Below are 576,716 nucleotides of genomic sequence, written 5' to 3'. Positions count from 1 at the left end.
ATGGTCATGTAATATGCCTTTTTAGGCATGTTAGTATGGACGAAGATTAATTTTGGTATGGTGCGACAACACTTGTGTGTACGGCAGTGTTGCCATAATAGTGGAATTTATAACTCCAATACAGAACCTTGAAAAATATCAACATTCAATACCTTTTTGGGGGGGCAAAATTGACACTGAGGGCCTAAAATTTAAAATGACTGTAGTTAACATTAATAATAATTAAACCTTTTTACAGTAATCAAAACAATATCCTTGTGGTAGTGCACGTATTCAGAAGTGTCTGAGATTTGAATACATTAAAAAAAAAAAAAAAAGTGCAAGTAAAAAACAAAAAGTAGTATCAATAGTATCGATACTGGAGAACATGAGTGTTGACACCTTTTCAAATATTCAGAAGCAATACATCAATATTTTGGAGAGATTGTTTTCGTCTTAAAATGAAAAGGTATTAGTGTGGATGTAGCCTTAGATTCATCCCCCTACTGTGAATAAAATGCTTCTTTACTATTTCACACAAAAACAAAACACAAATATTGTGACAGATTTTGGCAAAAATGACAATAAATGTTAATATTGACTTATCTCTCAGCCTGAAGTGAAATGGTAAAACAACAAATGTAAACACCTTTTTTCCCCACATCTTAGAAGTGTATGAAAGCTCTCCGTTAACTTTATTATTACAAACTGAATAATCTTGACATTTCACAATATTGCTTAGATGCTGTTTTGAACTGCAGTTTTACAGGCAGGAAATGACAAACATCTGTTGCCATTTTATAACACTAAAGCCAAAAAAGATGAGCAATGGCTCATTATTGTGGAGAATCTGTTGCACACCTCATCCCACCTCAGACTGAGTCAGTGTACTATAAAAGCAGAGCAAGTGGGACTCACCTTTCATTGCCATCTCATACAGACACTAGTCGATACTCCACCAAATAGACATACCAGCAGCCTGCACTCTGTGACCACACTCACTGGACCCTTTCTGTCTTGCTGACAGCTGTGTTTTGTATGTGGAGAACCAATTTGAGGTAACTGGAAAGAGTTCAGTCTTTGACACAGCTGGGCTGTGTGACATTTTTTGGATGGTTACAGAAAGAAATCAATAGGAAAAGCTAAAGGAGCAGGTGCATCGGTTTAATGTCCTCAAAGTGGAGGGCTTGTTGATTTATGCACTTCATAATGTTGACATATGTTGAGCTGCGTGCATGCATTTATGTCAGTATGTGACCACGCATGTTTGTGATCTTCCCGTTGCAGAAATGAACCGCCACCATTACTCTCTGTACGTCCACAACTGCCGCCTGGTATTCCTGCTCAGGAGAGATTTCACTCAGGTCGACACTTTCAGGCCTGCCGAGTTCCACTGGAAACTGGAGCAGGTGAGGAGTGTGTTTGTGTGTGTGTATGTGTCTATGTGTGTGCTTGTCTGTGTCCTATTTGAGTGCAAGCATAGATTCAGGGTGATTTTCTACAGCAGGTGAAGGGCTATCATTATTTGTGTAGTGAAAGGAGAGGCTCTCCATTCTAATTACCGCAGGCCCTCCATCACTTTCTTCTGCTCACTGCAGGAGATAAGAGGGTAGAAGACACTGTTTTCATACGCACACACGTGCATGCACACACACACACACGCACACACACATAGACCCAAAGTGGAAAGTCTGTTTAGTTATGGGTAATAGCTCACCCAGCAGCAGATCTCTATTATCTGTCATGCAGTTCTGGAGAGTTGTTGAACTAATTTGCAGTGAAGTTACTGTTTCAGTCCCACAGAAAGCCTTTGAAAGGGAGAAATTGCACCATATGAAGTTGCTTCAGCCAGGAAGATACATATGATAATACTTATTTTTCTCTCTGTATATTGCACAGTGCTTTTCCTACTGTAATTATCCCGCAGATCTACACAATGGTGGTTAATCACCCCCTGAAATTCACAAAACATTATGCACAGCGAGCAGGTGTTTTTTCAGAACATACGAATTTTAAGGTTTAGTCCTCAAAGTGACATCCATTTTTTTTACCCCATGCTTAAAAGTCCAGTGTGTACGTTTGAGCGGGATATATTGGCAGAAATGGATTATATTAAGTTATTTTCTTTAGTGTATAAGCACCTAAAAAAATAAGTTGTGTTTTTGTGACCTCAGAATGAGCTGTTCCTACATAGGGAGCGGGTCCTCATCCACAGAGTCCGCCATGTTGCAGTGCCATGTGTCTACACTTGCTCTGAACAGACAAATCAAACACTGGCTCTAGACAGGAACATTTGTGTTTTTGTGTCGGCCACCGTAGTTAGCAGTCCCTCTGTGTCAAGACAGACAGCATTAAAAAAACACTGATTTTTTTTATGTGACACTTCTTTATTCAGTGTTTTTATCAGATTGATTCACCAGGTCCGTTTGTTTTGGAGAGGAGGACATCTGTGGATAATTTTGCTCCTGCTAAATACCTTCTTACCTGGAGTTCACACGTAGAATACGGGAGAAGTCTCAGCTGGTTGCAATCTGCAATCCTCAACATTAGATGCCACTAAAACTTACACACTGTTCCTTTAAAGACATTACGATGCAGCGTGAGACCAGTGACTGTGGAGCTGAAAAATCTTGCTCAAGGACACCACAGTGAGGTGGACGCTTGAATGAGAATCATCCGGCTGAAGGGCGTCCAGTCACTCTAGCTCACCAGGCCGGTCACTGAGTAGAGAAAATCCTACTGTAAAAAGAAAAGAAAGTCCCCGGAGTCAAAATTATTTTCATGATAAGGCAATAAACTGTTGCTCAGGAATCTCCCCTTCCCACAGACTCTCCTCAGCTCCATAATAATGGATGGTTGATGTAAATCTAATCTAATTGTTTACCCTTGGGATACAGCATATGTCCACCTCATACTAAAATTATTAAAAAAATGCTTCGTAATTACAGCAGGCTCGTAGGAGTTTTGCTCACTAAGCAGATTATAAGAGATTTGTTTTTTTCCTGTATGTGTGCTCGTGACTGTGTGACCATGCATCAGCATATGCCTCTACTTTAATGACTACTTTTAAAATGGATTTGTCCAATTATATCATATTTTTTATCTTTGATGGAAAAATGACACACAAGGCTGAGGTCTTTTGTGTGGTGCAGTCATTCATTGTGTGCATGCACACATCCCAGTGCGTTTCCCTGGCACTATCTCTGCTGGTGCTGGTGTGTACCTTCCAACCAGGTGGTTGTTTGTTCTAGGTCAAAGGTAGATTGAAAAGTGTTTTTCTCAGTCCAGTGTTCTTTCCTCCCGAGGCCCACGGAGGTGGATGTGACAAAGAGAAGGGCAGCCAAGCAGCAGACTGCTGAGTTTTCTTAGCAAACAAGCAAACAACCTCAAGACTCTAGAGTTCTATTTCAGTCCTGCTTCCTTGTTCTCTGTTTCTTATTATCTTTCACTTATTCTCTTTCTCCTCCTCTCCAAAACATACACATACAGTACATGACAGGAATCCCATTTGCTCCTTAAGTTGGATCTTGTGAAGGACCATAAAGGAAGCATGCAGTGCAGTCAAAGAGAATACGTGATGACTTACTCATCAGTACAAATCACTTGTGCAGAGACTCTCATTAAATATAAATGGAAACTGGTCTGAAATACTGGAGGTTAATGAGGTATATGACATCATAGCAGCACAATTTGGCAGACTGAAAGAAGAAACTACTGATAACTGAACTGTGATATACACTGAAGTTTGATGTATTGACCATTGGTCAGTATGCATTTTTATGGTCGTGACTTCCTGCATATTTGAACGTATCAGGCACTTTACTGCAACAGGTACAGTGGTTTTACATGCAGGTGGAAAGAGCAGAACTTAAGTGAAACTGGTTGAAACATACAACTATCGACTAAAGGCTACTGCTTTCATAGTCTCTCATAGCCAGCCATATCTTGTGCAGTGCAAGTGCTGGAGGAAGGTCTCGCTGAACACATCATGATTGACCTATGGCTAAGCCACGCCCCCCTCCACTCACTCGGACAAACTATCAACATTCAGTGACCAGCGCTATGGCAGGTGTCACAGTACACGGCATTTCGCAGGAGGCAATTGATGATTTTTGGGGACATAACGATCAGATGTCATTGAGAAGTAACCAAAAGGGCCTAAACTATGTATTGGAGGGATATATTCATCATTTTATTGTTGAGAAGGTCGATGAAAAGCTTAAATTACAAGCCAAAATTTACAGGTTACAGTGTACACTTGTGAACCGCATCTCGTTGCCGTCGCCATCAAGGAAAAAATAACATGGGTTGTTTGTATTTCTTCAAATCAATCACAATCACCTTGGGCCACACTAAGCCCAGGATGCAGTGATGGTGCCATCGCAAAATAGTGTCAATAGGGAACTGGCATTAAAATGGCAAAACCTGTTTAGATGTTTTAGTGTATAGGTTGTTAGATCGGAGGTTATTGTTGTTGTTGTTTCATGCACAGTGCTAAAATGAAGTGTGGAGATAAGTCGGGCTATGCAAGACTAGTTTCACGCAGCAATGGGGATTTACACACAGGGAGTGTGTTACCATCTGTACAGTCTACATCTTGTGAGCTAGACAACTGCCTTCAAGAGACAAATGTTGTCTACCTCTTATTTCAGTGGCCTCATCTCAGTGCAAAATGGTGAGTCTGGGAAGAGACCACCTCTTTTTGAAACTGAAAAACTGAAATCAAAATCTGATGCATGCCGTGGAGAAGCACATGGAATTTATGTTTAAAAAAAACAAACAAACCATATATTGTCCTTGAAAACAGCTGCAGCCCTGTACTAAAATAATATTTTTATTTATTTATTTATTTATTTATTTTTTGAAGGTGCCAGAAGGTTTAGTGGACTATAAAACTAAATTGCAAATGCAAGCACATGCATTTTTTATCATTTTAAATTGATGACTGCCAACTAAAACCAACAATATGGTTATGTTTTCTCAGTTGTTCTTAAAACCATGATCAGCTTTCAACAAAAACTATTGAATAGTATTGAAAGTTTAAAACGTGTAGCTGCAAACATGTATTAAACAGCGGACATGAAATATTAATCAAATAGCTTTTTAGTCTTCAGACATTTTGACATGTCATAGCAGGAAAAACACACATGTAATAGCATTATTAAGGCTGTATCCCATTCGGATGATCCAGCTCCAGTTCCTGGTTTCACTGCAGCTCAGTTAAAGGAACAGAGCCACTATTAATGTTGTTAGTTGTACCTGTGATTTTCCTGCTATGACAAGTCGAATGCTGTGCAACATCCAACGGTAACTTGTCCATGGTTTACAGAGACGTACAATGCCAGCAGTTTTTTTATGGCAACTGGACTGAGTTTTTGGTCTCTCTTGTTAGAGAGATCTTGAACTCAATAAAACTTCCTGAATGAATAAAAGTTAAGCAGCAAACTAAATCGTGAAGCCAGGAAAATGAAAGTGAGTTTAGTATCTGGCCTCAGTGACCTATTTTCCACACATTTCTTTACATTATACATTGTGTTACTTACTTTTTGAAATACACGTCTCTTTCTCCCTTGTTCGGTATCTCTAGAAAATAACAAGACTAAACAGCAGGTAATTTAATACTTTGAGTTTCTGCAGTGCTTTGTGGTTGATAATGAGAACAAGCTCAGAGAGTTGTGGAGACTGTTGAAAAGGAGGCAGGAAGGAGAAGAGGTGACTGTGGGGTGTCACAGCTGCTTCTTACTGTCCTTGTTCCTCCAGCACTTAGAAAGGACACTCAATGGCTTCCGCAGCAACTCCATTTAGCTCTATTGATTTTGCAATTCTCACCCCGAGTGGGGAGGGGCAGAGAGGGATGAAAGGAAGCTGGCAAAGAGAGGGTGAAAGAAAGAGGCTTCCATTTTCCCTGTCGATCGAACACACTGAAGGAATGTCACATCTGACGGAAACCTTCACACACACACACACACACACACACACACACACACACACACAAAAGCACTTACTGATTTGTGAGTGTGTATGTCAGCACGACTACACTCACAAACACACACACACACACACACAGGCCTGTTTTCCTTCCTCTTTTTCATCCTTCATAATGGAGTTGAGGATGGATCTCTTCCTTCCAAGCACATCTTTCACTCTCCTTGAATCAGTTCAAAAGATGTTCACCCACAATCAAAGGCCTAAACCCATTTCTTATTTTTACCCCTACCCCTCATTTCCGAGTGTCCCTCTGCCACTTGGAACAGAGTCACAAAGGGTACTGGTTGAAAACTTCCCCTGTGAAATGGGAAAACCCTTCAAGACCTAGATACATCATCATTATTCATGCTGTCACAATGGTATTTTCTATTTTTTAGATGGAGATAGAAAAGATTCGTTCAGAACTTATGTTTCACACAATGAGTCATCTAATGTAAAAGAACACTGCTTCATGACTAATCCACTAACAGTGCTTTGCAGGCTAACGTTAGCAGCTGTGCTCCTACCCTGCCAGTCTGCACTGACATTAGAAGAGTGGCAACAAGTGCAGCAACTTCGCTCCTGGACTTAAGTCAAATCTGGGCGTCATATGCCATCAAACGTGGGGAATTCAACATGGAAATATGTCTGAATATGGGACTGTCATGCACAAATCAGCAATAACCATGGAATGATAGCTAGCTAGCTAGTTAGCTTCAGAGACATCATCATACTAGAGATGATTTTGTCATGCTTGTTATTAAGAAAAGCTGCCCCTGACTAAGAATATTCCTAGTTGACCAATATTCATCATTTAGGGCCATTAGTCAACTAGTCGCCTGCATGTTTACGATATCAGTTTAATTATTAAATTATACAAATTACGGCGGGGCAACACAATGGTTTGAGTTGAAGGTGTGAGAAAGAATAGTATCAGTAACATTGTTAACACTGTGCTACATTACAGAGAAATACAAAACCGTACTAATGAACCTTCATTAATATAGGCCTATATTTTATCTACAAGTGCACGTCACACACTGAGCGAGCCGCCTGTTAATGATGCTGCGGGCTAATGGGCATGTAGCTACTTCCATGTTTCAGATGATACGTCATGTTTGTAGTCGACCAATGAAGATGAGTTTACATATCACCTTGGGTTCGTCCTTCACCTTCTCAAAATGATCCCACACTTTAGATTTCCTGCATGACATGTTATCAACGAGCCTGTGGAATAACCGCAGGTACCAGCCCTGGAAATTAGGGGCCGTACACATGCCGCGTCTTTAACCGTGTAGAAAATGTGAGGTCGGGCGCTTGGCGCTACTCTTGTGCCTTTTCTGTGCCAGCTTTCAAGAGCGCCCTGGCAGGTTGTGTCTGAGGTTACTAAGCAACCTTAACAAGCATCATATAACCTATTTACCTGAAACCTGATTGCAAAGCTGATCCTCTTGCAGGCGCTGTTTATAAGTGTGTATAGGCATATCGTCTGTGGGACAGATGTAAAGCTCTGGGTAGCTCTGCACTAACATGATCAACTTTTCTATATTTATCAGACTGAATATTTACAGAAGAAGGGAAAGATATCTGTCGGCTGTGATTGGTTTGTAACATGTCTCCTGTCTGACTGTTGAGCGTGGCTTCTTCCTGTGTCTGTCCTTTCAAATTGAATTCCCACATGGTGCAGTCATATAGGTCTTGATTTATTTTGACAAGGCACAGCACCTGATAGAGCTTCACATTTTTTTTAAAAATTTGTTTGTTTCTTTTTTCCGACTACGCGACCAATGAAATTCTGCTAATGACCGTTCTGGTTGACTGACATTTGGTCGACTGTTAGGGGGCAGCCCTACATGTATCCCTAACACTTTACCACTCTATCCCAACAAGAGTTGGGACACCCTACCCTTATAGGTGAATGTGCAAAATGGATGTGTAAGGGCTAAGTGGTATACAAATCAAGATTCATTCTTTATATTGTCCTGTAAGCCAAAAACGGTAAGGATGGGTAATGCATGCAAACAAAGTCACACAAAACAGAAGTTAAGTGGAAAAAGTGAATAAAGAAAAAGCCATTATTCACTGTCTGGGCCTTTTTATACTATACCTACAGTTCAAGTTTGAACAGTCTTCTAAGTTTGCCCTGCATAGTAAGATAAAGAACAAGAGTAAGTGGGATGTGGCATTGATTTAAACCCTTACAAATGAGGTGTTATTTACTCACAGCAGGGTCCTTATAGATAGAGTAGTAAAAAATCTATGTTAACAGAAGAGGAGGGTTGAGACAAACACAGTATTTTTCTCACATTTCTCACCTCAGAGATTTTTTTTTTTATTTTTATTTTTTTTTTAAAAGATTAGTCAAGGGCCAAAGATTTATTTGTGTTGGCAGCTGTTTTGCAGTAATTCACGATAACTGTACTATTGACAGAACGGATCACGTGTTGTGAATCACAGATAAGCTTCCCAATTTTGCCAATTACACTGCAGGAAACAGCTGCAGAACCCTGTTATTTATCATTTATGTCAGAGCTGGATTGGAGGGACTGAATGTTGGAGTAGTACAAAATCACCCTCGTTGCTTGTCTGTACAGCATCTACAATTATCTGCCTTATCTGCCTGCTATTACCATGCTTGTTGTGCCATGGCTTGTTCTCTGTCTTGTGTTGATTAGAAGCCTCCCTTTGTTTCTGAGGAGATTAATTGGATGGTGTTGGTGGCGTTGTGTGTGTGTGTGTCTGTGTGTGAGTGTGTCGCTTCTCTGCCTGTTTGTTGTAGATACCAGGAAGAGATTGAAGTGCCTATTCAGAGGGTGATTTAGTTTCACCTCAAGCACGAGAGACTAACTGATAAATGTTTCAGTTCAGTTAAATTTATTTGTAATTGATCAGTGCTTATAATGTTTAGAATGCAGTTATCAGTTTATTGGAGCACATTAGAGCTCGATTTTAAAGGTCAGAGCAAAAAGCATCAGTAATGAGAGTGCAAGAGGGACATGTTTGTTTACCACACTAGGCTACATAGTGAGCAGGTCCTAATCCACTGAGATCGCCATGTTGCATCACCATATTTCTAGAGTAGCCCAGAACAGACAAACCTGTCGTGACTGACTGAACAACATCTATGTTTTTACTGCTTTAAATCACTGGGTCTGTTTGTATTTGAGAGCAAGAGACCATCCATTCCATCCATCCTTTTTCATTGCGAATCCGGGGCCGGGTCATGGGGGCAGCAGGTAGGGATGGGTCACGATTTTCAAATTTCGAATAGTCGTTTTATTTTTGAAAAATCGATTTTTTTAATGCGACTATTACTATTCGCCGAACGATGGCAGTATAGGATTGCTACAGCGGTGTGAGATGAGCTACCAGCTAGTTTGATGCTCTTCTACCAGCAGGAGAAACATGCAGAGACTACTACTCCGCGAGGAATGTCCGCAGTCATTCGGGCTTTAAGGCCCGAACATACTCGGGCGTACTATAAGCAGAACGGACTCCGCGAGGAACGTCTGCAGTCATTCGGGCTTCCATAGTCGAGCGCACTTCCGCGTTGTAGTTGTCCGTGAAAAATCCCCGCAATGTGAAAAATACATGCCGAGCAGTCACTGGTGCACGGAGCTTTGCGCGAACAGGGCTTGCAGACGTCCACTTTAAGTCTGCGCGGACCTCTGTGGAGTCCGTTCCACCCGAGTATGTTCAGGCATTTAATGATGAATAGTTGCCACGATTTTCGAATAGTGTTTTTGCTTGTGCTGCCCATCCCTAGCAGCAGGCCAAGCAAAGCACCCCAGACGTCCCTCTCCCCAGCAGCACGTTCCAGCTCCTCCTGGGGGACCTCGAGGTGTGTTCCCAGGCCAGGTGAGATATGTAATCCCTCCAGCCTGTTCTGGATCTGCCCCGTGGCCTCCTGCCAGTGGGACATGCCCAAAACACCTCCAGCTGGGGGCGCCCAGGAGGCATCCTGATCAGATGCCCGAACCACCTCAACTGACCCCTTTTGACATGAAGGAGCAGCGGCTCTACTCAAAGCTCCCTCCAGATGTCCGAGCTCCTTACCCTATCTCTAAGGCTGAGCCCAGCCACCCAACAGAGGAAACTCATTTCAGCTGCTTGTATCTGTGATTTCATTTCATCAGTCACTACCCAGAGCTCATGACCATAGGTGAGGAATGGGACGTAGATGGACCAGTAAAAACCCGGGGGGGGGGGTGGGTGGGTGCCATAGGGGGGTGTCACTCAGGGCGTCATTTAGGCTAGAACCGCCACTGACTAAATTGAAAGCTTTGCCTTCTGGCTCAGCTCCCTCTTCACCACAACAGTCCGGCACAGCGCCCACATCACTGCAGTAGGTAATTTGGCTCTCAGTAAAAACCTCCTGATTATCTGGATCTGAAGTTGTCAGTGAAAAAGATGAGCACACATCAAGTTATCAAAGAAAAATGTGCACACGCATTAGCAGGTGATCTGCGATGAGCAAAATGTGGTAGGAAAACACTGACTGGAAACTGCTTTATTCAGTGTTTTTACCGGTTTAAATAGGCCAGCCTGTATGCTTTGGAGAGGAAGAGGCCTCTAAAGATAATTCAGCTCCAGGTAAAAACCTCCTGAACAATGAACACATGGGAGAAGTTTCAGATGGTTGCAGTCCTCACCTCTAGATGCCACTAAATCATACACGCTGCTCCTTTCAGTGATCTGTTAATTGTCAGAGGGCATTTTCAAAACATCTTTCTAAAATGACACAGTTGTTGTTGTGTGGAATCCTCCCACAAATCCATAATTTCTTTCATCATGTGTTCTCTGGTAGTGCTATCATAATTTTCTGGGTTGGTACCATTTGCTTTGAATCACTCTAATTTTGCAAGCCACTCTTACAAGAACTCAATATGCAGCGTACTTTAGTATAAAAGAGCAGAAACTGGTGATGATGGAACACACATTTGTTCACTTTTCTGTGAGAGCAAAACAGAAAAAGACAAAGAGCAACAGAGAAGATATTGAGCATCGCCTCCAGCTTATACATCTTCAGTGTGTGTTTATTTTTTTCCCGGCTTCTATTTTTCAAATGACCTCATTTGAGAGCTCAGCTGTACTTTGTCCGCTTTAGGCGCTTCCTGTCTTACCCTTATGTAGAGCTGTCGCATCTCACTAGATGTATATGTTTTCGCAGTGTGTGTGGTGAGACGAGTGTGTGTGTAATAGGCAAGGGGCTTAATGCCACTATCTGCTACTTATAGACCACTCAGCCGACATGCTGAGTGACATAAGCATCCCGTCAGCATACTAATGTATTGACAGCTTGTTTCTTACATCTCTTTATTTCCCATTTTCTCTCCCTCCATCTCGACCTCTCTCTCTACATCTGTCTCACTGCTTGTCTATTCTCCTCCATCTCTAACTTCCATCTTTACTTTAGGCACAAGAGGCTTTTGGTACAACTTAAATAATTCACTGGTATTATATCACCGCATTAAGTTGTTACTGTTGAGAATTCGTTTTCAATTCAACAGACGAGATTACAAAAAAATCCTGCTGCAAAACACACATTCAAAGCAGACCTTTGACTTGAAGTGGCAGTCATGTTATTTAATCTCATGCCTCACATCTCTCTTTGTTTAGCTTTTTCAGTCGTCGCTGACTTCAATAAGCTCTTGCAGATAGCTTCTCTTTATCAACATATTCTGTACTGAACCATAACTTATATTACAAAACTTCAGCGTTATTTCTTACAGTTGAGAGTTATATGGCCTGCGTGACAGCTGCATCTTACGTTAGGTTTAGGTCTGCCAAACAGGAATAAGCTGCTTTTGTATGACAAGATTTGTTTTATATACATACTGTTCAGCATGTTAGCAAAGCTCTTTTCCTTTCTTTCCTTCACTGTTCTTTTTTTCTCTCTTTCTTTCACTATCCTTGTCTTTCCCTACCAGCACACTGACACATAATAAGCTTGCATCAATAATGCAGTGCCACAACAGTGGCAGAGGAGAGGCGAGGAATGTGAATAGGAACAAAGGAGATGAAAAAAGAAAGAGAAGAGAGGTGCAAGTTAGGAAGGAGTGATGAGGTGGAGGTGGGGAAAGTAGGAGAAGGATAAACTGAAGAAAGTAGCTCAGATAAAGGGTATGGAATGGGAAAGATGCGGAGAGGAGGAGAGGAGGGTTGTGGTGCCTCAAGGCAAAGCTTGAGATTTCCTAAAATAATCTTGCGGATGCTAAATTCACAGAAGGTAAGCAATCAATATGTTTGGGGAGGACAATAGCAAAAATGTTAGAATACAAGGTAAATTCATGCACCAATCAATACAAATCATTATACCAGTTGTTATAAATGATATAATGTCTAATTAAAGATCAGTGGTTTAAACGGGCATGCAGATATACATATATATATATATATACACACATATAAAGATATATACAGTTTCTATCCATATAAAGAAGTCTCCTCCCGTCCTAAACCTCTCCAGTGCATCAAAATAAACTTGACCCTATTTAAGGGCTTCTCAGCAGCCAGCAGAATGTCCTCATTATTCTGTTTATGTCAGCAGATTTAAAATGCCCCATTGCTATCTGCGAATAGGGGGTTGTGTTTGGTTTTCTCACTGCACAATAAGCCAGCCCAGTATATTACCTGAATCCTATAACCTATGTTCCGCATAAAGAAAGATTTGGGTCTCTGCTCTCCTTGTTAGTAGTTGGTCTAACGCAGAGTGGGCAGCGCCTAATTGTTTTGCCAGAGATCCTTTGGGTGACAACCTAAATTCAGCCTTCAGACTGTATAGTATTTTCTAGGTCCAATTGGCTCTTGAGATCTTTCTCTCGCGCCGATGTATAAGGTGTAATAGCCTCTCGTAAATACGCTGTGGCAGATTTCCGAAAGATAGACGGGCTTATCTCTGGTGTTTTATTCTCAGCAGTAAAACGCTGCTATTGCACAGTAATATACTCGACAAAGGGAATCCGGCTCTGCAAGCTGAATCTTTAACGGGATCGGAGGTGGTTACAGTAATAGAGGGATGATCAGAGAGTGTCTGGGTACCAATTGTACAATCCTTGATCTTGTCCAACACACTTCTAAAACAAGGAAGTAGTCTATCCAAGAGAATAAACCCAGAGCAAGAGATTATATAGTCTTCTATCTGAGGGATAGAAGATCTTCCACACTTGTGTTTTCTTAGATAAAAAGAAGTAAGTTGCTGTCACTTGGAATTGTAGAATATTTTGGACTTGTCATAGCAGGAAAAGCTCAAGTGGAGCAAATTTCATTAACAGTAGCTCACTTCCAGTAAGCCATGCCAGTGAGCCAGCATGCACAATACTAGGAACCTGAAAAGAGCTCACCAAAATTGAATTGCTGTCGTTAATAATGTCATAAATTACACCAGTGCTTTTCCTTGTGTGACATGCCAAAATGTCTGCTGTTGGAAAAAAAATGTCTCTTTGAAAAATCCCACAAACTGACATATGTGTTTCCACTTATTCCTGCTGATCAGACTTCTGCTTTTATCAATGATGTGTGAATTACATGTTGTCACCCAACACTGTGTACTAAAAAGAATTTTTTGACACGTCAAAGTAGTAAAAAGCACAGGTGTAAATCTGTCTGTCAGTCTGTACATGCTTACAGAGTCCTGAGAAGAGGTCTAATGAAGATACTGTAAGTAATTGAAAGCGCCTGTGTGACCATGTGATACGTGTCAAAATTCTTTGAGTCAGAAAGCTGGGTTTCTTGACCCTATGCTATTTGACATTATGCCTTTTTAAAAGGATACACTGCCAATTTTGAACCAGCTTTATATTATAACAGTGTGGGAAATAGGTGTAAATATCCTCCCTCCATCTTACCAGTCCCCAGATCTCCCCTCCCATTTGCCAGTGGAAATCTGTCAGATGATGTGTTTCGTGTCATCTGGCAGATTTTCACTGGCTTTTGGGCTATTGCTTGAAATTCAGAGAGTACTTCTGCATTTTCATATGCCCGCCACCACGCACACAAAGAGTATAGAAGTGGATTGAGAGAGAAAGCTGCCCTCCCCTCTTTCCTTGGAACTCCGAGCAAACTCAGATTAAATGGTAAAACCAGGCAGTGTTGATTAAGTATAAGACAAGATTCTATTACTGTATTGCCTTTTCTTACCTAAAATGGTTTCAGAAGAGTATTTTAGTGCACTGTTTGGCTGTAATACGAGACTGTGTGAACAAGACGTGGGCGCCATACTGTTTCCTGTATTGTGAAAACAGAGGCTGGAAAAAAGATCAGATGGTAAGTGCTGATAAAATATGAACCAAGATTTGTTGCTTCATTGCCCTTTTCTCGCCTAAAATGTTTTTATAAACATGTTTAGCTTACTGTTAACTTTAATACGGGATTGTTTGTCATCAAACAGGCACCATTTTGTTCTTAAGGACAAGCCAGTCAAAACCAACTCGCATTACGTCAACCACCAGGGAAGTGTTTATTGGTCTGGGGTGGTACAGTGCACTCTGGTAGTTGTGTCTTTCTACTGCATAGACAGCCTGTTTTTTTTTTTGTTTGTTTGTTTGTTTGTTTGTTTGTTTTATGAAAGAACCATCTTTCCAGGAATTAAATACTTCTTTAAGCCAGAACAGAATTTTCTGATGTTTGATGACATTGTTACTATGTCCTCTACATTAGAAAAGTCATTGCGGGTAAAATAGAGCTTTGATTCCCTGCCCTAACCCAATTAGGCCTAACCTGCCAGGTTTGGGCTGGGCCAGACTCTAATTTCTTAATAATCCCCTGGACTTGAATTGGGGCGAGATCGCTCCGATTTCCTGGTTTTTTTGTTGTTGTTGTTGTTGTCTTTAAATGCAGACCTTATAGTCTGTGTAATGTCATGAATAATGTATGGGCTGTGTTGCCATCAACCCATCCCAACTTCCACCTCTCATTAAAGAGGAGAAATGTGATACAATCTCTATTTAATGTATAAAGGATATGAGTGGTTGGGTTGTGCTAAACATTCAGTGGGAGATGTCGCATGTCTGAGATTGTGTCACCGATGTCATTTACCACACTATTTCCATATGAATTTAATCTTAGACAGAAACTATGCTAGTTCATGTAGGGTTAAGCCTGATTTTTTTGGGCACAATCATAGCTTGACATGTGTTCTGTGGAACTACAGTAACAGTATGTATGAATTCCTAGATGCATCACATATAAAAGTGTGTTCCTTTTGCTATTAAAATGACTGATCACCTACTTTATGTCCAATATTCTCATGTTTCTCAGCATCTTCTCTTTTTACTGTTGTTTAATTGAAGCTTTTAATCCTTCCCTAAGTTCAATGATCCTGCACGACCCCACCACCCTCCAGGAGAGCATGTTATGTTTGTAGTTAGCTAAACTTCTGCTCCATCAGTGTGCAGATCTTCACTGTGCTGTAGCATTCTGAGGAGGATAAAAAGGTTTAATAGGAAGAAATGTTGTTCACATTTTCCACAACAAACGTGGTTTTATCCATCAAAATAGTAGAAAGTAGTAACTTCTGAAGTGTAAGGGCAAAAATGATCACTGTCTTCTCCCTGTGAGTGCATCATGTGACCTACATGGAAAATACTTTTCAAAATATTCTGTTTTAGGTGCTGGAAAACAGCAGTATAATTTTAAAGGAAGTCCAAAATGGAGCAGAGAAAAGTATTTTAAAATGCATCCACATTAGCAGGGACATGGCCTCAGTGTCTCTCTGCCTCTGCGGCTGCTTGCCTCTCTCTGTTTTGGGACGCCTCTGGTGATTGCGTTCATCCTAAGCAGGCCTGCAACTTGCTCGGGGACCAGCTCATTACAGTGTTTCAGCATTCATTGTCTTATTACACTGTTGCAGTGGAGAAATACTTTCAAGCTCCCACTGACTAATGTGCCTTCAGACAGGCAATGAGAATACAAACATGCCTCAGCAGCAGCAGAGAGAGTACTGCTGATGGTATCTGCTAATGAGGTGTGTACATGTGTGTGCATTTCTAAGTGTAAAGTATGATTGCTCAAGTTAAGACAGTCAGCAACATAAACAAATTGAGTTCTGGATTGGATTCAGGGCATTTCTTAATTACAGCAGCCACATACTGTATGTGCACATGAATGATTGCTCTGCAAACCATGCAGTGAAACTGATGTGTAACAACATGACAATGTTTTATTATTTACACGTGTCATCAGGTAGTAAATGAAAACACACAACATTTTTACTTATTGTCTGTGCTTTGATATTCATGTAATGACTGACTGGTGTACTAAAAGCTCCCGGTATGGATTTTCATATATGCACATATAGACGTTGTTTGTTCATGCCCTCTATTTCTGCCGTTCAGTTCAGCACTCCTCTATCAGTTATTACAGTCAAGACAGAGACAGAGGGAGAATGGTAGAGCACAAGATAAGAGATTAAGGGTGAAACAATCAGTGTCACTGTGTGAGAGAAATAATGTAACTCTGTTTGTTGCTGTCATATTTCCATACAAGAGCAACATGAAAATGTTTGTTTTGTAGAAGTGGCGCTTTCGTGTTTATTTTTTTCCCATGCTAGCTGCATTGCCCTGTGTGGTTGGTGCACCTCTTCGGTTTGGACTGAAATCTCTCTACAACTACTGGATTGATTGCCTTAAAATTTAGTGAAGACATTCATGGATGATGATCCCTTAATTTTTGGTCGACACTAAAATGGCTCAAGTCATATTTTATGCACTCCTTCATGTCCATTTCGGGATGATGTGGACAGGACTTTTAAGACTTTTATGATCTTTAATGATCTACTGACTTTTCATCTAGCTCCATCATCAGGTCTAAATTGTAATGACATTCTCATCAGCCTCAGCTGTGCTTAGTGCTAAGACACAGCAAGCGAGCAAACTCTGGCGGACCGAGCGTGAAAAGAATTTCTAATTTAGGGATCCTGAAGTCCAAGCTTTGGCATGCTGTTGCTCTGAAAATAGGTTGAGCTGTAACGGGTGTAGGATGAACCCAATTGCAGCACAAATGAACCAGGTTTGCAGTGTAACAGTTTTTATTCAGCAGGTAAATGCAAGCACACAGACAATCACTTGTTGTGTCAGTGGGTATGGCAGGATTTGAACCCTGGTCTCCCGTGTGGTAGGCAAGGACGTTACCACAAGACCAACAGGGCAGGCAGGAGTCACAGTGAGGCTCGTGAGCAGTTAATTGTCCACAGTTCTCAACAGGCTCAGCGAGTGTGTTGGAGGGGAAATGTCTCAAACTCACTGCTGTTGGAAGTCTTCCTGGCAGTTGGTACAGATGAGGGCAGAGAATGGATCCGGACCTTGAGACGAAGCCGGGTAGGCTGACAGAACCAGAGGTGAGGAGCTGACGGGGTGTAGCTGACGCAGTGGGTCTACTGGCAGAGCAGGAACAGGCTGAGTGCCAACCAGCCACAGACTGACGACGGACAGAAAGCAGGCAGGCAATACTCGTAGTCGAGGACAGAAGGCTGGTGGATTTACCGGGGCTGAGACGTGAAGCAAAGGTCGGAGGCGAGTCGGGTCGATACCAGGGAAGCAGTCCGGAAACAAACGCTGGAGAGTCAGGCATGAGAGCGAAGACAATCTGGCAAAGAGTGAGTGGAGTGAGGCTGCATATAAGCTGGCTTGATTGGAGATGGTGAGCAGGTGACAGCAGCAGGTGAAAGCAGTGAAGCTGATGAGGGATGTGGCTGAGCAGCAGAGCAGGGGAGAAGGAGAGCAGACTGTGACATTGAGCATTTTTTTCAAACACATAACATTCATTGTCTACGTAAGCAGCCGTGCAATGCATCTATAGACGTGGTGTCTGCTTCACTTGTGCATTAAGCTGAATCTAGGCTACTTTATGCAAATTAAGGGCATTCAGTGTGACTCAACACCTCTGATAACTCCCAAAAACCTTTTAAACGAACAGATGTCGATCTAAAATGAATAAAGATTCAGCTACTGCATGGCTTCCCTCTTGCATCAAATGTTTTAAGAAACACATTTCAGTCAATGTTTTTGTAATATAAAGGAAAATATCAAAATAAGCCACCATGTTGGTCCAGTTCAAATCTGGGAGCAGACAGCTGGCACACCCATCAAACATCCAATGCTTGAAGCAAGGCAACCCCTCACGTTTAAAAATGCCCCCTGTGGACATGTACCATTAGCCCGTTTGCTGACATGTGGAGCAGGTTAGGACATCTTCATTGGGAAAAACTGAAAAAATCAGATGTTCCCTTTCATTCATTTACATTGTGTCCAGTTAAAAACATGATCCCTGCTAAACATCTGCATATTACCCTTGTCATTGTGAGCATGAAGCTCTCCATTAACTACAGCCTCACAGAGCTGGATGTAAATTTGTTGTTTCACACATGACAATATGAATTTTTATCAGATGTCTTGTAGCTCTGGCAGCATAACTGTAGCCCAAAATGATAGCACGACAAACATCAAGCTCAACAAAGGGAGCTGCAACTAATGTCAAAGTCCAGCAAGTTCAGAAAGATCAAGATGCCTCTTGTAAGTCTACTTTTTCAGTGTCTGTCTTTTTCAGCGACCTCCGTAGGCAGTCAGCCGGCCAGCAGCTAAATGAAAGTGGCAATTCATTCTGCCTGTCTAGTTCAGTACACATACAAACCCTGAACGCGAGCTGATGAAACTAAAACACACTGTCATTGTTAATAACACATGCTTAGAATCATCGGATATCTCAATCTGAGTACAGTGCAGGAATCTGAAAAACAGAGCAAGTTATGCTTTTCCACTTTGACATAGTTTTTATGTATTCTGATTTTAGTTTTCAAACTGTTCATCCTCATGTTGGACCAAGACTGTAGCAAAAGATTGCGATTTCACAATTAATTGGGATCACACCAAGATGTCGTTTTGCTGAACACCAAAGCGTTGTAGTTGGAGCCAGATAAAACTAGGCCTTGATTTGTGAAGTTTAGATCTACTTTTGGCCAAAGAAGGAAGAAAGAGAAAAGCATATAACTAGGCATATTTATTCCAGTATTTGCTGAGAGATGCGATACTGTGTGGTGGGAGGGGTGTCTGGAATATCCTGAGGGAATTTCTGTCCCTTCACACTCCTAAAGGCTGAGACTCTACTTTCTGAATTGAACATCCCTGGGGATTCCTGGTTTCTCAAGCACAGGTCTCAACCCCATTAGTTCATATCACAGCTAGAATAAACTACCAGCGTGTATGTTTGTGTGTGTGGACGTGGAGCTTTATAGAGAAATCTAACAAAATGGAAATCTATCTATGTTGTATCTGTTCCTGCTGTTTCTCCCTGTGCATCTCAAATTAGCAGATATTCTCCTCCTCAGTGCAAATAGATTGATGTTTGCTGTTAATTCAACCGAATCCTTCACAGCAGACTGATTACAGGAAAACGCATGTAATGGCCATAAGTGGAGGAGCAATAATGTGAGGAATCCTTTAAGACTTCACCAAGTTGCTAAGAACTTTTAAAACATTTTAAAAGGAAGAATGCTCACAGTTTAAGTTGAGATTATGTGTGATTCAGATAACAGACACTCCGGCACTTATGTGCTGTTGCTTTGAGGGCCGCGTGAAGTGTCATTCATCCTTCGCACTGTTAAAACAGGTGAAAGCAACATTTAGAAGAAGAAATACTTTAGCAATCCCTGAAGGGAAATTCAATTTTTTCATTCAGTTGTCATATACACACAGGCCAAAAATACACACACATGCATAAACAGGACCTATACATGCATAAGGGGAGGGATGTCAGGGCGAGGGGGCTGCCCGTGGATGGGCGCCCCGAGCAGTTGGGGGCGCCTTGTTGGTGCCTGGGCGGCACGCTGGCGCCTGTTCAGTTGCCAGTCCATGCCCCATATTTGGTCTGGATGGGGAGTTGAGTCATTTATTTGTTGTACCTGCTAAGGCTGTTTGTGGTGTCAGTGGACTGGAGCCAAAAAAAAGTACACATTGGGCCGGTCACCAGTCAGTCTCAAAGAAAACACCACATTCATGTCATACTAAAGTAATTATAATTACCAGTTTACTATTTGTAGCTATTTACCGAATTGTCAGTGGCAATCATGTCCCTAACTCTAACCCATAATTACAACTGAAAAGCCTTGATATATTTGATTAGGCTCTTAATAGTACAGACGTGCCCGAAAAGGGGAACATCCATCCATCCATCCGTTCTCTGTAACTGTTTATCCTTTTTAGATGACATTGGAGTAGAGGCAGGGTACACCAGGAGAGGATGGCCCAAGCCGGCCAGCAGGTTTGATCCCGCAACCCTCTTGCTGCATTTTAATTTATAAATAAAGTGCTATAATGTCAATATGTGGTATTTTTAACTCTTACACAACCATCTATGGATTACCAAATACATGGATATTAACGTGTGTATTCAACTTGATGTAGAGAATGTCAAGACATATTAAGATATATCAGACATTTCCAGCTGTGTTTGTAGCAACAAAAGCAGGTATTTTTTAACAATAGTCCGGGACATTTCCAGCTGTGTTTGTAGAGACAAAAGCTGGTATTTTTTAACAATAGTCCAGGACATTTCCAGCTGTGTTTGTAGAGACAAAAGCTGGTATTTCTTAATGAGAATCTGGTACATTTCCAGCTGTGTTTGTAGAGACAAAAGCTGGTATTTTTTAACAATAGTCCAGGACATTTCCAGCTGTGTTTGTAGAGACAAAAGCTGGTATTTTTTAACAATAGTCCAGGACATTTCCAGCTGTGTTTGTAGAGACAAAAGCTGGTATTTCTTAATGAGAATCTGGTACATTTTCAGCTGTGTTTGTAGTGACAAAGGCAGGTATTTTTTAACAAGAGTCCAAGACATTTCCAGCTGTGTTTGTAGCGACAAAAGCAGGTATTTTTTAACAAGAGTCCAAGACATTTCCAGCTGTGTTTGTAGCGACAAAAGCAGGTATTTTTTAACAAAAGTCTGGGACATGTTCTAGCTGTATTTGTAGCGACAAAAGCAGGTAATTTTTAACAAAAGTCTGGAACATTTTCAGCTGTGTTTGTAGCGACAAAAGCAGGTCTCTTCTAGTGAGAACCCAGAACATTTCCGGCTGTTTGTAGCGGGTGTTGTAGTGGGTATTTTAAGCCAAAACATGATATATTCCCAACCCTAACCAAGCTGTTTAAGTGACTAAACCTAAGCTAATGTTCAGTAAGGATCACTCATACATTTAACCATTTATTGCAACAAATGTACATACAGTTAAACTTGGTGCTGATGGCTCCACTCTTAAGATGCTCCCTGGATTGGCATGCAGCATGATTAACCAAAACAGAGAGCACAGTGCAGGAACCCCCCCTCCTCCCCCGGGTGTACAAGAATGGGCCCAAAGCAAGACATAAAATACCTTTTTAACCTGAACCATGTTAGGACTCTGAATTAAGAAGGTGGAGGCTGGGGTGGAGGAAGCAAACCTTTGCCAGCAGCAGCTTTGGACCGCCTTGTTGTGAGAATGGGTTGTGATTGGTGTGTGACTGATTAGAAGCAATGATCCAGTCAGCTGATTACAGGAAGGGTTTATGACTTCCGTGTCCTGCATGAACTAAGGCAAAGCTTCATTTTAGTCAGGAGCACTCTCGTCATAGTTTATAGAGTTAAGCTTGGGGCTGATGGCTCCACTCTTGAGATGCACTGTCACAACATGAAATTGGAAATGTTCAACATATCTGCCTCATATGAAATGCACAAATGTAACATATCCGTGGGTTGCAGAAACATACAACGCCAACATCCACTGTGGCAATTATGTTTGTCATAGACATATATATCGTTCACATCTTTACCCTCTATCCTATATGAAGTGAACACCGAGTTATCGTTAGTTGTAGCCCTAAAGTCATACAAGCAAAGTGGCAGATATGTTTTAACACATTCGTAGGGGGAAGTGTGTGTGTGTGTGTTTGTGGTGGGTAGGGAGGCAGGCAGAAAAAAAGCGAGAACAGGATGTGTCCTTACAAGTTTTCCAAAGAATGTTTGTGATGGCTAATAAAACTTGTGTGGCAGTGCAGCAGCCGTGTTTGTCACTCATCGCGTGTCTTTAATGAACAGCTCATTAGACAGAAACCTCATTAGCTATCTGACGACAGGGAGCAAGTGATTCTGAGAAGTGGAGAGGAAGCTGTTGCTTTTCTTTCATTGAAGGTAGGAAGGCGGGAGCGTTCAAGGATGTGCCTTAGGTTTCAGCTCCAGGCTCGGAGTAAACATCATCTTCATAACGGCTTCCCTATAAACATAATCCTCCACGGAAAAATGCTCCTAACCTAAATAAGACCACAGAAAAAGAGATGTAGTTGCCAGAGTAATGTATTTTTAAAGCTGCCCTATTTTTGTTCATGTGCAAACCAGGAATGTTTTCTTATTTAAATGCATGAAGTGGACATGTAGCAGAAAGTACTGCAGCTTAATAACACCGTAACCTCTCTTTCCTTTACAGATCTGTGACAAGGAATGGCACTATTATGTGATCAACGTGGAATTTCCTGCAGTGACACTGTTTGTGGATGGTGTCACCTATGAACCCTACCTGGTGACGGATGACTGGCCCATCCACAGTGCCAAGATTGATACGCAGCTGACTGTGGGTGCCTGCTGGCAAGGTCAGTGTGTGTTTGTGTCTATCTAAAAATACACAGTAGCTCTAAAGTCATGCAGAAATTTGTTCACTGCATTAAAGAAGCTGAAATCAGGCAGGAATGGGACACAACTGTTATTAAATTGTGTCGTTTGGGTTGTTTACAGCTACACTATACACTCTGACAGTTGCTTTATATGCCATAGCCTTTTCAGCTTGAGGTTGTGGTGTTTATTTCCTCCACATAAAATGAAGAAAACAGTTATTTATGGGCCCATTTTTACAAAATGGGAGCCACACCAGCGACAGCACAGGAAAAACATCATCTTTATTGTTTCATTTAAAAGAACTGTCGGTTGTTTTGTTAAGTAATTGGTTTATGACTGCATATTGATAGTTACAGCTGCTTTAGTATTGTAAATGCTTGTTATGAAACCAGATAAACAAAGGAGTAAAAGAGAAATAAAAACACATTAAATGAGGGAATGAAGGAACATTTTTTAATTTAGGGACTAATTTGCTCCCTTTATCTGTTTGTAAGTGCATTGTTTTGTTTTTTCTTTTTTCTTTTGGAAGTTTTGTTTAAATATAAAATTGTACTTTTGTACCGCATTTTACAAAATAACCTAAATTTGTACCACTCCAAAATTAGAAGAAAAAAAAGAGGGAGAGAGAGAAAAGCACTGCATTTAGACGTACATTTTTTTAAGTATTTTGATCAGTAACTCATACGAAAACTGAGAACAGATCAGTGTAATGAAATATAATGTTTGTTTGTTTTTTCTTAAAGGGACAGTTCACGACAAAATCAAAATACATATCTTTCCTCTTACCTGTAGTGCTGTTTATCAGTCCAGATTGTTTATGAGTTGCAGAGTGTTGGAGATATCGGCTGTAGAGATGTCTGCCTTCTCTCCAATATAATGGAACTAGATGGCACTCAGCTTGTGGTGCTCACAGCGCTAAACAAAAAAAAAAAACATTAAAAAACTAAAAGGCAGTGTCTCTTTTCAGTAATCATGACCTAGTTACTCAAGATAATCCACAGACCTTGTTGTGAGCAGTTTCATGTAGGAACTATTTTATTTCTACCAAACTACACCCACTAGCTATATCATTGCGCAAAAGGAATCGTGCATCTACTCATGGATGAGAGGCTTACGAGATGTAAACATTAATGGCGTCCTCCTCAGCTGAACTGTAACATAAGCGGGGTGGCTGTGGCTTAGAGGGAGAGCAGGTTATTTGCCAATTGTAAGTTCAGTGGATCGACCCCCAGCTCCTCCAGCCTGCATGTCGAAGCATCCTTGAACAAGACACCCCAAAATTGCACCTGACTGTTGTTCCATCGGTGTGTGAGTATGTCAAAAGCTGAGTAGCAGGTGGCACCCCGTATCGCAGCCTCAGCCAACAGTCTATGAATGTGTGTGTGAATGGGTAAACGTGATTAGTGGTGTAATAAAGCACTTTGAGTGGTCGGATGACTAGAAAGGCGCTATACAAGTGCAGGTCCAAGTTAGTTCAGTGGTGCTAGGTGAGCTCGCAGTAGATGCACGAATGCTTCTGCACGGTGATACAGTTGGCAAGTGTAAAGAAAATAGTTCCTACATGAAACTGCTCACAACAAATTCTGTGCATCATCTTGAGTAACCAGCTCATGATTTCTGGTAAGAGACATTGCTGTTGGCTACACTTTTAGCACCAAAAACCAAGTGCCATCTAGCTCCTTTATATTTGAAACAAGGTAGACATCTCTACGGCTATTTCTCCAACACTCAGCAACTCACACCAAAACAGTTTAGACTGATAAATAGCACTACAGGTAAGAGGAAAAATATGTGTTTTGGATTTTGGGGTGAGCTTTCCCTTTAATATGCAAAGGGTAACACCCTGGCCACGGGTGGTAGCATATGGCAAACAGAGAAACAGCATCAACAAAGAGACACATCAGCCAAAAGATGTTGAAAATTACATTTGAAGTACAAACGGAGAGAGAGGGGAAGCAGGAGACTTTCTGTTAAGATAAATAAAAAGATTAAGATTTATGCCCCGGGGCTACGAGTATTTCTTCTTTGAAATGGAGAGGCACGAGCGGAGTGGGTATCAAACAGGAAATTCTGCGTGTCAGTTCCAGCGGCAGGAAAAGAAAGCGAGCAGTGATCACATTGGAATGAATAAGAGCTGCCCTGCTGTCATGTTTATGACTTGAATAATTATACAAAAGGGCTTTACAGGAGGGCAGAATGAGACAGTAGTGATCCGCTCCACAGCATGCCTAAATCACGCTCATAACCCTCACCAGCCTCATCCAAAGCTTCAGTCCTGATGGCATTTTGGTTGCCGTTTAAATTTCCTTTCAGCCTGTGCTTGATTGCAATTTTCTTTTTGTCGTCATCATTTTCTTCCTTGCTTCATACAGGCCCCTCTTTCTGCCTCTTTCCATGAATCTCTGATTGTGAGAGAAAGCCCTGAAGGAAGGATTAGCTAGAGTGAATGGAGGACAACTTTGCCAGCTATTACATCCCAATGAAGCCGCTTTAAGCTTCACTAAGCCGCAACTGATAACTTTGCAGGCCATTAGCGAGCAAGATTGCCTTTCAGAGTCTCTCATTTCTCCATCCCCTTTTCCCCACAATCAACAACATAATGATGAGACATGTGGGATGAAAGGCATTCAGACTGTATTTTCACTGCCCTGAAAGCAAAAAAAGAAGACGCGTGTCGCCTTACAAGGTTAATAAGCAAATGGTTTGGTTGTTGTTGGAGGTTTTTTCTAAGCAGTTTCATGTCGAAACAAGCTGTTTGGATGGGAAAAATGTGTTTGCCATCTCATTTCATGTGCAACTGAAAAGTGGGTGTGAAATTTCAGAGCAACCCTCGCAGTACAGCATACTTAACTAACGAAGCACAGAGTAGGCATCGAGAGCAGGGGTTAGTTTTATGCTGATAATGAAAGGCATCAGTCAACATATATCATCAGTAAGTTTTAAATCATTTGCAGCTAAAGTAAAAGCACACTGGCTACTATTTCAGCATACTGTTAGCACACAGTAAACTGAGAAGGGAACAGTCACATTTTATATCCAAATGCATTTCTAAAAGAACAACCAATATTTGTTTTCAGATTGACTATAAGCCACTAGACCTTTTTAATTTTGACTCATCAAAGAGGGAGCAGCACAGGTGTAATATTAATTAGTATGGCTCTGTTTCATTAAGCTTAGCACGTACAATACAAGACCGAAGGAGCTGGAACACCAAAATGAACTGCGGCAGTTATTAATGTTGTTGGGTACACCTGTGTGTGTGACAATTCACAGCCTTTCAGGAGCCTTGAAAACCTCAAGCAAACCAGATTTACTGACTTATAATACACAAATCCAGTAAAATATAATCACACATTACTCTGGACCTTGCACTTCATTACCTGTGTGGGAGTGTAGGGGCTCTGAATGTGTGTCTCAACAAGTAATGGGGCCTTACACCAAATGACTTTTCAGTGTTGGACTAAAATCACAGGAGTTTTACCTCAGGAGGTTCACACTCGACTGTTTAGTTTAAGGTGGTCATAAAATGTAGTCCTTGAGACAGCTCATCTTAAGTCATTCTTTTTCTTATTTTGATGTCCAGACAAAATCAAACGTGTTTAACATTAGCGTGTGTTTCCAGTCTTGGCTCATGCAAAGAGTAAAGTTCAGTGACATGAACACTTACAACAACCAATAGCTGTGCTCTCTCCAGCACCAAAGAGGAAGCAGCAAACCGGGTAGACAGTAAACATGTAGGGGACTCTGAGGAGGCAGAAGAACGTTAACAAGTCTCAATTCTTTTGGACTGGGGAAAAGAAAAAGAAACTGGTGGAGTTAGCATGAGTCAGTAGCCCCTTTTACACTGCCAGAGTTTCAGCGAATGGCCGTTTTGCAGGCAAGCTGTGAGCGTTTAGGCACACAGAGCCGGATTGGCGAGTTGATCCGAGGTGCCCAATTTCCGCCGTGTAGGGTAGACATATTGGCGGAACCTTTTTGAGTAAAAACGAACAAGGCGCCCTTCCGCCACGGAAGGGGCTGTTGATGACTTGTGGGAAGAGCTGTTGATGATGCCGCATGTGTGACCCCCTGGCGGTGGACTAACAGGAAACCGCTGATAGCAGGAATGAGCAGCTAGTAGCAAGAGGAAACGTAAACCTGAAAGACACTGTAAAGATGAGCAACTGGGGAGACAAGGCATTGCGCACTCTCCTTGCCCTCGCAAATGAAGAGGCCATTAACTGTCAAATGGCAGGAACGGTGAAGGACAGGCCAACTTATGAGAGAATCGCCAAAGGACTGACCAGCCGCGGCTTCCCACGGAGCACATCACTGTTTACGTCACACACTGAGCTACAGGTTTTGTTACTTGCTCACGCCCACCAATGCCCTGAAAAAGGCATTCTGTATGAACAGTAGGGTTTTGGGCATTTCGCTGCACTCCCCAGTTTTGTTTTTATACTGCCAATGCTGAACGAAGACTGATTGGGCTCTCCTGCAAATTTGCACAATTCCTATTTAAAAAGGGCTAGTGTTTAATTCAGCATGTATCTGATCCGCCAACCAGCACTTACTTTAGTGGGAAGTCTTAATTTTTGTAATGGTTCACCTCTCATTCCCATATTCTCCTCCCACTAACATAACAGCTAACCAGTGGAGGCTGGTAGCAAGTTAAGGCGACAAATCCAAAATGTAAAGTTTGTACGCAAACACAGAATATCTTTATGCATTATACTGATGCAAAATTAAAAAGAATACTGTTGAACTATGACGCCTTTAATTTTGTGTTTCGAGAGTTATGTGGTTTTGCAGATATATAAGGAATTGTTAATATGTTTCTTAGAGGAAGTTTGGCGAACTCTTTTCCACCAGGGGAAATGATCTCAGAACAGCATCTAGTTTTAGTCTTTTAAATTTTATAGTGTGCAACTGAAATCTAACATTGTACTCAGATGTAAGAGAGTGTCAAACTGTAGTCTTCTGGTGTAAGGTAGGCATAAGAAAATAGCAAGGTGAAACCTGTGGGCTCAATCACCTGAGAATCGAAGGGAACCACAGTGGAAAGAACGAGGTCCGTGCAGCCTAAAGCCAAAAAAAATTAGACAGGAATGGTTTTTATGTTTTCATTTACACCCAAGGAGTGAAAATGTGCAACATCCTGTGGCACTGATGTCTGAAATCTAACTTATTCAGTGCACAGTATTACGTCACATCAAAATAATAATTAAAATGTTTCATTTTATTAAGCTATTCAATGTAAATCAGCACTGATTTTTTACTTACAAAAGACCATTGTTGTGAATGCCCTGTATGGTAATATGTATGCAAGACTTGCCGTGCAACACGTAACGTGCCCTCTTCCTTCTCTTCCATCCATTTATTCATTTCTCTCTTTTGTGAATCTTTAAAAAAACAAATATGCACATCTAGACACAGGCAATCCAACAGTTCACTCCAGTTCATACTTAGTCACTGAATCACAAAGACATCATTGTGATGAAAACCTTTCAACGATGCATTTGTCAGAGGGATGAAGAAGGAGACTAAAAGGCAGAATAATGACGAATATTTCTAAATTCACAGAGAAAAGGAGGTGATGGAAAATTTCTCACTCAGCCCCTGCATGGACCAACTGTCATCACAAAAACACAATGCTTACCATGTCTGTTCAAACAATGCACAAGGACATTTTATGAATAAGAATAATCAGACCTATAATAAGGATGATATTCTTAGTTCCTGCAGGTGACACTGTGAGTACATGAGGTCTGGTGGGCACAGATGGAGTGAAAAATACAAATCAGATTTGTTTTTTGTTTAAGATATTTTTGGCCATTTTAGCCTTTTTTTAGCCTCAGGACAGACCAGTGTGAGGGGGGGAGAGAGAGGGGGAGTGACATGCAGGAAATGGCCATAGGCTAGAGTCGAACCCGGGCCCCAGCCTTGTACATGGGGTGCCTGCTCTATCCACTAAGCCACCGACGCCCCAGATTGTTGGTTATTATTAGCTTTGTTATTAATTAGATCTTCTAAATCACAGTTATCAGTTATTTATGTATGCAAGTTTGACATCAAGTGGGGAGGCCAGCCTTCCAACAACGGCATGATCAGGTTTTTTTGATTTGTTTTAGCTGGGAAAAGCACATCATTGGAAATTATTTTAGAACAACTGTAGGTATAGAAAGTTGTTTTCTGAAGCTGCCACATCAGCTTATAAGCATGTGATGTACTTCTGTATTAAAGCAATACACTAAAAGGCAACCACAGCAATTTAGTTGTCAGATAACAACAAAGCTCACTAATAGACTATCACGGTTTGCGTTGTGTCACTATGTTTGGGGTTGTGCTCTCGACGTAAAATAGAAAGAACAGTTCAAGGTGTGTGTGTGTTTTTGGACATACCGTAAGGCTAAGCTGACCCTACACACAAAGAACAAATATAGATCAGTCAATCAGTCAGTACCTCCAGGATTTCACAGGCTTTTTTGCGAGATTGTTGCAACCTGCAGCTTGATTTCACTACAGCTTTTCTATAAAAAAATTTTTTTTTGCAGTGCATCTGCAATGTTTTTAGGCATTTGTTTGCAACAAAATGCAGAAGCAAGTGAAACTAGCAAAAGTAATTGTAATATTTTTGTATAACAGTACTGTTCTGAGTTTGGTGATGTGTCTGTTGTCTATGCTTTCCAGCTATTTAATTTTATTTATAAAGCCCAATATCACAAATCACAGTTTGCCTCAGAGGGCTTTACAGCACACAACATTCCTCTGTCCTTTGGACCCTCACAGTGGATAAGGAAAAACTCCCCAAAGTAAATCTTTAACAGGGAAAAACAATAGTACAGTAGAAACCTCAGGAAGAGCAACTGAGGAGACCTATGACCAAATGACCAAATGATACATAAAGAGAGACAGACTGAGAGAGATGCAGGGCAGACAGTGTGACAATAGCAACAATAACATTAATTTTAGTAATAATATAATAATAATAATAATAATAATAATAACAGTAATTGCAGTAGCATATGTTGTAAGTATATATTGATATATGATACTGTATGTATGTGACAATGATAATCATATGTGTGTAATAACAGTAGAAGGGTGTTTTGTCAATCAGTGACTCTTATTTGTGTTCCACCACAACGGTTCACACACTGCAAAACAGTTTACCCTTGTTTGCCTTGCACAGTCTTTAGCAGTAACTTTCATTAGTAAATGTGAGATGTTTGTGTCGCTGATTGGTTGAATCTGCGGAAAACTTGTGGTAATTTGACCTAAGTGCAAGGTTGTGCAGAATTCACATAGATTGGTTGATTCTGTGCTAATAGTTGCAATCATAAAGCTCGGGCTGATTTGATCCTGAAACTTTGGGACAAGCATAGGATATATTTTGACGACCTTGTTGATGATTCTGCGGGTAGTGTGGATGGACTGATTCAAATTTCTTCTGTCCGAAAGCATACCAGATGCTGCAATGTTATTTACTGCAAATCATATGCTGTTGCTCCTAATGGTTCTTGGAGAACACGGACTGCATCCTAAAATGGCACCATCCTTCATCGGCATCATCAGTGTCCACCCTCTGCACCTCAGAGCGCCGGGAGATAAACATATGACATATGACAAAGTGGATCGGTGCTTTGATTAAAAGGAGACGGATGATCACAGGCAACAGAAGTACAAACAATCTGTGAGATGAAAGACTGAAGTGACTTAATTATTACCGTGGAAATATTGTGGAGTAGAGAGCCTAACTTTTCCCCCACACATACTGACACTAATTAAAGTAGATATTATTACACACGATAAAAGACTGTAGGTGAACGATTGTATTACCTCACTCTGTAAAATGTGCAGTATCAGTCTCCTGCTGCCTACCGTAGCATGCTGAAGGCAGTTGTTTGGTGTCTCTCTCACCTCTACATGTGTACACACCCCGGTATGATTCACAGTGACAGAGCTGAAAGAGTGGATGCCTCCAGCCCCATGCTGGCTGGTACTGTAGCTGCTCTTCACAATAACGTCTGCTGTTACCGTTCCCCTGAGCCTCACTGTACAGAACAGTTGAGTACAAGAAAGAGGAGAACATCCGGCCTGTGTTATAGTGAGTAGGTCTGTAGCCTCAAACAACTAAATTATTTTGTCAACTTTCAGGCACTTTGAAGAACACATTCAGTGTGACAGTGGGGGGATTTTGCTGCAGCAGGTTGAAATATGGTGTATAAACAATGATGCTAATGGAAAGCAATAAGCATGGAAGGTTTATTTTTATAGCACCTTTCACAGACAGCAGCCACAGAGAGCTTTGCAGTCAATTAGATGAAATCAAATATAGTCAAATAAAATAAAACAATGAGACACCGGATAAAATACACCAGGGGAACAGACAAAAGACACAAGTCAAAACATTAAATGCAGCATGCTACTTAAATGCCTGTCTGAGCCTTTTTAAGAGTCCACTGACCTCAAGCTTATGGGAAGAGGTTGGCATCAGCGGACCTGAGAGTGCAGGAGGGAGTGTGCCGATGGAGGAGCTCAGACAGGTAGAGGGGGGCCAGGTTGTGGAGAGCTTTGTAAGTGAAGTGGATAAGCTGGGGGATCGTTGTGAGGTTATAAAGGACGGGGGTGATGTGGTCACGGGTCCCGGAGTGTTTGCGAGAAGACAAGCAGCTGAGTTTTGGTTATACTGAAGTTTCATGAGTGGTTTGGCTGAAAAAAATGTAGAGGCTATTGCAGTAGTCCGGTCTAGAAGTGATGAATGCGTAGGTGAGGGTCTGTGCAGCTGAAAAGGAGAGGGATGGACGGAGGCGGGCAGTGTTCCTGAGATGGAAGAAGGCAGTTTTGGTGATGTGTTTGATATGTTGGTCAAAACAGAGGGTTTGATCGTAGATGACACCAAGGTTACAGACATAGGGGGAGGAGAGCACAGTGGAGCCATCGATGGAGGGTGAGAAGTTATGGGTGGATTTGATGAGAGATTTGGGGCTGATGTTGATGACTTCTGATTTGTCACAGTTGAGTTTGAGGCAGTTGGTTTGCAGCCAGGATTGTATTTCGGTGATGCTGTTGGTGAGGTTAGAGTGAGTGGCAGGAGTGATGGCTTTGGTGGAGATGTGGATCTGAATGTCATCAGCAAAGCAGTGAAACTGAAGTCCATGACGGTAGATTATTTGACCGATGTGGAGAATGTACAGAATAAAGAGGAGGGAGCCGAGAGCTGAACCTTGGGGAACACCTTGGCAAAGGGGAGCAGTGGGGGATTTGCAATTGTTTATGTTGATGAACTGATATTTGTCGGAGAGGTAGGAATTGAGCCAGGAGAGAGCAGTGCTGGTGATGTTAAGATTGGTTTCAAGGCTGGAGAGAAGGATGGAATGGTTGATGGTGTCAAATGCTGCACTCAGGTCAAGTAGAATGAGTAATATAGTGATTGTTTCATAACTGTGACGTGAGGGTAAGATGTGTGGTGGTTGGGTCACTCTTGTTGGGAGTACACAGCTGCATGGAGGCGGATATTCTCTTAAGCAGCACTTTACTTTTCTCCACGCTTCAGCAGCAACACAACCACACTTCCTGGTTACACTTCCTTGTAATAGGTTACATGTATCTTAATTAACCAGTGAGAAGCTAGGAGGACTTAGACTGAGGTAAATGTGTGTGAGAATCACTGAGGCAGATCCAGCAAATTATTTGAGTGTTTTTAACAATGTTGCGAATATTTTAACATATAAATACAGTACAGGCCAAAAGTTTGGACACACCTTCTCATTCAATGCGTTTTCTTTATTTTCATGACTATTTACATTGTAGATTCTCACTGAAGGCATCAAAACTATGAATGAACATGTGGAGTTATGTACTTAACAAAAAAAGGTGAAATAACTGAAAACATGTTTTATATTCTAGTTTCTTCAAAATAGCCACCCTTTGCTCTGATTACTGCTTTGCACACTCTTGGCATTCTCTCCATGAGCTTCAAGAGGTAGTCACCTGAAATGGTTTTCCAACAGTCTTGAAGGAGTTCCCAGAGGTGTTTAGCACTTGTTGGCCCCTTTGCCTTCACTCTGCGGTCCAGCTCACCCCAAACCATCTCGATTGGGTTCAGGTCCGGTGACTGTGGAGGCCAGGTCACCTGCCGCAGCACTCCATCACTCTCCTTCTTGGTCAAATAGCCCTTACACAGCCTGGAGGTGTGTTTGGGGTCATTGTCCTGTTGAAAAATAAATGATCGTCCAACTAAACGCAAACCGGATGCAATGGCATGTCGCTGCAGGATGCTGTGGTAGCCATGCTGGTTCAGTGTGCCTTCAATTTTGAATAAATCCCCAACAGTGTCACCAGCAAAACACCCCCACACCATCACACCTCCTCCTCCATGCTTCACAGTGGGAACCAGGCATGTGGAATCCATCCGTTCACCTTTTCTGCGTCTCACAAAGACACGGCGGTTGGAACCAAAGATCTCAAATTTGGACTCATCAGACCAAAGCACAGATTTCCACTGGTCTAATGTCCATTCCTTGTGTTTCTTGGCCCAAACAAATCTCTTCTGCTTGTTGCCTCTCCTTAGCAGTGGTTTCCTAGCAGCTATTTGACCATGAAGGCCTGATTCGCGCAGTCTCCTCTTAACAGTTGTTTTAGAGATGGGTCTGCTGCTAGAACTCTGTGTGGCATTCATCTGGTCTCTGATCTGAGCTGCTGTTAACTTGCCATTTCTGAGGCTGGTGACTCAGATGAACTTATCCTCAGAAGCAGAGGTGACTCTTGGTCTTCCATTCCTGGGTCGGTCCTCATGTGTGCCAGTTTCGTTGTAGCGCTTGATGGTTTTTGCGACTCCACTTGGGGACACATTTAAAGTTTTTGCAATTTTCCGGACTGACTGACCTTCATTTCTTAAAGTAATGATGGCCACTGGTTTTTCTTTAGTTAGCTGATTGGTTCTTGCCATAATATGAATTTTAACAGTTGTCCAATAGGGCTGTCGGCTGTGTATTAACCTGACTTCTGCACAGCACAACTGATGGTCCCAACCCCATTGATAAAGCAAGAAATTCCACCAATTAACCCTGATAAGGCACACCTGTGAAGTGGAAACCATTTCAGGTGACTACCTCTTGAAGCTCATGGAGAGAATGCCAAGAGTGTGCAAAGCAGTAATCAGAGCAAAGGGTGGCTATTTTGAAGAAACTAGAATATAAAACATGTTTTCAGTTATTTCACCTTTTTTTGTTAAGTACATAACTCCACATATGTTCATTCATAGTTTTGATGCCTTCAGTGAGAATCTACAATGTAAATAGTCATGAAAATAAAGAAAACGCATTGAATGAGAAGGTGTGTCCAAACTTTTGGCCTGTACTGTATGTAAATAACAACTGTGAACATCCATCCATCCATCATAAAAAAAAAAACATAAATTCATGTTAACAAACTAAATCATTTTAAGTGTCCTTTAAGTATGTTTTCAATTTATTAACATTACCAAACACTGTTCTGTATTTGCATAAACATTTTTTTAATGTTATGTTTTTTCTTAGTTATTATGAACCAGTATCAATATTGTAAAGAGATTCTTTTCAAAATAGAATATTGCAGTTAACAGGAAAACACAGTGCTTTATAAACTTTACAAATCTGCCTACAAAACATAAAGATGTGTAATTTTAAAACAGGCTTTTACATATTTGTGTTTGCCATTTACTGATACAGTACAGAGTATAATTGTAGGCTGAGTGGATTCATTGCTGGTGTTATTTGCATCACGGAGTCTTGACCTGACTTGACCATCCTTTTCCAAACTTTGTAAAAGTGTTTAAGCCACAGCCGACCCAAAAGATATGCTGGAGTTGATTTGTGTTAAGTGGAGTGGACCTTTATGATTTGGTGAAAAATGACACACTTCATGAGAAGTGGTAAAATTTGCACCGCAGGGCAGAGCTGGCCTTTTTCTGCAGGAAACTCTGGTGAGTTGCATGAAAAAACTGTACACTCTTAAGAAGATGTCAGGGTTGACTGAATTTGTGATGGAGCTGACCCCACAGACTGCAGTGCACGCACAGACCGTGCCAGTGTGTGGGCTCGCACTGGAGGTTCCATTTAGCATGAAAGGATGTATTTCGCTCTCTCGCTCTGTGGCAGCTGTACAACATTTCGGGTCAAGCATGCGTTACATCTGTCAAACTCATTCGTCGAATTCAATTCATAAACCTGACAGGAAGTGTCGGGATATCTGCAGTTGTGCCAGGTGTTGCAAGTGTGTCATATAGTAATTTAGTATTGCAGACTAACTTGTATTTGTGAACCTGTTCGCAGAAATCTTGTAGTATGGTTGTAGTCATACAGACAGAAAAATGCAGAGATGTGAGAATGAATATTTCCTGCATGGTAAAAGATTTTTTGTTTAGTTTTAAGTATGTAATTGTTCCAACAGAAAAGCAGTTTAACATTCCCATCCTAAAATATGCTAATGAAAACTTCATTAGACAATAGAAAACTGTGAAAACACAAGGTCACTGTGATTCACTTATGTTTCTTTTTTTATTTGTCTGAACTCGTGTTAGAGTTGTTTTGCATGCCTCTTGTCTTACCTCCTTTGTGAACTCAGGGAAAAATAACCTCTAAATTCTTCATAGCTCGCTATCCATTGGGGTGTTGTAAGCTTTTTCTAAAGCAGATTCACAGATGTTATTTTGAGCAAACTGTGTGTGCTTTTCCCTTGAAGACATACATAATACATGTTGTTGTCTCTTTTACCCTGCAAAGGCTCAGTAAAAACAGGTTTAAACCTAAAAACTGACTCTGAGTCCGGGCCGGTAAAATATAAAAGTTCAAGTTTAGTTGAGGTCGAAAACAGGCAAAAGTCAAAACCAGGCAGGCAGAGGAGATGAGTCAAATTTGTCTAATAGGGGATCAGGCTCGAGAGCACGAGTCCAAAAGGCAGGCAGAGAAAATGGCTGGAATGCAAAGGCAAGAGCACAGCAGATGATCTGGCAAGGATTAATAGACGTGGGCAGGTATATAGTATGATACTGGGCTAATGGAGAAGTGGGAGCAGATGGGCGGGGGAGGTCAGGTGATGGGTTGGTGGGATCACGGGTGTGAGTGACAGGATCTGAAAAGACAGGAGAGTTAGAGCATGGCAGGGGGAAAAAAGCAGACAAGGAAATGTGAGACGAGGAATTGGCTGACATTGTGACATACCCAATCTGTTTCTATCCAACTGACCTTTTTTGCCCCACCTCTCCTCTCCGTCTCTTCACTTCTGTCCTCAACCCACTCATATCTCTCTCCTCCTCTCTGTCTCTTCCATTAGGTGGGGAGGTAGGGACTCCGAGGTTCACACAGTATTTCCGTGGCAGCCTGTCAGGTCTGACAATCCGACCAGGCCGCATTGAAACCCAGAAGGTTATTTCCTGTTTGCAAGCCTGCAAAGAAGGTCTTGATATTAACTCCCTTGAAAGTCTCGCAAAGGACATCAAGGTACATCGAGACGAGGTTTCCAATTCAGAGCACACACACTCCACTCTTTCAGCTTTTGGTTGGTAGTATAGTAACTGCTTAAAATCTTGGCGGTGCTAAAGAATAACTTAGACACTGTGTCAAGCAGTGCAGGTTGATGTTTTTCGTCTAAAAGTAGCATTTGCTGAGTTGCTACTCCACACAGCTAATAGTTACATGCATCCTTTGATATCAAAGAAATTCTTGCATAACACAGTCCATGTATCTCCTCATTTAACCAAGACATAATGTCATTGGGCCTCATTCACCAACCATTCTTAAAAGGACATCTCTTCTTAAAATACACAGTTTTTACAAAGATTCTGACATTCACCAATGTTTATTTGAGATTTGTTCTTAGGTTAGAACAAAATCTACGCACACACGAGGACACACTGACACACATTTGAGTGCTGACGTGAAAAATAATGAGTTATTGTGTTTTTTATTAATTCTGCAGTTGAATATGAATAAAAGATTTAGTAACACATATTCTTATGATTTGTAATATTTAAAGAATATATATTTTTATTAATTTACAAAGCATTACAGTCTTTTAAAAAGTAAACACTACATTAACATATCAGTGATGTTAATTGGGAACCACTCCATCCAATAATTAGTGATTGATTACGCTTTTATAGGCCCAAAGCAGACCTATTTCTGCACCTTAGGTCTTCTTACACAATGGCATATTTACTGCTGGCGCAGATGCGAATGATTCTGAGGTATAAGAACATGTCAAGAATCTGACTTGGACTTTTCTTAGAACCTTTCTTAGAATAAATTTAAGAAAACAACTTGGGAAGATATTGGTGAATGAGGCCCATTGAGATACAGCATAAACATGTGGTTGAATTTGGATCTCTAGAAGTTTCTTTGAGGACGAATAATGTTTTTTGTGTGTGTGTCTAGTTTCATTTTAACCCTGCCCAGTCTGTGCTGGTGGTGGAGGGAGAGGATCTGGACAGCATCAACACAGCCATGACCAAGGTCTCCTACATTAACTCTCGCCAGTTCCCTACGCCAGGCCTCCGACGGCTACACATCACCACCTCAGTGCAGTAAGTGCCCATATACTTGGAATATGTGTTTTCACTCATGCTTACACTCACGTAGTTACATGTTTTCATATTTCCTGCCTGCAGTTCAGTCCTTGTCACTGAGCAGCTCTGCCGGATCAGTTGTGAGTTAATGCTCTTGCTCAAGAGCACATCTCAAACCTTTCTATTTGCTGTTTACAGCTCAGAGGGTTTTTAGATTTTCTGTTTCTGTGATGTTTGAATCAGATTCTGAGACATTAAAGTTTATTCTCAAAGTGAACCAGCCTCCCAAGTGAGAAGCCACTGAAGCTGTCAGAGTTGGACTGACCATCTGGCATACTGGGCAGTCTCCCACTGGGCTGACACAACTGTCTTTTTTTGTGTGTGACCAGCCAATAATACAGGTAGTCCGACCCATCTGCATATTTTCTTAATTGACACTGGGCAGGCCTGATCACATTTTTAAACCCCTCCGCCTTTGCATTCAGAAGCTTTATCAAACAGCATCTGCAACGAAAAGGGTGCCGAACCAGATCATACAAAACACAAGGGGGGCCCGGAAAAATTGCAGGTCAGAAAATTACTTTTAACCCGGACTTTTCACACCCTTTTAGCAACTTGCTGGCTGCATAGAGTTACTCCATCTCATCTCTTTCTCTCAGCTCTTGCCATCAATAGGCGTACAGGAGAGAGTTACTGTGGTTCTGCGAATTAGCATTGGCCGATGATTTTATCGTCAGCCTGTCATGATGTAAAACTATCTTCGACAGAAAATGTGATGCAGACGTGACACAAGTTACAGCAGGAACAGTCAAGTGTAGTAATATTTCTGTATGTATAGAAATAGATGCAGAAAAGGTACTAATTGTTGCATAAAAATTCACCAGAATGCAGGAAATTAAGTGTTTGTTGCTCAAAAAAGAACCCAAGAACCTCTCTTTCATATGTATCCCCTCAAATGTTCAAAGAAACTTACAACTTTGTATCATATAATATACCTATTTGACTTATATTTGTATGATCGATCGTGGTGGGCCAGTCTGAGTCAAAATGCCAGAGCCAACTTTGTGTCCCAGTCCACCCCTGACTGCTGCCATCATAGATATGTTATAGAGTAGTATAGAAAACTTATTTAACCTTATAGATATCATTGTGAAGTACAGATCTGCTGCTTCATCTTATTTATATGTATGTGTGTGTGTTTGGATTTTAACTGTCTAGGACAAACATCTTGGAAGTGACCACTAAGGAAGCCCATTTTACAGGTGTTCTGTTTGAGGGACTACCTCCAGAACACTGATGTGAAATGATGCATACATAATGCATAAGACAAGTTTGTTAACTTAAGTCACACAAGTTAAAAACAGCCAGAGGCGTGGTGGTTAAAGCATCAAATCAAGGCTCCGTCAGATGTGTTGTGTCTGTCTTTGACTTTAAGCCACAGAATTCCCAGGGAGATAGCAAAGGATGGATCATTAGTATAAAAAACTATTAAACCACTAAACAGACCAGCTGGCCATTAAGGACATTAAGCCTTCGGGTGAACAGAAAGACCATCTTGCTAGTGTCTACTTGTCCTTGCTTTTCCGTTTCTCTCTGTTTTGTTTTTGTCTGTCTTTCATTTAATGTCTGTTTTTTCCTCTGTGTGTCTTTCTGTGATTCCATCTCTGGATTTAATTTGATTTGAATTGACTTTGTCCACTCCCAAGGACGGTGATGTCGGTCGGTCTGTTTTTCCAACATTTGTCCAAAGCACATTATCTTGACAGGTGCTAGCCACACAGTTATGAAATCAAATTACAAACACTTTGGCCCACAATAATGTGTCATAAAAATGTCTGGCCTTCCATGCTATTTGAAGAGCTAGTCTTTTTGGTGACTCCCGTACATTTTCTGTAATGCCGTCATCATGCCAAAATTATACTTACACACAGGAAATTTGAAAAATGTAATAGACGGCCAGTGTAAAAAAGTTTTAACTGGTTTGATATTAAGCAAAACACCGGACCAGACGACTATACCATATTTCCACTAGATCTAGTTGCACATGACTCAGCAGCCGCTCCTGAGTGGAACATAATGACAACGTGTCCTAACAGCAAACAGGCGTCCAACTATCCCACTGCATTACCAAACATTGAAACTTTCTGTCCACACTAATCCATTAAATATGCACTTCCGTTACATCCTGTAAACAAACGACAAAACCAATTAAAACTCTGACCTCCCTGGCGTTCTCCCTCCAGCCAGCTGCCACCTTATTTTGGTTTCTGTATTAAAATAAGAATGTATTGTATGAATAAGTCCTCATTTCAACTTCATAAAACAGCCGTCGCTTGTCCATTGTGGTGCTTTCAAAGCAGCTACAGGAATGAATAGATACAGGGCGTCCAATAAAAGTTAAAGCTTGAAAAGTTTTTGTCACATACAGCAAACATCTCCTCATGATCCGCTAGCTACATGTCCTCTGAATATGCTGTGAAAAAGTCCGGTCTCTGTAGGCAGCCCAGGCTCCGCAAATGGCAATAAAAACACTTCACTTCTGTTTATGTTCAACAATGTTATCAAACACAGCAGAGCTAGCTTGCATTTTAGTCTCATTGTAGCCTGTAGCTCTAACTGCCTCTCTGGGCACCGCGTTCACATGTGCGCGGTTGCATGAGATCGTTAGACATGGGCACTGTGTTCATGTGTGTGTGCTTGCTTTAGCTGGTCTCGCACTGGCTGGTTGGTGCAGCCTTCACCACAATGTTTTTGTTGCCGTTTGCGGAACCTGGGCTGCCTACAGAGACCGGACTTTTTCACAGCATATTCAGAGGACATGTAGCTAGCGGATCATGAGGAGATGTTTGCTGTATGTGACAAAAACTTTTCAAGCTTAGGAAGACTTAGAGAGCCTTTAAGCTCTAAATGGCGCCTTAAATCCAAAATGTTGTCATATTGCCACAGTTTTAGTTTTCTTGAGGGACTAACTCTGCATTGTGTCCTCTTGTCACCCCAAAAAACACATGAACTTTATATTAAACAAACACAAATTTGATTGCCTTCATGTTGCCGTGTTCAGCTCACGGCCTATCAGACACTAGCGGCTGCGTTATTCTGTTTATAAACAAGCACAATATGTTCATCATGTTGTTATATTGTGTTATACTAATGCAATACAAGTTTTAGCATCGTGACACCGCTGGCACAACTTGATGATGAACGCTACTTTTTAATTAGCCAGAATGTGCCATTATGACAAATGCCAGTTCAGCCACTTGGCATAAAATCAAACCAGTTTAAGCTCATACACTGGATCAGACCAGCAAAACCGGAAATCGACCCAGCTCTAATTAACCGACTCATTAACAGACTTCTGCTGGCACAACTGGATATATTTTCCTCATTGCATAGTCAGCAACACATGATATAGTGATATATGTGAACTGTAAACTGTAAATCATTGAACAGCACTGTAACACCAAGAGAAATACTTCACGTCCTCACAACTGCATCACATAGAGTGTAACATGCTTGATTGTATCTGTGTGTGATGGAGTGTGTGTGTGTGTGTGTGTGTGTGTGTGTGTGTGTGCTTGCTTCTCCTCACTTGTAAAGTATTTGTTCTTCCTCACACAACTTGTATGCCTATTTTTGTGTTTGTGTGTGTTTAGTTGTATGCTGCATGTGTGTACGGCAGCACATGTGTCTGTTCCCGTCTCCGCACCCATCCAGCGCCTGTTCATTTGTTGAGCAGCGAACGCAGACAGGTCAAATCAGCTTAGACGTGCGCTGGTCGATAAAGTGAGGAGAGCTCAGGGAGCAGCAATACAGGCTGTCTAACTCTGAACAACACTTCACAGCACCCCTCGAGATAAAGACAGATAGATCTGCCTTTATACTCAGCTGATATGTTGAATCTGCCGTCTGTGACTGAGGCAAAAACGATAATATGTTGTCTCATTACACATCGCTGATGTTTTTTAAATTCTTTCCGAAGGTGTTGTGTTGTTTGAAGGCTGTGTGTGTGTTTTTTTTCTCTGTGTCACAAGTCCTGACGAGCAGCAGGAGTAGTTCAATGATAATTGCCACTTCAGTGTTGACAGGGTCTTTGGATTTAGCATTTCAAACAAGCCTGGCTGGATCCAAGACCTTAAAGCTGACATCCGTCTTTGTCTGTTATGCTTATTTTCAAATGGATTATTTTTCCTTTCCGAGATTTATTTCTGTATGGGTGAAAGCAGAGGTCAAGGCTAATTGCCCTCACATCAAACTTATAACTGATGCTTCACTTTATTGCAATATTGTATTTTTGTAACAGTGCAACTTTTTCTGCGGTCTTGATACATTACTGGTCCCCAGTGGCAGGGATGCTGCAGTTTAATTTGGACTTTTCAGATACTTATATAGTAATCATGTGGAAAAAGTTTGGAATTTTGTTGCTGTTAGCAGATAGTACAATACGGGCGACTGAGACTCAGAGGTAGAGATGGTCATCCACTTGTCAAAAGGTTGCTCCCGATGGCTGTTTTATCGGAGTGTGAGTCCATGTGAATGGTTACTGAGCAGCAGGTGGCACCATGTATGGTAGCCTTGGCCACTAGAGTCTGAATAGGTGAATAAATGGAGATGACATGACAGTCACGTTTGGGCCTTTGGGAGCTACTAGGTGATATTCACATTATCCAAAATTATCATTAACATGCAGCTAAATCCTTTGAATTAACATGTATTTGTTAAGGTTGGGCCAGTGTTAAAATGTTCAAAGTGGATTGATATTAAGCCAAACACTGCACCAGACCCGTATAGCAAATTTAACTACTAGATCTAGTTGCATGTGACTCAGCTGCCACTTCTGAGAGGAACATAACGACAAAGTGTCCCAACAGCAAACAAACATCCAGCTATTGCATTGCATCAGGTAACACTAGAGCTGTTCATCTACACTGAATGTATTAAATATGCACTCCTGATACGCCGTAAACAAACTAATTAAATATCAGCTGTGTGCTCCAGATTAGACTGGAGATGTAACCACGTAAAAGATAGGCGAGTAGCCTACTTGGTGTCTTCTCACGTCTGTATCATTACTTTTTAAAATAGAGAGATTTACTAGAAAAGACATACAATATAGGCAACACTAAGTAGCCTAGCGTGCTTTTAGCAATGGTCATTTAACTTGCCAGAAACTTTCAGCTACCTGGCAGTCTCCCTCCTGTCTTCTTCCACCTTATTTAGGTTTTTGTAGTGAAATAAGGAGGTATCATACAAGGGGCGGCTGAGACTCAGAGGTAGAGCGGGTCATCCACTAATCGGAAGGTCAGCGGTTTGATCCCCGGCTCCTCCAGGCCACATGTCGAAGCATCCTTGTAGCAAGATACTTCACCCCAGTTTGCTCCCAGTGGCTGTTCCATCGCTGTATAAGTGTGTTAAAAACTGAGTCGCTTGTATGGAAGCCTCAGCCACCAGTGCCAGACTGGAAGACTAGAAAGGAGCTTTACGAGTGCAGGTCCATTTACAAATAATTCCACATTTGAAATTCATGAATCAGCCGAATCATCCTCGTCAATTGTGGTGCTTTCAAAGCAAGCGACAAATAAATGTGTCATAATGACAATGCTGATTCACCCAGTTTACATAAAATCAGACCAGTTTAAGCTCATACACTGGGCTGGACCTGCAAAACCAGAAATCAACCGAACTCAAGTATTTGTGTGCTGATGTGGAAAATGTGTGCTTCAGCTCAGTCCTCACTTAGATGATTACAAGGGACTCAATGAGCCTTAGTATTTTCTTAAATATATAAATTTACTTCACAAATCTGTTATCAGAGACGATCTAACACTTAAAATATATTCGCTTAGCTTTATACAGTATGTCCCATGTCACAGAGTCTCGTATAATCGTGCCACCATGGGAGGAGGTGAAACAATGCTGTGTAACCTTTTGTCCAGACTATTTACCATGGGAGTCGGGAACATCAAGGTCTTCATCCTATCTTAACCTCCAGACACCCAGAGCCTCCTCACATAAAGCATGCCAAGCGTGAAAGACTCTGAGGCCTTTCAAAATACCAAACCATCACAATGCACAAATCACACACTCTTTCATGTCTAATGCATTTTCCACCACATATGTGTTTATAAAGCGACTGGCATTTGGGAGGGTTTCATTCTTGTCAGTTGTAAAGTGTTTATCACCAGCTTGTTCTGGCATTTAACAAACCTTGGAAATGGTAATTCCTTATCATCCCGTCCTGGAAGATGATTGGACAGACAAAGTCATGCGACTCATGCAGCGTAAAGGGCCTGTAAATGTATTTTCTTAATCAGGTTCTTCCAAAGAGTCGTCAGGTTCTACATGAGCACAAAGCTTTGTGGTCTCTTAATGACCGTAACGTCTTAATGGTTTGAAGTGAGCAGGACTCAGCTTGTAAAAGGTGATGTCACGTATATCTCTGCACCAATCAGGATTCAGCAACATTTACATCAAAATCTTAAGACAGTTGGTGGTTGTTTGCTAATGTTGCCAGACTACTGTCAATCAAATCTCATCAAACCACACCCACACAGTCCTTTTATCTTATTTAACCAGGACGTCCCATTGACAGTGAAAATCTCTTTAACAAGAGAGACCTGGCTGAGGTAGCAGCCAGTCAGAACACATTTAGATGCAACAAATACAACATGTAATATAAAAATCCACAATAAAACAACCACTATTCAAACACAGTGGCCTCTCAAGAAAAACAGGCACATGTCTCTGTTACAACATTCTTTAAGATGTCCTTAAATTCATCAATGGATATAAGTGTTTCTAATGTTGGGTCTTTTTGAGGATTGTTTTATGTCCAAGGTGCAGAGTGGGAAAATGCAGTTTTCCCCAAATCTATTAAAACCCAGGGTTCATTAAAAAGCAACCACTTGAAGGAGCATAGCTGGTTACTACCAGTGCTGACACACAGAAGGGAGTAAGGGTCCTGATAAAGTACTAGTTTTGTCGTGTTAAACTTTTAACAAGATAACAGAGGATGTTTTTTCTCCATACTTCATTTTTGGTTGTTGCTGCTTTTGTCATGAATATTTAATCTTATGGGAAAATGCTTAAGAATTAAAGCCAAGTTTTCCAGGGCTTTAAAAGGATACTTTGCCGATTTTCAAACAGGCCTTTGTCACCACAGTGTGTGCAGATAAACAGTGTTTGCTCCCCCACGGGAGCTCAGCCAAATGGCAGCTGATAGGGTGCCTTAACATTGCAAAAAACTGCAAAGTATTCTTTTAATGCTAGGGGTGTAACGATACATCGATCTGGATCGATACATCAATTCAATGATCAACATTCCAATAAGATAAGATATTAAGATATGCCTTTAGTTTGAAATTTCCAGGCTATGTCTGTGTCACTATTTCTGTCTAAATACACCTCCTGCCTAAATATTCACACAGTGCTAGCAACCTAGTGCCAGGCAGCCAAAGAGAAGACAATGGGATATCATCTAACATTGATCACAGGCCCTGAAATTGTATCGTGGCAGACTTTTTGATTTCAAATTTCGTATCGTTGTCCAACAAATCAACAAAGTATTTTATCATGATGAAACTAGTGTTTTACTCCCCAATTTAACACGTGCTTTCTGTCCGTCAATGTTGTTCTTTCATCCTATAATCTGTAGATAAGGCCACTTTTCTCCACCCAGAATACTAAAAAAACTGTATTTCTCACTTAGAGTGTTTTTTGGGGGGTTTTTTTGTTTTTTTTGCATTTTATGATAATTATTTGTGACAAAAATGCAACAAATACATGGAGTAGCCAACTTCACGTTTCCCTCAAAGTCCAAAAATGATTTTTTTCTCCCACATTAGTAAGTACTAAGACTAAGTACATCAAACTTAGAAGGTCAGATTTTAACTGACTTGATAGAGTGCTTGAGTGAGAATATAATGCTATAACTGCTAATGTTATAAGAGCGAGGCTGTAAAATGGTGATCAAATGCACTGCAAAATTTTTTGTTAAGTGATTACAATGCTGTTTGAATGTACATGCAGTTATACTGATAATTTGTGCAATGATGAATGTGAAATGAATCATTTTCCAGTATGAAAATAGAAAATGAAAAGCCAGCATGACACCAACAGAGTTAAAGCAAGACAGATAAGCAGTGAAGCAGTGACACTGGTGCTGTCCTGCTCTGTAACCTCGCTCTTCTTCTCTGTCTGTGTGTCAGGTGTTTCGGCGAGGACACGTGTCTCTCCATCCCAGACATCAAGTCAGTAGTTATGGTCCTGCCGCCCAGTGAACCGAGAATCACCATTACAGGATCTAATCGGCTCGTCAGGCCTGCCAGTGACCTGCGGGGCCCGCTGGGTGTGGCACCCTTCAAAGAGCTTCACATCACCAGCACAGTAATGAAGGGAGACGGCTTCGGAGGATGTGAGTTGAGAGGCTGCCTGCGTTGTCTGGATACTCTCATGTCATAGCAGCATCATAATAATGTTTCAGTTAATGTTACAGGAAATGTGGGTAAAGGAAAAGGTTTTTTACAAGCTATTTTGTCTGAATGTGCACTGAATATTTATCATTTTAAATCTATTTGCATACATAACTAATTTGCTGTCATTTCGTGTGCATGCATACAGCTCGCAGACCAGGTGTGATGGAGGTGATGCATAACCTGGACTACTGCGATGTGCTGGTAATTGGCGACGAACTGAATCCGGAGAGAGAGAGTCTGGAGATTCATCACAGTGTCTTGTTAGGAAAACACCTGGATGCCACCAACTCCACCTCTGGAATATCAATATATGGTAGGCGGGGCCCTGGTAAGAGGGATGATGTGTGTCACTAATGCTCTGTGGTGGGAGGACATCATAAAAGGCACCATCTTTCCACCTTAAAATCTTGAAGAATACCTCTAAAAATGCTGTGCCCTTTATCCAGCAATGAGATGAATATCCACTCTTTATAGAGTGAGACAGCTGTAAAGGTCCCTAAAATCTCCTGTTGTAACATATTACAGATACAAACTGACACGCCGTGCTACATGACATATTTTAGTATAACATGTTTTTCCTGCAAGGTGTGGACTCCATGGCCCACTATGAGCAAGCACTGCGACAGGTGCGCTACAGGAACTGGCGACCTGCCACCTTGAGTGAACGCAAGTTCAGACTCACCTGCTCTGAACTCAACGGGCGTTACACCAGCAATGAGTTCAACTTGGAGGTCAGTTTGATGTCTTTAAAACGCAGTATCTGAACTCTTCTTCACCCTCTTCTTCTCTCCACACCACAGACTGTTTATCTAGTCACTGTCATCTGTCATTTATCTGTTTCTTTGCTCCTTTTCTCCATTTGCTTGTATCTTGCTTGTTATCTTTCCCATGCTCGGTTAGTTCCTTTCATGCTGCATTGTCTTGCATCATCTTTTTATCTTCTTATTTTTGTGGTTGCGCAAATTATGGTTCTTTTTCTTAAAGATAATGGTCTCTGTCCCGCCTCTGTAGGTCAGTGTTCTTCACCACTCAGCACCTGTGGAACATGTCAATCATATGGCTGCCCAACCTCAGTACATGAGACCCGTCCATCACCCACTCATGATACACACTCTCAACACACACATGTCAGGTAAGCCACCAGTGTCATTACAATTTATTCTGTAGTGAAGATTATGAGCAGAGTGTTTTAACTAATGAATCTTCTGTACCAACTGTCAGCAAAAATCTACTATTTGGAACTGTTATTTGGAAATGAAAAGTTATCTTAACAGTCCATATATGTAAACCTCTATTAGATTTGCTTCCTATATTTTCAGCTTTGACCTACTGTACTGTTCTGAGTGTCCAGTAGCTAGACTGTCAGGCTCTGTCTAACTGCAGTGGTACACCCCTGAATCTCAGCAAACACATTTGAGAATAAAACAAAAATAAGACAAGACTTGTAAAGAGAGGAAATTTTATTTACAAGTATGTTATGGGCCGATCAGCCAAAACATTTAAACCACTGACACGTGAAGTGAATAACTTTGATTGTTTTGTTCCATTGCATTGTTCTGCTGGGAAACCTTTGGTTCTGGCATTCATGTGAATACCACCTGACATCTTCCATCCACTCAAACACAGTTGCAGACCATGTACACGCCCCCTCATGGCAACAGGCAACAGTGCTCCCCAATGGCTGTGGCCCCCCAGCAGGATAATGCACCATGTCACACTGTAAACATCGCTCAGGAATGGCCCAAGGAATGTGACAAAGACCTCAAAGTGTCATCCTGGCCTCCAAAGTCCCCTGATCCCAATCTGAATGAGCATCTGTGGCACGTGCCATTAACCCACTTCACGACCCACTGGACTAAATAGATCTGCCACCAACGCACTGGTGCCAGACACCACAGGACACTCCCAGAGATCCTGTGTCCATGCCTCGACAGGTCAGAGCCAAGTCCGATCCAAGGAGGCCCCACCTTGGATTAGGGGTACATCTGGGGTACGGGCACATCACAAGAATCCTTGAGAAAATTGGGACCTGGGAAATTTAGAAGCCAGGTCGCCACCTTGAGCTTTTTGTCACGCTCCACAGGCCATTTCTAAACAGTGTGGCATGGTGCTTTTTTTCTGCTGGGGGCCACAGCCATTGGGTAGTACTGTTGCCATGAGGGGGGGTACTTGGTCTCCAACGGTGTTTGAGTGGGTGGTAGGTGGTATCCACATGAATGCCAGAACCAGAACCAAAGGTTTCCCAGCAGAACAATGCATTGGAACAAAATAATCAAAGTTATTCACTTCACCTGTCAGTGGTTTAAATGTTTTGGCTGAGAGGTGTATAACATAATGTCTTAAAAAGACTAGACCATTGTTATAGATTTTTTAGAACTGTGTACTCATTAACCCAAACGTTTCCAACTTTATTCAAACCCAGAGAAATCTGTAATTTTATTCAAGATGCAATGTGTTTCATTTGGTCCCTTTTACCTCCCACTGCACGGCAAGCTGCCATGCAGTAGCTATAGAAAGCTGAGGCCAAATGATTCTGCTGCAGAGTGCTGCAAAACTAAAAACTGGGGATAGTTTAATTTCTAGCAGCGAAATGCAGCCAGATAATCAGTCCTGTGACATGTTGACCTATGTTAGAAAGAATTTCTCCCCATCTGAAACACGTGAACATGCCTCGTGGTCACAGAAAAATGCAGCTATTTCATTTGATTGAAATGACATAACGTGACGTGAATAAAACGCATTAACTCGTCCGTGAACATGATTTCTGGCTGAGTCATGTCTGATAGATTTTCTTTTGTTTCACAAGGAAGACTGCCATGATCTTCAATCTAATTTATGACTCATGTTATTGTTTTGATTTAGAGACCCCTTGCAGCGTAAATTACATAATATGCATTTAAGACTAAGTATGTAAATTAAAGTCACACACAGACACAGTTAATATCAGGGGGTACGGTATGTGTAGACTTAGCCATACATCCATGAATATGATTTAATATACAGAGGTCTTTTGTATCTCCTCCTCCTCCTCCTCCAGGACCAGCACCTCCAGCAGCCACAGTGGTTATTGTGGTTTGTATCGCCGCCCTGGTGGTGATTGTGGTGATTGGCGTGTACAGGATCCACGCCACACATCAGGAGGGTTCTAGAGACGACGAGGACGAGGTCAAAGACAGCGAAGAAGACTGGGACAACTCTGCACTCACCATCACTGTCAACCCCATGGAGGTTGGATGACATTTTCACCCAAGCCTCTGGGTGTTAGATTATTTATCTTACAAATAGTTGTTGCCACTGTAAACTGGATTTATGATGTGTGGTTACCTTTATTGAGTCATGCTTTGTTTTCTAGAACATAAGAGGAGCTCAGGCGCAAGATGAGGAGGTAAAAGAAGAACGTGAGGAGGAGGGAGAAGAAGAGGAGGAGGAGGAACAGGTGGGAGGAATGACAAGTGCCGAGTCAGACAACAGTGACGAAGACGAAGAGGGTGGAGAAGATGTAGAGAGAGAAGAGATTAAAGAGAGGATGCAGAAGGGAAAACTAGAGTGGGACAGTTCCTCCATAACATACTGACCACACATCCATGTACCCGCACATATAAACACTCTTTACATGTTCGTCTATCTCTCCCTATGAAACACACACACACACACACACACACACATGCAGACATTCCCTCACATTGGTTACATCTTCTCACACACACGCTCACAGCAACAAAATCTCTGATAAAATTATTTATAATCTGTTGCTGGAAAAAAAACACTTTAAATCTTCCCACGTTGTCATTTTTAATGGCACATCTCCCTCTGCTGGACAAAGTCAGAACTACAGAATCAGCTGCTGCCCTGCAGTGCTGGAAAACATTGTCTGTACGTACATTATTATTATTCACATCACAGTCAATGAGGCAAAATATATGATGAATATCAAACAAGCACAGTCTCCTCATTACATGTGCAGAATTAACTGATTGAACTGGATCTAAACTCTTGAATATAGTGACACAAATTCTCTCCAGTTCCTACATTAACACAAAGATAATGTTGGCTTTCATCCCAACTTTTAATACATGCAAATACACGTGTCCTCAGATTACTGATATATTGTTTATGTTTTAAATCCACTGTCCACAAGATGGTGAGTTATCAGCAGACTTATCTGCGAGATGTATCCATATACATATCCATTAGTTTACGTATCCATACACTGTTTTCAGATCTAATTCCTTTGGCCTATATAGTAGGTATAACATAGCTGTACTGTCACTCGCTGTATATCCTCCGTTCTCATCTTTGACTCAAACCGTTTCGTCTGTGTGATCAGTGCTGAGTTTCTCTAAGTACATCACAGTGCTGTGCTTCTGTGGCCTGGACACTAAAGAGAAACAACATCCTGGATATCTTATCTCTCACCGTGTACATTCCACATTTTGTCCTGAATTTATATACAAAGCAGAATTATTAACTGTTTAGTATCTTCCACCTTTGGTTTCTCAGAAGTATTTTGAAGTTAAAATGATCACTGCTCCGTCAGCTAATGAGCCGATGGAAAAAGTTGATCGTAGTTCTGATACTTGTAGAAACTAAAGAGCTGTTTGTTTGCATCTGTCTGTGTACCAAATCTATCCATACTGTGGCCTATTGTAGCTCTTACTGTTTAGGGTTAGATCAGTTATCTTTCTTTTTTCAGCAGATGGAATTATACAGAGATGTTGAATGCTACTGTTATCCCGTCTTTACGTTGTTGTTTTTAATTCCATGGTAATGGGAGCCCTCTATGCAATTATGGGCCCAGTCTAAAGGACCAGTACACAGAAACAGGGGTACTCCAGCAATTTGGTGCTGATGTTGGACTCATGAGGGACAGATTTGGGAAAAAAGGCAGAGATATCCTGACTTTCGTGCCTAGTTTGGGTGAATCTCCAAAAACACTGGATCCTACACTTCCCATGATGCAACTCAGTAGCATCTTTTCTTAGATATGCCTGACAAATGCACATGGGCCGGTTTCACAAAGATAGACTTTGACCGTGACTTCAAACTTTCAGTCCTAAGATAGGTGTCTCTTTGCATGAAGTTGTCAAGTTCTTAAACATCTTGAGGTAAAACTAATTCGCCAATTTACTAGAAAATAAAACACGACTGTCTTAGCTTTCAGAATATGAACCACTTATCTCCAAATTCAGATGACAAATACAATTTTGAAGCTTGTAAAGGCATGATGACAAACTAGCACCACACTCTAGTCCGACTCAGCACCACTGTCCCTCCCTCTATCAAATCAAATCAAATTTTTCTTTATATAGCACATTTTACACAAAGTAATCTCATTGCACTTTTGCATGAAACATCTGTGAGTAAAAACAAATTAAGTCTTGAGAGCTGCACAGACTTACCCTGTCACACACACACACACACACAGATTTAACCAACTAGTGAAGTATCGTCAAAGTCACACAGTCCCTGTCAGACCAGATCTGCTCCTCAGGCCGACCACTAAGTCCGTATTTTTTGGGAGGCCTCTGTCGAGAGCCAGAGGACGGAGACATGGCCAACAGTTCTTTTTGTGGGTCCATACCGACGTGACGAGGCCGACCATGAGGCAAAGTTCAGCTGCTCGTTGCAGGAGCTGCCCTCACTCATGGATCAAAGAGGAGCAGAAGCAGTAACTAAGATCAAGGAGAGTTATGGAGATGTTAAGGGCTGTGTGCCAGACTAAGAATGTCACCGGTCGAAGGTTTAAATGGAAAGTGGAGTTTGGACAGAACCTCAACTCGCCTAAAAAGCCAGAAACGTTTGTGCAGTTAGGGTGCAGGATGTGACACTAATCTTCCTGGAGGTGGCAGCGACTAGTCCTTTCTTTCTCTACTAGTCCTTTTTTACTACAGACCGCCCGATGGTAACAGAGAAAACTGTGGCATAGCGGCTGGCAGCGTGAAGGAGGTGGGTGAGGTGGAGACTGGATGGATCGAAGGCACTGCCATCCTGCTTTCGGTGGTCTGCGCGGTCCTGGTTACAGCATTTAATGACTGGAGCAAAGAGAAGCAGTTCCACGGCTTCCAGAGCAGGAGTAGAAGTTCATCATGGTCCGATGGGGCAGGAGAATGAGATCTAAGTATCAGAGATCATCGTCCGAGACATTGCAGAAGCCAAATATGGTGACCTCCTCGCTACTGACAACGATCTCAAGATTGATGAGAGCTGTCTGACTGGAGAGTCGAATCATGTCAAGAAGAGCTCCAACAAAGACCCCTTGTTGATGTCAGGTACTCACGTCATGGAAGGCTCTAGATGTTGGTCACAGCTGTACGTGCGAACACTGGAATCATCTTCACACAAAGAAGGAGAAGTCGATCCTCCAGGGGATGCTGACCAAACTGGCTGTGCAGATCAGCAAAGCAGGTCTGTTCATGTCGACTCTCACTGTCATCATCCTCATTGATTGTTTCCTGATTGATACCTTCTGGATTCAGGGGAGTCACCTTTGCCAACAAGTCTCTGCCCATCTACCTACAGTTCATATTCAAGTTCGTCATCATCAGTGTGACGGTGCCTGAAGGTCTCTCTCTATGCATCTTTTTATTTTGGATGCAGAGGGATGCCAGGTCAACAAGGAGGATGCAATTTGACAGTATCAATCATACGCTGCACCGTACTCTAGATCCAAGCACCTACTGTCCTGTAGGTTGAACAGTTTGTTTTGCTTACAGTAGCAAAATCGAGATCTGTTGGATACAGGAGTCTAGTTGAATATTCCTGGACAAAATGATCATGATGTTATTGATTAACTCTCTCCAGATTTTGTCACACTCCCAAATACAATACTGCATAAATCTTCCTTAAGTCTCGTTAGATTTAAGACAAGTGTCAGGTGTGTTGCAGTTTTATTTATTCAGTTGGAGAGGGGTAACATAAGTCTGTATCAAGCAATTGTATTGAAGTAGCTTTAGATTAGTGTTGGCTGTCTGTGTCCGAGCCTCCTCACAGGCTGTGTTCCAGTTATCATGAGAAATGTCCTCTTTAAAGTCTGCCCTCCGTACATCAAGTTATGATACTGGGGTCTCATTAGAAACAGATGCGAGCCAGTTAATGAAATCAAACCATTACTATTGCAATCCTTGGTAATAATTTCTTCTAAGGATGAAAGTGCAGGAATTACCAATGCAGTTTTGCATTGACGAGATAAAACTCCTCGAATGCAGGTATTTAAAGAGATGCTTCTTTGGGATGTTGTGTATTAGAGTCATTAAAACCTCCTCCTTAAAAAGGTCAGATAATTAACTTAAGCCTTTTTATGGTTGCAGGGCATTTTACTGGGAATTCAAGTGTGCAATAAAACAAAAAGCTTCCAGTAGCATAAAATCTCCACACAATACAGACCTGTCGCAGAGCTGAGATGCTGAGGATTAATAACGTGACAGGGCTCAATATTTCTGCTGAGTCATCAGTCAGACTCAGGAGAGCTTCTGCGGGCAAAAGGAAATGACTGACAGTGTCCTCGCTGCTGTATATTCCACTGCAGTCTTTGAAGAACTCCTTCCCGTCTCATTACTCGCCCCACAACACTGTTAGCAAACCATATATTATGAGCCAAGTTCTCTTTTTCATCACTCGGCGCTGCTGATTAGCAGGTGTCACTGCTTGTTACCGTGGAAACTCGGCTCTGAGTCCCAAGTTAGCCTGGGGATAGTGCGGCTAACTTTTGAGGTGAAAAAAGTCTGTCTTTATTTTTGTGAAACTTGAATTAGACTCTAGTTTCGAACCTGGGGTGGGGGAGCCCTTCTGTGCAGAGTTTGCATGTTCTCCCCGTGTCAGCGTGGGTTTTCTCCGGGTACTCCTGCTTCCTCCCACAGTCCAATGACATGCAGGTTAATTGGTGCCTCTAAATTGACGGTGAGTGTGAATGTGTCAGCCCTGTGATAGTCTGGTGACCTGTCCAGGGTGTTCCCTGCCTCTCACCCAATGTCAGCTGGAATAGGCTCCAGCCCCCACACAGCCCTTAATAGAATAAGCAGTTACTTGATCTTGTTACAGTCCAATGTTCTGCTGGGAAACCTGAGGTCCTGGCATTTATGTGGATGCCACTTGATACACGTCACCCACTCAAACACTGTTGCAGACTAAGTACCCCTGCTCATGGCAGCTGCACTCCCTGATGACAGTGGCCCCCCCAGCAGGACAATGCACCGTGCCACACTGCAAAAACTCTTCAGGAATGGCCCGAGGAATGTGACAAAGAGCTCCACCTGGCCTCCAATTTCACCAGATCCCAATCTGATCAGGCATTCAAGCCTTTGTGCTCCACTGTCTCCCGGGTTTCCTCAATTCACGGCTTGGACTGTGGGTCGTGGTTGCACTGCTGCCGTGGTCCTGCCTGATACCTCTTACTAAAGCTGTTATTATTAGTCATACATCTACTATTATTATACACATTATATATACTGTCTCTGTATCTCTTTATGTATCATTTTGTCATACGGATTATTGTAAATGTATTATGTTGATCTGTTCTGTACACATGACATCTATTGCACATCTGTCCGTCCTGGAAGAGGGATCCCTCCTCAGTTGCTCTTCCTCGTCAGCTGTGAGGGTCCAAGGACAGAGGGTTGTTGTTTGCTGTAAAGCCCTCTGAGGCAAATTGTGATTTGTGACAGTGGGCTAAATAAATAAAATTACCAGTACCCAAGAGGTACCCCAGAGGTACCCCTACTCCATGGTGGGGCCTCCTTGTCTCCTTGTTAATGTGTCTCACTTCACCTGTTAGTGGTTTTACTGTTTTGGCTGATCGGTGTGTATGTAGATAAACTGTTATTTTTGAAGACAGGTCTAACACTATCAATCACCTCACTAAAATATCTTTGTGAAACCGACTCCAGGTCTTTTTGAAAGCCACACTCCCATTAGTAACGCAGGAATTCTGTTAGGAGTTTGTCTCATGTCCAAGCAAAGATAACCCCGATTACATCATCAAGCTTATTTTCATAAGACAGATGACATGTTCATCAACGTAGTAGTGATCCTTATGATGAGTAAACTCTCAGCAGGAGTGGTAACTTCATTGATATTAATTCCATTTTGTACCATCGTTAAAGCAGATGAAGTAAACTTGCTCAGACAAAACTGAATCCCATGAGTTTGCGTTCAAACGATCTTAAAGTGACTCCTCTGACATTCCCATTTCTACTCAGAGATCTCATCCTTTACCTTCTCATCATGTCCAGACAGTATCAGTGACTATTACTCCCTCTGAGCTCTCTAACTGATACGTCTCCTGTTCACCCGTCCCTCCCTCTGTCGGCCTTTAAGCACCTGTGATTGTGATGTCATCATTGTGAAACAACTGCCTTGTTTCCCTCGTCCCCCCCTTTGTCATATTGTGCTTCTGAAGGATTAAAGAGAAAAAGATTCTTTTACATATAAAAACAAACCCTGTAAAAATGTTCAAGACAGTTATTTTATATATCCGTTTCTTTTTCTTTTTGTAAACAAAATGGTTGGGATTTCTCTCTCTTTAGTGGTCATCCCACTGCTTTCTGTATATTGACCAATAAAGACTTGTTTTAGACTCTACACACGCTCCGTCTTGTTTCTGCACCAGGCCTCTGACGTGCGTGTGTGTGCTGGCAAACTGAGAGACTTACATAATTAATGAGCTGTCACTGTAGATGTTGGACAGCTGCCCGAATTCACATCACATGTTGCAGAAAGCTGACTGAGAGTTTCTTTTGTTTACATGATGAGCTTACATAGACAGAGGGGGGTGTTATGTACAGGGCATTACTGAATATTTGCATAGTGGTTTGTATTTCTGATCCCACAAAGGCCTGATAAGTACAATAATGAGTTCTCTTCTACAATATGTGAGTAATGCATCATCAAACATTAACTATGTCGGAGGTGTTGAACAATCGAACAACAACCAAGGCTGCGTAATAGCATTTGGCCTCGATCTATAACCTTTATTAGAGCTGCAAAAACAATCTGCAAATTCTGCAGTTTCACTATTCAGGCCTCGAAAGATCCTTGGCATCAAACTCTGACATCTGAAAAGAAAAACAAAACACACTTTGGTCGTCATCTTTAGTACACAGTAAGAAAATAATCCATACAATAACCAAAGTGTAAAAACATTTTGTGGCGTTATTTCTTTGCCAGACCGGGAGTCTCATTTATAAACATTGCATACACACAAAACGAGGCCTGAGAGAGGCATATGCCACTTCCCACACAAAAGTTGTGATCTATAGAAACGGACCTGATGGGAGAAACTTTGACCCATTCTTACAGATATTTTGGAGAAGGGAAATTGGCGACACAGATGGTGAGGTGGAAGCCTGATTGTACAAACTGCTTGTTAATGCAAATAGCTAATCAGCCAATCACGTGGCAGCAACTCAGTGCATTTAGGCATGTAGACATGGTCAAGACGACCTGCTGAAGTTCAGACTGAGCATCAGAATGGGGAAGAAAAGGTAATTTAAGTGACTTTGAACGCGGCATGGTTGTTGGCACCAGAGGTCAGAGGAGAATGGCCAGACTGGTTCAAGATGATAGAAAGGCAACAGTAACTCAAATAACCACTGGTTACAACCAAGGTCTGCAGAAGACCATCTCTGAACCAACAACACGTCCAACCTTGAAGCAGATGGGCTACAGCAGCAGAAGACCACACCAGGTGCCACTCCTGTCAGCTAACAACAGGAAACTGAGGCTACAGTTCACACAGGCTCACCAAAACTGGACAATAGAAGATTGGAAAAACGTTGCCTGGTCTGATGAGTCTGGATTTCTGCTGCCACATTCAGATGGTAGGGTCACAACTTGGTGTAAACATCATGAAAGCATGGATCCATCCTGCCTTGTATCAGCGATTCAGGCTGCTGGTGGTGGTGTAATGGTGTGGGGGAGATTTTCTTGGCACACTTTGGGCCCCTTAGTACCAACTGAGCACGGTTTAAACACCACAGCCTACCTGAGTATTGTTGCTGACCGTGTCCATCCCTTTATGACCACAGTGTACCCATCTTCTGATGGCTACTTCCAGCAGGATAACGCACCATGTCACAAAGCTCACATCATCTCAAACTGGTTTCTTGAACATGACAATGAGTTCACTGTACTCCAATGGCCTCCACAGTCACCAGATCTCAGTCCAATAGAGCACCTTTGGGATGTGGTGGAACAGGAGATTCTCATCATGGATGTGCAGCCGACAGATCTGCAGCAACTGTGTGATGCTATCATGTCAATATTGGCCAACATCTCTGAGGAATGTTTCCAGCACCTTGTTGAATCTATGACACCAAGTTAAAGGCAGTTCTGAAGACAAAAGGGTTCAAACCTGGTACTAGCAAGGTGTACCTAATAAAGTGGTTGATGAGTGTATGTTAGAAAAGAATCCCATGTAAGAGCAACTTATTTCATACAAAACAAACTGAACAAGAACTCTATAACAATGGAAAAAATGATTAAATAGAAACAGTGAAAAATGTTAAAGAAAAGAAATATTTATGTGTCCAATTAACCTTTTTTTTTCAAGCCAGAAGTTTGGAGATTTTAATGTCTGTACTAACTTTAGTCCCAGGTCAAACCAAACAAACAGATGATGAAGATGACAGAGAGGAGGCCTCAGTGAGGACCTTAATAAAGACTCCTGCAGTGTTGGCTTAGAAAACAGTGGCTGTGGTAGTGAAGACGCACACTGGCACACATTTAATGATGTAACAGTTTGCAATAATGTGGTGAACGGGGCCATGAAGAAACCAGTTTATAATCCACTGTGGGTGTCTGGATCATTTACTATAGTGATGTGGCTGCTGTGAGGTCCGACACAAACAAAGGCAACAATATGAATATACTGCAACGGTTGTTTGGAGAAGAATGAGAGCTCTAACAGGAACAAATGACAAGAGAGGATAACACACCTCATTTTAGAAGGTGTGATCATCAGTGACGATTGATCCTCAGAGGCAAAAAAAAACCCCCACACATATAGCCAACTTAAATAAAGAATAAAAATCCCTGCTATTTATTTTAATATTGTGACATTTTTTGATTGACATATCTGCGTGTGGCCTCCCTTTTTGTGGCCAGCCTTGAGCCAGGTGGTAACAATATGTATATGTTGCTTCCTTAATCAGAGGAGATGATACTAACACCAAGTGTGTGTGTGTGTGTGTGTGTGTGTGTGTGTGTGTGTGTGTGTGTGTGTGTGTGTGTGTGTGTGTTTGGCAGAAATATACTCAGTATATCCAACGTTCAACAGGGTCCAACTCAGTGGTGGAGTTTTACTGATCTCTGCTGGTGGAAGGAAACATTAATAGTTACATTTTAATACCTTCGGACAAAAACCTGCAAGAAAATCTTAAATATGAAATTGATGGTGAATGAAAGCATCTACTTTTCAGTTGGGGAGAAAGTACTCAGATCTTTTACTCAAAGATATACTTCACCCACAGTTTGTAAATTAATCAGTTGTGCCATGTTACCTTGAATTTTTTCTTGCATACTTCCAGAGAAAACACTAACAAATTGATTTAATGATTGATTTGGGAACAGGTTTAACAACAGCAAATCCATATTAAATCATCTGTTTACAAGCTCTCACATCTGCTGCAGTATAATCCAAGTCTCATTTATCTAGTCGTGTGCTCAGGACTTTCCAAACATGCATTTTCACTAAAACCTTCTTTCTTAAAACTGAGAGTGAAAGTTATCGACGCTTTCTTCAAAGCCAGACTCCAGTACTAAGGTTTTATAGCAAAAACACATGAGTTTGGGAGGTACTGAGTATATGACTGAATAAATTTATGAGATTCGGATTATTCTGCACCAGTTGTGTAAGAGAGGTGTTAGGGTATAGTTTTCTTCATGAATTCAAGGTAACACAACATTACTAACTGATATAGAAGTGGTCATATTGTGGGTGAAGTATTCCTTTACATTAAAGAAGCAACGCTACTGTGTGTACTAATAATACAAGTAAAGTCCTGCGTTCAAAATCTTACTTTGAGTACAAAAGCATCAGCATCACAATATACTTTAAGTACAAAAAGTAAAAGTATTTATTATTCACATCAGCCCAGTGCTAAATCATGGATTATAATCACTGATGCATGTAATGTGTTCATCACTTTGATGCTGCAGCATGTTAATGTGGTGCTAATTTTGATTATTGATATACAGTTGGGTAGTTTAATTTATAACTAAACATTATAACTTGATATTTGCAAAGTAACATAAGCTGTTAAATAAATGTAATGTTGAAAACAGTGCAATACTTGCCACTGAAATGTAGTGGAGTAGAAGTATAACGTTGCATAAAATGGAAATACTCTAGTAAAGTACAAGTACCTTAAAAGTGTACTTAAGTACAGTACTTTTGTAAATGTACTGCATTACTTTTTACCACTGCTGCTTTGTCCATCAAATCTGCAGGTTTAGTTTATGGATAACATCCTGCAGTGAAAATAAATGGCACTTCTTCACCTTTAAATAATTCATGGTTTGTCATTATCCTCCAGAAAAAAACAAACTGCTTAATACTTCTCATTTTCACATAACTGTATTTGTTTCACATGTTACAGGAAACAATATTTAATTATTTAAACTGTCTGTTCTCAGAAAAAAATGTTAAGTCAGAAACCCTCGTGTTGTATAAACCTGAGTATATATAGATTTTCAATCAGTCCCACTAAGCTTTTAATTGAGTTCATCTATTGGACGTGCAGCTCGTGCAGATGAAGAGTTGCAGCTCTGATTCAGCTTCCCGCTCACAACAGTGCTGACTTTTCATTTCTGCGCCCAGCCAGCAGGTCCCCAAGGAAGAAGAAATACAATCGCCTAATTAGCAGCTTAATGTGCCTTTTTAACTGATGAGCACCACATGTTCAATAACACTCTAATGGACCTGTGCTGCAGAAAACTACACATGCAGCGCCACAGACTGGCAAGAAAACCATTAACTGCTATTGAGTTTGTTCAGATTTTTAGTTTGCAATAAGCCTTGAAAAATGCAAAGTGATGTTTGTTTTAGGGGGTAGGGCATGTCTTCTTAGATACCTAACACCTGAATTGTCCTTTTATAGTGAAGGTAGAGATGCTACGCTAAGAAATTAACATTTCCATAAAATAAAATAGTCACTGTTGTTAATATATTTAATGTTATTTCATTATATATTTGATGAATAATATTATATAAGTATAATTTTTCACCATCACTGAGAAGTTTTCAAACTCCCGTAATGGTAAATATCCAGAATAAATGTGTGTAAATAAAACTAGTACTGCTAATACTTCTAATTCTATGGTAACAAACTGATATATGTTGATATACTAATATATTAGAAGTATTAAAACAGTACATGGTACACATCTCAATCATTTGGTAGAGGCCTATATTTAAAAAATATTTACATATATATGTGGAGTCTGTTTAAAAAACAAACATTTTTGTTATTGCCCCGAGGACATAAAATATGCAAAGACAAAAGTTTCCATTATCTTTTTCTTAGTGAGCACTTTAAAAGCTTAACAGTTTAGATCCAAGTATCTTGTCACATCCTATTTATACAGTCTGTGGTCAGATCTCTTGACCCAGTACAAACCTCCCAGACCTCCCAGTATGACTGGTTCTGGGTTACTGGTTGTTCCCAGAGTCAAAACTAAACATGATGAAGCTGCTTTTAGCTTTGATGCTTCAAATGTGGAACAAATTGTCAGAAGAGCTGAGACTTGAAACAATGCTGAGCACATTTATATCCTAGCTGAAGACTTACTTTGAATTAATTCATTTTTAATCTCTTTTACTTGCTTGTTTTATTGTTTTTTTTATTCCATGTGTTTCAGTTTTACTCTTTGTGCTTTTGCCTGTTTGAATTTATGGTTTTTAATGATAATAAAAATGATGCATTTTATTTATGGGCGCCTTTCAGAGCACTCAAGGACACCTTACAAGATACACTTAATAAAAAACAAGCAGCAATTTATCCATAGATAATAAAACCAAACAATTCTGTAATATACAATAAAAGTTACTACAATGACTAGACAAAAAAAATCAAAATAAATATTAGATATAAAGATAATATGAGATATTTTTATTCTATGTGCTTTTGATTGCTTGCTTTTACTATCTTTATCATTTGTTCCTTGTGTTTTTGTAATCTGTGATGCACTTTGGGTTGGGTTAGGGCATGAAATGTGTTAATGTGTTAAAAATAAATTTGCCTCACTTGTCTTATCAACTTTAATATTTTATGTGTCAGTCTTACATCTCATTTGCATGCCTTCTTCTTTAGATACAAACACATTTTAAGCCCAAAGAAAAAGCTGTAAATCAGGTTTAGGAAATTAACCATGAGAGGAACTGGAGGGACTCACTGAGACATAAATCAAACGCACCCTGTGAGAAGGGGCGGGATGTTTGAAGCAGCCACCTGCTGCACTGTTCACCTGAAAACATCACCGGAAACACCTGCAGCTGGTCATGTAGCATCTCCAGAAACAAGCAAACCTGCGAACAGTTCATTCATGTCGCTTCAGAAATTATTTGTAGAGAAAATAAAACATGTTCAAGTGCCATAAAGTCGAGCTGAATGGAGGTAGACGAGTTTCCCTGAGTTTTAATTGGATTTAGTCTCCGCCGAGATACAGTTTCACCTCTTCACTTCTCAAAGGTAGGCTGAGCCCGCTGGTTTTCCTGACATATTGTGACTTGATGTTTTGTTGGTATTTGTTTGCTAACATTAAGGCTGCTGTTGTTTCTGTGTACTGTAGCTCTGCAGTGTGTGTTTCTACTCACTGGCTGCATTTGTTAGTGGACCTTTGTCACAGCAGACATTTTGGCTTTTCACAGGTGTAAAAGTTTAACCTGAGCTGGTTTGAGCTGTCATTAACTAAATCAGTGTCACCTGTGTTTTGCCTAATGTGACAAGTCAAGTGTCTGCCTTTGAAAAGGTTTACAAGTCTGAGTTTCGGTTGTGGTTGAAGTCATTTTCTTGTGGTTGTTAATCAGCATGTGCGTTATGATGCTTTCATGTTGATTTATAAAGTGGTCTACAGTGGAGGAATATAACTAAGTCACTGTACTGTGTGTTATGTGAGAGGAGTCTTCCACCCTGAGCAGGGGGCTCAGAGCAGAAGAGGAAGTATTTAAATCCTTTACTCTAGTAAAAGTAACTGATGTAAAAAGTCCTGCATTCAAAATCTTACTTAAGTAAAAGTATTTAAGTATACACAGGAAAATGTACTTAAATTATTACAAGTGAAAGTACTGTAAAAATGTCACTGTTGTAGTCTTCGGCTATATCTGATCTCATTAGATGATTCTGACTCATGAATTAATTATTATTAGGAAATTACTGCTGTAGTTGGTTTAAGTGGAGCTCATTTTAAACTATTAACTAATGATTATTTTCATTATGGGTTCATCAGCCGATTAATTCCATTAACCGATCGATTGTTTGTTGTGTAAACATTCTGGAAATAGTGAGAGACAGCGTCACCCTTACCTAGAGCCCAAAGTGACACCTTCATAATGTTTGTTTTGTCCAACCAACAGTTTAAACCTCAACATAAAATTTTGACAAATAAAAAGCAAAAGCAACAAAAAAAAGCTGGGGTCATGAAAATGTTTTTGCATTTAAACAACTCGGATGATCCTCAAAATAATGGCAAATTTATTTATTTTCTACCGGTTCAATAACTGACTCGTAGTTCCAGCTGTACTCGTACATTTTCATATGTTTTGTGTGCAAAAATCTTAATTTGTAAAGTAACTAGTAACTAACGCTGTCAAATAAGTGTAGTGGAGTAGAGGTAGAAAGTGGCACAAGAAAAAAAGACTCAGATTTGTACTGACAGTAAATGTGCTCAGTGACAGTTCATATTATCTGTATGAGTTTGTGAGTATGACTTGACTTGTGACTCGCTTGATCTGACTAATGACTTTTCACTACAGTGATTTGAGACTTGTTTATGACTTGCACATGTGTGACTTACTCCCATCTCTGCTACTTGAATATATCCACATGTAGCTTTATACTCAAAGGCAAATGATTGTACTTTCTACTCCACATCTGTCTGACTGCACAGGACAACATGATCCTACAGAATATGATGCAGTGCACTGTAGATTAAGCTCAGCAATGTATTGACAGTATATTGATATTGTGATATGAGTCTAGAAATCCTCTTAGAATTTGGATATTATAATATCATATGTGTTATCTTTTCCTGGTTTTAAGGCTGCATTACAGTAAAGTGGTGTAATTTTATAAACCAACTAGACCACTGGTTCTACTGGTCCAGCCACAGGGTCCAGATTTCTCCTCAGTCATTATCTTGTGGTCCCACAGTTTAATACATTTAGCGTCATTCTTGTGTTTGCCCATGTCGCTGAGCTAGTTTGCTGTCTCTGTGAAGTAGCTGTCAGTTAGTCACTCACTCTACAGCTGAAAACGGCACTTCACAGTAAAAGCTCTGTTCTGGAAATTTACTGTACTTATAAATAAAGTGTGTTTTTTACAAACTTGACATGTTAACGAGTCACTTGCAGTCCATTCAGAATGGGCCCATGACAGGGGCGTAAATATAGGCAGTGCGGTGGGGGCCCGTGGGGTGGAGGGGCCCCATTGCCACCTGGAAATACACCGTCATTCAAAGAGGAACTCACGTCAAATCAAAAATGTTGAGTTTTCTTTATATACTCTCAAAAAGGCAAACCTATGTCTATCATGGTTTTCTGTTTCTATTTTTTCATTGTAAAATAGTATTAATCTGTCACAAAATTAAATGCTTAATCTACATAAACTATACAAAAAAACTATTCAGTAAATCTTATTTTGTGAAAGCACCCATCATTAAACCCTTTAATATCATCACAATATTGAGATATTTGGGTTCAATAACTGACTCGTAGTTCCAGCTGTACTCGTACATTTTCATATGTTTTGTGTGCAAAAATCTTAATTTGTAAAGTAACTAGTAACTAACGCTGTCAGATAAGTGTAGTGGAGTAGAGGTAGAAAGTGGCACAAGAAAAAAAGACTCAGATTTGTACTGACAGTAAATGTGCTCAGTGACAGTTCATATTATCTGTATGAGTTTGTGAGTATGACTTGACTTGTGACTCGCTTGATCTGACTAATGACTTTTCACTACAGTGATTTGAGACTTGTTTATGACTTGCACATGTGTGACTTACTCCCATCTCTGCTACTTGAATATATCCACATGTAGCTTTATACTCAAAGGCAAATGATTGTACTTTCTACTCCACATCTGTCTGACTGCACAGGACAACATGATCCTACAGAATATGATGCAGTGCACTGTAGATTAAGCTCAGCAATGTATTGACAGTATATTGATATTGTGATATGAGTCTAGAAATCCTCTTAGAATTTGGATATTATAATATCATATGTGTTATCTTTTCCTGGTTTTAAGGCTGCATTACAGTAAAGTGGTGTAATTTTATAAACCAACTAGACCACTGGTTCCCTACTGGTCCAGCCACAGGGTCCAGATTTCTCCTCAGTCATTATCTTGTGGTCCCACAGTTTAATACATTTAGCGTCATTCTTGTGTTTGCCCATGTCGTTGAGCTAGTTTGCTGTCTCTGTGAAGTAGCTGTCAGTTAGTCACTCACTCTACAGCTGAAAACGGCACTTCACAGTAAAAGCTCTGTTCTGGAAATTTACTGTACTTATAAATAAAGTGTGTTTTTTACAAACTTGACATGTTAACGAGTCACTTGCAGTCCATTCAGAATGGGCCCATGACAGGGGCGTAAATATAGGCAGTGCGGTGGGGGCCCGTGGGGTGGAGGGGCCCCATTGCCACCTGGAAATACACCGCCATTCAAAGAGGAACTCACGTCAAATCAAAAATGTTGAGTTTTCTTTATATACTCTCAAAAAGGCAAACCTATGTCTATCATGGTTTTCTGTTTCTATTTTTTCATTGTAAAATAGTATTAATCTGTCACAAAATTAAATGCTTAATCTACATAAACTATACAAAAAAACTATTCAGTAAATCTTATTTTGTGAAAGCACCCATCATTAAACCCTTTAATATCATCACAATATTGAGATATTTGGTCAAAAAAAACATGTTATTTGATTTTCTCTTGATTTTATAGCTCAGCCCTACCGATATATGAAGTACAAATTAACAATTACATCAGCAAATTGTGACACGCACATTAATGCACCAGTAGCTCAATCTGAGCATCATATAATACCACCTCAGGCTGAGGAGGTAGAGCGGGTCATTTACTAATGGTAAGATTTACGGTTCGGTCCCCGGCTCCTCCAGTCTGCATGTCGCAGTATTCTTATGTAAGATACTGGACTCCACATTGCTCCTGATGATGCTCTCAGTCAGTGTGTGAGTGTGTGTGTGAATAGTAGCAGGCTGCACCTTGTATGGTAGCCTCGGCCATCAGTGTATGAATGTGTGAATGTGACAAGCAGCGTAAGTAAATTACATTCAGGCCTATTATATTAGTCCAGAAACATCATGTAGACTGTCCTGTCAGTGTAGCTAAATGCTGAATGCCGGTTTGAATCAACTAAATGGACAAACAGCAACATCTGAATATTTCATGTTGTGTCAGGGCTGATTTTTTTTTTTTTTTTTTTTTGTATAAAATTTATTTCATTCATGCAGTTTATTTCTCAGGGAGAGTTCATTTTAATAAACATTACTGTTCATATAACAACAATTACGTTGTGCTGTTACAGTTATCTGTAATAGTAGTGGTCGTGGGGTATTTCTACTTTTACTTCAGCACAGAATCTGGATACTTACTCCACCACTGGCAGCCTTGTTGAGTGTCTTTAACCTTATAAGCTGAGCTGGTTTTTGTACCTGTATCCCTTCAAGTCACAGCTGTTGTTCAGGGGAGTCTCTGTTCTTCTATTTGCAAACTCAGGCGTCTAGATGGTGAATGTACCTGCACTCTAATTGAAATAGAAGCAGCACCACTGTCTTGCAAACAGCCTGCTAGTGTAATTGTTTTACTGCAAAATCATCTGTCTGAAAATTGTTGGAGATAGATTAAAAAGATCTAGAGTCAGACGAGACAAAGCTATCCCAAGGAGGAAACCATCTTTTGGCACATACCCTTTAAAACTTGGCTTGAACACAATCAGACCTCATACCTCACCTCTACACGCTTGTCTGTTCTCGTGTGCTTGGCTTTTTGTCAGATTGCATCCCTTTTGGTTCCACTGCCTTCTGTAAAGTCATGTTTTACTGCTCGTGCTGATTGTCTGCGTGACATTGTTTTGTCTTACTCACGCCGTTTTACAAGTCCTGATTTGCAGGATGCTGCTTCACTTCTCTGAGCTTGTTATCCTGCTTTTTAAGGTCTTCACGTTTTGATTTCTGCGGTTCTTATTTTATGTTGTGTGATTTAATGTTGTTATAATAGCCAGTTTAAGATCAGTTAAACAACAGCAGAAAATTAATCTTTAGGCCAACACTGGCACATTTACACTGATGCTGATCAACGTGCACTGCCTCTGAGAGTAAATGAATAAAAAATATACATGACTTTTCTAACACATCATATTCCTTTATGACTCAACAGTAATCTGCATCGCTCACCATCAAGACTCAACACTAAAGGGTTACTGATTTGTGGTTGATCAACACACAGTTAAAGGGTTACTCCAGGGATTTAGTATTGCAGTACCATAAAATTAGGGACAGCAACAGACTGATTTTAAAGAAAAAATCTGTGTGTATTACCAGTATGTGTGTTTTGGTTTGTCAGAAGAGGACATAGAGTATTTTCTGACTCTTTGTTGAGAACATTATACTTAAAAACATGCACACACTAGCGTGACGCAGTCGACCATTACCCGTGATGAACCCTGCTATCAGGGCTCATGAGGGACCTTGTTTCCTTGTCATCCGTTTATTTCCCTCTTGTTCAACTTATCCCTTTTCTGTAGAAATGAGCCACACACCTCCTCACTGCTGCTGCGTGTGTGGGAGCTGTGTTTTGTCAGCATATTGATTAATTGTAGTAGTTGAGACATTGTAGCTGTCGTGTACTTCACCGAGCGTGTGTGTGGGCTCCAAATGACTAATTCTCTGAATAAGCATTATGGGCTTTCATTATCTATCATTACTTTCTGCAACAACGTGTGACATTTCCCTGTTTTTTATTTATTCAGGGTTTGTATTGGTAGCCTGAACGTACCACAGATGTGGCGGCAGAGCTTGAGCCAAAACAGCCCATGCAGTCCCAGATGGTCGCAGTCATAACAATTTTATCCGACAAGTGCTTTGGCTCAGTCATCTCGTAATGTTTGTTTCTCTCAGCACATTAGCTCAGCAAGTCTTTTTTTTTTTTTTTGGGTCAAAACCGGCAGAGAGGCAAAATAATGAAGAGCATCACTGCTGTTTATTCTGATATTCCTCTGCATCATCTGTTAATCAGTAATACTTGGAAAACGTCCTTGTTTTTCATCAAGCAGCTCACCCCAGGAGAAACGCATGTTGTGATGTGGACCCTTTTCACACCTCAGTTTCCTGTTAAAGGCCCAGAATAGAAGCTCAGTGCAGCTTTGTTCCTGCTTTAGTGAGCATCAGGGTTAAATGTTGGAAATGAATGCAGCAGCAGAGTCTGTTTGACTATATGGTGTATTTCTGAAATATGGTGTATTTCTGCCTGTGTGCACACCGTGTGTTAGTGTTTTCCTACAAGATTATTATACGTTTAAATGTGTTATTCAATTGAAACTATTTTATAGATTTGGTTAGTTTCTAGGGGTGAGGGGAAAAATCGATACAGCATAGTGTCACAGTATTTATGTGGGGTAATATTGTATTGTCACACAGTGCCAAGTATCTATTTTTTATTGTATAAATCATTTATATTACAAATACAAATTAAACTTTAGGTAGCCTACTAAAATAATATAATCAACTGCTTTTTCAGTCCACTAGATCCATTTTGCTGCTGCAGAAAAATGGCTGAGGTGAGAAACAGAATGAAAACTTAATCTTAGATTAAACAGATGTGACAAAGTTTTTCTTTGTGGATATAATTTACAGTTGAAAAAAGGTAATAAATTGCACTTTAAAGCTATAGTGCGTAACTTCTACATGTCTGTAAATGTCCGTTTCACCCAAGCCACTACTAGAGGAGATGACACAATGCTGATTAAGCCGATTGTCTCCTCTAACATCTCGCGGTATTTTTCAATATATATCATTTTTAGTTTGCGTGTCGACCGGCGACATTCCCACGCTGGCGCACAGAAAATGCTTCCTCACAACAAGAAGGGAGGGGGAGGAAGAGTGAAGAGGTAGAGCGCAGGTAGAAAGAGAAAGCAACATGGCAGAGAACCCAAAGAAGCGGCCGAGACACGGTTCAGAAGTGGATCTTACCACAAAGAAAAAGCCTGGATGTTCGGCTGAAGGTCTGTTAGCAAAAAAGGAAAGTGACCGACGGAGAAGGCAAACAAGGATTTGTATTGGCATCGCTTTTCCTCGGTGGTGAGCCCTGAAGGAAGAAATTGGGCTGAGGGCAGACACGGATGTTGCCTTGCTGCTGTTGGATAAGTAAGTGACTTAGTTTATAATTATATTATGAATAGTATGTATTGCTGTTACATGTACTGGACCTAGTACTTTTATTATTTTCTTGGAAATGGTGCTATGAACGTAATGTAATGTTAGCAGCCTGGTGTTCGCCACGTTGTGTAGGCATTGTGTACACGGTATGAAGCGAGTGTTACTCTGTACATGGAAGTGCTGGCTTATTTGTTGTAATAACGCATTATCCGCTGGGGGGCGACAGAAGTTACGCACTATAGCTTTAAGGTCTTTGTCACATTTCTTGGGCCATTCCTGAGTGATGTTTGCAGTGTGGCATTGTGCATTATCCTGCTGGTGGGCCACAGCCATTGGGGAGTACTGTTGCCATGAGGGGGGTACTTGGTCTGCAATGGTGTTTGAGTGGGTGGAACATGTCAGGTGGTATCCACATGAATGCCAGAACCAAAGGTTTCCCAGCAGAACAATGCATTGGAACAAGATAATCAAAGTTATTCACTTCAACTGTCAGTGATTTTAATGTTTTGGCTGATCAGTGTATAGTTCGTTTTTTTCCCTGTTAAAGGGTTTTTTTGGGAAAGTTTTTCCTTATCTGCTGTGAGGGTTCAAAGGACAGAGGGATGTCGTATGCTGTAAAGCCCTGTGAGGCAAATTGTGATGTGTGATATTGGGCTTTACAAATAAAATTGATTGATTGAGTTCCTCTCCTCATAGATCACATTCTGCCTTTTTATATACACTGGCTCATTTATTTATTTATAGTATCAAAAGCAGCACAACCGTGGGTGTGGAAGTTTAGACGATATCTCCTGGTGATGGGAGAACATTTCCAAAGAACCAGACATGTGTTGCTCATTGCGTAGGTATGCTGCAGAATGGGAAGAAGTTTGACTCCTCGAAACAGGGATCGACTGTTAAAAAGAGAAAGGAGATATATATGCACATAAACTAAATAAAAGAGGACATAAATTAGGCTTATTCTAAGTATAGCAATTTACTTCAGATTAGATAGTCTTATCTCCCCCTTTAGTCTCCAATATCTTCCTAAACCTCTTCTGTTCTGTAATTAGTAATTGATAAGGAAACAATACATTATAATGCCTATAGCCTGTTTACCATTCTGATAAAATGTGTGCGAATGTACCTTTTTATGGAGCGATCAGAACATCAGACTGGATGTGACCTCTGTTTATTTGATTAAAGAAAGGTGTGAGACCCTCTGATGTTCAGCCCGGTTAGAGGTCAGTGGATCGACCTCTCGTTCAGGAAATATTGACTGTTTAAATTCTTGTTTTATTACTGCATGTTAAAAGCGGAAGACGGGGGAGGATAATTTCTGGATGCTGTGAGTGCAAAGACAGTGACAGGGAGTAATGACAGAAAAATGTTTGATAAGACGGTTCAACTGTGGGCCAGTTTCTTAAGCAATGTTCAATGGTGGGCTGGTATAGTGTAGTTGTACACTATTTTATTGCTGGTTGTTTCTGGATTGTATGTTTTTTTTCCCTTTTTACTTTGTGAGGGCTCTCAGGGTTACAGCAGCTTATGTTTATACTCATTTGGCAATAAACATTTTATATACATAATGTAATCAACACTTAGTGAGATACTCAGTGGCCTGTTTTATTCGTGGTTGAGAGAAAGTACTGTTGTTCTTGTTCTCAGGCATTTTTATGACAAGGTCTCTGGCAGATATCTTCAACAGCAATTTTGCCCCTTTACTTAAGAGTGGAGGAGGATTCTGACAGATGGACAAGTGCTGTCTTTGGCAGGCTGGGTAGAGCTGGTCAAAATGGTTGTTTTACCCAAATCTCTATCTTTCTCAATATATCCCCATACTAATGGGTTTTGTCTGGGTACTCCAGCTTCCTCCCACAGTCAAAACACATGCAAGTTAATTGGTGACTCTAAATTGTCCGTAGGTGTGAATGTGAGTGTGAATGGTTGTCTGTCTTTATGTGTCAGCCCTGTGATAGTCTGGTGACCTGTCCGGGGTGTACCCCGCCTCTCGCCCAATGTCTCCCCTGTGACCGATAACAGGATAAGCAGTTACGGGAAATGAATGGACACATAGGTATCTAAATTTCTTTGAGCTGGTAAACCAGTGTGTATGCAGAGGAAAATCTTGCACCTTCCTAAAGTGTCAGGCGGCCTCGCCCCCCTCTTGAACTTGTTGTTACAAGGTCATGTTTATTGGGATTGTCACCTATTATTATAGAGAAGGTTTTGGTGCAAATTACAAAATGTAAAACTTATCAAACAGCTGTAGCCAGGCTAGCTCCCTCAGTTTTTGTTTAGAACCCTGGCCATCCTGTTTCCTATGGAAGCATAACCCATTCACCCATTCTTTATTTTTTATTATCTCATTAATTCAGAAAAACGAGCAGATTTTTTTCCCATGAAAACTTCTGTCAGAGGTCTGAGATAATAATCTTGTTAATTCAGAAGAAGAGCAGACTATTTGTCTTCTCACAAGTGAATGCATTAAGTCTAATTTCCTGTCCATCTTGGGTTTTTTTGTTTGTTTTTGTTTTTTCACGTTACACAACTAAACTTTCACCTGGCAGAATCTGGTCTGACTGCATGTACTGTGTTAGGGATCATTCACACCAGGATAGTCCGGGGGTCCGGGGGACCACCTTCATTTGGTTTCGGTTCACTTTCACACTGCACTTTTTAAAACGGACCAAACCGCCTGGACAACGTCTCGCAGTTACAATAGCTGCTCGAGGGCGGTATTGCCCGAAATGACCACTGACCAGGAAGAAAAAAAGCATGACGAAGAAGAAAACCCAGCTCATCGACTGGCCAGGAACAAAAACAGAAATCCATTGTGGGTAGCCACAAGCAACTGCGATATATATATAGTCCTCTGACCATATATCAATAAGCGGCTTCTCCTGGTTAGTGCTGTTGGCTTTGTTTTTTTTTCTACCCAAAATGCACTGTGCTCTACGTCACTTCCTCTCTTTGGTTCACTGGATAGTCCGTTTGCATTTACCACTGTAAGCGAACCGCACCAGGGTTCACTTGCAAGTGTCATCAGAACTCAACCCCTGTTTTATAAATCACACGGTGCTCTGCTGTGTGACCTTATCAAAGTTTAGCTCCTGATGTCTGCACCACATACAGTATAATATTCATGTCAGTGTGTGGCTGGGAAAATGGATTGAACTGTTGTTGAACTCACTGCTTTCAGACACCGAGTGTGTGTTTGGTGCGGAGGCTCTGGTCCTATTATACTGTGAGTATTGGCTCTATCCCCAGCAGGATCGCCAGTGACTCGGGCAGCATCATTGCACCGTCTGTCTGCGATTGATTTCTCAAACATTCACCCCCCTGTGTGTTTGGATATGATGAGCTGGACCTGATGAGTCTGATCCCATATTGTGTGCTGTGGAAATATGACGCCTGTAACCACGTCGACTAATGTCTGCTTTTTCGGTCGGCGGTGCCCTGCAGGTTTTCCTTTTAGACCCTGAGCGCGTCATTATCTCCCCAACTGAGTGCGAGAGTGTGAGCTGTATTTACAGCTGCAGGAGCTGATGAGCAGTGCATTAGGTGTTTACTTTCTGAAGTGGAAACTGCACACTTGACAATTGGGCGAACTTACAGCCAAATACTTTACGGTCCAATTTTCCTCGCCAAGGCCTCCCTCGGTAGATTAAATGCTCCCTCAGACACAATTAAAGAAGCTGAAAATGTGTCAGCCCCAGTCGAACCATCGGGCTCTTTTGCATCTTACTGCAGCTCCGACTGTTCAGGGGAAGTGTCAGATGTACTTTGGACGACTTTATATTTTAGAAAGCATTCCTAAAAATCAGCGGTCGGGTTGTTTTTGGGCACAAAATGAGTCTCGGGCCACGAAGGAGTGAAGGGAAAGAAACACAAGGAAAACTTTGCAAACATTTTTCAAATTCACTTGGCTTTTATTCACATTTCATATCTGTTGACATCTCAACTGTCTGTCCTTACATTCCACTTCTTTTCTGAATGGTCCTTTTCTCCCCATCCTACGTGATGAAATCAGGAGGTGAGACTGCCACCATCTCAAACAACAATAATAATAATATTAATAATAATAATAAAATAATAATAAAAGCAGCATCAAAGAAACAACTGTTGATTTCTCTCTCCCTTCATCACCTGCGTCTTTGTATTAAATTTACCTGAATGTAACCATCAGTCATCCGTTAGGAAAACAAAGAACTAGCTTGTGATAAACAATAATCATTATCATCGTCGTCATCATCATCATCATCATCATCATCATCATCATCATCATCATCCTGCCATCGTCAGAATCAGACTCCACACTCACAATAATATTAATATTAATAATAATAATAATAATAATGTAGAATACAAACTCAAGACGTTAAAAAAAAAAGTGACTCAAGCCTTTTTTAGAAAGGAAAAAATGATTGGTCTACTGTGTGTGTGTGTGTGTGTGTGTGTGTGTGTGTGTGTGTGTGTGTGTGTGTGTGTGTGTGTGCATTGGTCATCTACATCCTATTCTGAGCAAGAAACACATCTGCAGCAGCAGTAATGTTCCTCCATCCTGCTCCAGCCTTTATTAGAGATCCAGTGAGACCAGATCTCCTCTGCTCCTGTTGTTTGTTTGTTTGTTTGTTTGTTTGTGGTCATTAAGACAGTTGTGCGGACAGCAGACAGATACTGTCTGGTACCAGTGAGCTACAGCAGGGTGCTACAACAGCAGGTGAGTCTCCTCTTAACTGCCAACAGCAGGTTAGCACTAGTTACACTGCAACGGGCCGCGACCTCCAGCTCCTACAGACACACTGACACACTCCATGGCTTAGTATGAAATACTTTGGTTGTGACTGACATCGTAATACATGACCTAGTGTCCTGTGAAGAGGAATGACTCCCAGTGCAGATTAACACTGTAAACAGTAAGCAGATTTGACCTGTTGGTTTCTGTGATGAAGCCCCTTTCAGACACGCAGCTCGTTGCGTTGAAGTAATGATGGCAGAAGTAATATTTCCGTAACACCTCCCAATAAGTGGATACCATCAAATAATCATTAAGGCCACAGCAGCAGAAATTATGCACATAAAAGGATTAAATCCACGTCTTGTTTCCTTATTAAAGGCTCTTAAAAAGTATTTTGTCACTCAGCTTCTCGCAGTGATCGATGGAGTCCTAATGAGAACACAGTTTTCAGTTAGAAGGTAGAAAAGTTTTGGTTATTTTACATCAGAGATTTATGTATTTCTTCCTCCGTCTGCTCTTCTGACTGGTTTAAAGTGGGCGACGCTCATTTAGAAAAAGGTGCTTGCAACAATTTCCATCCACCAATCAAGATTGAGCAATATTTTAATTCAAATCCAATTGCGGCTGGTGGGTTGTTTGGAGTATCAGATCAAACCAAACCCACGGTCCTGATGAAGCAGAGTTTTTGAGCTTTTTTTTCCAACTTCGATTAGTGCTTATTCAAGAGCTTTATGAGCACTTTAAACAAATTTATCACTTTAATATCTTCTCTTTTTTTCTTTTCTTTTCTTTTTTTTTAAATTAATGCACAAATAAAATACAATCTGTTTAAACAACATTGAAACACTGTAAATGAGCCAGTGTTAAACTGTCAACATGATTAGGGCTGCACAGGTAATCAAAATATTATCAAAATCGCAATATGGCCAAGTGTGATGTCCAAATCACAGGAGCTCTAACTGTTTGATTAAAATGTGTCACAACTAGGGTTGTAGCGATATACCGTTTTTTAAGGTATACCATGATATAAAAGTTGACCATTATCATACCATGCATATTGGCTTATCTACTATATTGGGGGAAAAAAGCAGGCAACTTGACGGAGAATCTTGCCTTCATTTTCGTTATTTTCTAAAGGGAATTTTTTACCCATACTGCCATTAACAAAATGGTTTCAAGTTTCAATTATAGTGATGAAACGTTTGTTTAACCAAAAATAACCCTTCCATGTTCATTCCTTTAAGGTTAAGGGTTATTCTGATTGATAATAATATAAATTCTCTCTTATTGTGATACCATGAAACCTGAGACGTTACTGTGCCATGAAAATCTCATACTGTTGCAACCTTAGTCACAATGTACTTTTTGGTGTTGCAGGGATGCCCCGGCCTAAAAATCATATTCTAGACATGAGGGAACATGCTAGTTTAGTAAAGACCCCTGCAAAAATCACATAATCATCATAATTTTTTTTTTTTTCTGTGAAAATTAAATGCAAAAATTATCATTCAAGAGGAGATTGTTGTCATGTCCGATTAGACTTTGAAAAGTAAGTTTTTTTTTCCCCCCCATGCAACGTGGGGCAAAAGAGGTAAAAAAAAAAAACCAACAACCTTCAAACAATAACAATCATAAGTAGCTTCTTAATTTTAAATGCTTTAGATACAGCATATTGGCAAAAAGAGTCCCAATGCATTGTCTTGTCATTTTGTACTTGGCCATCTTAGTAGAAAATTTGCCGCAGAATAAAATAAATGTAATAAAAATAAACTAATAAAGGATAAAATGGGTGAGTGGGAACTGGGGGTGAACGTCTCATGCTGACAGTGGTCAGTCATTAAGAAATGAATAGCAAAATTAATTTTAAAAATCCATCACTGAAGCACTTTTATTTCTTTTGTATCTTCGCTTTTCAACTCAACCAGAAGTTAATAAATACTAAATACTGTACAAGCATTGTGAATGAATCAGTAACAAACTTTAACGTAACCAAGCAGTCATCACTTTGACTGATAGATGGAACTTGCGCCATGTCTGAAAAGGGCTTAAATCTCATCATGTGTCTGCATGAAGCCACGAGATAAGTTCAGCATTCTCTCTTACTAACCTTTGCATACACCTCACAGCCATGTTTCTGATCTACTCTGTATGCGCTGTGAGCTTTTGGTCGGGCCCCGAGTCAATCAGATAAAAACAACATTAGTGCTAAAACCCTCTCAGACGTCTGGGCTCTGCAGCCTGTCACCTGTGTCAGTGGAGACCATGAATACACACTATGGTATCCGACAGCAATGATATGGTCACTGACTGTGTGTCAGAAAGGCCTCCAGGGAAAGGATTAGTGTGCTTTCACGGCGCAGTTTTCATTCTCATCACTAGGTGGCGGTGGTCTCCTGAACACACCGGCTGGGTTCTCTGTCTGAATGAGTGAGACACTGATGGGATACCATCATCAATAATTTATTTCAAGTCAAAAACAAATGGGAAAGCAGCTCGAAATCCAAAAGAAGCTGGTGCTGTCTTTGTGTGAAAGCCTGGACCTCCTCCGTCAGTTCATCCACCATCTTTATCTCCACCCTTTAGTAGAGCCGTGGCACCCTCAGTGTGGACATGCCCCCATCCATCATCCCCTCTTTGCATCCTTTAATTAATTTCTCATATCCATTCAGCTTTAGACTTCCTGGTGGTCTGGTTTGCGTGTCCTTGTACTCCCAGTTTGCTCTGCTGGTGGCAGTCACTGGTATTGGAGGTAATTTTTCAGGGACTGGGGCAGGGGGAGGCCCTCGATCTCCTGAAGCCGCTCACGACCCAACGCCAGGCGGGCCGCACGTCGACACAGGTCCATCAGAGGAAGAGGCTCAGCTGAGGAGAGGGAGAGAGAGGAAGACACTTTTAGAAAATGAACAAAGCGAAACTTATGATTGTTTTAGTGTTCTGTTGGGTTTGGTTATGTTTATACCTGCACCTCTGCTTTTAATACATGCATAATACATCTTAATATTCACTATGCATGAATGAATGAGAGACAGAAGTAGAGGGGTGGAGAGAGTGATGATGCACACCTCTAAATATTTAAACCTCCTCCTCATACGCACACATACATGCTGACAACCTGCTTGTTTATGATCACATTATTCTGTGTCCAGTTTGAACACCATCTGTCTCTCTGACCTTCTGTCCTGCTGATAAACGCATTTAAAGAAAGTAAAAAATATACATCATAAATTGAAAAGATTTTGAAAACTAGTGCAAATATCTACATTAGTGTCACTTTGCTCTCTATACTGAGCAGCTGGTCAGCCTTGTCTTTGACCTTCATCTTTACTCCAGGGTTAAGGAGGTAACAGATACAGGAGGCTGCGGTCTGAGCTGCAGGACACACAGAGGAGAGGAGGTGGAGGTGGAGGGATGGTGCTTTAAAGAGACCTGTGTGAATCATGTTGTTGTTGTCGTCTAATATTCGTCTGCAGTGATATAAATTCCCCATGTGACTTTAATGAGCACATCCACCTGTACCAACTTGTCGTAATTACTATGTATAAAATCTTTACACTATTGTAAAAAAACAAAACCCACAAAATCTATTTACCACCAGAGCCCGACCAAAACATCAGCTAATTTTAGCCTCACACGGATACTGGGGTTTCAGTTGCCTACTCCATTTTGGCTGCAGGTTGACAAAATACCCTGACATCTCTGCACACTTTTCCTTTTCCTTGCTCTTTTTCACAACATAGTGGCCATGAAGAAAACATTTACAGTCGGAGGCATCTTCTTATTTTGTTGGGAACTTTGCCAGTTCCATTAAAACTAAAATTACTTTTAACTTTGGCTGTTGTCTCCACAACTGCATGGGTGTTGTGTAGTTTAACAAGACCAACAGGGTGATGAGTCCATTTCAGCAGAATCTTTTATTCTCACATCTGTATTTTATTCTTATCATACTGTATATTAAAAAATGGCTTGTATAACAAAACATACTTAATTAATACTTAATATAATCTGCTGCTCAACTCAAGTTTAGTTGAGATGAGTTGTTAACATTAATGAGGCCGCCACTAGGGAGGACACAGTTTGTGGTGTCATGATAAACCTCTGTAAAATTCCACCTGTACAGTATAACTGTTTAAAATTTTAATTATCATTATAACCGTGTTTGATTACTGCTCTTTGGAAAACTCTTGGTAAATACTGTCCAGCATCAAAGTTGGCAACAGTCTGCCAGATGCAGACACCGCACACAACGTGGGTTTGTTTTGTTGTTCCCTTGTTTACAGAGTGGGCGTGCAGCAGGCAAACCCAGTGATACTGCTGTTGGTCCCTTGTCCTCATGTACAGGAACACAAAGACTCAAGCAAGCATTTCAAAGACAGGCTATCTTTAACGTAAATGTACATGCGATTTGGCTTTTCATTTGTTTACGTAAGACGTTGGCTATGTAATTATTTTAATGTTTCTGCAAACATATGTGAATAGTGCTGCTAATTTTAGGGGAGGGGGAAATAATTGATTTTTAGATGCATCACAATGCGCATGTGGACCATTCAGCATCTAAATGTTTGTTAATAACCAAACTCAACTGTGAGGGCAGTGCAGCACCTGGAAAGTCTAGAGCAGTGGTTCCCAACTGATGGGTCACGGCCCAAACGTGGGTCACAGGTCCATTCTGAATGAACTGCAAGTGACTCATAAATGTGTAAGGTTTGTAAAAAAAAACAAACTTTATTTTAGAGTACAGTGAATTTCCAGCACAGAGCTCTTATTTTGAAATGCCGTTTCCTGCTGTAGAGTGAGTGAAAAATGGACAGCTACTTGACAGAGACAGCAAACTAGCTAACTAACGACATGGCCAAAAGCCAGTGTGATGCTGAATAAATTACACTGTGTGGACCTTGAACTAATGACTAAGGAGAAATCTGGACCCTGTGGACTGGACACTGCGAGGTGAACTATGCTGTGAATACTTTCAACGCCATCACCCAGAGATGTTAACAGAGCAGCTATCAGCAGTAATGTTGAAGAACGAGACCAGCTGACTCAGTATGCTCTGCTCAGTCAGTTTCACCTCAAAAACCCCTGCAGCTGGCCCGCTCAGTGTCTTCACTTTTCCCAGTAAATGTATTGCATATTTCTTTTGGTGAAATAGTACAGTATACAAACACAAGACACTACATCGACGTGAATATCCCACAGTGGGTTAGCATGTGCGGCTGCAGATGGATACAATCTGACTGGCGTGCCCTGGTTTAAAGACGCTGTATGCAAATAAATTAATCTGTTGTGTAACTGTGGATCATGACAAATACAATATGTGATGTTTTAAAAGTGTCAGTGAGAAAAATAAATCGTGTGGAAATCAAAAATTTTGATGCATCAAAAATGGTCTTATGATTGATTGTCCTCTGAATCGTAATTGAATCCAACTCATTTTATTTGTAGTTTTCAATATTAAACTTAAAATAATATGTGAGTGTATCAGTACTTCTTAGACTTTTTAAGCACATTTTAACAATACTGTGATAATACTGGTCACTAAAAGCGTGATATGAAATTTTCATACCTTTTCATTTAAAGCCACCACTTTTAAGTTAATTTCTCAGACAACAAAGACTGATGACACATTAGTTACCTACAAATGTTGAAAGCTAAACATAGTTAAGTTCGCGAGGGATTTGAACAGAATCTGTCTGGATTAAATGCTTTCAAACCTCACTCAGTGCAGATATATTGGTATCACTATATGTTGGCAGATGTGTAACAAGAAATTATGGTTCAGAAATGTTTGCGCTAACTTAGAAACAGTGCCATTACATAATTTATCCACCAGAGGCACAGAACCCCCAACTGCTCTGGGCGCCTGTCCATGGGCAGTCCCCTCTCTCTGACGTCTTTCCAGTTGATACATGTATAGGTCCTGTTTGTGCTGCATGTGTGTGTGTATTTCAGGCCTGTGTGACGACAGAGTGGACAAATAAGGTATAGCTTCTTCTTCGCAAAACTCTTAAAGTCTCAGTTCACATCTTAGTCACAATTCTTTAGTAACTAAATTGGATCTTTTACGGGGGTGTATTGGGATGTGGACAGGAAGTACAATGGTGTGAATTGCTGATAAATGTGTTGACCAGTACTGTTTTTACTGGCTCAGTTCTTGTGAACATCTCCTCATTAGTTCCGTTATTGTTAATGTTTCTTCTGGCAACAAAGTCAGATAATAAGCCTGGCTGGTCTGCAGCTCAGTAACTATCAGAGGTAGAGAAGATAAGAGGAGGATATTGCTGAAATCTGGTGGAAGAATGCTCCAGGGATTCGTTGATTTGATTTTGGTGACTGTCTGGATGTTGTGTATCTGGTCGGATGTGTTTGTGCACTGAAGGAAAATCTGACATTCAGTTTCCTACCATCAAACAATAAACAAACCCAAACTACAAACTTAAACTTGCTAATTTACTACCAATTATCTCCTCTTTGTCCTTCTCCCTTCATTGAGTGTTAACAACATGGCCTCATAGCTTCCTCCACACGCATTTTACAGTATCATCAGTTTAAATTAACAGTAATGACCACGTCTGATTGGCCTAATTACACAGCAGAGTGGGAGGAAGAGGGACACACTACTGAAATGAACTCCATGATCCCGGCAGCCCCCCCACCATCCTCAAACCCTTCCACCTGAGGAAACACTCTCAGTCGGGCACACTGTATGCACACATGGCTTACTGAACATACAAAAGCCTTTTGAAACTAGTGACCCCCACTGACACAATGGCACCCAATCACCGGTATGCCAACTGGAAGAAAATGCAGGGAAATGGGGCAGAACAACAACGGAAGTCGTTCAAATGGAACGGAGAGGAGGGAGAAACAGTAAAAGGTAAAGAGGAGGGATGAAAAAGACAGATTTGTAGTCAAACAGGAGCAGAGAGAAGGAAATCTCCATCTCTGGATGTGTGAAGTTGCAGAAAAAGAGCTCCCATCAGTGGAGATACCCTCTGAGATAATGTCTTTATCTTGTAACAGGATGTAATTAGCGGTGTGTATCTTATTTTGGAGGTGTGAAGTGCCTTGCGGGGATCTTGAGTGACATTAGAGCACAGCTAGTCTATCTGTCCGACTCTCCCTGCTGTTCGTGTTAAGGAAAAAACCCACACTTCCATCAGCTGTTGTAATTCTGAATGTCCTCTACCACCTGCTTCTGGATCTGTACTGCTGTGTGTGTGTGTGTGTGTGTGTGTGTGCGTATGTTTGTGTGTGTGTTCAAGGGTAAACCAACAGGATAAAGGACAACCCAACCTCTACACACGCACAACTCATACATCCACTTTAGCTCAACATAAGCGTGTCCTTGCAGTGTGACTGTCACATTAATGCTCGTCCACGCTCCTAGAAGCCGCAGTTCTTCACTTGCGTGCAGTCACGGTGACAGTGTTGATTTTTAGTTTGGCCTCTGTTTGACTCTCAATTACGCTGCCATTATGAGAGCTGCTCTCTTCACATTAACAGCACATACAGAAGATGAATGTGGCTGTATGGTGGCTGAGTGGAATCAAATTCAGATACGGTGAGCTGCAGACTGGTGACTCAAGTCTTTTTTTGTGCTGAGAGGACCATGCATGTTAGGGCTGCAAGGACTAATTATTTTCATTATAAATTCAACTGCTGATTATCTTTTGACAAATTCATTATTTCTCTAGTCTATTAAATTTCAGCAAATAGTGAGAATGTCCATTGCAATATCTCAGAGTCCAAGGTGGACTCAGTGGCTATCAGTCTGACGAAAATAAGCCTCTGAGGCCAATGGGCAATATTTCAGGAGTTCTGGTGTTGTTAAGACTTCCCAATCAGCACACCTGCCATTCTTTACACTCCGATAAGCAATCTGAGACCCTATATACACAGTCCTGACGCTCTATATACAACTAATATAAAGGTAAATCATTGTCAGTCGACAGCTGATGGCATAGACGTAGAATGAAAGTACAACTTTCCCATTCAAATCAATATATCAGGACGGTCAGATCATTGACACTGCAAAGAGCTGTGACTGTTGTAGGATAACTTTCTTGCGGCAAGTCTCAAACTCACTGAGGTGAGGTTTTGCAGTAACCAAACAAGCTATCAAGTTGTGCAAAACATGAAACAGCAGCTTAAGGATCATATGTACTCCCTTTACATACAAATATAGATTTGTTCGTTTCAAACGTTGTAAACGTCACTGTCCTCATACTGTACCTCAGAGTCAAAAGTTTCACTTAACAACAGATGAGGTGACAGTGGTTCGCGAGGCCATTAAATACATTGCAACATGTTGACTGAGAATTCTTTTCACTATTTTCTGATACTTTACTTTTTCGCCGTTATTTAAATTCCTTTGTTGTCTCCTAAGGCCGTATCTCATTTGAGCTACGCTACACTGCCCCCACTATCTCTGGTGGTACAGCTACGTTTCGTAATTATCTGTAAGCTTTCAAAAAACGTACACAAATATGGACGAAATGAACGCAGAGTACCAAAAGAAGGTTCTATCCATCTCCATATACATGTCTAATGTTGAGCATAATTGAGCCCTAAGTTTATACAGTAGGCTAAAACAGAGTTCTCAACCTAGTGAGTATGACACTTCACAGACCCACTGACATGTGCTGTCACCATAACAACTAGCATCAGTCGCCATTTTCTTTTGAACTAGTCAAATGACCACGGCAAGCAGTTCAATTTCCGTTCTACTCTCTTTCTGTTTCTGTTTGATGTGCTTCAAGACTACACTGTCAACACTGTGTTCACCTCTTTTGCTCTCCACACGGATTGTTCACCTGCATGAAACCAAAGCCTGCTCGAACAAAACTGTTCAATACTTCTTGGACTACAAACAGACTACAAATGTACACCACAATGCTTCAGATACCGATTAATTTTACAATGACGTTTAATCGAGAAAAACAAAAAAATATTAACGTCTGACAGGCCTGAACCAGCCAACGTCTGGCACTTGATTGATTTTTTTTTTTTTTTTAAAAAAAACAAGAAGCAGAAATACACACCACACTGGCAGTAATACAACATTGATCAGTTATGACACCAACTTGGAAACACCTTGCATATTTTCCTGCCGCACTGTACTACAGTTTACACCTTCTCTTTGATCCACACACTTGATAAATGACTCCCGCAATTAATCAACTGTCAGAACTGTTGTTATTAATTTCCAAGAGAGTGACTGATCAATTAATAGACTCATAGTTTCAGTTCTGATGTATATCAACATACATAAACTGACTAACAAAGAGCAGCTCATAATAGTTCAGATAATTATTGCACTTAAATGTAGATAGAGAGTGAAAACTGGTGAACGACAGAGCAGGCTCTCATTAACAGCTCTAAATATAGGCTAGCGTCAACAGAAACGGTGATGCTAAGCTGGCTTTACCACCACCCTGGCTGCTGACCAGAGACAGAAAGTGTTTACTGACACCTGCTTCCAATTCGCTAATGTCCTCATTTGCCACAAGAGTGGAACGATGAGCAAACTCTGCTGTTGCCAGAAGTATTTATCTTAATTTTATGCAGAATCAAAACTATACTCGCACAAAAGTCAAGAAAGAGTCAGCAAAAACAAAAGTGTTGCGAGACCAGAAACATGATATATAGCTGTTACATAAGATTATCTACACAAACATGTTTTTACAGATGCACAAACACACACACACACACGGCTCATTAGCTACTCAGCAGAACAATGTTCATTTGTTCTGCCGACTTCCAGAGAAAAGCAGCTGTTTGAGCGGAAGGGTCGACTGAAACCACCGCGACTGCATCTGAAAATGTCAATTTGAGCTCACTGTGCTAAAATAATTTCTGAATCTTACTAAGTGAGCTCTGTGTGTGGTTGCCGTGTACATGTACCTATCGATGGGAGCAATTTTGTACCAGATCCAATTAATTTGAGCATGTTCATAGGCTCTTTAGTGCTCAGTTGTGTGGAGATGATTTCAGCAGACAACACTGTGTTTCAGAGAGGAAGGAGACACTGACAACTCTGTTTCTTTCCCTCTGAGGAAAAACACTTGGAGAGCTTGAAATAAAAGTGAACTGTAGACTGGGAAAGTAAAATTTCACCAGATTTACCACAAAGTCTCTGAAGCCAAAATAGAGACTTAATTAGCTCCTGTTAGTGAAACAACAGGAAGACATCAGAACACCATCAAGTCTCCAGAGGTGTTTCCACTGCAATGTGAGATTATCCAAAACAGCTCTGCTTTGTCTGCCAGATCATATCAGGAGTACTTTCTATGGAGCCCATATTTATATTGCATTATTAATAACTTCATAATGAAGTCTAATGATTATCTAATGTATTATAATAGCTTTTATAGGCCTTTTATCACAATGCATTAAGATGTCCTGTAACAACGGCCATGAAGCATGATGTTTATAGGACTTCAACTTATAAACTGCATTAACTGAAGTTTTGGAAACTAAATTGTAAACGCAGAAGTTTTACATTTATGTTGCATTGGCATTCATCTGGCATCTTGTTTGAAGTGGGGGTTTGAGAGACGAAACATTAGTTTTAGTCTTTGCACCTAAACTAAGGTGACAGCCACTTTGTTAGCATGCAGGTTGCAGTAACATTCGCCATTATAGCTAGAAAATGAATACTTTACAAGACAACAGAGCTGTTGCTGACAGTTTTCAGGTGATTTGTCAAGCTCTTTTAGATTTGGCTGGGAGAGTGTTTCATAAGTGACGCAACCACTGATCTAAATTTTATTCACCTTCACCCAGACCCTTTGCATGCTGAGCTGCTGCAGTAGGTGCACACTGAGACTCAAAATTCTTCATGTGATAACGCGTAAGTTTTGCAAGAGAATGCAAATGTTTCTTTATTTTTCCACCCATCTGTTTTGTTTCTTCCCAATCGCCCCTTAAGGGCTCTGTAGTTTTGGTCATCACAGCAAGAGGGTTCCTGGACTGAAGCCAGGGTGGAGGGTTCAAACCCTGGGGTGGAGGAGCCCTTCTGTGTGCAGTTTGCATGTAGCGTGGGTACTCCAGCTTCCTCCCACAGTCCAAAGACATGCAGGTTAATTGGTGACTCTACACTGGCCATAGGTGTGAATGGTTGTCTGTCTCTATGTGTCAGCCCTGTGATAGTCCGGCGACCTGTCCGGGTATACCCCGCCTCTCGCCCATTGTCAGCTGGGATAGACTCCAGCCCCCCCCACGACCCCTGACAGGATAAGCGGTTACAGATAAGGAATGCATATATGTTATAGGTTTGATTAGAAGACATCATAAAGTATTAAAAAAGCTTATAGCAGCAGTGTGGTATTTAGGTGTATACTGGTGTATGTAATGTATTAAAGGTGGGGACTCTACAAGAAGTAACATCCAGGTATCTGCTTATAATATTTTTGTAGCTCGGGTTGATCCACTATGCTTTTTACCATACGTCCGCCCCAGTGTTAGTCATCCGCTGCCCTCCAGATGTGTATAACGACCTTGTATAGCATTATACAAGCAATTAGCTGGGCTTAACAAATTCTAATGCAACACTCTGTGCATTAACAAAAAGATTTATTCTTAATGACACATTTTCCATCATGTTTTTATCCTATCAGTATCTTCTAAAAGTGGTGAGAGATACTAATGAGGAGAGAAGCTGAGGATGATCAGCAGTAGGTCATTAACCCCTGGATCATTACACATTCAGTGCATTAAGAGGAATTACGCTTTAAAATGCTGCAGGACTGAATATCATCTCTGGGTGAATTTCTTTACCTACAGTCCAGCACTGGGATACAGAGGAGTGTTTTGTAAGTGACGTTTCCATTAAAACACTCTAAAAGTAATAATAATGATAATAATAATAATAATATAGGTTTTCCTTCATTGATCTATGATGTAAAGTGCTTTTGGCAGTGCTGGGAATCAAACCAGTGACCTTTTAGCAACTAATTGTTTTCACCGCAATCTCTCGTGGTTGATTCATTTATATGAAGGTGACGGACCTCTATGAATTTTGTAATAAGGTTTTACTGATGAGAACTGCTGGATTTGTGAAGTGATCCTGGCCAGTGAAGAACTTCTTCCCTGATGAGACATTTTATATGGATATGAATCGTGACCCCGGGTCTGCTGCGATGGGAACAAGAAGTAATAGGGCCACAGAGTGTGACATGACGGCTGTAATAAGATGCGGTGCACAGCAGTACAGAGCAGGATTTATTGTCTGTAGACAATGATAATGGGAGAGAGGGTGAAAATGGCAACAGCAGCATCACTTTTATGATGGATGTAAAAATTTGACCTGCGGGGAGGGCCGGGAGCTAAATAAAGCCTGACAGATGACAAGTGAGTTTAAAAGACAAAGTGGTGGAAAGTCAGCGAAAGAGAGGAAACTCTCCAAGCCAAACTGATGTTCTCCTTTGTTGTTGTGTTAGGACACAGAAACTGTGATGAAGCTGCAGCTACTGTCCATTTTTTAATGGAGTGTAAAGTTTTTTTGGACATATCTGTGGAACAAGCGTCTAAGCTTTGGCTGGCTGACATTTTGAGAGAAGTGTTCGCAGTTGCACCTGACTGCAGCAGGGAGTGAGGCAGAGGGGCTGTGGGGTGTGTGGCTCGCTAATCCTTGTCTCATGTGTTATCTGATGAACAGTCAGAATGTTTGCATGACAGAGAAAATTGATTTATTGGGTTAGTCTGAATGAAACCGGACTTTTAAAATGAAAGTTAACATGTTAGTCCGAGGGCTGCACGGTGGTGTGGTGGTTAGCACTGTCGCCTCACAGCAAGAGGGTTGCCGGTTCGATCCCGGGCGTGGGAGCCCTTCTGTGTGGAGTTTGCACGTTCTCCCCATGTCAGCGTGGGTTCTCTCCGGGCACTCCAGCTTCCTCCCACAGTCCAAAGACATGCAGATTGGGGACTAGGTGAATTGGTAACTCTAAATTGTCCGTAGGTGTGAATGTGAGTGTGAATGGTTGTTTGTCTCTATGTGTCAGCCCTGCGATAGTCTGGTGTACCCTGCCTCTCGCCCGATGTAGCTGGGATAGGCTCCAGCCCCCCCGCGACCCTCAAGAGGATGAAGCGGTTAGAAGAAGATGAGATGATGTTAGTCCGACTAAAATTATACTAAATCAAATTTCTCAAAGTCGGACTAACACACCCAGATAATGCTGTTGGGAGCCAAATTACTCCTGCATGTATACAATCAACCTGACCCAAACTGGCCGGGGCAGTCAGCGCATGCTCCACAGTGTCTGCCCCGGTATTAAATGCTAACAGAAGACGAAATCTACATTCAGAGCTGTGCATTTTTTGGAAGGACAAACTGTGAAGTTGTCCACTATGGTACCAGCACTGCAGCTAACTTGTTCTTCGATTGTTTGGTCTGTGACGTTATAGGTCAACTGGAAAGGGGTCTAATACTAACAAGCTGAGAGGGGGCATATCGCCACCTATCGTAGCCAAGTTGGACGTACTACAGTCAATAAATCAATTCCCCTCCTGTGCTTGTATACTGGGACAAGGACAGTAGTCCAATTAAATGGCCTTGTCAAGCTGTGACTGTAACTCCATTTAACTGTGCATGTATTTGTACTGACTGAGAGCAGGGCAAGGAGGGGTGAATCAATACGCTGCACGCAGCTCTATAATGGAATAAGATTTTGCCCATTTGAAAATATAGAAATGGAGATCAATGTTGATATTGTGACAGCTGCTACGACTAAATCAATGTGTGCAACACACTTTACTGGCTTGGTGAACAGGGGCAGCTAAATGTAGCAGTTTGAGTTTACCTCAAAAAGCATATATATTTAATTAATTCTATTGTATAAGTACGTATTAATAAGTAATTTAAGTTTATTTAATGCAGCACCTTTCCCAGAGTAAGGTCTCACAGTGCTTCACCTTGATAAACTTTTTAAAATAAGACCATAAAAACAGCCAGAATTAATTTTGCATGTAGTATATGATGCTGCTGAAATGAAAGTAAGAAAAACTAACATTTGATGTGCATTGTTCTTGGACATATTCCTCATGATATACAGCCTCTGAAAGTGCATGATTCAAGTTTTTCCCATGGTCTAGTGAGGAAAATTGCAATAAATTGTAGTATCGAAATACTGAAAGTGCAATACATTTCAAATTGGCGTCCAAGATGGTATCAAATTCAGAGATAAGCCTATCATCCCAGCCCCAGCTAGTGACAATCATATCAAATTATGGTACTGTCTGTCAATCACGACCAGAAATTCATGTCCCCTGAAGAACACTAACGTTTACTGCAGAAAAATAAATTAAACAATTCTGACCAAAGAAGTAGCCAAGTTAAAAAACCACTTACGATAAATTTACTGATTTCTTAGCAAATTCATTTTACTTCCCTTTGAAGAAAATACCGAGCTGTGCAATGTCGAACACACACGTTGCATATAGAATAGATGGCTCAGGAAAACATGATCCTCTCTTAAGTCTTCCTCCCTCCTTCTGCCACAGTTTCATCTCATTTGTAACAATACACCTCTCTCCTCTTTCCTCCTGCAACGTCGCTTCACCAGCAACTGCTGGCTTTCCTTTTTACTCCTCATTCCTTTTCTTCCCTGCCCTTCTTTCACCCTCTTCTTTTCATCTTTTTCCCTCTTTGTACTCTCCAAGGTCAGAGTGTCTGATCTTCTCTGGCACATTAGAAACCATCACAGTCGGGTGAAAGCTGTATTATCTTCGAAATGTCAACAAGAGACAAAAAACAGGTGTGTGTGTGTGTGTGTGTGTGTGATGACAATGCAGTTTTTATCATTATCCGGTTTGGAAATGCTTCTAAGCCCGAGAGGTTTTCAGAATTTAGAGGAGCATGTAATCCTTTAATCCTTTAATTAAAGTCAATATAATATGAAAACGAACAAAACTGCAATTACAAGGCTTTCACACGACAACAGTGGTAAAATGGTGACTAATATACAACCCCAGTGCTGTGTACACGTACACAAAGTAATCAGTTTCAGGTTAAAATTACCAAACGCCCAATTATGTGTTCTATTGTGGTATTTATTTCCCAATCTAACGGCACACTATCGACCCTCTGCAGGGTGGTTTCCCCTAAACGCGAAACACAAAACTACAAACATTTACAGAAAGGAAAGCCACAAACCTTGTTGTGCAAACATGTTGACAAGACAGAAAAACAGACCCAAAGAGCACACACATATGCAAGGTCACGAGTACAGGAAATCAAACCGACAAACATGCACATCTCCAAATCAAGAAAGTCAAATGGTGTGAAATAAACAAACACAAAATGCACATAAAATTCCCTGCTGTGCTTATACAGAGGCTTCGAGCTCAGTTAAGGGCAGATAGACCTGATAGTGTCACATGTAGGGTTATTGAACTTTTTGGTACAAACAGAGAAGTGTCTGTGGTTCCAACTACCAAAAAAACAAAATGATATCCAGCTGTAGTCACATGAATTTGAGATGTTTTCTCCGTAGCTCACATCATGGCAGGCTAATAAAACCAGATCTCTCCAGCTGCATTGCAGATGTTAAAATAAGAGATTTAGCGGAGAATCCAAGGATTTTTTTCATGTTTTGCCTGTGTGTAACCTTCAGAGCTGCTCTGAGCTGTGTACACACTGTTACCAGAATTTCAGCTACTGTAACGTGTGCTGCTGAAGAAGAGCAAAGAAAGTAAAAACAGCGTATCACAGCTAACAGTTTCCATACTGGAGTTACAGATGTTTTTTTGCTTTTCTAACAGTGATCCAAGTTTATATCTGCTTTAAGGCAGTAAATCAGCAGATGAGCTCAAGTAGACATTTCAACATCTTTGACTTTTATCATCCTCAGTTGGAGACATGTCTCTGGCAGTCCCCTGGAGGCCTGCGCTCGACTCGAATACAAAAACATTTCACAAGAAAGACATAAGTTGGCTAATTAGGTAGCCACTTCAACAATCCCCAGATAAGAATACAGCTTTAATTGTCATATTGTCTTAAGAATGAGGACTTGTAGCTAAATCCTCTGCAGCAGCTGCATGCTCACTCATTACACCAAGTGTATATGCGAGCAGCTCCGCGGAAGAAGTTTGCAAAGGCTTGAAATTTCAAGCAACACGCTGACAAAGAGCGAGCTCAGACAACATCTTTATGCCTATTAAAATGAAGTAATTGGTAGATCAGAAAATCCATAAAATCCACTTTGTGCAATAGAAGTTAAACCTTATTTATTTTACTTTAACAGCTCTACTACACTACGTCCTGACCAGTGACCAACTTCCGTCAATGACCTTTCCTATAAACTCAACCTAGGTTACCACATGGGAAGCCATGTACACAATATACTTGGCGTTCAAGTGGTTTAGAAGTGAGAAAATTGCTGCTAGGCTATGACAACGCGGACGCTGCTATCGGCCTCTCGGAGCCACCAAGGCTGACAATTTAGCAAGCTAGCAAGCAGGTCACATAATGCAGGAAATGCAAAGGCATAATGACTGGGGAAAAAATGAGGCTGCTGGGAAGATCAGCATTTTTCTAAGACATAAAATTACAAAGAACAACTCTTTATGACTAAAATGACAACATTCTAGCTTTCCATCCACGGCCTCTGCCAGTTCTGAAAATGTTGCCAGACGGGTCACAACTCGTGAACTCGTACCATTCAGAAAATTTCCACTTGCAATGTCGTGAAAACCTCAAGAGGGCAGCGTTGATGGACTCTTCTTATGAACAAGGTTAACATGACCACATTTGAAGGCAACATATGACTCTATGGAGATTTTACATAAAGGACCAAGGCCCAGGTCCAAGTACACTTTACCACAAAGTCCAGTATGCTTGACTAGTGTGTACACTGTGTACCATACACCGAGCGGGGTCCGTCGATCTTTTCCCTGGTCCACTTGAAAAGGTGTTCTCGACTACGATCTATGTGTACTCAATTACGGTTCACATCAGGTGTGAAAACCAACGTTACTTAAGCATTGACGAGGACTGCTATTTAATGTCAGTAGCAGGTGGCGAGTAGACCGTACTCAGTGCCGCCAGACCCCTGTGAAATCTGCATATGCACAAAGCATCTGCAGATTGCATTCTCTGAACGTGCAGTAGGAAGGCAGATAAGAGGTTTGTTCTTGACATTGTCTGTAAAATACAAACCATAGTCATAATGCAAAGGCTGACTCCATGGTATAGGCCTGAGATCTTATGATTGGCCCACTTTTCTACATTGTAGCGACAACATGAAGAAATTTGATAAATAACCTTTATTAATCCTTGTAGGGAAATCCAGGGGTCCGAGCAGCAACAGCAATAAGAATGAAACACAGGAAAGGTACAAATAAGGTTATAGAGCCAAACCAAGGTGATAAGAATAACAAACTATAAGTACAAATATCTGATGATGACAGAAGTGTACTCCAGGAGCCGGGGTGTCGTATTTGGACACAGTATGAATCAAACAGTATGTAAAACAACACAATGCAGTGTAATAAATATGGCGCCGGATTAGAGATCCACTGCAGTGCAGTAAAAACAGCTCAATAATGTTTCAAATGACAAAGTCAATTCTGAACATAAACAGCTGTATTGGGAAAGTGAGTCATTCCTCATGATACAACAAAGAGAGAAACTCAACAAAATAACCGTATTCAGACCTCATTTAAAACAACACAACAAAGGGAGGGATTAGCAGGAGGTGTGGAGCACAGTGTCCTCCTTTTCAAACACACGAGACGCTGAACTCCAAACACCAGCGTCCTTCAAAGCCACCGAGGGAAGTTGCCGTTATCCGTAACTAATGTACCTCCGGTGGTGTCCTGTATCCTCTTCCCCAGCACATTGTGTAACACCGCCGGTTTTTAGCACAATCACACTTAAACACACACTGAAGCGGCGTGTTGTGCAGAACTAATGCAGTAATGTTGCTACAGTCCGTGGAGGATTTGTTAGAAAACCCTTTTGTACTAAAAAAGGATGCAGCCGCAGGGTGGGAGGACTAATGGCTACAAACATAGTTGCACTAAGACCGTCCCACACAGCTTTAGGAGAGGATGGTGTGAAAATCCCTTTTTTTTCTGATGTCCTACCCGAGCAAACTCCATCTTGAGATATTTGGCTAAAGCTAACTTTGGTGCTTAAATTGTTTGCACAGATCCAGCGGTATGAGTCATAATTTACCGGGCACATTAGTGTCACAGTGAAGGATGGGCACTGTGGGCAGAGCTGGCTACTAGAGAGGAGTTGGTGGTAATACAAGCCATGCCAGTGTTTCTTTTTAAAGCCCTGTTCTCTCTTTACCATCCCGCATTACTGTAAATCCACTGTTCACCGTCTCCTCTGGGATGAGAGGCTGAGTGATAAGAGAAACAGGAGGAGGAGAGATGTGAAGGAGAGGTGGAAAAATAAAGGGAGCGGAGGAGGAGGAGGAGGACAGGGGTAAGGAAGAGGAGAAAAGAGGAAAGTAGATGAATCAGAGAAAGATGGCAAGAGGTCATGAGATGAGGGAGGACGATGGACACGAAGAGGATGATAAATAGACAAGGAGGGAGCACAGCCGGCCCGTCTGACCCTCGGATATCCTTGACTGTTGCAAACTGCAGGTAGGCGGACCTTTTCATAAAAATGTCAATATTAGAGGAAATCTGTTGGCATAATTCACTAAGCACACACTCAATTAATGTTCCTGCTTACGCACGGTTTTTCAAACATGACAAACCATCCTTCATCTCTGTGTGGGATCTGCAGAGAAACTGCTGATGTCGATCCACTGTGGCATTTTGTAAGTGTGCAATAAAAAATAACAATACTTTTCACAGTGTGACAGATTATGAATGTAAATAGTCATAGGAAAACCTTTTTTGAGATAAAATGAATAGTCCAAGGAAACATAATCGCTTAAAGCTGTGCTGATCAATACTTTTTTGTGAACAACAGAAAAGATGTGAAATATGAGAGGTGTTACTTGAAGTGACAAGCCCACAGAGAGTTATCACCAAACTCTGCAGTTCCCCTCAGCATCATGTAGCATTTTAGCATCTTTTAGCTCATTGTTTTGTTTTGTTTTTACAGCCGGCAGCTTCACTGTTTTGTTTTGTTTCTGACTTCTCTCATTAGCTTCATTTTCAGGCAGCCGCATTAGCAACCTAAAGGCCCCAACACACCAAACTGAATTGAGAGAACAGTGGCTACGAGAGCCCCCTGCTGCATCAAATGTCATGAAATCATCACAAACACTTAAACCAACAGCCGACCAACATGTACGTTCTGTTCTTCTGTGAGAGGAAATAATTCTCCACACCAACAGTTGGTAGTCTGTAATTGCCATTCAAAAAGGGAAACCGAAAACCATCTTGACTTGACTGCACATCAACAACATAATCCAATGTTGGCAGAACAGAGCATATTTACCGTGCGCTAGCGAACAATAACACAAACCATTACGAAGCATTTCTGCTAAAGAGCTCAATGGCTGAAGAAAAGTAATCTTACCTTTTATATAACAACTTTGTTTTGATCTCATGCTCTCTTGACTCTTTGTTTACTTTCCTCACTTCTGTTTCTCTTCTTGTGCACTGCGCTGAACTGCCAATCAGAGTGATTTCATTCATTGACGGATTCTGCAGTCACAAATGCTGATTCAACATGCTGAATCGGCAAAAAAAAAAAAAGCCAACTAGTGCCGATGTGGGTGAATGATGCAGGACACACCGCAGTGACAAGAGCTACAGTCACTCACCTACAGCCCAATACTGATCAACAGCTAACCCTCGGCTTGGTGTGTCAGGGCTTTATGAGCCCGATGTTTTTAAAAAGGGAGTCAGTATTGGACATACATTTGCTAAGTGGCTAGTACGGCTATAGTCAACCAAAGCAAATCTCTGGGGGGAAAAAAATCAGCACATTATCTCTAGAGTAACTAAATCAGTCATCTGTTGTTTTTTTTGTTTGTTTGTTTTTTGTTTGTTTTTTTGCTGGCCAAGAATTGAAAACTTCAACCATGCTGCTCTCGTCACTGTCACTTTTTACCTAGCCGTCCAATCACAGTTGGGGAGGTGGGGGAAAAGTACCACAAAGTCCAACTGTCATAAACTACATGGAGAAGTCCTGAACTACAATGGAGGAGAAATTTATATTGAACCCCCATTAACCGTCAGGGCCATCTTCTCTCCCTAAATGCTCCATCCTTTCCTTAATCTAGAGCACGTACTTCACCTTGTACCGACATTGTCACTTCTGCAGATTGATAACATGTTCGCTGCATCTTTAATATGCACAGAGTATGCAGGTTTAATGTCTGTTTACACTCAGTGCAGTACTGTATCACTTCCATATTATCTGTTCTAATGATAGTGTAAATTACTGAAATAAAGATGTAGTTGGTCAGATTAAGAGGAATAATCTTAAAATTTTTGTCTTGTTTTATACATTACCGATTGAAAGCTGGTCTGAAAATGTATACTGTACATGCAAAAACTCTTAAAAAAAATTTTTATATTCGTGATTGCTTTAAAAAAAAAAATCATATGTTCTCCTCGTTTTCCACGGTACTGTAAAAGATAAAAATAACCTTCACAAGGAAGAAACATCACAGTTGGGGAGGTGGGGGAAGTGAAATGATTGAGGGACAACAAAACTGTACAAGGATGTGGAAATAAATAAATAAACATATCTACACACATAACCCAACATGTCCAGATGTGATGGGGAGCATCATTAGACAAGGCCGCCTAATTATATGGACAATTAGGAAAGCTTCCCGCAAGTGTGTGTGTGTGTCAGATAAAAGAACAAAGACAGCTGTGAAGACAAAACAGGTGAAGCTGGGTCAGATGAGGTAAAAAGGATCAAAGCGTAAAGATCAAAACAGAGCAGAGAAAAAACACAGAGGGAGGAGAGAAAAGTTAAAGGTGAAATAGAGGAGAGAGACTTTAGGAAACTGCTCATGCTGCTGTAGCCTCAGTGGATTAAGTGTAAATGAAGGTGGGAAAAACACACGTGCAGTAACACGTACACAGGCATGAGCTCTCACATGTGCACACACGCAGCAGGAGGCCTCACACCGCCAACCTGACTGAGATAAAAACCTGGCTGATCCTTCGCTGGCTTTACCTGTCAGGTCAGAGTGTGTGTGTGTGTTTATCTGTGTTTGGTCACACACACTGAAGATCAGAGAAAAAAAAAACAGAGGGAGAGGTGAGAGGCTGGAGGGAAGAGACAGAAAGGTGTCACTTTTCAGTGGAGTGTAATACTCCACCCCCCAGGGTTTTAAATTAGACATCAGCTGATTTACAGGAAGAAGTAAAAGACCTGCCTTTGAGGGCTGAATACAACTGTACATTATGTGTCATTATGCTCCCATCCACTTCCATTATAGGCACAACCTGCAGCTGAGCGCAACAAGTTTATACCTGCTGTCTGGAAATCGCCCCAAGTCATTCTGAGTAATGTCGGAAATCACCTAGCTGAAGTAAGCTGATGAGGTCGGAGGATACAAAGAGGTAAATTACAGCATTTCATCACATATGCTACACTCAAGTCATACAGTGGCAATTTAGGTGTGCACTTCCATAAAGTTCAGGGACTCACAAGAGTCTGATTTAAAATGAGAGCAGTCTGAGTTGACATCACAGATGCTAAGGTATCCTGACTTCTTGTCCCTAGTATAGGCCGAGCTTCAAAAACACTGGCTCCTACAATTAAGGATGAAGACTGCCCAAAAACGAGACGACACATACTGTCGCACGTGCATAAACATTCAGAGTAGGAGTAAACTATAATCTGTGAGGTGCACGAGCTCAGATTAAGGCAGCTGACTAACCAAACATGAGAGCACTGATAATGACAGAGGGACGGACGCTAGCAAACTCACACAAACAGATCATGTGGATGAGCCTTGGGACGGAAAAAGGACCACTGCTTTGAAAAACTGTTATGACAGCTGTAAAAATTGCTAGTGCTAGTAAACATGTAGCACGAGGCTACTGTGGACAACCAGGAACTCGAGATGGGTCAGATGATGGGTGTGTTTATGCTACTACGCTTCATTTGTTTACTGTGTTAATTTAACTAATAACAATAATTAGCAGATATTTTTTGCTGAAGTTGTAAATCATTCGCCAAAATTCACATCAAAGTAGGGCTAGGGGATCTGGAGAAAAACAAATATCACAATATTTTTGACCAAATACCTCCATCGATCATGTGACTTAACTGTTGGTTTGACTATTGGTGCTTTCACAAAATATTTTCACAATGAGATTTTTGATAAATACACATCAGTATTGAGGATATAATGTCTTTAAGTGGATACAGGCAAATATAGAACAACTAGAACAATCTGGTAAGTTCAGAAAATTAAATCAAAGTAATTTAGCCTTGAAAACCAGGAATAGACAAAGCTTACAGTATTACAATGTCCAAAATCTAAGAAGATGTCTTGTCTCATGCCACAATATTGATATATAATATGAATATATTGCCCAGCTTTACATCAAAGTATTTCACACCTGCCCTGTTTGGTTCGGTTCAATCGAACCCAAGTTCGTTTGCCCACTTAGTGCGGTTCTTTTGGGCAGGTGTGAACACAGCAATCACACTCAGGTGGGCACCAAAACAACTGGACTGAGACCTTCTTGAAGAGGTGGTCTCGGTCCGGTTATAAACAAACCGGTGCGGTTTGTTTGTGGTGAGAACGTGTTCCGACCTGGATGTGAACCAACTGCAGTCACATGACACATTGTTTGGGTTAAACATGAGCATGTTACAGTCCTGGAGGATTATTAATGTGCACCTCCTCCTGTACTGCCTTAATATGCACATTCAGCACATCCAATGCATCAAAACATTGTTTTCTAGTTGGAGCCGCGCCTCGTTTTCAAACTGTATGGTTTGACTAAAATGAACAATGACAGCAATATAGTCCACGATGAGCAGCGTTAAAATCAACCTGCGTAGTTGTCCCTCCATTGTGACATTAGAAAGTGTCACATTTAGCTTGCAAGTGTACTCTTCTTCAACGAAATTCTGACCACTCGAGCAGCTTTCTCGCACAGGCATTTGATCTGGTCCGCTTATAAATGCTGCCGTGAGAACACGAACCAGCTCTTGGCAATTATGCTGATTCGGACCAAAGCAAGTGAACCCTAGGTCTGAAAGCACCCAAAGCCAGTGGTTCCCAACTGGTCCAGCCACAAGGCCTAAAATTCTCCGCAGTCATTAGTTCAAGGTCCCACTGTTAAATACATTCTGCGTCATACTTGTGTTTGCCCATGTCGTTGAGCTAGTTTGCTGTCTGAGTTAAGCAGCTGTCTGTTAGTCACTCACTCTACAGCAGAAAACGGCACTTCAAAATAAAAGCTCTGTGCTGAAAATTTGCTGAACTTAAAAATAAAGTGTTTTCTTGGCTAACACGTTTGCAAGTCACCTGCAGTCCATTCAGAATGGGCCTGCAACCCCCAGCCCACTGCCAGTGCCCTAAGCTGCTGCACTGTACCCAATCTGCCATATTCATGCATACAGTAGTAGCATAAAATACACTTGCTGCAACCAGTTACCCTGCAATCACACACACACAAACTATGAGCATGTAAAATGAATTATCTTTGGTGTTCAATCAAAATGACTACATGTCTTTGTAATTAACACATTAATTACTCTTTCATGAAGTTATTAGTGTTGATCACTTTCTTCTCAAGAGTATTACATCGGGCAATTAACTCATTGGCCCTAAATTAACTGCCTATAGTAAAGCTCTGCATGATGAGACTTATTTACAGAGCTGTGATTACCATCACATCTACAGCAGGGCTGAGAAACAACAGCAGTTTCCACTTCACAACAACATGGTTCAAACTGTTCAGTCCATCCGAGTCGTATGCCTCGGAGCTTATTGATTCCTGTCGTTATGTTTTTCTGACTGTTGCAAAACAGTGTTTGCCAAACTCGTGCATCTACGCTGCTGAAGACTTGCAACAAGAGGGAGTCATGGTAGAGAGGAAGAAATAGTCTAAAGCGAGGCTCCATGTCACAGAGAAAGATAACAACAGTACTGCTTGTAATGTCTGTAAAATGATAGTTTCAAGTAAAGATAAAAACACCGGCAATATGCTGAAACATCTTTCTACACAACATGGCCTTCAGTTCCAGTAATGCTGTATGTTTCACACTCTATGCATGAAAGCCACTGCTTCCCAACTGATCAGCACATCCAAGGGTAAGGCAGGCAGGCTTAGCAGATTTCTTCTCTGACTAAGAAACCTAAATGACAAAGAATGCTGCACAAATATTTTCTCTTTTCATCTATTTCAGATGATGACAGGCAGACTGTTGCTACGGCTACAGCTAGCTCGACTCACCCATTACCTCCCATTTTCACAAATGAGCAAAAAGAGGGTGCAAAAGTGTCACTGTCATGATTCTCCACACAGAAAGTGATCACTGAATAGTAAGGGAACTCATTAAAAATTAGACCAATAAGCAGAATTATTTTATTGATGGTATCAATACAATCTGATCAATTCCCATCCCTAATCAACCGTAATATCAGGATGTACCAGAATGTACTCTCACTGCTTTGACTTCTAGATAGAAGACTGTTGTGATGCAACTAAACCATCAATATGACCTCCATAAATGAAGACTTTAGTCCCACCATTGTAAAAAAGCTCTGTCGCCCATTAGTATGCAACACTAGTTAAATAATGACAGACGTTGACAACAATCTTCAGTCTCTCTATAAAACAATAAAATGTCCAATTCAGTTTAAGCATTCCTGAAAGAGAGAGTTGGACACCTGACAGGAATCATAAAAGTTGTGATCGCTTTATGTTTCTAAAGAATGCAGAGGCAGCAAAAAAACCTGGGAGGCATGTCGGTCAGTGTTTTTATAAGAGGAAGGTTCACCTCAGGTGCTCAGACATCTAACAGTACGTGCAGAAGAAGGTGCAACTAGAAAGACAGTTCTCAAACAAGACCTATGTGAATCTGGTTTCAGTAACATTATTGTGGAGGAATATTAACAGCTGCAGCCTCTATGAATCATCAATAAGAGAGAGGCACAATGGGAAGCTGGAGCCCACCAGGAGGTGTTGGTATGTTCATTTTTAAACCTCAATTACAAATCTGTTGAAATGATTTCAAATGCTGGATACGATTACATGCAATTTAGTCAGAGATAAGGTTACATTTTGCCAAGCATATTTTACACATGCCCAGGATTCATACTTTTGATCCATGCTAACTATCAGGAGGTGCACGGCTTAGTGCCCTGCCATCAGCTCCAGATCAAAGACCAGTTCTGCAGTCAGATACAGCAGCGTGAATATGTCGGGAACAAATGTTTTCTCACTAAAGTAATGCTTATAAAACATGCAGTGAATTGCATCCTGTGTGACAAATACTGCAAGGAAGGGGAGTAAAAAAAGGCTAAAGATCACAGTAAATCGTTAAAAGGTAATGAGATGGATAGATTCACTTCTATGTCTTTCTTTGCCTTTTATGACTTCAGTGAATGAGCAGATTCTGTAATGAGCATACTAGACAACACCAAATGCACAAGTGTTTAGACTCAAAGAAAGCTGAAGCTGTTGGCTGCAGATTAAAAGCTTCTTCTCTTTTTCCAACAGCCTCAAGTGACCTTCATATTTTGCTCGTTGGTCCCAGACGTACAGGCAAGAGCTCTTCTGGTAACACCCTGCTGGGCCGGGGGCAGGTCTTTGAAACCAGAGGAGGCGGGGCCAGCACAGCTGCCAGCGCCGTCACCAATGGACGTCATATCACAGTGGTGGACGCACAAGGTTGGGGTTCATCTGAGGAATTTGTGCCCCGAGAGGAGAAAATTGAACTGCAGAGAGCGTTTTCTCTCTGTGGACTCGGAGGACCTCACGTTGTTCTGTTAGTGATCCCTCTGCTGGACTTTACTGAGCCTGAGAGGAGAGCGGTGGAGGGGAGGATGGAGATCATGACCTCTGCAGCGTGGAGACATACCATGGTGTTGTTCACATGCGCAGACTGGCTGAAGAGACGGGGGTGCAGCGTGGAGGAGCACATCAAATCAGGAGGCCCTGCCTTGCGTTGGCTGATGGAGAAGTGTTGCTACAGATATCACGTGTTTGATAACAAGGCAGCCGTCATTGGCAAGCAGGAGCAAAGGAAGCAGGAGGTGAAAGGAGGTGGGAAGAAACAGGAAGGGACTTGGCGGAAGAAAAGTGACAAGAGGGCCGGAAGGAAGTGCAGAGGAGGTGAGGCAGATGGGAGAAAGGGAGGAGAGCAGGAGCAGGTGAGAGAGCTGCTGCGTAAAGTGGAGGACATGTTGCAGGAGAACGGTGGGTGGCACTTCTCCCTTCACATGTACCAAAGGCTGGAGGAGGAATGGAGCCGGAGGGAGCAGAAGCTGAGAGCTCGACTGGAGGCAGAGACAGATGCGGGGAGCGAGAGGAGACAACAAAAGACAGTGGAGACGAAGATAAACATGGAGCCACAGCAAAAGCAGGGGTTAGAGACAGAAGAAGAAGAAGAGCAGGGAGATAGCCTGAGGAAAGAGCAAGAGAACAAGGAGGAATGTGCAGAGAGGAAGATAAATAGAGGGGAGGATGAAGAGGAGAGAGCCAAGGTAGAGCTTAAGACACTGAGCAGTGAGGAGGACGTGTGGGATACAAGCTCTGACAACGGAGGAGGAAGGGAGGAGAGCACTGAAGCAAAAACTGGAATGATGGCTCCATGTCAGCCTAATGGGGGTTAAAGGTCGGCCTTTAGTCCTATCAAATGGCTTGCCTGAAGTTACTGTGATCACAATCACTGTTTTTGGTCCAGCTGGACAGCTTGGCTGACAATGCCATAGTGACTCCTCCTGAGAGTGGAAACAATTTTCTCTTTTGACTCTCAGCTAGAAAGTGAATATTTCCCTAAATCTCAAACTCTTCCTTTAAAGATACAGATGGTGACTTTTATTAAAAAAAAAAAAAAAAGCTTTTAGTCATATTTGCTGTACATCGAAAAAATCAGTTTCTTCCTCCCACTCCTTGAGCTTCTAAAAGCTCAAACACCATTCTGACATCAAAGAACTTGTGGCAACGCAGGCTGTTGTGCCACCTCGTGTCACCTGTGTCTTAGCCAAAAAGTTGCATTTGCACATCCCGCAAAGCTAACAGCTAACATGCATGTACGCTATGCACCTGGGTGATAGGAAATAACAATATCAGCAGCTAGCAGTCGTCTTTCAAACGTCTGTCAAAATGGGAAACCTGAAGACCAACGGGACGGATTCAAGAGCTCAATGGCTATGATCTCACACCCCCTTCACTTTGGCTGTTTGAAATTTTAGCTCTGAGGGAAGGAAACAATCTGAGTGGTTTCACTCGCCGACAGGCTCAGCCAGCTTCGATGCCGATTCAACATGCTGAAGCGGGTGCCAACAGTGTGACACACGCCACAAAATCTAGGGCGACAGACGCTCATCAACAGCCTGACATTGACTGATGGCTGACTGTCGGCTGACCATCGGCTTTATGTGTCAGGCTCTACCGGCATTTGCTAGAATCTACCGCAGCTCATGGAAAACAAATGTAATCAAATATGAATTAAGACTCTGTTACTGCATTGCTTATTTCTCACCTCAAATATTTTCAGAAACATTTGTTGTTGTACTGTTTCGCTATAAAATGAGACAGTTTGCTTGGTTTTTGGCTTGAGTGTTTCCAACATGGGTCATAAAGCTTCTTGTTTTACAGCTAAACAGTAGACTAAAATATGTTTCTGAAAACATCTGAGGGAAGAAAAAGGCAATGCAGCTACAGAATCTTGATTCATATTGATTTAACAGCTGTCTTCGAGATTCCTCTGCTCTGATTGGTTGTTAAGTTATGTGTGGTAGTGCCATTACAGCACTAAGAGAAGGCAGAGAAACATTATTTGTTTTCACAGATCATCTGTCTCATGTACTTTTGTGTGTGGATATCGTGACAGTTCCAGCAAATATTTTAAAAAGTTATTTTTTAATAAAAGTTACCCACTGTAGCGTTAATGTACAGAAAGGACTGATACATCACTTTATGTAAAGCTATTTCATGTTTCTCATCCATACTTTTATGTCATGTTCTGCCAACTTTTGAAACCGTTTAAAACTCCCATTAGGCTCCATCTAACGATAAATTATTCATGTGCACTGCATGATAAATGAAATCCTTTTCTGCTCAAAGCCTTGTGGTTAGAATCGTTACCACGCTGCTCTGTGGTGAATCTATTGTTGGTCACATGTTCAGTTCCCATGCAGGTTTGTAATTACAAAGCCTCTCATAGACAGGACTGCTTAAATTGTATTGGTTTCGCTTCTCTAATTATCAGGAATGTGAGACGTGTCATCCCAGACATCAGCCATGACATTCCCAAACGCTGGAAACGCTTGTCAAACGTGAGAATATGCAACATTCTGGTAAACTAGAGAAATTAAAATCTTCTCTTTCTGTTTATGAAAGGTGTTTAAGAAAAAAATAGCCATTAAAAAGTTAAGCAATAAACTGATAAAGGAAAAAGGTTGCTTTGTTATATTTTTTTGCTTTTTCAATTTGCATAAATGAGACATTCACTGTCACTGTTTTTATGGCAGAACTGAGGGACGTGTGGTCTACCACCCATTTCATTACATCTGAACAAACTGTCAATTGGCTTCAGGGAATTGCTGTCTCTCCTCGGCTGACACAGACAGTTAATCCTCATCTCTGGCTCACAGTCATGATCCCACGCAAGGTCAGTCGTGTTATAACCAACGAGGTCAGTCTCAGCCCGGGACATCAGGCCAGAAAAGCCCAGAATACACAAAATCACATAAAACAAATATCTCTGTGCCCTCACACTGGAATTGGTTCAGTTCATTCAAACTGTGCAGTTATAAATAATCTACCAAAAGGCCCAAACGCCCTGAGCTTGTCAGTCATTATTTGCAGCAATAAAAAGATTTCCAACACAGTATTAATTTGTGAGGTACAGCAGTGCGCCGGAGTGAAGAAAGCCTGCGGACTACACGTTTTTTTTTTTTTTTTAACAGTTTCCTTTAAGTAGACATGGAAAGCTGCTGTGACACTACTTTAGATTGAGACATCATCTGTGAGTCATCACCACTTATGAGCCACTGAGACATACAGTATGTTTACAGGGTGTCACTGCAACCAAACACTTCACCAGATGCTTTCAGCAGCGGGTTCCTCCTGGTTACACTGTGAAAGCTATCAGTGAATTTATTTCCAAGTGTGTACAGTAGGTATCTCAACCTAAATGCACATCACTGCATGGCATGTGAATTTGTTAAAAACGTATTCTTTTGAGGTTGTTTTGGAGCCTTAAATCATTTATGTTTAAGTCCCTAAAAACAAATTTTGTTTTCGTCAGTGCAGCACAAAATCGTAACAGTCAGCAGTCAAGTTGCAAAGCGGGTGATGAAGGCACCAGGTATTGACAAAAGAAGAATGCATGGAATAAAGGTGTACACACTGGGGGCTTGACAAATAAACATTATGAAAATGCAAAATAATGGGCTACATAAAAACTTTTTAAACCAGCAGCGAAGCAAATTTGTTGCAAAGTGTCATGTTGTGATGTGCCATCTGTTTCACAAGACTTAATCGGTTGATGCCTTTATTTGTGATGCAGAAGTTCACAAAAATCCACCTTAATCCTGACAAAAATTACAATTACTTTGCTTTTTTCACAGTGTAATATAAGCATTATGTGTGAAAGTACTCATGGCTAAAACAACAGTTTAATTAAAAATATTGACATGCGAATTAATCTTATGAAAAGGGGATGATATTTCTGTTTCTGCAGCCATGTTCATCCTTTTTTACAAATTAAAGTCTATCGAGTCTGACAATGTTGTCAGAGTGCAAAGTTAAATCACTCAATAACTCTTTAAATTAGTTTTAAATAAAACATGTCATTTTGCAAATTATACCTCTAACTGCTGCTATTCATCTATTTTATTAAATAATGAATGTTAAAAAGACATTTTAAGATCATGTTTTCAGGAGCTTATCATTTCTAAGAGTCAAACGAGTCTGCCTTTTGTCCACAGATTTGACTTTACAGTATTAAAACTGACAAACACTTATAAGCATTTATTGTTGCCTTTTAAATGTGCGTCTATCCACCACACCACAGCAGTAAATCTTCCCCCTCAAGGTCTTTGTCTTGACTCCTCTGACATAACTATGAATCAATCGGAATTTGATATCATATTCTCATTTTTATTGGGCTTTATTACGCAAGATAAAATCTCAGAGAACATGGACAGCTAATACTGTAGCTCCTTATTATCAGATTTATATCTGCCATGAAAAACGTGTACGCTTATGACACACACAGGGCACAAACTATCATGTATTACACAATATTTACAGCAGTCATGTGGGCTTATGAGGGACAATTAAATGACATTATTATCAGAAATCTGTCTTATGTAGTATCAATCACTGTTTGTCCACTTCTCTAGTGTATCAAGAGAAAGTAAAAGTTAACTTAAGAAGAAGAAATGCCCATCTTGCATTGTAATGGCTTTCCCCTTCAAACAGCGAGCTAATATTAACAGAGTACTCTCTAAAGAAATTCACAACAAGAGCTAAAAACAACTTGGCTCTAAGATCCAGAGGCACCTTTTATCTATCTGGCAACGCAACAGCTGTTTCGGGGAAGCGCTTGTCATGGCTACTGCTGTTGCTATGAGACAACTGACAACCCGTTTGATGTGTGGCATTCTTTGGCTAAAAGCTGAGATGTTTTAACTTTCGGCGCTAAGTGCAAGAAATGTTCTCTGCTCAGAGCTGCGACAGGATGCACATCAGCATGTCTTTGCCCTTTGAATGCTCAGGATGAAGGAGCCAGTGGTTTGGACACAATCCAATAAAGCGTCACCCATTCTGGTGTCACTTTTCTCACTTAGGTAACCTAGCAACGTGCATCTATCCCCAAGTTTCTGCATGTCTGTACAATATCAACAGTCGTTTTTTAAAAGCAGCTCAAGGTGACTTTAGTTGCTACAGTTCAGCTTGCAATGATTAAGTTATGTAGAATCATATTACTGTATATCCTGTGTGTAATACCCTTACATTATGCTACCGTCATCTAATGTGTTGCTGAGAACTCCTGAGCCACAGTAGTTTATGATATTGCATAGCATCAGTTCTTAGTGGTGTGATTCATCCTCTTTTGTAGCCTGACATCGCCAAATTAAATTGAAATGTGAGTCAGTCTGGAAACACTCTGTTCATTTTTGATTTCAAAACGATGTTACCAAAAACATCAGATCAAAATGCCTCTGGATGCAATTGGATAGACCAAAAACCAATAACATTAACAAGATGTGATGTAGAGCTGAACCACAGACCACCACATCGTTGTTTTTCAAACTAGGTTTATGCTATGCTGCAACCTCTGAGTCTGAAAAATGAAGTGAAGCTATGCTTAGCCCATCCGCCTTGATTCAAGAACAACTGCACCATTTATACATTTGACATTCTCAGCAGCTGGTACTATACCACTATACCACTTTATAACTGCCACTAAAACATTATTAAAGTAACGCGTTTGATGTCACAGTACGTGTAGCAGTCATGTAGCTCATGGTGAAAAACAGGTCTTTGTAATATCTTAAGATCCAGGTGCAAGTCCAAACCCTGAACTGAAAAGTCAACACTTTGTACAAGTAAGTAAGTACCTTCAATAAGTGCTGAGCTGTAGCTCAATGAAATAAACTGATGCTTCTCATGAGCACAAGCAGAAATGAAAGGATAATGTGTGTGACACCAGTCATGCATTACTGATGCAGTCCTTGTTGAGGAACCTGTTGTTGGGCAGGACTGATAGCTCAGGCTGTTTGAGGACTGCTTGGAGAGTCAGAGGTTGTTTGTTCAATCCTGGTTGGTGCTCATGAAATTTTTGAGGCCACTGACCAGAGAAGAGAATGAAAGGCTCCATAACACACAGTTGAAGCGTGAGGTGGAATAGCTCAGGCTGTTAAAGGGCTGCTTGGAGATCATAAGGTTGACGGTTCAAGACTTATAGAGGCTCAGTGAATTTTAGAAGTCTCTGTCCAATGGAGAGAGTGAAAGGCTCCGTTAAACCTAGTTGGAATGTGAGGTGGAATAGCTAGGCTGTTAAAGAGCCACTTGGAGATCCTGAGGCTGATGGTTCGATCCTTATTCGGGACAAGTGAATTTTAAAGTCCGACGCCTAAACGGAAAGGTTAAATGCGCCCGAAGAAAGGGCTCCAGTGCGAAGGGTGCTTGATGGCGCTGTGGGGTTGTCCAGCTGAAATTTTAAGTGGAAATAGGGGGTGGGGGAGGAAGGAAGTGAGCAAGGGAGGAGTGAGGAAGGAAGTGAGCAAGGGAGTGAGGAAGGAAAGGAAAGAAAGAAAGAAGGAAAGAAATCTTTTGCAAAAACAAACTTGGAGACTTACTTCCTTTCACCTTCTTCTCTTTCTTACTTACTTACTTACTTACTTAGTTCATTTTTCTCTAAAATTCACTGAGCCTCGATAAGGATCAAACCTTCAACCTTATGATCTCCAAGCAGCCCTTTAGCAGCCTGAGCTATCAGTCCTGCTAGAAACACCTACCCAACAGCAAGTCCCTCAACAAGGACTGCGTCAGTTAGACCATGCCTGGTGTCAGACATACAATCCTTCTAATTTTTACTCATGTTCATGAGAAGCAACAATTTATTTCATTAAGCTACAGCTCAATGAACTGATGATGATGTCATGGTAACTACGTCCAATACCTTATACAGTCAATTTTTTTTTTGCTGGCCATGAAATTTCCAGTGCAAAGGTCTGCAAACCAAAAATATCGTTGTCATGTATTCTGTGTAAAGCTGCAAAGCAATACAAGTTGTCCGTCATTGTGTTAAACATGCAGCATATCAGATACATGGTCGTGATTGGTTTAGAACCGGGCCAGGTCGGTTTGAGATTCATCTGAGCAGGAGGAGGACCTGCTGCATCTGCCAGAATAAACAAAACATGAGCTCGCAGATTCATTTGGTTTCCAGGCTGACTCCTTTACATGTGAGCTGTTGCCATCAGCACCAAGGCGAAAGGAACCAACTGACAACATGTGTCTAAACAAACAAGATGTGAAACACAAAAGAGTGTGTAATTATTGTACATTAACTGAGCACTTTTCCAGCCAATTTGTAAGGTGAGGTGTTTTGTTTTGAGAAATTTAGTTTTATTACCTGTTATGTTGCCTTTTTGTTTTACCTTGGTTACTGTTGTATTTGTATGATAATCCAACACTGAACAATATAAAGTGAATGTGTCCCTATTTTAACTTTTTTTATATGTTAGGCCTGATTCCAAGCATGTGTATAATCACGAGACACTCAGCACAGTTACTGAGACACAGTTTTGCATGATCACATGACCCAGTGGCCTAGTAAACCACATCTGTGGGCCACAAACATAACCTTGAGTAGTTAAACCCAGATACAAAGGTTGAACTGTTTTCTCAAGTTTATGTGAAGCAGCTAAAACAATAACGGATTGCTCAGCTTCAACAGGGGAAAGGAAGGAAACTGTTTGTCTTGGACGATGAGATCGATTTCAATTTCTTCGGTGTGCGTGCAGAACAGAGGCGGCTCAAGGACATGATTAGCCCAGCTTAGCGCAAACACTGGCAGCAGGGGAAAACACAGAGCCCAGATTCATCAAAATTAAAAAATATAGTCCTAAGAAAATACTCCTAACAACTCCAAATCTGTCTTAATTACTCATTATTCTTTAATTTGCATATCTGATGTGTTTCATTGCTTCTGGGTGGATGATTTAACATGCAAATTAAACAATTAAAATGTTGGAGGACACTTACTCGCCTGCTTTTTCTATTTTTATGCCACACACACACACACATTTGTAAAGTACACAGGATGTTCTTCATCATCAACTCATCTGCGTGAATCAATCATATAAGCTGTTCTGTGAGCCTACTCTTTTCAACAGAGGACCTGAGCTAATAATAGGAGAGGCCTTGTGTGTTTTTTAAGTATTTAATTTCAATGCAGATATTGTTGTCATTTCTGCGTGTGAGACTAGAAAGACTTACAAAACATTAGAGAATCTACCTCTACCTTTGGGCTCGTAAACAACTCGTACGCTATTCACCTTAGAGCCGTTGAGGTGAGACAACCTGCATTGCAGCTACATCCTCTGTCTGTGATGATTCACTGCAAGGCGACGTCCTCTTCTCTTTTATTCTCGCACACTCCACAATGAATGTCCTAACTGCATAAGAGTCATTCATCTCACAAACACAGCAGATTAAAGCACTTTGATGATGTTTTGTCACGATCAAGTCTTCGTAAGGTGAGTGGTCATGAAAAATAATCATTAAATTAAAAAAAGTACACAGGGATCAGAATGAGTTTTAAAGAAACTGATAATATCAGTTCAAAGGGAAGTACTGTAGACTTGTAACATCTAAAAAAAACCCACTAACTATGACTGAAGTACACTGTGTTGAAGATTAAAGCAGGATTAAAGATCTCTGACACAACTTTTCTTTGGTTCTTGGTAACTTCAGCAGTCAGTGTGAGACAGAGGACAGGGCAGGCCGTGACAGTACCAGCCAACAAAGCGAACTACAGGAGCTGCCTGGGCACAGCGGCCAGCAGTGGGTGAGGGGACAAAGGGGCAACGTGAACTAGATAGAGAGATGAAGTGATGGATAACTAGAAGCAGAATGACTGATAACACAGGGGAGGTACAGTAGGATGAAGGGACATACTGAGAAGATCAATGACTGTGACCTAAGAGATAAAAAACTACAAGGAAGATTGAGTCTTGAGATGAAAATGGCATCAGCAAAGAGATTTTACAGGAGATCATACCATGCAAAAACAGCACAAAACCAAACACGAGATGATTAGGGCCAATATAGGTAAAAATAAAAATAGAATAGAATAGTAATAGTAATAGGGGGTAATTGGGGTTTAATATTTAGAGAAAAAAAAACTTAGAATTTCACAGATTAAGGTCAGAAATTCATGACAAAAAACTTGGATATTTTCTGAGATTAAAGTGGAAAATTAACAAAACAAATAAGTCAAATTTATGAGGAAAAACTTGCATATTTTCTGAAATTATTAAGTCTTAAATTTGCGAGGAAAAAACTCACAAACTCTGAGATTAAAGTCACAAATTCAGGAGAGAAAAAACTTGAAAAATAGTGTGATGTGTGGACCACACTGCTTCACTTTGCAAGGTTTGATCAACCTGATTTTTTTTTCTTCATAAATTTATGACCTAATCATCTCAGAGAATATTTAAGGTTTTTTTTTCTTGTGAATTTGTCACTTTAAAAAAAAAATAAAAAAAATCTGAGTTTCTCAGCTGTTGCACACTCTTTTATCTCTCACATCTTTAGAAACAAGATTGCGCATGCAGGATCAACCACACTGTGACCTTTGTATTTTTCCTTTGTGGCATAGTGTGTTTCAGAAAAGGACTAAGCCGAATCATTTAATGTGACGTACATTACCAGCAATATAAGACATGAAATGAGTAAAAAGGAAGCTCATCATAGGTGTTAGATCTTAATTTAGACCTTAACCTTTAGGTCATGTCTGACTTCCTTAATATGTGCAGGTTGAGGACACGTCAAAATGTTACAACATTTTTAACTACAAATAAAATGACTCAAGTGTTTCACATATTGTGAAAGAACTGATTATAGAAAGAACACACTGGTCTTTTAAAGGGGAACAAAAGGACAGGAGAGGCTGTTTGTGCTACTGAAGAGAAATGTGACAGAGGCCACATTCAGCCCTGCACACCACTTTGGTTTACTGGTCTCCAAGGTTACCACATGCGAAACTGCTGTAAGAATATTCACAACACTAATTGTAGACTTTAGTAAAGATTAAAATCCTGTGTGCATAATGCATGTCCATTGAGCTTTCAACACAGAAAAAAAACCCGATACCAGTGGAAAATGTTGGCCAGCTGCACTCTGAGTCGCAGATGTTTTTTCTCTTAATTACATTGACTTGAATATTAAAAGCAAAATATTGAAATGAACTATTCACATCACATCCTGGCCTCATTAGGTTTACAACATAGCTACAACAGCAGGTGTCTGTGATTCATCGCAGTTCAAATAAACCTGATATGCACTCCATTATTTTGCTTACTTTGTGAGAATAAAAAACACCAGCCTGAGAGTGGTTAGTATGCTGTGCAGCAGGAAGTGGCTTACAGCTTACAGTCACCAGGTTTCTGGGTATGGGATTGAGAAACCTGTTTTCCCCAGCCCAGATTCTTGGCTTTGTGTGTGAGTAACCAGGTTTCTCATCAGCTTTTCACATGTGCGCATGTGCATGACTAAAAACTTACTGTTTTAACATTACAGTGAAATGAAAGCAGTGTCTTACATCACCACAAACTGGTAAAATAACTAAGTAATAGGGCTGTGAATCTTTTCTCAGGATTTGATCCAAAGAAAATTCTTGATTTAGTACATGGGTGTGCTAATTTCAGGATCTACTTCAGACCACTTTGCACTACAAAAGGCAATGTGTCAAATTAGGTCATGAAAGCAGAGTAAAGTGTGTACAAGATGATGACATTTTTATTTTCGAAAAGTTAAACCTTGCTTCATTTAGCTTCCATTGCTCATTTTAGACTCTGAGAGCTGATGTTAGCAGCAGTTGACTAGCCAGTAGCCATACTACTTATTGCAACTTTGCTTCCATAGAATTGACACAATGTGCGGCTATGTAATCTTAAGCCTTTTTACCCAGAGATCAAACAATAGGTCTGAAACAAAGACCCTTATTTACGCTGGCTTTGCTTTTCATACAGAGCCAAATAAGGCAGACATTATGCTGCCCAGTGTGTGATTTTAGAAAGCGTGCTGGCGTTCAAGAGGCAAAAGAAGCATGACAGGTGTGACATGTAACAAACTACTGTCAGCTTCAGTGTGACACTTAAGATGCATGTTAGGCAGCACTCTCTAAACGATAATCATTTATCATCCTTGTTATATGGTGGCTGATCTCGTCCTTTGCTCGGAGGGTAAGAAAGTCCTGGACCTCACTGTCTCCCCAATTTGTGGATATTTTCCATCGCTGTTCTTCTTCGAGTTAGCTGCTCACTGCCTCTAGCTGCCATTTAAGTCTCCCGGTGACAGTTTGCAAATATAATACGTGGTCAAAACCTCCCACTTGCCCTGTCCTGCTGGCTGTCACTGGTACTGTTACCACCTCGGCTGCCAGCTAGAACGTGAGACACCTCTCTACCCCCATTCCAGCATCGTACCCTTTATAAAGAACGGCAAGGCGAAATAAGAGGGGGTAAAAGGGGCTTATGTAATCTACTCAGGAAGCCAGAAAGGTCTCACAGCAAGTCAACGTTGCCAGGTGAGGAAAAAAAAGGTTTTAAAAAATCAATTTTTGGAAGTTGTGATGCAATTCAGAATCACAGACAATAAGTCAAGATCCTTACATGAAGAACTTTCCCGTCCCTAGTGCGTAACACTTCCAAAATAAGGTTGAGGTTAGGGACAAATCTGAGTACTGCACAGCTGTATGTACCTGTGGGCTTACAGTCACCAGGTTACAATGTACGTATATGCATTTACCTGTGAAACAGTTTTTCTGAATAACCTGGCTTCTTGTGAACTCACTGAATTAAAAAAATTGAAAAAGTGCATGAACAAGGCCACTTAGTTAGAAGAGAGTGTTGAGATGCCTTTGACGCAGCACTCTACCTTAAACGGCTCCAGCAGAGCTGCTGAGTGGCAAACAGCAGAGGACTACCCATGTGTGAAGGTGGGAAGGTGAGTGTGAACTAGGAAATTGCTGGAAAAGAGCGACTTTCCATGATCAAAAAAACGTTAAAAGAAGGTTTTCTAAGGACATACAAAAAACCCCATTACATCACGTCTCTGCTCTCTGCTGCACAGGACAAGATTCCTAAACGCTAAGACAAACCCTGCTCACCTGTCTTAAGTCATGACATCATTGTCACAAGATGTGCAAACAGGAAACGTTAAAGAAGTGTTGTCAAGGAAACGGAGCAACTCGTCTCCAACACTAACACATGGATATAATTCAGAAAGAGTTCAGAGACAGACTTGAGTTCCCCTTTATGTGTCGCAAGAGAGACAACAGCAGCAGAACGGTCAACTCTAACAGAAACACGGTGTTGTTGACTGACTGAAGGTCCCAGTGCCAACAGGTAGCTCTGACTGAACTCTCTGCTTGTAGCGCAACAGCTCATGTGTTCATTGACAAAACTGAAAACACACATCTAATGTAACAAAGCCACAGAAGAGGGAGAAGTGAAGCAAAGGACGTTGAGTTTCCTTCACTGGGCAGAAGAATGCCAAAGAGAGGCCTAGAGAGCTTTAAATAGAGCTGAATCTATGAGACCACACAAAGGAATCCAGCCTGTCGGCAAATTGGTGATGTCAGGAGGCCAAATTGAAGTGTTGATTAGAGGCCGAGCCAGCGGCATCCTGAACAAAGACTGAGGGAGACAAATATTGGGGATGATTATCTTGCTCTCATTCATTACTGCCCGCAATCATTACAGGGACCGAGGGTGATTGGATCAATCCGTTAATAAAACTGGACCTGTGTGTGTTTTGGTAGGTAGTGGATTTAATGAATGAAAACAGAGGCCTTATGAATCCATGGTGACCAAACACCAATGACAAACATTACATGCCACCATATTTTTATGCCTCTGTTCCATCCATAGCAGCTGTGGCCGGAGACATAGGGGGCCGTACACATGCTTGTTTTTTGCGCCCTCAAATTCACTGTTTTCAATGTAGACACGTGACAGGCGCACTCAAATGAGCGCCCATTTTTGAGGGCAGCTCTGAGCTAAACCGAGTTCAACTTTTGGAACACAGCAGCGCGCGTGGTAGGATCACCCAATCACAGCCGACAGATATCTTTCCCTTCTTCCGTGAATATCAATCTGTGATAAACACGGAAAAGTTTTGGTGCAGAGCTGCCCATAGCTTTACATCTGTCCCACAGACGATATGCCCACACACTTATAAACAGCGCCTGGAAGAAGATCAGCTCTGCACTCAGGATTTCAGGTAAGTAGGCTTTGATACAGTGCTTGTTAAGGTTGCTTAGCAACCTCAAACGCAACCTGCAGCTGCGCTCTTAAAAGCTGGCACAAAAAAGGCACGAGAGTAGCGTCCAGCACCTGACATCATGTTTCCCAGGCAGTTAAAGACGCGGCATGTGTACAGGCCTTAATGTCTGCAGGTTGTCCTTCCATCCATTCCTTCTTGTGAACACGATATCTCAACGCCTTGAGGGAATTTCCTCCGGCACAAACATCGACTAGGACTCAAGAATTAACTTTTGGTGGTCAAAGGTCACTGTGACCTCACAAAGCTTCAAACAAATGTCAAAAAGGATAAAATGATGAAGTGAAGACATTTTATACCCAAAAGGTCAAAGGTTAACTTCACTGTGACATCATAATGCTCTGCAAAAGCAATTTTCAGGCCATTATCCAGCGTCACATCTCGGAAACAGAAGGGGACATTTGGTCGGATGCTGAATTGATGACTCTAATCTTGGGTGTCCATCTTGAAACTGTGCTGAGTGTATAGATCCTCTGTGTTGTCACGTTGAAGATGTGTGTGAATCATTCATGTTTTAGAGTCTGCTTCTTTGCAGCCACATCCATACTTGAAGCATTGTTTACTGTTATGGCTACATACGAGTCTGGACAGACATGAATGTAAACTGTGACCTGGCTGGTTGGCCGAGGCTTACAATCCTGAAGCGGTAATTCTAGTTTTTCCAATGCATGTCAAACAGGTAATAGTCTTTTCCTCAGTCTATCTTTATAAAAACCCTCATCCAAAGAAGGCACTTACGTCTGGGAAAAGCGTGGCTCACAATCATAGTCTAGTCTGTGGCGGCGTTAAACGTGGGATTTATGGGTTCGTAAAAGCGACTGCTGAGCTTTCAAAACTGATTTCAGCTCCTCAGCTTTCCTCGCTCGCATGAATTTCTTTGAATCTGTTGTGGCTGGTGTTGTCGTGCATCAAAAGGTTTTATTGCTGTGTGTGGAGTGTATTTTTGGAAGTTAATTGCATTCAAATGAGTTTCCCACAGACTGACCTGCTCCTAAAAATGACACAGCTCTCACATCCTAATACAGTGAATGCAGTATCTTTCCACCATGCAATGAGTCTGGATAGATCCTCTCTCCCTCTGTACACTGGAACAGATGAGGGGGAAATGGATCAGTCCTGACAGAGAAGGGAATAAATTGGGAGATAATCAGGTGTGAAATCACTCTGGTTTTCTTTCTGCAGTAATTCAGTCGGTCTCTCATCTTCTCTCTGCGTCTCCAAACACACAGGGCCATTTCTGTTTTACACAAAACTAAAAACACTAATCACAGGGCTTTTAACACACTTACTGGTGATACAGTAGGGAAATGTGAACCGGTCGGCTCCCACAGGTGTGTGTCTTCTCCCAGGGGAGTGCCAGCATTCACCATTTCATGCTTTTTCTCTGCCTTCTTCTCCCTTCTTTCTCGTCCAATGAGCTTTGTATTATTCCGCCCCTCATGTTGATCAGTTGTTGCCTATCCATCCTTCTGTCCGCTCATCCCTCTCTACTCCTTCATCTCCACCCCTCCTTTTTCAGTCTCTCTGTGGCTCAGGTTTTATACAAGCACATTAATATGAATAATAATGTGTTAGACGCTAAAGGGAGATCTTGCAATAAATGGTAATGTCAACTAAAAAATGATGCAACATAGAAATACTTTCAATTTTTCCCGGAGGGTGTTTTTTTTTTTTTCTGAAGTTCTCATTTTAAATTCAACAATCCAAAATTTGGGGTAAAAATATTCAGTTGACAGTTGGTAACTAAGCTGGCGTGCCTGCCACCATCTAGTTGTTATCTGGCAGCAGACTGGCAGAAAGCAAACAGTAGATTTGGTGTTGCACATGGGCTCCTTGGAGAGTTAAAGCATGTTTGCATGGAGAAACAAACACACACAAAAACACACAAAGTCCATCTAATGAGCTCTGCTGTTGCAAAGAAATATATGAATGTTGTTTAAAGTTAAAAATGTTTAATACACTGTATCTTGAATTGTGTATCATCTGAGAGACATGGCGTTAAAAGCAGCTGCTGTAACAGATCATAACTGTTGTTACTGTGCTTAATTAATATATCAAACAATGTGTGCAAAGGTCACAACTGCCAAAACGAGATCTCTGGTTATCTGCTCACCAAACTTAAGCTGCTATCATTGCATGATCTGTACTGAAACACAGAAAAAACATCTCTATTGTCTTGTGGTGTACACAAGCCTCCAGCATCCAGTTTTCATTCTCATCGAGGCACTCAGGTGAAGGTGTTGGCAGTCGGGTTGCTATAGAGACAGCTATATCTGTGAATCACCATCGTAATGATGCCAGTGGTTTCCTGTACAGGGACAGGGAGTTAATCTAGAGCAGCTCATCCAGGTTTCAAACACGGCTTTCTGAAACAGTTTCTCCAAATGTTATTCATTACATATGTTAAATGTGATTAATGTCAAGCACCTGTGTTAGGGCTCATTACTGAGAGCTAACGGCTCTGGCCTCGGGGCACTTGTAAAAGCTGGAATGGATCAATAAAAGTCATGTGGTGGAATCAATGAGAAGAAGCAGATAAAGATATAGAAGCAATACAAGAGTGAAAACAGAAATAGAACTGTATTGTCTGGCCACCAAATCACTGAAGATGAAAAGCAAATATATGGAGTCCTGTTTCAGGAAACTGGTTTAGTTAATCCAAGACTAGGTGGCATCAATTTGAGAAAACCAATTTCACTTAATCTGGTTTTACACGTATACAAGTGGTCGGCTGCACGTGATCTGGTTTAAAAAGGCTAGTCTGCTAGCCTAGAACTTACTTTATTCTAAATCAGATCAGTGAGTCTATGCAACAGTCTATACTTGGCCTTAAAATGGGATCAAGTACAACAATTTACTGACTTATGTCACTGAAAACAGAAGTTGCATGTATCAACATCAGTGGTTTTCTTTTTTTTTTTTGTGCCCAAGGCACACCACAGGGGCAAGCCAAAACCTCAAGGCACATCTATATTTATACCTGTGCACGATAGCATCTATATTGCGTGTTATCACTTTTATCACGACAATAAAAATACAGTAAAATAAGACTAGTAGCTCTTGTGATACTGTCTACCGTCGTCTTCGCTTGTGCTTTGTTGTAATTTGCACCGTACAGTAAAGCAATCCATTGTCCCGCTCACAGCTTTCTCTTTTTAATTGTAATCATCCCGCACACTGGCTGCCTATCAGGGCTTTTAATATGTCACACACTTACAAATCCCACATGCAAAAAGCAACTGATAGGTACATTTTTTAGCTAGAGTTGCCTTTTTATTAGGTGCATGGTTGCACACAACATACTGATACAGTCAATTTAAAATTCATTCATAACTTTTGAATAGGCCCAGTTGAATATTGCAATAATAATGTGTGGTTATCACAAAATCTCACGGCACACCTGATCAGTGGTTCTCAATGGCACACCATTTGAGAACCACTGATCTACATAATAAATACATTTATTGTTATCATTAAAACCCATTTGAACTTCATCTGATACCCCAACCCCCACAGTTGTGAAAACAGCAGGTGGACTCAGTTTTAGATAGCGTGGAGATAAAAGATGACAGAACGCATCTATTGGTACCAAGCATTTCATGGTATCTTGTCCTAAGGGGCTAAATAATGCTCCACAGATAGGCTAAATTGTGGTGATGGAAAAAAAAGTGGCATTGTCATTTTTCAGAATGTTGTGTTTGAATATTTCTGCACACTTGGGTTCATAAACTGTCTTGGATTAGCATAATTTAACATACACTGGATTATACTAGACTAATAAACTATATTTCTTCAATAAATGTGTGATTTTACTTTTCTCTAATCCTTCATTGGAGGGCATTTTATTCTATCTTTGTTTGTTTTAAGGTAAAAGGAGGATTAAAACTGTGAGTCTGATCTTAAAGGGAAGAAAGGCTATGAAATAACTGTCTTGATCCTTTTTTTTTGTCATTATATTGAGAATATGTATGCACGACAGAGCATGACCTGCATGGGTCTAAAACACCGGATTTGGAAATGGTTGTTAGAGACCATCTCGGTCACCTCCGGGGCTAATGGCCGAGAGCTTATTTGAAATTGCCCGTGTTGGTATTAGAGCTAAGGGTGGGTGTTGGTGATGCTGGAGTGGATGAGGATCAGGGGCCAAATCTGTGAATTGTTGTCCCCCTGTGTAAAATCCCTAATGGCTGTACTGGCTGTACTTTGTGCTAATTAGCTAATGTTAGCATGCTACCTCACTAAACTAAGATGGACATGCTAAACATTCAGATATTTACTATGAGTCCTGTAGTAGAAATATTGGTGTAGGCATTTTTAAATTCTGTAAGTGTGTGAATATGTGTCTAAAACACTAATTCATATTCCAGCACTCTTACCTTCACTAATCAATCAAAGTTTTGCCCTGCAGCCGTTCATTAGCAGCTTGTTTCTGCCTCTCACGTCTCTGAGCAGCCCTCGTCCTTCATCCCTTCATCGCTGATCACTTTATGTGATCTCCACACAACTGACACCAGTCACTTGACATGACTTTCAATTTGCCCCTCGCTCACTCTTCACACCGCTCGTCTTCTTCATCTCTAATGTCTCCCCTTTCTTTCTTTGTCTTTTATCATCCTGTCTCTGTCACTATTTGTTCTGGCTGCCACACTTTGATCAGTCGCACATCTCACTGTTGCCCCTGTCTCACTGTTTGTTTATTGTGGTTTGTTTGTCTTTTCACATCCTCTCCATTTTGGCCTCTCTTTCTCTTTACTCACTCTCCTTCTTGCTTTATTCACACCCTCTTTTTGTCTCTGAAAGCTACAGTGCGCCACTAGACAAAAATCACTATCTTCCCTTTTTAGGCTTCCCATGTAAAACATGTTTCTGTCTTCTCCTGCATGTCACCAGTTTCCCCACTCCTTTCCTTTCTCTGTTGTGTCTTATTTGTTATGTTTTTCTTTGTCTTCTTCCCCCTCTCCTCTATTCATCTCTGCTGTTAAATATTTGATTATGAGCGCGCTGACATGACACCACTGTTCCCTGCTGGAGCTGGGGGTGTTTAGATCTCAAAGCAGAGGATGAAGAAGAAAACATGAGGCACTTTCAAACGTGCATCTGAGCCTTTTCTGTGCCACATAATCTTGTAGTGCAGCTTCGGATCACGCAATCGAAGACATTTAGTTAGATTATGTCAAGAAGAGCGAGGTCAAAGACACATAGAGGCATCAACACGGACATTAAAGACAGGGAGAATATCGGTTGATGTTGCTCCCACTCAGACGTTTTGCAGAAGCTATTAAGTAACTGCGTAGGCACTGTAAATTATCCACTATTAAATTAGCATAATCTGCCTGTAGGGTGTTTTGTCTAATGCAGGTGCAGACACAAACTGCCTTTTTCAATTTTAGGGGAGAATTTGCGTTTTTAAATATCAATCAAATCCGAACTGAATTGCTCTAAAAGTTTGTGTTGCAGTCTCTCAAAATCAGGGTAAGAAGAACACACTGCATATACTTTTGTGTGTCTGTACAATGCGTGGGCACTAGAGAGAGGCTGCTGATGGCTTGTCTAAATGTGCTGGAGCCAACACTTGAGGAGGGAACCAACAAGAGAGAGAAAAGAAAGCCACCAAAGGGAGACAGACATGTGCATGTGACAGTAAAAAGCAAAGGGAGACAAATCAGGGAGGCATAAAAAGCAGAGTGTGAGCCGCTCTGCCTGCAGCGAGCAGCTAAGTTAAGCTAAAGAACTAACCCACTGACCCACATATCACACAGCCAGCAGTCAGTGCGAGACTCTGAGTACTAGCATGCTAACACTAGTAAGCTGAGTCACTCTGTCTAACAGGAAGATTTATAATTCAAACACATGGACGCACCTGTAATGGAACAGAGTGAAACTTAAGTGCACTGAACCAAGCAGAGCCGAGGTAAACACGACAGAAAACCTTCAGGAGATAAACTGATATGAAAGGATCACTTCACACAAATCAAAACATTTTCATACTTACTGTAAGTGGCATCTAAACGTATAGTTTCGAACTGTGACTGAAATTTCACAAACTTTGAAAAAGTTTCACAAGATTATCTACACACCTCACTGTAGAAACTTCTACATGGCACTGTTTCTTCAGAAGAAAGTAGTGAAAGAGTTTCTCTTTGTTCACTGTCACAAATTAAACATTGACTTCATTGTGTTGCAGTGGCAGCGGAAGTTTGAGAGATGAATATCTCAAAAAACCTCAGCAAATAAAACCCAAAATATCTGCGCTTAATATCACAAGGGCCAACTGAGAAAGTGTTTTCCTGTGATTCAGGTGACGCAACACTTTAACCCAAATTCCTATCTAGAACAAACACTGGATGAAGATGAATATGTGTAATGCACCGGGGAGCTGATACATTGCATCAGCGACAGAAAGATCTCATTTCAGATCTTTTAATGTCAGATAAGATTTTTGTTTTTTCAAACAGTTACGTCAACTAAACCAAACTTTTATACTGACAAATCTGCAAGAGGAGTAAAGTATACCAACAAAACCAAACTTATGAATAAAGAACAGCTTTTAACATACACACCTTTTAAGTAGGGCTGGGCAATATGGCCTATAAATTATATCTTGATATCTTTAGGCAATGCCACGACATACAATACTGCTGGTTGATCTGCCCCTTTGATGCATATGATTATACCAATGTGACCATTCTAGTTGACAAATCTGAATTTAGAGGAAATCCTATCCCAGCTGACATTGGGCGAGAGGCAGGGTACACCCTGGACAGGTCACCAGACTATCACAGGGCTGACACATAGAGACAGACAACCATTCACGCTCACATTCACATTCACCAATTAACCAGCATGTCTTTGGACTGTGGGAGGAAGCTGGAGTACCTGGAGAAAACCCACACGGACACACGGAGAACATGCAAACTCTGCAAAAAAGGCCCCCCCACAGGGTTAAGACAAAATAATCATAACACTGCAGTCCAGCCCTCCATACTGAATAAAACCAAAGCTTGGTACCTTATAATGCTATGATTCTCATATTAATTTCATGAATGGATCTCAATCTTCTTTAGTTTGTGTGAATGGGTGTCTGTATGCAACACAACAGCTGGATCAGGTCTGATCTGGAGTATGTAAGCTCATGTGGCGCAGAGACTAAATAGTAGGTAAGAGGGAGGTCAGGCCAGCTTTCAGGGAGAAAAAAAAAGTGGGTCACTTCTTGTTGACAGATCTGCTGGAATGTGACGCCTGAATAAGCCTGCAATTGTGACTTTAACTATGAAGTATGAATTAAACCTTGCCAACAAAAACCCAGCGTTAGTGTTTGTGTCTGCACACTGCAAATATTGCATTTCTTTCAGCGGAGTTGGAAGTCCAGCAGCCTTATGGTGTGTGTTTGACATTTTTCACACGGTGCGGTTAAAATAGACAAAGTGACGGTGCAGAGATGTGGGAATGAACAAACGGTTTCGAAACTTCTTTGAAATATGACAGTTTTTCTGTGCAGTGTCTGTGTCACACTGCTTCATTCACATCATCCCACACAACTGCACGGCTCCGCTAGCTCTCTACTTTCTGTCCTTATTGTTCACACCCTCCCTCTCACTGCATTTTGTATTCTGGCTCCATCCTTCTCCTGATAAGATTTCTGTGTGGTCCATGGTACATTTAGGATCTTATTCTAGTCCACATGAACACAGGTATATTTCAAATCTAGCTTTTTCTATGCATTAGAGCCTTTCGTCCACACATAAAAACCATTATATGTCACAGAAACTCCATTTTCAGTCGCCCAGAGATCCTGTGATGAGGCTGCAACAAAGACCCTTCATTACGTCAGCTTTGTTTTTTTATACAGACCCAAACAACGGCAGCATAATGCCATCCTAATGTGTGATATTAGAAAGCATGTTGTAATTCTGGAAGCAAAAGAGGCGTGACGGGTGTGGCATATAACACAACTGCATCAGCCTCTTGTGTGTCAGATAATATAAGCATCAGGCAGCACTTTCATAACAATAGCAATGGAATAACATGGCAATAATTATCATTTCCTGTCCTGGTTACATGGCGGCTGATCTCATCCTCTGCTCAGACTGTAAGGAGCTCCTGGACTTGATGGTTTTCCCAATTTGCGGGCATTTTAAGTCGCTATTTTTTCTCACCGAGTTAGCCGCCAACTGCTATTAACTGCTTTTAAATCTCCCAGTGATCGCACACATAAAATGTACGCTAGACGTCCTACCTGTTCCATCCATTGTCCCATCCCTTTTGCCCAGTGCTGTTACTACTTCCACTGCCAGCTTATATGTGAGACAATTCTGTCCCCCCATTTCGTGTTGTGATCTTACCTTTTATACAAAGGAACGAGGCAGAATAATGGCGTGACATTCCCGCCTTGAACAGGCAGTGTAAAAGGAGCTAGTGTTGACTTGTAGACAAGGAAAATTGAGGTTTTAGCTTGAGCTGTCACAGATGAGGCAACATTTCAAGCAATGGCGGATGTGGCCAAAATAGTGCTTACTCTACACATAAATGTATAGTTATGCTTCCACTACATTTAGGAACAGGGCCAGGGAGCCTCCCAGTGATAGCTTCTTCTTGAAATTTTTTCTTCTGCTTGAGAGCAAGGAGGAGGAAACCCCCCCATTTTCAAAAACACCCATGTACGTGCAGACTAGGCCTTATTCTCACAGTAACTCTCTGTTTTTCTTCCATTCTGTCACCGTTTCCCTCGTCTTTTTTTTTACTTGTCTTTCCTTCTTTTCAACCCAGCGTCCCTGTTCCACACTGTTTTCTCCCCTCTTTGCTTTGCTCACAGCGTCTCAGAACAGTAATGATTGGTCCTGTGATCCGGTCAGCTACAGTAAACTGTCTGAGGCTGAAACTGGTTTGCGCTGGTGAATCATATCACAGCTGTTGGATAATAGACCTTTAATGTCAACTTTTCAGCAACTGCAGGGAATGAAAAACACACCAACATTGGCTTTACTACCAGGAAAAAAATATAATCCTTCAACTGAAGTTAAAACCAATCTCCCAAATTGGATTTACAAGGTCTTCACCTCATAAGAGTCGTATGTGCCCAGCAGTGGCCTCTGATGGTTTAGAAAGTGTCTATTCCGGGTGGTTTGTGCATTGGTTGATAAGAAAGGCAACATTAAATTGCCAGATTTCGCAGTGGAGTTTGGTGTGATGTATGTGTGAATACAAAGAGAAAAGAGGAGGAAAAAGAGAAAGAGAGGAAGTGGCACATATCAGGGCCCAAGCTAAGACAGCTCCTATTGTAGTGAATCAAAGCGCCACTAATTGGTACAATTATAGAGACAGTATGAGGGAGAATACAGAGCTCTGTGTGTGTGTGTGTGTGTGTGTGTGTGTGAGAGAGAGAGATATTATGCACACACATTAGATAGAAGCAGATGAGAAAATGCTTCAAGGTAGCAAAATAAATTAGTTACACATGTTGTTTATGTAATTCAGCAACAATTAAGTGAAAATACACTATCTGGGAAACAGGGATCCGTTCACCTCTCAGTGGAAGAGGAGAAAGTCCTCAGTCAGAGCGCTGGAAGGATGAATAATTTACATCACATTTACAGGATAATGCAGTTTGAACCTTGCTCAGCATTTATTTGCATTAGCGCACGTACTTCCCTGACCCTGATTGCTTTGTGTGATCTTCCCAAAACTACCATAAACCTGCAGTGCTGCTGGTTATAGGTCTCACCGGTGTGTGTGTTGTGTTACTGCAGGAATGGGAGCAATGATCTGAGGTGGAGCAAAGTGATGATCAACTGCTGGCGGTGCAGCGGGGCCTGAGCCGGAGTGATGAGAAAAACAAACAGTTTGTGGCGAGGAGACGCCACGTCTATAAATCTCTTTTTAATACCCTGCAGTCATGTTGTTTCCCCTTTCAACGATAATTCACAAACAATCCAATAGTCGCTTCTCATGGGAAGGCCTGTTAGATAAAGTCATTACCGAGCTACCCAGAGGATTTTTTTTACAACCATACACTCATAAACACACAGAACAGATTTATATGATACATTCATTGAAATTTAAATGCACACACGCACTTCACATTTGATACTCTGAGCAATTACCAAAGAAGACGGCATCAAAAGACAACTATATGATACAGCGTCTGTTATCTGACCACATCCAGCTGTACTGCCATTCAAACACTCTCGGGCAATTATGACTTCATTCTCAGTATCCGAGTCATCTGTGGGGCAGACAAGCTGATTCAATTCAAAACTGATATTGAACGAAGCTGCTACACACACAGGCTGTAATCACACTCTGTTTGCCCACCCTGCAACAAAGAGAGCACCCCGAGGCTACTTACTTCACCTCTGAACCTGGAGATATTACTCTCATCGCAGTGTTTGTTTCAGCTTCAGAGCAACGACTGCAGCACTAAAAACCCAAAAAGACCTCTCAGCTACGAATGTGGTTATGTGTCAATGGAATGTGAAACCAAAAGCATTGTTTCAGGTTTGGTGGTCCAAGTGGGTTTCCCCTACCTACGGCCTGTCTCCCAAGTCAGGCATTGTTTTGTCTGTCTGCGCGCATATGATTTCATTTATTTTGTTTCAGTTTTGGGTTGCATAGCTGCATAATAATGTACCCTTTTAGACTGGCTTCTTACAGGAAACAGCAGTTTTACAGCTTGGTCAAACGGCAAACTACTGTGACAGTGGATTCACTCGTGGGGGCTGAGTCAAATTTTGTATTTGGTGAACTTGCACTGTTGACCAACAACAAGCCATCTCAACAGTGTTGTCCTTTTCAAAGAAATGAGTTCAGGAGACTCCTAAATAGAGCAAGCTATCATAGCTTAATTATTTGTGTGTCACCTTCCACTTTTATTTAACAGTCTTCGGTCGAGGTATAAACAACAGTTAGGAGACAGAAGTCAATAGTACAAATACATTTTGTTGTCTGATATTAGGCAGAAGGGACAACAGTATTAGTCCCTGCCATGGCACTGACTGGCTAATTGAGTCCCCCCAGGGTGCTTGTTGGGTCGTTTTTTATTTCAACTGAGGAAGCCCGTTTCATGTCAGGATGCCAGACGAATATGTCAACTTAGTGGAGTGGACGAATTCCAAGGTCTGGATTCAGGCATCATCTTTTGAATAAAGTGTTTGAACTTACTGACCTGTTGGCAACAAGCTTATTAGTGACCCAACTAACAAGCTTGCTGACAGACAGTAAACAAGTATTTTTCCCATCTTTAATATAACTATTTATTGAATGAAATTATGTGCAATCCCAGGAAAGAAGCTCATGGGGCTATCATGACTGTCTAGCATGTTTCTAGCTTCCTTTCGTGCTAGCAATTCGCTTACCAGCACGAGTAGCTCACCTAGTATGGTGAGTTGTCACTATGTCATCAACCTACGAGAAATAAGTGTTTTGCACAGCCACAACAATTAATTGTTCTGTGCCACTAAGCTGTAACCTCAGCGGCTAAAAATGAAACCAATGCCGAAGTTCCTCTTAAGGCCACTTGAGGCTGGCTCTAAGAGCAAGACAATCCCCATATGTCCCAAATTTAAATGCCCAACTTTACAGCCGAAATACAGGCTGGTACAAAAAAGAGTTCTGGTCTGTGCAGGGGTGAACTTACCCCTTTCAATTTTATTAAGGCCTAAAGTCACACATAATTAAGGCGGGGCCCCTCTGCCTCAATCCTCTCATCCAAATATGGTCAACTCTGGCTCCAAATATCTCAAATGGCAACGGCCAAAATGCCCAACTAAAGGCTTCCTAAAGGCTTCAAAATGGGAGTTGACAAACCAATGGGTGAGCTACTTTCTAGTGTGACAGACTTTTAGTCCTTTTCGTTATTTTATGCTCTGATCACAAATCTGTATTTTTAAATTCCTTGGCTTTCTCGCTGTCTCACACACATCCCCACTTGCCTCCTTTTCACCACTACTCCCTCTTTTGCTATTCCATAAGACACACCTATCAGGACAAGCCTTTCAACCTTCACTCTCCTCCATGCATTAGGCTGAGCCCATTTTCAACAGTCAAACCTCATTTCACAGCATGAAGCATGTACGCTTGTAGAGGCGAGGGCTTTGAACGCACTCAATATTCTCCATATTCTCCTAGGTGGGCCATCACACAGACTTGCCATGAAATCCAGCAGATGGCTCCATAAATGGGAAGTGAGTGCGAGAGGTGCTTTCAACAGCCAAAGTATGTACTTTGAACTAAGCCTGAGTGTAGGAGATTACCAGACATCACACATACAGTCAGGCAGGACTTAAACCAGAGGTTAAGAATTTCAAGTCTTAAAATTCACTGTTTTATGTTTCATTCTGATTCATATTCTGGGTGGCCATCTGCAGTTTTAAGACCAAAAACATCCAATTTAAAGCTAGGATAAGGCCTGGGACCTCTTAAAGAGTGTAGAAGACAGGCTCTTGATGTTGTGATGACCATTAAGAGCACAGAACTTCTAAGAAACATTTCAAAGCGTAATCTGGGGTGATTGGACAAAGAAAAAAATCAGACGTAACAAACTGCAAAGAGAGAGATGGGTCTCTTCTCAACTTTCTGCTGGGTAACGGTCAAAAACACACCCTGTTGTGATATCAAATAAGACCCATGGGGCTTTGCAAACACAGGGGGAGAGAAACGGACAGAGTCCGATCATAAGCGTGTTTTCATAACACACACTTTCCCTTCCTGGCAGGTGTGTGTCCATGTGTGTAGGTGTCCATGATGTGTGTCTAAGAGCTTTTCTAACAAGCTGTTCAAAGAGTTAATGTTTAGACTGCGATGGGAGGAAAAGCCTGTCTCTTCTCTCATAACAGACACATGTGGATAGACAGACGGAGTCAACCAGAATCTAGAGTCTCCCGGGAACTAAACATATTCAAATACCTCAACCACACATCCAGTCCACTCTTTATGAACTCATCTCCCTCTCATATCACAGAGAAACACAGCTGTTCTACACAGACACAACAACCTCTTGATACATTTATAATGCAAGATGTAGTGTTGCTACAATCGGGAACTATGTAGTGCAGAACAAAACCCTTCTAGCCATGACAGTGACCCAGAAGACTAACACTGAAACAGCCAAAAGGACCATAGTAATGAGGTGTTGATACCTGCAAGTACCATTTGTAAGACTACATATTAGAAATTTATATTATTTCTTCCTCCGGCACCTAGCCCAAGAACTGCTTTGTAATATCTGAAGAAACGAGTCTGAGAAAAGCTCCAACATACGGAAAATGAACTCTACATTCAGGAGGTCAGCCCTGTGCCTCAACAGGTATTATAATGAGGTCAAAACAGAGGTCAGTCAAACGCCCATCATTAATACTTAAAGGAATACTTCACCCCCAAAATGACCATTTGTATATCAGTTGCTCACTCAGTGTTACCTTAAATTTGTAAAGACAACTGTTTTTCTCACATGCCTCCATGGTGAACGAACAATCCAAAAAAGAAAAATTATTTACAGATTGAAGTCATAGGGGTCTACATTTACAGCCCAGTTCACACCAAAGATGCGCGGCGAGACGAGCTGTAACAGGCAACTACTTGCAATGCATCGTTCTGTAACGTTCTTAAAACCTGCGAGTTCACACCAATGCAACTAGATGAGACGTTGTAACATCTCTATGCAACAACTCTCTGTACCTCCGTTCTGATTTTCACCTTTTCAGGCTTATTTTGTGGCAGAAACAAAATGAGCATCAGATGGACTGTATTCGTAATAACATTAATAACCAGCGCCAATTAATCAGTCAATGAGAATATGTGTGTGTGGGGGGCATAAGCACATACAACAAGCAGCAGTAGTGACCCACAGTCCGAAACCGGCACACATGAGGACAGAGGGAGGGCTCGGCGGACACACCGTCTGCAGTAATTTTGACTTGACCAGCGGACTTCACTACAAGCCAACTGGCCGTAGAAATAAGTGACATGCCCTACATTCTAAAACCAGCCACTGGTAATTTGACCAGCTGGGTTGCAGGTGACACCATCCACCGGCTTGAGTCGAGCTAAGACCGGCCAGTTCACACCGCTGCAACTTTTCTCTGCAACGTTCTAAAACAGTTTTGTCTCGTTGTGAATCTTTGGTCTGAGTTGGGCTTGGGAAATACTAAGCATCCAACTGGATTAATGAGAACTGGATTATGCTGCACGAGTTTTGTAAGTTTGTAAAGGGATGTTTTTATATAGTTTTACTGTTGTTAAACGTAGACCACTATGACTTCAATTCATCGAAAAATGTCTTCATTTTTGGATTCTTCGTTCACTATGGAGGCATGCCAGACAAACTAAGTTTTATTCCCAAATTCAACATAACACAGCATGAGTAACTGATTTACAAATGGTCATTTGGAGGGCGAAGTATTCCTTTGAATGTTAGTAGACAACAACGCCTTAACCAGAGAACCCAAATTCACAACAACAAATAACTTCCTCCACATATTTGCTGTTAAGGTAAAAAGAAAGCGGTGGCATAGAGAAGATTTCTATAAAAACACAGACCATGCACACTTTCATGTGATGACACATGATGAGCAGTTTAACTACTGCCTCAACGTTTCCAGTAGACAAACTAATGTCATCACTCTCTTGAATATTGCAGAACATGTGAATTTCCTGTCCAACTTTCACCCTGTTCAATACCAAAGAAAGTGTGTCAATGTACAACCTCGACTTTACAAGGTTACATAACAAACTGAAAGTCTTACTACAGCCTGGGACATGCGGTGACATGTTACAATTGGGCTACCACAGTGCTGTTTTTCTATTCTTGTGTTAACAGCCATCTTACCAACTACTGTAATAGTGTCATAAAAATTCCGCATTAAATACTCTTTATCAGTACTTAATCATAATGTGTTGTCAGTGTAGGATATGGTACTTACGATCCAAGCCGTTGATGTACTTCATGGCTATCTCACAATGTCCCCACACAGCGCTGACGACAGGATACAGCTTCTTGCCTTTCAGTCCTCTAAATGCAACTCCTAGATACTGTCCATCCACCATAAAGCTCAGCGTCCCTTCGTCCATGTCCAGAATCACTAGCAGAGAGTCCGGCAGGTTGAACGTCTCGTCTGACTCCAGGAAAGAAGGGTAAGTGGGCAGCGAGCTGTGGGCCCTGTTCTTACTGTCATGGTAGAGCCTGTTGCGTCCCAGATCCCAGCCCCAGGATTCACAGTCCGACCCCACCAGCGCCGTGTAGCCAACAGAATGTAAAGCAGCCTCTGAGGTCGCCACCCCGACCACGGCATGGGTGCCCCTCTGTCGAGAGGGCCAGTGGATCCTCCACACATGCAGACCCCTTGTGTATCCAACCCGCCCCCGGATGCAGTCCGTGCTCTGAGCGACCGGGTGGCGGTGAAATGTCAGTTTATCATCGTCTTTTATGAAGATGTTGAGCGAGCGGTCGTCAGGGTTCCACGCATGACGGAGCTGGGTCTCCAGTCCAGCACATGGCATGTCCAATAGGAGATCTAGCCGTGGTGGTTTTGCGAAATCTGGGCCCCTCAATTCTGGGTGCTGACGGCGATGCGCTGAAGGCCGGTAGGACGGGGAGCCACCGCTTTCCCCGCGACCATCTACCGATTTGATGCCGCCAGAGATCTTCTGCCCCATGGCTGTGATGGAAAGGCTCACAGAAGGAGGGGAAGGAAAGGTGGGTGCTACGCTGCGTAGAGCTTGACGTTACCTCATCAATGCGGTGGAGCTGAGGTGAGAGCTCCTAACTGAAGAGTGGTGGAGGGAGATGAAGGAGGTGGAGGTGATGAATGAAAGATGTGTGCGATCCAGTTTCATGCCACAAATGTCTTCAGAAAGACAGAGCTGCTGCCCCTCCTGTTAAGAGAAGAACAAGAGAAAGAACCATTAAAAAAAGAAGAAATTAACTGCTAATTATTAACCATAACTAGTTTCAGCAAACTAAAGTCTGAGCAATGAGCCTGAAAACGAACAAGGACTAAAAAGAGAGATGATGATTGAAAGAGAAAAGAAAATTACGCCAGTGGCAAATGTTGGCGAACTCTTTGCTTCACAGATTTTGTGTGGCTTTGTTTTGAATAAACAATGAACAGGATGAACAAGCGCGCACACACACACATGCAATCACACACTGGCACATATACACACACACATTTCCTCTGACTCATCCTGTATCCTCCTCACAGAGTCACATGCCAATACCAATACATGCATGCAAACATTTCCCAGTTGTGCAACATTACTGAGATTTGAACCTGGCACGCTCTCATTTAGGTAATGTAATTTTAATGAGTATTGCCTGAGTCTGCAAAGGCATCAACACAACAGGGTGAAAACAAAAACACCAGGTAATAATTTATCTCCATTCCACAGAGAAACAAAGTTGAAAAGGTCAGCCTGACTTACACTTACCCTCACACTGACTATGTTTACATGCATGGAATATTCCAGTTTTTGCGCTTATTTCAAAAAAGAAGACAATATTCCTACTAAGCTGTTTACATGGATACTGAAAGTGAATATTTCACTAGTGTTCCTGTTAATACGCATCCGTGCATACACCTATTAACATGCCCTTACATGTCGTTTTTTTGTCACGTCAAACTATGGAAAAGTGAAACTGCTGTGGCTTGTTGTGGACAAATCCTCCCCTTTCATTTCTATAGCCACCTTCTTGATAGGGTTGGTGTTACGATGTCGGTGCATATCTAAGAAGCTGTTGACAGAGAAGTCCTTTATAATGTTTAAAAGGAGGTGTGTTTCTCCTTCTGACCAGGGCTTGTCTTTCGGGCGTGCATCTCTAACCAACAGACTTATTGGCGAGTTGGTTTGTGTATAACACAGAGCTGACTGTAAACAGGCAAGAAGAGGTGTGTCACAAACTGCAGTAAAAATCCCCAATTAACCTTTCACTAAGCCCTGCCCCTTTGTGATGGTCCAACAAGCTGTCGGAGTGGAAAAATGAAAGAGTGATGCCAGAGAGCATGACATATATTCTGAATGCGCTGTATACACACGAATGCTCCTAAAACCCAAATAATGCTGGCTTATCATGTCTCAATCAGAAAGTGCTACATTCAGAATAAGGCCTAACTTAGAGTATGCGATGCACGACCCGCATCAAATTCAGAATTCTATCATATTTGGAGTTATAGTGGAAGATTAGTGTGCATGTTAACGTTCCCACATCAGCATACAGCATATGATTCACGTTGTAAAATGTAACAGCAGCAGGGAGTTTATGTCCTGTCATCTACGTGTGTGTGTGCAGCCAGTGAACCCAGATACCAGCAAGCAATAACCACTGCTGATATTCTGGTTTCATGTTGAGAATGTTATTTCCACTTTTGTCATTTTCAGCGTAATGTTCTTAGTTTCCAGTGTGGGCGACACAGTTTTAGTTCAGTTTTTATTCACTTTCAGTTTAGTTTCTCAAGTTTTGGTTTATTTGGAGAAAAGGTGACACTGCGTTAAAAAGAACAGATAATAATCTCATAAATGTAAATTGCACTACAATATACAAATTTGACCTCAATTGTTTTTACTTTCCTGTGGTAAAGTCGGTTTTACGAATAGAAAAAATTAAGTTAGAATCAATTTGTTCGCATATTTACTGTTAATTCATCCGTCTTGAACACCGTCATACAGCATAGAAAAGCAAGATGATCTCACTCACATATGTACAGACAGCGCTATGTGGTTAAACTGACGTAGTTATCTCTTCCAGGAACAGCAGCTGGTGCTTCCTGTTCACAGGAAAAGAGTCAGTGACACCTCGGGCAGACAGGGAAGTGGATGACAACTCTCTGTGTGCCTCATATATCTGCTGCATGTCTTTATCTCGCCCGCAACAAGTAGCAAAGCACCCGTTTATTTTTATGTGTACGCTGAGCTGACGCATCTTCTGGTAAGAGTGTCTGTCTAGCACCTCGACAGGGGCGATGCTTATTTACATGTCAACACTGCACTGCATTACAGGGGGAAAAAAAGAGGTTAAACCTTGTTCCTCTGTTGACAGTACAGTACTATCATGGGAAATCCAGGTTAATGCTTTGTTGGTGGATCTCTGCTCAGTCTAAAGTCTTAATTTATACATGAACCAATTAATTAAGCCTGTAAAGTCAATAATATTGAGTTGAAAATACACTTCAGAAAGTACAATTTTCAGCAAGGCCACTGTTTGTGTTTCTCTGAATGTAAACTGCACTAAAGTTAATGTGACAATTTGTACTCTGTTTTTATTTTTAACCACAGACTGATGATGCCAGCACAAATATTCCCACCAAACCAGTCAGACGCCACACCACAGAGTGAGGTCATGGTGTAATTCTGTGTGAAATCTCTATGCCCTCCACACACACACCTCGTCTCATTTTGGCTGCTCGTATTTTCATTCTCTGTCTTTCTCTTTCTGTCTCTCTCACTGTGAATGAGGTCATGGCAGCTGGCAGCCAATGTGTGCCACCACTCAGTTCACTCCTCAGCATGAAAGGGTTCAATGCTCGGACACACACACACACACACACACACACACACACATACAGCTGCCTCAGTGTGTGTCATCACGGCTGGCAGGTGGGTTAAGGGTGGACGCTGCGTGGAAGATTCCAGAGTCCTCGCTGCCAAACTTCAGCCAAAGAAAACACTATTTAACACTGTACAAACTCTCAGTGTGTGTGTCTCAGCTGGCTCAGTCTGGCACAGCATGTGGATGACAATCTGGTATTTTGGGGCTGTCATCAAGGAGGCACTTGACATCTGACCCTGTGTCGTCACGGTCACCGTTGCGTAGTAACCTCTCAAGAGGCTGGTGGTGGGCTGGCGCAGCGTCTGCTGCTGCGAAGAGCAGCAACATGCTTCAGCCATCTGTTGTTTACTTTGCCTCCATCTCTCTCTCTGCTTCTACAGCCAACTCATTGAGGATCGACCGCACTCAACCCCCCCTCCGTTCATCTGTACGTTCAGCTGGGTCAGACGAGACAGGAGATCACTGGGTGCCACACGTATGCAAAACGCAGGTGGTGCTATGACTAAATGTACCATTTGAAGTCAAAACTAATAGAAAAAAGTGGAAAATCACGACTTCCAAAGGCGACATCTCCTGCCTTTGTCCACCAACAGTCTGAGGCTACATTGACATGTCAGGGCTTGATGTTCAATTCCAAATTTTTCCATTCATGTTTGAAGTGACCCATATCTGACACCAGTGTAAACAGATCCCTGCCCTGAAACGCGTCACATGCAACCACAACACATGCTTGTTGATACAACAACACAAAGCCTCACAGCTGCGTGACAGACATTTGGTGATAAAACAAAACAAAAGAATGACATAATGAAATAGAGGTACACCTTCATCTCCTGAATGATCTTCTTAAGAGGTCGGATGACAAAATATGTTGTGGATGAGGGTGAGAAGACGAAGAAACACAAGAGCAAATACTAGCCAATCAGAGGCAGAGTACATCAGGTCATGCCTTCGCCATATTGGCAAGGTCGGGTAATGTCATAACGCATTATAATTAGCCATGTGTTTCTGTTTGGTGTCAGATAAAGGGTGCTTTGGAACAATGGGTGTTTGTTTTCTGGATCGGATGGGCTTTAGGTCTGATGGGACATATTTTGGACTATTGGGGGCTCTGAATTATGGACCATCAGAACACTGGGCCCAGTGCACTGCCCAACAGGGCTACAGCAGCCTTCTGAAGTTTCAACGGAGCGTTCTAACATTGAACAGTGAGTCATCTGCACCTGTGCAGTGAAGGATGACATGGAAAAACCATGGATGTTCTGGAAAAACACACATTAATTCCACAGCAGCTGCATGGCCAGTGATCGGCTATGTCTCGGACTTAGGACCACATATGAGAGTGGCCAAGATCTGATTGGGGAAAATCAGATTTGCTTGTACTGTGAATGTAGCCTAAAATCCACAGATACTAAGCTTACGATGACAGGAGATGAAGAAAAGCAGGAATTCCCAACTTTTATAAGCTGAAACTAGAAAATGTTGAACATTTTCTGAACATTTTCTGTCACCTCTTTGATTGATCAGCTAATTGTTTCAGCTCTACTGTGATTTTAAAGCCCAGTTATTGCTTTGTAAATATCAAATTACACAGTAGATTCTACAGCTGATGGATTTTAGAGCAGAAATTCGCAGGAATCTGGAAAAATGAGATACAGGAAGGAAAAGGAGAGACAGAGCAAAAAGAGAAAATGGATAAACTTGGCGACATGTACAGAAAAAAGTGAACTGAGAAAAGTTCAGCAAAAAGTTTTGCAAATGTGACACAAAAAGGAACCGACAAGTTACATTAAAGGAAAAACTTGTTCTAAAAGCCTTGTCAAAAAGCTGGAACAGGATGCGATAAGGAAGGAGAGGACAGACAGACAGACAGAGAGCAGCGTGCACCTGGTATGTGGGCTAGCTTCATCTGGCTTCTCCTGCTGTACTACTAACAAGCTGCAGTCACTAAAAAGCATGTGAGGGCGGTGTGTGTGTGTGCATGGGGAGGAGGACACAGTGTGTGTGTCTGCCTCAGATTGTGTTTCATTTACTGTCCAACAAGCTCTGACTGGGCAGACAGGCTTTGAAGTCGCACACACACACACACAGATAGTAAGCTGCTGAGGAACCTCTCACTCATACTGCACCACCCTCGGAGAACAGACCTCGTATGTCTGTGAACTTTTCCTCAGACATTGAGTAAAGCTCTCCTGAGGATCCGAAACACCCATGACTAACAGAAACCATGCTTTCCAAGCAATGCTGGGTACAGTAATATTTACTGTACATGTGTCATTCTGTGTTTGTGTCTGATACCTCTTTTCCAACAACTTAAACTTAGCCCTGGTTTTGGTGGCGATTCGCAGTTGGTTCAACTCATGAACCTTCTAAGAACCATCTCGCTTTTCCACAGGCCAGTGAGCCAAGTCATTACATCACTGTGTATGGCTGCAGTTTCATAGCAACGCTCACGCCAACTTCAAGCACGAGACCACATGGTCACTTTTCAAGTGTTACATGACTTGTCCAACAAATTCGTGCTGCTGGTTGTAGGGTTGTTACAATATGAAATTTTCAAAGTACAACTGTCTCTTGGGGCCGGTGTCCACAAAGCAATTTTTGTTTTTCTTAGCGCCAGCGTCTTCTTTCACTTGTTCCCAATGAGGAAAGAGCGTATGCAGCTGCTTAGAGAAAACTTTCTAACCGTCACAACAAAGACAGAAAACCCCATTTTTTGGGTGCAGATCAGCCGCCAGACACTGGAAGTGGCTGCTGAGTGCTTTGCTTTTATTACCATTCGCAGTTTAGGGGTGTTGTCAACTGAGTAGTTGACCCTCTGTTGACATAGCTTTACGCGAGCTACCTTGGTAACGTTTATGTCAAGATAATGTTGCCAGTGTGTCGGTGGCTTAGTGGTAGAGCAGGCGGCCCATGTACAAGGCTGTTGACGCAGTGGCCCGGGTTCAACTCCAGCCTGTGGCCCTTTGCTGCATGTCACTTCCTCTCTCTCTCTCTCCCCCCTCTTCACGCTCATCTGTCCTATCAATTAAAGGCTTAAAAATGCCCCAAAAAAAAAATCTTAAAAAAAAAAAAAAAGATATTGTTGCCATAGAAACAAACCCACATGCGGCACATCATTAACAAAAAGCACCACAAGCACTTTTTTATGAGGCGCTGAGATGAAGCTCTGCCCAGTAAGGTTGCAGTGATATACCAGTTTGAAAGTATACTGTGATATAAAAGTAGACTGTTATCATACTGTGTACATTTGCTTATCTACGATACCGGAAAAACACAACTGAATGTTAAATCTCCCCTTTATCTTAGTTTTTTTTCTAGGGGGAGACTTTTTACACATATTTCCAATAACAAAATGGTTTCAAGTTTTAATTATAGTAATTAAATGTTCATTCAACCAACAATAACTGTTCCATTTTCGTCCCTTTAAGGGTCATTTTGACTGATATATATAAATTCTGTAATATCATGATACCGTGAAACCGAGATATTTCCTGAGACAGTTATTGTATCGTGAAAATCTTATACCCTAGTGCCCTGCCACAACAATGTGGACACACGCCCTTAAAGGAATTAAAACAGAAAGGTTTTATTGGTTGAACAGATGCTTGCTTATAACAGAAACTTTTAGACGTTAAAAACGTAGGCAAACGAGAAGGAGCACACACACCAGTGAAATTCTCCATCCAGGTTGCATTGTTTAATACCACAGATAAGCAAATGTACATGGTTTCATACAATGGTATACTGTAAAACCAGTATACTGCTGCTGCAACCCTAGCCAGTTGTGATTGGCAGTCATCACATTCAAAAAGACAGTTAACTGCCCAACATGATTCAATTCTAATTGAGATTGAACATAAGATGTTAATTTTATCCTTGAGCTAGCTAAATAGCTATGCTTACTCTGTGAAATAATAATCTAACCCAGCTTGTGATGTACGTAGTTTGCGGCTCTGGTTTTCCTAACCGAGAGCCTGTTCCCAGCAAGCAATAGTTGTGATTTAAATGTATTGGCTATATTTAGCCAATACGTTAGATTTAGTCTAGCTACATGTAACCCAAATCTAGCCAATTTAATTTTGAACTTGATTAAATGTAATTTTCGCCATTGCAGATGGCATGCGGTATGATATTCAATCACATATGGAGAGTCAACAGTAATTAAAATATGTTTATCTCCATTTTTTGGACATGGTCTCTACATAGCCGTATAATTGATGACGTCTGCACTTTGGCTATGGTTAGACGTCTACCAAATTTTCACTGACAGCCCAAATTCAGCCGTGATTTAGCCTAGACGTCAGGTCTTCATGTAGACGGCTATTAGACGTTTTTTAAACCAAAAAATGCTTGCTGGGTTCTTTCACTGTTGAAATGCACAGAACTGGTTTAAGATTTGGCTCCAAAGCCCACAGTCTGCCTTGGTGACAAACGTGTATGAGAGAGACAGTCAAGTACAGCCACTGACCCACACAGGATCTGAATGAATAGATAGCCAGTCATTCAGCCTTCCTGTTTCTGTTTTCATGGAATAATGTCTGGCCTGGGAGCATGCTTGTGTGTGTTATTATCCCAGCCACCTGCAGACACTGACAGCAGCAGAAACAGCTGTTGTCTTGCACCACGCGGAGACAATGGGCTTTGTTTAGTCGTATGCAGTCACATGTTTATGAATATTCTGTAGACCTCTCAAAGGAATAGTCGGGGAATCGTATATGTTCTTACTGAGAGCTGAATGAGAAGATTAATACCACTCACCTATCTTATGTTTGCTATAAGGCTCCATCCAGTTAGCTTAGCTTAGCATAAAGGCTGAAAACAGAGGGAAACAGCTAGCCTGGCTCTGTACAAACATGGTATTGATCTTTCTTTCTAACTTTTGGCAAGAATAGTTAATAAGAAATGTCTCAGTATTCCTTTAAGAAATGTTCACATGACTTGCCCCCCAGACCCCGAGGACATTTATTTGGAAATACAGTCCGCGCAATGAAACATTTACTGAACTGCAACTAAAACATTTCATGTGTCTGTTTCTGTTTCGGTTATGGCATGAGAAATTCAGCAGCTCCCTCCTGAAATATTGAGGTGTCTGTCTGTTTCTGGGGGAATAGCTATGAGCCTGCATTAAAATATGTCAGCACTGTGCAAAATGAACTTCCTGACTCACTTTTCAAGGGTCGGTGAACTCGATTTATTCTGGCCATGGTGAATTCTGATTTAAGTGCAGTATTAGGGGGTGCGTTAATTTAAAAGTTGCTCGCTCGCTGATGTGTTTGTCGAGCCTGAAATTCATCGCAGAAGGAAACATTTGCGAACAGGCAAAGGCCAAACTAATTTTCTGTCTCATTTTAACAGATTTTGCTCACCCTTGTGATTCAGTTCCCTTTTTTTATCTAATCTCTGACCATATGACTTTTTACCATCATCACATAACAGATTTTAAACCACTGTGACCTTATTTGAACCTTAATTGTCATGCTGAAGCAGAGCAGCTTTGCCTCCTTCCTATGACGTCTGAAAAATGAATCACAAAGCGGTCACTTCTCACACTTTCCACTCCTTGGGGGGGCGGCATTTGGACACAGAGTGTATAAAAACCGAGCTCACGAACACACAGAAAAACAGACACACACATTTATATTATATCACTTCATGGCAACAGTTGTACCCACTAGATTAAACAAACTACCATCCTCGCTGCATTGCTGACATTCATTCCTACTGAGGGAATCCCTGGGTAGCTGAAGATGCCGGAGCGAGACATAAACTGTACCGTCTGGCTCCTAACAGGATGTCAAAATACAGAGAGAGACTCCAGACTGGGACTTTTAACTTATCTTACAGCTGATGAGGAGAAGTGGTGCACTCATATGGACGTCTCTGGACTTATTAGGCAATTGTAGAAGAATAAATCACTGCTATTTTACCACTGTCTCTTTGTAGGTTTGACTTTTTAAGGTCCTAATGAGACAGAGTGCGTCTTAGCAGCCTGCAGCAGCTTTCCGGAATTGTTTTCAGCGAGACTGGAGCATTTTGTTTGCTGCTTTTGCATTGCTAGGCACCTTGCGGCCTTCCTCTCTATGCGCCTCACATTTTTGCAGAAGCACCCTGAACACCTTGAGGTTGAAAAAACTAATTTAAAGCAGAAAAGGGCCCAATGTAGTTGGTGTCTATGCCCATAATCCAGTTGGCTGAATTGAGAGGTAGGCCTTTTGTGGTGGAGATGACAACAAGTGGTATCATACAGTTTACAGTTTGTGTTAAGCTACCATAAGCTCATTTTCAATGTCGCTGTAGGAAAGCTGCAAGACATATCTGAACAAACTGTAGCCTCAACTGCTTTCTAACATAACGGTTTCACATTCAGGAAGTATTTCGCTCCTGGGAAGATGGTCTTTTCATAAAACAGGGCTGTCTATGCAGTAGAAAGACACAAATACTTTTGAAATTGGTGCTATGTGACCAGAGAAAACAGAGAAAAAGGGCTGTGTCCTTCGCTTTTGCCCAAGAAGTAGAAAACCTATAACTACCAGAATGCATGCACAGATCCACACTGGACCAGGAAACACTCACACTGGTGAGTGATGTCCATTTGACACAACGGTACACAATCTTGTATTAAAGTTAAACAACAAGCTAAAACACATTATTGAAAACATTTAAGGTGAGGAATAGGCAACTTTTCAGCCTCCTTTTTAACTACACAGCAAACAGTATGGCGCCCAAAAGCTGTTCACAAGCTCATTGCTATTACAGCTAAAAAAGGGCACTAAAATGTTTCTGCAGAACATTTTGGGTGAGAAATAGAGTTAACAGAGTTAGCAGAGTTAGATTTAAGAAACAAGACAAGAGTCTTGGTTCATATTTGATCAAAGCTGTCTAGTTTTAATATTTGATCGGAGTTTGGGGGGCAAGTCCGTCTCTTGATCCACTTTCATACTCTTTGTGTCCATGGCTTAGGTAGCGGGCAATACAAAAATACAGAAGTGGCGCATTTTGCGTCATTCTGTGGAGTTTCCCTGGGATTGAATGGTAAATGGACCTGAACTTGTGTAGCACCTTTCTTACACTACAAGTCACATTCAACCACACACACAGATACACTGGTGGCCGAGGATACCATACAGGGTGCCACCTGCTACTCAGTTTTTAACACACTCACTCACCCATGGAACAGGCATCAGGAGCAATTAAGGGTTCAGTATCTTGCTCAAGGATACTTCGACATGTGAACTGCCAATCTTCGGATTAGTGGACAACTTGGTCTACTTCCTGAGCCACAGCCACCCTAGAGAAGTTAACCATAGCTCATTCACACCTACTATCCACATCGTTATAATACAAAGCTGGTTGAAAATTGGCAAAGTACCCTTTTAGGCAACCAACTAGCTGTTAGCTAACATAATTTTGAGCCTGTGTTGTTGGAGGAATGCAGACAGAAGTGGAAGTATCTCTCAGCAATCTGAAAAATGTGCTCTGTCTGATCGGGCACTAACTCCTCATACGTTTCAATTTTCCCCAACTTTCTATCCTTTCTCCCATTTTTTTCCTCTACTTTCTTCCTTATTTACCAAACCATTTGTCTCTGTCCTCGTCTCTCTCTGTCGTACTGTACTAGTAAATCCATGGGGGCTACAGCAGAGCTGACATCCTATCAATTGGTACAAATTATCTCAGGCCTGCCACCGAAAATGCCCCAGTGTCCGCCATGCGGCAATCAATGCGAGCTCAGCATGCAGGAAAAGCACGGTCTGCAAAACACAGCACACAAGCAAATTCACACGCAGCTGCATGTGAGTACACGTGCTCACTGACAGGCAGAAACCCCATCACACACACAAAGATGAAATTGACTGTATCATGGGAGAAATGCCCTTTATGCAATAGTTATTGGATGCCTTTCGTGAAATTTCCCTGATGCATCGCTTTTATGTATTCCCACCCCGGTCAGAGAAGCACTCCCCTTCTTTCTTCAATGAACTCTTTTTTCAAAGTAACTTCAGTCACCGTCTCCCTAATGAATTATGTTCCCTCTCCCACGTCTTCCTCATCTGCTCACATTAATCTGCTCTTCTCATGAAATGAAAAATTCCCTCTTAAAACTCCCTCGCCTTTTTCCTTTTAAATACCAAACATGCATCGCTGGTGATCCAGGAATTGAAACTAAATAGTTTCCAAAAAATTAAACACAGTGTATTCAGACAGACTGAAGTACAGACGATGTATGAACACACACACTGTCTGCTCCTAAATTCTTATATTCCTCTCATGCTTGCTGTGTCACCTTAAAATCCATGGTGCCCTAAGGGAGGACCATTAGTGTTACAGTGATTGAGCACGCCTTTACGGACACCTACGCAAAACCTATTCATCTCTCTCTCACATACACATATGGACACACACACACATACACACAGAAGGCCTTGGCGGTGCCATCCATAAAGCTCTCTCTGGGGTAGCAGCAGATTCAGGTGGCAGATTCACAACCCCAGCAGTAATGAAACTGAATCAAAGTCTGCCTGAATATTATGCACTGCTGCTGCCTCGCTCGTTTAACATGTGACCCGCTTGCACAAGACTGTGATGAAACGCGTTACACCCACACGAGCCGAACGCGACCCATGAATAATTTTTTTTTAACGCTTTCATGATGTGATGACGTCTAAAGCAACACTTGGGACACTAATTTTCGTTGGTTTCACTAGATGGTTTTAAACATTTAAGAGAGGGAGACTTAAAAGCTAAGAGTTCAAATCACTGTGACGTCCCGGTAATAATTCTGTGTAGACACCTGGCAACTGATTTGAACTGTGAAAATATGTGAAATCGACAAACATTATTTATTTCTCTTGTCGTTTTCAGCTGTAAATGTAACGTTCAGAGATATATAGTGATACACGGTCTGTCCTGTCTGACATTACTGCGGGGCTTATTTTATGTACTGTGTTGCTTTGCTTTTGTCTATGATGAACCACAGAAGCTAAGCAGTGTACTGCTGTGGACAGAGGCTGCAGCAAAACCTATTTTAGCCACCTAACAAAATCAATATCAGTATAAGTGTACTCTATATTTAGTATACTTTCACTGCTTTACCTTAAAAACAAATTGATCGAGGCAGTGGCAGACCAGCAACTCCCGTGTTCTAAAATTACTCTTTTTGTCAATGGAGTCTGGTGGCTTTGAGATAATGGCTTCAGTTCCTCCTTTCCGAAATGACTGTCTGACAAGAAGGTAATGAGGTGAAAATATGCTAAATAAAGCATACACTTAAACTCATATTGATTTTTTTAGGTGGCTAGTAACTAATCAACTTGAGCCAGTGTTTTCTTGGCACTGTTTCATTTAGTGTACGTGCTGTGGAGGGTTTGGAAACAAACATTTTGATTTGGTCTATTAGTGATCTGGGAGAAAATTTACAATTGTAATAATCAATTAATTGTTTAAATCATTTATCAAGTAACAACACTACAAATCTACAGCCATACATGTAGCTCTAAGAGGCTCTACCAAGGAATGGTGATGCTTTAAGCTAAGTGCTAATGTCAGCACAGTGTCATATGCTGGTTTTTGTGCTAACATGCACAGAAGTGGATGTAGCCACTGTGACATCACCCACTGGATTGTGGACTACTGTTTTAACCCTCTGGAGTCGACGGACGCGCCGGTGCATCCAAATCACATGACCGATTTAAGATGACATAGCAGCAAGACCCAGCCTCACTCAGGTCAGTCTTTAGACGCTTTGCTTAACTAAAGACTGATCTTTCTCCCTGATTTTGTGTTTAGATGGGCGGACACAATTTCAGAGTTTAAAAAAACTCCCTACGTTGCAGAATCAATAGTAAATCCGCAGGGCGGTCCTTCAGTGGCTTGCTGAACTCTTGTGCTCATAAGCATAGTCCGACTGCATTAAAACTTTTTAAACAAAGTCGCTGTAAGTCCTTTATTTCCACAATCTTGTGGACTGAGCACACGTTTGATAAAACGGAAAACGGATTTATGCCATGCTTTTTCCTGAATATTGTCGTCACGTTTGGTTTGCGTTTGATGCAGGAATAAACGGTAAAAATGGGCTATTCTAAGGAAAGTGCTCGCAAGCAGAAAATCCTTTCCTATTGGTGGTGTTTTTTGTGTGATTTTAGGTCCAATGTGTTAATGCAGTATGTCAAAATGAAAAAATAACTGTAAAGTCACACGCGTGAGGTTGTGCTGAAAAAAATGTCACCAAACAAGGCAAGGTAAACAGCTTTTAAGGTGAAATTTAAAGGTAAAATCAAAAGTAGTCAAAAACGGCCAATTATATCTTGACCCCAAAGGGTTAAAGCCTGGGGCTTGGCATTTTAGCCACTGCCACTTTGTTTTTTGAAGCCATAAGTGACCATATTTGAATGAGAGGGTGGACATGTCAGCTGTCTGAGAACCCCAAGGATACCGCTGTAATTGCAACTTGTCAAGCATACTCTGCTTTCTCGTCTATTTCACCCTAAATAGGACCATCGTTTACAAAAATAAACATCATGCGGTATTAAAGAAGACTTCAGGCTATCAATTGAGACCATAAACTAATTGGAAAAATGTTCACTGAGATAATGAGTAAAGTGAGAAGCAGGATCATTCTCCCACAAATGTCAATACAATCTGACTTTTTGTTCAACCAGTGGAGTCGCCCCCTGCTGGCCATTAGAAAGAATGCAGGTTTAAGGCACTTGTGCATTGGCTTCACTGTACAGAACGAGAGAAAACCCCCTGGCTGCTTAGAAGACAATACCACAACATATTGACAGTCTTAGCTTAGTGTTAGTATGCTAATGATTGACAATTTATGAACAAAGAAAAAGCATAGAAATGCAGTTAGGTATCCTGATACTTGGTTTAAAAGTATTCAACAAATAATTACTTTGACCATATGATGGCCACCATGAATGTCTGCACAATATTCTATCTCGGTACAGTCAGTGGATTGTTGAGACACTTCATCCTGAATCAAAGTGGTGGACAGTCAGATTGACATTTCAATCTCAGTAGGCGTGAAGATAGCATGGCTAAAAACTGCCCAAACATTTCCTGCTCTCAGATGTGAGGATTTGCTGCTTTCCTATTCTCATACCATTGTTCATTAAACATATCTGGGATTTGGACCAGTGGTTAAACAAAGTGAGCAATTAGAAGATGTCACTTTGTGCTCTGGAAGATGGCAATTAATAGAACCAGCGATCGAACGATAATCAACAGTTCGTGGAAATAATTACCTCTGTGACACACACACACACACACACACACACACACACACACACACACACACTCACAGGTTTTTTGATTGAGGCACTTGTCGGTCTCACCCAATGTTCTCCAAAATTGCCCTGTTCAAAGTGGAACATTGGGTGCTGTGCCAGGATATTTGACGGGGAAAAGTACATCCACTCAAGCGTTCACACACACACACAAACAGCGTGACACCGAGAAACCTCCCCGCTGTTCTCGCATTGCAACCAGAGAAAGGCAGAAAACAAAGAGAAAACAAAGAAGTAAATTAAAAACAGTGCCCAAAAGAGAGCTTATTTAAATAAAGGGACTAACTATAGACGGCAGGCAGAGAGGCTGTGGTGGAGGAAGGCTGTATGGATTTGACAGAAATAAAGAGAACACAAACAATGGGAGAGATGGAGAGAGAGAGGGAGAGAGAAACTGAGGTCAGCAGCTGACAAAACAAAAGGATAAAGTCAGAAAAAGGAGGGCTGCGATCTCTATCCCAGGATGGACCACACAAATACACCCTCCCACCCCAATCCATAGACTAAACACACACTGGGAGAAGAGCTACTGCAGGCAATGCAGAGCAGGGTGTCAGATTAGGGGTGTTTGTAACATATAGACAAACAGTGTGTTTAAAAATAGAGAGCAGGATCTATCCTATTATAGTGTGTGAGCAGGGGAAATCCTCGGGTAGCCTACCCCAGAAGTCTCAACTCTATCTCTCCCAAACAAAAGCACAAAGACACACATACACACACACAGGGGTATCCCAGTTGGCCAGCTGGGGCCTCGAGACCATTTAGAGAATTAAAGGCGACAGGAGATGAGCCAGAAGGGGGGAGAGAGGGAGCGAGGAGGAGAGGCTGAGTGCCTGGTAGCATCCAGACTAAAGAAAATGTTGAGTGTATCTACAAAAGGTAAAAAAAAAAAAAAAGCAACTTGTGTTGTCTAATGTAAAATATTTAAAAACTAGTCATACTTAGAGCCACTTTTAACCCACATTCATGCACATAAATAAGCACAGAGCATCACATACTGTAGCTGCTACTCTATTTCCTCCACAAATACACACACACACACACTCCTGAAATAGCAACAATCTTTCAGAGAGACATATTCCAGTGATGACACACTACACCTTGTAGACAGCACAACAGATCAAGCCGCTTACAGTGAATCTCCAGTGACTCTTCTCCTGTCTCGCTGCATGTAGCTGCTCAGTCCATGTTCACATCCAAACGGCAGCCAAAACAGCAGATAAACTCCTCCGGCCAGCCACCAGCAAAGAAGAAGAACCCGAGCAGACAGGAGGAAGAAGAGACCAGCAGCCGGCAAGTCTGACTGAGAGAGACAGAGAGAGAGCTGCCCACCTCTCCCTCCCTTGTTCCCTCCCTCTTTTTCCCTTCCCTGGAGCTTATCTGTCCCGAGGCTATCACTTCTTCCTCACCACCCCACCTTCCCCCGACACACTTGCGCTTCCAACTCTGAGGAGTGTTTCCAAGGCAGCGCCGTCACGACATTCTCCGCTGACAACTACAGCTCTGAACAGACTTTCAGCCCCACTCCAGTTTCAGTTCCACTTCAGTCTTTCCGAGAGAGAGAGAGAGAGAGAGAGAGAGAGAGAGGGAGGGAGGGAGGAGAGAGGAGAGGGAGACATGAAGGGCTGAAAGCCGATCCCCTCTGATCTCATCAAGCAAAGTTACCAACAGCAACCAGACCGGCAGGCAGCTGAGAGAAACACCCGGTTCACCTCCCTCCCACCTCCCAACTCCCCCTTTCTTACAAAGAGCTCACACCGAGCCAACCAACCCCCCCTCTGGCACACACCAACACACACATACACGTGCCACAGACACTGCACGAGAGGAGCACGTTGAAGGCATCAAGGTGAAAATACCAGTCCTGTCATGTCAGCAAAACGTGGAAACTCTTGAAAGAAAGACGAACTCATTGAGACTCTTCACACAGTGTTAAAATTATTGTTGCAGAATCCATTTCCTACTTCACATTTCTGCTACTGACTCACAACATCCAGCGCTGTCTAGGTGATGACCTGCTCTGTTTTGTTCTGCTCCATTGCTCTCTGTTCTTTCCTGTCGTCAGATCTGCACATTACCGCATAACTTGGCTCTGAGGTGATGTGATGACTAAGTTCATTTGTCAGTCTTTAGCCATTAGAGCTTTTTCCCGCAGCATCAGTCATTCACAAAGTCGGGGAAGTGAGGGAAGAGTTGGGGAGGTCACATCCACACGTTCCAAAAAATCTCACATATACACTGCTCTCACACTGTACACACAAATGGCCATCTGTTCCTTTCACTAGTAGAACTTTTCACCTCCATGTGGCATTTAAAAATAAATCATGCATGCATAAACATCAACACTAATGCAGGACTACTTGTGTGTGTGTGTGTGTGTGTGTGTGTACATGTGTGTGTACACTTACTTTTTCCATACATACACACACATGCATTGCAGTGAGACAGACTAACAGTGTTTGCAGTCATGCAGGACTGAGCCCAGCCAGCTCACTTCCTGTATGGACTTCCTTTTCCCAGGGCTGCAGCGACCACCGGGGAACCAAACTCCACACAGCACCACCGCTCCCACCATATCATTACATCACATGTCTGCAGTGGCATTGAATGTAACATGCAGTACGAGAGAGATGCGGGACGGTAAATCGTGGTTTTGTCTGACTTTTGCTCTCAGACACCTATGATTAAAAAAGAGAGGATGCATTTAAGTGGGAGCTGGTGCACACTAACATACAGACACACAAATGCACATTGCATGTTTAAATGACTAGTTCGACACTTTGAGAAAAATGCTTTGTTGCTTTCTGGTGGAGTGTTACAGATTGATACCACCCCCATGTCTACCCTTTAAATATAAAGCTGGACATCCAGGTTAGCATAGCTTAGCTAACTGGCTGCTGGTTAGCTGCCAGTTAGGTTCAATAAGCACAAAAAACAAACTGAAATACAACTTCCTGTCTCCGCAGGTTGCCTGGAAACAGCTCAGAGTCAAGAAACACTCAAGTTGCCATTTTTACACTTGGTGTTTTGTAGTTTGTGTTGATTTGAGAGCCATTTCCAGTCTTTTCGCTAAGCTAAGCAAACCAGCTTCTGGCGATAGCCTTTGCAAGCCTTCAGACCAAAATCAGGTCTGCATTAAAACAACACTAGAGACTGGAGTAGTGACTGGTGGGGTCGTTTTGCTTAAGGTGCAGCTGAGATACAATCCAGGAAGTCCTAGTTGGATGACCCTGTGTCACTGCACAAGCCTCTTTTTCACTGCCTGCTCGCTGTGGGAAAGTTGCGCCGTTATTCTGCCTCACTGTTGGGTATAAAATGTACAAATGCAGCAGCAGAGGTAGTTAACACAGTCAAATCTACATCTGTGTGCCGTTTTGATGACATCTTATGTGTGCAGCCCACCACCTGGAGATTTAAAAAGCAGCTAATAGCAGTTTGCAGCTAACTCAAAGAAGAACTGACAAAAAAGTCTGCATTGGGGGGACAATGAGGCTCGTGAGCACCTTATGCTCCGAGCAGAGGGCGTAATCAACTGACATAAATCGAGCAAGGTAAATGATTGTTATCAGTCAAAAAGAAAGTCCAGAGTGCTCCGAAGGTTTATCTAATCATGTGATGAAGGTGCTCTTTGGTGGGAATATAGACATCAAAAAAAGGAAAATCCAAGGCACTCTTCTTTAAATGTATAGAAAGCCTTTATTAAAAAAAATGGCTATTTCATTTAGAAAAAGTTAAAACATGATTTAAGTGGTTGTTATCGCCATTTAATGCCTCTGTTATTGTTTAGAAAGTGCTGTCCAACACATTTGATATACGTCACAGTTCTTTTGTGTCAGGAACGCTGGCATGCTATCTAAAAATCACCCATTATACCAGTGTTGTTGCAGTAGTATTGCAGGATCTCTGAAAAAAAAGCTCCAAGCCTCCAAGCTGCATTATTTCACACAGAGCTTCCCAATTTAAGCTTTAAACTTCTACTTTAAAGTCAGATCATTTGTGCAGACTATGGAACTGACCTACATTTAAAAGCTCTTATAGATGTTGAGAAGTGAAATAGGCATTTAAAAAAAAACTTTTCAGCACACACAGGAACACACACACACACAAAGTTTGTCCACATAAAGCGGGTCAATTGGCCTCTTTCAGTCTGGGAAGCTGGAAAAGAGGAAATGTGCAGATCTGTACAAACACACACTGGCTGCCATGGATCACCTGACGCAGACATATAGCTTTGACACATTACCTTTGCCCCGCGCACACATGGAGTTCATACATGAGCACACACACAAACCTCAACTTCCTAACTGACTCGCCGTTATTCTGGACACCCGCCGATGTAGGTCAATGGTTTTGAATGTAAGCAGTCAGTGTAGACTTAACATAACACACACAGGTAAGAAGGAAGGGGCTTTGAAGCTGGGTTGAAAAATGTGCCAAAAAATCTGAGGTTCTGTTTCCTCTAAAGTCACGCTGCTGTGAGGCCAAGTTCAGGTTTTATGGTTTGGAGAAATATTTCACTGATGATTTTCCCAAAATAAAATAAAGATTTGCTTAAAAAGTGATGCTTTATTTGTATTTTTAAGCAACTGTGTGCTCATAAAATAAGTTTAAATTCTTGGCTGTTTTTGTTAACACTGGCCTAATTGCTGTAATCAAGTCACTTCTCTTCTTTAATCTTGTTTGCAGCAGAAATCTGTCAGTTCTTCCAGAAAAAAAGGCAGTTAAGAGTCGTTCCTTCCCAGTCCTGGAAGATGATTCTGGATTTGTAATATCACCACGAGACATGACCAGGCGATGGTGCACTCATAGTAAAGCTTTAAAAACTGTGCGCCTGCGGACAGGTTGAATTTCAGAGTCTATGAGGGCTCAGCTCATTATTTTACTGCTGCTTATTTACAGTTTAATTTGCATGCAAAATACAAACCCACAAACTCAGCTGCTGGATTAGAGGCTTTTCTGGGGTTTAGTTTCAGGAGGCTTTGCTTCAAACCAGTGATCACCAAAATTGATTGTGTTGTCCAGAACCACAGCAACAACACACTGTATGTTCAGGTCCTTTGAGGGCACATGTTTAACACTATATACATTTATTAATTATACAGCTCAGATCTTAATGTTGAAATCGTTTTGACCTGATAACTGTTTTGGTTTACAGTGTGTGCACAGAGAAATTAGAAGGCAGGAAGTTTTCTGCAAATATGCAAAAAAAAAATACATCTAGTGTACAGTTTTTAGGGCCCATACACATACAATGTCTTTAACTGTACGGAAAACACGAGGTCGGGTGCTGGGTGCTACTTTTGTGCCTTTTTTGAGCCAGTTTTCAAGAGCGCGGCGGCAGGTTGCGTCTGCGGTTGCTAAGCAGCCTTAACAAGCACCATATCATAGCCTACTTACGCTGTTTTTAAATGTCTGGGCCTACTGTTCTATACCTATGGGACAGATGTAAAGCTCTGACAGCTCTGCACCAAAATGATCAACTTTTTTTCTTTTATTTATAAAGCCCAATATCACAAATCACAATTTGCCTCACAGGGCTCTACAGCATATGACATCCCTCTGTCCTTATGACCCTCGCAGCGGATAAGGAAAAACACCCCCCAAAAAAACCTTTAACGGGGGAAAAAAACGGTTGTTCCTGTCACATGTCATGTGATGTGTGCTGCTGCGTTCCAAAAGTTGACTGTGGTTAATTTCAGAGTGCACCTGCCACGCCTCTACATTTAAAACAATTAATTTGAGGGTGCAAAAAAATGGCATGTGTACGGGCCCTTATGCTGTCTGTACCATTTTCTGCATCAGAGTGTCAGTAGCCCCTTTGACACTGCCTGTTTAAGGCAGGAATGTCACCCCATTACTCCGCCTCACCGTTGTTTATAAAAGGTACAACTGCGGAATGAGGGACAGAGTTGTCTCACCTTTAAGACGGCAGCAGAGGTATTACCAGCACCAAAATGACATCTGTGTAAAAGGGACAGCCGGCAGGATGGGATGATGGACTGGACAGGTGTGCCGTTTTGACGAATACCAACAAAGTTTTTAAAAGCAGCTAGAGCAGTTAGCGGCTAACTCAAAGAAAAACAGCATCCGAAAATGTCCACAAACTGGGGAAACAATTAAGTCCAGGAGCTCCTTACCTACCAAGTATGGGACGAGATCAACCACCACATGATAGGGACGGTAAAAGATTGTTTTTGCCATGTTATGCCATTGTTATTGTTAAGAAAGTGCTGCCAACACATATGTTTCATGTCACACTAGAGGCCAATGCTAGTATTGCACATCACGCCCATCAGGCCTCTTTTGCTTCCAGGACACTGGCATGCTATCTGTAATCACACACTGAGGCGGCATTATACCAGTGTTGTTGGGTTTCATTTAAAAAAGCAAAGACAGCATAAAGAAGGGACTTTGTAGCCGCCTTATTGAGCGATTCATGTGTAAAAAGGGCTAACGACCATGTATCACTATGTGAATTATCAGTCCTGCGTAAATCCACTAAAACAAATTCTTGTTCATTTTGAAGTTACTGTACTTTCTAATAAAGGGATTCAGACGCTCCTCTACAATCCTGAATACAAAACCAAAGATACAGTTTGACATTAAGGCTTCAAATGGAGCAGTGAGCCTGTGGTACATCCCCCATCTTCTCTGCTGGACCCTGCCGTAAATTGCCCCCTGATTTTCTGCCTCAAGGCACATTCACACTTAAGGGACCCCATGGGGTCTAAGGAGAGTTTGTGTGTGTGTGTGTGTGTGTGTGTGTGTGTGTGTGTGTGAGATAGAGAGAGTTAATCTGCAGGACAATAGGGGCCCTGTCCTCACCCCCCACACACAGAATTAGGGCTAGGGGGCTCACAGCTGAGCAGCTTACTGACAATAGAAACTGGAAGTGTGTGTGCATGTGCATTTGTGGGCGAGTATATGTGTGTCTATGTGTGTGCGCGCACTGCCTCCTGCCAACACACGTGTCAACCACAAAGCCATCCAACTGTCCACAAGGCCCAGGGGAGTAGAGGTCGACAGAGAGGGAGGGATAGATGGATAGACGGACGGATGGATGGAAGGGTAGAAGGCGAGTACAGAAGAAAGGAAGTGGGAGGAACAGGGGTCTGAAGCCTCGGGGTGAAGGGTGAAGACAGTTACAGGGAGAGAGGAAAGTAAGAAAAGAGAAACAGTAGATGGTCGGATTACTGTGTACAGATGGCAGAGAGAGGGTGACAGAAGCTCGTTCAGTTTGAACGAGGTAACAGTGAAAGAGGGATGATGAAGGACACACGGGCAGATTTTGTAATCAGACGATCAGCTGTTGTTTTCACACATGGACCCAGATACACTAAAACATTTATATTCCCATATTTGTGAGGACCCTAATTATCTACTCTCACCTAAAACCTGGGCTATTTCTTTGCCAAGTGCAGAGATTTCTTGGAGTCTTATTGTTACAACGCGGTTGCCAAGCACATTGAAAACTCCAGGAAGTCACAGCAGCCAGCCAGGAAAAAGTCCATACAAAACCCCTTGAAAAACCTAATTTTTTTTTTACCTTTTGACATTTGGGTTTTTTGTATGGATGAGGACAAACGAGATGCATCATGTTAAGGAGTTTCTCTTTCTCCAGTCTCTATACAAAACTTATCGTCATCTGGCTGTAGTTTCGAGTGTAGTGTACAAACTTGAGTGTTGTATTGACCTTCATATCTAGTGGTAAATAAAAACTGTTGAACTATTCCTTTACACCTGCATCTTAACAATAATCTAACATCATCAACCATGAAGAAATGCTCTGCAAAATTCATCCTAATTCTTTGCCTTATTTGATCATTGCTTTCATGTTTTTTTGCACCAATGGAAGGTTTCCAGGAATTTCTCCACTGCAACAAAGGAAAACCTGCAGATTGTGTGTCATATACATCACTCTTCATCACTCTTCATTGCCTCTTTTCATCTTTGAGTTAAAGCTTTTTTTCTTGCAAAGACAACTCCGGTGTTCCCTCTGGATTTGGTTTGGCCACTTTCCTTTATAGCACACTTGTCCTGCCCTGAGTGATTGACTTGTGTCTCCTTTTTTGAATCTGCTGTTGGTGTAGTAGTAATTTAGGCTCCATCAAAACTAATAAGTTTAAATTTTTTTAAAATGGTGTTTAAAAATAAAAATGATCTCCATACATACGAGTGCTTTGGCAGAAATAATCTCTATCCATACTAACACACCTGAAAACGCATATAACATGACCATCCACAAACACTGGGCACACACCTATTGATGTTAACGGGAAGCAGATTGTCTACTCTGTGGTTGGTTGCCAATGGTACATTCACACCAGGATAGTCCAGGGGACTTGGTTCGATTGGGCAGGGAATGCTGAAAAATTTCACACCTTCATTTGGTTCGGTTCACTTTCACACTGCCCTTTTTAAAGCAGACCAAACCGCCTGGACAACGTCACACAGTTACAACAGCTGCTCGTTTGGGGGCGGCATTGCCTGAAATTACCACTGACGGGGAAGAAAAAAAAGCATGAGGAAGAAGAAAACCCAGCTCGTTGACTGGCCAGGACCGAAAGCGGAAATTCATCCCCTACGCCAGCTTGGTCACCACAAAAACACCAAACACCAAAATGCACTGTGCTCTATGTCACTTCCTCTCTCTGGTTCACTGGATAGTCTGTTTGCATTTCCCACTGTAAGCGAACCGCACCAGGGTTCACTTGCAAGTGAACCGAGACCCCCAGTTTTCAAGCAGACCAGGGTTCGCTCGTTTGGTCCGCACCAGAGTTCGAATAAGCGTTCACACCACTTCAAATGAACCGAACTATCCATGGAAGCACACCAGGGTTCTTTAAAGCGGACCAAATAGCGCCAGTGTGAATGTGTCCTTAGTTACAGTAAAATATAACAGAGAAAGAATAACAATGGCGAAAATTAAGACCAGAGATTTCTTTGCATGGACCAACGACAAGGTGGAACTGTTACTGAACTGAAAGTAACCTGAGTATAAGGCAATCAAGGCGGCACAAAACAACAACTGGGAGTTGTTGCAAAGCAAATACAGCGACATATTAAGGCATTACCAGCAGCTGAAGAAAACCTCGACACCAGGAAAGAAGTATCAACACAAGAGGGATGAAGCCACAAAGTGTACGTAGACCCAGCTATAATGTTTTAGTTCGACATGTCATGCCTGATAAGACCCTCCGGAAGCAAACGTGAGTGTCTACACTCACAGTTTTCCAAGTAAAACAGGGTCAGCAACATTTTTAACACAGTAGTATGTGCACTAGGCGTTAATGTACCCAAACTGTTGTTGCTAAGGCAGGAAACATAAAACACAATTCTAATCTTTACACTTTTCAGTTCTCAGTTCTCCCCCTATAATAGCCTCTTTGAGGAGCAATGTCTTCATATCAGAGGGTTGTCCCCATGCCCCTCGGCCTGTAAGGACATCCATACAAACACCAACATTCAGGTGTCATAACGTGTGGACACAAAAGAAAGGCCGAGTGGAAACACAGAGCCACTCCACTCCTTTCCCTCTCACACGCACGTCGATACAGATGCTGGCCATCGGAGTACAGCAGGTAGGCATTAACTCAGCCTGGCTGCACAATCAATGATGGTAAATGGAGGCAGCAGGAGGGACAGACGGCAATCTGCTGCTTTCATTTCCCCTCTCTCCCTCGCTCTCCATTAAAACACAACCTTTCCATGTCTTGTTTCATTATAGGAAAGCTCTCTAAGTGAGTCACAGTCTCGCTGCGTACAGCACACATGCAGCTTTCTCTCTCTTTCAAGCTCTTCAATTACACTGTCACAGGGTATCATGTCTGCCCCTCGCTCTCGGCACAATATACAGCTCTCTCTTTATAAAGGACGTGTCTTCAGTGCTGCAGACGCATCTGAAAACCTTGTTTGAAGTTTTCCATCTGCACTAGCATCGCCAGAGTGTTTTATTATAGTAGCTGTTCATGCTCTTATCCAGCTTTTGTGAGCCACTTAAGCCCAACACTTGAACCAAATCTGTATTTCAGAAATTCTGAAGGGTTGTTTCTTTAAAAGTCTTCAGAAGGGAGCGAGTCAGCAAGTCTCAAAAACACTTGACATGACAATAAGAGGCACATGACGATCATCTGTGAGTGTTTCCTGTTTACACTACATCAGCATTTATAAAAAATATCTATTTTCAACACTGGTGCACTGTGTGTGCGATGCTTCAGTTTTATATCAGTTGAATTTATGTCCCTCCCTTGCTCTTTTACAGCTGCCTGCCTGATGGCCTCTTTCTCACCATCCTCCTCTCCCTCCCAACAGCCCTTCACCTCCCTCTCCCTGTGCTCCACATCTCTTCTATCTCTGCTCATCCATCCATCAATCAGTACCTCCCTCTCCACTCCTCTCCTCCCACAATTTTTTTCCCCTGCCAATCCTCTTCCTCTCGTCTCCCCTGAGTTCTCCCTCACCGTGCCCTCCCTTCTCCGCCCGCTCCTCCTCCCTTTTTTTTCCAAACATCTGCTGGTCTGCGTCTGTCACTGCTAACCCCTCGTTGCCACGTGCCAAGTCCTCCTATCGGTGTCCCACAGAGACCCTAAATCATTAACACACACACAAGCGCACACACACACACACACAGTTCGGCTTGTGATAGGTGGCTGTCTCCCACCCATAGAGAGCGAGAAAAACCCACGATTTTAACCTCTGATTGCAGACTCTCATTACACTGCTGTATCATTTGTCAATTAAATGTCTTACAAAGGCCAAATCCTTCAATTAAAAAGGGGCCTGGACAACATGCGCGCGGAATTTCAACAGATTTAAGATCATCGCTCGGAAGTGCTGATTACACTACAGCTACAGACACATCAGCGCTGACACTGCCATTAAATGGGTTCTAAAACACACAAGTTTAAAGTCTCCCCAGCTAATGAGAAAGTTTGTGCTGTTCAGCAAAAGAAATGGGTCACATACAGCTAAAAAGTTAGAGAAGTATTTCACTGCCGAAAAAGATGGTCTTTTCATAAATCTGGGCTGTCTGTGCAGCAGAAAGATACCAATACTTTTGAAACTGGTGGTGGTAGCGAAGTGGTATTCGCTCACGAGGTAGAAAACCTGCAACTACCAAAGTTTGTTGTGCTGCACCTCACCAAAAAATGCTTCTGCTGGTGCGTGACATCAGGGCCTGTGTCCACATTTTCTCTCAACACCTTCATCTTTTGTCAATTGTTCCCAAAGAGGAGAGAGCGTATACAGCTACATGCAGCCGCCTAGAGAAACAGCGCTGCACCCAGCGTCTTTTTCTAGAGCGCGCCGCCTTTTTTGTGCAGCTACACCGAGCTATTCTAGTTGAAAATCTCTGGGCTTTTTAGTGAGGCGTTTGTGATGCCATTGCCGCTCCTTTAGCTACTTTATGATATGTCAGTCAGAAATGATCATGACGAAGACAGATCGAAGACAGCACTGAATGTTGCTGCTGGTGTAAGTGTTGTGCCTTCATCACCATATGTGTTGTGAGTATGAACTGTGTAGCCAACCCTAGCTATCTAGCTAATGTTAGTGTCAAGATATTGTTGTCATAGAAACCACAGCCCTATGGGACTGTTTTCCTGATCACACTCCTGCTCACTCTCGCTGGATATCTGACTATTATCGCCCGCTCCAGCAGAGTGTGTTATCTTTTCCCATCCATTACCAGAGGGTGTGTGTGTCAGCTTTGTATGGCAACTGCTGCAAAACAATTTCCCTCGGGATAAATTATCTTATCTTTGATCCATATCCACAAACATTCTGACCATATATGCCTGCACAACAGATTGATTATCAATAGATTGAGTGTTCCCCCAAAAGTATTTTACTGTAGTATTAATAAGGATGTGCATACCTGTAGGTCAAAGTAGCAAAATTACACTCTAGTGCATGATCACATTCATAATTACAGTTATTCTGGTATCTCTAGGATTCAGTGTTGTTATTATCTGTAATATTTCTGAGAAATTCCTCCAAACATCTGACTTGTTTTTCTTTTGTGCTGTGCTGCCCTGCTTTTACCCTCTTTCCCACTTCACTTGTTTACACCAATCTTTCATGTTAATTAATCTCCAGGACCTGAATGCTGTTTTGTCTGCCTGCTACCAGTGGCAGCAAAGAGAAAATTGCCCATTCCTGCAAAAGTTATTTTAGATGTTATCTTTGTGGTTAATTTCAGACTGAGTTGCCGTCATGTTCACATTCATACGGCACGAAGTGTCTCGTACTTCAGCAGCATTTAAAATCCAACATGGTTTGTTGAAGATTGTGATTAAAGGCTTAATGCACACAATATTTTTGGGACAATGTTTCAAATACTTAACAATAAATTGTGCAAAATTCTGACTGTTTTCTGAGTGTTTTCCTTTTTTAGACTAGTCAACTAGTCTTCATTAAAATTTTCATTTAGTTGACAGGGAAATAATTCGCCAGGAACATCCCATATCAGAACTGCTTAGTATTTATGTTTGATCTAATTTTTTTTGCAGCCTTCATTTTTCACAACAGTATAGCGCACACTTTCTGTTCACAAACTCTCGCATTACAGCTAAACTGTACACTCAAACATGTTGCTGAAGACATTTTAAGTAAATAAAAATGGGCAACGGAGCAGTAGAATCTTGGTTTATATTTGATCAACACAGCTACAGTTTGATCTGAATTTGAGGGAAATTAAATTTTCGCTGGCCAATGAGCAGGGTGATCTGAACACTGGTAAGATGGAGGGAAGTTTACCACAGTTCATTTACACACACTACCCACATTGCTATGATACAAAACTGATTGAAAATCTGCAGTGTCCCCTTAAGGAGTCAGTGTCTGTATCAGCGGCAGTAAAGAAGTTTTGGTAAATCTCTTTTACTGACCAATCTGAAAGGCAAGAAGTCTGAAGTGTCGCCTTAAAGGCACACTGTAAATTTAGCTTGTGCTCAGGCTGCATCAATAAGAACATTATATGGCAATATACAGCAGCTTACCACAGGAGGATGGAGAAAATATGTCCATAACATGAAATTGCTTCTAGCACACTGCCATCTCTCCCATATATACTGTTTTACAGACTTTACACTTGTTTTTTTGTGGCTCACAGCATTCTAGACTAGTTTTTATTATCAACATGATTCTGAACATGTCACACCCTGTGAAATCAGCTTTTCTTTCATATCACTTCAAAGTCCAGCAACTCTGAAGATAATACAGGAAACAAATCTCCTCAGAGAGATCTGCTAGCCTTTGTGTCTGGACCTCATTCATTAACTGTGTCCCTCGATCCCACATGTATACTGTAATGATTGCCCATGAATGTGCCGATTGTGCGATCTGGGTAGAATAGTTATTTTTCTACTCAATCAACCATTGTTTCAGAATCTGAGTCATGACTTCAAAACAAGAAACCAGGTCAGAGTCAGGCAGACAGACAATCAGATAAATAGAGACAAATACAGATAAAGAAAAATAGAGACGGAGACAGAGGTAATCGCTGGAGACACAGATGTATTATCTCTACCCACATACACACACACACATACTTGAACACGCTGCTGGTCAGACAAGCAAAAGGAAAGGCAGTCGGGCTTTTTGGTCTTTCACTATCACGCTGAAACTGCAGAATATAGATTTAGCTTTATCTCTTGTCAGACATCATTAAATGTTGTCATGAAAGATGAACACACTCACCACACAGTAATGGAATTTCTGTACAGCAAAATGTGAGTTAATGTGTGTGAGTGTGAAATTAACACCGGGCCACTAAGTCATGACTCATTCAGTCATTCATCAGACTACTATAATTGCTCATGGGTTCAGCTACTGTACTTTAAATTTCTTTAAATGATGGTTAGGACTGAAATCCACCTTACTCAGTGTTGAGTCTACATGGACACGTCTTTATTCTGTGTGTGTGTGTGTCTGTACAAAAGTGAAAGGTCAGTGAAATACGAAGACTATAGGGCTGCCTGTCATCAATAAAACACACAGATACTGAGTTATCAGGACTACATACACAGACACACTCCTCAACTTACACAACACGTTTAATTTCCTCACTGCCTTTTTCTTCATCTTTCTGGTGTCATGCATTCAGAAACCGTGTCGCAGTGGGTCATAAAATCCGTCTGTTACAGTGGCGTTTAAAGTTCCCATCAACCCCCAAGTTGCATGTTTTCCATTTACCGAATGTCACGCTGTGCACAGAGGCCCGTTTACAAAATGTGACATTAGCCTTGTCACACAGACTGACATGCACTGTGTCGTGTTGTCATATTGTGTGATGCCGCCGCCGCCAACCACCACAGAGAGGGCCCGCCCCCCCACCAAGTTTGACGTGTGTTGCTTTCGTCTGTCTCTCTCGTTGAGTTAACATTTCTGCATGTTTATGTGTTACTCAGCGAAACAGAGGTGTAACCATGTCATAATGAAACATCATTTGTACCCATAATTCACGGCTGGAACACCTGCAGCACATCTCGTCCTGTGAAAGTGAACAGGCTGCCAACATGTTCGTGGCCAGGTGGTGCTAAAATAACAACAAACAAACAACAAACTAATTACAAACTTTGAAAGTCATTAAGGTTTGACATTTTAAAAATGGTTGTGAGGAGCCTCGAGGTTTAACATTTCCAAAGCTTATTTTTTAAAATATTTTGAAATTGCTTGCTAGTAGTTTTCTTCTTCCTGCTTTTCATGGCACGTTGGCTTTTGTGTTGCATCACCGCCACCAACTGTCTGTCAGCTGGGTCTTCAACACGGGGCCTGCGACCCCTAAGAGGGTCCTCAGTAGGCTTGGGCGATATCATGGTATTAAATTTCACCAGGGTATTTAGAAATCCTTTTAGAAAAACTTTAGAAAGTTTGAATGAAGTTTGTTTTACCATGAGTTAACAAGGCATTTAAGCCTGGCAAAGTTCAATGAAAGAAGAAATTTGGAATTTTTAAATTTGGAAAATAGGTGGGGAAAGAAGCCCTGGTCATGGGCAAGGGGGGATGTACTGTCATATATAATATACCCTGGTGAAATTTCAGGAACACATGCAGGCTTGTCCTCAGGGTTATTGCAGGGGGGGCAGCCAAATCATTGTTTGACAATTTGATTCAAGTTTTTAATTGAAATATGCCTGAAAATATACATTAATATGAATCTAACATGTTAACAGCAAAAGATAAATCGGCCTTTTCGTTAAAAAAAAAAAAAAAAAACAACATTTAATTTACAGTACACATCATTACTGATTAGCTTACTGTTATCCATGAATTCTTGTGTAATCGTGTGAGCTAACACTAAATCACTGCAGCATGTGTCCAGGATGGCGACGTGAACTATTTGGTCACGTGGATCGTTTTGTTACTTCTCAAACTAGAGACTCAGACATACCATCCACCTCAGGAGGCACTGGTGAAAGTGCCATTGCCTTTCAGATTCACCCACTCATCAAAACATTGCTCCATAGCACCACTAGTGGCCCTAAACTCCACACGGTCTCTAAAGAGAATCTGCATCCTATGTGAAGCATTTGAAGGTCTTGTATGTAGAATTTAATGGCATCTAGTGGAACTGAAACTTCTTCTATGTGCCAAGCGTGTAGAACAGGGGTGTCCACACTTTTTTGAATGGGGGCCAGATTAGTTCATGTGAAAATTATGGAGACACACGCAACTGTTCCATCTTTAAGTGAAAAAGTACTCAACTTTTCACTGCTCCTGAAAGAGGTGGCACTCACTCAGGAAATGTCTGCTGCTAGGTAACCTTTGTTTGTTTTGTCTGTTTATGAAAACACATAAGTTCCTCCTTCTTAGTTCCTTCTTGGTGGATGTCTACAAACTGTGTGACAGTCACACTATCATGAGGTGAAAAGAAAAAAATGCAAAGTAAACTTCCTTGATTAACCAGTATTGTGTGGCAAGCCACATATGACATATTTTGAAAGACAAGCCACAATTGGTCTGTGGGCCAGACTGGGCCGGACTTTGGACTGACTCAAAAATGCAAATGGCCCATCTAGAGCCAGTGTTTAATTTGTCTGGTCTGGGCTACTGTAGAAACAACATGGCAGACTCCGTGGAAGAGGACACACGCCGTATGTAGATATAAACGGCTCATGCTAAAGTAACAAAAACACAACTCTGGGTTTCGGATGATTATAAACTAATGAAAACAGAGTAATGCATATTATATCCCCTTTCAGCCAATACATCACCCTAAATCCTACACACTGGACCTTTAAGTGTGACATTTTTTATCCGCATTTAATCTGAGGTTTCTAATTTAGTCTTTAAGTTTACTATATTATGACTATTTGATTATCTCTGTTGCTATCATGGCAGAAAACTGCAAGACTTGTTTGAAGTACATATTCACTTATGATACAATTTTTTATTGCTGCGCTTTATGCTAAACTGTAACTAGCAGCCAGCAATGCATGTACAGCATGTCCACTTCATGTATGAATAGTGTGTATAAAGTATAATGTAAATGCAAAAGTAAAGACAAATGCAAAACGACAGACAAAGAAAACAAGATTAATTGTCAAAATGAAACTCAGAAATTTGGAAAAGGACAAGACTATGTTTAGCAGGTCATTAACTTACATAAACACAACTTGTTCAATAACTCAAGGGCTCTTTGTGTTAGTAAACACACACACACACACACACACACACACACACACACACACACACACACACACACGCAGCAGAGTGACAGCAGCCACACAGACAGACCTTGTACGACAGCAAGTCTCTGCAGAGCAGGTAAAGTGACACGCAGGAGATGACAGATGGGTTAGAGGAGAGTCGAGGAGTTCAGAGTGGAGCTGAGTGATATTGAGTAGCATTCTGGTCAACACAGCAGCACGGCCAGCAGTTTCTCAGCCCGTAGCAACTTAGCAGCTTATAACAGCTCCATTTCCTCCAGACAGACTGGGGGGGGAGCACCAGGACGCTACTGTAATCTACTTTACTTTCGGGATTAGAAGCCCTCTGCAGGTGTCACTCACTGTCTGTCAGCCTGTCCGGCTCCATGTTGACCTCATCCTCACTCAACCACTCGTTCCCTTGTGTGTGTCTGGCCTGCTTTTATTCTTGTTCTGCATTTGCATTGAAGCCAGTGTTCTGATATTAAGCTGGTGATGAAGCTTCATTTTGATTCGTCTGCTTTTTAAGAAAGACGCAGATATCATCAGTCATTTTATGAATGATTGTTGATTGTCTTATTAATGAAGCATTTCGCTTTTGATTGTGGGAACATTTTTATCACATGGGGTATAAACAAGAAGATTATTGGGGCCGTTCACATGGCTTGTTTTTTGTGCCCTCAGATCCACTGTTGTCAGTGTAGATGCGCGGTAAGCACGCTTGATAGTGAAAGCGACACTGTTGCAAGCTTATCATTTTTAGGGTGCAATGGCTACACCCTGAGATAAACAAAGTTAAACTTACAGAATATCCACTACATGTCATAGGACGAGAAAGAACCAATCACAGGTGGTAAATATCTTTCCTTTCTTCCGAAGGTATCACCCTCAGGTAAACATAGAAGACAAGTTGATCATTTTAGTGCAGGGTTACCCAGAGCTTTACCTCTGTCCTATGGATAATATTTCAACATACACTTAAAAAGACACAAGGCCTGGAAGACGATCAACTCTGAACTCTGATTTCTAATAAGTAGGTTATGGTCGCTTAGCAACGTCAGGCACAACCTGCCTCCGTGCCCCCGAAAGTTGGCACAAGTCGCAGCCAGCGCCCAAACTTGTGTTTTCCCGGTGGTAAAAGACGCAGCATGAGCCCACAGACGGCTTTTAAGAACACAATGCTTAGCTCATGATGTCAGAGCTGAACAAGGCAAAGCAACAGGTGTGCACAGCAGCAGTGTTTCACCTTTATTTACATTACCAAATAAGTGGTTTAGATAAGCAGGTTAAACTGAGGACTTACTGCGTTTAAAACCTGTCTGGCTGCTCATGTCTGTGACTCCTTGTCTGACAGTACTTGCTCTATGAAAAAGAAACATGAACACGTTTGATTTCTGCTTTAAAATCTTTTTCACATATACACAGCAATAACTTTTTCATGAGATGTTCCACAAACAAGGATGAGGATAAAAACTTAAGGGGATGCTGCTGATTTCACACATGAAAATCAGTTTACTATTCACCCAGTGAATTATGTATAATGTTGTGTAATGTTTTTGTGGCTCCAGAGGAGCTTTATAACGTCTGAGAATAAAACCCTGATATCTCTGTTTGGGCTTGAAGATGACAAATGTTAAACAGAAAGCCTGAATTTCAAACTGGGGCAACAACTGAGTTTCAAAGACAAAACATATTACAGAGTTGTATTATGGAAGATGTAGTGTTTTTGGAGCTTTACTGATCCAACAAACTAAAAGTCAGGATAACTGCCTGTTTCTTTGATTTTGATTAGATGTCAACAGATCTATTTTTTTTGCATTTTTAAAGGCTGATATAGTAACTATAGTTAGCTGATTAATTTGCCTCCACACCCCTGTCAAAATGTTTTGACAGTGTCAAAAATTACCTGAACTTCTAAGCACAAGTAATACATAATCAAATAAATATATAAACCTGAAACTGAACAATGTAAATTATCAAGATGGGGGCAATTTTTTTTATTTTCTTAGCTGATATTTTTCCTCAAAGTCAGTTTGAGATTTTTAGGTACACAAAAACATTACCATGACTTAGCATATGGAGCCTTCATGCACAACAGTGATCATGGATTGGCAGCATTTCTGTTACTTTTATTTTCAGTATGTTTTTCAATTACTTTTGAGAAACTTCCAGTTAGTAAAAGAAATCTAATGAAATTTGAAACAAGATACTTTAGGTTGGAGTAATTCTGTTTAAAGTACTCAAAATACTTTCTTAATGATTTATAACACATAAAAAACAAGACTAGGTCAAAACTTAATCTATGGCTCGAGGTCTTTTATTTTGAAACAGACGCTTTTAATTTGAAACAGGAAGTGGCGGTATTCACCCAATAACACACTCACAGAATTTCGCTGTAGCACTAATAGCACTAGAGCGTGGGACCCTCAGTCAAAGTCAAGCCTAACGCTGCATGTACATGCATTAAAATAAAGAACAATACACTGAGACACTGCTTCACAACCCTCCCCCCTTCAGCTCCAGTTGGTGATGTACGTCCCAGTGGGACTGGTGGAGGCTGCACAGCCCTCGGCCACTATTGGAGGCAATTTCTGCTGATGACGATAGTCCGTAAAACGTCTTATTGGCACCGATTAATCGACCAAAATGATTGGAAGAACTCTAATTTTGATCACTTTTCTGTGTCTTGATCACTTTTCTGTGTAGAGTATTTTGTCTCGCCCTTCCAGTGTGAAAATTTGCATTTCCTAGGATAGCGAAGGCATGACCTGGCCTACTCTCCCTCTGACTGGCTAGTACTCTAGGGGCGGCTATGGCTCAGGAGGTAGAGTGGATTGTCCACCACTAATTGCTTGTGATAGCTGTTCCATCGGAGGTGGAAGGTGAATGTGACATGTAGTGTTAAAGCGCTTTGAGTGGTCGGAAGACGAGAAAGGCGCTATACAAGTACAAGTCCATTTTTTATAGTGTAACCCAGCCCATACTAAACACTGTGGAGGGAAGTTTTTAATGTGCCTAGTGTTATTCACGCTATGCAACATGAATAGAGATATAAATATAAATGGAATTGTTATTTACACAGCTTAATTAGCCCATTGTTTCATTCTGAATCTGAATAGGGGCCGCTAATCGGATTGTGTGTGCTTCTAACTCACTGTCTCTCCTTTCCCATAGGCAAATAAAAAACAGAAAAAGTTAACACTAGCGGTGGGTGATGTGAGTGCCAGTAAACATTCAAACACTTAAATACCAAGCGATATGTTCAGTTTTGTGCTGGCGAGTCAAACGAAGCCAGACCTCTCTGAGAATGTGAGAAAAGCCTTTACAAACAAGACATCTGAGTAAAACTCAACGCAGCAACAGAAACAGCAACATACACTCACACAGCTTATCTGCTCCGGTGAGGGGAAAGGTCAAACTGATGAATATCTGCCTCTGAAAACAAAAGACCTCGGCTCATTATACATCAACCTCACCGAAAACACCCTCATATGTCAGACGATCTAATGTTGCCATGACAACCACAGAAGTACTGAGGAGGCTCACACACACATATAGACAGACAGAAAAGCGTCCAGGCGACAGATCTCAGTAGGATGTAGGCTTACATGGAGGGTGTCTCCACTGTATGAGTGGAGAATATGGAGAGCCAAATATAGGAACAGAATAATGAGCTTCTTATCATCTGCTCCATCGTTTCCATATCTCCTCTTCTCTCCTCATCGCTCCATCTCCCTGTCATCCCCCCCCTTGAATGGACCAAATATTTCCCTTGGGCCACTCTCCTGTATAAAAGAGATATATTACACCAGGAATTTTTGATTATGTGACAGCGGCAAGCTTTTCCTTACAAAATAAAAAATAAAAAAAATCTCTACAGGTACCAGCAGGATATTGGACAATTTCCGCAACTCAAGCGCAGACTGTCTGTCAGATGGTGGCAGTTCATGGATCCAGCTAACAATTAAATCAGCAAAGTCAAAGACACACAGAACATATTAATTAAGAGCTTTAACTCACTATGTTTTAAAATATCTTTGTTCTTTTGAATTGGCTGCAAATCCTCTTATCCAAAAATTAAAGCAAAGAGTCCTGTGTGATTTCGCTTTTTGGCTGGTTAATAGGAGCGCTGTGTGAAATCCAGAGTGTGTGAGCTGTCTGGACTCGGTTCTCAGCGAGGAGGTGGTTGAGTGACGGCTATCAGCTAACACTGCTAACTCTATAAACACAGTTAAAAAGTAACAGTGCAGGGGCGCCCACTAGCTCACCACTAGTGCACCATGTACAAAGGCTGCGTCCTTGCTGCAGCAGCCGCAGGTTTGATTCCAACCCACAGACCTTTGTTGCATGTCATCCACCCTCTCTCTCCCCATTTCACACTATATCTGTCCGATCAAATAAAGCACCAAAAAAAGTAACAATGCCTACAGAGCTAACAGTTAGGGATGCACGATAATATCGGTACGTCATCACTACTGGCCAATATCCATCCATTTTTGTAACCGCTTATCGTCTTGAGGGTCACAGGGGGGCTGAGGCCTATCCCACCTGACACTGGGTGAGAGGCGGGGTACACACACATAAAGACAGACAACCATTCAGTCACATTCACACCTACGGACAATTTGCTCACTTATCTTAGGTGGGGAGAAAAATGGATGTATTGATATCTGTTATCTGCCAAATGAGTTATCGGATATCGGATATCGGATATCAGCAAAAAATCCAATATCCTGGGTCCGCACAAACAATGTTAACCAAAAACTGAGTGTGGGCGCTATGCTTCCGTGACAACGCCATCCCAATATTAGCAGTAACCACCACATGAGTGCAGTGCTAGGTGGTGGCAATGAGCTAGCCAGTGGGATACACACATACACGCACAGCCAGAACAGCTTATTGCAGTAAACCACAGAGAAGCTCTGATTACAACACATACACAGGGAGCGTGACTTCACTCTCTGCTCAGGACGCCATTACTCCACTGCATCTTTACATAGCAAATAGTGGTGTGCTGCTTTATTAACGAATGTTGCATACAGAACCTTTAAAGCAGTGATATTCAACTTATGGACCATGGGCCAAATCTGGCCTGCTAGAGGGTACTGGGTGGCCTGATGACCATTTTATAATTCACAAAATAAATTGATTCAGATTTTTTGTTTTTTACTTTTAATTTAAATAAGATGGCAGATAGCCAGATAGCACAAAAAACATAAAAATAGAGCTTGTTTACCTTAAATTTGTCAGGAAAATTTTGTTTTTCCTCGCATGCAACCGATATTGATTCATCTATTGGTCGGGTACTACATGTAACAACAGCAAAACTTTATCAAAACATCCGTTCAAAAAATCTCACACAACTCTCATACATTGCAGTATAATCCAAGTCTCATTTATCCAGTTGAAAGCTCAGTACTTGCCAAACACATGTATTTTCATTAAAGCCTTACTATTCAAAACTGAAGTGAAAGTAAATCTTAAGCATGTGTTTGATAAGTACTGAACAAAAGACTGGAGAAATGAGACTTAAATTATTCTGCACGAGTTGTGTGAGAGTTTGTAAACAAATGTCTTGACATAGTTTAGCTGTTGTTAGATGTGGCTCCCAATCAATCAGTAAATCAATATGTTTGCCATTTTCAGTGGAGGCATACAAGAAAAAAAAAGTTTTCTTTTCAAAGATCAAGGTTCACATTGCGTGACTAACTGATTTACAAAGGGTCAGTTTGTGGGTAAAGTACTGCTTTAAGCAAAACAGAAAGAAAAAGTGAGCACACACACACACACACACAAAACAAGAGATAAAAAAAGCTTGCAGGAGCTCTTTGGCCTCACTCATTCAGGTTTTAAGGTGGACAGGAGAATCCAGGAGTAAGCATGTCAAACACATCCTCTAATCACACACACCTGCCCACACTGGACTGTGAGCAATGATTATTTAACTTTTGTCTGTCTCTATGTGTAAGCCCTGTGATAGTCTGGTGACCTGTTCAGGGTGTACCCTGCCTCTCACCCAATGTCGGCTGGGATAGGCTCCAGCCACCCCCACGACCCCTAACAGGATAAGCAGTTATGGAAAATGAATTAATGAATGAATGTTTTGCTTTTAAAATGTGAGAAAATTGTGAAAAATGTCCATTACAATATCCCACAACAATCCAAACCCCAAAGATATTCAGTTTACTGTCATATTACAAAAGATAGCAGTGGCAAATTTTATCATCTGAAAAGCTGGAAGCAACAAATATTTGACATTTCTGCTTGAAAATTGGATCAAACGTTAAATTACTTATCAGAATAGTTTAATAGTTTTGGCGACAACTGACTAATGGATTAACTGACTAATTGTTTTAGCTCTAATCTGCACTCTTGCTGTCTCTATCTTCTCCTCACACACACACACACACACACACACACACACATGTTGTAAGATGGACGTACAGACTCTCCAGTTTCACTGCCACCTCCTGTTTCTTTGACTAATTCAAGGCCATCAGTCAGATCTGTTACAGATGCAGATAAACCAGCTCAGAGGCCGAAGCCCTGAAGCAAACCCATGCTTCTCCTCTTTCTTGCCACTAATTGTTGGCATCTGCCGCCTGAATACAAACACCTGTTTGTTTCTGACCGAGGGGCCGTGGAAAGGAAGATGGCAAACAGCTGGCTCACATATGTCTGTCTCTCTGAATGCCCGTCTGTCTTCGTGTCACTGTACCTGTTTCATATCCTGCATCTGCCCACAGCCTCATCTGTCCATCCAAACTGGCAGAGCTCAGTCTTCATTGTACAGAAACATCTGTCCTGCTCTTTATTTACTCTCCTCCCTCTTACACACACACACACGCTGCTGTGTCTGACCCAGATCCTCGCTTAATGAAAAACAAAAACGAATGAATAAATAAATTATAAGGGGGGGATGCTCTCTCTGTTATGTGAACCCTTTGCCCTTTCCATCTCTTGCTACATGGCTTTTTACTCCTCTCTTTCTCCCACACATACAAACATGCTCTTCTACTCGTTCACACACATTTGTTTCACTGAGTCCTCATCATCTCTTGTAATCCCCCACAAATGGTGGTATATTTCCTCTAGGGATGCACCGAAATGAAAATTTGTGGCCGAAGCCAAAGCCGAATATTATTAAACGTTTGGCCGAATACCGAGTACCGAATATCATTGTTTTTTTTTGTTTGTTTGTTTGTTTTTTTGTTTTTTTTTAAAGATATTTTTAGGGCATTTTTTGCCTTTAATTGATAGGATAGTGAAGTGTGAAAGGGGTAGAGAGAGAGAGGGAGAGACATGCAGCAAAGGGCCACAGGCTGGAGTCGAACCCGGGCCGCTGCGGCAACAGCCTTGTACATGGGGCGCCTGCTCTACCACTAAGCCACCGACGCCCCCGAATATCATTGTTTAGTTTTTCATTAGTTTTTGCAGATGAACCCCCTCCAGATTAGTGTTGTCATGGTACCACAACTGGGACCCACGGTACGATACCAATGAAAATATCATGGTTCTGAGTAGAATCACGATACCACAGCGAAAATGAGGCAGATGTGCCTTTTGTCATTTATAAAAAGATAAATCACTTTTCTATAGTACATCAATGATATTTCAGTGGAATAAATTACTCATTGACTTATTCATACTTCAAAAACGGCATCAATCAGTGATTAACATAGGGGGGATCAAAATAAAATAAAAATCAACCAGCCACCCTCCTCCCCTGACAAGTCCCTTCATAAGTAAAGAACAGTCCCTAAAGTGCGGTGAGGTTTGTGGGTCGTTACTGCCGAAAAGAGAGAAATGTGAACGGCTCGTTTCTCCTCTGACACATCACATACCTGTGTTCGGCTGGCTCGGCTGTTCAGGTACTTCTGGGCAGTCATGACACCAAGAAGAGGATATTATCGGAACAGACTTCTCCGTTGCCCGGTAAGCCGATGGTCGCCATATTTGACAGGAATACATTAACGTTACTGTCTGTGTCTGTGACCCCCGTTCAACCCACAACCGATGGGATTCGCCTTTCGTTTCTGCTGCTGGTTGAAATCTGCAGGCTGCTCGCACAGCGTGCTGAATGATTTAAGCCTATTTTGCTCGCTCAAAACTGTTTTTAGTCGCAAATGCGTGTGCCGTGACGGACGGATCGCCACACTACCGACATTTTATTCCGCCCGTCACGGCACGCCGTTTGATTGCGTTATCAAAACGCCGCTATTATTTGGCCTTGCTTTTAACTTATTCCACCGAATACCGAATGTGTGTTTTTTTGCAATATTCAGCCGAATATATTCGGTTACCGAATATTCGGTGCATCCCTAATTTCCTCCTTTCCTCTCACTATCTCTATCCCCCTCTCACACACACAGTGTTTCAGTATCCAGTAGTAAAGCTCAACGTGCTGATTGAACTTCTGTTGTAACTGTTCTCTGAGAGCTCCCGTACGCTCATTTTGAAATTGAGTTTTGGAGTCTGCTCAAAAGCTGTCGAATGTGTAGTCGGGTGCAAATGCCACGCTGGAGGTCTCTACTCTGAGATGAGATGATGCTGGAAATAATTCTGGTGGTGAAATCCAACACAAAGACAAAGTCACAGCTAATAACACAGGAAGAAGAAGCTCCTTTAGAAACGATGCAAGTACCTTTTTTTACCACAACAAAAGCAGCAGACAAAAAAATTGTATGTTCATTCCCTAAACCAAACAAAGAGACGGGCATGAAGAGAGGGTCCTTGAGCAACAGATAAGGTGCTAAAGACTAAACTGGTGCTGTTTAGTCATTATCGACTACAATTACTGAACAATTGTTTTGTTTTTGTTTTTTGCCCTCATAGTTTACCGACAAGGTTTGTACTAGATATGCACGTGATTAGACGTCTAAACGATTTAACGTCAAGGGCAATGTTCAAGGGCGCATAACTGTCATGCAGCCACCTGCCACTAGTGGGTGCTACAGTGCCGTCAGACAGCAGTCCCCCTCCCCATGGTAATGCTCGAGTAGACTGGAGTTTTAAAACAGCACGGTGGGAAATTGGAGAGATGTCCTCTCGCAAAACCAGCGCAGTTTGGCAGTGCTTCGATGAAGAAAATGAATTCAGCAGCAATTAATCTTTTTTGAGATGTTACATTATTTGTTAACTTTAAGTGAATGTTGTCAGATAATGTGTAGGTTTACATTCATACTGCAGGGCGCAAAATGCCTTCCTTCACAGTACATTCACCTGGTGGACACAAAATCATCTTCACATGAATCATATTCTTGCTTCGTGACTGCTGGATGTATAAATATACAACTGTTTGCCAACAAGTTTGACATATCATCTTGAAAGCTGATGATACATCAGTGATAATGTATCAGCTATGGCCTCCGAGGGGCCAAATCAACTGCAGGTTTAATGAGTCAGTGTCCATAATAAATCATGCCAATACATCTCATCATGACACGTCCAGATTTAGAATGGCACTTAAGAATAAGTAACATGATTTTTTTACAAGTACAAGATTTCTAAGTTCTTTGGGCGGTGTGACAGAAGATAAAGCTCTGTGACGTACAAAACAACAGTCGTGGTAGATTTCTGTGCATCAGGGAGCTTTGTCGCTCAAGTCATTTGAAACCGAGTTTGTTTCACCAGATGCAGACGTTGGCTATAAGTCTGCCATTGCCATTCTCTCCCCTTCCGCTATCTGCATGTTACCATTTTCAAGATCCCATTTGCTACTGGAAAAAACAACAACAACAACCTCAGAGCTAACAAGCTACATGCTAAACATGGCATGTTTTGAGGAAGAGTTTGATCGTGCAATAAGGCATACCCGCCTTGTTCTTTTTATGAATTGTTGCAAAGATCTACAACGAATAAAACTTCTGAACGCACCTCATATGACTCTCATGCCTGTTGGTGAGTGAGTCAAAGTTGACTTGCCACATCTTCTTACTTTGACCATTACTTTAGTTTTTATTGTCTCTCTTAGATGACTTTAGTAATGAGTGGATCTTCAAGTGTTCAGAAAATATCTATATTAATTTCGACAGGGTTATGTGAACTGCATATATTCTAATCCATTCATGTGGGCTACGTCAACACTAAACCCCTGAGCTTGCCTGAGAGGGACTGAATGCACAAACCAGCTATTTTTAAATATCCCATAGAGAGAGACTCTCACTGCAGCTTTTTTAAATTTTGTTCTGAAAATGTCTCCTTCTGTGGATGATAAACAAGGCGCAGACTTCCACGTGTGTCACCAGTGATGAGGAAATGCTGGACAGAGCAGTGAGTGACAACAACCTCGCCCACATTTAAGAGTACTGTTAGCAGTGGAAATGCTAAATGGACTTAGGGTCTATAGGTACCATGTCTGAAGGACTGCTTTTGATTCCAAAGGTATCATACCAAAAGTTTTTGGTGGACTTGGGGCTTCTTCTGAAAGTCGCTGCATCCAGGGCTTAGCGCTGTCCAAGACATCTGTGGTTGGTTTTAAGAAATACAAACAACACAGACCATTTTTTCCACAGTAGCAGAATGGAAATGTGCGCTTCCAAACCTTTCTTTCACGCTGACACAGCACTAGAGAAAGGTCTGGATAAGTGAGACTACATGAAACCATCAGCTATCAGCCTGGTGACAATAAACCTCTGGGAGCAATGGTAAATATTTTGGAAGATCCAGTGTAACAAGCAGATATCCAAGACTTCTTCTTCCATGCGCCGGTCATTTCAGCTAATCTCTATAAACACATATCTGCATATGAATGCAGGTAATTTAGAAAATAAGCAAATATAAAGGGAAATAAGAACGCTTCCGACACCAAACTCTTGTCCTGTTGACTACAAACTCAGCGATAACTGTTTGCAGAGATTACATGACACTAATTAATCTTGGTCTCACATTGTGTCCATCTAGCCAATGTGGAAAACTGCAGATAAAAAAAAAAAAAAAAAGAGGAGAAACCAATCACACAGTGTCCACATGAGCCACATGATGCTCTGAGCAGACTCCTGCACACACTGTGGCAATCAAAGCCCACTGCAGGGCTTGTTTTCTCACTATATTTACTGCCTGCGAGAACACGCCAATTTCCATTTCCTTTCAACTGCACTGACAGCCTAAATCGCTCTGTGTGTGACAGAGAGTAGTATTTGACATTTTCATTATAACTACTACTTTTCCCTCTCTGGGTTCACAAATATCCACCGACTCGGATCTAAAAATAGAAAAAAAAATAGTGGCAAAAGCCATCCATCACATGTGAAATAACAAAACAAAGTGTGAAACCTCAGTAATATACAGCGCCAAGGACACTCTAAAACATTTTGAGGGCGTTGTGACAGACTGCATGCTACAATGGAATAGTTTATTCATTTCAATTCAAAGCTAATATGAAGCATGCATAAATAAATATAAAGATGTATAAATAAATACATTATTTCCGCCTTTCCTTGGCAGCTGAACATATACATGCACATAAATATTCATAAACACACAGCTGCTGAATGACATTATAAGCCCGTCCAGTGCAGTGACTGTGTGGAGCTGGTTGATGGGATGTGATTGCTAGGATGTGATTAAGTGATTTCTAACTGCTCACCAATTCTCACACAGACGCAGAGAGTGGTCTCCACTCCTCTCAGACTGGTGACACACCTCATCAAACCGTGGTCCGTTATAAGTGGTGCTGACACGTGTGTTTGTGTGTCTGCCTGTGCTCATAATCATACCAGCGTGTGTCAGTGTCTGTGCGGTGGCGGCGGCGGCAGCAGCGTGCCTTCACAGCACGTGGTGGTGGTCTGGTTTCCGCTCGCAGGGCTGTGAAGTGGCCTGATGAAAGCTCACACATGGTGGCGGCAAGACGAGCCTCATCTCCTGTCGGGACCGCAGCGCTCAAAGAGCTGGACGGCAGAACGTCCCGGTCTGTCGCAGATATTTAACAGTGACATGACAGTTTGCAAAGACTTGAGTCATGTGTTGTCATGGAAATTAGTTAGTCTTTAATGTCTGGATGCCACCACCTTGGGCAAAAGAAGTTTCACGCTTAAATTTCCCCCATACTGACCCTGGAACATTACAGCAACGAGCTACATAAGGGCTTTTACATGGTGTGGATTCACCCTCTGGATATTGTTATCATTAATCTCTATTTTCTATTATCCTCAAATTAAATAGGTACTCCAGTGAAATAATACTGCACTTCCATAAAGTTGGGTGACTCACAAGAGACCAGTCATAACAGAAGCAGCAGATATCCTGACTTTAGGTTCCTTGTATGGGTCAAGCTCCCAAGACAGAGAGTCCTTTATTTCCCATGATGCAGTTAGATATAATCTTTGTTTATGCCTTGTTCCTGTCATATGGGATGGAGGGTAGCGCTGGGAAAGATTCCCATGTTTACAAATTGCAAGCATTGACGTCACAGGACGACTCGAGACCGTTAGTTTGTCAAGTGAGGGTTATAGCCACTGTGTACTGACAATATTTCACTTTATCTTTTGAATGTGGGTTTAATTATTTTTAACAACCAGCGGAGGCATCTCTAATTACCAGTACTTTTATATTATGAAGCCGCAAGTTGTGTATCTGAGCTTTCAAAAAGGTCCCAAGGTTCTCTGTAATTTTTAGGGATATTGAGGTTGAACGTTTTCCAAGTTGAAATCTCATGATTACAGCAACTTCTACATGACTTGAATGCAGCATTCGGCCCTTTCTAACTGGTAGACACAGACGTCTCTCATCTCTCATTTGTAATGCAGGCTTTCTGTTAATTAATTTAATTCTTAATTTTCGTAACTGCTTATCCTCTTGAGGGTTGAGGGGGGCTGGAGTCTTTACCAGCTGACATTGGGTGAGAGGCGGGGTACATCCTGGACAGGTCACCAGACTATTTGCTGACACATAGAGACAGACAACCATTCATGCACACATTCACACCTATGGACAATTTAGAGTCACCAATTAACCCGCATGTCTTTGGACTGTGGGAAGCCGGAGTGCCCGGAGAGAACATGAGAACATGTGAACTCCAGTCCACACAGAGGGGCTCCCCCTCCCCGAACCAAGAACCCTCTTGTCAATTAGTGTTACCCAAGGCCCAAAATGATCTTCAAATGTCTTAGAGGAGTAAAGAAACAAAAAACATTTACATTTAAGGAGCTGGAATCACAGAATTTTGACTAATCGATTAATCATTGCAGCTCTAATCTGAAGTCTCCAAGCCCAACTCAACTGTCAACTGACATCATCATGGAAGTGGAGACTTGCATTGCCAGGGTGAATTTGATAATACCATCACTATGAGCATCAAAGCTGACATTTTGACTACACAGTGGCATTCAACTGACACCTTACTGGTATAGGTCAATGCGCATCAGCCGACCATGACCCTCCTACTGATCAGTCCTTGAAGCAGGGTGGAGACTGTTCAGTTTCAGTGAACTGGTGCTCCGTTAAGGAATGCAAATTAATGAAATTACAACATTTAAACATCATAGAATGCCCCAAGAGCGAGTCCTAAAACCTGCCCTCCCATTTGCCTCGCCTCAAAGTCAATAGGTTTTTGGTTAGATGCCTAAATAAGGTCTGTAGTTAACACAAGCTTAGGAGACTTCACCTTCTAAATAAACAGCACCACAGGTGAGAGGAAAACTCTGTATTCTTTATTTGAACTGTCCCTTTTATAGTCCTGTCAGACAAGTATAAACCAGGTAAGACATGTGACATGCAGCTCTGACTTTGCTCTTGGTTGAGCTTGGGAGGAGGGTTGCGTTCACAAGTCACAAGTGTCAGACAGCCTACGTTAAATATACAGCTGGGTGACAAATTAAAGGACCAGCCTGAATAAATGAGTGCTTAAACATAACAAATACAGATGTTTCCACAGAGGGCAGGAGGGGTCACTGAATGTATATAGGAGAGTGAAAATGATGTGGATCATGTGGTGCAGCCTTCACAGTCACCAGATCTCAGTTCTATTCAACAACTATTGCGCATGTTATGAAACTTTTATGGTGGTTTGTCCTTTAATTTGTCAAAGTACATTTATGTAATTCGGTGATCCAGAGTCTGCGGGTGACTAGCTGTTAAATTTGCTCTGATCTCAAAATAAGAAATGCTAATGTTAATGGTAGCCTGAAGGGGCCATTTTGAACTCTTGATCTATCTCAGTGTGGCGACAGTATGTGAGCATAATGAATTTATAGAAACAGTGTGATGCCTAACAGTAGCAATCATTTATATTATGATGACGTAGGCACCAACACTTACAGTCGCCTGTCTGGCAGCTCCACTTAATTTGGGCTAAATTTATGCTCTTATGTCTTTTGTGCAAGCACTCCTTCTGCTGACTTCTGCTAACTAGCCAGGCAAGGTTTTCAAATGTAAACATCTGTAAACATCGAGAAAGCATGGAGAAGAGTAAGCACTAGCTGAACTAGCATGATGCTCGCCATTGCACAGGTGGTGGATAATAAACTGGATGACCTTCATGCCTAATCAGTTTCCAAGAGGATATCAGGAACTCTAATATCCTTTGATTCACCAAAACTTGGCTAAATCATGGACAGTGCCATTCAATGAGGAGGCTCTTTTTCTATATGTCAAATCAACAGAGCAGAGGACCATGGTAAAAGAGATGGAGAGGAGGTGTGTGCTGAGGACTGTTGTGACTGTGGGATTGCAAGGTGCTTTCCCAGTCTTACTGTGGCTACAGTGCAGTGCTGCCCATGTCCAGGAGGAGCAACCATGTGCCAGTCTTGCTGTGGTCAGGATGTGTTGACAGTTAAATCACTACACAACCAGAAACCATGGATTACCAGAACCATCTGGAGCCATCGATTATTACTGACCAGAAAGTTGTATATTTGCCTAGAGTTGATTCGTGTTCTCACGGCAGCATTTACAAGCGGACCAGATCAAATGCCTTGCGCGAGAAAGCTGCTCTTGATTGGTCAGAGCTTCCATGCGGGAAAAATCCAGGAAGTAAACAAAGCATGGAAGAAGAGTACTCTTGCAAGATAAATGTGACACTTTCAAATGTCACAATGGAGGGACAACTACGCAGGTTGATTTTAGCGCTGGTCATCGTGGACTATATTGCTGTCATTGTTCATTTTAGTCAAACCATACAGTTTGAAAACGAGGCGCGCCTCCAACTAGAAAACAATGTTTTGATGCATTGGATGTGCTGAATGTGCATATTAAGGCAGTACAGGAGGAGGTGCACATTAATAATCCTCCAGGACTGTAACATGCTCATGTTTAACCCAAACAATGTGTCATGTGACTGCAGTTGGTTCAGATCGAGGTCGGAACACATTCTCACCATAAACGAACAGCACCACAGTTCATTTGTAACCGGACTAAGACCACCTCTTCAAGAAGGTCTCGGTCCGATTGTTTTGGTGCACGCCTGAGTGTGATTGCTGTGTTCACACCTGCCCAAACGAACCACACTTACGGGGGAAACAAACTTGATTTCGACGGAACCGAACCAAACAGGGCAGGTGTGAAAGCCCTAAATTACAATGCACAAGTTAAAAGGTGCTGATGGGATCACTTTTCATTGGACTAACTTGTATAACTCCATGTGAAATAAATGATTGTTTGACTGATATGACACTTCATGATGGTTTATCCTTTGTTTTGTCACCTTACATTTATGTAATTCAGAGATCTTGTATCTGCTGCTAGCTGTTTAATCTGTTCTGATATCACAGTAATAAATGCTCATGTTAATGGTAGCCTGAAGGGGCCATTTCTAACTCTTGTTCTCAGTTCAGCAACAGTATGTGAGCATAATGAATTTATAAAAACACAGTACATGCGCCTCACTGCAGCAATGAATCATTTATATTATCATGCTTGCCTCTATTCTGGGACTAAACATGTTGTTTTTAAATTAACCACCCTCGCTTCTCACCTTTACAGAGACATCACCATCTGCAGCGACACGCTCCACTGTCCTCCCTCTTCTCTTATCCTCCTCATACTGTTTAGGTCTCGCATCTTTCTCCCACATCTCCTCACACCTCTCTTCTCACCAGTTACCTCTATCCGTCGCCAGCCTCCCTGTCTGATATGACTCATTAATAGACTCCTTCAAAATGTTAACCTCTTTTCCTACCTGTGTTCTTTCTCTAACACTCTTTTCCTTCATCTTTCCTCTTTTAGTCCAACCAACCACGCCCAAACTCACTCCCCTCATTTTTCCTTCCAATTACATCAGTTTCATCAGCCTTTTATTCCTCCCTCTAACTTCCTGTCTTCCTCTTCTCTCACCCCTTCTACTCCCACTCCATTTTTAGCTCTAATCGGTCTTTGACAGATGACGTAAAACACGCTACAACCAAAGTGCAATGTGGGATTAATCGCTATTTTGGAGGTCTTCTGTACTTTCCCTGCGTTCACTTTAATGTCAAAGCATATAGCAGTAAGTAGCTACATTAAATGAAAAGGGCTGTAGACAATTTTACTTCTTCCTTCTCCTTTTTGAGCAAGTGATTTCTTTAAAAGTGTTAATTTGTCAACTCCTTTTATTCCACAACAACGTGAATTTAAAAAATACTGACAACAAAAAATATGGCAATAGCTGTGTCTCAATTCAGGGGCTGCAGCCTTTGAAGGACGTAGCCTTTGCACTCGACGTCGGCCTCGTCCTTTGAAGGCCGCACCAACCAAACCGAACAGTCTCCGAAATGGGAGGTTCTGATCTGCGGACGATTTCCTGGTTGCATCACCAGTTGTTCTCGCCCTGACCTGTTGGCGTTCCTCTTACCTAGCAACCAGCTACGCTTGACGAGAAGTGAGCTAGCAAGTTGGTTAGGCCTAAATCAAGGACCAAGAGACAGAGATACCTGAGAAGATGATTAACCGCCAGAGACACCCCCGTTTGATATACAGTACAGGCCAAAAGTTTGGACACACCTTCTCATTCAATGCGTTTTCTTTATTTACATTGTAGATTCTCACTGAAGGCATCAAAACTATGAATGAACACATGTGGAGTTATGTACTTAAAAAAAGGTGGAATAACTGAAAACATGTTTTATATTCTAGTTTCTTCAAAATAGCCACCCTTTGCTCTGATTACTGTTTTGCACACTCTTGGCATTCTCTCCATGAGCTTCAAGAGGTAGTCACCTGAAATGGTTTCCACTTCCACTCAGGGTTAATTAGTGGAATTTCTTGCTTTATCAATGGGGTTGGGACCATCAGTTGTGTTGTGCAGAAGTCAGGTTAATACACAGCCGACAGCCCTATTGGACAACTGTTAAAATTCATATTATGGCAAGAACCAATCAGCTAACTAAAGAAAAACGAGTGGCCATCATTACTTTAAGAAATGAAGGTCAGTCAGTCCGGAAAATTGCAAAAACTTTAAATGTGTCCCCAAGTGGAGTCGCAAAAACCATCAAGCACAACAACGAAACTGGCACACATGAGGACCGACCCAGGAAAGGAAGACCAAGAGTCACCTCTGCTTCTGAGGATAAGTTCATCCGAGTCACCAGCCTCAGAAATGGCAAGTTAACAGCAGCTCAGATCAGAGACCAGATGAATGCCACACAGAGTTCTAGCAGCAGACCCATCTCTAGAACAACTGTTAAGAGGAGACTGCGCGAATCAGGCCTTCATGGTCAAATAGCTGCTAGGAAACCACTGCTAAGGAGAGGCAACAAGCAGAAGAGATTTGTTTGGGCCAAGAAACACAAGGAATGGACATTAGACCAGTGGAAATCTGTGCTTTGGTCTGATGAGTCCAAATTTGAGATCTTTGGTTCCAACCGCCGTGTCTTTGTGAGACGCAGAAAAGGTGAACGGATGGATTCCACATGCCTGGTTCCCACTGTGAAGCATGGAGGAGGAGGTGTGATGGTGTGGGGGTGTTTTGCTGGTGACACTGTTGGGGATTTATTCAAAATTGAAGGCACACTGAACCAGCATGGCTACCACAGCATCCTGCAGCGACATGCCATCCCATCCGGTTTGCGTTTAGTTGGACGATCATTTATTTTTCAACAGGACAATGACCCCAAACACACCTCCAGGCTGTGTAAGGGCTATTTGACCAAGAAGGAGAGTGATGGAGTGCTGCGGCAGATGACCTGGCCTCCACAGTCACCGGACCTGAACCCAATCGAGATGGTTTGGGGTGAGCTGGACCGCAGAGTGAAGGCAAAGGGGCCAACAAGTGCTAAACACCTCTGGGAACTCCTTCAAGACTGTTGGAAAACCATTTCAGGTGACTACCTCTTGAAGCTCATGGAGAGAATGCCAAGAGTGTGCAAAGCAGTAATCAGAGCAAAGGGTGGCTATTTTGAAGAAACTAGAATATAAAACATGTTTTCAGTTATTTCACCTTTTTTTGTTAAGTACATAACTCCACATGTGTTCATTCATAGTTTTGATGCCTTCAGTGAGAATCTACAATGTAAATAGTCATGAAAATAAAGAAAACGCATTGAATGAGAAGGTGTGTCCAAACTTTTGGCCTGTACTGTATGTTAGGCTGATGGACCGTTTTCAGATAAACCTGTTGGTGATTGTAATAGTAATGTTAACAACAGTTGACCGTGAGTTAGTTAACAACTGTTAGCTAACTTAACTTACTATAAAATCATCACCAGCACGCAATGTATCTTGGGATAGGCTGGGCCACGAAGGATACATCGGTTACATCCTCCAAATTCTGGGAAAGAAGGCTGCAGTTTTCGGCTGCATTTGAAGAATCCCTCAAAATGGGACAGCCTTGGTCGCACCAATGTGACGCAATCGGTCTTCAAATGCAGCCTTTGAAGGCTGCAGCCCCTGAATTGAGACACAGCTAATATCTCTGTTTATTATACACTGATGAGTAAATATGAGACAAAACAGTTGGCTCTGTTCAGCTAGACAAACTAAGCAAGATCACAGGAGTCATCTTTTTTTAACAAATTGTGTTTGCAATCAGTTTGCCTTGCTCAATTAGCATATTGTTAAATTGAATGAATCCTACCCCCAACAACAAACATCTGCTCCTTCTACAAGATGACTTATGCTTTCTTATGACTCATAAACAGCTCTACCTCCTTTGGTAAACATTTAGCATACTTCTGTTTTAATTTTAGCTCCATGTGAAGTGAAGCTAGAATCACCGCCTCGCAGCTGTATGCCTCTGCGAACCAGTCAAGTTTAAGTTACAGCTACAGTTTACATTCACATCCGTCCAGACTCATATGTAGACATGACAAATGACAATGCTTCAAATGTTGCTGCAGATAAGCTTCACACACATCTTCCCCACAGAAGGCCTACACAATCAGCACAGTTGGATGGACACCCAAGATTAGTGTCACCTATTCAGTATCTGACCACATGTCCCACCTTCTGTTCCTGACCTTGAGTGATCACCAGAAAAGTGTTTTTGCAGACAATTATGATGTCACAGTGAAGTTGACCTTTGACCTTTAGGGTATAAAGTCTCATCACTTCATCATTTTATCGAAGTAGACATTTGTGTGAACTTTTGTCGTACTTAGTGGATGAATTAATGAGTTATGGCCACAAACATGTTTTATGAGGTCACACTGGAAGGAGGGTTGCTTTGGACACCAAAATTCACATCAGTTTATTGTTGCGTCCAAGTAGACATTTGTGCTAAATATGATCCCTCAAGGTGTTGTTGAGCTTTTGCGTTCACGATAACGGGACAGACCAACATACGAAGGTACATACAGAAAGTTGTAAAACCTGAAAACATTATTCCTCCAGCCATGACTATAGCCAACGCGGAGGCATAAAAACGCTTCCTAGTGATGCTTGTCTATATTAGCAACACAGTTCACAGACTATTATAACTGATGATTTATTAAAGCAGAGTTATCAAAGTTCTACTGGGTGAAACATGATGCAGAAGTTAGCAGACGACCTCGGTAATATCAGTGATATAAAGTAGTAGTAATATAAATAACTTTACGTATTCATTTATTTATGTTATGAAAGAAAACAGGAAGTCAGTCACACGTTCTCACACGTAAACATATTCTGCAGCCAGCCATTGGTGAAATTTATAGTTTCTGCAGTGCGCACGCATTCCTAAGCACCCATTTTTCGGGGCAAGACTGCTGCCATCTGAGATAAACCGAGTTCAACTTTTGGAATGCAGTAGCGCACACTGTGTGTCATGTGACGAGGAACCACCAATCCCGGCCGACAGATACCTCAGTCTGTGGTAAACGTGTAAAAGTCGATTATTCTGGTGCAGAGCTGCCAGAGCTTTACATCTGTCCCACAGACGATATGCCCACACACTTTTAAACAGCGCCTGGAAGAAGACCAGCTCTGCGAGTTTAGGATTTGATGTAAATAGGCTTTGATATGGTGCTTGTTAAGGTTGCCTTGCAACCGCAGATGCAACCTGCTGCGCTCTTGAAGGCTGGCTCAAGAAAGGCACAAAAGTAACACCCAGCACCCGACCTTGCATTTTACAGGCAAGTAAAGATGCCCTAGATGACCTTATACTGTAAACAAAATAGTTGATAATATCTAAGTATGAGGTTGGAGGCAGCAATGCGGAGTCAGCACACCAACTTCTTGATGTCATATAACATGGATCAATGTTGCTAATAGATAATGATTCAGCACAATAACTGTACCTGGCATCCTTGCTGAGCTTGTCTCTGTGTGATGTTCCCTCAGTTTGATTCTGCCTCTCATGTTTGACGACTTAATGGGTTGGATATCTTACTCATCTGTGTTGTTTACTGTGCCGCTCACTGTAGCTATACCATTAAAACAGTGCCACATGTGACTAGCATAGACTGAATAAGTTATTTTGTGTGTGCATAGTTCTGTTCATGCAACCCGTCCCTTCCTCTCCGGCTTTCTCCAGCAACAGTATGACGCCCTCCTCCTGTCATCCCGACTCAAAGGTGCCCATCACAGAGTCAATGAGTCACACTTCTGCGCATCCATGCCACGGTTTAGCAAGACATGACATCAAAAGGAAAAAAACTAAAAAGCCCCCAGAGTGCTAGATACAAAGACACACACATACTCACACATTTCCCTTGACTAATCTCGGCGGCTCGTGTCCATCATTAGCTCACTATTAAACAATAGGGAGCAGAGAGAACCAGCTGCAAGCCACAACCAGCTGTGCTATTATTATCTCCCAGTGTGTGTGTGTGTTTAAGTGTGTGAGTGCATACATATTTTTTTCAGAAACCTTTGTTTAAGCTTATACTAACTTTCCCCCAAATTGGCAGCTTTTGATCATCTTCTGGCCTTCCTCCCTCATTTAAAGTGCGTGTGTGTGTAAGAGAGTGTGTCGAGGCCTATCTCCATAATTAGGGCAGACCAGCCACACATGGGTCTCCCCTGACACTTCCCCTCCAAGACCTAAATATTCATGAGACTCTAAACGCTTTCATGAGCTCTGTAATTATGGCCAGAAAATAGACGGAGAGAGACAAAGACAGAAAGCGGGAGAGCGCAGGAGGCAGGGAAGGAAATGCCCTCACACTTTCTAAAAGCAGGCTGTCCCGTAGTATCAGCAGATAACATCAACAATGGTGTGCAGTTCTGCCAACCGAGAGTCATCATTGCTGCAACATTACTTCAATAATAACAAAATTTTCCTTCATTTTTTGCATATGCCGCACCACGAGTTGCTTAATTTGACATGGAGCGCTGACTTCAAGTGTGAATATTAAAGTAAACAAGCTGATGTACAAATTACTCTCCGCTGTTATATGGAGCTGTGGTGCCACAGAGGCAATTCTCCTCGATGATGAACAGTAGAAGGAATCAAAATCAATACTCAGTTATGGCAGTGCTTCTTTTTGTGATGACTTCAGAAAACAGACTTCCTCAATTTATTCCCCATTTGACTTGTATCTGCCAAGTAGCGCTGGGCAAAACACCAAAAAATGTACTGAGGCTGACATCAGGAGTCGACCCACAAGTGACTGATTTGAGTTGGCTCGTGCATGTATGTCGAGTAAAAGCTTTTCCCCGGATGATTTAGTGAGTGATACGCTATAAAACTACAACACCTACTCATCATCGATGCTGCTTTGATTCTATATACAAAACACTGATGAGTGCGAATGCTGAAGGTCTCAGTATGTTTCCAATGAGGCAGAAGTGTTTATAGCTATTCCAAATAGCCACACTGACAGATGGGGCAGGAAAACCCCACCACAGAGTGGGCCTCTCCTCAAAGGCATTGACGGTGCTGCCTTCCATTGTGCATATAATGATGAAAGAATACAACTTAAGAAAATACATTCAAACCCTGCCTGTATGCTGAGAGATACTGTTAGACTGTTGGTTTCAGAAAGCTTTAAAAAAAAAAAAAGGGCGGGGCAACACAATGGTTTGAGTTGAAGGTGTGAGAAAGAATAGTATCAGTAACATTGTTAACACTGTGCTACATTACAGAGAAATACAAAACCGTACTAATGAACCTTCATTAATATAGACCTATATTTTATCTACAAGTGCACGTCACACACTGAGCGAGCCGCCTGTTAATGACGCTGTGGGCTAATGGGCATGTAGCTACTTCCATGTTTCAGATGACACGTCATGTTTGTAGTCGACCAATGAAGATGAGTTTACATATCACCTTGGGTTCGTCCTTCACCTTCTCAAAATGATCCCACACTTTGGATTTCCTGCCCGACATGTTATTAACTAGCCTGTGGAATAACTGCAGGTACCAGCCCTGGAAATTAGGGGCCGTACACATGCTGCGTGCAGAGCTGATCTTCTTTCAGAGGCTGTTTACAAGTGTGTAGGCTTAACGTCCGTGGGACAGTTGTAAAGCTCTGGGTAGCCCTGCACTAACATGATTAACTTTTCCGTATTTATCAAGCCCTTTTTAGATAGGAATTGTGCAAATTTGCAGGAAAGTGCAATCAGTCTTTTTCAGCATTTGCAGTATCAAAACAAAATCTGGGAGGGCGGAAAATTGCCGCCTACCTACTTTTGTTTATACAGAATGCGCCTTTTTCGGGGCAATGGGGGGGCGTGAGCAAGTAACAAAACGTGTGTCTCAGCGTGTGACGTAAAAAGTGATGTGGGAGGGAAGCCGCGGCTAGTCAGGCGGCGATTCTCTCATAAATCGGTCCGTTCTTTACCGTCCCCGTCATCTGACGGTTAATAGCTTATTCGTTTGCAAGTGCAAGGAAGGCACGCAATTCCTCATCTCCCCAGTTGTTCATCTTCACAGTGCTACTAGCTGCTCGCTAATTCCCGCTATCAGCTGTTTCCTGTTTATCCACCGCCAGTGGGTCGCACACGCGGCGTCATCAACAGCTCCTCCTGCAAGTCTTCAACAGCTCCTCCCGTTGCAGAAGGCCGCCTCGGTCTGTTTAAACTTAAAGGGTTCTGCCAATATGACTATCTCCGAGGCGGAAAATTGGGCACCTCAGATCAACTCGCCTTTCTGCCTCTGTGTGTATAAACACTTGCAGCTTGCCGGCAAATCGGCCCAACACTCGCGGAAAATCTGGCAGTGTAAAAGGGGCTTCTAACTGAATATTTACGGGAGAAGGGAAAGATATCTGTCGGCTGTGATTGGTTTGTAACGTGACTCCTGTCTGACTGCTCAGCGTGGCCACTTCCTGTGTCTGTCCTTTCAAATTAAATTTCCACATGGTCCAGTCATATAGGATTTGATTTATTTTGACAAGGTGCAGCTCCCAACAGAGTTTCACATTTGTTTTTTTGTTTTTTTCTGTATCTAAGCAACCAATGAAATCTTGCCGACTAATGACCTTTCTGGTCGACTAACCTTTGGTCGACTATTAAGGGGCAGAAGATAGAAGATTTTATTTTCAGGAGACCCTGATGTGACCTTAATATAAATTGGGGTTTTTTTTGTTGTTGTTGTTGTCAATTTTGCTATCATTCTATGTTAACATTTAAAATAATCGATATTTTGGCCTTTTCCCAGCCGAAAGACTGTGTTACAGTAAAGGTGTCCTTGGTCGGGTTTCCCATAAGTGTTGAAGCCCTGGGATCATCCCATTCCTTTAAAGGCCTGAGGATAAATCTAATATCACATCTAATATTAGTGCGAATATGATGTGTGGTAGCCGGGCCTTAGAGTGCTGTCTGGTCTATTTTTGGGTTTATAAGTAAATCGTCGGAGAAGCCAGCGAGGATTCCTGTTACAAAAACACTCTGAGATGAGACGTGAGAAGACTTCAAGGCTTTTAAAGAGAATCTCTGGCAGGAAATTCTGTTTTCCATTTTTGTCAAACAAAAGAATTATGCAACATCCATCCAGACAATCAGAGCAGTGAACGCACCCTGTTAGCTTTCATTCCATTGTATTTTCCTCACAAGGTTTTCGCTCGGGCCAAAACGATCACATGCCTGCTTTAAAACCCAGGATGAGTCAATTGATTTTATCTAACTGGAAAAGTCATCAGATTGTCTCCTGGAAGCCACAAAACCACAGGCAGACTGCAGCATGAGGAAGCTGATTCAGAGCTGATTGTCCCACCACTGACACATAATGACACTGCACTGACACACAGGCGCAGAAAAGAGAAAGGCAACACTTCAATATTGAGGAGAATATTGAACACACACACGGACAAAACAGTGAATCACCACAAGATGACAAATGAGCGGGAGCACAGCACCTCAGACACTGCTGTCATTTATATGTAAATGAGCACACCGCTACTTCCTCCATGCAGCCCTCTTTACTCCGCAGAAACCAAAAGATAGAGCAAACTTCCGATCAGATCAGACAAGGTGTCAGGACGAGATGATTGGGAGCGACGGGAAGCCAAACGATTCCTGACAAGATGGGACACAACAAGGTGAGATGAGCGAAGATGATGGGGTTTACGAGGAGCGGACATTAGCCGTAACTAAGGTCTGTTTGTCACAACATAAATGATTTCATGTCCCCTGTTGTCTCCCCAAGGGCTCCAACTCCACTGCCGGCTTGTCAGGCTGTATTCCCCGTGAGGGGAACTTTGACTAACGACTCACTGCTGCAATCTTTCCTTGGTAAACTGATGAGCGTCACACGGGATGACACCAAAGATGACAAGCAGCACCAGCCTCGCCCTGACAAACTGAAGAGCAAGCAAAAAGCACGAGGAGATGCACTAGGGAAGTTGCACACAGCTGTGTTTCGGGAATACATGACGCCTCTGCCACTCACTGGACTGTCAGGAACCAGGAAGAAATCCATTCATATTACTTTAAAGTCCACTTTTTTATCCTGTTATTGTAACGGCCTCAGTGAGTCACCAGTGCATCAGCAAGCATATCGCACTGCCTGCACACACACACACAAACACACAGGTGTGCACACACAAGTTGTACACTGCATTTAGACACTAAGTACCTGCCAAGGACAAGAGGAACACATCGTCTTTCTGTTTTTGTTTCTCTCTGCAGCAGGTGATGTCATGGACTTCAGAGCGCAGCAGTGCATCAGAGAGCCGTTTTCCCTGAGTGATGTCTGTGTATTTGTGTGTGTGTGTGTGTGTGTGTGTGTGTGTGTGAGAGAGAGTGTGTGAGAGTGTGTGAGTGTCTGTGTGGACTTCTGTGAGCTCAGCAGTCTATCACTGACTTAACAAAAGGCTGCTGAATATAAATCCGTTCCCACTTTCATCTGCCAGTCAAAGATTCATACATTTACATGGATGTCCTACAGAAATATGTAAATGGCAACGCCAAGAGTGAACCTGACATATTGACAGACAATCCACAGATAATTAATTAGCCTACAGCTAATTTAGCAGCTCAATGAGGCTGTGCTGCTTTCCAGAAAAGGATTAAAGAAGTATTTCACCACTGGGAGGATGGTCTCTTCATAAAACTAGGCTGTCTTTGCAGGAGAAAGACAAAAATACATGACCAGAGAAAACAGAGAAAAATGCCTGTGGCATTCGCTTTTACCCAAGAGGAAGTAAACCTACAACTACCAGAATGCACAGCACTGAACCAGATCAGCGCTGCTCAGTTTTACCATTTGATCTGTTTTTTCAGCCTTTTTTTCACTGTGCAGGAAACAGTATGGCGCCCACTTCCTGTTCACAAACTCTCGCTTTAACAGCTAAATAAGACCCTAAAATATGTTTCTAAAGAACAGTTAAGGCAAGAGATAGGCAGTGCAGTAACAGAGTCTTGGTTTACATTTGATCAGCACTGCCTAGTTTCAACATTTGACCTGAGTTTGAGAGAGAGGGGCATCCATAAATATGCAAGGCAGAGTGTGCAAACAGCAATATCAGGTGATGACAATAACCCCCGAAAATCTGATCTACTCCTTCAAATATATATACATGCATTCTTCCTTTGCACAGAATTCATAAAAGTACTAAAGAAGGCAAATTTACAAGGAAAAAATGGGAGAGGACACGCTTTGAAAACATGGAATGGCAACATAAAGTATGCCTGTTTCTTAATCTACTTCTATACTCTTTGTCGGTGATAGCAACATGGGTGGCGGGGTATATGGAAATGTGGAAGAACAGCCTGTAGTTCAAACATTCTGAAAGCCAGCTTAACCGACCGTCGTCTGGCCGTTGACTTTGACCGGAAGCCATCGTTACGCATTGTGGTGCTTCAAGCTAAATGCTAACATCAACATGCTAACAATGGCAATGCTAACATCCCTGTGCTTAGTAGGTTTAGCATATTAGCATGGTAATATTATAAGTACAGCTGAGGCACATGTACTTGGGTATTAATTACGGAGAAAACAGAGTGTGTGAGTCCTTCCCTCCCCTCATGTAAAGAGTATGGGTGTCATCCTGGACAGAACATTGTCCTTTGAGGCACACATCAATGATGATGCTCTGTCTGCATACTCTCATCTACATAGTATTAATCCTCATCGCCCGTCCCTACACTGAACAGCACTGCTATCCTCGTTCATTCTTTGATTACATCCTGTATTGATTATTGCAACTCTGTCCTCTTTGATCCTCCTCTCAAGTGTCTTCATAAACTCCACCTGGTCCAGAACTCACCCGCCCATATCATTACCAGAACTCCCTCCACAGATCATATCACTCACACAGCAACTTCACTGACTTGATTTCAAGATTCTGCTTCTCTCCTTTAAGACCCTTCATAACTGGGCCCCTCTGTATCTTTCTAAACTCCTTCATATCTCCACACCCTCCTGTACTCATCTGCCTGATTGACTATGATGGGTTCTTGAGCCTTCAGCCTCTGGAACTCTGTCCCAAATGACATTTGCAATATTGACTCCCCTTCACCTTTAAATCATGTCTGAAAACACACCTGTTAAAGCTGGCATATTGGGTCTGATTTAATGGTGACACAGATATTGGGACTTTCACTGATAATCATTTTATACCTGTTTTTTACATCTATGGTGTGTTATAGTTAAATTATTAACCAATCACTGTATACTGACGATTTGTTAGACTTTATAATCTATGGATACCTTGCTGTTTGTTTTTTTTAAACTGTGACAAGTAAGGTGTCCTTGAGTGCTCTGAAAGGCACCTATAAATGAAATGCATTATCATTATCAGTGTTCAATTGGCATGTTTCCATTGAATTAATTCAGATTAATTGCTGGCATAACTTTGACTGTATTAAAGTACTGTACTGACTGTAAAGCAGGTCAGCTGAACATGTAAACAACTTAAATTCGTCAACAAGGAGGCATACAACTCAACAAGCATGGAGTACAAAAACTCCAATGATAAATATGTAATGAATTAATATTTACTTGGGTTTATACTGAGCTTTTTTCAAGGATGCTCCCATTTACGCATGGATCAGCTGCAAGTTACACTTTGGAAATGATGTAGAAAAAACAGGCCCAAAAAGAGAAGTATGACCGATAGAGTAAAAGTTAAGGGATCACAAAAGTTATTACAATTCATCCTAAGGGGGGGATGAACGTGTGTAGCAAATTTAATGGAAATCCATCCAATAGTTATTAATATATTTCAGTCTGGACCCACCGACACTGCCATCCCTAGAGCCACGCCGCTAGCATAGCTTAAAATGCCAAACACTTGTTCCAGCTTCACAAATGTGAGGATTTTCTGCTTTTCCTTGTCTTAAATGACACTAAACTGAACATCTGTGGGTTTTGGACTGTTAGTCAGACAAAACAAAGCACTTCAACATGTCACTTTCAGCTCTGGGAATTGGTTTTCACCTTTTTCTGATATTTCACAGGCAAAATTACAGATGATAAATCACTAAAGAAAATGATTGCTGTTTGCACCCCCAGGCAGACACGTAGATGGATCAAAATCATCTCAAAGCACCAATTCAACACTTAGCTCATACTTGTCAAAATGTGACTCTCACCATTAGAAACAGAACACTCTGTGATGTATTTTGCACCTTGATTTAGACCAATTTGAGGCTTCACAGGTTCAGATCTTTGAGCCTGCTTCCTGTAAGCGCCTGCTTCCTGTGGTACTCTGCAGTGGCACACAAAAAACACACAGTGGGGGGAGGTGGGGAAATAAAGCAATTAAAAATAATGACGGCTGATGGAAAACAGCTCACGGTGACTACAAAACGTTGGCCATCTTATTGCCAAATTGCCTCGTGTGACTGAATGATGAGCGAGGTGACACACTGGGCACTGAGCAGAATGCAGATGAGCAATATGTCCGGCAACTGGCAAGAAATTGACCTACAATCTAATCTAAATTTCTACTCTGTGACCAAGATGTTGATTAATTGATGCGCAATAACACTGAGTCAACTTCTTGGTGATTGTTGCCTTTCAGAGCTGCCCGAAAAAGTCGCCCATCTCTGCGTCACTGCATTTAAATTAGTGCTCTGACATCACTGGCACCCTTCTATACAAGGATTACTCCAACACGCTTCAGGCAGAACTTCCACTATCTCAGTTTAAGAATTTTTACCACTCTATACATAATACCAGTCAGTATCTGTTCAGTTTAAGTAGCAGTGACAGGGTGTGATAAGACGCAGCGGAGTTAAAAACCCTTATCTGGCCTACGAGCTGAATCCCATCTGCCTCTCTCCTCCGACTGACTCATAATGCTGCTTATTAGTCCCTCTGGAGGGATAAAGGGGACAAGGGGAGATTTTTAAAAAGGGAGGGAAAACGCAGGAAATCAAGACAGAGCGAAAACAGATCAGGAGGGAGACGGCTGAGCAGGAGGAGAGAGAAAAATGCAAAGAATGTGCAGGATGAGAAAAGGCTACATTTCATGAGGATAGCGTAAGTGTGCTCGCTGAAAATTGCAGGTGTGAACAGAAAAAAAAGGATTTGAAAAATTCATAGTGTTATTTGACATGTACGAGTCCAAAGCAGCTGCAATCAGTTGAAGAGTATTTGCTGAAAGCATTTGAAAATTTAATTTTGAGTTAGGCACTCCAGTTGTCAGTGTGTACGTCAGTGCTGAAAGTAGCGGAACAAACGTTTGAAGAGGAAGCACTGAAAGCAGCCGAAGTGTGGGAAAATAAAAGCAGTTACACTAGGGACGCCAGTTTCAGTTCATTTTGCTTTCGACAGCCCGACACCCATTGACAGGTAACTGATCTGTTACACAAAATGATGTGAAATACAAGAGGCCTTTCCTTTTAGTCGGGTGCTCCATTGACTCAGAGCTTTGCTCCGCATTTTAAAGCACTCTCTATTTATAGGTGGTGAAATTTTAATGTTTTGTGATGTAAATGTTTTGCCTATTATTCCAGTTTCTGTTGGCTTTACAGACAGACAGACAGCTGGCTTTGTTAACATGCAGAAACAGTGCCCACTGACCACCCTCTGCACCCAGGTCACCCTAAGCATCACCCAGGTCATGTGGGAGCTAGCTAGCAGCACCGCTCATTTGCAATTACCGCTGGTAATGCGAAACAGTGTTTCCCACAGAATAAGAATGTATATGTGAAAAGGACGGGAGATTAAACTCATGTTTTATCATTCTGTGTCTGAGGTTTTTGCAGGTCTGTGAACACAGTGCAGGAGGAACTCCTTCCTCAGCAGCAGCAAACATGGTGGCCACCTGTCCGTCTCCTCCCAAGTAGCCTTAAGCTGAAAACATACTGCCGCAGCGCATCATTTCATGTGATGCGTGTCAAGCACAAACCGGAGGCATTGCGCTGCAGCTTGTTAACAGACGACCACACAAAGTTATTACTACTTTGAGTTAAAGATCTGTACTTCCTCCACCTCTGCGTTAGCTTAGAATCATGCGTGGAGAGCCCCTAATTAAACTTGATTCCTCACCTTAAGAACCAGCCGCCATTGTCTTTATAATGACGGGACGGTGGATCGTTTCGCTCAGGATATTTCTTGACCTCAACAACAACTCTCTCGTCATCCAGTCTTTGTCACACGAGACAGCAGCAGCTACAGACTTGTCTTTGCACATCAGTGGTGAGGAGAGGAGTCGAGCTGCCATAGGAGCAGAGAAAAAGAGCTGCTACGTACAAGCAGAGAGCGAGTGGAGGGAAAAATGTATTTAATTCCAGGGGTGGCAAGGCTGGAAATATGACAGTGGCTTAAAGTGCCATGGGACGCCAACGCGAGTCCATTCACCGCTGGTGTGTTTTGGCTTTTAGAGAGTCCAGCAGACGTTGCGCTAGACTTTTTCCATCGCCGGTCATTTTGACCGACAGGGTCATAAAAATCCAGTCATAATCTATTTTTACCGGTCATTTTAATTTTCGTTTTTAAATGAAAATAAAGATATTCAAAGACATTTAGTTTTCATTCATTCGTTTTTAATAAATCCAACAAGCAAGTTATAAAGTGTGCATTAATAAGGACATGAACGAAAAGATGAACAGACATCCACACACCCGTGCCATTAGGCTTTGCCCCGGACACACCGGACGCGTCACTAACACGTCCGGTGTGTCCAGGGCGTTATGTAGTTATGCCTGTAGACTCGGTGACACAAACTTAAAATTGTAATTAAGTGATTATGGTATTGAAACATGTGTTCAGTTATGCACTATTGTGTTATTTTAAATTATAAACACGGTATTTTCTCCTCACGTTCCTCAGTGCGTGCTGGATTCTCTCGTCTTTTCTGTGTCCAACTTCCTGTTTGGTGCGATCCACTCGATCCAGCTTGACAGAAGCGCTCGTGGCTCCCATGAAAAATAGACCAGACGCCGAATTGAAGCGCTGCCTCCGCGGACGCTCCGCTCTGCTCAGCGGCCTGTGTGGACAGTCATGTTAACATGGCCGCTGACTGAAAACTGCCTCCGCTGCTGGGCGCCGTGCTTCCGTTGCGCGTCCGGTGTGTCCAGGGCATTATGTCAACAACGCTACATGAAGCAGATGAATGACTTTTTCTCTGCAGTGTGAAAACGGCAGCCACTTAAACCACTGACTGTGCAGTCCGCCACCAAGTGGGCAGAGGTGGTAATTGCAACCGGTCAAAATGACCGATGGCCTTCAGATTTTCCAGTCACTGTTGTAAAAAAACGGTCAATGACAGAGAACATCCGGTTTACGCGACCCCTGGAGTCCAGTACAGTTCAGTTAAGTTCTTTTGGTTTTGGTCACCTCTCTGTTGAGGTACCAAGCACACAGATCTGGTTTGAAAAGGTGTTTGTGGTGGAAACGCTGAACAGACCTAGGGTCTAGGTACCATGTCTGATGGGTTACTGTTGGTTTCAAAGGCACTATATGAAAAGTTTTTGGTGGAAACAGAGCTTAAGCGGCTTCAATTTGAGCTGCATAACCCCTTTAGCCTTGTTAACTTACGTATGTTAGCACCACTAGCCGTGCTGACAGTGTTAACATTGCTTACAAGGTTAACAGTGATCACATAAGCAAAGGTAACAATGTTAAAAGGCGTTTGTGGCTCAAAATTGTTTCCACAGCAACTCTGTTCAGTCTGGATACCGTTACTTGTAGTAATTGCCGAATCAGCGGCCAGCTGGCTTCCACCAGACCTGGGTTGTGCACAGTGCAGTTAACTTAGCAAGTAGCAAAATAAACCTATAGACCAACATGCATAAACGGTCAGAAACACTGTCAGCATTTAAGCGATTAACCATTCACATAACTAAGTTGGACTGTCATTTAAATAGTCAACGATCAATGCATCTGAAATTTCAGTTGAACTGAAGTGTGCTGAGAACAAGTGAAATTTCAGCTGAAGTTGAAGCGCCTGAGATAGTTTGGAAGAAGTGCACTGTCAAGCTGAAGTGTCAGTCGGTATGTCAGGAGTGACAGCAGCCGAAATGTCAGCTGGAATATTTGAGCTGTCAGTTGAAATGGTAAAAAAATTAGTTGATGTGTAGCGGCTGAACGCACTTGAAATTTCCATTGAAGTTAAAGCGTCAAAGACAGTTAAAGTGTCAGTAAGTGCAAGAGCCGAAGAAGCAGGAAAGAAGAGCAGAGACAAAACGCTGTGGAGAAAGACAGGCAGGGAAGATGTACGCAACATAGCGTTTGAGAAATGTGGATACCAGGGAAGCGCCGTGAAAGCAGAAGAAGAAAGAAGGGAAGTAGGGATAGAAAATTAGAGGGAACGACACAGAGACACAGGCGGTGCTGGTGAGCAGACTGATCTCCCGTAGTGACCGACTGGTCAGATCCAGCAGACAGATAAATGACCCCCTGTCACCATTACAATGCCCCGTCCCCTCCTCCTCCTCCAGCTCTCTCCCCGCCAACCACCCCCCCTCCCTTATCTCGACAGGTCATCCATCAACCACCAGACTCCACCCACTCATGCTCTACATACGCACACAGTTTTTTTGCCTATTACTCGTTATTAAACTAAATGAAGCGATGCTGCACCTGGTACATGTGAGGAGGGAGCGACTACCCTCCTGTTTCCACTGTTCTTTCTCTTCTTACATTCCCATCCTTCTCCTCTCTCCTCAGCTCTTCTGTTACACTCCATCTCTCTCTCCTCTTTCCTCTCCTCCCCTCCCTGCTCTCACCATCTGCTCTACATTTTCCATGTCTTTGTCACCTTAGCCATCTTAGCTGTGTAAATGTCAAGGTGTAGCCACAGAGAGAACTGATCACTGCGAGGAAAACTGCACGGAAAGGCATCGTTACCTTACAAAATAGTACACAGGCTAACTAACTGCTGCTGTAGAGTCAAACTTCTTCCGGCTTATACAAACAGCCAATGTTGGTCATTATAAGTAAATAATTTTGAATCAATACAGGACTGCAAAATATATCTTTTTTTTGTTGTTGTTTTGTTTTTTATCGTCATCACACTGCCAACTGTGCAATAAACACATTGTATTGATTGAGGGTTGAAAGAGGGTGTCAGTACAAAATTAAATTTGAAAATTTAATTGTGCTTTTTCTACTGGTGCCTTCTGTGTTCACATTAATCTTCAGCTTGTTCAATAAAAGAATTTTGGAAATAATTTCCTTTCATTTTTTTTAATCCAACAAGCAATTTTGTTGTTGTAGCAACATACTGATTAGCAGAACTGATTAACGGTCCAGTGATCTCTACAGATAGTTCAGCTTCTGGTAAAAACCTCCTAAAAGTCTGGATTTTAAGTTATCGGAGCTAAAAGCTGAGCACAGATTAGTGCTGGGCTAGTAGTCTGTCTGCGATGAGCTGAACAGCATTGGAAAAATATTGATTTTTAGCGTGATACTGCTTTATGTTGTGTTTTTACCAGTTCAAATGACGTGGTCCATTTATTTTGGAGAGGAGGAGACCTTTAGTGATAATTTGGCTTCTGATAAAAACCTCCTTAGAGTCTGGATCTTAAGTTATTAGAGATAGAAGCTGAACACAGATTAGTGCTGAGCTAGCAGTCTGTCTGCGATGAGCTGAACAACATTGGAAAAACACTGATTTTTAGCGTGATACTGCTTCATTCAGTGTTGTTACCAGGTTCATTTACCAGGTCTGTTTGTTTTGGAGAGGAGGAGACCTCTGTGGATAATTCAGCTCTCTATAAAAGTCGTCTGAACATCTGGATCTTAAGTTATCGGAGGAAAAAGGTGAGTACACATTAACAGGTGCTTGGCTAGACAACTGCCTGCAATGAGGTGATAAGCATCAGAGAAACACTTATTTTTAACAATTAATTAATTAATTCAATGTTTTTATAGGCTTAAATTACCAAGTTCATTTGTTTTGGAGAGGAGGACACCTCTGGGAATAATTCGACTCCCGGTAAAAACCATGTGAACGTCTGGACCTGAAGTTATCAGAGAAAAAACATCTGTGACGAACTGTACAGCCTTGAAGAAACACAGATTTTTTTAACCTGACTGCTTCATTTGGTGTTTTTACTGGTTTAAATCACCTGGTCTGTTTGTTTAGGAGAGGAAAAGACCACTGCAGATAATTCAGCCAATGATAAAAACCTCCTGAACAACAAAACCTGAAAGAATCCTCATCAGGAGTTCACACTTGACAGATGGAGTTCAGCTGGGTGCAATCTGCAATTCCCACTACTAGATGTCACTAAATCCTACACACTGGCCCTTTAATAGCTTCTGATTAATCACAAGTACTCTCATCATCGTGTTATTCCACAATGCTTACGCATATTTTCCTCATATCTTGCCGCCCTAAAACAATGGTACCTTTATTTTGCGAGCAATTTGTGTACCTCAGGAGCCCCTAAGATGTCACAAGATGATTCAGAGGGGATACAAGATGTTCATGTTTTGCCTCTTTAATACTTTTCAAATTAAATCATCTCAGTTTTGGTTTAACTATTCACATCATAGATACAAAGCAACGTGTGACAAGGGGTCACAGGTAGAGATTGCTTCACTTTAAAGGATCATCAGCCATAAATGTCTGAAACCGCTGATGTACCCCTTGAATCCATATTTCTCTCATCTATCACTCAAACACACACTTCACATCCCTACAACACAGATTCAGTCACCCTTTCCATCCCATTACTGTGTGACCTGATGACAGACGAGGTGCCATCAGTGTGACCAGGTGTAACTGTACACATACATCATGCAAACACCTGGATCCATGTGCGTTCAGGTACCGTGGGTCAACGTGTCTCTTTGAATGTTTCTGTCATAACCTGTGATAAATTCAGCAAGAGAGGTGAGAAACTAAAAGTAACCCTCGCTTCAGAGAGGGAAGTAATTTTAAATTTAAATTTCAACAGTGAATCAACAGAGGGGACTTTTTTTTAGCGTTCAGCTCACATTAACCTACTGCTCCAGATCCTGTGGTCAGCTCATCCGGTGTAAACACAGAAACACTCACCGAACACGAACTCAACTCGGCTCCAAACGACACTTCTCTCCGAGGTTGTCTCCGCCGGGTGAGAAGAACCAAGTCCCCTCCTCTCCTCCGCTGATGACAACAAGCGTTATTCCGGCGCTGTTACTTTTGTTTTGCTGATGTAGCGACGGTTTCTTTGTTGCAGTCAACTGCAGCTCGACACATCCAAGCAACCAGAGACCCGATGCTGAGTGTCCGTTTACTCCGCACAGCGAGCGCTGATTGGTCGCCTCACCACAACACAGCGTTCTGCTCTGACGCGATTGGCTCAGGCACGGGCGGTGCGTTCAGGAGCTGCTCGTACACTTAACTCTCATTGTACCAATGAATATAGATGTACATAATTAACATCACCACTACTACTACTTTTACCATTAGACTCCCACTACCACTACTACTACTAGACTTCTGCTACTACTACTCAGAATCAGAATCAGCTTTATTTGACAAGTACACATGTACATACAAGGATTTTGACCCTGGTAGACTTGCTCTCAATGTACCAGAATTGACATAAGTACTCAAAATTTGAGAGGAATATACAGAAATATAGGCTACAGCTAATATCAAATTTAAAAAAAACATACAATACACAAAGGTGCAAGTGTTGTTTGTCCTGCCACTCTGTGACTGTTAGGAGTTCATCAAAGTGACAGCCTGGGGGAAGAAACTGTCTTTGTGAAGGGTAAATTTGGCAAACAGTACTCTGTAAGCGCCTACCAGAGGGGAGGAGTTAAAACAGTTTGTGTCCAGGTGTGAGGGGTCTGCAGAGAAGTTCCCTGCCCATTTCCTGACCCTTGACCGGTACAGGTCCTGGATGGAGGGAAGATCAGTCCTAATAATTCTCTCTGCAGACCTGATTGTCCGTTGCAGTCTGTTCCTGTCCAGTTTGGTGGCAGATCCAAACCAGACGGCGATGGATGTGCAGAGAACACACTGGATTATGGCGGTGTAGAACATGATCAGCAGTTGCTGGGGCAGGTTGAGCTTCCTGAGCTGTTGCAGGAAGCACAGCCTCTGCTGGGCCTTTTTCCAGACAGTGTCTACACTACTACCACCACCACCACGACTACTACTACTACTACCATTACACTTCTACTACCGCTACTACTATTACTACAACTCCTACTACTACTACTAGACTTCCACTACTCCTACTGTTATAGCTGTCACTACCATTACTATCATGACTTTAACTTGCACAAGCTCTAGGACAGCTGATCCCAATACTGTGACAAGAGATGGTACATGCATTAAAGTGACAATTACATTTCTGGAAATGTAATGTAATTTCTTTGTTTAGTTTAAAATGCTACTACTAAACTGATGGCAGACTAAAATGTAAGTGAATTCCACCAGAAATAAAAACTCATAATTACACCATTCTCATATGGTTCCAAGAAAACTCTGACCAATCATTGCATTCGGACTGAATGTGTCCTGTCTGTCTTCCCCACATGGAGGCCTCTGACTGACTTAAACGCTTGCGTAACATTAGTGCAGCCTCATTCTTACTTAAAAAACTGGATTCTGCATATCATGCTGCATTACATTTTGTCATAAATGTACGCTCATGCACTCACCATTGCATTTTATATGAATCTTTAGCTCTGTATCAGAGGAGAAAAATGCAAACGTTGCTATTCATTGCCAGGGCATCCTTAGGTTAACTACCTACTTATATCTCCTTTTATACCAGGAACTGTTGCACTGTACTTCAAATCTTTTACATGTCCTCAGGGTGTGTTTAGAGCTCAGCAAAACTGCTTTCTCTTCTTTTGCACCATGGGTTTGGAATAAGCTCCAAAATGTTGGTAGAAGTAGCCTTACACCTTTCCTTTAATATTTTAAAGGTCTTCTAAAAGTTGTTGGAAACATGTTGTTGTTGTTTTATGTTATGTTGACATAGGTGCATTGCGTATGGACATGGACTGGTAGGGCCTGTATATACTGTTCATAATCAACTTCTCTCAGTGACTGTGTTTCAACAGCCACCTTAACTTCAACATCTTTCAGTATTTTAACTATTTAATATGTTGAAATTATACATTTTCATCACCAGACACATGTTTGTGCTGTTGCTATGTTGTCCAGGACAATCCTGTGAAATACCTTTTTTAAAATCTGATGAGCACTTTATCAATTGGACAGAAATATGCTGTACATTTTTTAGCATGAAATTCCCATAGTTAGCTTCTATTTATCATTTCAATCAATATGATTCATACTCTGCTTGTTTTTTTCTCTCAGTAAAAAGCCATTTTCACAGTGAATGCTGTCTGTAAGATTCGCCACAGCACTTGGACGCATCATCATCCCCACGCGTCCTCTGTTCCTGTGTACATCCACACTGTGGTCTCCAACAGAATATTCATCACTAATCAGCGGGCTGTTAAGTGGAAGTCAATTCAGACACATAACCACAGGATTGATGTTGTGATCTGCTGAAATATGCAAAATTCAGCCGGTTTAGTTTCAGTAAAATCAGAGCAGAGCTGATTGATCTGCATCGACTCTTATCAGAGGACAGTCACAGTGGGTGCTGTGTGTGCTGTTTGTGCTGAGCTGCAATACCAGATCAATAAGAGGTCATGTCATATGGCGATTTTTAACATATGTCACTGAGTCCAACTGGGCCATGTATGATGATGGATTATCCCAATTTCCATTTACCCACACACTCATTGATTAATCCTGCTGTTGGTATTACACGTGCATTACAGAAAACTAAATAGAAATCGATGCCTTTATTGGCCTCGAATGTTAGAGCATGAAAATGATCATGAAGGCATGTGCAGGGTGTGATTCTGTGTTCGTGTGTGGGCCAGAGAGAGGAAACTACCTCGCCTTTGGCACCAGCTCGTTCAGTTGATTGACAATTTAATGACATTCATTTTTTAATTGCATTTCAGGCAGTGAAAACAGAAATCAGTGAATGCAGTAAACTGAACTTGTGCGCTGGTGAATTCTCTCAGGAGCTATTTGGCTCCTCCTAGTGGTGACACCAGGTAAATACAAACAGTTTGTGGACTTCTTCATTTATACAGTCTATACCAAGGGTGTCAAACTCATTTTAGTTCATGGGCAACATACAGCTCAGTTTGATCTCAGATGCGACGGACCAGTAAAAATATCACACGATAACCTTATCAAGTACATTCTGTAGACGTTCATCCTTTGACAAATAGATGGACAGCCTGAGATGTCTCAAGAAAATTAAGTTCGGTTTCAACAGTATGTCTCAGTTTTTCCACATTCAGTCAGTCTATTTTGCCTTTCATTACATGTGCATTTATCCATACATTTCCTGATGCAGATTCTTTTGAACTGAAACTACTGATTAACAATATTTTGCACAATGATCAATATCTCTAAACATGGTAACAGTCAGTATTCACTGTTATATCAGAGGGCTGTATTCTGGTCAGTGTTTAAAAGCCTCTGAAGCTGAATTTTACATGAACTAGGCAACGCGTTGTTTAACTTGCTCCTGAAACCTGGCACCTCTTAGTCTAGTCATCCAGAGAGCCAGATTGGACCCTTTGCGGGCTGGTTCTGGCCCACAGGCCGTATGTTTGACACCCCTGATCTTTACTTTTTTTGCTTAAGCTCAATCTTAGATAGAATGTCGTAGAGTAAATATGAAGCTCCAGCCAGCAGTCTGCAGTGGAAGAGGACGTACTCATGCTGTAAAGTTACAGGAAGTTACCATATGTGACTGTTATATTTCACAATAAATTACATTATTATCACCTAACAGGCTTTTGTTGTGATATTTCACCAATTTCTGAATTTTATTGTTAAATTCATGCAGGTAAATGTAGCAATTTTAATTTGAAAGTACACTGCTAAATCACTGTAATATCCTCCTGAGACCCTGTGTCCTCATAGGTGGACATCTACTTCATCCTACTTAACTTAGACCTGTTGTCCTTATTCCTGGACACTTTTTTGTGCCATCTAGTGGTAGTAAGTAAGTAAGTAAATTTTATTTATATAGCACTTCTTACAGAGAGAACTCACAAAGTGCTTTACAAGATAAAATACAAAAAATACAATACAATAGTAGTAGTAAGAGCACAATACACCAATCCATGTAAAAACAAGATGGCAGCCATCTCTGCCAAGTCAGTCTGCAGCTGATCCTGACACAAAAGTGGACAGGGTCCAAAACCTGATCACATTTTATGGTTGAAACTTGTTTATTTATGATTAATAATGTTTGTAGTTTGATGTGATAACAAATTTGACCAATTTTAGCAACAGCAACAAGCTGAGACACTGTTAATTAGGAAGTACTCGTTTGAAGACACTGGGACTTTATTATCATCTCCTTTGAGGACATTGGGACTTTATTATTGTCTTGTTTGAGGACATTGGGACTTCATTACTGTCTCGTTTGAGGACACTGGTACTTTATTACCGTCTCGTTTGAGGACATTGGGACTCTATTATCGTCTCATTTGAGGACATTGGAACTTAATCATCTCGTTTGAAGACACTGGGGCTTTATTATCGTCTTGTTTGAAGACACTGGGACTCTATTATCGTCTCGTTTGAGGACATTGGGACTTAATTATCGTCTCATTTGAGGACATTGGGACTTAGTTATCGTTGACAATATTTAGTTTTTTATACTTAGCAAGTCCTACTGATCTCAAATAGCTAGAAATTAAAAATTTATACCAAACAAAAGTTCAAGTTATGGAATTCAATTGCGATATTACAGTGAAATACAGTAATTCTGTGGGAGCATACTGCTAAATCACAATAATCCAATGTACATAATCACATAAATTCAGTAATTTACAGGAACACACTGTAATATCACAGGAACATAATGGGCTTTAAGTGTGAGGTTACAGTTAAATGTAGTAATTTTACAGGAGCATATTGTTAAATCACAGTAATACGCGGGTGTACCTACTGTGAGAGTATACAGCTGTCATTCCACAACAATTTACTGTAAAAATGAATAGTAATTTACTGTGGAAGTAATGCAACTAGTGGCCAGTAATTTACTGTAAATGTAAAGTAAAATATTATACGCTGCAGATGCAAATTCTGCACTTAAAATTTCAGTAAAGTGAAAAAGTATTGGCAACTGGAGAGTTTTTGAGCTACATTCTTCATTAAAATCAGACTGTTTTATTATAATATCCACACTAACAGAAGCCTTTTATTACTATGTACAGTTTTATCAGTCAAGTATTGTGCTTTGTCATTCATAAATTACTCCAACATCCAATAAAGTGTGTCCCCTTTTAACCCCAGGCTAAACTTCTGCACTAAAATCTGGAAAATACCTGTACAAAACAGAGAAGGAAAGAAAAAGCTGAGATAATTTTAGTTGCGAGTGGATTTTTATTTACTTTTGTGTTTAAAAAACAAACAAACAAAAAAATACATCAATGATTGAGCTGGCAAAAAAAACAATCTTCCAGGTTTCATTCGACCCTGCTGAGGCTGCATCTTGTCAGAGCATACAGGAGAAACATACTGAATTGCGTAGACACTGAAATGAGAGGTAAAAAAAATAAAGTGAAATGTTTGCACTGTTTGTCCAGTTGTCTGCTTGTTTCACATTTTGGTAATTTGACCTCAAGTATTTCTGCAACCGCACGAAAGACATAAAAGCTATTAGTGTTTTACAGGAAAACATGGACATTAAAATGAGACAGCTTTCTTTTTCATATATATCAGCAACGAGCTACAGCAACATTTAGATGGAAGTCAATAACTGTTACAGGTAACAACACAGGGCTGAGTTTGCCTCTGAAATTATACTGGAACAAGGGGAGGGAAATAAGAGTGTTCAAGAACATCGTGCATGAATAAACCAGATTTTCTGTAACTGACGAAATGAACAGTACTGTGCAGAATTTATCAGTTTGTTATGGAGACTGAGTGTGTGCTGAGACCACAGCAGCCGGGTCAGAGAGGGTGTAGAAGGAGGGCTTTTCTCTGTCATGGAAAAGGATGTTTTAACTCCAAACAACAGAAAATAATTCAATAAAATTTGATAAGGTGCTTGGACACAATTTGAAAAAGTGTGTGCCAAATTTTCCCATAACATCCTTCTTTTCGTCTGCTATATGAGGTTTTTTTTTTAACTGATCATTTACTGTTTTTACCAACAACCCTCTTCAGTAACAGATTAGCCTGGCGATTTCTGACTTTTTTGTTTTGCTTTAACTACACAGTCCAAGCTTTGTACAATGTTGTAGAAAGATGACTCCAGTTCTTGAACTCTCACATTAAAATACTTCATATTGATATTGAGAACATGTCACTAGTACCTCTTTTCCACCAAATTAGCTCTGGTTTTCGTAACAGTTCGGTTCAGGACCAGAACTTTGCGTTTTGAGCCAACTAGCCTGCTTGAATGGAAACACTGTAATCACAGACGCATCATCAGTGGAAGGTGCTACACAATGGAGCAAGATGGCAGATCACACTACACTACTGAACGTCTCTATTGTTGCCTTCTCCGTCCTCTCTTTTAAACTTGTAGTATGTAACACACCTACTGGCGAAAACCTGACATTTATTTTTAGAGTTGGAAGCCAAATTTTCAGTTTCCAAACAATTTATTTTTGGTCGAAATTCTCTGAAGGACTCAGAATTTGGCGCTAGAACCAGAATGGAGCCTGTTGGTGGAAAAGGGGTAAAAATCTGACAGATTAACTTCTGATTATTTTAATAAACTATGTAAACTTTCACCAATGGCGGAAACATCCAAACTATGTGAAATGGAACACAAGATGACCGACCAACGCTCCAGCACAAATGCTTACAATAAAGTATTTGTCCTGCAGCGTTTGTTAGCTTTAGCGTTAGCACAAATGTTAACATGATAGCTTGCAGCAACATACAAATACAAAAAACAGTTTATACTGTAGGAAAAATCTGTCAAGAGATGTCAATATTAATGTCAACAGTCAAACAAGGTTAAATTGCACATAAATGAAAACAAACAAATGCGATCTACAGTTTGATCATACAGGGGCCTAAGAAGAAAAAAACAATAGATGATATGCATATACAGTATCTATATTATATACACACATTTGGACATCCTTCACAACTACTGAGAACTCTAATCTGTACAATATATCTGTTATAAGAACAGTTGCGCAAAATACCATTTGGATATACAGTAATACTTCGTTTTCTTTTACAATGTACAAGTTCAAACTGTCCACACAATAAAATGCAAAGCACAAGCCCTAAAAGGCCACAAACGTGCACGTTATCAGGTCAGTTGGAAGCCACTGGAAGGAAGGACTGACACGAGAGTGGGAAATGAAAGCTGCCGCTGTCGTTCAGGAGCTTTTCTCCACACTCCCAACCGCAGTGTCGTGAAAGATTAATAGTTAGTGGAGGGAAATCTGGAGTAGATATTAATTATACATGCAGGCACCCATGACCGCAGATGCACAAACACACCCACTCACGCATATTCTTGAACATAGGTAGATCGTCGAGGTGAAACTGACGAACATGTTAGACACACGCGCTCACACACAAACAGGTTATGGGCTGATGATGAAACTCCATCAACATTCTCGCACTCCAACATTCCCCCACACTGTCACATTAGATTCAAGTAGTGGCACTCCAATAGCAGATATTTAAAGCAAAACTTCAGTAACTGTCAACCTGGATGCTATTTCCTTATGTTTTTGTGTCTAAGTGACTAATGGAGACAACAATTTTGGAAACTGGTCTTATTTTGAGTGAGAGGACTGTGGCCAGCAGAGGCTAAACAGCTGTAGCGTAGCCACTGGGGGCAATTACGCACCGTCAATGCACATCCTCTGAGAGCTTGTTTTTGCCACTGACAGGTTCAGGTTGTTATTAAGTGTCTGACAACATTATGGAAAGAACCCTACAGAGAAATAAATGTCTTTCATGTCATGAGTGAATATTTAGCTGATTTTCACAAAGGGAAAAAGTCTTCTGCTTGAACAAGATTTGATTAGACACAGTAACAAACAGACCAGATCAAGCGAAGGGTAAAGGACAACGTTTTATGTCTTTGTAGGGATCCTTTCCATGATGTGTTGGACACTTATAATAACAATCTGAGCCTGTCAGTGGCAAAAGCCAGCGCTTTTAGTTGACACAATGGTGGTGCACTATTACCTTAAGTGCTTACAGTACAGCTTGTTTAGTGGCAGCTGGCTGCAGCTCTGTCACTTAATACAAGACCAATTTCAAAAATGATTGCTCCCATTAGTCATTTAAGGCAGTGGTTCCCAACTGGTCCAGCCACAGGGTCCAGATTTTTCCTTCAAGGTCCACACTGTTTGGCATGTTCAGCATCATGCTTGCATTTGGCCATGTCTTCATGCTAGTTTGTTGTCTCTGTTAAGTAGCTGTCTGTTAGTTATTCACTGTACAGCTAGAGGCGGTACTTCAAAATAAAAGCTCTGTGCTGTAAATTCACTGTACTTCAAAATAAAGTGTTTTTTTAACAACTCGCAGGTCACTTGCGGTCCATTCAAAATGGACATGTGACCCACTTTTGGACCACGCACCACCAGTTGGGAACCACTGATTTAAGGGGCTTTCACATCAGTGACCCAAGCACAGTTGACCCCAAAGTCCAGATTGTTTAATTAGTGTAAATACTGTGTACCGTACCTGGGAACAGTATGCCGACTTGTGCCTGGGTCCACTTCAAAAGGTGGTCTAGAGTTCGGTTCATGTGTACTCTGATACAGTACGCATACAGAGTTAACACCAACTGTACAAAAATACAGAAGCAGACTGCTATAAAATGTAACTGCAGGGAGTTTGTAACCAGTTATGAAACAGTCTAAATAAATACTAATGCCTCTTGCAGCTCAGCCCGCAGCAGAGAGACCCTGATCCGGCTTTGTTGTTGCCTTGGACCTGCAGTCTGGAGGCAGAGAGCTCTGCACCGGACAGCAGCAGAGATCCACCTTACTGCTTCACCTTTTCTACACTGTAGCATGACAAAAATGTCACATAGATAATTAAGTGTACTCATGTACAGAACATTACTAACGGAGAGGAGGGGGCAATCCTACTCAGGCATACTAATCAATCATACATAATTTGAAAACGCCCTTAGAAACAAAAACAATGTTCCAGGTTGACAAATACTGAAGTTTCCTTTTAATTCTTGGTACCTTTTGGACAATCACACTTCACATCTCAAAAAGGACATGCTGGTCTCATGTCTTCACACAAGAGTTACAAGTCCTGAGCAGCGACCGGGTGCTGGGAGAAGCTGGCCTTGTGTGCCGATCTTATTTCAGTTTCAACAAAGAGAATCTGTCGACACACAGAAGGCCAACTTCACCCGAAGCATGTCACCACCAGGCACTGAGTTATAGAGGGAATAAAACACTGAATGTCAGCTTTTCAACCTACTCTTCATAACCACAAGCTGGTTTCTGAGGCATGTGTTCAAGTGACAGGCCGTCACAAGCTCATTGTTGTGTGTGGCCAGTTAACTGTATATGAACTTCAGGCCTTCAATGGGGGGTTGACTGCAGCGTTCAGAGGGGAATGCTTGAAGCCACACCTTCTGTAGTGCAAAGATGAGTGGCTCAGGTGACACGTTGTTTAAAATGCCAACTTCCTTCTGACATTGAGCTTTAATTAAGCACTCCATACTGCCAGTTATCTAATTATACAGTAGTCTCACAGCACTGAAACAAGACCAGTGCAGAATAATAGTGCCAAGTAGAGTGAAACTGACCTACATTTAATTATCTGTCCTTTCAAATTCAGTTGCTTCCAAGCATTCCCCTTTCACAATATCGTCTCTATCCGAGAGTGAAAAAGGCTGTTTTTCACTCATCACTCAAAGAGACACAAAACCATTTCTATTAAGGCCACTGAATTGTGCTTTAAATCCTTCAGAGGTACCCTTAGTTTAAGGTGCCAAATTCTTTCTGTCTCCTCTGTCAGTGCCTCCTTTCTCATCCTACCCATGTTACCTCGTCTGTGAGCTGCAGCACCCTGTCTGTCACCGCACTCTGATAAAGGAGAGGTGATGATGCTGATATGGTAACAAAGGGCTTTCCTCCCTCCTACTTCTTCATCTTTAATCCTCTTCTGGTCCGCTAGAGTATTTTCGGTTTTCCTTTGGTCTTCATTTTGACATTTTGTCTTCACTCCTCGCCAAAGGGCTTCCTTCTCAGTCATTTCTGGACGTCTCCCTCTTTAAACAAGAAGGAGACACACCTGATGGGCTAACGGCCAAGTAGGTAGACCACCACCTCATAGGTGCACATCATGATGGCCGTATTGGGGATCTGTCTGACAAGGTGGGTGGTTAGGCCGCGGTACAGTGCCCGGTATCCTTCCTCCCTGGGTACCGTCAACAGAGTCTGGAAGAAAGAGCGATACTTGCTGCCCTCCTCTCGTAGCCGTGTTCGTATCACCTCTGCGATTTAAGAGTAGAGAGAGAAAATGTGTTAAATACACCATTAGACACTTGTCAGACTTCGCCTATGTGTGTTGTGTTGTCTCCCTAAAGCTAAATTTCCATATCTGACACTGTGAATACTAGTGATAATAAGTGTCTATGCCCCTGAATGACTTTAGACAATCCCAACAGAAGGTATCTAAAATGTTGCACTCAGCTGTGGGCTGCAGGTAGGCGGAGAATGATTATGATATTTATAGTGTGAGTGGACCATGATATTTTCCAATGAGAAAAAGTGAGTCACTGCCTCACTGAAAATGGAACATGTCTCAATGCTTCCTCCCCGCAAAACTACAAGTAGTTGTTTTACATTTATGTCTGTGTAAAATGAAACAAAATATGATGTGTTAACAGAAGAGCTTTAAAAAGGTCTTCACGCTAAGATGAGCTAATTGCCTCCTGCCTCTGGCTCCATACTTAAAGGGCCACTTTGGTAATTTTCAACCATGACCTCAGCTTCCCATATTTTGTGTCTAAGTGACTAATAGGATCAGCAATTTCTGAAACTGGTCCAGTATTGAGCAAGAGGGCTGCTGCTGGCCGCCACAAAACAGGCTGCAATGTAACCGCTCAGGGCGATTGTGCACTGTCAATTAATGTCCGCTTCAAGTGCTTGTTTTTGCCACTGACAGGCTCAGATTTTTATTGTAAATGTCTGACAACGTCATGGAAAGGATCCTTACAGAGATAAACCTTTCTATTTAACTAGAAATAGCCCCAAAATCACTACTGTCAAACCCACCAGACTCCATGTAGATAAACAGTTATTTTATCATTATAAAAACTCACTTAATTTTAAGTCCACAGAACCAAATGAAAACTCACAAAAGCTGTCTTGTTTTGTCTTTGAACTATTCAAACAATCACCAAATCATCTGGTTTGGTCAAAATCAACCCTTAATTCACCCAGTCAGGTGTGAAAATATGCTGGCTCTATACATGCTAAAGTCACTATCTGTTTAAATGGAGTCTGGTGGGTTTGGTGATAGCAATGTCAGGGCTGTTTCTGTTTCTTTCTTAGACAAATAGGATCTTAATATTTAACAAAAAGTTGTATCTCTGTAGGGATCCTTTTCATAATGCTGTCAGAATCTAAGAGTAACCATCAGTGGCAAAAACAAACACTTATAGTGGACGTACATTGATGGTGCAAAGTTGCCCTGAGTGGTTACGTTACAGTCTGTTTTGCAATCGGTTGCAGCTGTCTCACTCAATCCTGACTATTTAAAAGAACTGTGGTTACCATTGGTAACTGAGACACAAACAATCGTAAGTGCTATATGGTAGGCAACTGGAGTCCAACGTGTCAATTAAAGCGTGGTTACTGAGTAGCAGGTGGCACCTTGCATGATAGCCTCGGCCACCAGTTTGTGAACGAGTGTGTGAATGGGTGAATGTGACTCAGTAGTGTTAAAGTGCTTTGAGTGGTCGGAAGACTAGAAAGGCGCTATACTAGTACAGCCCATTTACCATTTACAGTCTGACATTAACAAAAGAAAGATGATCAAAACAGAATGTTACCGTGAGGGTAGGCGATGGAGGTGGCACAAGTTTTTGAGGTGGCTGCTGCAAGCATCATGCCCACAAAGTCCGACGCATCTTTGACGGACTCTTCCTCTTCGTCCATGCTGGCGTGGGCCTTCCATTCCAACAGTTTACGTTTGATGCTCTCATAGATGACAAAATGGATAACAGTCTCAGAGATGCCAGCGTATGAGGCTGACATGCCCCTGTAGAAACCTCGCAGGCCGTCCATCTGGTACACCCGCCGCACACACTCGAATGCATTCATTCGCCGCTCCCCCCGGTTTCTGTAATAGCACAGAGACTTCTAGTTTAAGTCCAATAACAATAAAATTAATACAGTCCTCTCTCCTGTATCTTCTAGACTTCTGACATAAAATTTTGATGTTCCTCACCTGGTTTCGAGCTGCAGACGAGTCTTGATCAGCCAGATGGGATTGGTGGCTGTGATGGCGGTGAACCCTGGGAATTTCAGAGGAATACAGAGGTTCAGACAGATGCAAAGACATCTGGAAAAACACAATCTAATCAACTGCATTAAATATTCTTTACTGTACAAGGACAATGAGAGAGCACTTCACTAAACAGGATCAACTCACTTCATTGTTTTACTTCACTGTGAGATATTTTAATACAGTCAAAGAGAGTTATATTATTCAAAATAATGTCTATATTGATTCAATCTTTTTTGAAACAGAATTAAAAATGCATGCTTTTTCCATTTCCACATATTGATCCTCTTCATGTGAAATGCTGCACAGGCGTATGTATACATCAGCTCTATTCCTGAAACATCTCAACTATCAACAGTGCATGAAGGCGGCAGCTGTGAGCGCTTTCTTTTTCCATTTGTCATCTTAAGAAAATATCTAACTGAAAACGCTGGGAAATGAGGCCAAGCAGCAAAGTCATTTTAGGCCCTTGAGTGCGGCAGATTGTTATTATACTGCAGTCAGATTCATTTCTTTGAAATGCTAATGAGAGCTCTTGTGTTTCTAATAAAAAGCATTTGCTATTAAAACATAAGCTCATTTTAAAGAGCTACGGAGCGGAGGCGGTCTGTTTTTTTTAATATCATTACTTTAAATGTGTTTTGAAATACACAGAAAAAGTATCAGGAAAATCTAGAAAAGAAAACTTCAAGTCACAACACAGAAGGTTTGATTCTTAGTTTAGTCATTGATCTGAATTTTCTCTTATTGTTGCTTCAGCGATATGAATGTGTCCTCTTTATTAGACATGCATAAACATCTTTATGCTTATTCTGTGACATTAAACAAACCAGTAGTTAACTGGTTCGACACTAGAGGCTGTTGGCCTGATACGAACACAACTGCAGCAGCACAGTGAAACAAAATGGTGTCTGGAGAAGATTCTTCAATTATTCAGCAGGACTAAAGTGGAAAGTCTCTGACGTGAAATTTACTGCGGACTTTACATCCCAATGGCGATGGGACACCTGGTTCTATATGTCCATCTGCTTTCACAGCCTATCTTAGTTTGAAACTTGATAACGAAATGCATTAAAAATGCAGTTGTGTGTGCAGAGTATATGTCAATGAGATGTGAGTGTGTGCATGAGCTTGTTTGAGTTATTTACAGGAGATGATACTTTGTGTGAAGTTAGTACAGTGTTCTTGTGTTTTTGTTAAAGGGGTAGTTTGAATTTTTTGAAGTTGGATTATATGAGGTACTTATCCATAGTTTGTGTATTATACAGTAGATGGTGGTTGGCATGCCCCCAGTTTGGAGAAGCAGGCTGGAGACATACATGGGAGTTAAGCAATGCACTGCTGTGGATCTGCGACAACAGCAAGATGTATTCTAGCCACTTAAGAAAAGTTCCCTCTAATCAAAAAAAGTTCAAGTGTACACTATATTGAGAATATTTTCACTGCTTAACCTTTATAAAAGCCCATTCCGATGGGGAAGCCATTAACAGTTTCAGTTCCCCATCTATACTCTCATCAAAGCCACCAGACTCCATTGACATAAACAGTCATTTTGGCTTGCTGAACACAGGAGCTGCTGGTCTACCACTGCCTTGATTAGTTAGTTAGTTTGTGTTATTGTGTGACTTTGGTGAATCCGAATTAACCCCTTTAAACACCAGTGTCACATAATAACACAGACTAACTGATCCAGGTAGCGGTTAACCAGCAGCTCTGTAAAATCACAGTTTTTCTCTATGGAGTCTGGCTTTCAAGAGACGATATAACAGCTTCACTTCCCCCATCGGAAATCAATGTCTGACAGCAAGGTAAAGCAGTGAAAATATTCTAAATATAGTGTGCACTTAAACTTATAATGATCCTTCTTAGTTTTGAGGTGGCTAAAATAATAAAAAAAATATATATATTTTGCTGCTGCGCCCTTCCACAGCTGTACATTGCTTAGCTTCTGTGTCGGTATTCTTGCCTGCTTCTCCAAACTGGGGGCGTGCCGACAGACATCTGCTGTATGTAATACACTGACTATGCATAACTACCCCATACAGCCCCACTTCAAAAGATCCAAAATATCCCCTGATTTAGAACGTTAGACAATAACGTAATGTTTGATATGATGGGTGTAAAGCTCCTAATCGAGCACTTTGCATCATTATGAAATGACACAAAGTCTCTGTAATATTTTCTGATAAAAATTACGTAACAGAGAGAGATAAAACATGGCCATTTGCAGGAAACAGCTAAGACAAGGGCACATCTAGAGAGAGACCTCAGTCACATCTAGTGTATCAGCCCTACGTTAAGGCAACTGCGTGAAGAAGAGAGGAAGACACAGGTCTGTTGAAGAGAAGAAGAGAAGAACAAAAAGAGGAAGAAGGAAAAAGAGGGAAGTAGAAGGAAGTAGCGTCTATGGCGTGTACTCACGAGGGAGGGGCAAAGCTCCTCCAGCTCCTCCCCGCTGCAGCTAGTAGCCTGCAGATATGGGGGGCACAGATGGCGGGGGTCTCCCACCCAATCACGCAGGGGTGAAAGCTTTACAGTAAAGCCCTAAAATAGACACAGGCTTTTCTGTACCACAGTCACACACAAGCAGCAGTCACATCCACCCCCAACCCCACCAACCACCCACCCAAACCCACTGGTGCTATACAGGTAGTTGGAGAAGAGATGGGAGGTGAAGGATGGACCTCCCCCCATCTTTCCCCAAACTCCAACTCTAAGCCCCATTCCCTTTAATTTGCTCTAGAGTTAAAGAGTTTAACATTTCTTTTACTGTCACTTTACAGTATATCCCTCCCTTTAGTCCTTTTAACAACGGGCATAAAGAAAATGTTGACTGAACAGAAGCCAACCCAATCCAAAGCTCCAGCTCCATCTCACCAGAGCGAGGTAAAACACAAGTACAAATACAAAGGCATAAAATTATATAGAAGATGTATTCTACATAATCATTGTGCCATTATCAGTTTATCATCTAAATATTAAAATCAAATGCTGTCTTAAAAAAAGGTAGAAAATTAAGAGAGGCAGGTGGAAATGCTAACCTTGTCGTTGTGTGACTTGAAGTGGTGGACAATGGTGATGAAAGGAGAGCATTTTATGAGTATGTGATGACATAAGGATGAAGTGAGATGAATCAAATGAGGTGGAGCAATGAACGCAACTCAGCTACCTGTCTGGGCCAAACCTCATTCTGGAAAACTGGGATAAATTTAATATTAAGTTGTCCTTGCATGTGGAGGAAAAAAGTGTCTCCAGAGAGTCAGCCTGCTTCTGGCAAAAAGAAACTGTGCTCTTACGTCGTACAAAAGGACACTTGAGAAGGAACCTCAGAGGGTTACAGTTTTCCACAGTATTGCATGTTCAAGAAGTCTCAATGTTTAGTGTGAAATTAACAGCTTAATGTTCATAACTGCACATAATATAGCCTGTTCTATGTAGCTGCTCTGATCATAACAATTTAACTCTTTGATATGAAGAGGTTTAGTTGGATTTGTTAATTGTGGGTGCTCATCTGAGTCCTTAGCAGCAGCACCCAACCCTAACAAAAGTTCAGTTCTAACCTGTGGCCAATTTCTATATGTCATCTCCTCTTTCCTTCTCCTTTTCCTGACTATATTCAGCTATACATGCTGACTAGACCTGGAGCTGCAGCTGCATGTTTGCATTATGACCCTTCCATAGGCACATAATCTCTGTGTGGTTTCTCCAGAGGAGTTTGACCTACATTCAGAGAAGACAAGCATGCTTTAGATTAACTGCTACGAGAGACAATAAGTCAAAGTGAACGAGTGGGACTGGCCTCCCTTCCCCGAGTGCAAGGAACCCCACAGCTCACAGCACGGGGAGGCCACGAGAGGCATTGACTCCACAAAGTTACTTTTCAAAACTGGAGGCATTTATCCAGACATCGGGGTCAAATTTAGCTTCAGTTTCTGAGGCTTTCTTTAACTCTGCTATTTCTCAGTGCTGACAAGACTGAATATGGAATATGTGGGGATGTGACAAATATACAAGATAGAAATGTGTATATCGGTAAAGGTTTGGCAATACCATTTCTACCGCAGGACCTAGTAAATTGGAGCTGGAATCTCCCTTGACCTTGTGATTCTCATGACTCCAGCTTCCATTTTGAAAGAATTTAGGTTTCACTTCTTTTAGTCTTTTTCTTTCAAATGTTTTATGACAATACATGAAACTTGAAACCATTTTCAAAAATGGAAGTATGTGTAAAAACTCTCCCTTTTGAACATAACTAAAACAAAGGTGGGATTCTCCGTCCAGTTGTATTTTTTTCAAATATATCATAGATGAGCAAATGTACACAGTAGAATAACCCTCAGTTTTCATATCACTTATACCGTGAAACCAGTATAACGATGCAACCCTACCATGATATAAAATTACATTTGCTGTAATACAGGATTTTGAGATGAAAGCACATAGTATACAGTATAACTACAGAAATATTTTGTTCAAGGTACTCTAGATAAATAAATGCAACTTCCATCTGATGAAGACATGAGTGCAACATTAAGATAAAATCACTATTCTCCAAGAGAAACTCACCGGCTCTTTTATATGTTGTAATAAAGTTCACCCAACTCCATTACTCCAACTCCTCCATTTAATGAAATAAGTGCAACTATTTATATCTTTAAATATTTCCTTTTATAGTATATTCATTTATGTATGCTGCTAAATGGAGTGGATTATTGTCGAGCAAATTTCACTGTGTTTTAACATGCAATGACAGTCAAGTATCTATTAAATGTCTCTGCATCTTAGCCACAAGTATTAATTTTAGAAAATAGGAAGTCATGTCAAGATAGTGCCGGCCTTTTAGATGATGCACTGATACCGATTCTCCTTGAAAAGAAATGACTGAGGCACTAAAGGTGATGATGGATGATGACAAAAGACAAAATGGAGCACATCAATAGCAGTGACAAGGTTAGCATTTCTTTCAGTGTGGACGACATCAAATCCACAGAAGTGTGTGTCATTACTTTACCTTTACTATGCTGATGGAACAAGGCAACAGGCTAAGGGGAAGGTGGAGGTGTGTGTCAAGACTAAGCAGTAACAAAACCTTATGATAAGAACCTAGAACTACAGTCCAGCAGCAAACACATTGCCATGAGCAATGGTAATATCATTACAAATGAATAACCATTATGAACTTTCTAATATTCATAAAAATCACCATGGTTTTCATCATACCAGTGTAAAGAAATGGGATGCTACCTGACGTGTCCGCCCGAGTGCCAGGGGCCCCGGTTGACCTTTGGGGGCCGTGCTCTCTCCTCTATACACACAGAGCAAAGAAGGGGGCCCAGACCACACTGTTTAAGTAACAACTGGGATGTTAAACCATTTACAGAGTCCTCTGGAGAGGCCTCAAAATGAAGAATAAAAAGAGGGGGAAAAGGGGCAAAGGAGGAAATAAAAAATAATGGAGGACATGGGGGACAAAGGGGCTAGGAGAGGAGGAAAGCACAACCTAAACTTTGAGGACCATGTGGTTTTCTTCTTTTTGTCAAACAGCTGAAAATATATACAGCTCAGTCATGGTGCAAATGCCAGCTACGGCACATTATAGCCTGAAATTGTCTGGTTGCTGTGTCTCATTTGCATTAAAGTCTGACACTGCTGATATAAGGATTTGCCTCCTTAACTGTATGTGGGCTGACAAGACAACGTACTATATATCAGGGTGTATTTACAGAAAGGAAATGCTCAGATAGAAGCTGGCAAGAGTCAGCAGTGATGTGCTATGTGACTGGCATGATTTCAAGGTGCTTTTGTAACCATCTTTGTCAAATGTCAGACAGGAGATTATCTCTCTCTTTTTTTTTTTGGAATAATTTGACTGTAGAAAATACAGTGTTTACAACATGGATAAATGTATCTTTCATGGTTTCACAATAAACTAATGGCTCATTTCCACTGCATGGTACGGCATGCCTCTACTAAACTCAATTGGCTCTTTTTTGGTTTTCAATTCGCAAAGGTTGCGGATAGTACTTAGATTTCTTCTTGGTACAAGTCGAGGTTCTAAACGAGCTGAGCCAATACCAGAAGGTGGGGTTAAAACTCTACAGAGCGGTCTACAAAACTGCAATGTCCACTGCCCCATATAGTTGAGGAAGTGCAGACATTCTCCTGTTTGGTTGTCGATGAAAGAATTTAGCAAGTGTCACCTTAAAGATGATACCATAGCAGTTTCACATGGTGTCACTATGGCCAGTCAACAGAGTATCCTGCCTACACTGAGTCCTGCATTGGGTCAGGTACCCCTGGGTACCCGCCAGGTAATTATATTGCCTTAATCATATTCCATTTTGGTTCTCGGTGAAACATGCGGCTCCGATCACAGGTGTTAGATGACTGCTCTGCGCCACCTGGAATATGAGAGCAACTTCAATAAAATGCATGTTAACTGCGGAGATATGCTGCTCGTTATCATGAGAATATGCAAAAAATATTCATTTAAATTGTCTTTCCTGATTTACCTTTGTTTTAAAATATATTATCTTAATTTCACATGTATGAAAAGGCCCAAAACGATCACTTTAAACTGCTGCCCAACAGTATTATTTAAACGGTGCATGGTTTCCATAGGGTTTACTGTAGCAAATTGGGCCACAGAGCCTGCATCGATGTGTCGAGTTAAGGACCTAATTGGTTGTGTGTGCGGAAGCGGTGCAGGTGCGGTATTGCCTGTCACATTGCTGGTTTGTAAGTGAACCTTAAAAGTCAGACTCATGCAGAACCATGCAGTGGAAGCGTTGCATGTGTGAGGCTGTGTTCATTAGAACTACGGTCAAGGTCAGTTTGATCCTGAGAGTCTTAAATTGTGCTTTCTGACAAACCCCCTATTGTTTAAATTTCATATGTCTATACATGAAACAGCTACGTAATGCCTACTTATAACAGATATTATCATTCGTTAGCTTTGGCATGCTTTAGATATTCACAAGCTTTGAAATTTGTGAAAATCCCACCATCCCACACATGTATATGGAGAGGGGGGTAAGGAGGGGTAGGGGGTGAGGGGTGAAGTGAAACTCTGGGATACTTCAAATTGTGAAAATGATGAAAAGAAAAAAGTAAAAGGAAATCCGTCTAATGAAGACAAACTGAATAATTCTTTAACATGTTTTTTTATATATAAATATAAAACCCATCAGTGATTTACACTGCCCACACTTACACTGACAGACAGACAGACAGACAGACAGACAGACAGGCAGACAGGCAGAGATAACACTCAGCGACAGACAGTGACAAACAGACAGAAGGGAGGGGGAGACGGAGCCATCATTACCTGCCATCCCAGCCGACACCATGTGCACTTGGGTTGAGTCCGGCTCCAGCACTCCACTTAGTTTCTCCTTGGCTGTTGAATAGGCCGCAAAGTAGATCGCCCTGGAAAATGAGACAGCAGTTAGTAAGAAGATATTAAAAACACTGGTTAGACTGACAAAGGATTAAAGAAGCATCACTATTGGAAAGATGGTCTTTTTATAAACTGGGCTGTCTATGCAGTAGAAAGACACAAACACTGTGCCTTATTCCCCAGTGTTCCTTCTCACACCCTGAGATCCTCAGATGCATCTTTTTGTGTTGTTCCGAAGTCTAGATTAATTCACAAAGGTGACATAGCCTTTGCAGTCAGAGCTCCTCGACTTTGGATTGACATGCCCGAGGAGATCAGGGCTGCAAACTCAGTCTCATCTTTTAAATCACTTCTGAAAACCTGCTTGTTTAAAACTGCCTTTCAGTGACTTTAACTTCTTTATTATTGTGTTTTACCCTGTTATGTGTATTCTGTTTTTATTGCTTTTATCCTGTTTTATTTGCTTTGCCTTTTATTCAGTTTTATAAAGCACTTTGTAACTCTGTTTTGAAAGGTGCTATATAAATAAAGTTTATTAGTTTTATTATTATTAAATTATTATTATTATTTGAAATTGGTGCTATAAACCAGAGAAAACAAAGATAAAGGGCTATGGCATTTGCTTCTGCTCAAAAGGTAGCAAACCTACAACTACCAGGATGCACTGTGCCGCACCAGACCAATATGCACCACTGATGATGAGTTGCGCAATTCAGGTTTGTGCGTTTCACACAAGAAACAGGAAACAATATAGCAGCCGCCTGTTTTTAAACAATGTCACATTACAGTTAAACAGTAAGTTAAAATATGATTCTGAAAACATTTTAGGAGAGAAAATTGCAATGCAGAGCTGGGAGAGGAGCAGTGAGATCTGGTAAAATGGAGGGAAGTTTACTACAGTTTATTTACACATACTACCCACACCGATATGACATAAAGCTGGTTGAAAATCAGGAAAGTATACCTCTGACTACAACTGACTGGTGAGGACACACCATTGATTAAATACAGTTAACAGATATTAGTCGCCAGGAACATCCCTAGTATCACCACTGAAAGTAGGGACATCTCAATCCAGTCTCAAAGACCTGTATCAGGTCCAAACAAGGCATCTTTTTAACTGATAAGGATCAACCATATTGAGCTATTTAGAGCCCGACCCTCTTCTTTTTTTTTACGTCAGCTGTCACACAGGTGTTCTTTTTCTTGCAAAGCTTTTATGCACAGCCGTCATCACCTCTCCAACTCTCATTCAACAGCTTAGAGGCTTTTTTTTCTTAATGCATTGCAGAGCTATTCAACTGTCAAGCATATACACTGGATTGATTCGAGTAACTTTAATGTGCTTTTGAAGTGGGCACTGTGCAGCTGTTTTATCTAAGGGTAGTAATAGAAGTATTGGATCAGGACATAAAATGACTTGGACTGGGATCAGGGGCAAAAAACTTTATCGTGACATCATTAATAGAACGTGAAAATGAAAGTCAACCCCAGATCCACTCTTGATTTGGAAATAACTTTGTCTGCTTTGCATTTCGCCTTTCTATATTTTCATTTTTCGAGTGCCATGTCCGTGATTTTCGTAGCTTCCTCTTGGATGTGTGCTGCTTACTGTCTGACACTTGGACGCTAAATAAGAGGGAAATAAGAACCTTCAGACAGAGGGCAGAGTCTCTGCAGTCCACCACCATACACTTCTAGTGGGTCACAAGTGATGACAGAGATGGATTACTTTTGTGTTCCTGCATAGTATGCCTTTAAGTTAGCCGCTTTAAATATGAACACATCATTTCAATTGTAAAAAACTACTGCCTAAATTGCAGAGCTAAGCCAAGCTAATATGTAGTCTAAATGCAAGCCACTGAAAGAGGTTGATCTCTGCCTGTGTGTGTATGTGCATGCAAGTGTGCGTGTGTGTGTCTCAATCTCATAGCACGCTTTAGTAGCAGATTTATCTCCCATAATTCTCCCTGCTCCTCACTAAATAAAATCACAGGATTTAGTCAACATTTCTGCTGAGTGGAATTAAACCGGCTGACCTTCCCTCCCTGCCTTCCTCCTGATCTGAGAGCATGCACAACATAATCATGCTGCTCTGCAGATGAGAGATGAATTATGTGAGTGGGTCTGAGTGTGTACGTGCATCCCTCATCCGCACTGACTGATGCTACTGGTGCAAGCTGTTCTGTATGCATTTGTTATGTGTGTGTGTGTGTGTGTTGCTAATGAATGCCAGCAGCGAGCCCAGTGGACTGCGCCCTCATTAGCATCATGTTTTGGTTTTTTTTAGCTTTCCAGCATCAGAGTGCTGTTTCCTAATTATAACAGGAGAGATTAACTCTGTAGCCCAGCAACCCAGACCTTCCCTTGTAGACAAATAAATCTTTTAATTCATTCAATTATATTGCATCTGATTCTTAAGCTTTAACTAAATCAGACTGCGATTAAATTAAATTGGAAATAATATCTTACGTTGCCATATATCTTCAAAATTGGAATTGCCTGCCATATCTATAATAAACCATGCAGACATTGATGGCAGCATGTTGCTCAGTAACCCAAAGTAATTTAGCCATTTTTATCTCAGAATGATCAGTAACATTTTACAGCCTGCAGCTGAAAGCTAAACTGATGTATTCAGCTGCTCTGATTAAGTGACATTCTAAAAGGTGTTGCTAATTAAAATGATTTAAAACAAAACAAAAAAGTTATCCTGAATTATTTGTTGTGGCAGTGGAGCCATAAAAAATGGTGTCTTTAATTTTATTATTTCAGCAAAGTTAAATGTGATACAGCTTCAGTTAGGTGGTGGGACAATCACATACTAAATATCCAGATTCATCTAAATTTGGTACTTCATAAAAGTAATTTTTAAAAGTCAACATTAGGCTTCAACTGGTTCATAAAACCGCACATAAGAGAGCCGGAAATCTCATATGTTGCCCCTGAGTTCATCAGGCTCACCTCTTATGTAACAATATCTTCCTATAGCACAGTTTGTTAAAGCTGTCGTGACCAGGAAACAAGCTGCCATGTCCACAGCTGGACAGCTAGCCCACGGGACTGACACACACACACACACACACACACACACACACACACACACACACACACACGCAAACCCAAGGGCATTTTTCACCCCTCAGAGAGTCTGAGCCAGACAGGGCGAGACAGCATAGACGGTGCAGGACCCAGAGGACAGAACAGCTCTGATTTAATATAGGCAAAGAATGACAAACATGGCGAGAGACAGAGGATAAGAGAATGGAACAGATGACTCAAACAGAGAGACGGGGACCACGACGAACCAACGGGAAGAGGATGACAATTGCCATGTGATGCACCGGTAGCTAGGGAGAACTAGACAGGTCAGGGAGGGGGATTAGACACAACACAATTCTCTCAGTATACGAACTCCATTGTGATAACACACAACAACATCAGCAGTCACATGACAAGGGGCGTCACAGCTGGACGCCGCCTGCTGTTGTTGATGTTCCATTCAGACGGTGTTTGAGATCAGGCTGTTATGCAACCCTATCCAGCCGAGCTAGGAGAGGGGGAACCTACACATTCCCTGCAGGATTTGAAGCACAGATTTGCATTGCATTTCTGAGTTTAACTCTTTAACTGTATTCATGGCCAGCTATTATTACTGCCAAAATAAGCTCTGAATGAGTCAGACAGAAAAAGCTAAGAAGATCGAGCAGACGCAAATACATTCCTCAGCAAATGTGTGTGTGTGTGTGCCCAGGTTTGATGTAACATGTCAAGTAAATGACGCAGTAACGCGTTTATTTTCTGATAACAGGTTGTGCTCATGCTGATAACACTGGTTTATTCTAAAGGTTTCTAATAAATGTCAAAGACTGCTGTGACCTACTCTCCTGTGTTGGTTATCAGGTATGGCTTCATTCTGTATGATTTTGGGGACCTAATATACATTTCCATATTTGTGTCGTATCTATAGCGTTACAATGAAGGATGTTCACAGTTTTCACATAATAAGGTAAAAGGTAGGTAGATGTAATCCCTGTCAAAATCCTCAGTGTTCCTACCATCCTGAACACTCCGTTTCCAGCGTTTTTTTCCTACTTTAGCTTCAGTATGACATCATAGTGTGTCAGATTTCTGTATATAGTCATCTGCTCCAAGCACACTACTGTACGTGTTTACATTACGTAACCTACACTGCTAGATGAAGCTACATGCCAACGTCAGGATCATATACTCATATAATTTCAGATCATATTCCTGCTGGAAGTTATTCAGTTGTGTTTAGAAGCTTTTATTAGTGATTTTTCACTGTAAAAAGTGCCGCTATTCTCCATTACAGTCATTACAGAGAGTGGAGTAGGGTAGGCTTTCTGGGAGGGGAGCTTAAAGAGACGGGCGCTCAAATGGAGCGTCTCACACAGAGAATGTGTACAGGTGTTCCAGCACAGACAGTCTGAGGAACATAATGTGCTCTCTGACCATTAAAGCATTTATATATGTTCTCTTAGATAGCTTTAATACAAGTATGAACCTGAATATAAGGATTATAGCTCCCCTTCAGGACATAAGGTATGCAGAAGAAGCCATGCACCACACCCAGAATATGTTGTATAACACTGTACATACCTGGAAGGTGCCACACCCACAAGATTGGGTCCCAGTCCTCTGAAGAGTGAACGGGGTCCCTCTCTCTCTAGAATTAACCTGCAGAAACAAATTGAGATTTAGAGTCATATTTTCTTATATTACATGATAATTATATCATAATACAGAGCAAGCATACAGTGCATTTGACATTCATTTAATATGCTTTGTATGAATGTATTCCACTGGTGAATAATTATGTGACTGACTGGAGGTGAGGTGAAGTCTCCTGTAGGTTTAATCTTGAGCTTAAGGCAAAGATTAGGTTAATTAACATCGTCTTAGTGCACAGTCTCCCTAGAGGAGCCAATGTGACCCAAAGAGGGCGCACATTAGGGAACACTGTGCACGATGCAGGATGTAAGGCACCGCCCAGAGGTAAAATACAAAGTTTTTAGGAAGTCCCGTGCATCCAGGTGTCCAGAACCAAAATATTGGTATGTTTTTATTTTCAATGCCAATTAGCTTAGCACAATAAATGGAAACAGGAGGAAACTACTAGCCTGTTTCGGTACAAAGGCTAGCGCTAGCTTCATATTTATCGTACAAACACAACTGTATCTTCTCATCTGACAAACAGGAAGCAAGCTAAAAAGCGTATTTCCCAAAATCTAAGAATTTCTTTAAGGTCTGACAATAGTTCTTTATCTCGCCATTGTATGTAAAAAAAAAAAAAAAAAAAAAACTTGCATCCTGTTTGATACTAGTTCACATTAAAGTTTTAAGGGTACCATGGGAAACATAAAGGAAGAATCCCGTAAATCCTTAAGTAGCCTCAGCAGATGGATCAGTAAATTATAACATTTTGGGCAGTCTGCTTGGACCTGACACTCAAGACAGCCTGACATTATACACCGGGTCATTATCAACATACTGACAGACCCAAAATAAATAAAATGGCAGGTGTCCTTGCTATGGAGGTGTTTAAAGTAGTGATATCACGTGTTTACTGTCTGCTCTTACCCGAGTTCATAGACTGTTCATCCATCTCCAACCTAACCCAGAAACCTCGTTCAGAACGAGTACAGCTTCTAGTTCATTGGTTGCATATTTACACATAAACTGTGGTGCAAAGTACATCAAAAAAACATCCTGGGAAGAAATTAAGAGATCCAAAAGACAAGGCAGTGGTCCTTTGGGCTTGATAATAACTGGTCCTTTGGGGGTAGATTAAATTCTCTAGCCTTGAGCTGTCCCATACAATTAAATAAGACATAGCCCGTATCTTTCTTGGAGCTGCAGCTGTATTTTGTTCAGATTGTGGGTTTGTGGGCTGTGACTTCCTACCCTGGCTGTGAGAGCTTTCCAACCTCTGTTCATAGCTAAATACTTTAACTCAAAAATGATCTACAGCATACAGAATCTCCTCAAGAGTAATTGCCCAAGTTTACACAACACACAGAGCTTGAAGTGACAGCCTCCTCCACAGTCAGACAACTTAAATTATAAGCTAACATACTGTTCCAAAATGGAACAATGCCTGCACCTCAGTGCACGCTGACCCAGTTTGACTCGTGTGGGTTTTTTTCCTTTCCTTGCCGTACTGCTCTTCCCTTTCTGTCCTGCTACTCTGGATCGTGCAGTGGTGGTGTACAGTTTCTGCTCGTGTCCGTTTAGCTCAACGCTGACATAAGAAGCTGCTTTATGTTGACACAAGTCCAATGTTTTCAAGTCCAAAACAAAGCTCTGATTAACTGCAATCGAAAAAGTCATTAGTGCAATGTTATTAAATAAAATCCTGACGAAAGCAGAGTTAACAAAGCCTTGTTAAACAGGCAAACTGACAGAGGAAACATCCAGAATTATTGCAACAGCCAGTGAGAAGAAATCATTTCTTTAGCCAAACAGATGTGAGGAAAACAATTTCTGGTTAACCACTTTGGTGACAAATGAGGATTAAACATCAGCATTTTGTCTTAATACCCTGGCAAATCTAAATTTCATGTTTAAAAGGGCAGTATTTTTCCTGTGGTATGCAGTAAAACATGACATGTTTGTCTACGATTCCTCGCTTGCAAAATAATTAATGTATCTGACTGTGGAAAATTCCACACACAGCAGCTTGTGCATTATGCAATATGTTTAACCGTGTGTGACATGCTCTGTGACGGTCTGGAAATAGGTTACCAGAGAACAAGAGTGGAACACTGTGGCTTCGTTGACCATTTACTTTAACACTGTTAATCTCTCAGCGACCGACGGTAATTACGAGTATCCAAACAAGCTGGCTTTCAGTAGCTTCCAAATAAACACCTAACCAACATTGGATTCCCCTTCACTCTCACTTCCTGTCTTTCTGCTAACTTCCCACTGTCTAATGAGAGGATGAATGACATAGCATATGGCACAAAAAGGAACAATTTATTGTGTATTTCTTACACTGGTTTCCCAGAAGTTGTTTTGAGAAAGTACCCAAAACAGCCACAGAGCTTTAGGGTCAAGATATAATTTTTCCCTGGATGCCACTGATTAAATATGCTTGAGGCTGGACTCTTTATCTGTTGCAATGCTCAAGGGTCTCGGATGTAGAGTCTAACAACTAAACAAATATTTTGCAAAAGAAAATTTCCCAGAAATCCAAAATAATGTGACACCTAGTACTCTCCAGGCAAATGAAAGGCTAAATACATTATTGAAGTGATTTTACTGTTTTTTTAAAATGATCTTAAGTTTTTCATTACGGTAATGTAATTTTCAGTGTCATGGAGTATTCAAGTTGTCATTTTGAGGCAAATAATTATCCTCTAAAAGCACATTTGTTCTTGGGAAAAAATGTAAAAGGGCGTAGTGTATAATGAGAGCAAATTTAAACTCGTGGGAAGATGACAATGATACAGAAAAAGGACAAACAACCCGTTTCATTATTACTGTGGATTCACTTTAGAGTACCAGAGACCAAATCTGGGTCTTAAGGTCATAGACAGCCAAAGAACAAGTTCACCAACTGACATGGACATTTGCTGTGACAACAAACACAGAGTGTGTGTTTCACAGCTCTGACAGGTTTTATTAGTACATTTCAGGCAGTCTTCCCTCTGCTCCTGTCTTTGCACATTCAGTAAAGTAAATTTTCTCCTAGGCTGACATTTTTTGAAACTGGCCAGACATGCCTTTGCCTCAGTGCGTACTGCAGATTTGCATCTCTTAGCCTCCATTTGCATCTTGCCATAGAATTGCACAGTATGTATTTAGGCTGTCTGGAAGGTATACTTTGCAGGATTTTCCTTTAAAACAATGTATAGTCTCATACAAAAGTAATCACTCCTTATCATCACATGACACACTATAAGTGTTGGCAGGAAGCTACCAAAGCTGAGGACACAGCGTCGGAAAAATGCAAATATAGTGAGGCAGAACACCAAGCAGAGTGAATCTGGGGTTAGCTTTCACTTTCGCTGGCAATATAGTTCACAAACAGTATCAACAATTCCTGCGTGGTGTCGCTTTACATCTAATGAGGTAATCATACTTTTACCTGCCTAAATTTACACACAAACTTTTTAAGAAACAATCACTACTACTTTGGATATGGTAGTATTAATATTCACTTTTCATTTCACACATCTAGAATCATCAGGCAAATTGAGATATACCACTCAGCTAGGACTAAGACAAGGAAATGACAAGACAGAAGCTTTATCACAAAAAAAAAGAAACAAAATCCCACACGATATTCATATAATAATATTGGTTCACCATTTAACATATACTGCAACTAGAAATCTGACCAATTACTCAGAATCAGTTAAGATAAGTATTCTACGCCCATATCCTGCAGCTAATCTAAACTAACCTCGGCATGGTGCCTTTTTTAAATGATCCCTAATAAAGTAAAGGTACTAAAATTAAATTGTTGTGTAATTCTCCTTACTTGAGACAGTGCAGAGGCCCTGGTGGAGCTACACGGGCCACACTGGCTCCGTTGACGGTGCTGAGCTGGACTTCAGAGATGTAGAGAGTGATGGAAGAGGACTGCAGTCTGGTCTTCACAACCTCCAGAGGACATGTCAAAATTGCGCCCACTGTGCCACCGCATCTAGAGGGACGTAGGGAAGGGGTTGTGGATGAAAGGGTGCAGAAACAAAGGGGATGGTCAAAGAAAGGGATAGAAAGGGAGAAAAACATGGTGAGAAAACACAATACCCTATAAGCACTGACATTAGTCAAAGGAGAGAAGGGACAGATCAAAATAGTGACATGTAAATCAAAAGCATCACATGTTTGCGGCGTGCTTGCAACATGTTTTCATTTTGCTCATTTAATTTGAGCTGTGCAACATCTTCGAGTATCTTAGAAAGCGCTCCATAAATAAAATGCACTATTAATGAATTTGAGCCAACTCACATCTATCATCATTTTTTCCTCTGCAAGTTTTCTTTTTTTAAACCATCCTCTAATACTGACCACCCCAATCATTGGTAACACAATCTGTTATTCCCTTTAGCTCTAAAATTATCTACGAGCAGACACACATCCACACACCATGAGGCGGTGTTGTGATATGCAAGATACTGCACATGCATGCTGCACGCAAAGAGTGTTTGAGTGGTTTCATGATGCAGTTCAGAGAAACTGACCATGGTTCAGTGGATCCCTAACCACTTTGCTGACTTTTGCCATCTGAGAAGGCGAGAATGAGCTGTCATGAAAATTAGACTGTTGTTTGGCTGTCTTGCTAAGCTCACACATGTGTGCAAACCGTAAAGAAAAACCTGACTACTTATAAATGAAGCAAAGAAACTTGTGTTGGTTCGACTATGACCTCTACTCTGACTGAAGACTTCAGCCTGTAAACAAACTAAAGCTAATTTAACTGTCATCAATCTCCTCCTCATTAAATATCATTGTACAATCAATTTCATTAATATAGCATAAATTAGTACTTTTAATCTTATGAGCAACCACACGTCATCTCAAAAAAATGTTCTGTCCGCATGCCACACATGCGTGTTCACTGATCCTCTCTGCTTTCACCAAAGGCTTGGTGCTTTCCACAATAGGACTTGTGCAGACAAAGCTTCACAATCAAACCATCCTAAAGCTGGAAAGTACTTGATGACTATCATAGTTACAAACCATACGAATGCTCTACAGGTGAAGTGCGAACTAGCTGTAGCCCATCAGTGGCGTGGGTTGACATCGTGGCTTTTGGCAGTGAATTCCTCAAGCTGCAGTCTCTTTTGAGTAACACCAGTTATATTTACCTTTCAAAGGGCTGACCTACATTCACGCTCACAGGCAGCTGTGACCCTTGGCCTACATTCAGCGCTATGCTGTCTGCTGCATGTGCGTGTCTCACAGTGGTTGTGAGAGGAAATGCTGTGCTGAGTGAGGCCTGCAGCTTAGGTTTTTGGGGAAAGCAAATCTGATTGTGTTTATTCAAGCTAGCAATGTTTCTTGTGTTGTTCTTTGATTTTAAATCCCTGACGAGACAGATAACAGCAGAGCTGTGGTGTGATGAGATTAACACATTTGAATGTCAAAGGTTTGGTGCAGAGATGAAAGACAAGGTAACAGACGACAGAGAAACTGTAGACAATAGATTAAAATAAGAGAAACTTCCTGTGTATACAAAGTTTAATTTTAGATCTATGTTGACATTTTCTTTGATGAAAAAGTTGTTGGGTCTATCTACAGTATTGTGAATAAGAATGGTTGCTCAACTATGATATAGGCCTCCTGTGTAACCTGCAGTACTGCTTTTGTGGCCTCATTTTGAGGTTTCCAAAAGATCCTTAGAAACAGCACCTGCATTTCACACCGAATATTACTTTTCACCTACAGTTTGGACAGGTCTGCAATACAGAAAAAAAACTGCAGATGATAGTTTTTTGGGAACACATATTATCAGATGGATGGATGTTTGCAGGGTAATGCGCATCTGCTAGATTAAGGGGCCCTTGATACACATGAAAATGTGTGGGAACCCCTTAGTAGCCCTTAAAATGAGTAGTTGTGATTTTTGCAGTTGTTAATATCTATCAATAAATACACAAATATAACAGCTTGGAAAGTTCATTGACCCCACATTTTGTTTCATTCATCTAAAAATCTCTCAGGGTTTTAAAATGCAAAATCTCTGGAGAAAATAGGCTGCACTGTTGTGGTTGCTGCAAAGATTCATAAAGTTATCGAGGGAAAACAGCAACGAGACCGGAAATAAATGAATGTGCCTTCGAAATAAAAGCCCAAAATGTTGTCGCTACAATGAAAGAAGTTTGTAATTTACAAACATCACATGATGAAAATACTCAGCGGTATACCTGTAGCCTCACCTAAGATCAAACGCGCTCTCTGTGTCGTACTTATGTTAATATTTTACTGCTTAAGTAGTCGTATTTTGAAAAGTTGACCGGAAGAGTACTTTGAACCAACGGTTTTGACAGTGACGCGCGCGCAGATGACAGGGTTGTACGTTACATGCACGCGCTGCATAGAAAAACGGCCCTTGCTAGCTAGCTTAATTTAGCCAGGTAACACAGACGATGAGTTACGGTTAAATGCGGCCACTATTTATAAAAAAACAACCCCAATATCATAGTGAAATTCGTAGTTTGACTTACCCTCCAGCGAACAAATGAACCAGTGTGTCCCTTTGGCTCATTATTTAGCACGCTCTGCCAAGCAGCGCACCTCGGGGCTGCGGCAGAGGGTCAAACACGGGCTTACGTCCCGTCCCTTCCAGTTGCTTTCTGCCTCCGAGAGGATGCGCACGTAGACCGTCAAATGTCGTCGATGATGAACCAGCGGTGGGGCGAGTCTGCGGTGATTCAGACTGCAGTGGGCCGACAACCCCCCCTCTGTCGTCCTCGGATCGCTTCAGATTGCCCTCTCACACAGATAACGTCGTGTCTTCGACTAAACCACGTAAGAGCTCCGAGCTCACCCGGCTTCACTGCTGCCAGAAGAATATCTCAGCTCTAACAAGAGGTTTTATGGCACATCCACTGGTTTGTCTCGGTTTTCACCTCTGCTTTCATCGCTGCAGCGAGAGGAAAGGAGGCAGAGCGCATAGTATTTACTGTACAATCATAGGCTGAGAAACACGCGCTGCCATTTGTCAGCCTGGTGCGTGACGTCACGCAATCCCCGCCCTTATCATGCACTGTTCACATGCTCAACATTGAATGAATCAGAGCTTCATTATGTTGAACAGCTTCTTCTCAGGGCCAAAGAGAAACAGCTGTAGGTGTGACACAGTTTGGTCTGAAGGTATTTGGACAAGAACAGGTTTTAGTTTGTTATGGTTTTCTCATTGAGTCCAAGATCTCTTTTATAAGACTGAGTTGACAGGGAAAAATCACACAGTGAGACAGAGAGAGAAGAGAAACAAGAGCAGTCTTTACAATATTTTGGGTCCATTAAGTAATTGTGGGTAATTGCATACCAATGCTAATGCTGTGGAATGGCAGTATGGATTTACAGGATTTTTACGTCAAAGGGATGAGTTAGCTCAGTCAATTCCCTGGATTATCTGGTTGTGCGGGTTTCTCAATTTCTCGATAACCTATCATATCACAATAATTAATACTACACAATATTTGTCCTCCTACCTGTAGTGCTATTTATCATTCGAGATTGTTTTGGTGTGAGTTGCTGAGTGTTGGAAATTTCATCCATAGAGATGTCTGCCTTCTCTAGGATATAATGGAAGTAGATGCCATTCAGGTTGTGGTGCTCAAAGAGACAAAAATTATATTCAGCAGACTCAACAGCAATGTCTGTTCCCAGAAATATCCACTGATACTTCAGACAGATGATTTCAGATGAATTGCAGACAGATCAGAGCAACTTCCTACAGGAAGAGGAAGTTGGACAAGTTCATGAGTTTAGTTATGAAATTACCTTTTTTTGCAGTTGCAAATAATTGATCTCTGTTAATAACAGCAGCTACGTTTATAAGTCTTAAAGCTTGTAAGGTAAAATCTTAAAGTGACAGTTCACTCCAAAATCAAAAACATGTTTGTCCTCTTATCTGTAGTGCTATTAATCAGTCAATATTGTTTTGGTGAGTTGCTGAGTGTTGGAGATATCAGCCATAGAGATGTCTGCCTTCTCTCCAGTATAATAGAGATAGATGTCACTCGACTTGTGGTGCTCAAACAGCCAAAAGTGAAAAATTAAAAAAACTCAACAGCAATGTCTCTGTCAGGAAATCATGGCCTGGTTACTCAAAATAATCCACAGACCTTGTTGTGAGCAGTTTCATATCGGAACTATTTGCTTCACACCACTGACTGTATCACAGCGTGCAGAAGCATCTACTGCTAGCTCACCTAGCACCACTGAGCTAGCTACCATTACAGCTCAGCAGTAGAGGACACCATTAATATTTACAGCTTGCACTTGCATCATGAGCATGAGCCTCTCTTCCATGAGTAGATGCAAGCTTCCTTCTGCAGAGTGATATGGTGTAAAAATTAAAAAGTGGTGCTAGGAACTATTTTGTTTTCATCAAACTACACCTAGCAACTGTATCACTGTGCAGGAGGAAAGCTGTTCTCAGCTGTGACATTAGCTAGCTCAGTGGTGCTAGGTGACATTGCTGTTGAGTTTTTCAAATATATATTTGAGGACCACAAACCATCTAGTTCCATTATATTGGAGAGAAGGCAGACATCTCAACGGCCAATATCTCCAACACTCTGCAATTCACACCAAAAAAAATCTAGACTGATTAAAAGCACTACAGGTAAGAGGAAAAATATGTCCTTTGATTTTGAGGTGATCTGTCCATTTAACACTCTCAAACAGTGGTGTAGTGGTAGTTGATGACCATTGCTCTTAAAGATGGAAGTCATCTTTTTAACCTCACTCATTCAAGTTTCAAATCCAGTGTGATAAAATACAGAGCCAAGCATTTGGCTCCTTAGACTCTTACCTTTTCCCTTCGACAAAGCCTTTGGCTAAGCTCCGATGCCTGGATTTAATTCCAAAATCTAACCCCAATGAATACTTAAAGTGATCTTAGTTAAAAGCCTGTGTAACAGTAAAAATGTCCGGATATCTTCAGTCATTTCTACTACACAGTGACCCATTTTAATCTCTAATCTAACAGACAGTCTGTCACTGCAACACTTGTCTTAAAAATATTGAGTATTTAAGTAACTTTTAAATAAGAAAATGCTCTTAATATGTGCTTAGCATTTTAATATTGGGTGCAGCCGCAGCAGCTGCAGATTCACACCAGTGTTCAGCTATGTCTGGCTTGTTCAAGTGCACTTTGATATAAGTGAGCATGGCAGGCAGGGGACCCACAGTTTTATTCTCATTCCTCAGTGAGATGGTCCTTATCAAAACTGGATTTTTTTCTCTTTTGGAAGCTGATACTCAATCAGCTGACTGCACTCAGAATAGTCAATTGGAGATTCAATAACAGAGCTGAACGACTACACACAGTTTTGTAATTGGGAGCATGGTAGACAAAATGGAGTCATGTGCATAGTTTCACTCTTCACATTTGCAGAGTTAAAACCAGTAAAGTCATGTCCTGCATTAGAGAAGTTATGGAGATCTCATGACTGGGATGGATGAGAAAAGAGTGATTCGGTGTCAGATGAAAGAGTACGGTGTGACTCTTGTTGTTACACAATACCAGGATGAAATGAATGGGTTAACCTTTGAATAAAGATTATACAGAAAAATAATGCACAAAATGATACTCCTGACCACCATCTTTTTTGTTTAAAGTCATCAGCAAATTATAGTGACGATTAAAGCAGCTTTGTGTTTTGTTTTTGCTGTCGGACCATACCTTGAAAATCAATACTGTCAGTCAGTGAGAGTCCAAAACATAAAAAATAAACACTGATAGACAGATAATCACAGGCGAGTACTCAGAATGGCCCTGAATAAAATTCTATGAAATTCCAGTGCAGTTTTGTGCTTGACTGGATGTGAAACTGGAAACTGAATGAGTCAGTACTACCCTCAACTCTCACAAAATAACCCCAATTGATGAACGGTAACTAAACATTGAAAGACAGACAGCAGTTATTCGAATGGAATCATTGGAATTTACAGTGTGTATTTCCATTGAGAGTATACTTAAACTTAAGTTGCAAGTAACACTGAACGTGCCCTGGCACCTTCTCTGCAAGCAGGGGAGCTAGCAGGATGCTGGTTTACATGGCCGTGCATCTCTGCGACCACTGGACACTGCAAACAGAAGTTAGACATTGTTCCCTGCATGGAGTGTGTGGTGCTGAATATGTGGTATTGCAAAATGTGAACACCTCCATCGATTGCCAATACATGGCACTAGAGAACACACACTAATTATGCTTCATGTAGCTGTAAATCATATGTGGACCACACCATGTAAATTTCATGTAAATCAGATGATCTTTGTGACATAAGGCTGACTTCCTGTTGTCAGTAGGTGGCGCTGTGACTATGAATCAATATGAGCATGTAGATGTCTTCAGCTCTGGACTCTTATGCAGGATGTAGAATTCGGGGCAGATTGGATGATGTAAAGTCAGGTTACAACAGCTTCTTGTGCCATGTTGAAACACTGAAATTTGCCATGGCGTCACGGCAACACCATTTGACCAAAACTCACAACCTTCACAATAAAGCATCATCAATGTCTTGAGGCTTTTCGAAAGAGATTTGAGGTGGATCTGGTCAACTTGCCAAGAGAAGTACGTCAAAGTATAAAACATGTAATTTCCTGTATGCAGTGGGTGATGCCATGACTATAACTCAATATTGGCGTGTAGGTGTCTCATAGACTGTAAAATGGACATAGCTACCATGACATGAACTCCTGTTTTGAAGCCTCAAATCTGGCATTTCGGCTGTCACCGTCTTGTTTTTTCTGGAGCCAGAAGTGACCACTAGAGAGGCTGGCACTGTGGAGGAATGAAGGGTGGACTGAACTAAGAAGCCAAGGACACTATCGGCAGAAGGTCTGTCACTCAAAATAGCCCGTGCTTAATAATATGTATTTTTAAGCCTTAATGAAACATAAACGTGAGTTATATAAAAATCCACCCTCGTGCACATGAAGGGCAAAATTAGCTATAAAGACCAAAAAAAATTTTTTGTACCAGGCTGTAAACATGTTTGTTTCTTCTGTAAAACTGGGCTTTTTAATATGGAGGTCTTTAGCGTTCTCAAGGGATTTTTTTTTTTTCCAAAATCTAAAGCGATCAGTTTAAATCTCTCGAAGAGTTCCTTAAAATACAGCCTCTTTAAGTGTAAAAAATGCCCTGAAATTGCTGTGCTATTTCAAAATGGTTGACTTCCTGTCAGGTTTAGAGTGTACCTCCGAGAGGCTTTTTTTTTAAAAAGTCTGGACATGTTACATATACCTTAAAAATGTCATACCAAGCGCGAGACCCATATCAGATATCTTTTTTCAGTACTTTTGACAAGTGTGCAAAATTTCATGAGTTTTTGAGCAGCCCAAAAATGTGTTCTAAGATGGCAAATTCCTTCAATTTCACTAGGGTCCTAATGCTCAGGCCCTAATAAAGTGGTCCCCAGGCCTATCAACGCTGCTGAAGGTGACACAATATATCCAGAACACAATCTCGTACTAAGCGGCATTAAATAGCTGGAGCATGTTAAATGACCACCAAAGCACCCTATTAGACAGTTGGGCGTTGAATTTACATCTCCAGTGTGAGAAAGGCAGCAGGATCAAGTTAAGTCTCACAAGGACAAGCGTGCATCGGAAATTAGAGAGACTGAATTATCGTCTTCTGCTGGTGCTCATGAGGACTCCTGCTGACATTTTAAAGGATCACGAGATGGAACTGCAACGATCGAATTATAGTGTTATTGAAGGCCAAACGCTGTGAATAAGTTTCTCAATTTGTCTGTCTACATCTACCTGTCTACATCTCTGCTTCAGTCTGTCTCACTCTCCCTCCATTTCTCTCTGTGGTACTGTAGATAAATTATGTGGAATATAGCATGTGTATGTTGCTGTTGTGTATGTTTGTGCCAATCTTCACACCGCTTGGTTCAAAACTTCCAACTGTGAACAGAGATTTGATTTACAGTTGGCAGCAACACTGTGACAAAGACATGGAGCATGCAGTTTTCTTTGCCTCATCAAAGTTGCTGAAGAGAAAGAAAAGCAGCACAACATGCGCCAAGGGAGTAATGTGCTTAATGTGTATAATTGCTGCACTTAAGCTGAGTCAGGTTGTTCTCAGGCATCATGATAAGAAATTCCTGCAGCAGCAGCAGCAGGCTGGAATCATGACGCACTGATACTAAAATTAAACAATGAAGTACTATTGTGACAAACACATTGTCACAACTTGTTGAATCTCTGCTATGTCCTCTCAACAGTTTCAACCCTTATCTACCAACCTCAGAAACTCCTCTGTGACGGCAGCAATGGATCATGAACCCAGTAACCAGTGCCAAAACACGCACCAACAGACACATATTACCTTAACTATACCGCTAAATATTTCAAAAATACTTTATGTTTAAGTTGTTTTCTCAGATTTTTAAAGGTATGACGTGTAAATGTATTGCGTATGCATTTGTGTGTCTGTCAGTGTTAAAGTCCACTAACACTCATATCTCATGATATCACACACACACACACACACACATGCGGAGAGGTAGTGTCTCATGATTCCTGTTGTACTTTGACCAAACAGACGAGTGGATAGCTAATGAGAAGCATGCTCGCAGTGTGTGAGCCTAATGTACCCACCACGAGTCGACCCTTTCTTTATCAGTGTTTGGGTTCAAAGGGAATGAAAAGGAAGAGACAGGGGTAGAGGGTAAGGCAAAAATAGATGTTGTTTAACTAATGGTTAAAAATTATACATACAGGTTGCTATTTTAGGTCCTACTAAAGGGACAATTCATGAGTGGGTAAATTTGAAAAGTCTCCAAAGTTTTAATGTTTCGGCATAAGGCAGAATAAATTGGAATATTATTTTTGCATATTTAGTTGCACAAATTAGTGGAAGGAGTATTTCCAGATGTTTTACTTGAGTAAAAATAATACCACACTTTGAAAATACTTCACGACAAGTAAAAGTCCTGCATACAAATCCTTACTTATGTTTACTGTCTTACTTGCTAGCCCCTTTATTAGGTATACCCTTTCAACTGCACGCTCACATAAATAGCTTATCAGCCAATCACATGGCAGCAGCTCAATGCATTTGGGCATGTAGACTTGGTCAATACGACCTGCTGAAGTTCAAACTGAGCATCAGAATCGGGAAGAAAGGTGATTTAAGTGACTTTGAACGTGGCATGGTTGTTGGTGCCAGAACCTGCAGATCTACTGGGATTTTCACACACAACCATCTCTAGGGTTTACAGAGGATGGTCCCAAAAAGAGAAAATATCCAGTTGAAAATGCCTTGTTGATGCCAGAGGTCAGAGGAGAATGGCCAGACTGGTTCAAGATGATAGAAAGGCAACAGGAAGTCAAATAACCACTGGTTACAACCAAGGTCTGCAGAAGACCATCTCTGAACCAACAACACATCCAACCTTGAAGCAGATGGGCTACAGCAGCAGAAGACCACACCAGGTGCCACTCCTGTCAGCTAACAACAGGAAACTGAGGCTACAGTTCACACAGGCTCACCAAAACTGGACAATAGAAGATTGGAAAAACGTTGCCTGGTCTGATGAGTCTGGATTTCTGCTGCCACATTCAGATAGTAGGGTCAGAATTTGGTGTAAACATCATGAAATCATGGATCCATCCTGCCTTGTATCAACGGTTCAGGCTGGTGGTGGTGGTGTAATGGTGTGGGGGAGATTTTCTTGGCACACTTTGGGCCCTTTAGCACCAACTGAGCATGGTTTAAACACCACAGCCTACCTGAGTATTGTTGCTGACTGTGTCCATCCCTTTATGACCACAGTGTACCCATCTTCTGATGGCTACTTCCAGCAGGATAACGCACCATGTCACAAAGCTCACATCATCTCAAACTGGTTTCTTGAACATGACAATGAGTTCACTGTACTCCAATGGCCTCCACAGTCACCAGATCTCAGTCCAATAGAGCACCTTTGGGATGTGGTGGAACGGGAGATTCACAAACAAAACACATTTGGTCCATTCTACATTCGTTCTTGTTACTCTTACTGTTCAACTCCTGGGGAGGGACACAGGGGACAAATCCTCCTTAATACTTAAAACATGCTGAGCATTCGTCACCCTAAAATGAAAACATGAAGTAGCAAAGGATTTTTATTTCTACAAAGGTAAAGACATTTTCACCATAAACTGATGCAAAAAAGGCAAAAAAACAAACCATAGAAATCCACCAGAATGCAAGAAATTAAGTGAAATTACGTGCTCGATGCTCACAATTTTCTGGGGGAGGTCCCAAACAAACCCTTAGTTTCATATGTGGCTCCTCCCAGTGTTGAAATTAAATCTATGCCCTTGCTGTTACACAACAATATGCCTGAAGAGTGTTGCTGATACAGCCTGCTGCCCCCAAGTGGCCATAGACTCAATTCTTGCAGGTTTAGAATCCGCTGAGTCTGCAAACCATAAGGCATTAGCTGTATGAACTTGGCGATGGTTGTGTAATATCTGACAGAACAGCAGCTTATTATTACAGAAGAGCCTTTCATTTGTCAGCAAGTTCCCCATGAAGTCCACTGTGTAAAACACGCACGACACGCAGCAAAGGGCCACAGATATGAATCAAACCTGAGCCACTGCAGTGGCCTTGACCTATATGGTGCATTCACAGTTCACAGGCTCATGTATATTTTGCTGAGCATGGTTTCCTTTATTTTTCTTCTTCTTGACTTTGTTTCCTGTCTTTCTAAATACTTTCTGAGAAGCCTAATTCAGTGTGTGGTGACCTTCAAAATAAAACTTTTAATACCTTTAGGGCAAATTCCACTCTGTATTCTGTGCCAGGCTAAATTAAAGGCAGATTCTTAGTCATCAAAACTGTCCTTTGTTGCCATTGATAAATCACCTCAATCAGATCTGCCCTGGAAAGCATATTTGTAATGCTGTATAATAAATGTGGGGTGCTTTATATTCATATTTATGGTGCTGTATGCTAATATGTAGGGAGGTTTATATTTTTGACTTTGAATGTTTACAAGATCAGCACATTTCTGTGGCTCATCAGAAAATGTTTTCCTTTACTCAACAATGAAGTGCAACTGACTCAGTAAGCCAATAAGAAGCAAGTGTATGAGGAATTTATATTTGCTGATCATCAGCTCTGTTTGTACAGCATATTAATGGTGGTGGATCATAGATGAGGTATTAACAAAAGTTACTAAAATAAAAGTAGCAGTACTATAATGCAGAATACACTGTATATAGCCTGTATGCCATTATAAGAACTCCTACATTCAAGACGCTCCTTTTATTAAGGTATGTAATTGTTATCAACACAATGCAAAATGCACCGACGTATCACAAGTAAAGGCCAGTGTTATGAATAATATTACTTGACTATTATCACTCATATATTAACACATAAGCAGCATTTTAATGGAGTTGTCTGAGATAATTTTATGGATTTTACCTGGGCTACTGTTGGGTGATTTCTTTTACTGTACAGGAAAGCATATAATATTTCATAGGATATCTTATTATCATTATAGGTTTTAAAAATCTTAATCTACAAAGTAATAACAAACTGTAGCAGCAAAAGTAAAGATGTTTCATCAGCTAAATGCACGCAGAGCAACAAAAGTAACATTACTGATGTTGTAGGAAGATTAATCATGTGAGTGTTAATATATATTATATGGTTCTAGGTTATTATATCATATTATATTAGCCTATAAAATTTGATTAGAATCACTGATGCAGTATTTTCATGCTGTAGCTAGTTGAGCAGGAACCTATGTGAACTACCTAACATACTGTTGGGTAGTTAAGCATGTAACAGGATGTGTGTTTTATAAGATGATCTTATGTTTTGCATGTAAAACTTATAATGTAGCTAGCTAATTATACCTGTAATAAAAAAGAAATTGAACATAGAGTATATTTCCATCTGAAATATAGTGGATGGACTACTGAACAACCTACTGGCGGCCCAAATTGTCAAGGCTCAAATTAACGCATAAAAACCAGGAGGAGACTCAAATGACCACAAAGAGGTAGAAAAAGACAGAAAAGAAATACAAAGTGACACAAAATAAATGCAACAATGGGCATAACTACAACAAAGAGACACAAATGACTATGAATGTATGACTATGACTAAAAACAACCACAAGAGCACCCAAAACGACCAAAAAGAGACATAAAACCACAACATATTTTCCATAATGACTAAAAAGAGATGCTGAACTACCACAAAGCCTGTGTATCCTGCTACTGTGTAGGAGAGGTAGTCGGGCCTTTTGCATGCTATGCCCAGTGGACTATTGTCTCATAATCTGCCTATGAGTGGGAGTAAATACTCAAGTACAAGACAAGTACCTCTGAATTGTAAGAATAGTATATGAGTTGATGTATTCAGTCACTGTATACCACTGGTGTGGCTTAAATTCTTCAAAATGTTAAAGGAACATTAGACACAAAACTCTATAATAAGAATGAACCATCATGGTTGTACTGTGTCGTTGTGATAATGTCTAGTGACTGTAACCCTGGCACCCTGTGTCAGTCTAACCCCTGAAGGTCCTTGAACCTCACCTGTGGAACATCTGTCCCAGCTGTCCTCTCTGCAGCACCCTGAGAGGGTCGACTAAATGCTGCCATCAAGCGGTAATATTTTGACATATCTTCCTACAGATGTTTTATCGACAGAGAATAATGGTCGTTTCCTTGTTGCAATCAAACTAACACTGACGGGAAATAAGAGAGTGAAACATTTTAGCCACAGTTTATCCAAACAGTCATGATGACACGGTTTTCAGGTATTGTTTGCACCGTGCGCTGCATTCAGGCCCCCTCGTACATTGCTGTTGCAACGGTTGGAGACGGTTTCTGTGTCACTGTAACGTTTGGAATAGTGGAAAATACAACACAGAAGAGGTGGGTTTTATGGCTGCTTTGTTTTAGGGTTATGTTATGCCTTTGAGTTGATGAGTAAATAAAATCATGATTCAAGTTAAGTAATTACTCGTCCGCAGTTTTCACTGGAATGTTTACTAACATTAGTCACAGCATATTTGCCAATAGAAAATTACTGGAATTTATCACACAAGTGGTCATATTTCCCACTTTTTTGATGACTGGTGCGTGTATGAAGTGTCCGTTATTACAACATCACCATTAGACGCCAAGAAGAGGAAAAGGATCACTGAGGACTATGAAGGCAGCATTGTGTCACATGACCAGTGCACAGCTGAGGGATGCCGAGGCAGGCTTGCCCGTTGCTAGCCTGTTAGCCGCGTTAGCTGTGTCTGGTAAGCCTGGCAGAGAGAGCCGTCTCTTGTCACCGTTTCGATCCAAATCACCCGAGGGAGATACGCCACCAGCCATGGAGAGGATACAGCGCGTGTGGTCGTCTCTCGTATCCCCTCATATCATCGGCTTTCGGTTAGATGTCAATGTCATAGTTTGTAGCTAGGGCTGCCCAGTTAGCTTAGCTAGCTAGTGTCTGGTTAACGCAGGGCCAAGGCCAAGGCCAAGCGAGAAAAGGGAGGCCGTCGGGTGAGTAAATTCACGCTAACATCTGTTTTTCACCGTGTCTACCTGCTTTTCTGTTCACCAGCGGTACATATCAGGCTGTCGGCTGGCGGCTGTTGAACCGCTTAACAGGGCTGTCGTGTGCTGGGATGAGTATAGCCTTTGTTGGAGGTTGTACAGTAACGACACTGTATCAAACATGAACATATCGGGTACAATTTAATGCGATTTTTTAACTGGTAATCATCAACTATGATTGACAATGTAGAGGAACAGTGCTCACATAATCTGACAGTTTGAGGTTTGTCTATCTTGGTGTGTAATATGATGATAACAAAGCAATGGATTAATTCGCAATGGCATTAATTTGGTTTAGTTTGATTTTTGCTTCATCGTCTGGGGCTTTAGATACACGAATATGCCTCAATAATTAAGCATTATTAAAGTGCTTGTTTCATAAGGAAGCTCAAGAGCATATTGGTGACAGCATTAGTCTGGCAGGGGTACACAGTTTCTTTCTGGTACGACCATATCAACACATGTGAACATGATTTTCTCTGCATAGCAACGTCCTGTATTCTGTATCATGCTTCTTTACTGAAACCTGTTCACCTATTAAAGGTCCAGTGTGTAGGATTTAGTGGGGCATATTGGCAGAAATGTGCCATATTAGTCAGAACTATGTTTTCATTTGGATATAGTCACCTAAAAAATAAGATATGTCCTCACTATATAAACAAGTTTTCTTTACTTTACATTTGAAAGAGCCGTTCATGTCCACATACAGAGCGGGTCCTCTCCAACGGAGTCCACCATGTTATGTTTTTTTTTTCATTCCTAGCCAAGTATGGAAAAATTAAAACACTGACTAAACTCTAGACAGGGCCATTGAACCCGCATCACTCCCATTTTTGTTTCTTTACACTGGTGTCCGATCAGCTTCAGGATTCACCTCAAGACACTTGGCCTAATGTATAGAGCCTTCCACGGTCAGGCACCTGTGTCCATTAGTCAATCAATCAATTCAATCAATCAATCAATCAGTGATCTCCTCCATCCATATATTGTCAGTAGATCCCTTAGGTCTTCAGAACAGGACCTACTGGCTGCCCCCTGCTCCAGACTGAAAACAAACCAATAGGTTTTTGGTCTGTGGTCACCTTAGAAAGTTTTTTTTAAAAAAAAACATCTGAATAACCATCTCTTCAAAATGGCCTTTGTCCCACCCTAAATTGACCAGTGCTTGTTCGCTGGTATGTTTCTGTATTGGGGCCTCAGTAGCCTGTATTTGTTATGTTTTACTTTATTTTTGTTGCCTTGTTTTATTTGTTCTATTGCCCTTGTTTGTACTGATTGCATGTTTCGTTTTTTGATTTCTTGATTTTCATCTTGTGAAGAGCTTTGTGACTTTAATTTCTGTGAAAGGTGCTATGTCAAATACATTTTTATTATTATTTATTAATCACATTTTAGTGTTGGCCACCATAGTCGTCATACACCACGCCCACTGTTTGTCTCTCAAAATATACTATACATGGCCCGCGACACGACACGACAATATTGGCTCATAGCGCGTGTTTACTTTGCATGTTTTAATCATGATGGCAGCACTAAAGTTTGCAGACATGCATCAAGTTGGAACGGTTAACAGCCAAGCAGCAGACACTTCCTGTTAGGTAGCAGCTGTGGCCACAGCAAATAAGTGTCAAGTCTACAGGAAGGGCAAGTGGCGGAAAGTTTAATAATTTTCTACTGAAAGACAAAACAGTTGTGTTTATCTCACTTGAATGTGATGTTTTGTTGTCTTTTAATAACCCATAAGGTATGAGAAGCAGCTGGGCCCCAGGTGTTTTCACATTATCTAATCTGACCCCCATTTAAAAAAGTTTGGACACCACTGTCTTACATACTTTGGTGTCATGCAGGAGAAGTTACAGTTGGTTAAAATCTGGAACCTCACTACTAGATGCCCCTAAATTCGACACACTAGACCTTTTGATTACTTTTATTAAGTAAATAATTTAATCATAAAATGCAGTCATGTTTCTGACATCACTCTAATTTAAAAGTTCTTGATATGTGTTTACACCTGTCCCTGCCTGCACCAGGACATTTAATGGTTTCAGTAACTGTGATACTTTTTTTTGTTTGTTTCAATTTTCTGTGGGGCTAAGCCATAGCTTTGCCTTCACAACATGCCTACAGTGATGGACTTGTTCAGTAATCAGGGAGGATTTTGTGTCTCGTTTCGGGACGTTTTGAAGGTTGTGTGTGTTGTTTATTTCCAGCAAACACATTTTCTACCTTTTTTGAGACCCAGAGCTTGAGCTGACTTCATCCTCTCTTGTGTGAACATGGCATCACTAAGACTTATATGGAATCTTACAAGAGGCTTGTGAGGATGACATCATGTTGCGTTTATGTTGTCATTTCAAGTCACCCATACTTTCTCTCTTGTTCATAATCCACCAGGCATTTGCTCTGTAGGTGGACAGAGGAGGAGAGAAGAGGAGCAAGACGTCGGCTTTTGGATCAGACCTCCTTATTAAGTTGCCTCCACTATCAACTTCGCCACCCTCAGCTGAGCCATGTCTTCGTCAGGGTGCTGCCACCTACCTGGCTCCCTCTGTGATTACTCTGGGAACGCCGAATCTGATGCCTCCAAGGATTCGGAGGAGTCTGACTCTACTGCGCAGGCTCAGTACATTGCCAAGGTTACGGCTAAAGATGGCCGCCCACTCTCCACTGTTGTCAAAGCAGTGAGCTTGCAGAGGTAAGAGAGGGAGGAACTCATATGGGGGCCCTAATGAACACACTGTAATGATATGGTGCTGTGATTAATCACCACATTGTTGTCTTCTGTACTTCGCTCCGCAGTGATGTGGGCATGTGTCGGATTTGTCATGAGGGAGCTGGAGGAGAGACGCTGCTCTCACCCTGTGACTGCACTGGTACGCTGGGTAAAGTGCACAAGAGCTGCTTGGAGAAGTGGCTGTCTTCCTCCAACACCAGCTACTGTGAACTCTGTCACACAGAATTCACTATTGAGCGACGACCACAACCACTCACACAGGTTAGAGGCTTTATAATGAACAAAGTTTTTAGGACCTTCTGTTTTTGGTTTTTGGTTTTTCAAAATGAGAAAGACTAATACATTCACTGCAGGGGAGGCCTTGTAATGAAATTTTAAGTATTTTATAAGTGTCTGTTGGAGTCATTTTAAGCCACATAGAGTGTGTGCCAACAACTAGTTGCATCAACAGGATATGAGATGATTTGCTCATAATAATAAGATGGGTGCCCGACCTTGTAATAAGAGGTTTCTATTCACAAGACTTGTTTTCAATAGCATCAATTCATTCGTGTTAAAGAAACTCACACTAAACATTTAAATAGTTATTGCTAACTAAGACAACCTTTAAATTAACACTTAGGTGATACTGTAGAGAGCTCTGTCTCAGTTGAGCCAACTTAACTCTTCGTGTTGCTCTTGCTCAGTGGCTGAAGGACCCAGGCCCTCGCAGTGAGAAGCGCACGCTGCTGTGCGACATGGCCTGCTTCCTTCTCATCACACCCCTGGCAGCCATCTCCGGCTGGCTGTGTCTGAGGGGAGCCCAGGACCACCTGCAACTGAAGAGCAGACTCGAGGCCGTTGGCCTCATTGCCCTCACCATCGCTCTCTTCACCATCTACATCCTCTGGACACTGGTAATTAATGCTTTACTTAAAGCGGGACAATAAAGCAGCCCCTATTTTATCATGTTTTTGTGACTAAGTGACAAATGGGAACAACGGTTTTTTAAATTTGTCCAGTATTGAGCGAGAGGGCAGCAGCTGGCAGCAGTGAAACAGGCGACAATGTCAGTTAATATCCGTTGAAAGCACTTGTTTTTGCCACTGACAGACTCAGATTGTTTTTCTAAGTGTCTGAAACCATTATCAAAAGGATCCCCTCAGAGATAGACCTTTTCATTAAAGACTAAAATCCTTTTAGTTTCACCTGAAACAGCCCCCAAATCCCTATCACCAAAGCCACCAGACTCCATATAAATAAACAGTTATTTTAGCAGGTATAGAGCCAACATATTTTCAGGTGTGCTCCATCAATTAACGTCCATTATAACTGCTTGTTTTTGCCACTGACGGGCTCAGATTGTTATTACAAGTGTCAGATAACATTACAGAAAGAACCCGACAGAGAAGTGAAACGTTTTTCCAAGTCTTTGTCCAAGTCTTGCTCAGGGAGCAATCTTGCTCAACGTCTCGCCATGACATTGAAAATCTTTTAGACAAGAGTAAGTAGGGGTGGGGGAAAAATCGATACAGCATGGTATCACGATATTTTTGTGTTGCAATATCGTATCCTCACACAGTCAAGTATATATTTTTTTATTATATAGATTATTAAAATGACAAATACAAATTAAACTTAAGGTAGCCTACTGAAATAGTATAATCAATTGCTTTTTCAGGCCACTAGATACATTTTGCTGCTGCAAAAAATTGTCTGAAGTGAGATGAACAGTCTGGAAACTTTATCTTATTAAATAAAACAGATGTTGATAAAGTTTTCCTATGGGAACCTAATCAACAGTTGGAAAAAAGGTAATAAATCGCAATATATCACAATATATTTTATCGCAATACTACTCGCAATTGTGATAATATAGTATCGTGGATCCCCTGGTGATTCCCACCCCTAAGAATATGGTACACTTTCTGTACTCCCAACAGTATAAACTATTACGACTACCACTCTCTCCAACCTTCACCCACGTGTCCACCATTTTTGTCCTGCAACAAGTCACCTCTCATGAGATTCAAGACTTAGCAAGACTTGGGCGAAAACAGGCAGAACAAGCAAAAGGTGTGGAAAAAAGTTACATTTTTCTGTAGGGTTGTTTCTGTAAGGTTGTAAGACACTCATAATAATCGGAGTCTGTTAGTGGTAAAAACAGGCACTTTTAGTGGACGTAAGGTGAAGGGGTGCACCTGCCCCGAGAGGTTATGCTGTAGCCTGTCTGAATTCTGTGGTACTTTCTTTCAGTACTGGACTAGTTTCAAAAATTCTTGTTCCTATGAGTCACTTAAACACAGAAACATGGAAAAATAGAGTCCAGGTTGAAAAACATTAACTGCGAATAAAAATGTTTATGAAGTTTTATGTACTTGTGTTGAGCTGCTGGCACAAAATAAATGTTTTTTTTGTCTCTGGCATCTTCACACCCACAAGCCGGTTCTAGTAGTTATTTTTTCAGTGTCCCACATAGATTTGAAAAAACAAAAGCGAACTGGCAGACAGACACAATACAAAGACAACCACACCCACAGATCCAACAGATCTATGCTCTGCTGTTGATTATTGTTGGGATTATGTGACTGTTTTCTGGTCCCAGTATGACCTTGAAAAGCACTTGAACACAGTCAGGACAGATAGACGCGAGGGCATGTGCAACTTGATAATCTCTGGCGCAGAGCTCTCATTTGTTTGACAGTTGGCCAGGTGGTTCATGCAGGCACATACATGCTGATCTCATTGAGAAGAGTAAGAATAAGCTGTCTTTTACTCTGCTCTTTTCCTTAACTGGACGTAACTGGAGCATATACTTTTAAAAATAGGTTGTATCATGAATTTGAAACTTTCCTCAGAAACATAACCCTTTAATCTTCAGGGAAAGAATCATCAGAAATGTCAAATTGTGAAAGATTAGCTCTTTTGCTCGCAGCTTGAGTAGCAGTCACAGCTTCAGTCAGCATATCGTTCTCGTCCTGCAGACATACTACTCTGTCTCAAATAACTCGGTGTCAGTGTTATTGACGTCTGTCTTTCCCTCCCTTGTCACCGCCTGTGTCGCCCCCCTCTTTTCTCCCATTCAATCTCAGGTGTCATTCCGGTATCACTGTCAGTTGTACTCGGAGTGGAGGAGGACCAATCAGAAAGTGCGCCTGCTCATGCCTGACATGAAAGGGGCGCACACCACCCAGCGTTCTGTGCCGACCAAGTCGACCAAGAAAATGACTGACGAGACCATCGTATGAGTGCAGAGCGGTGGCAAGAGGAATATTTAAATATAACGCCCACTGAAGCACTCTCTAAAAACAAGATTAATCATATTAATAAACTTTTGCACTTCATAAGGACCATTCTGAGAGGGGAGAGCTACTTTCCCCTCCTCTTTTGTTTTATTGAAGCACTTGATGTAAACTACTACGGTATTGGCCGACCACAAAAGTGGTTTTTGGGAAGAACTCATTCCGGAGTCATAGTCGATGTTGAACCACAGAGTTGTCACCGGACAGCCAGTGCTGGGACGTGAACGACTGAACACATGGATGATGGACTAACCAGCCCAACTGAACGTCCGTGACACAAACTTATGAAATACTAAGACACAAGCTAATGTAGCAGGATATAACTGATTCAGCATGCTACTACAGTATAATATGAAACATATTCACTACCTATAATTCCCCCATGCCCCTCCACAATGTATTTAGCCGTTTTTGAACAATGGGCAGCCAATAGCCCAGCAGAGGATAATAACCGGAAAACATGATTGACTAAGTCTATCTGTGAATATTCTTTCTTGACGAGTAGAGCGACAGTCGCTCGCACCAATGTTGATATCTACAATCTGAACTCCTCTGAAGTTCCCTGGTGAAGCTTTATCGTTGCTGTCTGAACAATGAAAATCAAATTCCTGTTTAGACAACAGGTAAGGCGTCACATATGTACCACACTTGTCACGGGGTCAGTGAAGATTGTAGAATACAAAGCAACATTGACTGAAGCCGTTAAACGGCAGCGCAGTAACACACAAGGCATCAGTATTGAAGGTGTGGAAAAGTGTTTACATTCTAATTGGCTAATGTCTCTACTATTATCATAAAAGTGCATTAGCAAACAGCCCTGCTCCACGTGTAAATGCACCATTCATTGATTGAGCTGCCTAGCAACGACCAGTAGTTACGTCCTACATCACAAGAGATGCAAATAGAAGACATACAGTGTTCAGAATAGAGAGACTACAGACTTTTGTCCTATATGAAAACACAGATGTACCAGAGCAGGCTGGTACTCCGTTAAGGTGCAAAAGCAAAATGTGTTTTGAGATGTCAATCAGTGTACGCAGCATATGCTTTACAAAGTATTCTGTGTTATTGTAGTCTTCCTGCTGCATCCCCCGGAAAGTTGGGTTATTGTGCAATAAAACACGAGGGACTCCTGGACGAAATCAGTGTGAAATGTGATTTGTCTGTTGGTTTTAGTCATTTCTGCTTCAATCACTGCGGGGGCCCTGAGATTTAATAATCATGTTTTCCCATCTGATATTATTTTGCCGGAAGACCTGCAGTCATTGTTTCTAGGACGGCACAGTGAACACTACGAACGTGACATTTACTAAAATACTGTATTAAAGGCACACTGTGCAGGATTTTCCTACAACACAATGTATGGACGCATACAGAAGTAATCCCTCTCAGTCATCACTTATGACCCACTGTTAGTGTGTGGCAGTGTATTTATCTGCAGATTCTGCCTGTATTTTCTTATTTTCTGTGTTCAGGACATTTATAGGTGTGTTACCCCACAGCACTCAAGTGAGGTCAGGATTTTGTAAAAAGGTCGACTAGTTGCCAAACCGTAAGCAGCAGGCATCCAAGAGACACAGCACTAAAAAAAATGCAAAGCGAGGCAAAACACCAAATGAAAGTCAGTGTGGGTTTGGCTTTTACTTTCCTTTTCACTGGCGGGCATGTTTACAAGCAGGACCTGACAATGTTGCATAAGAACTATTTAAGGTATTTCTGCTTCTAATAATTTTTATGTAGTGTTGGGCAGTATATTTAATGATCAATCACTGTGGAGGCCCCGATACTCCATACTCATGCTTTCCAATTCAATATTTTTGTGCTGGGAGACCTCTGTCATTCATTGTTTTAAGGATATCACGCTGTGTGTTCCAGTACCCATACCACCATACTTAATAGTGCACCAGAAAAAGATTGATGTAAGTCCCAATACATAGTATGTCAAATGCAGTATTCCAAAAATACCAGGATGTTCTACTACATCTGATTTTTGCAGTATGCAAGCCAACATGCTTTACTAGCTATTCTGACCCACAATCCTCTGCGCAGTGGATGATAGGTCACATTGACTGAGCCACAAACAGATGACAGATTGACAGCTGTCAGAAGTTGCAATGACAGATGATAGCGCATTCAAGTAACTGACGACCAGTCAAATAGTAACAAAAGGAATATTGATTGTTTAAGTGAACTAAATAATCATAAATATTACAAACAACAATAGGATATACAAAAATAATGACATGGAACTGCAGCGTTGCAATCTACAATCTATGCACTTATAACTTTAAAGTCAAACTTCATACACTGCGGAGTAACAACAGCAGAGCTCTCTGGGTTTATCTCCATCTCTGGCGAACTCTGTAAGTGGTGTTTGTTTTACCTCCAAGGTAACATTAAAATTAAGATGGTCGCAGTTCAAGGCTTAATGTTATGAGAAAGTAGTATGTCCTGATTGTGTGCATACTGCATGCAACAGTACGTACATTTCAAGGGCAGCTGCAGTACCCACTAAAAGTAAAGAGAAAAAATATACGATTCAAGACTCAAGTACAGTAACTGCATTAAGTACAATTTCAGATACTTGTACTTAAGTACTGCGATTTCAATCTATTTTATGCTTCTACTCCACTACATTTCTTGAGGGAAAGTGCACTATACTTTATTTTACAACAATTGTTCCCTTAAAGTTTAAGAATTAACATAAAACATCTAAGTTCATGAAGTACAAAATATTGCTAATACATTGCTGGTAACCATTATTTTTGGTTTACAACATCTTACAAAAAAGTTGTATCTAGTTGTATCTAGTAAGATGAGTTGATACTAGCTGAGTCTCACATTGCCAGATTTATCTCCACAGCGCTGTTCGTGTCACCACCTCCACCAAAGAATAGTTTTCTCTGTAAGTTGGTGGTTTCATTTGAGACCTAAAGAGATCAAATTATTAATTTTTTCACAAAGAGCAACGATTCCACTCTGCACAGCTTTTCTTTAGCTTTCCCTACCCCATTAATCTATACTAACAATATGGCATTTACTCAAGTACTGTATTAAGTACAATTTCAGATACTTGTACCTAAGTACTGCCATCATATCTATATTATACTTCTCCACTACATTTCAGAGGGAAAGTGCGCTAAAACTTATTACAACAATAGCTGTTTTTCAAATCAAGATGTTACAGAACACATGTAAATGTATAAAATACAATACTTACAATGGTTGTACCCATCCTTTTTTGGTTTGCGACACCTTATAAACAGCGTCCGACGGGTTTAAGGTGAGTTGTTACCAACTCCACCAAAAAAATGAGCTTCTTAGATAGCTTCATTAAATCCACTATAAAGAGATGAGATTCTGCGATTCCTGTGTAGCACAGCTTGTTTTTCTTTTCCTGCCCCATTAATCTTCAGAGCCCCTAAAGTCTTGAAAGGTGATATTTTTTATTTTGTGCGCACAAGTTAATTATCTTACAGGACCAAGTTATTATCTTGTGTGCACAAGATAAACTTAACAGGCTTTAGGGGCTCCATATTAATCATCTCAAAACTCCCCAAAGTTATCTTGTGACCCTGACCTCTACAGTGGGACCTGAAGTGATAAAATGATTTGTGTTAAAGTAGATCAAACTAACTTTAACTTGACCCGAAACAACAGTAAAAAGCTTATCAACAATGGTCCTGGCGTCACTGTGCAGGTTAAGTATGTCATTTTGTGTAAGTGCTGCTAAAATAAGACCAAGAGAAAAAAAGCAGACTCAGCAACATAATATTGTAAAATTTAATTTCATGGCATTAATATAATGTATGTGAGCGGACAAGCTATCAAAATCAAAACAAAACAAAAAAAAAAGAATATATTTTACACAAAATGAAAAAAGCATCAGCAGCGTCACAACCACTTTTGAGATGATGACTGAACGAGGAAGAGGAAAGCCCAAAAACAGGACTGCTGGTACAACTGAAACAGGCAGGCCTCCAACATGTGGCAATAACCGTCTACCAGGGAGATGTCTAGGCTTACAAGGTCTCAGGCAAAGCTATTCTGCTACGCTATCATGGGTAACTGTGGCAGCTACGTACAGTAGGCGGTACCATCAGTCCTGTTTTTGCACTGGGATGTAGCAGATTGTGCCTGGGTCAGATTACAATTTGAAATCAATTCAAACACTTCATTCTGGAATTGATCGTGTGCGGCAAAACGGAACTGACTCCACTGATCCAAAAAGTGCAGATTCAGACAATATTGCACCCCAGGCAGATGGAAGCACACCAACACTGCGGATTTCAATTAATAATCGACCCAGGTGAGGAGGGACGGTTGCCATGGGTTACAGGTTCTGACAGCACTGCAGTTTGCTCCCCCTCTGGCCGTCCGTGGTGGGTGGCACGCTGATGTCCACCACGTTGTTTCCTGGGGACTCGTCATGGGCAGACCGCTCGGCAATCTGTTTCTGCGAGACGATGCGGTAGATTTCTGTTTTTGAAAAGATGGAGAAGAACCACATCAGCCTTTGTCCTCCTAAAGTCTTTTGCTGTTTTGGGTGCTGATACTGAAACTCAGGGGTGAAAGTAGTGATGAGGTATTTGTTGATACTTCAGTTTAGATTTTGGAGACAGATCAGAAGAACTTCTCACAGTAAGAGGAAGTTACACAAGTATAGTTCAAGAGTTAAGTTATGACATGACCTTTTTTGCAGTTGCAAATAGATGATCTCTGTTAATATCAGCAGCTACGTGTATAACAGACTTTAAGTTGATGTTTAGTGTCTGAACACGTCTTAAAGCTTGTAATGTAAAAACTTAACACAGTTTAAGGGCACAGATTCATCTCAGAATTATATAATAATGGTGTGTTGATCAACCAGGGTTCAGGAATAATTGGAGTACGAGAAGTTAAGTTGACAATTTAACAGTACTTTCATTTCTTATAATTCAAGTACAATATCAACAGCGCTGTTCTGACATCCCACCTCTCTTCACATGCGTACCTGTAAGGATATTCTTGAAGGCTTCTTCAACATTTGTTGAGTCCAAGGCTGACGTTTCTATGAATGACAGATTGTTCTTTTCTGAGGGAGAAGAAAGAAAACGTTCATTTAACAGCAACAGAAGCTTGCAGTGAAATAAGTTGATATCAGAAAAGGCAACAGGAGAACTGAGTATATTACTTCTTCTATATGTTCTTTTCTCATCATACTCAGAAAAACAAGAGATACAGTTTAAGGTTGTCTTTGGTATTTTTCGACCTGGACCCTATTTAATCAAGGTTTTGTTTTTGTGTCTAAGTGGCAAATGGAGACAACAGATCTTTAAATTTAGAGCACTGCAGCTGGCAGCAGCAAAACAGGCTGCAACAACGTCAGTTTACGTATGCTGAAAGTGCTTGGTTTTGCCACTGACAGGCTCAGGTTGGTATTATGAAGGTGTGACAATGGAAAGGCTCCCTGCAGAGATAAACATTTTTGTTTAACAGTAAGATCTTTTTATCTAATAAGAAACAGACCCGAAATCGCCATTGCCTAACCCACCAGACTCCATTTAAATAAAGAGTAATATTATCATCATAAATCACACTTTATTCAGAGTTGAGAAAATTAAACTAAAATGAACTAAAAAAAAGTCTCAATCCCTCCTTCCACTGTTGCAATAATAACACATTGGTTTGGTTAAAATGAACTCTTAATTCACCCAGTTAGATGTGAAAATATGCTGGCTCCATACACTATGGCATTCTGGTTAAACAAAAAGGATCTCTAGGGTCTCTATCTGTGGGAATGCTCTTCATGATGCTGTCTGACATTTACTATCATAACCTGAGCCTGTCAGTGACAAACACCTAGTGGACGTACATTGACAGTGTGAACATGCCCTGACAGGTCACACTGCAGCCTGTTTTGTGGCCTCTAGCATCAGCCCTCTTGCTCAATACTGGAACAATTTAAAAAAATGAAATTTGGAAAGAAGATATGACAAAAATAAACATCAAATAGCTTTAAGGACTATACACAATATACAAATGTCTATAACTTAAAAAACAAAATCTATATAATGCCCCCCTGCACACCAATATTTAGTCTTTCCTGTGTCTTTTTAAAGTTCCAGTACCTGCAAAGGCCCGGGCCTCATCTGTAGGCACGGCCCTGAGGTGGCGCAGGTCGCTCTTGTTGCCCACCAGCATGATGACGATGTTGTTGTCAGCGTGGTCCCTCAGCTCCTTCAGCCAGCGCTCCACATTCTCATAGGTGAGGTGTTTGGCTATGTCATACACTAAGAGGGCCCCCACTGCTCCTCTGTAGTATCTGTAACAGGACCAGACACACATCAGTTACAACATGTAACACTAGGGATTACAAATATGTTTGTAGGTTCATAAAAAGGTTTGGTCTTTAAAATCGTTCTTTGGTGTTCAGTTCGGAGGAATGTGTTTTTTGAGACCAATATCTTTCTGTTGGTTCTACACAGATTAATCCAGAATATACAGTAGTTAGTACAAGCTGCTTTCTCTCTACTTTACTAAACACTGTTTGATTTAAATTGATCTTTATTACAACTACGGTTCCCGAGTCTCATTCAGCCAGTATACATTTTTAAAGCTGTAATGAGATTTTCACTTGAAATGAACTCACGTTCTACTTTATTTAAAGTCTGCCTGCGGACATGTTTTAACATATGTAAAACTTGCTGCTATGATTAATATTTTATTTAACATGGTTTTCTCAACCCACTCATTCTCCCTCATTGAAAAATTCTGAATCTGGCCTCCGCCCTACCCACCAGTGCTGCTGCAGTAGGTTTCACTTTGTGCTTTTGAGCATTGGCACTACTCCAGCGCTAAAACAAAGTATGGTATAGGTCTGGCTATGCAACACCAGCTACGCTGACCGGTGAGACAGCAGTGTGCATCAAGATGGCTAATATTAGAATTAGAGGAACATTCGAGAGATTCATCCACATATGTTGAGCTCCAGTCAGATGCAAACTCAGATGACTCCGAGTTTGCTGTGCACCAAAATTGGTGACTAGCAGGCATATCAGAACGGCAAGTTTAGTTAGCATCTTTTATTTGTTTATGTTGTTTGTTTGTTAGTTTGTAACTGGCAGTGGCTGACACAGTCTTAATGGCTGTGATATACACAATAATATCTGCTAAAATGTTACAGTGTGTTCACATTAGTTCGATTAACATCCCAAAACTGCACAGTCTACCATGTTTGATGTACTATGCTAATGCTAACTCTGCTTTCTGTACTACCAAGTCGCTCTGTGCTGGAGGTTTCAGGTTTCTTTGCCGGTGTTGTGCTGAAGTCTGTTCCCCTGTCGACATATGTTTCCTGTATTAGACAGCAATTGGCTTCCCTATTGGTGACCTATCTAATCTAGCTTGCCTCATGTACAGTTGAATCTCAGATTTTGGGGAAGTGCGCAGACATCACCTCTTTCAGCAGAGGAATGTGAAAACACCTCTCTAGTGACACACTTTGCACAGACACAAGTCCGTGCAGTCAAGGTCAGACATGTTAGGATCTCAAAAACATAGGAAAGCACATTTTTGAGTGGAGGGGGCCCTTAAGGGTTTTAAATGGGTCTTAAATTAAATTCTATGTGGGATACAAAGGTTGAAGTGAACTTTTGCTCGATGATATTCTGGATTTACATTTTACACGTTCGACCTTTATCAGATGCACTTTTTGTCGGTATCTAGGGCACCAAGAGAGCTGCCTGGGGTTCTGTGTCTAACTCCAGACGACTAAACCCACTAGCTCAAGTCTTGTTGCAAAGTCCCTATAATCATAAATCAAAAAGCCATCTACCTCTTTAAGTAAATGTTGCAGAACGTATCCAAAAATCTGCCTCATTTTAAGAGATGCAGTCTGAATGATAGAGTGTCACTTGTGAATGCACTGCTGAAGTACTTCCCCACACTGAGGTGGGACTATCTGCAGCAAACAAACATGGACTCACGCTGAGGTGATGGCTCTGTAGCGCTCCTGTCCTGCTGTATCCCAGATCTGAGCCTTTATCGTCTTGCCGTCCACCTGAATGCTGCGCGTGGCGAACTCCACCCCGATGGTGCTCTTACTCTCTAGGTTGAACTCATTTCGTGTGAACCGAGAGAGCAGGTTGCTCTTCCCGACGCCCGAGTCCCCGATCAACACAACTGTGGAGAGAGAAAAAGAAGGGGAGAGGAAAAAGATGATAAAAGTGTGTTAGTATACAGAATGTGTGCTGAGAGAGGTAGGGGCTATATATATTAATAGATCCAAGAAATGTTGATATTGCATAAAGCAGCGCTGCTAAATGCTGGTTTCAACAGAAGCTAGGGGCTTCGTGTGTGTGTGTGATTTATGGGACATGAAAAACACAGACTTCTACAGTACAGCAGAAGTGTAACAAATTACAAAATACGAGGCTTGAGTCAACACAGAATGTTCGTGTTACAACTCCATAGTGCTTCAGAATGTGTCTCTCATTTTAAATTTATTGTAGGACTCTTGAAAATGAAAGAAATTAGTTTGTTCCTATTTCAAGTAGTATCTCACCAGCACCAGCATGTGACACAGTGACAAAGCAGCTACAGCACAGCATTGTTTAAAGGGACAGTTCAGCCCAAAATCAAAAATATATATTTTCCCTCTTACCTGTAGTGCTATTTATAATCTAGATTGTTTTGGTGTTAGTTGAACAGTGTTGGAGATATCGGCCGCAGAGATGTCTGCCTCCTGTCTAATATAATGGAACTAAATGGCACTCGGCTGGTGGTGCTCAAAGTGCCAAAAAAATACGAAAATAGCAATGTCTCTTTCCAGAAATCATGACTCAGTTACTCAAGATAATCCACAGACCTTGTTGTGATTCTTGTAGGAACTATTTTCTCTACACCTGCAAACTGTACCACAGTATAGAAGGAAGAGTGCATTTACTGCTCATCCACCAACTGTATCACCGTGCAGGAGGAAGTGTGCACGTACTCATGGATGAGAGACTAGTGACAGTATGTGTGGAAAACATTAATGGCATCCTCCATGGCTGAGCTGTAACGTTACCTAGCTCAGTGGTGCTAGGTGAGCTAGCAGTAGATGCACTCTTCCTTCTGCACGATGATATGTTTGATGGGTGTAGTTTGGTAGAAAGAAAATAGTTCCTACATGAAACTTCTCACAACAAGGTCTGTGGATTGCCTTGAGTAACTGGGTCATGATTTCTGGAAAGAGACATTGCTGTTGAGTTTTTCAAATGTATTTGTTTGGCAATTTGAGCACCACAAGCTGAGTGCCATCTTGTACAATTACATTGGAGAAAAGGCAGACATCTCTATAGCTGATATCTCCAACACTCAGCAACTCACACCAAATCAATCCAGACTGATAAATAGCACTACAGGTAAGAGGGAAAATATGTGTTTTTGATTCTGGGGTGGACTGTCCCTTTAACAGACAAACTATGCAACCAATTGTTTTATCATTCATGTATATTTTATTGAACAATATGCTACAAGGAACTGTGTGTCTGATACTGACTATCCTTTTTCTTATTGTAGGTTTTGTCTGACTGTGATTAACCTTATAAAAGACCATTCTTATAGTTGAACTGTTATCCAGCCTGTTTTGGGTGTCTCTGTCAAGAACCACTCACATAAAGCAAAAGGGTAGGGCTGCTTTTAAAAAAACAATTGTGTCCACCAAAGACCGTTAAGAGGAACGATTATTATTCATGCCATCAAATAACCCAAACAAGAATTAAAGCTTCGGAGCGCCTGAAGGATTATCCACTAAATAAAGAGGTGCTTTAGCTGCTGATGGTTCTCTGCTGAGCAAGGAAAAGGCTAAATAATGGTGTACAGGGGGAGGTTTTTCAGAATCATTTTTCACTGAGCAGAATATGCTTCAATGAACAAATGAGGGTTTTTGCTGTTCACCCTCCATCTTTACTGTAGACTCTACATGCTTGACCTTTCAGATCAGGAGTTTAGCCTGACCAAAACACCCTGAGGGTCCTGATATTATATATATTATATATATTAGTAAATGGACTGCTGAAATCTTCTGATGATGCACGCTTCGTCTGGGCAATGATACGGTTAGCGGGTGTGAGACAATAGTTCTTACATGAGACTACTCACCCCAAGGTCTGTGGATGATTGGAGTAACCAAGTCATGATTTCTGGAGAGAGATATTGCTGTTGAGACCATACTTAGATAGACTTTACCATCTAGATAGACTTTAAGTTTATGTTAAGTGTCTGAACATGTCTTCAAGCTTGTAAGGTAAAATCTTAAAGGAGCATTCTGATCCATACATCTTAGCAAAAGAAACAAGCTACATTTAAAGGGCTCGTTCACCCCAAAATCAAATACACATATTTTTCCTCTTACCTGTAGTGCTATTTATCAGTCTGCATGGTTTGGGTGTTTGTTGTTCAGTGTTGGAGATATCAGCTGTAGAGATGTCTGCCTTCTCTCCAATATAATGGAACAAGATGGCACTCGGCTTGTGGTGCTCAAAGATGCCAAATAATTGAATTTGAAAAACTCAATAGAAGGATCTCTTTCCGGAAATCATGACCTGGTTACTTAAGGTAATCCACAGATCTTGTTGTGAGCAGTTTGATGTAGGAACTATTTTCTCTCTACAGAACCACACCTGCAAACTGTATCACTGCACCGAAGGAAGTGTGCATCTACTCTTGGACGAGAGGCTTGTGTTTATGACAGTGTGAGATGGAAACATTAATGGCGTCCACCTTAACTGAGCTGTAACATTAGCTAGCTCAGTGGTGCTAGGTGAGCTAGCAGTAGATGCATGCTTCTTTCTGCAGGTTGGTATAGTTGGTGGGTGTAGTTGGATAGAAGAAAATTGGTTCCTATATTGAACTGCTTACAACAAGGTCTGTGGATCTATCCATCCATTTGTATCCGCTTATGCAGGGCAAAAGGCCAAGCAAAGCACCCCAGACATCCCTCTCCCCAGCAACACTTTCCAGGTCCTCCTGGGGGAACCCAAGGCGTTCCCAGGCCAGATGAGACATGTAATCCCTCCAGTGTGTTCTGGATCTGCCCCAAGGCCTCCAACTAGTGGGACATGCCCAGAACACGTTTAATGAGAGGCGCCCAGGAGACATCCTGATCAGATGCCTGAACCACCTCAACTGACCCCTTTTGATGAGAAGGAGCAGCAGCTCTACTCTGAGCTCCCTCCAGATGTCCAAGCACCTTACCCTGTCTCTAAGGCTATGGATTCTCTTGAGTAACCGGGTCATAATTTCTGGAAAGAGACATTGCCGTTGAGTTTTTCAACTGTAATGTTTTGGCAGTTTGAGCACCACAAGCCGAGTTCCACCTAGTTCCATTATATTTGAGAGAAGGCAGACATCTGTAAGGTTGATATCTCCAACACTCAGCAACTCACACCAAAACCATATAGATATATAAATAGCACTACAGGTAAGAGGGAAAATATGTGTTTTTGATTTGGGGGCTGAACCATGCCTTTAAATATAGCTCCTCTTTTGCCAAGATGTCTACATCAGAATGTCCCTTTAAGATTTTACCTTACAAGCTTTAAGACATATGTTTAGACACTAAAAACAATCTAGACTGATAAACAGCATTGTAGGTAAGAGGAAAAGTATGTCCTTTTCATGACATCAACACTGAGTATAAATAAAGGACTTATATTGATGACATCTTTGGATGACTGTGGAGAAGCAGCTATGGGTCTAAATAACTACAGCTTAGCATCTACGGTATAAACTAACAATATTTGGCTGATTATTAACAGGCCATCTTGTATTAAGCTCTGTTGAGAGAAGAGTGATTGATCAGGCTGGTGGACCGGGCTGAGCCGGGCTTCTGTCCACAGCACAGCAGCAGAGGTGGAGCCTTTTTGTTTTCTGCTCTCCCTCGACAAAAGGAAATAGAGCCGAACTTTGTCCCTGTCGACATCGCGCTGGTACGGGCTGCAGGAAGCTGATAACAGGCTTCATCAAAACCTGAATCGACAGTTTCAGGCCGCCTTGCCCTTCCTGTTTCGGCCGGGTACACAGACGATGGCTCGGGTGGAGGGAGACGGAGAGGGAGAGAGAGGGAGAGCACTCGCCTCCGGCAGATGCCCTATTCATCCCACAGAGGATACTTTGTTACATCTAAATGGCCCTTTGGCTTATACAGGCCCAGGATGTTAATGTGCCACAGGAGCTGATATCACGATCAAAGGAAGTCATTCTGGATCCAACTGAGCACCAAAGATAAACATGGACCTGAGTCTGGCACCGCTCAAATCTGACTCAACTGACCAGGCCTAGTCACAATAACACAGATACACAAAGTTATGAGTCGCAGCATTCACAGAGCAGGCTGAGAAACAATCTGAGCAAGATTATTGATCAAGAGAGGTAGAGGCTAATAGGCCCTTAATCAACCTCATGAGGTGGAATAAAACATCATTTTGTCATTCATTACAGAAGGAAACTGTTCAGTCAGACGAGCAATCCTGCTTTACGAGTTGATGAAAGTTTAATACAAAGGCAGAGCACGGATAGGGTGTTGCATCCCATACCTATAAATATAACTGCAGGCGTTGTAATGTTACAATGACAACACTATGTTGTAATAACACCACCCGATTATCATCCGGGCAGCTCCTGACAAAACATCAGTCTGTTACCTTAAAGAAATACAGATACCCGAAAAGCGAAAACGACACAATAAGAAATATATAAAGCATAGCTGTGTCGGTGTGAGCTTGTGTAAAGGGGGAATGCAGTCATCTTTTTTTTTTTTTTTTTTTTTTTTTTTACCTTTGAACAAGAAATCGTATTCATCGTCTCGGTTCCCCATTCTAGACGAGGCCGCTCCAACGTTTGTCTCCGGAAGAGGATGTGAGAAAAGTGTGGTTATGAATTGTCGTTATACGCCAGAAAAAATATGGTAAAGGTTTGCGCTGAGACTCTGCGCCAGTGTTGGCTGTCAAGGCGAGCTGGCCGCAGAAAGGGAGAGCTCCCAACTCTGCAGCGGGAGGGGAGGAGTCCCTGCACTGCACATACCTGCCTCACGGGGGCGCTCCATACTGACATGCCAACAGAGTCCACCCAGCTGGAGTCAGACTGTCATGTAATTCTGAATGAAGACAATAACAGAGCATGGTCACTTCATTTATTTACACTCACAAGTGTGTGTAAAATAGTAATCGAAATAACATTCCCAAAAAATATGCCATTTCTTACACAGCAAAATTTTATCAGGCAGTAATAAACTCAAGGCCAACACTGAACCTACTGAACTGTTTTAAGAAATAAGCTCTAGAGATAAATAACAGACAAATATAAAATGGTGGAGATATTTTGCACTATGCCAGAGACTGAATTCAAGACAGGAAAGAAGTATATAAAAACAAAGCAGCAGGTTGCATTTAAGTTATGAGGGAACATACAATTGTATGAAGGAATATGGAGGTAAATGGTCTTATTATTGAAATTATATGATATAGGCTATAATTTATACTTTTGGCATAGTCAGTCTTTGTTTATGTCATTGATAACCATTGTTATTTTGTATGTCTTAAAGTTTTACACATCTGCTGTTTTTATGTTTAGTATTTTTCATGTTTTTTTTGCTGGTAAACTAAACTGGTATTACAATAATTGAAATTAAGACTTTAAAGAGAAAATACAAAATAAAATATACAACAATATGTCATTTTTTAAAATGATATTGTAACTGTAGTGATTGTGTCTGAAGTCAAATCCTGGATCAAAACTATTCTGTGCCTTTATAACAACATGAAACAGTAAGTTACTCCAAGGCCAGCATATGCACCAATGGTGATTTATTGTGATATATTGGGGACATTTTCTGGCTCATAACTGTGCATTCAAATTAAACTAACTGAAATGAAATATCCTAAATTAAAATTATAAGAGCCCACTGATTCAGTCTCAGCTTCAGCTTGAAAAACTATTTATAAATCATAGCATGAATCCAAGGTTTAAATGCTCTAATTTTCTGTTCAGGCAGACATTCTAGTTTATAAAGGCACATTGTGTTTTGTTTTTAGGGTGGATTTTCCCTTTAAAGTCGTGCTGACAGCTGGCCCCGCCCCCAGCCCATCAAGCTCGCCTCCTATTGGCCGAGCGGAGGGTCAGCTGCTGCAGTGAGGATGCACGTGCGGCTCCGCGCATTTCAAGATCAAGATGGCAGCCTCCGTGTGTCGGTGCTACGAGGTTAGACAACCATTCATGTCCTTCATTTCATCTCTCGGGCTTCTATCAGATAATTTAACGAAAGGAACAGGCATAAACGACTTGTTATTAGATTTACTCGGGTCCGGTTAATGTCACGGGGCTTCCGTAGGTTGTTTTAAATGCAGCAGGAGCTCGAGATGTCCGTTAGAAAAGGCCTTGATGCATCAGACAGACGGCAGAGTTGTTAATTTTCTTGTTTACCTACTAACGTCTATAATTAATTGTTTGTTTTAGGTTTGTTGGTGTAAAGATGTGTGTGTGTGCGGCGGTTAAAGCCAGTTATATGGAGTTGAATAGTGAGCCGTTTAGACTCATATACATGTAGGCTGGTACTGTCGCATCGATTCAGTTATGAAACATTAGGATTAATAATGGTGGTGGTCTGTGGTTTAAGTTACACCGGTGTTACATCAGATTCTGTGACCTGACTGGGAATTTTATCTTGTCAGTGCAAATTTGATTATAGTTCACTCACAGCTGTCAGTAAACATGGTGTCCCTATGGTATTTAAATAGGGTTTCAAATTGTGATTGTTTTATCTTGGTGAACCTAAATCTGTGACCCTTTAGATTGTGTGACATAACTGTTGGAACAAATACGTGACAAAGACCAAATACTGGCAGGTTAGGTGCGGTACTTTTGGGACACCATTGATGTAACACCAAGGTTGGACATTAACTTTTATGTCCACCTGCCTCTGTGGTTGGTGGATTCCCAAATCTAACAGCTGGTGAGTGAAGCAAATCTATCAGCCTCTTGTGTTTTTTTTTACCAACATTTAGCTGGAGTCTGGTACTAATTACAACCCTGGGTAACACCAATCCAAAACCTTAGCAGAAATACTATAGGGGGAAATTCTTACTTGAATCACAGAAGTATAAAACTGGCAGTACACAGAATTACAGCCGCAGAAATGGTGCCACTTGTACTCATCCTGTCGTGCCCTGTGATATCTATGAAAATGCTAAGCAAGGTCCATTTACAATTGGTTTTTGGGGGATCAAGACTGCAAGAGGAAAACTTTTTTAGTGACTGTGACAGTTGTTCTTGGGTTTCATGATGGACCATGTTGAAACTGTTTCATGCAACCTGACGACGATTTGTTTAAAGCAATAGTTCACCCCCAAATTGAAAATACATATTTTTCCTCTTACCTGTAGTGCTATTTATCAGTCTAGATTGTTTTGGTGTGAGTTGCCGAGTGTTGGAGATAACCGCTGTAGAGATGTCTGCCTTCTCTCCAATATAATGGAGCTAGATGGCACTCAGCTTGTGGTGCTCAAAGCGCTAAAAAAATGTTTTTGAAGAATTCAACAGCAATGTCTCTTTCCAGAAATCATGACCCGGTTACTCGAGATAATCCACAGACCTTGATGTGAGCAGTTTCATGTAGGAACTATTTTCTTTCTAATTAAACTACACCTGCCAAACTCAGCACCACGCAAAAGGAAGCGTACATCTACTGCTAGCTCACCTAGTACTACTGAGCTAACGACACAACTCAGCCGAGGAGGATGCCATTAATGTTTAGCTTCTGTGCGGTGATGTGATTAGGGGGTGTAGTTTAATTAGAAAGAAAACAGTTCCTACATGAAACTGCTCACATCAAGGTCTGTGGATTATCTCGAGTAACCGGGTCATGATTTCTGGAAAGAGACATTGCTGTTGAGTTTTTCAAATGTAATTATTTGGTGCTTTGAGGACCATAAGCCGAGTGCCATTATATTGAAGAGGAGGCAGACATCTCTACAGCTGATATCTTCAGCACTCAGCAACTCACACCAAATCAATCTAGACTGATAAATAGCACTACAGGTAAGAGGAAGTATGTGCTCATGACTTTCGGGGGAAAACTGTCCCTTGAAATATTGTTCGGTTTAGCCGGTAGCTAAGACATCTAGATCAGAATCAGAATCCAGTTTATTGCCAAGTACGTTTTCACATATAAAGAATTATCTTTGGAGTAGGTTAAGTGTGCATAACATAATCATATTAAGGGAAAATTAAATTAACCATAAAAACAAGTATTGCAAAAATCAAGACATAAAAACAGAAGATGCAAATGACCACAATAAATAATAAACGGGTTCTTACAAACAGCATCACGACAACATGACTCGTGTTTTTCTGCCACTTTCCCTTTTTATATTCTTGCTCATTACTGTGGGAGCATGACTCATTAGTATCCCATTAATAACCACCTGTCACTCATTCTCTTTCCACTGCAGTGTTGGCAGAGTTGGTGCTTTCATTACTAACAGTGGCTTTCTCTCCATTGCAGCTGGTAGGCAGACGTGCCTTGGCCCTCTGCTCCAGGCCTCTTGTCTCCTCAGTGTGGAGAGGAGATGCCTACACGTTACGTAGGAGCCCAGCTGCAACTGTGCAGGTACACACTGACAGCTTCCATTTACCTCTAAGTGATGCATACTTATTATTGATTACATTATAGAAACATTTTTAGTTGTTCATGTAACTTAAAAGAATTGATTTAAGTTAGAAAATGTGTTTTACTTATTTCTCTCAGCGTCACAATCATCTGTTCACTCTAAGCGTCTGTCTGTTCGACTCAAGTCCTACTTTGTTTTTGTCTCATTAGGTGCGATATGCTTCAGGACGTAGTAAAGGTTTCCTGGGGGAGTTTGTGGATAACCTGCGTCAGGAGTTCAGTAAGAATCAGGAGATGAAAGAGAGCATAAAGAAGTTCAGAGAAGAGGCCAAGAGGCTTGAGGAGTCTGACGCTCTGCAACAAGCCCGCAGGAAATATGTAAGAATGTTATTTGGTTTGCAGCCTCTGTGATTTTTTATTAGACAATGTCTCTTTGAGTTATAAGTAATTTTTTTTATGTATTTTATTTGCATCAGTCAGGCATTTGACGTTTTGATGCTTTACATTATTTTTGCAACGTGCAAACATTATGTCTTTTATTTCCTTCATTAGAAATCTATAGAGTCTGAGACAGTGAAGACTTCAGAGGTGTTTCGGAAGACCTTTGGCTCCCTGTCAGAGACCGTCAAGGAGGTAAGGTATCAGGACTTCCTCTAGCTTACCAATAAAACAGTTGTACCTCTACACTGATGTCTCATTAAAATTGCTGGATCTTGATGTCCCAACATACTGACTGTCTTCTCAAAACAAACACAGATTACCATGTCATGCTGGAGTTATATCTGTGATTGATAGTTCCAGTTTGTAAATTTTGCTTTTCAATCTAAAAACACATGGCCTCAAATGGAAAATAAATGTAGTCACCCCATGTTATGTTGACTTGTGAAGAAAATGTTCTTCTCGCATGCCTCCACATTGAATGAAGTATCCAGATTGAAAATTCTTTATGAACTGGAATAACAGGGGCTGTGGTTAACAACCACAAAACTATATCAAAACCTTACTAATAAAAACACTCCTGCACTCCTGTCTCACACAGACAAATAGTACGCCTGAAAATGCGCATGTTTTTGGACGATACTCAAATGCGGAAGTGATTTAAATCGTTTTCAATAGGTTTTAGCACTGAATATCAAACCATGTTGACTAATTGCATCTGTCTTTATGTGTTTGTGTGTGCCTGTATTGCCATTCTGACCATAGGGTCTTGAGGAGGTGAGCCGCACTGACATCGGGAAGAAGATTAAGGAAAGTGTGGAAGAGGCTGCCAAGACAGCTAAGCACTCTGCTGAGTCAGTCTCCAGAGGAGGAGAAAAACTGGGCAGAACCGGAGCATTCAGGGCCATCTCCCAGGTCAGAGGAGAAACATCCTCATCCATCCTCATCCTCATCTTTGCATTGTTGTTGGCACACGTATACCTATCAAAATCCAGGGTTTGATACTTGTGATTTTCAGTCATGATTTATTATTTTTTGATACAGTGGAAAAACAAAAAGTGTAAAAATGACTAAGCAGTGATTCATGGGCCGTAATTCTTGCAGTGTAAATTAAGTCGCTGAAACATCTGCATAGGTCAATATGTCGCTGCTTATGTAAACAAAACATAACTGCTTATGTGTCTACTTTCACTCTGATAAGTTGATACATTCTAAAAACATTTTGGCTGCTGCTGCAAATGAGTTAGCATGTTTATTGTAGCTACTTACAGATGAATATGATAGACTGAGAAACCACAGCAATCTCAAGCAGTGGATGTCGTAGCTTCTTCTAATTCTGGCTTTCGCGGTCAAACAGTCAGCAGTTACCACACAACTAAAGCATTCAGGTGAAACTTACTTTTAATCTAGAGTGCAGTCATTCAGCTCATAAGATGCAGTGAGCCAAAAGTCCTGTTCTAAACGGTTTGGTAAAATGCACATACTTAAAGTTATAATACCACTGTGTGTGATCTCTGCAGGGTGTGGAGACTATGAAGAAGGAGATAGATGTTGGGGATGCCGGCCCTTACAGAGCTCCCTCTCAGCTTAGAAAGAGGAGCGATTTCTCCTCCAAAGGTGCCGACAGCGACTCCAGAGTGTTCGAGGCCAATGAGTGAGTAATTGTTGGAACTACTGAAACCTGTTTCACCTCTCACCCCTGGGGTTCTGCAGATCCTTAAAAAGTCTAAAATTCTATAAACCTGTATTTTAGGCCTAAAATAAGAACAGATTTGGATCCATCTGGAGCTTGTGCAAGAAAACACTAAAATTAGGAACTATGGGTATAAAGGCTTTGAAATCACATGGTCAGAAAAACATAACGCCCCCGTAAAAAGCCACCAGAAAACGCCTGCCATCACCCAATGTTGTTCTGTATTCACAACGGAAGCATCATCAAAGTCTGGACCCAGCATGACTTGTTCTGCACTCAAACCGTTAACTCCTACAGCTCCAGTAAAAGGACCTCCAGACAATGTTTGGATCTTCTAGGCCAACAGTAAAAGTGGAGGTGCTCTGGACTTGACACTCGGTAGTTAAACTGCATCAGTCAAACCATGTTCCCTGATTCTGACATCACTAGTATGAATGGGAAATAGGTCTTAAATTGCATTCAAAATGGACTTAAAAAGATCCTCAAAAGTCTTAAATCTAACTTCTTCAGTCCTACAGAAATCCTCTCACCCTCTCTTCTAATAAGAATGTATCTTCACTTGGACAGTGTATGTTCCCTATTAATGCATAACCATACTTGTTGTGAACATCTCTAATCAGAGACCTGATTTTCTTGTATTTTGTGACGCAGAGAGGCGATGGGAGTTGTTCTCCACAAGGACTCAAAGTGGTACCAGCAGTGGAAGGACTTCAAGGACAATAATGTAGTTTTTAACAGTAAGGAAATCCTCTGCATTTATTGTTAGATGCTGAAGAATTAGTCTTATGTGTGAGTGTGTGTGTGTAATTTCCTTTAAAGGCAGCAGGTGGCACCAGATTCTTTACAGTAGAGTGCATCATACTGATACAGATCAGAGGTGTTTATCTAGTCCACAGTGCTCTCACAGGTGCAGGTTTTCTCCACCATTAGCACTGAAAAACATGTTCATATATCTTTATATTAAACTGTTTCTCCTAATATTTCCTTTTTGTTCTCTACAGGATTCTTTGAGATGAAGATGAAATATGATGAAAGTGACAATGCCTTGGTCAGAGCATCCAGAGCTGTGACTGACAAAGTCACTGGTTTCCTAGGTAATGCTCCTGCAGAGTTGGTTGTGATTTTGCAGTTTCTGGTCATTGTCATAATCTTTTATATGATTGTCCTGGCCAAGCCCCTCTGTATACAATATAAATAACAGTTTGTTCCCAGAATAGAATAAAATCTGAAACCTCATGTCTTGATGTACTTGCACATCTCTGCTTTCTCTCATCGTTTCTTAACATCCCATCTGTACTACACTACCCACAGATGCGTTTGTTGTTCCTGCTGTTGATGTTGTTGGCATTTGTTTTCCAGGCGGTCTTTTCTCTAAGACAGAAATGTCCGAGGTGCTGACGGAGATCGTGAAGGCGGACCCCACCTTTGACAAAGACTCTTTCCTCAAACAGTGTGAGAAAGACATCATCCCTAACATACTGGAGGTAAACAGACTCTGCTACTGTCTCACAGTTTGTTCTCAACTCTGCTTCATTCACACTCCTCTCTTTGCTCAGTACCTGAGGGTATTTCGTTAATGAGGCTAAGAAATGATCTACTGATGAAGGTCTTGCTTCATTAAATGTGAAATATTACTCCACCTCGGATCAGATTAAGTAACTGAATTTGTGTGTTAAAATTATTAAAGTCAGGCTGGAGCTGACTTTATTAATTTTTTTTTTCGGTGCAAGTCGAATTACTGAAGGCAGGGAACACTTAAAACAATCTGCTGTCTCCTTCCTAGTCACAGAACAAGGGCTGATGATGCAGTTACAAGCATATAATAATGACTAAGATATACATTTCTAGCCTCATTTGGCAGCCATATCAGATTGAGAGTGCTCTACAGTCATCTAATCGCATTTAATTTGGAGAAATAGAATGAAAATCTGTCACTATGACTGCAAGACAACAGAAAACGGGCAGGATTTCACAAAATAACTGGTTTGCTGGCTCACTTAGTGAAATACCTTTCTGATGTTGTAAACAATCATCGTTGATGCAGTGTCCCTGTCCTTTCTGCAGGCTATGATCCGTGGAGAGCTGGATGTATTAAAAGACTGGTGCTATGAAGCTGTAAGTTATATACTGCTGTCTCTACATTTTGCATCCAGTTAAATGCTAAGTGAATACAACATTTAAGGTGAAATGGTATTCAGCCTGACCTCAGGCTCAGCAGCTTCTCTTTATATTTTTATAGATCCTGTAATATATTTACTTCAGGGACTTTTCACTTCGTCAATGTTTTGATGTATTTGCAAATGGGCACAATGACCTTTTCATAGAAATAGAAATAAAGACCCTCACAAACGAAACTATGCCGGTCCATCCAATTTAGTGAACAAGCAAGTATGTGTGAAGCTTCATTTTCATGCCAAGAGTGTTTTTGTGTACCTGTTTTCAGACGTACAGTCAGCTGGCTCACCCCATCCAGCAGGCCAGGGCGCTGGGGCTGCTCTTCCAGTCCAAAATCCTGGACATTGACAACATAGATGTAAGTCACACCTGTACACCAGTTGTCACACACATTGTGTTATACTTTACTGTGTTCTTAAATGTCTAAACCCTCTCTCTATCAGCCTCTTTCCTCTCAGCGAACATTAACATCATTTATTGTTTGCATACTGTTTGCTGCAGAAAGGGAAAATAACCTTTATTAACTGTTTTCTTCTCATTGAATTTGCTCATTGTCTCTTTCTGTTTGTAGCTAGCAATGGGCAAGATGATGGACCAGGGCCCAGTGCTGATTATAACCTTCCAGGCTCAGGTCGTCATGGTGATCCGCGGCCCCAAAGGAGATATCGTGGAAGGAGATCCGGTCAGTGAACTCATAATTACTTGCACCAGAGTAGTAAATCTGATAGAATCGGTTATATCACGGAAGTAAATGGCTGAAATTAGATCAGCACTGTAACATGCTTACCGTTTGCGTCTCTCTTAATTACTCTGAATTTCATAGGTCTGATGGAGCAATAGGACTCTGGCTTGTTTTACTTCATGCCACTAATATGCTCGGATTTAAACTGCTGACTATGAAGATATCTCATATGAGTATTAATATTTCTAGTCTGTCTGGCAAGTTGCATCATACATCCTGAAAGATATTACATAAGTTATAGTTGTTCATGAGCCTGGCATCGCAGCACCAATTCACAAATGTATATTAGTCTGGAGCCTCTCAGTTCATTTTCAAGGGGTGTTATCAACAGATGTACAGCCAAATGCCTCTAATGCAATTTAATAGGCCTATAGCTAAGCAAGAGACTATGGTGTAGCATCAGTATGTCAGAATTTGAAAACAGTACTTCAGCAGACAGCCACAGCCATCTTGGTTGTTTTTGAAAAAGCCTCAACAGGGCTCATCTTTACCAAGCTAGGATTATGCTCGTCATAGTGTGAGGGTGTGTGAGCCAAAAATTATGTCATCATGTATGTTGTGTTAAGCGTGAATGCTCTGCAGGTAGTTATTCATCGAATCAAACCGGCTCCACATTAGATGAGAGGTTGTGATTGGTTTGAGTGTTGGATCGGCTGGAAATCAAAGAAGGGGAGGGAAACCAGATGTATCTGCCAAAGCTAATAAAATATGAGCTCAGATTTGTCTGGTTCCGAGGCTAGTTGTTCGCAGCTCCAGTTCTGACATTTGAACTTAAGTCTAGAGGAGCCCACTACCCTCTACATACCGTCTCCAGGGGACTGATCTTTGCTCTTCTCCTCCCTCAACAGGAAAAGGTGATGAGGATGATGTATGTTTGGGCGCTGTGTCGTGACCAGGAGGAGCTGAACCCCAACGCAGCCTGGAGACTCTTGGACATCTCTGCCTCCAGCACTGAGCAGGCTCTCTAGGAGGAGGAGGAGGAGGAGGAGGAGGAGGAGCACAGGTGAAAAGGCAGAAACTGTGATGAAGGGCAGAAGACACATGGATGTGCCTGTAACACCTGCACGCACTGACTCACACATGTATATTAACACCTGAGTACAGAGTGCATCCATGCTCCTGTGTCACGCCAGAGACTGTATTTGCACACACTCACATTTCCTATTGTTATCCAGAGGGTTTATGTGCACGTGTATATTCATTCACTCCATGTTGTGAAGATAGACATGAACATAACCCACTGGTATATGATATATCCATAGAAAACTGTGCATCCACCAACATGTGTGTGCTGTCTCCTGCACTGGTTGGCTCAGTGTTTGGGTTTCCAGATGGAGAGTGAATATAGAACATTTACACTGATATTCAAATGGATTGGACTGACTTCTTCACCAACTGGCTAAAAGAGAAGCATGTGCCATTACCCTCATTGTTATATCCATCCATACATGCCTGATGGCTACATCCATGAGGATCGACAGAAGAAAAGGACATGGCACCTGTGGCTTTACTCGCTGGTCTCGAGAGGACATCTGAAGTCTTAAACTAGGTTTAATGTCAACACTGTCTTTGTCAAATATCGTCAACAGGAAATTAAAATGTGCAGCAACCAACATAGCTGAGTGGGACAGCATGAGAGACCTTGTTGATCAAGGCAAGCATGCTTCAAGTTAAAGGGGCACCCACCAATTTTACACATAAGGATCAGTTTACATGTCACAAGGATTCTACCCAACCTGTGTAAACAGCTCTGGAGGGAGCTTTTTAAAACCTGATAAAATAACACTGATGATGTCATCAGTTACCTCAGATTGGGCCTTTTAACAGAAAGCTTGTTCATGTTACAGACTTGAGATGTGGAGTTTGAAAGAAGTGAATATTTACCAGGCAGGTAGGGTCTCACGGAAGATGTCATTGAGTTTCATTACAGGAAATAAAGGATCCAGTGTTGTTCAAGCTCGACTCATACTATGGAATAAATTAAGATATTTAAGCCTCTACTGCTTCTATTTCAACCATTCTTTTTATAATTTATCTCTTGTGAGTCTCAAAACTTTATGGAACTGCAATACTAAATGGCTGCAGAGTACAACTTTAAGGCTTTACTTGCAAATTGTTCTTTCCGCATAGCTGCAAGGGTCTGTGAGATTTAATAATACCATCATCTGCCTGTGTCTGTGAGGCTCTGCCAACACTTTCCCTATGCAGATGCCCAATGTAATATAAACAGAAGTTAATGTCCACTGTCTGGAGTGTGTCTGGCCCTTAAATGTCCTCTTAACAATAAATTCCTTAAAGGTCCAGTGTGTAGGATTTAGGGGGAAATATTGGCAGAAATTGAATATCATATTCGTCACTATGTTTTCATAATACAATCACCTGAAACTAAGATACGGTGTTTTTGTTACCTTAGATTGAGCCGTGTATATCTACACACAGAGCGGGTCTTCTTCCACAGAGTCTGCCATGTTGTCTCTAAAGTAGCCCAGACCAAACTAACCAGTGCCGGCTCTAGATGGGGTCATTCGTGTTTTCATGTCTGCCCCTGTAGTTGTCCTTTACACTTGGCACACAGGAGACGTTTTAGTTGGTTGCAATCTGCAAAATCACCACTAGATGTCACTAAATCCCACACACTACAACTTTAAGATCACCAGGTGAAATTAACCATTAAGACACAGTTGTCAATGATTTTAGAGAGAAAATATTTGAAGGTGTTTTTTTTTTTCTAGGCCAAATTACCATCGCCTTTTGGGGGGAAAAAAGCTCCTTAAAGGTATTCTGTACAGGAATTGTTGGTTACTGTTCATGAAACGTATTGCCAGCAAGAACAAAAGTGAAATCCAACCACAGATTCACTCCTGTGTTGAAACGGGCTTTGTCCACTGGGCGTTTTGCCTCGCTATATTTGCCTTTTTCTGCACTGTGTCCTTTGTTTTCATAGCTACAGATTCATAGCTGAAGATACAGGCAGAGGGCAAAGTCTCTGTAGTTAAAGACACTGCCACACACTTCATACATAAGTGCTGAGTAAAATGAATTTATATAGGTTTTTTTTTTTTGAAAATACTGCATAATATACATTTAAGGAATTTTTAGCCTTGGATCAAAATGCAGCTGTGGTGGTTCCTGCTTGGTTCCTGTTCGCTTTTACATCAGAAACATGTCCAAACTTAAATAGTACAAAAAGTAAGATGATGTTTGAACCATTAAGTGTAGGATGTAATGATCTGTGTAGTCCGGGTCCATGCTGTCCTGTATACTGTAGCTCAGAGCGCCCAGTGCACCCAGAAACCACAAGCAACTAGAGAAAACATGCCTTTGTATTTGCATTTGTTTTTTCAAGTTGCAGTGCATTGGGCTCCCAGTCACTGTATATCCTGTACAACCTCAATAAGAACTGTATTGTATCTACATGTTAATATAAGCTCTCAACTCCTTGTAAATATATTAACTGTTAAGTACTGCTTTTTTTGTAAGTCTCCATGGGATCACATTTGAATTTGTTATCATGGCTTTATTGTTTGAAGATTATTTGTCCTCTCATGTTGTACGTTTTTCAGCCATTTGTTCTACTTCAACGTTTACTTTTATATGTGTGGTTTTTCAATGGGTTTTGGCTGAAGATGAATAAGCACAGCACTGTACTATTGCATTGACGTTTTTGACGTTTATACTGTGTGACCACGTGGGTCTCTACTCACTCGCCAATGAAGATTGAACACATTATGATTGTACTGTAACTGTCTTTCCTTGATGTAATTAATTGACAGAAACGTCCATATGTGTGAAGAGAAGTTGAGCTCCTGATGAATATCGTTAGTGCCTAGATTACACCACGAGGACCTGAGCAGGTTTTGTTTGTGTAACAGTTGGTGTGAGGTGGCTTATTATTAACTATGATGGTGACATCATGCTCAAATAACATTCCTGGTGTGTTCTGATGATTGTGTCACTCCTGGGATGAAAAATAAAACCTACAAATTAGGCACTGCTCTCAGTTAAGTAACTCGAAAAATGCTTGAGAACTCCTTAAACATGCATGACCAGCTGTGAGAGAGAGAGACTTAGTGAAAAACCTGCGGCAGTACTCAATCAGAAATCACTGTAAGGCCACAGTCACACATGAGCAAATGCAGGCGAGTGACCATCGCCTGCTCAGGCAATAATTGTGCTCAGTTGCCTGTTGCTGCCAGCCAGTCAGCATCTCTCATGTGGGGCAGTTTGTATTTTTTAATGGCCAGTATCGTACGATTTTGGCTTGTTAGACACGGCAACAACTAGTCTCCTCCACGCATCACTGGTCAAAGTCCACCGAAGTTAAACTCCATGCAATACAGATACAAAGTTGCTTTGCTAACAGGAAGTGAATATTTTATTCACCCCTTTGCTCACATTAAATGGAAGTGAACAGAAGGTGAATATTCACCAATGTTAATTTCGCACTGTCCACAGCAAAATATCTCAGCAAGCATTGGTCAGATTGCTTTGTAATATTGTTTAGATATTTTTGGTCCCCAGTCCGTTAATGTAAACGTTTATTGAGGCCTCAACTCTCATCTACATAGCATCTTCAGCAAATTTTGCATGAAATTTACTCCTTCCTGCGATCCAAAGAACAAACTATCCACTTCATGAGCTTTCCTTTTAGTGCCACCACAAGCCAAAATCATCATCTGTGCTTACAAAATACTGTTAACATCATTAAAAATTAAGATTGCCAAGTCATCCAAAAGGAAAAATCGCTTAAATTTAACAACCATTAGTCTAACACGACCCTGAGGAGAAACGTTATTATTGCTCCACTACTCGTACGGCACTAAAATCTCAACTATGTTTGCTCTATGCAACACACACATTTTCTTCAGATGGAGTAGACTGGGTTACAGCAAGTGACAAGAGACTCAGCTTCCTAACTCATTAGCATGTCTAAAAAAAATATATAGTGTATACAATGGTGCAGGAAATCTCAAGGTTTGCTTGAACGACAATCCAGTTGTTGCCACATTTTCTCGTAATTATAAGAAATTCTCCAAACTGTAAAGTGTATATGTCACTAAGACTTACACATTTCATCCATCTTTCAACTTTAAGTTTTAAGTTGACCAAAAAGAAAATTTATTCATGAGTTTTTCTGTTTTTACCCGGTAATATGTCTCTGCAGAATAAAGAGAGCTGTATTATGATTTGCTTCATCCAAGCTTTCTTAGACTCAGCAGCTTTGTATGTTTTGTGTGTTTGTGCTCACAAGAAAATTAAACTCTGCACGTTGTGTGTGTGTCCGTTGTTTTCTCATTTCAAAACTGACACGCTTTGATAGATGCCCATAGATCTGGCCATTGACGCTGGTTGATAAACCTATGGATTTGGTAGTATAGGGATGATAGATCAGGCTTTAAATAACGCATGCCTGTAGATTCACAACCAGGGCCAATATATAGGGGACCTCATCCCAGAGCTGTCTGTTGTGATGAATGACTAGGGATGTCCTTATACTAACTAACCTCCTTTGGTCCTCCACACCCCACTCACTCCTCCTGACTGTGAGTGAAGTCAACTGAGTGTTGATTCCTCTGTCGTGTAAGCTCAATTAAAGCTAATCTTTTTGGTTCTTTTAATATGTTGCACATGTTAACAGTAAATCCATTTAAATCACAGGATATGATGAGAGCATTCTTGCAGAAAAAGTGCATGTTTTGCCCCCTGAGCGATGAGCGCTCTTATTGTACATATATGAATGGGGATGGATGCACGAACACAACAGCCTGGAGGCAGTGCTGTGCTCTTCTTTATCTACTTCTTTATTTATTACAGTATGTTCTTGCACACGACCATCTAAACACAAAGCTGTGCTCCACATAATAAAAAGGCTTTCAGGGTAGTGTATGCAGCAACATCATATGATTATGTAAGCAAATATCATACAGTATAAAGGTCAAAGTTAGTTTGCCTAAAAGGACAGACTCAGGGCAACAAATCCCCAGTCCCCCACATGCCTGTATTCATATGGCTCAAGGTTTTAGTTACTCAGACTCACCTGCTGTCATGGGGTTCAGGTATCCCGTAGCGGTGACCTACGTCTGCTCTGTGAACCACAGCTTGACCTCCTGGTGCACCATCTGTAACAGCAAAGATAGCAATGGAAATGTCGAATTTCATAACCCTGCAGGCTGGAGACTCTTATCAATTAGGACCCCAGTGGGCAGCCTGCTGGAGCAGTGCTCAGTGTGATTTGATTATGAGCCCCTTCAGGGCAGTCTTACAATTCCACTGACTATTAATTAAACCTACAGGGAGAACCCATGCGGCCGCAGGCAGGGGACGTGTGGATGCGTACGGACTGCAATCTGCCCCGGTGTTTGTACAGTTTTAATTGTGTCAATTAATTACTTCTCACAGTGAGTATCTGGAGCAGAGCCACAGGTGCAGCCAGGTTGCTCTACTTGTTTTGTTTCACATCTTGATCATGTAATTTCTTTGCAGGTGAGCAAAACTTGGCAATGAAGTCTGACATAAGATGTAGCTCCATCATCTTATGTGACCCACAATAATGAAGAAGCCTTTCTCTACGCATATGCAACCCATAGGATCTATGTTACATTAATCGACCAGCTTTGAAACTCTTGATAGATTTTGTTCGGACTTTTTCTTCCAAACCAATCATCAAGTAAACATGTTCTACAGTGAGGTGGTAAATTAATTTCAGTCTTGCCCGCAGTTTCTATTTTGTTTACATGGTACTAATTACAAAATATGTTTGTGTTTATTAGAATTACAAACTACACATAGCACAGTAAATCTGGAGTGTGGTCAGCAGGGACTCACCATTCACGTATGCCCTGAGGCCTGAATACAAGTTCATTCAGCCATGCATGTTTTGTACCCAGTCAAAGTCATAGCCAGCATTTTATGAATACTGAGGTCATGAGTCAGAGTCAATTCCCCAATACGACCCACAGACACCAAAAGCACAAAAAAACTCTACAATTTTAAATTTGAGGGCTTTTTAGGAACCTGTTTTATTTTATTATCTGCAAGTTTTATTCAAGTGGAATAGTTTTGTTTCAGGAAATTCCTTAGAAAATCAACAACTGCTCAAAACACAAAAATGTTTCGGAACATCTCTATTTACCGTATGACCCTATTATTTCTACCAAATTACAAAGTTCTTTTAAAAGGAAACTTTCTAAGGAATTAAACACCTTTAAAACAAAGAGTAACCATTTCATTTCATTTCATTTTGCTGTTTCAAAACTCTCTCCATGCTTCCAGGAATAACGAGAATTATTGAATCCTAGCGAAAAAATAGTGGGGCTAGAAATACTGTAATCAGCTTAAACGTGTGTACATTTGTTTCTGTAGCCTATAGAAACTCTAGAAACTATGGAAAAGGTTGCTTTAAAAACCCAGAAAAACCTCAGTGTCCAGTTATACCTATAGCCCTTTATGGAGGTGTGGAGCTGAGTCACATGACTTGGACTGGAGTCAGACTCAAGCCATAGATTTTATGACTTTAGAGTCAACTTCACAAAACCAAAAGAGAATAAAGACATGATCAATACTGGACCCCAAGATGGTGCCTATTCAGTCCAATGAAAATTGCTCACCTGGTGCATTTGCCAAAAAATGTTTCTACCATCAAGGTTTACTTTACTGTTGCCCACTGAATATGTGCAGTAGTGTTTCTCCCACTGGCCCCACCCTCAAGTTCCTGGTCAGCCCATGGACTTAACATCATGATCACATCAGATTTTTAAATTGCTTTTCTAGACTCGAGGAAAGTTTTACAAATATAAAACCTCCATGGATCAGAAATTCATAACTGATCCAGGGAGAGCAAGGGAGCAAAATGCAGGCTGTGACACATAAAGCATCCATGAATTTTCTGAATTAATGTATTATTACTTTGTTGTTAAAATGCTAATACATTTGGTGGAGCACACATCATGACTTGTTTAGGACTCAAAACTCAAAGCTTAAGACTTGGGACTTGACTTGTGACTTTCTTTTCTTGACTTGGGGGCAAACAGGGTTGCAGCAATACACCGGTTTCAAGGTATACCATGATAGAAAAGCTAACGATTATCATACCCTGTATATTCCCAGGTAGCCAAAATGACTTGGCCCAGATTTGGCCTGAACTCGGCTAGGTCCAGTTGCCTGACTCAGCTGAGACTCTGCATAAATAACGCCCCAGAATCAGGCTAAATTAGCTGGCCAGATTGCGGCTGCCAACACTGCCATCATTGGGCCGTTATCAGAAATGACGTGGCCCAGCATCAGCCCAAACTGAGCATGCCAGATGAAATTAGCCAGGCTGACTCCAGTAACCTGACTCGGCTGAGACTTGGCAAATATGACGCCCCAGAATTGGGCAATATCAGATGGCCAGATTCCGGCTGCAAACACTGCCGTCATTGGGCCGTTATCAGAAATGACCTGGCCCAGCTTCGGCCCGAACTCAGCATGCCGGATGAAATTAGCCAGGCTGGGTCCAGTTGCCAGACTCGACTGAGACTCGGCATGAATGTCGCCCCAGAATCAGGTCAAATCAGCTGTCCAGATTCCAGCTGCCCACACTGCCATCACTGGGCCATTATCAGAAATGACCTGGCCCAGCACTGGCACGAACTCGGCATGCCAGATGAAATTAGCTGGGCCACATCTAGTTGCCTGACTCGGCTGAGTCTTGGTATGAGTGATGCCCCAGAAACTGGCCAAATCAGATGGCCAGATTCTGGCTGCCGACCCTACCATCATTGGGCCCTTATCAGAAATGACCTGGCCCTGCATTGGCCCAAACTTGGCATGCTGGATGAAATTAGCCAGGCCTGATTCAGGCTGTTGACACTGCCATTATTGGGTTTGCTTATCTATGATACTGAAAAATAAATGCAACGGCCCATTGAATCTCCTTTAATTTAACTAATTTTCTATGAGGAAACTTTTTACACATACTTCCATTAACAAAAATGTTCAATTCAATTTTCAATTATAGTAATAAAACGCTTGTTCAACCAAAAATATCCCCTCCATTTTCATTCCTTGAAGGGTCATCCTGACTAATAATAATAATAATAATAATAATAATAATAATAAATTCTGTAATATCATGAAACTGCAATTTTTTCCGAGACAGTTATCATACGATGAAAATCACATACCATTGCACTTGCAAAACAATGACACCTCTGGCCCTTTATAGTGTCATTACAGTTTAGGTCTCATCACATTCGTCTTTAAATATCTTTATATATTTTTTTATGGGAACTTAATTATATTCAAATCCATTCCATTTCATTAAAATTACAAATTTGTCTCGGATGGCCCGCAATTTGTACAGAGACTCCATTCAGATAAAAACTTTATTAACTTAATTAGCATTATGGTCCTTTTCCCTCTGCATCTGTCACCTGTTAACCAGAATACTTACAGGTAAATGAAGTAATTATTAGTTCAGAGTAAACAATAAAACTGCTAAACTTATTGTCTACGTGGCTATCTATCAGAGCCCCTCAGTGTCCGTGCCCCCACGCATTCCTCTTACATAATGCAAAAGCCACACACGGCTCCCGGCGCTTTACTCATCCCACCCAACAGATTATGTGTGCAGTCCGTACAGCAGGGACAGTCGGAGTGGGCAGGGAGGTGGGGCGGATCCCTCAAACTGAGCGGACTTAAAGCTCCTGACAAAGCAGAGGAGGTGCTGCGGTATGTGACAGAGTTCAGACCTGAAACTCCGCGTGCAGGCTTTGAACGAGCCCGGAGCTGTCTGCGGTGCTGAACATCTGCAGGATCATCATCATCACCATCACCTTCACCACTCCGTGTTCCTCATTACATGCCCTCACCTGTGACAACAGCCGGGAAGTAAGTTCTCTAATCTGATCGTCCTCCAGTTTGTCATTGTGTGAACTTCTGTATGTGAATGTCATGCTGCGCGTGGTCGAAGTTGACTTTATTAATCACGCGTTTACAAGTTTACGAGTTGTTAAACGGAGCTATAACTTTGTTCTGCTGTGTAAGTTCGCCTCCATTTAATTGGAGTAATGTTAACATGGCTGGTTCACCCTTCTGTGGAACATTTATACAAATGCAACGTTTTAAAAGAAAGAAAAGAAACAGAAGAAACTACATAAATGCTTCCCTTATTTATAGCTACAAGAGTGATCCAATTAACTGCCCTGCTAATATGTCATACAGTAGAGAAAACTGCAGCATCTGGTGTTTGGAGTAACTATTTACATGTAATTAAATTTAAAAAAAAAAATGTAATTGTAATCAGTTACAGTTACTGAGGATAAAATATGTAATTAAATTACAGATACTAATCAAAATGTTGGTGATTGCACAGAGGTTACACCCAAACATAGCATTTTCTGTGAAAAACATTTGTTAGAAAAGTAATCAAATGGAATACTTTGATGACGTAATTAAATAGTGACATTACTTTTCTGTAACCTATTACATTTTATAAGTAACCTTCCCAACACTAAGCGCATCAAAAATAAGAGATAATATTATGTTAAAAGTTTCTCCAATTACAGATTGATTAACAAAGTACCAACATTTTAAACATTTGATTGATTTTTGTAATACAGTGGAGTCATTTAAAGTTTCAAAGGAGACAAATATTCACCTGGATCAGTTAGGTGAAGGTTTTAAATGCCTGTCTTTGAATCTCTGAATTCTTTATACTAATATCTGTGATCAAGAATCTTACTGTTTTTCACCACAATGCAAAACATCAACAGCAGAAAGCCTTTGGAGGTGACATAATCAGAGATCACTACCAGCAGGGATTAAAAAAAAAGGTGGAGACAACAGTGTTGTGTTGCATGACGCTATTCTTCTAACGTGTTTAGATACCATACAATCAGAAAAGTCAGAGCTTCAGCTGCAGTGTATTTGGTGTTGTTTGGCCTGGCAGGCCTACATTCAGGGTTTACTTTAGATTTCACCCTTTTTATTTGGAGAAGTCCTTGACATTTTCAAAGCTGCTGTCATAATCCACAGGTATAAATGGGAGGTATTACAGGTATTACAGCCACGAGGGACGCCATATGTCACTGCATGTGCTCTGTCCTCAGAATTTATTGGCTGCCCAAGGCTTTCGTGAATCTTCTTTTTACTCTTGCTTTTTTAAAATATAGTGAACCTGTGACATGTGGTTTTCTGTCATCCCGGGGTCAAGAACAGCTGTTTTTTTTTTTTTCTTTAATGTAAATCAGATGTGGTCAGGCACCACAGTGAGATTTATCTGCTGCTTAGGAACCAAAGCAGGTCTCTCAATGAGAATCGATGAAGTATGAAATTGATGTTACACATTCTTTGATATTCTCTAAAGCTGTATTTGTTTTTCTCCACACTGGGAATCCGTCCTCGTTCTCGGCTCTATGGTGTTTGTACATGACTATGACCTTGGGTAACCTGCGCAGTTTTGAGCAACCTAAAAACAACAGTCACCTTTTGCGACCTTCAATTGACCCACATATCTGCTGAGTCTGTTTGTGAATAAGAACTAGACGAGTTTGTGATATAAGAAGAGTTTCGTTTGACCTCCTGACTTGTGAAGCAGGTGGGATAAAAAACACGTAGGATGGAGCTTAATTAAGGTAGCTCTCCCCGACTACTATACATTCTGCCAGTGTAGCATAAAGTAAAGTGTCAAGGAGAGTTGCAGTGGGAAGCAAAAATGTTGGTTGTGTTGCATAACTGTATTTTGACTGATAGAAGGATTTAAGAGGAAAAAAACACCACTAACTTTAAAATCCAGTCTTGTATCATTTTCTTTCATGTTTTTTTGGGCATTCATTAAAACCAGTCACATCCTAAAACTATAAAACCATCTGCGCAGGAAAGTTACGCAGTCTTTCATGGAAAATAGTATTAGTCGTAGAAGTAATTAAACAACTTTTTCATTAGCAGCCTTGTTCTGAGTGCGTTCCACTGACTGACCCTGGCTAATGTGTCGTCCTGTTGTGTTAACTTGGTGACAACTGAGTCGCTCCTTTAGCTTCCCTCTCTACATGCAGCTACCTGAACTGTCCAGCCTGCTGCAACCACAGGCCATTTGATAATTGATACTGAGGCAGGCAGTTTCTTTCATTATGTCTTCAAGTCCCCCTATTAAAGCTGTGCTTGGCCCTTTAGTCCCATCATCTGGAGAGCAGGGGAGCTATCAACGTCTCTTTGCGAGGATCAGCCGGGTGGTAAGGAGGGAGACGAAGCCTCCTGGAATAGAATCTGCTGACTCGGGAGTGCACCTACAGCAGGAAATGTCTCTCCACTCCACGGCCCATTAAAGCGCCAACGGAGAGTGTTTCTGTGCAAAAGTGCAGCAACTCTCTGAGGGTTTCCTCCACATTTTTCTCTTCCGTCATCAGTGTCTGATTTATTTATCTTGTACTATGTTGTGCTTGAGTTCAGGAGAGGGATAGTGCTTCTGTCTTGTCTCGGTTATTTTCCTCACAAAAAAAAGATTAGAAGATCAGACAGGGTATGTAACAACAGTTTTAAAGTGAGACTGTTGTGTTTTTTGTTGGCATGTGTTCTGACAGGGGTACAGCGAGATTTGAGAACCCTGGAAACACCTCACTCCCCTGAAACAGTAAAAATCTATTACCCTTGACGTGCTCCAAGCCTCTTGTCGAGCTCTGAACCCCAAGAATCAATCAGACTTTTCCCTCCATTCAGCACCTCTGCATGCTGGAAACTCACTCACGTTGTGTCTCATCTTTTTTTCCCCCCCTCAGGTATCTTGATGAGTGAATCCCCAAATGAAGACGTTCCTGGTGACTCAAGATACAAAAATAGAAGCTCTTTCAGTAAACCAACAACTCACTGCAACGCAGCCAAACCAGTCAAGTGATTCAAGACGGAAACATTCTCTGAAGCACCATAACGTGGATCATTTACAGCCTGTGAGCACTTTGATTGATGTATGGAACATCTTCAGCCACTCAATAGAGATTTATACACTCTGTAATCACACTAAACGCCCCTCTAGGGCTGCTGTTGGATGACATTTGAAATATTGACAAACAAACTGAGGACCGTGCAGATGATTTGAAGTTGAAGTAGTGACCTCAGCTTTTGTATTGTTAGCTTCTCTGCAGAGCGAGTGGGACAAAGACAGGGGGCCAGTTGAAACTAATTAAACCTCACTGAGCATGCCTCAGCTTGCTGCTTGGCTCACCCGAGGGCTTATTCATTTGCACTACTGATTTGCCGTGTTATTTCTGCTGGAACTATTTCTTTGCCCTGTGGCTTGTGGGAAACATCGCTGGTTGAGTTCAATCTGTTGACATCTGCCTGGTCTCACTATGTGATATCCCTCTGGGTTTAGAAATCACGCTCAGTAACAAAGATGACCCTGCAGAGCCATGCCGGTCCTCAGAGCTTCTGACTGAAAAATAAAGCGTATACAGTGAATGATTTCATCCTCCTGAACATTCCCTCGCTCCCAAAATGAGTGACTCAAACTACTGGTTTGTGGACTATGATCTCTCCTCTCCTGCGCCACCTGGGTTCCCCAGGGGCCCGACGGTGCTGCAGCCCATGGCGGGGCATCCCGAGCAGGGAGGGGCCCTGTGTTTCGTCGGCCTCCTCGTGCTGCTGCTGCTCTTCCTCCTGGTTCGCTGCGTCCGTATATTATTGGACCCCTACAGCAGCATGCCAGCATCATCGTGGACAGACCATAAGGAGGGTCTGGACAGAGGGCAGTTTGATTATGCACTGGTGTGAAGATGAGGGATGATCGGGAGATGAGGAGAGGGATGCATCTGGAGATATATAAAGGTTCTTTTGAGGGACTTTTGATATACAATGATTGTTCTGCGCCCTGCTAAACGCTTCTATTTCCACAGTTTCAGCCTCTGAAAATGAAAGAAACTGCAGTGTGTTTGTTGTTTGGTTGGGGTACTGTAATGCAAGCTGTAAAGATAACATCATTAAACTGCATCTGTACAAGGATTCAATTCAGAGAGAGCAGGAGCAGACACACCAGACATCCTGCATCCATTTTAATTCACAGTAATTAAAGTATTATTGGAGACTCTGTGTGTGTGATGTTACACTGCAGCTTCTGCAGTGACAAACACTGCAGGAAGAGAGCGATCAGTATCGCAGCATTACGTTATGACTCCTGTTTATCATGTCATTTCGTAATTCTATAACGTTTTTACAAATCCCAGGGCTGAATTATAAATAGAGAGAGGAGCTGCTGCAAGAGAGGTCCTGATTGAATAAAAAAGAAATCAAATGGGTTCAGGGCAGACATGGAAGTCATTTAGACAGAACTAATACGCACTGTTACAGCAGATTTAAAGACGAGACTGTCAACTTTATATGCTGATTTATTGCTATAATGTAGAAAAGACAGTTTGGAGCCTTTGAGTGCTGCAGAACAAACAATTTAGAAGATGTCATAGTGTCTCTGGAACTGGAAACCTTTTTTTTTTATGTGAACCATGCTGGATATTGTGAGGCATTTGTACCACCTCGAACATGATCCTCAGGTAAAATGATTTCTAACTAACCAATGCCTCTATAATTTTAAGGGAATCACTTAAATCGCCCCTGAAATTGAGCTTTAGCTGCTATTGTTATCTCTATTTTCTTTAAATTCACTGTGTCCTAAATTTCAATATTATCCCACTATAAAAGGAAATGTTTATAATACATAACAGTTAATACAACATATTTTATTTGGGGTTTTGCTATTTCATGTCGCCATCCCTTTAAGAGGCTTATGAGGCTCAGTGCGGGAGTGAGGGTCACAGCACTGACTCAATATGTGTCATATAAAGTTATGATTATGAAATGCATGTACACCAATTTCCTCCCCCCTAATCCTTTTTGCCTTTAGGCCCCGTCCAGTGCACCAGCCAAATCTGTTCAACAGTGCCTGTAGGAATACGAGAAACGCTAATATCTGTTTCATACTAACGATGTTACTGCTCCTTTTGCCACTTGTTTTGTAATATTGCTTCTGCCCTTATTACACTGTAAAGTCCTCTCTTTATAAATGAAGTTTAGTATTGATATTTTACTGATTTGCTAAAAAGTTGATTTGTGTCATCGATGATGACCAAAAGTGTTTATCGATACCAAACTATTGTATACGGTCTAACTTCCTGTAGACTGTAGACTGATGTAGACTCTTGCTTGTAAAAATTAGATATTTTCCTAATGTTTCTTTAAAGTGGCATTCAGTTTTTTTAATGAAATAAAAAGATTTTGTCCCGTCTTGACTTTAGCAGTTTTCATCCTTTTACTGCCCTACAGTACACACACACACACACACACAACACAGCACATGGCGCCTACAAATATAACACACATAAACTTTTACTTGAGCAAACGCTGTCCTCACTGCCGCCCTACAATCAATACAAGCAAGATTTAAAGCAAGTGAAATCAATCGAATAATCAATCGGAGGCTCGTAAAGAGACACAGGCAGCTAATTTATGAAGATCGGCCCTCACAGAGTCAGATCAGCCCCCCCTTCAAGATGAAATATATCCCTGTGCTGAGTGACTTCAACCCTCAACACAGCACTCTGCTTGTTTAGATCAGACAAACATACATAGAGGCAAATTAGTGGAAACATTCCAGATGCACATCAGTCATCACAAAAAGAATAGAAAAAGTACTAAACAAGAATATTCAAAGTGATTTAGGTAAGAATTACAAGGGACTCCAGTGACAGTGGTGCCCATCTTAACCATTGAAAGAAGCTGTATCAGTTGTAGTTATAAAGTTTTTAGGCACATTTCCTGAATGCATCTTTGCTTTGGGTTTTTTGGTGGGATTTCCCCCTATTTCTCCTTTCAGCTTTATCCCTTGTGGTAGACCCTCTGGCCTTTGCTTCACTTGGTGAGCACTCTCTCTCAGGAGTTCAGCTATCTGATTAGCTGTGACCTCTTCTGGATTGTTTGGGTACTACAACTGTGAGCCCACTGATGACTGTGGGATCAGTCAGTGCTCAAATGTGCTTCAATATAGGGAAACATAAAAGAAATTAAAGGATTTCACTTTTGGGAAAATAAAAGGAAGAAATCTGTGAGTTTTAAAATGTTAGATGGATGCTGGATAGTTATACGGCGTATGTGAAATGTAGAGAAAATTGACAGTCCATTTTGTTTTGTTTTTTTAAATTAAAGAAAATCTCACTGTAAAAATTTGTGCATACTGGAAACACCCATACAATCCCTTTCTCAAAAGTTATTGTGCTGACTAAATGATTAAAGGTTGAGTGCACAGGATTTAGCGGCATCTTGTGGTGAGGCTGCAGATTGCAACCAACTGAAACTTCTCCCGAGTGCCAAGCTGTAGGAGAACTAAGGTGGCCGACTCGAAAAAACAAAAGTCCCCATCTAGAGCTAGTGTTTGGTTTGTCCATTCTGGTCTACTGTAGAAACATCATGGTGGACTCAGTTGAAGAGGACCTGCTCTGTATGTAGATATAAATATACACACACTGGACCGTTAACTAAATAGAAAGTTCATTTCCATGGTATTTTAATTTGAGAATTGTTCTGATATTATATTAGCTACAGCAGAGTATCTCATTATTTAAAGACAAGCCACCATTCAAGTTATGTATGGTCATTAAATGGTACGAACATTTACGCCTCCCTCAGGACAAACTGTAGTAACTTTGACTACTTTTTCCTCTAGTGCCATCATCGTTATCAGTACCTTGATCTATGACTAATACTTGCAAAACTAGTGACATTCCCATCGGCCTCAGCCGTACTTTGATCAAGGCTATTCAAGAGAAGGCTGAGACACGGGGTCAAACATGGGGGGATTGCACATGCGCAGTAAAATCTGGTCTGCACTTCCTCAAAGGCTCAGTAGATGGCGTGAGACCGGGGATAAAGGGGATGTGCACGCATGACATTTTCACAGCTTATTATTGGACTGTCACTGGTGGCCTGTGTTGTGGGTGAGAATGACAGAGATGCAATTCCAACAACTTCAGGCAGCCGCCGTCCAAAAGTCCAAGCAGACCGCACTCCTTGATCGCCTGAGCGGATCCTGCGCTTTTTATCTTGTGCCCCTGCTGTCACCCTCCAGCATCGCAGCTCAAGTTACACTGCGCATGTGCAATCCCCCCATGTTTGACCCCGTGTCTCAGCCTTCTCTTGAATAGTCTTGACTTTGATTAGTGCTAATTAGCAAATGTTAGCATGCTAATATGCTAAACTAAGATGGTGAACAAAGCAAAGATTATATGTGCTAAAAATCAGCATGTTAGCTTTGTCATTCTAAACATGTTTGTATGATGTTAGCATTTAGCTCCAAGCTCTAATGGTGTGTTCCATTTGTACTGGAAAGTCGGAATTTCCCAGTTTCCAGTCGAAAAACTTCAACTGGAACGCCTCCTGAACTCGGAGGAACCTCACCAACCCTGACCTCAAAATCTAACATGGCTGCTCTGCGCATTAACAGTGGTGAAAGTTGTAGTGACATGCTGTTTACTTGCACTTCTGTCTTTTTTTGTGTCTAACTTAAACAGCCATACACACAGTCCTGTCCAACATCTATCTGTGGACATGCTGGTTCAGTGTTTGTACAGTGTAATGTTTGTTTTTAACCGGTATTGCAAATAACAGCTAGCCTGGCTTGAACTGTTATTGCTAACATCATCTCAATTTCCTGACTTGTTTTACCGGAACGTGATCAACTTGGGTGTGACATCATTCCTATCTCAAACCTCTAACTGAATTGCTAAAAGCGTTAAACATTGTATTAATGCATACTATTGCATGTATTGCACTTAAATTATGACATAAAGCATTAAATATAAAGTTAATATTATTTTTGACTATCAGTTAGTGAGGAAATTAGTCAAGGCAAGTTATCTTGGGTCATAAACCTGGCACCAACACAGCACAGTCAGACCAACTGGACTAAAACAGCCCTCTGCAGTTTACAGCTCATCGGGCTCCAACAGACGGTTGGAAACACAGCGTTAACACTCCCACCTCATTAGTCTGGCAATTAACAGGAAAGATTTTGCTTCACTGGGTCCTGACAATTTATTTCCTTGATAAAATAACAAGGGCACTCAGTTCCCATCACCCTGTCTCTCGCACACACACTTGTGCATGTGCACACAGATATGCAAATGAGGCTGGATCACAGGAAAAACATGACCCCAGGCCCGACATGCCTGGCAGAAACTGCTCTTTGTAACCATACTGTATGTGACACTTCAATATTGCTGGGGTTGTGGGAGTAAATACTTATTACTGTTGTTAATATAATTTCAACAACAACAAAAATATAAAAGACATTTAAGACAGTTGTCTCCACCTTGGTAAATGCAGAGTTAAAAGTTGGTTACTGTAATGGCTAGTGTTGCAGGCTCAGCTGATTTGATTACCTCTCGCTCTCTTGTATTTTACATGCAGGACTAAAACACCTGTGTCTCTGTCTCAGTTCACGGACAAGGCAGGTGCACACGGTATGCAAATACCTTCCTGAATCTGGGTAGGCTCATGTTGTGGTGCTCTGACTCCATCCCCTAGAAATGCCCAGAAAGGCGCTTACACACAACTTCCTACACACAGACACCACACACAAACACCAACGGAAGATAAACACAGCCCACATCCACGGACATGCAAATCAGGGTTGTCTGTTGTAAAACGCACACAAACTCTTTCCCTTTGCCACAGTGTCTCCTACTAAGTCTCCTAAACACATTTATCACGCACTTAATGTGACTGAATAATACAACTATGCTTTACACATAACACAGCTGTGGCCCTGACGCATGAGCATGACAAAAAAGAATAGCTCATCTGCATAACTGTGGTGATGTTATCTGCAGTCTGCCAGCTTATCTCCCTCCATGACAATACTATCAGCTGAGAGTGCTGGTTGAAGAGGAGGATGGTAAGAGGAGGACTGGTGTGTGTGTGTGCACATGGCTTTAAGAGAGAAGTGTGTGCCTGTGTGTGTATGTTTTAAGGGAGTGTGTGCCATTAGAGTTTGTGTTATAACAGTCAAATACAAAGCCCTCTATGACAGCACATTTGTTCATAGTAAAGTTTGTGTGGCTGTGCACACACTTGGCAAGGTGTGTTTACCTTAGGACTGTGGAGTCCTGGAAGTGTCCCGGATTGTTGCTATGTGTGTCATCAGCTGCTTTCCTGGAGAGCCGTAACCCCAGGAGACGTCTGCCAGGTGCATAACCTACAATGGAGTATAAGGAAATGTAATAAGATATATTGAGTATTTCCTGTTTAAGATGTGTCACAGATTTTATGGTTACTTTAGAGTTCAACTTCTGTTAGAATATAAGGAAATTAGACATGTAAATGGTGCTTTAAAGTTGCCAATATGGCCACAATTAGCAATTACAAGTTGATGCAAAACACTTAAAATAATAATGATAATCTTTATCTGTAATATGCTTTTCAAAACAGAGTTACAAAGTGCTTTACAAGAACTGATAAGAAAACTTTGGTAGGCTATACAAAAACTAAGGAAGTAAAAGGGCGTTTAAATAAACTTAAAACTCAAGTCAAATCAGGAAAGGCTCTCTGATAAAAGTATGTTTTAAGAGGGGATTTTAATGAGATCACTGACTTGGCTGACCTGATTTCCTCGGGCATACTGTTCCAGACTTTTAGGGCTCTGACAACAAACGCTCTGTCTCTGGAACAGACAAAAGACCTCTGCCAGAGGACCTACTAACTAAGAGGTCAGAGATATAGCTGGGGAAGAGACCATGAGGAGCCTTAAAAGTGATCAGTAAAATCTTAAAATCTACCCTAAAAGATACTGGGAGCCAGTGTGAAGTTACATAATATAACTGCTGATACCAGGGTTAGAAATCAGCTGGTAAATATGGAAGTGTCTGCTGGATTTATTTCACTCACCAGCCAAAATACAATGATGTTGGTTGGTAGATTTTTTAATCCATCAACCACAGTGGCAGCTGGACAAAAAAAATAAACTCTAACCTTAGTTTTTACAAATGTTTAACTTGTAGCATGTAATACCTAACTCAATATAAGCTAAACAAGTTTGGGGTAGGTTACAGAGGCTATATAACCCAAATTTTTAGCCTTAAACATGTCAGTTTTTGTTGTTAGTTCCCTTTGTTACCCACGCTGAGTTAATGGGTTGTGAACCGTCGCTATGAGCAGGAGACGCCCCTTGTGTTTCAATAGCCGCTCAACCATCAAGTTACATCCTCCTGTTACATAAGGACGCATGTACCGGAAACTTTCAGAATAAAAGTAGACCTGAGTTACCTTTACAGGCAGTTACTGTCGAGTGTCTGTGCAAAACTGTAAAGCAACATGATTAAATTTGATTAATTTTACTTTTTTTAAGGGAGAAACGGGCAAACGTGCCATGGAAAACATAAACAGAGCTCTTTTTGCACCCACGTTTTCATTTTGGTGCCTGAAATCACTGCAAACTTTAAGGCGCTCTACAAGCGGCTTTTATTTTGAAATCAGCAGCAGCTCCTCTTCACCGTCCCCGACTAACTTGACGCCTGAGCCGCGGTGACTGAACGACTCACTCCTGTCTGGTAGTCAGGAGGGATTTAGCGGTGCTGAGGCGCATCATCAGCCACATCAGGCTGAAACAAGTTGGACTTTATTCCTCCTTCATCCTCAGGATCGATCAGTTCATCATTTGCATACAGCTTCGCAAGGTGAGTCCCAATTTCTTTCAACAGTTTAACTTCAACTTGGTGCGTTTCACCGTGTTAATGATGATAATCTACTAACTACTGGCTGGTTTTCAACAAAGGGAAGATATAGGACATCTCTCTATTTCTGCATAGGCTGTATACTTGTGATCTTCTTTAGTTGAGTTTAGTCTTTGTATTGTATATGTTTGACAGATTTACATGTATCATTGTTGTATGGCATTATTGACAGACTAAGTAATATTCCTAAAGGATATAATGTGTTTATAGTTAGGCTGTGACTTAGTAATGATAGTATGGGGCTTGGCAATATATAATTAAAAGATAGATAGATAGATAGATAGATAGATAGATAGAAGGAATCCCCAGAGGCCCTACAACATGAGGTAATCACGATACTTAAGTCACAACAGAATATTAATTCAATTTAAAAGTAGTGATTGCGTATTATCATAACATATACTACGATATATTGCAATTTATTACCTTTTTTTGAACTGCAAATAATGTCCCCAAACTTTTCCAATATCTATTTTATCTGTTAAGATAAGGTTTTCAGTCTGTTCATCTCAGGTAAGTCATTTTTATTGCAGCAAAATGTATGAAAAACAATTGATTTTATTATTCTAGTAGGCTACCAGAAGTTTAGTTTGCAAGAGTTTGCCACCTCAGCACACCACAGCATAGATGAAAAGGCTGGTGACAACTGAGTGGTAGAACATCAGCAGTAGTTTCCTTCAGATGTTGAAGGACCTCAGCCTCCTCAGGAAATAGTACCTCATTGGAGACTAGTTGCAGATGGGGCCTGGTCCATCACCATCTCTTTTGTCTGGGAGATGTTTAGCTGTAGATGGTTCGACCTGCATGATGTCGCAAAGTCATCCACCAGGGTTCTGTCCTCCCCCTCCTGTTTGCTCCTAGTTCACCCCACAATTGCAGTGTCATCTGAGAACTTCTGCATGTGGCATGACTCAGTGTTGTGCTTGAAAACAGAAATGTAAAAGGTAAACAAGACTGGACAAAGCACAGTCCCTATTGGGTGTCAGTGCTACTGACTACAGTCTCAGAGAATCAGTCCCTCAACCTGACATACTGTTGTCTCCCTGTGAGGTAGTTTCCCTGTGAGGTGTTCAGCTTTGGATGGTTTGGCCGCCACCACCATGACACAAAGTCCTAAACCAGGCTCCTGTACTCATCCTCCTGTCCACCCTTAATACACCCCCGTGTTGCAGTGTCATCTGACAACTTCTGCATGCAGCATGACTCGAGTTGTGCTTGAAAGCAGAAGTGTAAAGAGTAAACAAGACAGGGCCAAGCACAGTCCCCTGTGGTGTGCCAGTACTACTGACCAAAGTCTCAGGGAAGCAGTCCTTCAGCCTGACATACTGTTGACCTCCCTGTGAAGTAGTCTGTGATCCAGTGGGCCTTTCCCATTGTCACCTATGGCCACACCAAGTCACACTGATTTGCATATCCCCTCAGGTCACAAGATGTGAGTCCACCATCATCACTGTTACCTTGTCTTTCAGTAAGAGGGGCTTAATGGTGTTGAAGGTGCTGGAAAAATGAAAAACACGATCCTCACAGCACAGCTCTGCTTGTCCAGGTGAGGGTAAGCCCTGTGTAGTACAAAGAGGATAGCATCTTCCACACCCACCTTCTCCTTGTACGCGAACTGCAGTGGGTCAAGCACATAGTTAGTGGACCTGGGGTCTAAGGAGATGGAGCAGCAGCCATTTCAAGGTCGTCATTATATGAGATCTCAAGGTAACTAGCTGTAAGTCATCTGGTGCCTTCTTGGGATGAGACACAATGTCTTCCACAGTGCAGGAACCCCCACCAGTTGCAGGAGTCAGATTGAAAAAACTTTTCAAGAGCTCTCATAGTGTGACAAAACAGGCCTATGGCCATTTGAACACGCCCTGTTCGGGTGTCCCCAGGTGTATTATTGTTGTCTTCTCCTGGTTGGTTTGTTTTGTAGTTGAGGTAGAGACAGGCATCAGATGTGGCAAATATTACACTATGTTGTCCATAAGCTCTCAAGATGATAATGGTAAAGGGACTTGAACTTGCATAGTGCCTTTCTAGTCATCCGACCACTCAACGCGCTTTTACACTACATAGTCTCATTCATTCATACACACACATTAATACACTGGAGGTCAAGGCTACCTTATAAAGTGCCACCTGCTACCTTAGTTAACTATTTATACTGACTCATACACCAATGGAACAGCCATTGGGAGCAATATGGGGTTCATTAACTTGCCCAAAGATACTTCAACATGCAGACTGGAGCTGGGGATTGAACTGCAGATTTTAGGATTAGCCGACCTGCTCTACCTGTTTATGATATGTCATCATAGTATTCCCTCTTTATCTCTCTTTGACATGCCACCATGCCTTCATACTGTACAAACACACATACAAACACAGCCTCTGACGTCTCACCCTAGTCACTGCTTACCTAAATTCAAGTTGGAGACTTTCCAGACTGGGTTTACCTCGATGAAATCACATTGGATTGGGCTGAAGCTTAACTATGAGGAAATCTCTGTTTTAAACATCATCTTCACTATGTTTCCTAAAATTCCTGTCAATCCGCAGCAGAATGGACCTGCTGCCTGACTTCTGGAGGGAGGACTACTGGCTTCCTCCAGGTGTGACCTGGAGAGACGTGGAACAGTTGTCAGACTCAGACCGACCGTTACCCCAGGACCTTCTCATAGCCCTGCCTCTCGCACTGGGCTTTGTTGCCCTTCGCTATGTGTTTGAGAGGTAAAACACACCTAATCTCTTTGTTCTGTAAAGATCTGAGTGATGTGTTTGGGATGTGTAGGTTTTACAGGAAGATAAATATTTATCCTGCCTAAGCTGAAATAACACTGACAACCCTCATTTAATAAATATCGTTCTGTATTTTCAGAATTTCCTGTGGGTGAGTGAGCAGGTGTTTCGGCAGAGCAGGCATTGTTATCATCAGGACAAAAGTGGCCTTTGGGGACTAGACAGAGAGACAGACAGTATAGGAAATGTTCCTTTTCAGTGAAAGTTATTTTAAATTATAGCTAAAAACCAAATTCTGTTTGCATGAAATGCTTTTCCCTCATTTGATGCTTTTTAGTTTATTTCCAAAATCTAATAAAACACATGCTCAGTTATCAACTTAAAAGGGAAACTATAGGTAGTTGCATACTATAGGTGCAGCTTGTTAGGAGTGCATAACAAGCCTCTTAGGCACTTTTTACACATACGCAGGTTGTCTTCAGGGGTTTGATTGGTTGATTACATCTCCAGAGTGTTAACCATTATAATATTCACAGCAGTGGAATCAAATGGCTCGTTAAACCCAGTTAAATGTCATTGTTATTGTTCAAATACTATGCTAATTTATTCTGGTATCTTTTACTATAGCAGATGTTGTTAATAAATACTGTCCATGCTATGTTTCAGTCATTCTGCTGTTCTCTGCTACTAACCAAGAACAGAAAATTTGTCGTTGTCATGGTATAGCTTTGCTATATTTATCTTGTATGCCCTCAATATCAGTTTTTCCCTGTGGTATCGAAAATGGCATTGAATATTGATATTTTCTCAAGGTCTTGTGTCCAAGTTAGAAATTCCAGTTTTGTGACAACATTATGATATGCTTACAGATAAAAAAACAGCCACTGGCTGGCTCGCTCAGTGTAAAAGTCCATAGCACAAGCAGGCAGTCCAAAAATGCATCTGAGGTACCCTGGCTGTAGTTAAAAATCCTTTTTTAGTACATGGATAACCAACACGTTTTGACTAAAGAGTCTTCATTGGGGTGTAAAATGCATTGAACACAGGTGTGCAATTTAAGACCTCATGTGAGGGTCATGTGACACAGCTCACATGATATATTGGTATAACCCTACTGGACAAAACATATTGACAGAAATTACAGATGAAAACTATATGAATGTACACTGTAAATAATTAACATAGTCATTCAAAGTGTGTCTCAGATGCATTTTTGGACTGTCTGCTTGTACGATGGACTTTAACATTAAGTGAGCTGGCAAGTTTTTATCTTTGAGTGACTCTTTGCCCCATCCTTGAGGAGCACCTGATTGTTTTACAATGACCTACACAGAGCCTTAACATAGTGCAGTGCTCCCTATTTTATCTCACTACTACTACATACTGGTTTGAGCAATGTAAAGTATATAGTTTTCTAACTTTGTTATATTTTATATATTTTTCAACTTCTCTGGACTGTATCTTGTGATTTCATGCAAATTTTCTCTCCTGGAAATCTGCAAAATTCTTATATCATGTTATCTTAAATGCAAATATCTATCAAGCTTAGTGGTAATACTATACACCCATACACACGGACATGCACACACACTGCTTTGTTGGCTGTCTGAATGGAAGCATACAGTACAGCCTTCAGTTATCCAAGCAAACTGTTTGCTTTAGACAGTTTAACAGCTTGTACAGTGAGTCTGGCTAAACAACTGCAGGCTGGCACCCTGACTGTCTCTCAATGGGTGTTACTGGCGTATTATCATTTGTGTAATCATTTGTCTTTTGTTGCCTCCAGGTTTTTGGCCCCACCCATGGGCAGATGTGTGGGGCTGAGGTATAGAAGACAAGTGACTGCTGCCCCCTCCCCGAAGCTGGAGTCGTTTTACACCCAGAGGAGCAGACAGCCAACACAAGTTAGTCTGAAAAGGCCTCAGCATGCATGCAGCTCAGCTCCATTTGTAGCATGTTTTTATGTCATCTGGAAGAAGTTACAAAAGGATCAAGGCAACGGGTTGTTAAATTTCTCAAATGCTCATTTTAAGCATTTACTTGTTCGTTTGCTGTTGGGATAGTTCCCGGTGAAAAGCACAGCGGTACATGAACACTGTGATTTTAACACTTCTTTGTTCCTAAAAACACTTAGCCTGGGGGAACATCACATTTACAGAAGCCATTTACACTATTCTCTCTCAGCTTTTGGATAATCTAGTAATGCTCCTAAAAAGTTACTCACATTTATTTCTCTCTATGTATATATAAAATAATAACACAGACTATAAAACTTTTACTGCATCACACAACCAAATTTAATTAATCCCAGCAGGCCTGTTTGTACCAACCCTACAGATGATCATTAATCTGCTGCAGGAGACATTAAAAACACAACACACAAAAATAACTTCACTTATTCAGCAAACACTTTTACATTTTGCTTTGATAACACTTTGGGAAGTTAAGATGATCCCAAGATGAAGTTAGGATGATCGCTCTGCCTGTGTCTGTTTCTCCCCTTTGTTATTTCCTCCTTTATGCTTTCCATTTCTAATTACATTATACTCTATGTCTTCCAAGACCACTTTCTGCTTTCTATTCCTCTTCATTTAATCGATTTCTCCCTTCTATTGTTGTTCCAGAGTGAAATTGTGACTTTGATGTCGCTGTGTGGCAAAACCCAGAGGCAGATCGAGACCTGGTTCAGACTTCGCAGGAATCAAGACAGGCCCTGTCGATCCAAGAAGTTTGGTGAAGCTGCGTAAGTGCTCAACCCTTCTATCGTTCGATTAACAGAAGACTTCCCGCAAGAAGACTTTAATCAGTATTCACTGCAAAATCTAGAGACAGCAGGGGAAAGAAATCACCTGAGAACTTGACTAATTTTAAAGAATTGCCACTGCACAAAGAGACACACTTTGAAGCTATGTTGATTTATTTGTTTTAATGTGTTTTATTTTGCAGTTGGAGGTTCTTTTTCTACCTCACAGCCTTCATAGGTGGACTCGCCTGTTTGATAGATGTGAGTATGAGTTTCAAAAAAAGTTTTTAAAGCAATAACATTGCCATGTAAGTCTTACAGCTTTAACACTGTCTTTGTCTTTTATCTCCAGAGACCATGGTTCTGGGACCACAGGGAATGTTGGAGGCAATATCCATATCAGGTAAAAACACAGCATCATCTCACGCCTTTGGATAGTTAGTGTGTCCTATTTCATGACTTCATTCTTGTCAGGGTTTGTCCTATATTACAACATCATAAGGAACGCCTTGTTTTGTGTGGAAGCTGTTAGTGTTCAAGTGTGACTGAACTCTGAGTTTGAAGGAAACAGACTGCATTTGTTTAAAAGAGGAACTATTAAACAAGCACATCTTTTTCCTCATTCTCATTAGAACAATGCATATTCTGTCTCATTTCATGGAAGAATACCATGGTTAGGAAGGAAAGAACAATGATGTATTCTTTATTTCTATGTTTTATGTTAATTTTTTGCCAGAATATCCTCATGCCATTTAAATGATTGCAATTAAGACTGTTATGAATATAGGTGCTTCTTTAGCGCTTCATATATATTGATATTTAACTCGAAGTGTTTTTGCATCGAGAGCAACTCTGCCCCAAACCGATGACATCAAACATTTATTTAATCTGATCAACACTCCAATACCAAAAGACATTCAGGGCTTTTCTTTTAAAAGCATCATTCCTATAGCAGAGGATGGTTTCGATCCATCGACCTCTGGGTTATGGGCCCAGCACGCTTCCGCTGCGCCACTCTGCTTCTCATCTCCCATAAGGCTCGGTGCCAAAGAATTGCTTTGGAGGCCAGTGTTTTATCCCTGACAGGCCTCTGGGGCTGCTGGGAAGCCACTGTGCACACATCAGTGACAGGAACACTGGCACTATAATCCTTTTTGAGATAATCTTCTTCTGCATTTGTGTGAAGAATCATTGAATCATGAAAGTGTTCAGTGCCTGCCTGCTGTTCATTGTAGCGTTTACTGCAGACTAATTGTTTGCTCGATAAAATGTCAGAAATAAGTGACTTACTGTTTCACAAAGCCCAGGGAGATGTCTTTGTCCGGCCAAAAGTCTGAAAAACAAAAGATATTTAGATTTAGTTTAGTATCACAGAAGACTAAAAAGGCTAGAACCAGCAAATGTTTGGCCTTTTCAATTAAAAGATGGAATCATCAATTAATTTCTAATTAATGTTCTGTTGATCAAGTACTCAAGTAATTCACTAATGGTTTTGTATGCTGAAGCCACTTTGCTTCATGTTTAATGGGGAGTGGAATTAGACAAGCAGTGAAGAGTTTGATGATTAGTGTTTGTAAAATGTTTAGATAGCAGAGGATAGTTTCGATCTATCGACCTCTGGGTTATGGGCCCAGCACGCTTCCGCTGCGCCACTCTGCTATGCACCCCAGATGGGACTCGAACCCACAATCCCTGGCTTAGGAGGCCAGTGCCTTATCCATTAGGCCACTGGGGCTTCTGTAGATGGAGAACAACAACACTGTGACCGATTCAGTGTTCAGTGACTGTAACATAAACTCTATAAAAGCTTTTTATGGGCAGGATGTTAGTCTGTGTGTGAAGTAAAACCAGGGTATTGTGAAAGCATGCAGTGCCTGTCTCATGTTTCTCTTCATTGTAATTTGTTCTTTCTACCTAACCACACCCGCAAACTGTATCACTGCACAGAAGAAAACTTGCATCTACTCATGGATGACAGGCTCGTGCCGGTGACAGTGGGATATGTAAACATTAGTGGCGTCCTCCTCAGCTGAGCTGTAACATTAGCTAGCTCAATGGTGCTAGATGAGCTAGCCGTAGAAGCACAATTCCTTCTTTGCAGTGATATGGTTGGCAAGTGTAGTTCTGTGAAGAGAAAATAGTGCCTACATGAAACTGCTCACAACGAGGTCTGTGGATTATCATGAGCAACCCAGTCATGATTTCTGGAAAGAGACCTTGCTGCTGGGTTTTTCAAATGTATTTTTTTGACGCTTTGAGCACCACAAGCTGAGTGCTATTATAGTGAAGAGAAGGCAGACATCTCTAAGACTGATATCTCCAACGCTCAGCAACTCACACCAAATCAATCTAGATTAATAAAAAGCACTACGGGCAATAGTGAAAATGTGTACTTTTACCTACTTTTACTTTCACCAGTAAATATCCAGGTGTTTTTGTTTGACTTTTTAATGACTATTGAATGATGTTTGTCCCCAGCCCATGGAGAAAGCTCATTACTGGTACTACATGCTGGAGTTGGGTTTTTATGGCTCTTTGCTCCTCCGGATCTATGTGGACATCAAGAGGAAGGTGAGGACCTCAACATCCATTCACGCATAAATGTTACACAACTGAGTTTTTAATCTACACTGCCTCACAACACATTTGCCCTTTAGAGAAGGACATGAGTGAAGGTATTAGCCTTGTGTTTGCTTAAGCCTAGTCATATTTAATACTTGATGGCTTGCACTTCTGCATTAATGAGAAATTTCACTTAACACAGGGTTAATAAGTTACTTTGAGGGCAGGAATTTAAATCATTCCGTTGACAGACGAAGGTCATTTTATTTCACTGATGTTACATTTACTGTATGTGTACTTTGCCAGGATTTTAAAGAACAGGTGATCCATCATTTGGCTACCATCTTCCTGCTCAGTTTCTCCTACTGTGCCAACTACATTCGCATCGGCACCTTGGTCATGCTGCTTCATGACTCTGCTGACATTCTGCTGGAGGTAATATCACCTGCCATGCTGCTTTCATGTAACATTGGTGGGACTCAAAAGAACAATTTGTACATTAAGCGTCTCTTGCCATCTATTCAGACTCTAGGGCCTGAGCCAAACAGTCACACGGGACCTTAAACATATAACTGATCTCCTCAGGGCATGTCACCATAGATTCACTTCCCTGTTGGCCTTTTTTCTGCCTCTGTGTAGCCCTACCAAAGTGAGTCTAAATTTTGTAAATTATAGCCAGAGGTTCACTTTGTGCTTGAGGTTGTTCTTAGAAAAGAAGTGTCTATTGTGAGCGGTCAGCAGGCAGATCCTGTGACTGAGTCCTGATAGCTAAAAGCACTTTAGCAGCCCGTGATGCCCTGTTTACCTGAACAAAACAATCGATTGTAGATAAGAATATAATGAATATTAAAAAAGAAAAAGCTCTTTTTTTTTTTTACTAAGTAAACTCAGTAAGACGTGTAAAAGAAAACAACAGGAAAGTCGATGCTGATAACATTTACAGTTACAGTCTCATCATGGACTGAACTGACATTCATGTTCATTTTTAGTTTCCCCTTGTTGAAGACATGTTTTCCTGTTGACCTATTACCCTAATCCCCAGCCTTGGCTCAGTAGCCCTTTTTGCATAAAGCTTAAATAATGTTCTGTTCAGTATGGTGACTGTGCTTTACATACAGCTTCAATTGTGGTTTGTATTTGTTTGATGAATACCATCATTTGTATTTTTGCAGTCTGCCAAGATGTTCAACTACGGCACTGGCTGGAGGAAAACGTGTGACACACTGTTTGTTGTGTTTACTACGGTCTTCCTCGTGACTCGACTGGTGATTTTCCCCAGCAGGTAAGGTTTACCCTTAAGGTGTCTTTTTCATTTTTCAACAACTTGAAGGTCCAGTGTGTAGGATTGAGGGGCATCAATTGGCAGAAATGGTATATAATATTCATAACTATGTTTTCATTAGTTTATCATCACTTGAAAATAAGAATTGTTGTGCTTTTGTTACCTTAGAATGAGCCACTGGTATTTACATACCGAGTATGTCCTCTCCAATAGAGTCCGCCATATCTTTCTACAGTAGCCTAAAATGGACAAATTAAGAGCCCTGTTTCCACCAAACTCTTTTGGTATGATACTTTGGAACCAACAGTAACCCTTCAGACAGGGTACCTAGACCATAGCGTTGCTACCACAAACAGTATTCTTTCATGACAGCAGGGTTGTTGTCACTCGCTGTTCCGTCCAGCACTCACTGCATTTCCTCCTTTATCAGTCTGCACCTCTAGCAGGTTTGTGCTTTTAGTCCTTCTAAGGCAAGCGCAGTGTTGCTGGAGCCCGCAGGAACAACGCTCCAACATGCTTTTTTTCCTCCAAGTGACACATACAGTACAGTTTACATGATGTGGTCAAAATTAACATATATTTTCAAACACTTAAGGTGTGCTGATGGATTCATGTCATTAACTCAAACACTGAGTAACATTACAAGTTAATATTCCACCTTAAAGAGGCAACAGATAGGATTCGTCTTTTTTTAGCTTGGCGCCACCTATTTTGAGTGGTGTTGCATTGCACTGTGGCAACGACCAAATTGACCTTGGGGATCAGAGATAATCAATGAAATGTAGGCTGTAAAGCCACCGGTATACCTCTATGTAGAATGAGAAGGTGTGTGGACACTCTGCTAAATAAATGAGTAAAGAGACTGAGCAACAATTATCAGATTTATCTGAAGAAAAAACAACTAGTAATGCAAATAATTATACCAGAATGCACAGCACCAGTACAAACATCTCACAGTAAATTATACCAATATGTACAGTACCAGTACAAACAACTCACAGTAAATTATACCAATATGTACAGTACAAACAACAGTGGACACAGTGGAATTATACCAACATGCACACGTAAACAGTCCCGATTCTAGAATAAACGGTACCGTATGGAAATGATGCGGCCGGTTGGAGCTCAAATTGAATGGGAAACAAAGTTCAGTGTTCACTTAGGTGGGCGTAACTTAGCTGGGCGATGTCCGTCGATAGCTGCCTCCGTGAGAAGAGAACAGACGGAAGGGAGGGGGGTATCACTGTCCGAGGGCTGCCGTAGAATGGCAACGAGGATGTCAGCTGACCAACACTTGCTACCCGGTCCCTGGTTGCAGCGATTTGCAATGCTGGCCAGCTAGGAATAAACTTGCAGCCAGTACAGTACAGTCATCTCTCGTCTAGCTAACATTTAGCCGTGTTACTTACTGATCCATTAGAAAGAAAGCAACAGTTTTGACGCCTCTTTGGTCACGGAGCTCCCTTCATCTCTTGAACGCCTGACTGAGGTTTAGTATTGTTTTTCCTCTTCTTTTATCACTCTCCTTCTGCTCTTCTTTGCAAAGCTTGTTTTCTTTTGCTAGGCCGTTTTTCACTTGTCTCCAAACTTTGTTCGTCTGCCATTGTGCTCGTGACTCAACTATCTCATGCCCAACTCCTCATAAGGACTCGCTCCAGGCCCTGATTGGCTGACCGACCAAATTCGCAATACATGACGCGTTTCCTGCTGTAAAGCAGATTTTTTTCCACGAAATTTCGGCACCGGTGGCAGAAGCTTATTGCAAAGATTGCAAAGCCACTAAGTAACCTATGTAAATGTCCATTATTGATCGACAGATCAATGGACTGCAGTGTTCACAGCTCCACCTTTTAGTACCAGCTCTGTGTGCTAGGTACCCCAACAGAGGGGGGACCAAAAATGGGGACGGTAGGGAACGGCTCCATTGGTACCATCCACAACTTTCCACAGTGGAAACGGAAAAAACCTACCAAACTAAACAGTATCATATTGTACTGCTCGGTGGAAACAGGGTAAAACACTCTCTAAATAGGGCCATATGTGTTGGCCACCACAATTTGCCTACATGTTTGGCACACGGGAGAAGTTCCAGTTCTTCAACCTCACTGCTAGATGCCACTGCTACTGCGGCTGCCCACCCACTGAACCTTTAATGCAGCATGGCTGACTTGTAACAGTTTCTCTAATGTTATTGCAATTATTTGATTACTTGCAGAATCATCCATACCACCCTGGTACTGTCCATGGAGGTGTTTGAACCTTTTGCTGGTTACTACTTTTTCAACGTCCTCCTGATGGTGCTGCAGGGTCTTCACATCTTCTGGGCTGGCTTAATCTTACGCATGGTTTATAAATTCCTGACAGGCAAGGTAAGAATCAGCTGTAAAATCAACTTGCACTGCATGGTAGCATTCATAGAGAAAGATGTGGTGTCAATTCCTACATTAACATCTAAGATTAGATTAGTTTGTTAGCTCTGTCAGATGTGTCAAACCTTGTATCTGCTTCTGTCTCCAGCTGGACAAAGATGTGCGCAGTGATGAAGAGAGCGAGGTTGAAGATGAAGGGGACGATAGAGGAGGAGAGGAAAATATGGATCAAGGAGGAGATTATTGTTGGGAGAGAAGTAAAGACACCTTGAACAACAAACTGTCTATGTTGACCAACAGTTGCGTCCTCAATAATTTGACCAACCACAGGGCATCTGTAGCTGACAGGATGCGCAAAGCTCAGTAAAGTCTTGATGTTTTTCATTTACATAAAGTCCCAGTTTTTGTGTCCCAAAATAAACAGCCATGGTTTACATGTAGAGTGACATTTGATGGATGTGATCTTTTAGACTCCTCACCACAGTTTCTGTATGCTGAGGCCACTGTGCTTTACGTTTAATGAAGCATGTAAATAGACAGGTAAAGCTATGAGAGTTTGATTAGTGTTTGTAAAATGTTTAGATAGCAGAGGATAGTTTCGATCTATCGACCTCTGGGTTATGGGCCCAGCACGCTTCCGCTGCGCCACTCTGCTATGCACCCCAGATGGGACTCGAACCCACAATCCCTGGCTTAGGAGGCCAGTGCCTTATCCATTAGGCCACTGGGGCTTCTACACCTGCTGTGAAAGCACTGTGAATGATTCATTGTTTAGTGACTGTAGCACTGACAATGTGGACATTATTAACTAACTTATTTATGGAATGGTAGTCTGTGGCCCAGTTTACGCCTGGTATTAATGTTTGTCTTGGGTGATCCAATCACAAGTGGACAGCTCTAAGTCTGTCCTTTCACATCTTTTGTTAGAATGAGTCTCCGTGTGCATCTTGAGTATGGTCAGGTACTGAACTTGAGGCCACTGTGCTCCACATTTAACAGAGAGTGGAATTAGTCGAGTAAAGCAGTGAGAGTTTGATGATTAGTGTTTGTAAAATGTTTAGATAGCAGAGGATAGTTTCGATCTATCGACCTCTGGGTTATGGGCCCAGCACGCTTCTGTTGTGCCACTCTCCTATGCACCCCAGATGGGACTGGAACCCACAATCCCTGGCTTAGGAGGCTAGTGCCTTATCCATTAGGCCACTGGGGTTTTCACACCTGCTGTGAAAGCACTGTGAATGATTCATTGTTTAGTGACTCATTCACTGTGAATGATTCATTGTTTAGTGACTGTAGCACTGACAATGTGGACGTTATTAACTAACTTATTTATGGAATGGTAGTCTGTGGCCCAGTTTACGCCTGGTATTAATGTTTGTCTTGGGTGATCCAATCACAAGTGGACAGCTCTAAGTCCGTCTCTTCACACCTTTTGTTAGAATGAGTCTCTGTGTACACCTTGAGTAAGGACAGGTACTGAACTTGGTGCATTAATTAAGGGTACTGATGGAATTTCATTGATACTGTTCCAAATAAATTAGTGCCAAATTTCAGTACGTAAGAGCACACCTGGGTGGATGCTGGGTTCAGACAGGATGATGAAGCACCACGAAGTGCCCCAAAGCTGGAAACCCACATTACAGTATACACTGCTGAAACACTGTGGCCATATACAGTCCAGACCACCTCCAAATGTGGTCTGAGTGCTCAGATGTCAAGACGCATTGAGGCACATTTGCTGCATTCACATCTGTATTTAGACATACTGTATCCACTTGTGATCCAGTCACCCAGGACAAGTGTTAATACCAGGTGCAAACAGGGCCTGTGTATGTAGTAAAATCTGGGAATTGTGAAGGTATCTGCCTGATGTTTCTCTTCATTACACCCCACAAATTGTTTACATTGTTTGTCACACAGCAAGTTCACAAAGCACATTTGTAGACAAAAAGAGATTGTGACTAAGAAATAGCACAATAGCAAAAATAGATGTAAACTTGCTGATGTAAAACCCAGTACAGACAGAAGTGGTTGTTTAATATTGTAAAATCATGAAATTGTTACATAACATGCAGTAGACATTTAAATGAAGGAAATAAAGTCCTAACTTTACTCTTTCTATGTATGTTTCTTGTGATGATTTTTAGACACAAACAGTTTTGATTTGTGATTCAGTAGAATTAAATTGTTTCATTTATTACATAAATTACACTTGCACTATCATTTCACAGGTTGTTTGAGTGTATGTAACTTAAAACGTAATTTGTTTTTTATCAATTGTTTTCTAACAATTATTCTAGAGGCTCTACCTTTTTGGTCCTTACTGTTTACCTGTTAATACTGTTAACCTGTTTTTTTTAACAGTGCAAATATTATATTTATTTTGAATTTGCACGTTGTTGTTATTTTCCATCCATCCTTGTCATTTCAGATTGTTATATCTGTACTCTTACTATTAGCTGCACAGTAACTTCCCTTTGGATAAATTAAGTTATATCATGTCACATACTACATGCTGTACAGCTTCTTCTGTACCACAGTGCCATCTGCTGGCTGTCACCAGGATGACACTAATATGCTGGGTGCCATCCTGAAATGTAACAGACATTACATACTCTGTCATAGCATCAAAAACAGTGTAAATGGGGCAAATTTAAGAGATAAGTTGAATAAACGCACTTTGTGTTTGATTGAATATTGCTAAATATCGTCAGTGGGGTTGGAGCTGCACCTTTACCAATCAAACGTGATCAAATATCTTACTTGCTCAATAATTGGCATTACTGGTCCTCAGTCATGATGACAGATGGAGTGATTTTGTGCTTTTATTTGATGGCTTTCTCTTTAGAAGTGAGTTTTCGCTCTTTGTCATAACTAGTTGTTATATGTTGTTAAACACACTTTAGACATACAACTTTAATAGCTACCGTAAACAAAGAGTACATTTTAATTTGGCTAACGGTAATGTTAGCTAAGTTATACCTCCGAACACCTTTCCTCGTGCCAATGCTAGTGTAACGGTTAACTTTGCTAACATTAGCTAACTGGTTGAGGCTCTATCGTTTAATTTGTAATAACACAAGTAAACATTATATCAGTCAATTATTGGTTCATATTAAATGTCTTTGTTGGCTACACTTAAGTTAACTGTCACTAATTTACCGAGTGTAATACAATACCTTTGTCTCAGTAACTTAAATTAGCTATGGCTATGACGCAGGAAGTTAGCGCTAACGCTAAGCTAACGTTAGCTGTTTTTCGACAGTCTGATAAGATAAAAAAATTTCACCATTACCTTCTTTTAATGTTTGTCTTGCTTCTTGTCAGCCGCTATCCTTTAATGTCTCGTATGCTTTTATCTCTTTTAATTACTTTTTTTTATATTTGTATGTTTCGGACTTGATTAGCCACCTAGCGGGGAAAAATAATACATGCTCTCGCGTGAGGTTAACGCGATCGGCGTGCCGGCGCTGCCACAAGATGGCGCCCGTGCATCTGTGAACAACGTAATCACATATAAATATATATACAATATGTACAAAGTGATATTTCAAATTTTTCGAACTGAGATATGGGTGTATGGTTGTCTCTGTGGCGCAATCGGTTAGCGCGTTCGGCTGTTAACCGAAAGGTTGGTGGTTCGAGCCCACCCAGGGACGACATGTTTTTCGTTTTCTTTTCTCTTTTTTTCGATATAAGCATTTATTTCCTCAGTCTATTTCACTATTTGAGAGCAACCGTATGCATGTGAATCGTTTAAACACGTCAGATCGTGCCCCGCTAATTAATCTACAACATGTCAGCGCCTGCGATCAACACACCAACCCTCCTCCATCCGTGCAGATGTGTCACCGGACTAGATTATTGAAAACTGGATGAGCTTGTTTCCCTTACTTAAGCACAGGACCGGACTCATCAAGTTCCTGTTTTGCCTCACTGGGGCTGGTGAATGGTCACGACGTGAGTACAGATTTATTTAAACTTCTAAATATATCGTTTTCTTTATTCCCTTTATTTCTTTATTATTTCACGGGAGATGCGCTCAAATCTAGTCAGCAGTCGGTTTAACTGCAGTAGTTATCTATGTGGTGTGTTTCGGCTGTGCCCAATAGGCATTTCACCTTACACGTGTTTAAAATAGTCTTTAAACTCCTGTTTATCTACATTTTAAGTAGGCCTATGTATAATACTGTCTTTTCAATCTGTCCTGGCACACTGGTTGTTGAAAAGAACCTGCTGAAAACACTGAAGCATAGCAAATACTTGTACCTGGATACTTGATTACAAATATGAGGAAGTAACTTATCAAAAGCACAAGATAAGCCCTCTGTTCTCAGTTGACTTTTGCTGTGCTTGTTGGTCCATTTTAGTTAGTCTGACACATTTTCTTTCTTTCCAGTGAGCCAAGATGCAGATCTTTGTGAAAACGCTGACGGGTAAAACCATTACCCTCGAGGTGGAGCCCAGTGACACCATCGACAACGTCAAGGCCAAAATCCAGGACAAGGAAGGTAAAATCAATGATAATTTGTCCTATAGATCATTAACAGGGCTGATATAATTCATGTATAGTGTCATCAACTAGGGTGGCATATTGTTTTATTTTCCTCCATGCACAAATTCCTGTGTAACTCTAATTCTCAGTAACAAATTGATGGCTCAGAGGTCCTACTGCCATACAATATACAAGATATATATATAAACTGTTCAGACTTGTTGTTTTATCAATCTTACCAAAACCTTATAGAAATTATATTTTTTACATAAACATGGTTGGACACTATAAGCTCACCTTTCTCAGTCTAGGTAGAGATATGAAATTACATCTTGTCTGACAAAAGCTTCTGTTTTTTTTCATATATATTTTCCTATTTTCTGTTTTGCCCATCTTTGCCCTTACATGCTATCAATAGATTTTTGTATAGTGTCACAATTTCTTTATTTTTTCACTTAAATCTTTATTAAAACAGCTTGTGTGACACTGACACATCAGTTACAACAGCATAATAAAATAACTGAAAATAATAAGAGCTTACGAAACAAAACCTGCTTGGGTAAAAACGCATTTCTACAGCCTTAAGGATTAATTTATCTATTGATTATTATTCCGGTCTAGTGTCGTCTTTCTGAGTCTTGCATAGAGTCCATTTCTTCCATTGTCTTTCTAGCTGTGCTTCTTGTAGTCTAGTTTCGGTTTAATAAAGAGAAGAATCAGATTGTTCTTCTTATTATTATTAGTAGTATTTATTTATTTATTATTTTTTTATTATTACTATTATCATTATTATTACTTATTTATTTCTATTTTTTACTTTTATTTTCTTTAATGAATGATGTGTTCTTTGATATACTTATACAGTCTGGAAATTTGTTATAATATGTACAAGTAACTATGTGTTGTTATGGTGTAGGTTGCTGCAGACTTTTCATTTTTCGTTATTCGTCTTTCTCGAGGAAACAATAAAAAGCATAATCGAAAAACAACAACAAAGAAATGAATGGGATGCCTCCATGAGGATTCCCTCCAGATATCCAGGCGAATTAGTGGTTGAATGGTGTATGTAGTGTCACAGTGTCAACTCTAACATCTGAAACAACCCAAAGAGCATTTAAATACACTAGTTTTCTGTGATCAGTCACTTTATCTGTAATATACACATTAATATGATGATGTAGGAAGTTTCCTTGAAAGTCAGTCCATACTTAAAAATATTAAGGATACTATGTATTTCATGTAAGAGCACATGTACATGAATGAAGGGTCAGATTAGTATCAGAAGTACACCTATTATGTATTTACCTACCGCTGAGATATGATTTGAGTGGCAGCTGTAAACACTAAATGGTTTTCCACATCTGGCTCAAGCATCAATTCACAGTCGTGGCACTTTTTCCCCAGGTATCCCCCCTGATCAGCAGCGTCTCATCTTTGCCGGGAAACAGCTGGAGGATGGACGCACCTTGTCCGACTACAACATCCAGAAGGGTACGTTACACCTCCACTGTGACGAACCATCACCGACGTTATAAGACAGACGTTATAAGACAGACGTTATAACACTGCCTTTTGTCATCGTTGTTGCGTCATGATTGTTATATGATTTCTCTCCTTCCCCAGAGTCCACCCTCCACCTGGTGCTGCGTCTGAGAGGGGGCATCATCGAGCCCTCCATGAAAATGCTGGCTCAGAAGTACAACTGTGACAAGATGGTGTGCCGCAAGTATGTATGCAAACACAGTACGGTGTCATACTGGTGAGGCTGGATTTGTCCTCAGAGACAGCAGGAAGGGAGAATATGACTGAGCTGACACCACAAGAAATGTTTATATATCTCATATTGAAACTTTTCTGTGATGTGATTCTGTGATGTTGGCTGGTTTATCCTGATGTGTAAAGCTGCCTAACCCAGTGTTCTCAAACTGGGGGATGAATGCAGTTGGTGTTTCTGATAATGTTTTTGTAAGGAATAATTCATCCCCCAAAATGACTATTTGTATATCAGTTACTCACCCCGTGTTACACTTTAAATCTCCCATGCCTCCGCTGAACAAAGAATCCAAACTGAACTAAAAGTGAATGTTCTCTCTTCAAAGCCAGACTCCATTGACAAAAACATGACTTTTACCTTGCTGAACAGAGCTGCTGGTCTACTGCTGCCTCAGTAAGTGAGGTAGTTTGGATTATTGTATAACGTTTGCATACTGAGTCCGAAACATTCGTCCATGATAAAAAACGGTTTGATTTTCTGTTTTTCACATCCGTCAGAGCCTTTAGAGACGTTTGACCAGGAATCAGTGAAGATAATGTGATGGCGGAACATATCTGTGACAAGACAGATTCATTTTATAACTAAGGTCAGACAGTAATATTCAGGTGGATGATGACAAAGAGGAGGAGGATGTGGAATGCACACAGAATGTGGAGGACAGACAGATGAGATGAGAGAGGCAAAGGAGGAAATGCGTCTTTTTAATTTATTTATTTTTTGTCACTTATTGCGAATTTTCACACCAAACAGACCAATAAAACGCATCAGAATCAGTCAACATAATTTTTTCAGATGACGGATTAAAAAAATGCATCTTTAAAGGGTCAGTTTGAATTCAGCAAAGTCACATAATACCTCAAGAACTGACTCATTTATTCATCAATAATTTCTTGGCTTTTGGATTCTTCATTCTCCGGAGGCATTTGAAAAAGTTTTTTCTTCACAAATTCAACATAACAGGGGCGTCGGTGGCTTAGTGGTAGAGCAGGTGCCCCATGCACAAGGCTGTTGCCGCAGTGGCCCAGGTTCGAGCCCAGCCTGTGGCCCTTTGCTGCACGTCATCCCCTCTCTCTCTCTCTCTCTCTCTCCCTCCCTTTCACACTTAACTGTCCTGTCCATTAAAGGCAAAAAAAAATAATCACTTTGACTTTTTCAATATTGTTAATGACTGAAAAAACTGTGACAGATTGTGTCTGTAGATTTGTCATTAAAGTGTAGCTTAATAAAACAGGGACTACCGCTCAGTGAGAAGGTGGAGATAAAAACACTGAACAAAGTACTTCGTATTAGTTGTGTGCTTACGAAAAAAGAAAAACAAAGGCACTGGAACATTGTTGGGTGAGAATGACACGATGATGATGGTTATTGTGATCTAACACTTTGTTCCTCTCGTGCTCAGGTGCTACGCTCGCCTACATGCACGTGCCACAAACTGCCGCAAGAAGAAGTGCGGACACACCGACCACCTCAGACCCAAGAAGAAGCTGAAGTAAACAGCTGGAATCAATGATCAATATTGTCAATAAAACATTCTGACAAGCACAATTGATTAGTAGATGGTTTCTTACTTAGAGTCCTCTTCAGAATATCTTCCTGGTTTGTGTGACTGCATCAAATTCAGACCAGTGGATGTGTTCTGTAGCTACAGACGATCAGAAGACACATTGTGAAAGTGACTTGGCCTTCTTTTTCGATTCGAAGGGACCAACATTTGGTTTGAAATTGCTCTCAGTTTTGACGTCATTTATTAGCTTGAGAGCTGTAACACATCACACGTTTGCAAGGCTGGTTAGTGCTGCAGGCACCTAGAACTAACACTGACTTGGGACAGATTGCTTTTAGATTATTTGCACCACACAACTGGAACGAACTGCAGTGTACTTCAACGCCTGATACACTGGTTCCAGTGGGTTATTGTACTTTTTATAATCTAAAATTTGACACCATAGTTTTCAAAGTTACTGATCTACTTTCAAAACAAAAAAAAGGCCGCTTCTTTTATTCAGGCACGTTTAACTGAAAGCCAGGCTCTCTTTTTCTAGAACGCCGCCTTCAAAGTCAAGCACTTGCGCTCATTCACACTTGAAGCAACCCAGTACAACCAGTCTGATCTGTCAGCCACATAGCATTTGTCACTGGAGTAGTCAGAGGTGGGGGCCTTGCACGGGGGCACCTCAGTGGAAGCACCGCAGTTTCACTCTCCCCACCCACGTTTTTCCCGCAGGTTCGGGGATCAAACCTGCAATACTGTGGTCACAAACTTGATTGTCTTAGCTATCTCATGTTTCCATGACAATACCTGTAGAGCATGACCAAAAAAGTGACAAACAAACTCAATAATTTGGCTTTTAAATTTGGATTTTGCAGCCTGAAGGTAAAGGCAATATAAATCAATTCAATCAATCAACAAAAGTCAAAATGTTGTGAATTCAATTATTTAAATATTATCCCTTAAAAGTCAATAAAATAGCCTCAAACTTAAATCTGAGGTTTTAAGTGGCACAGACATTTATTTAAGTTTATTTATCCAACTTTTAATTTCTTCCTGTCAAAATGAGTCAAGCTCTTCTGTTCTACCACTGAACCGAATAGTGTCATTTTACTTCATACTTTTACTTACCTGTTGACAAAATATAGATTAACAAATATAGATTAACCTATTGCACTCTAATAACCATATTCCTACATGAAACCTATGACTATATATACTACTTACCTTCACACCTACCTGCAATGATTGAATCAGAAAAATATGATTTGTCTAAAAATCTGATGTTAAAAATCATCTTGAAAAGGTCTTAAAAACCATTAAATGTAAGTTTCTGATACCTGTAGACACCCTGTTGGATTAATGCAATGGTAGAAATAAACCAGATGGCCCACAGGTAACTGTCAACACAAGAAAGAAGTACATTAAAACTACTGTATTCTTTGCTTTTATTTCCAAACCGCCATGACAACAGCTCACAGTTTGACACACAGAGCTGGCATGATTACCACCAACTGTCCTTGGATGAACAGAATAGAACAATAAGGCTTGAAAAAATAATGCAGACACAGCATCATGTTAAACAATTCAGTCTGTGTGATAAAAGACATTCTATGTTTTTAAATAAATTCACTCTTTGTACAGTTCAGCCACACTCTGAAGGCGCGTGGCACACCGTCCACAGCTAAAGGTAACGTGCTGAGAAATGACAGAAGGCAGAAAATCACTCTTTAATTTTCTCAAATGCGTCGTAAATATCATAAATAAGCTCCTAAGTCGGTGGTTTGTTAAGAGATGATGCACGGGACGACCAGTTAAACTTATCTGTAATACTAACTGATGACTTCCTGTGTTCACTTAATAACTGCATTACTGATTTATATCATGTGGAAAATACTTATTAAGCCTAAATGTAATTACTTGATATATCTTATCTAAAATGTGCTTTGCAGGTTACTGTCACATATCTTAGATTTAAAGGTTTCTTACGAGCTTAAATGAAGTTGTGATAATAGACAAGCTGCAAATGAGTCTGCTCTGTTGGTGTCTGTATTCAGATCTAGTGTTTAAGTTGTGTGTCCATGCCTTACCAGAATATAAAACACAATTAGCTTATTTTTCTACTGACCTTGAACATGTCTTTGCTCATTCCAGTGGGGAAGGACTACAACCAGTTTGTCCTTGACTTTACACAGCTGCTACTGTATGAACGGGCAACTACAAGACCTTAACTGTTAATTTAGGAATAATTATGTTGTATGCAGGCTGTTAAATACGCAGATCTCTTAAAAGCAATCTTGCTGTGTGCATTTTTCTTAATCTGCATTCACTTCATGGACTCGTTAAGATGTTTAAATATCATCTGCAAGTTGAAAAACAAAAAACAAACAAGGCCTCTTATTCATATTGACACTGCATCGCCGTTTTGTGTACAAAAGTTATGAAAAACTACAAGCACCAGTTCTCAATATTAAGTGTCTAGCAGTGTTAAGCACTTACCTTAAAGTTGGTTTATTGCATTGAATGTTACCCTTGAAAGCAACACGAAGCGTTTACATTAGATTGGACAAGCGAAACCATGTACTACATGCTGCTGCGTAGGCCAACACCTGCAGTATGTTGTTGAGTACAGCACAGCCACCGCAGCCGCAACACAGACACGGAGCGACCTCCCTGCAGCCAAGGTGGTTCTTGTGCTTGAAGAGGACGTGGACCAGCTCCATCTTGTTTTGTTTGCTCCCCCCCGCTGCATCGGCCACGTCAAATTTAACCCTGTCACATCTCTTTCTCTGTCGGGTTGGGTTTTCACCTTTTTATTTGTCGATGAGTTTCACCAGGCTCTGGCGAAGGTCATTAAGGTCAAAGATCTTGATGTCCAGAATTTCGATGGCCCTCTGGATCTCAGAGTCCATGCGATCCCGCTCCTCCAGAGAGTTGCTCAGGTTCTGCTCTGTGTTCTGGATGCGACGCTCCAGCTCTACGTTGCGCATCTCTGTCTCCTGCAGATAAGAAGAGGCTGTTGTCAGTTTAACTTTTAATTAAATGCTACTATTTAAAACATCACAGGGCTGTACAAACAGTGACTACATTAACATGCACAAAATGTTCTGGTTTTTGCCCTTATTGCAGCCTTGTTTTGTGGATGATAAACAAGGTGCAGACTTACAGTGAGTGCTGGACGGAGCAGTGAGTGACAACAACCCCGCCCACATTTAGGAGTGGGCGGGGTTTGTTTGCAGTGGAAACGCGAGGGTCTAGGTACCATGTCTGAAGGGTTACTGTTGGTTCCAAAGGTACCATACTGAAAGTGCTTGGTGGAAACGGGGCTGTCTTCTGAATGTGCTGTATACACGTCCTAGGAATGCTCCTAAATTTCAGCTACTGCCGGCAAATATGCCACGTCGATCAGAAAATGCTACATTCAAACACTACAAAGAGAATACGCTGTTTATACGACCTGTATCACATAAGAATATATATTTGAAATAATACTGGAATATCAGTGTGCATGTAAGCATAGTCAGTGCAAAGAGTGTTATTGGACTTTCCACAGTGCAAAATGAAGCATGCGTGATGAGTCACCCTATATGTGAGCTACTCTAAAGATGCACCTCATTTAGGATGTGATTGAACACACATGAAGCCAGCTGCCAGCAGGCCAACTCATTACAAACACACAGGCTCTATATGATGGACTAGGTGCACCTGTAGAGTGAGCTGCATACACGGTGACTCATCATACATGCCTCATTTTGCACCGAGGAAAGTTCAACATGGACTGGAACGTTTGCATTTTGCACATTTTCCCACTGTCTGTGTCGTCCTGTAATGTATTAAACAGAAGCATTTAAAATCCAGACACTAGTCTGATTCTCTTTTTGTTCTCTCTGTGCAGGTCCTCTCTTGCTGCACTATGCTTTCACCACAACAGAGAAGAAGACAAACAAAGGACAGTGCAAAGGCACAGCTCAAACCTTGCAAACCACTACATAAATTATAAAAGCATACCACATTGCTGTAATCTCCCTCCTACCCGTAATCTGTGAATGGCCTCATCTCTGTCGTGTTCCATCTCGTGGTACTCGGCTTTCTTATTTTGCAAAATGTGGATTTCCTGGAAAAGATTTGAAGGCTTTTCAGCAGCTGAATCTTTCATCATTAACACCTGTGATGAACCCTGCAGCTTCCGGCCTCTGACCCTAGCTGAGATGAAAGTGGAACAAAGAACACCAACCTCATCTTTGGCCTTCAGCAGGGCCTCCAGCTCCTCCAGGGACTGGGTCAGCTCATCCTTCAGCATGTCACTGGGGCCGTGGCCTCCATGGGCTTCTAACTCAGCCACCTTAATACACACACATACACACACACACACACACACACACACACACACACACACACACTACATTAAATCACGTTCAACATGTGGGACATAGCTTCACACAAAAACCTTGGCATTCAGTATTCTTAAATATTGAGAGCATATTGTTATTGACCTTTCGCTAAGCCCCACTTCTTTGTGATGGTCCGACAAGCTGCTCCTGAAGAAATATTAACATATTTTTGGAAAAATGAAAGAGTGATTCCAGAGAGAAGCAGACAGAGGGGTCTACAGTCTGTGTTTGAAGGATATATCCAGGATGTCAAACTGACTCAGCAGCAACAACAGGTTAAAAAGACAAAGATAGTTAGAAGCTAAAGCCGAACTATAGGCTACAGATCACAGTGTAAAAGTGAACCACCACATCACTGCTGATCGCCACACAAGACAATGAATATAAAGGGAAACTTTGCTGATATTGAACCAGCTGTGTGGCATCACAGTGTGTGCAGATGAACGTTGTTTGGCTTCTAGTGCCGCTGCCAGTACCCGGACTTCTGGGATCTCCGGGGGAAGTCAAACAACATTCATCTGTGCACAATGCAATGACACACAGCTGGTTGAATATCAGTAAAGTTTCCCCACTTCCCTTCATGCATGTGTATACATTCAGTAGGCTATATCTTCAGTAGCTAGCTAACCCTACACTTTTCAAGGTTTGATTTTGGTTTTGGAACAGGGAAGAAACGTGTATCTTTTTCCAACCTCTCCAGGTAACGAGTATCATTAATACACGACGTGTCCCAGGCACAACATTTAGCTCCAAATCCACAAAACCAGCCTGAAAATGAAGGAAATCTGAAACGATTGCATTAGAGTCAATGGAGCACAGCTGTGTTGTTGTTGGGCCCTGGTCTGAGCTGGCCCGATGCCACGTTACGATGGGCCAGTCTGCCTCCTGGGGCGGGATTTAGCGAAGGGTCAATTCAAGTGGTTTGAGAGAACACTCAACTTCTGTACCTCCACTTGGTTTTAGAAAATCTAGGCCGTGACCGGAGACTTTGGCCAATCTAAGGTCATTTTCAAAGTAAGCAGCTATCAATCATGTCAGTTACTGCTTGTGCTCTAAAACTGTCAAACTAGGCAGTGCTGATCAAACAGCGATCAGAAACATAATTTTGTGCTGCGAAATGAGGTTTGTGACCATGCCGCCACGTTGAAAACAGTCAAACCAAAACAAAGCACCAGCCAGACGAAGCTGTCTCATTTCACAGCTAAACAGTACTAAATAAGTTCCTGAAAACATTTGAGGTGAGAAACAGGCAATGCAGTAAATATAATCTTGATTAAGATTTGATCAGTGCTGCCTTGTTTGATAGTTTGACTGTGAACGCAGCTTATAAGCAGTGATTAACATGACTGACAGCAGCGTTAGAGACCCCTCGGCTCTGACTGACTGATTCTAGCAAATGCCATTAAAAGCAGGAGTGTGAGAAGGAACCTGTTTTTTACAGACTATCTGTCTGATGTTCTTTTGTGTGGATCTATGCTTTCAATTTTATCTGCACATCATGACTTTTTTTCTTCCCTTTATCTACAAGTTAAAACACGCTACAACTTTAACAAGACTGATCAACAGGCAGATGAGTGAGTCATGTCATTATCAGGTACGCAGCAGTGAAATCCTGGCTGCTTCGTCATCTTGGCTTTATGAATCAGAAAAAAAGCAGAAGCACAACCTCTAAAAATGCCCCCCTGTCTGAAAGAGACAGGCTGGATTATTTTAAACCATGTATGGTTGAGACGAAAAGGAGCGGTAGAAGGAGAAAAAAAAAAATAGCGAGAACTGAGTGGATGCCAGCTCCCTCTGGTGATTTTTCATTTTTTCCTAACTGGGGCATTGAAAGTAGGATATTGCTGTCCTACAAACCCCTCTCCCTCCCACACCACCCCAGAGACGTGAACCATTTTCAGCCACCTGGTCCCCTTCCTCAGATAGAGGGAACGAGCTTGGTCCAAAGGAGACAGAGTTCTCACTTGTATGAATTAGTTTGTTGATGTGGACCAAAACGGTGTTTGAAATACCAGGCGTGTGGGGCAGAATTAAAGAGCAGTGATCGATACTGTAAAGCTGGGCTATAATGGAAAAGGATCAAGGTATTAAAGCATTGAATCAGAGAGGTTTGTAATTGTCAGCCTGAGGCGAGGTCGCTCCCAGTGGAATCAGCTACCAGCAAATGTGAAAATACCTTTTATTGATAAGCGAGGAGAGGGAGGGCACAGGCATCTGCGTTCACTGGAACCTACGAGGTAATTCATGTGTGAAACTCTCTTGAGGCTCAGGGTGTTGAGACCGAATTCCCTTGTGGTGAAATGCTACATTAACGTGTGCATGGTGAACCGGTTCAACCGGCAGGGAACACCTTGATTAAAGCGTTGGAGGGAAAACGCCTGCAGCGCAAGTCATGTCAAAGAATGATGAAGTGTGTTGCCAGCCTGACTAACTTGTCCTTTTTATATTTTGCTGAACAAGTGCTTTCAAACTGAGGAAATGAAGCCAATAAAAAAAAGCACGACCTCTCTCAGCAGAGAAAGACGTGCGACTCAGTGTTACTGAGAGCAACAGAGTGACAGAGTCCCGCCAGCCTTGTTTGAGTGAGGCTTTACTTCACCAATAATCTGAGTGACTGCTCCTCCTGCAGAGCTTCACAGCTCGAGCATTGATAATTAGGTGTGACCTTAACCATCAGCTTCTGCCCTGCAGGTTACAACAGAATGAATAAGGACTTGGCTGCACATGAAGCCACAAGAGAGAACAACTACTTTTCAGTGTTTGACTCTAATGCATGGAGGGTTTTTGGCCTGATTTAACTTTTCATTAACTAGCGGTCTTTCATCTTTGAACAAATCTGTTTCAACCAAGCCGCAACCTCCGGGGCTGAAAATGAAGCCAACACGTGAGGTGCCAAAAACTGCAGTTCCTTAAATGGCCACTGGAGGCTGGCTCCAAACACTCCCATAGAGCCCCATGTTAAAACACCCAGCATTAAAACAGAAATTAACACGTTTCCAGCCTGGTACAAAAATGGTTTTAGTGTCTGTAGCTAATCTCAACATTCATGACAATTTTACGTGGGTGAATCTTTATATAACTCTTCAATTTATATTTTATTAAGGCTTAAAGTTTAATATTTAAGCACAGGGCTGCTTGAGTGACAGTCTGAGAGTCAGATCCACCCCTCACTCCTCCACAGCTCCAAACTCTCCTCCAAATATGGTCACTTCTGGCCCCAAAAATCCAAGATGGCGACAGCTGAAATGCTGAATGGGTGACATCACCCACTTTTTTTTACACAGACCATGGTTTCAACACTCACCTCTGCTCAGAAACACTATTAAGAGCTCTCTATAATACATGAAATATGTAGCTGTAGAGTTTGAGGTCAACTTTCCCACAAAGCTTTTCATGTAACAGTTAATCCATCCATCCATTCATATAAACTGCTTATCCTTTCCAGCGTGCACTGGATGAGCGGCAGGGTACTTCCTGGACAAGTCACCAGGCTATCACAGCAAGTGCTCGGACGACTTGAGTCTTAAACTTTAATTATGTATAGCTGTTAACACAGTCAGTAGTCTGTAGTTTTTCTACCGAGACTCTGTCCTCTGCCTGTATTTTTTTTTATCTTATTTTTGCTGTCCGGGACATCTATGCCCATGTGGCCTCAGTATGCTCAGGTGAGGTCGGGGCTTTATAAAAAGGTAGCGACCAGCTGCTAAACCATAAGCAGCATGTATGTAGTGAGGCGAAATGCCAAACAAGAGTCAATCTGGAGTTAGCTTTTACCTCCACTTTTGTTGGCGAGCGTGTTTACAGACAGTAACTGACAATCCTGCATAGTGTAACTTTAAAGAGAAACAACATACTGTTTAAAAAAAACGTAGACCCAACACTTTCTCTGCATTAAAAAAAGGAAATTCTTCTCTTTCCTGTTCACCTGAAGATGATAAATGTTGATATAATCTTCACATTGAATTTTACATGATACGTATGATACCCAGGCACCTTTTAGGTTCCTGAGTTTCTAAAAATGACACTTAAGATTAAACATCCGTGTATTTTTTTCTTGAGTAAAGCTAATTTAATATGTGACAAGATAAATTGAATTACTTTTAAATTTAGAAGTTGGAGTGTATGAGGAGGAAGGCAGCGAAAATCTTTATCTCCACACTCCTGAAGTACAACCTGAGAGAATGTACTTCTAAACCTGCTAATGAAGGCTTTGGAACAGTGGTTCCCAACTGGTGGGTTGTGGTCTAAAATGGGTCGTGGGTCCATTCTGAATGGACCACAAGTGACTCACAAATGTGTCAAGTTTGTAAAAACACATTATTTTGAAGTACAGTGAATTTCCAACAGCGCTTTTATTCTGAAGTGCAGTTTCCTGCTGTAGAGTGGATGAATATCAGATAGCTACTTAACAGAGATGGAAAACTAGCTCGACAACATGGCCAAATGCAAGGATGACGCTGAATAAATTAAACTGTGTGAACCTTGAACTGATGACTAAGAAGAAATCTGGGCCCCATGGCTGGACCAGTTGGGAACCACTGCTTTAGAACATTAAAGTATATTGTTCAGAGTAAGTTTATGGCTGTTGTTTGCTACTTAGTTTGGAGATGGCTGACATGGAGCTGTGTAAGTTAAAGGGACAGTTCAACCCAAAATCAAGATTACATATTTTGCCTCTTACCTGTAGTGCCGAGGTAAGTGCCGCTTAACTGTATCAAACTATACTCGCCAACGGTCAAACCATGCAGAAGGAAGTGTGCATCTTCTGCTAGCTCCCCTAACACCAGTGAGTTAGCTAACGTTATAGCTTGAAGACGAGGACGCCATTAATGTTTATATCTTGCACCGTCACAGGCACAATCCTCTCATCCATGAGTAGATGCACGCTTCCTTCTGTGCGGTGATATGGTTGGTGGGTGTAGTTCAGTAGAAAGAAAATAGTTCCTACATGAAACTGCTCACAACAAGGTCTGTGGGTTATCTTGAGTATCATCATTTCTGGAGAGAGACATTGCTGCTTTCACAAACATTTTTTGGTGCACTGAGCACCACAAGCTGAGTGCCATGTAGTTCTAACATGGAAATCCAGATGCCCCGCCCCTAGCAAATTCGAATTTGCACTGCACGGGAATCTGGCCCCGACGAGCAGAGCCCGCTGAATCGCCAATCGGACCAATCAGATCAGTCTATCCGACAGAGGTGGGCTCTGGGCAGGCGCAACATGGTGAGGACAGCGCTGCGCCGTAGGAGTCGAAAAGTAAACCGCCAAGATGGCAGCTGCCGAACCACCGCGTCCATTCAGTTTAGCTTTGGAAGAAACGCTAAGCCAACTACACTTATCTTTTTCCTTGAGCGAGGAACAGAAGACTGCCCTAGAAGCCTTCGTTCCCAGGAAGGACGTTTTTGCCGTTTTGCCGATGGGATACGGCAAAAGCATAATATATCAGTTAGCCCCACTGTTCAGCAAACAAATAGGGCTTAGTGCAATGAATACGTCACCTTGTTTTTTTGCTCTGATTGGCCATCGTGCTTTCCAACTGCGTGCTGCGGCATTTGAAATACCTCAGTTAGTGCCGCCCCTTGGGTAGGAAGGATGTATCGGTGAGGGCCAGACTCAAAATCTTTCTAGATTTGTGTCTGGCCAGGCTAATGTAGTTCCATTATATTGGAGAGAAGGCAGACATCTCTACGGCTGATATAGCCAACACTCAGCAACTCACACCAAAACAATCCAGACTGATAAATAGCACTACAGGTAAGAGGAAAACTGTGTATTTTAGATTTTGGGTTGAACTGTGCTTTTAACTCACTGTGATTGACACAGACTTGAGTTTTGCTTTAGAATTAATATCTTGATAATGGCTAATTCAGTGTTCATGGTAAGCACCCTCAGACAGAGCATCTTCAAAGTGCCCTCTGTACCTGAGTGTCAGACTGAAGCCAGTAGCGTCTCACCTGCTCTCTGAGCCTGTCTGTCTCCTCCTGATACGCTGCCAGCTGTTTCTTCCACTGCTCCACATTAGCATTAGCCTCATGCAAAGCTGCCACCAGTTTGGTGTTGCTGTCCTGCAGAGTGAAGAGCTCGGCCTCCAGGTTCATCTCACAGATCGACCTGAACAACACAAATGCAAAACTGTGAACCAGTGATACACATCACATGACACATAAAACACAGTAAATAAAAGCGTTATGATGCTATGGCTTATACTGAACATAATTATTCTACATCTTTGAAGCCAACACTCTAATGTCTATGTTTACTGGATACTATGGCTGTGTAGTAACAACCCAGATTTTACTGCTGCAAAGAGTTTGGAACATGATGAAAAACTGCTGGCCTGGTTAACACAAGCAACAAGCTACTGTAACAGCATTAAGAACTCTGTAAGGACAGCAGCCTGCAGCAGCACACTTACTGCCTCAACTGAAGGTCATTTCACAGGTCTTACAACAAAGCAAAGATACACTCATTAAAATGCCCTGAGTGCAAACAACAAGGCCAAACTGTTCCCACAGTGATCCTCTAATCCTGGAGAGTTGAAAATCTAAAAGTCATTTTCATCAAAAGAATGAATGTGACACTGAAAGGCTACTTTCTTTCTCCCCAGGAAATTAGAGTGCTGACATGTTTTTTAAAAGTTTAATTTACTTTGGAAGCACCAGGGAACAAAGAAGCAGAAAATAGTCGTCATTGACCGAGGCGGTTGTAAAGTCTTTTGTGTAGTTTAATTTTTTTTCTCTTTTAGTGATACTATCACACTGACTTTGGCTGCAGATCAAATCTTCTGAACATAAAGTGTCATCATCTGTTTGGCTTTAAGCTGACTATTACTTGGGACTGAATTTAAAATGTATTTAGTCCCAATACGTGATACATTCAATGTATACACACACGTCTATATGTTAAGTGTTAAGCTACAGTCGGTAGATGGTTAGCTTAGATTTATTGCTAGTAGTAATTAGCAATTTTATACCAATAAACAGCCGAACAAACAGATTAATCATCCCTGTGATGCTGCTTGTATTTACACTGCAGTTTGGAAAACAAATGAGTTTGGACACACTGATTCGATCATCAGCTCGACTGCATGAGGTCGCCACATATTTCATTTAATTAATACTATTGATTACAGTTGAGCAGGTAATCCATTACCTTTTTCAGGGTTCACTGACATGGTTTTCATTTCCAAGGTTAATTACAGTTTGACGTCATTTAATTTAGGTCTTCTAGGAAGTGAAGGGGCCATTGTTGAGGTGTTGACTCATACACAACATCAAATAAGGCTTGCAAGCATCTCTTCATTCAGTCGGTGTGAGCCACCCACAATGCTTTTAAATCCTATGGTCCAATTATTACACCAGAAAGTGGCTCCTTAATGGTTGCCATGGTAAACTGTTGCCATGGGACAACCTCAAGCTTTCAAGATGAAGAGGCTCCGAACAAAGGCGATGGATCGAGGATGGAGAGAGAATCTGACTGATCTTTTCTGTAGACTGAACCAAAATTGATTGAAACTGTTAACATGTAATAGCTTCATGTCTCTTATGTAATTCATAGAATCATGCATATTATTTATCATAGCATGTAAGTGCATACATAATCTAGGAGGAGGCCTGTTTTACTGAGAGTGTATCAATCTCCTCATCCAACTGTGGGCAAGAAAGTGAATAAGCTTATTTCTCACTATAAAAAGAGCTCCATTTACTGAACATTTCCGGAAGCTTTAAGCAACATTGCTCAGATAGTTATCACCTGTTACCATGTGACTGAAATTCCATACAAAGGTCACGTGATAACTAACAACTCCACTCCACCAATGAAGGCCATGAGCTGTGGCTGAAAGCTACAGAATTTTTTTAGAAAACAGACCTTGTGCCTTTTTGTTTAACTACTGTATCTCCATGGTCAATGATAAACTGTCAATCTTAGCTCTCTTCACGTTTGAGAGCACTTGATAAAGTGAGCGATAACTTTGAGTTTTTCATCTTGTTTCAAACCAAGTTTGAACTTTGTGTGCAGCAGAGTAGATGAACAGTGAAACTGAGAGCCTAAAATCAAGATTTTTAAAGGACGAGTAGACACATAAACACTGAATTGAAATCAAATTCTTAATGTCTACACAAAACAAGCATTCTACAAAGCGATAATTATCACAGACTTTAAAGTGGAAATAGACACATTTTTTGCTTCAACTTATGATTATGAAGTACATTTTGACTGCACAATGTAATGGCTATAGAATGACACTATCTGCGTTCAGTCTGGTTCCCAATAAGCGTCACTTTCACTCTGTAATTCTGTCTGCCACCGGGTATGATCAGGGAAATTAAGGCTCATTGTATGACGCAAAGGAAGTGCATCAACCATTGCGCAACTAAACAGGAAGAGGAAAATGCTTTTGTTTTCAGAGGTTGCTATTGGTAGCTATCCCAGTTACCGAAGAGAATCAGTGGAAGTTATTTGCAGTTTCTATCCCCTGTAATGGAAATGGCGGACGGTGAAACAAATAAAGTAAAGGTGGAAACTGTGGTAGTTGCTTGGCTCTGAAAAAACAAAACAACAAAAGCAGTCACGTTGTCGTTGCGGCAGCGACAACAATAATACCACTTGGAAACACTGTGGGTGGGTGATTTGTCGAGTTTTGGAGATATTGGCCTGCCTTTTGAATAGCCTATCGGTCTGCCTTCTCTCCAATATGATGGTACTAAATCTAGATGGCACTCGGCTTGTGTTGCTCAAAGTGACAACAAAGTACATTTGAAAAACTCAACAGCAATGTCTCTTTCCAGAAATCATGACCCAGTTACTCAAGATAATCCACAGACCTTGTTGTGAGCAGTTTCGTGTAGGAACTATTTTCTTTCTACCAAACCTTACCCACCAACCAAATCACAGCACAGAAGGAAGCATGCATCTACTGCTAGCTCACCTCGCACCACTGAGCTAGCTAACATTAGAGCTCAGCCAAGGAGAACGCTATTAATGTTCACATCTCGCACTGTCACAAGTGCGAGCCTCTTGTTCATATGTCGATGCACACTTCCTTCTATGCAATGATACAGCTGTTGGGTGTAGTTCTGTAGAAAGAAAATAGTTCCTGAATGAAACTGCTCACAACAAGGTCTGTGGATTATCTTGAGTAAGTGGATCATGGTTTCTGGAAAGAGACATTATTGTATACTTTTGTCGCTTTGAGCACCACAAGCTGAGTGCCATCTAGTTCCGTTATACCAGAGAGAAGGCAGACATATCTACGGCTGATATCTCCAGCACCTCACACCACAACAGCATAGACTGATGAACAGCACTATGGGTAAGAGGAAGAATATGTATTTTTTATTTTGGGGTGAACTGTCCCTTAACGTGTTTGGACAGAAAGTGAGATTAGACTCAGAGAAGAGGAGTTCACCTCCTCAGTTTCCAATCTGCTGATGTGTGTGTGTTTTGGTGGGTGTGTATAACTCAGTTACCCCTCAGAGAGCATCTTTTTAATGCGCTCCTTCTCAGAAGACAGGGTGATGTCCGCGCTCTGGCTGCGGAACAGCTTGTCCTCGGGCCCGTTCACACACATCACCGGTGGAGACTGGAGTTCATCCGAGAGGTCCTGAGAAACACATCAGTAAATGGACTCTCCTGATAACGCACACAGCGACACAACACGCTGCATCTCAACAGCAAATGGGTTATTCATAGACGAGAGAGGGGCTGCGTCTATCATGAATTTACTGTCAAAGCTTAAAAATCTCATTTGCATTAAAGTCCAATAAAGACTGCTCAATGTTTAATTTAAGAAAAAAAAAACATAGAAATGAAGTTAAGTTATGTAGCAGAAGTTCTTTTCTCCCTCTCTCTGATGGACTCATGGTGATGAGAACTGAACCTATTGTGGTGCTTGTTTTGGTCTGATAAAATAAGAGCTATCAGCCCAACACTGCAGGTTGAAATAGATTCAGGGACAGACAAAAAGGCAATTTGCACACATATAATAATACTACAACAATGACAGACTCACCTGTGAGAACTATGGAGGAAATCCATCAGGTGGAAAGAACAGACAGAGAAACATGTCATCACAAAGCTCCCCACACATAATCACCTTTCCATCAATATCACAACCGTTAGCAGTAATGCAGCGCGGTGCTACTTAGCAAGAATCAAGCACTATTAATTGACGCGGTTGGCAACTGTCTGGACCTTCTCCAACGTATTCATTAAATCGATAAAGACGTGGAGCGAGAGACATCACTTGGAATCTGTTCAGCCGTGGAATTAAAAGGAAACGGGCATGTTCCTCATGACCAAGCAGATGTAACTGATGGGTAATTATTCTCTATTGATCAAAAAAGCCCTGAGCTGACTACAGTTTCATCATTACACTCTTTGAATCAGAGGCTTCTCAGTGGCAGTGGATGTGGCGCACCGCTGAGTGGCACGGGATAATTTTACCATCGCCCTAGTTTTCCTCACTTTCTCTTCCCTCCGAGACAAGTGACCCAGCTCATCTTTCCTCTGCCTCCTTTTCTCCCTCTCTATCCATCCTTTGATTTAATAACAGCGTCTAGTAGTTGAACTGCTGCAAAGTAACACAGGTGCATCCATCTAACCTTGGCCTGTGCTCACACACACTCCTAAAAATGCCCACAGTGCATCACTGGATGCTTCTGTGGATCATGACACTGTTCTCACGTCTACACTTTCTGTCTGATACCTGCAGAGGCTTGCTCTACTTTCACGTTCACGTTTTTTTTTCCTCACCTGAGGAGCAGCGATGCTGAGTGCCGTGTTGGCCAGTTCTTTATCCTGCGACTTCTCTCGAGCCAGACGAGCTGCATCTTTCACCTCCTTGAACTTCTCGGAGAACTTTTCAAAGGAGGACAGACTGTTTCAGGTAATTAAACATTAATAATGCAGCACTCATTAACCTCCACAAATGTACAATGATTGAGAGGTTTTGATGAATAAAGAAGATTTCCTGAAGTATTTATCAGCGCTTTGACCTCCGTTTACCTGATGCAGCTGCTGCTCTGTGGCAAAACCAAGACCGTACACAGTGTTGGCCCTGCTGTCTGCCCACTGACCGAACTTCTGGGACGTCTTGGTAAATGTCATGCTGGGTGTGACGGTGCAGTTGATGATTGCCTGCAAATGCAGAGGAAACAAAGATGATCGTCCCTTCAGGAAGGGTCTGTAGTTCAGCAGCAGATTCAGGAATCTAGATTAAACAAATCACTTGAAACTATTAATTGGTATTAGTTGAGGTATTTGTATTACCTTCCTTATCTTAACTTGCATTACTTCAGGCCCTGCCTAGCCTGGTTCCAGACCATAGACCCCGCCCACTCAACTGAGTAGGCTTGCATTACTGGTCTGGCATACTTCAATGAATATGCGATTTATCTCGTCCAAACGATGGACGGACCAATGAACGCCGGGGGTCTAGCGATTAGCCAATCAGCGCCACACTGATGTCAAGCTGTACGCCGGTGGGTAACTGGTGAGGATAGCAACAATGGCGACCGCTACAGATCCTACAGACCACATTAACGATGCTATTGAAGTATTTCGCCGCTACTCGCGTTAATGGAGGACCAAATTAAGGAAGCTGCTAAACTGGATTTAACGGCGATGCAGCTGGGCGTGCACGACGATGGAGACATTTTAAACAGGCAATGCTGGCTTGTTTTCTGCACCCCTGAGGCATGGATACTAATGACGTCAGATTCTGGGTGAGTTGTTGATCTCTACTGATTGGTTAGGGAAAAAATCAAATTCCCTCCCCCTTGTAAATCGCCTTCAATGGAAACGATGTCAGACTGAAGGTTCTGGGAGCTTCAGTCTGACACTCAGGCTAGGCCCTGCCTATACTTTGCATTGTGATTCTAGACCCTTAAGTAAGGTACACAAGCCAAAAGAATGATGATGGGTGCAAATTTGGCGTGGCATTTTTAATTTAAAGTTTACTCCAGTAGTTTAGTGTTGAACTTCCGTACCCCTTAGTCTGAGTAAAACTCCAGACACATTAGATTGCAGACTTTTCAAGTGACAGCATCTTGTTAGACTCTGTCTGCCTCCTTGCCTGGGTCCAGAACTTTCAATCCACCCACTCCACTAAGTTGGAGTTGACTGAAGATGGAAACAGTTAAACAAGTTGACAGTTCTGTCTGATATCAGTCAACCTGCCCCCTACATGCTAACATCTGTCAAACTCCACAGCCCCAGTTTGTAATACATTTTAAGAGTCTGTGACATCACCATGAGGGTTATTTTCCCAGACTTGACACAGCTCCTTTAGATGTGTCGAAAACGTAGCATTGATGAAGTGCCCCTTTACTCTCCCTATGCCTACTTTTATTCCACTTTAAGATACAAAAGGATATAAAAAGAATATATTTTCCGGGGGGGATCTCTCAGTCAAAATACTAATAAAAGACGGAGAAATGCCGTCCTTGCAGTCAGTTTCTCCCGGTTAGGATTTCCTCAGTGTTCATTGTTGAGGAGGTTTTAAGCGGGAGCAGAGTATCCACAGAGGTCTCTTCCTCTCCAAAACAGATGGGGCAGGAGATTCAAGCCGGTAAAAATACTGAATAAAGGAGTTACATGTTAAAAATCAGTGCTTCTCTGATGCTGTTTGGAACAGCAGCGTCTGCTTACGCTTGACTTCATACAATTTAAACATATAATTAAAAATGACCAAGATCTACAAAGTGTTTTGTAAAAACGTGGTTTAAAACTGGGTAAAAGGTCAATTAATGATAGTTTCGTTCAGGCAAGCACAAACCTAACACACACGCAAAGGGGATATAACGCCATTGACAGGCAATGGCAACCAAATGACGTGGACTGTGTCCTTGATTGAGATTACAAATTTCTCTGGGTTTACAGGTAAGAGGCACATTGTTGGAAAAAATTGGGATATTGTAAGTACACAAGTCATAGAAATATATAATATATAACATTGGTTCAGTAGTTTTTGACATTTTAATGCAGAAAAGTTACAATTTATATCTTTCCGTCAAAATACCTGATTTAGTTACCTAAAAATGTTGCTGTATTGTAAATATAGAAATAATTTTGAATGAACATTAACATTTTTAAAATGGTGGATTTCTCCTTTTGGATTCTGCAGCAGTAAATGACAAAAGCTGTTGTTAAAGCTAAATTATTCATTTCGTAGCAGTTTCATCAGTAATTTTGTGTCATTATTTGGACACAAAACCTCCATGAACCTTGTCAACACTTCATATTTGACATGTTTGCTCATTGTGACTCACTGGTGAAGCATTAATGTTCCTCTGGGATTCCTGACAATCACCTATTTTCAAACGAAACTAAAAGATTTAAGTGCACGCCAAATACATTTTCCTGTCATTTTAGGTAGTTCTTATCACACTGCTGTATATTCAAGTCTTCACTTTTCTGGTAAGGTTGGTTTTTAACTAGCTACTTGATGCCAAAAAAGGGAGTTTGTGACGACGATTGACAGCTGTGTGCACCCATTGGTGCGCTCTGGATCACTGGCGCTGCTCACAATTCACTGGATAGCTGAATGGGTGGAATCTAAATACTGCTGTGATTGCTGCTGTGCAGACTCTGGCACCAAATGATGTCACCAGCACAAGAAAGCAGTGGCTGTATGCGGGATATTTTAGCTTCAAAGTGGAGTAGCATTGTCCAATTTAATATACAGTCTGTGTTTTGAACACAATACAAACACCACAGCTCTGCCATGTCACACACTCTTATTGTTCAAAGTACATTCAGAGCAGAGACCAATTTAAATCACATTTACTGTCAAAGAGAAGAAACAAACGCAGCACATCCACCAGGTTCATCACCTCAGTCTGAGAGAAGTGGCTGAAGCCACCTCTCTCAGACTGAGCACATGAAAAAAAATTATTAGAGCGGACCTATTTATAAACCTTTTTACGTCATCTCCAGCCTTACAATAATGGACCTGATTTAAAATCCCAGAATTGCAGGGCAATGGCAGCTTAGGAGGGAGCTTTTTCGTCCTTCTCTCCCCTCCAACAAATGATTACATGAACTCCACGGTCTCCGTTTCTGCGCTGACATGTTTGACATAACATGTTGGACGGTGGCGACAGCAGTGAAGATTACCGTGGAGCTAGACACCAGTCCTGGCAGGATTGGGCTGCTGAACGACCAACTGCCACCCCGCACAGCCTTCTGGGAGGCAGAAATGTGGGTCAGACCAGAGGTGCTAAGAAGAGATCAGATAGACCACCCCCTCCTCCACCTCCCCAGCGATTGATGTGGCCTCTTCCTCATAATCTAAATCCACAGGCCTGCGAGGAAGACGCTCTGGCTGCTGATTTGTTGACACCCACTGTGGTTTTGTTCACTCTCTATTTCTTAACCTTACAGATTTTCTGGCAGGAGGACGGCTGGTGAAGAGGAACATTAATGTGAGGCTGCTTTTGTTACAGATATTGAATAGCCTCTTTTGTTGCCAAGGCCACCGTCCTCACTGCAATCAAGCAGAAAAACACTACTTTAAGAAAAGCCTTCAGAAACCGGGTGTTTTAATTATCAAAGATGCATGGTTCACAGTTTAGCTCTGGATATTAAATCCACTGGAACTATATGTTGTGTTTTTCATACATTATGTAATTTTTGCAGGGGCAGATTATGAGACAATAGGGCCCTTTGATACAGATATGCAAAAGGCCCCACCACCTCTCCGACACCGGTGCAAAACACAGACTTCATTGTGTTTTTTGTCTCTTTGCGGTCATTTTCTGTCATTTTTTCTGTCATTTTTTGTCTCTTTCTGGCTTTTTTGCCTGTTTTTGTAATTATTTTGTGTCTCTTTGTGTCCTTTGCATCAGTTTGTTGTCTTTCTGTGTCTCTTTGTGGTCATTTTATGTCCTTTTTCAGATAATTTTTCATCTCTTTCTGGCTTTTTTGCCTGTTTTTGTAATTACTTTGTGTCTCTGGAGTTCCTTCGCATCTCTTTGTTGTCTTTTTGTGTCTCTTTGTGGTCGTTTTATGTCCTTTTTCAGGTCATTTTTCATCTCTTTCTGGGGGGTTTTGCCCGTTTTAGTAATTATTCTGTGCCTCATTGCAGTTCCTTCGCATCTCTTTCTGGTCATTTTATGTCCTTTTTCTGCCATTTTTTGATCCCTTTATGGCTTTTTTGCTTGTTTTTGTAGTTATTTTTTTTGTCTCTATGTAGGTCCTTTGCATCTCTTTGTGGTTGTTTTGCCCGTTTTGTAGTTATTTTGTCTCTCTTTGCTGCTCCTTTGCATCTCTTTATGGTTAGTTTGTGTCTTCTTGTGGTCATTTTGAGTCTCCTCCTGGTCAGTGCATGTTAATTCGAGAGACATTTTGCAGGTGAAGGTCAGGAGGCCCCCTGACACCTCATGCTCCTGGGCCTGTGCCTGGTAGGCCCATTCAGTAATCCATCTATGCATTGTAGTGTAGTTTTTATGTTGACTTTGTGACTTACTCTACTGTCCAAATTATCATCATTATTACCATTTTCCTCACCTTGGTCCCACCCACGCTGATGATGCGGTAGACGTTACGGTTGGCATCATAGAAGAAGGACACGGTGACAGCATGTTTGCTGGCGGGGATCCAGTTCCTCTTGGTGGCGGGGTCGATCTGGAAAACATGGGCCCGGGCGCTGAAGATCGGCTGCTCCCTGGAGGAGGAAGCACAGGGATGATGATGATGATGGGAAAATTGCTTCTGAATAAGGAAATGTTAAAGAACAAACCCTTTCACAGACTTCAGGTTTAACAACAATGGTTTAGGAGTAAAGGATTATGATGTAGTTAACTTTGTGTGAAGAGCAGGAAGTAAAGAATTTTTAAATCCTAACACAAAAAGCTTTTTGCATCATTTAGAGTGTGTTTCTGCTTATGATTTGAGCACCAACACATTTACATCCTCCATTAAACCCCATCATGATGCAACTCTGTCCAAATGGTGCTTCTCTTTTGTTTAAAAAGGAAATCCTTCATTATTTTCCTAATGGTACATCTCCATCTGTCTCTTTGCCATCCAGGGACAGATGCTGGAATCATCCTTTGGCTTTCTCCCACACTTTCTCCTGCGTCATTCGCCATACAGGGCTGTGACTTAGCTGGCAAATGATGTTGACTAAAACGCTGTGAACCCTCTCCCGAGCCGTTCACCCTCCACCCTCTGCTCTGCTCCTGCCAGTATTTGCAGAGATGTATCCTGGATACGAGGTAAATATATCAAAGCAACAAAGTCCCTAGTGTTGGGAGGTGGTTTAGCCACAGTCATGTGGTATGAATAGCAAGACTGCTTAAGGTCTCTCTTTCTTTACGGCTCCCTTGTTCCTCTTCAGTTGGTGTCCAGTCAGTCCCTTTACAGCACTGTGTATTCCCACACTTTGCATTTATATTTAATACACTTAAAGACCTAATTTCCCTGCATTTTTAATATTTACAATGTGCTTATATATTGTAGTATGACACACATATTTCTTTTTTATATACTGTAGCATTATGCACATGTTTTTGAATCTTATTTTCCTCATAATTTCTTTATGTGTATATATAAGACCAACTATAACTTGACAAAAGTCCCTCAGGGAATCGATAAAGTATTTCTGATTCTGACTTTTATAATAAAGCAGTGTGCGTATGAAAAAAATATAATAGTAAAAATTATGCATCAGTCTAAATATTTAACCAAATTTCACTCTGAAACTCACTGAAGTCACAGTGTAGGCTATCAGTCTGTTAGTTTGTTTCCTGCTCGTTAGAAATTCCAATTTAAACCAATGCTAAGACAAAAACAAGACAAAACAAGAGTCAACAGTCATGCCATCGACCCTGTGAGGCTGCCCTTTGGCACAGCAGGGCTTTGTGGTAAATGCTAACGTCAGCATGCAAACCTGCTCACAATGACAATGCTCACATGTTGATTTATACCAGGGATAATGTTTACCATGTTCACCATCTTACTTTGGGCGTGGTGACATGCAAACATTTGCTAATTAGAATTTAACACAGTACAGCCAAGGCTGATGGGATTAGATTAAACCAGAGTATTAAAATCTTGACCTCATGGTAGCGCTAAAGGCAAAGTCAGGGGATTGCCAAAGTCAACAGGATATATCCTCTGAGGACCATGAGCATGTGTGCTAAATTTTTAATGGCAGTCCTTTACACAGTTGTTGAGTTGTTTCAATCTGCAGCAAGTGGCGGGATTGTATCTGTGTTCCCAAATTCAATTATGTTTTCACACATTAACTCTTCTATTGCGTTTGAGTCAAACTTGACCTTTTTCCAAGTTAAAATATTTCATCAATCACCCATTCTAGAGAACTGGTTCAAAACCTAAGTTTAATCTAAATTTTTACTCCTCAATTTGGCTGTGAAAATATATTTTGAAAGGTCAAAGTTTTGCCTATTAAACCTCGTAATGAGCCAAACTACCCAGTGATTTTTTATGTTTTGAATAGAATACAAGATCGATGTCAGTGGTAAGATCTGATGGAGCTGATGTCTTACAGAGTTGACAAAAGGTTTATTTATTTATTAATTTCATAGCAGTTGTAGTGAGCAGCCATTTCATTTTTCAAAGTTGCTAAGAGTTTTCTTAATGCTAATCGAAATACTCATTTATAAACCATAATTATGATTTAGTTTGGATTAAGAGGGGTGACGGAGTTCACTTGTTATGGTTGAGACACACTTGATAGCAACAGTATCTAAAGAATTTATCAAAAAAATGAAAAGCTTACCAGCACAGCAACATTCTCACCTTTTTGGAAACCAGGAAGTGAGACAGGAGTCCTTGAGATATAGCTGACCCCTTTTATGCCTTAAATAAGGTTTTTGTAAGAATTGACAGAGTTGACAGGACACATCTTTAAAGGGCCAATATCGTCACAAAAAATATATTTATAAAAAAAAGTTGATTATAGCAGTACATTTTAACACCATTTTTGATTTTGGTTTTTAAGGCTTTTAACACATTTTTTAACTGTTTGAAGTTCTTGTCTGGAAAAGGGTGTTTTCTGACATGGGGCAAGTTCAAACTTAAAAAAAATGGAAGTAGATAAAAATATTTTATAATTCATATTTATTTCATAGAAAAAAAACTTTTAAGAATAACATTTCACCCTAAAAACAGAATTAGTGTGTTGATAAGTTAGTGTCAATCAATCAATAAGTTAGAATTTTAAGGCTTTTTTTTTTGGTAGGACATTATTTGTCTCAATTCTCAAGAATGGGTGAAATAAACTAACCCGACCCTCGTCCTCTTCCTTAATCTTAACCTGTTTGAAAATGGCAATTTTCAACTGCTGCCGATTTCCTGACCCTACAATGTTTTTTACCTTCCTTTTTTCATTTTGCTTTTCTTCCTCTCATTTAATTGGTTAATTATTGGTTGACTAACTTATATTATCTTAAATTTAGGGCTGAAATATGTTTGGGAGTTGTTCTCCATGCAAAAAGAGTAACTATTAGTCATGATTACAGTCCTCTAACTTAACTCTAGCTTGTGTCATTTTAAGTGGCTGCAGAGGTGGAGAACATCTTTGTCTGGTTCCCATTACGTGATACATAGAGCTAGGAAATACGGGACCTTGGGAACATAGGACACTTTGTCATGTTCCTGTACAGTATGTGCCATATAAGTCTGGGGAACGTAGGACCCTAGTAACAAAGGACTGACCCCCAAACAGAACAGTTGATTGACACTCAGGGCCGCACTGCTAACAACTTGAATAACTTGCTACAGCAGAAATCACTGACAAGGTCACAGATAAATGCAGATGCGGAGTCCGAACAAAGACTGAACTGACAGTCCATCCCATCTTAACAAACATGGCACACAGTGAGCTCCAGACATACAGGACTGAGGACTGTAAACATCTTCTCTCTGAAGTGTCTTTAATTAATGGCAGACAGACTTTTAACCCAATGCTTATGTTTTTTCAGACAGTGCCGACACTGATCAGACTCAAGAATCATCAATCTTATCTTTGCATCTCATCAAAAATGTTGCCTAATAGAAGCTAAAACTTAAAATGATAAAATCCAGGACACTACTTCTTCTTTCTAGTATTGTAAGCTGCCGCGGCTGCTGTTCCCAGTAGAACTGTATTATTTTGGCCAGTCATTGTACATTTATATCTGACCCCATTAGTGACACACAAATCCAGTAATGGCTTCTCTGTGTGCTTCTCAGCGTGAGAGAACATGATAAAAAGAAACATTACATGGACCTGTACATACACCGTGTTTCAAGGACTGGCTGTGAAGGTGTTGATATGAATGTCGTCGGCACTTTGATGGCTGACCAAGTCTGATAATAACCCACCCTATGATTCTCCTTCTCATCTTGCAGTAATCCTCCCTGTTGTCGGTGGATCTCCTGCTGCAACCACTGAAACGCTGATCTGAAGACGCTGGGAGTAAGAGTTGTCCTCTGGCTTTCTATTGACATAGATTTAATTGTCATATGAGAAGAAACAGGGAAGCAGTGCAACCTAAAGCCGCCTTAACTATTTTAAAGGGGCACTCCTTTGCACTCACATAAAGTTGGGGCAACTTGGGCAGCAGATTAAAATAAAAATGATGAAATTTGAAGCAGCAGTGGTCGAGAGATCTTGATTTATTCTCCCTGATATGAAGGTATAAAGCTTCAAATATACAGGATGCTACAGTTCCCATAATGCAATTCAGCAGTGTCCTCATCTTTAAAACTCCATGAAAACTCCAACTCCTTTGTTGTCTTTTTGTGTCTGTGGTCTTTTTATGTCACCTTGTAGTCATTTTGTGTCTCTGAGGTCATTTTGTGTCTCTATATGATCATTTTATGTCTCTGAGGTCATTTTGTGTCTCTTTGAGATAATTTTGTGTCTCTATGGGATCTTTTTGTGTCTCTTTGGGATCATTTTGTGTCTCTGAGGTCACTTTGTGTCTCTTTGAGGTCATTTTGTGTCTCTTTGAGGTCATTTCGTGTCTCTTTGTAGTCATTTTGTGTCTCCATTGCATCCTTTTGTGTCTCTTTGAGATCATATTGTGTCTCTATGGGATCATTTTGTGTCTCTTTGAGGTCATTTCGTGTCTCTTTGAAGTCATTTTGTGTCTCCATTGCATCCTTTTGTGTCTCTTTGAGATCATATTGTGTCTCTATGGGATCATTTTGTGTCTCTTTGAGATAATTTTGTGTCTCCGTGGGATCATTTCGTGTCTCTTTGAGATAATTTTGTGTCTTCATGGGATCATTTCGTGTCTCTTTGAGATAATTTTGTGTCTCCATGGGATCATTTTGTGTCTCTTTGAGATAATTTTGTGTCTCTATGGGATCATTTTGTGTCTCTTTGAAATCATTTTGTGTCTCTGAGGTCATTTTGTGTCTCTTTTGGATCATTTTTTGTCTCTATGGGATCATTCTGTGTCTTTTTTGGTCTTTTCTGACACTTTGTAGTCATTTTATGTCTACCCCTGGTCAGTACATGTTAATTTGACAACATTTTGCATATTTTTTGTCATTTTGTGTCTACCCCTGGTCAGTACATGTTAATTTCAGTGACATTTTGCAGGTGAAGGCCAGGGGGGCCCCTGGGCCTGTGCCCTGTAGGCTCGTTCAGTAATCCACTCATGACTTCAGTCACATGGTCCCAGAGGGCAGTGGAGAGAGGCTCCACACTCCACACGTTGTAAAGTTTGTAAAGTTATTCCATCACTGCCAGTTTGACCTTGCCTCAGGTTTAGTGCATGTGTTCTGCTACTTAACATGAAACATGTGATGTAACATGTTCAGCCTCACCTCCTGAACAGGAATCAAAACCTGTAACTCCCTATGGTGGAGTTAGATGTAACACAGTCATGTTTGGACAGAGGATGCTTGGCTGCAAGTGTGTGTGTATCTGTCAATACTTGTTCCTTCCTGTGTGAGAAAATTGCTGTTGAGACACACTCTGGTGGCGTAAAAGAACAGTGTGTGTGCTTATGTTTCTCTGTTAACTGCCCTCACACTTCTCAAGGATGTTCAGCCACTCGACCTTCATCCTCAGCAGATGGATGTGGCCTGTAGGGTTTAATGGAGGTCTGTAAGCATAACAAAGCTTGGTAGTGATTACATGGGGGTTGGTGCTGCACCTCATGACGAACAACTCCACTAATTCCGACCACAATCTAACGTATCCATCACAATCTGCTTTACTGGGTTTCTGATCTGATCCGATCCATCTAAATCTTTTATACGCAGATGTTAAACATCAGGAAGACAGATCTCTACATGAATGCAACGTTGCTACTTTCATTCAGCACCAATAACGCTCCAGTTTCGGTTGTGCGTGAAGAAAGGAAGTGCAACTAAATAATCTTTAAATAATCCATCTAAATAAAGCAGTGCACCGATATCTGACAACACAACAATCTGTGGCAGTTCACAGCTGTCCTACTGCGGATTAATACTCACATACTTGTTAGTACACATATTTAACAAATCAGGCAGAAGTTTGAGCCACCTCACTCCGCTGTGATGCTCTTTGCAATCGCTCGTCTGTCTTTTCTTAGTTACAACTGCAATATAAGCATCCTAAGCAGAGTCATTGCTGTGAATTGTGGATCAAATAATATGAAGACTCTGGGGCAACACAGAAAAAACATTACAGGAGATGATGGACTTAATTTAACAGATCTATCAAGTCTGAAATGAGGGGAGAGACGCCACAAGATTGCTCCACATGTGCACACAGAAAAATCCTTCATGTGAAAAGTTTCCTAAATGTGTTTAAGTATTATGATCATTTTAAATTATCTTTTTTTTTTAATTTAAGGTTTTTGTGGAGTGGTTGGCATTGTAAGGGCACAAGTACAAGAATTAAATGTCATGTCACAAGTTGTTAAATGTTCACTTACCTTTCTCTGTGGTGAGGATACATCTTAAAAGGTGACTGTGACTTCTTTTCTACAAAAAGAGGAGACAGAGTTGGAGCAGTAGTTCTAGTACTACTTGTTCTCTGTCCTAATGTAAGCAGATTTTTTTCTTTTTTTGAGCTGGATCCGCAGATTTAACAACAAACTCTTTGCTCTCAAATTGCATGTGAAGCCTAATTAAAGCTGCGTGCAACCCAGCCACACTCACCCCATGTCGGTGTAAGCCCTCGGTGAGCCTGTGTTGTATCTCACATTAATTCCGCGCTGCTGTCGCTGTCCCAGTCTCCTCTTTCTTTCCGCTACCAGATGCTTTATTCTCCAGGGGGGGAGGTTTCACTGCAAGGCGCTGCACACAGACTGCTGCAGCCTGCAAAGTGTCTGTCCTATCCCGGCCACCGGCGTCCAGCGATCACCTCTGCGGAGCACCGGAGAGTCACAACCCGGCGGCGGAGGCAGAGCTGCTGACCTCGGTGACTGAAGTGACCGCGCTCCGGTGTGTGTCCATCCTCCGCTGAAGCAGCAGCAGCAGCAGCTTTGCTTTTTCTCTCCCTGACCTCGTCCCGGTGGTCTCTGCTCCGCTCTCTAGTTCTCAGCTCTTCATCCAGCCGGCTGCACGCATTCAACAGTCGGACACAGCCGACGGTAGAGTACCACCTGCTGGCTCTACAGGCTCCGAGCAGCCGCTACAGCTGCATGAGGCAGTGAGGCAGGGAAACTGTGTCAACTTGCCTGCAGCCAATGAGCCTGCATGTGTGCATACTGCAAAGTGGATCTTATAGGTCTGCTCATTGCTGCCAGTTTCAAGGCTTAATGAAATATAGTCCCGAAGGGTAAGTCCTGACCTAAAAAGACTTAGTAAGAGTCATACTACAGCCCATTTACGACAAGTACAGCTGTAATGGGTTTTTTTACCCTCATATACCTTCAACTGCAAGTACTTCTGATTTGAAAGTGCTTTGCATGCTTATAATGAGCACCTGTGACAGAAAGACAACAGTGACATCGAGATGAAGGAGCAAAAAAAGAAGCAAAACTTTAATTTTCCAAGATCATCAACAGGAGAATCTTAGTGAGCATAGTTTTAGTCAACTACTAACATCGATCAGTGGGCAGAAATACAAAATGGTGCCAACACAAAACTTCATTTTCAGTTCTAAACAGCAATAAGCCAAACAAAGATTTTCACTGCAGAAGTATAGAAGAGGAAAACAACTCAAAAAGTTACCTTCTAGTCATAGGACATGCACAGACTAGCGTAAATGTGTTGGGAAGTCATGGGGTGGTCATTTACTGGGAATTTAATTTAAAGAAATGCATGACAGTCTTTGAATACATCAATGAACAGGTGCATGTAGCTAGTAATGGTGGGGTGTCACATACATTTTAGGGAGCAAATGGACACTAATCTACAGGTGATTCATACAGAAATTATTTGATGTCCTGCACAGCTGCAGTTGGCTCACCTGGATTGGTTATGCTAAGTCATTATTGTGGTAGTATGAACATGTAAAATAGCTCGTTAGTGACAGAAACATATTTAAGTCCTTCTCCTCTGAGCACTTTTCAGCAAGTGCCATGTGTCACAAGTAGTGTTGTCAAAGTTATCGATTTATTGATAAGAAGACTCTGAATATCTGAAACGGTTACAATGCTCATTTTCCGCAGTATTGCAGCTGTTACTGTTTATAGTCACTCTGCCGTTCTCTGCTACTAACCAGGAAATGTTGTTGTCGTCATGTTTTATCTATCTTTTAACTTAAAAATGTATTTTATGCCCTCAACGTCAATTTTTCTCTGTGGTACTGACTTCAAGGTGTCATATCAAAGTTAGAAATTCCAGTATTGTGACAACACTAGCCACTGACAGCTCCAAAAAGCATACATGACGAGATATTAGACATATTCCACCCAGCTTTAAGTCAGAGGTAATGTGGCCTGCTACTGGTTTGACTTTTTTCCAGCGTTATGTGTTTCCATGACATGAAAATGACAGCAGAATTAGTACACCTAATAAGAAAACTAGACACTGATAAAAACAAGCTGCATGTGAACATCACTAATGCAAGTGAACTGAGAACTAACACATGCAGAGCTTTGAAACTAAGACACAAAGTTCACTAATACTCATTAAAGTTGCTCTGCTCTTGACACAATGAGCTACTATTTGTGACAGTTTCACACTTAACTTAAAGACTTTAGGACAACAAAAGACCAAAATAAAGAAACAAGGGGAAGGAAACGTTACACTGGGGTCATTCTGTCGTAATAATTTAAAGGTCTTCATGCCTAATTTCAGCGTGCAATTATGCACATGGGATTTCTAAAATGCTTTCACCACAGTCTGACATGGTGAAAATCTATAATCAAGTTCACCTTCTACACATTTATAAGATAGGGCTCTAAAAGTTTTCATCATCCTTTGTGCGGTGTATTCATGTCAAAACTGAATACTTCTTTTATACAGGTGATTTCAAACTTCACTCTACTGTGATAATTACTAAATAATCTCGGTGTATGCATGTTTTTTAACTTTGCATTTACTTTTTGAGAAGGGTCTTTGGGGTTTACCGCCCTCTTGATTTGGCTTATTTGATGCATTTCGCTATATATGCTCAAGATGATCCCCGTCTGCTAGCTTCAGGGTCAGCAGGAAAGAATGACAGCTTCATTCAGTTATAAGCTGGCTATGGTGTTCACGTTCACTCTTTTGCACTACTAAGAAGATACATTTAAAAGAACAAAAACAAAATTGTCTCCCTATACTCAGATGTCTGGCGCCCACCTCTTCAGATCTGGAGACAAAGATGTTTTTCTTTTATATTTTTAAGAGCTAATTCCACCACTTGTTCTTTGCAGAGCACCTCGAGAAAGACCTGCCTAGAAAGACGGCCGACTACACTAGCTTACATCACTGAAAAACCTCAATGAAAACAGCCTTTATTCAGAAAACTTTCCAACTCAAAGCTGAGAAAGAAAAGCGAGTGATCCGTGGCTATGTAATCCTCAAATTTCATTTGAGCTCTTTGAGGCACAACACCACAAGCACTTTTGAGTTCACTTGAATAGCCAAACAGTTTTTTTCACGCTCTTCTCTCCTGGATGCTTAGATGTGATCAGATGCAGAGCCTCAAATCAAGCTTTGAGTTTAAAAAAAGTTGCCATATCAACTGCTTCAAGAGTTGTGTCCCCTTTTGTTTTCTCTCTTTCTCTCTCTCTCCAAGTCACAGAAGACGTCCTGTTGAGTTAGCTTGGAGGACATATGTGTGAGACACCTTTTCTCCATCTTTCTCAGCTTTTGGAGCAAGATTCCCAACCATACTGCCTGGAGCTCCCCGAGGGTTCAGGGGCACGCGGGGGACAAGATGACATAGTCGCCCCACCCCTTCCAGACTCGTTCGGACCTTTCTCCCTCCTCGACCCGTCGAAGGTCTCGCCTCTCCAACTGCGCTGCTCCGACAACGACAGCTTTCTCCTACGCCACGTCTTCGCGTGTGAGCAGCAGTGCCTTCTCTCCTCCACCAGCCTCCCGCTCGTCTCGTCTCGTCTCGTCTCTTGCTCTCTTCCTGTCCAGCTCTACTCCCATTTTTGCTCTCACTCTTGTGATTGGTTGGTTTCTCACGGTCTCTCTCCTGTTACTTTCACACAGTGGTGCTTCGGTTGTAGCAGTGGAAAACGGGTATCCATGTTTGTTCTTTTTTGTTATTACCCAGATTAAAATACCATTGAACTAAGCTTCACACAGGCCTAGCTCCTTTCCAACAACCTGTCAGACAAACACAAACAACATCAACATTAAAACTTGTTCGAGGAGATACTCATTCGTCATTTCAACATATTAAAAAAGATTAACTTTTTATTTAAAGGAATAGTTCCATGTTTTGGAGAATGCCTTATTGTCTTTCTTGCAGAGAATTAGATGAGAATGAGAATGACTGTTTACACTCATGTCAATATAGTAACTGTGATAAGGAAAGATAACTAGCTCTAGCTTCAGAGACTGAAATCTGAGGGAAACAGCTAGCTAGGTATCAAAATCTGCATATCAGCACTTTAAAAGCTCCCTATCTGGACTATTTCTGGTCAGGAACAGTGACGTCCTTAAAGGGACAGTTTATCTCAAACTCAAAAATACACTTTTCCTCTTACCTCTGCTGTTTATCAGTTTAGATTGTTTTGCTGTGAGTTGCTGAGTGCTGGAGATATCGGCCGTAGAGATATCTGCCGTCTCTCCAATACAATGACATTAGATGGTACTCGGCTTGGGTTGCTCAAAGCGCCAAAAAAATACTTCTGAAAAACTCAACAGCAATGTCTCTTTCCAGAAATCATGACCCAGTCACTCAAGATAATCCACAGACCTTGTTGTGACCAGTTCCATGTAAGAACTATTTTCTCTCTGCCAAACTACACCCACCAACTGTATCACAGCACAGACGGAAGCATGGATTTACTGCGCACTTCTGAACCAGCTAACATTACAGCTCAGCCGAGGAGGACGATGACACAGCTATTTTGGTTGTGCTATTGTGTGACTTTGGTGTTTACAAGGGTTAGTTTGGATTCACCAAAGTCACCCAAGAAGGCAAACTAACAAATCGAGGCAGAGATAGACCAGCAACTCCCGTGCAAGTTAAATTTACTGAAGAGAGGTCGGAAAGGGTTGTCTGACAGCAAGGTAAAGCAGAGAAAATACTCCAAATATAGCGTATACTTTAACTGATATTGATTTTTGAGGTGGCTAAAATACGTTTTGCTGCTGCCGCCATCCACAGCAGTTCATTGCTTAGCTTCCGTGGTAGTACTCCTGTCTGCTTCTCCAAACTGGGGGTGCTTCAACCGCCATCTACTGAAAGTAATACACTGACATTGGATAAGTACCCCATACTACCCCACTTCAAAATTCCAAACTATCCCTTTAAATCTTGGCAAGAGGGCTAATAAGCTTATTTCCCAAAATGTCAAACTATTCCTTTAAGTTCAATGAGTTATCTTAGTCCACAGTGGAATTACTTACAGTCTAGTACTGGGACAGTCCAGTCACACCGTGCTGGTAGGCCCGCTCCCCCTGGTAGGTGGAGTCCTGGGACAAAGCCACATCAATCTGGGACTTGAACTCGTCTCCTAGGTAACTGTCCTATAATGGGACAAACAAAAAGCGACAGACACCAGTCAACAGTTATTTTTTTCCAGGCAGAGAAGGAATAAGTGGTTTTGGACAAGTTGAAGTCTTTACTTGAGGAGGAAACCTGGACAAACACTTGGAATATATGTGCTAACAGCCCTGGCATTGGGTCCTAATTGCTATGAATAAACAGACTACAAAAAGGTTGCTACATAAAGAGCACCTACTTAGCACTTCATTACTTAAATTAAGATTTATTCACAATGGTTGACAGTTCAGTGAACAAACCTGTGAGAGTTCAGGCTGGGAGAGCCCGGGCTGGCTCATCTGAGACGGCTGGCTCATGTTGATGTAGCCCTGCGTCAGAGGCCCCTGTGAGAAGGGCTGGGAGCCCAGGTCCTGGCTGGCCTGGCTGCCACTCATGTGGCCTCCATGCCGGTCTCCTCCGCTGTGGTTCCCCATGTTGCCGCGGTTTCTTTGACGCCCACCTCGAGTCCCGCCGCCTCCTCCACTGCCTGCCTTGCCTTTCATGCCTCCACCACGACCTGGAAGAAACATGTCAGTTGTCAGGGTTATAAGCAGTGTTCCCACACATTGTTACCAATACATTTAAAATCTTTCCAATAATATTTTACCCCATTTCCATGACTGTTTTTAGGTAGTTTAAAATGGGTAAGCCTATGTAGCAATGTAGCCACACATTATTAAAGACACTTCCCAGGCATTTACAGATAAGCAAACTGATAGTGCTTGTTAACTTTACTCGCTCATTAGACATTCCTGCTGCCAACAAGCTGCATATGCTAATAGAGACAGAGCACATTTAAGACCCACCCCCACCTGAGGGGAAAACAATACATCCCTCATCACTGACTTTGAATTGCGTGACAAGTGCATCCTTGTCATTTACATCTGCTAGCCAACAACACAAAAATACCTCGAAGCTGCTTTATGGTGGGATGCACTGCCAATGGGTAGAGAACCCAGAGCTGAGTTTTTACAAGCTGCCAAACCAAAAAACTGTGCTTTTAAGCAATGAGACATGAGGCAAGAAAAATCCCAAGATAAGCAAGGTAAGGAGAGGGGACACTGAGATAGACCAACAATATTAAGTTTATCAGTGTAACTTTTCCTCTCTGGTAGACATAAGGTCCCAAAACAATCCTTTGACATGCTGATATTCAACGTTTTTGCTGAGCTGTAGCCACTTTGTTAGCATCTCAGCCCTTAGTAGCATATCATGGTGCTGTAAAGCCCCCAGTGGGTGTGGTTTTCCAAGTATGTCACAATTTGCTCTGTCTTGATGGACCAGACGGTCACATATGAGTACTTTGGAAAACCTCAAGGCCACACCCCTTTTTGGATTGACTGTTTGTATTCATTTATTTCTAGTTCAACAAACATTTGTCTTACAGACAGTGACGCTTCAATGGTCACAAAACGCAACACTGGATTTTAAATTAGTAACACAAGGAACGCATTTTGCATATCGTATGACAACCAAGACAATGTATAATCAAAACTTTTTAAACAATTTCCAGGCCTGAAAAACAGTTTATCAAACATCATAACTTTTCCAGATATTAAATGACCATGGAAACCTGTATAAGTGTTTCATAGCAGCTTTCACATGTCACGTAGGCCTTAACAACCTCTACACTTATCGTGACTTGGTTTTTATGACACAGTTTTATGTCTAACTCACCTGCTGAGGGTCCATTGACCTGTCCCATGTACCCAGGTGGAGGTATGGGGGGCATCACGAGGTTGAAGGGGATGGGGATGTTCAGGGAAGTCATGGGACTGGGGCCTGTGCCAATCATACCAATCTGATCGTGGGTTTGGAAATACATATTGGATGAACGGCCTGTGGTGGAAAGAAGTACAGGTTAATTTTACCTCCTTTTAAAATATATGGTGGTGTGCAGAGCTAGTTTTGTCACACATTTCTGTACACATGGCTACTATGGTAAGTCCTTTCGTCCTGTTTGCAATGAACTACCAGAGCAGATACAGTGCATGTCCTTCGTAATGGGGTTTATTAGTAAGAATTTGTCCAACAATTGAAATGAAAATGAGTGTTTTGTTAATAGCTTCTCACCGTTGCTGCTGCGGTCATAAACAGATCCAGGAATGAGAGCCTCCCTGGCATCATACATGGCTGTGCTCATGAATCGACCCCCCTGCAAAACAAAAGGACAAGCAACGCTATTTTGAGTGTTTTTAGGACATGCCTCATTATTTCCTACATGTACGCTGATTTATTACCCTGCTTTCTTTAAAGTACTCATCCTAAGAGCATAAATAAATTTTGATTTTCATTATATATTCTTCACATGCCCCGCCAAAAATAACATATTAATGACCCAGTTAAGAAACTCAGATTTCAGTGTTCTATATGTTCCCTGTATGGAACACACACATACACACACTAAACTCACAGGGTTGATGGTGTTGACAAGCTTGCGTGGCTTGCTGAATTGCATGAGGCTCTCTCTCAGGTTGTTCAGGGGGCCTTCAACCAGGACCTTCTGCTCCTTGTAGTAGTTCAACAGGTGGTTCCACAGAGGCTGCTTGGACAGGGCCTTAGGGTTTCCCACAATTATCACACCATACCTACATGACATGAGCAGGAGATGACTTATTGTTTCAAAGTTATAGTTGAGAATGTGTAGGATCATGTGTGTGATATCAAAATATCAATATACTTAAGAGAAATCAAGAATAAAAACAGTGTGAAAGCACATTTAATATGCAAAAAATGCTAAATGTATAGAATATAAACGCAGTAATGAAATTAGACACAGAGGGCCCAGTGGGGCTTCAGTTTTACCTGGCCCTCGTGAGTGCCACATTGAGACGTCTGGGATCATTGAGGAAGCCGATTCCCTGGTGCTCATTGGCCCTCACACAGGACAGGATGATGAAGTCCTTCTCTCTGCCTTGAAAGGCGTCCACACTGGCTATTTCAACCTCCTACCCAAAGAAGAAAGAGAATTTAGTTGGGGAGAAAAAAAACTAATTAATTTAGAGTAATATATTTACTAATTATAATATATAATTTCATAACGTGGTATTGTTTAAGGTAAATGGCTCCAGACTGTAGGTTTATGGAGCCGTTTCAGCCCCCTCTTAAAGGGGACTTATTATGCTTTTCCTCATTTTCTGTCTTAAACATAAAACGCAAACCCATATATTTTGCCCAAATAATTTTTCACATTCTACACTCTAACTTTTACTTTGCCTGTAGAGCCTTATGCTTGAACTTTTTCTGATGAAGTGCAAAATACAATATTTCAGCTGCAAACATATTTGTAACCATACCTGGTAGAGTTTGGTGTGGAGGGAGCCGCTGAACTGCATGTACTGGACCAGGTAGGACCTCTGTCCCTCGTAGGGCGTAATGATGCCAATCTGATCAGGTTTCGCTCCGGCCTTTAGCAACCTTGTGGTTATTTTCTCCACATTGGCTGCCTCAGTCCTGCACAGACAAGCAGCGTTATTACAAGACAAGAACATTTTATATTATTTGACATTAGTGCAGAAACTAATTGTTCTTGACTGAAATACTGCAGAGAAAGTTCTGTAAAATCTCTCAAGATTAACTTGAGATATGGCTGTACTACTGTATCAGAATCTGTCCAATACAAGATTCGACCATTTGTTCCCTTTTTTGCAATGGTGTCTCTTTTAGGAACCGTCTACCCTGGAGATTCAATCAGCTTCTTAAATCCTGCACCCTCAATTTCTGTCTCTGGAGCTCTCCTCCCAAAGTAGTCTCCAAGCAGTGGGGAGTGAAGCAGAGGGACCACAGGGTGCACCAGCTAGTCAGCTTATCTCATTTAGCATGTCTCATCAGGCAGGGCAAGGACGGGCTAAGCGAATAAATGTGCTGCACTTAGTTCTGCAGTGAAGTAAGATTTTACCCATTTCAAGTCGTAAAAAATTGCAATATGTAGCTGTCAATGCTGATATTGCGACGGGCCACCACAAATAAATTAATGTACTTTCAAATCAGCTGATGACTGAACTGTCAAATGTTACTGCTAACTATAAAACTGCAGGACAAATGTAAATATCAGTTCAACATAATGATCAGAAACGTTGAAACCTGTTGAGATAGGATGTCCCAGAGCTTGCTATTTCCTCTTGGCCCTGGGTGACGTAAAAGAACATCGGCTTGTCAGGCTGTGGCCACTGGAAGTCAAAACCTTTCTTCACGCGGTCCGCTGTGGAAGACAAAGGGATAAGACTCAGGACAAGAGTACACTGACTTAAGTGGAATAAGCCTGACAGGATCAGCTCCAGACTTCATGTTCATATGGATACAAACAGGAAAAAGTAAAACATTACGTTGGACTGCATGGAAACAACAAGGAAAAACATGAGGTAAATGTGTTTCTCTACACATTCTTAAACAGATTTATGAATGTTTCCAACATCTAACAGGGTCACAGGACAATAAAGGTCTTTTTTAAACTGTCTGGGGGCAGAAAAGCTTTAACTGTCTAAAAAAGGGAAGGCCAAGAAACTGAGCATCACAAAATTGATTCTTAAAAAGGTTTATTCTCATCTTACCTGCAGTGACTCCATTCTGCAGAGAGCCCTCATAGAAGATGTTGGAGGGGAAGGCGCTGAGAGCTGGGTGCATACGGTACTGAACCTGCAGACGGATTGGCCGGATCCCCAAAACTACCAGACGCTCAAACAGAGACTGGGACAGGCCTGCTTTAGCTGCCTTCTTACACATCACCACAGGGCCCAGCTGGCAGTGATCACCTACCAGAATCAACTACAGAACAAACAGATGATTACAAAGTTAAGGGTACAAGTCATCAAGACACAATAAATACTAATGGACAGCAGATGGCAGCAGCTTCAGCAGATGTACTTCCACTCATGAAGCTCCTACCTGTTTGGCCCCCAGGACGACAGGCACCATGCACTCTGGTTCGGTGGCCTGGGTGCTCTCATCAATCAGGATTGAGCGGAACTGCATCTTGGCCAGACGAGGATCGCCCGCCCCAACACAGGTACAGCAGATCACGTCAGCATTCTGGGGAAGAGCGAAGGAATAAAGTAGACAATAGGAAAAGGAAAATATTTACTAGCACAATGAGCTCAGGAAGACCCGACTTCATACCATAAGCAGCTCCCTCTCAGCGGTGCGTCTCAGAGCTCTGTAGCGCTTCTCATCTGAGGAGGACAGCTCTCCAGTCTCGTCCTTCAGCTGCTGAAGCTTCTGAAGTTCTGGCATACTACAAGTATAAAATCATTTCAATAGTGGAGTTTAATGGTGTGCTTGTGAGCAAAGACTTACAACTGTAATGGCTGTATTACTAAGGGGTCTGGAATTATTTAATACTGCTAAAGATAAAATTTGTAATTTCTGGATTTCCTTGTGTTGCTTCACAGTATTAAACCCACGCCAATGTTGTTCTGACAGGACTTATTAGAGATGAGACTACTTAGCAACATTATCCTACTTAAGACATTAATTATTATTGGAACAATAACTGACTTTTTCTCACAGACACATTTTTCTAGAGTGATGGTGTGTATACAAGTATAAGCATGTCTGATGCTCACATTTAACCACACACACGCACAAAAAAGGCCTTGCAAAATTATTATAACTCATAACCGGTTATATGTTACCTGTCCATGTTACGAGTCTGGTTGTGCAGAGCCAGGAAGGACACAGGAGAGTCAATGGCCTCCCTGCTCTTGGCGCACAGCCTCACCACCTTGAGGCCTGTCTGGTGGATCTTCTCTGTCAGCTGGTCGACGGCGATGTTGCTGGGTGCGCACACCAGCACTGGCCTAGAAGGAAAAATGACACAATACCATTAGGAACCATGACACTTAGCCAGGGCATCCTTTGAAAACAAAAGCGTAATAAATAGAGTAATAAAAGTCTTCTGTATGTGTCTTACCCGTTGCCCTGTCTAGCCAGGTGGTAGACAATGGTCGCAGAGGTTACTGTCTTCCCTGTGCCCGGAGGACCCTGGATCAGACTGAGGGGACGCTGCAGCACCGTCTTCACAGCATACACCTGCATTACAACAAACCATATAAATCTGAACCCATGCCTCATATAGTCTCTATAAGAAACAGGTATATCCCTTGAACTTGTGCTGAGAAACCACAGGTAATCGTGAAAGAACTCTCAAAACTGTATGATCTCTGTCATGTTGTTTGTGTGATCTGTAATGTCAGGTAGGTGCAACTTGTCTGATTCTATGTTGAAAAAGTCTCTCACTGACATTTTTCCCGTCACACTTACTCACCTGCGAGTGGTTAAGGTCAGGCAGGCCTTGAGCAGTGAAGCGTTTGGGCAGCTGACACTTGATGACCACATCCTCTACCTCATGTCCCAGCAGTTTATGGTAGATGTAACCAGACACTGAGGTCTCGTCCACGGCAAACGTCTTCAGGGCACTCTGCATCCTGAATGATGAAGACAGGAATATTGACAGACGGTTTAAAGCTGGATCTGGTTCGGTTCAGTTCTTTATTGTCCCTCGAGGGTAAATTTGATTTACAGTAAGGGTCAAACACACAAACACAGCATGCAAGAGGACGTGGAACACTTATCAAAACAGTTACAGCAAACAACCAAATAAAAAAGACGCATCTGTTCATTAAGCATTGGAAGGTAGCATTGACTGAGCAGTGCAGTCAAGGTTTAGTCCAAATTAAACGCATTTATTGCACTTGGCACAAAGGAAAATTTAAACCTATTGCTTTTTACCCTGGGGACTCTGTCTGTCTGCCAAAAAGGGAGAAGAAATGAATTCCCCCAGAAGTGGGTGGTTAGAGCTGGCCAAGATCAACTGTGCCTTCAGCAAACCTTGTCTGTTATAGATATCTGCTACAGAAAGCTGCTGCGTGACAACTACTTGGCTGGCTTTCGCCTGCTTTCTAAAAACAAGGTGCATCATTTTGGAAAAAAGCCTTTGCTGAACTCAAAAGCCTCAAATTATTCTACTGATGAGGGACTTTGCCGACAACATTTTAATTTACTTTCTCAACAAACTGTGTCACTAAAATACTACACTGAATACAAAGCAAAGTCGACACAATGAAAAGCTTCAGACACCAGACTCACTGTAGTGGTGAAATGCACAAAGCTCTTTAAAGCCATCCTTCACTGAATATTCATTAACTATCGCATAACCTTAAACAGGAAATTGATCTGTAGCCTCTCAGTTTAAAGCTGGAATATCTCGCTGTGTGCATCTACTCTCAACTTAAGACGAGTTTAACTGATACATAAAGTTGAGTTTCAGGACTTGCTCACACATATCACTGTTAGAGACAAGAGTGTGCGACTTTTCTTGTGAATACCTGTCAAAGGAAGTGGACTTCCACACAAAGTCGACCTGAAAGTTGTGTGGGATCTCCACCGGAGCTCCGGCGCTGCTCCTCAGCTCTATGGCAATCTCATCACCATAGTCTGGTGCAGTAAGTCAAGGAAGAGGCAGAACCTTGGAATACAATACTGTAGTTATTAACATATATTAAGTAACTGCTATGACAGCATGACTGATGTGCTTCATTTGATGATGATTTGATTTACTGCACAAAATGTTTGTGACCAATGCCAGTTACTTATTTATTACCCTACGTTGCTGCAGACATTTCAAGTTGCAAATTGTTTGACATGGATGCAGAACTGACATTCAAGTTCTAAGACAACTTGTGTAGTACCTATCTAACTAAGATTAGCTGCATAAAGTAATGTGTCAGCCATTTGTCAGATTATACAGGAATCACGGGAAATTTTGCCGCCTTTTAACCAGCTTTGTGCCATCACAGTGATGAACAGTGTTTGGCTTTCCCTGTGCCACTAGCGCCCAGAACTCTCCACTCATCTGCTGGTGGACTTGGCATGCAAATCTGGGAGCTATCTGACCCGAAAAAGCTGGCTTGTGTCTTGCAATGACTTGTAGGAATAACATAAGTAGCGCAGTTAGGGCTCAGTTTCTGGACACAGTGCCCAAACTGGTCCCTTGTCTGACAGCAGAGGAGAGGGAATCCCTGCAGCTGGCAGCGGGTGTCACATGGTCACTGGGGTAAAAAAGCTGATGGCGCAGCAGCAGCCAGGTGCTTAACGTTACTTCCTTTAGCATAGCTAGCTAGCGCTGCCTCTTCCATATCTGAAATGTCGAAGGTTTACCTACATAGTCAACACTTCGCATGTCCCAGGTCCTAGTCTTTCTAAAGCCATGACTTATACTTGTCCAAGTGAAGCCAGATATTATGAAATCAGCAGTTTCGGGGGGCACTGTGTGGATTAACAATCTCAACTAAGTACAAGCTATAACTCAGGTCAGAGTCTGACATTACACATGAGGAGAACAACGTTACATCAAGTGACTGATCTGCCCATTTTCAAATTCCATGACTTTTCCAGGTTTTTCCTGATCATACAAACCCTGTCTAGAGGAAACTTTGAAAATGAGGCACGGAAACATTTAGTTATGTTTTTACTGCTAGCTAAAACAGTGCTAGTTTGTACTTTATAGCAGAGTTATTGATACTTTTCAGAGTAAAACGTAGACTCACTGAGTATATGCACCAAACCTTGTTATGATAATAGGCCTCTGGTGTTACTGCTGGAGTAGCCTACTGTATTTGTACTGTTAACAAACAGGTGGTAGGCTGTATAAGCAAAATCTAAATAAAAACTGTGCTTTCAAAAACCACTTAAGACTGCAGAAAAAGACACGTTTGCATACATTGTTGTAGTTTCCTACAGCTACCACTAGATGTTGCTAAAGACTAAGTTTACTGATAACATGATTAAGAGAAGCTCAACTTAATTAAAGGCCTCCCTGCCTGTGACACACTTGAGCTAAGTAATAAATGTGTGAATTACAGGTAATGTGGATAAAAAGTGTTCTCCTGTTAAATACAGTACATCTCTTGTAACAGTCGTAAGGATACTATCAGGGACTTTGATGACATGTCCAATGCCTTTCCATGGAGGGGCCAGGTCTCCTTTGTAACGCAGGCAAATTTCATCGCCCTGCATGAGACGCATGTCTGCAGGGCAGAAGACACAACTGTGTTAAGTACACATCACTGTATAGAGTAAAGGCACAATTAATATACAAAATGACACACCTCTGTAAGTAAAAGCTGCGTATACATATATTTAAATAACATTGGAAAGTCAAGTTTTTTGACACTTTTATCAGAGTGTGGTCAGGATGACATTTAAAATATGACTTATAGAGAAAGCATGATGACATTGAGAACAATAAACTTAAACCAAAATCACAAAAACATACCTGAGTCTGTCTTGGGAAGAGTGAAATAAGCAATCCTCTTTTTATTCAAGCCCAAGTCCCATCTGACTGTGATATTGTCTTGAGTCTGTTAGGATGCAACATGAAAAGATATTTCTTATACTTAAGAAACCATTTAAAGTCAAAATAAGTGTACAGTTTTCAGGTGAAAAACCATGGTGGAAAAAGCTGAATCTGAATATCGCACCGATGATTTTAGCAGCACAGTTTCATTTAGCTCCAGCCTTACAGAATAAACTAAATTCTAGTCAATCAGTTTGGTACAAATTGATTATCTATCAATGTAAAATTTCTCATCAACTACTTTGACAATTTTCTTTGTTACAACACAAACAGGACACATGTTTGTTAATTCACAATTTTCTAAATTTTTCTTTTACCTGAGACTCTTTGAGTTTCTTATCGTAGTCAGCCTCCAGTTTCACCAGAGGACCAAAGATGTTCTGGTACTGGTAGGCATCCTCATAGCGGAGCAGCACATGTTGGGGCTCCTCATCCACACCGGGCTTCTCCAGGTCCTCCAGGGTCGCAGTGGGATTCTCCTGCAAAGAGGAAACACACACACATACAGGATGAGAGACAGTTTAACATATGGATGCTCAAATCTCCTATATTCCTACTTGGAGAGATTCAGACAATAGGCCCTTTTCTCAAAACACAATTTTACACATCACAGTCACAAAAGCACAGGTGTATATAATAAAATGAGCGATGGCTGAATTCCATTTAGCTGTTTCAGTTTCAGAGTGCTGTAGTGGACTCTACGGACATAATTCACCATCAGCTGTGGTTCAACACAAGCAGTTATGTTCTGTGCCTTCTCTCTGTTGTTTTAACGAGACACATTTACAGTCACTTAATTTACTGTGTGTTACTATAGTAACGCAGGTTTTTTCAAGGAGTGGCGTCTTTTTAACATTTGGTTTTGGAGCAGGGTTAGTTCGTTTTGTTGTGTTAGCTGTGCTATGAATAAAAGGCACAAGTTTGTGTAGTCAAAGAAAGAAGTTGTTTGTCTCTACATTCCTGCAACTTCCACAGCGTTGGTATCGTGCATGCCGGCAGACTTTCACACTGTCATGTCATACTGAGCCATCATTAAAGTTATTTATAACACCTGCGCTTTTACTATGACAAGTTAGAATGTTCTAAAAACTGCCAATGAGAACACAGAGAAGAAATACATGCATAAAAAACCTGTTGGGTATATGTGACTTTGTGTCAAGGTTTTTATAGTTTACTAAAAGTAGGCACAGGTGCATATGTTCATTGAGACTGGGATGTCTGCATGATTATGAGCTGCCTTCAAACAGTGTTGTTTTTGTACTCCCCATAATCCCCATTTTATAATAAAAAACTAAAACTAATACTGAAACTAATAAAGCTAAACTAAAACAGATGTTTTCAAAGAATAAACTAGACTGAAATGAGCAAATACACTGAAACTAACTGAAACTAACGAAAACTGAAAACAAAAATTAAAAAAGGATGAAAATAAAAAAACAATCAAAAACACAGAACTATAAGTGCTTTGTATACAACAGGAAACTATTAAAAAATAGAAACATGCATGAAACTGGCAGTGAAACTGTGAAACAAAGAAAAAAAAAACCCTCAGCAAACACACAGAGAAGTTATTTGCATCACGCCCAACTGTATGACTATATCTGGTCAACTGTATAGATAAGCCCAACCCATGCTCAAGTTCAAGCTATGCGGGTTTAGCATATTTACATAGTGCAATGGTGGGCGTGTGCCTCGACAGTTGCACCGGCATACCTTCCAGAGCTCCTCCAGCTTGTTGATCTGCTGGGCGGTGATCTGACGAGCCCTCAGCTGCTCCTGCTCTGACGGGATTTTCACCAGCCAGGACAGGAAGCAGCGGTCCTGGATAAGAGGCTGCCACTGTGAACTGTCCCAGTTGATGTCCTTCAGGCTGCTCTGGCTGGCACATGGCTGCCTGTGGTACAACCACAAAATTCAAACTTCAGTTCTGTATTCGCTTTGATTGCTCCCCCCAATCAGCAGGAAGGTCAGTGTGTAGGTCAGCCACAGAAACAAGCACCCTCACCTGCACAGTAACACCACTACTGAGTCAGCTTTAGCAGGGATGAAGCCCAGAAGGAAGACATTGCGACAGCCACAGTTGTAGCACTCCAGCACTGTTTCCCCCAGGGGGCCATCTTTATGCAGGGTCACCTCCTTGGACTTTGCTCTCACCAGGTGGTTTACAATGTGGCTACAAGTGAAGAGAACGACAATTAAGAGGGGAAAATGCGAAACTACAGTCCTGCGTAGGGTGCAGGTGTATTGTACACTACTAATGCATCCTGACATTATTTTATTCAAACTCTAATAAAAGATGACTGCACGAGAATACAGCAAAAATAGCTCCAAGATGCACTGACTAGAAATTAGCATTATTACATAATTATGACCCCAAAAAACACATGATGCAGTCATCTGCTACACTGTTTGTGTTTACTAAAACTGCTTTAAACACAGAGAACCAGCACACTGTCACACAGAAAATACAAACACAAGTTCTGCGAAAATATTGTAAGAGGATTCACACCAAATGTGTTACTATCTTATTAATTGCCTTGAGCTTACCAGCTGCAGTCTACAGTGTCAGAACTATCAGAGCATGAAGTGGCAAAGGCAGCATCAACCGTACATGGCTGATTTCTAGCTGCCAATTATGCCTCAAAGTTCAGTTACTGTATATTTTTAAGGACAGCAGGTAATTACAGACATTCCTCTGGGTTACAGAAATTTATACTGTCTTGCCGAAGTTCCTTGGTTCATTACAAGGCTGATTCAAAGGGATATCTAGTAACGATGCTGCTGCTACTTTTATGTTTGTGCTTGACTATGATGATGTTTTACACATGCATGCTTCTTAACAGTGCCTTTACACACTGGATACTGTCTACCACAGAGCACTGAGATTTATTACAAATCTCAAAGCCTTCAACCACCATGGCTCTCTGTGTGCACGGGTTGGATGGTCTGCCTTGTCCAAGCTACAAATCTACATCATATGAAAAAGGATGGGAAGTTTCTGTCTTCACTCCCTGGAGTTATTCTTGTTAACTTCCTGTGTTACAGTATGCTGCTTCCTCAGTTTGGAATCAGTTGCAAATTTCTTTGCAAATCTTTAGGAGGTGGTGTCATTGGATACATTCAAAGTGTTTTCAAAGGGGTTGTACACATGCTGCTTTTTTGCGCCCTCAAATTAATTGTTTTCAATGTAGACACGCGGCAGGTACGCTCTCAAACACCAGAGCGACACCGTTGCTGCACGCACACGTTCCTGAGCACCCATTTTTAGGGCGTGATAGGATAAACCGAGTCCAACTTTTGAAATGCAACAGCACGCACCACGTCATGTAACGAGGAACAACCTATCACAACCAACAGATATCTTTCCCTTCTTCCATAAATATCAAGTCTGTGATAAATATGGAAAAGCTGATCATTTTCAGCTTTTCATCTGCCCCACGGACAATATGCCCACACACTTATAAACAGCGCCTGGAAGAAGATCAGCTCTGCTGCCGCGCTCTTGAAAGCTGGCTCAAAAAAGGCACAAATGTAGCGGGCACCACCTGACCTCACATTTTCTAGGCGGTTAAATACGTGGCATGTGACGGCCCCTTAGTGGCAGTCACACCTGCCTGTAAATGTTTTGAATGATTAAAGACGGGGTTTTTTTTATATCTTATAATTTCTTTAAGTTGTTCTTTATTTTAATTTTAGATTGTTATATGTTTGTTTCATTGTCTGCAACAGTGTTATTAGTGCTGCTGCCTGTCTTTGCCAGGACACTCCTGTCTTGAAAAACAGATTTGTTAATCTCAGTCAGTCTTTTACTTCTGGTTAAATAAATAAAGAAAGAAAAAAATAAACTACTTTAAATGAAGATTTACAAATACCTTTTTGCTTAAGATAACTTGCTTGACCTCAGTGTCCATTAAAAGTCAGTAAACATATACCCAAACACTGGCTGTCCATTTATGACCGAGGCCTCTGAACACAACAAAGGCTCGTTATTACAGTTGCTGTGTACTGTACTCCTGCTATGACTATACTGTACCTGTAAAATGATCCTCTCTCAGTTCATTTAGCTAAGTACACTGACAGGAAGGGTAAGTAAAAACCTGAGAGTCACTGTATCTTACCTGCCGGATGTGTTTCCACGGCCATTGCAAAACCACTTCTTGCTCGTGTTGCAGTAGACCACACAGGCTGGATCATGAATACCACAATAACTGAAACAGAAGCGAGTCATAAACATTAGTATTAAGAGCATGGAGATGTTTAAAATCTAATGTCATAGAACTAAACCAGACAAATAAGCACAAAACTCATTTTAGATTGCACTTTAGGATCTCTGGTGTTGCAAACCTGTGCTTTGTGATTCAAGTAAAATCAAATATAATGCAGCAATCCGTCTGTAGTCATTTTATAGTCGCTTACAGCAACAGCAACAACACATGCAACACAAAGTGATTTTTCTTTTCAGGAAAAAAACAACTTAGAGTGACTTATAAGCCCAGGAAATAAATGAGCAGAGCCAATATATCAACATTATTAGCTTACTGCAGATCAGTATTGCCGATAAATGATAAGAAATTGAAGTACAGACATGCCAAAGATACACTAAGTTTTAAAATAGTGATACCACACTACACTTTGCCCAACAGAGAGTGATGTCAGAATTATTTTTCAACTGTTAAACGTCCTGACTGATGCAATCATTGGTCACAATTATTGACAGTAATGGATCTAGCTGCATGACTAAAAATCCAAAATCAAACTGCATGTTGCTGACGGGTATCAAAGTTTATATAAAAATATTGGCAAGAAGACGGTGGCACATTTGTTAAAGAAATTGAGGCCCTCGCTCTCTGTCCAACTAACTCTGCTTTCACTGCCAAACTTCAAACTTGAAAGATATGGTAATACATTACTTTTATAGCAACAAACTGACAGAAAAAAACAATCCAGCTGGGCAACGGAGGATGTCTGGGATGTCAGACATACTCAACAGGACGGTTTTGGCACAGCCAAAGTAACGGCTGACAGCCAACTTGTTAGTTAGACAGCATACAAGCTGTGAGTGTGAGAAGAGCAGCATCACTTAGCATGACATAACAATAATAATGATTAACCATTGCTGACATTTGACGTGATGCAAGATGTTCTGATAATCTGGCTCATGTGCCATCTGTGGAGTGAGTGAGTGTCTGTAGAGAGGCGTGTGTGTTGCCTACAATGGACAGTAAACCACTAACTGGACAAGATGGACAGAAACCAGCTGATTGAGATGTAATATACTGAATTATTTTGAGACATTATGGTCGACAAAAATGCCCACAACCACTTAGACGTAATTAAGTATAACAAGTGGGGTGTATAGTTGTATCCAATGACAACAACCATCAATTATTCTCCACTCTGATAACAGCCACGGCACCACCATTCACAATAATCCAATCCTGTACCTGCAGGCATGTATCGGGAGATCCTTGGTGTAATAGGTGTCCTCCTCATCCTCCTCAAAGTTCAACTCTGCAAGCAGCTGACTGGCTTTTACCACGGGGTCGTCTCCATTCTGTAGCACGCCGTCAGGGCCATTAACCTGAGGATACACACATGTAGAATCATAAAAGATAAGATAAGAGAGACTTTACAGTAGAGTACATGGAGAAAAGAAATTGTTTGTCCCTGGTCACAGTGCAATACAAAAGAATGAACAAATGAACATGAGATGAAAACAACAAGATATAAAATCAGGAACAGATAACAAGAGGGTACAAACATAGTCGAAAGACAAACATGTAGTGCCATTAGGGTTGCAGCGGTATGAAAACTGATGGCTGTTGTGCACACTTGCTTATTGGTGGCACTGGAAAAAAAACACACACGGATAATCTCATATGCGCACATGCATCTCCTTTCCTCTTCAATTGCCTGACAGGCTTTTTACATATACTTCAATTAAAAAAACATGGTTTCAGGGTTCAGTTATAATAAGTGTTCAACCGAAAAACCTTCTGTTTTCATCCCTTTAAGGATCATTGTAACTAATAATAATAATAATAATAATAAAAATATTATTACCGTGATAAAGGAAAAACAGTTCCCTGAGGATTAAACTTATAATTCTTACCTTAAAGGAGAACTACACCCACTTTCAAAATTCACACGTTATTCCTATGGTCTAGCACAGTCCAAAAATATTAGTCTTCATAAACAACTCACTCTCAAATCCAAAAACTAGGGTGCTAAAGCTCAAATTTGTGATGTCACAGGGTACAGCGTCCGGAGCTGCTCCATAGACAATGAATGGGATAGTTTTTATAGATGACACTGACAGCACCCAGGGGGATGTTCTGAATATATGGGTACAATTTCTGTTTGACAACTGAGATCACGACAACAGAATAAAGCTCATTTGTGTATAAAAAAGAAATATATTCTGTGGCTCCACAAAGCCAGGCTCCCATTTAATGTCTATGGAGCAGCTCCACACTTTAAGCCCCGATGACATCACAAGTTTGAGACTGACTTCTCCAGTTTCTCGCTGTGAGAGAAAGAAGCTCGTGTTCACAAATACAGACCTTTTTCACCTGTCATAGCAGGAAAAGCACAGATGAAATGGATAACAGAAGAAGCAGCTGACCCCCAAGTATTTTCACATTATCGTATCTGGCCCCCATTTAAAAAAGCCTTAAAAAAGTTCTTTTAAAAAAAGAACATGGTCCAGTTCTGTTAGGTGTCGGTGTAAGGCTTTTTTAAATGGGGGCCAGATACGATAATGTGAAAATACTTGGGGGTCAGCTGCTTCTCACATCCAGCTGGTTATTAAAAAAAAAGTGTCACATAAAAAAGGGACAAAAGCAACTGTTTCATCTTTCAGTGAAAAATTATTCAACTTTCCACTGCCGACTATGCTTATTTGTTGGGACCACGAAGGAAAACTCTGCTGCTAGGTAACCGTTTGTTTGGCCTTTGTGGATCCTATTTGATTTATGTCTACAAACTGTATGAACTGTATGATAGCCCTGCCATTGTGGGGTGAATGGAAAAAATGCAAAGGGATCTTCCATACATAAAGAACACGTGTGGCGGGCCACATATAGTGTATTAACAAGCCACATGTCATTTAAAATTGATTCACAGACTACTGGCCTCCGGGCTTGACTCTGGACATGCCTGATGTAAGCTTTTCCACAATACCAGGGCCTCCCTGAAGTGGAATGCAGCTCCCATTAATACACCTGTGCCTTTCCTATTGTGACATGTCAAAATGTCTGCTGTGTAAAAGGTCAACTGATATAACTTTAATAGGTCATGGAAATAATTATTACAGTTCTGAATGTAAGTGGTGTTGCCCTTTAATGTCAACATTATGTGGGATAAACTAACAATGAAGGGTCACAGATAGGCAACAGATGGACAGCCAACCAGATGACTAAAACTATATATGGTTATATATTTAATCTGCTTGCTGTCTGTCATATCAACAAATGGTTTGTTGTCAGCAATATCACACTCACTGTATCCAAGTAACTGTATCTGCCAACCTCTGTGATTGTTGTTGTCAGTGCATACTGTCAATGTGAAGTCTATATAAGAGATGGTAAGTATAAATACGGACACTTGAAGCTAATACATCACCCAAACAACCCCCTGTCACTCCTGGTTTGTATGGCAATAAAGTCCTGCATTGACATGCTAGCTGTGTCAGCATGCTAACTGTGCTGTCAGCAAGCTAACAGTGCAAGCTAGCTAGCTAGCATGCTAGCCAATTAGCGGGATAAAGGCATGGTAACAGATGGAAGGCGTCATCATGCTAACCGGAGGTAGCCAGCGGTGTTGTTAGCTAACGTTAGCTAATTCTCATTTTGTCAACACAGGAGGAGACACATTTTGACACCGAGCTGTCACGGATAACCGCACGCACCTGGTTGTCCAGCTGGCTCTGGGTCTGGCCTTGGGTCTGGGTCTGGCTCGGCAGGGTGAAATCGGTGAAGTCGTACTCGGAGCCCTGGGTGTCCGCTCCCAGCAGCTCGGCTTCCTCGGTGTCGAGGAACGTTAGAGTCTGCGAGCTCGGCCCGTACGCCTCGACACTCATGTTTCTGTCTTCTTATCAACGGTGTTTGTTCGCTCCGACGGTTATTCCCACAAACTGTTGCTTTTCCAGAAGACACGGAATAACGGAGACACACCACTGATTAGAAAATTACAAACACTGGTGGTGGGAGAGATAGAGGGAGCCTCGACTACGGCTGCATTCCGTTTGTTTTCTCCCCCGCACGTTTCCTCTCCTCCCTCACTACCACTTGTCTCCTACAGGAAGTTACCTGCAGGAAGCGAGCATAGCAAAGGAGACAAGGAGACATACGTGTGCAGAATTTAATGTGAGAGAATTAATTTCTCCCAGGCCATAAAAGTCCCCTCTGTCATTTTAATTGCCTAACTATTAAGACATAGGGGTGCAACAGAATTGGGAGCTGCAATAAAGAGATTCAGAGAACTTAATTGATCCCCAGGGGGAAGCTGAAAGACATTACAGGTGCTCTTAAATTATACAGACACAGAGAAATTATGAGAAAAATATAGAAACAGAAATAAGATCATAAGTATGCAAGTAAAATGCTACAATATGTAATGTACAAGAAATAGGAATATATGAAATATGTAGAAATATGTGCATTGTTCCACAAGTGTGCAACATATAAATGCAAGAGTAGAATAGGCAAGGATTAAATATTCAATAAGAGAAAACTGTAATAGTTGAGTTATTATTGCATAAAAATGTAGAGGGCTTCAAGTCAGTATCGCCTTTTGTACAGTTTTACAATATAAAGAATAAATTAATTATGGGTTATTGCTGCTGCTGACAAGTAAAATAAGACTCAGACTGTCTGAAACTCTGATATGAACCATATTTACATTTTATTCATATTTTTATTATTTTATTTTATTCAATTATCTTTCTTTTATTTTTTAATGTTATTTATTGTTTTATTTATTATTTGTATTTTTATTTTATTTCATTTTAAATTTTTATAATTTTATTTATTGTTTTTATTTATTATTTTATTTTATTACTTTATTTAACAGTGTTACTGTTCAGTGATTAGTGGGGGAAAAAAGAACAGTAAATTATTCAGAGTTAGACTAGAATGTGAATCATAATCTGTTGTCTGTGAACAGAAGTTACAAAAGGCCTGCTAAAAATAGAATAGACTGACATAAATTAAAATGTACATGCAACATAATGAATAATTAAATATACAAGATAATCCGTTCACATCAACCAATGCATTTACTACATGGTAAGTAAAAACACAATGCAAAGTAGAGATCCAATTGACAGTACTTACTATGTGGGAAAAATCTGTGTAAATCTGCACCTTTAAATGGTTGTATATATTCATTGTATGTATTTATTTTATTTTATATGTATATATTTGAGGCTGCTGTTTTAATAAGTGTACAGACAGTGTTTCAGTGGTCTTCCAGGCCCTTGTGAAGCAGGCTGTGTAACACTCCCTCCAGTTTAGAAGAAATGGTCTTTTAGTAGAGTAACAACCCAACGTCCATAGTGGTCGACAGTAACTCAAACATTATTGTCCAACTTCAGATCCAGCAAGCATGATTTGGGGCACACTGGGATATTACCATTGAAAAACTCTGACATAAGAGATATCGCTTCTAACCAGAGTGTTTTAGCAGCTGGACAGCCCCAGAGCAAGTAGAATAAAGATCCTAGATTGCATAAATCATGATGTTTGTCGCCCATCTTGGATAATCTAAGGACGCATTCACACTGCCGCTATTTGGTCTGCTTTAAACGAACCCTGGTCCACTTTCACAGATAGTTTGGTTCGTTTGGAGTGGTGTGAATGCGCATTCGAACCCTGGTCTGCTTGAAAACTGGGGGTCTCGGTTCATTTGCAAGTGAACCCTAGTGCGGTTCGCTTACAGTGGGAAATGCAAACGGACTATCCAGCAAACGAAAGACAGGAAATGACGTAGAGCACAGTGCATTTTGGTGTTTGGTATTTTGTGGTGACCAAGCTGGCTGAAGGGGAAGGATTTACGTTTTCGGTCCTGGCCAATCAATGAGCTTCTTCCACATGCTTTTTTTCTTCCTGGTCAGTGGTCGTTTCGGGTAATAGATCTCGTAAGTCATGCCCCTTCCGGTAGACCCCCATCGGACCTCTAGGCTCGGAAAATATGACTGGGAGTCAGTGGAGAGAAAATTATTATTTTCTGGTCCCAGTCACTAAATGCCTTGGACTACACAAATGTTTTGTGTGGGTTTAAATAATATTTTTTCATGTTAAGAGTTTGACAGTTTATTGTATGATTCTTCATTTGTATATGTCTATATTTTGTTTTGTTTGAAAATCCTCCAGATCCTACCTTTAAAGGCTGTGGAAACAACGTAATGAGAAAGACTACATGTCGCCTATATGACGTCACATCATCACACTTTCCCTCCACTTCTCAACTCACAGTGCTGCTGCTGCGTCTTCTGCCACGATCTACGGAGCCATCAGATCAAGATGCCGGTGTGTTTTGTACCCAAATGTCGCCATTCCAACAACAACGGCGGTTCTTTCGATTTTCTTTCAAGGCGGTGAAGTGTACCAGAGACACAGCCATGTTATGAGTGCTTATGAGACACAGCCATGTTATGAGTGGTGACGTATATCATATGCGTTGAGAGCGGCGAAGGGTTGCAGTCCACAAAGCGCTCTCACACAAAACTTAACAGTATCAAACTTCAAAAAATATATTAAAAATTCACAAACAACATATGTGAAATTCATGGCACAATTCAAACAGGACCAGAAAATAATTTTCATCTAGCCATTGGAATACATTATGAGAAATGAGATTTTTAAGGTCCCATGTACCGGAAATGGAAACACGCAACTTACAAGCTCTATACCGCCCCCAAACAAGCAGCTGTTGTAACTGCATGACGTTGTCCAAGCAGTTTGGTCCACTTTAAAAAGTGCAGTGTAAACCAAACCGAACCAAATGAAGGTGTGAAATTTTTCGGGATTCCCTACCCAATCGAACCAAGTCCCCTGGCACTATCCTGGTGTGAATGCGCCCTAACAGGAGTAATATATGCTCTGCACAGAGTCTTATATTGTATAATCCTATATCTTACACATTTAGAAGATCTCAAAGCTGACCTCCAAATTATGTTCAAGTGGGAACAGCCTAGAAATGTCTATTAAACAACAGATACCTACTGTACAATTCACACTTGTCCAGTTTTTCACTCCCTGAATTATTCTGAATTTTATCTTTTGTTGAAATTATTTGTTTCTTAGAAGCAGGTAGACCATTAGATTCAACATGTATGAGTATAAGAATTGTAAGAATATAAATCATGGCAACACGTACATTCACATAGTCTAAAAAATAAAACTTAATTAATTGGTATAGCCATATAAAGTAAAATAAAAATACATTAAAATAAGTCAGTATCAGTTTTGGCTAAATTCACAACTAAATCAGTGCATTATAACTTTGATAATCCAAAATATGTAATTACAGGAACTTATAGTATCAAAAACCCATCTATCTTTACATGGAGTTTTGCTGGTACCTTTTCCATTGAGTACACTTTCATTAACCTGTCTTGCCATAGAGGGAGATTGGGAAGCTGCGGTCATCATTGTTTTTTTGCGACCGGTAAAAGAATATTCAACAGGTAAGCTTTTCTCCTATACATCACTCCATCAGGGATTGCACCTAAAAAAAAAGATGGATCTAATAGTAAATAAATGTTCAAAATGGCCAATATCTGTGAATGAATCCCTTTCCACTAATTCCTCAATTTCAGACAGTCCCAAAATATGTGTGTGTGTGTGATCTCCAACCTGTTCACAATCCCTCCAGTACAAATTAGTGTTACTGCTATACTGCTGTGTCCACAACTGGAGCATTGTCCTCATTTACCCCCTCCTAACAGGTTAGGACAGCTCTGACGCTCTCCTTAATCCTGGTACTTAAAGGTTTACAGAGGTGACAAAATGGTTTTGCTGGCAGGATGAAATATGCATCACATGTGGGAGTTTATGACCAGTTGGGACCAGCCTCCTGTTTTGAGGCATTGCATAAATACAGTCCTCAATACTGGGTGTTCCAGCTGACTTTAATACCTTTATAATGTCCTAGTAACATAATGTTCCTTTCACTCAGTCCTGCGCCAGATCTGTCAGGTCAGAACAAGTTCAGCAGGTCCGTGGAACCAGGATGTACTACACCCAGTGTTACTGTAAATCGCTCTGCACCACAGGAATCTGAAAGTAAATATTAAAAGTATCAAAGAATTTATTGGATAACAACACATGATAGAGCAGTGGATAGTTTCCTAATTATGTTTGACACCTCACTGCACAAGAACGCTCACTGTCTTAGGAAACATCACACACTCACCTGCCTTTCAAACATCTATAAAAATACAGAATTAAATCCTAAATTATTGTTGTGTTCTTGTCCTGATCTGTCTGAAATCCCTTTAATCTTTTTGTCTCACGCTGCCTCGCCTTTTCAGGTGTATCTCAACAATGGCAACATACAGGTTTTTACTCCTCTTTCAGGCCGTGACCTTTGTTTTCATGCGCTCACTTGGTGAGAAGTGAACTGAATTACTAAATTTAGACATAACTTAAAACGGCAGCACAAGGCGCTTCACACTTTGAGTCTCTGAGTACATAATGTTCTGCAGTTGCTTTGTGATTACAGATCATAAAATGCTTTGGCAGGATGCTCATAATTTTTTTCTTTTGTTGACATTTCATGGGTGTGGTTCTTTGTGTAACACATTAAGTCAAATAACAATTTGTGTGTTTAAGATCTGAACATTACAAAACTGAACAGAGTGTCTTCAGGATTATTCACAGATATTATCCCCACAAAAGAAATCGATACAAAATGCACAGCTGTTTTCTGCGGGGCATGTTCATAAATGCAGGAGTGAATTATAAGACAATAGGCCCCTGGGCACAGATATGGAAAAGGCCCCACCACCCCTCCTGAACAGGAGCAATACACACTTTATTAGTTGTTTAGTATCTATTTTAAGTTGTTTTGTTTCACTTTAGGTCATTTGTTTGTATTGTTTGGTTGTTTTGTGTCTTTTTGCAGATATCTTACATCACTTTGTGGCTGTATTGTGTATTTTTGTGTGTGTGTGTGTGTGTGTGTCTTTGAGGTCATTTTGTATCTATTTTTGGTCATGTTTTGTATTGTTTGGTCATTTAGTCTCTTTGTAGACATTTTGTGTCTCTTTGTGGTTGTTATATGTATTTGTTGGTTGTTTTGTATCTATTTTCGGTCATGTTGTATCTTTATGAGGTCATATTTTGTATTGTTTTGTAATTTTGTGTCTCTTTTTAGTTGTTTTGTGTCTCTTTGAGGTCAAGTTTTATGATTTTTGGCCGATTCGTGTCTCTTTGTGGTTGTTTTGTATCTCTTTAAAGTTATGCTTTGTTGGTCATTTTGTGTCTCTTTAAGGTTGTTTTATGTCTCTTCGAGGACATATTTGTATTGTTTGGTTATTTTGTGTGTTTTTTGGTTGTTGTGTGTCTCTTTGAGATCCTTTATGTATCTCTTTGAAGTCAGGTTCTGGTTTGTTGATCATTTTGTGTCTCCTTGTAGTCATTTTGTGTCTCTTTGAGATTGTTTAGTGTCTCTTTTAGGTCGTTTTGTATCTCTGTATTCAAAGTATAAGCAGTGAAAGTGCAAGCAGTATTTAATCTGGCAAAAGATTTCACACTGACAAAGACAAATGAAAAATTAGCCTGTGTGAAGTGTTTTAATTATACACAGCTTTAAGCTGCACTATATACACAGCACAGACATTAAAGTGATCAAATTACTCAATATTGATTGCATGTGCAATATATTCCCTGAGTTAAACAAATCATTTTTAGTGCGAGTCTTTAAATTTCTTAAGTCATTTCAATGTCATCACATTTCTCTGGTGCAAATACAAGCAACACAATGGGATTAAAGCATAACATCCAAATCATACAAAGAGGACCTGGGAGACTGGACAGACCCACAGGTGGCAGGGGAAGGATGTGGCTTCAGAGTTATTGTAAATGCTCCACAGTGTGTCATCATATACATCTTGTAGTCTTAGCTACTACCTTGTTAGTACTACTGTAATATAGTCACATAAATCCCCCTTTTGATACAATGTTAACACGTCCATAATTGTTGCTAACATCAATTTTCACAGTCTTCTCAGAGGCAGAATTGTAGAGACGTGACTAACGCTCACAGATGCCCACACGCACATTCAAACCCACATATGCAAAGACCCAGATATACAGATGCTGTAGTCAAAACAAACTTGTAAAACCCTCAATATTTTTAAGATACAACACATGGTTTACACTTGGCACTGATATTACAGATAAAAGCACCCCATTCAGACACGAGCTCCTATTCTCGAATGTGAAATTCATGCCATTAATCTTTGGAGCTAATGGTTGTCTGTCTTGAGTCATCACTGCTCGTGCTGTAAGTCATTAGTGGTCGTGCTGGTGTTGATGTTCGTGAATGCACTGCTTGTTGTGTTCAGGATCCAGTTCCAACATTGTCAGCATCTCTTGAATGGCGGCCTGGAGTGCTCGACCCAGGTCCTGGCTGCTGTAGGGTTTTCCAAGGGGAGGCACGTGGATGAAGGCAGAGTGACCCTGCCCTAGGTACAGAGAGGTGTAGTAGGTGTAGTCACACAGATACCTGCCAAGGAGCCAAAGGGTGGATGTAAGGTAAAGGTTGCACTACTTTGCCAAAAAGACAAAAGAGAGTATCAGAAAACAAGGTGGTGAGTTTTTGAGGGGAATGCGTGTGACTGAGGCTATGAGTCAACTTTGCGAAACAGTAGGTGTCCCTGGCTGTTAAGACACGAAAACATTTCAACATGAGTCATAAGACAATCTATTATCATGGTCATTTGCAATTATCCACTGTATAAAGACATGTGCACATGTAGGCATGGATATTTATGAGCGGAAGGCAGAAATCTTAAACCAAACTCCACAGATCAAGAAGCAGAAAACAATCACATGACCTTTGTTGCTACAGTTGATCATGTGATTTTTCACAGATTTTTTTTTAATTTTCATTTTATTTATTTCTGTATGGAGTAAACAAGTCAAGACTTAACGGAGGACACAATAGGAAAAACACAGGTGTAAATAATGACATTAATGTTGGCTGAACTTTATTTAGCTGCGTTAGTTTCAGGGTCCTGATCATGTCACCCCTGAGCATGACGGCTCACTGTCACACAGTCACGACTTACTGGGACACTTGAATAATGCAGAGCCAGAATTAATGTTATGAGTAACACCTTTACTTTTGCTACGATCACAGTTAGTCTAAATTACTGCTGTGAAAAGGCCTTTAGGCCTAGAGGCACCAAACCAGCATCAAAGAACAGGTGGCAACAAATGCCGACTGTTGTATAACATAACGTCACCTGTGTCTTGGACAAAAAGTTGCACTTGAACACACCGCAAAGACTACAGCCAACATCCAACTAGCATGCATGTTAGTCCAGTCTGTATTTGTCAATAGAAAGGAAAACTGGAAGACCGACAGGACAGGTTCAGGATGCAGGTTAGCCAGTTAGCACATTAACAACAAAACCCACTGTTGAAAGAACAAATATTTACCAGTTACTAAGGAATCATAACACAAACAATTACAAACTGTTTCTATGAAAGAGCTCAATGGCAAAAAAAAGTCTTACCTAATATAACAAGTTTGTTTTGATCTTATGTCCTCTTGACTTTAGCTGTTAGCTTTCCTCATTTCAGTTTCTCTTCTCATGCACTGAGCTGAACTGCCAACCAGAGCGATGTCTCTCAACAGCAGGCTCCACCATCTCCAACGCTAATTCAACATGCTGAAGTGGCCGATAAACATCCAACATCAGCTGACTAGGGTGACAGGCGCTCACCGACAGCCCATCATTGACCGATGACGAACTGCCGGCTTCATGTGTCAGGACCCAGAGAGTAGACTGAGACCATATATGGTAAGAAAATGATGGACATAGCTCCTGCAACATCACCCATTGGTTTGAAGACTCCATTTGAAGCCTCAAGTTTGGCATTTCGGCTGTCACTATTTTGTTTTTTTTTTGGAGCCAGAAGTGACCACATCTGGTCAAGAGCTAACATCTCGCTAACAGCCTGTCGCCCTTAATTTAACATATCTTTAAGCCTTGATAAATGTAAATGGGTGAGTTCTAAACTTCTAACACATTCCATGGGGATTGACTCGCTCTTGGAGCCAGCCTCAAGTGGCCATTTGAGGAACTGCAGTTTATAGGCATTTCTGCCTTGGCTTCATTTATCAGCCCTACTGTAGAAGATACCACCTGTTTGAGACCAGTATTTGGCTTCATACAATAGTTTTGTCAAACACGTTTATAGTGTGCGTATGTGTGAATTTTTCTCATGTGGGAATAACGTCACTTACCTTCCAGCATCCTTAGATACAGATAGAGTGACCCCGAGGCCAGAGTCATTGACCCTTTTGCAGACTGTTTCCATGTCCAGTACTGATTGTATGCAGTCGGGGCCGCTGTCCATGCAACACTGGGAAGCTGGGCAGAAGCTGCAGTTGTCCAGGCGTTTATAACCTTTGTTGTGGCCGCACTGCTCCAGAGTGACAGTGGTGGCTAACCCAGAAACACCGACATGGACCACCAACTGCACACAGGACCCCAAAAGACAAAAGTTTTTTTTATTAATTGATGGATTTTATCAACACTTTATATGCAATGTAACAGAAAGGTGTTATTCATGTACAGTATAGTGTTATTTATTGAATACCATTGGTTGGTGCTCTTTCCACAGAGATGGCAGTAGGGTCTGAACAGCCTGGTACTCAACAGGCACCTCACACACATGAAGGTCGACTGCTTCACCCAGCCCTAATCGCTCCAGTTCCTGTGAGCACAGGAAACATAAATATAGAACTGAACTGCCGTGCTTGAGACTGTTTATGCAGAAGTGATTTAAATAGTAAGAATTTAGCAACAGATGCATGTGATAAGGACGTAATGAGCATGACTAGATACATGAGACTTGGATTATACTGCACGAGTTGTTTTGCTGTTAAACAACTCATTAATAATCTCCTTAGTTTTTGGATTGTTCTTCCACTGTGGAGGCGTGGGGGAAACAGCAAAACTCCATTGACAAAAACAGTAATTTTACTTCTCTGAAAATGGATCTGCTCGTCTACCACTGCCTCGATCAGCGGTAGACCAGCAGCCCCCGTGTTCAGTGAGGTAAAATTACTGTTTTTGTCAATGGAGTCTGGCTTTGAGGCGAGCATAGACAAGCTTTAACTTTAGTTCAGTTCCTGTCAGAAAGGGCTGCCTGTCGGAAGCACTGAGCATACAACTGGATAAATGAGACTTGGATTATACTGCACGAGTTGTGTGAGATTTTGTAAACTGACGTTTTGATATAGCTTTGCTATATGGATGCCGAATGCAGGCGAGAAAACCAAGGCTTTGTTCACAAATTCAATGTAACGGAGCAATTAATATACAATATCATTTTCTAGAGGTGGGAATCACCAGAGGATCCATGATACAATATTATTGCCATTTTAAATATGTTGCGATTTGCTGAGTAATGCCATAAAATATATCACGATAGAGGCCCGTTTCCACTGCGGGGTAATTTTATAGGGCCGGGGCCGTTGGTGCGTGTCTCCACCGCAGGAACCACCCCCGAAGGACAGAGTTCCAGAACTTTTACGGGGGCTAAACAAGTCCCTACCTCGGGGTAGGTACTCAGAACGGCCCCGAAAGACTGGCTGGGGCTTGGGATTTACTTGGTGCTGATTGGATATACTCAAGGAGGGATGTGATGTCAATAGAAAGCAACAAAATAACCAGCATTTTTAAAACTCAGCAGACGAGGGTTAGCTCGTTCATATAGCTTCCGCCGCCATGTAAAAAACCTCACTAAATGACCTGTGAAAAAAAAATTTTTTCCAGCGGATATCTTAGTTACAACGTGATTGAGCTAGCAAAGCAGTTTTGTGTTGCTATGTGTGGTATGTATTCAGTTTTGGGAAATCACGATGTCCAGAAAGCATCAGTGGCTGCCGCTGACAGGGACAGCTAACAGCAGCAAAGCTAACAGCAGGACGTCATCTGTTAAAAGCCTCCCGTTGTCCGATATGACATGAAACTACTCCAGTTAGCTCAATCATGTTGTAACTAAGACATCCGCTGGAAGAAATATTTTTTTTCACAGGCCATTTAGTGAGTTATTACAGACACCGCTAAGGGCTAACAGCTAACGGCGTCTTTACGTCGCCCCGGTAAATGGTCGTGCAATGATTACGTCACATCCAGAGCCCGTAACTTTACAGGAACCTTCTCCTACTCCGCTCTCTCAGTGGAGACACGGCGGTTGAGAGGGCTGAGCGAGAGGACGTTCCTGTAGTAGTTCCTGCCCCACAAATAGTACCAGGAACTTCTTTAGTGGAAACGGGCCTATAGTGTGATTTACAGCAAGGACACATACCCCTTTTCAACAGTCATGGGCTTGGCCTGGCTTGGTTTGGTCTACCTTGGGCTACCTGCTTGAAAGTATGTCTTAAACTGATGGCGGCTTGTCTTGAGTGATGACGTTTAAAAGCAAAGTGCTATTAGCCTTGCCTTGCTTTTTAGAGTAGCTGCTGACAAAATTCCGTTGACTCAGTAATAACACATTTCATTTCCTATAGATTCTTCACAATAAAAGCCTCCCATTATTTTGTTATGTAAAAACTTTTATTGTGAAGCAGTAAAATAAGGAAATGTTGAGTTTTCAAGCAGCAACTTCACACAACTTCTAAAATGGTGGATAGCAAACATGACATGGTAAAATAAAGTAGATATGTAAAGTAAAAACAGGACGCAGGAGAGAAACTAAACTCCAAACCACAGAGATTCAGTAAGAAGCTACAAAAGTACTGAGAGCTGAGCACACACAGACTTTTAAAAATGCCTCTCTCTCTGGTCTCATGCAGCAGAGGTGGGTACAGTCTCATACTACTCGTGAGAAGGTCCATCTCCAGCACAGCTTGGTGTGGCACGGTATGTCTAAACTGGTAATGGAAATGCAAATCAGTGCTGCCAAGACTGACAATGGAAAAAGGGTAACAGCCTCTGCACATGGGGCATCCACTCCACCACATGAGCTAGCTGGCACTCCTCCTCCACTTCCTTTATCAAGCTACTTATAAAATGCACTTCCCTATGGCATCCCTGTTAAAAATGTACAACCTGATTACTGATTACCTGCACTGCCACCCAGCTGGAGTTCACTGCATGCTCACCAAAAGGCTCAAATCCTGCAGAGACAAGAGCAACAAAGTTGATTTGAGATACAGCACAGCAAAGCAAATAAAAGAGTCAGTGAGGATGCGTATCTGTCATGAAGAGAAGTGATAAGGGTGGATGTAAAAAAGGACTTCAAAGTCCAAAGGTTGCAAGTTAAACATTAATTGTTCCAGCAGCACAGGAGGGACACATAACTTTCTCAGTCACAATACAAAGATTACATTAAGTGTCATTCACATCCTCCTTAGGTGTATCTTTATTATCTGAACCAGCAGACTGAACACTTCTCCCCTGACAGCAACATTTCTGTCTGCACAACATTATTTTTTAAAGCAGAATAATCACATATCTATAATATAAACACACCCATCAGTGCAGCTCAGACACAAGTGGAAAACTAAGAGCTGTAACAGCACTGTGGTGACAATAAAGACATCATTTAAAGACACATCTGTCTCTCTCCAGACCAATTAAAATCTCTCACCTGTTACTATTACTTTCTTCTTATTGGCCATTATCCTCAGCTGTTATGACAGGAACTGTCATAGATGTATAATAAGGGGATCAAATATCCCAAACAGGAATTCCAGGATTGTCTACGTTTGCTGCTGTCTTCTTCTGGCTCACAGCTCAGAGGAAGTGACACACCAAATCTGAGTGAATCATACTGCCATCTACTGTACGGGCATGTGATCCTCCGCAGCAGCTCAGCCTCCAGCAATGCATTTGGCTAAGAAGTGAAAAAAAAAAAAATCAACAAAAGTAGACTTGTGAATTTGTATTCCTCCGACATGCAGCGCAAGACATTTTTGGAAAGAGGACAGGAGAGGATGAAAGCTGATCTTTTTAATCCAACTCTTTTAATGCAATAGAGTGTAATTCAAGCCATGTGTGCGCTGAAAATGAAACCCAGCATCTGCACTGCATTCCCGGATTAAAGGTTAGAGGAGCCGTCTTGTGAGTGGCCAGCTAGAGTGAATGAAAAACAACCTCCCCTCCGTCAATAGGAGCTGTTGAGGCGGCTCGTGAGTGAACATTTAACCCCTAACCAGCTGCTCCAGTTGAGCTGCTTAGTGGTTTTACTGGGCAGCTCCCAGGTGTGAATGTATGCACTGTGAGAGTGACACAGGGTGTGTGCCCGGTTTGCTTCCCCCGCGGGAGTAAAGTCAAAGGACACTTCTCTGGCTGAGGAGGGAGAAACTGTATCTTACACGACCTTTAACACACTCCATTACCTGAGTTTAGACGGCAAACCTTCCTCCCAGTTTGCTGACATGAAGGCAGAGCTAATCTAATATCACCCTACAGCCCTTTTCTTTTTATTCCTGGTGCCGTCCACACCCATGGGTTGCAAAATGACTCACACATTCTGGACACTGCACCCTATGTGGCTCCAAACTGGCACGGTGGAGAAAATATGCTCTCCATAGGGTGGAGATTTTTTTTTCTTTCTTGGAAGAGTATTTTAAAGTGAATGTTTAAAAAAAGTCTCTCATTCATGCCTCTATGCTTACAGACTTGATTTCTGCCTCTGATCCTCACGCACACACACAAACACACACACACGCACTCTAACACCTCCACTGGCCACCTACACAACCTGCACTGCAGTCGCTGACAGCCCCCTCCTCTCCCTTCTCTCCCTTCTCTCCCTCCTCTCTGTCCGCCCATTCACCTTTCTCTCCCTCTCTGTATCTTGCTTGCGTCACTCGCTATGTCAGTGTTGCCATGGAAACTAATGATGCCCTCTCTGCTCCGTGGTGCTGATGCAGACGGTCTGCTGACGTCCCCACTGTGTATGGGCGGAATAACAATATTCTGCTGTAGTTTCCACCACAGGGCCAGACTAAGAAATATGGACGTATACTGTATTTGTCTCTTTTAATGTATATTCTATAATGCCGTGTTCTATTCTGTGTATCTATTATTTTCTCTTCTACTCTATTCTGCTTTATTCTATTCTACTCATAATGCTTTATTCTATAATGTTCAACTCTATTCTATAAGGCTATATTTTTTTGAAACTTTTTTAGTGTATAACGTTCTATTCTATTCTATTCAATAATGCACACTATCCTATTCTTTTCTATTCTATATTTTTGTTCTATTTTATTTGTAATGCTCTATTCTATGGTGTTTCATTAGTCTATAGCGCTCTGTTCTATTCTGTACTGTTTTATGCTATTCTTTCTACTTATAACACTCTATTCCATAATGTTGTACTCTATTCTGTTACTGTCTTCTCTGTAATGTTCTAGTCTATTCTATAACGCTCTACACAATCATGTTTCTTGTATGTATCTTTTTTTGCTTTATGCTTTTCGTGTATTTTATTTGTTTTAGGAATTAGTATTAATATTGTTATTATCTCCACTTTTTTTTTAAAAAAAAATCATGATAATAACCTACCCTCTTATCATGTCCTGATTGGGGTTTTTTTTTTATAAATGTAATACTTTATTATCTTATATGGTATTTTATGTTTGTCATGTCAGATGTATCTTAAGCTGTCGAGTTTACGCTTGTCGTATGAAATGTGCTATATTGCTATTGCCAAATGCATACTTGTAGCTATTGTGAACATTTTTTACAACCTCTACCTCACTCTCTTGCATATTTTGAATTTTAGTACTACTTATTTTGTATATATTTTATATTTCTATATTCTAATGTCCACATACTGTTTGATCACTTGCTGCTGTAACACAAGAATGTGCCAGTTTGGGATCAATAAAGTTCTATCTATCTATCTATCTATCTAAATAAAACTGACTTTACTTATTCTAATGCTCTATTCTGCTGTTTGCTCTGTTATATTCTCTAATGTTCTCATCTACTCTATAATGTTTTATTTTATTCTATTCTATAATGCTGTACACTATCCTATATGTTTCTGTCATTCTCTATTCTTTTTTTATTAAAGGGTTAATTGCGAGCATGACCAATTACCAAAATAAATAAATAAATACAAAAAAATCCCAATTCAAATAAATACTGTATTTATTTTTTTGGTAATTGGTCATATGTATGTATATATGTATATATGTATATTTATATATATATATATATATATATATATATATATATATATATATATATATAGCCATTCTTTAAATACCCAAAAAATGTGGCCATGACTGTTGTACATATGGGATATAGTTTGACCATATCATTCTATTCTATAATGTTTTATTTTGTTGTATTTATAATGCTCTAATGTGTAATGCGCTGCTCTATTATATTGTACAGTGTTCTATTATGTGCTCATCTGTTTTAATCTGTTCTGTAACTTTCCGTTCTAGTCTATAATTTTCTGTCTCTCTTCTGTCAATTATTTTTTCTCAGCATGAATGAATATGCCTAAATGCCTGAGATTTCACAGCTCTGCATCCCATTGTTGTGATGACTAAACCCTGAGCACCTACTTTGGATCAAACAGTATAAATACAGAGAGCAAGGGCAGCCCATCAGCCGCAGCCATTAAAACCTTTAACCTTTCCACATGCTACTTTCAATCACAGAAAACACATGGTTTCCTCATTCTACTGTCACTGTTTCCTTCCCCTTTTTCTAGTGTACGCTCAGTTTCCCCAGAAACACTTTCAGAGCACTTTGTAACACCTCATTTCACTTCGCTTGGCCTTGTGAGAGGGGCTGAATGTGACCATTGATACTTAAAGAGCTGGGACAAGAGGTGTTGGCGTGGTTAGTGCTAGAAGTCTTGATGAACTGGAATAAAATATGAATTAAGTTTTGAACACCTACTTTGAGGCCTAATTAGGATTCTAGTTTGTCCTGCTCCAGGTCCTGTGTGTTAATACTCAACCCTGACATTATCTGAAGCTGACAACTCTATTCTATTCTACTCTTGAGGTGTTTTAAAACTGCCTTACCCCGCCTGGGTTGAAGGAATATTTTCTGTAAGCCCTGTTCCTCTGTTCTTTCCTTGGCCCTCGCCTCTTACACCTTCCCCGCCCAGTCTCTGCTCTCTTTTGGCGACCCTGAGCTTTTTTATGCTATGACATCAAACCACAATGCATTGCACTGTTTGTAGTTTACCTAAAGTCTCCATGGCAATAAAGACCGGCTCGGCCCCTTATTCAAATTGAACCGGAAACCAACGTCATTTTGGGCCAATCTCCGCGCTCTGGAGTGACATAATGGAATTTTTAGGGCTAGAAAGCGAGCGAGGTCTGGCGCTGCGCATAGCAGTCGTGCCATCGGGAAAAGACAATATCACCCGCGCGCTGAAGAGACACATCAGAGCCCCTCAGGCACAGCAGCTCAAGTGGTCGACTGATACAGTGGCTGATACACAAGAAGGGGGACAAGGAAGCAGGATCGCGTAGAAAAATAAGGATCAGCTGATTTCCTCATGTTTGGATATGATCGCTGAACGGTCGTCAATGCGTAACGCTCAACACTCCCTCATGTGAGGGTGTAGAATGGAAACAACCCTCTACCCAGGCACCGTGGTGAATACTCCGAGGGTCTCCAGCACTTATCCCCAGAGCACGATGATGAAGAAAGACATTAATCTGAACTTGGAAGACCATAACTCCGAGCTCAAACAAAATCCGCTCCGGGACGCAGACGGACTCCTCAACTCTCCAGACTTGGGACTCTTGAAACTAACCTCTCCGGACCTGGAGCGCCTTATCATCCAGTCAAACGGTCTGGTCACCACCGCTAACCCGAGCTCCCAGTTCCTCTACCCGAAGTCAGCCAGTGACGAGCAGGAGTTCGCGGAGGGTTTCGTGAAGGCGCTGGAGGATCTCCACAAGCAGAATCAGCTGAGCGAAGCGGGGTGCGTCTCCGTGGACAGACTGGAGCTCCTCGGTTCCGCCAACACCGTCGGGTCCTCCGGACTTCAGACATCAGACCTTCCTGTTTACACTACTTTGAACGGCTATGCGGCCAGTCCGCTCGGAGCCACCACCATCAACTACTCCACGGACACCATCCCCTTCCCGCCGCCTCCGTCTCATCTGGCCAGCGCGCAGCAACAGGCTGCCGCTGCGGCTGCTCTGTCACGACTCCAGACCGCCGGCTTGGTGAAGGACGAGCCTCAGACTGTACCAGACATGCAGAGCTTTGGGGAGAGCCCCCCGCTGTCCCCCATTGACATGGACAACCAGGAGCGCATCAAGGCGGAGAGGAAAAAGCTGCGCAACAGGATAGCCGCCTCCAAATGCCGCAAGAGAAAACTGGAGAGGATCTCTCGGCTGGAGGACAAGGTCAAGAGCCTGAAAACGCAGAACACCGAGCTGGCCTCCACAGCCAGCGTCCTCAGGGAGCAAGTGGCCCAGCTGAAGCAGAAGGTGATGAACCATGTCAGCAGCGGATGCCAGCTTTTACCAAACCAGGTCCAGGCTTACTAAACCCCAGTAATGGTGCTCTTTGTGGATGTTTATACAGCTCTTAATGTGCTCTGAGGATACAGGCCTGTATTATGAGGAAATATTTGCCTTTTATAGCATAAATCCTTATCAGAGACTTTATATGAGGCCATTGTAAATGCACCCTCCAGATAAAGCCTGTAGAAACAAACAGGCATTTGCACTGCACAGTGTAATGACCAGGTCTTGATGAGGAGAGCAAGTGTACTGGAATAATGGCAGGTTAACCAGGAGCAGGTGTGGGCTGGAGACTCCTTTGAATCTTGTAAATCTGGCAGTGTTACAAAATGACTTGTTTTGTTGCCCTAATTTTGTGGGGGAAAGCCATGTAGCAAACTGCTATCCAGTGGACTGGTGTAGGATAGCATATATCTGTATGTAAGCTGGACAATCTCAACAAGAGTGCAACCAAACACCAGGGTGTCACCAAGTGCTGTCACCCAACTGTGTAATATAATGCCTTACTTGTTTACAAGCACTTAGCAATGACAAATATATATTTTATTTACTGAAACATTTCTTATTTTACATATGGTCTTACTTGTTCTTTTTTTTTTATTTTGCAAACATGAACACTGCATGTCTTGTCGCTTTTGTGTACAGTAACCATTGTATTTTTCATTATGGTGGCTGCTGTGTAGTCGAGTCGCCAAACTTCCATGAATGTATGTGTACGTGCTGAGAAACCTTATCTATTCATGTGTAATGGACTTTCAAGTCTCTACCTGACATTTATTAAATTCACTACATTACTAAAGCTCATGTGTGAGACTCTGGTTGCTTAAACATTCTTGCAAGAGTAATAGAAATTCATACCTTTAAATGTATCTTCTGTTGTGGAGTTGACACTATGGGTGTTGTATTAAGTGCAGTAGAGAGGCTGAACCAAACCATAGATGGTCAAACAACTCTGAGGGTAGAAAACAAGACATTATTGCAGTTTGATGCCCTCTGCTGGGCACAACTTAATCTAAACAACTCATGAGCACTTCTTGTAAATCACTGACTTTCTGGGAACAAATGTTGAACCAACGCACAACTCCAGCTTTTAGAATTTGTTTATTGATTCCTCATTTTAGCAAATCTGGCATTACAGAATTACAGCACAATTCACACAACTAATACCCAACGGGCAGAAAATTCCTATTTACAAGAGTTATTTATTTATGACGGGGGAAGGAAAAAGAAGAGGAGTCGAACAGGATCGATATGTGTTCCTAAGTCACCGGCAAGTTTACAGCTGTAGCAAAACACAATAAATAAAGTAACAAAAAAATCAGGTCAAAAGTGAACCGATGCAGTAAGAATTGCTATTTTAATGAAGTGTTCAGAGTATTCAGTTTACTTTCAGAACATCTTCCCTTTTTGAAGCTACTGCACAGAGCAGGGAAACACACAAATTTGTTAGTGCAAGTCTCACAAATGTCTAACAAGCTCTCTTTTTGGCTCTAGGTGTGTTGTCAAGGTCTCTTTGGAAGGAAAAAATATTAAGACTGCCTTTATAGAAACTGTACATTCACGCACACCCACGTACAGTATTATAAACCTTCAGCAAGGGTTTGTGCAGCGCTCATTTTTGGGTGTGGACAGAAAGAAACTGCTATTGCTCTGTGAGAACAGTCTGCTTTTACACTACCAAGTCTTCAAAGTTACATAACCGATATCAAAAGACAAACAAACTTCCCACCAAAGCTGCGTGGACATGATAAGAGATTCTTTCACTGGAATGTTTCAAAGTTCCTCTTGGGGAAGAGTCTTAAGCTTTATATTCACTGTAAACACAGATACATTTAAAAGATGGGAGAGTTTTCAGCAATTTGAATACTAGTGAACATCTCTTTAAAAAGTAGAGCGCAGATCGCAATGCATAATCTAGGAAGAAACATTATCTTCAAATAAATACAGTTATAAATAATACAAAATAAATACGTTTTATTTTGGAATAACTTAAGTGTTTTTCCGCATGCCTTGCATGACTTACAGAAGGGTTTGTACCGTATACACGAGCAGACAGATCCCTAACCTTAGCATTAGAGAGAAAAAAAACTCACAATTTGACATTCAACATGCTTAAAAACATCATGTTCCCCCAGAAAGTAAAGATGAGAAGATCATCCACCATGACATAAGAGACTATCTGAAGCTGATGGAGAGGTCTGTGGTGCACCAGTGCTCACACTCAATCACATGCCTTTCTAGTGAGTGCATGTTGCACATTGTACGCAGGGAATGGAAGTTAATACAATGAGAAGGGGCCGTGGGCTTAACACATGAAACCTTTGGCCCCTGTGGTACCTACGAGTACTGAAACAGCAGGACGGACAGACAGAACAGCTCATACAAATCCAGTCAACCACAATCGGTTAAAAACATCAACAACATGCACCTCTCACTAAAGCACAGGTAGGAATCCCGATATTCTAAATCATTATTATTGTATGTTAATTATATATGTATATATATTACATATGCATTTTTAAATCTGTATCTGTTGACTTTTAAACATTTATACACTCTTCTCCGTGTGGTGAGAGACATCCTTTATCCTTTAATTCTGTCTTAAAAAACAGTAACAAAAAAGTAAAAAAAGAAAAAATCTTACATCGAGCAACCTCCAGAGGCTACGCAGCTCCTTACACTGAGACTGACAAAGCGACTGATGCTGCCATCTAATTTCACTAAAAGAAATGTAAAAATCTGGGAAGGGGCCAAAAATAAATAATAATAACAACAATGACTTGACAAGCACACTGATATGCATGACTTTTGCTATTCTTACGACAAACAAACTTTCAAATGACCCAAACTTGGACCATAATTAACTGCAGAGACTCAATCACAGCACTGGAAAGAACCAGTGATTTCACATGCTCAAAACCACATCCAACCAACTCAAAAAAACCAAAAACAAACAAACAAACAAAAAACCCAGCAACTCTATCCACAGCAACCAACATATATTTTTAAATGGGACTTAAAGTAAAACAGATGCAACTGATTTGTATCTGTTTAGGTTTGAGGCGTTAGTGCTGAGTGGGGCCTGGGATTGGACAGTCCACAGCCTTTGATAGTAAAACACGACTGCGAGGAATGATGGAGTCTCAGGCCACGTCCACACTGACATGTTTTCATTTTAAAACTGCGTATTAAAACAGAAATAATCTCTGTCCATACTAGTACCCTTGAAAACTCATTTCATGTGACCATTCACATACACTGGGCATGCACTTGCCGATCTTAACAGGAAGAAGATTGTCTACTCTGTGGTTGGTTGCTCACCAGAGACGAGAGATTTCTCTGCTTGGGCCGACAACAAGGTGGAACTGCTACGCAAAGTAACATGAGCATAAGGTGTTCAAGGCTGTGGGAAATGGATTGGGAGTCTTGCAAAGCTAATACGGTGACAAATTACAGCGGTACCGTTTGGGAGCATTATCTATCACTGGAGGAAGCCGTGGCGATTGGAAAGGTGTGCCCACACAAGACGGATGAAATCACAAAAGGTACGTGGACTCAGCAATGTTTTGGCTGTGGCTGATAAGAGCCAATCAGGAAGTGAGTGTGGGTGTCTGCGTCATCATTTCCAAAAGTCTCGGTATCTGCCTGTCCAGACTAAAACGCAACCTCTGAGTTTTCAAACTAAAATGGGGTCAGAGGCGTTTTCAAAAGTCTCTGCTTCAGGGCTTCCAAACACTGGAGCACTGTGGACGCTAGGCGATATAAATCTAAAATGAAAACCTATTAGTGTGGAAGTCGCATCAGCTTTCACTAACCATTTATAATTCCGTAAAGATACAGTATAATATGTGTGTTTGTGTAAAAGCGTACAAACACGAAACAAAGACCAGTTGGGATTGATTGTAAATGTTCTTCACCCCTCTGACTAAGTTAGCACATTCACATAATCTCTGTAGTACTGAAATGAACAATGACATCACTGAAAACTCCAAATCATGTGGGCGATGCTCTTGGTGTAGTGAGAGGGGTGGAGAATCTCAGCAGCCAGGATGTGTGTCTCTGTATGGCAGTGTTTGTGTGTAATGCAAGTGTGCATGAGAAAGAAAAAGAAAGTGTGTGGATTTTAGGACAGCAGATTGTGTGTGTGTGGTCGTGTTTAGCAAGCACAATCCTGGTGGGACCTCTGAGGCTGCTCGTTGAGCTGTGGCCCCTGTTTACTGCCGGTGACAGTTGGGTCGTTGTTGTCCAGACTCTCCGACATCCTCTCGCAGATGATGTCCACCAGCCGCTCGAAGGTCTGCTTCACGTTAATGTTGTCTTTAGCGCTTGCCTCAAAGTGCTCAAAACCTGCCAGAAGGGGCGACAGAGACAGAGAGAGGCTCATGGTTATGCTTACTGTCCTGCTGTGAAGATTACCCAGTTAATCCACTTATCTCGTTATGTCAGGACACATTAAGGCTACAGTAAGACGGGCAGCTCAAACCTCAATCATTTTCCCCTCCTTATCAGATGTGTGGAAGTTTTTATAGATTAAATCTGTCTTTTCAGATCATACCTTAAGGGAAAAATTTGTATTTTTCAACCTGGACTCTATTTTCCCATGTTTTGTGTCTCACCGACGAACGGAGACAATAGTTTCAAAACAGTATTAAGAGAGAGCAAATTGCGTACATCCACTTAAAGTGCTTGTGTTTGTCACTGACAGACTCAGGTTGCTATTACAGTGATCACGTCCGTGTGGGTCAAATTAATCACTATAAGCAGATGATACTAAAAGGATATTATTCTTTTCTTTTTCTTTATTAATTGTGCAGATTACCATCTAATGTAACACGGTGTTACAGTGGTTAGCACTGACACCTCACAGCAGGAGGATTCCTGGTTCAACCATGGGGTGGGGGAGCCCCTCTGTGTTCTCCCCATGTCAGCGTGGGTTTTCCCTGGGTACTCCAGTTTCCTCGAACCATTAGGTTAAGTGGTGACCTTTAAATTGCCCATTGGCATGTCTATATGTCAACCCTGGCAACCTGTCCAGGGTGTACGCTGCCTGTCGCCCAATGTCAGCTGTGATAGGCTCCAGCCACCCGTGACCCCCACAGGGATAAACAGTTACAGAAAATGAATGCATGAATTACCATCTTACTGACATTTGTATATGGATTACATGAATATAAAATAATGGAACAGACAGCTTCAGTATTTCCTTAACTTCATTGACTGTTTCAAAATACATACAGTAGTTTCATTACGGAGGCATTATGCTATGCGTCTGGGCATTACCAAACTGCTTTGCATGGGTGGCTTAAACCACAGGTGCTTTCCCTGCGCACGCTTGCTCTCTGTCTGCATCAGTGGCAGCCATAAGCTTTGAGAAGACTTCGCTTTTCATTGAGAGAAAATGACTTTCTTTTCCCGTAATGATTTCAGAGTGCACACAGCACCAGCCTCAGGAGCTGGAAGCAGAGGAGTCAGCACGCGGAGAAGTACTATAGAAATAAAGTTTAAAAAATAAAATAAATTTACCATAGTTTTTTTCCCATGTTGACATGTATGAAAAGAGCCAAGATGAGCACTGTCAGCTGGCGACTTGATTACTATAAGTGAGACATTTAAACATTTGTATAGGGATGATTCTGTCCCAAGCTTTTTGATCACTACAAGCAGTTTCTACTATTTAAGTGTCTGACAACATTTTGGAAACAATCTGTACAAAGACATATACATAGACTTATTGTGTGAAACAAAGTCTAGATAAAGAAAAAGTCTCACTCTGAAATCTTGCAAGAGGTGACTCACTGCAGGAAGATGGCGGTTGAAATCTTAGAGATAGAAATCTTAGTGAGAGTTGGAGAGAGGAATGGCGGAAAGAGTTTATTGTGTTGGAGTTCAGAAGGTTTAGTGTTATTTAAAAGATTTTCAGTGTCACAGCTGAATATTTAATTCATTTTGACAATGTGAAAAAGTGTGAGACTTCAAAACAAGACCTCCTTAGGCAAGACTTAATTAAACAAATAATAAAACCACGGATCAGCGAAAGGTAAAGATAAACTTTTTTTTTCCTATCATTGTCAAAAGCAAGCATGTCTAGCACACTGACAGTGCACACTGCAGCCCATTTTGGGCCGCAGCACTCTCTCTCAATACAGAACCAATTTCAAAAACTGTTGTCTCCATTAATCACTTAAACACGAAAACATGGTAAACCGGGGTCCAGGTTGAAAAACACCTACGTTTGGTAAGATATGAGGTCTATTTAAAATCAAATTACAGGCCAAGCGGCATGTTTTTCATGTTACATGTTCCAACAGGAAGAGCAGAAAGTAACACTTAGCTTGTCTAAAAATAAACAGAACTCTGTTGAAGATGTTGCCAGTTAAGACTCATCGTAATATGGCTGTCTTTAATTTGCAATTACTTCAGCCTGAATTGTTCATCAGTTTCGAACATGGTGAGATTATGTAATATAGTGAGTTGTCTATAGAAAGAAAGGGCCGTTAAATTAGCACAGAAAGTCCACACATAACCCAAACATTGTGAATTTCATTAATGTTTAGATACATAATTTACACATCATTGCCCCCTCTTTGGGGGAGCTTTGAGTCATATACAAATTTCATTAATGCTCCCAGGAGAGAAGAGGAGAAATAGATAAAAAACAACAGACACACGGCATCTAGTTTCCACTCTGATCAGCTGACTTACCCAGCTGTTCTGCCAGCTGCCGGCCCCTGTCTGTGGCCACCATTCGTTCATCCTCCATGTCACACTTGTTACCCACCAAGAGGACCTGGGCATTATCCCACGAGTAGGTCTTGATCTGGGTCGACCTGTTAACAGACACAGTGCAGGGCGTTGAGTTATATCGTCTGACTGAATCTCATAGGCATCTTTTTATTTCTTACACGCTAAAGCAGATTTTAGGAAGTACTGCTGATTTAATGCTCCAACAAACTGCTTGTGCGTGTGTGTCTACTGGTCTCTCCCGTTCTCTGTTTAGACACAAATACGTGACAAATATGTGAAACAAGTCGGCTACATCACTTAGAAATATCAGGATGATCAGGATGCGTCCTGGACACCTCCCATTTTGGCCACATCCCACTGGTAGGAGGCCTCGGGGCAGACCCAGAACATGCTGGAGGGATTACATGTCTCATCTGGCCTGGGAATGCCTTGGGCTCCCCCAGGAGGAGCTGGAAAGCGTTGCCGGGGAGAGGGGCATCTGGAATGCTTTGCTCGGCCTGCTGCCCCCGTGCAACTGGACTTTGGATAAGCGGTTAAAAATGGATGGATGGGTGGACAACGTAAAAATTGCGGGAGTTGGGACTCCAGGAGAACAGCAGGGAGAGGGGCAGGAAAATCAAAAAGGTAGGCAAGGATTTATATCATATATAATATATGCTTTATAGTGTTTATGATAGATTATCAGTGTATCTTCTTGCCAGATTTGCTCATGGCTCCAAAGACAATAAACCGACAGATCGCGAACTGAGGGGCGGCACGGTGGTGTGGTGGTTAGCACTCTTGCCTCACAGCAAGAGGGTTGCTGGTTCGATCCCGGGCGTGGGAGCCCTTCTGTGCGGAGTTTGCATGTTCTCCCCGTGTCAGCGTGGGTTCTCTCCGGTCACTCCGGCTTCCTCCCACAGTCCAAAGACATGCAGATTGGGGACTAGGTTAATTGACTCTAAATTGTCCGTAGGTGTGAATGTGAGTGTGAATGGTTGTTTGTCTCTATGTGTCAGCCCTGCGATAGTCTGGCGACCTGTCCAGGGTGTACCCTGCCTCTTGCCCGATGTCAGCTGGGATAGGCTCCAGCCCCCCCGCGACCCTCAAGAGGATGAAGCGGTTAGAACGAATCGCGAGCTCAACACAACAAACAGAAACAGGAGGGGAAGAGCGAGGGGAGATTGTCCACTAGTTAATCAATCGCAGATGGTGTCGCTCTGTCAGATGGATAAAAGAATAAAAATAAAAATACAAAAATGGGTTGCCAAATAAACTTTGGCGTCTATTTATATACCTCGGGGGCCCGCCCAAGTATAGTCTTGCTGATGAGAAAAAAGAATTCATCTTTTTACAGCCATCATTCCTACTGGTTAAAATCAGTTTTCAATCACCAACTTCATTTTGAGAGGTGGTAAAATGGCAAAGTAACTAGTGATAGCTTCACAAGAGTAAGAATGGCAACATAACCCAAGCCATTGGAGAGGTTTCTACCTAAACCACTAATTTGGGTAAGAAAACAAAAGTGAATGTTAAACTTACACAAAACTATTTGAGGTAAACTTCTCCGCAATTTAGATCCAACTTTGACCTACATTACTTCCAGCTGTTGTGCAAACATACAGTCTGACAAAGCAAAATGGTGATTTAAACAGACATTATTAGTGCTTTTATGTGTCTTTTCACATGCAAACAAATGTTACAAAATCATATTAGGCGCTGACTACACCTGGTTGCCAAATTCGCTATGTGTGTAGTCCCAGCAAACAAACCCACATCTCAAAATTTTAGCTGGTGGGTCACAAATAACTGAAGCAGAATGAAATCTCAAGACATATTTTTGTAGGTTCTTAAATTTGCATCTTCATACACACAGATATGCACACTCAAGTGTCCCTCACCAGTCTTGAACCGCGTTGAAGGACTCCTCGTTGGTGATGTCATACATGAGGATGAAGCCCATGGCTCCCCTGTAGTAAGCTGTGGTGATTGTCCTGTAGCGCTCCTGGCCAGCAGTGTCCTACACAAACACAAACACAAACATTTTTAATTTAGGATTATGTTTGAGCATATACATCTCTGTCAAAGCAGGACAGGTTTATGATGAAAACATACTCAAAATAAAATCCGTCTGCACACTCATGGTCTATCACTCATGGTGACAAAGTTTCCATGCTCTTGCTCAAGTTGTGGTCTAAACAGCATCATGTTTACATAGGATTAAATAAGCATTAGAAACAAAACAGCAGTGTGTGGGTATTTGTCTTTTTGTGCAGATCATTATCACCCAGCACCTGCGAAGGATTTATGACTGCACATGCCTCCTGATGATTGCGGAGGTGTAAGATTACACCAAACTCCCATGAGCATTAGCTATTCCTCTGGTGTCCTGTCTTATAAGTAATTGGTCCCAGGGTCAGGCTTTATGGCTTATGTTAATTACACTTCAAGGGTATTGCCATTACACAGCAGATGAAGTGATTCAGGGGACAGCAGAGGCCAGGTGGTAGTCATTAGAGATACATGATAATAGGGGCCGCTTCAGTCACAGATGTGACGGGGCAGCAGCATCAAAAACAGGAAATTTGCTTTAATTCTGATTAATCAAATGTAGTTATTTTGCAGGCTTGTTGAATTTTAAGTACTGTAGAGCTGAAACGATTAGTTGATTAATGTATTGGTGGATTGAAATAAATCTAATCTGAAAATCTTGATAATAGATCAACTAATTTTAAAGTACAAATGTCATAAATGATCAGAACATAAGGAAAGAGAGACGACTGGTTGTTCTGTTTACTCAAAAGTAGATCAGGCATGTGTCAGGTGCTCTTGGAAAATGGGATAAACAGGAAGGCAGTTTATTAACGAGGAAGGAAATACTTAAGTTTTTATAGCGGTGGCTAAGTCATTAAAAGAGGCAACACGTTTTGACCACTAAAGGTCTTCCTCAGAGCTTCTCCATTGTGAGGATTTGCTGCGTTTTAATGTTCTGTCACTGTAAACTGAATATTTTTGGGTTTTAGACTGATGATCAGACAAAACATTTGAAGACATAGACTATGGGATACTGGAATGGACTTTATTTGAGACTAAATGATTATTTGAAAAAATAATCAGCAGATTTATCACTTATAAAAATAATCATTTTACACAGTTAAATACTATAACATGGATGATACTGCTGTTTATATTTCAGTATATTGTTCATAGAGATGACTGTTTCAACACTGGGCCACAAAACAGTTCTACCATTAAAAAAGCGGACATTGAAGGGGACCTGTTGTGCTTTTCTGTATTTTGTTTCTTACATATTGTGATAAAATGAAGAACATTCACATTAAACGAGGCAAATAATGAGGTAAACATATGTAGAAGTAATCCCTGTGAGCAGAAATCTCAGGTTTCAGATCGTTCTCAATACTGTTTACGATGCTGTTTTTTCTACGCCGGCTACAGTATGACATCATCGTGTGCCGGATTTCTTTAATTGGTTATCTGCTCCAGGCACGCTCCTGCAAGTATCTCTATTCCATAACCTACATTGCTACATGAAGCTTGATGTTAACATCGGGGAAACGTGTAACCTTGGTTGCCGATGTTGCACATTTCTCCCAGATTTCAGATCAGAATCCTGCTGGAACATGTCTGGCTGTGTTTAGAAGCTTTTATTAATGATTTTTCACGGTAAAAAAAGTGCTGATATTCTCCATTACAGTCATTCCCTGGCTGCAATGACGGTGCAGAGACACCAAGATGTGAAGACCCAGAATCAGAGCAGACAGGGCTTTTATGAGAGGGGGGCTTAAGAGATGGAGCTTCTCAAACAGAGGGTGAATACAAATGTTCCAGCACAGACAGGATGAGGAAAATAAAGTGTTTTTGACCATTAAATGATGTAAAAATGTTCTAGTAGAAACCTCAAATGTAACTATGAAGCTAAAAATGAACATAATAGGTCCTTTTTAAAAGGAGAGCAGTAGTGCAGTCTGCATTTTCTTAGTTTAGAACTACTCAGCTAATTATATTCGGAGCCCATTTTAGGCTGAGTGTGTGCTGTGTAATTGATTATGGAACGAAACATAAACATGAGATTAGATTCTGTAGTAACTATGTAATATTGGCACAGAAGTCTTCACCAGTTACACCCTAATCTCTTCAGTGGTACCTGAGTCTAGACAGCTCAGAGGCACAAAACAAAAGACAGGAAAAAGCAAAGCCAGGTGAGTTTTTAATTCGTTCTCACAACCCTTCAGGAGTCCAAAGTAAAGTGACAGCTGCTGAAAAGCAATCATCATGGCGCCTGTGATTAACTGGCTCCCCCAAAACAAATTTTCACATTTTTCTTGTCAGCCTCACCCAGCCCACGTCTGCATGCACGTGTTCGGTTGCTCACCCATATCTGCAGCTTTATCCTCTTGTCGTTCCTGTAGATTGTCTTCACCTTGAAGTCGATGCCCACTGTGCTGACAAAGGCTGGCGTGAATGAGTCGTCTGCATAGCGGAAAAGGAAGGACGTCTTTCCTACGCTGCTGTTGCCAATGATGAGGATTTTAAACATGTAATCAAAGTTCTGGTCCGTGGACTCCTTCTGTCCGTATGTGGCATTTGCAGACGCCATCTATGCAAGGATTGAGATCACATATTAATCAGTTACAAGGAAAAAGCTTGAGAAACAGCATGTAATAACAGAATCACCTTTGAACACCACAATCGACAGTCACAAAAGTAATGAGTGTTGGATCAAAGCCTCTCAGACAGTGTCTCCAAAACTGAACATTATATGAATCTACAAAGGCAGAGCTGTTGTATTTCATTCCATCAGATTTTTCAGACCTGTACTCATGACATGGTCTCCACTCCCTGTAGTTACAGTGTCCTACACAATTTCACTGCCACTGGCTGAAACATTTCATATTTGGTGCAGATAAATGATAAAAAAGAACGAGGAAAAAGGTGCCTATTTTCCACTTTATAAAATGTTCCTGTTCGTGTTTGGGACATGTGGCAGATCCCCACACCTTTGTTGATTGGTTTGCATATCGTGTTATCCTACTTAATTTGTTTCAGTCGGTCTACATAGTATGCACGTTTAAGAAACATGTAAGCCCTTCAGAGGGGAAACTACGAACATTGAGATGAGCAAAATAAACCCCTGATAGCACCAGAGACCACATCTTGTGAAGCTATTTTTAGATTTTAACAGCGGATACAGGTATCATTTGCCTGAGATATGCAGTAATGTCAACATGTCTGAACCACAGAGACCTTAAATGTGTAGACAAAATCTTATTCAAAAAGCATAATGCAACAATTCTAGCATTATGTCAACAATTAAAAGGTGTAGAAGAAGTCTGAAAAAGAAAGACAAAACAGATATCGAATTTACAAAGTTGCCAGACTATTCCTGGTTGGTTTGCTCTTCTATTATGCTATTTTAATATCTTTTTGTCGAGACGTGTTAAAGATCTCTGAGGTTCAGACATGCTGACATTACTGTATATCTCAGGCAAAGAATACCTGTATCAGCTGTGTCAATCTGAAAGTAGCTTCAGAGGATGTCAATAGGTGGTGTCAGGGGTTTACCTTGCCCATCTATCAAATCTCATCTTATGTGGCATCTATGAAACACACCACAACCGACAGACGCCATCTGTATTAATGCACAGAACAATCATCAGTCTTCAGATAGACCACAGGAAAACCACCTGAAACCATATGGCAGGGTGAAACAGCCGCAGATATAAACCATTTAACCCATGACGGGGTTAAATAATGTCAGCATGAGGCCAGACAGCACTCCCAAACAGTCACCTGATTTTATCTGGGAATAAAATGATGCAGCCGTTTTGCTGAGAGGCTGTGTCAATACAGCTGGCCAATACCAACACACAGCCTTAAGTGTTTCCACTTAATGTCAATACTAGCCGGACAAGGAATGCACACCTCCGCCCCAAGCAAAGATAAGAGGACGGAAGTGCCAGAGCTTAGCAGGCTAAGCATCAGCTAAACTGACTATCCCATCCCATCCCATCCAGGAGAGCAGCTGAGCGCTACGCTAGCCAGCTAATTATGAATGAACATATGGTTGGGCAGAATTTGCCTTGTAGTAAATTAGATACAGACAGAAAAACTGGCAGCGCCTGTGGTGCTCTCTGACTGTCTCTGACCACAACATGCTCCTTATTAAAACGGCCTGAACCGACCACCTCCTTATCCACAGCGGGGCTTATCTGCCGTTAGCTTGCTACTGAATATGTAGCTAGCTGAAATTGACAGTCTGCTTCACGTTAGCTTGAGAAAAAACCCGAAAATACGGCACGAGGCGTTTTGTCATTCATTACTTACCACCTTAAATAAAGATGAAACGACTGTTAAAGAGATTAAAGCATTGCAGATACAAACGCAGCTTTTATCGTTGGAAAAACGCGTCCAATTAAGCTAGCATCGCTACCTTTAATGCTAACACAGCAGACCGTTACCAGTATTTAAAAGTGGCAGCAGGAGCTAGCTAAGCATCCCAGCTATGTCAAATGAAGGTTACTCTTCCTTATTTATGACTCATTTTTCAGTCTAAATCCAGGATGTGACAAGCGGCAAACAATCCGCGTGTTATCCGCTATAACTGTTGGACCTAACGCGGCTCAGCGGTGAGAAATAAGCGCAGGGTTTTACCGTGAAATGTGTGTTTTATCCTCCGCTTCGCAGCAGCAGCGCCTAGCCCCAGTGCCCAACTTTGCACCTGCAGTAGCTCGTGCGCCTCTTGATTGACAGCCCCGGCATAAGCGGGTACAAACAGAGTGTAAGGATGATTGACAGGACGATCGACCAATCAGAAAAGAGGATCCGTCCCTTCATTCAGACAGAGCCCCGCCCCCACTGAGTCAGAGTTTATGTAGAGGTTTTAACTCAGCTGTATTGCTAAAAAAGAAAAAAGATAAAAAAAAAAAAAGTTAATGTAGTTTTCGTTGAGTAAATGTTATAAACCCACAGAAAAAATATTTTTAAAAATATTATTGAGTTATAAGCAGCAAAACATAACATCAAAAGTCAATTTAACCTTTCAATTTTAACTTTTTTATTGTGCTATTATTTTTACAAATCCTAAAAAAGAACGGTGTCTGTATTAGATTTGTAAATGCACTAATTATCTTCATATTGCATTTGTATCTTGCCAATAATTTCTTTATTTGTCTATTTTTACTAATGATTTGCACAAACTGACTCCTCTCAGGATATCAAAAGTAAAAATACTCATATTGAAGAAAGCTATATCACTGACATTTTAATTATTGATTAATCAAAAATCATGAGTGGATTAGAAGACAATCGGCCCCTGGATGCAGACATGTAAAAGGCCCCACCACTTCTCCTGCATAGGAGCAAGATGCAAAGACTTTGTGTTGGTTTTGCCTCTTTTCCTTGTTGTTTTGTGTATCTGTCTGCATCATTTTGTGTGTCTTTGTGGTATTTCCCTGTGTCCTTGTAGTTGTTTTGGGGTTTTTTTTGGTGATAGATTTGTGACATTTCTTGTATTTCAGGCTTATATTTGTGTCTTTTTTGGTCCTTTTGTGTCTCATTGCAGTTGTTCTATGTCTCTTTGTAGTGTCTTTGCATCACTTTGAGGTCACTTTGTGTTTCTTTGATGTATATTTGTGTCTTTTTTGGGATCATTTTTGTCTCTTTATGGCCATTTTTTATGTCTATGAGGTATATTTGTGTCTTTCTGTTTTATTATAGTTGTTGTTCTGTCTCTCTGTAGTTTCTTTGCATGTCTTGGATGTCGTTTTGTGTCTCATTAAAGGTCAATATGTGTTTTTTGGGGGTATATTTGTGTCTTTTTTGTTGTTTTGTGTCTCTTTGCAGTTCCTTTACATCACTTTGTGTTTTTTTGTGTGTCTTTGTGGTAGGTACATGTTAATTTGAATGAAATTTTGGAGGTGGAGGCTTGTTATATGGATGTTTTTTAATCTTTGGGTTGTTAAATCTCTAAACAGTGCATTAAAGTTCATGAACTCATTATGTGTTTTGTACGTACCCAAAACTGTCAAATACATTTAGTGGAGTAAAGTAGATTTACCTCAGAACTTTAGTGAAGTGGAAGTATAAAGTAGGACAAAATGGAAATAGTGCTTTGGTGTATGCATGTATATATTCAATACACATTTTAAACACCTTGTTTTTCCTCACTAATATCTTATCATTATATTATTATTGGTCCATTCTGTGATGTTGTTTTAATCATTTCCTCAAGCACTGTAACATTTGTTTGAAAACTGCTATAGAAATGAAATGATGATGAACATGCAGTATTATCTTCTGATTTCCTCTGAAGTAGCATTAAGATTATTAAAAGCTTTATCATCTTATTCCACACTGTCTGACATCATCATATATTTATATTGTGTACAGTATTGTTAATCTTTATTAAAGCTATAAGATATTAGCACTAGTGAAACACTCAAATAAAGGGTCTCAGTTTTCTTTTATGGCTGTAGCTTTTGCATATTTTATACACCTTGCTCCAAAATTTAGCCTGGCTATTTCTTCTTTAGAAACCAGCATTTAAAAATTAAGTTTGATGACAGGTTGTATAGTATGACTTTGTAATGTCTGACCCCCTGTGAGGGATTAATAAAGTCTCATATTAAAAACAGAACAAGACATCAAAGAGTGAAGAGTTTTTCCTTTATTGGCAAGGCATACAGTTCTAGCTGGAGAGAGGGCTAACACACCCGCAGTTAAACAGCAGAGTTTGGATTGTCAAAGCTGCAGAGTCTTAGTTCATGACCCATATTCATGAAATCTCTAAAAACAGAAATACTGATCTAGGATGACTTGAGGCAGTGTGACTATATTATCTTCACTATGAATCAAAGAGGTCTCAGATCAGCACGCATACTGTGAGATCCTTCATGAATACATGATCTGACCAGATTAGTGGAAACAGAGGAAGATGGGAGATGAGAGATGTTTCTGACGGAAATCTGTCGCTAAACTATTTTTATACCGAGAAAACATGAAAGTGAGTATTTTTGCTTATGTATAATGTTATTTGCAGACATAAAGAAATGAAACAAGAAGGGAAACAAAGCTGAGTAATAGTTGAAATCTGTCCTGTGCGTCTTTGTCACACGTCGAGCTACACATAAGTACTAGACCTCAGACTAAAAAAAGTCTACTGTTCCATCGTTTCTGATAGATAATATAGAAATAATAAATAAACTGTACATGAAGCATTGTGAGGAAAATGTACAAAATCAAATAATTAGTGACACGCAGAGAGACAGACTGAATCTTCGCATGTTGTGCTGGTTAGGCTGCTGTTAAATAGTCCTTAGTGTTGAAGGCATCCTTGAGTGTTGGTCTGGTTGGTGCGGTTTATGGCTACGGAAAGGATTGCACATGTTTTACTCCAGCATGTCAGCGGACACATCTATGACCAGAAAATACAGTTTGAAAATAAGGCGTCAAAAAAAAAAAAAAAAAAAAAAATTCGTTCACACATTAAAACATGATTTACTCTGTTTCATGGTAATAAAACAAAACAAGTTTCTCCACAGGCTAAATTTCTTAAGTTCTCTATATAATCTTCTTCAAATCCTGCAGCCAATGTCATGCATTTCAACAAAACACATCTTGTTTGTACAGTCAATTATAAAAAGAACAAAAAAATAACAACTTCAGTCCCTCCAACATCCGACCTTTAAGAGCTGTAGTGGTGCAGCCCGTGCAATTCAACTCAACCACCAGGCCGTTTGCCAACAGAAAAACAGTGAAACAGTCACGTTATACATGTTCAACTGTACTGGAAGTGCAGAACTATAAAAGTACCGTACAAAGTGCTTTGGTTTCTTCTTAGCAAATACATCAAAACCCACTCATTCACTCACGCACAACAACGCACAACACATCACCTTTTTTGTTTAAGACAATATCAGTTTCAGTTACTGTTTGAACAGGAGTTAGATAAAAAAGGAGCAGAGACACTAGGGTCAGATTGGCACACGGGGTGCTACAATCAACCAACTTTATCAGTCACTGATGGAAAGTAGCCAGTGGCAAAATGGAAATTACAGTACGGGTTGTGTCATGCTTGCTTGGCACTTGTTTTGTCATTGACTATGTCCCTGTGAAGAGCGAAGTATTGATCAGTGAGAGAAAAAAGGATGAAAAAAATTCTGGCACAGGAAACTGTCTCCTGGATTTTTTTTTTTTTTTTTACAGTTACAATGATGCTAACATCCTTCTTTACAACCCTATGCCTCTAACACACTGCCCTTATCAGTCTAGTTATTTATGCAAATGGATGCTACCAAAGAGTACGTATGTATTAATGGAGTTGAATGGATAGTTTAATGCATTCATAGCTGTACTGTAGTGTTTAGTTTTGCATGATGCCTGTGCTGGTTGCTTGACAGCCACGGACAAACTGTTCTGCAGTCATTGTGTTCATGTTGTGGCTCGAGCCCTTAAAAACCACGATGAGGGCCAGCCATGAACCAACCTGTAAAGTGCTAAACTTGAAGGCAAACTGATAACAATTGGTGCCAAATATAAAGAACGCAAAAAATAGTGACTTTAAATTTAGAAAAAAAATCAAAAGAGCAACAAAACTGAAACATAACTGATATTTCGGGCACTCCTAGAGTTAATTTGAATGTATTTTCCATAAAGGCCTATGCAAAAACCTTGCAAATTATCTGCCTCCGATGCCAGAGCTTCAGTTCCTCTTGTCACCACTGGGAGGCACCATGTGCACAGCCCACAATGCTTTAGATGCAACTCCACTGTATAACACTACACTGACCCTGGCTCAGTTTTGTCGCTGACAATATCATAGTTTAGGATTATAAAAATGGAAAGCCTGCAACAACAGAGCATCTGAAAATAATATGTACTGCCAGCCACTTCATTATAATCATATTCCTTACAAGATTACTGCTTGCTGAGCACAATTAAATGGGCTGTGCAACACCAGCTGCAAGGAGTGCTACAATAACAACGATAGTCACTCAAAAAGTCTGCTACATTTAAACTTTCCTGCATAAAATCATGCATAGCTCCTTTCTGCCTTTAATTAGCTTACACTGCTCTGAAGTCTGCTTTTAACTGTGTCTTCATTTTCACTGCATATGGACCTAAATATAAGACAACAAAATAAACAAACAAAACTAAAAAGGCAGGCAAAACAGCATTGTCCCTGTAAATCGCAAGTTTGGCAAGATGTCTCACAAGACGTTGTGATGTTTTCACGCTCATTCATCACTTCCTCGCTTTCTTCACAAAAGAGGAAGACAGTTCTGTCATTTGTTGTAGTAGACCTTGGGTTGGCTGGTAAAGGGGAAGTTTGTTTTTAAACTTCTCATTGTCTCTGCAGAATTTCATCCACAGTATTTCTGACAGAAAGACACAGAACACAAAGGACCGGTCAGAAACTTGGTTTCCTGTCCTCTATTAGAAGTGACTCAGTCTATCTGTCTCTCTCCAGTGCAAGTGACTGCTGTGTAAAACTGCAGACTTTCTTAACCCCCCCCCCCCCCCCCCACCCACTCGCACTCGCACACTCCCCACCCCACAGGCTTGCTGTCACCCTGTCCGCAGAAACCAGAGGTGGTGTTTGGTTGGAGTGGGAGAAAGGGAGTGACAGAGGATGAGGCACCGAAATCAAGAATAATAAACAAAAAAAGGCCAAAAGAAACTAAACTTTTGACTGGTGCTATATTCCAAGTCTGAAGCGTGGCACCCCAGAGACGTCTTCCTGCTCTGTCTCTCTGTCTTCTGCCATATCTTTATCAGAGTCTAAAGAAAACGTCCTGCCCGATTCAGTAGTGAGCCTTTTGGTGAGCATGTGAGTCGTAGCAGCAGAATCAGTCCTGGAGAATTCAGATCCCCTACTGCCACTGTAGCCCTCCTCTTCCTCAGGTGGACTCTCCGTATCCGACTCTCCTTCTTCCTCCAAAGTCAGCTCAAACTGGAACTTGTCGGCTGAGATGGAGCCGCTGCCCCCGCCGAGTGCTGTGGATTCCCCGGCATGGGCTCCCTCCTCCTCCTGACCCTCTGGGTGTGGTGAGGGGCTGTGGGGGATCATGCTCTGGTACCACTCTCTGTTATCCTCCAGTGTGTCCAGGATCTCCTGAGCATCTGGGTGGACAAGGTCGGCCCACGTCTCCCACAGAGGATGAACAATGTAGTCAATGAAACCCACCTAAAGAAGAGAGGCATACAGTGTTAAGAAAGAGATTTCACTTTGTCTTTGAGTCCTTCTTTTTCTCTACATTTCAGTTTCACACTTGATGTACAGTTGAGTTTATTAACTAAGTACTGCTGCTTTCAATCTGTACCTGGTTCTTCTCTATTGAGGCGTTGTGTTTGTCACACATAGGGCTGATCTCCATGCCTTTGTCTCTCTCCCTGTCCCCCTGGGTGAAAAACTCCACCATGATGCGGTCTGTCCACTGCCGGTACAGCTCCAGAGGCTTGGTGGGGTTGCTCAGATCTGCGCAGTGCACCATGTTCTGAAGAACCTGCAGTGATCAAAAAAGCTTGGGTATTAATCTTCCACTTTTTTTTAGTTGTTTTCCTCCACCTTGAACTAGAATGCCTCAGCAGTCCCCATACTAAGAGGTTGACTTGAAGCAGCATGAATCGATTTTGGCCACTTTGGCACAGCATAAAAAGCTGTAAACACATAATAAATTGGTGGTTGAAGTCGTGTTTTTGGCCTTGTGACTGAATTTTCACTCTTCTTTTAGCGCTGTTCAGGTTTCAATCAACTCCAGAGGAAAAAATGCGGTTCTTTAGCTTCAGCGTTGACCAGCTAGTTGTAGTTTTTTTTTTTTTAGCCATTCAGTGCTAACTAGTTAGTGTCAAGCTAAAAACACCTGCCTCCTGGAAACATGGTTGATTAGAGCAGGCAGACTGAACCAAAACAGTAAAGCTGGAGGCTGTAAAAACCAAAGCAATGAGTTGAAAGATGCTAAAATGCTCTGTATTAGAGTGCCTTGGTAGCCAAAGCGTGCATCTACTGCTAGCTCACCTAGCACCACTGAGCTAACATTACAGATCAGCCAAGGAGGATGCCATTAATGTTTACATCTTGCGCTGTCACGAGCATGAGCCTCTCGCACAGGAGTAGATGCACACTTCCTTCTGAGTGGTGATACTGTTGGCAGGTGTAGTTTGGTAGAAAGAAAACACTTCCTAAGTGAAACTGCTCACAACAAGGTCTGTGGACTATCTTGAGAAACCTGATCATGATTTCTAGAAAGAGACACTGCTGTTGAGTTTTTCCAAATGTATTTTTTTGGCGCCATCTAATTTCATTATACTGGAGAGAAGGCAACTGTCTCTAACACTCGGCAACTTATGCTAAAAGAGTCTAGATTTATAAAAAGGACTACAGGTAAGAGGAAAAATATGTAATTTTGCTTTGGGGTGAAGTGTCCTTTGATTGCAGCTCTAACAATGAATAAGTGGCAATGTGGTTCTCACCTGAATGCGGTCTGAATAGTTGTCCAGCAGCAGGACTCCTAGACTGGTGACTTTCTTTGTCTCCACCATGGTTTTCAAGTCTGCCAGTAGGTTCATGTGTTTAGACATATCTGTAGCCAGCACCTGTAGATTAAGCATTCAGACTTAAAAAACTGATTTGAAGAAAACACAGCCTTAAATTTCAGACATAAGGCTTCCACTGAGGTGTCTTACCATATCAATGACCATTTTGCGCAGCGACTGCCTCTGCTTTTTGCTGAGGTTCTGAAAGATGTCACAGTTATCCTCTTGCAGAAGCTTAAAGCCAACAGCGAGGTGGTGATTCTCCAGCACCGAAGAGTCATTGTACATCAGGGCCAACTCTGAGTCTGAGAGCAAAAAAAAGCATTAAAAAATTTCACAGACAGCACTGTAAACCTTCTGAATGGGAAACAAATTAATGCAGAAACACAAATCTACAAAGACATGTGTCCACACACAGTTAAATACACTGAGCGCCCACACACGTTCACATAATCCCCGTGAAGCTCTGCAAACTCACTGGTGTTGATGAGAAACTGATTGGAAACTCCAGGGTGATCCACATCATGGATCGCACTTGCAAAGAGAGCGGCGAGGATCTCCAGGTCAGTAAACACAGCCTTGGGTGACACAAGAAGGCAAGGGACTGTCAATACGTGTGTGTGGGTGTCCTCAACATGACAGGGCATGTACAGATCCAATTGTTTTGGTTTAATAGTAATAAAATTTGCTCTTAGTCTTGGATGTATAAGGGTATCTACCTCTAGAGCAGGTGTGGACAGTAAGACATGTGTGGACTGGACGACGTCCGCAGCATGAATGTTGTTGTGGTAGGCCACGTCGGCATGGTAATGATCCTCCAAAGTCATCATGAAGGTAATGAAAGTGTCCGCTGGAATCTTAAAGGACTTCATCAGCTCACGTTCCTAAAGGAGACAACAAGAGGACACTGGGTCAGTTGAGGTGAAGCTCAGTCATTTATTAATATTCCTTTGTTGGGTCATTGTTTCGTTCATTTACTTGGCTTAGTCATTCATGTACTGTACCAAATGTTTGAGGTTACACAAAGACCATACTGTGTTTGAGAAAGTACAATTTGTAGGAATGTGCTACCTGGAAGATGGTGTACATGGTGACTGTCAGTGGGCGATTCCCAGAATACTCGGAGACCTTGAAAATGTCAATACCCCATCTGTTTATGTCCTCCAGTTCCTGCCGGCAGACAATTGAGAGCAAATTAAAAACAATGCAGAATTAGTTGAATAGAGATTTTTTTTGTAAAGTGTTGAATTAGTCCTCATACCTTTCCTAAGAGTCCTTCCTGGCTGGCGTTGACCCCAAAGCGAGGGATGGTGGAGGGGGCGAGGCTGGGGCTGTGCGTGGGCTTCTTCACACCGCTGATCTGGGACATGGGCCGCTTCTTCTTGTCCTTCTCCTTGTTGGGTGGGGACATGATGTCCATGTCATGTTGCTTCTCTGTCAGATGAAGACAGACAAAATATTAACACCACAGTCTCTTAGCGATCACATACGCAACACTACACTTTAAAGGGGAACACCACCTAAACTACAGAGGACCTATTATGCTAATTTTCAGTCTCATATTTGTATTTTGAACATGTTTACATGCTTTAATGTTCAAAAAACACTTTATTTTCCTCACGCTGTCTCTGCTAGAGCACCTGTATTCACCCTCTGTCTGAAACACTGTTTGAGCGCCTGTTTCTTTAAGCCCCTCCCCCAAAGAAGCCCAGTCTGCTCTGATTGGGGTTCTCATATCTCAGCATTTCTGCATCGTCATTACAACCAGAGAATAAAAAAAAAATCACTATTGAAGCCTCTAAACACAACAGGACATGTACCAGGAATTGGATGGCAACCAAGATTACACAATTCCCTGATGTTAGCATGTAGCTACATGTACGTTAGCAGTATACTTGCAGCCGTGGAATGACTGTAACGGAAAATAGCAGCACTTCCTGTCATGAAAAACCATCTATAAAAGCTTCTAAGTACAACCAGACATGTTCCAGCAGGAATATGATCTGAAATCTAGAAGAAATTAACAACACAAGCAATCAAGATTACATGTTTCCCTGATGTTAGCACGTAGCTACATGTAACAGTGTAGGCTACGTAATGTAACACTTGCAGTGGCATGCCTGGAGCAACTGACTATAAAAAGAAACCTGACGTCATACTGGAGCTGGAGTAACAACAACAACAAAAAAAAAAACTGTTGGAGAAGGAGTGATGAGAACGGTTTCCTGAGGTTTTTGCTCACAGGGATTACATTTACATATATGTTTACCTCATTATTAGAAACTTTGGCCACATTCAATTTGAACATCCTTCATTGTAACATTATATACAAGTCTCAAAATACGGAAAAGCATAGTAGGTCCCCATAGCTTAAGATGGTTCAATAGATTCAACCAATTTTTGTGAACATGAGCTACTCTCTTTCAAAGCCAGAAATCAGAGATGTAAGTCTCAAACTTGTGATGTCATCAAGTATAAAGTCTGGAGCCGCTCAATAGACAATGAATGGGAGCCAAAGAATGTTTGTTTTCTCTTTCACACCCACATGAGCTTTATTTGTACCCATTTACTCATAATATTCCCCAGGGTGCACTTAGCGTCACCTATATCTTTCCCAATTCATTGTCTACAGAGCAGCTCCAGACTTTATACTTGATGACGTCACACATTGTAGCACTCGAGTCTTTGGATTTGGAAGAGAACTGTTCATGTTAACTTATATTTTTGGACTGTCTTAGACCATAGGAATAACAGTAGGTGCAGTTCACCTTTAGCAATAACATGTTATTTATATGATGCATACATTTCCGCACAGGTTGTGGATTATACAAAGAGAAAGTGTTTTACCGAGGAAGGTGTTAGCGATGAACTCAGACACCTGGTTCCCTGAACGGCTCGTTTCTGACAGCTGAGTGAGCTCTCGGTTCAGCATCCTCTTGAACTGAGGACAAACACACACAAGCATCCATGAGTTTGATCACACACACACACACACACACACACACACACACAAAGCAGTTCGACTAGGGCAGCTGAAGCATCTGTCTTTTTTTCTGCAAACCAACAATATCACATGAGGAGGAAATGTCTTTTAAGAAATGTAAACTTCTGTATACAGTGTCATTGCTTGAGACAGACTGAGTTGAATGTGAGTACAGATGCCACAAAGCAAGTCTCAACTCTTGATTCATCTCTGCTTGCGATCACTTGGAGAAATTTGTCTTAACACTGACAATCCTTAACCATTCATAAATACACCCATGATGAGTACACCAGCAACACCTAGATTCTCTCTCTGAAGCATTTACATGCACTACATGTGCTTGTGTGTGCGTCTCACGTCACACAGTGCAGAAGCCAATGATTGGACGCAGAAACATGCATGGCTGATTTTACGAGCAGTAGTGTGCCCTGTTCCCAAACACACTCATGCATGAGGAACATGTATATGAAATACAAAAATCTACACATCTAATTGAAGTGTCCAGATCAGTCTTAGAGAAACTTTCACATCTCAACCACTGGTTGTTCACAAATCGAGCAACATGTGAGCAGCCTCATGCCCTCCCACCTGCTCCATCCTCTCACCTCTCCTCTCTTACCTGAATGAACATCCACGACACAGAGATGGAATAGCTCACTTCTGGCATTTCAGCGCAAAGTCAAGCATGGGAGCAAAAATAAAACTGAGTGAGAGAGCAGAGCTTTCTGGTCGTCCTCCGGCACTGCCTGTTCGACAGACAGCAGGGACACTTTGTGCTCCTGTACTGCTTGCCTGAGCAAAATCCAAAGCGAGCAGACAGTCTGCTGGTTAGTGCTGTGGAGGCTTTGATCACTACAAGCTGAACAGGCGGATATAACCAAAAATATCTCAGAGATCCATGGAAGAACAAGAGCGTGGAAGCATAGCTGTGGGAATGCTGTGGGATGCGAGGATGCAAGTCGGAGAAGCCACACTCCCTCGCTCCCCCTGACTCTCCCTCATTCACTCAGTTACTGCCTGCTCCCATATGTGTGTAAACAGAGGGAGAACGAGGTACTCTAATCCCCGCCTCCTTCCAAAAATGCCTAAGAATAGCAGCCTATCAGGCACCTGCTGCAGCAGAGGCTGGGAGAGGCAGAGGGCCCTCATTGGTGGGGGGGACGTACAAAGTGGGCAGGGACAAGTGTGCTGGAGGCGGAGGTAGTGAGACACACCATGTGCACCAAGTTTGAAGAAGATATGAAGGAAAAGCTTTGAATGGATGGAAGGGGGGATTTCATGATTTCATTCATGTTGCCAAAAATAAAAAACTGTACACTGTGTACCACAAGGATGTGAGTACATCGGCCATTTTCACGATTGAATGATTGCGGGCAGAAGATAACAAAGTATTTTGGGCACAGAAATGCCCTCAAAGCAGGCTGCCATAGCATGATGAGAGTGTTTGAAATGTCAGGTAGTGTTGTTAATCTTTTTAAATTTGGTAACCCAAATTTTATCTGTGTATTGACCATGTTTTAAAACTGATGTAAAATATGATAATAACAGAAAGTCAGTTGCTTCGCCTTTAAATTAAGCACCAAATCAGTGTTGGTGACTGTTAGCAGCTATGAAAAACACTCTGAATGGGCTTAAATGAACATTTCCTCACAGAACTATTCAAACATTCATGTTTCAGTGGTCCGCAGACGTCTCACTCTTCATCAGAGACACTGTCAAGAGTCATTAGAGATCTATTTTGAATGAAACTGCTCGATCAGTTTGTCCACTCTGGGATCAAATGTGCCTGTCTTTGTTCCAGAGTGCCAGCATGGATAATTCTTCCCCACTGACTGAAGCTGCTCATTGACTGATCTGCAGCTATGGGGGGCGGGGGGGTTTGCCTCCCACGAAGCTCCGGCCTCCGCCACGTGAGCGAGTGGCGTGTGTAATGGTATATGTATCCAAGCAGGCAACGTATGTGATGGGGGCAAGGCGGGAGATGTACATGTATATGATGGAAGGAAGTGTGTGTGTGTGTGTGTGTGTGTGTGGTGAGCATGTGCAGGTTGCATGGGCGGGCTAATCGTGGAATCACACGAGCGCCGGGCTCCAGTCTGAGGAGAGGGATACATGGAGGAAGAGTGTATGAAGGGGGGGATGCCGTTTCATCTCCAGCTCCCACTACCTCATTCACATTTTTCTGCACATGAGTGGGGGGAAGGGAGTGTCTGTGTGAGACCATCCTGCTCATTCATGGAATAAGCCCCTCTTCAGTGTGCTGATGGATGGGAGATTCTCTTCATATTTTCATGATGGACTCTGTGTATTAGTGAGCTTTCAGACTTGTTTAAGGATCAGTGAAGGTGAACAGCACTTCAGTGCATCACACACAATCCACAGGCTTTGTGTTGTACATGGAGCTCACTCTAACTTGGGCTGCAGAAGATTACCAGCCATCAATGAAAAACTGGAGGAAATGATTAACGTGTCTTACGTATTGCGTTTATTATTCATTCTAATAAAGAATGCTGACGTATTTCATCTCAAAAGGGAAACACCAATTAACTTAAACCCCATTATTTTATATTTGTGAAGAAAATGTTTTTCAAACATGTCTCTACAGTGAACAGAGAATCCAAAAACTGAGAAAATTCTTTTTTTCTTTTTAAATTGTGCAATAAATTGATAACAGAACAAAAAATGACTGGTACAAGGATGTACAGTATAAACGGCCAAAAGAGACTGTATAACATAAGACCAAGAAAAATTCAAGTCTCATTTATCCAGTTGCTTGCTCAGTACTTCCCAAACATATGCATTTTGATAAATAAGAACAATTAATAACACTTACCCACACGAAAAACACACCTGGGCAACTGCATGCATTTGACCTCTGCTAGTGCATTTCATTGAATACAGTTCAAATGCACATTTGCTTCTCGTTCGTGTGTGAGACTGTCTAGGCGTAAGAGTTTTAAATAGCAAGGTTTTACCAAAATGCATGTGTTTGGGGAGTACTGGGCATACGACTGGATAAATTAGAGTTGGATTACACTGTTAAATACGCCCCCCTTTAACTTTAATTCATCAAGAATTTTCTTAGTTTTTTGATTCTCTATTCACTGTGGAAGCATGCGAGAAAAACAAAGTATTCTTCTTGAATTCAACATAACACGGGGTAAGTAACTGATATACAAATTGTCATTTGGTGGTTGAAGTCTTCTTTAAAGGTCTCCTCTGAAATGGAGAACAACAGTTGTGGAAAGAACAACTTGATTATCTTTAGATATTCAAACAAAGACAAGCTAACATTTGGCTAAACTAACTATTTCAATGTGATGAACATAAAAATACTGGAGGTGTGTTCTTTAAAATCCACTAGATTTGACTTTGATGAGTTCAGGGTCATGTACTGTACCGTGTTCATGGAGTCAGACTACCTTAAAAATGGTAACAAGATGGACGTGACTAATAAACTCCTTCAGGGGGATGAATCACAGCACAGATGAGAGTGAGTGCACGGCAACCTTGCTCTATTAAATGTTACCCTGAACAATGTGGCAGTGTGTATCTACCTTTTATCCTGTGACAGGTGTGTATGTTCAGTGTGTCACTTTGAGGCTGTTGGTTATGTGTTAGTGTCTTATGTTTAAGTACCTTGTTGGAAGCCATCTCGCTGACAGAGTGTCGAGTTTTCAGCGTCTCTAGTTGTTCCAGACACCAGTCCAGCTCATCTAGAGTCTCTATGGCCAGCTGCTGGTGAGGCTCCTCTGTACCAGACAAACACAGCAATGCATTATGGGAAGGATACTACTCTTGGAGAGCATTCACATACTGTTCAAATTTCAGAAAGAACTGTATAAACCTTCTGTTCTTATTTTTTGAGAACATAAAATGAATGTCTCACATATTTAATCAGTGGTGGAACACTTCTATTAGACCACATCTTTAGTTACTAGTTACTTTACATATTAAGATTTCACATCCAAAAGATAAAATGACCTTTTATGGTGGCAGAGTCATAGATTGAACTAGTAACACATACTTTATCTATAGGGATAGTTTGGATCTTTTGAAATTAGTTTGTATGAGGTACTTATTCATGATCAGTGTGTTATCTACAGTCGATGGTGGTCGGCACGCCCCCAGTTTGGAGAAGCAGGCAGGAGTAGCTATGCAATGTACTGCTGTGTACAGGGGCTGCAGCAAAATGTATTTTGCCCACAATATCAGTTTAAGTGTACGACATATCTGGAATATTTTCACTGCTTTACCTTGACGTCAGACTATATCCATTTGTATATGCTGTCACGCCACCAAACTGCTTTGACAAAAAGTAATTTTACCTTGCAGAACACAAGAGTTGCTGGCCTACCGCTGTGTAGATCAGTTAATTAGTTTGTGTTGTTCTCTGACTTTGGTAAATCCGAACTAATCCTAACAAACAAACCAACTGAGGCAGAAGTAGATCAGCAACTCTTGTGATCTGTGAGGTAAAATTACTGTCTTTGTGAAAGGAGTCTGGTGGCGTTGAAGATAGAATAGATAACAGCTTCAGTTCCCTGTCAGAAAAGGCTGTCTGACGGCTAGGTAAAGCTGTGAAAATATTCTAAATATAGCGTACACTTAAACTGATGTTGTTTTTTAGGTGGGAAAAATGTTTTGCTGCTACCTCCGTCCACAGCAGTACATTACGTAGCCTCTGTGTCAGTACTCCTGCCTGCTTCTTCATCATGGGGGTGTGCCAACTGACATCTGTTGTAGGCAACAAACTGATTAAAAAATGCCAAATTATCCTTTGCGTAACATTTTCAACACACAATTTTAACATTTTTTCCAATGCAAGAACTTAAAGGAGTATTCTTACATTGTGGTATTGAGATTTTTTCTTTAGTAAATAATCTTATTACTCCCCCTCATCACCACAAGATTTCATGTATTTGTAAATAATATCTATTTACTGATTAATAACTTTGACGTGTTATCAGCGAACCAGATTTCACAGCTTACAAAATAAATTGTAATAATGTCTTTGTCATCTCTTTGTCTTTCTGACCAACCTGCGAGACTGGTCTTGCACATGGATGGTGGGTTGCTGCCTGAGGATCGCGTCCTGTAGACAGAGACCATCCAAAGTCAGCAAGTAAAGTCATACATCTTTTCTCAGGTGTGATGGTGAGATCTCTAAAAGGTTCATTATCATACATTTTCTAAAAACCTACTTGCTGGCTGTGCGATCTTGCTGGCCGGTTATCACGGCAAAGTTACTTCGGACTGTCCTCAGGCTGGCAAGGACCTATAAGATAAGAATGAGAGACTGAATGTACAAGATCATCATGTGACATATTTGTGATATAATGACACCACAGACATCACCTCATTCAAAGCCTTAAACACTTGCACATGCCTTCACTTAATTCATCTTGAAGCAGATTTAGATGCTGTTTAATGTGACTCTCTGACAAGCCTTTGAAACCAGATACAGTGGCTTTCATCCTCCAAGCCGAAGTGCTACGCAGAGGCATTCCCCTTTCTGATGTTTTGATGGCATCACTGACGCCCCTCTATGTCATGTCTGTCACTCCATCTGCAGCCAAACACTGACTCAGCACGCAGAGGAAGCCCACAGAGTATCCGGTGTCCGGGCCCGACCCATGTAGCAGCCCTTATCAGCCAGCATGCGACTTTAAACAGCATGATCCAGCAGTATTGGATTCACTGCTTCTTTCGCGGTGTAAAGTGAGCACAAGTGTGACGCACATCCCACGCAAGAGCCAGGCAACACCGGCGGGATGCCTGATCCTGTCGCAGGGCCAACATAATGCTGAGGGGCTGTTCCGATGAGCCAGTGAAGCCCAGTCTCGTACCATCTGGACTGTATTATAGGTTTTGTAAAGACCTTCTGTCTTTTGCTTACAAGTGGACGTGATTTCTTTTTATTGGGCCATCTGGTAAATTTACAAACAGCACAAAAAGGAGAAATCCAAAGTGTTAGATGGAGAGGTTTCAGAGGACTCACCTGTGCAAATGGTGTGACGATCATGTCTTCTGTATGTCTGCAATACAGAACAGGACACACAGGAGGAAAAGGCATGAAACACTGTTGAGAGGACCAATTAATAAGCTCCTAAATTCTATTGATTAATTTATGATAGATAAAAAGGTTTAGCGACTGTGTTAAAGGGACAGTTCACCCCATATCTGAAGCATATTTTTCCTCTTACCTGTAGTGCTATATATCAGTCAATATTGTTTCGGTGTGAGTTGCAGAGTGTTGAAGATGTCGCCTGTGCAGATGTCTGCATTCTCTTCAACATAATCGAACAAGATGGCACTCAGCTTGTGGTGCTCAAAGTGCCAAAACAGGCTTCCGTCTGCATGGTGACACAGCTGGCGGATGTAGTTTGGTAGAAAGAAAATAGTACCTACATGAAACTGCTCACAACAAGGTCTGTGGATTATCTTGAGTAACCGGGTCATGATTTCTAGAAAGAGACATTGCTGTTGAGTTTTTCAAATGTACTTTTTGGCGCTTTGAGCACCACAAGCTGAGTGCCATCTAGTTCCATCATATTGAAGAGAAGGCAGACATCTTTGCAGTCGATATCTACGACACTAAATGGATAGACATCTAGTCATCACCCATTCACACACTGGTGGCCGAGGCTACTGTACAGGCTGCCAACTGCTACTTAGTAACCATTCACTCTCACCCACACACCAATGGGGCCACAGCCACCCGGACTATCTAGACCGATAAATAGCACTACAGGTAAGAGGAAAGAAATATTCTTTTGATTTTGGGTGAACTGTCCCTTTAAGATGATATTAATAGAAACCAATCTGCACCTGGTATCACTTCTAGTTTATCCAAAAATGAGGCTGTCTGTGCAACCAGGCAGTCAGAGAATTAGTTACCACATTTACTTACTCAGATATCCTCATTCATCTTCCCCTTTGTCATCATTCTGATAAAATGTAGCTACATCAAAAAACAAAGACGTCATGCATTGCGTATAATAAGGTTGGTGAGGAAATAGACTGGGATAGGTGGAAGGGTGGGTGATATAAGTACGAATTGGTAAATACTCACAAGTAAATAAAAAAACACAGACTTGGTTTTCTCTGATTAAGCGTCACATGCAAAAACAAACAAAAGAGAACTGGGTGTTTTAGGGGAGAGGGGGGTCTAACGGGGGGGTCACAGGTGAAGTGTTTGATATTTAGTCACGTTTGTCAGGAGGGAGGTGGGAAAAGGCTATGAAGCCGTCTAGAGGGAATGCAGGAGAGGGCTTTGAAGGGGACAGAGTCAGTGTTTTTAATCTTGTTTTTGTTTTATCGTGTTTCTTCTCACCGAGATGACAACCAGTTGACTTCCCAGTGCTTCAAGCTTTCTTCCCTTCAAAAACAGACAGGCAAGAGTCGATGAGGAGAGCTGCGACTGCTTACTTTACAGACTTAAAGGTGTTTAGACATTATGAACTGTGTGGGGGGACTGTTTTAGGGACATTATGGAAACATAAACAGCCAAAAAGAAAGATACAGCAGACGAGAAATCTGCCCATTTCCTCAATCCCAGTGAAGCAGATTGTAAGCATTTATGATGGAAAAACAGCTGGTTGGACTAATGCTGGGCTGTAGGTCTGTGCAGATTTTAGACGCACGCCTGTACAGCATGTTTTAATACGGCCTTTGAGCTAGTTAAACTGAAAGACCGGGATAAGAAAGCATCAAAAATTCCCTTAAGGTTGATCCCTCTCAGTCTGTGAGGGAGTTTTGTGCAGACTAGCCTTCAAAGTCATGACAGAGAAGGCACGGCACTTTGGTTTTAGAGCGCTCTCGAGGAATCCAAAGACAAAAAGACTAGTTTCAAATTTGCAAATTAAGTTCAGACCACAACTGTTTGCTGCAGCTTGTCAAGGAGCCAACCCTTCAACCATCCTCCTATGTGGAAACCTCTCAGCACAAGTAAGACATTCAAGCAGAGAAAAATATTTACAGACATGTCTGTTATATAGACTATAAACATGTATGTTATCTAACATTGGTATTAGGGCCAAAGACTTTATACTAAGATGATGTAAATGAAGGTTGTTATGATCCTGAATGAATAAAGTAAAACATTTTGATTACAAGCCGCCCTCCTGAACACACATCAAATATAAAACATTGTATATCGTGTAGCAGAGCGTCTCCCAACTGTAATGAACTTACAGGTCGCTGGCAGTGGAGGAGTTTCTGGAGGGACCTTTGGGTGAAAGGTCAAAGTCAGAGTCGGAGCGGTAGAGGAAGGATTCCCGCCGCTGGCTGTGAGGAAAGTTGGCCTGTAAGACCAGACCAGAGCCGGGGCTGGCCTGGGGGTCCAGGGGGCTGCGGCCCACTGACAATCCATTTTCCACATCAAAACTACATCAACAAGAATAAGAGAGACAGGAAGGGAACACATTAAGGTTAGATGACTCGAAACACATTTTAGGGATAAAAACACAAACATGCAGATTTACCCCAAAGCATGGAAAGGAAATGAAAGGAGCAGTCATGCATCCACCCTTGACACCCACTTCTCGGTAAAGGGGTTGCCATTTGAAAACGAATGAATAGTCCCATTAAAATACTGCAGATCAGAATGTCTGGAGAGCATGCGTGCATCAGGAATATGGCTGTGTACTGGCAAGAATCTGGGATAAGATACATATCATGATATATTGCCATACTGTAAGCAAGGCGATATACTGAGATCTAACTTTAGGAAAAGTGTCATTGAACACACCACAAAAACTTAACTTTTTATGCAGTCAGAACAGTGGGATCTGCATTTATATTTGTCACAGTCCCTGTAACACACTAGCAACATGTTGTCACGCTGAAGTGGAAGAGTTTTATTGCTGAAGATAGATTACAGCGCTGAAGGATCTCTCAGTGGGGGGGTTTAAACACAATATAATATGAAACACTGCCACAAATCTTTGCATGTAAACTATTAATTAAAAGATGATAATGTACTCAAGTGTATCGATATTTTCTCACACCCCTTATCAGGATGCACATCCTGCATGAATCTGTATTTGGATGTATCAGCATTAGTGTCAGTGAGTGCAGCAGGTAATATGGATATGGAGCTTAGCGAAAGTTCATTCAGGAAGAGTCATTCACAAATCTCTTTACCTCATTCTCCGGCTTCTACTCTATCAGCTGACTATGGGCGTCACTCTTAATTAATCCAACCAGCTTTTGCCACGATCTCCCTGACTCAATTATACCATTGGGGTCACATTTTAAAACCAATCCCCTCTCTGCTGCTGGCAGTTTTCGTTTCAGTACGAACAGAAACAACCTTCCTCCACCCCATTCACCAGTCTTCATCACATCCAGTGCCCAGTCCTGCTCTGCATCCCATCATCCTCATCCTCAGCCAACTCTCCTCACCTCCACCAGTGTCTAGACTCCCTCTGGGGAATACTCCTAAACGAAGCATGGCATCTCTACCCCCTAAATATACCCATTATCCTGCAATATGTAATTAATCGTTGTTCACTCTAACTGAAGACTCTCCTGATTGAAATGATGAATAAAATGTTACGCTTGTGGTCACAGACTATCTGGTTCCCATATGAACTCTCTTAATAAGGCAGACAAAAACAATCCCAGCTGAGAGAGACTGGTACTGCTCGTGCAACTGAGAATGCTCCAGTAACAATGAAAGGGAGAAAAGGAATATACAGTACAATACTCCAAATCTAAAAATAGCACAATCCTTCAACACCGGGTAACAACACTCAGCCGTTTTTATCCCTTCAACAAGACAGGAAATAGTGTCATTTAGAAGGAAGCGTGACCATTATGAACCAGTCAAGACCAAAATAAGGGCTAAAAATGACAAATTTAAGAGGGTGGCACAAAGGATAAGACAGTGTGAAATGTGTGGGAGTGCAGTTATCACACTGAAATGTGCCACAAAATGGGCTAAAATCAGCTCTGCGTTTAAAATGGTCTGCGATAAGAAGGAGCAGAATTAGACAGGAGCCACAATAAGGGGGTGTTAAGAGCCGCTGACAGAATAGCTTCTAATTCTGATGTCTCCTTCTCAATGATCCTCCGGTCATAGCCAGGCCAACCATTTTAACCGACCCACTCACACCAAGTTAATGAGATACAAAGATGACAGCAAAAATCTGCAATGACAGAAAAACAGAAAACATCCCAGATGCCACCTTTTCCAGCCAGCATGTCTGTACGTACTTGAAATAAAAAGAACATCATGACGTGCACTTCATTAAAGGTGTGAAGACAGTGTGGCATGCAGGTGAGGCACAAGTGTGTGTATGTGTGCATGCAGAGGACATCTACATGCGGAGAATGACTGTGTGTGAACAGCATCAGAGTATCGATGCGGGGTCATGTGAGTGTGAGTCTAAAAATAGCCCCGCGTTCAGGTGAGCAGGGGTTCCTCCTGATCAAACACGATCCGACTACGAAGAAAAAACACCAAATAAAGGCACAGCGAGGCCTCTCTTCACAGTCTGGGCACGTTTCGGCTTTGATCCACATCTCTATTTTCCCACAGCCCCTCTGCTGACATGCAAACCCACAGAGACTCTGTCAACCTGCAGCTCCGTTTGGCAATGCATATCCTTTTCTAAACAGTCTGAGGAACTCCAGAGGAGAAATCCACGCTTTGGCAAAACAACCATTAGCAGAACGTGAAGGATTTTGGAGACTGAGGCACACATTCAATCTTTTTCAAATAAATACAGCAGTGGAAGCGATATTCGAAAATAAAAATAAAATCTGAAATCCAAGGCAAACAAAAAAAACTAGAGTTATGGCTGCGGGAGTGTTGGCTTGAGATGTCTGTTGATGATAAGTGTGGGAAATAATGAAACATAACACTGAAACATCATCGCAGTCTCGAGTACATCACAGATTCCTGGACAGAGTACTGAATAATACCACTCTAAATATTCTCTTTAGCTGTGTAAGGTCCATACATTACAAGCTACCTATGATTTAATTTGATAAACACCATGCAACAGAATAAATGTTTATGTGTATGTAATATGTGTTTATCAAGTACCATTTGCACCATATTATGCCTATCATACACTTCAAGACTTTGAAGGGACATTGAAAAGATTCATTCATTCATTCATCTTCTAACCGCTTCATCCTCTTGAGGGTCGCGGGGGGGCTGGAGCCTATCCCAGCTGACATCGGGCGAGAGGCAGGGTACACCCTGGACAGGTCGCCAGACTATCACAGGGCTGACACATAGAGACAAACAACCATTCACGCTCACATTCACACTTATGGACAATTTAGAGTTACCAATTAACCTAGTCCCCAATCTGCATGTCTTTGGACTGTGGGAGGAAGCCGGAGTGTCCGGAGAGAACCCACGCTGACACGGGGAGAACATGCAAACTCCACACAGAAGGGCTCCCACGCCCAGGATCGAACCAGCAACCCTCTTGCTGTGAGGCGACAGTGCTAACCACCACACCACCGTGCCGCCTTTGAAAAGATTTAAATCTTATATTAAGTTATGACAATTATACAATAAGTATGTTTTCTTTAGTGTATAATCAGCTGAAAATAAGAATCATTATGTTTTTGTTACCTTAAAATGAGCCGTTTATATCTACACAGGGAGTGGGTCCTCGTTGATGGAGCTCACCATGTTGCACAGGCATGCTTCTACAGTAGCCCAGAATGGACAAACCAAACAGGACCATTTGCATTTTCATGTATTTCCAATGGTAACTGTTGTTAGCAGCCCCTCGAAGATGAGAGCATCAGAAAAACATCTGTGTTTTTACCGGTTTAAATCACAGGGTCCGGGGGCGTCGGTGGCTTAGTGGTAGAGCAGGCGCCCCATGTACAAGGCTGTTGCCACAGCGGCCTGGGTTCGACTCCTGCCTGTGGCCCTTTGCTGCATGTCAATCCCTCTCTCTCTCCCGCTTTCACACTTGTCTGTCCTATCCATTAAAGGCAAAAATGCCCCAAAAAATATCTTGGAGGAAAAAAATAAATCACAGGGTCCATTTGTTTCAGGGAGGAAGAGACCTCTACAGATAATTCAGCTCTTGGTAAAAACCGCCTAGACAAAGATCACTGAAAGACTTGACCTGTGAGAAGTTTCTGGTGGTTGCAATCTGCAATCCTCACTGCTACATGCCCCAAATCTTACACACTGGGTCTTAAAGGGATTGCCAAAATTACTACAATTCATCTGGAGGGGAAGGTGAATGTGTGTGCAAAATTTCATGGCAATCCATCCAACAGTTGTCGAGATATTTGACTCAAAACCACAAATGTCAACATGATGGAGGCACTAAATGAAAACTCAATAGTTGTTCAGATATTTTAGTTACAGTACAGCTTTGACAGCATTAATACTGAAATTCTACGTTATAATATCTAGTAGTAGGTATGCACCAACTGCAGAATGCGAACATCCCATTCATTCCTCTTTCCACTCTTTCCTCCCGTGCCCCTCCCCACCCTGCTACCCTGCTAGGATGCTGCATGAGGACAAGACGTTGGTGTGTTACTGGCTATTACATAACACTGAACAGAAGCCCCCATCCCTCCATTCATGTGACAGATTCAGACCCACTGACTGCACTATACATAGCCAAGGAGAGCAGTCAGAGGGAGGGAGGGAAGACAACGGGGTGAGGGGTAAAATAGGGCAAAGAGAGTGGGGAGAGTAAATACAATTTCAAAGAGCAAGAGAGTACAGCCTGTTCTGACGCACGCACATGAGTGCTTTTTGGTTAACTGTGCACTGTGTGACTGGGCCAGTGTGGCTCGGGCTGGTGGGGTGCACGTCTGCAAATGTGTATTTGAGTGTCTGTGTGTCACAGATGTGAGGATTAAACATTCAATTAGGAATTTCACATTCGTACGTGATGCCTTTAATGTGCTACAGCTGTGCAACGTGCCACCTTACACACCTAACATGTCTAGTTTTGATCTGTGGAAACACATTAACCCTCCACAGTTACTACGAGTACACATGGAGCTCGGAGCTACACCCACTCCTCACTCTTCATCCTGCTGTCTACATCTATCTTGTTCCATCCTGCCTAATGATGCTGCACCCCTGGCTGCCCCTGCGTGCTCCGACCATAAACTTGTGATTTCTGTATTTGTTTCCGCATGACACTTCTGCCTCCGTGCAGCTAAATTTAGCCTCCCCATGCATGGGGAATAGACCAAGAGAGGCAGCGACGCAGCTAAAAATAGACTTTCAGGTAGAGTACAGAGCCCTCCCCTCGCCTCTCTTTCCCCTCAGCATCGCAGAGCAGGGCATTTTTTCCCTTCATTCATGAATATTAATGGAGAAGTTTCTATTTGAAGCCGATGCCAAGCTAAAATTAGATCACAGATCAGAATATCGCCCACGTCTTTCCCTCGCTGCTATTTCACTTCCAGTTTTCCCATCTCTCTCAGGGGAGTGAGTGTAGTCGTGACTCTAACTTGTGACTGGACTTTTTACCTTCTACTTTCACACACACAGACACAATAACAATACAGCTTTGCACACACGATTCCTCACATTACATTCACAAAGATCTCCCTCAGGTTAACATGAATAAAGGAAAATAGTCACAGCAGAATGAACATCCAGAGTAGTTGTTGCCTAGGTAACAGCAAAGGGGGAATCCAAACTAGACTCCAACAATGATTTTAAAACACATACTGTCTACAGTATAAAAGGACTGATCTAGTCAGGTTTTGCAGGGCTGTGTCAGAGAGGTGTTGGTTCAATTTCGAGGCCACTGTGTTATTGTTTTTTTCCACAGATGGAGATCATATTTTACTATTCTATTATTGATTATAATTATTGCATTTATACTGAAAACTGACAAAAACCCCGCACATTTATATTTTTAATGCAGAGAATGTCAACTGAATTGTATTTGCTCTGAATATTAACCCCAAAACATGCCCATTGTACACAGTATCTATACATACTCTTTACAATATGTCCTCTAAATATGTCAACTGAGGCATTTTGTGTTTTCAGGGGGGTCAAAGGTTAGCATTCAGGCTAAGCGTGCACATCGTGCAGACAGGAAGCTCCCACAGAGGCACTGTGGCTGTTTGGATGGCTGGTCTTCATACAAACTCTATTGTCTTTGTGTCTTTCACATGCCAGCCAGTCACACCCACCCACCCACCTCTTCTCTCTGCCTTTCTCAGCCACAAGTGGTAAAAATAAAAACAACAGAAGGGATCTTTTTTTAAGATCCTGTTAAGTAGGAGGGTGCTGTTAAATAATATATCAGATAAACTCGTTGGTGAGTGATGGCTGATGTGTATAGTAAGTGCCATCTGAGGAACTGAAATAAATCTAAGAGGTCTCTCTGAGGACAGGGTCCCTCTACTGGGCTTTGGTGAGATTGCAAGAGCTGGCCATCCTGAATATTCCACCGTGGAAATACACCACAGAGCTGAAACAGTCAATTCACTGATTAGTTGATTTAACCATGAAATAATCAGCTACAATTTTGATAACAAATTATCTGTTTAAGTAGTTCCTCCTTCACCCAAAAATACTCCAGCCTAGAAAAATGTGAGGATTTCTTTGTCTTATATGATATTCTCAAACTGTTTTTCAGGAGCAAAAAAACACGACACACTAAGAAAAATACATGCAAAAATAATGTAACTGTGGTTCACCGCTATGAATTTCACCAGAAAAAAAACCCTCTGAATTTACATGTGCAAAAATAAAACTTGAATGTCTAATTTTGTTTGTAGTGACAATATGATCATATTACCAAGATATAAGTTACACTGACAGTCAATGAATGATCCCTCTAATGGTCTACAAAGCTCTCCATAGTCTCACCCCTACATATGTCTCAGAGGTCCTCACCCCTACAGCACCTCCAGACCCCTCAGATCCACTGTGACGTTTTTTTTATGTAGAGGCTCCTCAGCTCTGGTAAAGCCTCCCGGAGGTGATGAGAAAGACTGTGTCTGTTGATGCATCTTTGGTTTAAATTGTTTTTAACACTTATATGTCTCTATGCTTGTGTGTGTATACATACATTTCTGTTTTTGTGAAGCACGCTGGTGCCAGCACAGAAATATGTGAAATGGAGACAACCTTAAAATGTGCACAAAATGTGTTACGAGTACATGATGGCAACAGGAAAACAATGATAATGCAAAGTCTATTACCAACTGTTGCAGTTTCAAACATGTCCTTAACATGATCAACGTTGTGAAATGGCTGCAGTTTGTTTAGGTTTAGGAAAAGACAAACACTTGGTTAGGTTTAAAGAACAAAAAATTGTTACGTTTCGGCTAAAACAACTACTACCTACAGGACGGAAGTGACAAAAACTTGTGCACTTTGCGTAGTTATGCAAGTAACATTCAGTCTTGAAAGTCAAGCACCTACACTGACTTTTGTTTTCACACAGGACACAAACAGCCTTCTATCCACCCTCTCTAAATTCTTAAGTTGTGTGTTCACTACAACAAGAGATCCTCACTGACTTTCCATTGGCATTGTTTTCATGTTGCCAGCAAGAACACATTTCGTGACCACCACCACATCATGTAATGAGTTTGTGTCCATTCAACCCATTCTGCCAACTTGTCCAAGGCTGATGCTTGGTCAGTGACCCTTGGCGTCAGATACCAATGCACCCAGGCACCCTTTAGCAGCAGTAGAAGACACATTGGGCAGCAGCATGTTTTGACACATGGAGCAACAAACTCTGGACTTTCATCCGGGAGTCCGCTGTTCCCTTCTTGTATGGCACCTAAAGTCAGTCGAGTAATTTAAATGTAATGTAGTGTGCAGGGCGGCACGGTGGTGTGGTGGTTAGACCTCTCGCCTCACAGCAAGAGGGTTGCCGGTTTGATCCCGGGCGTGGGAGCCCTTCTGTGCGGAGTTTGCATGTTCTCCCCGTGTCAGCGTGGGTTCTCTCCGGGCGCTCCGGCTTCCTCCCACAGTCCAAAGACATGCAGATTGGGGACTAGGTTAATTGATAACTCTAAATTGTCCGTAGGTGTGAATGTGAGCGTGAATGGTTGTGTGTCTCTATGTGTCAGCCCTGCGATAGTCTAGCGACCTGTCCAGGGTGTACCCTGCCTCTCGCCCGATGTCAGCTGGGATAGGCTCCAGCCCCCCCGCAACCCTCAAGAGGATGAAGCGGTTAGAAGATGAAGATGTAGTGTGCTAGTATGTGTAGCATGCTATGCTAGTGAGGTGATGTGACATTACATTAGAGCTCTCAACAGACTACCCAAACTAAACTGACCCATGTAAGTTGAAGCCTGAACCTGGCCCATCTAAGATCATCACATAAAATTTTGAATCCAAGCCCTACCAAGCCCGACTCCCTCAAAAAACACTTGTTGGCTTCTAACGTCCAGGATGCACCGGCTGTGTGGCGGTGCAAGCCACGCGCTTCTGACTCTCCACACTATTTCCCCACCAGAGAAGCTCTCTGCTCTGGCCGGGAGGAAGGACAGAGGACCTGGCATGGAGCCTGGCTGCTCCCTCTCCTTCTCTCCCTGCTCTGTGAAAAAAAAAAAAAAATCCACAGCCCCTACACAATCTGGCCAATCAGGGCACATTTTCAGCACATACCCTGCACATACCCCTGGCTTTTCGGGACCCCTCAGGCTCAGATTGAGACTGAGAACTCTACATTGAATTACGTTACAATATTTTTTTCTAGACCTAACTATGTGCTTTTGTTGCCGAAACCTAAGAGGGTAAACTGAAATTTTTTTCCCTATATTGTAGCTTTCTTTTGAAAAGAGATTGTTTGCATTTAACAAGTGAAAACTATACATTTCCTAGCAAAACAAAAGTTTATTTTGAAAAGACACAATGCATATAATGTGCATAAATTGGTACGCAGTCCCCAAGCGTCCAAAACTGATGCAGCATCGTAGTTTAATGTGTCGGGCGACTGACCAAATGTGGGGACAATATGGGAGTGAGAATGTGTTGCTCCATTTCATGCATTTTTATGAGACCAGGCTGTTGGTGCAAACCACTTTGCTTTTTAAATGCTAAATAAATTAGGTAACTTTAAACATGATAATACTGAACAATCACCAAGCCCTACACTGTAAATGAGACACATTAAAAGATGTTCATGTGCAGAGAAGATAAAGAAGATATTTATAGTCCCAAGACAACAAAGAAAGCTGAAACACATCTGCATTTGCACATAAGGCTTCATTCACATCTGCCTCAAAGGCGCCCATACATACACACAGACACACAAACACACACACACACTTGACTCTACTTTCTGTAGCCCAAACTGAAGCCAACATTCCTGTGCAACATAAAGCCCAAATAAAAAAAAGTGTAAAGAGAGAGGTGTGTTACAGCGTTTGTTATTTAAGTGGCTGGCTGGTAAGAAGTGTGATTGATGGTAACCTGTCAGTGGCCCTGATACTCGACACCCCGCCTGCGTCACCGCCTGTCACGGCAACGTCAATCCCATCTGGGGAGCATTAAAATACAGGAGCTACGGGGCAGAGCAAGAGAGAAAGCGCGAGCGGAGATAGGCCTGTAAACCAGGGCAAGCTGTCATCTGAACCTTCATTCATCATTCCCAGGCCTGCGCCGTCACACAGCCAGAGGTAGAATTTGTTACACCAGCGCCGACTTGCAGGACCGGTTCAGCAATTTATTCAAGACATTTAAAAGAAGGCTTAGGCTGCATGTAACACAGATCTCGTGTAGTGACGTTTGAGGGTATTGAATTTCCTTCGCTAATTTGGAATAATCTCTATTACGTGAAAATGAGCATGCTGAAAGCTGTATGAGGCAAATGAAGACCTGCAGTGTATAAGTCTGACTTCTTTTCTTGCCATGGCGTTTAAACATAAAGTCCAAGCTGTGTGTATATCTGCACATGACACATGAAAGATGTTCTGGAGCAAACAAGGATTAAGAAGATTTTAATGAGACCACAAAGTTAGCACCAGCAGCTGGGAGTCCACACCCTGAAGCTCAACACACAGAACAAAGTCAACCACGGAGGTGGTAAATCTGGCCACATTACAGAGGCAGACTTTAAAAGTGCTCTTGGAGCAATTTCAAATTCACGGTGACATTTTCTATGTTTAACACAAGAGTCACCAGTGTGTGTTGTGGGATAAAAGCTGTCTGGTTGTTTTCACTGTGGCCCCTCACACACAGGGAGAACCACCCTGTTTGTTTGTCTTGCCCTTCCTCTCCTTTCCTGTGACATCATATTATTTGGCCAATGCGGACAACCTGGTGGCGGTGGTGTGTTTTTATGAATACAAAGTATACCTCCATTAAATTACAATAGTCTTATGTAAACTCTACGCCTCGCATATTCTGGCTACAATCCTTATTTCAGTTGTGGTTGAATCTCAAACAGCTGACAGTGTGTCTTCACCACCAGCTAGTTGCTTTTTGGGAATAGTTCTACTATGAAATATGACCTCTGAGTACTTTGCAGCTGACATACATGTATTGAACTCTCTTTAAATAGGTATCGGCATTGAGAATATTAAGTAGATGTCAAGTTTAACATTTTGGGAACTATGCTTTTTCACTTTCTTGTTGAGAATTGCGCACACACGTGTAAAAAACAAAATCAACATTGTCTGTACTCTCACAATATTCTACAGCTTTTGATCCCCATGGTTCAAACACAACTATGCAAATACGTTTTCAAATAAACTGCACCTTCTTCCTGGAATAATGTTAGATACCTGAGATCGTCAGAGCTGATTACTGAAAAATAGCACAAAAACAGCACTCTTGGTCAGTGCGATTGTTGAACAAAAATTTAAATTCAACACTTTTGTTCTTACTTTTGCTGCCTTTATTCACAGGTCGTGAAATCTAATACATGTCTTTTGATAAAATGGCACATTTTAGAGTGGCCTTTTATTGTGACCATCCCAAAGTACACCTGTGTAGTAACCTTGCTGTTTAATCAGCATGTTGATACGCCACACCTGTCAGGTGGATGGATTAACTTGGAAAGGGAGCAGTGCTCACTTGCACAGATTTTACATGGATTTTGCAATTGCCAGGAGGCAGCGAGTTTGGCTTATCTTAAAATCTGGGGACAGACAAAAGTAAAAAGCTCAATTCTCCATTTAAGGGGGATTCATGCATGAATGTATTATTAGATCTGAATACATGACCCCAAGATGGCGCCTATTTGGCCCAATGAGAATTGCTTTTGTTGCGTATGCCAAAAAAGTTTCTACTTTGGCGATGTGCAGGCCATTGAACATGCTTGGCAGTGTGTCACCTACTGGCTCCGCCTTTGCGTTCCAGCTCAGTTCATAGAATTTACACTGTGATGATGTCACAGATTTTTTACTTTTCTCTGCTCCGGGAAAGTCTTAAAACTGCAAAACCTCCATGGATTAAAAAAAAAAAAAAAAAAGTAATAAAAAGACTCATAATTGACCTTGTTTGCAGTTCGAGGTGTCCTGTCAATTGTTTAACAGACACTTTTCTCATACACCTAATGGTGGGAAATGCTTTTAGAACACAGGGGATTTGTTTGCCTCAATATTGTAAGAGGCCACTGGGGAAAAAAAGAAACAAGGGTGAGTGGCGCTGGGTTTTTGTGTGAGACAGACCCAATATTGCGTATTTGGTGTGAGACAATTTTTTGGCCGGGAGCAGTGACTTCCTAAAGTTTTCACTGTTTGCCTGGCAACTGCTGCTGGCCAAGGAATAATTTGGTACATAACCCCTGTAAAATGGTGAACTGCTGTTTTTACACTTCTGCTTTTGTAGTGATTAAACTAACAATATATAACGCATTATTCAGTGAGCTTTAGAGGCGAATTTTGTGACCGTTGGACATGAGAGTGGTGTCGATCTTCTCAGCTAACTTCCTGCAAAAAGCAAATACAAGCATTTCCCCAAAATCTCCCTTTAACTGATTTCAGTGGTAGAACGTTAGTGTGGGCAGCAGCATGCATGAAAACATTAGATCTGGCTCCCAGCCCTCCCTGGTTGTACCCGTCTCTATCACTGCCTAATCCCCCTTGTTAAAAAACATGAGGGAAACGGCTGCACACTGCATATATCCTGTAGCTCCCCCTGAAAGCAACAGAGCAACATTAAATTTAAGAGTACAGTTTACCTGCTATTATTTCGGAAAGCACATATGACTAGCAACACAAAGAATAACCTTTCAGGCATTGTCATTTATCATTTCACACTCAACAAAAACACGGCCAATATGTCAACCTTTTTTATATATAGACATTACGCAGCTGCGATATCCATGTATGTGCATTGTTCAGAATCAGGCAGTGAAAAATGGTTTTAAAAGAATGTGAGTCAATGTAGTGTTAGCTGACATAACAGAAAGGCAGGAACACAGAATCACTTCACTGACCTTTATATAAAAGAAGTCAGAGTTAGGAGACAGACGTACTGCATAATGGGACAAGTTTGTAAAGAGCCAGTGTGGTGTGTTTCTCTGGTGGACTGTTGAAAGAGAATTTTATTGCTTAAGAAAGTAAGATTAAAAGCTCAGCTTTATCAGATATAGTGGAAACAATTGGATCTATGTCAAAGACAACAAAGACTATTTTTTTTTTACTGTATATAAGGCTGTGTTTTTTTTTCACTGCAATACACACACACACACACACACACACACACACACACACACACACACAAACATTCGTAGCACCTGAATGAGTTGTTTCAAAACCAGCAGCTGGTTTATAAATTAAACAGGTGTGTCTGTGCATGTGTGTGTGTGTCTGTGTATGTGTGTGTGGTCTTACTGGTGGTCATTGTCTGTACACTGTGTTTAAATCAGAACGGTTTATTTTGCTACGAACTCAGGACAACTAAAAGTAAGAGCCAGACAGAAAAATAAAGACAAAACTAGTGTGTGTCTACACATTATGTCTCTGTGTGTGTAATTATTATTACATGTGAACTGTACTCTCGGTGTTCCCTCTCTGACGGCTGTAATCGCCGTCCCAGAGCCCAGCCCTCTTCCTCAGATCTTTCCTTTGTAAAACAACACAATGCTGTCATGACGCGTGAACTGGTGGGGCGCACGCTGACCTCTGGTGCACTTAAAAAAAAATTTCACTGCTGGATTTTGAAGCTGAAAATGTGTCCCTTTAACAGTGTGAGGTGTCTGCTGAGGAAAGTCTCTCTGTTAATAATTAATCAATCAATGTGGTACAAGCTAGTTGGGTGCAGTGTCACGATCGAGTAGGTGAGCAGAAAGCCGACTGATTTACCAATTTTAAAAGATAAACTTTATGCAGTGTTTTTCTCTCTTTCCTAAAAATCTGCAGCTTGGTTTTAAGTTCAATACACTCTTATCAGCTGTAAAAAAAAAAAAATCCAGCAGTTTGAGTGCAGTCAAATAGTTGAGAAATACTTGCATTTTTGTGCCTGTTCTGCGAAATGAGACTCGGAAAGCCAGTCTTTCACTGTAAAAGCATTCCTTAGGTTAAAGTACTGCTGTTTGTCTTTCCCTAAGTGAACTTATAAAAAACTTGCAGATAAGGACAACACTGTTGCATTGTGTAAAGGACGACAGAGTGAGGTTAGAAACATTGGCAGTGGTTAATAAAGCTGAGTGAGTCGGAGACCAGAAGAGATTTACAGTGAGCTTACAGTACCTACATATATGCACTATTATCCTACAGGATCGTATAGTGCAGCAAAGAAAACAGTGAAGTGAGAGGAAAAGAATTGGAGGGAAATGAACATAAGTGGTGGCTCTGAAGAGAGGAAGTGAGGAGCGAGGGAGAGAGAAAAGGTTCAGAAAAGTTCACAACGTGGTCTATAAAAGTGTCGTAACATGAGCAGCGTGAGGTATTAATGGTAAAGGTTCCTGAGGTGAGATGAGACCGCAGAGAAACATCAGACATCATGTGGGAAAAGAGAGAGAAATAAATGTGTGATGATGATATGAGTTTAACGTGCTGAACCCTTATGTGCACCCAGTATGTGGCTTTGTCCTGACAGCATAAATCTACTTTGAATTCAGACAATATTTAGAGCTTTTTTTGTTGTTTTTTTGGGATAAGCTTTGATACAATACCAACCTTAAAAGCGGAAACAGAGTTTAAAAGCTAGCTATGCTGGTATTATTGACATTATTAATGGGGTTTCTTTGCATGATTTCAGAGCAGAAGTGCTTGCCATCCAACTGCCGAACAATGCAATTCATACAGAAATCTCCAAATGTCAAAGTTTATGATGCCAAATCACAGCACAGCTTTTTCTATGGCGCTCCTCAAGGGCTTGGTGCCTTAATGTGGTGTTTGGAGTTTTTTTTTTTTTTTTTACCATTTTTATTCATTCTTGAGTGGTAAAAGGCGCTTAGATTTAAGACCAAATCTGTTAAACAAATGACATCAACCCTGAAAAAAGCAACAATGTATGAGACATAAATTTTCATGGGAATGAACATCACATATTTCCATCATAATGTACTAAGCCCCAGTATGCTCTAAACTATTTAACTATTTAGGCATCTAACCACAGTGTTTATTGAATATTTCCAACTAGAAAAACTTGTGACACATTGCTGAGCTGCATCGCAAATTAATCTTCAGGTTCCCTGCTTTCAGGTGATGTACACCACCTCTATTTGACACATACTGCTAACCTGCTGTCTCCCCATAAATATCCCCTGTCACCCCTAAAAAAGACAAAAACGGGTGTAGGGTAGGGAGGGGGGGAGTGGAAGAGGTTAAAAAAAAAAACAAAGCTGGATTTTTTTTAAACAGAAAACCAAATGTACACATCATATTTTCTCGAACTGGGTCGTTTCACTAAATTTGTCTTTCTCACATACACATTACGTGACAAGAAGTTTCAGACTGTGAGCTACAGGGTCTGACCAATGAGATGCAGAGGCATTCAAAACTTCAGGCAAGGAATCTGATTGAAAATCTGGGTGTGACCCCCCCTAAATGCGCTTCAACTCCCTGAAGACACTAATAACTTCACTGTAATGGTGTTTGGTTAACTTCAACTTCAACCTTAACTTCAACTTCAACTTTATTTTGTCCTCGGAGGGCAATTAGTTGTACAGCAAGTAAAAACACACATAAAAAAAGCACGAGTGAACACATAAGAATGTAAATGCTCAACAATTGGGGGAAGGTGGGGAGAACCAAATACAGTGAGCTGAAACAACAGTGGGCAATTAAGCTCATTTGCACAGAAAGGGGCCAATTTTGCTTTTTACCAAATACACACACACACACACATATATATGTATATATATATATATATATATATATATATGTATATATATATTTGCTTGGCAGCGCAACTTGAGGAGCACTTTACCCTTTGATGGTGCTTTGAGAATTACATTGTTTCTATTTTGTCTTTTTTGCGCCACAAAAAAAAAAAAAAAAGACAAAAACAGGTCTAAGGTAGGAAGAGGGGAGTGGAAGAGGTTAAAAAAACCTATGTGGATTTAAATGTACACACATCACGATTTCTAGAACTGTGGGTCAAGTTTCAACTAATTAGTTCTTCTCACAAAGAGGTTATGCAACAAAAAGTTTAACAGCAATGTGAACATGTAGCAATACTGCCAAAACTCTGATTTATTGATATTATAATATTTAAAACGGTTTCAATACTAATTTTCCGTGGTATCAATACACCGGTAACAGCTGGACTTTCTTACTCTGTCTTATTAACTCTGTTAATATTCACTGCAGTCATTCTGTTGTCATGTTATGGCCTGGTTATGTTTATCTTTTTATAAAAATGTTACATTTCATGCTCTTAATGTCAAAAATCAAATCAAAAATGGTATTGGGAACTAATATTTTTTAAGGTTATGTATCAAAGTAATAAATTCTCGTATCATGAAAACACTGTGCACCGTGTAGAAGGAATTAAGGACGTTTTTAAACTGAACGTAAAATGCAGCCGTTGCTTAAAACCAGTCAGATCTTCATGCCTGTATTAAGTTACCAATTCTTTTACGAAAGGATGACAAGCAAGCAATATAAGTAAAGCACGCGTTCTGTCTAAATTTGAGATAAACAGTGCAGAATTTCAAAATGCGTCATCTTGCATCATGCTTGAATACACAGTAGAAGTACCGTGATGCCAAATACTCCTGGATATCACAGGAAAAAGTCTCAACTTGTCTTTAGACATGGTCATGGATGCACAAATACACACACACACACACACACACACACACACACACATCGGCACATAATTGTGCAATTATTCTGTCATGTTGCAAAAAGTAATGCTTGTGCGCTTGTGTCTGGAAAGCTCGTTACTGGACAGTAGAATTGTGGGGTTTTAGCAGAGCGCTCAACCCATAATGCCTGTCACACTGCAAACACTCGTTACAAATGATCCAACAACCAAAAATTGTGTTCGAGGGGTTTGTTCCAAGCGTACAAACACACAGGTACGAGCCCGACGCCACATCCCACACAAGTACAGTGTGTGTGTCTGTGTGTGAGGCCTGCAACCCAACACCAGCGGACCTGTGCCTCCCGCTTGTGAGGGAGATAAATGAGGGGCTGTGACGCTCCCTGTGGGCCAGACCACCATTAGAAGCCACTGATGATTTAAGAAATGCTTTGGAAACACTTTCAGACGCATTTATTACAATAAAATCCTCTCCTTCGCCAGGACCAGTGAGAGTTATGTTCTGTGGAGGGCACAAGATGACTTAATAATTTCTGCAAATGAGGCGATTCATATAATGCGACTGAAAGCACAGATTCATTAATCACAGCCACATTGACCTGGCAAATTTAGATAACCACGGACCTCTGGCACACGCGGTGTGTATCTAGCTCAAAGACAAGAGTTTATGTCCACAAACTTATCTACAACAAGAAAAAAATGGAAAGCTGCTTGACAGGGTTTGGCGTTGAAAACATCAGAGTACGTCCAACATTCACACTTGAAGATTTTGATAAATCGAGCGGATGAAGATTTCTCTTTCCCCCTCCTTTCCTCCCAGGTTCAACTGACAAGACGGAGTATTAGGTTTCTAAGAAATGCACTTTTAAAGCTAAACCTCAGTTACCTCACTCACATGCAACCTGCCAAAGCTGTCGTCTTTGTAAGACTCTTAATTCGTATTAAATTACTCTGTGCATAAATCACACTCTCTCACTCCCAAACACCCAACAAAGCTCATACTTGTATTTGCTGTCAGTGGTTCATTTAGAAATAATCTTTAAGGATTTTTCCATCCATTCACTGGCTGTCATAGCTGCAAAATGCTCAGTGTCACTGCCACTTCATTTTCGACTTGGCCCTCTGCAGACAGCGTTGAAAGAAATTAGATCAATAGCCTGTGGACAGACGCACAGCAGGCTGTAAATGGTAGGAGAGCAGCATGGCTCAAACTAATGGAGCCATTAAATGCCATTTAATTTTCAATTTGACATCAGAGCACAGCTTCTGTGATCCGTTGTGAGGCAAGTAGCTGTACTTTTAATCAAGACTTGTTGACTTGACTCTGAGATGTTTTATTTAAACACACACACGCAAACATATATATATGGAGTCCTCTTCAAATGCGACAAAGAGTCATACATGTTCTGAGAACAAATCCTGAATTATTTCGGTTTGAAGCTTGGATAATTAGGCAAACTAGACATAGAGATAAGTTACATGTCAAGTACAAAGGCATACAGCTTATATCATTCATATTTTCCATACCTACTCATACCTACATACATAAAAAAATATTTTGTTAGCCCTGGACGCCCAGCCGTTCCTGTGGAAACATCACAGGAAGCAAAAATCTAAGCGTAAAAAATGACCTCTATTCGAAGTTACAGTTAGGCCTGAGGTCTGATTGCTTACTCTTGGGTTAAGGCAAAGATGACATTAAAAAACAGCTTAAGTTTACCGTTTTGCTAGCTTATCCCAAAGTGCTGAGATGACTCAAAGTGAGCTGACAAGAATGTGTATCAGGCCCTCGATACTCTTCGTTACACAGGGAATTGGACAAATACAATTTTTGATTGTGGCGTGACGAGAAAAATCAAAGAATCACCAAAGTTTATACAGGAGGGCATGAATATCAGAACCAACTGCAATGACACTCCATCCGATAGTTGCTAAGACATTTCTATGAAGGCTCACCACAAATGTCAACCTCACGGTGGTGTCAAAGTGAAAATCAGAGGGTCACCACAGTCATTCAGATTCATCCTCTGAGGTCAAAGCATGTCTGTACAAATCAGAAATTTCAGTCTGAACCGAGGTGTTGGACCTACAGACCAACATTGCCATCCCTGGTGCTGCGCTGCTAGCATGACTTAAAACCCAGGTTCTATCATGTTCTGATCTGGCAAATACAGTCAAATTAAATGTACCTTATGGACTGCTTTCACAGCCTAAATCAACGCCAAGTTCATAAAATTGAAAATAAAAGGCTAAATGAAAGCAACGTAACACATCAAAGCCAATAAGCTGCTCCTGTCCCAGGAATTCAGAGGGAATCCTCTTATCTGTCATCTTTTAGGAAAAGCAGGTGTTACCTTTACAGCCCAAAGTTGAAAAGAGAAACCGATAACCGCCACTGGGCAAAGTAAACCGCTGCCACTCATGAAGTGGTGTGGTATGCACAATATCAAGAGCAAATGTATTCAACATTTCAGTTTGAATGGTACCTGTTGCACTCATGAACATGTTAAAACTTGCATACTCTCACCACCTATCCATCTAAGGAGAAAGGGCTACTGTTATCTGGCTGTTTGCAGTTAGATAATTGAGTTTTAAATCACGCACTGAAGGCACGCGAGACCCTTCGGTGTCTGATGTCGAAAGCTGAATATTTATATCCTTCCTCCACCTGAAGGATGATCTTGTCAGCTTTTCTCATGCCTGCTACATGAGGATGCACTCATGCATGAGTATATTTCACATGTATGGAAAAGGGCTCTGGCTGGCATGTGTGAGTGCCCACATCAGCTCTCTGGATGTCACTGTGCTCTACTTCATGTGGATAGGTAGGTAGATTGCTCAGAAAAGGAGGATAAAGAAAAAGAAAGAAAGAAAGAAAGAAAGAAAGAAAAAAAGAAAGAAAACTGGAGAGGAAGTAGAGCAAGAGAGAGTGAGATACTAAAAAAAGATGCTTCAAAAGCCCCAAAATGTACAAATGAAAACCACCAATCATCGCTGTTAATCACTTTCAACTCAAAAATCTATCAAGTGTTGACTTCTTATGCCATATCAAATGCTTCCCAAAATGGGCACTGACAAAGCTCATAACTTATGTGTCTCTGCTACGCTTCTTGCTTTTCCTCCAGAGAATAAACAGACTCTAACAAAGTCTGCTCCTCCATCACCAGTGTCCCTGCTACAATCGATGCCTCAACCCAAATAAAGCTCCACCGTCTCGGCCTCCCAGCGTGTGACTCACCTCCTTGGGCACATGAATTGATCTCACTGCTCTTAAAACTGCGATTAAGCGGGCAGAGAATTTCCTAGCTGCTCTTTATATCCACAGGTTGAAGTAATCTGAGCAGCAGTGTGACATTTCCATACTTTTGCATTACCCCTGAAATTTTGGCCGCAGAGGACATTTTTGTTCAAGAGCAGAGGTCAAATCTTGGCATGGGTCTGGAGGGGATTTAAATTAAAAGAACAGCAACCCTATAAATACCCCCACACTCACAACTGTTCTGCATTATATCTGATAAACAACAAGGCTCCTGCCTGAGAAAGAGGACAGAGGACTGTAATGTAAACACGTCTTTATCTCTAGGTCCTCCTTCACAGCCTCCCCGCTGGCACTGAGGATTATGTGCGAACTATCAAAACTTATGGTGGACCTTTCCTGTGAGAATATTTGTATAAAAGGATGGTGGCATTAAAGCTAAATGTGAAAGGGGCTGAGTGTTACGCAGAGAACAAACAGGGTTTCTCATGGACGCCGTGACTGACTGCAGAGTGACAGAGCTGGGAAAAGGCTGCAAGTTTCTTTTTTTGGGACATAACAGGCCGAGTGGTGGTTACAGCTGCAGCAACAGTCAATTAGTTAATTTAACCACCATGTCAAATCTATGTCTCTGAATTCACTCGTAACTGTCAACACATCTAAATATCCAGTTATATACTGGAATATATTTTAAGTTAGTGACGTAAATCTGCTGGATGTTGGCTAAAATTCTTTAGAAATTTACAACCACCTGCATTTCTCTCTCTGTTTTTAGAGCTGCAATAATTATTTGATTAGTTGTAAACTATCAAATTAATCACCAACTAATTTAATAATTGGAATTTTTTAATCAAAGAATGGTCAAAATTCTCTGATTCCTGCTTCTTAAATGTGAGTATTTTCTATTTTCTTTACTCCTTTAAGACAGTAAACTAAATCTCTTCGGCTTGTGGACAAAACAAGACATTCGAGGATGTCATCTTGGCCTCTGGGAAACACTCATCATCATTTTTCAACATTTTATACAGAAGTAATTGATTAACTGAGGGAAAAAAAAATCAATCAGCGATAAAAATAATTGGTAATGGCAGCCCTATCCGTTACACATCTCAAATTACAGCTTGTGACATAATTTTCAAGTCATGGCTGAGCTACATAACAAACTAAGACCACAGTTATTCTGTCTGTAGCCACAACGGTGGCATAAGTGTTAAATGCAGAATAAACTGAATTTAAGTATTAATTCAAAGTTACATGCACTGTTCAAAAGCTATTATTTCCACACAATTCCCTCGTGCCTACTCTTGTTAAGAGGTTTTCAAAATTAAGACATATTTGGTGTCTTTTGCATGACAAGAAAACAAATCACTCCCAGGAGCGGTGCCTAGTCTAACAGAGAAGGGGTCAAGAGGAAATATGATAAAAAAATAATTTTGGAAATGCAGATATGAACCAAAAACAACTGATAAGAGCAAAAGAATGTTTTTGGTAAATACTGCAGCTGATAAAAGACTGTATGCAGGCTGCAGATTACAGATACAGCTATGAAAGATGTTGATATTCTCAAGTAAGTCTGGTGTACTTCAGCATCCTGGCTCCATTTTTCTGTTTCGATTAATACTGATATAAGGAATTGTCAAATATTCCAGGTGCTAAAATGATTACAAAAAAAGAAGGGAAAATTAACTTTGCCCTCAGTACCAGCCCTTTTTGTCAACAGGATCATGCTTCATATACATGTATAAGATTTTACACATGCTGTATGTACGTGTGTGCATGTGTGTGTGAAATGAAAGCAGACACTGAGAAGGAGAGAAAGACAAAAGGACTAAGTGAGAGTAAATGAGATAGCTCTTAATTACCGCCTGCGTTTCTGTATGATGTCAATAGGCCTGTTGACAGCGCACGGCGATCCCCATATGTTCCCACTGCGCACAGTGATACTCCGCTCCACGGAGTAACAGAACCCACAGTTCGTCGGCACACTCATCTTTTCTTTTAGCCTATACTCTCTTTTAACTCGTCCTCACCCTCCTCTTCTCGGCCGCTCCGCTCCTCTCCCTCTCTTGGTTCTCCTCAGCTTGTGGCTGCTCTCATCCCTGTAAACCGCGGCCCTCCTCCTCGTCTGTCTCGCTCTGTCGGGCTGTCCGGCTCTCCACAGCTTCCCAGGAGTTCTCATTACCTCTGGCAGGAGTGGACACCAGCTTTAGGACCGGTGGCTCCCGCGCTGAGCCAGGATGACCGGGGTGATGCAATCCATGCTACTGGTGAAAATCTGCTCTTCTTGGGATGATCTTAATAAATGTGGAGTGTTCCTGAGCACCTGAATTCCTCATGTGAGAGCTGCACACTCCCTGCTGCCTGTCTGTCTGCCTCGCAGAAAGAAAGCTTTTCATCACTCTCAGCAGAGCTCCATTAATCGGTCCCCCATGTACATCTTGTCTTTGCTCCGGGTCTAAATGTGGCGCAACACTGCTGCCCTCTTCCCCCTCTCCCTTCCTCTCTCTCTCTCTTGCTCTTCTTCTGTTTCTCTCTCTCTGCTTCCTCCTCTCCCCTCTGGCTGCTCCACCTTTAATCACAGAACAAACAGAGACCTTTCCTTTCCCTGGACAAACTTGCTCTCCTGCTCCAGTCTGTCACAGTAGCCCTGCACTCTATGTGTGTTATTTTTTTGTCCGAGTGCCCTGCAGAATGTGCACAGATCTGTATAAGGTGTGTGTGTGTCTGTGTGTGTGTGTGTGTGTGCGAGCGCCCGAGCGTGTGCGTCAGTGAGCAGTGTATAGGCATGTGACTGAGCAAGTGTCGTGTGTGTTTGTGTGTGTGTGCATCACACACAAGGGGGAACAAGTTTCAGAGTGAGGTCAGAGCTGAGAAAGGGGGCGGGAACAGAGCCAGCATGGTTCCTGCCTTCCCCAAACGTTTTAGCCATTTTAACCCCTTCCTACTCTCACACACTCACACACACTGAATCCTAACACAATCACAGGACAGCGCTCTCTGTCTCTCTTTGAGTACAGTACTATTATCCTTTCCAGATGGAGTGTGTATTCGTGTGTGTGTGTGTCATATGTATGTCTTGTCTGTGTTAGGTAAAGAGATTGATGACAGGATGAGTATGATAGGGTATTACAGTAAGTAGCTCTTGGGACACAGCTTGCTGAGAGCGAGAACATGTACAAACAAACACGCACTCATATACACACACACATACCCGTATACAGTATGTACTCACACTAAGGCTTAGGCACGAGCATGCAAGGTCACCCATGGCTGGGGGCAGTGTATTTTTGAAGACCAGAAATGTGAAAAGTAAATATGAAACCTTAGCTGCTCGACCTTCTGTACGCCTCATATGAAAACTTCAACAGGAAATATCTGACAAGAGATCACCAAAATGAGACAGGAGCCATCAATCTACAGCAGGCTGTGTTCCTGGAGACAGATTAGCTTTGGATTTTTAGACCAGAAAAGAAGAGTTTGTAAAATTTCATCAGGACAAGCTGTGCGTGTCAGAGGATCGAGTTACTGGTGTGTGTGATCGGGAGCGGAGAAGGTTTTCTGACTGCAGCAGGTGCTTTGGTGGTGCCAAGTCTTTCTGGCAGACAGTTTATATCAGTGATGTTGCATTGAGTACTGAATACCAATTTTGACCTATTGACCCTTAGCTAAACCCCTCCCCTGAGCAGTGACTGTCCAATCACAGCAGGGCATCCATACCAAGGCAGACCTATTAAGCTTTGGATCTCTCCACACTCAGACCAGTCTCTAGAAGAAAATGTCATTGTACCACAATCATGTTGCATTTGCATGTTTATACATATTATATCAATGTTTCTAAAGTGAGGTAATACATGAGCTGACTTTTTCATTGGGAGGTGGAGACGATGGTGGATGGCGAGACGCCTAGGCGAGAGGCCTGCCAAGCTGCAGACCACTGCAGACTTCTGCTTGACACCAACAAACAACAAAACCGGTTGTGTTTTAGCAAGTCACTGCTGTTTAACAAGCAGCGTGGTCGACATGAAACATGGGTGTTTTTTAGCAACCTGTTGCTGTTTTTCCCCTGGGGACAGTGCCACAAATAGCAGTTGATTTCTTACAGAGACATTGCTGCATTTCCTGCTGGTATAGTACAACAAAAAGTGGTTGTTTTTTACCAAGCTATGGCTGTGTATTCCGAGACACCATTGGGTTTTGTAGGTGGGATTGTGCTTCCTAAACTGGGTATTCTAAACCAAAACAATCTAATCTCTCCCTCAGGTTCAATGTTAATGCATTTTCCTACTTGCCTGCTTTGGCAAATTAGAAATCTGCTTGCACAAAGTCAATTTTAACTTGCCCCTATAAACATTTTTACAGTCATTAGTGGTTATTAAATAACAACAAGGACCAAAGACTGGCTCTTGTTATGACACTCCATTTATGACGATGTTTTATGGGAAACTTTACACGTCTTTGAAAAACAACCCTGTTTTATCTTGTGGCAAACTACCAACAGTGCCTGATCAGTACTGTGCATGTCCAGATCTCAGCAGAAATGAGAAGGAAACAAGATGGCTCACTCCTACTTCCATCATCACCTCCAGGAGTGTACAACAGGCTTTGATGTACGATTTCTGTCATTTGGTGGATGTGTCAGAGGTGTTAACCAATCAGCAGGGAAATTTAAATAAACACAGCTGTGTTGAAAAGCAGTACGCTTGCCTACACAATAGAGTGTTCAACACATCCCCATTTCCTTTGAAATAAAAGTTTTGCAACATTTTGTTTGTGCGTATAGCCAGGCTGATCTCCACACTTTGTTGTAGCGCTGTGCGTGAAAAAGCACGACCTCTGAGATAGCAACCTACACGCTAAAACGTCTTTTAACAAGTTTCCTCCTGGCACTAACTTGCAAGGGCACCGTCGCTGCATCCCGGGCTTAGTGCTGCCTAAAACAATTGTTACTGGCTTAAAGAAAAACAAGCAACCCAGAGTTATGATGGATGCAGCCAGACCTTTAACCAGTGCTGACACAGCAGCCGATAAGTTAAGACATCCTCTGACTGAAATGAAGAACCCATATTTTAAAGCATAAAATTTGCCACCATTATAAACCGTTTTATGTGCCTTACGAGGACACAAGGCTTGGCAGGCGTGGCAGGGGTCTAACATATAGTTAAATGCTATCCAGCTAACTCCTACACATGAAAAACTCCATACATGGACGTGCACCTCAAGCTACATTCTGCAGTGCGACATGGTTCAATTACACCAGTGAAATCGATCAATAGCATTACCTCATCACTATGGAATCCACAAATGTTAGATAACAGGTAAGAATGGGGAAGAAAAAGCAGGAAGATGTGAGTGGTAAGCAGAGGCTCAATAGGTATCTTTAACACGAACCAGGCTACATTGTAGAGGCCAGAGGGTTTAAAATGCATCGCAGGACGACTGATACATTACATTCATTTGTGAAAAAAATTGGCTTGTATGTTTTTCATATGGTTTTATTTTCAACTTTATATTTACGTTGGTTGTGACATTCAGCACAGACAGCTTGTTACTGCTTTCTCTCTTAAAGTATTTAATATAATCCTCTAATATAATACAAAAGTACTGTGTGTGCTGAAGTCATGAAAAAAAAACTGCCATTTAAGGAAATCTAAGGAGGTGCACACACAACAAGGGCCAAACATAACCACAAACTGAACAGACCTACAATACTGCTGTATATTATTATATGGCTTTCTGGAGCCTGAATTCAGCAGCAACAGTTTATAAATCCATTCACACGGCTACGATGAATTAAATGGTGGATTTTTGGGTTAGCGGATTGACTGTGCAGGAACAGAATTAGGATCAGGCCCCTCAGGCTTTGACAAAAAAACTCTACAAGTAAAACCCTGATGTACTGAATACTTTTACTATGGAGTCTCTTATTTTGTTTAGTTTCACGGCCCTGTGTTCACACTTGGAACCTGGGAGTGAGAACATTGGAGCTGTAAAACTGAATAATTTGTCCCCAGCGACATGAACAATGTCAAACACTTTAAGAGGGTGGGAATATTCACAAAACATCAGGGAACATCTTCATCACCAACAGAGCCGGTTGGTGAATCAAGCTTTTGCCAAAGCCAGCTGGAAGAACGGCGAAACAGGTCTTTTTCTCTGACAAACTCTGTATTTTTGTTCTTGTTTAATTGTTGTTATTGACTCTATTTCTGTTTCAACTTCACTTGCTGTGTTTGCTCTGCTAGGGAGCGGGAGCTGACATTACTTCTCTGCAAGCTGCGACCTGCATTTTGTGTCATCAACTACAACACAGTCCCTGATTGGCTCCTCAAGTTGTCAACTACAGATTGGATTTTAATCTCTGGAGAGTGTTTGGGGCGGCAGCAGGGCCAGACTGAAACAGAGGACAAAACAGAATGTTGAGCTCACGTCATCAGGACATACCGAGTCTTACCGGGTCAGCCTATCAAATGTCCAAGTGCTCATGAATCCCAAACTTTTCCCACTTGCCCACTCAATGTTATCGCAGGGTACTGCTCACACTGCCCACAATGAGATGAGACTGAATCTCATTCAAGTCTAGACAGCCTTGCAGCAACACTCACTGGTAACTTGGTCACTTTACAAGGTAGCACTGTCCTCCTACAAATCAAATAAACTAAACTAAACTAAACTCAACGAGACCAAATGAATCGTTCTTTCACAGTGGGACGCTTGACATTGTAGTGCAGCAACAGCACTGAATGAACGAGTGAGGACCAATTCACAACACAAGCGGAGACCTCTGTAAGCTGAGGCCAATGGTGCATTCACATGCTCCACAGATAATCTTTTTTTTTTTTCAACTGTGTGTTCATGAGCTTTAAGTTAAAATGTGGAAACAACATGGAAGCTACATAGAAAATGTGTTGTATCTTATTGCTCAGAGCGTTTAAACATGTTGATAACAACCAGCAGAGGAAACGGATCAGGTGAGAAATATGATCGGGAACTCATTTTTCAGATTTCTCCAACGCAACGTGAGACTCAGATGCCTGCTTCCTGACACTCAAAGAACGACAGGTTGTTGGTCAGTGACATTTCATCATATTAAGCTTACATAGCCTACCTATATACACATATGATGCTGAATCGTTAAAATCAATATTTTATTTTTATCAATGTAACTTACACACGATGCATAATGCATTGAGGAGAGGTTTTGTGGGGCAGGCAGCTTGAGCTGTTGAATGTGCATGTACTATAACAGTGTGACAGGAGAAACTGACACCATATTTTGCAAAACCTCAAAAGGTTTCAAATGTCTGATACGTTTCCATTTATCAACTTGAAGGAACTGATACTGTGAACAGAATCAGTCCATCCATCACCAGTAAATAAAAAATATGCTGCACTTTAGACACGTTTTCATGACAGGAAAATTGTTTTCATGTGCAGTTAGACGAATAAAGTGCTTCAACAACACAAGTCTGATCCTTGTTATCTAAAGTAGATATGCACACACAGTTACTGACACACACACACACACACACACACACACACACACACACACACACACATTATCTGGCAGTATACCAAAGGATTTCAGTGTGTTCCATGTATCTGCGTCACCATGGTGGAAGAGAGTGGAAGTATGAAGAAAGACAGACATTAAATGTTTGGTTCTGCTCAGTATCCCCACATCTCGTCTTGAGCAAGTCATGCTCTGAAACGCCAAACGCTGAGGTGATGCGGCGAGGTAATCTCTAAGACTCATAAAACAGCGAGGCATCATAAATTCTGGCTGACCCCTCCGTTGTGGGTTTAATAGTCCATTATTTGCAAAGGGGCCTCATGACATCATGTGTTGGCTACATGGAGGCATGGTGAGCATTCCTGGATAACAAGCTGTTTTGAAGTCAGCGAGGAGCGCTGTGTGTCTGAGTTGTTCCCTTTCAATATTTACTCTGCTCATCAGGGTGAACGAACAGTGAATATTCACCAGAGCTGCCTGCCTTTGTAATCCATAGGGATGTCAAACACTTTGTGTTCCCTCTTAGTCTGACATTCATGTCAGTCAACAGTGTGACAATGACACAATGTTCTCTCTTTGTTTTCTGAGGCATAGTTTTGTTTGTTTAAAGTTACTGACAAATTAAAGTTATTGAGGATACTAAGGAAAAATAAACAATATTATTGAAATACTAGTGGGCACTGTTCAAGTAGACCATGTGAAAAGAAACAGCTGTTAGAGCTGTAGTTGGTAACGTTTATGAAAATAACTTTTTGTCACATCAACACAAAAGTGCATGAGACAGATGATCTGTGAAAAAAAAATTCCTTTGCCCCTAAAATTGCTTCAATCTAGCTTCAAAACAACCAGCCAGCCAGCCAGTCAGTCAGTCAGTCAGCACTGATCAAATATGAGTATTTTGTTACTGCATTGCATTTTCCTCACCTCTACTGTTTTCAGAAACATCTGCTGGGCAGTACGCCGCTTGACTGGCCGGGTTACAGACTTTCTCATTTTACAGCTAAACAGTACACTTCAATATGTTTCTGAAAACATTTCAGGTGAGAGACAGACATTGCGGTGACAGAATCTTGACTCATATTTGATCTAGGTTGACAGTTTGACCGCAATGTACGGGCAGTGACTGACATGATTGACAGCTGCATTAGACTGATTGTTACCTGTGAGCTGCAGTAACATTCTAGCAACTGCCATTAGAGGCAAGAGAAGAAAGAGGGACATGATTTATTTCACAGACTATCTGTCTCATCAAATGAAGAAAAGTTCAGTCAGGAAGACAAAACTTTTAATGCTCACGCTGTAAGTTTCTTTCTCACCCTGCCATTTACTCCTTGCACATACAGTATGTTCACTCACTGTCTCTAGGTGTCATTGTCTGGGTAAGTTGATTGAGTCATCAGCTGAATCACAAGCACCCAAAAGCACAGTGACACACCTTCTCTGTCAGCCTATCATCTTACTGCTCCTCAGTACTTTCTCTGCCGTAGTTCTTTCTTGCTGCAGTCGTGCCACCTTCCTATTATCACCCAGTCTTTTCAGATTCATCAGCCTCATATGCCTCAGCAGTCAGCAGCCTCAGAGTCAGCAGCCATCACCACAAGTGTCTGGACTCCATGGGGGGATTTATCCTGCTGCCACTCAAATGTCCTTCAATCACAAAATATGTCCAAGCGCCAAAGACATCTGTTAAATCTTATTCAGCATAAATAATCTGTTACTCTGTACACTCATATTCTGTATTAAATATTATCTTTACTTCATTCTTCTGTCTCTCCTGATGTAGTGAAAGTTTTGGCAAGTATGACAAAAAGTTATTTTCTTACATGTAACCAGCTGTAGCTTTAAATAATTCAACTGGGTCAAGAAAAGGTCACTGATCCAATAAACACTGTGAATAACTGGAGTATGGTACAAATTGAAGGCACAGTGTTCACAGTTTCTACCAACACACCAAAAACTGATGAGCAATCCAGAAAAGCTGCATTTCTCAAAGCTGCCGATGTCTCACCGTAACATATTAAAAACAGCTGCCATGCTTACATGAGTGTCGCAAATTGTACATGCTTCTTCCAGACTTTATATGATAGAAATGCCATAAAATATATGTTGCATAGTGTCAGTACAAAACATATGTGTGGCCACGTAATAAATATGAACAAATATTTGACTCGCTGCGGTCTCAAACAGGCTGTTCTCATGCACTGTTTGTACGTATATCTGAATAACACTATGCGTCGTCTGAAAAGACATTCAAAAGCCTGAATAAATCAACCTCAGAAAAATATATTCAATGCCAACATGTTATGCTGCTGCATCATATCATCAAATTTAAATGTTCTAAATGAACTGTTCATGCATGTACGCGTGTTTGCTATCTTTGGAAACTGTGGGATCTCCACTGGAATCTAAAATAACTGTGTTTGTTTAAGTCATGCTTGGCCATACAACGTGAGTTTGCAGAGGGACCATGTGTTTGGTACAGCAGAGGTCAAGAGGTTAAACAAGCAGCTGCCGAAGAATAGGGTGCACAAACACAGACATGCATACACAGAGCCATATTCACACGAGCAGGGCTGCCCATTTCCATTAGTAGTTTCCTACATCTGTAAAAGGACCTCCAGGAAGAAATCTTTTTCAAAAATGACTGCTTCCTTTAAAAGCAGAAAAAAGACTCCTTCCTCATTTGAACAATAACTTTCTGTACGCAGCAATCATCATGATGCAGCAGACTGCAGCGTCTGTTAGAAAGTACAGGCTTGCAGCGTGGCTCATCTCTTCAAACGCACACGGACAACACTGCAGTTGTTGTGGTTATTTCAAATTAAAGGCGATCGCCAACCAAAACAAATTTCTTCACAGTACAAATGTCAACTAATATTCTGCATACCTAACAAAGCAGCAGCACCAGGTGTCAGCATGTGGCTGCTGCTCGCAGACTATATTTAACCGAGTCTTGGTGATGTCAAACGTCGTGTTACAGCATGTACTGTAGTAAAGGCTATCAGTGTGTCGCCTCATGATTCATTAGGCTGCCATCTGCTAGCATGACGGAGGAGTTTGGGGCTCGTCTGATTTGGGGATTGGGTGGATGACAGACTTGCAAGCACACATGCAAACGCACACACACAGCCGAAAAAGGACAGGGCATATGCACTTGGGAACTCACCAATGCATGCACATAGAGTACAGGGACATATGGACACACACTCAGGGGCACACATTCAGATGCACTCAGATCTTACGCACACTCAGATGGCAGGTGGCTACTCCTTTAGCATGGGAGAGTTTGTAGGAAAAAGCAAGGACGGTTAAATTCAGCAGCCACGTCATTGTTTCATCTCCAAAAAAATTCAATCTAGTTTACACACGCTGACCCAGTGTTTAGCCTGCACTAAACACGTGTGTGTGGTTTTATTTTTGCATGGGTACTGAATAGGTTATAGTGCATGTTTATCAGACTAGCTGCACATGCCGTACATCAGTGTACGGAAGATCTTTTAAAAAAAAGAAAAATGAAATTCTCTATTTTGGCATCATGCGACAGTTTGTTACTGATCATTGAGATTGCCAGGAAATAAAAGGCATTCAATGTAACATTAGCTTTTAGGATACATTTATAAAGTACCAAACGAGTTTACTCTGCAGGACACTAATCTAATTCATTGTTGACTATCTTTTACATACAGACTTGGAAAGTCTGCAGCAGAGTGCATGTGGAGATCATTAATATGCTCCTCTGCTCGGAACAGGATGAAAGCCTTGCATACCTCGCTTTATGGTGGGATCAAGTGAGACATGGTGATTACTAGCTGTAGGAGAAACATTTTAAAAAAAATTATGGGGTGTCCTGTAGCTCACCTGGTACAGTGTGTGCCCAGTGTTACGACTGTGTCCTAACAGCAGCAGCACGGGTTGAATTCCAGCCCAGGGCACTTGTCATCCCACTCTTCACCTGTACTAATAAATAAAGCCCCTAAAATCATTTTTAAAAAAAATCTATACATATTTTTATTTATTTACTTATTTATTTATTTATTACTATTATTATTATTATTATTAGTCTTATGTATGTTTGTAAAAATCTAAGTACAAAAGTGCAAAAAATTAAATTTAATTTAAATTATTTTCAATTATTAGAGGTGAGTTCAGTGTTTACTGGTCACGCTTCATTTTAATACTAATTTAAAGCAATTATATTTATGTTTATATATACTTTTCCTCAAATCAAATGTCTGTAATTAAGAATAATCTGTATAAGTAGTTTGGACGTAATGGTATTTCCTCTGTGCTTACTACATTTCTGACATTCATCTCATGTGCTGTGTGTTGTTGCCTCAAGTGGCTGGTGTACAAACCACTCAGGTTAAATGTTACGAACCAGTAAAGCAGCTGGCTGTCAAGTCCGTTTTCTTTATATAGCCCAGAATCACAGATTTGTCAAAGAGGCCTTCACAGTATCAACAACATACGACACCCTTGGTCCTCAAAGCTGAGAAGAAACACAAGGATAAAGCTCAGGAAGAGCAGAATGAAAAGATGTTTAATAGATATGTAAACTAAAAGTGAAAGTAGTAGAAGTATAATATGCTGAAAAAGATTGACATTACTTAGTAAAATAAGTACAAAAAATAATTTTTTAAATAAAGGAATTAAAGATAACGATGTCAATCTGAAGCTACATTACCTTTAAAAGAAAAAAGGCGAATAACTCTTAATTCTGCCACATCAATATAAACATATATTATTATATATTACCATATCTTTCCACAGCTCCATGAAAATTTAATTAGTGATACACAGCCTCTTTCCATTCGCCTAAAAATAGAATTATAATCTATCAAATCACCACGTTGTTTTTATTCCTCTATCCAGCAACTGCTTGGCCTGCAGGAGGTTGCTGCTCTCTCAGTCTCTGAGCATAACTTAGTCGGTTTCCCCCTCTAGTGGCTACAATGAAAAATCATCATAACACCCAGCACCAACATCTGAAGCAAATGAGGGTTTTTTTTCCTGAAATGATTTATGATGCTTGCTACAGATATTACTATTTCTGGTCAGACTACTTCTTCTTCTGAGACTAATTACTTAAGTAGCATCACATCTGATCTGTTTGAGAGATTGCACTTTCAGGGAAAAGTATAAAAAAATTACATATCCTTTTAAGTATTAATCATTTTACTCCCTCTTAGATAAAGACACCTGTGTCTTCTCACAGAATGACAGTAGAGTTACTAGTTTTGAGTTTCAGCAGTGTTGCACCCGGCTGCTGCTGCTGCTGCTGCTGCTGCTGCCAACCTCAGGAATCGATGAGGCTCTGGAGGCGATTGGGGAAATCAGTCATGCTGAAAATATGGAGTACAGCAGTGACGCACACAGCAGCCAGCCCGCCACAGCCACACAAGCTCTATTGACTAATCTGGGTGTGTGTTTGAGGAGGGGGGCTGGCAGCTATATTGGGACCTCTGACATTGACACCGTTGCCCTTTGCTTGAATGGCCTCACTTGACACTTTTTTGTTGTTTTCCTTGATATTCTTTTAGTCACAATCACTTTATGCCTCTCAGAAGTTTCTTTTAATTCTCTTTTCGCCCTGTAACCCCCCTGCGTCTCAGTCTAGCCCTCTTCCTGTCATTATCTCTGCACTAAGAGCAACACTATCTCACCCCCGTCCTCTCTATCACTCCTTCACCAGCCTCTCGTTTGTGCCTTTACCCTCTTTGTCAGAATTATCTCTTTTCCCCACTCGGTCGGGCCGTTGCGTCTGTCTCTCTTGCTCTCGTCTCATCGTTCTCTACTTTAAACAAATGGCATCCTCTCAAACTGTTGCAAGCTGAATGGATGCAGCGCCGACTATCTTCTCATGATACTGCCTAAGAGCTTGTCCCGCTTAATGCAGCGACACTGTGTTGTTTAAACGTACCACACTGCCAGAGAAGCCATAAAAAGCATTGTTGAGAAGGTTACTAGGAGCGTGGGAGTGTGTATGTGTGTGTGGGAGTCAGGGGATGAATAGTGCCCTGGTACTGTTAGTACAAGTGAGGACAAGGGCTGTCTCTATTGTGATGGACACATCTGGATTACAAGAGACTGCTTTGTTTCAGCTGCATAAGTGCAGAGAAGATGATTTATTTACAAAGAAACTACTACCTCAACTGATCCAGACTTCTGCTGCAACAAATACACATCAGCAGTATCTCCTCCATCACCATAGAATAAATATATTTTTGTCTTTACTGGTGCTGAAAATAAAAAACAAGTTTTGAACTTTGCTTTGATGTGAAGCTCCCAACAGTCACTCCACTTTAGTATTTTGGTCTTACAGCCAGGATGCTTGATGTATAAATCAGGTAAAGAGAATAGAGGCTTGTTCTGTTCCCTTCTGTTCCCTTCTGCACTTCTGTATCTTTGGCTGTGGTCTAAAATCTCCTGCTTTGATCTTCTCATATGATCCAAACAGGCTCACGGCTGGAGGAGTTCAGATGACACTTGTGAAGCACATGTCTCATGCCCAGAGTTCAGAAAAGTTCCACACAGTGCAAAAAAAAAATAAAAAAAAAATCCCACAACAGCTCTGAAATGTTTCTTTTTGCTTCCAGCGTAAGGAGGAAGAGCGTGATTCTTCCATGTACAGGGTTTGAAGCTTATTTCCACGATGGATCTCTGATTGTATCTTTGACAAAGCATATGGAGTCATGCTGACCTCCTTGATATTCCTTGTGTGCATATGTGTCTTGCATGTAGTGAGTATCAGTTTAAGTCTCTGCAAACTTACATAACAAGTCCTGCAGGAATCTTATGACAGCTGTAGTAGATTTGATGTTTTTCCTGACTTCAGGACGATGATTGCACTGTATCAAGTTACAACTGCAATTAAGTCAATCAGTCTCATCAGACAAGAGACCATGTTACAATGATTTAACTCTGAAGTGAGTTCATTTGACACATTTTCTTTTTTATTGCCTCTCTGTTTTGTTTCCAAGAGGACAAGATAGAAAACAGAGATGAAATCTGCTCCATCTGCTGCACAGTTTTCCACAGTGTGCTGATATTTCTAGTGCTCTTATGAAACTCAAACGTCCTGGACCACATGACAGTCATACCGTGCCTAACACGGACGCCTCGGCTTGGCTCGGGTCCATGCACCCCAAGGAGGGCCATCAGTGGACAGAGTCATCGATCCGCCATGCCACCCCGAGGCCTGCACCACAAACGACAGTGCCCAGCACACCAACAGCAACACCCACCGGCTTCACCACAGCACACGTCATATCATCTGGGAAATGTTTGATTTTTTTGGGTGTTAGGGTTAAACTGGATAAAGGTGCAAACTCATCACTACTGTAGATACGTATTTTGTTATCACTAAAACAAACCAAACCACTGCTTTAATCTGCTAGACAGTTGCCAAGAGACTAATTTGTCAAAATGTTTTCCATCTTAAGTAACTTTTGATATTTTATGTAATCTAAGTGGTACTCTCAGCCTGTAGCTTGAGACAGAACAAACACATAAAACCACCACATAAATTCAAACACAGTGCAAAACTACTCTAAACAACAGTGTCAAACAATTCCCCACCAACTGATTATATTTCATGTACTACAAAATATAAAAACAGGTACTTGCTTGATACAGAAATCAGCTTTCCAGTACTTCCTGAATTTCTGCAAACACATGTCGCGTTAGTCTCAACACACAACCGGATACGTACCCAATGCACGAGTGCCTGCGCGTGGAGAAGTTGCCGTGCATCTTCCTTGAAAAGCGGGAGTCTTTGTTCATCATCTTATCAGAAGGTTCAAAAAGAGTCAGGTAGAGTTCACAGAGGCATCAGAATAGCAGCTCTGGGAGGCGAAGGATAAACAAAGTGAACTTCTGTGGGGCAACCAAAACCTCCATGCTGTCATGAATCAGAAAGAAGAGCAGACCAAATTCCTTTATGTTGTCTGTTGCCTGTGGTCACAAGTTATAGGTCCATCTGACAAGACGCAGCAGGAAAAACAGGTCCAAGGATGACAAATGTAAAACAACACCAATATGCAAAACACAAGAGCCTCATCAACTGAAGCAAGAATGAAAGTGAGGGTAACAGTACGTCAGGCCTGCTGAGTATTCTCTGTATTTATAAGAAAAAAAGTTATTGGCTGGAAGCGATTCACTTGCAGCTCAGTGAAGAAGCAAGGTGCATCAAACTGGAAATTCAATTTACAGGTTAGCTTTTGGTCCCAGGGTTAAGAATATGTCCGTTTGTTTTTGTGGGAAAGGAAGAATCAAAAAGGTTCAGCAAAGCGCATGAGTGTGTGTGAAGTGCCTAAAAAGGCAAAGAGTCTTGGCTGTTAGAGGCCAGTTAGCATATGATCTCACTGACAGCGCAAAACATGGGGCCGAATCAAATCAAGTGAAACTGAGGATGGTGTCAGCTGTCAGTGTTCATCAGGGACTACTTCCTCACTCGTTCTCCTTTCAGCTCACCACAGATGTGCCAAGATAAACGCTTCTGTCGCAGTTTTTCCCCTCCCTGTACTCCTAAATGGGAAATAGAAAGCTTGAATTCTTCCAAATGAAGTGCAAAACAAATTCCTCAACAGTGGTATTTTCTGTCTTTAAAAATCCAACAAACTTGACACAAAGCTGTCCTGCTGCACACAGGGTTGCCTCTGTGATGCTGCACCACCAACAGACTGAGCAAAGTTATTCTTAGTGAGGGGAGGAAAAAAAAAAAAAGTAAGCTAGAAAGAGTGTTATAATCCCATCAGATGCTCCCTGGAGTGGGCTGTCCCATGTAGTCCCTGTCAGTTGGCCATAACAGACTTCTGCTCTCTCTTCTCTCCTGAGAGTGGTGGGACCAAACTCAGGCTTAAAACAACAAACAACAACACTATCTCCCCTGAGAGTGAGAGTGAGAGAGATATTGTGGAGGGAGAGAGAAGGGGTGGGGAGCTGGGCGGCTGAAAGAGTGAGGCTGATCCAGCGCAAATTGCATGAAGAGAGCGCACAGAGAATGGCAGCCACCGCATGAAAAAGTGGACCAACAGTGCTGGGGTTAGAGTGGGACGAGTAGAGGTGAGGTGAAAGAAGAAAAAAGTGCTATAATGGAGTATAACAAGTTTTTCTCTATGACAGCGTGCACAGTTTCTCTTTTCGTGCAGCCAGCCTGCCTCCATGCCAGCAGCAACAATAGTGCACTGGTCAATCAATACTTCAATACTGTGTGTGTGATTCAATTTTCCTTTTTAATATCGAGTTCTCCTCTCATGCAACAATATAATCCATCTGATTCGCACAATATCCTCTGCACCATTAAAACAAATATTTGGTATCATCAGATACGTGACTGTGAAAATGCTGCAGAGAAGACGTGATTAGTAAAGGATGGAAACATCTCGTTTTTCATAATGTGAGGGAGGAAACAGACAGGAAGTGTCCGTTAAAACACATCTGAGGTTTATTACCGTCCACGATAAGCATCGGGTTAAATTGTCTATTCTGAAGCTCAGCCTAGAAATGCTCAGTGCTCATTTATTCCACTGTGAAACATGCCTGGAGAAGGCCAGGAAGTTAAGGGGAAAGGCCCTTTATCGGGATCAATTTTAAAGGGACAGTTCCCAGCAAAATCAAAATGATATGATGATGTATTTTTCCTCTTACCCCTTGTACTATTTATTAATCTAGATTGTTCTAGGGTGAGTTACCAGGTGATGGAGAGAGATGTCTGCCTTCTCTCAAGAGAAAAAAAAAAAAACCTTTCAAAAACTCTAATGATCCAGTTACCCAGGATAATCCACAGGCCTTATTGTGAACAGTTGCATGTGGGAGCCAATTTCCTACACACTACCGAACTACACCTGCCACCTGTATCATTACGCAGAGGGATATACTCATGAATGAGAGCCTCCTGCTCATGACAGTGTGAGATGTAGATCTAATGGTGTTTTCTTCAGCTGAGCTGTAACATTAGCTAGCTGAGTGGAGTTAGGTGAGCTATCAGTAGATGCACACTTCCCTCTGCATGGTGATATGGTTGGCAGGTGTAGTTAGGTAGAAAGAAAAAATTATGATCAAGGAAAACATAAGGCGGACACTAAACACCTCTGCTATCTAAACATTTTACAAACACTAATCATCAAACTCTCACTGCTTTACTCGACTAATTCCACTCTCTGTTAAATGTGGAGCACAGTGGCCTCAAGTTCAGTACCTGACCATACTCAAGATGCAAATGGAGACTCATTCTAACAAAAGATGTGAAAGGACAGACTTACAGCTGTCCACTTGTGATTTGATCACCCAAGACAAACATTAATACCTGGCATAAACTGGGCCACAAACTACCATTCTGTCCATAGATAAGTTAGTTAAAAGGTCCACATTGTCAGCGTTACAGTCACTGAACAATGAATCATTCACAGTGGTTCTCCAGCACCAACAGACGCCCCAGTGGCCTAATGGATAAGGCACTGGCCTCCTAAGCCAGGGATTGTGGGTTCGAGTCCCATCTGGGGTGCATAGCAGAGTGGCGCAGCGGGAGCGTGCTGGGCCCATAACCCAGAGGTCGATAGATCGAAACTATCCTCTGCTATCTAAACATTTTGACTAAGTAAACTCTGTTAAATGTGGAGCACAGTGGCCTCAACATACAGCAACTGCCCCCAAGCCCGTAAGCTGGCCACAGATTTCAACAGATGGGTTTCCAGCTTTGGGGCACTTCCTGGTGCTTCCTCATCCTGTCTGAACCCAGCATCCACCCAGGTGTGCTCTTATGTACTTAAATTTGGCACCAATTTATTTGGAACAGTATCGACATAATTCCGTGAGTACCCTTAAAGCACCAAGTTCAGTACCTGACCATACTCAAGATGCACACGGAGACTCATTCTAACAAAAGATGTGAACAGACAGACTTACAGCTGTCCACTTGTGATTGGATCACCCAAGACAAACATTAATACCAGGCGTAAACTGGGCCACAGACTACCATTCCATAAATAAGTTAGTTAATAATGTCCACATTGTCAGTGCTACAGTCACTAAACAATGAATCATTCACAGTGCTTTCACAGCAGGTGTAGAAGCCCCAGTGGCCTAATGGATAAGGCACTGGCCTCCTAAGCCAGGGATTGTGGGTTCGAGTCCCATCTGGGGTGCATAGCAGAGTGGCGCAGCGGAAGCGTGCTGGGCCCATAACCCAGAGGTCGATAGATCGAAACTATCCTCTGCTATCCTAAACATTTTGCTTTACCTGTCTAAGTGTACATCTACTGCCAGCTCACCTAGCACCACTGAGCTAGTTAATATTACAGCTCAGCCAAGAAGGATGTCATTACCGTTTACATCTTGCACTGTCACAAGCTTAAGCCTCTCATCCATGAGTACATGCACGCTTTCTTTTGAGTGGTGCTACATATGGTGGGTGCAGTTTGATAGAAATAAAATAGTTCCTACAAGAAACCACAAAAATTTCCACAAGCTGATGCCTGGGAACTCCTTACCCTCAGAGCAGAGAATGAGATCAACAGCCTTATGACAGGGATGTTATATGACACACTAGAGGCCGATGCTGCTCTTGTCTTACATGACATACCATAAGCCTCTTTTGCTTCCATAATGTCTTCATGCTATCTAAAATCACACACTGAGTTGTTTAGATTTAAAAAAAAATTGTTTTTTGATTTTGGGATGAACTATCCCTTTAAGAGGAAAATATATGAAAGTATATGGAGGTACATACATGGTGTATATGTTGTAAGAAATGTTTTCTTGTCTTTTGGTTCTGTATATGTGTCACTTTAAGTTCTATTTTTGAATGTTTGATAAATAGCAGAGTTTGCGGATAAAAATACACATATTTATGTAACTACAGTTGTCAAACCCTTTCCTGGAAAAAACATTTTTGTAATCTTCATATTGCAACATTAGAGACTTCACCATTTTTCTTTACTATTCACCAGCAGACTGCTCAAAGAACTGAGACACTAACAGTATTTTGTCTGTAATTCTCCTGAAGTATTATGGTACCTTCCCACTGAAACACCAGTCAAAGTATAATATCTCCTCAACTCTGACTAAACAGACACAGAAATCTCCAATGATTCCAAGCCTTTACTTCATAACACAGCGGCCTCTAGTGGAAACAACAGAAACTGCAATATTAACTCTCATCCAGAAAGTGTGTGAACATCTTGAACATAACTAACTTGCTCTTCTCCTGGAAGCGTAAAATACGCCTGTGTGAGAGAGGAAGTGCTGCTGATGTGAGGTTATTTCTTGACAATTTTTTAAAAATCCTAAACCATTCAAAAATGACTCATATTGAAGGAAATAAAACTATACAATGAAATGAGATTATAACATTAAACCTGAAAACTAAGCCTTGAAAAAAATGACACCACACCACTGAACATATCACTTAGTATTATTTAAACATATCACTTGTTGCAGGCAATACTGCATTTTTTGTCGATATTCGATAATGCAGATATTTTCCAAATCATTTTGGCTGTATGCTTACATTTTTTCCCAGCTAACTGCAGAAAACACCATGTCTCTCCTGTAGCGACATTAACATATTTCTACGTCTACTCTTAATGTGACGCCCTCTGACAGGCGCAGAGATGAAATACAATGCTTTTACACATCACTGGGCAAAATAAGAAAACTAAAGGTTGCATGTAAGATGTGCCATATTCATCTTTATGTAACATTATAAACAAAACTGTAAAGGTTACTTTAACAGGCTTGAACAATGCTCACCCTGAGATAATCCTGACAATATTCACAACCAGGGTAAAACTAACCTACTTTGACGAAAGCTGCATAATTAAAGCGTAATCTTATCGGCCTGTCATATCAGCAGAAATGCTCATTTCAGACCAAAGCCAATACTTTGTTTTAAATCCTTTAAGTGGCAGTACTAATGATGTGTCCATATTATAGTGTATGCCTCATTTAAATCCATGTTTTTGTACTTTTTTTCTGTATTACTAATGTGAAGCAAGTTGCAACAGTTACACTGACATATATGGTGACATGTTTTGTAAAACAACACAAACTTCTATAAAATATAGTTGTGCATGCAATACATGCAGTTTTGGTATGTAGTCAACACTGTATAAGCTATGGCAGCAACAGTTGCTGATGTTAATTCTGCTATATTCACCTTAGAAAATATATTATACTATAATATTCCTGACATTACACAGGCAAAGAGATGAAGGCGGACATCAAATAAAATGATATTAATGTATATGTATATGGTTATATTCTACCAGCCCAGAAATAAATTAATCAATAAATTTATCAATGAAAGGCATAATGGAAAAAAAATTCTGTCCGTCACCCTGGAGCTGCCTTGCAAAAACAATTTTCAACGCTTTTCACAAAAAAATCCATTTGACGTGACGTGTCTGGAGTGGAAAAAGAGGCTTTATCAACTTAGACAGTAAGTGAAAATAACTTTGCACATATGTTCTATATTTGAGTCGCCTGCGACATTTATTTTCCGCCGGACTCCCAGTTTGTTTAATTCCTCCTCCTTGCCAGCCATCCTGCAATAACTCATCTCCATCCATTTATTTCAGCGCCGACATTATGGGACACTGCACATACCCTGCAGAGGGACACTTCCAGAGGCCTGACCTCAGAGCTGTACAATATAAAAGCTCTGACATGTTGAAGATCTGCAAGCATCTGACTTTCCAGATTGAGCCTTGAAATCCCCTCAACTGGACTTTTGCCCTCTAATATTTAGATTCTCGACAGACACAGTGAAATTAATGAAACCGTTTTCCAGAGTTACAGTAAACTCTGGAAAAGAAATGTGTCTCTAAATCTCAAATCTGAGAACATTAAACGCCTGGGGGACTACATGTTTATAAAGGTGAATGAACTTATAAACACTTTGTGAGCTTTTTTGTGGGCCTCTTCAGAAATGTTTAATATGCGTCTCTTGCCAATAAAAGTAAAATGGGGTTTTACAGCACCGGCCGAAGTTTCTCCCGTGCTTTTAATTTTATTTTACTGAGGTGGAAGTGATTGAACATCACTGCGAAAAGCTGAAGACACCTTGTAACAGCTCAGAATTGCTAGGTGCTTACATATGACTGTATATATTGAGGGGTGAACGGTACACATTTACAAAGAGAGCGGAGGTATGTGGAATAAAACTGGTATCACAATACTTTATTAATTTCCACAACAGGTTCTTATTGTGACAACAAGGAAATACACTGTCCCCCCGAAGCAAACAATATTTGTATATCTAGCCGCATGTATGTTTAAGGCCGTGTTTATTCTTCCTCTCCAAGGTCAAGTATGGTTTAATTGATTATACGATTCTTGCCTTGGCATCGTTAACCAAGTAAATGTTTAATTTGCATTGGAATCACAGGTTAGGTTTGGTGCAATAATGGCTCATAAAACTAAAGCTATCAACACATACCAGAGAAGAGCTCGCTGATGGCAGGACAGCTGTATTCCCTACAAACTAGAGTTATGGCCACTATAACAGATGAAAAGTTAAGACCAAATTAAACACGTTTAAAGCCAAGCAGGAAATATCCTGTTAGAAGGTACAGGTTTGCGTTATTAAAAGGTTTCTTCACTGCGGGACTAAAGCAGAAAACTGCTGATCCAGTGACAGCAGGGACATTGCTGAGCAGTGTGTTTACTGAGATGATGCCGCTCGGTAGGGAAAGGAAAGCTCTGAAAAACGCCTTTGGGAAATGAAGCACTATAGAGGAGCTTTTGAAATCCAACTGTCACTACTGACCTTTACTTTTCAACAAAATCCCCTATCTTGTGAATCAAATGTGTTCTGAAGAAAAAAAAAACAAGCATGCACAGAGAAAAGGAGGCAAAAAGTAGCAACAGTAACCATCCTGCATCTGTTGTGCAACACTCTCTGTGAATATCAGCTGGTCTATTTAGAGAGGATAAAACAGCACCTTTACAATCGTCACATTATGAGAGTTTAATTTAGGAAAACTTCCCCGAAACAACGGCTGAGTTTGTTCGTGAAGAGGACAGTGTGTTTAACTGAAATGCAATATATCTTGTGGTCAGGATCTATTTCACAACATAAGCTTCAGGGCAACCATTATTGTAATGTGAAAGGCTGCTGCCTGCACAAAAATAAAGCAACAATATATCAACATCTGCTGAGTAGAGTAAGCCGCCGCTGCCGCCATGTGACAACAACCGTCTTCAACAACACACACAGACTGACTGAAACATTAACCAGCAATTAAAGGTGAAAAACAAAAAGAGGAACTTTTGTACTTTTTAAAAATATTGGCTTAAAGGTCCAGTGTGTAGGATTTAGAGGGAAATATTGGCAGACATGGAATATAATAATACCGTTTTCTTCAATCATAATTGCCCTAGAATGAGCCCTTTATATCTATGTAGGGAGCGGTCTTCATCCACGGAGTACGCCATGTTGCACCGTTATGTTTCTACAGTAACCCAGAATGGACAAACCAAACACTGGCTCTCGATAGGGCTATTGGTGTTTTTGCGTGGGCTACCATAGTTACCAGCCCCTCCAGAGGAGACCTCTGTGGATAATTCAGCTCCCAAAAAATGTCCCAAATATCTGGATCTTGCGTTAGAGAAAAAAACAGGTAAGCACACATTAGTAGGTGCTGGGCGAGCGTTCTGTTACTGACGTGCTGAACAACCTTGGAGAAAAACTGATTTGTAATATGAAACTGCTTTATTCAGTGTTTTTACCAGTTTAAATCATTAGATCTGTTAGTTTTAGAGACGAAGAGACCTCTGTGGATAATTCGGCTCGGTAAAAACCTGAACAGTCAACACTAACCAGGACAAGTATCAGCTGGTTGCAATCTGAAGTTCTCTTTGCAAGCTGCTCCTAAATTCTCTTGAATCTTACACACAGCTCCTTTTAGTGCTCATAAAACCTTAATTAATTTAAGGAGGTATATCTGTGTGTTCTGTTATCTTTGCCATTTTGGCGTCAGAGCTAAGGACTCTACCTGGGCGTGTGGGCCAGAGTAAAGCGGCGCCTCTGGAGATTGATGCTGCGGTTCATCAGCAGCTTCCGGAACAGCAGTGGGGAGTTTCGAGGAGACCCACGGGGGGAATCCTTGGGCGAGAGCTTTGGGGATCCCCCTGGGGAGCCTGTTCTGGACCTGGGCATGAGCTGAATGACAGGCAGCCTGGTCACTCTTCTGTCCTGTGGCTTCTCCTGAACTTCAGGCTGCTCTTCTTCGGAGCTCTCAGAGCACAGCTCACTCATGGTGGACAGAGGATGGTCAGATAGTTGGTCACTTTGCTTGTTCTTCCGTAGGTGACTTTGGTCCGAGGAATGGCCTCTGATCTCACTGGTTTCTCAAATAAACTTTACACAGCTTTTTTTGTGACATGGCATATGGAAAGGTCCGTCAGTTTCTGTGGCTGTCTCTCTTGCTTCCCCAAGTCCAGGAAAAAAGTTAGTGCCTCTGATCCAGTCCTTGTTTCCTCATATTTAAACTAAACCTGAGCCGCTCATGATTCCTTCAAAACTCTCTTTTTAAAACACTCAAATACACTTGTTTCCAAAAAGAGCACCAAAAAGCCAACAAAACAACCTCTCTGCCAGACTTTTATCTTTAATTGAAACCTGGCGGCCCCTTTCTTGTCTCTTCCTAGGGACCACGCTGACTGCCGTACCGGGCAATAAACTCAAACATTAGTGTTGATGTACTCTCCCTGCCTCTCTCTCCCAGGCTTTGTTTACATTACCGCTAGGCCTTCCCTCTCTCCAACTAAATATGGACGTCTGATTTACAGGGAGGAGAAGCATGACAGATCACCTCTGTCTGCTTCTCTCTCGCTCTTTCCAGCTCCCCCCTCTTCCCTCACTCTTAATCTTACAGAGCATATTGTTCATCAACTTCAAACTGTGCTCCATAATTACTTCCTCCAGTGTATAAACATTAAGCCATCGCCTGGCTCGGCCTTGCAGCCCTTCTTACGTTCACTCCAACTGACTTTGCACACTCAGGCTTTTCCTCCGGTCCCCGAGGTGCTATTTGTTGTGAAGTTGCCTATTTCCTCAGAGACAGCCTCTTTGCCTTTCACATGCTCCGAGCGCACCAGGAAGAGTCACATGAAGGGTCTCTGACTATAAAAAGCAGAGGTAGATAAAAGCTGTAGACAGCATGGGTGCTGTCACGATGGCGCTCTCTATCTGTGACCAGAGGCAACATCATCTTCACCCCCACCCAATCTCTTTGTTTATCACTAGAGAGTGAGGAAAGGTCCTCCTGTGAGTCACAGCTAAACACCGGTGCTGTCTAGAGTAACTGAAATAACCTAGGGAGCTGGAGCATCTGACACAGGGCTGAACCTATGACCAACAGCTGGTAGGGAGAGCGGGGAAGAAAGATTCTTTGGTTAAAGGCTTTTTGTGCATGTACACTCATAGCTGCTGTACTGTACATATTCTGGAGCTACACTCCTGTACTTGTAGGCAAAGAAATATATTCTCATTCAAATGCACCGCAAATGTATTTTGGGTCAAATTCATGTCAAGATTTTCACCCATCTTCACCAAAGCCAGTCTCAGGGGACTATACAAAGTCTGAGTGCATAACACCGGATGTGACTTTTGGTCTGTCCTCCCCAGTTGATTTGACTCCACAGACACCAGGTTCAACACTTCACCACCACATCTATTATGGATAAAGTTTTCTCTGGAGAACCATTAAGGGTCACTGACCTACTGTTCAGCTTTCAAGAGAGTCCCCGCTGAGAATTTGCCTATATATCTACAAATTACACAAAAATGAGTTAGAGTAGCTGTACTTATCTTTGGCAAATGATATAAGACCTCTTTTACAGCTGTACTTCATCAGTATTTTTGTATTTACAATAGGACAAATGACGTAATGTGAAAAACACAGTGTTAACCGACAGGGAATTATAACCAAACTACCTCAGCATTGCAAGGCGATTAAATGAATAGTTCACCCACAGTATATTCATTTGTTTATCAATTAGTCACCCTGTTCTGGTGAATTAGAGAATAAAACTTTATTTTTCTGTCATGCCTCCACAGTGAACGAAGGATCCAAAAACTGAGAAAATTCTCAATTAACTGAAGTAATAGGGGGCCACCTTTCACAAGAGCAAGACTATATCAAAACATCCATATATAAACTCTCACACAACTTGTGCAGTGTAATCCAAGTCTCATTTATCTATCATGCACTCATTACTTCCCAAACAGATGGCCCTTTCCAACTGGGAACTGAAGTGAAAGTGGAACTTTTCATGAAGAAACAAATTTTTCTTCACAAATTCAACATAACATGGTGTGAGTAATTTACATACACATTATCTTTCTGTTGGTGAAGTATTCCTTTCAGGGCCTTTCAGCTCATTGTTTTGTTTTTATGGCCCTCAACTTTATAGTTTTATTTTAATCTATGCTCTCTCATCGACACCAGCTCACAAGTTTTGACAAACCAAATGTTCACTCGCATAAAACAGAAGACAAAGTTAGCCACTAGCTGGTGAACAAAGTGGAGTATTTATCAACTGAAGAGGCAGATATTTTTCTCAGGAGTTAATGGAAGCAAAGTCAGAGCTAAAAGTAGAGTGATAAAATATAGAAATGAACATTTGTCAGGGTGAACACAAACATGATGCTAATGTTGCTCCATGTCTGTTCAATTTGTAAATAAGCAACTGCATGCTTTATCAAAAAGTGATAACATGTCAGCATTGTTTTTACAGCTTGTTGTGCTGCCCCCAAGTGGCCAAAAATCTGTTAATACTGCTTTAATCTTCTCTTCCTCGCTAAGATCTTGTATTAGCAAAAGATTGCCATGTCCGTTGTTCATCAGTTTTCTAGAACTGCAGTCACCACATATCCAAGTCCTTTTTGGACTTATTTGTATCTGCAATATATCTGGTAATATTACACAGTTAAACTTGTGCCAGACTCAGTTAGCATTGTTAAAAACTTTGATTTTGCTTTGTTCTAATGTAAAGACAGTGAAGATGCTGTCTTCCGGCCTAAACCAATTTGGCCCTGAAGCACATCATCATACCAGTCATATGAACGACAGAGGCAGAAATGAAGGCTGCCCAGTTCCCAGTTTGATTTGAGGAGGCCAGAACAGGGTGGCAGCACTACCACAGGTCCCATGGGCTAAGTTGTGCCGAATTGTTGAATCGTGCCTGAGATGGACGATCTCTAGAGTTAGGTCAAGGTGCATCTGACTGCTTCAAAGTGGCTTGTGGTGACTCCAGATGGGCTTTGTCATCATTTAGGGATGATTTAACATCAACATTTAGTGATATGTTTAAATAATCTCATCATCCTGTCTCCATTTTTGAGCAATAAGCAGTACATGCTGGGCAAATTCCTAAAAATTCATGATAAGTGGCTGGCTGTTGCACAATGCAATAGTAAACAGTGCAAAAGAGAGTGCTGCTTTTAGACATTATAGACTCAAGACAAACGGATAGACTTGTTGTATGGAGATGTAAAATATCCTACTGGGCTGGGCTGGCACGTCAAGTCAAACCAAGTCAAACCAAGTAAAGCCAAGTCAGCACATGGTATTGAAAAGGGTAGAGCTGTACCTAACTAAGAATTATGTCAGTCAAATCCAATTAGGCTGTTTAATACGAATATTCAACTATTCGTTCCTGTTTCCATTTAGAGTTTGAGAGTTTGAACAGGGTTAAGCAGGACATTAAGTGTGACAGTGACATTCAGGTAATGTAGTAAACAAGCTAACTATGCTAATGATGGATTGGAACTAGCTATTGAACAAAAACCAGAGACTGTATCATATTAAGTTGCTGTGAGGTGTAAATTCACCACTTCCAAGCAGAAGGCAGAAATTAAATGTTATCTCAGAGCCTGACCAGGCAAAGCCTCTCTTGTCCAGGCAGCTGTTTCAGTGTACACAGCTGCCTGTATGGGACAGGAGTGTGAAAGCGAGGAGCTCTCACTCTGCAGCTAAATCTAGGGGCCTAAATGTCCGCAGAAGTGCACAACACATTGACTGAAAAAAATCATCATATCATATTGAGACTCCTATGAGACCACTTCTTTGAAGTGACTATGGATTGTGTCTCCACAGTCTGTTATTCAGGAAACCCTGTTCATTTTGTGGGACTGTGGATCCATCTTCCGAGTTTCTCTGGAAAGTTTTATCCGTCATCAAACAGCCATACCGGGAAAACAAACGAGGACTCAAGGACAACATCATGCTGGCTCACTGCCTCCAACCCATCCATCTAGTGTTCCCAGCTGGAATGGTACGCTCACAACACTTGTCCTCCACTAGTGACGATATCAGGATCTCAGGTTTTGTTCAAGCCACAGCTGATATTAACTTTTATAGACACATAATGACATCAAATTAGTGACATCACAATACACCAGTTCAGTTCTGATTAGATTTCCCTAACATGTGTGGCATTTTAAAACAACCTGCCGCTTTAAATGCTGCTCCATAAACAAATTCTCTGGCGCTGCATCAAAATTGCACTACCAACTTGTAAACAGGCGAGCACATGGCCCTCTTCACAGAGAGGGAACACAATGAAAGGCTTTTTAAGGTCCATGAACATCATAGGAGTCCTGTCTATTGCTTTACACCTGCTGATTTATAAACACTAAAGGAATAATAAATATAGCCTGATCACCACAATATGTGAACCTATTTTCCAGTGCCTCATCTGAAGAGTTTTGACCACAGCACATTGAACGTAATGAATCTACATATTAGTGTGTTTGTCCTGACATACTGAAAGCTCCCAAAAGTGAAGGCAAAACAGCTTGATCGCCCCCTGGTGGTTGGCTGCAGTACAGGTGATAAATCCCACCTCCTCCATGTTGGTTGATGGGCCAAACTAAAAACTCAAAGTACACGTCAAATAAATAGTTTCCAGTGCTTCTGTCACTTTAGGTAGCTCAGTCTGACAACGCATGTTTTAAATGTTTATTTCAAGAGCAGAGTTTGCCCCCCCCAGTCAGAGCCTACAGATGGACAGTGGGGTGGAAAGAACGGGCAGCAATACTGATGCAGGGCAGCAGCGGCATTGAGAAGGCAGAGGGAGAGCTGGCAAAATTTTGCAGCTTAAACAGACCTCCAAATTGGGAGGTTGTGTTTTGCAGATGACACACGGAGAGTGACATATGGCATGTGTGTATTAATCAGTGCGGCTGAAGTTGACTGCCTAAACTAGCTCACAGGCATCGCTCCATTTCTTATCATGCTGATGTATGTTCAAGTGTTCATTTTTCTTCCATGTTTGGTTTTAATTAGTAATTTGAAGCTATAAAAAGAGAGTCTGACATCATGATTTACAGCTGTGCAAGATGGCAGCAGCTGTGTCTGGGATATTTTGACCTCATTTTTTGCAATGTAGGAGGAAATGGAGACGTGTTATCCATCTTTACATACATTTTGTTTTTGTTTTGTTTTACTAAACTACTTATTTCAATCAATTTTAATGTCTCTCTGGTAAATTCTGGATTTTAAAATGATAACTTAGGAATATAAATACAGGCACAATGCTTATATTTCTATCTTGGTCTGTCATCTGAGTAAAATGACTGCTTTGCAGCACACCACTGGAGTTATTACATGACTATGTTAAAAATGTGATCCTGATTTGACAATTATGGCCTTTTATGGTCTGTCAAATTATTGATTTTTTGTAAATAGCCATGTGATAAGCAGCTAGCGCACAGCAAGCGGGTCATTATTGCAAAATAAATCCCTTCAGGTTGATTCCAGACCTGCATCATCCTGTCGGGGTATATTTTGGAATAATGACCGGTTCACTGTGCATTATCCCTTACACAAACTTGTGTTCCTGTGTATTTGAAATAAATGATATTTTAAAATTTCCAAGACCAAATTGTAAAATTTTCAACATAATTTAAAGATATACCATGCAGGATTGTCTGTTATTGTTTGTAAACGCTCGCCAGCAAAAGTGAACGTTAATGTCAACCCCAGATTCACTCTTGTTTTATGTTTCGCCTCGTTATATGTGTTTTTTTGTCTCTTGGATGATTGCTGCTGAAGGTCTGGCACCTTGTTGCTATCTTTCTATAAAGCTCCAACCTCACATGAGTGCTGTGAGAGTACACGCCCATAAATGCTCCGAGCACAGAAAAGAAGATGACAATGAGAAAATACAAGCAGAGGGCAGAGTCTCCGCAGAGAAATACACCTCCACACACTACATATTGCATTCAAGGTCTCATGCTGCGTCCAGTTATAGACAAATTTTGCTCTATATGCATGCGTTGTTCAAACTGATGAATACCATAATAACACATCAACGATACAACTGTGTCTTTGTCCACAGCAAAGCCATATCTGATCACCTCTGCCATGCACGACACCTACCTACGTAAACAAGCAGGTCTGTCTGCATTCCTTCAGCATGTGAAAAAGAGAACAAAGGTGGCACTCACTCACTCTCTCTCTCACACACACACACACACACACACACATTCAGTCCATACACACACAGGCAAAAATGCTCCAAATGTATTTGCAGCAGCAGCTTCAGTGTTCTTGTGGAAACAATCACAAGAGCCTTGTTTGTCTGATCTTTTACAGTGATAATTACTCAGCAGTGTGACAACGAGGAGAGCAACGCCTTGAGCGGCACACTTTGTCGGATCACATGCTCGAGAAGCAAATCCACGTTTTCTACCTAAATTAATAAAAAAAAAAAAAACCATTGAATACTCAGAATATCACAAGAAACAGAGTTGGATGATGGTGCTGCAAAGTTATGCTGCGTGTGTGTTGACTCACAGGACGAAAACATGCTGGAGTCACAAGCATCCGTTACACATTAACTACTAATCATTTTAATAAATAATCTTGAAAATGTGCCCAGTTGTGTGGGAACTAGAGAGAAAAACTCACTCCTTTTCACAGAACCCACAAATACTTGAAAGATATTTTGTCTCAAGGAAATGTGTTTGAAATAAGAAAAAATGATCATAATCCACTTTTGTATATCCACGTTTCTTAAAAGTTCGTACAGAGCCTTACTGGTGTTACTATGAGTTTGTCAGTGTCCTGCGGAAAGACAACAACACATCATACCACAGACTCACAAGGCTTTGGAGATGTAGCTGGTCAGAGTCCCCAGGCTCCTGGAGGGCTTGATGCTGGCAAATGAGGGGCTGGACTGGGGGCTGGACTGGGGGCTTTCGTGCACGGAGGGTCTGCACGACAGCCTGGGCAGCTGTAGGGTGCCCGAGAAGAGCCGCTTCACAGCACATTGGACACCAAAGTCGTGGGGGAGCTCGATACAGGAGGCCTGCTCCGACGAGTCCCATTGTCTCTGGACGGCAGAGGAAACAAAGGAAACGGTCAGTTTGGTTACATTTTTAGATCAGATGCTTCTAACTGATGAACTAGAGGGTAAGACCTGTGACGGCATGAAGATATGTGGAGGTGGGTGAGTTAAGGTTTTCACTCGTTTAGCTACTCACATTTGCACATCAGTGGTTTAGGTTTTACCCATCACATTTAACATTGTGAGGACTTTTTTAATGCTCTGTAAATGACACTTAGAAATTTTGGCCGGTGGGTGATGCTTCATTTGGCTCGGCGTGGCAGCTGGGTCACAAACGTTCTCATTTCACAGCTAAACAGTACACTAAAATATGTTTCTGAAACATCTGAGGCAAGAAATAAGCAATGCAGTTCTTTGTGCTTTGTTAGTCTAGTCTTAGGTAGTCTTGTGTAACATCTTGGCCGAGGGACTACAGATGAAGAACAGCCTTTTGGCTAATTCCGGCATTTTTATACCATGTGTATTTATTAGTCCCTTCTTAAATAAACTGAGCAAAACTAAACTACGCCTCGTTTGACAGCAGTTCATGAGCACTGACATGATTGACAGCTGCCTTAGATGCAGTGAATTCTTGCAAATGTCAACAGAAGCACTAGGAGGAGGAAGAAGAACATGATTTTTTCCACAGATTATCTGTCTAATATTGATATAGTGACAGTTTCCGGAAATATGACAAAAAGTTATTTTAATGACAGTTATCAACTAGTTAGAGTTGCTATGTGTCACAACACTTTATAGCTTAGTACAAAAAAAATGCAACACTAAATCTAACCCAATTCAATACAGCTTGGCACTTTATCAACTGTGTGGCTCACTGCCCGACATGGAGGTATTCATTTTCAGAGATGCCTTTAACTTGGCTGCACAGTGATTCTTCTTTCAGTTTGGACACTTAAGATGCTTCATCACTAAATGAAACTGCAAAAAAAACGCAAATGAAATCTCCTTAAGTGGGTCTACTCTGGTATTCATTGGCAGCAGAGGGTGAATATTCATAACACTTTCATATTTATTCAATTAAATTACTCAGTAAATTAGTAAATGCCATGCTTGGCCTCTGCTGAACTTCTCAAAGTAGTGAAAAATAAAACTGAGATCTAAAGGTAAGATGCAGACAGGGCTGTTTTTGTGCTGTTGCCGAAAATATGACGAGCCACGTAAAAGCACTCTTGGGCATTATTTTTGGAAGCGCTATCTGATTTCAGGTCCTGAGACCCACTCTATCACCTTGGACACAATAAATGGTTCTCACAGTGAGATAGTGTTTGGGATTTAGCTCTCAGGGCATGTCTCTTTCAGCGTCAGTGCGTCAGTGGAAACAGATAGGAGCGCTTGTTTTCTGCTGCATCCTGTGACCTTATCTCTCCATCTGCTTGGGAGTTCCACCTTTCCATAAACCATTGTCAACACAGTCTTAGTTTTTATTGTTGACCACTTGTGACCAAACTGACCAAGATGCAGAGTGCAGTGTTCATTTCCTGAGAACTTCACCTGGGATAAAACATCGACTTTCTCCTGTCATTTACTGATTTCTCCTCTCAGTGACATGAACACTGTATTACGGATCATTTATGTATGTTCATTCCAAATGGCTTTTGTAATTGCTCCCAAACTTGCTTAAACATAACAAATCAATACTATTAACCTGACATTTCAATAACACACTGCTACATTTGAACCTTCTCTATAACAGTTTGAAAATGGTAAAACACAGAAAAACATGAGTTTGTAATTACATCATTGAAATAAACAAAAGATCAGTCACAGGAGGAACCTGCCATCTTGGTTTTGGTAATAATACTTGATTGAAAAAAAGGTTTAAAGCTTTTTGTTTGAATCCTGAAAAGAAGTCAGAACACACACACAACAAATACGAGTCCTAGGCCACAGACAGAATCAACTATTCTAACATTTGTTTTTTCCCTTACCTCGGTGAAGTTGAAAAATTTTGATGAGTTATTTCTCCTCATACTTTTAGCTACTGCATCATGGGAGCAAGACAACTGGGAAGGAAATACCAAAGAGGAGGATACAGATACCACATTTAAGATCAGATATGAAGACGTCTGTGGCACCAGTAATCCCTCATGCTGTCACTCAGTGGAGAACAACTGTTTCCACGCCTCTTCATAAGGCTGTCATTAGCTCTGAGATAAACTCTCCAAGCACACTTTCGAGTTTGCATAAAGGCAACAGTTCAACCCCAAATAAAAAATACATTTGTTCCCTTTACCTGTAGTGCTATTTATGAATCTAGATTAATTTGGTGTGCGATGCTGAGTCCACAAACCTTGTTGTGAGCAGATTCATGTTGAACTATTTTCCTTCTACTGAACTACACATACTATTATCACCGCAAATAAGTAAGCATGCATCCCCTGCTAGCTCACCTAGCACCACTGAGCTAGCTAATGTTACAGCTCAACCTGAGGAGGACGCCATTAATATTTGCATCTCACGCTGTCATGAGCACAAGCCTCCCGTCCATAAGTAGATACATGCCTCCCCCTGCCCCAGTGATGTAGCTGCCGGTTGTAGTTCAGAAGAGGGGAAATAGCTCCTACATGAAACTACTCACAACAAGGTATATGGATAATCTTGAGTAACCGGGCCATGATTTCAGGAGAGAGATGTTGCTGTTGTATTTTTTGGCACTTTGAGCATCACAAGCGGAGTGCCATCTAGCTCCATTATACTAGAGTAAGCAGACATCTGTATGGTTGATATCTCCCAACACTTGTTGACTCACACCACAACAACTTCGAGTGATGAATAGCACTAAAGGTAAGAGGGAAACAAATGTATTTTTGATTTTGGAGTGAACTGTTATGACTGATTGTGACCCTAATTAAACCAAAAGCAATGTTTTTTTTGTAGGAAACAGGGTGAATTAGTCTGTTGAGCAGGGATAAGAAAGGACACGGATGTCACATGAGGTGGTGGAGCTGCCTGCATGACAGGCCATCATTCATGTGTGTCTATCTGACTGCAGAATCAGTGGACCATCAGGTTAGGCAAGACTCTGCTTTGATCAAGCAGCTGCCTCGTGTAACTTTTTTTTTTTTTTTTTTTTTTACAACATAAACACAACTTTGGATTGATTTATTATTTCTACTTGCATTTGGGTCCATGTCTAACAATCAGTATGATCTTCAGGAGATGTTGTGAACTTTATTATGAAGTTTTTATTGAACTTTTTTTTATAGGTTATTATGAACTTTATCTTCTGCTGCACCCATATGAATAAAACCAAAAAGTACAGAAAGTGTAACATCAGTTGTGACTCGTGAAATCACTCATCTGTTTTTAGTGCCTTTAGTCATGATCCCTGGTGTGCTTATGGACATGTACTTTGTGTATAATGTATTCTTTACTATACTTTGCTATTTTTTGGACAACATGATACTGAACATTAAATCAGCTGTGTAAAAACTTTCTCATTGTAAGACAGCAGTACGACATGATCAATGTTCATGTGTTCCTCACAGGGGACTGAAGATGAGTTTATGAGATATGGCGCCCTCTAAAGGACAGTGAGAAGACTGTCTCTGACCAGACTTTGCAAATGACACTGCAAACACCAGAAGGCTATCACTAAGGCAAAATGCTACAAAAAGCATTTATGGTTTCAGTGGATAACATTTCAATGATGACACATTTTGTTAAGAAAGTGAATTGTATTTGTACTGTGTGAATTATAAAATGAGGCAGTTATTTTTCCCTTTTTAGAAACAGATTGTAAAATCAAACATTGAAAAAATAAATTGATGATATTCCTCAGTGTTCCTTATCTAGTGGGCCACACCTGGAACAGAGCAAGCATGTGCAGTGCTGCTCCTTCAATCTTTGTGGCAGTAGCTTCTGAAGTATCTCTGGCCCTCTCCACAGGCAGGTGGCTTGGGGCCCTGAAAAAAAGTCAAAGGTTAAATCTACGCAAACAACAAATTATAAACTGCTTGTGCTTTTATAACACATGGTAAAACTGCACTAAAAAGCAGAAGTACCTAACAGAGTCAATGAATGACTCAGATTTGATTGACGCTAACTGTACCTTGTACATGTTGCAAACCAGAGTGAAGAGAGAATTCATGGCCTTGTCCTGCAGTTCCTCTGTGTGCTCCTGCAAAGTTAATACAAATGAGTATCCCAATGGCCACGGAAACAGATCTGCAGCAGATCTACAGATGAGTGCAATAATGACAGACGGTCATATGGAAAAGAAAGGGTAGTTTTTGAAGAAAGCAAGCCATCTCTCATCCTATAGAGTCAAACTATGTTTTCATGACAGTCTTGTAATGGTGATGTAAAGTAAAGAAATCCGAAGCCACTTTTAATCAGGCAGCTCACTTGCCAGAATAAAATGTTGACAATGTATGTTTCTGAAAGCCACAAATACCTTACATTTGCATGTTTCATCCTTACCATATCAAAGTTTCTAAAGTGACATAATATATGAGGTGATGTTGTCATCGGGAGGTGGAGGGGATGGTGAATAGCATGTCACCTAGAGGAGACGCCTGACAATATAACTTAATAAATGCCTGTCAAGCTGTAGAGCGCTATTCGAGACCAACAAAACAGGTTGTTTTTGCTGTTTTGCTGTATTACCAGCAGCTTTTTAGCCCCCAAATAATGGTGTTTATTAGGGACAATTCATTGTGTTTCATGCAACTTTTTTAGCCCTCAAACATGGGTGTGTTTTTAGGAACCTGTTGCTGTTTTTCCAGCAGCTTTTTAGCCCCCAAATAAGGGTGTTTATTAGGGACAATTCATTATGTTTCATGCAACATTTTAGTCCCCAAACAAAGGTGTTTTTTTAGGAACCCCTTGCTCTGTTTCCAGTGGCTTTTTAGCCCCAAACATGAGCTTTGTTTTAGGAACCCATCACTGTTTTTCCAGAGGTACAGTGAATTTCTGGCACAGAGCTTTTATGTTTGAGTGCGGTTTCCTGCTGTCGAGTGACGGACAGCTACTAAAAGGAGACAACAAACTAGCTTGATGACATGGCCAAATGCAAGTATGACGCTGAATACATTAGACTGTGTGGAAGCTGAACTAACAACTATGGTGAAATCTGGACCCTGTAGCTGTACCAGTTGGGAACAACTGTTTCAAAGACCCTTCACTGTGTTTCCAGTAGATTTGTAGCCCCCAAACATAGGTATTTTTAGCTAACAATTGCTGTTTTTCCAGTGGCGTTATAGGCTCCAAATGTGGGTGTTTTTTAGGAACCCATCTCAGTATTTCCAATAAGGATAGCGGCATAAAAAGTGGTTGTTTTTTACCAATTTATCACTGTTTCCAGTCTGGGTTATGCCCCTAAAACTGGGTATTTAAAGCCCGAACATGATCTTACCATCACCAAACGGGTTTTGTGCTAACACCTAACCACACAGTAACCACAGCATTGTTTAAACGTAAAGTTTCAACATATCAGCTATTTAATAACATGCATACGTAATGTATTTGTGGTTTGCAGAAACGCACATTTTTTTCTGGCAAGTGGGTTGTATCAGGAGCACCCCTTGGTGCCTAAACTGGTGCTTGGGATTCTTCCACAGTCCAACTTAATAATTCCCTTCGTACAGGCTTGTTAGAAAATGCAAGAATATTTTCATGAATGTCTGAGAGAAATAAAATATGACAAAATCCCAGTTTAATCTTGCAAAACAAATCAAATATTGTTTATTATTTATTATTTATTAACATATTTGTGCTCTGCAAAAGTTATGTGCTCTAAAATTTTCTCTTCAAGCCTTATTTGACTAACCAAGTTAAAAATAAAGCTTCAGCTCCCCTCAGGTGGCTCGGCAGAGAGGCAGCAGCATCTGTTGTGCTGTGGTTTGGAGTTACATCAAGATGTAGCTTTACACACATCAGTCACAGCTCTCTTTCACTTATACATAGAAGCTTTGGGGCAGATCAAGTGTCAAAATAATCACAAGATCATATTATCACTGTAAATGTGACATCACTTGTTTAAAAAGTGAGCATCAATGGCAGTGGCAGAATGAGGGCACTGCAGACAAAGTGGCTTCAAATCAAGCCAGGAAGGAAAGATGGAAGTTTCATTCAAAGTCAAAGATGATGTGTTTTATTATTGCCTAAAGATTAATAGCTTCTAGCAGTCTCCTAGTTATGGTTTTTGCACAGAGGCCATAGCTTTCCCCGCTAAGTGCACTGGAGCCTTACCCCATTAATGGTGATCCAGGGCACATACTGGTGGGGAGGTTTCAGGGCTTCGGTCTTCAAGGCATTCTGATGCATCAGCTGGTTTCCCAAATCCCCGTTCACACAACTCATGACATTGTCCCAGGTCACATCAGTGGAGTAAATTTTCACACACTACAAACACCAATGGAGGGAAATTTAAAAACACATCAAATTCAATCCTGTAATAATGAATAATATGAATGAAAGTGGTGGTGACAGAAAAGATGGCGCATAAAAGGAGAGAGACAAACAGACACCAGAAACACACACACACACACACACACACACACACACACAGACTTCCTTACGCTCTCGGCTGAACTGAGGACATCAATGGAGGATTCCATACAGAAGATGATCACGCCAGCATCAGCAGTCAAATTCCATAGACAAGTCTAAGAGGAACAAGGCAATTAGTTAGTCATAGCAGAGTCTCAGCATCATGAAACTGGTACAAGACAATACTGACTAAATTTATAACTTAGAATTTAAAACATTGGGGGCATTTTGAGGGGTTTTATCTGAACATTTCTCTGGGCAATTATGACTCTTTCACAACACCCATATTTACATGAATCAATTCTCCGGAAGATGAAAAGTATATATTTTATATAGAAGCTACAAGGGGCTTTTAAATGGTCATGAGTATGACGCCTCTATATGACCTATATAAGCTAACGAGACCATAAGCAAGACAATTGGCTATTTCTGTATAATTATTCTTAATACAAGTAACCGAGACGCATTCCCCTTGAAATCAGACAAAATGATTTATGGCACACAGACAGAAAGAGACTGTAACCTCTTTTAGGGTGCCTGTTCAAGGTGGGAACGCCGTGCCATTATTTGGTATCGCTTCTGTATAAAAAGTATGATCGGAGAATGGGCGACTGAAATGTCTCAACTTTAAGCTTGCAGTGCGACCCACTGCCGGGAGACTTAAAATGCGGCTAATAGCTTAAAGAAGAACAACAGCTGGAAATGTCAGCAAATCAGGGAGATAACGAGGTCTGGGAGATCCTCAACCTCTGAGCAGAGGACGAGATCAGTGGCATATAACAGCGACTATAATTGACTGTAGTTGCCATGTAATGCCATTGCTATTGTTTAGCAAGGACTACCTGACATTTATGTTATGTTTCACAATAGAGGCCAATGCTGTTGTGTTACATATCATGCCCGTCACATCTCTTTCACTTCCAATATGCCAGGATGCTACCCAAAATCACACTCTGGGGCAGCATAATGCCTTTCTTGTTTTGTTCTGTATAAAAAAGCCCACCTAGGCGTAACTACACTAGGGATGTAACGATTACCGATATTACGGTAAATCTCGGTTAATTTTTACACGGTAAGAATGACCGTTTATGTTTAAACTAATTGCATTATTGCGGTGAGCCGTATCTGTCCTCCAAACGGCAACTAGGTTTTCCGTTTTCGTATGAGACACTTAGGAGCTAATACTAGCTGAGTAATGTTAGCTAATAGCCGTATTAGCAGCTATGTTGTTAAGTGTTTCAAAACGAAACGGAGCTGTAAACACTGAGCGGAGCCAACAGAATATAAACCGATGTAATGTCACGCTAATTGAGATCAACTGCTATGGATCCTGCAAACAGCTGTGGTTAAAAAAATAAAATTAAAAATAAATTGTGTCTTGTTTTTACTCGCTATGTATGGTGGTGTGTATGGGAAATGCATTTTTCATTGCCAGAAATACTACTCCCTTTATCCACAGGGGCCACCAAAACATGACAAAAATATGTTCCTTGCAGTTGCTTTACAGTAATTCACATTAAATGGTTCTGAATTGTAGTAAGAGTATTACACTGGGGTGTAACTTACCTCAATCATGTTGCCCTGACATTCTGGTGGTCCATGCTGGCACTCATAAGTATACTTCTGTCCAACCTGTTTCTCCTGGGATAGAGTAAATGCAACAGATTCAAACGATATTTCTTAACCAAGATATTTTTATACATCATGTAATTATCTCTTTCTCAGTCAGTAAAGTTTGAGGATAATTCACTCTTGGATAAGCATGTTTATTTGATTATTCTGTGACCACATATGGTTTCAAATCTGCTTTTTGCCTCTACACATCTTAACAACACCACCAGCCGCAGCATTTGTCGATATTTTTAAGAAGCACCTTAAAACCTACCTGTATAGGCAGGCATTCTTTAACTTGTCTTTAGTGATTTATTTTTTCAACAACTGCTGTTGTTTCATTTTTGTGTCTCTGTATGTTTGTATGTATGTATTCTTGGTTGAATTTTAATCCTGTGAAGCATTTTGTGAGTTCTCTCTGTGAGAAGTGCTATACAGATAAATTTTACTTACTTACTTACCCACTGCATAATTTATAGAAGAACCACAATCCCAGTGTGAACCCAAGGTGTTTTGTTCACTGCCTACCTGTGCATTCCCGTACGGCACCAGAGTAACAGACATGATTTCATCAAGCAGGACCCAGGTGGGGAAGAGCATCTCAGTTAGGAACATCCTGCAGCCGGGACACAGACTCTCATAGTAAAGCCCCACCTCTACTTGATCTCCTGTGTGACGGGACCTGGTGAAGTTGGACTCGAGGCACTGCTTCAAAACCTGCACAAGGGGGCAAAAGTGGAGAGGTTAACACTCTTGTGTTTCTCTTTGAGTGTCTGCAGGGTCAGGCCCTTTTGCATTTGGAGGAAATCTTAGGAAAGGTAACATTTACATATTTTAAATCGACTGAGAGAGCTTGATGGATTTACCCTTCTGTATCTGTTTAAATTACTGCTACAAAAAGCATACTGAGCATACTCAGTACTTAACTGGTAACAGGTAACTGTACTCATTGTGAATGGATCTGGTATGAAACTGGTGGAGGAGGAAGGATGTGCGTTTTACATACGCTGTTTTCTGGAGTGTGCTGAGGCCAGACTGTGGGAGTGAGACTTAATAGTGTGTGAATGTCACTGGCAAAGGAAGTAGTATTTTGGAGATCTGTACTTCCTTATTCCCTGATATGTCCTACAGTCCCACCCAAAAGAAATCTCTGCTGCCCGCTTCTTCCTCACTAAGTAACGTTACAGATGGCAAAAGCGTAAAATACAGTCTACACACAACATAATATGGGTATCTGTTCCCCCTGAAACTTAGCTAACGTTACTGACGGCTAACGATAGTTAAGACACAGTTATGACGTTGCAAGAATACGGCACAGAATTCTAACGTTAGTTAATGTACAATGCGAAACGTAATATGAGCAACATATTTTCTGTATTTGAGCGTATTTTTTCGTACCATGACTACTTACAACAGGCTCAAGTAGAAGCTGGGGTCAAATTAATTAATTTGCATTTAGAAGTTTGCAGCTAAACAACTGAAAGTTAGCTAGCTTAAGCTAACTTAACAGGTCACAGGGTCAGGCTGGACACTGTTGCTATGGTTTCCAGCACTTATATACTGTATGTAGCGCAGTGATATGGCACAGTGGTTCGACCGACCGGTGACCACAGAGAACTATATTCGGGGTGCCCTGTGTGATTGTTAACAGTCACAAGCCGTTCACAAAAAGCATTTTACGCGCTCATAAAATAAAATAAGATAAAAGCTCTCCTAATATTTTGTTCATCTTACCCCGCACTGGAGAGCTGAGTCCAGAGATGAGCACCACTTTGATGGTCGATGGGAGCATGAAGAAGAAGGAGGAGGCAGGAGAGCGCTACCGCCGTACTGTATATTTAGCCCAACAGTCAACACCAGCAACAAAAGAGCCTTCATCTTCAGCTACAGCGCGGGGGCTCAGTTATACAGGACAAAACAAAGTTAGTAACGACACAGTACTGCCCTGCAAACTACAATGCCGTCCAACTTTAAATAGAGCACCGACGCGTCCTCGTGGAGGCTACCTATTTTTTGATTGGCTCTCGAGTTTACCATCGAGGCCGCGTCACTTGTATCTAGAAAGAAAGAGCGCAGAAAGAGCTCACAGCTGTGGGGACTTTTGATTCCACAGAAATTAGTCAAATGGTCATGAGATGTGCGTGGGCACGTTTTCACACCCTGAAGCACATTTAGTTGGCAAAAATGTTTCCAGCTTATTTTACATCTAGCAAAGAGAACTAATGTGGTAGACAAACAATACAAAACTAAAGTTTCACAAGTCCCCAAATGCACTGCAAGGGAGGAACTGGGTAAAAAGTTGAGTTTAAAGTGAAAAACATTCAACAACATGCATTAATTTGGTGTATAAATCACTCTCAGCACCCAAATAGATAAAGCTTCTAGGACCCTTTGGACATCTGGGGCTGGGCTACTGACCATCCCAAGAGCTAGAACAAAAGCTGCACCCTGTAATGGCTGCAAAGTTAAAATCATTTTAAATAATCTGTTTTTGCATCTCTTGTCTGCACTTTTGCTATTTTTAATGGTGAAAGCACTTGCCCTTTGATTGCCCTGGTGTATGAAATGTGCTATTCAAATAAAGCTGGCTTGCCTTACACTGCTGTGTGCTACCAGTTGTATTTGCCTACTTAAATAGCTCCTAAAACCCTTAATACACTGGAAAATATGTATTCTGCAAATACAGAGGAAGTTAAATTGAGTCTGGTGAGTTACAACTAACCCACGATTGTCATGTTCTGTACATCAAAGGGTAAAAAAGTTACTTCTTAGGAACTGTTCTTGCACAAATAAAGGACGATGAGGAAATGATTTCTAGGAGGAGCTGCAGTCTTGTGATCAGTTCACCCACTTTGTTGTTTTTCTTGTTTGATGGCATTGTACTCTTGGCATGACTTGTGCACATCATCTGGCTAATTATAAAGCGATGGTGTGCCTCAGCTCAGTTCCTCAGTCCATAGGTCTTGCTTAAGAACAGTCATGAGAAACACACACTGCAACCCTTGAACACTGTCAAAGGTTTTACCTGGTGACTCTCACATGATCTCTCCTAGTTCTCATCTAAAATGAGGATAAGAGATAAAACAGCAGACAGAACAGAACACAACTCTGACTCACTGTACTTCCTGTCTACTTCGCTGTGTTTTGGCTTGGAGAGTTAGAGATAAAACTAACCCAGTACAATACAGTAATTCATCTGTGCTACTTCATATTTGGTTGCCTTTCCTATATTTACTCACAGTGTGCAGAAATGTGTGAAATACTGTATGAGGAAAGTGTCAGTTCACTCAATCACAAATAATATTTTCTCCCTTCCCTTTTGTGGTGTTGCAGCATTCAGTTTTGGAGGTTTTAAAATACCTCTGTCTCCAAACTAATACAGTGGAAGAAAATACATATCACAGCATTAAACAATTACCTGCTTCAGTCAGCAGCATTACACCACAGACCTCACTACCTCAGACAGTTTCCATTAAAGCTGCTTTCTAGGGAGTGTAAAGTTCCTCACAGGTAAAGGTAAGTAAGACGCCATATGGAGGTTTGTTGAATCCTGTGTTGTTTACATCTGTGTTAGCTTGCTGGCAGTCTTCTTCTTCACTGCCATTGTTGGTGCATTTCTGTACGTGTTTGGCGCTTTTGTCAGCAGACCATGCTTGTCATTGTGTGGGTGCAGGATATGAGCAAAAAGGGGACCTACTGCAAATAACAATGTTCCACCCAAAACTTAACAAGGGAAGTAGCATGAATACCTGTTTTTACTTACATCTCATGACATTTTGAAAACAGCACTGCAAATGACTGACATATATTTATGTATTTTAAAGGGACAGTTCACCCTCAAATCAAAAATACATATTTCTCCTCTTACCTGTAGTGCTATTTATCAGTCTAGACTGTTTTGGTGTGAGCTGTTGTGTGCTGAAGATATCGGCCATAGAGATGTCTGACTTCTCTCCAGTATAATGGAACTAGATGGCACTTGGCTTGTGGTGCTAAAAGCAGCAGGAAAAAACCAGACACATCTGAAAAACTGACTCTGTTACTCAAAATAATCGACAGACCTTGTTGTGAGTGGTTTCATGTAGGAGCTACTTTCTCTCTACAGAACTACACCCTCCAACCGTAACAACGTGCAGAAGGAAGCATGCATCTACTCATAGACGAGAGGCTTGGGCTTGTGACAGTGCAAGATGTACACAATAATGGCGTCCTCCTCGGCTGAGCTGTAACGATAGCTAGCTCTGTGGTGCTAGGTGAGCTAGCAGTAGATGCACACCTCTTTCTGCACAGTGATTTGGTTGTCGGGTGTAGTTCATGATTTATGGAAAGAGACATTGCTGCTTTGCGAGTTTTTCAAATGTTTTTTTGGTGCTATGAGCATCACAAGTTGAGTGCCATCTAGTTCCATTATATTGGAGAGAAGGCAGACATCTCTATGGTCGATATCTCCAACACTCAGCAACTCATAAACAATCTAGACTGATAAACAGTACTACAAGTAAGAGGAAAAATATATATTTTCACACTCATCATAGGGCGGCACGGTGGTTTGGTGGTTAGCACTCTCGCCTCACAGCAAGAGGGTTGCCGGTTTGATCCCGGGTGTGGGAGCCCCTCTGTGCAGAGTTTGCATGTTCTCCCCGTGTCAGCGTGGGTTCTCTCCGGGCACTCTGGCTTCCTCCCACAGTCCAAACACATGCAGATTGGGGACTAGGTTAATTGGTGACTCTAAATTGTCCGTAGGTGTGAATGTGAGCGTGAATGGTTGTTTGTCTCTATGTGTCAGCCCTGTGATAGTCTGGTGACTCATCATGCCCCTCGGCATGTGATATTAACACCAACGGCACTCTTTAGCATCTTTGAGATGCACTAGTTTTCAACTACTTCCAATGTAAAGCCATCAATGGCAATATTTGATGCTGAGAGCAACTGATGTAGCATGAAAGGCAAGAAAAGTCTGCGTAGGGTGGGAGGGAGTGGATGTGAATGGGTCAAACAAAACAAGACTTTCATCCAGGGGACTGCAGATTGTGTCCCCTGTGAAACCAAAAGTCAGCGTTGTTTTCATGTCACATTATGTAATTTATGTACAGTTGTCATGGTGTGATGTCATGTTTTTTTCTAAACCTAACTATGACTGTTTCACACCATCAACCACATGTTACAACACTTTTCAGCTACATGTCACATACAGACACTGAAGGTTGTCCTGTGCATCACTACGAAATGACAAGGGGAATGACAAGGCATTGGCATTTGACAACCTGGGAATGAGAACAGGTTGTAATTTTGTATCTTGGGGGTCAACTGCCCTTTCAAGTTGTTTACAATACATTTTTGCCCTCAAAATAAGTAATAAATTGAAGAAATAAAATTATAATAAAACATATTTCAGTGTTACAACAAATAAAAGATGCCCTCATGTCTAAGTAAAGCAAAATATCAGCCAAAGTATAACAAGGACATGTATATATATCTATATGAGTATGTAAAATCAGACAAGTTGATGATTATGAAGCAAAAAAAGGCGACAACATCAAACTTAATTTTATATATCTTTTATTGTGTTTTAAAATCATTGCATCAGCCTAAAGAAAGAACCGTACAGATGAAAGAGTACCTGTCTGAGGACAAACACAACTCTGAAGCAAGCTGTACACGAGAGAGAAAGAAAGAAATGTCGCATCTGAATTAAGACGGACCAACGGAGGGAGGATAACACGAGAAAAGAGAAGAGGAATATTAACCATCTTTTCGTGCATAGGGGTTGGGCACACCTCAACCAATAGGCCTCTACTGGCTGAAACAACAGTGCTCCCTCTGAGTTCAATTGCACTTTGGTGTAGAGTAGCTTTATCTGACTGCCCCATTCACTTCCATTCATTGTTTTTGAAAGAAAGACCACATCATTGTTAACTACACATTAAGAACTGTGTATCTGTTGCTGCAGTGATACACGAGGCAACTTGTTGGGCAACATGCAAGAGCAAAGCAGACAAGATGTAGCCTTGGTATTAGAGCATCAATTCTCTGTTCAAACTGACCTGCTGGGTTCGAGCCTAGCCGAGCTGTAATTTCTAAAAATTCCCCTCAGGCTTAAATCAGGTTGTATCGATCCAATTTCCTTATTTTAATCCAAAAAAAAAAAAAAAGTATGGGCTTTGCTAAACATTTGGTAGACGAAGATTGTGTCACAAATGTCTGTTACTGCACTGAAAAGACTTAAGTTGACTTTAGCTAGTAATAAATGTTGTAATATTATTTTTTTTTGCAGTGAAATTTGGGGTTTTTAAAGGGGTGTGGGCTTTGGGTCAGGCCTGATTTTTTAGGGCCCAATCAAAGCTGTACTTCTGAATACGTGTTTGCAGCTCAGCAATGTTTCCCAGGCTGTTGCCGGATGTATCATTGCTAATCTTGTCTCCAACGTTCAGAGTTGGGTCTTGAATATGAACTACTGTACACCAGTGAAAAGTACTACAACATTCACATCAGAATAATCAAACAAATGGCAGCCTTACGAGTCAAAGTCCTAACTGAGAAGTGATGGTGTGAGATGTGAAACAGGCAGAAAAAAAGGGAAATGAAAGTGCAGTTGTTAACATCATCATGTTTTCAATGGAAATCACACAAGCTGAGACTATAGTGGGTAAATTTTGGTCTTAAAGATTAGTTAACCAACCATTTTCATTTGTTCTGTAGTGCAAAAATCAAGAATAGGATGCCTCTTGATAGTTATTCCTGAATTTCCGACTCTGTTTACGTACAAAAACTGTACTCAAGCATAATCACCAAGTGTTTTTACTGTTATTCACAACGTGTGGGTGTCACCCCATATATAAATTCTTTGAACTGAGTCCTCCCCAGAGAAACACCTGGCAGAGTCATGCTGAAATCTACCATACTGTACATATAATAAACAGCAAAAAGATGCGACAGCGTCTCAAGTTCAGTCCTGCATATACAAGGCTCAGTGTAAGGTGAAGTAGTCAGCAGGTAAAGAATGACAAAGACTGATGAATAACTACGCAACATGAATCTTGAGTTATCATTTTGAAATTGAGGGAGCACTGTTTTCATAAGTCCAAAAAAAAAAAAAAAGTAATGAACCCAAAACAGAAAACAAAACAAAAACAGAACAAGCAGTCATAACATTTTCAAGTTTAAAACGACAGAGGAAATAAAAGAAATATAAATCAATCTATCACAGCCACTTTGAGGGACAGACAGATTGATTCTCAAACGCATATTTACTATTTGGTTAATTACATATTGTAAACATTTGTATTTTCTTTTTTTTTTCTGTATGGAGGAAAAAAGTCAAGCTAGCTTATTTTTTCTTTATAGGCTCTGTAAGGTTATCATTAACAGATATAAACAAACAAACAAAAAAACACTTGGACAGACAAATCTATCAGCTTTTTTAAAAAGCCAAAATAAAAAAAATACTCAGGCACCATAAAAGAACACTTTCTAATGCCATCATTGTGTACAAAGATCTGCGTAAAGGAGTGATCACGAACTGCTGAATCATGTACCTTTTTACTCTTTTTTTTTTTTTTTTTTAATTCTCAGCGACCGCAGAGATCCACCAAAGAACGATACAGTGGTAAGATGGTTCACGTTGTTACAGCATCAGTGGTGGATCTCTGTGGCAGCATCCTACTGTAAGTGTGTCTTTTGTGGTGCAATTTTAACACTCCGTCTACTCACAAAAACCAGAATCTTCCAAAATGACAAAACAGATTCTCACGTTCAAGAAAAAAACAAAACAAAAACAAAACTCCTCTCTAATATTTAATAAAATGCAAAGCAGCCAAGACTGCTTTTAACATATAGACTCAGCTCTGTAAATATTAACACATGTACATGAGCTTGCTTCTTCCTCTGAACGCACCTGATAATCATGCTTAATAGATTACATGTATGCTGATCAACTGCGACCACACAGTTTGTTGCTGATCACAATGAAGCTCACTGCAGCTGATTAGTAAAAATGCTTGCGTTTCAATAACTGCCCGAGTACAAAGCAGCCGCGGAGCAAGTCTAAAGATAATGTTCACATCAAAGCCTCTTTTCTGATTTGTTTCAAGCACAATCCAAATCAGAATTACATCATCCAAAAATATAGATATCTAAGTATATATCTCAAAATATTTATTCTCTAGTATGTCTCTCATTCGTCAAACCTTAATAGACACCAAATATATGTTTCTTTGTAGTCAGTGAAAGATGTGCTTTGTGTGTGAGGCCATTTCAAGAAATATCATTTACAGTGTACCAAAGCCGATGAAAAAATATTTAATTCCTTGAATGATCATTTGTCGTATAGAAAAATGTTTTTCAAGAAGCTCCGACACAAATGCATATCTACTATGAGCAGGATGAAAGCTTTGAGTTTCAGAGTAACGTCGACCAAAAAAACTGGGCTTAGCGTCTCCACTCGAAGTCAAAGCACAATAAAGTCTTCATCTTCTGCCCGTCTCACTGCCTGAACAGGTTTCATTGCTACTAAAGTTGCATTGCTTCTAGCTATTAAACATCTGTGATTAACATGGCATATATGGCAGATGAACGTGTTTACCTGCACTGCAAAAATGTTCATCTTAACAAGCGATGAAGGAAGCTATTCAGCTCTATATTTCTATTTCTCTTTAAGCAACTAAAGACACTGAGCAAATTGCTTAAAGGGGTAGTTGGGATTTTTTGAAGTGGGGTAGTCATAGTTGTATGAGGTAGTTATCCATAGTCAGTCTATTACCTACAGTAGATGTCAGTTTAGTGAAGCAGGCAGGAGTACAGACAGCAAAGCTATGTAATGTATTTCTATGGACAGGGGCAGCAGCAAAATGTATTTTAGCCAACTAAAACAAAAATCAATTTAAGTGATGCCCTTTGTTTTCAACAGGTGACTCCTAGGGGTCCTCAGAGTTATCCAGGGGGGTCGCCAAAGTCTTGTTTGTTTTGTTTTTTTCAAAAATGAAAATGTCTGAAAATACACACTAATATAAAACCAACATATTATTAGCAATGATAAATTGGCCTATTCCTTAAGAAAAACAATTTTAACTAAACACACTACATTGATGATTGGCCAACTGTTATCTATGAATCCTTGTGCAATAATGTTGGCTAGTGAACACTAAATCACTGTGTGGCTAACTAGTTAGCTAACAGTTTTGTACTACTGAAACATACAGGCCAGTGTATGGACATTCTTGTGACCCACAATGAATTATTCTGTAACTTTTTTAACTTTCTGAAGAGACTTTTTGATGAGATACCGTCCACCTCAGAAACAAAAATGATATATACATATATGAATCTGCTGGTAATTGATAATTTAATAGCTAAGTATTGTATGTACCATATATATGGCACTTAAGACCCGACTACACGTTATTGTAGCCCCAGTTTAATATGCAACTCAAGTTTGCAATATATGTAGTAGGAGTCCCTGCTTCGTCTTTCTTTCAGCTAAAAAATGTTTAAGACCCCTGGTGTACGCTGTATTTTGAATATATTCACTGCTTTACCTTGGCGCCCTTTCCGACAGGGAACTGAAGCTGTTATATTTATCAGTGCTCTCTTTGTAGCCACCAGACTCCTTTGACAAAAACAGTAATTTTACCTCACAGAACACAGGAGCTACTGGTCTACAGCTGCCTCGTATGATTAGTTAGTCTGTGTTATTGTGTGACTCTGATGAATCTAAACTAACCCGTTAAAACACTAAAGTCACACTATCACTCAAAGAAACTAACTTATCGGGGCAGCGGTAGACCAGCAACTCCTGTGTTCTGCGAGGTAAAATTACTGTTTTTGTCAAAGGTGTCTGGTGGCTACAAAAAGTGCACAGCTAACGGCTTCAATTTCCAATGTAAAGGGGTAAAAATATTCTAAATATAGCGTACACTTAAACTGATATTAATTTTTTTAGGTGGTGCCCCCATCCACAGCAGCATTCACGTGAGTACCCCTTCCTGCTTCTTCAAACTGGAGACGTGTTGACCGCCATCTACCGCAGATAATACACTTACTATGGGCAAGTACCTCATACAACCCCACCACAAAAAAGCAGAACTATCCCTTTAAGTGGAAGCAGAACCAGTTAGTTCATGAACTTCCTTGAAACAAGCTGAAATGTTGTGGGATAAACTGCAACCCACTGGCATTACATTCGCAGACATGTTTGTATATGGTTGGTTTACCAAAATCCCCCCAAAGAAACCCCAGACAATGTTTTCACTGACTGTACCAGTGTCTAGCCATGCATTTAGTTTCACTTTCTTTCTGAGTGACTATTTCTTCAAGAGAAAGTAGTTCAAATGAAAAGTAAAAAGACTGATACCTGAACTATCTACATGTTTAGATATCACTAGTAACGAGTGAAAAAAATGTCCTCTGTAGTTTGGGTGAACTGACCCTTGAAAAAAATCACTGTTTTTCATCTTGTTAAGTTGGACAGTTTTGCTGTGTGGACACAAATTGCATAATGAGCCAGCAGCTCTCCTTAAAGTTGGTTTGAAAAGTATTACAGAGTTTATACAGTCCATATAGTAAAACTAACTCTATAATGAAAACATTGCAATCAGTCAAAAAGCATCAGAATTACATGACAGTTGTTGACCGCAAAAAACAACAAAAGCATATACTGTACACTGTATACTCCGATATCATAAAGAAAACTGTCGATCACTCCCGATATACTGTGTGGAAAGACCTTAGAACTATCAACTAAAAACACTACTGACAACTGAGCTTCACCACTGTCTGTGAGTTTATGGTTGTTGGGCGTTAGACACACTGGATTTGAGTGTGTGGAACAGAAAAAAAAGTGCAGTCACAAAAGTGTTGGTCCAACAAACTGGATAATGGATGCGTCAGCAGTGGCGGATGACTCAACCGGATTGCCTGTTCGCAGAGGAACTGACTCTTAATATAAAACACTGAGAAATGCTGCATGCATTAACTTGAGAGCTTATCAAATGAGCTTCAAACAACTGGGCTGGGCCACGGATGTGTACGGTTCACATTTCTATCTTATCTGAGATTTATTCAAAAATATACCAGACAAATTAAAAAAAAAAACACACACCAAAGAAATCTAGCTTTGGTGCACAGTGAGAGAGAGCACCAAGCTACTGTACAGCCCCCACCATAGAAAGAAGGAATATGTAACAACTATAGATGTAACAACAAAGAGGCACAACTAAAATCTATAACATGCTCAGATTTGCTCTAACACACACACACACACACAAACACACACACAGACACACACACAATCGCACACAACAGCTATGCTCATTTGCCAGATACCCTTTAGTCTTTGATAAATGGCAAAAGTGTGAACCACGGGGCACAGCATATGGTGGTGGTGGCACCATCTTGTAGAGCGACGCTCCAATGACAACGAGGAGAAGATGAGCTCATCACAATGACTAAAGGCACTTCTAATCTTTCTTGCTCACACGTGTTTATAGCCCTCTAATCAGAAGCACCGCCGTCGCCTCTACTTTAATTCTTGGGGTTTTTAACGACTTGCCAAGAACTGTGCAAAGTACAGTACAATTGATTCGTCCTGACTGAAATCAAAATGACGTCTTGGTTTTTCGAACTTTTCAGGTTGAGTTAGGTTTTGTTTGAAAGTGTGATTGGTCTGTTTGGAAAAATGCTGCTACCTGAAGTTTGTGAATCAACATTTCGGAAACAGAAATGGTACCGTGCTGAGAAGTACTGTGTTTGTTGGAAGCTTAGGTCTTCACATGAAACATACATAACTGACTTTGATGACCAGAAGAGTGGGTGAATATCTCACTTTGATTTCTCTACCTCCTAAACAAAAATAAACATAAATAGGGATGCACCGATTTATCTAACAAACTTCAGGTAATGGTGTCCCGTCGTCCCAGGGACAATAGAAAACTTACTATCGCTGTGTCAGGGGATGCACACTATTTATTATTTTCCTGATAATGCTACACTGTGAACAACAAATACGTGTTGAGATCGGCAGGAGGAGAGCTAGTTAACGCGGTTAGCAGCTGGTGGCCAGAACTAACTGCTAACAGAGCTACATTATGATGCGTTCAAGCTCTATTCTGTATAAATTAGTACTGGGTGAAGGTAATTTAAAGTGTTAAGATGATGTTTTCAAATGTAAAAACTGTAGTCTGAAGAAGAAATTTGTTTATGTTTTAACAGCAATATAAAATACATACTAGAGAGGAAATTAAGATGTATTATATACAGTAAAAAGGCTTCTGAAGCATTTTTAAGGATGTTTTTCATGTGAGAAAAGGTTATTTTAAAGGTTGTTTCATAAAATGGTATGATTGAATTTGTGCTCACTCAAAAGTAGTGTTATGAAAGAATGAATGACTTTAAAAGAGTTCAGATTTTTTGTTTTTTTAATGATGATTCTTTGGAAAATAAAATTGTCTATCAGCTAAATCGTTTTTTAAACATCGGTTTCAGCCTAAAATTTCACAATCGGTGCATCCCTAAAAGTAAATCCAAAATGCCAAATGTGCAACCCTTATTAACAGTGCACTTTTTTCTTTTTTTCTTTTCCTAAAACGTTCTATTGCCAACAGCATTTGCCTCTTCTATACCTTTCTACAAAAATACTTTTTCTCTTTTTGGCAATCTGAGTCTACGACATGTCAGAAATGTGAGAGATTATTCATTCATTCTCAACCACGTAAATCAAATCTTAAAAGCGGCATTGCGTGACGCCTCTTTTCATTTTCATCGACCACACGACAACAACTGTATAACCCTGCTTCTACATGAATTAACTGTGCTTTGAAAGTGACATAGAACAATGATCGTACAATCTTTTACCTCAAGCCTAATGAACATGAGGGAAAGGGGGGAAATCCACTGCCACAGCACAGAACGGAGGGAGGGAACTGATCTGAGAACTTAGTATTACCCACATATATGTTGTGCATAGTACTACCACACATCATACCGTATTTGCACTACGATAAGTACAATTATCAACCACTGGTGCCAAGTGGAAAAGGAAAAACAACAACCCAAATGAAGGACTCCATGCACACTGTACTAGATAATCTCTCAGACCACAGACGCCATGCCAAATGGCAAAAAGGACTGGTTCTTTTTTCTTTCTTGCTACATGAAAAGACATCCTTCATTTGGCTCACATTAGCTGGATACTGTGCATCCTTAAACAGAATCTATGAGCATAGCAAATATTCTGAAAACATAAAGAAACACAGCGATGAAACTGTGTAAAAGTCACATACACCGACTGCATGTGTGTCTGAAATATACTGTACATGAGTTATATTACTGCTTTCTTTTCTTTTTTTTTGTACATCAAATGTTCTACAGCTCTGTGAGTCAAGCTTGTGATGAAATGAACAGTCAAGCGCGAGGGGGCGGGGCAAGGAAGTACCGTGAGTAAAATCTGCATCAAAAAAACAACAATAAACATCTGCAAGGACATTGTACCGCTAAAACACTCTAATCTAACTAGAGACAAGGCAAATACAGTACCGAAGATACAATAATCACATAGATTGATGCTCTGCGAGTGTCTTTAGCATATAGAAACAAGACACATAAGAGGAGCACTAACAGTTATGCCTTAAGTCAATGGCTACAGGTGCTACAGTATCAAAGAGGATGAAAAAAGAAGGAAGAAGTTTGAAACAAAGAGACGTTTGATGCTGGAGTCTTTCCACAATTTCCGTTTTCAAGGAAACCTGAATCATGTGGAACTGCATTAATCATCACCATCTAGTGTATTGTGATTAAAATGTTATACTCACAATATACCATATATGTACCATGCATTTCTATCCTGCAATACAGCATTCACTGTATGTTGTACCTCGTCATTTCAAAAAGGAGGCCCACTGAGAGAGAGCAACAAGCCAAAGCAGTTGGAAATAAAGATCATTTCATAAAAAATATACCTATATGTGTGTATTTTTTTTTTTTTTAAAGCTGTAGCTTCGTCTATGTCGACAGCCATCCATTCCCTCCCTCCTTCTTTCAACCTCGACGTGCCCCCTCGTTCTAGTGACACAGGCTTGTGGTCATTCAAAGCTATTACTATGGCACTTAAGCAAGCTTTAAACTGAATCAATCTTTTTTTTTTTTTTAAAACCCCGTAAAAACACCACCCCCAGCGATTTCTCCCCCCATGCCCTCCCACACCCCCCTCGGCTCCAGTGACTCAGCCGCCTGTAGGTGTGAAGCAAGCAGCCTGGTTCAGCCAAGCCAGTCCTTTCAGTGGATGACAGCTCAGGCTTTTGTCTATGGAGAGTTTGCAGGCAGTCTGGGGATGACAAATCGGGCCTTTGTCTATGGACAGTTATCATGTGTTCAAGGCAAAAAAAAAACAAACGTGCCTCCTGTAAATTTTCCCATCATCCCACCGTCTGGTTTCTCTCCTCTTCTCGACGATCTTGAAATCACTGTGTGTGCTTATTTTGTCTTCTTTGAACACATCTAGTCTGGATTTTTATCTCTGTATCAAAGGTATTTTCTTTTTTTTTTCTCCATTACTGACACTGTACAGTCGAGGCTGGCTAATGCGACACTCTCCTCAAGTTAAAACTCACTGCGTCAGCCAGGCTAACTGTACAGTGCGTCCATACTGATAGTAGTGTGCTTATTTCAAAGCCATGCTGTTAGCAAGGAGTGCTCTTTGCTGGACTGGGGGCAGTGCTGGAAATCAGCACCAGCCTCCAGTCAGAAAATATGAATTTTAAGTCATGGCTGTTGAGTCTCTTTCTCTTCGCCACTTAAAAGAACAAGCATTGTTCTGAGGGTTATTTTTTTCCCAATGCATATGAGTGAAAATGTTGCTTCCCCACCCTGTTTGGCGTCCTACACTGCTGGTGAATAATTCATCTGGGGTGCTGGTTCTGGTTCTGAGAGCGGGCCAGGACTGGGTAGGCAAGATTTACATTCAACTGGTCATTGTGTTGGACCAAGGAGACGTTTTTGTAGTGGAGCACCAGGTCTTTGAGGGACGAGTACAGATTGTAGGGCTCGGCAAATCCATAACCTGTGGCTGTCTTGTAGATGACGCAGTGCTTGGTGTCGCCCTCCACACTGGAAAGAAGGACAGAGATCATTTTTACAACTGCTCAACATTAGCCTAAACATAAAGTGATATCACTATATACATTACTTGAAGACATTTTGACTTGCTGTGAAAGGAAATGCACATTTGGTGAGTTATTTAAGTGTATGAAGAAATACATCAAAACAACAGAACTTACACTACAGAACAGGCGTAGGAGCCCTTCTGCGATTGGCTGTCACGGATGAGGAAGGTCCCGTCACATTTGCCTCTCAGCATTTCCTCAGCCTGGGTGCGTTTGATGTCGCCCACGTACCAGGTACACTCATCATGGTGGGGTGAACCCTCGTCCTCCTCCAGTGAGTAGGAGCTGGAAACACAGACACAAAGCAGGAGATACATCTCACATATCATGGACACAACATTGAGCTCCAACCACTCCCTAAATTACAGGTGGAGAAACTGCAGCACCCAGTCATCACAGCACACGCTGCTGAGCTGTTAATTGATCTCAAACACTTACTCATCAGCATCATTCTTTATGCCCAGCCATTCATTGATCTTCTTCTGCCTTGTCCCCTTCTGTGTCAACCATCTGTAAAGCCAAAACACCACAGACTGAATCCTAACAGTCTACATTTATACACAACACATGAAGATAAGATATTACAAAGCACAAAATAAAGATTTTGTACTTCAGACTTGGAGTAATTTATTCTTACATTAGGTACTGGTCTCTGATTTTGCGGAGCTGCATGAGATCTGGCTTGAGGCTGTTCATCTTCTTGTCGATCTCTCTGTTATCGGAGACCTGCTGTCTCAAGTCCTGCTCCAGCTTACGCTTGCTGTCGTGGATCTCCTTCACACGAGACTTCAAACGCTCCGAGTTGCTCTGGATCCTGATGCAAGGGACAAAATGATGTGTGAATGTGTTCTTTAAATGTTGAACAAAAAAATATGTCAAAATACTATTCAGTAAAAATGGTATTCGTCTGTTGCATCTGTTTTGAATTTGTCTTGCTTGTGAAGCCGAATTACACCAGGATTATCAAGAATCTTGTGCACATAAACATGAATTTACTTTTGAATCTCTTTTTCATTGCCTTCGCGTTGGAACCGCTCCAGAGACTCTCTGCTGTAGCGCTCCTGCGTCTCGCACTGCTCCTCGAAGATCTTGATGGTCTCATTGAAGGCCTCAATGGCTGTGCGCTTCATCTGCAGCTCCTGTGGGAAACAAGGACACAGACTGTGACATGTGTCCATTTGATGATTCACTGTATCTCCCTGCTTACGTTAAAAAGTTATGTTATGTTATGGTGTAATTTTTTACAGTTGTATTTTAGTTTGCACTTTGTTATCAGTTAGTTATTATTTGTGCTTATCTTCTGGATATACCGTATGTTTTCAAGATGTCTAAATGATTGCAACTTTGTGCAGTATATGAAGAATATTATGATTTATTAAACTGTGTAGCCCACCCCCAGTTGTGTGTATGTGTGTGTACGTATGTTGGACTCATACCTGTGAGGTGCGTGTGTATTCTTCGTACAGAGAGTCGTACTCGCGGCTCTTCTCCTGGTACTGCTCGTGGTAGACCTTCAGCTGCTCTCCCACCTCCTCTATGCTGTTTTCCTTCACCAGCTGAGCCGTGCAAAATGGAGATGAGAGCAAAGAAACCACTTTGATGAACGAAATAATGTCATGTCACAATTATACAAGGCTTGCAGAGAGAGTTTGCTCGTAGTTGAATTTGATGATACAAAGTCACCGACCTGTTGGTATTTGGAGACAGGGTACAGAAGCTTGGTGTCCAGTTTGGCGTTGTATTGGGCCAGGGACTCATGGCGGTAGTGATTGATGAGCTCCACCACAGACAGGAAGGTAAGAGGCTCAGAGAAGCCGTACCTCCCGTCTCTGTGGTAAATCTTTATCAGCTTGTTGTTCCCTCCTTTCCTGCAGGGGGAGACAGAAGACAAATGAGGATAAAGGAACATGTCAGGGCATATAAATGTAGCCTGAATCATAACAGCAAAGGTCTGAATGTGTATCTGTTGATTCAGATGTGTTTCAGACTGGTGTAGGGAGACAGTAGTGTTGCTTTACCTGAGGGTGAGAGTGTATTCGCCTTCCAGTTTACTAGAGGCATCTCGGACCAGGAAGGTGCCGTCTGGAGTGTCTCGCAGCTTTTCATTCACCTCCTCTCTGCAAATACCATGACATGCAGTATTTAATATATTTATTAATGAACACTAACAACAATAACATAACTTCCACAATTATAAATAGGTTAAATATGGAACACTGATTTCTCAAAGCTGTGTCATGTGTATCAGACTGGTATCCAGTAAACATGGTGTCTGATATCAATGGCGTGTTTGTTATCTGATACTGTAAAGGGGACCTATTATGCTCATTGTTAGGTTGATACTAGTATAAGTTTCTACTGGAACGTGTTTACATACTTTAATGGTCAAAAACACTTAATTCTCCTCATACTGTCTGTGCTGTAACACTTGTATTTACCCTCTGTCTGAGACGCTTCGTTAAGCACCTGTCTCTTCTAACAAAGCCTGGTCTGCTCTTACTGGGCAGCATCACCAAGACACTTTCTTTCTTTCTTTTTCTTTTTTTTAAAGATATTTTTTGGGGCATTTTTAGCCTTTAATAGACAGGACAGACAAGCTTGAAGGGGGGGGGGGGGCATGCAGCAAAGGGCCACAGGCTGGAGTCGAACCCGGGCCACAGCGGCAACAGCCTTGTACATGGGGCGCCTGCTCTACCACTAAGCCACCGACGCCCGACACTTTATTTCTAAACAGCAACTAGCGACAAATAAAACAACTTATTCAGACCATCAGGGAAAAGAGGAAAAATCCATTATATTATAATCAATTCCCCTGCATGCTGCTCAGAATAAGAGAGAATAGCTGCATTTTCCCCCGTGAATAACCTCTAATACAAACTTCTCAACACAACCGGACATGTACCAGCAGGAATCTGATCCAAAATCAGGGAGAAATTAAAAACATCAGCAAACAAGTTTACGTGTTTCCCTGAAGTTAGCATGTAGCTACATGTAGCAGTGTTGGCTACATTTTGTAAAACTTGCATTAGCATGTCCGGAGCAGATAACCATATCAAGAAATCTGCCACAAGCTGATGTAATCTTGTTTCAAAGGTAGAAAAACTATTCAAAACAGAGTGTTCAGAACGGTCAGAAACACAAAGTTTGGGCTCAGGGGATTATTTTTTCATGTGTTTTCCTCGTTATTTGAAACTTTGGCCGTGTTTAATACAAACATCAGGCATTTTAAGATTATATATACGACAAAGAATAAGGACAAGCATATAAGGTCTCCTTTTAATGAATAAAAAAACATTAACTCCGATCAAATTCAACAGTAACAGTAATAAATTTCCATTATTTACCTGGAGATTTCTCCCCAGTACCACTCAGCATCATTCAGCAGGCTGCAGGTGTCTGTAATGGCTGACGGAGCCAGTTTTGTCTTGACAGGCTTTGCTGGAAGAACTGCACACACATAAACACACGATGATCACCATTAAAATCATTTAACAAAAATGGAATGGATCCAAACAGTCACTTAATATTCTAAGTCCCTGGAAACTGCTAGAAATGTACCTGCAGGAATAAAGGTGTCTGTGAGAAACTTTACGAAACACATTGCAAAATCAGCCTTTTACTGCATAAAATAGGCTTGCTGTGGTTGTCAGTGTTACCGGTTTTACACGGTGTTGGGCATACACAGATTACTTTACGTTAAATCAATACTTAATTGGATGATGGACATTGCAATATAAACTAAAAGTACAGTCCGTACAGCAGCAGCAAAGAGAAGCAGGAGTCGGATTTCACTTCTAACATGAAGACAGTAAAGAGATTGATTAAACAAGATGGTGGTGGAGGATTTTTTGGGGTTTATTTGGCAATATTTTGGTTAAGACCCAATTCTAAAAAGGAGCAGCATATTTCAAACTGATCCACTGTCAGAAAAATGCCAAAAATGACTGCTCTCTTGTTTTGTAGATGAATTTTTGATTAACAACAGCTGTAGTGATCCTCTCAATGACAAAGAAACATTGAAACTGTTTCCTCTTTTAATGTAAAGCTGCTGTTTGGTTTGATTAACAGTAACTTAATACAGAGCTCTAACGACACTGAGCGTCGCTGATGGATATCTTTTCTTGAAAAAATGTCCAGTGTAATCGCTAACACCTGTGCTGTCTCGAGTTTATTAACTGGTGAGCGAAATTCCTCACCATGGCATCCCTAGCATACAAATAAAAATAGTTTTACGCAGTCTTACTGAAAATAACTCACCTGGAGGAGTCAGGTCTTGCTCCGCAGTTCTCTCTATCAGCAGCCTCTCCACGACAAGGGCAGGGAAGTCTTCATCCACTGACAACCTGCAAGTCAATCGATCAATGGACAGTTTAAAAATACAAAACTGAGACTCCCAATTTGACACATGTAATAAATTTAAACTCCCAATTTGCTTCTTTACTTCAGTTGCCTGATGCTTCACAGAACTAACAAATCCAAGATGCCCAATTCTTTAACGTCACACTCTCTATCTCCAACTAACCAACCAACCACAACTCACCATGGGGTGGAGGGGCCTGTCCGTATCAGCAGCGGTCCGAAGATCTTCCCCAGCGTGTGTGTATCCAGGCCATTGCTGGTCTGCGCCTGGGTGACCTTGGCCAGGTGTGTGAGGAGGTACTGCAGGGTGAGGCGGTGATGGAGAGGGACGGAGGTGGAGCTCTCGAGGACCAGGCTTACCTCTCTGTCATGGCTTCCAGCGACTGCACCATCTGGACAAGGTGAGAAATAACTGTGAAAATGATCTATACACTTAACTAATCTGACAACTTTATCAGGTTTCCAAATGAGGAGAATCTGAGTTAAGATATTTAACAAAGATGCTTGTACTTTCTGTTCAGTCTGTATCTAAGACTTTCTGACCCTTACTTCTATCTCCATCAAGTCTGTCTCAAAAGTAGTCACAACGCACGGTCAGGGGGGTCAGTGCATGTTTCTGTAAATAGGTCAAGTGTATATCTGAAATTAAATCATGGAGTCCTTTGTGCAGAGGAGAATCAGTTGAAGGATTTCTGACATGCCTCAGTGAGCTCATCCTCACCCAACACTTGACTCTATTCTCTCAACACTGACACGCAACTGACCTCGATCAGCTGCATATTAGGCTCAGTTTGGGCCCTGTGCAATTCTTTTGTTTAAATTATAGGTACAGAAGCGATGACAGGTGTCTTTAGTATTTACTAAAACAACACAAAAAGCAGCCTGTAGCTTATTTTTGGGGGCTCAAGCTATTAACTGCAAATTGTGTGTGCTTCACATTACTGTGGACCATTTTCTAGCGCATACCATCAGTTTTTAGATATATAAATGCATACTTTCCAGGTGCAACTGGTTTCAGCTCATGGTTTAACACGAAGTCTGTTTTACCTCTCTGCAAAAGTTACATTATGCTTGTATAGTAATGTAGCTGGGAGCAGAGGTTTTAAAAGCAGCTCCTCACTGACGTGTATATGTTCTTGTGAGGCACTCAAACATCTAACTCCATGTTTGTTTACTGTTTGTCTTCTGGGTTTGATTTTCCAACGACACACATCATCAGTTCGATATTTTATGGCAGCTGCTATTTGGCCAACTGTTTTAAGAACAGCTCCAGTCCTCAGCTGCAATACCCTGACATGTTTAGGAAAATGGTCGACGGTAGTGTGCAGTATCAGCTGAAACCTCTGCTAATGGTCCGTTAACAAGCCATTACCAAACAGAGGCACATAAAAGATGACACCTTTACTAATTTGAGAAATGAGTGTTTAGTCAATAGTATTGTCAGCTGGAAGCGTAACAGGAGACCTACCTGCTGACTGCTGCAGGAGCTGCTGCTGCAGTGTGACAGCGGTCTGAAGGTGAGCGTACACACAGGTGGGGATGAGGGGTGACGGGAGGTCTCTCAGGTAGTTCAGGACACACTCGGACAGGTACCCCACATCTTTCTGACACATCTCACTCTCTGGAGCCACAATGACACATACAAAGACATTTAGGGACAAAATTCTGCCAAACTGACTTGTCTCTAAGTTCATCTGAGGCAGGTGAGCTGTACTGTGCAGGGCCAACAGCAGAGGGCAACTTTCACTGAAGTAAAATATCCCGAGCCTCATACTAATAACAGCTGAATATTCATTTCTTTATTTCTATTCAATTTTTCATTACTCCCTTCTCATCACATATTCATTACTTATTTTTCAATATGTATATGTATTATTATAATTCCTCTTATTTCTTTTTTTCGAATTTTCCTTATTTAGTTTGCTATGTTTTTACATTCATACCTAGTCAAGCTCTGTGTTTTCTTTTTCGGTCCTTGTGCAAAAATACTTTTTTTGTTTTATTATGTAGAGTCACGACTGTGTTCATTTTGTACCAATAATAATAATAATAATAAAAAACACACACACAAAAGTGAACACACATACAGATGATTTCACAGACCTCAACAAAACAAAGATTAAAAAGTGTATATCTCTGACACAGCCTAACTCACCAGAGCTCAGGCTGTACACTGGGCTGTCTGAACCTGAGGAAACAGTTGACCTGTACAATATCTTGCAGTCCAGACCTGAGAGAGACAAAAAGAGCAGTTGAGTGAAGGCTCACACAACAAGTACATAGAACAGAACACAGTTAAGTGGAGCAGAGCAGAAAAGAGATGGGGAATATAAACAGTACTCAATAGTACAAATATTTATAAAATGAAATGCACATGCGAGCCCGACGCTGCAGCCAGAAGCTCACTCTAACGTAGGAGATGACGCTCCTGACTCAGATGGGATGATCTACTGCAATGTTAAAGACATGTAAGCCACAGTATGTGCGCAGACGTTTTATTATCGGCTGGACGGTGTTTGTTTATAAGCAATAACTTGTACGTGACAACACGCATGGCCAGATATTTCTTTTTGGGAACACTCAGCACAAATTTTCAGCTGCTTGTTGTTTTCATTCCAGTCTCACATCCAACAACACAGAGAAGGTGATCAATCAACTGGGGGGAGTTGGTCCCTCAAATGTTCTCGCACGAGCAATATTTACAAGAGCGGAGCCAACACGTTTGTTCTTTTCTTCTCGGAAAAAGCGTGATTCATTTAGCAATTCTGACACAGCACAGAAAATATAAACACTCAACTGAAACCCGAGATCATGGAATTATTTTAAGCAGATAGCAGATTTCGACATCGAGTGCAAATATCCCAGAGGAAAACATGTTAACTCTGAATGACCACATTTCTCTTTCAGGTCCCAGGCTAACAAAAAAAAGCATTTAGGAACACTAGGTCTAGACAGCTTGCATCTAGGAGGCAAGTCCTTGAGACTCGCCAGTCTCTCAGGTAATTGTGAAAACCACACCATGCAGTCACAGCGTGTGTGCGTCCAACACTGGGAAGTAGTTCAGTATTAGTGCGACATCATATTATTTACACTCAGAGACAGACCTCCTGTCGCCCCGCTAGTAGATATCAATATTAAAATCTTTCCCAGTGACGAGCACAAGAAGAATTTAGGCGAACCTTTCTCAGATGGAGAGCCAGAAGAGTCACATGTAAAATCTATGCTACATAACTTGTCACTTTAACCCTGCACCTCAAAAATTGAACTGAAATGAAAAGACTAAAGCTGCCTTATCATCTCTGCTGTGCATTTATTATGTACCTCTGAACTGGAAATGTAATTTTTCCTTATTACCTCAGGTGGATTTTATTTCAGACAAATTATATTTGGATGTGAGCAAAAGTATAATTAGTTACAAGATATGTGTGGATATATACGTTTCCATAGCCACACCTTAGTTTGAGAAAAGTGTTTGGTGGTGTTACAATCATACCGGTTCTCCCATGAAACCACTGAGCACTCCCTAGTGACTGGTTTCTGCATGAAGTTTGAGAAACTACATGTGTCGGCTCCCCAAGAGGATCACTGGTGTCTGTTAATGTGGATGTGATATAGAGTCACTGTATTTCTACAGCTGACTGTTTTGTGACTGTTTACTACCATCTACTGGACTGTAAAGGGACAGTTCGAAATCTTTGAAGTGGGGTTGTATGAGGTACTCATCTGTATTAAGTGTATTACCTACAGTAAGTGTCGGTCTGCACGCTCCCGGTTTGGAGAAGCAGGCTGGAGTCTGATGTGGAAGCTAAGCAATGCACTGCTGTGGACGGGGGCTACAGCAAAATGTATTTTAGCCACCTAAGAAAAAAATCTAAACAGGTTAAGTGTACACTTTGTTGAGAAGTGAGAGAGATTTTTATGGATATACCTTTTTGTCAGACAGCCCATTCCCATAGTTCACCATCTATGCTCTCTTCAGAGCCACCAAACTCCTTTTCCATCAGATAGTTTGTGTTATTGTTTGACTTTGTTGTTTAAACAGGTTAGATCAGATTCACCAAAGTCACACAGTAACACAAACAAACTAACTGATCGAGGTTGTGGTAGAACAGCAGCTCCTCAATGCAGCGATGTTAAATCACTGTTTCTTTCCATGGAATCTGACTTTGAAGAGAGCAATATACCAGCTCCAGTTCCCAGTCAGAAATCGATATCTGACAGCCAGGTAAAGTGATGAAAATATGTATTGTGGCTAAAATATGTTTTGCTGCTGCCCCCTTTCACAACAGTACATAGCTTAGCTTCTGTGTTGGACTAAATAAAGGCTGCTTCTCCAAACTGGAGCATGCTGACTGACATCTACTGTGGGTAATAAACTGACTGTGGATAGGTATCACATATAATTCCACTTCAAAAGATCTGAACGGTCCCTGTAAGATTTGAGGCTTTTATTCTACCAAGGCAAAATGTCCTATCTCACAAATAATGTGGTTGATTTAATGGGTTCTTCGTTGGTCCTTGCTACACCTTTTCTCCAAGTACCATGAAAACTGGGACTGAAAATGTAACCTCCTTCATGGACCTAACAGGTATACTATAAAGATTAACTACATAAGGTTAAGTGTACTACGTTGTACATTAAATGCGACTATCTCTGCATATGCCTAGGTATGCATAGGTGTAGAGCTGAAACAATGAGTCAATTAATCGATTGGTCAATTCACAGAAAATTAACTAACAACTATTTTGATAATTGATTCACTGTTTCAGTAATTTTCAACAAAAATTGCCCAAATTCCCACTTCCATTGTGATAATTTGCTGCTAGTTTTGGGCTGTTGTGGCCGAAATACATGGAGCACAGACACAGCACGACACGTCTGCAGCAACTTATCAATAGCAGAGCACGTCTATTACAATCAGCTGAAGCTGCAAGCTGCTACACTGACCACTGTTTTTTTCTCCACACGCAACACGGCCCTCCAACAAGTAGAAACTATATAAAACTGTGTAAAAATCTATTAAAATCTGTTTTAAAATGTTTAAAATGAATACCTAATTGTACCAAAGGACATGCGACACAGCAGAACAACCTTGTCTTTACATTTCACATTAAAATAAATCAATCAAATCAATGCATCCTGTAGTTTAAACAATCCAGTTAATTAATTCAGTGCCACTTAATATAGAGTGTACGCTTCCAAACCCTCCATAAACAACTACACTATCACTTGGCAAAATTCAATATGCACACAGTGAAGCTGGCAGAATCACACGCTACAAAGACAGAGACTGTGTAGCAGGTATGACGTGTTGAATGATCCATGTCCCATGAATTTCACACATTGGTCAGACAAAACAAGCAGTTTGAAGACATTATAGCTCTGACAAATTTTTGACATTTAATCTACATTGAATGACAAACCCATTAACAGAGAACATAATCTGCAGATTAATCACTAATGAAAATAATTAGTAGTTGCAACCCCACAAATGTGTGCGTGTGTGTGTGAGTGAGTGAGTGAGTGAAACAAACAGACAGAGAAAAAATAAAAAAAAGGAAGACAGAAAAAACTGTGAATGGAGTCCCACTGAGAGCTATTTGTTAATAACATAGTGTGACTCAAACCCACTGTGCAGGACTCTCAGTGAGGCCAACGAGAACTGCTCTGACTTTAACCACATTAAACTTAAACATAGGAAATCTACATCGAGTCGCTAACCGACTCAAGGACCTGCTGCGAGTGTGCACGAGCTTGTGCGTGCACTTCTACATCTGCCTGGCTGGATCCACATGTCTATAAGTCTACACTTGTGCAAACACTGGCATGAGAGCAAGAGGCAGATGGCGGGAGGGAGGGAGACAGTCGCACGTAGACGGAAAGACAGGGAGGCGAGACAGACGAGTACGTTGGCCGGCTGACATGGATATACCTCTCTTCTCTATGGCTTGGATCAGGCTGACGAGGGCTGGGGGAGCCGTCTCTGGCGGTGTGAACTGCTCGCTCAGGTCCGGCACAGAAACAGCTGAAACAACAACACAAATCACTGTTACAATTCTGGCACAAAGCCTCTGAAAGGCCACAGGGGTGCTGCAGCACTGACAAGGGCACAGTTAACTAGGAGCAGTTGGAGATGTAGAGCGTGTGTAATGTGGTGAGAATATATAAAATCGGCGAGGAACACAATAAAATATGGAGAATTTGAGGGTCCGTTTCGCAAGAGGCACACCTGTTTTGCAAAAAAGGAAGAGCAGCAGTTTGACAAGTCTTCAAATAAAAAATAAAAGCTCCTAACGCTAACTAAAACACAGAGAAAACTTGAAGCTTGTGATGCATCGTGCTGTGATAGTTTGTAGTCTGGAAGTCTAGCTGATGAGATATATGATAAGAAAACCAGAACAATTTGGTAAATGTACAAAAGAATGAAGAGAGGCTTTATACGGAGGAGTGAAAATAAAAAAGGAAAAAAAAAAAAACAGGCTGCTGATGGCGAGCAAAAACTTTATCTACTTTACAACTCCCCATAGACCAAATCAAACATCTTTTCACTGCGAGAGAAAGAGAAAAGGAGAAAGCAAGAGGGGAAAAAAAGAGAGATCCCATTTCCCTCCCTCCCTCGCTCCCCTCCCCTCTCTTTTTTTCCCCTTTTCTTCTCTACCCTCTCGCTTTCTCTCCTCCCCTCCGCTCCGTCCTGCTCGGTGTTTCGCCTTAGCTCTTTGCGTGAGTGGAGCACAATAAAGGATTTAATCAAAACTCCTGAACAAGCAAAAGCCCTGTGGCAGTGTGCCAGGCCCGGCCCGGACAGGCAGGCAGGCAGCGCCTCCTATTCGGCCCCAGACCGGGGCTGTGAGCTGGGGGGTGAGGGGGGGAGGGGAAGGGAGGTACTGGGGTGAGGGGTGGGGGTAACGCTGGGAGCAGGGAGGGCCTGGCCTGGCCGGGGCTTGGCAGTAGGCTTCTGTTCCTGGCACGGCTCGGCTAAACCGCTGCTGATTATTAATTTGGGGAGTTCAGACAAGAAACGCCGCGTCAGCACATTCCGTTCCCCTCTCTCTCTCTCTCTCTCTCTCTCTCTCTCTCTCTCTCTCGCTCCCGCTCTGGTTCTTGTTCTCAGTTTCTCTGGATGTCTCTCTGCCTCGTGCTCCCTCTCGCTGTCCTTTGCTCCCTTGCATTCTTGCTCTTGCTGGACTCTCTCTCTTCTCTGCTCCTTCTCTTTTCTTTTTCTCCCCTTTTACAAAAGTTTTTATTCGATCTCTCTTTTCCTTTTTTTCCTCCCTTTTCTCTCTCTGTCTCTCTGTCTCCATGCCTGCCGGTTAAACATGGAAACTTTGCCTGGCAGTGTCTCCGGCTCTCTAGCGAGCACACAGACAGACCTCTGCCTCTTCTTTATCCCTGTTGGCCATTTTGGCTGCCAGGGCCCTTCCCCCCCTCTCCTCTCATCACAGAGTGTCTCTCTTCAGTGTGCAGTACAGTTTTTACATACATGTTAGCACCAAACTACATACTTTAAATAATATCTTTTGTCACTGCCTTCCAAAACAACTCATATACGCATTGTGAGATTTATAGGTATAAAAGCTACTTAAGGACAGACTGTGCTCCGAGCTAAAACAAAGTAATGTAACAGTTTGTTCTCCTTTCAGTCCAGAAACAGCACTGCATTAAAACAACTCAAGCGGTTGTGTTCGCAGGGTATGAGAATACGAAATACAATCCAGGGAGTCCAGTTTGAGTAATGGATCCATAAGTTTTAAGCCTTTTCAGACACCCAACACTGAAAAATGATTTGTAACAGGATACGACTATGGAAAGTTATCACAGTGACAATCATTTTATCCTCCACCTAAATCCTCTCTCACACATAGTTCCCAGTAAATAACTGGGATAACCTAACAGGCGCTGGGAGTGATTTTCACTATTCACACCTGCAGGACATTCAGGAGCATTTTTATTTTGCGCCTTTTCGCTTATCCCCTGGCAATGGCAGAATAAATTGGGCAGGGGACAGCTTAACAGATGGCTAGAAACTCAGAGAAAATGAGGATGGATTCAGGCTGGATGTAGGTGTACGCAGCGCAAGACACCTCTTACTATTTTCAGGAAAATGGCAGGTGAAGAGCTGTTTTTGTTCTGTGCCAGTGTCCTTGTGATGTATTTAGTATTCAACAAGTTTGTATTGGCGTATATGCTGAATCATAAATGAGTTACAGATTCAAATACGTCATCAGTGGTGTCTCGTGATCATTGGCTCCCTCCATGTGAAAGTATCTTTCGTGAGATGGACGTAACCCCTTAGGTGCGTGTCCCTGTACCGTTACTGCTTTCATTTACAGGTATACCTGCATTTCCCTGAAAGGTTACTTAGTCTTGAGGTGGGAAATTGGCAGCACAGAGTTCCCTGAATATGGATCCCTGCTCCCATTCACACATGACCCCATGCAGGAAATATTCCTGAACATTTCAGGGATAGTTTGCAAGTGTGAAAGGGGCTTAACATATATATCCATACCTATACAGGGTAATCTGCAACAAATGTGAGCTTGCTCATCTGTGATTGGTGCGTTGACCTAATAATATCGTTGTGTTGCAAAAATATGAGCACAGTTAAACTTTTTTGCCGGGCAACCCTGTATTACTTACTAGCTAACTCTGTCTGCAGCCCTGTAGATGTCTCATTGAAGTGAACGCGATGGCTTCGTTTTTAAACAGTGCTAATGTAGGCCTGAGCATGGCCTTTGGCAGTTTTGTGGCTCACTAACATCACACAAGATCTGTCTTTGCGCCTGAGAGACAAGATTTGAAGTCTCAACAAACCACTGAACTGATTTTTGCTTGTTTCTGCCTTTGCACGTTCGATACAATCAGTCCATGAAGAAAATATTGGCATTGTCCGTTTCTACAAACCACAGATACGTTACAGTTGTACATTTTGTATGAATTGTATCAACATTTCAGAAATAACATCGTTCTGAAAACATGTAGAAGAGCTGACTTTGTCATCGGGTGACAAAGTGGAGAGGATAGGGGATGGCATGACACCCGGGCAAGACAGCTGCCAAGCTGTGGACCACTGTTCGAGACCAACAATTAACAAAAGTGGATATTCTTTAAGCATGTTATCGTTGGCATTTCCAGCCGTGAATTTGCCACCAAAGCGGTTGCTTTTAGCGAGACATCGATGGCACTTTCAGTCTTGAATGTGACACCAAATCTGGATGTTTTTAGCAAGACATTGGTGGCAATTCCAGCTGTGAATGTGCCACCAAAACCGGTTGTTTTTAACGAGACATTGGCTGCACTTCCAGCCGTGAATGTACCATCAAAACCAGTTAATTTTGGGGAGACATCAGCAGCACTTCTAGCCGTGAATGTGCCACCAGAAACGTGAAAACAAATTCTTTCTTAACCATAACCAAGTGTTTTTTGTGCCTAAACATAACACAGTATTTTTGAAACGTCAAGTTTCAACATATCAGCTACATAATAAAGTACAAATGTTCCACATCCATGGTTTGCAGAAATGTACTATGCCAACATTTATTCTGGCAAGTGGTTTGTATAAAATGCCTTGACTTACAACAAAACTCACCAACATGTCATTCGTCATATTGCTTAATTCCACGCCTTCATTTAATTAAAACATTATTGCCAGAGTAAGTAAACGCTGTCTAAGTAAGGCTGGATTGTCATAATTACAGATGCAGCCAAATGCAAATGCTATTGCTTCAGAAAGCAGAATGTATTAATTATTCAGCACAAGCCAATCTTCATGGAGCTCTTCTGCGGCTGAGTTTAGGCAGGATGCAAGCAATAAAACATGGAAATCAAATAAAGCAGGGAAATAAGTACAAATATAGGCTATAAAACCACAAAATGAATGTTCTCCAACAGTTTGGGAGGGGAGGGGGAAGGAACGTTCTCACTCCTACATGCAAACAAACATAGACACTTTATTTCACTGTCTCTAAACTCAAAAAGAAAAAAAATAACTTTGACTTTCGTGCAAAGGAGTCCTTTTTTTTTTTTTTTTTTTTAAGTTTTTCCTGCCAAAAGCAGTCCTGTCAGGGTTTTGGAAAGGTATGGAAAAAGAGTGAAAGGCAGAGAGAGGCAGAGATAAAGTAACAGCAACTTGTTAGTCAATTAGAACCACTTCCTTGGCAGACTGCACACTGGGAGACAGGCTTATGACTTGACATGCCCTGAGACGCAGCCAATGGGAGAAACAGATAGAGAGAAAGAAGTAGAGAGAGAAAAAAAAGCATGACGGAGTGTAGTTTGGCGCTCTTGCACTTTAACAAGAAAGTCCCGGTGCATTTGAGGCCTTGTAAGTCTAGTTTATGCATGCATTCATTGTCAGAGAATTTTTCTAGGCGAGATCTCATGACTGTGTTCACAGTTTTTCTTCAGAGATGCTTTGATAAAGTCAGAGCAACATCATCCGTGCTGTAAACTACAAAGTCATGTTTGACTATCTACACATGAAGCTGGAACTGTGATGGTCGGGTGAATGTTGCAGATCCTGTCTTTGTGCGTTCGCTCGCTCAATCTGGGGCGAGCAGCAGACAGGCAAAAAGTAGACTGGATGAAGCGAAGCTATGTGAGGCAAAATATTTGCTCTGTATCTTCTGCATCAGTGTGCTTATGTAATACGTAGCTGGCTCTGCTGCATTCTCCCTCTCAGAGGTCTGTGTCAGAAACTGAAGCTTCTCCAAATGCAGAGATACAGCATGAATTCATTCACAGGATTTCACTGCCTGAATTAAACCTCTGGAATTTCCTCACTTTAGTCCAACACCCCCAACACTTTGGATCTGTACAGATTTTTCGTGAATGTGTGGCACTGAAATTTGAGTATGCATCTTAACTACCACTATTGGCACAACAACTGATCATTTGCTATGTAGCAAGAACTTTGGATTTCGCTGTTTTTAATTCAAGAAAACACTGTTGAATTCACATTTTAGGTTAAAGATTAGGAATGTCAACAGTTAACCATTAATCGCATTACTGCCAAGAATATTTTTAACTGGTTACATGTTGGTCTAAAAGGTTAATTTTGATACCTTTTCAAGCTACTGCACTGCGCACCAACCTGATCTGGTGGGAGATAGCTCGTGGTGCCACTCATTTGGCAATTACAGCTAATAATGCTGTCCTGACCCAACAGCATTTCTGTGGAAACATGGTGGCCACCCTCAAATCTCCCCCCAAGCCGCAAACGCCCTTTAGCACTGTTAACTGTAACTGTTAGCTCACCATTAGCAGTGTCAGTACAGCTAGTGGTGCTAACATAGTTGTGCTAAAAGGGTTTTGTGGTTCAAAATGATGCCGCTTACTCACTGGGGCTACCTGGTGGGAGCCTGATAAATGGCCACCATGTTTCAGCAGCAAATCAGTCCCGCCACCAGGAGCGTGTTGTCAACAGTAATCACCAAATGAGCAGCGCCACAAACTAGCTCCCACCCAACTTGGCTGTCTGTCAACAAAGCCAACAGAAAATACGATAAAAGGCAAGACATTTACGTCACAAAACATTAACATTTCACCAACTCATCAAGGGCAATACATTCTCATTCTGACCTCGTCACATGTCAAAATCTGGTCATGGACTTTCCACGTCCAGATATGATGTGAAAGGTACCCTGGGTGTGTTGGTTATTGACTTTCTGGGATGACATGTCAAGTTCTGGCTGTTACATGCATACACACTTTTGTTTCACAAGTTGTATAATCTGTATAATCTTGCGGGACGCGAGCACCACTCTCCCAAGTGAAGGTTGGTGTTTGTTGGACCCATCCACCACCACTCCTGTCCACCCCACTTGGACGTTCACTGCCTTAACTTTCATTCTTGTCCCACCGCATTTCCCCCCGACACCGCTGACTGCCGTTTAACTGTAATGGCAACCTGCTGCGTATCATGCAGACATTAAAGGACAGCTAATTTTGTCAGTGTCTAATGCCACAAGTCACTGCCCAAGTGCCGGATTTCGTTAACTTTGGAGTGAGACCGGGTTGAAAAGGGATTGCTCCTTGGAATGTGTCACTAAAGCTCACAGAATCCACGGAGCACCGGACCAAAAGGAAAGGCCTCTTGTGTGTCACTTCATTTAGTGTTTTCTTTCTCTGAAAAATTAAGCAGTTACCAATTAATGGTTGTCGGGCTATCAAAAGCACATTAACCGAAGCTGACATCCCTAGTTGAGAAGTGCAGTCAGCTTCATGAATCCATTTGTACTTCTGTAAAGTTTGACAAAATATTAATGCTAAAGGCCCATTACTAGTTTTTTTCAGTGATTTCAGGTGCACCTCAGAGTCCTTGTTTGTGAGTAAGTGAATCCTGCTTTAAGCTCAAGATTGTCAAACTTCTATCTGCAAAGGTCTACGAAGAACTACGAATCCCAACAACTAATTTTCTTTTCTATTCCAGTGTAACTGAATACCTCAAGGAGGACTTAAATCATTTTTTTAATAACCTGTACAAACACAAGCATTGCCTATTTCAGTTTACCAAAATCACTGGATGCTGGGTCCTTAACAAACTCCGCCTGCTGTGTGTTAAATACTAACTTATGTTCATTTCCACTGAAACTTTCTTCCATTTTTTTAATCTGCATTATTTCACCAGATGTCACTAACTTCCTAAAGTTTCACTGCCCTCCAAATGCACCACTCTGCGGCTAAATTGAAAGTATCAACAAATGAGTATAAAATCTGCCAAAACATTTTCAAACCATGTTGGTTACTCCAAGCATGTGTTTCTTATGTACAGTGGTGACAAGGCCAGTTGGTGTCTGGCTCTCGGCTGGTGTGTAACAGTGTGTATGCTGCTGGTCAGGTTTCACTGCTACACGTCCTCACTGCATCCCAACTATGCAGACAGGCAATGCATTATGATGGGCTCACCAGCCATTCCTCTGTCACAACATGCTTCAAAGCTACACGTATACGAGTGAGCCTCTGCAGCCATGTCAAAGACAGGTGATCTCTGCATGATGCTAGATCTGGTTTTACAGGCCTACAGGCACTGCTGAGAAAACATATTAATTGCATGAGATGAGCTATAAAACCTGTAATAACAGGCTGATTTAGACGTTTTATGCTTGCAGTCAAACAGAGCATTCACAGGAGGGCTGCACGATTGATTGAATATTAATCACAATCACAATTTTGGCTTCTCACAATGAAATGAACACGATAGACTGCAATAATGATGTTTAAAATGCATGCTCTGCTTCTTAGCACTGAGCTGCATATCAAATCAAGCCCTTCCTTAACAGCCCTTTAGTCTCCATGTTTGGGAAGCATCCGCTACATGTGCACCCTGCATCAGCAGTCTGTAAGAAACTGGCAAAACGGGCAAAATGAAAACCATCTGTTCATCAACCACCTACCATCCGTTGTTTGGAAGTATTTCAAATGTAGGAGAAAACAACTGTGTCTATGCTGCAAAGCAACACAACTAACTTTAATCTACCTTAAAATAAAACACCACAACCTGCATTACGATGAATGCATGAAGGCCGAGAAGAATAACTTTGCTAACGTCACCTCTCCAATCGCCTTTTTTGTCTAGCATCAGGTCACACATCCATAACAGTGGCGCTGCACAGTGTACCGTGACTTGTGTTAAGAAAATAAATGCAGCGGTGGATTGGTTTCCATCCAGCTCTCTAACTCTGACTGAAAGAAACAAACAATGCAATTGAATTCAATTCAACCAAAGATGCGTATCCAATAAACAGTTTTCATTTGGTTGCATTCTGTCTGTGAAGGTATATTTATTTTTAGTCAGCCTGTATTTTGGGTACAATTTCATTTATATTTTGCTTCTTGCAGATGCACTGAATTCAGGTGAAAAAGAACCTCATTTTAAATCTTATTTCGATGCAAAGATTTGTTAATTAGCAGGAATGTAGCACAACATGGAAGTCAAAGCATTGCTCTGTTTATTTAAATATTAAAAGTGCATTAAAATATTTCACAGAGTGATGTCGGTGTTGATCAAAAAAACATGACGTATCATCTGAAACATGGAAGTAGCTACATGCCCATTAGCCCACAGCGTCATTAACAGGCGGCTTGCTCAGTGTGTGACGTGCACTTGTAGATAAAATATAGGCCTATATTAATGAAGGTTCATTTGTACGGTTTTGTATTTCTCTGTAATGTAGCACAGTGTTAACAATGTTACTGACACTGTTCTTTCTCACACCTTTAACTCAAACCATTGTGTTGCCCCGCCCAAAATATATAATTTATTCATTAAATTAATATCGTAAACATGCGGGGGACTAGTCGACTAATGGTCCTAAATGACGACTGATGGTCAACTAGGAAAATTCTTAGTCAGGGGCAGCAAAATGTTAATAAGAGACGTAAATTTACACAAAGGTGCAAGTAAATTTGATCACTGTATGCAGAAAATGGCCACCAGTAACATCAGGATCATGTTTTAATAGAGAACTTTGTCATCAGAGAGAAAAAAGTTGTTGTTAAGTTACGTGTTGTAACCTCCAGGGTTGAAAAATGAAGTTGAATGCTCAAGTGCCAAAAACTGCAGTTCCTTGAATGACCACTTGAGGCTGGCTGAAGTCAATCTCCATACACACCCATATTAAATTGCCCAACACAACAGCAGAAATAAACATGTTTACAGCCTGGTACAAAAAAACAGTTTGGTCTCGGTAGCTAGTTTCCCCTTTCATGACAACTGCACGGGGGTGAATCACATTTGGCACAATCACTGTCTACAATTAAACTTCACTCCTGCCTGCACTGAGCAACTAAACAAAATGTACTTCACTCTGTTTCTGATTTGCTAAAGCCATTAATCTTTTATTAAGTCCACTCCTCGCCTAAATGAGCTCTTATTTACTGCTCCGGCACTGAAGAAATGCTCCAGAGAATAAAATCTTCTATAGCTCTGCAAAGTGTAACATGCTAAATTTACAAAACTCCAGGAGAATAATACAACAGTTAGAGGAGAAACCAAATACAGCTGGTTTGCAGTAGGATAGGGTGGCCTTGGCTTACACTGTGGCCCTCGCCTCCCTCCCTCTCCAGCCTCTCCATATCTTTCCCCATTCACTTTCTCTACTGTCTCAGCCCCTCCGCCCCCCTCCATGGGTTCTTTGAAAGTGTTTTCCTGGTAAGGCGCAGGGAGCGGGGAGTGAGTTGAGGCCTCTCCTTTCTGAGAACTGGCCCTGCTAACATGGTTTATAGCTGCCCAGAGACAGTATCAGACATGTATGTGAATCAGGGAGGGAGGCTGCAGAAAGGAGGGAGGACGAGGGAGAAGGGGGAGAGAAGGAGGGAGGGCGAAGGGAGGAGTTTGCAAACATGCCAAGCCATGGTTCACTTCAGCAGGCAGTTAAAGTGAGGCCAGGGAGAGGAGAGAGATAAAGGAGGGAAAGAGAAAAAAAACTCTTTGGGTTTGCAGAATTATTTCTGCTGCAAGTTGAGAAACGTTTTGCCTCAGAATCTGTGACCAAAACTGATTTTTCTACTCACAAGTTGTCTTGAAAAGTGCACTTACATCTATCACTCCAAGCTGTACTGACACCAAAGCTGGCTGAGTGTTAGTTTACCAGCCAAAACCCATTCTGACAAACTATTTTTCAAAGTAAAAACAGTATGCTGCATCAGTAGGACAGGCACACTTCTATTGCAGTCCATCTTAGACAAATATTCACACTAACACGACGTCATCATCCGACCCAGAATCCTCTTCTTACTGTGTAATTTTAGCAAGAAGAAAAGCCATTTGCATCTTTTGGCCAACAAGAAATCTGCGCTTTGCATTTTTGCCTGCTGAAAAACATTGGCACATTTACATGCACTAAAGTAGACAGGTTGTTGTCGACATTCTGCAGTAACCTGATTTCCTGAATGCAAATGAGAAACCTTGTTTTCTTAATCTGTGCGAGGGGATTAAGGAAAACCCAGTTTACTGCTAAAGAAACCTACTTCTTGGAAATCTGTACATAAGTGGGTTTCCCATGAGAGTTTTGCATGCATGCGTTTGCCTGACAAAGACTTCAGACTGAGAAAGTATCGCCGTAGAAGCAATGTGTACTCAAAATAATTCAGTCCAAATGTCTGACTAAAACTGAAACTGAAATAAATAAGTGTGAAAAAGCAATTTTGCACACAGGAGAACAGAAAGAAACGATGCCAGTCCTCGCAGTGCACTTAGTCAAAATACTCTGATCACGAACAAACAACAATCATGAGTTAATCATTGATAAAAACATTTCAGCTTTCAAAAGCTGAAATTATGTTTCCAAGTATGATCGAGGTCTAAGCAGAAACCTGACAGCCAGGGAGCTGCATGTAAACATGGGTTTTACAGTTACAATACTGCAGTGCATTTAAGGACTGAGTTCCAAACTTAATTTTCCAGATTACTACAAAATGCTTTCTTCTGTGCACCTAAACTCAGGCTACATCCACGCATATACTCTTCTGTTTTAAAACACATAACTTTTGCTAAGATTACACCTATTATACATTATTACACTACTCCGATGTTTCCAAACGCCTAAAATGGAGACTTTGAAAACGCCTTTGACCTTGTTTGGTTTGAAACTCCAGGGCTAACTTTTAATGTTGACGGGCAGCAACATTTGAAAACAATGATGCAGACACCCTATGTTCGCTTCCTGATTGGGTCTTTTCAGTCACGTGTCCTTTCTTCTCTCCTAAATTCTGCATTTTCTAATGCTGCTACTGCCTACATGTGCAGGAGGTGAGCTACTTGCAACAATTCCCATGTCCAGCGACGTTATCATCCCTAGACGGAATAGACGGTTTGCTTCTTGTTTGCACCAGTATGCACACGTACATGAGTGGTCATGTGACATATGTTTTCAGGAGTATTAGTTGGGACGTGGGAGTTGGAGTTGAAGTCTTTCTCAAGCACTCTTAGAACAGTTACATTATCATGCATCTACTAGTTGCATCAAAGCATCTCAACTCAATGCCATCTTAAATTTGTTTTTGGCCATAAAAATACCTATGCTTTCATTCAATGTCTGAGCCCAACTTTAAAATCACATTTTGACGCCCCAATGCAAAGCTAGCATATCCTCGGCTAACTTAACTAAATGACACAGCACCACTGCTAGAAACAAGAACAGATGACTGGTTAAAGCTTCACTGCATCATCGGAGTGTTGTAAAAAGTTGAGGCCATCAGTCAGGCATCAGTCTGTAGCTCCATGTCACCAGCTTCAATTGAAACTGACTAGCAGCCTGTTGTTGTGTTGCTCGTTGTGTGAATACGCCATAAGTGCTGCAAAGTGCAGGACTGAGTTTTCCCTTGCACTTTGAACTTTCTTGTCAAAGCAAACAAGCTGCTACGAAAGTTTTGTGTTCTGAAACTGTAGTTTAGGTAAATGAATTAATACCAAATTGCTTTTTCCACTGAAAATTCAGCTGCATGTTAAAGGATGGACTTTGGGTTTAAACCTTCCTCACCACCAGGCCTTGGTGCTGCTCCTCGATACCAAACCTTACAATCCCTGCGAATAGTAAATGGGCCACACTAACAATAGCTCTATTCACACGACGTCCAGGGCCTCGGTTCCTTCGGGGAAATGAAGATGATATTTGTAAAATTTGGGCTTCGCCATTTCTAATCTACAATGCACTTCTGGTGCTAAGCCAAGGTATCCTTCCTCCAGCCACTGCCCTGCCACTCACCCCCCTCTCAACCCCCTTCTTCAGCCCCTGTCTCTCCAGATCACAGACACAAACGCCTGCTGCCCAACTGGTTTGTTTCACCGTCTATCAAACCACGAGGATACTGTTGTCCTCCTCACCTGCCTCGACTGGAAATGTTACAGCCTGGGCTTATTCACTGATACACACTCAGTTTTTATTATATTATTGGCATGGAGAACTCTCATGTGATAAGAAAACTGGAGCCCTTTGTGCTGCAGCTATGATATTCTCCAGGTTTTTTTGGGGGGGATTTTTCAGGGAAAAAAATACAGAGAAATGAATTCAAACTAATGAATTTGAATGAGGCCCAGTGTACTGTGTTGTACACGATGAATAGCCAATTGGCTCGACCAGAGGTAATTCAGAGTTCACAGCCTACGTGCTCAGAGTGGTACTTAGTCCATCTGTCATAAAAAAAAAAAAAAAGCACACAGAGAATACGGCTTTCAACAGAGGAGGAATGTACGATTTTATATGCAGAATGATATAAAAACTTTTATTAATCTTTTGGCCCTTTGCACCTTTTCCTCTGGCATCCCGTACAGGGAAGCAATAAATTAACCAGCTGCAGCCAAAAGCAAGGGAGTGCTAATGAGGAGAAAATGATGGAAATCTTGGGAGTGTGGAGGAACTTTGGTAACAAATCAAAGTTTTTACTTGAAGTAGAGCTTGCTAAGGTCGACCGATCCGAGCCAAGTGTATGTTTGAGTTGGACGCTGCCGCAGCTGAAAGCAGGCTCTTACCATTATGAATAAATATCAGACGTGCCTATTTTGCAAAGTCACAGGAGTGAAGAGAGGTATGAAAGAACAGCACTTATCTCGGAGTAAAAAATGTGACATTGTATTCCCTGGAATAACTCTCAATTTGCACAAAATACAAACACACATTAAAACATTTCTTTCTACGTACACATTTATCATTTGACTGCCAATATCTCTAACTTGTCCACAGTTAAAAACAGCACTTGCAGCCCCTCCTGCCTGTGCGATCTTTTACCCAGGGTTGAGTAGAGGGTCAATAACAAGTCACAGCAAAGGAGAGCCGAGCATTTTTGTGCAGATAAGCCCAGATGCAGTTTGGATGCCAGAGACACATGTTAATGTTGAATGTAAAGGGGGCCACACAGACGGACACAATCGATGCCAGACCTGTACAGGAGAGTCCAGTAAGTAGACGGATTAGCCCTTTATTATTCAGCAGTGAGTTTGGCTAGCTGTGCTTCCAAAGAGGTAAGGCTTATGACGTGTTTTAAGTATAGATTAATGGGTCAACTCGAGGTCACTGCCAAATGTGAGAGCCCTATCAAAACTCCCGGGGTGGATGATCAGCGACACACCAACTGCACCGACTGACGGCCAATAAGCTGCTTTTAAATCTGTGTTGATGATCTGGTCCCTCAAAACTGTGTCACAAAATATATACATTTTGATAAAAAAAAAAAAAATTAGGGAATACGAATCATGTTACTTGAATCAAATCTGGCTTTTCAATTTGAATATTCGACTATTCGTTCCTTTTTGTTTACATATAAAGTTTGAGGGTTTGAATGGGGTGACAGCAACATTCACGTAATAGTTAGCCTTCCAAGCTAATGCGTGCTAACAGATTGGAAATGTGCAGCAACATTTTTTTGCTGACTCTTGATATCAAACAAAAGCCAGAGACTGTATCGTATTGAGTTGCTGTGAGCTGCAAATTCACCACTTCTAAGAAGCAGGCGGGAGATAACGTTATTTCGGAGCCTGACCGAGCAGAGCCTCTCCTCCTCCTGCGGGCAGCTGCCTCCGCGTACGCAGCTGCCTGTACTGGACAGCAGCGTGACACTGAGGAACGCTCATCCTGTAGCTAAATTTGAGGAAACAAGCCCAAAAATACACAGCACACTGACTGACAAAATAAATAAATAATTAATAATAATATAAAGACGACTGCTCGATGTGAAGGATCTAAGACATCTGAGGGATCTCCACCTCATGATTTGAATCTTTCAGGGGGACACCACCGTAATACAAATCACACCTCCTCCCAAGATAAAAGACAGATCCATAAAAATTCATATAAGCACAAAAAGTTGTAAGAATTACCGTAGGTTAGTGTTCTAATCTAGTAATACACATTGATTCTAAATATTTGACGTAGTTTCGACACTCATTTCCTGCAGTATCCATACAGCAGTACTGGCTGTTTACTACAGTCAGTCATTTTGCTATTGTCTGCCATTATCCAGAGAAGTCATCGTTGTCATGTTACAGTCTTGTTACATTTATCTGTGAATAACATTTTTAACTTGTAGTCCACCATGTTATCAAATAATGATATATTTCAAGGTATTGTTTCAAAGATAGAAATCACAGATATCTTGACATTCCTACTGAGGGTTAACTGTTGCCTCACTCCTTCTTAATTTGATTTTTTCTGCATATCAGGGGCTCACTTAGAAAATAAAATCAAACACGTTGGTATGTTATATTATACGTACAAGTTTTCATTAATGATTTTAAAAAGAGGAGACAAAATTTTAAAGAAAAATAAACATAGACCCTACATACAGAAAAAAGGTTTCACTCATAAACTCACAATAGATGCTCTGCAAATGTGTCTACAGGTGTCAGACACTTAAATTTAATGCTTTTTAAGACCTTTTCAAGTTTATTTTTAACCAAATGTAAGACTGATTGTTGGAAAAATCCTCTTCTCGTTCAAGTATTACAGGTTAGGGTTACAGGTAAATAAAGAGTACATGCAGAGGTAGGTTTTATGTAGGAATATGGTTACTATGGATTAATCTACATTTTGCCAACAGGTTTGTAACAACAGAAATGTGGGCCTTCAAACAGAAGAGCTTCAGTAAGATTGACAAGAAAAAATTAAAAGATGGATACGTGAAATAAGATAAAACGCTTTTTGCAATTTAAACTTCAAGTTCAACTTTAAGGCTATCTAATTATTTTATGGCCTAATATTCATAAAAATTGAATTTGAGGCATTTTAATATGTTGGAAGGACGTGCAGACACCCTGAATAAAACTCGTCGCACAATAACAACAAAAGGGTCTGTTAATTTACGTACTGAGGAATCACCTAACTTCTGTGCTGCTCTCTCAAACTACTTTCACTCCAACTGTATGCATGATATTGCAACGCTATATTTTAAGGTCAAAATTTGAAATGTTGTCGTGCTAACGAGTGCATTGTTATTCTGTTCATTATATTACAGACAGGACAGTTATCGTGCAGCGACACTGCTGAAAAAAACACGTGACAGAGTATAAAATATAGATAAAGACTCTTACCTTGAGACGACTCTGATCTTGGAGCAGCAGGGAGAGGTCGCTGGGACCTGGGTTGACTCGATGGGAGCGCCATCTTCACAGGGCCCACATACTCAACATACGTCCCTGGGAAATCGCCTCTTTGTTTGGTGCGCTCGTTGTACCCGAGGAGCCAGCCGAGGCGCTCGGGCTGCTCCACACAGCCCTCCGAGTAGTTCTCCATGGACAGCAGAGAGGCCTTGCTGACTGTCAGAAGGTCCCCTGGCTGCAGATCCAGGTCTTCTTCCTGGTCCTTGGTAAATGCGTAGAGGGCAAGGTACTGAAAACCTTCTGTCGCCATTTTGTTAGGGAGGCAAAAAACAAAATGGCCACCGAAAAGGGGATGAGATGGTGCAGCCTGAGTCACACTGCAACAACAGGGTTTGGCTACAGAGGAATCCTCCTCAGCAACCAAAAGTCACTAAACTCTGGTGTTGGTGGTTTAGAGGGTCGGGGGATGAGGGGAGGAGGGGGAGTCACCCAAAGCTTAGAAGCATTTTTAAAAATCGATAAGGTAGCGTTCTGCTGCTGCTATGTCTGCGGAGGCAGCGGTTTCAGACCTGACCGGTGTTGGTGGACTGGTGTACTTTCCTCAGTTTGATACCCCGGTTGAGCCAGATGATGGAGCAGAGGGAGAGCGTTGGCAACATGCTCTTTAAGCAGCGAATAACCTGCTGGCTGGGTGCAACTGGAGCAGCCTGGTAAAAGATTTTGCCAGTCGAGGGCCCTGCAACGCTGGCTCTCCGCGGTCAAATGAAGTGGTCTGATTGGAGGACAAGTGGCAGAGTGGGAAGGTCTTTAATCCTCTTCGGTTCTCTCAGGCTCCCACATGTTCTGGACAGGGATTATGACCGACCTGCATGACATAAAAACCCAAAAAAATGAAGAAAAGGGAAAAGAGGACAACATGATTATAATTAAGTCTCAAAAAAATAAAAAAAACAAAACCTGCAATTATGAAAAATACAAATAAACTCCCTATAAATGTCGCTCCTATTCGATAAACATCCATACGTAAGGCGGCACATATCTATGTGAAACGATGCTTAAAGCGGTGCATGAAAATGGCGAACTGCGGCAGCTCCGTGCACTTGTGCAGTCTTCGGTTAGGACAGAGAGATCGGATGATGCTGCTGCGTCATGACCAACAGCAGACTGGGTCCCTGGACAGGAGCCTCCATTCCCTCCACTCTACATTCACACACTCACAGCCTGAACTGACGCATCACAGTTTCCACAGGAACAAGAAGTTTCACTGTGAAATAAACATCCCTGCAACTTACACAACAACATGTGCGATTGGCAGCATCCAAGAGAAAGTCATGCAAAATGGCGAAGGAAACGTTTTCGCAGAACGAGCATGCAAAGGAAACTAAGACCTGCACCACGGCTGTAGGGCAACCAGAATTTTTTCTAACATGCAGAACCCTTTGCAACAGCTCCCTCTCCGTAGGAGAGAAAAAAGGCAGCTCTGTGTTGCCTCACAAATATTTTCGGCTTCATTCTGTCAAAATTACTAAATCATACTGTACCAAGTCTATTCAAGACGAGAATACCGAATGAACTGGCAAGTGAGCAACCAAACCCGGCACAATACCACTAAAAAGAGAATGTTTCTACACATAACATCACACCCCCTCTAATTAATGGTATCACAGTATCTATATACAGCATAAAGGTCATTAATAGACTGGTTACGAATATTCTCTGATAAAAATGATGGCAAGGCCCAATCAAATGCCAAGCACAAGTGCGCAATTATTATCGTGTAACAGCAACATAACAGTTTCCTAAAACTGGATTTTATCAGTATAAAAGCTTCTAATAAATCAAATTAATCAAACCTATCAAACACTCGATTTGAAAAATCCTAATTTACGAGGTTGGAAACACTGGATTACAAAATCCACAGCAAAATATAATGTGTCTTTTTGGCCATTTAAGATGTGAGCGGGTCAATAAAATAAAAACGCTACAAAGTTCAAATTCAAAATGGCAACTATGCTGAGAGATGAGACAGGGAGCGAGGAAGAGGGAGAGATTAGGGTTTTCCAGATTAAGTACGACATCTGTGGTCTGTGGACCAACCAAGGACAACGGTCCTGTTAACCTCTCTGGACGGGATGAAAGGATGTCAGTGAGGAGATGGAGCAGGTGGAAGACACAGGAAGGTGGATGGAAGTTCTGGTCTGGTATGTCAGGGGTAAGGAGCTATTTGGGGCAATTTCCCAAAACATCCAAATCCGAATAACCATAGGCCTGGTTTGCGAGGCCCGATGTTGTGCAAGCATTTCATTAACGTTGCTAAATGGACAATGTTTTGAGTGATGCATTGCAGACGCTTAAATAAAATCAGGTGAGCGCATAAAAAAATAAACCTAAACGTGCATCTTTGAATGCCAAAGTGCATGCTTTCGAACCTTAGTCTAGATTATCCTCTCTCCCCCCACCACGACATTCGAAAAGCGAACGTACATTCCCTGCAAACCTTCGTGAGTAAGAATATCATCGTTAAAAAAAAAAAGGTTTAAGAGTTATAGTGACAACAGGATGCAGCAGAGTGCAACACTCACCCCACTTTTGGTTCAGAGAGAAGCCGGACAGGCTCAGCCAGACTCTCGGTCCAACATCCTTCGAGCCGAGAAGCAAGAGGTGCCAGGCTAGACACGTGGCACTGGCATACCCAACCACAGCCCGCAATCCTCACACCACCATAACCCCCCCCCCCCCCCCAACCCTAAACCCCCCTCCCTCCTCTCTCCACCTGCTCTCCAACCCCCCCCCCCAAACACACACAGAGTCCTGCCTCCAACTGGCACCCCCCCCCATCCTCAGCCAGCGAAAAAGTCCAGTCGTTTTCCCAGTTGCCATGTTTTATTTGTTTACAGTCAGAGCGCTGCTGCAGAAAAGAGGCAAAAACAAGATGAAGGCGAAGAAAAAGAAAAAGCAGTGCGCAGGGAGCGCTCTTATTCTGTAATCCTTTTTCATTATTAAGTTCCAGAGCAGAAAAAGTCGTGCGAGGTGAGAGAAGTGTCATCTCTGTTACAGTCCTGGTCTGATAGTGTTGTAGTAGCTCATAGTTCGGGGCAGCAGCAGCAGCTGGTGAGCTCAGCGTCACAGGATCCATCCTTTTTTAAAGAGTTTTTATTCAGCCAGAGCAGAGAGCGACAGAAAGCAGAGGAAAAAACCAGAGTGAGACTGAGAGACGGAGCACTTTGCTATCAGCCGAGTCCAAACGGCTGAGGGAGACCACAGGAAAATAATTAATGAATAGGCAGCAAGTAACTCACTGTTGCTAGAGAGAGGGAAAGCTAATCCTGCGCTCTGATTGGCTGCAGCTCTGGCCATGTGCTCCCCAGTCACCAGAGAAGCCGGGCAAATCAAGGAAACGTTCTAATATTAGAAAATGTATCTAGGCAGTGATCAAACATCTGACCCAAACAATTTCACCTTTCCCCACACACTTGACTTTTTTTCACCTTTGCAACCCCGATGGCTGCTTGTCATCTTTGAGGACGTGATGATTTAAAATCGAACAAACCGACACTGGATAATGATGAAAAACATAACATGGAAAAACTGGAGGCTGCGTGTGATTGGAGAGAATTCCATGAGTCATGTTGGAGTTGTGCAATGGGATGAAAGGAGAAGATTTTTGTTTTTCTGAGTTAACAGGGAGATAAGTGTGATAAGGTGCAAAGAAGAAAGAAAAATACAGTCTGGCCTTTATAAAACAGGAACTATGACAACATCCACTCCAAAGTGCTGCTATACACGTTAAAAAATATAATATCTGGTAAATAAATGACAACTGTGCATTATAACACAGCTCTTTTTTCTATATATACATAATAATACTTCCACAGTCAGTCATTATTCCCCTGATTTCACATGTGTCATTTATTCACAGACATTTTGTTTAACTGGGAGAAAGAAGTGAGACCTAGACTGAACTCAAAATGGCATCTAGATTTTCCTCTGCTGTCTGCAGACATCAAATGACTCTTGATGTGTGTAGTCAGCCAGTGCAGCTCTGACCTGTTCATTATACACCAGTATGCATAATATAAAATGGCAAATAAGCTATTCAGAGCATCACTAACACAGCCGAGGGAGACGAGAGCTGCTGACAGCAAACCGTGTATGTTTATGTGTTTGATCATTTGTGTTTTGGTGTTAGTGCACTTGCTGCATTTTGATAGATATAATTTATATGAAAAATATTATCTTTTACGGTTGGTTTTTTAATATCCAAATAAAAATGATGAGGTAGGTAGTTATTGAAGCCGCAATGATTAATCAGTTAGTTGTCATCCATTTAATTAATTAAGGTTTTAATCCATTTTTAAGGAAAAAAAGGTAAAAATTCTTTGATTACAGCTTCTTAAATGGGAATATTTTCTAGTTTCTTTACTCCTCTATGACAGCAAACTGAATATCTTTGGGGTTTTGGACGAAACAAGACATTTGAGGACGTCATCTTGGGATTTGGGAAACACTGATCAACATTTTTCACCATTTTCTGACATTTTATAGATCAAACAACTCACTGATTACTTGGTAAAATGACCAAGTCAGACATAATCATTAGTTGCAGGCCTTTTTTCATTTATACATAAGAAGACATGCACTAATCAAAAGCTAAAAACAATTAGTTGACCAATTTGTTGATTGGCAGAAAATGTAATCATTTATTATATAAAACAGATAAATTGTAAAAGTTGATTTTCAAGCAATAATGTCAAACATTTGATGGTTCCAGCTTAAACATGAGTAGCTATATCCTGCTTTTCTCAGTGTTATGTCATTGCAAAGTAAATATCCTTGGGTTGTGGACAATTGGTCGGACAAATCATTATTCTCTACTTTCCAGCGCTGCATACATCAAACGATTTCAGACATGAACTGGTAGATAACTCAGTTTTGAACATAATTCGTTATGCCCTTCACTTTTGCTATGATAGACTTATTACTACATATTACATTGGGTGATCTGGACAAAATCCTCTGTCACACCATACATAATTGTATAATGCTATGATTACATGACAGTCTATCATGTTAAAGTGACTTCAGTAGAAGCAGTCAGGACGGCTTTTAGCTGATCCAGCTAAGTAAATATCTTGCAGATCAGAGTAGTTCTTTACACTGATGCAATATCATCAAATAATTCAATTCAGTGTCACAGTAACTAAAAGAAAACTAAAATAAATGTAAAAAACTAGAGATAAGTTCCCAAGTATTGGAAAATCTCTGACGTGACTCTATACATTGTCATGTCGACCAACTCCACTACACGTTATTATTCATTATTATAGCCCGACTGATTTTTGAGGTGGATACTGATCCCTATATATAATATTTCTAACATAAACATGTGACATGAACAACAATCTTGAAAAGGACCCCTAAGATTTGTGTGTGTGTGTGTGTGTGTGTGTGTGTGCGCAAATTCTTTAACTCAATTGCCAAAACAAATGTTAGCATAAAACGTTGTGCAAACCATGGATACATTAATTAGTACATTACTATGTGGCGCATATAATAAAAATAAAATAAAAACATTTATTGGAACATAAAACTAGCCATTTTTCTGCAAAACATATGGCGTTTCTTGGAGAGTTTTCTTCGCAATTTACTGTTTCTTACTCCCCAAGTTGGATTTCACTGCCCTGATTCCCATTGTGCCAAGTTTGGCAAACATTTTGCATGAAGTACACCATGCCTCGTATGCATTGTCTTGTACCGGTTTCAGTCATGCCACAAAAATCTCGGGTATGGAACCAGTTTTGGTTGCAATTCCCCATGTCATCCAGGGTACAGAGACAGCTAGCTAGGAGACAGTGAATAATCTGCGCTAGGCGTCCCGGCCCCAAAAAAAACGCGTGTTGTTGGTTGAAATTTAACGTTTCTTTACGTTTCAACAACGCTGTGGTTGACGTGTAGTTAGGTTTAGGCAAAAAACACTTGATTATGGTTGGGAAAAGATAATGTTTTGGCTAAAACATCGAGCTTTGGTGACACAAATCCCTGCTGCAAACACATCAACGTCTTGGTAAAAATAACCACATTTAGTGGCACTAGCCTAGTTTGAAAAATAGCTATATGTTGCATGTGTGGGGGCTAAAAAGCAGCTGAAAACAAAGCAACGACTCGCTAAAAAACCACACCTCTTGTGGTTTGTTGGTCGCAGACAGTGGTCTGCAGCTTGGGCAGCCGTCTCACTTAGATGTCGCACCATCCTCCGATGATATGATTCATATGTAATGGATCTGTGGTTTGCAGAAATGTACAATGCCAACAATTTCTTCTGGAGACTGGGCTGAACTTGATCGACTGGACAAACTAAATAGCTACACGGTTTCTTTCCTCAACTTTGGCATTTCTGTTCCCACGTATACCAAAAACAATAAATCTGGAACAAGCTAATATCAGTCCAGATATCAGCTTCGCCAATTTATGGGTCTAACTCTTATATTAAAAATTAAATTACATACCTGAGACGTCTCTCACTGTATTTATGTAATTAATTTCTCCTGTCGATCTATCATCCAGCCATCAGCTACCAATGCTGCTCAACAAGTTTCTCTGAAGACCTGAGGGTGTTGTATATCACCTTTTCACTTCTCAACGTACCGCATCGATCATCATCATCAGTCCTGACTTTTTAAATTTCATGGACAGTCATGTCCACAGTATGTAGGTCAGTGTAAAATTAGGTGCACCCCTAATTTTTTTTAACCTTTTCTTTTAAATGTTTGAAGAGAAACATGCCTTGGCAAATCCAGTCCAAGAATCAGCAGCAGTTCACTGAATGGTTGTGATTATTTCTCAGAAAAGAGCTGATGGGCTGAGAATGTAGGATAAAAGGATAAAATTTACTGTCTCAGAGACACAGTTTTCACGCATCATAAAAAAGAAAGGCTGCTCTGTTGTCCTCAAGTGACTTTCACCCATACACATATGTGCATTGAGCAAAATTCAGATACTCATGTGGACACACGGTTATTGCTTTAAAGTTTGTGTATGCGTTGGCCCTTCACGGCCCTGCTGGTGAGGAACTGACTACAGAGCCACCACGCATGCAGCCTGGCCTCGGGCCATCTGTCCACATGGAACTGAAAAATCTACTGCGCCACAGGCTGCGAGGACAGGCCAACAACACAGGAGCTTGTGAGGACTCATTTTTCAGCCTAAAATGGGGGCTTAGGCGTTTTATGATTTGAGTTATGTTCACCTGAATTCTATCTGTCCTTAATGAAGCTGAAAAGCTCACGTCGCTAAGTAGAAACATCTGCTGCGAAGATTATGTAGCACTGAGACGGCACTGTTCTGAAAAGTCAACTGTACCACAAGGCTCTACAGTTAAAGAGGACGCACTGTATTTATCAGGAGATATAAGATGCAGGAAATTCAACGTCTCGGCCAGTTTAAAATGCTACCAAAATATGCAATCTGATAAACCTGCACCACTAAAAATACCACAAGCCTTTTTGCTGCGTGGTTAGCATGTAGTAAATGGTTAGTAAGCCTCAGACTTTACCTCATTTACCCCTCACACATCCATTAAAATACATAAAACTGCACTCTAATCCCTTCATAACTAACTCTGTTTGGCTAAAACATGAATGCAAGTAACATATAGCGGCCTCTACGATAACAAACAGCAATCACAACCAAATACTAATCCTACTGTGGCACAGAGAGATTAATAAGAAACCACTTTTACCACGTTGGTGCTGAAGTAATTCAAATTAAGTGGCACCTAAATCAGATTAATTAAACGTAACAACTGATGTAGTTGTCTGGCGTTCAGTCCTTGACATGCTGATACTATAACAGGGTTCCTACAGCTTAAGGCGACTTAGATTTAAGACTTTAAGACTTTTTTAAGGCCACTTGTAGTAAAATTCAAGACCAATGTAACCAGATTAAAGAAAAAACTGATGAACTGACATTGGTCATGTAAGGATTGGGGAAATTTTGCATAAAATGTTTATTGGAACATAAAGCAAGCAATTTTTCTCCAAAAACTGTGGTGTTTCTTGGCTAGTTTTCTTGCCGATTTAGTGCTTCTGGCTCCACAAGTTGTATTTCAGTGCAAGTTAAATTAATCAAATTAACTTAACTTGCCAATTGATGCATATGTTTAGCTTTCAGTCTATCACTTGACATACTATAACAGGGTTCCTACAGATTAAGGCGACTTCGATTTAGGACTTTAACACTTTTTTTGAGGCCACTCGCAATAAAATTCAAGACCAATTTAACCAGAATTGAAGGGAAAAAAAAAAACTAACCGACATCAGTCATGTAAGCTTTGGGGAAATTTTGCATAAAACATTTATTGGAAGATAAAACAAGCAATTTATTCTGCAAAATATCTGGCGTTTGTTGGCAAGTTTTCTTGGCGATTTAGTGTTTCTGACTCCACAAGTTGGATTTCAGTGCAAGTTAAATTAATCAAACTAACTTAACTTAGCAACTGATGATCCTGTCTGGCTTTCAGTCTACCACTTGTCATACTATAACAGCGTTCCTACAGCTCAAGGTGACTTAGGTTTAAGACTTTAAGACTTTTTTTTAAGGCCACTCGCAGTAAAATTCAAGACCAATGTAACCAGATTAAAGAAAAAACTGATGAACTGACATCAGTCATGAAAGGTTTGGGGAAATTTTGCATAAAATGTTTATTGGAACATAAAACAAGCAATTTTTCTCCAAAAATTGTGGTGTTTGCTGGCGAACTTTCTTGGCGATATAGTGTTTCTCACTCCCCAAGTTGGATTTCAGTGCCCTGATTCCCATTGTGCCAAGTCTAAAAAACATTTTGCATTTGTTTCCGTTCAGGTACTCGGAGCAGATTATCCACTATCTGCTTGCTTGCTGTCTCTGTACCCCGAACGACATGGGGAACTGCAACCAAAACTGGTTATATAACCAAGATTTCGAGGCATGACTGAAACCAGTATAAGGCAATGCATACGAGGTATAGTGTACTTGAGTATTGTTGGTTCTGCTATCCCAATCTGTGTGACTTTAACGTGAGAGGCTTTGATGAATTATTTAAAAATAAATAGATGTTACCAATGATTCTGAGATTTTACGATGTAATGTCAGAAAAAAATCATACAATCCCACTTCCCATGTCCTTGCATTTTTTTTTTTAAAGAGTTTTGAAAGTTTGATTGAAGACATTTTAATACCAATACAGCCTTACTTTTAGAGTAATGACTTCAATGCCTTTGAAGACTTTTTAAAGATCTGCAGGAACCCTGTTGAAAAAATATTTTATGATCTGAATATTATTCCTGGATTATAGGAATACGCAGAGGAAAAAAACTGCCAATAAGTCTGTTCCCAACTCCTGTCAGAGTCTGACAGCAACTGGTCACATCCAGGACAGAGGTTTCCAAAAAGTGTATTACAAGTGACTAACTAGATTTGTACCCAGTGTTTCGTGCCCAGGGCTCCAAAAAAGGCTCATTTATCTCCCTGAAAACTTCAGAAAATCAGATGTTTGGTTTTTCCTGGGTACAAATCCCAGCTCGGCGTCTGCAGAATTTCTCTTGAAGCCACATCTAAACCGTTCTTTAAGCCGTATTCTGCTGCTATTTTGATCAAATAACACCATTTGAGTTTAACTGGGTCCCCCAGCTGAAAGACATATAACAAAAATAACCACTACGTCTGCGGGAACTTGAAGTCAGCAGCTCATTCAGCCCCTCTGAGAAGTGAGAACTTGGCATTTTGAGAAAGCTCCACTTCTTTTGGAAGTTTCACAAAATTAAAAAAACAACAACAAAGCCCTGCGAGTCATTCTGAACATTTTAAGACATTTAGAGGAAGAGTGACGGCTTCTTCGCCACAAGTCCTCACATTGATGAAGCTGCATAATAGAGGACTGACATTTGAGTTGCATAATGCTGGATTCAGTAATTACAGGAGGGAAAGAAAAGAAGGGGTCCCCACACAGTTGAGTGGCTTGTCTTATTATGCAAGTGGCACAATTTTCATTAACTCCTTGGTGCATGCCAAATCCTCAAACCAGGGATGTAACGCGCACACACACACACACACACACACACACACACACACACACACACACACACACATCATGTCAGGCCTTTAGCTGTGCTGGGCCTCCACACTGCATGGCCTCCTATAGTCTGCAATGTAAAGGCACTATTATAGTGTCACATACACTACCACTGTTACACTACACTGCACAGTTTGGCTTGTGTGTTGTGTTCAAGTCTTGCAGAGCAACTTTTTTAAATCTTAGCAACACCTAAAATATTTAAATTTTAGCTTTAAGCTTTAAAAAAGCATCAACTGTGAAGTCAGAGGTTTAAATCCTGCATAAACTAACAACCTTAAGAGCTGCTAGCTGGTTTAAAATTCCGCCTTCTTAAAGTATTCTCAGAAATAAACCCAAAAAACAACAAATAATTCACCTCAAAAGCAACTTAAGTCAATAAAAGTTAATGTTTCAGCGACTTAACGGACTCAACATTTGATACACGTCAACTGTCGACGAGCGCGAGCGCCGAGCAACATGCTGCACGAGTAAATATTACACTGTGTAACTGCGCAGAAAAATAAAACAACATATAATATGATAACAAAAGCGAACAAAATCTTTAAACTTTCAAACCAGGACACAAGTCAACAGCGTGAAGCTGCGTGCGCACAGCACACTTGCAGCGCTTCCACCATTTTCCAGTACAGTGGCTGTACTGGAAATGTGCAATAACTTGGAAAAACTCACCCGCGGGTATTTCTTGACTCCTCTCACTTTTCTGGCTGCGGCGCTTTAAACACTTGAAAGTAGCAGACAAGGGTCTGTGTCGGTGGCGTATGTGCGGACGACAGCTCCTCGGTGTGCAATGAACTTTCTAGCAGACCTTGTGTTCACTTCTCGCTTCGCCGTCTTTCTCTCGCTCTTTCTTTCTTTTCCCGATCATGACTCCCTGCTCCCCTACACAGCCATTTTCCAGCTCAGCACGGCGCAGGGAAGGAGAGTGCGTGGGAACGAATATGAGGAGTCACGGAAAGGGACGAAGCCGAGCGGAAACGCCCGAACGATTAGTGAGGGGTCACCGAATGGCCTCGGCCCATCGTGGAAATGTGACCATGACAACCTGAAACTACAAGACTGTTTTTTTTTTTTCAAATCGTATACTTTAAGATCTTTTTTATTGCAATAAATCCTGCGCATATGAAAAAGACTACATGCTAAATCCCTGTCTGATCCCATGTTGAATTACATGTGGACAGTTAAAGGGACAGTTCAGTGTTTTATAAGTGGGGTTGTATGGGGTGCTTATCTATAGACAGCATATTAAATACAGTAGATATTTCAATAAGCAATCTACTGCTATGGATGGGGTCAAGTATCTCAGGGTCTTGTTCATCAGCGTGCACCGGACCATCATGGTATATCAGTGATATCAACCTTGTATTACCTATGACCCCTTAAAGGTTCAGTGTGTGTGTGACTTAGGGGCATATATTGGCAGAAATGGTGTATAATATTCATAACTATGTTTTTATTAGTGTACAATCTCCTGAAAATAAGAATTGTTGTGTTTCTGTCACCTTATTCCGCCATGTTGCTCCAACACGTTCTAATCCCAACTCGTCAATCGCCTCTGCTTTGTAAGTGGCCCTTCGTGTCAAAATATGGTGCGCTTGGTACCCTCCAGCGTCAGTTTTGGATGTTGACAGGATGTTGGTTTACACTTGTTACATGCATTGAATCTTTTCACAATACAGTTTCATTTTTTACAGGACATGTGCAGTTTCTTCTTGTTTCATGCACACAAGGTTCGGTAACAAAAGTACTTGGTTAGGTTTGGAGAAAAACACCACGGTCACTTGTCACTAACATAATGTCACGTCATGTGATATACATCACTAGTGTTGCATGCTACACATACTAGCACACTGTGTTTTTATTAAAAAATAACTCCACTGACTTTTGTATTAACACGGTAAACTAACAGCAGGCTCTGAAATGAAAGTCTGGAGTTTGTTTGACCCATCCACCTCCATTTCCACCTGCTCTCTGTGGACTTTCTCACTCTTTGTACTAGAGTAGCTACCAGTGGTTGGGCAGTTGCCTCATAATTTGGTTTGGATTTGGTTTTCAATTTACTGGTCCATCTACATCCCGACTCTCACCTATGGTCATGAGCTCTGGGTAGTGACCGAAAGAATAAGATCACGGATACAAGTGGCTGAAATGAGTTTCCTCCGTGGAGTGGCTGGGCTCAGCCTTAGAGATAGGGTAAGGCGCTCCGACATCCGGAGGGAGCTCGGAGTAGAGCCGCTGCTCCTTGGTGTTGAAAGGGGTCAGTTGAGGTGGCATAAACGTGGCTGAAAAGTTGGAGGTGTGTCCAGAGGTGTGTCGCTAAAAAGCACCAGGCTTTGTGGGGCACAATGCAGCTGGAAAGATGGTGGTGTGTTGCCACAAAACACCCGGCTGTTGGTGGCACAAACGTGGCCTTGTGTGTCAAGTTTTAGGTTTTCTCCAGGCTCTCCATCTTCCACCCACAGTCCAAAGACATGCTGATTAAGTTAACTATTGACTCTAAAATTGCCTGTTGTGTGTCAGCGCTGTGATATTCTGGTGACCTGTCCAGGGTGTACCCCGCCTCTCACCCAATGTCAGCTGGGATAGGCTCCACCCCACCTCCCCGCAACCCTGAACAGGTGAAGTGGTTATGGGTAATGAATGCGTATGAGGGACAATGTAAGCAAAACCTGGATTTTATCTGTGTGCCTAAGGCAGACTGAGTCAAACAATTATCATACCTAGCGTATTATTACTACATAGAGTAATCATTGTTGTAGTATTTACAGGTGTTTATCAGTGTAGAGTACCAAACTACACCATACCACAACTACACAGAAGAAAGATGGTGCCACAAACTTATATTAACTGCTGTATAAGGGAGGAATAATGAGAGCAAACACTTTGTAGTCTCGGACTTTTTAGTCCCTTTGCAATGCATTTATTTCAAGCACTGTTAAGACAATAAAAAAACAATGTCACACAAGTATGCATCAGATACCCACATGGTAGGAATTTCACAAAGGCCTGTTTGTCATTTGGGGACACGGGGTTGAATCGGGGGCAACAACTTTTAACACACACAAACACACTGAAACAAGTGTGGAATTCTTGGAGGATGACAGTTGAGCACCCCTGTGAAGACATGGAGTTCATCACACACACACAACAGAGATGAGAGGAGTCGTCATAGTCGTCTCCACAAAATTAAGTCTTGATTTAAGAAAAAGGCAAACATGATACAACTTAACATCAAGAGATGCTATGACTGTCTGGTTGGGGTACGAAATAAAAAGATCATTTCTAAGAACATACCAAGATATATATTGCATCATAGATTCAGGGATAAATCTTACAGACATACAGTTTTTGTTTCACCCCCAAAGTACAACAAACAAACTTCTAGTTCAATCTAAAACCACCGTTCAAGGCTTAGTATGTGCTAAACATCCATTATAACAGTTCCCTCAACAGCAAAGTACAAATGTGTGCCTTCGTGAGAACACAAGACAAACGTTTCTTCTGTGAAAAAATTAATCTGAAATAAGATCGGAAGCATTTTTGGTTGCTGATCCAAACAGTTCCTCAATGACAGTAATTTAAAAGATTCTTCAAAAATGGGAACAGGAACAGAAAACAAAGAACTGAAAATCCCATATGTTCACATCTCTTAACAAAACTCACATTTTAAAGCTCAAATCAGCGACTTAACATCAAATTACAGAATTCAAGGCCCTTTGGATGAAATAAAAAATTTAAGTTAAAAAAAAAGGAACCATGTTGTAAAATTGTGGGAATATCATACTGGGATGTGAAACATGCACAATCCTTTGAGGCTGATCGCAACATGAGATTAAGACCCTGCCACACACAATGTATCCGAGTCCATCTACCCTTACAAGGTCACTTTCAAAAAGACACCATCAACAGCTGTTATAAGGTCCACCATTGTTTATACAATATACATCAACAGCATAGGTTATTAGTACTGCAACAAGACTGTTTCCATATCAAAATATACAAAAGGAGATCACTTCTAACTCATTCCTTCATCCACTCAGGGCCACTGGTTGAATTCCCTGTCTTTTTTTTTTTTCATAATAATTTAACAAAAACCACACGTATATCTGCACTAAAATGTAAACATTCATTCATAACATTAAAAAAAAAACAGCCAAGGGAGCCAGTTTTTGTCTGTTGCATCCACTGTACAATATCTGAATCTCACGGAGAAGGAAGTCGTCCTGAAATATAAATGTGCTCTAACTGTTACACGGCTACGACAACTTGTGCAAACACTTCAGCTAGACTAGGTTTGTAAGGAGCTGGACGGAGGCGGTTTGTTTCAACAAGGTATTAATTAGAGGACAGAGATGACAGCTTGGTTTCTGGAAGGTAGTCACAAAGCTTTATCTACACACCTGTGTGTTGATCAGGTTATGGTTTAAATCACCGTGAGAGGAGTGACACACTTTTTTTACAGGACAGACAGGAAGTGGAAGTAGAGCCCATGCATGCATGAAGCTTCTTATGTACAACTACAGTACCTCTTTTTAAATGGTTCCTTTGGCACCACAGCTAGGCTTCTGAGATGTTGATATTTTTGTCCTTTTAAAACGTTTATACAAGGCCTGTGTTCAGGATCGATGAGTCCAAAATGGTCGCCACCAGAAGATGTATAATAGAGAGGCAGCACAGAGTATCTTCTGAAATGTTATAATACATTATACGTCGCAGGACAAACACTTTAAGTTTGTTTCAAAGACCCAATCTGAACACGAAACAACAACCAGTTCTTGACAGGCATTGAGGTATTAAAAAGAAAAAAATGAACGATATCGACTGATGCCCTTTTCTGCACCTGCTGTGAAACCACACTGAGAAGTTTTTGCGTGGCTTTTCTTTTGTGCAATTCCTTCCTAAGAACAGCTGAAGCATCCAAGGCATTTTCAGCAACTAATAAAACAAGATGAGCATAAAAAGTCATAAATAAGTTTCTTCATTTAAAACAAAACCGTATTTACAAAGTACATCAGTTACAGGTGCCACAGTGATTTGAGAACCAAGAGAGAAAACAAGCAACTAGGAAGTAAACTTGGTTTGGCAGTCAGTATTCTGTTAACAGTGTTGCAGGATGCATATATTACTGAGAAACATCGATGTTAATTTGTTCTTCCATCTTCAAGCGGTTTGCTCGTGATGATTTGGGACTTGGTCACAGTTTTCTGGACACACATGCAAGGCCTTCAAATGTAAGTACAGTAGCAGGTCAAAGACTATGTTGACCTGTAGTCCCTGGCAACGTCACTAAACTAAAACCCTTCTTTGTCTTTTGACTTGGCTTTCTGCGGTGTTGTTGTACCCTGTGATCCTCTTCCTTCCAGCTTCACAGCAGACTCTGACTGAGCCGAGTTGATCCAGGACGCCTTGAATGACTTTGGCTGCATGGCAGGAAGCGTCGGGCTTGGCGTCGCCTCTCTCTCCTCCAAATCATCGAAACTCACTTCCTGCACGGCCTCTTGTTTCTTGAAGGAGTCCCTTCGCTCTGACAGCGCCAGCTTCCTCATCACCACCACCTCTTTGGAGTGGTGGTTGCCGCCGCGGTGTTGTGGCGAGGCGGAGGCGCGAAAGTGCTCACTGCCTCCACTGGCTGCGTCCTGGTGACCTCTCTGCCCTCCTATGTACAGACCTTGACGGCCGTGCTCACCAACACAGACGAACCCGGTGGCGGTGTCCCCCTCCATGTCTTCCAGTCCCTCTCCCTCAGACAGAGGCACCTCCATGGTGTGGCGACGGGTGCTGTAGGCCTTCCTGTCTCCATGGTAACCCCCTGTCGTCTTGTCTCCTGTCAGCTTCTCCGCTGACTGCACCCTCTTGAGGAGCGGTGAGCGAGGTGGTTCTGCACTGCGGGGACGCACAGAGTGGCGGGTGATAGTGGGAGGGGACAATGTCTTGCCATGGAAACCCTGCAGGGACTTGGGGTGACTGGGGAGGCAGGATGGAGAGCACTGGGGAGAGAGGGGCTGAGGTGGAGGGATGCAGGCCAGCGGAGAAGGAGGGATGCTGCTGGTGGACTTGCAGCGGCCAGCTTTGGTGTAGCGACCCAAGACATGTAGGGAACTGGGGCGGGCCTGTGGTACAGGCGAGTTAGGGGAGCTGGAGCACGGAGAGGAACTTGAATCTGACAGAAAGAGGAAGAAATGAAACAGTTTAGCATCAGTAGATATTTTGTCACAGCATAGCATCAACAAAGAGATCGACAGCTCCTATTTTGGGATGTAAGTGATGCATCCTCACTCACCTCCGGAGTGATCAGGAGCAGGAGAGCGACAAGGTGTAGACGGTCCAGGAGAGAGACTCTGTGTGGGGGAGCCTGAGAGGCTGTCGCTGGATGACTGGTGGAAACCTGAAGAGAAGCTACGACTGCTCTGCATGGGCGGAGGAGGAGTGTGCTTAGAGAGCTTCTTCAAAATGCTACGTCGTCGGCTGCGCAAGAGAGAAAGAGAGATGTCAGGTGAGTGTTTTAATGATAATTTTATTCTTTGCATGTTTACTTGAGTGTAAAAAGTATCTCCCAATGAGCCAAACTGGAAATGTATGACTGTTAACTGCAGTCCCTGTCAAATGAAGTCCAAGTTGTCCGTCTAAAATATAAAGCCCAGTTCAGACCAAAAATTCGCAACGAGAAGAAAACGTTTTAGAACATTGCAGAGAAAATATGCAGCAGTGTGAACTGGCCCATCTCAGCTCGACTCAAGCCAGCCAGCAGCTGCAACTCATCTCGTCAAGTCACCACTCACCAGCGGCTGGTTTTAGAACGTAAGGCACGTCACCTGTTTCGACAGCCAATCGGCTTGTAGCAAGTCAGCTGGTCAAGTCAGTCACAAACTGTTAGCAGCAGCGTGTTTGCCTGCTGTGGCATTCTCTGAAAACAGCCCTCCATCTCTGCCGAGCCCAAGTCTGGCTCATTTACATCTCCGTGGCCACTGACATGTACGTCGGTCTCCGTCCTCACGGTGTGACGGTATCAGGTGGTGTATCGCTGCTGCTGCTGGCTGTGTACATGTGCATGTCGCACAAATAAAAACAAAGTCACGTTAGGCTACTCTTTCAGCCGTTACTCGTATAGTTTCCTTGCTCAAAAGCCAAAAATTAGGTTGGAAGTACAGAGGGGCTCGTCCAATCGCATTGGTCTAAACTGGCGGCTTCTCAGAATGTTGTAGACTGGCACAGACTCGTCTCTCATTGCCAATATTTGATCTGAAAGGGGCTTGATACTAAACATCAGACAGGAGCTCCAAATGTCAAACAGTAATGCTGCTGCTGCAAATAATTTCATTCTCCTCTCATGTACCTGTCCTGTCCGTCCTTCCTCTTGCTCTTCTTGCTGCGTCGGGCCATTTTAGCCTTGTAGCTCGCTTTTCTGGCAGGGCCCACCTTGATAGACGTGTTCTCCAGAGCAGTCGTCTGCAGGGTCACCCTGTTGCCACTCTGTTGAAAACACATCATCAGCATAAACACCTGCTTCTAAGCATTCAGTCTGTCTGTCTGTTAGGTGTTGAGCCACAAAATGATATATTATCACTTATACAACATGTATTTGTGTTAGAAAGACTCAGCAGTCCATTTAGACTTTTCCAGACTTAAAACAGACTCTAATCATCAAAATATACAATATGTATGCAGAAAAAATATCTTAAAATTTAAATTATCCTCGTACCTTGAGCAGGAGCTCCACCACCTCAGTGTGGACAAGTCCTTGGACCGACTCCCCATTGACGTGAGTAATGAGGTCACCAGCCCTCAATCCTGCCTCGTGTGCTGGACTGCCATCCTCAACACACTGTGGACACAAACACACACAACCTCAGACTAAAATTACCAGTCAAGCAACCAGTTAATCAGCTGTTCTCATGACTGACAGTGTTTCACCTATGCAATTATTACAAACAGTGTTTTCGGTCGACATACTCAGTGAAAGATATGATAAATATGAACATTAACACCTTTATACACAGCATCAGATAACTCAAAATGCAAACATAAAAGCTATAAAATACAGAGCTGATTATCTGCAGTTATTAAGTCTCTATAGTCCTGACTTTTAGGGTCATCTACAAGAAAATATCACCACCATTAAAGCTGTTTCAGTACGTAATTAAACTGAAATTGCATGTTTAATAGTTACTCTAAATTCATTGACTATACACAAGCAGCTACACCCGAGATGAGGACACATACCCAGACCATGTGGTGCACAGTGTAGACGTCACTGTCTCCCATGTAGACCCTGATAGCCCGCAACGCAAAGCCAAACCTCTTCCCAGAGCTGTGGATGACCACAGGAGGTCTGAGGCAGCTGATGCTGACAGAGAGGTCCCTGCTGGGGGATGAGTCTCTGGACGAGGGGTTGGATGACAGGGACAAGGACGATTTGGGGCTTGTTGGAGGACCTGCTGAGTCATCTGGATCAGGAGAAGAAGAACAGAAAGGTCATCTGATGAGTGTTTGTGGATAGTGTGTCTGATATTTTCTTACATTTTGCATCATTTAGTATTTTATAAAACTACATCTAATGCTTAAGATTGAGGTTATTGAGAATTTCAAAGGAAAAACATCATAAGTCAATTGAAATTATTCTCATTTTGTCTACTGTGTTAGTTTTTCTAGTTTGTTTACTGTGTAAATTACACAGCATCAGGCTGTAGGGGGCACTGTAAACACATAAATAGTCTTAGCAAATACAGACAGATTACAGTCATGCCTCTGAAAGACTTGTTTGAAAGAAAAACATGACTATAACAGGAATTTGAGTGAGCAGCTGAATCTATACCAGCATCAACGCAAACTGGTAAGTAACAAAGACATCAGACATTACTATCATCCGGTCTACCTGGGGTGATGATGAGGGACAGGCCGGAGACAGAGGCAGACTTGGGGACTTTTCCAGCTGGGGATCTGGGTTTCTCTGGGGTCTCCAGCTGGTGAGCGATGCGCCGGGACGCCCCTCTTCGGAAGGACGGCCTGGTGCCTGTGCTGTTGCTCCGGAGCCGAATGCGCCGCAGGTTGGAGACCATCCCGTCTAGAATCAGGAGGAACACAATGTGTGAGTGTTTCACTGCAAAACAACAGGAGAAGAGAATGAACAGCGGTGTGCGTCTTACCTTCCTCCTCAGCAGAGATGGCGAAGCGAGGCATGATGTCAAGGCTCTGGGTGCTGTTCATCACCAGTGGGCTGGCGCTGCGCTCTGACTGGGAGGAGCTGGATGAAGCACGAGGACGCAGGCTGCGAAGAAACACAGTAAAACCTGGGATAAGAATCTCTTTCACAATTTGGCCGATGAAATATATACACTGAAATATTTACACTGAATTATGAGTAAGTTGATGGAAATAGTAGAAATTGGAACTTCCTTGGTTCTGATTTAAAGAGTTGCATAATAGTGTGGGAGGGGCATATGTAAGAAAACTAAACACGAAAATTGCTGACAGACTGAAGTACACACAGATATGTAGGTTGTATACATGTAGGTATGCAGGTGAACACAGATACACATATAAGTGTTAAACCTGTATATGAGGACAGATACACATGGATATATAAACCCCTAAAAGTGAAGATGGAGGACTGACTGTTTTCCCGAGGACTGAGTTACAGCCCATAAGAACTGCAGTATTTAAATACCTCTTTCTGTGCTCTATTCAGGGTCAGAGGGGGACCTGGAGCTATTCCCAGTGCGCACTGAATGGAAAGAAACCTAACACTTTCACATTCACGCCTAAGTGCAATGTAAAAGTCTCCACCTGAACTGCATGTCAGGTGGAGGAAGTCAGAGCCTGGGGAAAACCCAAATCAATACACAAACAAACTCCATACAGAGTCAAACCTGGTTGAAGGTTAGAATGACCTATTGTATTATTCCGAAAAGACTATTTATAACTTCTGATAAAAAATGCTTAGTTTGAATATAAAGTGCTTCATATTCATTGAGAGAATATTACACTTCAATCTCACACTCTCTAAAAACTGACAGTTAACAAGGAGAGAACGAGGGCTGTAATTCTTTCCCTCTCATAATGAGGACATCATTCTCTCGCGTTTCATGCTCTCACCTCCCTCTGTGTCCATCTGCCCTCCTGTCTCCACCAGCCAAGTGTTTGTGTCCATCGCCAGGGGAGAGGACTCCCCTGCCCTCCCATCGCTCCTCCTTCTCCTCACTGTGGCTTCGCTCCGACGACGACAGGCTCTGGTTGGACGGCATGGAGGTGGACAGGTGCTCTGTGCTGCTGTACACCTGGAGGTTAAGGAGGTAATGGGTGAGATATCTGGAGGGCTGTTTTCTCAAAGAGTAATACATCGTTCAATGATGTATCTATATATGTGAAATAATCTATAGGTGAAGACCAGTAAGCAGAGCAGAGCAGTACCTTGCTGAAGCGGTGCGCCACAGAGGAGAACTGTCGGAGCTCCAAAGATGATTCATCATCATTAGTTTCATCATCGTCATCTGAGTCCATGTGACAGTAGCGCTCTGATCGGGCTGTAGGAAACACAGTGACATCACATCAAATAATGACAAACTGATGACCCTGTTTTTATCCTGACTACCACCCCAGTTCTGCCCGAAAACATCAGCACTCTGACAGCCTGTTCTCATAGTACTGCGTCCTTCTGTGCTAATAACAAATATATGTCTAGGTGTGTCTGTGTGCCTGCAGACAGAGACTTACAGTGCTAATTTTGGGTCCTTTCACACATGACAACATTTGGAAAAACATTTTCAAACTATGGTAATTGGATTTTTTTTTTTTTACTTTACTCTGACCATGATACTTTGCCTCACGGTAACCTGTCTGCGTCTAGCATGCTGCTTGAGGCTGCTGCTGTGTGCACACTGAAATTATGATGGAAAAAGGAAACTCATTTTCTCTCGGTGAAAAATGTAATCTTCTCAAAGCTTATGACTACAAGTGATGGAGAAAGAAAACGAATGTGCAAAGGGACAGCACGTGTGGTTGAAGCTGCCCTTGTGAAGTGGGCCCTTTCACAAAATGCCCCGTAATGTAATAAATATACAAATGTAAATTAGAATGTAATCTGCATGAAAAACAAAAGACAAAAAGCTTTATAATAGTCATCTGCTTATAGTGATCAATTTCACCCGGAAAAACATGATCACTAAAAGCAGTTTCCAGTAAGGTGAGTTCATACTCAAAACAGCACTGTGTGAATCTGTCCAGGTATCTAACCGGTCTGTCACGTACTGTCAAAGTAACTGGTGTCCTCCTCAGTCTCGAGTTGAGGTATGAATTCAGCTTTCTGCCTCAGGAGGCCGTTCCAATCCAGACCCAGGAAGAACATGTGCACCTTCACCTCAGTGGTTCCACCTGAAGAGCAAACAACAACAACAACAACAAAAAAAAAAAAAAAATCAGATAAACAGATTTGGCTTTTATATCTGCACATCTATGGCCTAGTTTATAGTCACTCCTCAGCCAATCTGTAACCAGTGTCTCTCCTGATACACTGATATCTCCCTTTGTGGTGAGAACATCCTGTAAAATGACAAGACGGCCCTCCTCTCATGAGCTTTGACCTACTCGAGTCAACAGCCTATGGAGCTTCCACCCGTCATCACGGTGTTATTTACCACAGCTCTGCCTCGATCCAGATGTTGCCTTATTAACCCTCGTTGTTACAGCTTTGATGTAAGCATAAAAGTCAGTATGTGTTGGAAATTTTCTATCAAATACAGCCACAAAAATGTCTCAAACTGCCAGTAAAGAGCTGGGTCTTTTAAGGTGAAAAAGCAACTTTAAATATTTTTTCCACAGTTTATATTTTTCCACATGTGACTTGCACTGACTAGTAAGTAGTACAAGAAATCTGTTTGTGCCTCTTCTTGACCAGCAGAAGGTCACATTGGGACCCAGCAGGACATACTCTAGAGCAGTAATACTAAACTTACAGCCTGATAGGGTGCTGGGTGGCCAGACAACCATTTTCTAATTGACAAAAATGAGTGAAAATAAACTGATTCAATGTAAATAAGGTGCCCGAGTGCATTAAAAAACATCAAAATAGGGCTTCTTTATAAAGAAAATGCCAGGCAGAGGATTCCACGAACCCCAGGACTCCCCGACAGAGGTCTGGAGTAATTATTTATATGCTTATTATTAATGTTTCTTTGTTAACTGGCCCTTTGTTGTTTTGCAAAAGTGTCCCCAAGGCAAAGCAAGTTGAACATCCCTGCTCCAGTGGGCCTTGTCCACCCATTCGTCATCATTCACACCGCCACTAACCTGTTCCCAGACGCTCCAGAGGGCTCGTTCTCAGCAGTCTGGTGATAAGGTCCTGGGCATCAGCTGGCAGAGCGTCCTCCCCTTCTGGCCAGATGATGTCATCTGGATAAAGAAGCACATACCAGGGAAGCAGTGAAGCGATTCAATGACACAGAAGCATTGCATGAACTTGAGGAGACTAAAATAAACATTCAACATGTATCATGCAAAATTTATGTGTGGAAGAGCTGCATGTGATGACTCAGTCAAAATGCTCTTACCGTTGACCACCTGACCGAAAAGCTGTTCTGGTGTGTCTCCAAAGAAAGGCACACAGCCCACTAAGAACTCGTAAAGGATGATGCCCATAGCCCACCAGTCCACCGGCTTCCCATAGCCCTGCCTCAGGATAACCTCTGGAGCAATGTACTCTGGAGTACCACACACCTGCACAGAGGAGAAACATACGAAGACAGCGAAGACTGATGTCAGATAAGGTCATAAAACCCACAGACGAGATGAAGAGAAGAGATGAGAAGAGACGAACCTGTTTGTCGATAAACTCTCTGGTATCCTTTTCGATGTGTCCTTCATACAAGTTGGTGGTCATGTTCATTAGCCCAATCTTTGACAGCCCAAAGTCTGTCAGCTTAATGTGTCCCATGGAGGTGATTAACAAACTGAAAAAAAGAAGGAAATGTTTCATGTTACATCAAACGCTAACCCCAAGACACATATCTCAGACTCAGTGAAAAATATCAAAGGCTGAACGTTTCAGAAAATTCTGTTCCGACTTCAAAAAGACTGCCAGGCTTTTAAAGACGATGGCATGTCTAAAAAATGACGAAAGTTTGGAAAATAATTAGGTGCAGCCTCAAAGCAGAGATGGAAAAATGTGAAATGAGGACTCACTTGTCGGGTTTGAGGTCTCTGTGCACGATGCCGTAGTTGTGAAGATACTCTAAAGCCAGAACAGTCTCTGCAAAATACATTCGAGCCATGTCCACAGGCAGCGGACCGATATTCTTCAATAGGTTGGCACAGTCCCCGCCTTTAAGTACAGAGACAGATGCTTTGTTTAGGCTTTCTGTATCTCTCTGACTCTATTGTGTGGACAAATAAAGATTTTAAAGCTACAGTCGATAACTTTTATTTAAAAAAAACTGTCACTATATCCTAACAGTCATACATGAGACAAATTAGCTGTGGAAAAATCAGGTTCCTCTGCCTCCTCCTAGTGTTCCTAATGGCATTTGCAAGTATTCAACGCCCCTGAACAAAAACATCCAACCAGAACCAGGAGTCTCTAATGCAGTGCCAATTGCTGCTCGTGCACATGCTCACACAGTCAGGCTCAATTCTTCAAGCTTCAGGAGAAGCTTGGCAAACTGAACAGCTGAGAAACAACCACCAGCAATGAAATAAACACGCCAAACCCCCCTTGGCAACAACAGTATACATGCTAAAGACAATAATACAGAAGAAAACCAATGACGAAAAGTAAGAGAAAGAGTTAGAGAGTTAATCTGAACGCAAGCCGGCATCAGTTTTGATCCTTTCAGGTCCTGTAGCTCTCTCCATCACGGAAAAGCTACTCCGATGTTTACTCTTTCTCTTTAGCCTACTTTTGTCTTCAGCCTTCTTTTGTTAACTTGTCTTTGCCGTGAATGCTGTTGTTGGCAGTGCAGCGTGTGATTGACACTGCATGATAAAGACTCCTCCTTGCTCTGACTGGATGTTTTTGTGTTTTTGTTTGTGCTTTGGATTCTAGCAAATGCAATTCAAAACACTGGGAAGAGCTAGAGGATCATGACTGTCAGGATACAGTGACAGTTTCAGCAAGTACGACAAAAGTTGCCTACTGTAGCTTTAAAGAATATTACATTAGCTTATTCCTGTTAAAAATATAGACATATGCATTAAAAATTCAAATCTTACCTTCCACATACTCCATGACCATACAGAGGTGCCTCCGCGTCTCAAAAGAGCAGAACATAGAAACCACAAATGGGTTTTCAGCGAAGGTGAGGATGTCTCGCTCCACAAACACCTGTTGGATCTGGTTCCTCAGCATCAAGTTCTGCCGGTTGATCTTCTTCATGGCAAAACGTTGACGGGTCTCCTTGTGGCGCACCAGAAAAACAGCACTGCATGGCATGAGAAGGGAGGGAGGAGAACAGAAGAAGAGAAAGAAGGAAAATTCCAGGACAGACAGAGAAGGGAGAGTTTATGAGGGAATGATAGGTATGGACTATCAGTTACTATTGAGCATCAGTTCAGACTTGAAATGAAGTCGTCCAGACAAATTCAAAGTGTACACACAAAAGTACTACAACAACACATCCTCATTTCTAGTTTCTTTTCCGCTTTTATTGGGCTCTCTGTGGTGTCAACAAAGAGACTGAGTCAGTCGGACGCAAACAAAGAAGTCTGTCTTACTCACCCATAGGCGCCATTGCTAATGAGCTTGATAGTTTCAAAGTCGCTCTCCAGTGGTTTCCTACGAGGAGGGGTGCAGGCTGCTCGGCTCTGAATCACACACGCACCAAAAGGAGAAGGACAATAACAGGAACTTAGCTGCCGCATTATTTTAGAAAAGCATAAATCCTTGAACTTCACAACTTTATTGTGAGTCTGCCTGTATTAATATGCGCTCTATTCAAAACTTCAACTGTGTCCAAGCAATCCCTTCAGTGAGGCACTGCATTATTTACATGATATTATAGTGTGTGTATTATTGACATGACATGATATCAATATTTCAAATCTTAAATATCACAGTTATTGCCAGTACCAGCATATTGCAACACCTCTAGTGCGTATGCAGCCTGTTTTTGCAGAGTCTCCTTTATTGTTGGTTGCCCAGCCGACTCTTTGGGTGCTGCTCGACATGATATTCGTGATCATGCCGATAATAGATGTTCTCCATGATCAAGTTATTATGAGTGTTTTATATCACAATCTAGGATACTGTGCATCATCCCATCCCTCCTTCACCCATCACTAGTTGTTCTGTCAAGCTGAGAGTCACATTACAATGCATTATTACTATTTTATAACTGCCTACCTGTATAGGTGTTGTATCTACGGTGTCATCAGACTCTCTGCTGACCGCTCTGTGACTCGGACTCGTCTGCTCCAGATGGACCATCTCTGTAACAGCAGCAGGCACACATCAAGCTCCATTCAGCTTAGATAAACACCAGTGAGGACGGCAAGTGCTCATTCAACTGTTTGCAATGATACAACCCGACTAATGATGCTTGACAAAATTGCAGCTGTCACGGTACCCACAGTGGATTTGTTAGTGTTTTCATTTTTTTCTTTTTCATGAGTTTATAATGTCTCAGTCCTGTTAATTTTCCAATTCGGCTGAGTTATGCTCTCCTCTGTCAGTCTAGCCTTCAGTGTTAGTCAACAGAGGAGAGCATAACTCAGACACAGACCAAAAACACAACCTGTTTAACTGAACAATAACAGACTCAGTGACACCAAGGCGTGAACTGAGACTCGGAAAAATCAACATAAACTTGGCCACAGTGTGCACATTAAGAGCAGATAAAATAAAAACTGTTTGTATGAAGACAATGCAATGAGGGAAGTGGTAAGTTGAGTAAAGTGCAATGCATGATAGTTGCCATGACACATTTAAGGAGGTGCCTCGATTTCATTCAAAACAAAATGTTCTAGGGCAAAAAAATAATACATACATAATAACAATAAAAAGAGAAGACCTTAAAATGGCAGCAGAGATAGCACCATTAGCAATACTGGTTCTCCATGTAGGTTAATTTTTTAAAGTTCTCATATCAAGAGAGAGTATATTTTTTGGAAATTACATATGATTTAATTTCGATAAATTAGGGCACATGCATTTGACTCAGTAAAATAAACAGGACATGAACAACTACTGCAATAATAATGCTCATGTCATGCACACCCAGTCCAAATACACAGTACTATTATTTCAGGACATAAGTATTCTAAAATGTCTACGTTGAGAGTTTAGTGGGAAAAATACAAGCATAACAAATGAATAAATCGACGCCTCACCTTCCAGGGGATCCCTGGTGAGGCCGAGCTGGCTGATGATGTATCTGGGAATATCAGTCTTGATGCCGTGGCCCACCTTCGCTTGACCCTCTGCAGCCTCCAAACGCTGGTAAAATTCCTCTGGATCAAACTCCTGTAGAAAAGAGAGAGGAAGGGTGTGTTGTTTTCTTTAGGGCTTGTGAACTTGAGTTATCAGCTACAAACAGACAATATTAAAGCAATACTTCATCTACAAAATGATAATGTGTGTGTATACATTACTCATCCAAGTATCATTTATCCAGTCATATGCTCAGTCCGTCCTAAACACATACATTTTCGCTAAAATCTTACTGTTTAAAACACTTGTGCATACACAGTCGTACGCACAGACGAGTAGAGTGCATGGGCAAGAGTGTGCATTTGAAACCTGTTTAATGGGACACACAGGCAGATCTTAAATGCCCAGGTCCACTACTCGTATGCAGAGGTATACATGAGTACAAATAGAGAGGTTTTAGAAAATGCATGTGTTTGTTGAGTCATCAAGAACTTTTGGATTCTTCATTCACCGTGGAGGCATGCGAGAAAAACGTTTCATCACACAGTCAACGGGGTGAGTAGCTGATGTACAAAGGGTCATTTTGTGGGTGAAGTATTCCTTTAAATGGATTACGGACTACATTTCAAAACATCATTCTGTCCAGCAAGGTAAGTTTGTTGTTGGCTTATCCTAAGATGCAACTGTGTTATTATTACAGCTGAAACTATCATTACTACAGCCTATAATCAATGCATGAGAGTCCCCTGTGACATCTGCATTTGAAGGGACAGATATTTGGCTCAAGGCACTTAAACATCATGATGATATTACATCACTCCTGTACCCATGATCACAAATGTGTCTGCCAGTGAGTCTTACCAGACACTCCAGGAGCCTGGCAGGTCTGGAGATGATGATGAGAATCTTCTTCACCAGTTTGGTGATGACTGTCACCTCCTCGCTCTCTGAACGCTCATACGCCTGAAAGGGCAAAGACAAAGGATGATGAATTATTATTGTGACTTAATCCAATTGGTATGAGCCACGCAGCACGCACAGAGGCTGTCTGCACTTTGGCTTGAGTTATTTTTAGCATCCATTTCATCTTCTTACGTTATCTGTTGGCGATTCAACAAATCAGGGCTGGCATTTCAACATCTTGTATCAATATCATTTACGTTTGCTGCCTTGCCAGATTCATAAATGATAGAAAAAAACCTCTTACTAACACTCATTGTGTCCATATCTTAGACTAACACTGCCTTGCCTTGGTCAAACAGCATGTTCAGAGTCAGTGTTTCAGAGGTGCTAAGAGTGATGTCAGTCAGAGTTCAGGTTAGACAGCTGATCTGTCTGTAACAGGCTCTGTGTCTTACCCTGTCAAACCTGTTACATGGTTTGTTTTTAAAGTTGCAGTAGACAAGAAAAACAGTGTTACAAAACAGCAATTACAATTCGAAAGAAGAATGAGTGAGCACTGGGACAAACATTGTAACATGTGACGGTACTGACATTTGCTAAAAATAAACTCCCTCCAAGCTGGAAAATCATTTTATTGGCAAGATGGGAGAATAATTACAGAAATGTGGCTTTGGTGGAAATTATAGACAAAATGATGTCTTTCCCTGTTGTACTGTGGAATAAACTATGCCAATAGGAGACAGACTACACACTGTACTAACTGTGGCTGGAAATGGCTTGATAACTCGATATTAATTCATCCAACTTCCTGATTGAAAAGAGAAAAGTCATTCGAGTCTGTAGCAGAAGCTGTTATCTGTATTGCAGAAGGCAGCATGTGCTGCAGGGAAACTGTTGCTGGAAAGCTTATGTAATAAATCATTATGTAATCAAACACTTGACCACCGCACAGATCTAAGTAATGATATGAAATGACAACACAATTACTGAACAATGAACTGGAAACAGCACTGAATGGGAACCAATCATACAGGCAATTTCAATTCAATGTTCCCAGTGAAGCTACAGTAGAGCCTGCAATGTCCCAGAGGGCAGTCTGAGCTACCAACAATCAGAGATCCACTGATGATGTCTTAAAGGGAACAAACATCAGCTGAACAGTTGCAGGGTCGAATGATCATAAAAAGCAAAGCTGTGTGCATGTCGTCCAGGGATCAGATGGAAGAAACACTCACCTCGTGCAGCAGCTTCTCCAGTTTCTCCTGCAGCTCCACAAAGTACCTGGAGGTGACCAGGCCTTCCTGGGACTTGTCCAGACAGTCTCTGGCGAGTTCCAGCAGTTGGTGCTGAATGAATCCCAGCACACCATCGGCCAGGGGCAGAGCAGTGCCTGGGGAACACTCTGCAATGATGTCGAACAGCCGACCCTCCATCTGGGCTGTCGCCTGGGAAACGACCAAGATGGAAGACTTCATTTAAAACGGTGACAGCAGTATTATATGAACAATTTCCTTTAAGTATTAGCCCACAGGTGAACAAGTGAAGATTTGGCTTTGCCAGGCAGGTTAAAATGTCCTGTCCTGATTTCCACGTGTAAAAAAGCTCCTGATAGATTGATTTTTTCACATGGAGACACATTAACAAACAAAAGATGTTTAGCAAATACAGATAGAAAGACAGCAAGGAACTGACTTTACCTTAGGAAAGCGTTCTTTGTAGACATGATTCATCATGACAATTTCATTGTCAAATGTTCCACAGGTCCGTCCAGGGCTTGAGGGGAACCAGGCAAAAGAGAAAAACAGAAAAATGGATCAGAGCTACAACCTACGATAAATATACTACTGAACAGATCAAGTTAATAAGTCATGGATGCTACATTTAAATCAGAAAAAACACAGTGGAACTTATTTGCATACTGATCTGGAGGAAGGTGCCATGATTTTGCAAAGATGCCGTCTGCATAAGCCTGCGCAAAGTGGCTGCAATTAGCTAGCCAGTAGGATACACACACACAGGAACTGACATATACTAACACGTGGCTGAACTGTTGACCACAACAAAGAACAGAGAAGCTCATTATACAGCACACACAGAGGTAGCAGGACTTCATTCTGCTCAGGACGCCATTACTCCTCTATATCTAGCAAAATGGTTGCTATATTGATGTTTCAGTGTCGCATACAGCTCCTTTAAAATGCTAAACACTGATATACTGAAGCTGTAAAACAATGTAAAGCTCAATAACTGTCTTATTAAAGCTACAAAGAAACTACATTTCTTACAAGTAAATGTTTGACTGAAGGTGTTTACAGCCATCCTGGGTCATAAACACAGCATGTTTGAATATAACACTAATGTGATTCAGATCAGGTTCTCCTCTGCAGTATCCATGACCACATCTGTTGTGTGCGCAGGGCTTCAGTTACGAGACGCCACCTTTAAAACTGTCCGTACACATTGCAAATCAACGTACTGTCATCACAAACGTTAAAAATAGCGAGCCTGGGTGCCCCTATACATCACATACTACAAATAACAATATCAACATGTGACAGGCACTTTACTATTTCTGGGTTACTACGACAGTTGCCGTTGCACAGCAGTGGATTATTTAAGTGCAATACTAACAGTTAACCCCTTGGGAACTATTTGAGGGCAATAAGAAACGCTTTACACACCCTCTAGAGCTATTTTAGAGCAACACAGACACTTGTCCGGCATCCATTTCCATCGTCAATACGTGCAGTAATTTAGATGTGAGTTTGTGGAATCTCGTGTTCAATCTGAAAACAGCTGATCAGGGCTCAAATTAACAGATCATCTGACAGAAACTGCTGTTTTGCTTGATATACATTTGCGGGTATAAACTTTTATAACCAAACCAGACAGTTAACAAGCCTACTGACTTGTAAAAGTCTTGACTTATACTGGACTGTTAACATTTTCTCATCAACTTAAATTCAGAAACCTAAGATGTTTGACTCATTAAATGATGAAGACCTTCTTGTACACAAGTCTCAACTGTGACTTTTTCCTTTAAGTAGGAAAAACCCCCACTTCAGCATACCAAGAGCAGTGCACAAAGAGTATCTAGAACCCTCTCCGCCATATATATACATATATATACATGTGGCACAGGCAAGGACATGTCACAGAAAAAAACAACCACATCAAGATGCTGCCAACACCCTCCACCACCCATTATATAAATCTCCAGCAACCTCAAAACCCCCCGCCACAAGAGCTATTTAGAGGGCTCGTCTAAGTGTTAAATGAGAGCAGCCATGCTAAATGATGAGGAAATGCTATATTCTAATCCAGGGGATCGCTAGAAACCAGCACACATAACCACACCAGAACCACATAAAATAATTATCGCACAATATTCAAATCCTCCCAGCCAGTGTTTCATTATAATCACACATGAAAGACGGAGCATCCGGCCTATTTGTGTTGGTTTGAGGCTGAGAGAGGCAATTTCACCAAATGAGACATTTCTTATTTACATTCTGTTTACAGCTCTGCTGCTAGGGAGCACATGGATACTAACTGCAGGTTTTTTCTGGCGGTTGCAATGCTGATAACAGTTTGTCTCTCATAAAATTATTTTAAATCCATATTTGGGTAAGCAGCTATGCAACAGAGGGAAAATGTACGAGAGGTAGGGTGTCTGTCACTGCTGCTCATTGTGTGACTAAAGCTTCTGGAGGGGGTGTTAGTGTTTATGTGAGCTCCACAGCCAGCATCTTCAATTAGTGCAGCAGAAGTTTCCACACACAGCGGAGCAAAAGCAGCTCAGCATCGTATTGCAGTTATAGTTAGACATACCTCTTGGCTGGGCCAAAGAACTGACAAGTAAATGTTAGCTTACAGGAAAATTTACATGGCAGAGAAGAAACTCTGGTTCAGGAACAAAGATTATAAATGTCATGACTTCTTTTTTTCCCCTTTCATTTACATTCTTGGCAGCAATACTCAACAGGTTAGTTTTTCAGTTACCTTTTGAATTATAGGCTTTCGTGAGCTGTTTAAACTAGAAAAGGTTAGTTAACTAACTCAGCTGTCAGAGTCAGATGTAGCTTATTTCTGGCCACACTAAGTCACGTGTGAGGCTGGTATTCTAATTTTACTAGATGTGATCAGTTCCTCTATATTTCCACTGTGCACTGCATTGTGAGAAAACAGTGTCTATCAACACCACACTTGAAAAAACAAGAATATTTAGCATACTGCTGGTGTACTGACATACTGAAAGAGCAGTTCCTTGTTCCTTTTTTGTGGTTTTATATCCTTCTGTGGCTTTCCAGTAGTGCTCCTGATATATTCAAACCCAAAAAATTCAAATCTCAGTCAAATATGTATGTTTAAGCCTAAAAATTCTCAAGTGCTTCTAAAAACTTTTTACCAATCATGTGATGCAGGCGTCTGCATGATGTTGTTGCTAACAGATAAACTCATATACTGCTGTAAGTGCCACGCTAGTTTAGTCCTGAAGGTCACAAACAAAGTAAGCGATTGAGTCGATAGTAGACAAGCAACTCCTGTGTGCTGTGAGGTAAAATTACTATTTTGAAGAAAGCATAGATATCTGCTTCAGTTCCCTGTCGGAAAGTAAAGTGATAAAATAATTGTAATATAGTGTACACCGATATTATTATTATTAACGAAGCTCAGCCTAAGTTCAATAAGGAAGACTTTCTTTGAGCTCATCCATTCACAATTCTCTCCCTCCCACTCCCACTGCTTCCTTTTATCAGCTGACTATGGGTGTTCTCACCTCTAGTTATCCAATGAAACTTCACCACAATCTCTATCAGCCAATCAGGATGCTTTCTCCTCTGCTGCTGTTATTGGCCCTCCTCCACCCCATTCACCTCCAGCCATCGTATCCAGAGTCCAGGACAAGTTCAACAGAGGCTCATGCCTCTACTCATCCAGAACATCAGCACTTCTCCATCTTCTCCACATCTTCTCATCTCATCTTCCCTACCTCTATCACCACCAGCATCTCGAACCGGAAGGGATTCCCTATTCAACTATGGATCCCTCACCCTCCTTAAATCATATCATCTCGATTCGATCTCGATATTCTTTTATTATGAAAACGAGTCTCTCCTGATTGAAATTCTTTCATGGTCCTTTTTACAGGAGGGTAATATACATCTGCTGCTGCTCCCTTCCACAGCCACCCGACTGTTTTAACAGAAACAGTAGCATTACTTCTCAACACTTGCTACCACTTCTGTTGATCAATTAGTTTGTGTTGAGTCTGTGGATATTCTCATTTATCCAGGTCAATTCCATTTTGGCAACAGTTAAATCGTAGGCAACTGGACTTTGATTTTGTCTAGAAGACATTTCGCCTCTTATCCAGCGGCTTCATCAGTTCTCAACGCATCGGTCTGACTAGTCCTCACTAGTCTGACCCGTCTGACTCGTCAGACTAGTGAGTTAGTTTGTGTTATTGTGTGACTTTCAGAGCCAAACTACCATGCTGTCCACAGTAGTGAGCTAAATTGCTTAGCCTCTGTGCCCTCTATACTCCTGTCTGCTCCTCCATACTGGGAGCTGATTGCCAATTAGTGTAGGTATCACATTGACTGTGGAGCTATACATGTGTTTATACAGTGCAAATGCAGTACTAAATTGAATCTCAGTGTGTCTTTATATGTTAAATAAAGGTTTAATAGCACCATGTTCCACCTCCATGCTTAAAACTTTCAAGTTAACACTTCTCTCACCCTCCATGCCAACACTGTCAGCGAACAGTGTGTGTGTGGGGTGGCAGGATCAGCGCTGTAACCTACGTCACTGCTTTTTAATAATGGTTGAGAAGAAGATTCCATTTGAAAAACACGGAAAAGAACGCAGATGGACCCGCTCTTTAAACCTGGCACCTCTGCAGTGCAATCACACTTCTTATTTTTAACCTGGTCACAATAGTACGTAATATTTGAAATAATTTTAATTCATGAATTAATACTACTAATGTAAGCAGTGGTGGACGTCAGTGCTGAGCCTCATGACATTATCTTCTCTCATTGATTTTCACATTAACCTAAAACATCTGCCAGAAATATTTAAGTGTGTCATCTTCTTTTTGTTCCATCCATTCAAATCAAACTAATCTGATGACATCATCACTTCTCCCAGGGAAGCACAGTGTCACAGAAATGTTTGTGTAGTCCGTACATTTGTGCAGTATAGTTAGTGTATGATAGAACTCCAAGCTACCTGAGACTGCGTGAGCGGAGCCTGACAGGGGGCGAGGCGTGAGCTCCTTCTTCGTCCGCGACACTCTCCGTGCTCCGGAAATGTTTGAACAGGAAGTGGAGATCATCTTGCGTGGGCTGGAAGGGCAACTGGTGCAATAACTCCTGGGAGGAAGAGGACTGGGGACAGAGAGAAACAGGGAATGTATAAGAGGGAAGTAGAGAGTGGGAAAGAATCATGTGCAGAAGTCCGTGACCTGGAATATATTGTAAATATGTAATAAAACACTAACTGGCTGAATACTCAAACTTGTTTTCCCACTTGTATCATGTCAGGGTGTGCTTCTGCTGCTTTGATGATATAACATCCTGTGTTAAAAGGCTTCCTATAATAAGAGTCACACCACTGCTCTCTCAGATTCACTCATTATTCTCTTAATGCGCAGAGACTTAAAGGCTTTCATGCTCCACCATAGATCTGAATTAGATGTAACACTTAACAAGGACGTGCTGAGAAAGGCTGCACTGAAGTAAAACATCATAAATCCTTTTAATTTTAAAAATGACTCAATGAGCTTTAGTGTTGTGCTCTCCTGAAGCAGGATTTTTCCTCCCTGCCGCAGCCTGTCCCGAGGCACGCAGCAGCGGCTGTTGTGTTGGCCGCGCATGCATTAGTTTTCTCTTTCCAAGACAAAATGTGTGACACGCAGCTTGGAATTTATGAGAACTCCCATCTGGCCGGGATCTTGTGTTTCACTGGAGGAAGAGCAAAGGGAAGGGAGAAAGAGAAGAGCCTAACAGAGAGAAAAAGTGAAAGGAAAACAGAAAAGAAAAACTCACAGAGAGGCAGAATAAAGGAAGCAGGGAAGTAACAGAAAATAAGAAGAGGGGGAGATAGATACCCCGAGGAGGAAACTAGAGACGTGTCAGAACCGAGCGAGAGCAGCATAAAGACCTCACTGACAGCGAGCCTGAAAGGGGCATTGTGTGGGGAAGCTGACCTCACCGTCTCCAAGCCATGTGGTTGGCCATGCAAAATTACAGCCGTGACAGAGGAGAGCTGCTATTGTTTTTACAGCCAACTGCAGCTTCAGTAATGACTTTCTAGACAACATCTCAAGGAAATCAACACAGAAACCTTCGACAAATGGCTGATGGGTGTAGCTGGGCCGCACGTCGCACTCCCTGGGCTTTGACTTGTCCCAAAAGGAAAAGCAGAGCGAGGAAATGTGAAACGCCGTACAGTCCCTACTTGAGTGTGATGTCATCCAGGAAAAAGAAAGCACGCATTTCAACAAGACCCGTGTTATTTTAGTGATAAGACTTATAATTCCTGTACTTTCCCTCGGTCAAATGGGGCTCCACAGAGTGTGGCTTTGGTATGAAGTCATTTACTTTATAAGGATGGTCACATGGTAAAATATTAACTTAATCAGTCTTTGTTCCCACAAAAGTTTATTGAATTCAGGCAGAAAAAACAAACCACATGGAGAGGAATTTTGTGTATTTTAGTTGTCATGTGTCTATAAAGCTGTCCATCTATTCCATTAATGATCCCACAAAAACACTGAGAAAGGCATCTGAGGATTCATTCCTATTTCCTGCCTGCAGTGGAACGTGCGATAGAGGGGCTGATGATGCGGAGATGTATCATCGTTAGACGTATCCTGTTATGACTGACTCATTAAAGTACTGTTTTGTATAAATCATCTGGCTGCAGAGAGTATGGTCAAACAGTCTGTCAAGTAACAGTGTTGTGATGGTGTGAAGTTTTTCACCCACCTCTGAGAATGTATTCAGCGTCTTTACTTGCATCGGTTCAACAAATGATCTGCAGATGCCAAAGGGTCAGCGTGAAGTGATGCCCGACACAAAACTGAATATGTAACTGTCCGCCCCTGGTTGTAAAAAGTTAGTAGTTTGACCAGAGGCAATGATCAGCTTGGGTCGAAACAGCCAAATACATTTCTCAAACCTCTGCTGCAAAATCATCTACCTCTATATGTTCAGTCATTGTGAAGCACTTATATTTTTGAGAAATTATATAGTTAAAGATGGGGTATGCAGTTTTCTGGAAAGGGCAAAAAGGTCATAATTTGAAAATACACCCTCCTCCTGCAGCTCTCCCCTCACTCCCCTGTCCTATGCCCCTGCCACCAGACGACCATGCACTTCATACAGTAACCCAGTGTTTCCCACAAATTGATTTATTTCATTTTATTTCATTATAGAGCTCTCTCGCTGCTTATCAGACCTCACATGAGACAAGAATTAACTAACTAGCCAACCTGCAGTCCCTTCGCCTCGCTCCTTGCTGCTGTGGACTGCTACTAGAGCCACCCTGACTAAGAATTTCCCTAGTCGACCATTAGTTGTCACTTACGGCCATTAGCTGACTAATCACCCACAATTATGGTATTAATCTAATTATTAAATGATATATTTTGGGCGGGGCAACACAATGGTTTGAGTTGAAGGTGTGAGAAAGAATAGTATCAGTAACATTGTTAACACTGTGCTACATTACAGAGAAATACAAAACCGTACTAATGAACCTTCATTAATATAGGCCTATATTTTATCTACAAGTGCACGTCACACACTGAGCGAGCCGCCTGTTAATGACGCTGTGGGCTAATGGGCATGTAGCTACTTCCATGTTTCAGATGATACGTCATGTTTGTAATCAATGAATCACCTTGGGTTCGTCCTTCACCTTCTCAAAATGATCCCACACTTTGGATTTCCTGCCCGACATGTTATTAACTAGCCTGTGGAATAACTGCAGGTACCAGCCCTGGAAATTAGGGGCCATACACATGCCGCATCTTTAACTGCCTGGAAAACACGAGGTCAGGCACTGGGCGCTACTCTTGTGCCTTTTTTTGTGCCAGCTTTCAAGGGTGCAGTGACAGGTTGTGTTTGAGGTTGCAAAGCAACCTTAACAAGCATCGTGTAGTCTATTTACCTAAAATCCTGAGTGCAGAGCTGATCTTCTTTCAGAGGCTGTTTATAAGTGTGTAGGCCTATTGTCCATGGGACAGGTGTAAAGCTCTGGGTAGCCCTGCAGTAACATGATCGGCTTTTCCGTATTTATCAGACTGAATATTTACAGGAGGAGGAAAAGATATCTGTCGGCTGTGATTGGTTTGTAACGTGACTCCTGTCTGACTGCTGAGCGTGGCCTCTTCCTGTGTCTGTCCTTTCAAATTAAATTCCCACATGGTCCGCTCATACAGGTTTTGATTTATTTTGACAAGGCGCAGCTCCCAACAGAGTTTCACTTTTGTTTTATTTTTGGGTTTTTTTTCTGCGACTAAGAGACCAATGAAATTTTGCCGACTAATGACCTTTCTGGTCAACTAACGTTTGGTCAACTATTAGGGGGCAGCCCTAACTGCTACTCCCTATTTTTGAAACACTTCGTCAATATCGAGAGGTGTTTTTTTCATTTATTGTCAGACTCTCTTTTTGACTCTCTCTTTGATAAGTTGGTCTTCCTTTTTTCGCTTTCAAGTATAAAGAGTTGTTGCCAATACTGGAAGAGCATCTTTCTCTGCAGGACTCTCCACCATTGAATCAGGCTCGCACGCACATCATTTTTAGAGCTGCCAACGGGAACGCCCTCTCTCTGAAATGACCTGTGATCGGCCAAAGTCTCCATCACACACTAGATTTTCTAATGCCTGAAAACAGAGCCAAGAGGAGGAGTTTCCTCTCAGTCCACTTAAACTACAATATGATGAAAGGATGTTATGGGAACTTTGCCCAGTGACGCCATGATAAAACTGCCTACCCAAACTTTAATATGACTGCATCACATTAAACTTTTACGTGACGAGCTGAATCGGCATCACTTTACTTAAGATATTAAAAATGCTTGCAGTGTTTCGCAGAGAGCTGTTTGTCAAATAAAATACAACTTCCACATCTCATCTAAAATATGGACCAAGTGCCGAGCCTTTTTATAAAACAACTCACTCTGTAAACTGGGGTCTACTGTAAATCAACAAGCATTTATAGGTGGATTTATTTCCTACACTGTGTGTAATCTGATGGGGTTTACAGTGCAGTCAGTCAACACCATAAGTTTACAAGACACCATGGCCCAGTAAACCGATTGATACACAGTATAAGTAACACAGGGAGCTAAATGGTCCCATGGCAGCAGTTTGGGAAAGAGGTTGAATATCTGATGAAGGAAAGAGAAGCAGACCTCGCTGCCACTGATGACTGCAGGGATATAAAGACAGAGACACTGAGAGAAACACAGAGAGAGACTCAGCTTACAGATACTGATGAACTGGGTGCATTGGTGCAATATCCAGACGAGGGAACTGAAGCCACAGACCACCTTCGCCCATCCGCTCTGCAGAAAAGAAAAAAACAGTAACAGACTGCTCAGTGCTGGCTCCCCATCACATATGAAACCTACACATCCTGTTGACTCACTCCAATCTTCAAAGAACCTGCAAATCTCATTTCATGCTTATATTCCCATGCAAGCTTAAAGTGATAACATCTGATGCTTCAAACTGTGTCATAAAAAGAAATAAACACCAGATTGTCGTTTTCCTACCTTTCAGTGCGGGCCAGTTGGCTACACCGATGCAAAAAAGAGGAAGACGCATATGAAGGAGGCAGAGAAGAGGGGGACAGGCAGAGACACAGTGAGAAAGAAAATAAACACTGTTTAATGATAGTGACAGAGTAAGTCTGGCTGTCAGAGTCATAGCACTGTTTGTCTGTCACAGCTCACAGCCAGTGGCAGTCGGCTGTTGCTGCTGCTGCTGCTGCTGCTGCTGCTGCTGCTGAACACCTGCCAAGCTGCCATCATACTGCAGCACTGATACCCACAGACGCTTGACTCATGACTCATTACACACACACACACACACACACATACATATATATACGCCAACGAGATACACTCATAAACAGTGCCTACACATACGCCACAAAACACCCACAATGCCCACTACTACACCTCAACCTTTATGTGTGAAACTTCCACGTGCAGCAGCGCCTCCATCTCTATTGTCCCCCTACTTTTCCACCCAGTGTGGCACTTTGAGGACATGGCCCAATTTTCCTCCCTGATTCAATCTGTGATGACAGGATGGTCGAATGTTTTCTCGCACAAACCAGCTCTTAGGGACGTGCGGCTAAATCAAGGGTGACACAGTGAAATTGGATGGTTCTGCACTGAGTGTGATGGAGATGTGAGAATTAGTCAGATGAATAAGACGTGTGTGTTTTTCCAGTGTGTTGCCACGAGTGCTTTCGCTCTCCCTCCCCCTCCGAGGCAGTACTGTACGTTCAAACATTATCAAAATAAACACTCTGCCAAACCTCCAAAATTCAGAGCGAGCTTTAGTTGCCAATCTATTTTATAATCAAGAGCTGAAATCTAATCACACATCCTGTTGCAGAGGTTTCGCACAAATGTCAGTGTACTGTGCATCTACAGTAATTTCAGTAACATTATGTACTTATTAGCTGCCTGGATTGAACTCTCTCCAGAGATTGTTGTCTGTTTGACAAGATAATAAATAAGGCTGGGTACTGTTTAAAAAATTACAATACCAGTACTAATATCAATACCAGTACCCTTAAGGTGATACCGACTCCGATACCCATCATGTGAATGGAAGCATCCAGTTGCATAAAATGCTACCAGACGCCACAGACTTGTACTATAGCCATACTTTTGAGCGTATTGGTGGCATATTAGCACACTGAACAACCAACCTCGTATATAAACGTCTCTTTTATGTATACCTGTGCTACAGGGTGTAACAAACTGCCTCTTACAATAAAAGAGGTGCTGAATCCACAAGCCTCTGACAAATAGTCAAACAGAGGCTGCTAGACGGCAACTCCAAATAAGCTCAAGGTCGTTTTGCACACTGAAATCAAGTTGTTATTGTTTTTTTAGGAATGTACATATGTGTACTGTTATTGTTTTATACTGGCATGTATATCTATTGGTGGGTTGTCATGTTGGGATGTGGCATGTTGTGGTTGAGCATTTTCTGCTTTAGCTGATGAATGGCTGTCTCCATCTTGTCAGGGGCCATGATGGAAATAAGTCCTGGACTTTGTTGTATCATCCCTGACAATGTCATATATGTTTGTATAAGATAAGCTACGTTAAACTAAGCTAAATCAAAATAAATGAAATTAAAACATACATATTACTTGACTTCACCACACCACACCACAGACTATATTGGCTGTAGCTGCTGTGGTTGTGGGCCAATCGCATGTCACATTAGATCAAATAACGTTTGCTATGATTGGCTGCAAGAAAAACCATACAAGAAGTGTTTTTTTTCTAGATCTGGATAAAAAAGGATCAAATGCAGGTATCGTTTGACTGGAGAAGTTTGGTTACTATTTGGTACAGTTATCTCAGTCAATACCTTAAAGGTATTAAGTACCCAGACCTAATAATAATAAATAGGACTGTCAAAATAACACGTTATTTCGATTAATTAATCACAGAAAAAAATAACACATTAAAAAAATTAATGCTGATTCATGATGCCCTTTAACCCGGTGCATCATTGAAGGCAACAGTGGTTTTGTCACATGAAAAAGGCAGACAAGAAGACGATGCTTGGCCCCATGAATGGAACATTTAAATTTTAAAAAATGCCCAGATGGAGCTGTTGATAGGAGCACTGTTGTCTGCAATTTCTGCAGTAAGAAATTTTCATACCATCGGAGGACTTAAAACCTGAAGTATTACCTCCACGCAAAGCATTTAGCAGCAAATCTGCGGTCCGAGCTCACGAGCCTCTGATGCTAGCACTAGCAGCCAGCCTCATCAAGCCACACTCGACCAGGTGTTCAAACGCAAACTGAGTAAGTCTACATGTGACTGACTACCTCCCATGCAAAATAAATTGCAATGGACTACAGACCAGTTTCCGTGATAAAGGACAGGGGAATAATCGTGTCCAAAATCCGGTAGCTTTACTACGACACATCTGCCAAAATTAATTTGACTCACAGCAAAAATTGATGCATGTAATTAATTTGTTTAATCACTTGACAGCCCTAACAATAAATAAATCTTTCCTACCACAAATCCCTGTGTACATGTAAAGTCTACATCCCAGGAAAAAAGTGGTAAAAACTATAGTTTCAACACTAAGTTTAAACTCTATTTATGACATTCTTTTTATACTACCTGGTTTAGGACTTGCTGCAGTCCTCTCAGTACCTCTGCTGCACAGTGCCTTGCAGCAGAACTCTCGTTCCACAGGGAACACTGGTTTCCTTATCTAGTTCGTATCCAATATGTATGTCTTCCGGTATGTGTTATTAAATGCCTCACTACTGATACTAAGGTTTGTTGTGTTAAAGTCCTGCAAGGCTGAAGAGTATAGAAGCTAAGATTAAAAACAAGGTTTTGAATCGATGTTAGAATCAATGCCCGGGGAGTAAGAGGAAAAAAGGCTATTGTGGGCCAGTGTGTTGGCAGTCCTCACACACCTCAAGGTTAAAAAAAAACGCATCTTTAGCAGTGAAGAGGGAGCTGCAGCTAAACGATTATGCCTCACCCTTGAGGTGGTTCTTTATCACTTTACTCCTTTATTTGCATTTAAAAAAGACTTATTTATTCTTTACATGAATGCCAACTATTGCCTGTCTGGCTCTTCAGTGTTTACACGCAAAAAATAATTGCACAAACAGCAGGGCTATACAGCTCGCGTGAATAACAAGTAAACCCACTGGAGCTCTCAAAAGTGCAGTCACAGCATCTGTCTCCACACTGGCAGCTTAAAAAGTCTCAATAAATTTAGATGAGTCATGCAGGCTCGTGCAAGGCAATTCTATCAGGAGGCTTCCCCTCTCCGTCCTCCAGCTCATGGTGCAATGCACTGCACTGCAACATTAAATGCTAATTCACAACACATGAGAAGCAGCATGTACATTTAAAGCACACTGAGCGAGTGAGAAGCAGCAGCATATGTATACTAGTAATATCTACAACACTATTTTAAGCATCTCCTTCAGAATGAGCCTGCATAATGTTGTTTTGCCACAAATCTTCCCAAGAGTCAACAACAACACACTATTTTCTGCTACTGGACGAGGATGCCAGCTCCAGCCAATACTCCTCTAAATCCCAGCGAGTCTCTACGCAGTAGCGTAGAAGCATGATGAGAGGGCAAGCTTTGCAATTTCTCCCCATAATCACAGAAGCCCTGAAGTGTGTGTACCGACTCGCCGCCTTAATTGGCTTGACAAATGCCAAGACCCACGTCCAGCAAGTGGCCCTGGGGCCTTTCAGCCAGTTGGACTTTTCCTCTCACTGCCTCGTATCTACTACAGGGGCAAAGGGGAACAAGTCAAGGCATGTTCATTATTCATCCCACTCAGTTTCCTTCAAAACCAAGCTTCCTGGGTTATTTTTAAGCATGTCTTTATTTTATTCGGCTTAAAATAAGTGAAAATTATTGCTCTGGTGAGGTTTTGCTTTTGGTTTGGTGCTCAAGAGGCCAGCTAATGGTGATCACTCTATAAACAGCACTAAACAACGGCAGTTGCTGAGACAGTTAATGGTGTTAACCAGTAGGGAACCGGAGGGTGGACGCTGTGCTTCCACTATGACGACACTCTGATATCGGTTGAAACCGCTGTATGAGAGCAGTGCAAAGCAGCAGCAATGAGCTAACCAGTAGGATACACACATGCACTCCCATGCGGGTTCAGCCCAAGTGGCACTCTTTGTGTCTGAGATATGGAGGCAACACTAAGTGCCAAAAACGGCACTTCCTGAAATGGCCAACATAGATCCCCATGTTGAAATACCCAACTTTAAAGCAGAAATAACATGTTTATAGCCTGCTACAAAAAAACAGTTTTGGTCTCTATCACTGACTTCCGTGTTCAAGACAACTGTAAGGGGGTGATTAATTTTTATAACTCTCAATTTACCTTTTACTAAGGCTTAAAGCTACACATAATTAAGGACATGGCTGCTTTCAGTGGCTGTCTGCAAAGCTTCACCACGATCTATGAGTCACATCCACCCCTTGTCCAGATATGGTCACTTCTAGCTCCAAAAAACCTAGATGGCAATGACCTAAAGGCAGAGCTCAAAGCCTCAAAATGTGAGTCCACAAACCGATGGGTCACGTAACAGTAGCTCGGTAGGACCGGGTTACCATAACAAACTAAAGAGATGCTTGGATTACAACACACAGACAGACACACACAGAGGGAGCATGACTTCATTCTCTGCTTAGGATGCCATTACTCCGCTATAACTTTACACATCAAATCGGTGGTTTGCTGCTATATTAAATGTTGCATACAGAACGTTTTTACCTTGCAGGGGAAATACTGACATTTACATCTTTCTGTAAATTCACATCTTTGTAGGAAGAAAGATGAACCTACTCTTAAGTTAAAATATGCATTTAATCCACTGTTTTATGGCGGCATCTGCTCTGCATTTTATCAGTCTGACAAATGTTCCAGTTTTGTATTAGGTAGGGAAAATACGACTAGAGTAATTTGGCTGAGCTCTAGTGCCTTAGAACAACTCTATATTAAAAAGTTTTCGCAGTAATTCTTACCTGCGGGCAAACTGGAAGTTGGCAGAGGTGCTGGCAGAGACATTTCTGGGGCTTTCTGAGGGGCTGCTGCCAGCTGAGGAAACAAAAAACAATCAGTTACAGACTTAAATTATGAACTATTTATGTGTTGAATCATTCCACTGGCTGCCTCCTTGTTTTACATTATCAGTTTGAAATACGCTCGATGATTATTCTGCTTTTACTTCACAGTTCAACCTGAAACTGTCAGATCTTTTAATTACAGTAACACCCCCGCAAAGGGCCTCTTCCCTGCCTAAACTCAGTTTCAGCAGACAGCATGGAGTCCTGTTGTTGATCATACCACATACTCTTGAAAGGGTCACATAAGGGTTTTCATGCCAGTCCCTGAGGGCAAAGCACTACCACACCCTGACTCACTTAAAAAATGGTGCAGAGAATGAATGAGTCTCCACAGAGCATTTTGGGCAGCTGGATGAAGGAATGAGTAGCCTAGGGGAAGCTACATGAAAAAATATCATCACGAGGAAAACTATTGTATGTCTGTGCACTATACTGTGGGCACACTCTGATCCAACAGCAATGGAAACTCCATGAACACACCAGAGGGAAACCAGTGCTCGGCTTGTGACATACATCAAAAAGCCGAACTAAGCTGAGGGCACTTATTCTAAACAAAAAAGCTAATGTCTCCTCATTGTATCTTCACAGACAAGCATGTGAAGATACAATGTCTCCTCATTGCATCTTCACATGCTTGTCTGTGTTCCATGAGATCATGTGTACGTAAATAACAAGCCTTTCAGTTAATTGACAATATCACGCACAGAGTGGAGCCGCTAAAAACAACGCAGTACCTGTGGCAAGTGGGAGAGGCGAAAGAGGTCGTGAGAGCGTGGGCGACGGGGTCCCAACCGCCAAACTCCTTCTCTTGTTGTTACGGGAACTGCGAGAGGAGGAAAACAAACACAAGAGAGAAAACGTTTGTTTATGCAAGACAATTACAAGCACAATCACTCGGCAACAGTCTTTCATCAGAGCAGTAAACAGTCAGGTGAAATAAAACACACTCAACCTATGAACCTGAGTCGCTGATCGTGATAAGGAAAACACTGATAACTGTAATGATAGTGGTAATGTTTATACATCACACATAGCTACAAACATGTGTGTGTTGATATATAAACACATACACAGACAGTATTCGCAGTGTATTACATTTGGCTAATGTGTCAACACTAAAACAGGTCGGATTTTTATGTTCTTGTATTTAAAGGGACAGTCTGAGAGTTTCTGTCGGCCTTATCTTGATCTGAACTAGAGGTCACTTGGCTTGCAGTGCTCAAAGTGAACCGTTAACTCAAGATAATCCACAGACCTTGTTGTGAGCAGTTTCATGTAGGGGCTATTTTCTTTCTACCAAACTACACTCATTAACCCTATCAACCACACGGAAGGAAGCATGCATCATCTACTGCTAGCTCACCTAGCACCACTGAGGGTGTAGTTCAGCAGAAAGAAATAGTTCCGACATGAAACTGCTCACAACAAGGTCTGTGGATTATCTTGAGTAACTGGATCGTCATTTCTGGAAAGACACATTACTGTTGGGTTTTTCAGCCATATATATTCGGCGCTTTGAGCACCACAAGCCGAGGGAAATCAAGTTCCATTATATTGGAGAGAAGGCAGACATCTCTGCGGCCGATATCGCCAATAATCGGCAACTCACACTAAAACAATCCAGACTGACAAACAGCAGATGAAAAATAAAAGTACTTCTGGCTACAAGAGTTAACAATTAATGGAAATACATAAAATAAATCAACCAAAGCAGTGGTATGGACTACGTGGTGAGGTATTACACTAAAGTATCAATGATATTCGATGATGTCTTCTGTGTCTGGAAGCATTTTCATGTGAGAATATGAGAAACATCTGGAAAGAGAAGTACTTGTACCAGTGGGAGCACCCGATCCTACAAAAACAGCCATGGCTGGCTGTTACACAACGATGCAGACTAGCAAGTACACCCAATGATTGACTCCAGTGACATATCTGCAGGTCATAATATAGTGTCCACACCATTAAAGATCCATCAACATGCATGAACACAGTCTGTGTCCGACACAAACTGATCTATAGGTACGAAAATCAATGAGAGTGTTTTTCCATTGCACAGAGTCAGATGTTGAGCGGTTGATGCAACTTTGGATTCAAGTCTTTTCTAACAAAAAATATATCAGTGGCTGTTATTTGTAAAGCTGATTGGCATCAATGTGCAACCAGTACTCATCTTTATAGGTCCAGTTTTGAATTTGATATTTTTTGTTAGATTTTTGTCACAAAAACTGCACAGTAGCAATGTTACAAATTCTGTCACTCACTTCTTCAGAGCACCTTCAAGGAAACCCTTTTCTTAGAAATAGTCCCGCATAAAAGTCGTGACTGGCGGACCTGTTTAAAAGCTGGCAGATGCTACTAGGTGGCATTTCTCTGAGCATGACTCATTCACATAAAAGCCAGAGCAATTATGATGCAGTTACATTAAAGATCAAATGTTATTTTTTCCCACTTCCTGTACGTTTTTGCTTGTATGGTGTCTGGCGTCCTGCCACCCTATGTGTGCCAAAGTCTTGAAACAGAAATAAATGATGGGCTTCTTTTTTTGTTTGTTTCTACATTCCCCACTAAACTGGATATAATCCCATCATGCTTTCTGTCTCATGCAAATGATGTCGATGCCATCTCTCTTTCTCTCTGGCGATGACCCAAAATAATGAGGGGCTGAGACAACAACAGAGCCTGACGTTTCTGGGTCGGTGCTGAGGCAGACTCACGCAATATATGGCCCCCAACCCAAAAAGCCTCAAAGTGGCAGAGACGGCACAGCAACAGAGAGAGAGGAGAGCCAATAAATGCTTGACTTTGGTTCAACAACACACCAGCCATAGAATGATGCTGTGAGTGCGCACCATTTTCTCCTTATCGGAAATTAAACAAACAAACACCCTTTTCACACAACAGAGCCTGGATTAAAAAAAAAAAAAAAAAAAAAGAAGTGGCATGAAAGCATCACTGTGTCACACCACGACCATGAGAGAGCTTTATCAACACTTGGCAGTGATAAGGCTCCTCATGATTGGGACCAACAATATTGTTTTATAGGGGCTGTGCAGGCAGGAAGCCATGTAGCATGATGAATGTAGGCCACTGAGATGCAGGCCTGCATGTTTCACATGTCTGGTGACAGCGAAGGGCTGCATTTATCCACTGGGCTCCATTCAAAGTCACGCTGTGCTGAATGTGTTGCATGACTTATGCATGTTCAGTCTCCATGTAAAGGGGGTAGTTTGACACTCTTAGGCAGCCTGTTAATAGTTAGAGCAACTATATCACATGCACACAATGAGAGGTTTGTTTTTTGGGGTTTTTTTTTTTTTTTTTTTACAGAACTTTACTTACTAACAATGCAGTGTATGCCATTACCAGCAGCTATGATAGATGCACACTTTATTTATGGGGATAATCATAAAGCAAGTACATACACATACTATGTCACTATGAACCCACTGACTGCCAAAGCCCCTGCAGGACATGAAAGACATATTCTACTGCTCTGCTTTGTGAGAGCTGATTAAATTTACCTCACAGATAAAAGCACATCTACAACACTCCAGTCACACTAACCACATCAGCGTATCGATCCGCACTGGGACTCTGTGTCGCTTTATGCGACAGCTGGTAGCAGACAATGCAGTCTGCCCCCATACACAACACTCCACAATGGCCACGTTTCTCTGTCGGAAACAAAAACTAGGGCGGATGTAGCCGACACATACAGTATCGTACTGTAGGCTGTCACAGACACCACAGTGGCATTATCAATCTGAGCTGTATGCTGATACTGTCACCAAACACTATGGGGGTTGCGTTTACGTGCTGTGAATCGAATAGCTCAACATAAACGTTCAACAAATTGCTGTTTGTCAGACAGTGAATGGCACAGCACAGCGGGGAGCTGATGACAACTAGACACAGCAGACGTTTTCCCTTCGCGGGAGTCAACACTGTATCGCTGTTGTCTACATATTCACAATGTCTATTATCAGAGAAAATAGGCTGTGTTGTCTTTACCTTTTTGATCTTTTCATCATGGCCCCAGTCACAAAACTAGTTTTGTAGCTCGGCAACACGGTCCAGTAGTAGTTTTGGTCAGACATGGTGGTGGTGGTGGTGGTGGTGACGGATAAATCCAACCCAGATATGAGAATTATCCTTTTGTTAAAGAGGGAGCTTCATGTTAAACAATCTCTCCTGAGGAGTTGCTATTGCTGCTGCTGCTGCTGCTGGTTAGGCCAGTACGCAGTGTCCAACGGCTGAAACTCCATTTAGCTTCAGTACAAACTGACCCCAGACCCACGGCACGGCAGCTCGGTGATGAGGAGCTACTGCAACGGCCATGTCCGCTCCGCTCCTTCTCCCTGTCACCGGCACAATTTCCGAAACAGTCCGTGTACCGCGGTGTGTGGCATTAGCGAGTGGTAGCTTCGGTCAAATGTAAAGAGTGATACAAACTTTCCAGCAGCACCAGCAACGCCGCACCGCGCAGCCGCGTCAGCGCGCGCCGAAGGGAGGAGGGACTAATGATGCCTTCAAGCGCTGTCGGGAATATTGTGACGACTGGAGCACAAACGAACCACCCAGCGAAAAACCCAAGGAAGACTGAGGAGAAAATTGTGTATTTCCAGTAACATCAACATTAAAACACCGGTTACACACCTGCAGCTTAATATCTTTAAGCAAAACTATACATGTGAAACGTACACAGCGAGTCCCATCTGAACTACAACTTCAGTTATGGAACACGAGCAGCCATGAATGATGCATTTTTGTCATCATGGAATATTGAGACCCTCATGAGATTTTCATGGATTTCAGGGCACATGTTCCCAAGAAGGCAAACCGTGTTAAAGGTTCAGTGTGTAGGATTTATGGGGATACATTAGAATAAATGGAATATATTATAATATGGTTTATTTAGGCGTTAAACCGAAACCGACGATTTCCAGTGGTAGCGGTTTGTTTACAGTACTCTATTCTTCTTTCCAAGAGCAATTGGGAAATAAAACGTGGAACACAACACCTGTTATAGATTTAATTATTTAATACTTTTCACTATGTCTCTTGAAACTCTTGTGGTTTTACTTCTCATATCAATGGTACCTTTGAAAACAGGAACAATCCCTTTTTGTTCTGGTTACATGTTCAACACACAGTTGCTGAAGACATTTTAGTAAATGCTAAGTTAACATTGGTTAAATATTTGTTAAAAAATAAATCAGTATTTGCTAAACTGAAGGCAAATTACTTTGAAAAAGAACCAGCGTTGGTGGTTAGCCACCAAGAGTAGCCACTGGGACTAACCACTGACAGTCTATGGGACTAACTAGTTTACTGCTACTTCTGCTATCTCACTGGAAGTTGCACACATAATCATTTCTACAGCAGTGCCCTCAGGAATAAGGTTGATAAAGATTCTCATGTTGCACCACCATGTTTCTACAGTACCCAAGGATGGACAAACCACAAACTGACTCTAGATAGGGCCATTCGCGTTTTCACGTCAGCTACTGTAGTTACAGGCCCCTACGTGGCGAGCAGTGTCAGAGAAATACGTTTTTTTCACATGAAACTGCTTTATTTGGTGTTTTTACAGGTTTAAGTCACGAGTTACGTTACTTTTAAAGAGGAAGAAACTTCCATGGATAATTCGGCTCCTGGTTAAAACTTACTGAATGTCTGGATCTTATGTTATTAGAGAAAAAACAGGAGAACGCATTAGTAGATGCTGGGCTAACAGCCTGTCTCCAGCATTCTAAACAGCATCTAAGAAACACTGAGATGTAGCATGCATGAAACTGTTTTATTTGGTGTTTAAACCAGTTTAAATCACCGGCTCCATTTGTCTTGGTGAGGAGGAGTCTGCTACGGACAGTTCGGCTCGCATTAAGAACCTCTTGAATGTATGGCTCAGAAATTGGGTGAGCACACATTCTGTCGTAGTAATGGGACGTGTCAAAAAGCATAGAAGAAACACTGTTTTTTGAACGTGAAACTGCTTTATTCAGTTTTTTTACCGGCTCTATTCACCTGGTCCATTTGTTTTGGAGAGGAAGTGACCTCTGTGGATAATTCAGCTCCTGCAATGAAGATTCTAATCAGGAGAAGTTTCAGCTGGTTGCATTCGCAATCCTCAAATCTTACACACTTTCCTTTAAAATTCAGCCATTGTGATAATTTGTGATAAAACTGAAATTGTCCATTTCTAAGGTCACGCTGACAGCAGGCTAAGCAAGCTAGTCCGGATGTTCCTCTCCCCAGCAACATTTTCCAGCTCCTCCCAGGGGACCCTGGGGGGTTCCCAAACTAGATGAGCTATATAATCTCCCTATCTTTCTCTGTGTCCCCTACCAGTTGGACATCCCCATAAAACCTCCAGAGGAATGCACCCAGGAGGCATCCTTATCAGATGCCCAAACCACCTCAACTGGCTGCTTTTGAGGCAAGGTGGAAGCGACTCCGCTCAAGGTCAAGCCAGCAGAACCACCTCATCTGCAAAGAGCAGAGAAGCAAGTCTGAGGTTCCAAAACTAGACTTTCTCATCTCCCCAGCTGTGCCTTGTGATCCTATCCATGAAAATCACAAACAGAATTGGTAACAAGGGGAGGACCCTGGCTGAGCCCAGCATGCATTGGAAATGTGTCTGACTTCCTGCCAAGAAAATAGACACAGGTCTCACTCTGGTTGTATAGGAACTAACTGGCATGAAGCAACGGACCCTCATGCCAGGGAACTCCCCAGGAAACAGGGCTAAAGACTTTTCCAAGTCCACAAAACACATGTAGACTGAGTGAGCAAACTGCCACAACCCTTCTAGTAACCCTGCAAGGGTCAAGAGCCGGTCCACTCTTTCATGACCAGGAAGAAATCCCCATTGCTCCCCCTGGATTTGAGATTCAACAATGGTGGGAACCCTTCTTTCCAGCACCCATGCATAGGAAGATACTGAAATTAACAGTTTAAAAAGCAGGGCTTCACTATATAAAATCAAACCTTCAGGTAATTTAATTACTTGCACATTTGTTTGGGAATGACTTGTATCCTTGAGTCAAAATTTACACTGTGCCAAAAAACTACATTAACACAAACAGAAGGGGCCCACAGCTAATTTAGCCTGCTAGTGAGTTAATCCAGCCCTGCTAGGCTATTATACGGTTTCAAATAAATAATAGCAAACCACTGAGACCACTGAACTTTTCCACAGATACACTACAAGTCCCATTTGAAATATTTGAGTGATTTGTTCTTAGAGAAACAATTCACCTTTATCAATAACATGCCGGTAATAAAAAGGACAAGGGTGTAGGATTTAGGGGGATCTACTGGCAGAAATGGAACACAATATTCACGATTATGCTTCTATTCATGTACAAACACCTGAAACTAAGAATTGTTGTGTTTCTGAAAGCTTAGAATGAGCTGTTAAGGAGTGTGACCTCCTCCAAAGAGCCGGCCATGTTGTTGTTTCTACAGTAGCCGGGAACACTGGCTCCAGAGAGGGCCTTTTGGCGTTTTTACATTACTTGAAGGCCACTGTAGGTTCCACTACACACTTGGGAAGGGAGAGGTGAGGGTAGGGGTGTTTAGCTGTTTGCCATCTTCAACTTAAGGCTTAACCAGGTCTCATTTGAAGTTGTCGAAAACTGGCACTTGGGCATATTGACTTACGCTTCAGATACAGTCGAAAAAAGTGGTTCTTTCATGTTGGAATGATAGGCAGTCAGGTGCCGTCAGTGTGTAACGGTGAGGATGTGAAGAGTCCAAGTGGTGTGTGTGGGAGAGTGGTGGATGGGTCAAACAATCACGGACTTTCACCCAGGAGAACAGTATGTACGGTACGTATGAATGTAAAGCCAAATACTCTTTACTTATGTGTGCGTTTATTTTGAAAGAGACCGTATGCAAACGTTGAATTTCCTGTGAAAACGGAAGTGTATTTTGAAAACACACAATGCATGTAACAAGCTGAAGTTGACACGGTAGTCCCAATACATCAACAACTGACACACCCAGGCCACGTTACGCGTCATGTGTTGACGTGGAAAGTACATGACCAAGCAGTGTTATGTGACAAGGTCGGAGTGAGAATGTGTCGCACAGCGAGACGCCACTGAATTGTACACATTGGTGCTTTAAGTAAGCTTTTTAAAACAAGTGGTATGGTCACTCAGACAAATAGGGTGCAACACAGATACCACAGAAATATGACCTTGATACAAGTACTATTTCCTTATGCTTCTAACATCTTGACTGGTGACACAAACAAAATCTGTCACCTTTGGTCTTTGACGCCGTGATTCTTATTTTCCCTCTGACTCACAGAAGGTGAAACTAACCTGGCCTAGCCTCTGCTCTAAAGACTGGGGGAAGTCCCTAAACAGGTGAGTGAGACAGCGAAGATTGATGTTGTGACGGCTGCTCCCGTTTGAGCAGGAAACTCACGAGCAAGTTCCTCCAAACTGTTCACGTGTCACCTCTCTGCTGATAAAACTTCATTAGAACCGCTCCTACTGTGTAAAAGTCCCATTAATCATCAGGTGACATCACTAAGTTACCTGTAAGAGCTGGCTTGGCTTGTTTGCTTCGCTCACACATAAACACATGATCAACAAATAAATAACTCAGGTGTCGCAAAATGGGAAAACTGATTCAGGTATTCAGCACGTATTCACAAGAAGTATGAATCCCTTTTAGCAATAAGCCTACAGTTCCTCTTCCACTGTAATCACATCAGGGGTTTTAGCACCTCATCTCTGTCTGCTCTGCCTCTCTGAGTTTACATAAAACCTGTCTGAGTGGTGAGACTGCTCTGACTTTCAGGCATAAACAGCTTCACAGGTTCTGGCCTCTCAGGAGACAGTCAAGTAGACGTACCCTGGTGTGAAATACGGCATGAACGCACATTAAAGCTGACAAGTGAGTGACAGGCACCTGGCTGGTCTGGTTTGAGGAGGAAAAAGGAGGGGAAGAAAGAGACGAAGACACACAGAGCAAAGAATAAGTTAATAATACTTACACATTTCCCCTGCGAGGAAGACTCAGTTCTTTCTGGAATAGAAGAGATGGAAAATATTGCAATGAGAATATCTTCTGTTCTCATGTTTGTCATGGTGACATTGCTTTGAAATGCAGATATCAGCTAGGGCTGTTTAAGCAGAGAGGCCTATTCATTGTTTGGATAAAAGGCTTCCTTTAAATCAATATGTTTCTCATTTTGAATATCTGTATTTTACATTCATAAAATGATTTTTATAAAATAAGGCCATTTTTTCCCAGATGGATTTCCCTTCTCTGTCACTCCCACTCATCTTCCTTTCAGTGCAGTGTAATCTCATTAGCTGCACTGTGGCCTAGTTTCTTGCATGACAAGTGGGTCTTCGAGTCATTTCACGGCAAGGATACAAATCCTCACAAGCCCACGGCTACTGCGTTTGAGCTCAGGCAACTGCAAAACCTAGCCTTGCCAATTGGGATTTGAAGGACAAGGAAGGGTGGCACTCTGGACTTAGAGAGATAATTATTCCAAGGCTACTTTTCTGATTTTATCTTCTCCATTTTTCCATAGACAGGCTCAGAAAGTGCCCGGCAGCCACGTTAGAAAGAAGGGAGTAAAAACTAAATAATCATGGACACTTCTGCAGAGAAAAGATGATTTAATTACTGTACCTTTTGCTTCATCACTAATCAGAACACATCAATTTATCAGCTTAGAAGTTTAGTCTTAGGTTGTGTCTTTTTCACAACATATTAGAATTCATGGATAATAATTTGACCATGTTCATTATTAGTACAATAACAGAGCTGCACTTACATTTAAATTGCAGATGAATATAAAGTGGAAAGGAAATTAATCATAACAACTGAATGGAAACACCCAGTTTGGACCGGTGGGTCTTTCATCACACACCCCAGCATCTCCTCCTCCATAACAGACAATGCAGCCCTCACTTCTTCATTTATGCAGAAAATATACACATGAATGAACCAAGGGGGAGAAAACACAATCAGTATTCCCATTCTGGACATACCTGAGTAATAAACATGGCACCCAGGAGAAGATTAAAAGGATGTTCCTGCCAATCATGCAGGCACCCTTTGGGGTTTTAGCTCCTATCACCAAGGCAACCAGCTTCACAAAAGTACCAATGAGGCAGCTCCAAAATAAACACACAAGACCTAGATTCATTAATGGCATTATGTGCGCTAATTAGGTGCTACAAATTCATGATGGTGCCACCGCCTGCTTTTAATGAATGGACACCAGACACGAGGCGAGTGATCACCAGATCAACATTTCAAAGCGATGTCAGATCATAATCAGGAGGAATAAATATCATAAGGGAAAATCAACTGCTACACCCAAAGCAGTTCCTGGAAAAATAAAATCACTCGCTTCTTCCACTCGCTTCGTCGCCAATGGCTTATCATCACCATCACCATCATCATATCATCCCGTTTGCCTGGAAACAACCACCCAAACTGTCATGTCAGTGTCCATTTACCTGTAGACCGCGGCGTCTCAGGATATTCGGCTCATCCATCCTTGAAGACAATGAAAACCCCAAAGCGGATCCCGGATCAGTCAGCCCATACTGCGCTCCGTCCTCTCCCCAGGAGCGCGGATATAGTCCTCCTCGCCTCGCTGCTGTTGCTGCACAACCACCACCACCACCACCACCTCCACTCCCTCCTCCTTCCCGGGGCGAGCTGCACGAACCGACCCCAAAAAGGTGGTCACCTCAGCCGGCTGATCACCTGCTCGGGAGGGGAGGCAGGGAAGCGATGAGGTGGTTAGTTAACCTCGACCTATTAATGAAGTGAGAAGGCGTGTTGACCCCACCCACTTATTGATATTCTGTATCAGTTGTGATCATGCAGTTCACTGGTTTGCATGTGCATTTTTAGTGCAAACACTGTCAGATACAGGAGTAGTCAAAACATCCTGTCATTCCCTGGTAATGGGGTCCCTCTCCAGAAACACATGCAATCCACATGTTCCCATATGTTGTGCATGGTGTTTGTCTGAACACTACTCAGATTAATCTACTATTCGCCCATCATGTAAACTAACACAGTGTCTGTCTGCTGGAATTACACAGAGGATGCAGAACAATTGTGCTTTGAAGTCAAGCTGAATAGCAGTGATTGATCTGTCACCCAGTGGTACCATGATGTGTGTCCCCCCCCCCCCACCTCTTGTACAACAATGGTTTGTCTCTTGTCCTGGGATGTCACATGTCCACTTGTGTGTGCCAGAGGAACGTGAATCCTTCATTGTTCTCTTGTGAAGTTCACTGTTTATCTGAAACTGCTCAAAGTGTTGGAAAATCAAGCGCCTGCGGAGGAAGTGTCTCTTGCCGTGGAGCCCAGTTAGATACACCCTGTGGTGGGCTTGTGTCTTTTATTGTCAGCATGTATCTTGTGAAATTATGGCAATGATTAAGCTTTTTTTTCCCACAGTTTCTCTCCTTTTATTCTGGTGTCGGTGTGTGGCCGTACAATATTTGGATTTGTTGGATCACTGGAGAAGTATCAGTAAACAATTTTAGTTATTTTAGTAATTTTAGTTTAGTAAAATGATGTAAGACATTCAAACAAGATTTATCTTTAAAGGGAGAGTTCAACCCAAAATCTAAAACTCTTACCTGTAGTGCTGTTTATCAGTCTAGATTGTTTTAATGTGAGTTGCCGAATGTTGGAGATATCAGCTGTAGAGATGTCTGCCTTCTCTCCAATATAATGGAACTAGATGGCACTCAGCTTGTGGTGCTCAAAGTGCCAAAAAATAAATTTGAAAAACTCAACAGCAATGTCTCTTTACAGAAATCATGGCCTGGTTACTCAAGACAATCCACAGACCTTGTTGTGAGCAGTTTCATGTAGGAACTATTTTCTTTCTACCGAACTACACCCGCCAACTGTCTCACTGCGCAGAAGGAAGCGTGCATCTGCTGCTAGCTCACCTAGCACCACTGAGCTAGCTAACATTACAGCTCAGCTAAGGAGGACGCCATTAATTTTTAAAAATCACGCTATCACAAGCATGAGCCTCTCATCCATGAGTAGATGCACACTTCCTTCTGCGCAGTGATACAGTTGGCGGGTGTAGTTTGGTAGAAAGAAAATAGTTCCTACATGAAACTGCTCACAACAAGGTCTGTGGATTATCTTACATAACTAGGTCATGATTTCTGGAAAGAGAACTTTTTTTTTTCACACATTTATAGCACCACAAGCCGAGTGCCATCTAGTTCCATTGGCTGATATCTCCAACACTCGGCAACTCACATCAAAATAATCTTGAAAAATATTTTGCATTAAAGGTAAGAGGAAAAATATGTATTTTTGATTCGGGGGTGAACTGTCCCTTTAAGTAAATATGTTGAACAGTGTGTTAAAAAAAAATGCATTGCATATTTTGGATGATTGAAGCTGCATATTTTACATAAATATCAGTTAATTCAGTTGTTTTGTTTGCTTGTTTAAAATGTGTGTTAATAATGTAGTCTTAATACCAATAAAGAAAAGAAAAATGTATTGTCATATATGAAGCGTTGTGTAGTGACACACAAGTTTTCATATCAAATCTTCTTGCAGAAAATATTCCATTTGTGGCAACATGTTTGAAGACAGATATTTGCACATTCAGCTGTCTCAGATGCAGGCGCACTGGAAAATATCACGTGGTCTTTGAACAGAAAAATCCCGCACACTGCTTTTGCTCAGCTTCACAGTTTATTAACAACACTAACGTTTCAGTCCTACTGGACCTTCATCAAAAGTGTTCAACACCATTATTTACAACATTGAGCTTAGATCAAACTTCCCCACTCATTTCACAGGTGTGCACAGGTGTGGGGGAGTTAATCAGCTGTGGTTTCTCAATAACTGACAACAGCCTGTGCACCAAATGTCACATACTGTATCCCACAAACGAAAAACATAATTAAAACCTAGAAGCCTCAATGCAGTCTATTTACGAGGTTATTTACAAAAAAGCTGATCTTATGAATGAACACATCGACCTCGCAGCTTTCATTTGTGGCAACAGTCAGCCACAGCAAACATCGGCAACTGCAGAGATAATCACTGGAAGCATTCAGACCCTTTTATGAAGGTAAAGCACTGAGACGACACTGAGAATACTCCATTAAATACATAATGGATACATAAATGAATACATAAAAGTATGTATTCAAAACATTACGTATACTTACTGTGAAAGCATCATCACCACCATGTACACAAAGTGCTTAGAGTTTAAGTGTTGATTGTTTTGTAAAGTGTTCCCTGTCAATGTTTTACTATTATATTGGAGTGATATTACAGCTGCATTATTGTTTATGTTGCATTTTACTGCTGTAGATGTTTAAAGAGGAACTTCACCCCTTTTTAAAGTTTCATACATCTTGATGAACTCTCCCAAATCCAAAAACTGAGTGCTAAATCTGAAATGTGTGATGTCATAGGGCGTAATATCTGAAGCTGTGCCACGGACAGTGAATTAATAAAGATGTTGCAGATGACACTGAGAGCAAACAGATGTGTGTTCTGAGTATATGGGTACATTTTCTGTTTCAGGACTGAGAACAATGCAATAGAATAAAGTCACAATAACATCAGTCTCCCATTCACTGTCTGTGGAGCAGCTCCAGGATTTTTAGCCCATTATTATCATCAGAGACTGTTCCCACAAACTCTCCTGCCCTCTGGTAGGAGATACAGGAGCTTTAAGTCACATACAAATAGACTCAAAAATAGTCGGGCGACCTGTCCAGGGTGTACCCCACCTCTTGCCCAATATCCTGCTGTTCTTTGAGAACCATGTATCTCTAAAGAGTCAACTTTTAATGGTGTCAGAAAAGCAGCCCTGTTTGCAGCTTTGTGACACATAAAGGAACAGTTCATCCATCAGTTTATCACAAACATTCAAACTCAACACATTTGGATATTTGGGGTTTTCACTGGACAGGACATGGATGAAGAAATGTCATTTGTAAAGTAACTAAAGCTGTCAGACAAATGTAGTGCAGTAGAAGTGCAGTACTTGCCTCTGATATGAAGTGGAGTGGACCTATAAAGTGGTATTGTTGGGGATCATTGTGTATCTGAACAGCCTTTTATCTTTTATCATCAACTAACACGATTAGCATTATAATCAGCGTCTTACTGGGAAGAGATGTCGCAAGACTTACACCCAAGTTACAAAGAAAATGGTGTAAGTGCCGCTGTTTGTATGACTCATTTTGTTTGTTTTAGATGGGCATGATTACAAACTGAGACAAAAATCTTTAAGTAAAAGTCCTTGTGTAGAAGTATCTTGATTTTGTCCTCCTCCAATGGACTGATGATGGAGTTCGGAGAGACTGTGAAGTCTCTATGTGTCCTTTTGTCATGCTCTCCACGTGATCCATCACAGGTCATCTTAAAATTGTCCATGCTCATTAGTGAAACTGGTCAGGCATGAAAGTCAGCTCTTCCTCTTTTTACTGCCCTCTTTTTACAGTCATGTGTTCCCTCTTACGCTGTATCTCTGATCTTGAGCTCACTTACCTGCACTGCAAGACTGAAAGGTAGAAATAAGAGTTTTCTAACAGTCCAGCCACTCAAGGTTTGGGGATATTATTCTATGGACTAGAAATAAAGATTGAAATGAAGCAAATATGATAAAAATAAAAACATGAATGAGATCAACTCTGGTGAAAAATATCATAAGGTTTTAAGCGTTAACCTTTAAATCTATCTCTGAACTATGAAAGTCACTGTTTCTTAGTTGAGACAAACCTTGACAAACCTTTCCATCGCTTCTAGAACAGCTGAAATGACATGGGAATCATTCAAACAAACAGCCAGAGCCATCAAACACACACACAGCCTTCCCATTAAGTCACCCTTTTTCACATCTGGAAAAGATATTCTCATTCTCTCTTTATTAAATGACCACACATGCCACACACTCACACTACTTCATCTCAAATGTTTGTGAGAGTCTTATTAATATTAAGTTTTTCATGCTGCTTCTGACTCCAAATAAAGCCATACTTGGCTAACTGAAGTCTGTGCTGTAGCTTTAAGGCCACTAGAGGGCGCGATGGAGCTATACGTCTTTATACTTTAACCCTGAAGTCGGGAACAGGTTCCTCTCTCCTCTGCCAAGTGCACCCTGGAAATAGTCCAGTCCCTTGTCACCCTGAATGCAGTATGATTAAGCAAAAAGGGAAGAGAAAATGGCCAAAAAAAGGAAATGAATGTAGGAATAAATGACAGAATAGAGAGTAGTGGAATGCAGCCAAGCTCACTTTCTCCATTATGAGCCATTAACACATTTATCTGTGTTGGCAAAGAGTCAGACTAGAAGAAATATGTAAGTAATGATATTAAACTGTTGTGAGTGATAATAAGCTTTTATTGCTTGTGACACCTTAAAGGTCCAGTGTGTGTGTGTGTGTGTGTGTGTGTGTGTGTGTGGCAGAAAGCGTATATAATATTCATAACTATGTTTTCATTAGTGTATGATCACTTGAAAATAAGGAATGAGCCGTTAATATCTACATTGGAAGCAGGTTATCTTGCATGGAGTCCGCCATGTTGTTCAAAAACGTCGTAATCCCAGCTCCTCAAATACCGCCGCTTTGTCAGTGGCCCTACAGTCAAAATATGGCACAGAAGGTACCCTCCTGTGTCAGGTTTGGATGTTGACAGTGTGTCAATTTACACTTCAAATTCAAATACACTACATATTCAGAATACACTTTAATTTCACAGAAAGTGTACAATTATTTCTTGTTACGTGTATACAAGGTTAGGCAGCAAAAATCTGAGGTTAGGTTCAGAAAAAAACATCACAGTTTGGCTTAAAATAAGTCACTTGTTACTAACATAATGTCATGTCATGTGACATACATCACTAGTGTAGCATGCTACACATACAAGAACACTATGTTCTTATTGAAATAACCCCACTAACTTTTGTTTCACACAGGAAGCGAACAGCGGTCTCTGAAATGAAAGTCTGGAGTTTTCTGACACATTCACCTCTATTTCCACCCGCTCTCTGTGGACTTCCTCACTCTTTGTACTGCAGTAGTTGCCAGCAGTTGCGCAGTTGCCACACAGTTTGGTGCATGGTGAAGAAAGAGCTGAGCCAGAAGGCAAAGCTCTCTATTTAATGGTCCATCTACATCCCAACCCTCACTATGGTCATAAGCTCTGGGTAGTGACTGAAAGAATGAGGTCGTGGATACAAGCGGCCTAAATGAGTTTTCTCCTTGGGGTGGCTGGGCTCAGCCTTAGAAATAGGGTAAGGAGCTTGGACATCTGGGAGGAACTCGGAGTAGAGCCGCTGCTCCTTCGCGTCAAAAGGGGTCAGTTGAGGTGGTTCGGTAATCTGATCAGGATGCCTCCTAGGCATTTCAGGCACGTCCCACAGGTAGGAAGCCCCAGGGGCAGACCCAGAACACACTGGAGGGATTACACATCTCATCTGGCCTAGGAAAGCCTCGGGGTCCCCCAGGAGGAGCTGGAAATAGTCACTGGGGAGAGGGACGTTTGGGGTGCTTTGCTTGGCCTGCTGCCCCCGCGACCCGGCCTCCGATAAGTGGATGAAAATGGATGGATAAGTGGATGAATGGAGCCGTTTCCCAGAAGGGACCATTCAAACACTGGCTCTAGGACCAGTTTTTGCGTTTTCGCATTGGTCACCATAGTCCTCCTACTCACCTGACACAATTTCAGTTCTGCAACCTCACTGCTACTAAATCCAATGCACTGGACCTTTAATTAAAGTTGTACTAACTGACTGCATGTATATAGTGCTTTTCTAGTCACAGCGACCACTCAACCCATTAACACCCACATACACTGATAGTTGAGGTAATCATGCAAGGTGCCAGCTGCTCATCTGAGCACATGCACACATTGGTGGAACAATTTGGGGTTCAGCATCTTTCCCAAGGACCACTCTACCTCCTGAGCTGCAGCCACCCCACAAATTTTATTCAGAGAAACTTGAACTTGAGGTTTAGACCTTCGGTGCATTCATATATAAGCAGTATGAGAACACAGACTGGTAGCTCACTGAAAATCAAGATAAGTGCTATCAATAGCTTGGACAGCAAGGTCAGCACAATCTGCATGTCTGCATCATGAGCAGTTTCAGCGAAAATGGGTTTTCCGTTGTTTCATTTGAATAATTTCAGAGCCCTGTAGATGCAGAGAAAACAAAAGTAAAGAGAAGAAAAAGTTGATTTGATGTTGCTTTCGTTTAAAAATGTTTTCCATCTATATAAGTCTATATAAGATTCCCCTTGCAACCCCTAGTAAGAACCCCTTCCCCATGTTGAATGTGTTGAATGAAGATAAAAAGGTGTCATTTTTATCTTTATCTGTCATCAACCTTGTAACAGCCAGTGTCTCAGTCTGTTTCGGGTGCGCATGATGAAATTCGCTGTCAGAAACTTCTCCTTCTCACGATGACAAAACAGGTCTGAGTTTTTTTTTTCCTCTTTCCACTTTCCCTCCTACGTAACGTTAGAAACTAAAAGAGAAGAAATAGCCAGAAGAGGAGTGAGAGTCTTACATGACAGTTTAAACAACAGTGCCAGTTTGCATGAGTCACTTTACACCTTTCACACACTTTCACCTTGCAAGGTAAGCTCACCTGGCAGAACACATGATTGTTTCATCACCTCAGTGACTCACTGCTCAGAAATTCACACACAGCACCTTCTTCAGTAACTTCTAAACTCACTCAAATATCCACCTGGATTTTCATTGAGGGAATTTTTCCTTATGTTGTGACAGCTGCAAGACTTCATGGCTCTGGTCCCCAAATTTTTCTTTTCAACTCCTCGTCGCAGGTTACGTGTTATGAGCTTTAAGAGGTTAAACCAAATAGTGATGTCTTTGTCTCAGTTTCATTTGAATTGCTGTTAGTCATAAAGAGGAAGTCTCCAGCGTGTCAATTTTAAAGTGTGAAAAGTTGGTAAAAATAACCATAATATTGCACAGCTGAAAAGTTTTTGTTCCTTCTTTACTTACCCTCACATATTCTTAATCAAACTCAAACTGCCTAAGTTTCAAATTATGCCACTGTAACTGGAAATCGACAAGTTTTCTTGCTTTATCATTAAAAAGTGCATGTTGATTGCACAATGTAATGACGATAAAATGATGACAGCATCTGCATTTCGATTGGTTCTCTGTAAGTGTCTTCACTATACAATTCTGTTTGCCACTTATTTTGAGATTCTGTGAAAATGGGGCAAACTTTTTGATTACCAAGAATTTCGTTGTCATCATGAGATTCCTGTGAGCCCTGCACAATTTCCTGTGGTGGTTGATGCTGTTCCATCTGGGGTTATTGTGCTCTATAAAAACGGTGCCTTTCCACCTTCTGCTATGACACCTATGCTTGACCCTGTTGACACACCTACAGGAAAACTATGTTTTTCACAGCTTGCAGTAAAAATAACTCAAAAATCCGCACATTATTCCTAACTGACTGTGTCTTGGTCTCATATATAATAGCAACCTGGAATAAGTTTGTTCAGTTTGTTGGGAAAAAATATGGTCTCTTCCTAATGGATATCTACTGGCTAACAAAGTTAAAGAGATTTCCTTTGAGCTCATTCATCACTGTTAACCTGTCGAGTCATTTTAAGTCAGCTTCAAGAAGGACATTGACACCATGTGCACTTTTTGTAACATGCACCCATTTGTTCTGGACTTGGGAACACACTTATTTGTGTTCGTGGCAATGTGTCTATCACTTTATATTGGACTATATCTATGATGCTTTTGTACTTTGCTTTGAGGAATTAATGTTTGGGTTTACAAATTATAAGAAAGTAGAGCATTTCTGTGTAATCTCATCATATTGCTGGCCAAGTTTTATATCCACAAATGTAAGGTACTTAAAGTCACACCCCCTGTCCGTACCTTCAAAAAGGAAGCAGACTTCTACATCAGGGCTTTATATACCTCAAGCAAAAGAAAAGCTGTGAAAATCCTAAATTTGTGCTATAATTTTATTGCATATCTTTTATTAATCTGTATCACAATTTGTTTGTAACCCCTGGCATTGTCTGTCTATCACCTTGTTGTTCCTTTGTCTCTGATCCATTATGTTCTCTCATACTATTGTCTCTCTTTGTTCACAAGAAAATGTGAAATACAAAAACAAAAATTAAAAATAAAGTTAAAAAGTCCCGGGAAAATGAAGGCTCCATCTGGAACCACTGTGCCCGGTCTATGGGCACAATGATGTGGAAGATCTGTGTGACGTTAAACACATACGTCAAACTTTTTCAAGTAGGTAAAGAGTGGTGCAGGAATGATTCCTAAAACCTGGATATGTGTTAGCATTTTAGCGCTCCTGGTTTCCTCGTCTTGAAGTCGATTTTGTTTTGTGAATTGGATTTTTGGTGAGATGATTGAACTAAGGTCAGTGGTTAACATAAGCTTGAGAGACTTTCACATTTTGTTTTACGACATAAAATAAGTCAGTAAATACCCCACTTGTAAACTGTGAAACATTTACTCATCTTCAAAAAGGCGGTTTCTAACAACATGGCTTTACAGCCTTGTTGTGGTGGTGATGTTGAGGTCATACAACCATGGAGCTTATTTTCTACATTGATCCAAAATCCAATGGAAAAATCCCACAGGCTTTTTGTCAAGGGAACCATGGTGATGCTAACTTCCCCGTCGGTCTACAGATGGACGTCACCCCTGCAGCAGTCCACGATCAGCCCCCTTCATCCTTGGTCTGGAAGCAGAAACCCTGAAGACAATGCTAAGCTAGGATTTGATGATGATACAAGTGTCAGGTAAAAATTCAAAAGAGAGGCAGATTAGGTTAGAGTACAGGTTACATATCATCACGTAAGAGGTGAATCACATCTTTATGTATATTGAATTATAAAGTGGATTACTGCTCCATATGGCCTCAAATTTATTCTGTGAGTTAATCTTTTCTATCTCCTTTAATTTTAGCTTATATTGGAGTTATGCTATGTAGCGTGTGAAATAGGGTATGGTGAATGTGCTAGGAAATGTAGCATCGGCACGGTCACTACCTGGAGCTCGCATAAACAGAGCCTGGGTTTGTTGAAGGTGGCAGTGCTGTTTGGGCTGAGAAAGCATGTGGGTTTGTCTTCTCTATCTCCCTTAACTTTAGGTCATATTGGAGTTATGATATGTAGCATGTGAAATAGAGTATGGTGAATATGCTAGGAAAGATAGTATCAGCACGGTCACTACCTGGAGCTTGCATCAATAGAGCCTGGTTTTGTTGAAGGTGGCAGTGCTGTTTGGGCTGAGAAAGCCATGTGTAAGTAAGGTAAAGGAGGTTGTTGGGTCAGTGCGGGGAGCAGTGAGACCTGGCATTAGGGGAGTGTCTCTGGGATGCCAGAGATCACTGTCTAGCTTCCTGGAGGTGTCGTGGGACCAACTAGACGAACACTGGTCAAAGAAGGTTTCCACCCGATGACCCCAAAGACGTGTTAGTTATCACTGCTCACTGGTCTGTATAGTTAAGCCTTGCCATAATAGCTTATCGTAGGGCTTATTTGAACTTCAAGGTCGCTTTGTAGCAGGGTCAAATAAATGTGACATTAATGGGTTTGTCTTGTACTGATGGTTTGTCGGGGCATGTTGTGTACGCTTCCAGTGTAATGTGGCTGCGGCTTTACAAGCCTCAACTTTTTTGGCTTCATGCGCCATTGAGCAATTTTCATTGGAATGAATGGGGTCCCGCATCTAACGCTGTATCCAGTTTTCTTTATACATGTGTACTTTTTCTTGGACAGAGAGAAAATTGACATGTGACGTGTCATTCAGATTTAATCAGCATTCATATAGTTAATTTTATGGCTGTGTGGTACTCATTTTTATTGTTAAATTATATTATAATCTACATTTAAGCATTTGATTAGGTTTTTATCACCCCTTTAATGACTTAATAATTTTACTATCTTTTTGCTAGAAGGTAATTTTATAATTCAAATCTCATAATTTGGCAAAAATGACCATAAATTCACCTTTATCATTCACCATAAAATGAAACCTTTATCAGTGAGCAGTCGCTGCTGCGGTCAGGAATGCCCTCAGCTGGAATAGGGAATAGGGTCAATGACACAGACGGCCACGTAGTCGGGCGGGGAAACTACTTTGTAATTAGGCAATGTGCTGACCCTATTTACTGATAAAGGCGAGGGGTTTGACAAGCTGATAAGTGCTTGGCGACACTCCACAGATGCAGCCTGTGCTTCGCTCTTTAGTCTGTCCTGACAATTGAGAGCAAGAATGCTGCTCTTGTTAGGCAGATCAGATATGTTCTCAGTCTGTATCATTCATCATAAAAAAGAAAGCACTTTCACACGGTGCTCTGTTCGATACTTAACGAGCTCACATCACATACATGCTGTGATTACTGTAATGACAGGCTCGAGACAGTTTCCTCCCTCCACAGAAGACTTCTTTGTTTATCTCTTAACCTTGAGGCATTTCCTCTGTAGGCTTGTGTGTGGAGGGAGCGGTTACATATAGATAATTAACTTTCCACCTTTTTCTGTCTTTGTTTATTGTGTGCTGTTAGAAAAAGCTGATAGAATATGCATATTGAGGCTGGACTCTTCTGACAGTCTTCTGCAGTGGGTGAACAAGACGCCTCTTTGGTCCGTAGCTGGTTCTGACCTCTGACCAGGGAGCAGAGAGACGCAGCCTCACAGGGATCAATGAACAATCACATAATCATTATTAACCCTGGAGGAGCTAATGTAATTGCCCATTGTCCTCCCCCTTACAGCTGGTAACTGTAAGACATATGGTCATTTATTTGATTAAGTGACGCATAACTGGAGAATCCTGGTGACGTAGCATGCTGTAACACACACCATGTACTCGTGACATAACCAAATCTCATGCAGAAATCTCTTTATTTTATGTCACTCCTGATCTAATATCTAATTCATGTGCTAATGACGCTGCAAAAAAAGCTGTAAATGTTGAAATTAACTTCACAGATTTGTAATTTCATAGGTCGCATCCTGTTAAGACACAACGCAATGCTGCAAAATGTTGCCACATGATTACTTATGGCCCCAGCTGAGCCCATCACAGGCTCACCTGACTAACCAGGGGTGTGGCAACGTGCAAGCTCTATAAATAAAAGCAAGAATTTCATTCATAACATGGACAAACCCCAAGCACTGAGTTGCAGCACATTCAAACCAAACCTACCTGGCAGGCTCACCATGCTCAGATCAGGCACACCCCGACGACTCATCTCTTGCATGCTGCTGCTCCTCGTCACCCTCTCCAGCTCAGCGGAGAGCTGGCCTCAGGTAGCCCACGAAGGGACACCTGATGAGGACAGCCAGAGGGTGCAGCTTCTGGAAGCGGTGAAGATGGGGATCCTCAGCTTGTTGGGTGTGGACAGGGAGCCCAGGCCGACCCAAAAGGCCTCGGAAGAAGAGCTGAGGAAGATGTATCAGCTCTACAGGGAGAAAGTGAGAGAGATGAGAGGGAATTCCAGCCAGCCGATGAAGGAAACCTGGCAATCCACCATGTCTACTGTGCTCTTTCCAGCTACAGGTGAGATAGTTGTTAGACAGGGAGACTAAAGGAAGACACTCTGGCCTAATTAAGGCTTTGTCATGCTTAAATGACAGATGTGAAAAGCCAGTGTGAAAAGTTTGAGTGGGAGTAGGAAGGAACGTTACATGACTTGTTTAAGACATCTTGCAGTGTGAGTTTTCACGTCTTGAGATGCAGACAAAAGCTGCTGTGGCGGCGTGGCTGTAAATAACTTCTGTCTCTGTGTATAGTTCATGCTCCAAGTAAGGACCTCTGACATCCTGGAGTATATCTTAAAAGAAATGGTTGAAAATAGACACAGTCTCGTAAAGAAAGAAAACACATTCCTAAAAGCTTTTAGAGATCACAAGCGTGACAGGCACACCTTGTACTTGATGATTACACTTTGAACACTTGTTACAGCAGTGATAAGCTCATCAGTCTTTGTTTCGCTCTCAGTTGTTCCATGCCACGATGTTCCTAAAGTGTCAGATCATTACAAGATGTTCTAATGAAGCTTGTCTTTATTTCATTTGTGTTTTTTTAGTGGAGCTTGTAAAAGTGGTTCGGAGGGGAGAACACTCATATCCACGTTCAGGTCAACGCATGCAGTGGTACAGAGCTGTTTTCCACAAGAACCCCAAAATCAAGACTGAACTGACGCTAGCTCGGGCTGAGCTGAGGATTTCCAGGCAGATTTTAGATAAACCCACTTCAGTTCAGCCTGAGGTTAGACGAAAGATTAAAGTCAGAGTCAACAGGATGAAGCCGAAGAACTCCGCCGCACGGACACACATAAACTCTGCCAACGTGTCGAGCACTCAAGATGTGATGCTGGACATCAGCCCTGAGGTGGAGAGGTGGATGAGGACTGATGGTGGTGAGACACTGGTTGTGGATGTAGGGGTAGTTGTGGGTGAAAAAGACACCCTCATTGCAAACCCAACCATTTCTCTGGAGCTTGGCCTCACGCCGACAAAACCAGCCAGCAAGACGAGGCTGCCTCGCTCCAACAAGGAAGACGAGTGTGACGAACAAGGATTTTGCTGCCGGAAGGCTGTCACCGTGTCCTTCAAAGACATCGGCTGGACGGACTGGGTGGTGGCCCCGAGTGAGTACACGATGCATTTCTGTGACGGCACCTGTCCCCACAACTACAAGCCTGCGAGCATGCACACACAGGTGAAGTCTCGGTTGCATCAGATTACCAAAGGAGAATCACCTCGCCCGTGCTGTGTGCCTGGGGCCTACGAGCCCATGGTCCTCATGCACTATGACAGTAGGGGAAAGTTGAAGCTGACTCCCTTTGAGGACTTTATTGTCACTAAATGCCACTGTGCCTGAGGAACTGTGCCTTTTCTGTAACCTTAAACTCTGGGAGAGCATTGCCACTGAAAAAATATGTTACATGCTTGTTTTTCAACTGCAATTATCCAATAATACTTTATTTTGAAGTTGAAAACATACGTTACTGCTGCACAGAGTTTTGTTCTACATAAATCAAGCAGTAGATCTGTTCGGTTTTATTTATTTTAAGTTATATTTATGATCCTAAACTTATATTTGTGTTTATGTTACAGCATATTATAGTACTATTTAATTTCATTGCCACTTATTATTTGAAGTACTGTATTGTTTTGTGAGGCGCATGGGTTTAAATATTTTGTTTGTTGTCTTATACATTTCAAAAATTACATTAAGAGTGAAATAAATGTTCTGATTTTGCCAAACTGACCTGTTGCACTTGAATACATCAACATGTTTATCTCATAATAAACACATGAGCATGATTTGTTTCCATATTTCTCATCCATCCAAAGAAATACTGTCAACCACGGGAGATTATGAGCATCACGGCGTGCCTGAGAAATCAGCCTGTAAAGATATGATAACATCTATTGCTCATTAATAACCTTGAAGTGTGCTCACTGCGGCCTTGACCAGCAAGTTAAGGAACAAAAGTGACATAATAACTAGTTTAAATTGAAAGGGAAAATATGGGCGGGGGGACTCGCTGTGTTATGTAAACTCCAGACCGCTCAGATTACGTATCAATGCATTTTCATTGCAGATTATCAAAGCTTCTTGTTGTTAATATTTACATATAAGTGCTGTTGAGATAAGTCATTAGAAAAGGAACCAACGATTATGTGAGATATCCTACGATAGGTGTGATCGCTGAGCAGGAGTGGAGCCAGACGTAAATATACGGAGCTCAATCCAAACCTCAGGGTGTCTGGGGGGTCTGCTCCACCTGGGGAGATATTTTTGTATTTTATAGCAGCTACTATTTTTCAAGACATTTGAAATAATAGAACACCTAAAAATCTGTAAATCATTTAGGGAAAACATGACTCAACAAAAAATCATCCTGTAAAGCTGACATTGTTTTGTATAGTTGTTTTCCAACGGTCTTCATCATTCTGAAAGCATACTGATCAAATGCTGAGGATGACTAATTTTCACTCCTGTTGCCTAAAAAGAGGCAGAAATTGTCTGATGTTTTGAGCATAGAAAAAACATAGGAAAAACAAAGCCAACAGGCACAGTGCATCATATGTAACAGTGGCCACAGTCAGACAAATTTGTACAAATTAGTAGTAGTAGTAAAAAACACATATACAGAAAAGGAAAATTATACACTCATCTCAAAATATATTATTACATTAGCCTTCGACCAGAAAGAATTTCAGTATAGGGTCCCAAATCTTATCAAACACAAAGCCTCTATCCTTGTTATAGAATCTCACTCTCTCCAGATGTAATGTGTTTGCCATTTATTTTTTTTTAAATAAAATATTATAAATATATTATAAAATATAGAATATTATTTTGGGGGATTTTTTTGCCTTTAAGGGATAGGACAGTTAAGTGTTAAAGGAGGAGAGAGAGAGAGAGGGAGTGACATGCAGCAAAGGGCCGCAAGTCAGAATCAAACCCGGGCCGCTCCAGCAAGGACGAGGCCTCTGCACATGGGCCGCCTGCTCTAACCACTAAGCCAACGACGTCTCCTTTGCCATTTAATTTAGCCATCAATCATGAAATTAACTTCTTTGCAATCATCATTCCAAATAAACACAGCCATTTTTTGGTATTTGCTGGCAGAGGATAAGGAGCTAGTTGCTCTAAGAAGTGGACCAAGATTTCCCAAAAGCTCAGGCTGGAGCCTATCCCAGCTGACATTGGGCGAGAGGCAGGGTTCACCCTGGACATGTCACCAGACTATCACAGGGCTGACACATAGAGACAGACAACCATTCACACTCACATTCACACCTACGGACAATTTAGAGTCATCAGGAAGCCAGAGTATCCAGAGAAAACCCACACTGACATGGGGAGAGCATGCAAACTCCAAACAGAGGGCCTTTATGCTAACGTTAAGTGTCGAGCGTCAATTCTGCTTTGAGTGCTGCACTTTTGTGTTATTTCTTCGGCGTGCCGAGAGTTGAAAATTGTTCAACTTTTAGTAAAATGCTGTACTTGTCACTTTTTACCCAGCAGTTCAATCACAGTGGAGGAGGTGCAGGACAAATCTCATGAAGGTCAACCGTCACACTTCACATGTAGAAGTGCTGAACTATAACAACAATAGAGGAGAAATATGTGAATACACTGTATTTAGATTGATATATGTTTCCTCTCATGAACCGGTCCATCCTCACTCCCTATGTGTTTCAGGCTTTCCTTCATCCAGAGCAGGTAGTCTACCTTGTGCCGACGTGTTTAGTTCGGTGGACATTCTGTATCATAGCAACCAGACGCAACCAAAGGTAAAAAAAAAATGTTGCACCTCCAAAGCGCTCTCGAGTGCTTCCAACTTTTCTGAGGAGTTCCTGCTGTTTTCAGCTGGGATATAAAACGCTTTGGTGGACATGGTCGCTAAAAGATGCAGAGCTTCTGAGAAAACATTTGGAGCCCCAGGAGCCCCCGCTCAAGCTCGCCTCTGTTGCCAAGACAAAAAAAACGTTGTCAGATTTAAGAAAGAGCTCAAACTCAAATCGTGCCGAAGTGCAGCTCAAGGTTTTGGAGTTTAAAGTAATAAACAAAGCACCTTGATAAAGTGAGATATTAAGTGGGTGAACTGAAGTGAACTGAAATCGGTAGCAAGCCCCTCTGAAACGTTCACAGTTTAATTATTACAAGTGGTGACACCACCACCCCTAATGAGCTATTAATAATTTTAATCTTTGCACGAGTAAAGGTCACCTGTGTTGTTTTACAATTAATAAAGTTGATGTATTAAAGGGTGGGGCACACTGAGTGACCCTGGACGACTGAATAAATAGGCAGATGAATAAATAGGTGATTAATCAGAGCTGCAGACACACATGCTAACTGTAATTACACTTTTCTGATGGCAAATTCAGACCTGTGCCCAGAAACTGCTCACTCACTTCTTTGCTTTTATTCTGTTACTCTTTGTTTCTGGGATGACATCCTCACTTATTACACAACTGTGGGTGGATGCAAAGGTCCTCAATCTTGCATTCTGAAAGGTCCTGACTTTCAGTACCACCCAAAGTATACAAGTATAATAGAATTAGGGACAGTATTTATCAAGGACCTTCTGTGTGCAATCTAAGATACACGGCGTGAACTCATTACCCTCTGGTATTTGGCTTTCTCCTGGTTTTAATCCTCACGTAGCCTTCCTGGAAAACAATTACTGAAATTAATTCCAGGATGACATGGAACAAAAATGACAATGAAAAGCAAAGAGAACGTCATGGTCGGTAAACCTCCCTCCCCGTCTTTGGCAAAGCAACATTCACACCTCTCATTCTGCAGGGGTGGAAAGTAACTGAGTACTGTCACTCAAGTTGGCCACTGTACTTGGGAAATACTGTACTTTTAATCCACTATATTTATTTGATAACTTTAGTTACTAGTTTCTTTACAGATTGAGATTCTTCTTATTATTATAATTATCATTCATCGACATATGTAATCCCTCCAGTGTGTTCTGGGTCTGCCCTGGGGCCTCTTACTCATGGGGCGTGCCCAGAACACCTCTAATGGGAGACACCCATGATGCGTCCTGATCTGATGCCTGAACCACCTCAACTGACCCCTTTCAACGAGAAGGAGCTCCTTACCCTATTTCTTAGGCTGAAATAGGTCTACATGTCAAAGCCCAACTAGGTACAAGAGTTGAAAATTAGCAATAGCTGTAAACTCTCTGTGCAACACATTAGTCTCACACTCTGTATTGGAACTATGATAATTGCGTTGTGCCTATCAAATAAAATAAATAATAAGGAAAGAGTTAAAGTACGTACATGACCAATAAAACAAAACTAACATCATACCGAGAGAGAAAAAAATCAACTTATATAAATCAGTTTTCAGCAGCCACTTAAAATAAAAAATAGGTTTACTGTCAACAATTAAATATGATATTTTGTCATAGATTAAGCTACACAGCAGTATATAAAGTAATTAAATTTAGCCTCACCTTTATCAGCTGCCACATTCAAGTGGTATGTACATTAATCTATCAATCATTATGATTAAATAATATATATATATATATATATATATATATATCATTCTGAAATGGGACACTCTACTTTTGTATTTTAACTTGTGTAACATTTCGAATGACGAACTTTTACTTGTGACAGAATGAGGTATCAATTCTTTTACTAAGTACAATCTGAGTCCTTCTTCCACTGCTGTCATTCTATAACACTGACACAAAGCTATCTCTTCTTCTCTCTTTCCCACGAGACCTTTTGAGGAATAAGACAGTACATCTGTGCCAAAGGTTTTCACATCCTCTCTGTGTGTCTCCTCTGAATAACTGATGATCCACAGAAGCCATTACCATAACAGGACGCTGACCTTTGCATGTTTTACAAGTGTCAGTGGTGCAGTGCTTAAAGCTGTTTCTGAGCCACTACCATGTATTGCAATGTTTGTTTGAACATATAACATAAAATAACGTGAATTTTTGCAGTGTATGCTTTGTCTGCATTTACAGTATTGTATGGATAGCAAAAAAGGAAATTATTTTTTCTTGTCCTTATATTTCTTTTTTTGACATTTTAATGACAATATCAACAATTTTTAAAGTGACCACACAGAGCAAAATGACTTAAGAATTTTTTTACTCAGTCAAATCATTAAAACTCATATCAGTGATTTTTGAGCATTTCATATTCATTTACCCCTTGTTTTTCAGTGTATTAAAAAGTAATTGGCATTCTCTTATTTATTTGTATATTTACCTGTTTGTTAACTACATGTAGAACAAACAAAAATTAAATAATATTGTATTATGTTTCTAGAGCAAAATGCAACCCTGCTGATGCAAAAGGGGACAGCAGAAAACCCACATGACTTTACCACACAAGTGTGAAGAAATCACACACACACACACACACACACACACACACACACACACACACACACACACACACACACACACACACTCACATTCACTTCTCCTCTCTAAAGGTCATAATAAAAAAGTAATTTAATCTAACAAGAGAGAGAGCCATAAAATGATCAAATCTTATCAGAAAAATTATTACATTGGACTGTTGTCAAAATGTGGTCATGTGCAGAGGAGTGCTTCTAATATCATCTTTGAACTGTGCTAGAAACAGTAGCAATCAAATTTCATGGTCAACAGAACAAATACAAAAAACATATACGTATAATTCCACTGCACACTTTACAGACGCAGCTCAGCTGATAGAATAAAATGTGGTATACTTTTGCAAACCGTCAATGTCTTACACTTGTACGTATCATATGTATCATATCAACATTTCTAATATGAAATAGTTCAGATTATATTCATATGAGCATAGTTTCTCATCAGCAGGAAGTAGGGATGGTGGATGGCGTGGGACTTTGATAAGGAGCAGCACACAGCAGCAGACCACTGTTAGATGCCAACAAAATGAATTGTTCTTAGCGAGAATTCACGACATTTCTAGCTGTGTTTGTAGCAGCCAAACCAGATAATTTTTAACAAGAGTTTTGGATTTTTCTAGCTGCATTTGTCGTGACCAAATCAGGTATTTTTTAAATAAAAATTCAGGACATTTCTAGCCAAGTTTGTAGCAGCAACTGTTTTTTTTTTTTTTTTTTAATGAGGGTTTGGGACATTTCTAGCTGCATTTGTTTGGACCAAACCAGGTTTTTTTTTTAAACGAATACTCAGGACATTTCCAGCAAAGTTTGTAGCAACCAAACTTGTTATTTTTTAATAAGAGTTCGGGACATTTCCAGCCATGTTTGTAGCGACCATATTTCAATGAGAGCTTGGGACATTTATAGCTGTGCTTGTAATGAGCAAACCACATATTTTTAACAAGAGTTTTGGACATTTCCAGCCATGTTTGTGATGAACAAACCGAGTATTCTAAGCCCAAACACATTTTCATAACCCTTATTAAGTGAAGTGTTGTTTGTGCATAAAAATAACCATGTTTTAACCACAGTTTCAACATATCGACTACATATGAAACGCACAAATGTTGCACATCTTTGGTTTGCAGAAGCATAAAATCCTAACATTTATTCTGGCGATTGTGTTGACAAATGACGTACAACAATAAGATATATCTATTAAATACATTCAGACACCACAGCGCTTGTTTTTGTTTACAGGTCGGCGGTAACAAAAAGCAGCAGCGTATTTTTACCAAGAGCAATAAATGGAGATGGGTCCTATAATGTATCTGGAACAATATACACGTCTTCTTCTTGGGCATCTGGGAGGATGGAGAGGTTGCACGCCGGATCGTTGCTGTATATTGCATCATCTGGTGAATCACACTCCAAGTACACATCCTCTTCAGGTTCACTGGGAAACCTGCAGAGAAACAATAAATGAAGCGGATAATGTTCCCATTAAAATGCACTTTTTCTGATGTAAAACCCACTGTGACACAAGGCAAGCGTTATGTAAATTGTGTGGATTTCCTTTTCCCAGTTTCTATTCTTGCTCAGTGAGAAACTCCCAGACTGAGTCATCGGCTGGCATGTTTGATTAATAGACTTTAAATTGTAGGAAAGAACAGAAGAAGAGATCACCTCCAGATGCCAGCCAAATTGTGTGCATACATTACAACAGGATTGTGCAAAATGGGGAAATTCAAACCACGCACAGTGTTTCTTCATCTGTTTCCGTTCGCATTTCTTTTTGTGTCGCTGTGGTTTCATAAAAGCCATTTTGGCCTTAACATTTCCTCTAAGATGGTGTAAACTGGTCCTTTCTGTTAAGAGAACCTTTACTAATGACTCAAAGGGTGAAAAGAATTCAGCTTACCTGCTCGTATTTGCTGCAGGCCTGTTGGGTCCAGTTGGATTAAAGTTTTCATATATAGGGGTCTGTCCTGCTGGCTGTTCTCTGATCATACTGGTGTAGTGATGGGAATCATCTTGTGGCGTCTCTGTATAGTCCTCCTTTTTCTGGCTTCTTGTTTGTAATGACTCCAACATATTCCTCATTTTACTGTGGTATTTGTACACGATTACACCAACTACGATCGCGAGGATTAGAAAGAAGAGTGTCAGCCCAACAGCCAGGCCTACAGAGGAGCTGGAGGACGGGCATGCGGTTGTATTTGTATGGACACAAGTGGTCTCGTTAGTCATGATCTGCAAGTGTAAAAGTTACAGAATCAAAGTAAGTGATCGCATGGCATTGTTTAAACAACATTTCCTGATTATGTATTCAGAAGTTTTAGTTGCTTATTATTGCTCACAAAGGTATAAAAAAATACACTGTTTATGTCATGGTAACAGTTATCCACTTATAATTAAGTCTTATTATACCCAAAGATTTTTTCAATAACAAGGTATTAAACTTCACAATACACTCCAGAAAATACTGTAAAAAATAATGCCCTTTAAGCCAAGTCAAACAGTTTTCTGTTAAAGTGTAGGTCAATAAAAACAATGAACGTACCATGCGAGGCTCCAACGCTGTGGGTCAAGGTCTGTGTTGTAAGTGAAGTCATGTAGTTTGTCTTTAACACCTCACTCATGCAACGGTGAAGTTCCCTTTTATTGAAATCATGGAAGTGGGCAATGAAAGCACTGAAAGCAGAAGGTTTCCTGTAAAAGCTCTTGCTGAAAATAGACAGCTGCTAACAGGAGATGAATTACTGTTATATTTATCTCATGACTCAATACAGATATTTCCAACCTGCGCACTGAAATAGCTGGAGCTTTAACTTGATTGGATATTGTTTTATGATCAAATAATTACTTGTGAACCGTAGAAAGTTTTGGCTGAGTTGGTGTTTCTTACTTTTTGTTCTTACCCCAAAAGAGAGTTAGGTTTTTTAGGTTGTATGATTTTAATTCATCCTCTCTGCATCACCGTTTCTTGCTAAGTAGGTGCTGAGTTTATAACACACACACACACACACACACACACACACACACACACGATTAATGGTAGTTTTTCTGAATTGAGGAAAATATACATATACATATACATGACATATGCCCTTATATCAAGTTTTAAGAAGCACTACTGGTTCTTAAAGACAGTCGTGATAGATAAATGAGTAAATTAAGCTTCCTTTAATTTCCCTTTTTGCCATATGGATGTTTAGAGGGACTAGGATTGTTAATTTTCTTTTAGTTTTAATTGTTAGTGTATGGTTTTGATGCATTTTTATATTTTTAATAATAATGTACTAACTTTATTGTTTACTGTATCAAGCTGCACGTATTCTAGGAGGAGTTTATGTTTATAATCTCAGTAAATTATAAACACATGCAGATAAAAGTAAATTAAAGTTCAGCCAAAGTTAAAATGGTGTTATCTGTCGTCTGCACGCCTATCAAGCTACATTAATAAATGATATGAGATACTATCATGACACTGTTGAAGTGAAACTGTGCTACCAGCACACTCAGAGATAAACAGAGGCTTGTTGGTTATCTAGTTCAACAGGAACTTTACCTCCCCCTGCTGTTACTTTTACCTCCCACATGCAGACAGAAACAAGCCGTGTTGTTGCATTACCTGTGGACAACAATTCCCACCATTAATGTTCTGCAGTATTTAAAGGAAAGGGGATACTAAGGGGTAAGTTAATGATTTGCCCCATCACTGTCTGCTTGTTTTCTCACTGCTGTTTCACAAAAGTCACACATATGAAGGTGTGAGGTGACATGAGAGACAGTTTGCTGAAGCAGCATCTCACACCATATAGTATGAAAGTAGCCTGAGAGCTATGCAGGCATCCTATGGTGGGTCCATCTGTCACCTTAACTCCTCACCGATCCTTCACACCATGCTGATAGATAGATGCCTCCTCTGTTGCCCAGGGTTTCCACATTGCTGCTATTTAAATTAAATGTCATATTTTGTGTTTTTCCTTCCCCTAATTGAGCATGCTGTCTAAATAATGTTGACTTGATTGGATCCTTTGGGTTTTAAAATGTGCGTTTTAGCAAAAAAGGGCAGGTTCCTATGTGTATTTGATCAGAAAATGATTTGTATTTTGGGTTAACATTATGATTTGGGATAGAGAATAAAGTCAGCTGTTGCTGATGACATGAAAATGTTATGTTTGGGAGAAAAGCTGCATCTGGGCTTTGCAGACAAAGACAAACAGGTGTACTTCTATTACAGTAGCAATGGTAGTGAAGAATAGTCCACATGATAAAGGCTTCACTGGTGAACTTTCTACACTCGGCCTTTGGTGCTCACCGCAAATAATATTTTGGAACCCAACGTGGCTGAAAATTGTGATTAAGTGGTACGAAAAGAAAAAGACAGAACCAACAGGGGAGTTTTCAGACTTTCATTTTAAACTGAAAAGGTGAAGTGAAAGTTTCTCTCACTCTGATGCTTACTAACTGAGGCCTCTGAGATGTTGCTGCTAATGTTAGCGCAGCGTGTTTGCATATGAGATAAACATTAACAGTATCTGGCGAAGGACAGCACGATACAGGAATCCTGCATGACATGTGGTTTCCCTCATTTCAACAGGCCATTTCAAATGGGCTCGACTTCAAGGCTTCCCTCCCTGAAGGCTTATTCAGCAGTGAGAGAATAATCCTGTGCACAGACTCCTTCCCTCCACCTGCCCTGGAGTCACTTCTTTTTCTATGTTACCATGGTTACTTTACAACCAAATTACACTCTCCTGAATGGCAGGTGAAACAGCTCCACTGTGACTTGAGTGCATGTAAAAACAACAAAAAAAGAAACAATCATTGTAGGTGTGGCGTTAAGACTATCAGCAACACAAGAGCTTGAGATGTTTTATGTGTCTTAATTTGAATTTGCATGTGAGCCTGATGTGTTATATGACAACACATCAGGCTCACGGGCCTCTTGATGTTGTGCATGCAGCTGTTTTAATGGGTTACACTCTGCTGCCGCTGAAAATGAAACTCACACTGCAGTGAGGAAACAAGAACGGGCATGCAAAGGTCTTTTTGTCCTGACTG

At 41.3% G+C, this 576,716-nt stretch overlaps 20 protein-coding genes, 2 long non-coding RNA genes, 6 other non-coding genes and 1 pseudogene across 46 annotated transcripts in view; 13 read left to right on the top strand and 16 right to left on the bottom strand.

Annotated features, from left to right (window-relative positions):
• clstn2a (calsyntenin 2a) overlaps positions 1-51,951 on the top strand; it is a 230,103-nt gene extending 178,152 nt beyond the window's left edge. The window contains exons 9-18 of the mRNA XM_049598117.1: positions 1,267-1,388; positions 22,394-22,556; positions 35,872-36,038; positions 36,972-37,120; positions 45,307-45,512; positions 45,719-45,886; positions 46,159-46,304; positions 46,585-46,705; positions 48,611-48,801; positions 48,926-51,951. Coding sequence (XP_049454074.1) covers positions 1,267-1,388; positions 22,394-22,556; positions 35,872-36,038; positions 36,972-37,120; positions 45,307-45,512; positions 45,719-45,886; positions 46,159-46,304; positions 46,585-46,705; positions 48,611-48,801; positions 48,926-49,147 — 1,655 coding nt within the window. The 3' untranslated portion in view covers positions 49,148-51,951. The remainder of the gene's footprint in view (positions 1-1,266; positions 1,389-22,393; positions 22,557-35,871; positions 36,039-36,971; positions 37,121-45,306; positions 45,513-45,718; positions 45,887-46,158; positions 46,305-46,584; positions 46,706-48,610; positions 48,802-48,925) is intronic.
• LOC125902030 (plasma membrane calcium-transporting ATPase 2-like) lies at positions 50,558-51,948 on the top strand (annotated as a pseudogene).
• Positions 51,952-61,088: 9,137 nt separating the features above from the next.
• Positions 61,089-101,376, top strand: zgc:136870 (uncharacterized protein LOC664693 homolog). 3 transcript variants are annotated; one of them, XR_007451065.1, is made up of 3 exons: positions 61,089-61,256; positions 94,267-94,390; positions 98,516-98,615. XR_007451065.1 is itself a non-coding variant. In XM_049598364.1 (2 exons), exons 1-2 carry the CDS (start codon positions 97,951-97,953, stop codon positions 99,628-99,630), a joined length of 1,146 nt encoding a protein of 381 aa, XP_049454321.1. In that variant the 5' UTR covers positions 97,839-97,950; the 3' UTR covers positions 99,631-101,376. The 3 variants fall into 3 exon arrangements, 1 of the variants encoding a protein (XP_049454321.1); XR_007451064.1 differs by lacking the exon at positions 61,089-61,256 and adding an exon at positions 91,222-91,492; XM_049598364.1 differs by lacking the exons at positions 61,089-61,256; positions 94,267-94,390 and adding an exon at positions 97,839-97,981 and having other exon boundaries at positions 98,516-101,376.
• Positions 72,594-193,904, bottom strand: LOC125902193 (SPRY domain-containing SOCS box protein 4-like). Of its 4 annotated transcripts, none has more exons than XM_049598368.1 (3): positions 193,701-193,904; positions 126,964-127,915; positions 72,594-75,760 (listed from the first exon to the last, which is right to left on the bottom strand). In XM_049598368.1, the coding sequence occupies exons 2-3, from the start codon at positions 127,694-127,696 to the stop codon at positions 75,633-75,635; spliced, it is 861 nt and encodes a 286-aa protein (XP_049454325.1). In that variant the 5' UTR covers positions 127,697-127,915; positions 193,701-193,904; the 3' UTR covers positions 72,594-75,632. The 4 variants fall into 4 exon arrangements, with proteins under 4 accessions (XP_049454325.1, XP_049454327.1, XP_049454326.1 ...); XM_049598370.1 differs by lacking the exon at positions 193,701-193,904 and adding an exon at positions 159,833-159,879; XM_049598369.1 differs by lacking the exon at positions 193,701-193,904 and adding an exon at positions 142,981-143,540.
• A 5,144-nt stretch (positions 193,905-199,048) lies between these two features.
• slc25a36a (solute carrier family 25 member 36a) lies at positions 199,049-225,218 on the bottom strand. Its single transcript, XM_049598365.1, has 7 exons — positions 224,766-225,218; positions 222,074-222,238; positions 218,185-218,262; positions 213,490-213,590; positions 206,106-206,172; positions 205,708-205,997; positions 199,049-204,144 (listed from the first exon to the last, which is right to left on the bottom strand). Exons 1-7 carry the CDS (start codon positions 224,804-224,806, stop codon positions 203,951-203,953), a joined length of 936 nt encoding a protein of 311 aa, XP_049454322.1. The 5' UTR covers positions 224,807-225,218; the 3' UTR covers positions 199,049-203,950.
• A 10,257-nt stretch (positions 225,219-235,475) lies between these two features.
• LOC125902194 (E3 ubiquitin-protein ligase MARCHF2-like) lies at positions 235,476-243,006 on the top strand. The gene is made up of 5 exons (XM_049598371.1): positions 235,476-235,795; positions 238,244-238,544; positions 238,649-238,844; positions 239,270-239,479; positions 241,655-243,006. The coding sequence occupies exons 2-5, from the start codon at positions 238,360-238,362 to the stop codon at positions 241,808-241,810; spliced, it is 747 nt and encodes a 248-aa protein (XP_049454328.1). The 5' UTR covers positions 235,476-235,795; positions 238,244-238,359; the 3' UTR covers positions 241,811-243,006.
• A 2,627-nt stretch (positions 243,007-245,633) lies between these two features.
• LOC125902195 (ras-related protein Rab-11B-like) lies at positions 245,634-254,885 on the bottom strand. The gene is made up of 5 exons (XM_049598372.1): positions 254,666-254,885; positions 249,832-250,027; positions 247,975-248,168; positions 246,858-246,938; positions 245,634-246,343 (listed from the first exon to the last, which is right to left on the bottom strand). The coding sequence occupies exons 1-5, from the start codon at positions 254,703-254,705 to the stop codon at positions 246,198-246,200; spliced, it is 657 nt and encodes a 218-aa protein (XP_049454329.1). The 5' UTR covers positions 254,706-254,885; the 3' UTR covers positions 245,634-246,197.
• Positions 254,886-255,994: 1,109 nt separating this feature from the next.
• Positions 255,995-268,814, top strand: LOC125902188 (mitochondrial import inner membrane translocase subunit TIM44-like). Its single transcript, XM_049598360.1, has 13 exons — positions 255,995-256,087; positions 258,390-258,494; positions 258,705-258,872; positions 259,047-259,127; positions 259,698-259,847; positions 260,453-260,586; positions 261,277-261,362; positions 261,627-261,719; positions 261,985-262,109; positions 262,690-262,740; positions 263,069-263,158; positions 263,372-263,482; positions 264,391-268,814. The coding sequence occupies exons 1-13, from the start codon at positions 256,058-256,060 to the stop codon at positions 264,508-264,510; spliced, it is 1,344 nt and encodes a 447-aa protein (XP_049454317.1). The 5' UTR covers positions 255,995-256,057; the 3' UTR covers positions 264,511-268,814.
• LOC125902199 (uncharacterized) lies at positions 264,402-299,430 on the bottom strand. The gene is made up of 5 exons (XR_007451066.1): positions 299,271-299,430; positions 291,050-291,092; positions 282,650-282,755; positions 269,580-269,661; positions 264,402-264,506 (listed from the first exon to the last, which is right to left on the bottom strand). It is a non-coding gene; the product is annotated as an uncharacterized LOC125902199 (long non-coding RNA).
• LOC125902197 (cortexin-1-like) lies at positions 273,142-278,784 on the top strand. The gene is made up of 2 exons (XM_049598374.1): positions 273,142-273,412; positions 276,298-278,784. Exon 2 carries the CDS (start codon positions 277,013-277,015, stop codon positions 277,286-277,288), a length of 276 nt encoding a protein of 91 aa, XP_049454331.1. The 5' UTR covers positions 273,142-273,412; positions 276,298-277,012; the 3' UTR covers positions 277,289-278,784.
• LOC125902189 (ceramide synthase 2-like) lies at positions 284,091-298,092 on the top strand. Of its 2 annotated transcripts, none has more exons than XM_049598363.1 (11): positions 284,091-284,232; positions 286,840-287,007; positions 288,803-288,920; positions 289,641-289,759; positions 289,963-290,020; positions 290,112-290,162; positions 292,238-292,330; positions 292,628-292,756; positions 293,494-293,603; positions 295,822-295,975; positions 296,124-298,092. In XM_049598363.1, the coding sequence occupies exons 2-11, from the start codon at positions 286,841-286,843 to the stop codon at positions 296,340-296,342; spliced, it is 1,218 nt and encodes a 405-aa protein (XP_049454320.1). In that variant the 5' UTR covers positions 284,091-284,232; position 286,840; the 3' UTR covers positions 296,343-298,092. The 2 variants fall into 2 exon arrangements, with proteins under 2 accessions (XP_049454320.1, XP_049454318.1); XM_049598361.1 differs by having other exon boundaries at positions 286,837-287,007.
• On the bottom strand, positions 290,709-290,780 carry trnam-cau (transfer RNA methionine (anticodon CAU)). The gene has a single exon. It is a non-coding gene; the product is annotated as a tRNA-Met (tRNA).
• trnar-ccu (transfer RNA arginine (anticodon CCU)) lies at positions 291,422-291,494 on the bottom strand. Its single transcript has one exon. It is a non-coding gene; the product is annotated as a tRNA-Arg (tRNA).
• Positions 296,634-296,706, bottom strand: trnar-ccu (transfer RNA arginine (anticodon CCU)). The gene has a single exon. It is a non-coding gene; the product is annotated as a tRNA-Arg (tRNA).
• Positions 299,431-299,560: 130 nt separating the features above from the next.
• trnan-guu (transfer RNA asparagine (anticodon GUU)) lies at positions 299,561-299,634 on the top strand. Its single transcript has one exon. It is a non-coding gene; the product is annotated as a tRNA-Asn (tRNA).
• A 147-nt stretch (positions 299,635-299,781) lies between these two features.
• On the top strand, positions 299,782-303,789 carry LOC125902196 (ubiquitin-like). Its single transcript, XM_049598373.1, has 5 exons — positions 299,782-299,935; positions 300,375-300,486; positions 301,875-301,961; positions 302,094-302,196; positions 303,644-303,789. The coding sequence occupies exons 2-5, from the start codon at positions 300,384-300,386 to the stop codon at positions 303,735-303,737; spliced, it is 387 nt and encodes a 128-aa protein (XP_049454330.1). The 5' UTR covers positions 299,782-299,935; positions 300,375-300,383; the 3' UTR covers positions 303,738-303,789.
• A 1,375-nt stretch (positions 303,790-305,164) lies between these two features.
• Positions 305,165-330,895, bottom strand: LOC125902187 (homer protein homolog 3). Of its 4 annotated transcripts, none has more exons than XM_049598356.1 (10): positions 330,236-330,895; positions 330,010-330,058; positions 323,624-323,792; positions 319,133-319,264; positions 318,881-318,985; positions 317,596-317,729; positions 314,080-314,236; positions 307,968-308,075; positions 307,767-307,847; positions 305,165-306,732 (listed from the first exon to the last, which is right to left on the bottom strand). In XM_049598356.1, exons 2-10 carry the CDS (start codon positions 330,030-330,032, stop codon positions 306,547-306,549), a joined length of 1,095 nt encoding a protein of 364 aa, XP_049454313.1. In that variant the 5' UTR covers positions 330,033-330,058; positions 330,236-330,895; the 3' UTR covers positions 305,165-306,546. The 4 variants fall into 4 exon arrangements, with proteins under 4 accessions (XP_049454313.1, XP_049454315.1, XP_049454314.1 ...); XM_049598358.1 differs by having other exon boundaries at positions 317,596-317,708; XM_049598357.1 differs by having other exon boundaries at positions 323,636-323,792.
• Positions 330,896-331,035: 140 nt separating this feature from the next.
• LOC125902186 (regulator of nonsense transcripts 1) lies at positions 331,036-352,811 on the bottom strand. The gene is made up of 24 exons (XM_049598355.1): positions 352,439-352,811; positions 349,974-350,110; positions 348,648-348,737; positions 346,535-346,702; positions 346,243-346,423; positions 344,847-345,008; positions 344,449-344,533; positions 344,102-344,200; positions 342,500-342,608; positions 341,440-341,599; positions 341,086-341,204; positions 340,808-340,972; positions 340,293-340,407; positions 340,062-340,205; positions 339,728-339,941; positions 339,261-339,378; positions 338,474-338,630; positions 337,983-338,125; positions 337,591-337,765; positions 337,251-337,332; positions 336,855-337,016; positions 335,438-335,694; positions 335,042-335,161; positions 331,036-333,790 (listed from the first exon to the last, which is right to left on the bottom strand). Exons 1-23 carry the CDS (start codon positions 352,607-352,609, stop codon positions 335,045-335,047), a joined length of 3,330 nt encoding a protein of 1,109 aa, XP_049454312.1. The 5' UTR covers positions 352,610-352,811; the 3' UTR covers positions 331,036-333,790; positions 335,042-335,044.
• Positions 352,812-358,308: 5,497 nt separating this feature from the next.
• LOC125902636 (pyroglutamyl-peptidase 1-like) lies at positions 358,309-367,899 on the bottom strand. Its single transcript, XM_049599137.1, has 6 exons — positions 367,777-367,899; positions 364,368-364,613; positions 363,842-363,894; positions 361,368-361,484; positions 361,012-361,244; positions 358,309-359,262 (listed from the first exon to the last, which is right to left on the bottom strand). The coding sequence occupies exons 2-6, from the start codon at positions 364,396-364,398 to the stop codon at positions 359,049-359,051; spliced, it is 648 nt and encodes a 215-aa protein (XP_049455094.1). The 5' UTR covers positions 364,399-364,613; positions 367,777-367,899; the 3' UTR covers positions 358,309-359,048.
• Positions 367,900-368,049: 150 nt separating this feature from the next.
• LOC125902633 (transcription factor JunD-like) lies at positions 368,050-370,039 on the top strand. Its single transcript, XM_049599134.1, has one exon. It carries the CDS (start codon positions 368,329-368,331, stop codon positions 369,262-369,264), a length of 936 nt encoding a protein of 311 aa, XP_049455091.1. The 5' UTR covers positions 368,050-368,328; the 3' UTR covers positions 369,265-370,039.
• Positions 370,040-370,322: 283 nt separating this feature from the next.
• Positions 370,323-382,730, bottom strand: rab3aa (RAB3A, member RAS oncogene family, a). 2 transcript variants are annotated; one of them, XM_049599136.1, is made up of 5 exons: positions 382,636-382,730; positions 380,357-380,581; positions 377,865-377,983; positions 375,943-376,067; positions 370,323-373,587 (listed from the first exon to the last, which is right to left on the bottom strand). In XM_049599136.1, the coding sequence occupies exons 2-5, from the start codon at positions 380,579-380,581 to the stop codon at positions 373,397-373,399; spliced, it is 660 nt and encodes a 219-aa protein (XP_049455093.1). In that variant the 5' UTR covers positions 382,636-382,730; the 3' UTR covers positions 370,323-373,396. The 2 variants fall into 2 exon arrangements, with proteins under 2 accessions (XP_049455093.1, XP_049455092.1); XM_049599135.1 differs by lacking the exon at positions 382,636-382,730 and adding an exon at positions 382,309-382,472.
• Positions 382,731-387,516: 4,786 nt separating this feature from the next.
• Positions 387,517-452,779, bottom strand: pde4ca (phosphodiesterase 4C, cAMP-specific a). Of its 6 annotated transcripts, XM_049599126.1 has the most exons (17): positions 452,710-452,779; positions 450,537-450,766; positions 400,697-400,888; positions 399,837-399,881; positions 398,502-398,538; positions 397,705-397,778; positions 397,543-397,595; positions 396,140-396,252; positions 392,365-392,458; positions 390,779-390,951; positions 390,589-390,687; positions 390,237-390,401; positions 389,996-390,095; positions 389,668-389,822; positions 389,455-389,577; positions 388,305-388,487; positions 387,517-388,168 (listed from the first exon to the last, which is right to left on the bottom strand). In XM_049599126.1, the coding sequence occupies exons 1-17, from the start codon at positions 452,749-452,751 to the stop codon at positions 387,680-387,682; spliced, it is 2,367 nt and encodes a 788-aa protein (XP_049455083.1). In that variant the 5' UTR covers positions 452,752-452,779; the 3' UTR covers positions 387,517-387,679. The 6 variants fall into 6 exon arrangements, with proteins under 6 accessions (XP_049455083.1, XP_049455085.1, XP_049455088.1 ...); XM_049599128.1 differs by lacking the exon at positions 399,837-399,881; XM_049599131.1 differs by lacking the exons at positions 450,537-450,766; positions 452,710-452,779 and adding an exon at positions 435,135-436,020.
• On the top strand, positions 437,855-437,927 carry trnar-ccu (transfer RNA arginine (anticodon CCU)). The gene has a single exon. It is a non-coding gene; the product is annotated as a tRNA-Arg (tRNA).
• trnar-ccu (transfer RNA arginine (anticodon CCU)) lies at positions 438,495-438,567 on the top strand. The gene has a single exon. It is a non-coding gene; the product is annotated as a tRNA-Arg (tRNA).
• Positions 452,780-454,438: 1,659 nt separating the features above from the next.
• On the bottom strand, positions 454,439-460,874 carry ifi30 (IFI30 lysosomal thiol reductase). The gene is made up of 7 exons (XM_049599133.1): positions 460,619-460,874; positions 459,413-459,601; positions 458,840-458,914; positions 457,303-457,389; positions 456,974-457,126; positions 454,833-454,901; positions 454,439-454,686 (listed from the first exon to the last, which is right to left on the bottom strand). The coding sequence occupies exons 1-7, from the start codon at positions 460,760-460,762 to the stop codon at positions 454,621-454,623; spliced, it is 783 nt and encodes a 260-aa protein (XP_049455090.1). The 5' UTR covers positions 460,763-460,874; the 3' UTR covers positions 454,439-454,620.
• A 3,552-nt stretch (positions 460,875-464,426) lies between these two features.
• On the bottom strand, positions 464,427-510,471 carry pik3r2 (phosphoinositide-3-kinase, regulatory subunit 2 (beta)). Of its 2 annotated transcripts, none has more exons than XM_049597490.1 (16): positions 510,205-510,471; positions 499,416-500,289; positions 484,329-484,421; positions 480,551-480,625; positions 479,864-480,016; positions 478,577-478,787; positions 478,294-478,379; positions 477,381-477,483; positions 476,055-476,153; positions 475,724-475,904; positions 475,473-475,592; positions 475,033-475,175; positions 474,674-474,850; positions 474,475-474,546; positions 474,151-474,321; positions 464,427-473,980 (listed from the first exon to the last, which is right to left on the bottom strand). In XM_049597490.1, exons 2-16 carry the CDS (start codon positions 499,732-499,734, stop codon positions 473,773-473,775), a joined length of 2,211 nt encoding a protein of 736 aa, XP_049453447.1. In that variant the 5' UTR covers positions 499,735-500,289; positions 510,205-510,471; the 3' UTR covers positions 464,427-473,772. The 2 variants fall into 2 exon arrangements, with proteins under 2 accessions (XP_049453447.1, XP_049453448.1); XM_049597491.1 differs by lacking the exon at positions 510,205-510,471 and adding an exon at positions 502,007-502,146.
• A 1,943-nt stretch (positions 510,472-512,414) lies between these two features.
• mast3a (microtubule associated serine/threonine kinase 3a) lies at positions 512,415-553,490 on the bottom strand. Of its 3 annotated transcripts, XM_049597711.1 has the most exons (28): positions 553,205-553,490; positions 551,719-551,750; positions 543,437-543,525; positions 542,601-542,673; positions 537,584-537,604; positions 537,295-537,373; positions 533,027-533,184; positions 528,487-528,562; positions 528,025-528,234; positions 526,748-526,849; positions 525,847-525,979; positions 524,861-524,946; positions 524,237-524,322; positions 523,732-523,940; positions 522,706-522,844; positions 522,341-522,473; positions 522,075-522,240; positions 521,815-521,916; positions 520,777-520,899; positions 519,940-520,052; positions 519,625-519,806; positions 518,676-518,797; positions 518,405-518,593; positions 517,753-517,976; positions 517,232-517,354; positions 516,866-517,002; positions 515,813-515,997; positions 512,415-515,692 (listed from the first exon to the last, which is right to left on the bottom strand). In XM_049597711.1, exons 1-28 carry the CDS (start codon positions 553,241-553,243, stop codon positions 514,824-514,826), a joined length of 4,200 nt encoding a protein of 1,399 aa, XP_049453668.1. In that variant the 5' UTR covers positions 553,244-553,490; the 3' UTR covers positions 512,415-514,823. The 3 variants fall into 3 exon arrangements, with proteins under 3 accessions (XP_049453668.1, XP_049453667.1, XP_049453669.1); XM_049597710.1 differs by lacking the exons at positions 551,719-551,750; positions 553,205-553,490 and adding an exon at positions 546,717-547,176; XM_049597712.1 differs by lacking the exons at positions 537,584-537,604; positions 551,719-551,750; positions 553,205-553,490 and adding an exon at positions 546,717-547,176.
• Positions 553,491-564,699: 11,209 nt separating this feature from the next.
• Positions 564,700-566,928, top strand: LOC125902048 (growth/differentiation factor 15). The gene is made up of 2 exons (XM_049598142.1): positions 564,700-565,298; positions 565,828-566,928. The coding sequence occupies exons 1-2, from the start codon at positions 564,896-564,898 to the stop codon at positions 566,622-566,624; spliced, it is 1,200 nt and encodes a 399-aa protein (XP_049454099.1). The 5' UTR covers positions 564,700-564,895; the 3' UTR covers positions 566,625-566,928.
• Positions 566,929-571,488: 4,560 nt separating this feature from the next.
• On the bottom strand, positions 571,489-574,308 carry LOC125902608 (uncharacterized). The gene is made up of 3 exons (XR_007451114.1): positions 574,210-574,308; positions 573,568-573,899; positions 571,489-573,111 (listed from the first exon to the last, which is right to left on the bottom strand). It is a non-coding gene; the product is annotated as an uncharacterized LOC125902608 (long non-coding RNA).
• Between the last annotated feature and the right edge of the window lie 2,408 nt (positions 574,309-576,716).

The sequence above is a fragment of the Epinephelus fuscoguttatus genome, linkage group LG15, assembly GCF_011397635.1.
Source record: "Epinephelus fuscoguttatus linkage group LG15, E.fuscoguttatus.final_Chr_v1".
In the NCBI taxonomy this organism is placed as follows: domain Eukaryota; kingdom Metazoa; phylum Chordata; class Actinopteri; order Perciformes; family Serranidae; genus Epinephelus; species Epinephelus fuscoguttatus.
This window is presented reverse-complemented; position numbering and strand designations above follow the sequence as displayed.

Bases quoted from the DNA above. Each gene is read 5' to 3' on its own strand.
- zgc:136870 (XM_049598364.1), top strand. From the start codon at position 97,951: ATGGGAAGCTGGAGCCCACCAGGAGGTGTTG. The intron at 97,982-98,515 runs GTATGTTCATTT...TTTTTCCAACAG, and splicing joins GAGCCCACCAGGAGGTGTTG to CCTCAAGTGACCTTCATATT.
- LOC125902193 (XM_049598368.1), bottom strand. From the start codon at position 127,696: ATGGGGCAGAAGATCTCTGGCGGCATCAAATCGGTAGATGGTCGCGGG. The intron at 75,761-126,963 runs GTAAGTACCATA...CCCTCTCCTCAG, and splicing joins GTACATCAACGGCTTGGATC to CTGAGCCTCTTCCTCTGATG.
- slc25a36a (XM_049598365.1), bottom strand. From the start codon at position 224,806: ATGAGCCAAAGGGACACACTGGTTCATTTGTTCGCTGGAGG. The intron at 213,591-218,184 runs GTATGTACAGTG...CTCATTTTCCAG, and splicing joins GTGGGTGTGGCACCTTCCAG to GGCGATCTACTTTGCGGCCT. The intron at 205,998-206,105 runs GTGAGGAACATC...GTGCTATTACAG, and splicing joins CGTCTGCAGCTCGAAACCAG to AAACCGGGGGGAGCGGCGAA.
- LOC125902194 (XM_049598371.1), top strand. From the start codon at position 238,360: ATGTCTTCGTCAGGGTGCTGCCACCTACCTGGCTCCCTCTGTGATTAC. The intron at 238,845-239,269 runs GTTAGAGGCTTT...GCTCTTGCTCAG, and splicing joins GACCACAACCACTCACACAG to TGGCTGAAGGACCCAGGCCC. The intron at 239,480-241,654 runs GTAATTAATGCT...ATTCAATCTCAG, and splicing joins TCTACATCCTCTGGACACTG to GTGTCATTCCGGTATCACTG.
- LOC125902195 (XM_049598372.1), bottom strand. From the start codon at position 254,705: ATGGGGAACCGAGACGATGAATACGATTTCTTGTTCAAAG. The intron at 250,028-254,665 runs GTAAAAAAAAAA...CTCTCTCCACAG, and splicing joins ATACGATTTCTTGTTCAAAG to TTGTGTTGATCGGGGACTCG. The intron at 246,344-246,857 runs GTACGCATGTGA...TTTCAAAAACAG, and splicing joins CTTCAAGAATATCCTTACAG to AAATCTACCGCATCGTCTCG.
- LOC125902188 (XM_049598360.1), top strand. From the start codon at position 256,058: ATGGCAGCCTCCGTGTGTCGGTGCTACGAG. The intron at 262,741-263,068 runs GTAAGTTATATA...ACCTGTTTTCAG, and splicing joins AAGACTGGTGCTATGAAGCT to ACGTACAGTCAGCTGGCTCA. The intron at 263,483-264,390 runs GTCAGTGAACTC...CTCCCTCAACAG, and splicing joins ATATCGTGGAAGGAGATCCG to GAAAAGGTGATGAGGATGAT.
- LOC125902197 (XM_049598374.1), top strand. From the start codon at position 277,013: ATGAGTGACTCAAACTACTGGTTTGTGGACTATGATCTCTCCTCTCCT.
- LOC125902189 (XM_049598363.1), top strand. From the start codon at position 286,841: ATGGACCTGCTGCCTGACTTCTGGAGGGAGGACTACTGGCTTCCTCCA. The intron at 289,760-289,962 runs GTAAGTGCTCAA...TTTATTTTGCAG, and splicing joins AAGAAGTTTGGTGAAGCTGC to TTGGAGGTTCTTTTTCTACC. The intron at 295,976-296,123 runs GTAAGAATCAGC...TTCTGTCTCCAG, and splicing joins ATAAATTCCTGACAGGCAAG to CTGGACAAAGATGTGCGCAG.
- LOC125902196 (XM_049598373.1), top strand. From the start codon at position 300,384: ATGCAGATCTTTGTGAAAACGCTGACGGGTAAAACCATTACCCTCGAG. The intron at 300,487-301,874 runs GTAAAATCAATG...CTTTTTCCCCAG, and splicing joins CAAAATCCAGGACAAGGAAG to GTATCCCCCCTGATCAGCAG. The intron at 302,197-303,643 runs GTATGTATGCAA...TCTCGTGCTCAG, and splicing joins GACAAGATGGTGTGCCGCAA to GTGCTACGCTCGCCTACATG.
- LOC125902187 (XM_049598356.1), bottom strand. From the start codon at position 330,032: ATGTATCCTCACCACAGAGAAAG. The intron at 323,793-330,009 runs GTAAGTGAACAT...TTCCTCCTCCAG, and splicing joins TATCCTCACCACAGAGAAAG to GGAGCAGCCGATCTTCAGCG. The intron at 317,730-318,880 runs GTGAGGAAAAAA...TGTGTTTCTCAG, and splicing joins TCAGCATCGCTGCTCCTCAG to GACCTCTCGGATGAACTCCA.
- LOC125902186 (XM_049598355.1), bottom strand. From the start codon at position 352,609: ATGAGTGTCGAGGCGTACGGGCCGAGCTCGCAGACTCTAACGTTCCTC. The intron at 341,205-341,439 runs GTGAGTAAGTGT...GTTGTAATGCAG, and splicing joins CTGACCTTAACCACTCGCAG to GTGTATGCTGTGAAGACGGT. The intron at 335,695-336,854 runs GTGAGTTAGACA...TGTTTCTTCCAG, and splicing joins GGTCAATGGACCCTCAGCAG to GTCGTGGTGGAGGCATGAAA.
- LOC125902636 (XM_049599137.1), bottom strand. From the start codon at position 364,398: ATGGCCAATAAGAAGAAAGTAATAGTAACAG. The intron at 361,245-361,367 runs GTATTCAATAAA...TCCTGTGTGCAG, and splicing joins GGAAAGAGCACCAACCAATG to TTGGTGGTCCATGTCGGTGT. The intron at 359,263-361,011 runs GTAAGTGACGTT...GCTCCTTGGCAG, and splicing joins GTATCTAAGGATGCTGGAAG to GTATCTGTGTGACTACACCT.
- LOC125902633 (XM_049599134.1), top strand. From the start codon at position 368,329: ATGGAAACAACCCTCTACCCAGGCACCGTGGTGAATACTCCGAGGGTC.
- rab3aa (XM_049599136.1), bottom strand. From the start codon at position 380,581: ATGGCGTCTGCAAATGCCACATACGGACAGAAGGAGTCCACGGACCAG. The intron at 377,984-380,356 runs GTGAGCAACCGA...GTGTTTGTGTAG, and splicing joins GGATAAAGCTGCAGATATGG to GACACTGCTGGCCAGGAGCG. The intron at 376,068-377,864 runs GTGAGGGACACT...GTCTGTTAACAG, and splicing joins TTCAACGCGGTTCAAGACTG to GTCGACCCAGATCAAGACCT.
- pde4ca (XM_049599126.1), bottom strand. From the start codon at position 452,751: ATGAGGAGAAATAACTCATCAAAATTTTTCAACTTCACCGAG. The intron at 397,779-398,501 runs GTGAGTCCTCTG...CTTATCTTATAG, and splicing joins TCGTCACACCATTTGCACAG to GTCCTTGCCAGCCTGAGGAC. The intron at 390,688-390,778 runs GTATGAGGACTA...GTCTGCCGGCAG, and splicing joins AGGAAGGACTCTTAGGAAAG to GAACTGGAGGACATAAACAG.
- ifi30 (XM_049599133.1), bottom strand. From the start codon at position 460,762: ATGAAGGCTCTTTTGTTGCTGGTGTTGACTGTTGGGCTAAATATACAG. The intron at 459,602-460,618 runs GTAAGATGAACA...CCCCTTGTGCAG, and splicing joins ACTCAGCTCTCCAGTGCGGG to GTTTTGAAGCAGTGCCTCGA. The intron at 454,687-454,832 runs GTACAGTTAGCG...ACTTTTTTTCAG, and splicing joins TGGTTTGCAACATGTACAAG to GGCCCCAAGCCACCTGCCTG.
- pik3r2 (XM_049597490.1), bottom strand. From the start codon at position 499,734: ATGGCGACAGAAGGTTTTCAGTACCTTGCCCTCTACGCATTTACCAAG. The intron at 480,626-484,328 runs GTATATCCATGT...TGTCTCTCTCAG, and splicing joins CCAAGCCATAGAGAAGAGAG to GTCTGGACTGCAAGATATTG. The intron at 477,484-478,293 runs GTGAGTTATTTT...ATGTGTGTGCAG, and splicing joins GCAAGACCTGACTCCTCCAG to TTCTTCCAGCAAAGCCTGTC.
- mast3a (XM_049597710.1), bottom strand. From the start codon at position 546,802: ATGTCTGACCAAAACTACTACTGGACCGTGTTGCCGAGCTACAAAACT. The intron at 533,185-537,294 runs GTAAGCTGAGTC...CTCTGTCCCCAG, and splicing joins CACCCAGTTCATCAGTATCT to TCCTCTTCCTCCCAGGAGTT. The intron at 515,693-515,812 runs GTGAGTGAGGAT...TCTTTCTGTCAG, and splicing joins TGCTCCTGATCACTCCGGAG to ATTCAAGTTCCTCTCCGTGC.
- LOC125902048 (XM_049598142.1), top strand. From the start codon at position 564,896: ATGGACAAACCCCAAGCACTGAGTTGCAGCACATTCAAACCAAACCTA. The intron at 565,299-565,827 runs GTGAGATAGTTG...GTGTTTTTTTAG, and splicing joins TGTGCTCTTTCCAGCTACAG to TGGAGCTTGTAAAAGTGGTT.